This window comes from Macaca mulatta, chromosome 9 (assembly GCF_049350105.2).
Source record: "Macaca mulatta isolate MMU2019108-1 chromosome 9, T2T-MMU8v2.0, whole genome shotgun sequence".
NCBI lineage: Eukaryota > Metazoa > Chordata > Mammalia > Primates > Cercopithecidae > Macaca > Macaca mulatta.
Genome location: NC_133414.1, coordinates 136,971,747 through 137,548,462, shown reverse-complemented (window position 1 = coordinate 137,548,462; position 576,716 = coordinate 136,971,747). Strand labels below are relative to the sequence as shown.

The 576,716-nt window shown below is 45.2% G+C and overlaps 2 protein-coding genes, 1 long non-coding RNA gene and 1 pseudogene across 55 annotated transcripts; 1 reads left to right on the top strand and 3 right to left on the bottom strand.

Annotated features, from left to right (window-relative positions):
• Positions 1-153,287: 153,287 nt before the first annotated feature.
• Positions 153,288-155,719, bottom strand: LOC114670064 (uncharacterized). Its single transcript, XR_003719535.2, has 2 exons — positions 155,575-155,719; positions 153,288-154,631 (listed from the first exon to the last, which is right to left on the bottom strand). It is a non-coding gene; the product is annotated as an uncharacterized LOC114670064 (long non-coding RNA).
• A 162,738-nt stretch (positions 155,720-318,457) lies between these two features.
• Positions 318,458-323,472, bottom strand: LOC144331365 (small ribosomal subunit protein bS21m pseudogene; annotated as a pseudogene).
• Positions 323,473-325,695: 2,223 nt separating this feature from the next.
• CTBP2 (C-terminal binding protein 2) lies at positions 325,696-498,957 on the top strand. 50 transcript variants are annotated; one of them, XM_077947819.1, is made up of 13 exons: positions 326,100-326,326; positions 326,633-326,834; positions 376,160-376,263; positions 447,836-447,994; positions 461,194-461,448; positions 484,139-484,293; positions 484,537-484,681; positions 489,405-489,611; positions 492,819-493,033; positions 493,517-493,647; positions 494,162-494,289; positions 494,674-494,791; positions 497,572-498,957. In XM_077947819.1, exons 4-13 carry the CDS (start codon positions 447,937-447,939, stop codon positions 497,750-497,752), a joined length of 1,593 nt encoding a protein of 530 aa, XP_077803945.1. In that variant the 5' UTR covers positions 326,100-326,326; positions 326,633-326,834; positions 376,160-376,263; positions 447,836-447,936; the 3' UTR covers positions 497,753-498,957. The 50 variants fall into 50 exon arrangements, with proteins under 50 accessions (XP_077803981.1, XP_015003904.1, XP_077803949.1 ...); XM_077947835.1 differs by lacking the exon at positions 326,633-326,834 and adding an exon at positions 431,991-432,089 and having other exon boundaries at positions 326,123-326,326; XM_077947828.1 differs by lacking the exon at positions 326,100-326,326 and adding an exon at positions 441,789-441,995 and having other exon boundaries at positions 326,622-326,834.
• A 140-nt stretch (positions 498,958-499,097) lies between these two features.
• On the bottom strand, positions 499,098-570,482 carry ZRANB1 (zinc finger RANBP2-type containing 1). 4 transcript variants are annotated; one of them, XM_015148410.3, is made up of 11 exons: positions 570,049-570,455; positions 546,738-546,912; positions 544,013-544,863; positions 520,642-520,829; positions 515,026-515,179; positions 513,448-513,519; positions 512,766-512,964; positions 505,429-505,549; positions 503,954-504,083; positions 503,570-503,799; positions 499,098-502,485 (listed from the first exon to the last, which is right to left on the bottom strand). In XM_015148410.3, exons 2-11 carry the CDS (start codon positions 546,776-546,778, stop codon positions 502,267-502,269), a joined length of 2,205 nt encoding a protein of 734 aa, XP_015003896.1. In that variant the 5' UTR covers positions 546,779-546,912; positions 570,049-570,455; the 3' UTR covers positions 499,098-502,266. The 4 variants fall into 4 exon arrangements, 3 of the variants coding, with proteins under 3 accessions (XP_015003896.1, XP_077803990.1, XP_015003898.1); XM_077947864.1 differs by lacking the exon at positions 546,738-546,912 and adding an exon at positions 525,312-525,433 and having other exon boundaries at positions 570,049-570,138; XM_015148412.3 differs by lacking the exon at positions 546,738-546,912.
• Positions 570,483-576,716: the final 6,234 nt, after the last annotated feature.

The window sequence follows — 576,716 nt, the reverse complement described above, 5'->3', positions numbered from 1 at the left end:
GGCTCTGCTTCCTGAGTCTACGGTCTTGTTCCCTCTTCTTCCATTCTTTCCATTGGCCTGCTCTGACATCTGGGCTCTTTCTTTCTCCCTAGGCCAACCTCTGGCAGGATATAGATTTTAGAAACCCTGCCCCTCCCACATCTACAGGTCCTACCTAGATCAAGTCCCAGGCTCCCACTTGCCCAGAAAGGGGAGGTGAGGCATTCACAGGAAAAATGCAAGATACACTGTGCGTACTCAGGTGACAGCCACGCACATCCCGCAGTTCTTGGGTGATTCTTATTTTGGATATTGGTCATGGTGTGTTGAATGGAAAGAGTGTTCCTGGTGTTTGAAAGCATATCCTGACACTCACCTCTAAGTCTCTTGTTTCCAAATCCGGGGTAGAGAAAAAAAAAAGTGAACCCACGCTTCTTGTTGATGTAGACCAGTGAGTCAGCAGGGACATGGTTGGCTCTGATGCAGGTGTGTTGGTTGCCTTGATGATTCACATCCCACAGGAAGAATTGCTATTAGCAACATGTTATTCTGAAATGGTGAAGAACCTGTGAGAAAGTGCCCAGTGAAACAAAATACATCTGCCCTCAATTTACATCATTGTCGCCTTCCTGAAAATGTCAGTGGTGGATATGAAAACCACGCAAGGAATATTTGTACTTAGATATTGACCAGTGTTAGGTACTGGGATTGGATCATCACAAGTGGATTTTTTACCTACCTGAATGTACAATAGGACATTTAAAAGCTGTGCTGAAGACAGGATAATGCTTTGCCATATGGGACTGTCCCATCTATTGCCAGACCTGTTCACTAACTGCCAGCGGTGTTCACCAATCACTGTAACAACCAGAAAATACCACTCAAATTTACAAGATGCCCCCTGGGGTGGCACAGCTCCCCTTGAGAACTACCAGTTTAGATAAAATGAGTCTTCCTTTCAGATACCTTTAATAGATCCATTGGTCAGATTGTGGGGTAGAAGACCATCAAGCAAGTTAATACTTATAAAGATTTTAGAACAATGCTTGGCATGTTGTGAGCTCTGTATATGTGGTTATTATGTAAGTAATGCATCAGTGATCATCTAAACATGCCGAAGTTTGTTAAAGTTAATAAGCAGACAGTTATGAGGGCTAAGCCCATGTGACCACTTGATTTTTTTTTTTGGTAAATGATATGAAATGTACACAATTTATGGTGGGTCATTATGTATGTAAAAGGTAAGGAGAAGAATCTATATGTTTGCTTTTATAAACAAAGACACATAAGAAGCTAGTGATATTGTTTGCCTCTGGGGAGGACTGGATGGCTGAGGGATAGGGTGAGAGGAAGGCTTCACTGTATATGCTTTTAAACTTTGTTTTTTTTTTACTGAAGTGAATGACATGCCTAATTTCATATAAATAGTAAATACATTTTAAAAAATTTTAAACAATTGAGCATGTATTTCAGGATATCATGATTCTGCATGGCAGTGACATATGATTAAGAGTTTAACATAGATGACTGTGTTATTTACTTTTTATAACCGAATGAACTTTGAATAGTATTTCTCTTCCTGCTTGGATCTCCATTATCCATTATTAAAATCAATGTCTACATTTCCTGATACCATATTGTTTAATTTTCACTGGACACAGAAATACACTTACACCGTTGGTGCTCAAACCCAGCTCTCCTCTTCTGATTCCCAGGTACTGGGGACTTTGGAGGCTCATACACAGTGAAAATTCTGCATTCGAATTCTAACTTGTTAGGCTTTCTGGGACAGAATGACTGTGATCCCAATGCAGCCAGTGAGTGGGTGCGAGGAGGCTAGCAGGGCCTGTGAGAAGTTAGAAGGGTTAGCAAACAAGGATTGGAGGATCAGGGAATTTCCCAGACATAGAATCTCAAGTTTGGAAGGAACCTTTGGAGACTACCCAGATGACTCTTCCTCCTCCCTCCTTCCCATCTCCTTCCACTTCTCCCCTCTCCTTTCTTCCAACTTTCCCACCTTTCCTTCTTCTTTCCTCCTCTCCCTCCCCCACTCTGTACTTCCATTCCCCCCACCTTTCCTCTCTCCTCTTTAATAGATGATAAAACCGAGGTTCAAAGAGAAGAACTTTCTCCAGAATTACTAATGAGTGAGAGGCAGAGCTGGAATTCAAACCCAAGCCTCTTTTCTTCCTAGAAGGATGCAGGTGGAAGAGGCTATTTCCCATCTTCATGACCTTTCAGAGCAACTGCTTTGCTTCCTTTCCATGTGTGTGGCAGGGAGGGGAAGGGAGCAGAGGTGAAGACATTGGACTTGAAGGCATTTCTGTGTTGCATCAACGTTTAGAAAACACTTGGGAAGCGTCTAAAAGACAATAATTTCAAGGCAAGGTGATATAGTTACAGTCTGTAGTGATGAACGGGACATGAACCCCTACTGGAGCGAGGCAGGGTGCAGGGAGAAGGTAGCCCTGAGCGCCCACCCTGTGTGCACCAAAGGGGTTCCAGAGCTAACAGAAAACAACATCTGGGCTCAAGGGCAGACCTTCTCCTCAGTGCTAATATGTGGAAAGATTCTGGTCATTTCTGTGCTCTGTCCTCCCCCAGGCCCCTCAGCATAACTCAAAGGACTTTTCTTATATATATATATATATTTTTAAAAAGCCATAAAAACGCTTATTTGTACTGTCAGGGTCTGATGTAGTTTGTATATATCTGTCCCCACCCAAATCTCATGCTAAATCATCATCCCCAGTGTTGGAGATGAGGCCTGGTGGGAGGTGACTAAATCATGAGGACAGATTTCTCATGTATGGTTTAGCACCTTCTCCTTCGTGCTGTTCTCATCGTAGTGAGTAAATTCTCATGAAACCGGGTCATTCAAAACTGTGTGGCACCTATGCCCCCCCTCTTTCTCTCTTGCTCCTCTTCTTGCTTTGTGATGTATCTACTCCCCCTTTGCCTTCTGCCATGATTGGAAGCCTCCTGAGGCCTCCTCAGAAGCAGATGCCACTATGCTTCCTATACAGACTGCAGAACCATAAGCCAGTGAAACTTCTTTTCTTGTAAATTACCAGCTTCAGGTATTTCTTCAGAGCAGTGCAAGAACAGCCCAATACAGAGTCCTTGTAACACAAAGTGGAATCTAAATCTGATATCCTAGCACCAACTTCGTCGTGGATTTGGAAAGATCATATGCTCCCCTTTCTCAGGGGGAAGTAGAGACATCTGAAATTGTCCAGCCTCACCTCAGACAAGTGTCCCTGAAAGACTTTCTTTGGTCTCCTTTCACCGTCCACAAAAAGCCAAAGGTGATTAAAAAGATTCCCACGTTTATTTTCAAATTATGTCAGAAAAGTAGATTAAAGGTTTTATGCTTAGGAAAATGAGGGTAAATATTCAAACATAAATTATGGCAGTATTAATAATTGTACATTTGTGCTAAGTAACTAGAAAATTATTTGAGCATTAATTCCATTTACATATGTTCATTCAGATTTGTATCCCTGAAGCATGCAAGTATTTGGGGTTTGAAACATTTAATCACTTAGTAAGCAGCCCTCAATGGGATTGCCATTTATTTATTGTCTTTATTGATTTTCCTACACAGAAGGATGCTTGTGGTATACAGCAACTAACTGCTGAAGTGAAAGAACTCTATCTTTTCTAGTGCAGAACAAAAGCTTCTACTTTTTTTCCTTGGGATTTTTTTTTTAAAGAGCAACCTATTTTCTTTAGATCATCCCAGCTCACAGCCAGAATGCTGTTGCTTTCTTCATTTGCTAGATATTCTTCTCCCATTAGTGTGATATTTTGTTGTTTCTAGACAGACACATTGAGTAGTACTTGATTTTCTGTTCAGGCCGAATTTTCAGACTTAGTCCTTGCCTGGAGTGTGATGGACACCTCAGCAACCCAGAAGCACATTTGGTTCTTAGTTGATATGTAGGATGGACCCCCAACAGGTTCTTAATTGATACAGGACACCCCCCTACAACATGATACCTGGAAAAAAACTGAGAATCCAGTTCATTGGTCTGGACATGTCATCTTCCTTAATCTGTTTTAAAAGAAATATCCTTGGTGACTTTGTAATAAATTTTTTATTAATAAGAGGAACTAAAATAAGCACAGCTGCTCCAGTGGCTAACGCATGTTAAGTGCTTGGCATGGACGAATGGATACCAGCACCAGCCTCTCTCCTCATCTTCCCAACAGCAGGTCCATGGGGTGGAGGCCACTAGTTAGGCTGATACCTGACATTGATGCTTTTGTCATTTAAAATAGTTGAAGAATAATAATTTTAGATGTTTCATTCCAATTTTATCTCCATTTCACAGATGAGGACTTTGGATATTGGCAAGGTTAAGTAACGTGCATAGCCCACAGTCACCATTGGTAAAGGCAGGACTCAGACCTTGGTCTGAGGGACTTCACACATATTCCTGACATGACACCAGCCACCTTTCATCCACTTCAGCTGACATCTGTCTGGCTTGAGGCCGAGAGGGGACACCTTGTAGTCTGCCCCAGCAGTAGCCATTTGAACCTCCCCCTGGTGCCCTGAGGCTCAAGAGCACTTGGAGGGATAAAAGTGGGAGTTGACTTGATACATGAAGGAGGAGAGTGATGGCTTACAAGGTACCACTCATTTTCTGGAGTTTGGAAATCCACTTGCATCTTCATGGAAGCCAGGCACAGAAATGGCCACTGAGGTAGGTGTTCCCACCTCTCTGACCCTGAGTCCACCCTGCTTTCATTTCTGTCGCAGGTCTCTGTGCTTTCAAGAGGATGCATCCTGAGGTCATTCATCCAACAGCATAGTCATGGGACTGACCCTTCCCAGTGGAAGCCCTACTGCTGGGGCCCCACTCACCTGGGGCCAGGGGAGCAGTGCAGGGGGAGTCACTCCAGGTAACAGAGGACAGAGCCAGGTGACCAGAAGGAGAAGAAAAGCCAATCCAGGCGCTCCCCATACTGAGACTGGATCTTACAGTATTTTAGCAGAGACAGATCCAGAAAGCAGGATCTGGGCTGTAGGAACCAGAATTCCAGATAGGAGGCCAGGCCCTGACAAAGGCAGATGTCCAGCAAGGGGGACGCTGAGGCCGGAGAACAGGCATCAGAACTGTTTGGGGTTCCCCAAACCCCAGCGCAAACCAGCCTAAGCAAAAAAGAGGTTTGCAGTTTCAGGGCTAACCCCTCAAGGAGGTAGAGCATAACTCCCCACCCCTTAAACATCAGCTACACTTTGTCACTTTCTTCCAAAGACTAGAGAATACAAAGAGACAGAAAAGTACTTCTATGGTGAAAGAATTTGGCAAAGAAAGGTGACCGGGGTTAGCATTGAGACAGAAAAAATTGACATTCCAAAGCTGGTCTGGCTGTCAGATAGACCACACAATTTTCCAATTAGACACGATCTCATAGAATGCCAAACTCAAAGTTATTCTGAGACTGATAAAATGAGACAAAGCAAGGCTACTCTATAATTTTGTCTAAGCGCAGACAATAACAAGGTCATTATGCCACCCAGAAAAATACCAAACACCCCGTCTATCAGCCAAAATAAGTGACTGCTACCTCTTTACCAATTCTAGCTTTTTCCTTGCACTGGTCTCCCCCTCCCTATAGATAAGATTTTGATCGCTATATCCATCTATATATAGGTAGGTTGATATAGATAAGGATCAGCGTGCCTTTGGCTAGAGCATTTACTATATCCATCCTTGGAAGAGAAATAAGAAAAAATGTAAAAAGCAGCAGCTAGTTCAAAATCCAAATTCCTATTTTATAGATGTAGAATGTCCAGGTTGCACCAAGATTAACAGGATTTCCATCCATCCTTAGACAGTAGTTCTTTATGTAGGCTGTTCAACAGGGTTGTGCCAGCCTGCAGGGGGAAAAACCAGACCAAAGGAAGGATGCTCATTTACCAGCAAGTAACGCTAATCACCCACACAACTTCCTGACTTTGTGTTTGTTGCAGAAAACCTTATCAGTTCAGTAATTCTAGTTAATCTAACTAGATGATATAATTATGCTTGATTCCGTAAGGTATATAGCAGCGATCTCCTATTTTGGTATCTGTTTTCCAATAACATTTTGATGATTGTGGGGGAGCGGGAGCTTGCCCCAGTTTCGCCTCCTGATAGATAAGATTTATTGAGCTACCCAATCATAGAATTGCCCTGCTTTCTGACAGCATACAACCTAGAAGAAACCTCCGCTTCCTTAGACCCACCCCCAAATCACCCGACCAAAGCCAAAATCCTATAATAGATTCTTTCTAACATCCTCCCACTGAGACACCCTACAGCTCCCCATGCTGTTTGTTCTCCCTCACTGCATGGAGAAAGAAACCCAGCTTGTCTACCTACCATGTGTCCCTGGGGATCTGTTACTGAAGGACACTCACAGCAGCGACGATAAATCCTGTACCCTTGATATCATGTGGGATGAGAATTGCTCTTAATCTCTGTGGTCTGCCTCTCCAAGACCCGTAACCCCAGTCTAACCGTGAGAAAAGGATCAGACAAACCAGAATCAAGGGACATTCGACGAAATACCTGACCATCATCTTTCAAAACTGTCAAGATCAATGAAAGCAAGGAAAGTCTGCACAACCGTCACAGCCCAGAGAGGTCTAAGGATACCTGATGACTAAATGTGGTATTCTGGATGGGGTCCTGGAGCAGAAAAGGGACATTAGGGAAAAACTCATAAAATAGGAATAGTGTATACAGTTTAATTAAATTTTTTTTTCAAATAGAGTTGGATTCAGGGTACAATTAAAATGATGTTCATATCATTGTGTCTCTCCATTTCCCATGTTTCCGTGTTGGTCTTTCTTAGGCAGAGGTACCCCACCTAGAACAATGTGACTGCTGTAGCTCAGGCCTGTGTGCTCCTTTGAGCTTGAGAACCCAGGGAACAGATTCTCAAATCGACCTTGCCTCATCTTGTGCTCTGAGTGCCCAATCAAGGTCATATGTTCCTTCCTGGACTCAGAGGTCAACTCCACTCAAACCCCATGGGCCCAGCAAGACTATTAGGGACTGAGGGAGAGTTCGTTCCCCAGAAGAAGGGATGCTTGGCAGCAAAAGCACATATTTGGTACCTACCTCTTAATTCACCAAGAATGCTTTGGCAGGCATCTCATTTAGACACAATCCAACCTTTGCCCAGTGATGAGAGTGATGATGAGGGTAGATACAAGTGGTCTTGAGACAGCCACAGCACCACTGCTTCCCCCCGACCCCACCCCTGCCAGTCCCTTATTTGTGGAATGGGAGGGTATCTAACCACATAGAACCAAGGGATTTGCAATGCATTTCTCAATTATTTGAACTGCTGAATGAGGTGTCATTTGTCCAGGTGCGTGGGACATAGCACTGCTCAGTGAAAGCTAGCTTAATCTCAGCCTTTCCTATTCATAGCCAAAGAATTACCATGAATAATTCTATCTCTTTATGAAGAGTTAAGCAATTATTATAAGAAGGCCACTGTGGTACCTTTATAGAACTGCATTTCTGCCATGAGTAACAGTGAAGAATCTTTTATGCTATTAACCTGTGTAAATTTTAGACTTTTAAAAATAGTAAGTTATATAGGTCACTGCACTATACCTGTAACTAATTGCAGCATTAGCTATCAAATTCTCATTGTTGGTTAATTTATCTTCAAAGACTCAAGAATGCAATTCAAGGTAATTACTACCTGTATGCCATGCTTCATTTATGGCCTCTGTGAGTCATGAATCTTCTTTCTATAACTGAAAACATTTAATGCAATTAATTCAAGAGGTCTGCCACGTACACCATATAACCAAACTTAGCATAAATTGTATAAATGTGTGTTGTATTTTATGATCGCATCCTGGAATTCTCACAGGAAATATGACATCTCCTAGTAACACTGGTTGGATCAGGGGAGGGAATAGAGAATTGTGTTATTCTTTCTTCATGTTAATGAAGGTTTCATTAATTTTTTTTCCCCTTAAAAGAAGACTGGAAACCCTTGAAATATTTTTGCAATGCATTTCTCAATTTTTTGAACTGCTGAATTATATAAACACACCTTGCTTCTATTTGATTTTGATTGCTTTCTTGGCCTAGTTTCCCTGCAAGCATTTGGTCTGATTGAATAATTTTTAGTTGTGTTTTCTTGCTGTGCCTGTGCTAATCTGCTAACGGTTGGTTTTTGCAGCATTGTTACAATCTACCGACTTTATCTTTTGCTGGATTTTTAAAGGGGTATTTTATAGCCTGTCATTACCATTCACAGTAGCTTCTGGGCACTGTCATTCCGGCAGCTGAATGCAGATCCCAGCGTGCCACTCGCCGGGCCCTCTGTTCTTAGAGAGAATCTCAGCGCCTCCCGTAAGAGCCACATCATCATTCCTCCAGCTCTGCTTCTTGGCACATTTTTGATTTTTCATTTTAGATGAGTTGTTCAAGTTTCAATTGGAGAGATAATGCCATTTAAGATGAGGATAACTCCGTGATGCCTCAGATGATTTCATTGCAGCCTTTGCCTAGACTGCAGCACGGCCAATAATGCCACGCCCTGTGTATGGGTAGCCATTGGAGCACTTCAGACGTTCTCTAGTAACAGGACCTCGATGCTGAGGGACAAAATCTGCATCCTCACCTGTCAGATAAGGTGACAATGTCTTTTTGCAAAGCAAGTATTGGCATCTTTCTGCACAAGTGGTCTTAATTTGGGTCTTCATGGTGGAATATTTATTGTCTCTCTGTCATGCAAGGACATAGCCCAAAGGGTGAGTGTGGTCACCAGACCATGCTCTACACGTAGGAACAAAGGACCCCAGAAGCACATCTGCCCCGGACTCAACCAGATGGGCTTTGTTGTCCAGACAACATAGGCGGAGACCTCACATTTCCAGGTGAGTTCCTCAAACATCTATTTAACCTTAATCCCCAATATGTACCAACCACAGAGCTGTTTGTGGCACAGAAATAAGAAAAGGACCTGTTGTTAAGGAACTGACATTCTAACCTATTTGCTTATAAATGGGCATTTCTGTCCTCATTCATTCATTCAAGAAGCATGTGTTGGGTGATTGCCGTAGACCAGGACCAGGCTAGGTATTACAGATACAAAGGTGAACAGGCAGCTAAGACATTATCCCTGCCCTCACGGAGTTGATAGTAGAATTCTATTCCTAGGTTGGGGAAAAAACACAGCAGAAACTAGTTGAACATATAGCGATAACCACACAGCTGGCGTGTAATTGGAAAGAGTAACTTACTGGGGAGGAATCAAAATGACTCCTCCATACCTCTGATGACTAGTGACCATGAGCCCATCCCTGCTGCTTCAGTGGCGCACAGGAAGTCTAAACGTGCCTTTCTCTCTCTCTCTCTTTCTCTCTGCCTCTCTCTCTCATTTAGAAAATATACCTGGCTTTCTTTTTACATGTCTTCACGTGAAGAACCTGTTGAATTACTATTCTGCCACCGTATCTTGGGAGGGCGTAGATATGGCTTTATTTTGTGACAAAGCATTGCTCACTATACTAATGGATAGAAGACCAAACACTTTCCCAGTTGTTTTAAGACAGATTGGGGTAGAAGTCAGCAAAAATATTTTCTAGAACTCATGTAAATTGATTGTTTACCTCCAGATTAATTTAAGGGGCAATAGGACTTTTGGGCCAAAATTAACATTTTATTATAAGTACTGCTCTTTAAAGGAGGAAGTGCATATGATCACAAAGTGAAATAATTCACTGGAGTTGTTTCTACTGTTGCTTTCCTTTAAGGTAATGGTTCTCAGCCGGGGGCGATTTCGCGTCCCAGGAGACATTTGGCAATGTCTAGAGAACTTTTTGGTTGTCACAGTGGAGGGAGGATGGGCTACTGGTGTCCAAGGGCAGAGGCCAGGGGTGCTGCTGAACATCCTCCTGCGCACAGGACAGGTGCATCACAAAGACTTATCTGACCCAAAATGTCAGTGGTGCCAAGGTTGACAAGTCCTGCTTGGAAAATAATTTAACTGTAGAGACATTGCCATGTGCCATGTGCAGGTGGAGTTGCCAAAACCAGATGAATTTTGTGAAAGTACGTCCGGCCTTCTCCTCCTGCTCCCTGATTACCTTCTTTGTCTATTTACCCATCATTTAGTTCCCTTGTGCTGCAAAGCTTTTTGTCTTTTTTTATGGACTCAATACTTAACTGTATGAGCTTTTCATTACCCATTCTAAAATCGTGACTGGTTGTAATGTAAATTGTATAACACATCTTCCTGCAGCTTCAGATTCTGCAACTTAAACCTCCTAGGCTGCTTATCTGTCTGCCACCACCTACCTGCGTTTTATGCACTGCACTTGGCATTCTTGATTTTTCCTTTCATATTAATTTCAATGGTGCCCGGAGGGTACCTCTCACCATATAATAGGTTGCTTTGTGAACAATTCCAGTAAGAGAACCGTTCTGCCCAAACAGTGAGATACTCTGGAATGTAAAAAAGGTATCCTCGGTGTATCATTCACATTTCTAGCAGACCAGTGTATTTTGCAATTGTACTGAAATTTAAATGAAGATGAATTATTTGTTTCTCCTTTCACTTTAAAAGGGCCCCCACTATTGCAGGTAATACTCTCAGCCACACAAAATGCTTAGAGCTTGAAAAGTTATCCCCTGGACATGGATGAATATTTATTTTGTACTTAAATCTGCAAATCATTAAGTGTCCCTTGTCCTGAGATGATTATTTTCCTCATAATAGACTTCTGTTGCATTCACATTGTTCCAGCTTTTGATTGACCATTTGGAATATGACAGTTGCTTGTCGCATTTCATTTGGCTGCGGTCTCCCCTAGTTCGTTTTTGCAGTTATCCCTGGAGCGTACTTTGCTTTATGTGATGTCTAAAGAAGCTCGCCTCTGTCTTTTCAGAAATCTTTGTCCTAATGAGAAAACTAAAAAGACTTTCTGAAAATGTTGATTTTTTTTTTTAATGCGATGCCTTTACTTGGCAAGGAACGTGGAACACTTCAGATTTTCAGCGATGCTGGATTTGAGCTGTTCACTTGAAAATAAAGTCTGTTGCATCACAAGTGCTGGTTGGCATCGCTGTCCTCCTATCAGTGGATTAAGAAAAGGCACAGCGAAAAACTAGTTTAAAATTACCAGTCGGATATTTTACAGGTGGATCTTTGAGGAAAGTCTGCTCAGTGTCTCACCCGAGCGCCTGTGTGCTGCTGATTCTTCCTCTGAACTGTGTTGCACCTTCCCATCCCCAGGCGAGGTCCAGCACGATCACACGGCTGCTGCTGGGCTGGCTCTGCCCGTTATTCTTCCATCCTGGCACCACGCTTCTAATTTATCCTGAATATATGGAGACTTGAGCACTGATGGGATAGATTAAAAAAAAAAATGGCAATCTTCTCTCCAAAAAGACAACATAAAACTAGATAAAATGGTCAAAAAGAATCACTTCAGAATGATTCTAGAAAATGATCAAAGGCAGACAACAAATTGAGATGTGTGTTTGGTTTTTTTTGAAACTACTGGGGCTTGGAAGGAACAGTGGGAGACTGTGGAATTTCAGCTCAGGGCAGTGTGGTATAGTCTCATGATGGAATACTACTCAGAAATAAAAGCGATTAACTATTGACACATGCAACAATGTGGATTAATCTTAAGATAATAATACTGAGTCAAAGAAGTCAGACAAAAGTATGCATTGTGTGATTCCAATTATATGAAATTCTACAAAATACACACTAATCTATAATGACAGAAATAGATCAGGGGTTGCCTGGGGAACTGAGGTGGAGGGTGTGCCAAGAGAGGCAGGAGAGAAGGATTATGAAGGGGCAGGAGGAGAGCTTTGGGGATGGGGATGTATTCATTATCTCGATAGTGATGATAAATTCACCAGTGTACACATGTAGCAAAATTTATCAAATTGTACACTTTAAACCAAGTGCAATTTATTGTATATGGACTGTACCAAAATAAAGTTTTTTAAAGGAATACTGATCAATGGATCATACTGCCTCTAGCTTGCCTGCACCTCATCTCCTTCCTCAAAACAGTTAACCTACAGGTACCTAGTAGCTATTCCAAAAATGCTCCTTGAACTTGTGAATGAGTAAAAGAGTGAACAAATGCACCCACTTATCAACCTATCCTACATCCTCAAATAAATTCCTCAGTATTATCATTTCCCTCTGAAGAATGGGAGTGTGGAGTTTACCCTTTTGGGACAATTTTCTTGGCTAGGTAGAAATTGATACCAGTATCAGAACACTTAAACTATGGAGCACTAAGTAGCTTTTAAATTTATAGCTGTAAAATTTGTGGCAAACACAGAGTGGGTGTTACACTCATAATTAGAGCTATTTATTTTGCTGTCGGGAGGTTCCTAAGGATTGCTTCTGTCTCCAGACCTATTTCTTAAATCAATAAATTGATATATTTTAGACTATACTTCATACAAAGTGAACCCACATGATTTGTGCTTTTATAATATTATTGTAGTTACCTATCAGAATTTAAGATTCTCTTCTGAATATTCTCTTAAAAATAACTGATTATGATGGTTATAAAAACTAGAACTCTAGAACCAATAACTATCAAGCCCATGAAATATTTATAAACCACCTTTATTGTGCGTCTTTCCCACTGAATCCTAATATGCATTGTGTGGTCATTTGTTCAGCTTCTTGCAGATATCGGGCTCTTGCTCTTTGAAGAGCAGTGGATGATTTGTGTCCCAGGGTGATTTATGCAGCAGCTATTAAGCAATCAATAGCATTTTGCTTTTTCAAACAGTTCCTTAGCTTAGTTAGTTTCATAAAGTATCACTTTCCAATGACAGAAGCAGCATCCTCCTCTAGGAAAGATCTAGGTCAGAATTAAATTGCACTGAAATGTTTTACTTGTCCATGCTCCCATGATGGTTAAGTTGAAGCCCTGGGTCAAATGAGGGGTGGTCCACCTTGGGAAAAGAGGATGAGCCTTGACCCACGACCTGGCTTCAAATCCTGGCTCCTCAACTTCTTGGCCATGTGACCTTGAGCAGATTCCCATCTGTTTCCCGACTGATACAGAAAACAGATATAGATTAGGGCCGGGCGTGGTGGCTCACGCCTGTAATCCCAGCACTTTGGGAGGCCAAGGCAGGTGGATCACCTGAGGTCGGGAGTTCGAGACCAGCCTGACCAACATGGAAAAACCCTGTCTGTACTAAAAATGCAAAATTAGCCAGGCGTGGTGGCACATACCTGTAATCCCAGCTACTCGGGAGGCTGAGGCAGGAGAATCGCTCAAACCCAGGAGGCAGAGGTTGCGGTGAGCTGAGATCGTGCCATTGCACTCTAGTCTGGGCAACAAGAGCGAAACTGTCAAAAAAAGAAAAGAAAAGAAAATAGATATAGATTATAAATGTCCTTGCAAAATTCTTCTGAGGATAAAATAAGGTAATAGTGACTTTTTAAAAGCACCTAGCACAGTGTTTAACATATAATAGACACTCAGTAAATGTTAGCTTATTTACTTATTTGCATAGACTTTAATTTCCATTTCAGTTAGTGAATCCAAGTCTTCGTTCTGCTAAGCTGGGTCCCAGTTTTGGCATCTGAAAAATGGGAATAATAATCTTGTCTTCGGGATCAAAGCTCGGTAACTTACACTGAAGAGCTTTGCCAACGGCAGAGAATACATAAATATAAGATGGTCATTATCTCTCAAAGCTTGGCCAGGCATAATATTTGCTGAAGATGGGAAAGGACTGTAACTAAGTTTCAGTGGCCTCATTGGGTAGGATAACATGCTGAATGGACAGGCCTAAATACAGATTTTCAACAAAAATATATTCATCACTTGGCTTGGGTGTGGGTCTGTGCTAGGCACTGGGACACACTGGTGAGCAAGACCTTGTCTGTCCGGCTCAGATAAGGCAATGCTGGAGCCCAGACAGTGGCGGTAGATGAGGGCCAGTCAGCTCCACTCCCTAATTCAGTTGGTTCTGCTTCTAAAAGTCCATCTGTTATTTCCATTTCCACCTACTCCCTAGTAAAATTGCCTGTCTTTACATCTTTGCTACATGTGTATACATATACACCTATTTGTACACATGGCACTTCTCACTTGTTTCTAAATAACAATCGCAAGTAATATAGAACAAATTAAAAGAATGCATTTTTGCTCCCATTTCCAAAGATTTTCTTTTCCTACCCTTTACTGCTAATTTTAAATTTTAATGCAGTACAGACAGCAAGAGTGGCCACTGAGATTTCTACTTTGGGGACTTTATTGAGATTTTTATTTTCTGCATAATTCACATTTTGTTTTTGTGAATGTTTCATGAATGTTTGAAGAGAATATATATTCTCTAGTTTGGTTTAGAAAATTCTATTTTAGAATGATTAGGTCAAACTTATAAATTGTGCTACTCCAATGTCTTATGGCCTTACTTATTTTTGTGTCTACTCAATCTATAGATTTCTCGGAAGTGTCTCCTTCTGCCATGATATCCTCCAATCTTGTTTCTTCATAAAACCTCTCCTGTTTGCTTTCCTTTACTCACGAAACACTAACATTTCTAACATTTCTTTTTCTTTTTCTTTTTCTTCCCAATGCTATAGAGTTAATATTTTTTTTAAATCCTACTATATCTAGGGTTTAAGGACAGGAGAAAGAATTAGGTTCCTAAGCCCAGTTAGCCCTACCCTTCTATTATTACTACACGTGTTCAAAAACTAGTATGGCCAAAAGTATGTGTTGGGAGAGATGAAGTCTGGGCAAGAATTCTGAGAGTGCTGCAGCCACAGAAGTTCTACCGCACACAGTGTGATCGTGGAGGACAGACCACAGGGGACACAGCATGGTTGCTATCCTAAGTGTACGTTTAGCAGCTTTGTCACCGTTTAAGTCTTTCTCTGCTTTGTTTTACATCCGTGAAATGGGGATAGCAACAGAACAGCCTTATTGGGCTTTTGTAGGACTGAATGAAACAATGGATGCAAAGCACTGTTCTATACAGCACCGTTCGACAGACATGGTGACATACAACGGGGCATTTCAGAGAGTGTGAGCTCCCCCAGGACTACAAGCATGAGAGGCAAGGCTGAGCTTTGAAATCTCTTCCTGTCGGCCTAGGCCTAGCGCAGCACTGGATACAATTAGGCACTTAATAGATACGTTTGATTATTAAGCTGAGTAGAACTATGGTTCTTACACTTGAGAAATTTCCACTCTAATTGAGAAAAGAGAACAAACAAAAACTCTAATTCCCAAGAACACGAATTAGATTTACATAGATAGGCACAAATACATCTCACCAATTGCAGGTTGAGGAGTTACCGGAATTACTAGAATCATTGAAAGATTGGAGGATAGGCACAAATACATCTCACCAATGCAGGCTGAGGAGTTACTGGAATTACTAGAATCATTGAAACATAAGGGGATTGATTCCATAAACTCACCTGCAACCTAGAATCCATTTTAGGCCCCTTTGAAATATCAAAATGAAAGAAAGCCTTCACAAAGAATGCAATTTAGTATGTTTATTATTTAAAAATCTTTGTGAGTGTGAGAGAGAAGCAGTGACTTGATAAAGATACTAAACATGTTTCAATAAATATATTAGAACAAACTCATCATGAACTAGCACCCATTGCACATCACCTAAAGGTGACTTTTTTAGCCAATATTGCTTAAAATATTTTTTTCCTAGTGTTTTATACCAAGCCACTTATCACATTCCTATTACCTGTGTGGAGACATTTGAGTCTGTGACTCTTTCAGAATATCCCATTGCTTTTAGAACTTGTTTAACCATTCTGTTACATGTATTCAACTTACCTAACTCTGAGAATAGATTTGATTAAAAAAAACAAAAAAACAACAAAAAAAAACCACCTTTTGAATCAATTGCAATCAATAACAAGGGTAATCAAGCTGGGTAACTCCTTCCACTTTGGGGTGAAAATGAAATGTGAATATAATGTAAGAGTAAAAGCACTATTTATATAATGCTCAGCATATGCCAGGCATAGATATTAACACATTGGCAATTATTATTATTATTTATTTTTTTGAGACGGTGTCTCACTGTGTTGCCCATGCTGGGGTGAAATGGCATGATCTCAGCTTACTGCAAGCTCCGCACATTGACAATTATCAATCTATCCATCAGCTAACTTAACCCTTCCAAAGAAGCTGTGTGAGATAAGTAGTGGCAGAGCTGGGATTGGAACAGAAATAACAGGTCACTGTTAAAAGTTCTCCGCTCTTTCTTACCAACTGGGCCATGTTGCCATTTGGAAGAAGTTGGAATGGTTTTCTTGTCATAACTCAAGTTCTAACTCGTAAACTGGTTTGAACTTGGGGCAGTACTGGGGTTCTCGGCACCGTAATTGTAAAACAGACATGCCCAGTGATTATTTCAGATTAGTGAAAATGTGAAATAGAGATTTATATTGACATTTTTAACTGCATCACAACTGAGTTTCAGAATTATTCATTCTACTTTCTAGTGGTGGTTTCCTTTGGAAAGAGAGTCTGGCTTTTCTCCCATTTCCTTATTTATAAGAGGCAACTAGCATCTGCCCACTCCCTGTGATGATGTGAGGAATAATTACACATTGTGTGCTTGGTTTTGAAGAGCACTATGTTGGAGACATGCTCTTCATTAATTATGCATTGGCCTTTATTGCATACTTTATACTCCTTCTGAGACTATAGTCTTGACTTCTTTCACTGATGTTGTAACAAACACAGTGGAATTAGTTTTCTTTGATCATAGCCTGTAGTGATCAAAAAAAATTATTTCCTGAAATATTTCTCAAGGGACACTTGTCAGAGATGGGACAGCATACCAGATTGGCTGGAGCCACACTGGCTTCCTTGAATGAGTTGGAAGCCGGGTCAAAGGAGCCCAGTCATCACTGGGGGAGATAGGTGATTCTTAAAGGGAACCTTTTGGCAACCCCAAACAGCATGGCTGAGGGGCAACCACCCCAGCTCAGATTCTGGGAGCTTTGGGTATCCAGCCAGGGTGATGGGAACCAGCAGAGACGAATCGGACGTCTGGTGGGCAGCAGTCATTGTTCCAGAAGATCTGACCATGAGCCCCAGGGAGGATTAGGGCAGGATGCAACCCCTGTGGAAGGAGTTTAGCAAGAGCTAGACCGGGCAAATGGGCGAGGCTTCCTTCCATCCTAGTGGGAGGAACAAGCTGCAACCATGTAGGGAAAACTGAGAAGCCAGAGGAGAGACCCTGAGCCAACCAAAGTGACTGGGGGAAAGGGTGCCTTGGCTTAGGAGCTGCAGGAATCCAGAGTTCAACCCAGGTGCAAAGGGCTCTAGGGCTGGGAACCAGGAAGGACCCTTAGTACCATGGGGTCAGTGGAGGCAAGGAGCTGCAAGGTGGGTCCTAGAGACCAGGAAATGGGGGCTGCACATACCCTACCTCTAGCAGGGAGGTTTGGAAAGTGAGGCATGCCACCACACGGTGCAACTCCAGGGCCTCCATTTGCACTGCAAGCTGGGTGAATTTCGTCCACCTCTCCCTCCCGCTCCACCCCCTAACCACTATAGAGTGCACAGTCTGCAAGGCTTCGGGCAACGTTCCTGAGCCTTGGTTCTCGTTGGGGGAAACCATCTGCAGATCTAACTGCCAGGAATCAGGGAAGTGGGCGAGGAGGCAGCAGCAATCATTCAGCCCCGGGGGCTGCTGGTTCCAATCAGCCCGACGCCATATTCCTCAGCTTTCACGGTTTCTGGCCACATAGTAAAGAAGAAAGAGCTACATATAGAGGAAGAACAGTGAATATTTAGGGCATAGAAAAGGAGATATAAAAAGATATCATGCTGTGTGGACATGGTTTTCCCATGGACGGAATTAGCTTACAGTGTACTGATTTCTGCTACAACTCTATCTTTGTTATCTTTGTTATACCAATATAACAGAGGTGTAAAGGACATTTGTTATCATGGTTCCATTTATTCTGTACTTAGCCTTTCATTTTATTTTTAAAATAAGTCCTTGAACATGAATGGTCATAGAAAATTTACTGTCCTATAATTGCATATAATCCCCAAACTTCATCCAAAAACAATTCTTGGGTAGCAGAAAACTGTCATATTCAATTGTGTGTCTTCATAGCAACAACCATTGGCGGGGGGAAGCAATTTCATTTGCTTCATTTTCATACAGAGGAGAAGTCCAATTGTGCTTCTGTAATGAAGTCCCTTCACATCAAGAGAAAAGACTATGTCTTTGAAATGTGCATTGAACCCAAATAGAAAAGTTAATTCAAAATAAAAAGCAATGATTATCTTGTGTTTATTAATAAGATAAATATTTAATAAAATATCCCTGTTTTTCTTCTTTCTATTAAAAACGTGGCAATTTGAAAGCATTTTTGGACATAATAGCACATTAAGAGCCTAAGCTACTAATTGGATTAAATTTTCCAAACTTCTCAGCATTTTTACCTATATTGTCACAGGCTCATTGAGTGACAACAATTTTATCACGGCCCTTTTATGCCTGTCTTGGGATCAGGCTTTATCTGAATATTAGGGTCCTAAGATGGACTAGGAAATCGTAGGGTATCTTGATGTCAGATCTCATCAATTTGTAATTTGGAGTTTTACAACATACCAGGTTTGGGCAAGATCTTTTTATCCACCTGCCCCTCTGCCGGAAATCATCCCTCTCTTGTCACTGTCAGCCTCAGCTGGCCCAGAAATTCTGTTGTTTGGAACTTGACCCAGCTTAGAGTGGCCACCAAAGGGCTGAGCCACTACAGCAAGAGACTGATGGATTCACTCCTTATTTGAGCCTCTACACTTCTTTATATCTCACTTCCTAACATGGCTGTTTCCTGCTTTTTTATCTAGGAAGCGCCATGGCCCAGTGGCAAGAATATAGACTTTGAAGTCCTATCAGCTGGAATTTAAATCGTATTTTCTTTCAGAAATTATATTGGTCAGGGTTTTCCAGAGAAACAGAACCAAAAGAGAGTTCAAAATCTGACAGGTTAGGCAGGGAAGACTTGCAGTTGAGTCCTGAGGCCATTTGCTGGCAGAATTCCTTCCTGCTCGGGGGGTTCAGACTTTGTGCTATTCAGGCTTTCAACTGATTGGACGAGGCCCACCCACATTAAGGAGGGCAATTGGCTTTACTGAGAGTCCACCAATTAAAGTGTTAACCTCATCCAAAAAACACCTATACAGAAAAAGTCAGAGTCATGTTCGATCAAATATCTGGGTACTGTGTCCCAAGTCAGAATTGGACTTGGGTCATAACCAACCAGTACCCCTGAGCCAGTGCCTGTTTCTCCTATTCCCTGTGTGACCCAACGCAACTCACTCAGCCTCTGTGGGCCTCAGGTTCCTCATCTGCAGAATGGGAGTACCAGTATCTGCATTGCAGAGTCACTGAAAGCCTTATATTAGACAATGGACTCTAAGCTGAAACTCAGAGCTAAAGTACATCTGAGCACCTTTTCTTCTGTCTCAGGGCATGTATGTGTATGTGCTGTACCTTCCCCAGGTGGCAGAGATTTCCGTTATTGTTTTTGTAGTTATTTAGGTTCCTGTTGAACTCACTCGTTATTAAACAAATCGTTTTGGGTGCATACTGTAGGCCGGCACTGTTCTGGGCTGGGGACCTGGTTGTGACTAAAACAGAGCAGACCTTCACTCTGGAGTGTATCGTCTAGTGCAGGGTGGGCAAGACATACAGTAAGCAAGTCCTACCTAGGACCAGCCCAGAACCAGTGTGAGACTTTGAAGCAAAAGCACTGAAGTGGGGATGGCTCCTCTCTGTGAAATGTGATGAAACACAAAGGCAATATTAAACCACACAATCCGTGTGCAGCCGTTCAGTAAGTTCTGGTTTCTCACACAATAACCAGTTTGATGCTTTTTAAAAAAGTGTCACAAATAGAATTCTTGAACATGTTTCTTTCTCTGATGGCCTTGTTTGTGCTGGCTCTGGATGTCACTTCCCTCGGCTCCCAGCACGTGGGTCACTGCCCTGTTCCATGGGCTCATGGCACTGGCCACATCGTCACTCAGTCACTAATCCTCTGTCTCATGTCCTTGTCCTATGATGGATGCCTGTGACCCAGGAAGCCAGCAATGGCCTCTCTTGTCCCCTTGGGTCCCCAGTGCCCAGCACGTCCAGGCCTTGACTGAAGCTCAGCTGATGCTTGTTGTCATTGAATGCTCTTCTTGATTGTTTCACATTCATCTCCCCACTAGGTGTGTGCCCCTTGGAAGGAGAACCGTGCATTTTCCTCCTTACCTCTAGAAATTAGCTCAGGACTTGCCACACGGTACATATTTACTCAAATATTTCCTATAAAATAAACGAATGAGTGAATACTTTCTGCTTTGGTCACACAGCAAGTCACTGTAGAACGGTGAAAAAGGAATCAAATAATCCTGTGTTCTTTCAGTTTGACCAGAATAGAAAATTTTAATCTCCCCAGAATTTAAGAGTTTTCAAGTCTCCTTAACTATATGAAATTTTGGGAGGCTATACACACTTTGGGTTTTCATCACAGTTCACATCCCTGTGCTCCGTGTAAAATGAAATTTGTATTTCTTGATCAGTAAGTGGCCTTAGGCTCTCAAAAGAACATGGCATTTCTCACTGGAGACACTATAACTCCACCTCTGAGCAGTTCTCTCCTCTCTGAAGGAAGTCTTTGAAAAGAAGTCATTGGAATTATTGGCCTCGCAAATAAACAAAGCTACCCTAGACTTAACCTTCATTACTGGGCACATGAAGCACGTACCCTGTATTGTCTGGAAAGCCTCCCAGGATGTAAATATCTTCCAGCCGTGAGCCCTCCAGGGAGCAGGCCTCCTTCAGCTGCAGAGTTGTCTTCTCTGCCTACTGTCTCCAGCCTCAAAACACAACCTCCAAGACATCTTGAACAAATAAATTACTGGGAACTTCAGTGTGTTCTTTAATGACTATCTTCCTGAGAGAGGCTGTCAGTTTTCAACGGGTGCACTTCCAAGTGACCTCATCAGATGTTTCACCGTGATAGTAGATGACGTTCTAAGCATTCCTGGAGCTGGCGTAGGAATCACAGGTGACATGGAGTTGACACACCCGAAGAGAGCCCCACAGGCACTGAAAATTACTCTTCTGAAGATTTTCCTTTTAGGTTTTTCTGAGATTTTGTAGAACCCTGGCTTTCCCTTATCTGAGAAGTTAATATTGCTCATGGCCAGAAGTTATAATAGGGTGATAAAGTGAGCTATGTGGAAAAAAAAAAAAAAGACTCTTAGGTGGCTTTGCTGATTTTCTTGATGTGGGACTTGACATTCGAGATCACATAGGAAGTGCAGGGGTAACGAAAAAATAGAGGGTGTTTTCGTACCACTCTTGGGAAAATTCAAACCTTGTTTCTGGTTATAAAAAGAAAAATCCTCATACTCATTGCTCATCCCCAGAAGGTAGAGAAGCCAGAAACTTCTCACTTTGGCTTGAAGACTGAAACATCTTGACTTATTCCCATTTGGGTTTAATTAGCATTTTCAACCAAAAGAAACTGATCAGATTGAAAACAAAGACAAGGTGGACTCATCATTCCTTAGGTCTTTCTTCTTTTCCCCTTGGTTACAAGGTTAAACCACAAATTTACCCAGTTGCCAGCTAATCCTGCTGCTGTTTTTTAGGACACCCATACTGGAGACCCAGCAGAGGAGGTGCACAGTCAGAATGATGAGAACAACGCATCTCCAAATGCAAGAGAGGACGTCAAAGAGCTGCATGTGCTCAGCTGTGTCTCTCCGAGACTGTGACTATGACACCAGGCACTCTATGGGCTATTTTGATGGTTCTTAGTTTCACAACACGTGGTAGAGTGATTTGCAATCTTAATTCCTCGTACCATTTTTAGTGCCGAGTGGGGGACATAATAGCAATCCTGTACCATTGCTTTAAAGTCACCTAAATAAAATATGTATGGCCTTCCTGTTACAGCACTTCTCAAACACTCTGTAACGGTCAAGGGCAATTTAAAAATAAATCATTGTTCAAACAGTCTGAGTTTTGGAAGGAAGTGCTACACCGGGAAAAGGGGTGTGACATTCAAGAGCATATTTCAATGCTGTGGAATTCCATGGCATCATAGCTTGTTACTACGCTGATGCTGGACATAGAGTGGGCACTCAATAAATACTTGTGGAGTTGGCATTGATCAGATCAGATAGACGGGTCACAACCTGCCCTGTGGCATCTGCTGTGCACAGAGAGAGCATCCAGTTCAGCTCTCCCAGGAGGAAGGGCAGAGGCAGCCCATCATTACGGCGAAGTTCAGTCAGCCTCCTATGCTGAATTTTCTCTAGCAAATATTCCCCACCCACTGAAGCTACGCAAATTAAGGATTTTAAACGCCAATAGAATAATTGTGTATATTATACTTGAATAATGGACAAATTAAGGGAATGACTTATCTCTTAATAAATGTTTTCAATCAAAATCTCCAGCATTATTCTCCTTTTTTTTTGAGACAGAGTCTCACTCTGTTGCCCAAGCTGGAGTGCAGTTGCACCATCTCTGCTCACTGCAACCTCTACCTTCTGGGTTCAAGCGATTCTCCTGCCTCAGCCTCCCAAGCAGCTGGGACTACAGGTGCGTGCTACCACACATCTGATTTTTTGTATTTTTAGTACAGATGGGGTTTTGACATGTTGGCCAGACTGGTCTGAAACTCCTGACCTCGTGATCCACCCACCTCGGCCTCCCAAAGTGCTGGGATTACAGGGGTGAGGCACTGTGCCTGGATATTCTTTTTTAATTTTTATTTTAAGTTTAGGGATACAAGTGCGGTTTCTTACATAGGTAAACTTGTGTCATGGGGGTTTGTTGTACAGGTTATTTCGTCGCTCAGATATTACGCCTAGTACCCAATAGTTATTTTTCCTGATCCTCTCCCTCCGCCCACCCTCCACCCTCCACAGGGCCCCAGTGTGTGTTGCTCCCTCTATGTGTCCATGTGTTCTCATCATTTAGCTCCCACTTATAAGTGAGAACATTTGGCATTACTCCTATTTGCTAAAAAACTATTAATGACTACAGAATTCATATTAAACTGTGCCATTTTGTGGAACATAATAAGGGGTTATATTTGTATGAACACGAGTGACCTTGTATACTGCTTGAGAAAGTCAATCTCCTGTCCAGGTTGCATAAAATTAATATACCTTAAGGGACAAAGTTATTAGTGTCTAACTCAGATAATGCAGGAAATCTGGCCAGTTGAATATAATGTCAAAAAACCAGATATGGTTTCATAAACAAAATATAAAAAGCATGCTTCGAACATTCAGATGTAACACAAAATAGCATATCCTGTCTGTATTTTTGTTTAATTTATCTTGAGTAAAGATGAGTTTAAAGCTAAATGGAGTGGGGATGGAGAGAAGCAATTAAAGTAAATTAACATATTAAAAAGTGCCTACAATGAGTATATTAAAACACACTATTCACTAGCAAAATTTAGTGAGGCTGCATTTGCTTCTGAAGGTCTTACCATCACCAGAAAGGAATTCTTTCTCACTTAATCTATTTTCTGCTGCCTGACTTTACCCAAGCAATTCTGACTTATTCTACTGATCAAACAGGCTGAGCAAGATAATTATCTATGCATGGATGCTTTGGAGTAAAAGGCATCTCAGGAGTAGTTCAACTTTCTAATTTTTACAAAACAAAAGGAGCAAAAAAAGGGGGAAAGGAGCAACAGTGCTTAATACACAACTAATGAAATGCTAATGTGCACAAATGAGTTTTGAAAGAACACAAATATTGCTTTGAAATTAATTATACCTCTCCCATTGTCTTAAAAAATGGAAGATTGAAACCTGTATCGCGATGTTTACTCTGTTTAATTTTCAATTGTTTCTTTGATGTTTCAGATAGAAAGGTTTGCACCTGCAAAGAAAAAGGCTTTGAACAGATTGCAAACACTCTGCAAACACTTCATCAGGAATGTTAGTTGTCAGCCTCCCCCTAGCACAAGGGAGCCTTGATGATATCTTTGTGTGCCTTTGACTCCTTTTGATTAATAAATGCAAACAATTTTTCTCAGTAACCTCTGTTGCAATCTATGCATGACAATTAGGGACAACCTCTGGTGAAGGGATGCACTGAAGTCTGTTTTTGCTTCCTCTGCTGCAAAATAAATAGTTGATGTTTAATGCTTTTTGACAATTAGAGAATGAAATCTCTGCAGCTATGCAATTTCAGCAACTGTTTATTATTTCTGTTCCCTGCAATGAAGGATCAATGTTTATGACAATTTTAACTCCACTCTGGATGGACAATTTGATTATTTCTTTCCCAGAGTTTCATGTCCTATTATTGAATTCCTGGGTGCAAATATCATTGGCTTTTCACAAAATGAATTTGTGATGTTTCCATCAAAACAATCTATTGAGTGGGCATTATAAGGAAGCCAAGTGTGACTCCCATGGACTATTCCATCATTGCTCTCCAGGGTAGAGACAGCTGCCACAGCTTGTGAAAGGAGTCAAATTTGGTTCTGCTCTAAGCACCATGGCCTTCCATCAAGGATGGGCTGGCAGTGCCTTAGCAAGGTACATCCTTGTTGTAGGCACTGGGGTGTATCCAGCCTTCTGGAATCACAGTGATTAGACTTTTCTGCTGCTAAGGAGCCTTTGCTAAATGTGGAGATGGTAGAGGAAGGACAGGATTGTAGCACTGCACAACTCCAGGAGGCGCCATTCTCGTGGAATCTAAGCTGGATGATGACCTGAAACTACTGTATTTGCAGCGTTCTGATATGTTTGTGGTCACAGAATAGCTCAAGGAGTCACAGCCTGCCAAGAGCCCAAGCTTTGGTGACTGACTGACAGGTTCTGCACTTACAGGGCATGATCTTGGGTGTCTGATGTGCCCATGGCTTCTGCCAGTTGTCCCTTATCTTTCTATCACTTAGTGATTTACCTATTATTCAATACACTATTTATTGGGCCCTTACAATAAACGAATCATTCAGGGGCAACTGTGCAGAGCAGGTGTCCCTGAAGGAAAGAGGATGGTTTGGCAGGAGATGGCTGGGCAGTGAGTTAAGTAGATCAAGGCCTGCTCAGGAGCCAGCAGGAAGGTGGTCTGAGTGTAGGCCAATGGGGACCAACAGGAGGGTGGCCTGAGTGCTGGGAGGTAGCACTGCTCAGAGAGGGAGGTGGGAGGCAGAGCTGCCCTGTGGCCAAAGGATCTTTGGATCAGGCTAGTCCAGGAAGAGTGATGGACTGGAAAATAGCAAGGCCAGAGGGGTGGGGAGAAGACAAGCAAGGGATCTGAGGGGATGCGTTAGCCTCAAAGAACAGGGACAGGATGGGAGCCAATGGTCTAAGAGGCAAAGTCTGGAGACAGAATCTTCCTGACATGTAGGTGGGGCAAGAAGGCTGGGAGATAGAGTTTTGTGTCGCTTGAATAAGCTGATCTCACAGGCCGACAGAATTGCTGGGGACCTGCAGAAGCTGGGGCATTTGGCAAACCGTCATAACCACCGGACTGCTAATCCATTTCGAAACCAGGGACAATAATACCTGCCTGAAGGTGGGTCAGGAGGCTTTAATGAAATTGTGTCTATGAAGCAACTGGAACAGAGTATGTGGTAACAAGTGGCAGAAACAATGCTTTCTACGATGATAATTAATCTCCACTGGACATAGCGTTTACCTGAGGATCTCACTTGGCTGAATATCATACCTTCCCCTCCATATCTGTGGTCTTTAAGTTTTTGTTTATATCTTAATGATCTTGGTTCTTGTATATTTGTTACTATTAGTCATCTGAAATAATCTTTAGAAATGGATGAGGGTACATTATAACATTATAAATAAATATAGTTATCTGGGATAATAAGTGGATCTCATGTTCTCCAGATGAATTCATTCATCTATCTTATTTTCAAGGTGCTTTGTATTCAGAAAAGGATAAAATACCTTGGAGAGAAATAAGATGGAAGAGGGAAGAATTTCAATTTTGGATTATTATTTTTAGCTGGACAAATTGAGAGCAAAAAGTTCTCAAATTTTATGTGAAAGAAGATTTATGAGATATGAATGAACTGCTGTCAGATACCGCCTTATTATATGCCAGCTGGTCATCAGCATGGCAGGAATTCAATGTGAAGAACGATTGCAGGGAATAAATTCTCCATTCTTCACACATGGAGCTGATGTTCTGGACCTGTCATCACTTTGCCCTAATCCACTGGTGCGTTCTGACCTGAGGTGGTCGGGCACCAGGACCCCAGGAGGCTGTGGGATGTGAGGGGCCAGCCTATTGGAGCCCACATGGGGCCAGGTGGAACTTGCAAGACGCAGCCTTCTCCCAGACAGCAGATCTGAGGGTAGCAGCCAGCAAGCCAGGACTTGCATCCCGTCTGCCACTTACTTCCTACCTGCATGAACTTAAAGACTTTTAGCCTCTCTCAGCCTCAGTTTTCTTACCTATAAAGTGGATGAAAATTATGCCCACATCAAAGGACTTTATAGGCTAACAGTACTTGTTGAGCACCTTACGCTTAGCCTGGCATACAGTTAATATGTAGTAAATTATTATTTTTCAAAATAGCAAAACTAATACTCTTGAATTTGGCCCAGTTGATACCAAGCTCTAATCAATGATATTATAAGTCATGCATATGTTTGTGGAAAATAAACTCTGAAGAATTTGGATCAATAGAGTGAAGGGAAAAGTTGAATCGTTATGGGGTTGATGCAAGCCTAAAAGTTGTCTTGGATCTGAATTGGTAAGCAATGCTTACTACTAATTTAGCAGACTAAGGTCTGTTCTCACACTGCTGATAAAGACATACCCAAGACTGGGTAATTTATCAATAAAAAGAGTTTAATGGACTCACAGTTCCATGTGGCTAGGGAGGCCTCACAATCATGGCAGAAGGCAATAGGCACATCTTACATGGTGGTAAACAAGAGAGAACGAGAGCCAAGTGAAAGGGATTTCCCCTTATAAAACCATCAGATCTCGTGAGACTTATTCACTGCCACAAGAAGAGTATGGGGGAAACCAGCCCCATGATTCAATTACCTTCCCCCAGGTCCCTCCCACAACACGTGGGAATCATGGGAGCTACAATTCAAGATGAGATTTGGGTGGGGACAGAGCCAAACCATATCAAATGCCCACCTTGCCTTCTGCAGAGGCTGACTGCTCAGGGCCAGCTGGCTTTGGCTCCTGCAGGTTTGATATCAGAGCAGGCAGCAGCAATGGTGGATTTTGAACTTTGGCTGGACAATTCTTTCTTGAGATTGGGACAAGCCAAACGGGAAAGGCACCATGCTCTTGTATGAGATCCTCTCCTCTCCTCAGGGAGAGAAGCACCCCATTCTAACCCACATAGGAAGAGCCAATATCTCATTTTATCCTCAGGATAACTCCCGAGGGAGTGGGGAGGAACTGTTATGATTGCCATATCACCGATGAAATGGCTCAGACAGGCTCAAAGTCACAGAAGAGCTAAGTGGTAGCATGGGGTGAGCCCACAGGCAGTTTGACTGAAGGGGTGACACCCTCAGCCAGTGTCCTTCCCCTCTGGGTACGGAGCCTGTAAAGGTGTGCCCTGAAAATACAGAGGAAGGTAGCACACCAAAGAAGACTTTCCACAGAGACTGATTTTATTTCATATTTATGGACGCTAACGTAGAGAGAAATAATATTAAATGCATAGCAATAGATTAAAATACCCTTAGAGAAGACAGGTAATTAAGGAGCAAGGGTGAAAAAGGCTTGATTATTTAAAAGAAAAATCGTGAGCGTGAAAGGAGATCTTCTCGGAGCAGCCATCAAAAGAGTAAGGAAAATCTGTTCTTTGGGTAGGAGCAGTGTGGGCAGCATGGCGAATGTGTTGATTTGGAACACACCAGTAACGGAAGGGTCTGCGGTCATTACAGATTGAGGCTGCCATCGGCTCCTAGTGTGAACTTGTTATCGGAGTATTTTATAGTCCACCTGACCGAAAAGAACAACTGGACTGTGAAATGATTGAGCAAATAAAGCCGTAAAAGAGCCAGAGTGATAGTAATGGGAGATTTTAAGTACCTGAACACAGCAGAGTGCATTAAGTGGGTGAAATAAAGCTTGAAGTGTGTGTGGAGGAGGCGGTGGGGAGGGGAGAGTGGGAGGTGGGAGGAGGTTGGCGAGGAGGGAGGGGAGTTCTCCGGAGGGTACTGTCTAACTCAGCACCTAACGTATCGTATAGAACGCAGAAGGGGTAATTAAAACGAGCGTCTGCATTAGTGCGCTGGCTCCTAGCCGGGTCAGCCCCGTTCTTTCTCCTGGACTCTGCCTCCAAGGAAAGTCTTCCACATCCAGATTTACTACATCGTCGCATTGTTCAAATGGCACCGCTTAGTGTATTTGTTTAAAATTTAAATTGCATTTCCGGATTATAGTTTTAAAACATGTTTCTGAATAAATCTCAAAATGCAACTTTCTCTACTGATAAATAAATACATGTATTTTATAAACCACTTTATTATCATCACTTATGAGTAAAATCACGTTTTATTTAATCACTTCAAGACAAACCGCCTGGCCCGGGTTGCTTCAGGTGAGTGATGTGTCAAGTCCCCTGCCTTGCTCCAAGCGGCCGTGGCTTCTGGAGAGAACACCAAACCCTCACACTCACAGAGTAAGACGTGGCATAGGAGCCCAACACGTGGATGTGACTTGCACATCCACGAAGATGTGCAAATCAATGTGCATGGGTTATGCTGGCACCGAGTCAACGCAGTTAATGAGGGAATTGGGCAAGGGGAAAGCCATTGTCATTTCCTCCATTTTCAGGATGATGTGTGAGCCAGGTTATCCAGGCCGGGGTATAGGCCTGATCCAAATTCTCAGGCTGAGGGCTGAGGAACTGAGTCCAAAACCATTTGCCAGCCTGAAGGTCTGGAGAATGGGAAGGAGTGGTTAGAGCATTGACCCAGCGATGGCCTAGAGTGCAGTGTGTTAAGAGGGCTGGTTATCTGAGGGAGTAATCGAGAGATGCTAAATTCTGAGCTTGCGGATGCAAGAGGTAGAATGGATCGGGGGCAATCCAGGGTCCAAACCACCACAGAGGAGCAATTAGGCAAGGTGCAGGAGGCAGGGGTCTCCTTGGAGACAGGCCTCCCCTTTGCAGGTGGCCAACATCTCCTCTTTACCAAGGGCATAATCACTGAACTCAAGATTGTGATGGAATGAAGCGTCCCACCCTCCTCCCTGTCGCGCAAGCTAGTTGCCTTTGTGGCTGAGGCATTTTCTTTCTAGTGCACTCAACTCCAAATGAAAAGGCAGGGAAAAAAAGGGGGAATAACGGCATAGAGTTCCTCCTTCACAACGCAAAAATAAAACCCTGGCAAAATATTATTCTAGCTCTTTGTTCTGAGATTATGCTTTCCATTTTCGGGATGTTAATAATGGGCTCTGGAGGGAGTTTTTTTCTGGGCCCAATAGTAATGTTATAAAATTAAACATCCATGTGAGTGAATTGAAGTCATTATCTTGCAGAGTAGAGGAAAGCCTCTTGGATTCCAGAGCACCCTCAGACAGAGCACATCACGTCAGTTCTAATAACCGTTACTCCAAAATCATAGCTTCACTTAAGGGTTAGGCATTCGCCAACATGCTGAAGTTTCATCTCTCTAAATCATATCCCCAGTAAGCATCTTTCCTGGTGGCTCCTTGGGGCTTGTGAAGCCAAAGAAAGCAGCATGGGGGGTTATGGGATGGACGCCCACATCACCGTGGTGTCAGCCTGAGGCCTTCCCAGGCCGAGGCCTGTGGTCCTCCCAGGCCTTCATCCCCTTCTCGTGCTGGTTGATGAACCCATGGGCTGAAGGTAGAGTCCGTGCTGAGATGCAGGGAAAGGCGTACCTCTGAGAAGGAGCCAAAGAGCACCCTGAGAAATATCCAGATTGGAGACCCAAGCACACTGAAGAGCTTCTAAGCCCTTGAAAAGGACTCAGGGAAAGGCCCTTGCACACCGCTGTGCCGCACACTTGTCCACGTGGCTTCTAGGCAGTGCAAAAGGGCTCCTTCCTCCGTTGGGTGACTCATGGATTCATTCAGATGTGTCCCGGCTTTGCTGTTCAGTAGCTGCGAAGTCTTAGGCAACTTACTGAATCTCTCTGTTCCTTCATTTCTTTTGAGGGTAATGGTTGTACCTACCTCACAGGGTTGGGACAGTGAGGTGAATTCATGTGAAACACTGGAGTGGAATTTAATCAACAGTCAGGGTTAACCATGACCACAGTTAATACGGTGATTGTATCAGCAGGGGTCCTGTTGGGGAAACAGAACCTTTTTTTTTTTTTTTAATAGAAAGAATGTAATGCAAGAAACTGCTTAAACAAACATTGGGGAACAGAAAAAGTTAAGGAACGTAACTGCCAGGAAGCAGCCGCCATCCAGCCAGGGTTGGGAAACACTGAGATGATTCTGTATCACCTTATTGTTGTGTTGTGTGCTATACCATTTTTATTCTCTACTATACTCTATTGTTATTATACTATATAACCTGGACCCTTGGAGGAGAGACCCCACAGAGACAAGACTCAGACCTCTGAGCCCTGAGGGAGCACAATGAGAACTTCTAGAAATGTGAAAAGAAAAGAAGAGGAGGGGAGGGGAGGGGAGGGGAGGGGAGGGGAGGGGAGAAAACCTAGAAACTATTAGGGAAAAAGCAAAAACGTTGCTAGGAGAGAGGAGAGGAGAAAACCTAGAAACTATTAGGGAAAAAGCAAAAAAGTTGCTGGGAAAACCCCAGCAGGAGAGCCAGCAAAAGGAAAGGAAAAGTTTCTTCTGGCTCCTCCTACCGCCTGCCCGGTCTCCCTCTAGCGCCCCCTCTGGGGAGCAGCACGCGGCGGCGAGCTGGAGTTTGCAGAGTCTGGAAGGCTGGGTTTGGGGCTTAGAGCCAGAGCTTCATCACAGGCCCGGGTGGGGGGGGATGATGCGGACAATGAACTAGGTGACAGCAGGGAACACCCCAGAAAAAAGGTCTCTGCCCTCATGCCGTTTAAGGCCACTGAGATGGGCAGACACAGAAAAATACACACAGAGATAAATATGTAATTGCACACTGTGATAAGCTCCGAGAAGGACATGAATAGTGTGACGTATTTGGATGGGGTGACCTGGGGAGGGCTCTGTGAAACACCTGTCTAAGCTGAGATGTGAGGTACAGCGTGAAGGGCTCTGCCTAGAGAACAGGAGGACGAAGGTGAAGGTGGGGAAGTGTTCCTTTCTAAGCAGAAGGAACAGCACAAACAAGTGGCCAGAGGTGGGAAGAATTTGGTGTCGTGGTGGAACTGGATGTCCGGCTGGGTGTAGATGGAGTTGACAGCGGGTATGGTCCTCCTGTCCCACTCACCCTATGCCCTAGCCTGCCAAAGGCAAACCGTATAGCTTCTTGGAGCTTCAGTTTCCCACCTTTACAACACAGGACGGTATCTGCTCCACTCTCTTCCCAGAGATACTGTGTGTGCAAGTGAAATAATGGCTAGTACATTTCCAAAGCATTCCAGAAATGCAAAATAGCGTTGCCATCATCTAGACCTCAGGTCACTCTGGCGGCTCATCGTAGCTCTGCCGTCGCACTGACAGAGCGCATTAGTGTGGTTTTCTGGGGTAGAAGGTTCCGGTATGGTGTTAGCCTCACTCTCACCACCGTACGCTGTCCTGCTAGTACATATTAAAAGGTCCTATTGGCTGACGAAGGGAAGTTTATGTCGTTGGTTCTCAGTTTCCACAATCGCTAATCTTATGCATAAAACAGATATCTGTGGCAGCTCTGCCCCCAGATCCCTATTTATTTGCTTAGTGTAGACTTGTCTTTGCCACATTTCTGCCAAGAAAGACACGTTGAGTATGAAGATGGATTACCTCACTTGACTCCATGGCGGCATGTCTGTTCTTGGGGTCAGGATTCACTCACTCATTCCTTCAATAAATGCTTGAGCACCTGTTATGTGCTAGGACAAATACTGAATTACGGTTCTCTCTGAATACATCTTACAGTGTTTATACTTTAAAATATTTTCTTGGATTCATATTTATAAAATTCCAGAAATCCATTTATCAAGACAAATTTGGGGGTCAATTGCTAGTGTTTAATCTTGACATTATAGGTGAATATGTTGGATGATCTCCAGCAGTGGTTAGGAGCACCCTCTAGGCTCTCGGGGCTTCACTGCCCATTGCTGAGCTACATCAGTTCCCATACAGACGAGTTTTGTTTTGCATCTTGTGAAGGCTGGTTGCTCTGGGGAGAATGTCCAGTAGCCAGGGGCTGGCTGGTACCTGTGAATTCTTGGTCCTAGACTAATTAGTTTTAAGCCAGGAAGGAGAGCTGGGAGTTAGGAACAGGTTATGCTGGGAAAGCCATTTCCTGGATTCTGCCAAGGATTAAAACTAGAGGACTCAGGCCACATACCCAGGAGAAAACCAAGACAGAGAAGAAGGGACAGTGTCCCACTCCTCCCTTGACTCTCCATGGCATGGGTCCCAGCACAGCAGTCAGCACTGGGAGCTCAAGAGAGGACGTTGGAACCAAACACATGAATACCAGTTCGCCATCCTGGGGACCATAATTTAATGAGGGATGTTTATTTTATTTACTGCTATGTCTTAAGTCTTTCCTGGCCACCCCATGCGTGTCTTAGCCTGAGTGCCTCCTGATGTTCAATGCATCCTAGTGACATCTTTTCCAGCAACCACCAGCTCCTGAATGGTTTTAATGAACCATTCCATTTCACCCACCTTACCTGAGTCGTAACCAAGATGCAGGTTTAGCTCATCGCTTTGGCTTGGTGCAGACAAGACAGCTCTGTGCTGCTCTTTGTTTTCCTGAATCTGTGGTTGGGGCATCTGCAGATTAGCTAATGGATGGTGCTCTGTCTTGCCAAATGTTAATGGTGTAAAATGTGATCATTTTGCTGACAAATGCAAACAGGTTTCATTCTGACTTGCAGTAGAAATAATCCCTCAATTTTGCAACCTGGGAACAATAGATTTTGTTGATGTTGATTACTCCATTTCTAGCTTCTTCCAGTGATACAGTGATTCTTTCAATTGCAGCTTTCAGGTGATATGTGTGTGATGTTTTCTCATTAGCACCCTAATGACAGATACGATGAATTCCATGTCGGTATTGCACCATCTTATAACTGAAAATGAATTTGCTAGAGCAGTTGCTGAAAACACATTGTCTGTCTTACTCTTTCCTGCTTGGGAAGTTGCTGTTCCTTCTCCCGAAGTCATGAAAAGCTCAGTGTCTCTGATGCAATGTCACACCCTGGTGTATTTCTTTACAGTTCAGTACAACTCCCTGAGGAACTGGCTTTTAGTATTAACCTTGGGTTAATATTAATAGTCTGGGAGTTTTTCCAGAGAATGTCATTCTACATATTTCTCCACTTCTGCAAATATATGCAAAATGTAGCCTCCCTCATACCTCTCATTATGACATTTCTCCCCAAATTTTAGTTAAAAAATGCTTTAAATTTTTATAGGAATTTGGCATACAATTCCACACTGAAGAAGCCCATTGGTAGGACTCTGCTGATGGCTTCTAAATTAATAATGAAGAATTCATTAATTTATATTGCATTTCTACTACTATCATAGGCCATGGAGAGATAAGAGTGAGCCAAAACACTCCTCAGGGAACCCGTGGTCTTGTGAAAGAGAGAATGATTGCAGAAACTAAGAGCAACAAACCGTGGTAAGGGCTGGAAAGGAACAGGGAGCTCTAAGAACTTCTAACCCAGAACTCTACCTAGGCTTGAGGGCAGGGAAGGCTGCCCTGAGGGGGTTTCATGTGAGCTGAGCTCTGGAGGATGCTTCAGAGGCCTGAAGTGGGTGCAGAACATCCCAGGTAGATGTGCAAAGACCCAGGAGGAGTCGGGGGAGCATGAGGGGTAGGGAAGGCTGGGTGGGACCCAGTGGCTGTGGGGAGGTGGGAAGAGGGGAATCACACAAGGCCCACCAGTCCTGGTGAGCATTCAGATCTTGATCCTAAACACCGTGGGAAGCCAGAGAAGGGATGGGTGGTGGGTGGAGACGTGATCAGATTTCCATTTTGAAAACAGTCCCCCAGGCTTTGGCTGGAAAATGGGTTGAGAGAGGTCAAGGTTGGAGGTGGGCAGCCTAGTTGGGAAGTTTTCTTAGGAGTCCAGGAATGAAATGGTGGATGATGGCAGCTTGGATTTGGGGTTAGCAGGAAGATGTAGATGGATTGGGGAGACATTTAGGGGCTGAATGGGCAGAGCTTGGTAGTGGATGGATGGGAGCGGAAATATCAAGGATGGCTCTGAAGTTCTTTGCTTGTGCAGAGGGGTGGCTGGTGCACCAATTTACTGGCACAGGCCATGTGGAAAGGGGACCTGGTCACAGGGAAGGGTCAAGAGTCTGAGATGCCTTGACAATACCTCAGTGCATCCTTTGGTTTTCTTCATGCCGTTCTGAATCGTAAATTAGTCCAACTAACATTATCCACATCTGCCTAATACACAGCAGTGGGCTGCTGCAGCCAAGATTCTGGTAACCAGGTTAGAAAAGGGCAAGCAAGAATTCCCAGTGTTTAAATAGCCGCATGCTGAGTGGCAGGGGGCAGAATGAGCTCTGTGCTAGCCACACACAGGGAAGGACAGAAGGGCACCCACTGGGGCAGGTTCCTCTCCCAAGGAAGCTGCCACCCCCAAGGATGAGGCCTGCAGCGCGGGGAGGTAAGTTTTCTTTGGGGCTGTTGGCTGAGGGTCAAGCTATGTCCTCCAGCAGGCTTTCATCCACAATAGAGCTGGTATTCGATCGACTTCTGTCCGCCTCGCGCCATTCTGCAATTGTCCCTTTACTCTCCAATGATGCTCAACTGCCTTTACTTCTGGCTCACCTCCGATCATTTCCGGCCTGAGGATGCTTTATGTTACCCCACATGCCCCGGGAGATGCCAGCACCAACTCTCAGGCCTTCTCCGTATGACCACTCTGCCCCATGTGGCTGGCTGGGCTCCTCACCCTTGTGCCCACACTAGAACATAGACACCCTCCCTTTCCAACCTCCTCCCTTCGGACCGGGCACATTCTTCATAGTCAGACTTCTCACATTCCTTCCCAACTTGGATGCCCTCATACTTTTCTTTTGCCTCATACAGAGAATTCTTTAGCTCAAGTTGTCCCCTCTGCCTGGAATGTGCCACCCCCTTCCCCTGTCTGGCCCACCCTCCTCATCTCTGGCTCTGCCTTGGCACCGCTTCCTTCAGGGTCCCCTGTGGCCACCGCTTCCCCTCCTCTGCCCAGGGTGGTCTCGTGCCTGCCTCTCACACATGGCCCTCCTGTTGCTCTCCCACATTGGTCTCTGAGGTCCTGCTTGTGTATCTGCCACCACCATCCACTACCAAGGGTCAGGAGAGGGTCTGCCTCACTAGCCCCTGCCCTGTGCCAGACCCACGGGAAACAAGTCGTGTTTGTGGAGAAACTGAAAGTGGTAGTTGTTGGAGGCACAGAAACAAAAAGTGTGCATTTTAATGGAATTGCTACACCTCCCTGGTGTATGGAGCAGGCATTTCCTAACTCCCTATCATCTAGTGTGTCCAGCACCTAAGAGATGCCAGGACAGCAATGGCGGGATGGGGAGGAGGAATGTGGACAAGACCAGGGCAGGACCCGGAAGGGAGCTCCGCCCCAGACACCTTCTCCTTGGGATTTCCAGCCAAGCAAAAGGCAGAAACAAGAAAACATGAAAAGGACGGCCACTTGTAAGTAGGATGATAACAAACATATGTACCAGAAGCATTAGTACTTTCAAAGCACTAAGCTTTTTGCAAGCATTATGTCATTTAATCCTCAGGACAACTCTGTGAGATGTTGAAGCTTTTATCCCCATTGTACAGATGAGGCACAGAGAGGTTAAGTAACTTACCCATGGTTACCCAGCTAGGAAGTAGGAGAGGTGGATTCAAACCCAGGCTGCCTGGCACAAGAGCCTGCACTCCAGTACATCAGGGAGGGCAGCAGCTAAGACATGTTTTCAAATGGGAAAATGCTTCCTTCCAAGACTGGGAGCCCAGTGTTATTAGTATCAGATTATAACAATGCACTGGGCTTTCATTAGAAACGCTGACGTGGTTCCCAAAAACCGTAAGCAAAGGCAGGCAGATCACAGTTTGCCTTTCCTGGAGAGAGGCCAAGGGGTATAGAAAAGGTGAAAGAAAAGTACTTTGTGAGCCTGGACAGGGGACGGGGGTGGGGTTTAGGCAGGACAAGGCGCGTTTTTTTCTGTATGAGGCAAGAGAAAAGTATGAGGGCATCCAAGTTGAGAAGAAATGTGAGAAGTCTGACTATGGAGAATGTGCCCGGACCAAAGGGAGGAGGTTGGAAAGGGAGGGTGTCTATGTTCTAGTGTGGGCACGAGGGTGAGGAGCCCAGCCAACCACAGGGAGGAGAGTGGTCATGTGGGGAAGACCTGAGAGTTGGTGCTGGCATCTCCCAGGGCACACGGGGTAACATAAAGCATCCTCTGTCCTGATCCTCCGGCCTGCTTCCATTCACGCATGACTTTAACCGCCAGCCAGGGTGCTGGGCCCAGTGACACGGTGGTGACAAGGCAGGGAAGGCAAGCTGCTGCCCAGGCGGACCCCATAGTCCAGACCCGGAATGCTGTCCATATGTGGTAAGCGCCATGGTGCATTAGCATGGCAGTTTCTGCAGTGAGTTAGACACTGTAAAGACCCCTTCATGTTACAGACCAGGGAACATGAAAGTTGAGTTACCTGCCCAAGTTCACAGAGCTAATGACCCTCTGGCAAGAGGTCGATGTAGTGTCCAACATGCACGTAGGGCTCGGAGATGCGCTTTGAGCCACTGTGCTGAACCGCCTCCCTGTCTAGAGAGCGGCAGACCACCACGTTCAAACCCACCGCACCCTGAAGGCTGCCAGAGACTACAGCCAATGAAAGGCAAGGCAGAGACTGGAATCACCTTGCAGGACAGTGAGGCCGACGTGATTAAATGCCAAGATGATGACAAGACCATGAAGTTTGTCCAACAATGGAGAAGAACCATCATGAAATTCAGTTTTCTTTGGAATTAGATGGTTTTCATGCTGCAGTATCATTAGGAAAAGAAGAAAATGGAAACATTATTAAATTCCCAACTTCTTAATTAGATACGTAAGGGGAAAGCTCTTGAGCAGAGGCAGCTGGAGGCAGAGTAACAGGTTGGCTGGCGAAGGGAAGGAAAGGCTGAGTGCACAGCATGCAGTCACAGCGTTGGAAGAGTGTTTAGTTCCAGGGCAGTGGCAGATATGGAGGAAAAGCTACCAAGTAATGAGCAAATGTTCCTTTACCAAGGACGAAGAGGGATCTGTTGTGGAGAAGGTCCTCGTTAAGGCAGACGGGACATTCTGGTAGGAGAGGAGAGGAGGGTAACACAACCGTGGCATGGGGTGGCCGGTGAATTACACATTTCTCAGAAGAAAACCAGACAGATCTGAGGATTGTCTGAAAATATGGCACAGGTGAAGGGTTGCATTTTGATTGACGCACATGCAAAATACGCAATTAACTGAGAAATTTCAAGAGTCAATAAAAGTGAAGGGTGAAAAGAAGCCTAGTTACAATCAGGGTGTGACCACACCATGCAAAGTGAGGGAAAACACAACGCAACATGATGCAAAAGCTCCCACCGCCCCCACGAAACCAAACATAAAAGGAACCCTTTCTAAAAAGGTATGGAATGGGGGGGTATGTCATATTATGGCAGGGACATAGATAAGAAAACTCGAATTCATAGTTATGCTTTAAAGTCAGAGTGACCTCAGCTGAGCAACTCACTGGGAAAAGCATTTCACACCCTCCTTAGGGAAAGGAGGAGGTGACATGACCAAGATCACACTGCCAGTAAGTGGGGAACATAAGACGAGAACTTGGATTCCTCGGCTCCAAAGTGAGTTTGTCAACCGTGCCTTCTGAGCTGGGTGACTTTGAAATTTGATATTTAAAAGACAGTAGTTTCAAAGTAGCTAAGACAGGAAGAAAAGCTTGGAAAAAAAAAATTTTTATTCTGGTAAAACATTTGAAACATATTCCATTTAAAGCATATTTATGTGCACCGTTCCGTGGCATGAAGTACATTCACGTTGTTATGCAGCCAGCACCAGTATCCATCTCCAGAACTCTTCATCATCCCAAACAGAAACTCTGACACATCAAAAAGCATCTGTTCCTCCACCTCCCCCTAGTCCCTGGTAACCTCTGTTCCACTTTGCAGCTGCACCATTCGACATTCCCACCACCAATGCACAGGACTCCAGTTTCCCCACATGCTTGCCAACTCTCGCTGTTTCCTGGGGGTGTTACTGTGTTGTTGTTGTTGTTATTTTATTTTATTTTTTGAGACAGGTTCTTTCTCTCTCTGTGTGTGTCACTTAAGCTGGAGTGCAGTGGCCTGATCATGGCTCACTGCAACCTTGGCCTCCTGAGCTCAAGCAATCCTCCCACCTCAGCCTCCAGAGTAGCTGGGACTGTAGGTGCGCACCACCATGCCTGGCTAATTTTTGTATTTTTTGTAGGGACAAGGTTTTACCATGTTATCCAGACTGGTCTCAAACTCCTGGGCTCAAGTGATCCCCTTACCTTGGCCTCCCAAAGTACTGTGACTACAACCATGAGCCACTGTGCCTGGCCCTGGTTTTTGTTGTTGTTATTGCTGTTTGTTTTTTGTTTTGTTTTGTTTTTAAGACAGTGTCTCACTCTGTTGTCCAGGCTGGAGTGCAGTATCATGATCATGGCTCACTGTAGCCTCAACTTCCTGGGTTCAAGCAATCCTCCTGCCTCAGTTTCCTGAGTAGTGAGACTATAAGTGTGCACCACCCTGCTCGGCTCATTATCGCTCTCATTTTAAAGATGAGGAAACTGAGGTTTTAAGAGTTCACAATAATTTCCCAACATGATATACCTAGTAAGCATTAGAGCCAAGATTCACCCTCACGGCTGTTCTACTGACTGTCAGATTCCTTCCCCTACAACACACTGTCGTTAAGTCCCAACCTCTAAACAAACCCTAGAAATATGGTTTGTACATATGGTCCTATGTAAATATTTATATATTACTTATGTGTGCACGTGAGTACACACACACCCACACACACACACACACACACACACACCCCTATTCAGGGCCTAGGGTAGGCTTTTAGATATAAAGTAGTAACCCACCTCTGTCCCCCTGCATTGGTCAAGATATTCCATTAGAGAATCACATGTAGGCCAATTCTGAAAGAAACTCAAATAGAACATCTGCAATGACACATAAGGGAGAGGCCATGTGTAAAGCATATTTACGCTTCATCAAAGCCATCTCTACAAGATAGTGTAAATTAAAGCATGTACAGACACTAACTATGATTACTCATTTACTTTTTTATTTTACTTTTTATTGTGAAAATTTTCAAACATACACAGAAGCAGAGAGCACAGTGTCATAAACCCTCTGGTACCCATCTTCTAGCATCTACCATCATGCACACTGTGTCATTCTTCTTTCATCAAGTCTCCATTAATTTTAATTCTACTTATCTTCTCTGGAGTCTTTTAAATAAAATTCCAGATACCATATGGTTTCACTTATATGAATGTCCACATGTATCTCTGAAAAATAAGGACTTCTTAAAAAAAGTAGCCCAATACAATTATCATACTAAACCATTTATCTTTCCTTTTTCAACTTTTATTCTAGGTTCAAGTGTGCATGTGCAGGTTTGTTACATGAGTAAATTGTGTGTCTTAGGTGTTTTGTGTATAAATGATTTCGTCACCAAGGTAATGAGCATAGTACCCGATAGGTAGTTTGTTTGTTTGTTTGTTTGTTTGAGATGGAGTCTTGCTCTGTCTCCCAGGCTGGAGTGCGGTGGCACGATCTTAGCTCACTGCAACCTCTGCTTCCTGGATGCAAGTGATTCTTGTGCCTGGGTCTCCTGAGTAGCTGAGACTACAGGCGCCCACCACCACGCCCAGCTAATTTTTGTATTTTTAGTAGAGACAGGGTTTCACCATGTTGGCCAGGCTAGTTTTGAACTCCTGATTTTAGGTGATCTGCCCGCCTTGGCCACCCAAAGTGCTGGGATTACATGCGTGAGCCACCTTGCCCAGCCCTGATAGGGAGTTTTTTGATCTTACTCTCCTCCCACACTCCACCTTCAAGTAGGCCCTGGTGTCTATTGTTCCCCACTTTGTGTCCATACGTACTTAGTGGTTAGCTCTCACTTATAAGTGAGAACATGCAGTATTTGGTTTTCTACTCTTGCGTTAATTTCTTTAGGATAATGGCCTCCAGCTGCATCCATGTTGCTGCAAAGGACAGACAGGATTTTGTTCTTTTTTATGGCTGCATAGTATTCCATGGCATATATGTGCCGCATTTTCATTATCCAGTCCACCGTTGATATGCATCTAGGCTGATTCCACGTCTTTGCTATTGTGAATAGTGCTATGATGAATATATAAGTGCATGTGTCTTTTTTGTAGAATGATTTAAATTCCTTTGGGTATATACCCAGGAATGGGATTGCTGGGTCAAATGATAGTTCTCTTTTAAGTTCTTTGAGAAATCTCCAAATCGCTTTCCATAGTGGCTGAACTAATTTTCATTCCTACCAGCAGCGGATAAGCATTCCCTTTTCTCTGCAACCTCGTCAATATCTGTTATTTTCTGACTTTTTAGTATAGCCATTCTGACTGGTATGAGGTGTATCTCATGGTGGTTTTGATTTGCATTTCTCTAATAATTAGTGATATTGAGCATATTTTCATATGCTTGTTGGCCATGTGTATGTCTTCTTTTGAGAAGTCTCTGTTCATTTATTAAGTCACCAGATTACAGATACCACCAGGCCACCCAGTTTAAAACAGGGACAGGTAAACAGAGCATGGCGGCAGCACAAAATGAAAGTTTACTAAGTCAGAGCTACTCTGAGTCCAGCATTTTTCGCATCTGTCATTCCCTCCTTGCCACTGACCACCCCCTCCTCTCCTTTCCCCTGAAAGAATGGGTTTGTACTAATGGGAGGCCAACAAATTAGGATGCCAGTGACAAAGTTAAAAGAAAGGGAAATAAAAGGGAAAAGGACAGTTATTGTCATTTTGCAGACATTATCTGAAGTACCGTACTTTCCAATGGATTATGGGTCCTGAGTGAATTCTGAGTTATTTCTTCTTAGTCCTTAGTTCTTGCCAGGTTTCTCATTTGAGGATCCCTGCTGATTTCAGCAGTATTGGCTAAAATTGAGGGTTAATTTAGCTACAAGTCAACAGCCTCAGTGCCACTGGATCCTGCAAATTCAGGAAGAATTTTCTTTAGTTCTCCATACCTGATTTATAAAGGCTCTACTTTGCTTCCAGGAGTATAATAAATATTAATTAATTTTCAGTAATCTTACTTAACAGTTTTATAGTAGCTTCATAAAGCATCATTAAGATAACAGACCAAAGACTATATCAATACTAGGTGTTATTATCTTGCTTCATTAATTTTCAAAAATACAGTGTCTAAGCAATACCTTAATCATCCAAGTAAGTAGAATTCCATCATAGCGTTCTCCAAGGGACACTTTCCAAGGGAGGAGGAGAGTCAGCAGGTTTCTGGATTGGGGAGCAGGGATTGGGGAGGGAATCAGTGAGCATCTGCTTATTGTCAGCACTTCTCATAAATATTAGGACACCCAATAATCAGATGGAGAGACTGAGACTCAGAGGCCACTTGTCCCAAGATTATCAGTGAGTAAGATTATCAGTGAGTGTAAGTAGTAGAAACACAAGTTGAACGTATTTCCCATTTTCTGGAACACCAGATTCGAAGCTCCTGGCAAACAATGCCTTTTCCTACAGTGTGCTCCCATCCAGAGGGGATGCTCCCATCCAGAGAGGATGCTCCCATCCAGGCTCCCGGGAGCCTGTCTCTGAGGAGAAATATAAGGAAGTAGGAAACTCACAAATACGAGGAGTATTTGTCTCAGTGTGCAAGAATGGAAGAATGGAGTGTGATTTAATGATTCTCCTCAAGCGTAGAAGATGTTGTTTTACAGAAGATGGTTATGAACTTTGCTTCATTGACCTTGTGGAAAGTAACAGAGAAGAGAATGAGAGAAGATGGAAGCATTAGGAATTTGGAATAGATAAGGAGGAACTTGTAGATGATGATGGTGGATGGAAAGGGAACTGGGTACCACAGGACATTCCAATGTCCCACTGTACACTGTTAGAATAAAAGAGTCTCATTGGGTTGCTCCTGCCTGAAGGTGTCATGCTAGACAAAAAGGAAAAGGTGCAGGTATACAGCTCATTCTAAGCCTCCTATGGTTTATTTATTTTTAAATTTTTAATATTTGTGGGTACATAGTAGGTGTGTATATTTATGGGGTACGTATGTTTTGATATAGGTGTGCAATGAGAAATCATCACACCATGGAGAATGGGGTATCCATCCCCCCAAGCATTGATCCTTTGTGTTACAAACAATCCAATCTAAGCCACAGTTTATAAGGGTTGTAGCTGTTGGTAGGAGAAAGGAAATAGTAGTCACCACTGCTACACATGATTATGGGAGACCCTGGGGAAAACCCCTTCTGACATCCCAAAGTCATGGTGGGATTAACAGAATCTGACCCATGTCTTCTGATCTTAAGCAAAAATCTACCTATCCCTTTTCAGGTAATAGGCTGTATATGTACAGCAAGGAAGAATGAATAGTTTTTGTAAATATCCTAACTAAGTCCTTGTCTGTCCAGAAATTATTCTTGCCTTTGGAAGGCACAATAGAGGTAAATTTGTATGCAATAAAATTCACCCATCTTAGGTTCAGTGAGTCTGGGCACAGGTACACAGTAGCATAAGCTCCACCCAATTGTGACATAGAACTCTTCATCACCCCAAAGTCCTCTCATGTTCTGATGCAGCCAATCCTCTCCCTTAACCCTGACCCCTGGCCACCTACTTTTGTCACTATAGTTTGCCTTTCCTAGGATCTCATAAATGGAATACTCATCATGCAATCTTCTGTGCCTGTCTTCTTTCATTTAGCATGATGTTTTTGAGATTTATCCATGTTGTTTTCTGTATCCATAGTTTGTTCCTTTTCATTACTGAGTAATTCCACATTGAATGGATAAACTGCAATGTGTTTATCCCTTAACCCTATGATAGACACTTGGGTCATTTCTAGTTTTGGGCTATTATGAAGAATACTGCTGTGAACATTCATGTACAAGTCTTTGTGTAGATGTATTTCATTTCTCTTAGATAGAAAGAGTATTGTTAAGAGTCATATGGCAAGTATATGTTTAACTTCAATAAAACTCTCAGACTGGTTTACAAAGTGGCTGTACCATTTTGTATTTTCACCAGCAATATATTAGAGTTCCACTTGCTCTATCCTCACCAATACTAGTTGATATCATCAGTTTGTTGTTTTGACACTAAAATGGTTGATTAATGGCCTCTCGCTAAGGTTTTGATTTGTTTCTGTGAGCATTTTCTCATTTGCTTCTTGGTCATTTGTAGATCTCCTTTTGTGAAGTGTCTGTTCAAACCTTTTGCTCTTTTTTTAAAAAAACGGGTTGTTTGTCTTAATTTTGGCTTGTTTAGTTGTAAGAGTTCTTTATATATCCTGGACACCAGCTTTTTGTCAGATATGTGTTTTATAAATATATGTATTCTGTCAGACTGTGGCTTACCTGTTCATTTTCATAACTCTGTTGAAGAGCAGAAGTTTTTAAATTTTTTGTGTTCTAAGAAATCTTTTATAGCTGATGGTCACAAAGTTTTCCTTTCATGCTGACATATAGAAGTTTTCTAGTTTTAAGCTCATACAGTTAGATCTACAATCTATTTTAAATTAATTTTTATGTATGATGGGAGGTAAGGATTGAGATTTACTTTTTCTATATGGCTAACGAAGTGTTCCAGCACCCTTTATTCAAAAGACCAAAATTTCAGGCTGGGCACTGTGGCTCACGCCTGTAATCCCAGGACTTTGGGAGGTCAAGGCAGGCAGATGACCTGAGGTCGGGAGTTCGAGACGAGTCTGGCCAACATGGTGAAACCCCGTCTCTACTTAAAATACAAAAAAAATTATCCAGTTGTGGTAGTGCACATCTATAATCCCAGCTACTCAGGAGTCTGAGGCAGGAGAATCGCTTGAACCCAGGAGGCAGACGTTGCAGTGAGCCAAGATTACACTATTGCACTCCAGCCTGGACAACAGAGTGAGACTCCATCCAAAAAAAAAAAAAAATTCACGTTGAGTTATCTTGGTCCCTTTATGGAAAACAATTAACCATGTAAATGAGTCTTGGTCTATATGTCTATCCTTATGCCAATATCACACTGTTTTATTACTGCAGCTCTACAGTAGTAAGCCTGGAATCCAGTAGCTTCAGTCTTCCAACTTTGTTCTTGCCTAAAAAATTGTTTTGGCCATTCTAGGTCCTTTGAATTTTCATACAGATTTTAGAATCAACTTGTCAATTTCTATAAAAAAAATGCTTATTAAGAGTTTGATCAGAATTACCCTGATCAGAATTACCTTGACTCTATAGATCAATTTTAGGAAAACTTAGTATCTTCACAGTATTGAATCTTCTAGTTCCTGTGCATGTTACAGCTCTTCTCTTCATTATATTTTAAAACTTATCAATATTTTGTAGTGTCCAGGTCTTGTACATCTTTGGTTAATACTTCGTATTTTTGATGTTTCTATAATGGTATTTTAAAATGACATTTTTCAATTGTTCATTGCCAGTACATATAAATGTCACTGACTTTTGTATACTGACCTTGTATTTTGGGATCTTGCTAAACTCATTGATTACTTATAGTACTTTATGGAGAGTCCTTAAGATTTTTTATGTATACAGTCATACTTCCTGAAAATAAAGATGGTTTTATTTCTTCCTTTCTAATCTGTATGACTTTTTTGTTATCCTATTGCAAACTTTAGGATTTCTAGTACAAAACTGAATAGAATCAGTGAGAGTGGACATCCTTGACCTATTTCTAATCCTAGAGAGGAAAATGCTTACTATTTTATCAAGTATGGTAGAGTATGATATTAGCTATAAGCTTTTCATAAATACCTTGTATCAGTTTAAGGAAGTTTCATTCTGCTTCTGGTTTACAGAAAGTTTTCAGGGACAAGTTTTATCAAGTTTTATCTGCCTTTTCTGCTTCTGTTGAGTTAACCACATGGTTTTCTCCTTATCCATTGATATTGTAATTTTTAGTGATTGATGTTCTAACAATAAACCAACCTTGCATTCCTGCTATATGCATTTTCTTATTCTGTATTTGATTTTATAATATTGCTGACCCCTAAACAACACAGAGCTTAGGGGTGCTGACCCCCAGGCAGTCAAAAATTTGCATATAACTTTTGACTCCCCCAAAACTCAATAGCCTAATTTTGACCAGAAACATTACTGTAACATAATCAATTAACCCATATTTTGCATGTTATATGTAAGCCAGACAAAAGAAATGTTATTAAGATAACATAAAAAAGAAAATATATTTACTATTCATTAAGTGGAAGTGGCTCATCATAAAGGTCTTCAGCCTCATCATTTTCATGTTGAGTGGGCTGAGGAAGGGGAAATAGAGAAGAGGCTGGTCTTGCTGACTCAGGGGTAGCAGAGGCAACAGAAAATTCACAGGTAAGTGGACTTGTACAGTTCAAACCTGTGTTGTTCAAGGGTCATCTATATTTTCTTAAGGATTTTTGCTTCTTTGTTCATGCACGATATTGGTTCATAGATTCCTTTTTCTCCCCTGATGTCTTTATTTGGCATTGATATCAGGGTGATATTGGACTCAAAATAAGTTGGGAGTGTTTCCTCTTTCTCTATTTTCTGAAAGATTTTCTATAGAATTGGTGTTATTTCTTTCTTAAATATTTCATACAAGTCACCACTAAAGTCATTAATATCTAGAATTTTCATTGCAGGAATGATTTTAATTGAGAATTCATTTTTTATATTAATATAGGACTATTCATATTTTTATGTCTTAATGAGTTTATTTTGGTGATATTGTCTTTCAGGAAATTTGTAGGTTGGATGTGGTGGCCCATGCCTGTAATCCCACAATTTGGGAGGCCAAGCAGGGGCAGAGCCCTTGAGGTCAGGAGTTTGAGACCAGCCTGGCCAACATGGTTAAACCTCGTCTCTACTAAAAATACAACAAAATTAGCCAGGTGTGGTGGTGCACGCTTATAATCCCAGCTACTCAGGAGGCTGAGGTGGGAGAATTGCTTGAACTCAGGAGGCAGAGGTTGCAGTGAGCCCAGATTGAGCCACTGCACTCCAAAAAAGAAATTTGTATATTTTGTCTAAGTTATCACGTGCATTGCATTGAGTTTTTCATAATAACTCCTAATTGTTTACCTAATGCCTGTAGAATTGTTGTATTAGTGTCTCTTCTCTCATTCATAATATTGGCACATTGTGCCTTCTGTCTTTCTTTTTAATCAGTCTAGATAGAACTTTATTGAATTTATTGACATTTTCAAAGAAAAGCCTTTTGGTTTCAGTTATTTTCTCTATGATTTTTGTTTTCTATTTCACTCAATTTTACTTTTTATTATTTCCTTCTTTCTATTTACTTTGGGTTTAATTTGCTCTTCTATTTCTAGCTTTTAAAGGTGGAAACTCAGATTATTGATTTGAGAACTTTTTCTTTTCTAATACAAGCATTTATAGCTATTCATTTCCCTCTAAGCACTTCTTTAGCTGCCTATCATAAATTGTGACAAATTGTGCTTTCATTTTCATTCAATTCAAAAAAAACTTCTACTTTCTCCTGAAATTTCTTTCTTTATCTATAGGTTATTTAGAAGTGTTTGTTTAATTTCCACATACTTGGAGACATTCCAGAGATACAGTCTGTTGCTGACTGCTAGTTTAATTCTGTTGTGGTCAGAGAACACATGTATTGTTTCAATCTTTTAAAATGTACTGAGACTTGTTTAACAGCCCAGCATATGGTTTATTTTAATGTTCCATGTGTCATTGAAAATAATGTGTGTTCTGCTCTTATTGGATGGAATAAATCTCAACTAAGTCCAATTGGTTGAGAGTGTTGACCAAGTCTTCCATGTATTTACTGACTTTTTTGAAATCATTAATGAAATATGAGTATTGAAATTTCCAACTATAATTGTAGATATTTTCTATTTGTACTTTTAGTTTTATTCATTTTGTTCTTGTATTTTCCAACCCTGTTATTACTCAGACCTACATTTATAACTGATTTATTTTCCTACCATATAACCCCATTGCCATTATGAATTATCCATCTTGGTCTCTAGTAATTCTCTTTGACTTAAAGTTTATTTCATCTGACATTATTATAGTCACTCCAGGTTTCTTATGCTAACTGTTTGAATGGCATATTGGTCAGAGTGTGATTTAAAAACAACAGCAACAGCAAGAACCACTAGGTGATAGAGAATATGCAATTTAATTGGGATTTGACCTTATGTCATTAGGGGAGATGGTTAAACAGTTTGTGTCTGTTTGTTGCTTCTGCATTTAGTGATGGGGTTGGCTCCGACGTTAGAGAAGCTGAAGGGGACCTGGCAGGAGCTGAAGGAGCTGCAGACCTGGCTGCTGCCTGCCCCATCGACAAGGTGAGACAGTAAATTAATGACAGCACATGAACTACAACAGTGCCTAGTGCCCTTACACCCACCTGCCAAGTGTTTGAAGAATATGCTTGCAGAGTCCAAGAATCAGCAATTAGACACAGTTTGCATTCAGATTTTGGGACTCTTCTTTTTGGTCCTCAGAACGTCCAGTTGCCCTGCCAGGTTTGGTTCTTCCCTCTGATGCCTCAAGCCAGTTAGGCTTCTGCTTACTGCTGCCCAAGCTCTGAGTAGGTCTGGAACACACATATTCAAAGACACAGCTCTTTTCACCCGGACCAGTCTGTCTTCAAGGTGGGCCCTGCCCCCTGGTTTCTGCTTATTTTTTGGCTAGGCTTTTTGGGGTCTTTATGCATGTGCAGACATTAGCAATCATCCAGAGGTTTCAGCAGAGTTTAGATCTCAGCCCTTCTGTGGATCTTTCGTTTCTAAGGTGTCCCCCTGTACATGTCCAGCTGCTCTGCTCTTCTGGCCTCTGTATCTACCACCGTGAGTCATGAGAAGATATCCTACCAGTAGGCTGTGGTCTTCTGATGCCAGAGGCCTTGAGACCAGGTGACTCCAAGAGCCCTTCCAGTTCTAAGAAATCCCTAAATAAACTCTAAATTAACATGTATGCCCTTGGAATCAGGAAACATCTCATGCTATTTCCTGATGTCTTAAAGACAGCCTAACCCTATGCGATCTCACTCCTGATTGAAAGGTTCTGACTTAGAGTCACTTACCTTTCAAACTACTCATAGTCAAAATGCATATTGTTTAAATTACCAAGTTCTATTAAGATCATGGAGGTGAGAAGAAGAGATTGGCCAGAAGATTCTTTAGGTTTCACCGCATAATCCCAATTCCTTGGATATTTGCCATCTTGACTGTATGTGCCATGTAATTCATCTGTTGTTTTTGGTCTCTGATATTCAACAACACCCAACTATCTTCCACAGAAGAAACTCAGTCTTGAAATTCTGTAAGTAAATATTTTTCTCATGGCTACTGGTCAGTCAACTTTACAAGTGAACTGAGGGCAGCAGATTATTTTCATAAAAAATACAAATCCAGGAATACTGTTCAGAACATATTGCTGCGGTGCACTGAACATTTTTTTGTTTTGTTCTGTTTTGTCTTTGAGACAGAGTCTCACTGTGTTGCCGGGCTGGAGTGCAGTGGTGCAGTCTCAGCTCAGTGCAACCTCAGCCTCCTGAGTAGCTTAGTCTCTGAGATTACAGGTGCACACCACCATGCCGGGCTAATTTTTGTATTTTTAGTAGAGACGGGTTTTGCCATGTTGGCCAGGCTGATCTTGAACTCCTGACCTTAGGTGATCCTCCTGCCTAGGCCTCCCAAAGTGCTAGGATTACAGGCATGAGCCACTGTGCCCGGCCTGAACTTTTTTATTTTTATATGGAGCAAGAACTTCTCCATCCACCAAACTTCATTGTTGCATTTGCTAGAATAGAATGAAAATACCTTTCTGTAGTTGTGTTGAATCTAATTGTTTATAAACAAATGCACCTGCAGGCGAACGATCCTGAGTACTTCTTGCTTGTTTGGTAATTTATTGATATATATGTCTATGGCAGGAACTCATAACTCAAAAATTCCCAAACGATTCACCAGGCCAGCCACCAAGTCTTCTCAAATGTGTTGAGATGACCTGTTCTGTGGGCCATTGAAGGCAGATTTATGCTTAGGTTTTCTTGGTTGAGAATGAGTGGAAAGGAGGGTGGGAAGGAAGAGAGGGAGGACAGAAATGCATGAGACTTGCCTCCTCTTCAACAAGTTCTCTGCAGAAGAGACTTTATGATAAATGTAAAAATATCACAGTAATCTCCAATAGGCAGTACATGGGCTTTAAAAAGGTAGGGGTGGGAGAGAAGTTTTTATTTTCAATTATAAAGCATCTTTTGCAAGTGAATGCATTTTAATACTTTCCTTGACTTAGCCAATAATCTAGGCCCATAGCTCTTTATTGGGAATATGGTTCCTTCAAAATCATGTATTAGTGCTAGATGTAAACATGTTAGTTTACACTGCAGAAGTCTGTAGTATTACAAAAGCATAACAGTACATCCACATAATGAAATAATATGCAACTGTCAAAAACAATGAAGAAAAGCTATACATACTGACTGGGGAAAAGATACCTTTTTAAGGGATAAAAGATATTTGCAGAACAATACACATAACATACCCCTATTTTATTTATATATTTTTACTAAAGTATATGTGCCTATTTTTTCATATCCTTTCAGAAGAATACCTGGAAGGAATATTCCAAGTGCAGGATTGTGATAATTTTTTCTCTTTCTGATGTATATTTTTATTTTTTATTATGAATTTATTTTTTGAGACTGAGTCTCGCTGTGTTGCCCAGGCTGGAGTGCAGTAGTGCAATCTCGGCTCACTGCAAGCTCCGCCTCCCGGGTTCATGCCATTCTCCTGCCTCAGCCTCCCAAGTAGCTGGGACTACAGGCGCCAGCCACCACACCCAGCTAATTTTTTGTACTTTTAGTAGAGATGGGGTTTCACCATGTTAACCAGGATGGTCTCGATCTCCTGACCTCGTGATCCACCCACCTCGGCCTCCCAAAGTGCTGGGATTACAGGCGTGAGTCACTGTGCCTGGCCTATTTTTAGGTTTTTTTTTTTTTACATTCTTCTGGAGAAAGAAAACAATGGGAAGAAAAGATCCCTGAGCCCAAAGAATTTGCCGGCATCACCTGCGTTTTCCTGAGACTGCACATCGCGATATGTCCGACTTCCCACGTTTGCACGTGTCTCTGGGTTGTCCACTTTCCCCCGGGCATTTGACTCTGCATAAGTCAGCACACACATGCACAGATTGCTGGAACCTGTCTGCTGGGGTTGCCTGAGCAGGCGCTCCTTCAACACACCTTCTTTAAGTGTCTGTGATGAGCAGAACCCCACTGTGGGACATCTGAGTCTTGGAGAGTTGGCCCCTGCCTTCCAGAGTTCCCAGTACCAGCCTTCCCAGGGAGGTGGACAATCCACGTTCACATGTGTAACAGAGGGGAAGTAGGGCTGTGTCAGGAAGATGGTCTGTCCACCTGTCAGGGCAGATAAGAGCTCCACTGAGGACACGATGTTTTAAGTGGACTTTTGAGATGAGTTAAACCTCGTCACATGAGAGTAGAAGGGGAGGGCACACCAGGCCTAGAGGCAGCAGGTGGGCCAGAGGCGGCATGTGGTATGGCATGTTTAGGGCAGGTCACGTGGGACGTGATGTGGCATGTTTAGGGCAGGTCACGTGTGACGTGATGTGGCATGTTTAGGGCAGGTCACGTGGGACGTGATGTGGCATGTTTAGGGCAGGTCACATGATGAGAGGCTCATTCCAGGAGCCCAGGCTGCATGGTGGGATGTGGTCAGAAATGATGTCCTGAAGCCAACAGGCATCTAAACTGGGAAGAGCAAAATGGTCATATGTACATTGTAGAAAGGAAGCTCCGACGCAATGGCACACGGTCAGGAGTGGAGGAGGCAAGTGGCAGGCAGACCTGAGGACGGCCTCAGCCACAGCCATGGGAGTGTAAAGGGTGAGGGGCTGGGGATGTCTTTGGATGAGCCAGGTGTGAGGGGGTCAAAAGAGGAGGATGGATCTTGCTTGGCAGGCAGAGGAAATGGGGACACCTTTAGTCAAGATATAGCCAGGAATTCCCAGCCTCAGCACTACTGACTTTCAGGGCTGGGTAACTGTGCACTGTGGGTCTGTCCTGGCACTGTGGGATGTGTAGCAGCAACCACTGAATGCCAGGAGAATTCCTCAATCTGTGTTGTGATGACCAGAAATAATCAGACATTGACAAATGTCCCTTGGGAGGTAGAATCACCCCCCAGTAAAGAAGTACAGGACTGAATCCCAGGCGGAAGGTTGAGGATGACAGGTGGAGATTTGGGCACCGTCAGCACACAGGTCACTGGAGATGGACCAGATCACTCAGGATAAGGCAAGCAAAGGAGACTCCTGTGCGCCTGAACATTTAAGAAGGAAGTTAAAAAGGTGTAGCAGTGAGTGGGCTAGAGAAGGAATATCAGAGAGGCAGGCATAGAACCAGAGGAGCACGGTGCCTGGAAGCTGAATGGGAGCTGGTGGTCATAGAGTTGTCAATAAGGCAGGAGTGGGGCTATGGACTGAATTGTGTCCCTTCAAGCCCATATGCTGAAGCCCTCACCCCCAATGTGACTCTGTTTGGAGATAGGGCCTTTCAAGTCAAATGGGGTCCTAGGAATGGGGCCCTAATCCAGTGGACTGGTGCCCTTATAGGAAGAAGAACAGACACCGAGAGTGTTCATGCACATAGAAAAGGCCATGTGAACGCACAGCAAGGAGGTGGCTGTCTGCAAGCCAGGAAGAGAGCCCTCACCAGAAACCAAACTCACCATCACCTTCCAGCCTTCAGAATGATGAGAAAATAGATGTCTGCCATTTAAGCCAGTCCGTGCTATTCTTATTGCAGCCTGAGGTGATTAAGACAGATGGCAATTAGTCTGGGCTTCTGGATTTAAATATCAGGAGGTGGCCAGTGTCCATGGAGCTGAGGAGAGGAATGGAGGTGCACAGAGAGATGGCACAGAGAAAACTCAAGCAGGCTAGATGGCAAAGGAAGGAGGAAGACAAGAGTTTGGAGTCATCAGGGAGAAGTTTAGTGGAGGAAAGATTTTTTAGTGTAGGGAAGTTTTGGTCTTTTTATTTTCTTGCAACTCAGTGAGGATTCTCAAGATAACTTTCCAGGCTTTTAATCTACTGGCAATGTGTACCGAGGCCTTGATGTGTCCCGATGTTATTTCCTGTGATTTTAAAAGTCCTTAAAATCGCTCTCTAAGAAAAAATGGAATATATATATTCATTTGCAAAAGATTGGTAAAGAAAATGTAGAGAAGAAAATAAAATATACCACCAATCTCATGACTCAGTGGTGAAGACATCATTTTCATTGTTACCATATGGGAGGATTTTCTTCCGGTCTTTTTTTCTTTGTACTTTTAACACAAAATTGGGATCATGCAATATATAGAGTTTTGAATTCTGCTTTCTTAAGCTGAGCCTTGAGTGATAGGTATTTCCTGTTGTTAAATACTTTTGAACGTTTAAATAAAAACCATAAAAAGCAAATGTGGGGAGCATGTGAGGGTGGGTGCATGTGAGTACGTCCTTTTCTTTTAAAATGGCAGAGTCTCTCTCTGTTAGGCAATCTGAGAGTTTTGATTTTTAATAACTACTTGCAAGTCCAGCATGTGAAAGTGACATGATTTAAGCATGTCCCTATTTTAGGAAGTCAGACTGTTTCCAAATTTTGAGCACTGTGGATGCACAATGATAAACACCCCTGTACATAAATCTTGGCGTGTATCATTAATTCTATCCTTCCATTTTCATCCTGGTTATGAATCAGATGGTTCTGAGAAGGCAGCACTACACATTTTTTTTTTTTGCAGTTTCATCTTCAAAAATGATTGTCAATCCTTCATGCCACAAATCCTCAGACTGCATGTCAGAGAGAGACCCTGCCATTCTAAGAGAGACAATGTGCTCACACCAATGGCACCCTCACTGATTTACTCCTTGCATTTCCTTTTCATGGTTCTTAATTAAATTTTCAACATGAACTTGAATTAGAACCTTACCTAGAAAACCAAAACTTTGAAAAGAATGTGGGGGCATCTTGGCCGGGTGAGGTACCACATGCTTGTAATCCCAGCAAGCATTACTGGGAGGCTGAGGCAGGCGGATCACTTGAGGCCAGAAGTTTGAGACCAGCCTGGCCAAGGTGGTGAAACCCTGTCTCTATTGAAAATGCCTGAAATTAGCCAGATGTGGTGGCATGCTCCTGTGGTCCCAGCTATTTGGGAGGCTGAGGCACAAGAATAGCTTAAACCTGGTAGGTGGCGGTTACAGGGAGCCGAGATCACATAAATGCACTCCAGCCTGGGTGACAGAGCAAGATCCTGTCAAAAAAAAAAAAAAAGAATGTTGGAGCATCTAAATCTCCTTTGTAAATTTCTGACCAATTGGAGGGAGTTAGAGCATCCAAGGGCTCTGTTCCTCTTTGCGACTCTGGCCCTGACCCAGGGGAAATAGAGGAATTCCTGCTACTCTTCTGCCTTCTTGTACACAGGTTTCTACCACAGGCACCACCCCTACTGCTGCCTGATGCCCATCTGCAGGCTGTTTATTGTTTTGGTACCAGACAGGGAAGGAGGGGACAGATCCTAGCTGGGCACCCACACACACACACACACACAAGATGCTTACACTTCCATGGCAGTGTGGCAGGTAGATTAAAGAACAGCAAGAAGATACCCCCTACACACATGTACACCCCTCAAATGAGTTCCAAGGCACTGGCCAAGAATTCAGAACTCCATGAGGGTGCACAGCTCCATGGAGCAGAAGCAGGTGCACCAAGCACAGCAAAGGTTTTGTTTCCTTGTTTGTTTGTTTCCTTGTGTTTGTTTGGGGTTTTTGGCTTTTCTTTTTTGCCTCATTTCCTGCATGGCACAGCTGGGTCCTGCCAGAGTTGCAGGGAAAATAGAGGAATTTCTGCTACTCTTCTGCCTTCTTGTGCGCAGGTTCCTACCACGTATGGAGAGAAATTACACGTTATCTCCATGCAGTTCGATTTCAGGGAGTGTCACACACCTGGGGTCCTCCTGGTTCTCGAACCAAGGTCAGCAGTGGCAAGGGCACAGCCTCACTGGGAAGGGGAAGGGTGAGGCTTGGGGAACCCTAAGCTGTGTCTTGGCCTCTAGCAGGTGTCACGGTTCATGGGCCCTCGTCCCCCTGGGCCACCCTGACCTTTTGTGTCCTCTTCCCTGCGTGGCTCCAAAACTGAGCTTGGTTAGAAGAACTCAAGTCACTCTTCCAGATCCCCACACACGTGCGAGTGCACACACACACACACACACACGTGTGCACACATACACACATGCCCACACACATCCCCCACATACATGCACACATATACACATGTGTCCACGCAGTCATACGTATTCACACACATGTCCCACACATGCACATACATGCCCCCACATGCACACACTCACACATACAGCCAACACAGGTGCTCACAGGTCTTTGTTGACACTGGACATCCTTGAAGTGAAACTTTTTCACCCTTAAGGAAACCTGGCCATCCACCCCAACCCATTTCCTTTCTTCTTCTTTTTTTCTTTTCTTTGAGACAAGGCTTTGCTCTGTTGCCCAGGCTTACTGACTGCAGCCTCAGTCTCCTGGGCTCAAGCAATCCTCCTGCCTCAGCCTCTCAAGTAGCTGGGACCACAGGTTTGTGCCATCATCAGGCCTGGTTTATTTTATTTTTTCAATTTTTGGTAGAGATGGGAATTTGTCGTGTTGCCCAGGCTGGTCTCGAACTCCTCAGCTCAAGCAATTCTCCTGCCTCAGCCTCCCAAGTAGCTGGGACCACAGGTGTGTGCCATCATCACACCTGGTTTATTTTTTCAATTTTTGGTGGAGATGGGAATTTGTTGTGTTGCCCAGGCTGGTCTCGAACTCCTCAGCTCAAGTGATCCTCCTGCCTCAGCCTCCCAAAGTGCTGGAATTACAGGTGTGCACCATGACATCCAGCCCACTAACCCCATTTCTAAGAGGTTTTGTGACTGAGGGATGGGCCAGGGATATTTATGCCAAATAAGTACAGGCTCTTTACCTGGTCAAGCCCCAGAATAGTCCCCATCAGCCCTGACCCTGGACATCGCTTTCTTCATTATTTGCTTCTGTTTGGAAATCAAATTAAAAACTACTGTTAATAACAGCTAACATTTGGTGAGGACTTCTGGTCCCAGATGCTGGGCTAATCACTTTAAATGCGTTATCTCATTTAATGTTTACCAAAAAACCCTTATGATGTAGATATTAGTATCATGATCCCCATTTGAGAAACTGAGAGGTTAAGCAATTCGTTCAAGGTCACTCAGTAAGGAAAGTGGTGGAGTTGGGATGAAAATTCAGGGGAGAGCTTGCCATCGAAGCCACTGGGTTTTGTCTCCTAGCCATCTGTTACTCTGTGTCCATCACCTATTTACTCTGTGCCCAGGAACCTCACCCTTCCGGGGGAAGATTCCTCCCTTCTGGGGGATGCCACCTCTGCCATGCCCAGTCTATGAAGTTCTGGCTGCAGCCCCCAGCTCTGGGGTGAGCACATGACCTAGAATTAAGTCGACTAGCTCACCTCTTCCCTAGGTCCAGGGATCCCTCCGAGAATGGGGCTCCGTTGGTGCCAACAGGACACTCGTGGGCTTCCTCTACACTGTTTCATCCCCTTAGACTTGAAAGGAGAAGCACGACGTCCCGGGAGCTGCCAGCTGCCCCTGAGGACCCTCGGGGAGTTAACCTCAGAGTCCTCACCTATGAGAGACAGAGCGGAGGAGAAAAGGAAGATATCAACCAGGTCCTGGTCACAAACCTGGACCCCAGATCAAAAGCAGCCTAAAATAAGTTTCACCACTGACCTGTTTACTAACATGCACCAATAGATTCCCTTTAAGTTTGACAGCAGTTTGAGTTGCGTTCTCTGTGCGTTACAGCTTGGAGTCTTGACCGGCTGGTGGGTCTTCTTAGCTCTTCCGCTCTTCCATGAACCACTCCTGTGACAACACTTGGAAAGTGGCTTGCCTTCTCTGAGACTAGGTGCCCCACTCTACCCTCCTCCAGTGCAGGGTGACAGCACACCCCACTCTGCTGGCTGCTCACAGGAGTGAAATCCAAAGGCAAGAGAGCAGAAGGTAGTTTTTCTCCAATTAGAACAAATCCTCATGAGGTGTTGAGCTGAATTCTTCTTACAATAGTATTACTCAAATATGTGCAAACTGTAAATTAGGTATAACTTCCTTATGCTGATAGTTCTCATATATCTATAAAAACCAAGGGAAACTTAAAGATTCGATACAGGCCAGGCGCGGTGGCTCAAGCCTGTAATCCCAGCACTTTGGGAGGCCGAGACGGGCGGATCACGAGGTCAGGAGATCGAGACCATTCTGGCTAACACGGTGAAACCCCGTCTCTACTAAAAAATACAAAAAAACTAGCCAGGCGAGGTGGCGGGCGCCTGTAGTCCCAACTACTCGGGAGGCTGAGGCAGGAGAATGGCGTAAACCCGGGAGGCGGAGCTTGCAGTGAGCTGAGATCCGGCCACTGCACTCCAGCCTGGGCGGCAGAGCGAGACTCCGTCTCAAAAAAAAAAAAAAAAAAAAAAGATTCGATACAAAGCCATAAAATCTATAAGAGCTCAATTAAAAGCAGGAATTTAATGTAACAGATAATGCTGTGCCAGAACTAAAACATCCTCTCGCAATGTGATTCTCATGCCCGCTGGTCCCGTTCACATCCCTGGAGTTCCCTGAGTGTGTGCTCTTGCATGTCTCGTGGTGAAACCCGGATCTCACCCTTCTCAACCACAGCAGCTTTTCCCAGTTTAACTCCCAGACTCCTGTGTTTGTCCGGCATTCCCTGGCGTCATTTGGGGTTTCTTGCATGATGCGTACTTTTCATGGACAGTCCTCTGCTGTTTGCTTGTAGTTTACCCAGAAATCGACACAATTCTAGCCATGTTACAAGGATGTGACATCTCAATATTTGGTTACAGGGAAAGGTTCCACAATATGCTGACAATGATTTTTAGAAGAGTATTGTCAGAATAAAAGAACGAGATTTAAAACTTATTGTTGAGACATAGAGGAGTTCCAAGACACATCCCTGAATCCCAGTTTGGAAAACACCGGGAAAGTGGTGAAGATGATGCAGCTTGGCCGGGCGCGGTGGCTCATGCCTGTAATCCCAGCACTTTGGGAGGCTGAGGTGGGCAGATCACGAAGTCAGGAGATAAAGACCTTCTTGACTAACACAGTGAAACCCCATCTCTACTAAAACTACAAAAAAAATTAGCCAGGCATGGTGGTGCGTGCGGATAATCCCAGCTACCAGGGAGGCTGAGGCAGGAGAATCGTTTGAACCCAGGAGGAGGAGATTGCAGTGAGCTGAGATCACGCCACTGCACTTCAGCCTGGGCAAGTCCATCTCAAAAAAAGAAAAAAGAAAAAAAAAGAAGATGGAGCTTGAGAGGCCAGAGTTTGAGCACAACCACTTAAAGCTCTTGAGCCTTGGGCAAGTTATTTACCTTCCTGAGCCTCAGTTTTCGTTTTTTTTTTTTTTTTTTTTTTTTTTGAGACAGGGTCTTGATCTGTCGCCCAGGCTGGAGTGCAGTGGCACAATCTCGGCTCACTGCAACCTCTGCCTCCTGGGTTCAAGTGATTCTCCTGCCTCAGCCTCCCGAGTAGCTGGGATTACAGGCACCCCGCACTATAGCCGGCTAATTTTCATATTTTTAGTAGAGATGGGGTTTCGCCATGTTGGCCAGGCTGGTCTCAAACTCCTGACCTCAAGTGATCCACCCGCCTCGGCCTCCCAAAGTGCTGGGATTACAGGCGTGACCCACCCGCCCGGCCCTAAGCCTTAGTTTTTCCGTCTGTAAATTGGGAATGATAAAAGCATCACCTCGTAAGGTTGAGGAGCCACAGTAAATGAGTTAATAAACTGGAACACACAGTGGGTTGAAGAGTGTTCCCCCCAAAATCCATTCCACCCAAAACTTGTGAATGTGACCTTTTTTGGCAATAAGGTCTTAACAGGTATAATCAAGTTAAGATAAGATCCTACTGGATTAGGGTATGCTAATGACGGGTGTCTTTATAAGAAGTGGGAAACTTTGACACAGATGCAGAAACACACACACACAGGGAGAGTACCATGTGATGAGAGAGGAAGGATTGGATGGAGCTTCCACAGTCCATGGAACGCCAGGGACTGCTGGCAACCATGAGAAGCTAGGAATAGGCACAGAATACAGTCTCCCTCAGGGCCTCCAAGAACAAACCAACCCCGCTGACACCTCAGTTTTGCACTTCTGCCCTCCAGAATGTGAAATAATACGTGTGTGTTGGTTTAAGGCACCCAGTTCGTGGCACTTTGGTGTAGCAGTCCTAGGAAACTAAGAGAGGTAAGCCCATTTAACACAGTGCCTGATGTGTACAGCAAGCACTTAATAAGTGATAGCTTTTTATTAGTAGACGAAGGCCTCAAGCATTTTAAGAAGTATGTGATGATAGTACATGATAATATACAAATGCAAGTTTTTATTAGTCTCTTTTTCCTTCAATTTCAGCCCATGAGTCTAACCCATCATCAACCTCATCCAATATCATGTAGCACTTTATGGTTTACAAAGCTTTTCCCTACGGATTATTTCAGTTAATTCTCACAGTAACCCTCTGAGATAGATTAAAAAATAAACAATTCTTGCATATGGGCCAAGGAATCTTTTAGAGCTAATTGGCTGAATGCAATGTGGTATATCAGATTGGATGCTGGAAGAAAAAAAAGAGATATTAGTGGGAAAACTGGCAAAATCCAATTAAAGTCTGTGACTTGGTTCATAGTAATGGACTAAGGATAATTTCTTAATTCTGACTAACGGAACGCATTTCTGTGAGATGTTGACAATAGGGGAACCTGGATGAGCAGTGTACGGGAACTCTCTGCACCGTGTTTACAACTTTTCTTTTCCTTGCAAAGTATCCAAAATTAAAAGTTTATCTTAAAAAAAAAAAAAGCTAACTGGAAATACTTTCCAGCTGATTTGAATACGTTGCTGGAGTATCACTGAGAAACCCTGGCAGATAAAAATATCTGATATATAGGGAACTGTGTCTACTCTCGCCTTTGCTTCCATATTTTTTCTTTTAAAACGCTATAATTAATTTTTCCACTACGATAAAAGCTCAATATAGGACATTTGGAAGACATATAATATTGAAAGGACAGAAAAATATATCACCTATGGTACCACCACTTCAAAACCCCTCTCTGTGAGTATTTTGGTGTATCTCCCCTCCATTTCTTAAAGTTTGGTTTTATGTATACACACGGTATGCAGTGTGCGGTCATCCTGTGTCCTGATTATGTAGTTATCACATTCTAGTTATCTAGAAACTCACATTCATGCTGGTGAAGGTCAACTTAAAGCTCCCAGTCATAAGTCTTAGTGGGCACCCAGCACTTCCCTGCCCATGACCTCTCCTCCCCACTGAAATCACCTTCCTGCCCCTGTCCCCAAACCCACATACAGGCCCGCATGAGCTCTCCAGTCTCACCTGTACTCATACCTCAGTGGGAGAACAGAAGTGATCTGAGAAACATTCTCATCTTCCCGTGACCAGTGTCCCCAGCCCAGCGGCTCCCGCCCCATGCCCTCTGTGTCCCTGTGTGGCCTGTGGAGGGAGCACCCTTCTCCCGGGGGAGCACCGTCACCCCACTGCTCTCTGGATTCTGTCCTCTCTTGCTTTCTCAGGAACTTGTTCCTCCTCCTGCCTCCTGAATCATCCACGTCTCCCCATTCACTCCCAACAGCAGAAAAAGGCCACCCTAGATCTTCACTTGGGGGACAAAGGCCTCCCTAGACCCCCGGCCCTCTTTAGGCATCACCCCTTTTCTCCGCTCCCCTCATCCACAGGACTCCTTGATGGAACTGACTCCAGTCACTGCCTCTGTTTCCTAGCCTGCTCCAGCCAGGCTCCTGATTTGCCGTCAGGAGGTGCCTGCCCCTCGTCCCCATGTTGAGAAAGCCAGTACTTCTGTCTTCGCGCCTCCCTTGTCTCCTGGCTGCGCAGCACCCAGCTCACTGCTGCATCCTCCTTCATTTCCGTCTAAGTTTCAGCCCGCTCTGTGCCTCCCCTTCCATCAGACCTCAGAATGTGGCCCCTGCTCTCCTTCCTGCCCCCCTCACTCCTGTCCCGCTGCCCCCAGGACAGAAGCCACACTGCCCTCTCTCTCCTCCTCGAGCGAGCCCCCCTTGTCCCCACCCTAGAACATCTGCTCCAACTCTTCCCTCTGCCTGGAGTGCTCCTCCCACTGGCATTCCCACAGGTGTTCCTATCTGGCAAATACAACCTTGGCGTGAAGGTCACTCTATGGAGGCTGTCTCCATGGCGGGCGGGGGCTGTTCTCTACCATCAGGTGGAGCTTTTGCACCGCTGGGCATTTCTCCTGCTGACTCATTTGCTTGCTTATAGCCGGTCTACCCCCATCCCACTCCCCCACTGGTGGCTGCGTCCCACCGGAGCTTGAAGTGCACCTGCCATGGGCACAACTCCATTTCCTGGGCCTGTGAGAATGCCTGGTACGTGGTAGGTGCTCGAGAAACATTTGTTGAATAAATGAATGAATGGTGCATATACTATTTTATACTCTATTCTTTTTTTTTTTTCTCGCTAAATGTGATGCTGAACCACTTCCACTCTTTCAAATATATTTTCCAAGGGCTGGATTGTAGTCTATGCTAAGGTCTGGATGTGGGTGTCCCCAAAAATTCTTATGTTGAAATCCTAACCCCCAAAGTGGTGGCATTTGGCGATCGGGTCTTTGAGAGGTGATTAGGTCATGAGGGTGAAGCCATTATGATTGAGATTAGTGCCCTTATAAATGGGACTCCTGAGAGCTCTCTTGCCCCCATTCTACCACGTGAGGACACAGTGAGAAGTCGGCATTCTGCAACCCGGGAGAATACCCTCACCAGAACCTGACCATGCTGACATCCTGACCTCAGACTTCCAGCCTCCAGAACTACAAGAAATAAATTTCTGTTGTTTGTCACCCATCCAATTTATGGTATTTTGTTATAGCTGTCCAAACAGTCTAAGATGGTCTACCTAGTTGAGACACTAAAGTCTATTTAACCCTTTTCCTACTGTGGACATTTAATTAAGACTCTGAAAAATAACTTAGCAGCAAACATCTCTACATACAACACTTTTTATCTATTTCAGATTGTGTCCTTAGGAATGAGTTCCAGAAATAAATATATTAGTCAAAAGGGCTTTTTGTTCTTTAGGGGAAAACCACTTTGTCTGTAACTGTTCGTTATTAAATGATGCTGGTGTATATGCAGTGGTAGAGAGTCCTTTGTCCCACCAGGTGCTGTGGGCAGCAAGAAGGGACAGGAAGAGTGGCTTCTGCCGTCAGAGGCAGCAAAGGCTACTCTGTAGGAAAAACAGTGCAGAGACATGTGGCAAAACAGAACCACTGCCTAATGTGTCTATTGTACATGCTGAAGGGATTGACAGGTTGGAAGTGGCTTCTAGAGGCTGGGTAGCCTTCCAGGGAGATCATCGTGTCTCCTCGGGTTTTCCTGGAACCACAAGCTTCCACTTTTTTATTGCATGCTATAGTTTATAAATCAATTCCTCCGTATTATCTTGGGTAGTTCTCAGACGTGACCCTGGCCCCCATGAGATTTTTGGAGGGTGGGACATTCATGTTCTCACTTGCAGACTGAAGTTGGGAGCAATGTGCCCAGGATCACACAGCCAGACCCCAAATCCAGAAGCCCTGACTCTGAACCCAGTGCCATGACCCTGTGCCAGCCCCGCCCTGCACAGTCGGTGCTCAGCTGCATTTCTGTGTTTGTTACCATGTCTCACAAAAATGGGTGGCTGGCTGGGCTTCAGAGTCGGAGGGTGTGTTAGAGGTAGGCTGATGTAGAATACTGGCAATGGAGTTCACACAAGTTCACATCAAGGGCACCTCAAAGACACAGTCTGGCATCCTCCAGAAAGCTGAAGCTGGGACCTGACCAGAGACCGCCCTCTGGAGAGATGAACCTTGAGTACACCAAGGATGCCATGGACAGAGATGACAAACAGGGCTGAAGTCAAGTCAGAAGTCTTGAGGACACTTCAGGTGGCAGCATTCACGTGAGCCCAAGTGTTTCTCTCTCAGGCCACTCTGTGCTTCTGCCTGATGAGGTGGGGTCTTAGGCTGTGTTTCAGTGAAAAGCTGTACATTCATAAAACAGTAAAGCTGGAAGGAGCTCAGCGGTCATCTCGTCCTACCCATTTCAACGCATAGAACTGCAGCCCCCAATCTTTTTGGCAACAGGGACCAGTTTCATGGAATTCAATTTTTCCACAGCAAGGGGTGCCAGGGTATGATGGTTTTGGTTTTCAGGTGAATCTGTTCCACCTCAGGTCATCAGGCATTAGATTCTCATAAGGAGCTTGCAGCCTAGATCCCTCACATGTGCTGTTCGCAATAAAGTTCACGCTCTAATGAGAATCTAATGCCTGATGATCTGACAGGAGGTGGGGCTCAGGCGGCAATGCTCGCTCGCCCACTGCTCACCTCCTGCTGTGCAGCGCAGTTCCTAACAGGCCACGGACCAGTAATGGTCCATACCCTGGGCGTTTGGGACTCCTGGTATAGAAAATGAAACCATGTTCAGGGAATTGAATTTCCCAAGACCACACAGCAAGTTAGTAAGGAAGCCCAGGCAATATTTTCCTCCATAGTAGCATACAGCCTCTCATCTACACAGGATTATTAGAGAAATGCAGCTTTATTATATTCAAGCACTTAGAGTTACATCGAAAAAAAATCCCCTGTCCAAAGCTCTTAAAGAAAGGACTTTTATGAATAGACATGTTTTATGGACAAACAAGTCTGTTCTTCCAGGGGCACTTGAAAGTAATTTACGTGTCTTCTCTCCTATCTTCCTTTTCCTCTGAATTTTGTTAGCACACTCTCTCCAGGAATGGACCACGGTGAGCTTCCACCTGGTCACTGTTGAGATTATCACAAACCCCAGATGATGGGATCTCGTGACTGAGGATCTGCTGCCCAACAAACTAACTGGATTTCACTGTTCGGTGGCACGATGACAAATAACTATGCAGGAAAACCTGTGGCATTTCCCAAGCAATCAGGAACTTGACCAGGGCAGAGATGGGGGGACAGGACTGATTGGCAGAAGGGGGGTAACGTTTTACTTTTTCCTCCTGTGCAGATCAAACTGCAGCTTTGCTTTTACCCCACCCAGACTTTCCATCAACAGCATGGGGTGAAGAGGGGAGTGGCAGCAGCAACACAGTCTACAGGGGAATGTTCCAGAAGTTGGTGATGGCATGCACGTGTGCTGTATGTACATGTGTGTACATGCATATGTGTGCATACATGCATGTGTGTACATGTGCGTGTGTCCATGCATATGCGTGCACATGTGCATGTGTGCATACATGTGCATATATGCATGTGTGTGCATGCACGTTTGCATGTGTGTGTGCATGTGTGTGTACGTGTCCATACACTTGTGTGTGTGCATGTGTGTACATGGATGTGTGTGTGTACACGTGTGTATGGGAGTGTGTTGGGAGAGCATCAAAGCCTCTTCCTTCTTCCCTGTAGCTCTATGGCTCTCCTGCTGTCCTTTTAGACCTGTGCACACATTTTGATCATACTGTCAGGATGGAGGCTACATAGTAGTTTGTTAATAATTCTTGTAAAAGTTCTTTTTAAGACACTTGCACTGATGTTGCAAGAATTGATTCCTCTCAGAAATTAGATGCTGTGATTAGACGATCTTTTATGTTACATTGGAGCAATCCTTAAACAGCAAATCAGATCCCTATCTCATCAACCTTCTTGTGATAAGAAAGTCTTAAGGAAAACAACCATTTTTAACATACCTCTCCAAGAAAAAAAAAAGGGGCAGCTCAGCCCAGGAATGCCTGAAGGAGACCAACAGTTAGTTTTAAATTTCCCTTCTCCACTCCCGAACATGCTTGCTTGTTTCTAAGGGTGGAGAGTTATTTTGAGCCAAAATTATTAAAATCATAATGAGACAAAAAGTGAAACTAGCAGAGTCTTTGGCATGGTGGGTCGAGTTTGGCAATATTTTTTTTGTCTTCCTTCCATTCATTCAATCCAAAATGACAGCCTTGAAAATTCTTCTGCAACGGTCACCATGTGCTAAAACATGACAACGCCCACAATGCAAAATTACAGATAGGGGTGTGTATGTGTGTGTGTGTGTATGTGGTCTTCTTAAAAAAAAAAAAAAAAAAAATGGGTAATGAAGTTGTAAATGTAGAATTTCTTTCATTACCTATTCATTAAAGATATGACATGAAAACAGAGTTGCCATGGTAATGGCTTTGTGGATTCTGAGTACATAATAAGAATTTCGTTGTTTACACTACAGCACAGATAACTGACGGGTGTTATTGTAGCCAGTGAAGTCTTATTTAGCTTCCTGAATGCCTGTGAGGGCAGAAGGGCTGCGCGGCCGTCCTCGCCATGCCTGTGTGCGGGCAGAGGCTCATAGTTGCCAAGGCACACACACTTTCGATAGGAAATGCATGCTGAGCTGTGCCTTCTCAAAACTCTTAAACTTAAATATTGAACATTCTAGACAAAAAAAAAAAAAAAAGCCTATCCTGAAGGCTCTGAAATATTTCCACTTAATGTTTAACATGAGTCCCTTTGACTTAAAGAAAAGATTTTCTCTGCTAATATTTGGGCTATGCAATGAGACTGCCTTGTTTCAGATCTTGGCTCTTAAACTTATTAGCTGCGTGACCTCGGCCAAGTTACTGAGCCTCTCCCTAATCCTTGGCTTTCTTACCTGTGAAATGGGGGCAGTAGACATAGGCAATACAGACACAATATGCAAACACCACTTGTTGTAAGGATACGCACTGGGTGCCTGCCTGGCCCCCATAAAGTGTCCCCTGTCCACGATGTGGTGGGATTGTCATTGTTTGCCATAACAGATTGATAAAGATTCATGGCTGATGACCTTCTGACCCAGCTCAAATGCCTCCTCTTCCATGACGCCCTCCCTGCAGCTCCACGTGGTCTCTCCCTGCCCTTCTCACAAAGCATCTTCCAGCTTCCTTTTGACTTTAATGATTTATGAGCTTATCCCTCTCTTTGTAAGGCCTCGTTCCCCCATCATGGTCCAGTGCCTGGCACAGAGTAGGTACCCCACAAAAGAAAAGTTTCATTTATGAAAAAATAAATTACTAAAACCCACTACGTGACCTCAATTCAGGAAATAAGGGTTTTAAAAAATTATTATTATTCTTTAGTTTTCTTTGGGGATGAGAGTAGCATAGGAAGGCCAAGATAATTTTTTAAGTCAACGCTTAAATGCATGACCCTAGGTTGAAAATGAGAGCTCTTAAGGACTAAGAAGCAATGCATTTTTTTAAACATCCTGCTGCCAACTGTACCTGGCCACCTTATGCTAGGGAGAAGAGCATAAGGCACCTAGGATACAAAATTTAACGTAGGCCGGGCGTGGTGGCTCACGCCTGTAATCCCAGTACTGTAGGAGACCGAGGTGGGTGGATCACTTGAGGTCAGGAGTTCGAGACCAGCCTGGCCAACATGGCAAAACCCCATCTCTACTAAAAATACAAAAATTAGCTGGGCATGGTGGCAGGTACCTGTAATCTCAGCTACTCAGGAGGCTGAGGCAGTAGAATTGCTTGAACCTGGGAAGCGGAGGTTACAGTGAGCTGAGGTGGCACCACTGCACTCTAGCCTGGGTGACACAGCAAGACTCTGTCCAAAAAAGAAAAAAAAAAGATTAATGTGACACTTCACTCTCAGGGCCATTTACTGGCTATTATTGTCCTTTACACACCTCACACCTCTCACCCTTGTCCCGTTCTGTGTCCTGGAATGGGTGGTGGGGTTGGATTCTATGGATTCTATGAGGCAAAGCTTTCTTGGACCCATTCATATGAGGTCCTTTTTCTGTGCTTCTGAGGGAAAAATAAAACAGGACAAGAATGCTTCCTAACACAGCAGACGGAGATATAACCAGTGACACTGGCTGCTACACTTTGAAAACAGAGTGATACCATGTGGGTCTTATTTATAAGACAGACATTAATCCAGTTCTGCATGACAGTAGCACAATTTACTCAAAACATGCCAGGAAGTCTTCTAGCCCATTAAAATACGTGTTCCACAGTCTTCATCTGCACTGCAAATCCTGATTGCTGGCATCTAGATGAGAGAAAGAGATTCACCGTGAAGACATGCTTGACATAGACTATGATTATATAACAAGAATTTTCATTGCCAGAAGTATTCCTTGGATAATTATACAAGTGAGGGGGAAAAGGTATAGGAAAAGAGAGAGAGAAACAGACACAAGTCATCTTCCCCTGCCTGTTGTTTTACATAGTAGAGGGGCTGTACTCACCACCTTCCTGAGATGCCCAACTAAACCGGAAAACGCCTCGACCCCTCATCATGCAGGAAGGCAAGTGGGAACCGGAAAGCTGACTCCAAAGTTTATATGAAAATGCAAGGGATCTAGAATACCCAAAGCAACTTTGAAAAAGAAGAAGAGAGTTGGAGGGTCTACACTGTCTGATGACGAGACTTATTACAAAGCCACAGCCATCAAGACGGTATGATATTGCCATGAAGACAGACACAGAGACCAATGGAACAGAACAGAGTCCAGAGATCAACCCATAGAGTGCCAAGCCAACTTACTGGGAAAGAGACAATCTTTTCAGTAAAAGGCGTTGGAATAAATGAATTTCCATATGCAAAAGAAAGAAAAAAAAAAACCTCAACCTTTACCTCACAGCATATACAAGAACATGAAATGGATCATTTGCCTGAATGTAAGAGGTAAAAACAATTATAACACTTCCACAGAAAACATAGGTGAAAATCCTAATGACATGTGTATAGGAAAGATGTCTTCAATACAACAAAAATAAATTTTTAAAAGCACAAGCTATAAAATAAAAAATTAGTACATTGACTTCATTAAAATTTAAAATTCTATGACCAGCTGTGGTGGCTCACACCTATAATCCTAGCACTTTGAGAAGCTGATATAGGAGGATGATTTGAGGCCAGAAATTCAAGACCAACCTGGCCAACACATTAAGACCCTCATCTCATTTTTTTAATAAGATAAAATAATAGTAAAATAAAATAAAAATAAAAAAATTTTTCTTCTTCAAAAGACACTGTTTTGAAAATAAAAAGGCAAGTCACAGACTGGAAGAAAATATTTGTAAAAATTTATCTGACAAAGAACTTGTTCCTAGAATATAGAGAGAACTTTTATAACTGAATAATAAGAGGACACACAACCCAATTTAAAAACGGGAAAAATATTTAAACAGACACTTTACCAAAGAAGATATACTACGGCAAGAAGCACAGAAAAAGTGCTTAACATTACTCAGTTAGGGAAAGACAGAGGAAAACCACAATGTGATGTCACTATACATCATTAGAATGGCTAAAATGAAACAGACTGACCATACCAAAGGCTGGTGAGGATTTGGAGGCACTGGAATGAATCCTCACGTGCCGTTAGTTGGGATGTAAGATGATACAACTACTTTTGAAAACATTTTGTCAGTTTTTTTTCTTTTTTTTTCTTTTTTCTTTTCTTTTTTTTTTTTTTTTTTTTGAGACAGCGTCTTACTCTATCTCCCAGACTGGAGTGCAGTGGTGTGATCTTGGCTCACTGCAGCCTCCGCCCCTCAGGTTCCAGTGATTCTCCTGCCTTAGCCTCCTGAGTAGCTGGGTTTACAGGTACCTGCCACTGCGCCCAGCTAATTTTAGTATTTTCAGTAAAGACAGGGTTTCACCATTTTGGCCAGGCTGGTCTTGAACTGCTGACCTCGTGATTCACCTACCCTGGCCTCCCAAAGTGCTAGGATTGCAGGCGTGAGCCACCACACTCAGCCTGTCAGTTCCTTAAAAAGTGAAACAAAGATCTACCATATGACCCAGCCATTACATGTGTAGTATTTATTCATAAGAAATGAAAGCCTATGGTCATAAAAAGACTGTACATGAATGTTTATAGCAGCTTTGCTTGTAATAACCAAAAGCTAGACAAAAATACAAATATCCATCAACAAGTGGATGTATGAACAAATTGTAGTATATCTGTGTGATGGAACAGCACTACAATGGAATGATCTACTGATACACACAGCAACACAGATGAATCTCAAAATAACTATGTTGAGTGAAAGAAGCAAGACAAAAAGCACATACTGTGTGCATCTGTTTATACAAAATCCCACGTAATGTATATTCATCTATCATGACAGAAAGCAGATCTGTCTGGAGATGAGGAGGGCAGTGAGGGTTGGGAGGAAGTGTCTGTGTTCATTGTGTTGACTGTGGTGATGGTTTCATCCCCTCATTGGTGGAAGACCAGCAGCTTGTGCCCTGGCCCTGCTGACAACCAGTTGTCTTTGCGACACCATCAAGAAACTATTGGTGTGATGATAGCTTCGAAATTCCTGCCCCATGCCTATGTCCTGAATGGTACTACCTAGGTTTTCCTCTAGGATTTTTATGGTATTAGGTCTAACATTTAAGTCTCTAATCCATCTTGAATTAATTTTCGTATAAGGAGTAAGGAAAGGATCCAGTTTCAGCTTTCTACTTATGGCTAGCCAATTTTCCCAGCACCATTTATTAAATAGGGAATCCTTTCCCCATTTCTTGTTTCTCTCAGGTTTGTCAAAGATCAGATGGCTGTAGATGTGTGGTATTATTTCTGGGGACTCTGTTCTGTTCCATTGGTCTATATCTCTGTTTTGGTACCAGTACCATGCTGTTTTGGTTACTGTAGCCTTGTAGTATAGTTTGAAGTCAGGTAGTGTGATGCCTCCAGCTTTGTTCTTTTGACTTAGGATTGTCTTGGAGATGCGGGCTCTTTTTTGGTTCCATATGAACTTTAAAGCAGTTTTTTCCAATTCTGTGAAGAAACTCATTGGTAGCTTGATGGGGATGGCATTGAATCTATAAATTACCTTGGGCAGTATGGCCATTTTCACGATATTGATTCTTCCTATCCATGAGCATGGTATGTTCTTCCATTTGTTTATGTCCTCTTTTATTTCACTGAGCAGTGGTTTGTAGTTCCCCTTGAAGAGGTCCTTTACATCCCTTGTAAGTTGGATTCCTAGGTATTTTATTCTCTTTGAAGCAATTGTGAATGGAATTTCATTCCTGATTTGGCTCTCTGTTTGTCTGTTACTGGTGTATAAGAATGCTTGTGATTTTTGCACATTAATTTTGTATCCTGAGACTTTGCTGAAGTTGCTTATCAGCTTAAGAAGATTTTGGGCTGAGACAATGGGGTTTTCTAAATATACAATCATGTCATCTGCAAACAGGGACAATTTGACTTCTTCTTTTCCTAACTGAATACCCTTGATTTCTTTCTCTTGCATAATTGCCCTAGCCAGAACTTCCAACACTATGTTGAATAGGAGTGGTGAGAGAGGGCATCCCTGTCTTGTGCCAGTTTTCAAAGGGAATTTTTCCAGTTTTTGCCCATTCAGTATGATATTGGCTGTGGGTTTGTCATAAATAGCTCTTATGATTTTGAGGTACGTTCCATCAATACCGAATTTATTGAGCGTTTTTAGCATGAAGGGCTGTTGATAGGCATGGGCAAAGACTTCATGTCTAAAACACCAAAAGCAATGGCAGCAAAAGCCAAAATTGACAAATGGGATCTCATTAAACTAAAGAGCTTCTGCACAGCAAAAGAAACTACCATCAGAGTGAACAGGCAACCTACAGAATGGGAGAAAATTTTTGCAATCTACTCATCTGACAAAGGGCTAATATCCAGAACCTACAAAGAACTCAAACAAATTTACAAGAAAAAAACAAACAACCCCATCAAAAAGTGGGCAAAGGATATGAACAGACATTTCTCAAAAGAAGACATTCATACAGCCAACATACACATGAAAAAATGCTCATCATCACTGGCCATCAGAGAAATGCAAATCAAAACCACAATGAGATACCATCTCACACCAGTTAGAATGGCGATCATTAAAAAGTCAGGAAACAACAGGTGCTGGAGAGGATGTGGAGAAATAGGAACACTTTTACACTGTTGGTGGGATTGTAAACTAGTTCAACCATTATGGAAAACAGTATGGTGATTTCTCAAGGATCTAGAACTAGATGTACCATATGACCCAGCCATCCCATTACTGGGTATATACCCAAAGGATTATAAATTATGCTGCTATAAAGACACATGCACACGTATGTTTATTGCAGCACTATTCACAATAGCAAAGACTTGGAATCAACCCAAATGTCCATCAGTGACAGATTGGATTAAGAAAATGTGGCACATATACACCATGGAATACTATGCAGCCATCAAAAAGGATGAGTTTGTGTCCTTTGTAGGGACATGGATGCAGCTGGAAACCATCATTCTTAGCAAACTATCGCAAGAACAGAAAACCAAACACCGCATGTTCTCACTCATAGGTGGGAACTGAACAATGAGATCACTGGGACTCAGGAAGGGGAACATCACACACCGGGGCCTATCATGGGGAGGGGGGAGGGGGGAGGGATTGCATTGGGAGTTATACCTGATATAAATGACGAGTTGATGGGTGCAGCACACCAACATGGCACAAGTATACATATGTAACAAACCTGCACATTATGCACATGTACCCTACAACTTAAAGTATAATAATAATAAATAAATTAAAAAAAAAAAAAAAAAAAAGAAATTCCTGCCCCAGGGCAGGACCATCAGCCTTTCCACCTCGGCTCTGGTCTCCATCCAAAACTCCATCCAAAACTCCTCCCTGAGTCTGATCCTTCGGTGTGTGGGTGCTGGTGGCTGTCTGCACGTGCCCTGTCTACCCATAGTGGTCATAGCAACAAGGAAAACTCAAGTGTGACTGAGATTTGGTACTTTCTATTTAATAGAATGATTCAATGACATTAAGTAACAATAAAGAATCATTGACTATTATCTTACAGATCAAGGAGAACTCCCATATCTCTTACCTCATGTAATCACCAATCATTAAATGGCCTGTACAAGACTATATCATTAGGAAATGGCAGAGCCAGGGTTCAGAGCCAAATCTGCACTGTCAGTCTTATATCAGTGTTTTCCAAACCTTCGTGAATTTTGTGCACCACCTATCCAATTAATTAGTTAATCTTTTTCTTTCAATTGATTACCCTTCATAAAACAATACATTGATTTTTAAGTTTCATGTCACTCTGTAAATGGAAAATAAGTATTGCCTGATCAAAATAAGAAAAAAAATCTATAAAAACAAATACAGTGGACACAAGACAATGTTATTAACAGCTAGCTTGATGCTGTCCTTTGCAGAAGGCTCTGAGCCAGAGGATGGCATTAGATGGGTGTCAAAGGCTAATACCCAACTGGGGCTTTGGTCCTGGCTGGAGTCAGAATTATTTGAAGGGGATTGGAGAGGGAATAACTTTCCCGACTGTGTGAGTCCATCAGTAGCTAGGGCTCATCTCTGTGCAACCTAAAGTCATCTCAGTAGCTTCACACATTACACTCAGCTACTTCTCCAGTTGTCACAGAACCCCATGAGCAGGGGAAGACCACCTGTCATTAATATTCCCATCTTACTTGCTCTATGCACAGGTTGGGCGGTATGGACAGCTGAGAGTTGGCTTTGCCTTGTGCAGTCTTGCGTCTGAGCCCTGTCTATAACTAGTCCTGAGTCATGGCCTCAGCTGATGTCCACATGAGAGAAGAACAAGAAAGAGTACCACGTGTGGCTTTCCCGAGGGTGGCACATAGTGTCATGTGCAATGTGCTGAGGTCATATGCCGGCAGTGAGCAGGGTCTTGCACTGTACCCACCTCGAACCCACTTGGGTCCTCCAGGCTGTGCCTTTCTGTGCATTCATGCAAATAACTTACAAGCCTATTCAAGCCTGGACATTTGTTATCTTCCAGACTCTTCTTGAAGAAACTGCCCCCAAATATGTAAACTAAAAATTCTATGAAGCTCAAAAAGGGTAAAGAGCTACATTTTCTTCAAGTGCAGTTTTTTGTTAATTTTCCCCAAATGCTCTGAGTCTATCACTGACAGATTTTGAGAGAAGAATTTGCCTCATTTTCTTGTTGGTCATCCCACCTCAGTGTCCAAAATGTCCAGCATTGTGTGAGGGGTGAGGCCAGGGCAAGCCCATAACAGACAAAATGGGGTGTCCCCTCAGAGCCTCCCCAATGTGTTCCAATTGTCTCAGTTTCTCTGACTGCCCCCCGCTCCACCCCCCAACACATACACTTGGCTCAGTGGCCCAGGTTGTGTGGCTTCCAGCTGTGTGGAGACCTGGAAGAAAGCACACAGGGGCAGTTCCTGGTCATTCTCTGGCCAGCCTGAAAGGGCTCTCTTGTACCTGGCTTCTGTCTCAGGTAGTGGCGTGATTTCTTTGCCAGAAAGCCCTGCAGCACAAAGCCTGAGTGGCCAGCTCCCACCTTGCTGTGAATAAACTTCACCACCGAGGCTCTGAAGAGCAGCAACAGAGGAAACGGTTTCCAGGCATTTTCAAGGTCGGAAAGGAAAGTGAGGAACATAAATATGGAGCAGGCATTGCTGGAGCAGCACAGACACTGGCATCGGGCAACTGGAAGCAGAGATTAGCTACACACAGCTGGGCACCAGCCACACGCATCCCTTGTTGTGGGTTTTTCTCTACGGAGCTCTCTGGAGCTGGCTGGTGTCCTCACAGTTTTTGGGTGGGGCCAGGAGCAAGATGTGATTTCTCAAGAAATCTGTCTTTTGTTAGATGTTATCTGGCCCCAAGTCTCAGGGTTTATATCACCCAGAAGCAGGATTTTAGATTCTTAAACCTTGAACGAAGTCTCAGAGAAGGAAAGCTACTCCCCAGAGCTGAGTCCAGCAAACTACTTCTGCCCACAGTGGACAGGATCAGTTCCTTTCATGATTACTTCCCCTGGCAAAGGCTGCTTCTCCCTTCTGGTCAACTCTGGTTCCTCTGGGACCATCAGTAAAGAATTGGCTCCTGGGGCTTCAAACCCTTCTGTAGGGCAAAGTCACTGCCTTCGACAAGTGAGGTTAGGAAAGGCCAGGAGTCCTGATACTTCTCATTCAATTTTAATGAGATGATAATCCAGCTCACTAAATTAATAGCTCTGTGTGGATGAAACGGTGCTGGGGAGGATAGCAAGGAGTCCAGCCTACCGGGTCCTAGACATACTCATCTCTGCGGCCCTGGCCAAGTCATTTATCTTCTCAGAGTCTTGGTTTGCTAATTTATGAAAAACAAGAATGAAATTGCTCCTTTGAGGAGGCGGAGCAAGATGGCTGTCTAGAACCTTCCAGCAGTTGTCCCATCTAGCAGGAACACCAAACGGAACAACATTTACACAAGAAAACACCTGCATAAGAACCAAAAATCAGATGAGGAATCACAGTACCTGGGCTTAACATCATATTAAGAAAAGTGGCACAGTCTTGAACTGCCAGCACCACCCCTCTCCCATCCCTGTGCAGCGGCAGTGGCCGCATGGCATGGAGACAGAATCTACGTGCTTGGTGAAGGGAGAGCACAGCGATGGTGGTACTTTGTATTGGAACTTAGAGCTGGTGCTGTGCTGGGCTGCAGCCGGTGGTCTTGGGGTGTACTCAACCTAGTGAGACACCAGCCAGGGTGGACAGGGGAGCCCTTGAGTCATCCCTCCCCTAACCTCAGGCAGTGCAGCTCACAGCTCTGGGAGAGACTCCTACCTTCCATTTCAGGAAAGGAGAGGGAAGAGTAAAGATGAGTTTGTCTTACAACTTGAATATCAGTTTAGCCACGGTAGAATAGGGCACCAGGCAGAGTCCTGAGGTCCCCATTCCGGGTACTAGCTCCCAAATGACATTTCTAGACACACCCTGGGCCAGAAGGGAACTTGCTTCCTTGAAGGGAAGGACCCAGTCCTGGCAGGAGTTATCATCTGCTGACTAAAAAGCCCTTGGGCCTTGAATAAACACCAGTGGTTGCTAGGCAGTACTGGACGGGCCTTGGGCCATGCTGACTTCAGGTGTGATTCAGCACATTCCAAGCTGCGATGGCCACAGGGAGACATTCCTCCTGCTTAAGGAAAAAAGAGGGAAGAGTGGGAAGCACACTCTCTTGCAGCTTGAGTGCCAGTTCAGTCACAGTAGAATAGAGCACCAAGTAGATGCCTAAGGTTCTCAATTCCAGGCCATAGTTTCTGGATGGCCTCTCCGGATCTGCCCAGGGTAGGGGGAACTTGCCACAATGTAGTGAAAGACACAAGCCTGGCAGGATTCACTACCTGCTGACTGTAAAGCCCTTGGGCCTCAAGTGAACATATGCAATACCAGGCAGTCATCACCCAAGACTTTGGGCAAGACCCAGTGCTGTGCTGGCTTCAGGTCTGACCCGGTGCCTTCCCAGCAGTGTTAGCCACAGGGATGCTTGTGTCAGTCCTCCCCCAGCTCCAGGAAGCTCAGCACAGAGAGACTTCACTTCCCTCTCTGTACTGAGAGAAGTACGGGAAGAGAACAACAGTCTCTGCCCAGTAATCCAGGGAATTCTCCCAGATCTTACTCAAGACCACCAAGGTGGTACCTCTGTAAGTCTGCAAGAGCCACACCATTACTGGGTTTGGAAAAGCCTTCCCAAGAAAGGTGGGTACAAACAAACCCAGACTGTGAAGACTATAATAAATACTTAACTCTTCAATGCCCAGATACTGATGAACATCCACAAACATCAAGACCATCCAGGAAAACATGATCACCCCAAATGAACTAAATCAGGAACCAATCCTAAGAGAGAGAGATATATGACCTGTTAGACGAGAATTCAAAATAGCTGTATTGAGGGAGCTCAATGAAATTCAAGATAAGGCAGAGAAGAAATTCAGCATTCTATCAGATAAGTTTAACAAAGAGATTGAAATAATTAAAAAGAATCAAGAATATTATTTAAATAATATTTAAATAAATATTATTTTAAAAATATTTAATTATTTTTAAATAAGTAAAAAGAATTTTTCTAGAGTTGAAAAATGCAATTGACACATTGAAGAATACATCAAAGTCTCTTAATAGTAGAATTCATCAAGCAGAAGAAAGAATTTGTGAGCTTGAAGACGAGCTATTTAAAAATACACGGTCAGAATAGATAAAAGAAAAAAGAATAAAAAAGAATGAAGCACACCTACAAGATCTAGAAAATAGCCTCAAAAGGGCAAATCTAAGAGTTATTGGCCTTAAAGATGAGGCAGAGAGAGAGAAAAAGGTCAGTGTAGAAAATTTATTTGAAGACATAACAGAGAATTTCCCAAACCTACAGAAAGATATCAATACTCAAGTACGAGAAGGTTATAGAACACCAAGCAGATTTAACCTAAAGAAGACTACATCAAGCATTTACTAATCAAACTCCCAAAGGTCAAGTATAAAGAAAGGGTCCTAAAAGCAGCAAGAGAAGAGAAACAAATAACATACAAAGGATATCCATATGTCTGGCAGTAGATTTCTCAGTGGAAACCTAACAGGCCAGGAAAGAGTGACATGACATTTTTAAAGCACTAAAGGAAAAAACAAAAGTTTATTCTAGGATAGTATATATAGCAAACATATCCTTCAAACATGAAGGAGAAATGAAGACTTTCCCAGATAAACGAAAGCTAAGGGATTTCATCAACATCAGAACTGTCTTATAAGATATTGTGAAGAGATTTCTTCATTCTGAAAGAAAAGGATGTCAACAAGCAATAAGAAATCATCCGAAGGTACAAAACTCACTGGTAATAGTAAGTACACAGACAAACACAGAATATTATAACATTGTAATCATGGTGTGTAAAATACTCATATCTGGAGTAGAAAGACTAAAAGATGAAACTATAAAAAATGATAACTGCAATAACTCCTAAAGACATCATATAAGAAGATATAACCAGAAATAACGAAAAGTTAAAAAGTAAGGAGATGAAGTTAAATCGTAGAGTTGTATTAGTTTTCTCTTTGCTCGTTTGTTTGTTTGTATTTGTAATCAGTATTGTCATCAGTTTAAAATAATAGGTTATCATGCCAATAGTGATGGCTCATACCTGTAATCCCAGCACTTTGGGAGGACAAAGCAGGTGGAATGCTTGAGGCCAGAAGGTGGAGACCAGCATGGCCAACATAATGAAACCCCAACTGTACTAAAAATACAAAAATTAGCTAGTTGTGGTGGCACACACCTGTAGTCCCAGCTACTCCGGAGGCTGAGGCATGAGAATCACTTGAACCCAGGAGGCAGAGGTTGCAGTGAGCCAAGATGGTGCCACTGCACCATCACACCTGGGCAACAGAGCATCATGTCACCATGATGTTGCATCATGTCACCTGGGTGACAGAGCAAGATCCCATCTCAAATAATCATAATAAATGAAATAAAATAAAATAATAGGTTATCAAATGTTATATGCAAGCCTCATGGTAACCACAAATCAAAAAGCCTGCAGCAGATGCACAAAAATAAAAGGTAAGCAATTAAAACATACCACCAGAAAAAAAAAAATCACCTTCATGGAAAGTAAGACAAGAAGGAAGGGAGGGAAGACTACAAAACAACCAGAATACAAATAACAAAATGGCAGCATTGAGTCCCTCCTTATCAATAATTATAATGAATGTAAATGAACTAAACTCTCCAATCAAAAGACATAGAGTAGCTGAATGAATTTATACAAACAAAACCCAACAATCTGTTGCCTACAAGAAGCACATTTCACCTATAAAGATACACATGGACTGGAAAAAAGGAGATGGAAAAAAGGAAAAAAGATATTCCATGCCAATGGAAACCAAAAAAAGAGCAGGAGTAACTATATATTAGACAAAAAAGGTTTCAAGACAAAAACTATAAGAAGAGAAAAAGAAGGTCATTATATAATGATAAAGGGTTCAATTAAGCAAGACGCTATAACAATTGTAAATACATATGCACCCAACACTGGCGCATCCAGATACATAAAGTGAATATTATTAGTACCCCATTTTCAGCATTGGACAGGTCATCCAGACAGAAAATCAACAAAGAAACATCAGACCTAATCTGTGCTATAGACCAAATGGACCTAATAGAGATAAACAGACTATGTCAGCCAATGGCTATAGAATATACATTCTTCTCTTTAGCACATGGATTATTATCAAGGATAGACCATATGTTAGGTCATAAAACAGTCTTTAAAAATTCAAAAAAATTAAAATCATATCAGGTATCTTTCCTGACCACAATGGAATAAAACTTTAAGTCAATAACAAGAGGAACTTTGGAAACTATACAGAAACATGAAAATTAAACATGTTCCTGAATAACCAGTGGATCAATGAAGCAATTAAGAAGGAAATTTAAAATTTTCTTGAAACAAATGATAATGAAAACACAAAATACCAAAATCTATGGGATACAGTGAAAGCAATACTAACAGGGAAGTTTTTACTTGTAAGTGCCTACACCAAAAGAAAAAGAAAAGAAAAACTTCGAATAAGCAACCTAATGATGCAGCCTAAAGAACTAGAAAAACAAGAACAAACTGAACTCAAAATTAGTAGAAGAAAACAAAAATAAAGATCAGAGAAGAAATAAATGAACTTGAAACAAAAAAATACAAATGATCAATGAAATGAAAAGTTGGTTTTTGAAAAGATAAAATCAACCAACCGTTAGCCAGACTATGGAAAAAAGAAAGAGAACCCAAATAAATAAAATCAGAGATAAAAAAGGAGACATTATAACTAATATTGCAGAAATTCATAAAGGATCATTAGAGATTACTATGAGCAACTATATGCCAATAAATTGGAAACCCTAGAAGAAATGGAAGTTCCTAGAAGTATACAACATACCAAATTTGAACCATGAAGAAATCTAAACCCTGAAAAGACCAATAACAATAACAAGTAATGAGATAGAAGCCATAATAAAATGCCTCCCAGAAAAGAAAACCCCAGAACCTGAAGGCTTCGCTGCCGAATTTTACCAAACATTTAAAGGAGAATTAATACCAAGCTTACTCTAACTGTTCCAAAAAAACAGAGGAGAGAATACTTCCAAACTCATTCTACAAGGCCAGTATTACACTGATACCAAAACCAACAAAGGTGTGAATATATGCACCTGATGAATACTGATGCAAAATCCTCAACAACAAACTGAATTCAACAATACATTAAAAAGATCATTCATCATGATCGAGTGGGATTTATCCAAGGGATGTAAGGATGGTTCAACATATACAAATTAATCAATGTGACACATCGTATCAACAGAATGAAAGACAAAAACCATACGATCCTCCGTCTCAAAAAAAAAAAAAACAAAAAAACATACGATCATTTTGGTTGATCCTAAAAAAGCATTCGATAAAATTCAACATCACTTCATGATAAAATCCCTCAACAAACTGGGTATAGAAGAAGCACACCTAAACACAAGAAGAGCCATATATGACAGACCCACTACTAGTAACATACTGAATGGGGAAAAACTGAAAGCCTTTCCTCTAAGATCTGGAATAAGACAAGGATCCCCACTTTCACCACTGTAATTCAACATAGTCCCGGAGGTCCTAGCTAGAACAATCAGACAAGAGAAAGAAATAAAGGGCATCCAAATTGGAAAGGAAGAAGTCAAATTATTTTTGTTTGCAGATAATATAATCTTATATTTGGAAAAACCTAAAGACTCCACAAAAAAAAACAAAAAAACAAAACAAAAAAAAAACCCAAAAAAAACCACTACTAGAATTAAGAAACAAATTCAGTAAAGTTGCAGGACACAAAATCAATATACAAAAACCAGTAGCATTTCTATATGCCAACAGTGAACAATCTGGAAAAGAAATCAAGAAAGTAATCCTATTTACAGTAGCTACAAATAATAAAATACCTGGGAATTAACCAAAGAAGTGGAAGATCTCTACAATGAAAACTATAAAACATTGATGCAAGAAATCAAAGAGGACACAAAAAATGAAAGATATTTCATATTCATGGATTGGAAGAATCAATATTGTTAAAATGTCTATACTAGTAAAAGCAATCTACAGATTCAATGCAATCTCTATCAAAATACCAATGGCATTCTTCACAGATATAGAAAAAATAATCTCAAAATTTATATGAAACCACAAGAAACCCAGAATAGCTAGAGTCACTCTGAGAAAAAAGAACAAAACTGGAGGAATCACACTCTCTGACTTCAAACTATATCACAGAGTTATAGTGACCAAAACCGCATGGTACTGGCAAAAAAAAAAAAAAAAAAAAAAAAAAAAAGACAGTCACATAGACCAATGGAACAGAATAAAGAACCCAGAAATAAATCCATACATCCACAGTGAACTCATTTTCAACGAAGTTTCCAAGAACATACATCAAGGAAAGGACAATCTCTTCAATAAATGGTGCTAGGGAAACTGGATATCCATATGCAGAAGAATGAAACTAGACCCCTATCTCTCACCATATATAAAAATCAAATCAAAATGGATTAAAGACTTAAATCTAAGACCTCAAACTACGAAACTACTACAAGAAAACATTTGAGAAACTCTCCAGGACGTTGGTCTGGGCAAAGATTTATTGAGTAATACCCCAAAAGCACAGACAACCAAAGCAGAATGGACAAATGGAATCACATCAAATTAAAAAGCCTCTTCACAGCAAAGGAAACAATCAACAAAGTGAGAAGACAACCCACAGAATAGGAGAAAATATGTGCAAACTAGCTGACAAGGGATTAATAATCAGAATATATAAGAAGTCCAAACAACTTAATAGGAAAAAATGCAATAATCGAATTCAAAAATAGGCAAAAGAGCTGAATAGACATTTCTCAAAAGAGGACATACAAATGGCAAACAGATGTGTGGAGAGGTGCTGAACATCATTGATCATCAGTGAAATTAAAAATCAAAACTGTAATGAGATATCATCTTACTCCAGTTAAAATAGCTTCTATTCAAAAGACAAGCAATAACGAATGCTGGTGAGAATGTGGAGAAAAGGGAACTCTTGTTCAATGTTCATGGGAATGTAAATTAGTATAACCACTATGGAAAACAGAATGGAGGTTCCTCAGAAAATGGAACATATAGCTACCATACGATCCAACAATCCCTCTGCTAGGTATATGTCCAAAAGAAAGGAAATCAGCGTATTAAAGTGATATCTGCACTCCCCTGTTTTTTGCAGCACTATCCATAATAGCCAAGATTTGGAAGCGACCTAAGTGTCCATCAACAAATGGATAAAGAAAAGGTGCTACATATACACAATAGAGTACTATTCAGCCATAAAAAAGAATGAGATCCTGTCATTTGCAACAGCATGGATGGAACTGGAGGACATTATATTAAGTGAAATAAGCCAGGCACAGAAACACAAACTTCACATATTCTCACTTCTTTGTGGGAGCTAAAAATTAAAACAATTAAACTCATGGAAATGACAGAAGAATGATGGTTAGCAGAGGCTGGGAAGGGAAAGCGGGGGAGTGGGGGATGGATAATGGGTATGAATATATAGTTAGATAGAATAAATAAGATCTAGTATTTGATAGCACAAAAGGGTGATTACAGTCAACCAAAATTTACTGTACATTTTAAAATAGCTAAAAGAGTATAATTGAAATGTTTATAACACAAAGAAATAAATGCTTGAGGTGATGGATACCTCATTTACCCTGATGTGATTAGTATGCATTGTATGCCTGTATCAAGAGATCCATATACCCCATAAAAATATACACCTACTATATACTCCCCCAAATTAAAAATTTTTTAAATTATTGCTTTTTCACTGGTTTTTGTAGGCTCCAGTATTATTACAGCTAATTCTAAAGTCTAACATGCTATAGTGATGAGAGGTTGATAGCTCGTCCAATGATGAGTACCATGTAACAGCTCAGTGTGGTTAGAGGAAGGGAGAGAGCTGCTGGTCACTGGGGTCTCCTGCCAGGTTAGTATGTGAGGCCAGCCGTGCTGGTGCCTTCTAGGAAAATGGGACACTAAAGGGCACATGACTTCATAAAATCCTCAGCAAGTCCACAGTCCTTAGTTAACCAAAATTTGTCCGCTTTCAGTTTTTCAAACAAAACACTATGGTGTCAATTGCTTGATTTAAAAGGATCAAAACAGACTGGGTATGGTGACCCACACCTGTAATCCCAGCACTTTGGGAGGCCAAGGTTGGTGGATCACCTGAGGTCAGGAGTTTGAGACCACCCTGGCCAACATGATGAAACTCCATCTCTCCTAAAAATAAATAAATAAATACTAGCTGGACGTAGTGGCATGTGCCTGTAATCCCAGCTACTCAAGAGGCTGGGGCAGAAGAATTGCTTGAATCCAGGAGGTAGAGGTTGCAGTGAGCCAAGATCATGCCACTGCCCTCCAGCCTTGGTGACAGAGTAAGACTCCATCTCAAAAAAAAAAAAAGTAAAATAAGTAAATAAATAAAATAAAATAAAATAAAATAATCAAAACAGAAACAAACTCCATTCTTTGCTACCCAGCCGACCACTCCTTTCTTATATCTAGGAGCTCCGTGCTGATCAGCGGCCTTTGATGCCCCAAGATGACCCGAGGGTCCCCAGGAGCCCCCGTGGTTCTCAACCTGCTACTCTGCAATCCCTGAAATTATTGTACATTTTTAAGGGCATGTGCACATGCACATTTTCTTTAGAAAGAGAAGAGGGTTCCTAGCTTGCATCTGATTTTCCAAGGGAACGATGATCCAAACAAAGTTAAGAGCCTTCATTGCTCACTTTACTCTGCTTTCTAAGGGGAAGAGTGAAATAGCTATTTAGCCTGGAGAGGTGGGGTTCTGAAAGCTCAGGAACTCCTCTCCCAGAGTTAAAGGGTCATCCTGTGAAAAGTTATTCTCTGTCATTAAAAAGAACGTGGTCAGCATTGAGGAATGGATGTTACGGGGAAGGGGATTCCCTTCAAAACAAGGACGGCCTTTTAAACAGTAAGAGTTGTACCGCCGGCCTCATTTTAAACAGTAAGAGATAGGAGTGCTGGCCACACAGAAGGTTCAGGTTCAGTAGAATTTGGATAAGTACTTGTCAGGGATGTTCTCAAAGAAATCCCTGCCTCAGGAGAACACTGAACTATAGCACTTCAGTGCCCATCCAATAAAACCTGAAGACTATGAAATCCACAGACAAAAACAATTGTTGAAAGTTTAAATTCCAACTGTTATATCCAACAATTATTAATGAAAGGCAAATAGATACAATCATTCCTCCAAATATAGATGATTCACTTATCTGTTTAAATTTTTTACATTTTTTTCTTTCCAATTTAATTTTTGAAATTTCTTTCATTCTAACTTCACCTCCTTGGTAACTCTTCCCCTACATATTCAGAAATGCAAATGATGGAAAAGAGTATCATTTTCCTAAATATAACTAAGTTATGGGCACTGTATATTCTCACAACCTTACTATTTTAGAGTTTAGAAGACAGGCGCAATTACTGGAGGTATACAGCATATAAAGGAACTTAAGTTCACATTATCTACTTGGTGTTGACGGGTAGCATTTTTACCTGTCAGTTAGTCTCCTATAGCCCATTGATAACCATGTTAAATCTGACTTCATGAATAATTTGATCCCTCCTGTTTTCCCTGAGAACCATACATTGTAGTTATTTGGTATTATGTATAATCATTTTCACACAAGGCGAGCTTTAAAAATTCATGCCGCACATTTCATACATGTTATTTCATAATGCTTAAATTTTTGAGAGGCAGGTGTTACACTGGACAAATGAGAAAATTATTCCAGACCAAATTTTCTGTTCTGACCTCTAATTTGTATTCATAACTAATAGTAAGAGGTGAAATTCTACACAGTAGAATTAAAGTGTGGTTTGCTCCTAAACTAAAAACATGTCAAAATCGATCTCCTTCCCACATTTCTTGGTCTAACCCATTCGAAGAGATTAGGGTTGTAGGCGATATTGATTGCTGGGATTTTCCCCTTGAACAGTTTAAATAATGCCTCTTTGTCTTTTACTTTTGTAGGACATTCTTTTAGCAAAATAACCAGGAAGTAAGCAGTCCTCAGGCAGGCTTCATGTGAAAGTCGTCTTTGCAGAAGGGAGCTTCGGCTGGGAGCTCCAGGATCCCCGGAGAATGGCTCTGCTTCTCTGTATCTGACAAATAAGGCCAAAATGATAGATCTCTCGGCTTAAGGACATCTTACATATTTATGGACTGACATCTTTCTCCATCAAGATTCATGATCTAGATTTTCAGCTGCCAAGAGGGACCTCGGCCATTGTTCTAGCAAGTGGTGCATTCATATGACCTTTTCATTGTTCAAATTCAGAGAGCAGAGTGAATAAAAATCAGTGGCATGCAGATATATATTTGGAAGACAACAACGACAAAATCTTCCTCCTTCCGATTTCAAAAACAGCACGTCAGAGAATTTCACTTAAAAAACTTTTGCACAATTTGGGAAGGGTTTTATAAACAGCACTTGAATTTATGATCCAATGTTTCCAGAAGCCCGGATTTAAGATTAGTATTCTTCTTATCATTTAGCAAACTTTTTCAAAAGGGGCAGTCTGCCCTCCTACAATTTCAAATTTTAAAATCATATTTCCACATTAGGTTGAGGACTTGAAAACTGAATCCTGAGGTGAAATTGAAAATACTGATACATACAAATTCTGTGATAAACCCTAATTGTCCTATTAGGTATGCCACAGGATAGTACACATTGTGTGTATAACAAGCCATATCTCTTGTATAAAAGTTAACAGTATGATCTCAGGACTCATATCATGAGATGACTATATTTTAAAATTATAGCCTACACACAACTGTTGAGTTGCTGAGGCTGGGAGACCTACTTGGTTTTCTCACTGTTATTAGGAATTCATGAAAATTGATTACCTGAAGAGCTGTCAGATCTTTACTATTTGATGGCAGAAATGATAGAAGCAACTGTTTGTTGTCACAGTTTCTTTAAAAAAAATATTTATTAGAACTGCTGGAAATCATGCTGGTTAAAACAGGAGTTTGCAGTTTTCTAAGTATTTTATGACTCTTGGAGGGGATTCATTATAATAACAGAGTACTTAGGTGACTCTGTTTGTGTGAAACAGTGACCTCTTTGGAAATGCTAGATGGGTAATAAAATGAATGTACACTGCCCTTACAGAGATAAAAATATTGATCTTAGGAGCTCCACAGCCTAAAGACTACAGGTTATTGGAAAACAATGAAATACTGTCTTTCTGTTTCAGCATCTTAACAGTCCTGACTATCACTAGAGTATTTAACTGCAGGCAGAGTTCTAAAAAGAAACAATCAAAAATTTCTGATTTTATTTTTTGTTTGTTTTTCCCCCAAGAGGCTGAAATTAAGTGACTTCTTCCCCCAATGCCTGTAACATATTCTTGGATCAGCACTGTTAAGTAAACATGATACTAGAGGTTAAGAAATAGTTTAGTAAATTAAAGCCATCGGGATAGTTGGATTTAAAATGTTCTTCATTGCAAATTAAGATGACACCTTCTTGGTTACTAAAATAATTCCACTTTCCCACTAGTTTCCCAGACCCATCTTGGTGTACTGCATTCTCTATTCTGAGCTGACTCCCCTTGGCCTAATTCCATCAGACTAAAAACCTCAGCAGGACTGAGCTATTTACTCTTTACAAGAGCTTCACTTTAAATACAAAGGCTGTAAAGACATTGGTAGGTAAAAGGCAAACAGATAGAGAACACATCTGTGAAATGTTCCATAATTTTTTTTTGAGACAAGGTCTCACCCTGTCGCCAAGGCTGGAGTGTGGTGGCATGATCATGGCTCACTGCAGCCTCATCTCCCAGGTTCAGGTGATCCTCCCTCCTTAGCCTCCTGGTAGCTAGGACTACAAGTGTGCACCACCATGCCTGGCTAATTTTTGTATTTTGCGTAGAGATGGGGTTTCATCATGTAGAACGGAAAGAGATAGAGATACAAAAAACCCTTCAAAAAATCAATGAATCCAGGAGCTGGTTTTCTGAACAGATCAACAAAATTGATAGACCACTAGCAAGACTGATAAAAAAGAAAAGAGACAAAAATCAAATAGACACAATAAAAAATGATAAAGGGGATATCACCACCGACCCCACAGAAATACAAACTACCATCAGAGAATACTATAAACACCTCTATGCAAATAAACTAGAAAACCTAGAAGAAATGGATAAATTCCTGGACACATACACTCTCCCAAGACTAAACCAGAAAGAAGCTGAATCCCTGAATAGACCAAAAACAGGCTCTGAAATTGAGGCAATAATTAATAGCCTACCAACCAAAAAAAGTCCATGACCAGACAGATTCACAGCTGAATCCTACCAGAGGTACAAGGAGGAGTTGGTACCATTCCTTCTGAAACTGTTCCAATCAATAGAAAAAGAGGGAATCCTCCCTACCTCATTTTATGAGGCCAACATCATCCTGATACCAAAGCCTGGCAGAGACACAACAAAAAAAGAGAATTTTAGACCAATATCCCTGATGAACATCGATGCAAAAATCCTCAATAAAATACTGGCAAACCGAATCCAGCAGCACATCAAAAAGCTTATCCACCATGATCAAGTGGGCTTCATCCCTGGGATGCAAGGCTGGTTCAACATACGCAAATCAATAAACATAAGCCAGCATATAAACAGAACCAAAGACAAAAACCACATGATTATCTCAATAGATGCAGAAAAGGCCTTTGACAAAATTCAACAGCCCTTCATGCTAAAAACTCTCAATAAATTCGGTATTGATGGAATGTATCTCAAAATAATAAGAGCTATTTATGACAAACCCACAGCCAATATCATACTGAATGGGCAAAAATTGGAAGCATTCCCTTTGAAAACTGGCACAAGACAGGGACTCCTATTCAACATAGTATTGGAAGTTCTGGCCCAGGCAATCAGGCAGGAGAAAGAAATAAAGGGTATTCAATTAGGAAAAGAGGAAGTCAAATTGTCCCTGTTTGCAGATGACATGATTGTATATTTAGAAAACCCCATCGTCTCAGCCCAAAATCTCCTTAAGCTGATAAGCAACTTCAGCAAAGTCTCAGGATAGAAAATCAATATGCAAAAATCACAAGCATTCTTATACACCAGTAACAGACAAACAGAGAGCCAAATCATGAGTGAACTCCCATTCACAATTGCTACAAAGAGAATAAAATACCTAGGAATCCAACTTACAAGTGATGTGAAGGACCTCTTCAAGGAGAACTACAAACCGCTGCTCAGTGAAATAAAAGAGGACACAAACAAATGGAAGAACATTCCATGCTCATGGATAGGAAGAATCAATGTCGTGAAAATGGCCATACTGCCCAAGGTAATTTATAGATTCAATGCCATCCCCATCAAGCTACCAATGACTTTCTTCACAGAATTGGAAAAAACTACTTTAAAGTTCATATGGAACCAAAACAATCCTAAGCCAAAACAACAAAGAACAAAGCTGGAGGCATCACGCTACCTGACTTCAAACTGTACTACAAGGCTACAGTAACCAAAACAGCATGCTACTGGTACCAAAACAGAGATATAGACCAATGGAACAGAACAGAGCCCTCGGAAATAATACCATACATCTACAACCATCTGATCTTTGACAAACCTGACAAAAACAAGAAATGGGGAAAGGATTCCCTGTTCAATAAATGGTGCTGGGAAAACTGGCTAGCCATAAGTAGAAAGCTGAAACTGGATCCCTTCCTTACACCTTATACGAAAAGCAATTCAAGATGGATTAGAGACTTAAATGTTAGACCTAAAACCATAAAAACCCTAGAAGCAAACCTAGGCAATGCCATTCAGGACATAGGCATGGGCAAGGACTTCATGTCTAAAACAACAAAAGCAATGGCAACAAAAGCCAAAATTGACAAATGGGATCTAATTAAACTAAAGAGCTTCTGCACAGCAAAAGAAACTACCATCAGAGTGAACAGGCAACCTACAGAATAGGAGAAAATTTTTGTAATCTACTCATCTGACAAAGGGCTAATATCCAGAACCTACAAAGAACTCAAACAAATTTACAAGAAAAAAACAACCCCATCAAAAAGTGGGTGAAGGATATGAATGGGCACTTCTCAAAAGAAGACATTTATGCAGCCAACAGACACATGAAAAAATGCTCATCATCACTTGCCATCAGAGAAATGCAAATCAAAATCGCAATGAGATACCATCTCACACCAGTTAGAATGGCGATCATTAAAAAGTCAGGAAACCACAGGTGCTGGAGAGGATGTGGAGAAATCGGAACGCTTTTACACTGTTGGTGGGACTGTAAACTAGTTCAGCCATTGTGGAAGACAGTGTGGCGATTCCTCAAGGATCTAGAACTAGAAATACCATTTGACCCAGCCATCCCATTACTGGGTGTATACCCAAAGGATTATAAACCGTGCTGCTATAAAGACACATGCACACATATGTTTATTGAGGCACTATTCACAATAGCAAAGACTTGGGACCAACCCAAATGTCCATCAATGACAGACTGGATTAAGAAAATGTGGCACATATACACCATGGAATACTATGCAGCCATAAAAAAGGATGAGTTCACGTCCTTTGTAGAGACATGGATGCAGCTGGAAACCATCATTCTCAGCAAACTATCGAACCAAACACCGCATGTTCTCACTCATGGGTGGGAACTGAACAATGAGAACCCTTGGACACAGGAAGGGGAACATCACACACCAGGGCCTGTCGTGGGGTGGGAGGACGGGGGAGGGATAGCATTAGGAGATGTACCTAATGTAAATAATGAGTTAATGGGTGCAGCACACCAACATGGCACATGTATACATATGTAACAAACTTGCATATTGTGCACATGTACCCTAGAACTTAAAGTATAATAAAACATAAATAAATAAATAAAATCAGAAGAGAAAATTCTGATTGCTACAAATGGTAGTATTAAATGCTACAAATGGTAGTATTAAACTGTTGTGATTATGAATAATTGTTTCCCTTTTTCTATTTACTCTGTTTATGTTTTTATAATATTGATACCCATGTTTCATGATTTCTTTGTCATCCATACACTGCTTTTCTTTTTTTAAACAGTATACTAATCATTTACAAACAAATACAGAAAAAGAGCAAAGTTTTAAGCTGAGCTTAAAGTGAATCTAGACAATTCACAGCTCTCCAAACAGACTGCAACATTGGTAAATTCATCAGTTATGAGCAGGTTGAATCCTAGCTTCCATTTTGTAGCATGACATAATTCTGAATTACGAATCTCCTTAGTGAAGGATGCCTTAGTTCTCCTGCTTAATGTGAGAGAAGATCTTTGGAGTACTTTAAGATTTGGAATTGTGTTTATAGGAACCTTAAGATTAGAACTTGAAATAATTATATTGAAAAATTGAATCTGTGCCCACAGGTACTGCAGTCACTCATATAGAACTTTTACTGCGTTGTGTCCTCAAGGCTAGGTCAGTGTGGGGAGGAAGTGGGGAGTAGTTTGTTTTATTCCTTTTTCCTTTCTCTTTTAACTTTTTATGGTGCTTGTCTCCCTATTTTCATATGGATGATGTTAGCATAGAAACTTATTTGGAGAAATTGTGCTACAGCATCTTTGTTTTCATTCTTCACTGTTGATAATTCTAAAAGTGAAAAAGAACCATTTCAATGCGAAAAGATTAGTCTAATATTAAAGGGAAAGTGATCAGGGATGACTTCAGAATAGTCAAATATTCCAATTTTGTTTAGACCCAGAGCCAGGTCTATTTTGTCGCTCTCTAGTTTAAATTCCAATGGTTATTTGCGGAGATGTATAAAGTATGCATTATGAATGAAGACAAAACCGTGGAATTTAATTTGCCAAGGGATCCTTTCACAGAAGCTATACATAGCTCCAGACATCAACTTTAGCCCAGCAAGGAATCCCCAGAGAGAAGAAATAAATCTCAAATATTGTCCACAGATGTGCAGTAATCAGAAACCACCCATATAATAAAGAAGTGCTCAGATTTTTTCTTTATCCTTCTAATTTTTTTCCTATGTCTCTTTCTATGCTACTCTCACTTGTTCCTCTCTCTTAAGACATATAATGAAAGGATGTGTCTGGGTCTTATCAGACATCTATGGTTTTCCTTTCCCTCCATAACTGTCAGAAAAAAGAAAGTGGATAGCAGTTATCTGTAAAGTATCCTGTATTTCACCTTTATTATCTGTATGCTACACTATCCTAGATCTAACCCCTTGACAGTAATAAAGAGAAAATCTTTTTAAGGAATTGATCTACATTGCTGCCTATTCTTCACCAGAGGATGTGATCCTTTCATTTATTACAGAATAATCGTCCTTATGCCAAAGTGTGTGATACAATATGCTGAAAGCGTATTCTGAGCTATTTATCAGAATTCATGGCAGTGAGGCACATGGAGGAGCTTTGAGTGTCCCGCAAGGATAGTGGACAGGGAAGGGCTTAGGTCAGTTTAGCTCCTGGCCACTCAAAGAACCATAATGGCATGTTGCATTTAAGCAAATCTCTCAGTGAGGAGATCAAAGAAATGGCTGCCATTTCATTCTCCTTCATAGAGTGTTTCTAATGAGGGGAACTTTGTTGAGCGACAAGGACGATGGAAAGAGTTTGAGCTTTGAAGTCAGATGGACTTGGGTTTGAATTCAGCCCAATTATCCGCCATTATCTACTAGGGTGTGACCTTGGGAAAAACCCTGAGTCTCTCTTTCTCAGCTTGCTCACCTCCTCTAAAGTGTTGGGGGAGCAGGGGCGGCAGGGAGGGTGGAGGTGGGCAGGAGGCAATAACACCTACCACGAAGGATTGTTCTGAAAAGTTAAATAGAGACTCCAGGACAAAATAGGCACAAAGTTGGCATTTAATAAGTAAATATTATAATTTTTAAACTATGTTTTATAGCCCATGTGAACAATATTGATACTAATGGCTTTGAGCAGTAATTCTCAAAGCATGTTTTGAGGGAACCCTGGAAGTTCTGATAATTTTATAACAATACAAAGATGTTATTTGTCTTTTTCGAAGTCATTCTTTTACAAGTGTATAGCAGAATTTTCAAAGGCTACATGATACGTGATACTACAATAGATTGAATGCAGAAGCAAATAAGAGAATCAACCTATCTTGGAATAAGTAAAACATTGAAAAGATTTACATATATGTAAAACAAGGCTACTCTATTTACTGTGATATTTTTAGAAAATACAGTTATTCCAGCCTGGGCAACATGGCAAAACCCTATTTCTACAAAAAGTACAGAAATTAGCCAGGTGTGGTGGCCTGTAGTCCCAGTTACTCGAGAGGCTGAGGTAGGAAGACCACCTGAGCCAGGGTGGTCGAGGCTGCAGTGAGTCATGATCACGCCCCTGCACTCCAGCCTGGGAGACAGAATAAGACCAAGAAAGGAAGAAAGAAAGGAAGGAAGGAAGAAGGAAGGAAGGAAGGAAGGAAGGAAGGAGGAAGGAAGGAAGAAGGAAGGAAGGAAGAAGGAAGGAAGGAAGGAAGAAGGAAGGAAGGAAGGAGGAAGGAAGGAAGGAAGGAAGGAGGAAGGAAGGGAGAAGGAAGGAAGGAAGGAAGGAAGGAGGAAGGAAGCAAGGAAGGAAGAAGGAAGGAAGGAGAAAATAGAGTTATTTTTCATAAAATTATTATGTACACTACCAAGTAGTGAGTGGTCTTAGATGTCTGATGTATTTATTTGTGTACTGGTTTAATGTAAAAAGTATTACAGTGGTCATAATTAAACTTTTGAAAAACCCTAGTTTAAAGCATGGCCTCAGAGTCGTGTGCACAGATGAGGGGGTACAGTTCTGACAATGATGGAGTGCCTTACATTGATCAGGTAATGTATATCAGACTAATTCTCCCTCAAAAAGAAATACAGGCCAGGAGCAGTGGCTCACACTTATAATCCCAGAGCTTTAGGAGGCTGAGGTGGGCAGATTGCTTGAGCCCCGGAGTTTGAGACCAGCCTGGACCACATGGTGAAACCCTGTCTCTACAAAAAACAAAAAAATTAGCTGGGCACGGTGGCATGCAGCTGTAGTCCCAGCTACTTGGGAGGCTGAGGTGGGAGGATCACTTGAGCCTGTGAGGTGGAGGCTGCAGTGAGCTATGAACATGCCACTGCACTCCAGCCTTGGCAACAGAGCAAGACTCTGTCTCAATTGAAAAAAAAAAATTAAATGATAAAGTTTGGATAAAGTCATTTTTAAAAAGGTTTAAAGGCCTGGAGAACAACAGAAGAACAGGCAGATGCTACATTTGTATGGATTTTCCCTTGCAGGCTCTCCTTAGTCTGCTTGGCTCAGGGCAACTAGACTCAAGCAGAAAGCTTCAGGCTTCTTGGACTGAGAAGCAAGAAGACAGAGTTTGGGACAACTGAGAGTGTGAAAATTGAGGAGTTAATTCTTGAAAGGAGAGAGCCACAGAGAAGGAAATCCCAAAATCTATATATAAATGTACCCCAACTCTTTAGTTAATCCCAAAACAGTACATGTGCAAGTGAGACCCCAAAGATTCTAATAGGAAAACAGTATCATCCAGAAGTCTGAAAGAGCTGAGCAGAGTTTCGCCATACTCTGAACATAGCTACTTTTCACCATAGGGGAAACAGAATTCGGAGTTCACATGTTACCAAGTTAGATGAATTTGGTAAATACCTTGGATGAGCCATTGAAACCTCCGAAGGGCCACGCCTTAGGAGTAAAAACTGTCTCAAGAGGGATTCAATCTAAGATTAAGGAAATGCTGAAATAGAACTGCCATAAGAAAGTATAAAACCAAATATCCATAAGTTCAAGGTGATCTGTCAGTAATTTAACTGCCTGCTGCAAGAAAATGCATCACCCTTCAAAAACAAAGAAAGAATCCATATTCTATATACTATATCAACATATTTACATTATTAGTATATAACCAAAAATTACTTGACAAGTAAAGAAATAAGATGGTCAAGAGAGCGATCAATCAATAGGAACAGATCCTCAGATAATTTAGATATTAGAATTAGCAGGTGAGGATTTTAGAATAATTATGATAAATGTGGATTTTAGAATAATTATGATAAATGTATTAAATGGTCTACAAGAAAAGATTAATAAAATGAGTGAAGATATAGAGAATTTCAGAAAAGACAAAGAAACCATTAAAAAAGAATCAAATGAAAGTTCTAGATCTGGAAAATTATAATAGCTATAATTCAAAAGTCATGGAATGGGATAACAATTGATTGGATATAACAGAAGAAAGAATTGGTGAATTTGAAGACAGGTCAACAGAAATCATCTAAACTGAAGCACAGAGAAAAAAAAGATTGAGAACAAATCAACAGAGTCCCAGTGGCCTGTGGGACAGTATTAAGCAGTCTAACATATATGTATTTAGGGTCCCAGAAAAGAAAAAATGATCCAAAATACATATGAAGAAATATTGACTAAAAATTTTCAAAATTTGGTAAGAAAAACCAGAACAAAACAGCAACTCAAAAATCTAAAAAACTCAGCGAATTGCAAGCAGAATAAATACAAAGAAAACCACATCTGGGCACATGACAGACAAACTTATAAAGGCCAGATATTATACAGATAGACACAGACAAACTGGTAGATCTTAAAGCATGGCTCTGCAAAGGATGGAATTGTGTTGGTTCAAATTCTGGCTCTACCACTTATCAGCTGTGAAAATATGGGTATATTACCTTATATTTCTATATTTTAATTTTCTTATCTAAGAAATGAGAATAATGTTAACTTTTTCAGGTTTTTTTGAGAATCAAATGAGTTAATTAGTATAAAGAGTTTAGTACAATATCTGGCATATAACGAGTGCTCAGCAAATGTTATCTATTACTATTTAACATTCTTCTGTAATTGTTGGTCATTACTATTAGACAAGGGAAATAAATAAAATTTATAAATGCGAGAAAGGGGGAGGCAAAAATAATTGTTTTCAGATATGATTGTGACTCATATCAACCAAAAACTTAATAGAAAGATTAATACAGCTTACTAAGGGTTCTAATTTAAAATTAATATATAGATAACTTATATAGTCAATAACCTGTTAAAAATATGATTTAAAGAAATATAAGGCCAGGTTCGGTGGCTCATGCCTGTAATCCCAGCACTTTGGGAGGCCAAGGTGGGTAGATCACCTGAGGTTGGGAGTTCGAGACCAGCCTGACCAACATGGAGAAACCCCGTCTCTATTAAAAATACAAAATTAGCCGGGTGTGCTGGTGCATACCTGTAATCCCAGCTACTTGGGAGGCTGAGGCAGGAGAATTGCCTGAACCTGGGAGGCGGAGGTTGCAGTGAGCCGAGATCATGCCATGGCACTCCAGCCTGGGCAACAAGAGTGAAACTCCATCTCAATTAAAAAAAAAAAAAGAAAAAAGAAATATAATGAGAAATCCACTATAGTACCAAAAATACAATACACCTAAGAATAAAGTAGATGAAGAGCACATAAGATGCACATAAATAAAATTGTAAAACTCCACTGAAAAGCATAAAAATGATTTTTAAAATAGAGAAACATATTTTATCTTAGGGGGAAATATTCAATATTTCATTCTAAATCAAACTAGAATTCAGTAGTTTCAGTCAGATGTCAACAGAACATTTTTTGGAACTTGACAGAATAATTCCAGAGCTTATATGGAATAACTAACTTCTGAGAATAATATGAAAAATTCTGAAATAGAAGAATAATGGTGAAGCACTTGCCCTGGCAAACAGCCTGTCCTGGTAAGAGCAATAATCAGATGAGTGAAATGGAATAGAATGTATACATGCAAACCTGAGGTTAGAAAAGAAAACAGTATTGAAGGATGATGCCTAAAATCAATGGGAGAAGATGAATCATTCATCAATGGATGACATGGAAAAATTTGCTAGTCATTTGTATCTCTACCTCAATCCTTACACCTTAATAAAGCGCAGGTGTATCCAACTGTTCAATGTAAAATTGTAACTATAACTGTAGAGCTGCTAGTATAAAGCAGTGGGGAATAGTTTCATGTTCTTAGAATAGAGCCTTTCTCAATATAAATATCAAGGCCAAAAAACTATTAAGAGATAAGGTTGAAAATTGTATTATATAAAAACATTTAAGTGTATTCATGACAAAAGACACCATAAATAAGATCAAAGACAAACTATAAACTGGAAAAAAACTATAAACTGGAAAAATATATAAGATATATGACAAAGGGTTAATATTAATTTACACATATGACAATTTCAAACAAGGAATATCAAACAGAAAAATGGGCAAAAGACTGGAATAGGTTAGGTACAAAAGCATAAATGGCTTTTAAACATAAAAATTCAGCTCACAAATGCTTAAAGAAATGATAATTAAAACTACTGTAAATATTTTCCTATATCAAATTGGCGAAGATTTAAAAGGGTGATAAAACATAGCACAGGCAAGAGTGTGGATTAACAGGCACTTTCATCTTCAGTTAATGGGAGTATAAATTGCTAAAACCTTGTTGCACAGGAATTTGGTGATAACTATCAAGTTGTAAGAATAGCAATGATTACTCTTGTCTTTTATTGACCTTAATGGGCATTACCTCTAGTGTTTTATCATGGAGCAGAATATTGGTATTGTTTTGTGTGATGTAATGAACACACATACCATACAAACATATAAAATTTTGTCTAGGAAGTATCCATTTATTTCCATTTTACTATGGGGTTTTTAGAAATAAGGAACAGATATTGAAATTTATTAAATGAGTTTGGAATCCAGTGAGAGTATATGGTAGAATACATGAATAGAGTTCTCTATATTAAACCATCTTTACTAAGAACTTCTTTTGGCCATTATTTCTTTAATATTCCATATTAAATAGGACATATATAAGATATAAATATACTAAATATCCATATGAATGTTCTATATTTTAATAGGAGATTTTTATTTTTATGTGAGTATTGAGGTCAGCCTACTCATTGTCTGTCAGTGGGCTGGTTAGTTTTTTGCATGCTGTCTTTACAATTTCTGGCTTTCTAACAAGATTTTAGGAGTTTTCCTTATTTCTCTGCTCTGGAACAGCTAATGAAGCAGAGGAATTATCTGTTCCTTGAAGGTTTGGGTGATTTGTCCCTGAAGCTCTCTGGGTTTTAGAACTTTGCAGTTTAAGATGAGGAAGTAACAACTTCCTCAGCCTTTTCCTTGGCTACGAGCCTATTTGGATTTTCTAATTATCTTTCAGTTGGTTATAGTCTTATGTATTTTTCTTGAAAGTCATTTATTTCATTTTTATATTCAAGTTGATCAGCAGAAAATTAAACAAAATACGACCTCAGAATCCTTCCCATTTATCAATATCTATGCTTAGTTTCCCTGTGTGAATCCTGGTTTTGTGTATCTGGGCTTTCTCTCTTAGTTCTTGATTAATCTAGCTGGTGGATTCGTACGTGACATTAATTTTTCCCACAAAGAACTATATCTTGTGTTTGTGAATTATACCATTTTCTAATTTATTAATTTCTAATTTATCTATCTTCATTTGCTTCTTCATTCCTAAAATTTATGAATTATATTTTTAAAAATAGACTTTTTGAGCACAGTTTTAGTGTCACAGGAAAACTAAGCCGAAAATTCAGTTTCTTTTCATTACTTGAATTGGTTGCTTGGATCATGTTTTCCTCCCTGTTTTATTTAATAAAGTGCTTAATGGAAAATGTCCTTGAAGTCCAACTTTTGCTATATCTCAAAGGTTTTGAAGTCATATATTTATTGTAGCTATTTCTAGTGATGTTATCTAGAGTTACAAGTTTTATTTACTTTTTTATTCAAAAAATATATCACACAGGAAGGTTTTGGGTTGATTTGCAGGGTTTTGAGGATTTGTTACTTTCCTACTTTTGTTATTAGCTCCAAGACTGAGTGTTTGTCAGAGACTGTCAAAGTTTTTTCTTCTTTAGAGAAAACAATAAGTTTTTATTATGGTTTAATTGTAAAAATGTGTATATGTTCCATTAGCACTGTGTATATAATATCAATTAGATCTAACCTATTAATTATATTATTCAGATTTCCTCATGCTGGTTTTTGTTTCCTATTTGGTCACTAAAGAGGAATTTGAAGTCTTTCATTACAACTTTATTTCTATTTGTTTTGTCTTGAATTTCTAGAGAATTTGCTTCATGTATTTCAATGAAGTTTATTATTTAGTTAATAAAGTTTATAACAATTTTATCTTAACTACACAACCCTTTGTGTCAGAAAAAAACCCTTACCTTGTAAGTGATAAAAAACTCAACTCAAACTTTTAGAGAGAGCCAGTATGGCTGACTAGACACAGCCAGGAAGAGCCTCTCCCACTGAAAGAGACCAGACCATCAAGTAAAACAGCACACTCTGAACAGATCTTCAGAAAGAAAGCATTGAGCATGGACAGAGAGAGGACACACATGCTGGGCTAAAAGGGGAGAAAGCCAGGAACCCTACACAGGATGACCAAGCACCAAGACTCATTCCTGGATCTCAGTGGCTCCTAAGGAAGGGAGGAGAGATACAGATGTGGAGTGTCTAACTCTTTCCATGGACCTCTGGGATCCTAGCTGTGGGAGACCCCCACAACCACCACAGACATCTGCCTGGAGTGTTGGCAGAGACAGAACTCTGGAGAGTTGGCAGAGAGAGAACTCCAGTCTGCACAGAGCCCAGAGGTGCAGGAATGACTGCAGTGGAGCACAGCTATGGGTGTCCACCCCCCAAGACCTACCATACTCCTCTAGGCAGCTCTAGCCTTTGTTGGCTGCCAGACCTGGACAGAGCAAAGCTGTCTTGCCCATGGGGGGAAAAAAAAACAGTCTGATCTGAGCATCCCTCTGTCTGCCAGCCTCTCCGAGGGTTCCTGCTTGGCTGCACCTACTTGCAGTGCAGCCTCAGCTTGCCAGCAGTCACTGCCATAGCTCTTTTACCAGCGGACTCCACCTAACCATTGGGATGCTTTTGCAGACAGACTCCTGCCAGCATGCACCTGCTCACAGCCCTCCCCCACCAGTGTGCACTCACTTGCAGTCTTCCCTTACAGCCCCTTGCCTCATTGGCACACATGTGCATGGGCCCCCACTACTCCAACCAGCACACACATCCATGGGGGTCTGCTGATGTCCTGCTGGAGTGCTTTTTCCAACAGCCCCCATCTGAGTGTTGTTGCTAGTGGACTGGGAACAACTGAGTCCCTCCAGCACGGCAGGTGCTTAACCTAAAGGGTCCAGAGAATAAAGCTGCAGGCATAGTCCCAGCACCCCAGGGTTGGAGCACATAGCCCAGGAGTGCTGAGTTGAGCCTTGGCCCTCTGAAAGCATCCAGAAACAAAGCCAATTGACTAAACCTCACTTATACCACAGCAAAACCTTCAAGGACATCAGAGAACATAAAAGCAAAAAGCCCCAACCAAAAGACAGCAACTTCAAAGATTAAAGGAATGTCAGCCTACACAGATGAGAAAGAGCCAATACAAGAACTCTGGCAACTCTAAAAGCTAGACTGTTTTCTTGCCTCCAAATGACTGCACTAGCTTCCCATCAATGGTTTTTAACCAGACTTAAATGGCTGAAATGGCAGACATAGAGTTCAAAATCTGGACGGCAAAGAAGCTCATCAACATATAGGAGAAGGTTGAACCCCAATCCAAGGAACACAGTAAAATGGTCCAAGATTTGAAAGATGACATAGCCATTTTAAGAAAGAACAAAACTGAACTTCTGAAGATGAAAAATTCACTGCAGGAATTTCAGAATGCAATTGGAAGCATTAATAACAGAATAGACCAAGCTGAGGAAAGAATCTCAGAGCTCAAAATCTGCTCCTTAGAATCAATGCAGGCAGACAAAAATAAAGACAAAGAAATTTTTAAAATGAACAAAAACTCCAAGAAATATGAGATTATATAAAGAGACTAAACCTATGAATCATTGGCTTTCTTGAAAGAGATACAGAGAGAACAAGCAACTTGGAAAACATATTTGAGGATATTGTCCATGAAAATTTCCCCAACCTAATGAGAGAGGTTGACATGTAAATTCAGGAAATTCAGAGAACCCTTGTGAGGTTCTATACCACACAAAGATCCCCAAGACATCTTAAAGGCAGCTAGAGAGAAGGGGCAAGTCACATACAAAGGGAACCCCATCAGGCTAACAGTGAACCTTTCAGCAGGAGCCTTACAAGTCAGAAGAGATTAAGGGCCTATATTCAGCACCCTTAAAGCAAAGAAATTCTAACCAAGAATGTCAGGTCCAGTCAAATTGAGTTTCATACGTGGAGGAGAAATAAAATCCTTTTAGACAAGCGAACACTAAGGGAATTTGTTACCACCAGACTTGCCTTACAAGAGATACTTAGGAAGTGTTAAACATGGAAACGAATGACCAGTACCTGCCACCACAAAAACACACTTACATACCATAGCCTACTGACACTATAAAGCACTATATAATCAAGTCTACACAGCAACCAGCTAACAACAGGATGACAGGATCAAATCCTCGCATATCAATATTAACCTTGAATATAAGTGGACTAAATGTCACACTTTAAAAGACACAGTGACAAGTTGGATAAAGAAGCAAGACCTAACTGCGTGTCGTCTTCAAGAGACCCATCTCACATTCAATGACACCTATAGTCTCAAAGTAAATGTATAAAAAAAAATCTATCAAACAAACAGAAAACAAAACAGAGCAAGGGTTACTTTCTTATTTCAGACGAAACAGACTTCAAATCAACAATGATCAAAAAGGACAAAAAGGGGTATTACATAATGACAAACAAGAAGTCTTCTTAAACAAAAAGACTTAAGTATCCTAAATATATATGCCTCCAACACTGGAACACCCAGATGCATTTTAAAAAGTTCTAAGCCAGGCGTGGTGGCTCACACATATAATCCCAGCACTTTGGGAGGCTGAGGCAGGTGGATCACCTGAGGTCAGTAGTTCGAGACCAGCCTGGCCAACATGGTGTGAAACCCCATCTCTACTAAAAATAGAAAAAAAATTAGCTGGGCATAGTGGTACACGCCTATAATCCCAGCTACTCAGGAGGCTGAGGCAGGAGAATTGCTTAAACCCAAGAGGCGGAGGTTGTGGTGAGCCGAGATCATGCCATTGCACTCCAGCCTGGTGACAAGAGCAAGACTCCATGTAAAAAAAAAAAAAAAAAAGTTCTTAGAGACCTATGAAGAGACTTAGATAACCACACAATAACAGTAGGAGACCTCAACACCCCACTGACAGTGTTAGATCGTTGAGGCAGAAAACTAACAAAGATATTTGAGACCTAAACTTGACACTTGACCAAATGAACCTAACCAACATCTATAGACTACTCCACTGAGCAACCACAGAATATTCATTCTTCTCAACTACACATAGAACATACTCTAAGATCAGCCACATGCTCAGCCATAAAGCAATTCTAAACAAATTTTTAAAAAATGAAATTATACCAACCACACTGTCAGACGACAGCACAATAAAAATAGAAATCAATACCAAGAAGATCTCTCAAAACCATACAATTACATGGAAGTTAAACAGCCTACTCCTGAATGACTTTTGGGTAAAGAATGAAATTAAGACAGAAATAAAAAAATAATCTTTGAAACTAATGAAAACAAAGACCCAACATATCAGAATCTCTGAGACACCACTAAAGTGTTAAGAGGAAAGCTTATCATGCTAAATGCATATATCAAGACATTAGACAGATCTCAAATTAATGACCTAACATCACACCTAGAGGAACTAGAAAAATAAGAGCAAACCAACCCCAAAGCTAGCAGAAGAAAAAATAACCCAAATAAGAGCTGAACTGAACAACATTGAGTCATGAAAATTTACACAAAAATTCAAAGAACCCAAAAGTTGGTTTTTTGAAAGAATAATAAGACTGATAGACCACTAGCTAGATTAATAAAGAAAAAGAGAGAAGATCCAAATAAACACAATCAGAAATGACAAGATGACATCATCTCACCAATCCCACAGAAATACAAAAAACCCTCAGAAACTATTATGAACACCTCTTATGCACATAAACTAGAAAACCTAGAAGAAATGGAAAAATCTCTAGAAACATACAACCTCCCAAAACTGAACCAGGAAGAAACTGAAGTCCTGAATGTCTAGACCAATATCAAGTTCCAAAATTGAATTGGTAATTTAAAAAACTTCCCAACCAAAAAAAAAAAAAAAAAAACCTGGAACAGATGTATTCACAGCCTTTATACATATACAGATGTATAAAGAAGAGCTAGTACCAATTCTACTGAAATTATTCCAAAAAATTGAGGAGGAGGGATTCTTCCCTAACTCATTCCATGAGGCCAGCATCATTCTGATATCAAAACCTGGCAGAGACAAAATGAAAAAAGAAAACTTCAGGCCAATATCCCTAATGAACATAGCCGCAAAAATCATCAACAAAATACTAGCAAATCAAATCCAGCAGCACATCAAAAGGCTAATCCACCACAACCCAGTAGGCTTTATTCCTGGGATGCAAGATTGGTTCAGCATATGCAAATGAATACATGTGATTCAGCACATAAACAGAACAAAAACAAAAACTACATGATCATTTCAACAGATGCAGAAAAGGTTTTTTATAAAACTAAACATCTCTTCATGATAAAAAGCCCTCAATGGACTAGGCAGTAAAAGAGCATACCTCAAAATAATAAGAGCCATCTATGACAAACCAACAACCAACATCATACTGAAAGGGCAAAACCTGGAAGCATTCCTCCTGCAAACTGGAACAAAATAAGGATGCCCACTCTCACCACTCCTATTCAGCATTGTACTGGAAGTCCCAGGCAGAACAATCAGTCAAAAAAATAAATAAATAAATAAAAGGTATCCAAATAGGAAGAGAGTAAGTCAAACTCTCTCTTCACAGGCAGTATGATTCTATACTTAGAAAACCCTGTAATCTCTGCCCAAAGGCTCTTAGAACTGATAAGCAACTTCAGTAAAGTTTCAGGATACAAAATCAAGGTACAAAATCAATAGCATTTCTATACACCAATAACCTTCAAGCTGAGAGCCAAATCAAGAATGCAATCCCATTCACAATAGCCACAAAAAGAATAAAATACCTAGGAATACAGCTAACCAGGGAGGTGAAACATCTCTACAATGAGAATTCTGAAACACTGCTGAAAGAAATCAGAGATGACACAAACAAATGGAAAAACATCCTATGCTCATGGATAGGAAGAATCAATATTATTAAAACGGCTATAGCAATTTATAGATTCAATGCTATGCCTATCAAACTACCAATGCCATTTTTCACAGAATTCGAAAAACAACTATTCTAAACTTTATATGAAACCAAAAAAGCTTGAATAGCCAAGGAAATTCTAAGCAAAAAGAACAAAGCTGGCTTCAAACTATACTACAAGGCTACAGTAACCAAAACAACATGGTACTGGTACAAAAACAGACACATAGACCAATGGAACAGAACAGAGAACCCGAAATAATACCATACACCTACAACCATCTGAGCTTTAGCGAAGTCAACAATAACAAGCAATAGGGAAAGCACTCCCTTTTCAATAAATGGTGCTGGGATAACTGGTTAGTCATATGCAGAAGATTGAAATGGGACCACTTCATTTCAACATATACAAAAATCAACTCAAGATGAATAAAATACTTAAATGTAACAACTAAAACTATAAAAATTCTAGAAGAAAACCTACAACATACCATTCCAGATGTAGACCTTGGCTGAGATTTCATAATGAAGTCTCCAAAAGCAAATGCCACACAAAAAAAAATAGACAAGTGAGACCTAATGAAGCTAGAGAGCTTCGACACAGGAAAAAGAAAACTAGTGACAGAGTAAACAGGCACTACAGAATGGGAGAAAATATTTGCAAATTATGCTTCTGACAAAGGTCAGATATTCAAAATCTATAAAGAACTTAAACAAATCAACAAGCAAAAAACAACCCCATTAAAAAATGGGCAAAGGACATGAACAGACACTTCTCAAAAGAAGACATACAGATGGCAAACAAGCATATGAAAAAATACTCAACATCACAAATCACTAGAGAAATGCAAATCAAAACCACAATGAGATACCATTGTGCACCAGTCAAAATAGCTATTATTAATAAGTCAGGCTGGACATAGTGGCTCATGCCTATAATCCTAGTACTTTGGGAGGCCAAGGCATGAGGATCACTTGAGCCCAGGAGTTCAAGACCAGCCTGGACAACATGACAAATCTCTGTTCCTACAAAACATTTAAAAATTAGCCAGCATAATGGCATGCATCCATGGTCCCAGCTACTTAGGAGACCAAGGCAGGAGGATTACTTGAACCCAGGAGGTTAATGTTACAGTGAGCCATGTTTGCACCAGCACACTCCAGCCTGGGCAACAGTGAGACCCAGTCTCAAAAAACAAAAACAAAAACAAGAAAAGCAAATGCTTATACACTGCTGGTGGGGATATAAATTAGTTCAGCCACTTTGGAAAGCAGTTTGGAGATTGCTCAAAGAACTTAAAATAGATCTGCTGTTCCACCCAGCAATCCCATTACTGGGTATATACCCAAAAGAATATAAATCATTCTACCAAAAACACATGCATGCATATGTTCATCACAGCACTATTCTTAATAGGAAAAACATGGGATCAACCTAGATGCCTATCAACAGTGGATTGGATAAAGAAAATGTAGTATATATATACCATGGAATACTATGCTGCCATAGAAAAGAACAAAATCATGTCCTTTGCAGCAACATGGATGCAGCTGGATACCTCTATCCTAAGCAAATTAATGTAGGAACAGAAAACCAAATACCACATGTTCTCACTTACAGGTGGAAGCTAAACACTGAGTACGCGTGAACACATTATGGGAACGACAGACACCAGGGCCTTCTTGAGAGTGTAGGGTGGGAAGGGGGTGAAAGTCAAAAAACTACCTATCCAGTAGTATGCTCACTATCAGGGTTTGTACACCAAACCCCAGAAACACACAATTTTCCCATGTAATGAATCTGTACATGTACCTCCTGAACCTAAAAGATGAAAAAAGGGAACTTGTTAAAATAATAATAGAATTTACTAGTTCTTGTAACTAACAAAATAAGCTTTAGGTTAGGCTTGATCCAGCAGCCCCAAACAATACTACCAAGAACTTCAATTTCTTTCTCTTTCTACTCTGTCTTTTCCGGTGTCTGTATATATTGTTTTGGGGCCCATCCAAAAGCTAAAAAGAGTTTATTCCCACCCCAAGACACAAGGCTAATAATGGGAGAATAGTAACTTCTCAAAGGGGAATCAGGATACTGCTGAGAGAATTGCTTCTGGAAAAGCAACCAACAAATGTCCGTGCACTGCCTTCATAAGGTAGTTGCTTCATTCAATGCCTTTTTCCTTGGAATCTCCTTTATTCGATAGTCATGCTACAGTTTGCTTCATTTCTTTCTTTTTTTTTTTTTTTTTTTCGTTCTGCTTGTCTTATTTTTGCCTATCCTAGATAGTGTGTTTCAATGTATTTATCTATTTGTGTCACTTAGAAATGAAACCACATCCATTGATTCACCCTCATGAATGATATGTCTAAACTATCTCTGTTCACTCCTGCCCTGCATGAGGCAGCTAACATTTTCTCCTGGTAACTCCCTGGCTCATTGTTGACCTTTTTGCCCTTGCCATGTGTGAGTGCTCATGCTCGTGATGCCCTGTCTTCTAATTCTCCACCCCTGTGTTCAGACAAGCCCCAATTACTGTCACAGCCATCACTGTCCTCTCTGTGTGTCCATGAACCTCTGCCCACTTACTGCCACTGAGACCATTATACTTCCTGAGGTTGCCCCTTTAGTTCCAACCCCTTTTACTGTCTAAGGGCCTTTTTTCTCTTATTTCCTCAAAGTTAATTTTCACCACTCCTGCCTGCACTCACGTTTTCTTCCCAAAAGGTTGATTTCAAGCCTCTAGTGCTGTAGCACAGGCTGTGTCCTGCCCATGGTCTCCCATTCCCCAGCTTTCACCTCTAGAAGCCAAAGGAGGCTTGCTGCAAATGCTGCAACGTACTCCCTGCAAGCTTCCTCTCTGGCCAGGAATAGACTGGGCTACGGACAGGAAAAGCCAAACATTTTAAAGAGGGATGCCCAGAAAGCAGCTTCATCCAGTAACACGGGAGCCCGTGGCTGGGTTAACGCAGGCTTTTCTTCACTTTCTGCTAAAGGTCCCAGGGGGATAGAGCTTACCACAGTCACTGACTTGTTAATTCATTCCTCTTTGGCTTTCCTCCTGTCCTATCTCACGTCCCCATACCACTGCCAGTATCTCCTGGAATCACCTCCCAAACAAAGCTATGTAGGCCTTGAATCTTTGTCTCAAGGTCTCCTTTTGGGGAAACCCAAACCAAGACAGCCCCCAAAGATAAGAACAACACTATTTTATGCTTTGCCATGAAAAACTTGAGTTAAAGTATTCAGTGAATAATGAATATGTCTCTTTAATTTCTAAGTACAGTAGCCCTACTGATAATTACAGCTTATTTGATATAAGCTCAACTGAACGCAATAGCACATGTTGACCACCTTCTCTGTGCAATGTGCTGAGTTAGGTGCCAATGGTGCAGACGAGAGGATTAACAAGCATCAGGTCCAGCCACAAAGGGCTTACAAGGAGAAGGAGTTAAGACATTTACATAAATCCCTCTGATTCCAGAGAGTGTTATTAGTGTGGAAAGTGATAGAAGCACCTTTTCTTTTGAAAATCTGTTGTTTTTTTTATATAATACCTTAGGAGACTTTAATTCTAATCACTTCCTCCAGATATCGGTGCTATTTTATAAATGTTCTTATTTATCTTTAACCCAATGGAATTCCTAATATTGCTTTACACAGGTCATGTCTGTTTAGCTGCATATATTCTCTTCCCTCTCTTCCCTCCTGCATCTCAAGGTAAGAGCTCATGGATTCCATCCATCTGGACCACATTCCTTTGGCCTAAAGTCCATATTTTAGAACTTCCTTTAGTTAGAGGTCTACTGCTAGCAAAGTGTCTCAGTTTTCTCAAAAGGTAATTTATTTGGTAAATTATTCTAGGTTGATAGTTATTTTCACCTAGTATAGTGAGGCTATCATTCCACTCTCGGTTTTTGTTGTTTCCGTTGGGAAGTCAGTGTTCAGCCTAATTATTCTTTTGAAGACAAGAGGGTAATTTATTTCCCTCTGGGATAGTTTTTGAGATAGTCTCTGTTCCTGGTATTGCTCAGTTTCACTGTGGTGGGTCTAAGTTCAGGGATCCCTTTTATCTATCTATCTTGTTTGGGATTCACTGGACTTAATCTGTGGATTGGCATCTGTCATGAGTTCTGGGAAATGACTGGTCGCTGTTTCTTCAAACATTACCTCTGTGCCATTTTCTTTCTCTTCTCTTTACAAAACTCTATTTAGACAGATATGTTGGACCTTCTCATTCCTTTCTTCACATCACTTTATCACTCTTTCTTCTTTTCCATATCTTAATTTCTCTGTGCTTCACTGTGGGAAAGTGTTTAGACCTATACTTGAGTTTATTAACTCTCAGCAGCTGTGTCTAATTGCGTTCCATTGAGTTTTTAATATTAATCATACTGTTTTTAATTTTTAAAATTGTATTTGTTTATTTTTCAAATCTGCTCAGTCATTATCTATAACCTCTTATTCTTCAATTGTATTTTCCTCGTTTTATTTCTTTAAACATATTAACTATTCTTATATTCTCTATCTGGTAATTTCAACAACAAAAGTCTTTGGGAGGCTGATTCGTCTCTCTTTTTCTGTTGGCTTTCACTCTTGATTACACAAGATGTTTTCTTGTGTTTTTTTATTATGTGTATATATTTTTTGGAACTGTTTAAGTGTAGGTTATTTGAGATCCAAGTTGAAGGTGGATTTTCATAGGGAGGATAGAGGCGGTTTGCTTCTGCCAAGCACCTGGGAAGATAACCAGCCTGGAACCATTTTAAATCCACCTGAGATGAATTATTGCCTCAATTAGAATGAATTCGGCTGCAAATCTGCATGGGGGCAGCTTGCACTTATGAGTTCCCATGGAGGCACACTATCCCCAGCACCATGGTTCAACAATATATTTGCTTGCATTTTGGGAGATGAGAGAAAGGTGGTTTAATTTCCAGTTCACTCTTACATTGACAATGTAACCTTTTAGAGCAAAGTTACTCAACCTCATTATGACTGACATTTTGAACCAGATAATTCGTTGTAGGAAGTTGTCCCATGCAGTATAGGGTGTTTAGCAGCATCTTTGATCTCTACCCACTAGATGCCAGCAGCACCTTTCCAGTCATGACAATCAAAAATGTCTCTGGGCATTGCCAAATGTCCCCTGGAGGCAAAATCACCCCAGTGAAGAAACAACTACTGCTTTCAAGTACCAGCAGGGGTTCCCCTTTTACACTCCATACTTGGGTAGATCTTGAGCCTCTCTCCTGTTCCCATGGAATTATGAAAATCAAAGTTCAAGGTTACCCTGTTCAGCAAAGTAGGTTGGGAAAACCAACCTCCTTCAGTGCATCATTTCTTGTTGGCCTCTGAACGTTCTATACTCATTTCCCAGCTCACTGACACTTTGAAAAGGGATGTGTGTGTGTGCATGTGTGCACACACGTGCAGGTATGTGTTTCGGGGTTACTTGTCTGCCACGTTACCGGGAACAGGAGCGCTTTTGACTTTTTTTAATATCATTATGTCCTTTCACCAAGTCTCCATTATCCTCACTTCTGTAAAATTTTTACTTTTAACAGGCAAATAATTACTATCAACGGTTGCCTGAAAAAAGAAAGCAACAAAAGAATGGTGAAATAGGAGCAAAATGACAAAATTACAGATAATTTCTTTTAATCAACATTTCTGCACCTCCTCCCATTATCAAGCTTTATAGGAATAGCTTTAAAATTACCAAGATTGAGTTTCAGTTTCTTCCCCTTTACTTTTCCGTTCTTTATCACTCACATCAGTGGAGTTCTGGAGGCGGCTCACACCTGCTCACGAGGGCTGACTGTGCACATGTCTCCCCAACTCCACAGTCAATGAAGCCATCTTGGAGGTTGGAATAGGCCATGTTGGGAATATTTACATCCTGGAAGTCAGCAAACACTACAAATCAGATTTCTTGTTTCTCAGAGAGCTGGTTGGCCAACATGTATCAGCACAGCACAGTCACAAATGGGCAAAACACAGATTATAATAAGAAAGACAGAACTTGCTCATTTTGTTTCTTGATAATTGACTCAAATGTGTATGTCCACCTAGGTTTTTTCTTCTGTTATGGGCTAAATTATGTTCCCTCCCACCCCACCACCACCACCAAATTCCTATGTTGAAGCCCTAACCGCAGTACCTCAGAATATGGCTGCACTTGGAGATCGGGTCTTTAAAGGGGGAATTAGGTTGAAATGAGGTCGTTAGGGTGGGCCCTAATGCAATATGACTGCTGTCCTTATAAGAAGGGAAAATTAGGGCACAGGCACACACAGTAGCAGAGTCATGTGCAGATACTGAGAGAAGACGGCCATCTACAAGCCAAGGAGAGAGGTCTCAGAAAGAATCAACCCTGCAAACACCTTGATCTTAGACGTCTAGCCTTCAAAATGGTAGGAAATAAATTTCTGTCGTTTAAGTCCCCCAGTCTGTGGTACTTTGTTATGGCAGCCCTCAGAAACAAATGCACCTTTTTAACTTGATTTTTTTTGTATTACTAGTACACTGCCACCCTCAGCATGCAGATCTAGGCCCAAGAGTACCTGTGATTGGGACATAGCACCAAGGAGGCCAAAATCATGGAAATCATGGACTTATTCACAGGAAAGACAGAGAGAAAAATTATCTCCACAACTGCAGAATGCCTTTAACCTCAACTTGCAACTAGGCAAAGACGTTTGCTTAATCTATCCTGGTTGCCTAAGGCCAGCCCAAGAGAAATCCTGACCCCCCATCAGTACTTCCTAAAAAAATGCCCTTAACATTCAGGCCCTGCTGGTGGTGATGTCATCTTCTTGAAGTCAGCATGTTCCATTTTTCATAACCATTATCATAACACTTCCTGGCTGGAGTCTAAAATGCCAATTCTCTCTCTCATTGCTCTTGCTACGTCATTCCTAAAACCAGCTCGATGTGCCATTGAAGACAAGATTCCAGTCTATCCTAATGACAGAGAAGAGAATTTCTCAAAACCTTTATTTTCTGTGAGAAACTGTGAACCCTTCCTATTGATGCTTATTTATAATGTATTTGAATAAGTCCTCTCATTACTCAACTGGACAGGAAAACTAAACTTTGACTCAGTGGATGCATGGAGAATAAACGAGGGCAGGAAAGCGGGATGTAAGTGGAATTTCCTTACACCAAGCGCTCCTGGTTCAATGGGTTTTATTTCTACTTGGCACTCTTTTTTTTTTTTTTTTTTTTTTTGAGACCGAGATTTGTCACCCTCTTGTCACCTAGGCTGGAGTGCAATGGCATGATCTCCGCTCACTGCAACCTCCACCTTCCGGGTTCAAGTGATTCTCCTGCCTCAGCCTCCTGAGTAGCTGGGATTACAGGCACGTGCCACCATGCCCAGCCAACTTTTGCATTTTTAGTAGAGATGCGGTTTTGCCATGTTGGTCAGGCTGGTCTTGAACTCCTAACCTCAGGTGATCCACCCATCTCAGCCTCCCAAAGTGCTGGGATTACAGGTGTGAGCCACCACGCCCGGCCCTACTTGGCACTCTTTTGCTGCTGTGTCTTTTCGTTCTTTTATTTTTTCTTTCCTTTATTCTTGCTTTTCTAATCAATAACTCATGGAGCACAAAGGGGAGCTCACACTGGCTCCTTGATTTGCTGTATACATCATTTGAAGTGTTACATTTTAGAACCTAATTTTTAAAAATCATTTACACTTCAGGGTAGAAAAATAGCAACATTACTAGAAGATTCAATTAAATTATCCCAGGTTAATGTGTTCACTGTCAGCAATGAATAACCACAAGTGTATAGCCAATGAATAGACTATAAAGCTCTATTTCTTTTGCAGATCTATAGTCTATTCTGTGGGCATATTAAAATATATTTTCTAATAAAAAAAAAGAGACACCCTTTCGTTTACTCTTTTTCACAGCAAGTTACTACCTATCATTCCCAGGACAATGGTTTCCTTAAAACTACAATAGCTTTTATCTCTTCAAGCCCCAGAGGACACTGGGAAAATCTCTCACTTGGGTTAACTTTGCTGAATATATTTAACCAGTAAATTATTTGCCTTCCCAACTGGAAGAACCAATATACATTTATGTTCTAGGAATGGTTTGTTTTACTAACTTTATGAGTGAAGACCTCAATAGTAGCAAAGCCGAGGGACATTTAATTAAGTTATATTTGCTTTTTCATGATCTTTAGCTCTAGCTTATAAATCAAGAATCAATGAGTACTTAATTTCCTCTTATAGCATTAAAAGTAATTGCTTCATAAATTCACTTTAGTAATCCAAATATTTGCACACAGTACAGCACAAAGAGAAGTTGTTTCACTGATGAGATCCTAACTTTTATTTTATTAGTAGAAAATGGAGCTTGCTCATTTTATAGCTTATGATTTTCCTGGCTGCCTCAAATTCCTTTTTGAAGCAGACAGGATATAAATTTAAAATAAATACAATTATGACTTTGCCTGAGAAAAAAAGTCAGTCTACTTATTTAAAATATAAAAAGAAATCATATATTTCTATGTAGTAGAGTATAACCACAATGAGTACATTTTTCCCAAACAGTTGTGTATGTTCAAAAGGCAACAAAAACATTTCCAAGCCTGATTTAACCTTTACTTTACCTGCATATTTTAATTGAGGGCGGGGTGCACAGAAAAAGTCTTCATAAAATTGTTATCTGTCTTGCTGAGCAGTTGACTATTGCTAAACCTGCTCTGCCCCCAGAGGCTGAAAGCATTCTGTATTCTCTTAACTGTTCCGTTAACAGTATTTCCCAAAATTTAGGTACTACATGAAGACCTACAGAACTCATCTGCAATGTCTGAGTCATTCAAGGCTCCATGAACCAAAGACCATTTGCCTGGTGGTACAGATGAGAACTAAAATGAGAAAAGATCTGAGCCCAAGGTCATCTGGCAAACCAAGGTTATCTGGCAGCTGGCAGCTGAGGGCGCTGGGAAGGAACTCACGTCTTCAAAGGGCACACCCAGAGCCATGGCTGCCCTCAGCTACTACAATTTATGGATTGTTTCATTGTACACATATTTTTAGTACCCACTGTGTGTCAGATACACACAGTAGGTACTGTGAAAACAGAGTAAGCAAGAACGCCATGGCTCCTAGTGGTAGGGAGCTCTACAGTTTAGTGACAAAATGAATGAACCTAGAAAACATTATCCTGAGTGAAATAAGCTAGTCACCAAAGACCACATATTGTATGATTCCATTATATGAAGCGTCCAGAACTGGCAAATCTATAGAGACAGGAAGCAGATTAGTGGTTGCCTAGGGCTGGGGAGGAGGGCCGGATGGGGGAACAGCGGGGATGGGAGGGGAGGAGGAGGATAGATAAAGGATACAGAATTTCTTTCTGGGGTAAGGAAAATGTAAAATTGATTGCGGTGGTCCATGTACAACTCTGCGATTATACTAAAATCATTAAGTCACTGAACACTTCAAATGGGTGAATTGTACGGTGTGTGAACTGTGTCTCAGTAAAGCTGTTTTTTAATAAAAATAGACACAGCACCTTGAGAAGCAGGCCTCCCGACGGGGAGCTCACTCGCTTGGTCTCCAGCTGTCTGTCCCCCCGCTTACAGGCCTCCTCTGCACACATTCCCCAAAGGCTGGGCCTGCCCTGGCACTGCGGACAGCCCAGGGGGCATCATGAAGCCACAAAATTGTCCCCCACCTCCAACGTGCCCGCCCTCAGCATCCGTGCTCTAACCTTGAGGATCATGTGGGGCGTCCCTGGGCGCGCATGCTCCGGTTACGCAGGATGCCCTCCGCCATGTCTTTGCATTGTCAGGAGCTTCTTTGCAATCAGCAGCAGCACCGGCCCTCAGAAGGGCGCCCCCACCCGGACAGCGGCTCTTCAGTTCCCTGGGATCCTGCTACCTTCTGACCCCTGTCCCAGGGCTCTTGGCTGAACCCAACTTGCAGAAGCTCCTGGAGGTCTCCTGTAAGGCACATCCGGGGCCACAGCATACCCTCGGCTGATCCATAGTTTAAATGACCTCATTCCAGAAAATTGTCATTAGAAACATCGGCACTACACTTTGTCTTGTCATTATGAGATTCAGGTTCACCCTTGACACCTCCCATCTTGGTGCGTTCTGCCGGCAACCCTGGCTTCTGCGGCTCCACCTGGTGACATATATATATATATATCTCTTTGCAGCCTCCACTCAGGGCCACGGCCTCCACACACTGATCAATATTCCCTTCTATGTTCTCATACAGTCGACGCACACTGATTTTGTGATATGGAGCCTGGGGCTCCAACTGGCCTACGGGCTTCCCAAATCCAGGGGCGCCCGCTTCATCTTCCCAGGGCCCCACACCCAAAAGGGCGCCATCCCACTGGGATTATTCAACTTGAACTGAGTTCAGTCATTTAACAAGCAGAGACTTGGATGGGGAGCATGTAGGCAGAGGCAGCAGAGTGCTGCTTCCCAAAGCCTGAAAAGAAAAACAAGCGTGTTTCTTTAGTGATATCAAATGAGACAAAGGAAGGAAGGAACCGCCTGAGGTCACAGACAACCAACCGTCAGAGTGGAAGATTTCCATTGAAGCGCGATGGAATAATCAAGATTTATTTTTTAAATATTGTTATTAAATAAACATTACAGAAACTTTTGCATATCCAACTTATTTATAGCTTAAGGCATAAAAAACCCACATTAGTATGTTGAATTATAAGAATTCACTGCAGCCTGCTAACTGACAGCACATCAAATTATTTGCAAATATTTTCTGGAACAGTAACCTTGAAGGATGCCAGCCCCATTCACTGTAACCTTATCACAAGACAGGAGCCGAGCGCAGAGATGAGTTCCAAAGCAAAGGAAGCTTTCCTTCCCTGCAACCTCTGTGTCGGGTGTTTGAACAAGGAGTTTATCCCCCTTCTCTCAGCCAAAAGCCTTGCTTGTTTCTCTTGGGCATTTACGTTTCTCTCTGCTACACTTTAAAAAGATGGTATGCAGAAGCCTCTCTTGAGGGGAGAGCATAGTTCTGTGAAAATTATGTAATCATTTTAACAAAGGGTCTCTAATTGATATGAAAAGGCAAAGGCAAAATAAAAATGAACTTCAGGGTGAACAGTACAAAGTCTTCGTTTCCCCCACAACCCCATGGTGCAGCTTCTGTGTTGCGTGGGAAGGCAGCGCACTCAGGACCTTGTATATTTTTGGCCTTGTGGAAACCATGGTGGCAGATTCCTTGAGGGAGTGATTTTTCTTTAATATCCAATATCGTTGCCTTTCAAATGTGTTCATTTTTTTCTAATATTCAACATTATCTTCAATACTTCAAATAAATTCCTTTCCATCAAGAAAATATATTTCTTTTGATGAAAAGTTATTATGACCCATTTAAACAATTGTGAAGTGGCTGGGTGGTTTAAAAACTATATCTAGATCATTTCGCAAGGTTGGCACAACATCTGACTTCTAAAATCAGCATTTGCCAAATATGTTAGCCATACTACAGTTGCTAAGCTAACGAGAAGACACTAATCACTTGGCATAAATGTGGCCTTGTTAAAATTAAGCAAAATTGATTGCCTTCAACATAACCTTTTGTTTTTGTCTCCAAAAATCTGCTTTGCACATTTGGTATAGGTAAGAACACATTGCTTACCCTGACACTAACATCTTTCATGTCTTAAACAGCTTCTGTGCTTTTCTTTGTTCTCTCACCATTAAAAATGAGCCCATATTTTGCCATTCCTCTGTGAATCCAACAGTTGTTTATTAAGCACCTACTATGTGCTCAGTGCTATACTATTAAATGTAACTCTGTACTCCATGGTGCCCAAGGACTACCATTGTGTAAATTAAGCACTACTAGGAAGACTAGACTAGTGTAGTCTAGCTAGTGAATCCAGCACACTGCTGATAGACAGTAACACTTCCAAGTGACTTTACAACTTAAAATCAAAATGAATTGTTTCACTTAGCTTATCAGTTTTCTTATATTCTCAACAACATATTTTTAAAAAGCAAATCTACACAACTACCATGCACATGACTCCGTGATAAGCACAAAAGGAGCAGAAGACATAGATCCCTCCTCCAAAGGGGTATATAAGTGAGCTCAGTAGACGAAGCACCCAGTCTATAACAAGACAAATAACATCAAATTCTTAGAGCCTCAAGAAATGTATCAAGAAAAGAGTGGAGGAACTACCATTTGTTGACCATCTACTGTGGCCAGGATGTTTCACATATGATGAGTCTCCATCCAGGCCTGCGTATCCCAGGGGTACCCTATAGCACACAACCAATGGGCAAGTGAAAAAAACACATGCCACAGAAACTGTCTGAAACCATTCACCACGTGGAAGAGAATTTTGATCGTATGTGTCTTTGTAAACTTGAAAGATTAACGTATATATTTTCTTTTCAATTGAAACCTGTTAATTAAATGTACATGCATGTACCTGGGCCCGCTCCTGATCTACTGCTTCAGAATCTCTCCTGTTTGCCAATAAGAAACATTAGCATATATTGATTATGCTAGTCATATTAACTGATTTAATCCTTAACCACTGAAGAAACTAAGGCTCAGAGATGTCAAGGCATTTGCTCAGCGCAGCAAAGCTAGCAAGTGGCAAAGAGGAATTGGAGGTAGGGTCTTTCTGGGTCTATTGAGATGATCAGGTGGGTTTTGTCCTTTATTCCATTTGTATGGTATATGACATTGATTCCCATGTTAACCCAACCTTGCATCCTTAGGATAAATCCCACTTGGTCATGGCATACAGTCCTTTTCATATGTTGCTGGATCTGGTTTACTAGTATTTTGTTGAGGGTTTTTGTCTCTATATTCATAAGGAATGTTGGTCCATAGTTTTTTCTTGTAGTATCTTTATCTGGTTACAGATGTCTGAGTAACGCTGGCTTCTTAAATGAACTGGAAAGTGGTCCCTCCCCTTCTATGCTTGGAAGACTAAGTGAAGGACTGCTGTTCATTCTTCTTTAAGGTTTGGTAGAATTTAGCAGTGAAGTCATTTGGTCCTGGGCATTTCTTTGTGGGAAGTTTGTTGATTACTAATTTAATCTCTTTACTCCTATTTAGATTTCCTATTTCTCCTTAAGTCAGTGTAGGTACTTTTGGTACTTTTGATCTTTATAGGAATTTGTTCATCTCATCTAGGTTTTCTAATTTGTTGGTATGCAGTTGTTCCTGGTATTATTTTGTAGTCTTTTTTACTTGATACTACTGTTCCCTCTTTCATTTCAGAAATTTGATTTTAGTAATGATTTTAGTAATATGAATCTTCTCTTTTTTTCCTGCTCAGTCTAAAGGTTTGTCAATTTTTTTAGCTTGTTGGTTTTTGTTTATTTTCTCTGTTGTTTTTCTATTCTCTATTTTATTTTCATCCCCTACTAGCTTTGAATTTAGTTGCTTTACTTTTTCTAGTTTCTTAGAAGTTTAGTTTTTCAACTCAGATCTTGCTTTTTAAAATATGGCTGTTTAGAACTATAAATTTCCCTCCAATCACTATTTTTGCTACATCTCATGAATTTTAGTATGCTGTGTTTTCATTTTCATTGATTCAAAGGCTGTTCTAATTTCCCTTGTGATTTCTGCTTTGACTCATTGGTTATTTAGGAGTGTGCTGTTTAATTTCCTCAAATTAGTGATTTTCCCAAATTTCCTTCTGTTATTGATTTCTAATTTCATTCCATTTGGTTGGAGAACATACTTTGTATGATATCAACCCTTGTAAGTGAATTTGGATTTGTTTTATGGCTTAACGTATGGTCTATCCTGAAGAATATTCTGCTTGCACTTAAAAAGAATATGTATTCTGCTGTTGGGCAGAGGGTGCTATAGATTACTTTTAGGCCTACTTAGTTAATAGCATTGTGCATATCTTCTATTTCCTTGTTTATCTTCTTCCTGGTTGTCTATCTTTTATTGAAATTAAGGTATTGAAGTCTACAACTATTATTGCTGAATTGTCTATTTCTGCCTTCAATTCTGTCAGTTTTTGTGTCATGTACTTTAAAACTCTATGTTATGTGCACATGTGTTTATCATTGTTAAATCTTCTTGATATGTTGACTCTTTAATCATAAAATGTCTTCCTTTGTCTCTAGCAACATTTTTTTTCTTAAAGTCTATTTTGTCTGATATTACTTTAATCACTATAGCTCTTTTCTGATTACTGTTTGCCTGGTATATCTTTTACCATCCCTTCACTTTCAACCTATTTGTGTCTTTGAATCTAAAATGTGTCTCTTATAGACAGCATATAGTTGAATCATTTTTTACCAATCTGCCAATATTTGTCCTTTAGTTGGAGTGTTTAATCCATTCCATTTAATATAATTACTGGTAAGATTTATGTCTGCCATTTTTCTATTTACTTTATATGTCTTATGTCTTTTTGTATTTCTCTATTCCTCTATTACTGCTTTTTTGTGGTATTTTTTCATATGTTATTTTAATTTTATTATCATTCTTTTGCCCCTCCTTTTTTTTTGAGACAGACTTTTGCTCTGTCGCCCAGGCTGGAGTGCAATGGTATGATCTTGGTTCACTGCAACATCTGTCTCCCAGGTTCAAGCAATTCTCCTGCCTCAGCCTCCCAAGTAGCTGGGATTACAGGTGTGCGCCACCATGCCCAGCTAATTTTTATTTTTAGTAGAGATAGGGTTTCACCATGTTGGCCAGGTTGGTCTCAAACTCCTGACCTCAGGTGATCTGCCTGCCTCAGCCTCCCAAAGTGCTAGGATTACAGGCATGAGCCACCATGCTCAGCCTTGCCCCCATTTCTTAAAGTTATTTTCTTAGTACTTGCCTTAGGGATTACCATTAACATCTTAATACCAACCTAAGTTAAATATTATCTAAAAGCTATGCTCTTACATGGCATTATTTTCTCCTCCTATTCTTTGTGCTGTTATTGGCATACAAATTACATTTTTTATACACCATATGTCAGTTGACACAAATTTATAAGCATGAAGAAAAGAAGAATTACCAACAAAAATACATTAATATTGCCTTTTATATTTACCTAAGTAGTTACCTTTACTGGTGCTCTTTATTTCTTCATTCTTATCAAATGTTCTTTCGTTTCAACCTTAAGGACTCCCTTTAGTATTTTTTCTCAGTCAGATCTGCTAGCAACAAAATCTCCCTATTTTTGTTTATCTGGAAATATTTTGACATCTTCTTCAGTTTGAAGGATAATTTTGCTGGATATAATTCTTGTTTGACAGTCTTTTCTTTCAGCATTTTGAATATGTCACTCACTGACTCCTGTCTCCCATAATTTCTGATAAATCTTGTTGAGAATTCTGTGTATGTGATGAGTAGCCTCTTTCTGGCTGCTTTTAAGATTTCCTCTTTGTTTTTGGCTTTTAACAGTTTGATTATGATATATTTAGGTGTGACTCTCTTTTCAGTTTACTTGATGTTTGTTGAGCTTCTTGAATATATAGAGCGATGATTTTTATCAAATTAGGGAAGTTTGGGGTGATTAGTTTTTTAAATATTTTTGCTGCCCCATCCTCTCTCTCCTCTCCTTCTGGTATTCACAGTATGCATATGTTGCTATGCTTCATGGAATCCCATAGATCTCAACACTGTTCACTTCTTTGTTGTTGTTGTTGTTGCTGTTTTTTTCCTCTCTCTCTTTGTCCTTGGACTGGAAAATTCTCTTATTGACCTGCTCAAATCTGTTGTTAAGCCCTTCTGGTAAATTTTTTATGTCAGTAATTGTACTTTTCAATTTGAGATTTTCTATTTGGTCATTTCTCATAATTTCTATCTCTTTTGATATTCTATTTTTTGGTGAAACATCATTCTAATACTTTAATTTTTATATGTGGTTTCTTTTAGCTATTTTAATATTTTAAACAAGTAAATCCAGTATCTCGACTCCCTTGGGGATAATTTCTATTGACTGGGTTTTCTTTCCCACTGTGTACCAACAATGCTTTCTTGTTTATTTGCAAGTCTTGTGTTTTTTGTTGTTGCTGCTGCTGCTGAAAACTGGACATTTAAAATAATATAATGTGGCAACTCTGTAAATCAGATTATTCCCTCTCTGCAGGGTTTGTTGTTGCTGTGGTTGTTTTCTTGGTGACTTTTCTGAACTACTTCTGTAAGGTCTTATTCTTTGTTGTGTGTGGCCATTTAAGTCTTTGTTCAGTTAGCTCAGTGGTCAGCCAGTGATGGGGCCGAAATTTCCTTAAATGCCTATTACCAATAAGTTTCCTAGTCTTTGCTGAGGAGTTTTGTGTGCATGATGGGGATATCACTTCGAGTTTAAAAATCAATCTTGCCCTTCACTTCCTGCTTCTGCAGAGTCTCAAAATTAGTCAAAGCGAAGAGCGTAGAGCCTTCTCAGGTCCTTTCTGAGCCGGGGCATAGCTCTTAGGCATGTGCACAGTCCTAAACATGTGCCTGGCCTTTAGATTCCCAAGACTATGTCAAAGCCTTTCAAAGTTCCCTATGGACATTTCATTTCCTAGATTTTCCTTTTAAGCTTTTAGGTTTGTGTTCTTTTCCCCAAACTGTTATCTACCATCTTGGGAATCTGCAATGTTAAACAATTGCCTAATTGTTTTAGACAACTGTCCCTGGGGGAAAAAAGCTGTTCACACTGGAGGAGCTACCAGTCAGATCAAATAAAGACATCCTTGTGTGGGGGGTCTTCCAGAAACCACTAGACAAGTCAGAGAGTGGCAATTCTCTGGAAATGAGGCTTTGAAGGAGCTTCAGCTCTGTTCTTCCCTTTCCAGTGTCTGCCAGGCCACTGTTTTTTGCCATGATTGCAGACTATTGGTTTTCGAGGTTACTACTACAGAGCTCAGGACTGGGCAACGGTAATAAGGCCAATTAGATTGCCACAAAGCTTGCATTTCGTACAAAGATGCATCTGTTTTTCTTGAATAAATGTTCCCCAGATTGCTGCAAGCCTTTTGTTAATTTCGGCAAACGTTGACTCTGACCATTTTTGCCGATGATCTCCTTGTTTCTATAGAGGAGATGATTTTTGGAGGTCCTTGCTCCACCTTTTTTGCTGATATCACCTCAACCTCAACCATCCTATGGTGCCTTTAAGAGGAAAGTATGATTCATGGTTCAGAAATCAACAGTGAGAACTCTGCTCTTGAGGCTGCAGTGGGCTGGGATTTATGGAGCAGAAGGAACTTAAAGAGAACCTTGAAAGAAAGAATTTTAAGTAGCCTACCTGATAGGGTAGGGAGAAGGGTACAGCACCTTCCAGAAAGAGGAAATACTGGGGTGTTTATTGTTGTAGTAAATTTTCTGTTTATGTTTTTAGTTCAGACAAGAAAGTCACAATAGACTCAATATCAAAAAGTACAAAAGAAAAAAAATAGATTTTCAATGCCTGCAAGCCTCTGATTCTGTCTCAGATTATGCACTGTACTAAGGAGGGAGATCCTGTTTCTCATTCGACATATTCAGAATTGCCACTCTGTATTGTTACACTCTGCATAGTCAAACACAGATCATGTCTTCCCAGACAGCACTTGGAGAGAAGCATCTCTCTTTGCTACATGGTTCAAAGACAGCCATGGGCCAGCTTTGATCAGTCAAAATGATTATCCACTGGTTCTTGGGTAGTTCTTTTATAAATACTTGTTCCTGGTCAGGCGCGGTGGCTCACGTCTATAATCCCAGCACTTTTTGAGGCCAAGGCAGGCAGATCACCTGAGGTCAGGAGTTCAAGACTAGCCCGGCCATATGGCAAAAACCCATCTCTACTAAAAATACAAAAATTAGCCAGGCATGGTGGTGCATACCTGTAATTCCAGCTATTTGGGAGAATCACTTAAACCCAGGAAGCAGAGGTTGCAGTGAGCCAAGATTGTGCCATTGCACTCCAGCCTGGGTGACAGAGTGAGTCTCGCTCTGTCACAAGGAGAGAAAAAAAAAGTTATTCCTTCATTCCTTTGCTAGCCATTTGTTTATTGGACACTCACTGTATGCCAGACACTGTTCTGGGTGCATGAAGTACAAGATATGGTCCCTCATGTTGTGGAACTCATATTCAAGATAAGGTGATGGGATTACAGGCAAGTTTTCCAAGCAGTGTGGACAGAATAACATCAGAACACTGAGAGAGCCCAAGAGAGAGACATCAGATGCAGCTAGAGTAAAAGGAGGGCTTCCCAGAGGAGGTGGCACACTATCTGAGCTTTAGGGGCAAAGAGTCTTGATAAAAAGTTGGTAGAGGGAAGGGTAATGTGTTAATTTTCTAGGGCTGCCATAACAAAATGCTACAGACTGAGTGTCTTAAACAACAGAAATTTACTTTTTCACACTTCTGGAGGCTGGAAGTCCAAGATCAAGGTGTTGGCAGGGTTGGTTTCTGCTGAAGCCTCTCTCCTCGGCTTGCAGATGTCTGGCTGCCTACTAAGTGTCATCATGTGGTCTTTCCTCTGGGCACACTCATCGCTGGTGTCTCCTCCTCTTCTTGCAAGGACACCAGTCCTATTGGAGTAGGGCCTCACTCTATGACCTCATTTAACCTTAATTACTCCTTAAAGGCCCTATCTTCAAATACAGCCATACTGTGGGAGATGGGGGGATTCAACATACGAATTTGGTGGGTGGCACAATTCAGTAATAGTCCAGCAAAAGGTTGGAAATGGGAGGAAACACTGAGTCTGATGTGCACTCTGTAAGATATGCACTTTAATTTCTGCTTTTGCTTTGCCTACCAGCATTTCTACTCCCCAGTCATCTCAGTTTCCTGAGTTGATATGCCCCATCTCACTTCCTGAAATAAAAGAATACACAGGAGTCTTTTAATTTTCTCTATTAAAAAAAATACATCTAACAAATCTAAAGGAAAAAAGCTTAAAGAAAGAAGTATCACTGGGGCAGATACAGATGACTAAATACTAAAGTATTAAAGCACTCAAGTATGCTAACTTACTGTGCTCCCTTCTGTATGTAGACTTGTTATAAGGATGCTGTGGCCCAGCCAGGACTACATTTCCCAGCTCTCTTTGCATCAAGATGGGACCATGTGACTCATTTAGACCAATCAAATGTGAGCAAAAATAAAGATGGACACCTTCAGGCCCAAGAGGGCTAGGGCATAGGTCTTTATCCACCTGCTGAATGAAGGGAATTGTGAGGCCCTGGAGGAGCGAGTAGCCATGAGCTGGAAGGAGCCTAGGTTCTTTGTGTTGGTACTGGACTTGCCCTAAGCAAAACTTCACTTCTAGTGTGTTAAGCTAGTGGGATTTCAGAGTTTTTCTTTTACAACTACCTGCATTATCTTAACTAATACAAACATCGTTAATCCTGAAATTTCTTTTTTACATATTCCTTTCTAGTTCTTATCAGCATGCATTTACTTTTACATAGCTGTTATCATAGCATACAGACGATTTGTATTCATTTCTTAACATATAGATCTATTACGATATTTTCCATGTCTACCATTATCTTTATAGTTATCATTTTCAATAACTAGATAATATTTCACTGAACAAAAGTAAACGTGTCCATGACTGAACATTTGGTTGTTTTCAATTATTTTTGTCTTTTGGAGAAAAAAAAAAAACAACCAACAACAACCCAGTGCTGTGTTCTCAATGGGGTAGAAGAACCTATTGTCAAACAACTTTACCATTAGCTGGTTAATGTACACAGAGAGCTCAGGAGAATGAGGCAGACTTCCACATTCCCTTCCAGGCTTGAGACTTTGGAAATGGCTCGTCCACTCTTCAGCTCATTGGCAGCTTCTCAGCAGGCATGCGCTCTTCACTCTGGGCTCCTCATGCCACCTCACTTGGCCTTCCCTCAGAGTCACTTGCAATTGAGACCCATGCTGGAGGACCCTGGAGGACCTCATTCCCTTTCCTCCAGCATTTGGTTCTGTCCAGTCCCATCCAGGGAGACCCAGAGGATCCCTCCACAATCCCTGTCTCCCACAGACACAAAGACACAATTTCTGATCTTGCCTTGAAGCCTGGCACAACAATCAAACACCTACCTCGAATCAGTCTGGGGTGTGGCAGGAGACAGAGAACAGATTTTAATTATGTCATCTGAGTATTGTTTCACAAAGATATGATCTATAAGGTGTGAGCACAGAGTAGCAAAACCACACAGAATCATGCAGTAACACCGGGAAATGATTTCTGGAAACTGGCAAAAGATTGTCGCCCTTAGCCCTCACTCACTTGATCACCTCAAGGGTCATCTTTCTGGGGAAGCCTTCCCTGACCCTCTGATCCTCTATGTCTAGTTCCTTGAGGGCAGACACTGCACCTGCTAAAGACTCTGCATCCTGGCACCCACCAGGTGTCCAGGCATCCCCTGGGACATAGTAGCTGCCCAATAAGTGTTTGTTTAATGAATAAATTCACCAATGAATGAACGGATTAAAAGGATGGAGAAAGTAGCAAGAAAACTACGAAAACAAGCATAGACTCTTGATGCCATATTTGTCAGTGTTTGTACTTTAACTGCACAATCAACTGTTAAAGGTTGCCATAATTTGTCACTATCCCTAAAATTAGGAATACAGATTACAGCATCTGTTGGAAAACCCAAATTTTTTTGAAATCTTTCAAATGTGTTAAGCATGCAACTACCAGAATAAAAATATGTATTTAATAACCAGAGAAATACAGTAAGACTTTTCAGGCAATTAAAAGGAACTCCTAACCCAACCTCTCACCAAAAGACAGTCTAGTAAGCAGAATAAGGATTGAGAGTAGTCAGTAAAATTTGCTCAGCCAAAGGAGAAAAAGAAGAAGAAGAAGAAGAAAACAGAAACATCGGCAATGTGTGGTGGCTCACACCTGTAATCCCAGCAATTTGGGAGGCCGAGGTGAAAGGATCACTTAAGGTCAGGAGTTCGAGACCAGCCTGGCCAACATGATGAACCCCTGTCTCTACTAAAAATACAAAAATTAGCCAGGTGTGGTGGTGGACACCTGTAATCCCTGCTATTCAGGAGACCAAGGCAAGAGAATCACTTGAACCTGGAAGGTGGAAGTTGCAGTGAGCCAAGATCACATCACTGCACTCCAGCCTGGGCAACAGAGTGAGACTCCATCTCAAAAAAAAAAAGGAAACATGTCTTTAAAATCCCTGTATACAGAAACACATATTATTTATTGATCCTAAAAAGAGGTAGCCCTCTACAGAAGAATTAAATGATTGTATATTTTTAGCAGCTTTGAAAATCCACTTTGGGGACCAACAGACCTTCTGATTTTTATTTGTTTGTAAAATATTTCCTTGTTTGAAACAGCAATTTATTGTCTGTTTTGTATTTAGTAAAGATATAAATTAATAAAAATTTTATACTTCAAAGTATTATAAAATGCCTGTTAGTCTCGTATTGGGCAAGGAAATATACAAAAAAAAAAAAAATCCATCGAGATATACTACCAACAGATGGAAAGAGGAACAGGTATCAGGATAAGGGAAAGAGACAAAGAGCAATGGACAAAGAGATTTTTTTAAAAAGTGAGTCTAATAATAAATCCCTCAAATGAGCTGCATTTTGGGGCAGGAATTCATCTACTCAACTCGCACTTCCCACGTTTGTTAAGTATAGGACACAAAGACTCCATCAAATACAATCTCTAGGCTAATCAGTGTGACAGGTCATTTAAAAACACCACCACCACCACATTTTGGAACCAAAAGACTGGAGTTTTAGGATGGAAGTGCCCTTTTTGCCTGGTATGACCTTGGAGCCCCCGTTTGTCCCTACACCAGAACCATACAGATCTCAGGCTTTTTGTTTGTGTGTTTGTTTGAGACAGAATTTTGCTCTTGTCACCCAGGCTGGAGTGCAATGGCACGATTTCAGTTCACTGAAACTTCTGCCTCCCAGGTTCAAGCAATTCTCCTGCCTCAGTCTCCCAAGTAGCTGGGATTACAGGCACACACCACCATGCCAGGCTAATTTTTGTATTTTTAGTAAAGACAGGGTTTTGCCATGTTGGCCAGGCTAGTCTCGAACTCCTGACCTCAGGTGATCCACCTGCCTCAGCCTCCCAAAGTGCTAGGATTACAGGCATGAGCCACTGCACCCGGCCTATCTCATGCCCTTATGTAGGTAGAAATGTTTTGATAAGCTGTAAATCAGCAGTGAATGTGTATGCACATAATGTTTTGAAATATTATTCAACACATTTTTCCTTCTGGTTGGTTCCTGTTTTTTCCCTTTCAATTTAAAAATAGACTTTTGAAAGTCCATGCCTGGGCCATTGTTTGACAGCCAGCCTTGCCTTTAGTTTGCAAGCAGCAAGAACTTGAGAGAGAAAGGGCTTTGAGATTTCTAAAAACTTGGCTCTCAAAACTAAAACCTGGTGGACTAGGGTGGGAACATAGCGTACAGGAGGATGCGTGCCAGAGCAGGGCAGGCTAGAGAAAGTGAGGAGCAGGGAGCTGGGATTTACCCGCTGGTGGGGGTCCTCTTCTCTGTCCAACCCTCAGGGTAGCATCTGAGATTCCCCTGATAGATTTGGAAACCCAAAATTAGAGAACCCAGAACTGATCCCCAGTGGAACTCTGATAGGAAAGAGCCTTGAAGAGAATTGGAAGAGTGATGCTGGGTGCAGCTGTGGGCAGAAGGGAAATGTCATGCACGTCCATGTGAAGAGACCACCAAACAGGCTTTGTGTGAGCAATAAAGCTTTTTAATCACCTGGGTGCAGGTGGGCTGAGTCTGAAAAGAGAGTCAGCGAAGGGAGATAGGGGTGGGGCCGTTTTATAGGATTTGGGTAGATAGTGGAAAATTATAGTCAAAGGGGTTGTTCTCTGGCGGGCCAGGGGTGGGGGACTCAGGTGCTCAATGGGGGAGCTTCTGAGCCAGGAGAAGGAATTTCACGAGGTAATGTCATCAGTTAAGGTAGGAACCAGCCATTTTCACTTCTTTTGTGATTCTTCACTTGCTTCAGGCCAGCTGTATCTATAGTGCAGGTCACAGGGGGTATGATGGCTTAGCTTGGGCTCAGAAGCCTGGCAGGAAGAAGCTGCTTCCTCAGGCCTAAAGCAAGCCCCTGTGTGTGTGGAAAGCAAAAGGTCGCCAAGGAGCCAGGATGATAATATGGTTTGGCTGTGGCCCCACCCATATCTCATCTTGAATTCCCATGTGTTGTGGGAGGGACCCAGTGGGAGATGATTGAATTATGGGAGTGGGTGTTTCCTGTGCTGTTCATGATAGTGAATTAGTCTAATGAGATCTTATGGTTTTCAAAATGGGAGTTACCCTGCATAAAGTTTCTCTTTGCCTGCTGTCATCCATGTAAGACATTGGTTTGCTCCTCCTTGCCTTCCACCATGATTGTGAGGCCTTCCCAGTCACATGGAACTGTAAATCCAATTAAACCTCTTTGTTTTGTAAACTGCCCAGTCTTGGGTATATCTTTATCAGCAGTGTGAAAATGGACTAATACTGTAGACTGGTATCAGTAGAGTGGGGCGCTACTGAAAAGATACCTGAAAATGTGGAAGTGACTTGGAACTAGGTAACAGACAGAGGTTGGAACAGTTTGGAGGGCTTAGAAGAAGACAGGAAAATATGGGAACAGTTGGAACTTGTTAGGAACTGGTGCAAAGGTGACTTGTCATGTTTTAGCAAAGAAAATGGCGGCATTTTGCCCTTGCCCTAGAGATTTGTGGAACTTTGAACTTGAAAGAGATGATTTAAGGTATCTGGCAGAAGAAATGTCTAAGCAGCAAAGCATTCAAGAGGTGACTTGGGTGCTGTTAAAGGTACTCAGTTTTATAAGGGAAGGAGAGCATAAAGGTTCAGAAAATTTCCAGCCCAACAATGCAATAGAAAATAAAATTTCATTTTCTGAGGAGAAATTCAAGCCAGCTGCAAATTTTTGCATAAGTAACAAGGAACCAAATGTTAATCCCCAAGACAATGGGGAAAATGTCTCCAGAGCATGTCAGAGACCTTCATGGCAGCCTCTCCCATCACAGGCCCAGAGGCCTGTGCACAGAAGTCAAGAACTGAGGCTTGGGAACCTCCACCTAGATTTCAGAGGATGTATAGAAACGCCTGGATGCCCAGGCAGAAGTTTGCTGCAGGGTTGGGGCCTCTCGTGGAGAACCTCTGCTAGGGCAGTGTGGAAGGATAATGTGGGGTCAGATCACCACACAGAGTCCCTACTGGGGAACTGCCTGGTGGAGCTGTGAGAAGAGGGCCACTGTCCTTCAGACTCCAGAATGGTAGATCCACTGACACCTTGCATTGTGCTCCTGGAAAAGCCACAGACACCCATTGCCAGTCCATGAAGGCAGCCAGGAGGGAGGCTGTACCCTTCAAAGCCACAGTGGTGGAGCTGTCCAAGACCATGGGAACTCACCTCTCACATCAGTGTGACCTGGATGTGAGACATGGAGTCAAAGAAGATCATTTTGGAGCTTTAAGATTTGACTGCCCTACTGGATTTTGGACTTGCATGGGGGCCTGTAGCCCCTTTGTTTTGGCCAATTTCTCCCATTTGGAATGGCTATATTTACCCAATGCCTGTACCCCTATTGTATCTAGGAAGTAACTAACTTGCTTTTGATTTTACAGGCTCATAGGTGGGAAAGACTTGCCTTGTCTCAGATGAGGCTTTGGATTGTGGACTTTTCAGTTAATGTTGAAATGAGTTAAGATTTTGGGGGACTGTCGGGAAGTCATGATCGATTTTGAAATGTGACAACATCAGATTTGGAAGGGGCCAGGAGTGAAATGATATGGTTTGGCTGTGTCCCCACCCAAATCTCATCTTGAATTCACATGTGTTGTGAAAGGGACCTGGTGGGAAGTGATCAAATTATGGGAGCAGGCCCTTCCTGCGCTGTTCTTGTGATAGTGAATGGACATCATGGGATCTGATGGCTTTAAAACCAGGAGTTTCCCTGCACAAACTCACTTTTTGCCTGCTGCCATCCAATTAAGACATTGACTTGCTCCTCCTTGCCTCCTGCCATGATTGCAAGTCTTCCCCAGCCACATGGAACTGTAAGTCCAATTAAACCTCTTTCTTTTGCAAATTGCCCAGTCTTGGGTATGTCTTCATCAGCAGTACGAAAATGGACTAATACAGCTGAGTGTCACTGGCTGGTGCACACAGCAGGGCTGTGGGTGGGCTGTGAGCTAGGCATGGTCCTTCCTAGGGCAAACATCCCCAAAAGCTGCTATAGGGCAAGGTCCATTCTCTGCCCAGTCCAGCCAACACAGGCCGAGGTAGACCAGCTGGGGAATCACACCTGGAATCAGCGTGGGTTTACTCAGTTTCCTTGTATGGGCAAGATGGGTGGAATCGGGGGTCTGGAAACAAGTTAACTCCCAGGGTACATAAAGTGACCATCTTTGCACATTCAAGTTTGTGATTGGCAAATGTGCCTGCAATACATGAATGCTATGGGCTTTGCATTCAAAGTGCTTTGGAAACTGTCATACCAATGTGTATTACTATAATTAATTGCTTGCTAAAAGAGAGCTATAACTGATTTATTCAGCAAATGTTTATTGTCTGGGCACTGAGAAAGGTACTGTAAATACAGCAGGAAACAAAGCAGCAAGGTCCCCCCCGGGGGGTTCCCAGCCTGGTCAGGGATGCCTTTCCTGAGAGGGTGACATTGAAGGAAAGAGTCAGGAAACTGACTCTTTGGGAAACAGCAAGTGCCAGGTATCAGGGGTTTGACCCAGGTGTGTGCGTGAGGGCAGCAAGGTGGCTGGCATGGCTGGGCAGAACAGGGAGGAAGGGAGAGGAGCCAGGCTATCAGTTAGGGGCAGGGGCCGCCGTGGAGTGCCCAGGCCATTCTCAAGATTGACTCTGACTCTGCATGGGATACAGGCCATTGAGGGTTTCTAGCAGAGGAAGAACCTGATATGCGATGAACTCAGGAAGTGGACGGGAGAGCCGTGGGGACACCTGCCCAGATGACAGCCTTTCATGGCAAGAACACACGTAAACAGGAGCGTGAAGAGCCATACCTTTCTTGGGAACTCAGTGAGTTTTCTTTTTGATGATCCTATTTGGTCTCTCAGATTTATTACATTAGGGAAAAACTTAAGATCCAGCAGAGTATTGCTGTGAGAAAGAAAAGGGGGCCACCAGCATTTGTCCATTTTATAGCTCAGGATACACAAAAGAGACAGAAACATTTGCCCATGGTCATAAAGCAAAACAGTAGGGGAGAGGGCCAGATGCCAGGCCCCATATTTCCAGCCCTGCCACACTCACCTGGCAGGTGCCACCACCAAGGGTGGGCAGGGCCTTCAGAGGGGAGGCCAGGCCCTGGGGGCCAAGGGGCAGGCAGGTGGCAATCTGGAACAGAGTTCTTTAATCTCTCTCTCTCTCTCTTTCTCTCTCTCTCTCTCCCTCCTCCGCCCCACCCTTCCGACCCCGCCCCCCCTCCCCCACCTCTCTGCTCCAGACACGGAATGAGAACAGCAACCTCAGGAGGGTGAGAAATAAAGAACACACGGCAGCGGCAGCGAGGTGCTTTATGGATGACGGCAGGATGCTAAATAACGGTAATGCAGCAGGGAAGGTTCAGCATAAACGATGATGGAAGGAATTCTGTCACCATGACTCAAGTTTTACAAGGCCAACTGGGAGCCCAGGGCCGTCTGCCTTCCCTGTCCGGGTGATGGAACGCCCCTCGGCTCAGCACCCCGGGCCCTGCCTGAGTCTGCAGCTCTGGGGCTGGGTGAGGACGCCTCTCTTGGAACTGCCTTAGCGTCACTAACAGCAGCTCACAGCGCATTTACACGGGGCCGGGACGTCTTCCCTATGACGGTGGCTTTCTGATTGATCTCACCTCTATCGTGTACTAATGGAGATGGTCACGGGGGAAATAGATGGCCACAGTCCTGTGACAATCGGCCCCCACTTCTCACCTTCTCTGCCTCTTCCAAGGCTAAGGAAGATCACCTGGTTTATGCATCACAGGGAATGCAAGCTGGGGCTGGAGCAGCTTTTTATTTTATTAATATTTTTTTACCTTTGCTTTGCTGCCCGCCCTCTTGACTCTTCACTGCCCCCCTGGTTTTACATAGATCCTGGTTCTCCCTGCACGTCTGTACCCTCAGCCAACTAATTTATTGATCGGCTCTCACCTAAGGCCAAATGAAGTTCTCCTTTATTGAGACAATTTCTCAAAGTCTGTAACTTGCAGACAACGACTTCACCTCACCTTCTCTTTAATTGAGAGTCACTCACCACCCTGGGTCCACCAGCCATGTGCCTGTGCACCTTGCATGTTAATTTCCTTTTCACCCTACTGGCTGTATGCTTTGAGGGCTGGCCAAATGATAGAGACACAGAGAACTGCTTCCTTTCCTTTTTTTTTTTGACAGGTTCTCACTCTGTCACCCATGCTAGAGTTCAATGGCATAATCTTGGCTTACTGCAGTCTCACCTCCTGGTCTCAAGCACTCCTCCCACCTCAGCCTCCCGAGTAGCTGAGACCAGAGGCACACACCACCACGTCCAGCTAATTTTTTAAAAATTTTTTTGTAGAGAAGGGGGGTCTCACTGTGTTGCCCAGGCTGGTCTTGAATTCCTGGGCTCAAGTGATCCTCCTGCTTCGGCCTCCCAAAAGTGCTGGGATTATAGAGGTGAGCTGCTGCTTTTATTCAGTTCTTCCCTCAGAAAGTGCCTGTTGAATGAACAAACACCACACCACTCCTGCCCCCATGAGAGGGTCAATGGGATTTGGACACGGGCTGGCCCATGGATTATGAATCATCCTTCTTTATTGAGTCACACAACACAAAATAAGGAATTATGTTAATTGTCCCGAATCATTTTTACCTAAAAGCTACTTTTATTTGAAATGTCCAGGTAGTTGGGTAAAATTGGAGTTTGCTAAATCGTTTTTTGCCAAACCCTCAGCTAGCTCCCTCTGATCTGTCAGCTCTCGTCTCTGCCTGTGAAGCTACAAATGGGGAACCCAGAACTGCTTCCCATTGGTTGTGCCCACTTGCCAGATTCTAGCCTTACAAAACCCTGTCCTCTAAGATGAGACTCTAAAATAGGCAACCTATTTCAATCCTTTTATTTCACTAAAAGTCATTGAAAGAAAGCACAAATCCTGGATTAGTACATAACTTCTGTTTGCTCTTTTACTAATGAAAAGACTGAAAACCCCCAAAACAGAAATTCTCTCTTCTCTACCTTGCTAAATCACTAGCTTAAGAAGAAGGCAGGGCATTCTAATTCGAACTAGACCCAGCGCAAGCTAAGATGTGTTTTAGATTATTTGAATAGCTAATATATTCACAAAGAAAACATTTTTTAGCAGGAAAAGGTAACCAGGAAAAAGTCTTCTTCCCAGCCATCCCTTCCTCTCTCAATTTCCGCCCACCTCCATTTGCACGCACAGGTAACCTCTGTTTTGATATTCTTAATGTATTCTTCTAGGCTTCCTTATGCAGGTCAAGCAACTATTAATATAGATTCTTTGGTTACCCCCACATATACCTTCACATGTTATATGCACTCTTCTCCTTTGCTTTGTTCTGCATGATTGTGTATCTTACAGATCTTTTCTTATTTAGAGGTCTTCCTCCTTTATACATGGAATTCCATTGTCCTTAACAGAGAGCTTCTTTCTTTTGACATGGTATTCCATTGTATGGATGCCTCATCTGCTTAACTAGCCATCTGTCAATGGTCTTGGATTGTCTCTACTCTTGTGATTACCATGCTGAAGTGAGTAACCTGGTATACACAGCATTTTGCATGTGGACTAGTAGATCTGTAAGACAAATCTCAGAACTGGAATTCAAGGCCAAAGGGATATACTTTTCTCATTTTGATAGGTATTGTCAAATAGCCTCCAGAAGGGTTGCACCAGTGTGCACACCCAACAGCAATGTATACACATGTCTGTTGCCCAGAGGCCCACCAAAAGGGTATTGTCAAACGTGATTCTCTTCCAATCGATTAGTTGAAAAATAGTCTGTTTTCATTTGCATTTCTCATAATGTGAATGAGGTTAAGCATTTTTTCATATATTTAAGGAGCAATTTGTATTTCCTTTTCCGTAAACTATGTGTTCAGAAGCTTTATCTGTTTTCCTATCTTTTTTTGTTTTTTTCTTATCTGTTCCTAGAAGCTCATAACGTATTGGGAAGGTGCTATGGTTTGAATGTGTCCTCCCAAGTTCATGTGTTAGAAACCTAATCCCGAATGCAACAGTGTTGAAGGGGGTGACTTTTAAGAGGCAATTAGGTCATGAGGGGGCTCTGCCCTCATAAATGGATTAATGCGATTATCGTGGGAGTGAGTTCATTATCTCAAGAGTGAATTTGTTATAAAAGCAAGTTCAGCCCTCTCTTATCCTCTCCTGCACATTCTCTCACTGCATGATGATTTCTGCCATGTTATGACATAGCAAGAAGGCCCTCATCATATGCAACTCCTTGATCCTGGACTTCCCAACCTTGAGAACTGTGAGCCAAATACATTTCTATTATAAAGTACACAGTCTTCGGTATTCCATTATAGGGACTAAGACAGAAGTTTAGTCCTCTTACTGTGATAAATTACTATTTAACTGTCCTGTTTTCATTTGTCTTTTGGCTTTGCTTTGTATGTTTTCTTTTTTGCTTTTTTTTGTGTGATGTGATTGTGGTTGTTTCACCGAACAGAAGGCTTTTATAATTGTGTAGTCCAATGTATCCATTTTTTATGGGTTCTTGCTTTTGTGTCATAGTCAGAAAGACCTTCTCCATTCCAAGATTAGAAAGGAACTCTCCCATTTATCTTCTAATACATTAATGGTTTTCTATTTTACATATACATCTTTGATTCATTTAGAATTTGTCATAATGTACAGGGTAAAGTTTAGATTATTTACTTTTCCAGATGGCTATCCTTTTATCTCATTTTGTCATGTAACCCAGAAAAGAAAAGAAGCCATTACTATCACAGTTTTGTTTTTCATCCTTAGATACACATTGACTTAAGGATCTGTTCTTGAAGCATCCTCCTTATTGCTTCCCTACATCTCCGCTATATGTTCAAACACCAAGAATTCCTTGCCATTATGTTTGCTAGTCCATCTTCCCAAACACCCAACCTGCTTGTCTTTTGTCATTTTAATTAAGCTTTTTATTGAAATGTGACATCCATACAGAAAGGCACACCGTTCATAAATAGCCTTATGAAGTTTTAAAAAGTGAGGACCTCCAGATAACCATCCCTAGCTCAAGATCTAGAACATTGCAGCATCCAAGAAGGCCTGTCAGACTCTCTCCCAGTCTCTGCTCCCACTCACAATTTCTATCAGCAGGTTAGTTCACTTGTTAAGATTTATATCAGTTAAAGATGTATGTACTCTTTTGCATATGACTCCTTTCTTTCGTGTGGTGCTTATGAGATTCATCCGTGTTGTCCCACATTGAGTCCTTCATTTGTTTTTGTTGCCATATAGTGTTCCATTGTGTGGATGTAACACAATGCATTTCTTCTTTTTAATGCTGCTCTCTGGATTGTTTCTAGTTTGGGACTATTACATGTACTGAAGCTGTCAACATCTTTGGCAGGTCTTTAGATGCATCTTTGTGAGCTTTTCTATTGGGTATAGAGCTAGAAGTGGAATCGCTGGGTCTTAGGGGATTGCACATGGTTGTCTCTGGCCTCTGCCGCTGTTTGGTCTCTGTTTTTGTGCTCAGTTTAACAAAAATTTAGTCAGTTAAATCCACTGGTATTTGTTGGGTCCCTGCTGCATTCAGACACCTTACATAAACTATCTCACTAAATACCATGGCCCTGAGGTGTCACTGCTGCTCCTGCCCCGAGTTTATAGCCAAAGAACCTGAGCAGCATCGCACTCTCTCAGTTGAGAAGTTTCGCTGGTGAATCTGTAAAACACCGAAGCTATCATGTTTAATAAAGCTACTTATCTTCTCAACAATTTGAGCTTCACTCTGTTTTTTTAAAAACAGGCTTTAAAACAGGAATGGACTTTATTATGGATACAAGAAGAAATTGCTAAGCACTAAAAGAGTGAGTGATGTGAGTGATTCAAGTCAACATATATTATACTTAAGTTGTCATTTAAATTATGGTGGGTTTTTATGTCTACAGATGCTTGAATAAGAAACATCAAATATGTCAGATATAATGAGAGTCCATTTATTTATTCGTTTACTCATTAATATTTCTCAACAAATATTCCTAAGCCCCTGCTCAGGACTAGAATGTCAGGACTGGAGCACAGCTCAGGTAAAGTGACAAAGTAAGATGGGAAAATATTACAAATGTCCTAGATGCTGAAAGCTAAGATTCTACAGCTTCCACTGAAACCAAAGCAAAAAACTCCAAAGCATTCTGACAAGTAGTATCAAGGACCATGTACAACAAAGAGCTATTAGAACAAAAGAGGGAGTTGGGAAGGCTTCTCAGAGATGAGACATTTGGGCTGGGTTTTGAAGGATAAGTAGAAGTTCTCTAGACAGAGGAGCAGAGGAAAGAACTCATGAAAAAAACCCACAGGTGCATAGTCAAGAAATGATATTTTATGTGTGCTACAGGGTAAATGAAGAGAAGAAGTGAAAAATTAGGGGGAGCAAGTGACAGATGTCAATCATTTCAGAGAGAGCCTGAATGCCGAGGATTTAGATTTTATTCAGTGTGTACTTGTGAGCAGAGTAATGACCCAAGTAGATTGGCAGCAATTCTGAAAAATGTAGAAAACATAGAATTGACATTTTTTTAAATAATAAGATACTATTTGAGACACTGAAGGATCCTCATTGGAATTCCTAGTTTTCAGCTTCATGCCTGGGGAGAAACCTGCTTTAGAACAGAAAGGTTCAAAATTGGAAGCCATGGAAGTTCTCATTCAATTAGATAAGGACAGGTTAGTTGATCAAAATAGTCAACTAAGCAGAAAATCAGAAAAAAAATCATAAACACCTTAAACTTTCTTATTAAATTAAAACAAATAAATTTATATGTATTTGACAGTAGTCTAATATGGGTACAAGGCCTCTTCTCTGATACTCGAGTGTATTTCAGGTGTATTTTTTACATGGATCACACCATAATATATTGGCATTCATTTCTTGTTGCAGGTACTTCATATAGAGCAAGAATTAAAGATATTTATGAGTAATCTCTGAATAATCTTCTAGATTCTTATAAATTTTCAATTTTCAATTTTTGTGACATTTTGCAAGTTTTCAATAACATCTATATTGAGTCTTTTCAGTAGCATTCAACTTGTATTGTATAGACACAATTCTTTTTCTTTGTCTACTTGTATCTCATTAGTTCATGCAATATTTAATTAAATTACCTGACTATGATAACAAGTGAAGATGACATGAACAGGTTTGGGAACACAACAGGCTCTGGGTAATGACTGGGAAAAATACACAGATGTTCTAGACGAGCGGTTCTCAGTACATGATCACTAGGCCAGCAGCATTAGCATCACCTGACAACTTATTAGAAATGGAAATTCTCCAGCCTGCTCCAGACCTATTGAATCAGAAACCCTGGAAGCAGAGACCAGCAATTTGCATTCTAACAAGCCCTACAGGTGATTCTGAGGCTCCCTAATGTTTGAGAACAGAAAGAGTAACCTACTCATCCCAAGCTTTCCATGCAGTCACCATTATGTTTACTTGACGGAGGGAATGGAGGGCAGCAGTTCATCTGATCACAGCTTAAGAGGGCTTCTCGGCTGGGCGTGGGGGCTCACGCCTATAATCCCAGCAGTTTGGGAGGCTGAGGCAGGCAGATCACGAGGTCAGGAGTTCAAGACCAGCCTGGCCAACCAACATGGTGAAACCCCATCTCTACTAAAAATACACAAATTAGCCGTTGATGGTGGCTGTGGTGGCAGGTGCCTGTAATCCCAGCTACTCAGGAGGCTGAGGCAGGAGAATCACTTGAAACCAAGAGATGGAGGTTGCACTGAGCCGAGATCGTGCCACTGCACGCCAACCTAAGCAACAAGAGTGAAACTCCGTCTCAAAAAAAAAAAAAAAAAAAGAAAAAGAAGCCTTCTCATACATACCTCTAGGGATGTATGCAGACATCCTCTTCTACCTAAATTGAATTAGTCTGTAGCAGATTCCTCTGATGCCCCACATCACTTTCCCTGGACTGCCTCTGATCTCAGCCACAGCTGGATTGGGCAGTTCTGTGTGAGCTACAACTCCCACTGCACAGACTGTCCATCTTTTCACCTTCTGTCTCCTGTCCTTCAATCAGGGGACAAGGGACAATGCTGGAGCCCTTCCTTACACTTCTCAGGAGATCCCAGCTGAAGCAAGCCCCTGCTGCCACACTGTGAAGATCATACACGCTTTGCTCCTTCCCTCATTCTCGTTACTCCCTCACACCTGCTTCCTGGGATGCTTCCCAAATAAACTGCCTGCATCCAAATCCTTGCCTCAGGCTCTGCTTCCAGGGAAACCGACTAAGACACACTCATCTTTCCTTAATCAAATGCCTTTGATATATTTTCATCTCAGCATGTGTATTTTATCTCATTTCCCATGAGTGATTGATACTGTATTTCATTGTATATCACGTCTATAGAAACTTATTTAGCTACTCATCTACTCGTAGACAGAGTGTTCCAAATTACAAAGTGATGAAAATTGTTATACAAAAGTCTTTGTACTCTTATGCATATATGTCTATAGGGAAATTTTCAAAAGTAAAATTGCTGTGTCCAAGGGTATAAACATTTAAAAATTGTATTAGTGCTGCCAGATTTCTCTCCAAAAAAGCTGTGCTAATTTGAACTCACACCTAAAATGTGTGATACCGCCTGTTACACTATATCTTTGCCACTACTTAGTGTTTGTGATGGCTAATTTTATGTGTCAACTCAACAGGGCTAAGGAATGCCTAGATAGCTGGTAAAACACTATTTCTGGGTGCATCTGTGAGGGTGTTTCCAGAAGAGATTAGCATGTGAATCAGTGGACAGAATAAAGAAGAGCCCTTCTCACCAATATGGGAGGGCATCACCCAACCCACTGAGGGCCCGAATAGAATGAAAAGGCAGTGAAAGGGTAAAATTTTCTATCTCTGCTACAGCTGGGACATCCATCTTCTCCTGCCCTTAGACATCCCTGTTCCTGGTTCTCAGGCCTTCAGATTCAGACCATTGGCTCCCCCAGTTCTCAGCCTTTAGGGCTTGGGCTCATACAACACCACCAGCTTTCCTGGGCCTCCAGCTTGCAGACAGCAAACCATGGGACTTCTAAGTCTGTGAACCAATCCCTCATAATAAATCACTTTCTCTCTCTATATATATATCCCATTGGTTCTGTTTTTCTTGAGAGCACTGACTAATATGGTGTTATCAATCTTTTTTAATCACATAGGTTAAAATTGGTATCACATGGTTGTTTCATTTTATATTACTCTAATGATGAGTTTGAGCATGAAAATTATTTATCTAGGTCTTCTCAGTGTGTCTCAAAGAATTTGATACTTTTAAGTTTTGGACTTGCATATCTTTTTAAGGTTTAATTATAAGTATTGTGTAGTATCATTTTACTATTACAAATGATCTTCCTAATATTACAGTTTTTAACTATTTACTGCTGGTGTATAGAAATGCCACTGGCATTCATCTATTGATTTCGTATCCAGTCACCTTGCTGAATTCTCCTTTAATTCTAACAATTTGTAGCTTATTTGTGGTTTCCTTTATACTTAGTAATTTCATCTGCAAATGATGACAATCATATATTTCTTCATTTCAGATTGCAATATCTTTGATTTATTTTTCATGTCTTTTTTATTTTTTGACTAGGACTTCCAGGACAATGTTGAATATCAGTGGTATTAATGGACACTTTTGTCTTATTTCTACAAATCAATATGATAAAAGCAAACAACCTAGATGAAAGATGAAAAAGACATGAACCTGTAAGTTCACAGAGGAGGAAGAAGACATAGACTGTACATATAAAAGAGATGTTCAATTTTGTTAGTACTAAAGAGATGCAAATCAAGACCACAATGACATGCTTTCTTTTTTCTTTTTTTTTTTTTTTTTTTTGTTTGAGACGGGGTCTCACTGTCACCCAGGCTGGAGTGCAATGGTGCAATCTTGGCTCACTGCAACCTCCGCCTTCCGGGCTCAAGCGATTCCCCTGCCTCAGCCTCCCAAGTAGCTGGGATTCCAGGTGCCCACCATCACACCCAGCTAATTTTTGTATTTTTTGTAGAGACGGGGTTTCGCCATGTTGGCCAGGCTGGTCTCAAACTCCTGACCTCAAGTGATCCACCTGCCTCAGCCTCCCAAGTAGCTGGGATTACAGGCGCCTGCCACCAGGCATGGCTAATTTTTGTATTTTTAGTACAGAGGGGGTTTCGCCATGTTGGCCAGGCTGGTCTCAAACTCCAGACTTCAAGTGATCCATCCACCTCGGCCTCTCAAAGTGCTGGGATTACAGGTGTGAGCCATCGTGCCCAACTGAAATGCTATTTTATGTCCTATCAAACGGCATAAGAAGCCTGACATACTAACTATTGTACAGGAGATGTGGACCAGTGTAATACCTTCGACCTTGCTAGGGCCTAGGAAATGAAGGGGAGCTTGCTGGAAATGTAAGCAGTGTCATTGTTCCAGGGCTTGGGTTGGAGGGTGGACACGATGCCCACTGCAGTCATCAATAAACATACAAATAAGTAAACAAAAGGGGGGATAAAGGAACCAATGCTGAGTGTGTGTCATAACCAAGAGTTAAAATGAACCCTATCCTAGGCATCAAAAGCCCATCCTAGGCATCAAAAGTCCAGAAAAAAAAAAAAGGAAAAAGAAGCCTAAAATAGAAAGTAAAATTCGTTTGTAATTCCATTAGTGAGAGACACTTTCTGAACACTCAGTCCATCTTATGCACATATGTAGATAGATGATATTGGTAGACGAGAAAGAGAGACACAAACAAACAATACAACTACAACAAAGTTGGGGTCATTCTGTACATGCTACTTCATATATTTATAGGTTTCTTCTATTTTTTTTTCTTTTTTTTTTTTTTCCTGTTGCCCAGGCTGGAGTGTAGTGGCATGATCTTGACTCACTGCAGCCTCCGCCTCCTGGGTTCAAGCAATTGTTCCTGCCTCAGCCTCCCAAGTAGCTGGGATTACAGGTGCCCACCACCACGCCCGGCTAATTTTTGTTTTTACTACAGACAGGGTTTTACCATGTTGGCCAGGCTGGTCTCAAACTCCTGACCTCAGGAGATCCACCCCCCTCGGTCTCCCAAAGTGCTAGGATTACAGGTGTGAGCCACTGCGCCCAGCTCTTCTATTTATTTAAGGAGCGTAAAAAAATTTTGTTGTCTTTTGTGACTTAATCTGACACTTTTCTGCTCATAAATGTTTTGAAAGAGGAAACATGGTTTTATCTGGGTGCTGTGGTGCACGTCTGTAGTTCTAGCTACTTGGGAGGCTGAGGTGGGGGGATCACTTGAGGCCAGGAGTTGGAGGCTGCAGTGCACTATGCACTCTGATCTGGACTGTGAATAGCTGCTGCACTACAGCCTGGGCAATATAGTAAGATCCTGTCTCTAAAAACAAAATTTAATTAATTAATTTCCTAAAAAGAAAAATAGTTTTAGTAAATGATAAAGCAGCTAAAGAAAAGAAAAATAAATAAATTTGGCTCTCATATTTCCTTTGTGGATAATTGAAAAAATAGTGCTACTGACAGAGAATAAAAAAAATGAAAAATCTAATAGGGGAGTTTATTTGGGGCAAAGATGGTATGTATAACATTAGAGATTTCGAGTTGAAAATGAACACTCAGGTTGGGAATTTGGTTGAAAATTGAAGCTAGAAGTTTGGCTATGAAAATACAGAGATAGAAATTTTGGAGTCATCAAAGTAAGGATGATAGCTGAAGCCAGAAATATGACATTAGTGATGTCTAAAGAATAAGAAGGATTTGAAAATACGGTTTGTGTTAAAGGAGCAATATTACAGAGAGATGAATGAGCAGAGACTTCGTGAAAATCCACTATTCAGGAGAGAAGAGAGAGAGAAGAAAAGAAAACAAAGTATCCAGAGAAGAAGAGATCAGAGAGAGTGAGAAAGAGCATGGTGGTAAGTGTGGGGAAAGAAGGCAAGAGTTTGAAGGTGGTAGGGTCTAACGCAGCACCAAAAATGGAGGAGGATAAGAAAGCACTGCTGGTGGAGTGTCTGGAATGGAAACCGGGTTGGAAGGAGTGAAGGGCAGTGAAAGAAATGGAAATAAGCCAGGAGTGTCCCAGAAGGCTGCAGCTCTGTGCCATGCACCAGCTGTAGGCCAATCAGTTAATCCTCCGCTCTTCGCTCTTCCGGGTGGATATTACCATCGCTGTCCCAGGGGAAGGCCTGGAGAGGTTAAGGCCATGCCCTTTGCAGGTAGGTGGGCTGGGATTCTGACCATGCCCTTTCTGCTCTGCCATGCTGTCCCTATTCCTCCGGCTTTGAGAACCACGAGGCAGGAACTTCCTATTTGCCCAAGGCTGAGTGCACACCTGCACTAGGAAATGCTTAACCACTGTTTGCTGGGTGAATGGAAGAATGAAGACCTTTTAAGAAAAGTTCTCAGAGGCTCCTCCTTGCACCCTGGGGACCGGTGCGTCTTTCCCCAGCACACATTAGCATACTGTCAAAGCCTGAACACCATGCTTCTCTGCCTCATTGCTTAGGATACAAACATGTATCTTGCTGTGCAGAGAGTAAACCACTAGTGGCCAGATTTTTTTTAAACATTTTAAATAAGTACCAAGGGAGTTGAGGGCAGCAGGGTGAAAGTCCTTTAATTTGAACTTTAGCATCTTCATATCTGTTATTTTCTCCAATATATGGTATGGAAATACTGAGTGAATATGTATTTGCTAATGTTCCTGAAATGATTTGAGCATGAAAAGCCTCAAGAAATCAGATTTGCTGTTTTCCACAAGTAATAGAGAAAATGTGATATCTGGAGCCTCGATTACACAAGAGAATTGTGTTTCTTTCTTCTTTTTTTAAAAAAGTCTGTTTACTGACGAGGAGGAAAAAATAGCAATAATGGGAAAAAAATCTGCTTTCTGCCTAACACATGATTCAGCTGACAGCACAAAGAATCAGATAATTCTACAGGAAACTGACAAGCTAGATAGTGATTGGGATGTAGCTGTAGTGTTCTTCTCTAAATAACCGCGATATTACTGTCTGATGCTTAACATTCACAAACCATTAGACCCAACATGTATATTTATGGTTTGATAATCAGCTGTCATTAACAGATGAATAAACAACATAATGTTCATGTTTAGAAGGAATATACAAATGGAAGGAATACTGCCAACAACCCAAGAACATTTACCTTGATTCCCTCCACAAAAAATAAAGACGAACAAATCTCTGTAATTTTAATAGTTAAATCATATCTGCTATTCTGTCTTGGCTGGCAGAGCTTCAGACGGATTTCTCTTTTTCACACAGAATTTACCATGTCAACCTGGCTTATCTGTTAGAAGAAGTTGCATTAAATTTACTAGATTAAAGATGATCATTCTGTGGTCCTGTCTCCACAGTCAGCCCACAACAGAGTTGATGTAAACAAACACATTCAGCAACGTCTTTCAGGCTGACAAAATTATTCAGTACTTTTAGTTGTTTATTAGCTTAGGCAAGTCACTTAACCTCTTTGTAGCTCGAAGTCTTTCACTGTGATGCAAAAATAATGCTATCTACTCTAGCTACCTCATTGGTTATAATAATGGACCCAGAAGAAGTGTGTCAAGCAAAACTCTAAACACAGGAGTATTTTGTGGATGACAATGTGACTATAGCATCTTAATTCCAGTGCGATGGGAAATTTACATACAAATACATCTGCTTTGGGTTTAGTGGCTGGGGATCTCCTCTGCTACAGGCCTTTCAAAACTCAACAATACTGGCATCCACATTCATAGCAGCATTACCCACGACAGCCAGAAGGTGAAAGCACCTCAAGCTTCCCACCATGGATGAGTGGATGAACAAAATATGGTTTATTCATCCAATGGAATATTATTCAGCCTTTAAAAGGAAGGACATTCTGACCCATGCTGCGACATATATGAACCTTAGGACCATATGCTGCCAAATAAGCCAGCCACAAAAAGGCAAATACCATACAGTTTCACTTACATGAGGTACTTCAAGCTGTAAATTCTTACAGATAGAAAGTAGAACGACGGTTGCCAGGGGTTGAGGGGAGCAGCGAGCAGGTTGCTATTTAATGGGCATAGAGCTGAAGTTTTGTGAAATAAAGAGAGCTCCGGAGATTGGTTGCACACAGTGGGATGCACTTAATGCTACTACACTATACACTTAAAATGATTAAGATGATCAAGTTTATGGTGTATTTTACAATAAAAAATTAAGGTTTGCTGGGTGTGGTGGCTCACAACTGTAATCCCAACACTTTGGGAGGCCAGGACAAGAGGATCACCTCAACCCAGGAGTCTGAGACTAGCCTGGGCAACGTGATGAGACTCCCATCTCCACAAAACTAACTTTTTAAAATTAGCCAAGTGGAGGTGTGGACCTGTCGTCCCAGCTACTCAGGAGGCTGAAGTGGGAGGATCTCTTGAGCCAAAGAGACTGAAGCTGCAATGAGCCATGATCGCGCCACTGCACTCCAGCCCGAGTGACAGAGCACAACCTTATCTCAAAAACAACAACAAAAAAATTTTAATTAAAAAAGAGTAATGAATCAATTAAAAAAAAAAAAAAAAAAAAAAAAAAAAAAAACCTTGACATTAGCCCTCCAGGTCAAGATTGCAGACTGCTTCCTAGCATTTGTCTCCTTTCTCCTGAGATTCCATTAAAGTAAAAGTGAAGGAATTTTTAAAATGTGGGAGCCCAGACCAAAGAAAAAAACCAAAGGAAACCATCAGAGAATACATGATTTAAACCAATTTCCAGATGATGTAAGGGTGATGGGGGAGTCCTGGCTGCTGAAACAGAGCAAAGGGAGGTGGATCCTAGCCAGGAGTTGTACACAGAAGAGGTCAGTCTGCCCAGAAGTGTCCCCAGCGTCTGCAGACTTGAAAACTGCAGATCTCCAGTGGGCAGTGGTGAGAAGTTGGGCATTTGTTAAAAGTCTCTATTCTGAATGGTCCAGCCCATATACACTCACACATCGCTTTCTCTGCAGGCCAATCTGGGGTCAGCCAGGCATCATTACCTACAAGGAAAATCTAGAGTTCTTCTCTAAATAAATCTATGTAAGACTCTAGGGTGAGCCAAGGCAGCTAGTGAGAGCACTCTTGGCCCAGGACAGAGGCCTCCTCACTTGGTGCATGGGACCAACCCATCCTGGAAGCTGGCCCTCCTGGAAGCTGGCCCTCGGTCCCCTGCACCCCAGTGAATGCTGAGCCTTCAGGTCAACAAGCCCTAAATGTGCCTCAGGCCCCCAAGTAGGCATTTGCATTTTCTTGTCTTTAAATATACCAGACGAGAGAGGAGAATCTGCACTATGAAAAAGATAGATAAATAAACAACAACATCAGCAAAAATGACTCTGTAAGAAACAGAGATAACTGAAGAAATAGACAAGGAGTTTTTTTAAATGCCCTCTAATATCCTCCAAGAGATTTGAAATTATAGTGTTTCTTTAGAATAAGAAAAAGATACAATTTTTTAAAAAAAAGAACAAGAATTATAGACATATAACGAAAATAGATCTGAAATAAAATAATAAATGAAATAAAAATAGAATAAAAAGACAAGGGATTGAAGATGATGTCAAGAAAATCTTGTGAAATAAAGAGAAAAAAATTGCAGAGAAATAGGATATTCAAGAGAAAAGTTAATAAATAGAAAGGACTGGTCCAGGAGATCCAATATTCATTTTAAAATATTCTAGAAAGAGAGACTAGAAAAAGCAGAAAGGACGAAGTTAGCAAAGAAATAATGAGAAAAAATTCCTAGAGCAAAAAGGAGAAGTGAGACTTCAAATTAAATGCATGATAGTGAAAAAGACCACGGCTAGACATACCAAGCGGATATTCTCCATAGACTACCCCAAAAGAACTTCCCTTTTCTTCCTGCTAGCAGCTCTCCACATTCTGAGCTTAGGTAGCAGGCAGAGATCCTATGACATCAGGAATGGCACGCCCCTCTCAGCCCCAGGGGATCAACTATAACTGATTTTAACCAATCCTAATAAATTCCAGTGTCTTCTACCAATGAGTGTCTAGGAGTCAACATGTAGCTAGGTTCTGGCCAATGAAATGTTCAAGAGATATGGAATAAGAAGCTGTTCTTTCACGACAAAATTCCGAACCTCATGAAGAGAAGTGATTTTCTCTGCACCGGTGCAAGGATATGACGTGGGAGCCATCTTTCAACCACGAGGCAACAAGCCAAGAATGACAAGATTCTGTTCCTTCCACATCCTTCATAAGGCAGGACAGACAGAAAGGGCCTGAGCCCTTGATGATGCCACTGAAGTGGTGCTTCTAATCTGGGACCACCTACTTCTTACAAATATTGCTTAAGCCGTTGTTAATTGAGTATTTTTGGTGGTTTTTTTTTTTAAACGCTAAAAAGGTATTCCTAACTAATATAGTGTATATTTATAAAATTTCATAGCAGCAAGAATTCATTTAAAAAAAAAATCCTAATGGCTTCCAGAGAGAAAGAAATTACCTAGAAGGAAACTGAATCGGCATCAGACTTATCAGTAACCAAATGGATACTAGAGGTCAGCAAAGCAAGATCTTCAGAATCTGCACGTTTATCATTTCAAACCTAGTGCATTGATCAAGGTCTTGGCTGGAAACAGCGCACTCCAAAGGCATAATTGGAGAGTTTGATGAACTTTCTCGTTTTCACAAATACAAGATGAAGAGAATGTATTTCTAATACATCTTTTTGAGAAAGTTACTCAAGGATGTAATCTTTTTAAAAAATTTCAATAGGTTTTGGGGTAACAGGTGGTGTTTGGTTACATAAATAAGTTCTTTTTAAAAATTGTTTTTATGTCCATAGGTTTTGGGGGAACAGGTTGTATTTGGTTACATGAGTAAGTTCTTCAGTGGTGATATCTGAGATTTTGGTACACCCACCACCTAAGCAGTATACACTGAATCCAATTTGTAGTCTTTTATCTCTCACTCCCTCCCACCCTTCCCTCCAAGTCCCTAGAGACCATTGTATCATTCTTATGCCTTTGCATCCTCACAGCTTAGCTCCCACTTATGAGTGAGAACATATGATGTTTGGTTTTTCATTCCGCAGTTACGTCACTTAGAATAGTAGTCTCCAATTCCATTCAGGTTGCTGCGAATGCCATTAATTCATTCCTTTTTATGGCTGAGTAGTATATACATATATATATACACACACTATATATATGTATATATACACACACACACATATAGATATCTCTCTCTCACAGTTTCTTTATCCACTTGTTGATTGATGGGCATTTGGGCTGTTTCTATATTTTTGCAATTGCAAATTGTGCTGCTATAAAAATGTGTGTGCAAGTATCTTTTTCATATAATGACTTCTTTTCCTCTGGGTAGATACCCAGTAGTGGGATTGCTGGATCAAATGGTAGTTCTACTTTTAGTTCTTTAAGGAATCTCCACACTGTTCTCCACAGTGGTTGTACAAGTTTACATTACCACCAGCAGTGTAGAAGTGTTCTCTTTTTACTGCATTCAGGCCAACATCTATTATTTTTTTATTATGGCCATTCTTGCAGGAGTAAGGTGGTTTTGATTTGCATTTCCCTGATCATGAGTGATGCTGAGAATTTTTACATGTTTTTTGGCCATTTGTATATCTTCTTTTGAGAATTGTGTATTCATGTCCTTAGCTCACTTTTTAATGAGATTGTTTGGTTTTTTTTCTTGCTGATTTGTTTGAGTTCCTTGTAGATTCTGCAAATTACTCTTTTGTTGGATGTATAGATTGTGAAGATTTTCTCCCACTCTGTGGGTTGTCTGCCTACTCTCATGATTACTTCTTTTGCTGTGCAGAAGCTTTTTAGTTTCTTTGTTCCAAAAAGCTCCTAGAACTGGTAAATGATTTCAGCAAAGTTGCAGGATACAAAATTAATGTACACAAATCAGTAGCTCTGCTACACACCAACAGTGACCAAGCTGAGAATCAAAACAATAACTCAACCCCTTTTACAATAGCTGCAAAAAAAAATAAAATACTTAGGAATACACTTAATGAAGGAGGTGAAATGCCTCTACACAGAAAATTACAAAATACTGTTGTAAGAAATCATAGACAACACAAACAAGTGGAAACACATCTCATGCTCATGGATGGGTAGAATCAATACTGTGAAAATGACCATACTGTCAAAGGCAATCTACAAATTCAATGCAATTCCCATCAAAATACCACCAGCATTCTTCACAGAACTAGAAAAAACAATCCTAAAGTTCATATGGAACCAAAAACGAGCCCACATAGCCAAAGCAAGACTAAGCAAAGAGAACAAATCTGGAGGCATTACACTACCCGACTTCAAACTATGCTATAAGGCCTTAGTCACCAAAACATCATGGTACTGGTATAAAAATGGGCATATAAACTAATGGAACAGAATAGATAACCTAGAAATAAAGCCAAATACAGTCAACTGATTTTCGACAAAGCAAACAAAAACATAAAGTGGGGAAAGGACACCCTATTCAACAAATGGTGCTAGAATAAATGGCAAGCCACATGTAGAAGAATGAAACTGGATCCTCATCTCTCACCTTATACAAAAATCAACTCAAGATGGATCAGACTTAAATCTAAGACCTGAAACTGGAAAAATTCTAGAAGATAACATTGGAGAAACCCTCCTAGATATTGGCTTAGGTGAAGACTTCATGACCAAGACCTCAAAAGCAAACGCATCAAGGATGTAATTTCAGCCATACAAAAAAAGTGTTAAAACCAAAAAGGAAAAAGGAGTGGGAAAGTAAGAAATAGGCAGTAATGAAACTAATCAAGAAATCCCAGAACAATGTTATATAGCAATATTAGAAAGTAGCCAGTTCATGGCCGGGCACAGTGGCTCACGTCTGTAATCCCAGCACTTTGGGAGGCCAAGGCTGGCAGATCATGGGGTCTGGAGTTTGAGACCATCCTCCAGCCAGGATGGTGAAACCCCATCTCTACTAAAAATACAAAAAATGAGCCAGGTGTGGTGCACATGCCTGTAGTCTCAGCTACTCAGGAGGCTGAGGCAGGAGTATCGCTTGAACCCAGGAGCCAGAGTTTGCCATGAGCCCAGATCATACCACTGCACTCCAGCCTGGCAACAGAGCGAGACTCCATCTCCAAAAAAAAAAAAAAGCAGCCAGTTCAGGTTATACCATAAATCAGTAATCTCCAATAAGACTGTTTTCAACAGGAAGATTGGAATGAATTCCAAGCAGTAAGTGAGAATGGAGTGGTAAAAGCCGGGCGCGGTGGCTCGCGCCTGTAATCCAAGCACTTTGGGAGGCCGAGGCGGGCAGATCACTTGATGTCAGGAGTCCAAGACCAGCCTGACCAACATGGCGAAACCCCCTGTCTACTAAAAATACAAAAATTAGCTGGGCGTGGTAGCACATACCTATAATCCCAGCTACTCGGAAGGCTGAGGCAGGAGAATTGCTTGAACCTGAGAGGCAGAGGTTGAGCCGAGATCTCGCCACTGCACTTCAGCCTGGATGACAGAGTGAGACTCCGGTTCAATTAAAAAAAAAAAAAAAGAAAGAAAGAAAAGAAAAGAAAAGAAAAGAAAAGAAAAGAAAAGAAAAGAAAGAAAGAAAGAAAACCTTGTGGCTCCCACAGCACAGGTAGCTAGCACAGAATTTGATGAAACCAGTTCTGCCGGGTCCCGAGCTCTGGCTGGAAGCCCCGTGTCCTCTGACCTGTGTTGGCTGTAAAGGGAAAGTAAGGGCAGCAGAGGATCCAGAGCACAGGATGCCTACACTATGGCACCATGTTTCCCAAGCATCTTCAAAAAGAAGGAAAGGAAAAGCAAATCCCTTGCAGTGGGGGACTCCTGCCCGTGGGGCAGTTCTCCAGCCAAGAACACTACTCCTGAGGCACAGCACTAAAGCTTCTAGTTCAGTGAGACCCTTAGAAGACCCTTGTTCCTTTGGGGATGAGGAAATTTTTTTTTAATTGAACTTTTAATTGGAGAACCGTTTTAGATTTACACAACAGTTGTGAAGAAAGTACATATTTTCCATACACCCCACACCCAGTGTCCTCTATTATCAACATCTGAATACACCAATGTTGATACACAACTAACTAAATAATCATTCACTGTTACATAACTAAATTAGAATTCAGGTAACTGAAGAGTGATAAAAAATTGTTCAGATTTCTGCAGTTTCCCCCTAATGTCCTTTTTTGGTCCTAGGATCCCATCCAGGACATCACATTTGGTCGTTACATCTCCTTCGATGAGGTGTCACCATCTCTCCTGGTTGTGACAGTTTTAGGCTTTCCTTGTTTCTGATGATCTTGAGGGTTTTGAGGAGCACTGTCAGTGATGTTGTAGGATGCCCCTGTATTGACATTTGCCTGGTGTTCTTCTCCTGACTAGACTGGGGTTACGTGTTTTGGGGAGGTAAAGTGACCCTCGCATCGCGTCATTTCAAGGGCGCATGCTCTCTGTATCACTTTTCACTATTGCTGTTAACCTTGATCACCTGGCTGGGGTAGTGTTTGTCAGGCTGCAACTTTTTTTTTAAAGAGAACCCAGAGTGGTGGGGGCAGGAAACACAAAGTTCCCCAGTCAGTCATTGGGCGTGATAGTCAATGGAGCCATGACTGCTTCTACTTGTCAGTTCCTGGAACCATGCATTCTTCCTACTGGAGAGACAGGACCAGCCATCTACAGGTCTCTGAATGTGCATACTGTGTCCTGAAGTCTGGCACCCATCCTTCCAGAGGGTTCCCCTTGAGCTGGCACTACAGCTGTGCCTCTAGAAGGCTGTCCCAGCATTCACTGAGGCTGGCTGCTCCTGGATGGTACGGTATGTAATATAAGCCACCAGTTCACTTCCACACTCCCCTCCCTAAGAGGCAGGTCCCTTGGTTGAATGCTATGGTGGGTGGGATTTCAGGCCTGTGGACCAGGCCTTCTATAAGCCATCAGACAACAGTGCTGGCTGAGGCTCTGTGGACAATAAAGGCAGCCCATACCTGGAATAATGTCTCCCTTTGAGGATGAATCATTGGCCATTCCAGAATGCCAGGGCCCAAAGAAGCTGACCTGCCTCCAAGTGTCTGGTCTCTTCTAGAAGTAGTGCCATACCAGAGGTTCCACGTGGGTCTCTGTGGCTGCAGGCTGGACATTCAGAGGAAGCAATAGCTAGAATTATCTCGTTAAGTTGAGTCCGCGCTTTTGAGCTCATGCATAGCCTCCACTTCTGCCACCATGGCCCCTCCATTCACGCGCTTATACTCTTGCTTCTGCGTGACCAATGATGAAGTGTGGTTAATGTCAACTAGCCAAGTCATTTGTCTACCTTGTTTTCCAGTTCTTTATCTACAATGGATGTTTCTGGTGGGCATTAATATGTGATACAAAAATCTTCAGCACTCTGCCCACTCACACTTGTCCACACCAGCCCTCCTTATCTCTTATTTTTCTGTCTTTTTTCTTCCAGTGCCAACCAGTTGCCAAGGTCATTGACCAGTGTGTAGAAATCCACGTATCTATTCTCAGTTGTGCCATTTTTCCTTCCACATAGAGCAGATGGCACTATCCACCACAAAAGTGGTCCTTGGTCTGGCACTTACCCAGCAGTTAAAAAGAGGATTCAGGACGAGAGGAGTTGTCTCAGGATTGGTGGGCTGTGGGAATCTGTTTGGGATTTTTCTCAGGAAGGGGAGTCAGATTTTTCTAATGGCCCCTTCAGGGATCAATACAAGACACATTTGCAACAAAGCCAACTGAATCTCTTTTCTTGCAGCTGCCCTTGGGCCTACTGTACTCATCATACAAAAGAGTGTGTTCAGAGTAGGCACAATAATGAATGTAACTCACCAACATGACCTACACCATACCATGCGTTACATACTGATTATCACTACCATTCATTGAGGTTCTTCTATGAGTCAGGCTACAGGACAAGTACTGTGTCCTGTACATTCCCTGTGTTATTACACTTCATCCTCATGACTACCCTATGGGTTGGCGGTTTTACTATTATTTTCATTTCACAGGTGAGAAAATGGAAGTTCCAAGAAGTGAAGTAACTTTAACACCCAAGTCAGTCCAACTCCATGCTCAAGCATTCAGATCCTCAGGCCTCCAATAGAGTCTCCTGAGAACAACTATATTGCTTAGAAACACAACATGTATGTAGCTATAGTATTAATATACCAATATACATTTAAATTGGTATAATTGACTATCTGATAAGAAGGAGAAATAAAAAATGCCCATGCCTGTGCCTCTCATTGGCTGGATGAATGGGAAAACATTGGGGGCATGATGTTGGAGGATGGACCCCATGGGAAGATGCTATCCATATGGGCCACCAGGGACACGAGCATCTCTGAAGAACGGTTGAGAAGGATGGAGAATAGATGCATAGCAGGTAATCATCACATGGGCCTGTCCATCCCCCCCAACTAAAATGTAAGCTACAAGAATGAAGAGCTGTAGGGACCTTCATCTGTGTTGTTCTCTGATGTATCTCAAACACCTGGAAGTGTGTCTGGTACCGAGCAGATGAATAGTCAACATCCGTTAAATAAATGGAGGATTTATTGCCTGACCCAGTTGACTAACCAACATCACCTGGGCCAGAAGTCAGCAAACTGATACCCTCCGTCCACTCGTTCATGTGTTGTCTGTGGCCACTTTCACACAATAACAGCAGATTCGAGTAGGTGCTACAAACATTGGCCCGCAAAGCTGAAAATATTTGCTATCTGGCCCTTTCCAGAAGAAGATTGCCAACCCTGGCCGTAGGGAGACAGTGCCGTCCTCCAGAGCTCCAGTAGCAGGCCTAGGAGCCAGAGAGATGGAAGGAGCCGGCCATCAGGAGCCAGCAAACCTCAAGATTTAAGCATTTAATGGGTGGGAAACCCATTCCTGAGCCCAGAATTCTGTTTAGTGGATTACCTCTACACAAACCCCAAATGGCCCTAAAAGAAGGACGTCTTCTTATCCAGAAGAAATTCCCTCACCCAGACATCTCAGCCATAGATGAGAATAACAATGCCATCAGCAGATAGAAGCTTCATCTGAGGAGCACAGAGGTTTCTTGCTTCATTCATCTTGCTGACTTATGTGATAAAGAGGATGGAGAGAACCCAGGATGGTTCTACGCAAAGAGCCTCCATTTTCCAGGCTTCCTGGGGTTATGCAGAGTGGAGAGGTGGCAGTCCTGTTCCCCTGCATGCCCTCTGCCCACCAGAACCCTCTCCTTCTAGGGCCCTTCAGGTTTTAAAGTCAACCCTCACTGCCCCCCCCACCCCCACTGTTTCTGCCTCTGTTTTAGACCTGAACCACAAACTTCAGCTTATGTACTTAACTTTTGGATGTGGCAAGCTGGGCGCATGGGGTTCAGGGCAACTTAAATTTCCTAAAGGTCACTATTGTGGCAGGGTGAGGTGCAGGGACCTTCTCATGGCTCTAGGCCACCAAAGCCCATTGGGCAGGGGCTGCTCCCACACTGCTCCTCGCTCTGTTGGTCTTTAATCAGTCTTCCTCTTGGTCTCCCTGCAGAACAGGCCACTGCAATCATCACTTTCCCATCTTGCTGTCTGTCAGCACTTACTGCAACAGACAACCAAACAGACAATCCCATGGTGCCAGAAATACCTTTGCACGGACCTCATTATCGAAAATAGAATGCAATCAAGAGCAGCGGAGGTTACAGTAAAGTCACCAAAAATTACCCAAATGTCCCTCTGAGCTAGCTCATACGTTTTAAAAGTGTGTGGTGGGTGAAATGAGCCTTCTATGTTCCCAATTTTGGCTCCTCCAAATGAAGTATTAATACTACTACTACTGTTGCATTTGACAATATGAAGAAGCTTCCAGTGATCAGGAAGTTCTTGAAACCCTTGCGGAGCATAAGCTCCAATACCACAAGGCAACCCACTTCACAAAGCCCACCAGAAAACCATAGGCATTCATCAGACTACAATTGCGTGCAGTCAGAGACATAGTCTTTACACCTATGAAATGTCATATTTCTACCCATTGACTTCCTGGATACCCACATTAAGTCATTTGCATCTGAGATCATCCAGCCAGAAAGAGTAACTGAGTCCTGATTCACAGTAGCAACGTTTTGCTGACATAGTGCTTTATTCACTTTCCCCAGTGATTCTTCCTTTGAGTGAATGAGTTATCCTCAAGGGTTTCAGTAACTCCCTGATCAACTTATGTGCCCGGGGACTCACACCTACATGACCACATAAATTGTGGTTCTGAAAACCTGCAGTGAATACAGATGTCTTTGTCTGCTCAGCTTATTACTGGAAGCTTCTTCATATTGCCAAATGCAACAGTAATAATATTAATATTTCACTTGGAGGAGCCAAATCTGGGAATATAAAAGACTCGTTCCACCCACCACATATTTTCAGAACATAGGAGCTAGCTCAGAGGGACGTTTGAGTCATTTTTGGTGACTTTACTGTAACCTCCACTGGTCTTGATTGCATTCTATTTTTGATAATAAGGTTCACGCAAAGGTATTTCTGGCACTGTGGGGGTTGTCTAGTTGGTTGTCTGTTGTAGTAAGTGCTGACAAACAGTTGGAATGAAAGCTTAAATACTTATATAATCTACAGAAAAATGGACTCACATCTGTGGGTAAAATAAGCAGATAAAATAGTGCTCAAATTAGATTTGATTCCCCCCCCAGAACTGGCAATGCGTAAATGAGGCTGGCAAGTGACGGCAGGCATCAGATGACACTGAATAAGAATGGCAAAACTGCAATGCCAGCTTGGTTCCAGGCAGCTACGGTCAGGTGATTTGCCCATCCATAAAGAAGCACATGGAAAAGATTGCAAGAGTTGGGATGCTGAGATGGCAGAACTGTGATTTGAGGAATGCCAGCAAATCAGTGTTCAATCAGCATAGATGTTTGTCTGAAGTCCAATAGAACTGCAAGTCCAACATTTAATTCACTTATGCCAATTTCCCCCACCATCCCCCATAGGCACAAGATTGCTTTACTCAAATGTATCTCTCATAGAAGAAAATGATCAGTCTTATTTGTTCTATTTCACCAGTTACTGAGGAAATGGATAAGACATTTCTGGTGCCATTTTGGAAAAATGAATCCAATGTAGGTCACATTGGAATGAAAACAAAGATGCCCTTCTGCAGCTACCATTGTGGAGGTAATAATGTGTAATAATATTACAGTAGTAATATTATTAATATTTCACTTGGAGCTCCTTTTGGGGGTAATAAAAGCATAAGGAAAAAGCAGGGAATAGTCTGCAATTATGCATTAGCTAACGCATGTAGCTGTCCTTGCCTAGGCTTGGAGTTATGGGTTTGCATTTTCTTTTCTAAAACACTTTTTTTAAAACACTGACATCTTGGCCTTGAAGACAAATGTTTGTTCACTTGCTTAGAATAAGAAATGGGTTGTGATGGCTTGGAAACACAGAATGCAGTGGGGTTTTTCTGGCTTTTTGTTTTTTTAAGAAAAAAATTCAGAATATATAACCACCAACAGGACCTGAAGGGAGAGGGTCTGGTCTAAAGCTTCTTGCAAGGCCATCTCAATGGCCTTCTTGTGTACACATAGAAAAATAAGATAATTGAAAAGAAATCTGTTTAGGTTTCAAACTGTTCAGAAAACAAAGCATAGTTTCCTCTTCGGTTTTCTATTTTGTAAACATTTCGTACAATAATGTACCCCACATTTTAATTTGACTGACCCACCATGGGAGGGCAAGTCGAATAGCTAAAAGGAAGTCTTTAGGTATGATGGCACTGGAAACAATTCAGAACTCAGAATGGGGGCAGGTAGAATCTGGGGAAGAGGAGCTGTGGTTTGAACAGGGAGTTTGCTGACCGTGAACTTGAGTATCATGCCTCATGGGCCTTGAATAAGCAGAGTCGGGGTCCCCGGTGCTCAAGCTTCTAGCTGAAAAAGAAATAGGATTATTTTCCCGCAGGGGTTACTGAGGGAAGACTCACCCTGACCAAGGAGGTGCTGCTGAAGGCATCCATCAGGTGCTCTGCCTACCTGCTGGGGCAATTTTGAAGGGAGACCAATAGAAAACCAAGAGCTGAATGCCTGAGAAACATCTCCCCCGCTAAAGTCATTTCTGGGGCAGCCCCTCCACACTGCTGATACCTGTGTCCAGATGGCCACTTTGACCTTGGCCGCAGCCACTCAGGTCCTCTTCTGTCCATGCCGGGCCTGGCCTTGGCTGGAACACTACGGAGGGGCAGGAGGGGGTGGCCATCTGGTGTGGGAGGCGTTGGCTGTAGGTCCTCTCGGGAGACAGGTGGTTCAGCGGCAGGAAGGACTTACCAGGCTGAAACTAATCAGAAGATGGGCTCGCTGCTGGTGTGTGCTGGAAGCTCACAGAAATGTTACGGAGCAAGGCAGGCAGTGGAGGGTGGAGAGGCCGGCAATGAGGAACTGGGTCACCCTCATCACTCCTCCCTTGGGGTGGCCCTGAGTGAAATCCCTGGACCACAGTTCTAACCAGCAAAGGAAAAGCCAGCACCCCAAAGTAAGAAGAGAGACCCAGGGGCCATGAGGAGGGGAAGGTCCTAAGACTGGAGGCCTCTACCCCTGGACCACTGCCCCAAGCTTGTGTGTCCCCAGCCTTTGATGGCCACCCCAGTGGCTCCTTCTGGAAGGTGACTGTGGTTTGGTCTGATCCAAAGGGACTCCTGGAGCTTGGGATGCCATGAAGAGGGAGCAGTGGCATGAGGGTCTCCATCCCTGGTCCATATGATCTGCCTCCACCAGCCTGGTGTCACCCAGAGCTAGAGGCATCACCAAAGAACTCCAGGAGGCCACCCTCTGGCATGGAAAACACATGGACCAGAGCAGCCCCAGCCATGCCATTCACTCACTCTTGACCTTGGTGAAGCCATTGAGCTCTGCAGACCACATTTGTTCACCTAACAAGTGAAGAAAATGAACCTGGTAGATAGACTGTCTCTAGATTCCTCTCAGGGAGTGGTGACTTGAAGCCAGAAGATTGTGAGTTTGAGTCCTAGTTCTGCAACTTACACGTTATATGATCTTGGGGGAATTTACCTTCATCACCTGAGTCGTCATTCTCTCATTGGAAACATGAAATAATAATGCTTCATTTAATCCGAAGATTAAGTGAAATAAATCTCTCAGGGGGGTGGGTGGTACAGTATAGGTGACTCCTTTTTCCCAGTTGTCCTTCTTCCTGAAGTCCCTTCAGTTTAAAAATTCTGCAATTCCATGGATACCAGGGAAAACCCAGCTTAATCTATAACATCTTTAGAATCTTACCCCATCAGGGCTGACTTCCTTTGCACAGGATTCTGCAAGAAGGTACAGGTGCCATGTGATCTCCTGGACTGGATGCCCCTGAGCAAGTCACCTGTCCTTCTGGCTTTGGTTTCCACATCCACAAAACAATGAACAGGGCCCTGGGCTAATGCCATCCCCGGAAACCCTGTGTCTTTCTTGGCTCTGGATTTCTGCTTCAGTGGAGTCCTGCTCTCATGGAGATTCATGCTCAGCGGATGTGGAAGGGTGCAGGTCTTCAGGTGGGTGACCCTTGACCACGGGAGTGCATCAGGACCACCATAGAAGCTTTGGCAAAGAAAGTGCATCCAGTCCAACCTGGGGCAGCATTCTGGAGCTCTGCTGTGGAGTCTGAGGGTCTGCTTTTCCAAACTCTGGGGTTTAATGGAAATAAAGAAGCCAAAGTCTAGGGGACAAAAAGCACCAAAGGAAAAATTAGAAAACAATAAAGAATTTGCTCAGAAAAAGGAAGGGCTTGTCTGAGACTTTCTTCCCAGGTTAATTGTCTTTGCAAAAAAGTCCAGATGAATAATTCCTTCTCTCATTAATTCAACATCAATTTTTGACCTCCTAGTAGAGTATATGTCACACTGCATACTGGGGTTCAGAGTCCTGAAATGAAACAACATCTTAGAGACAAAATCTTCCAGAGTCATGACTCTACAGATAAGGAGAATAAGGCCCAGGAAAGGACGTGACTTGGCCAACATACCACAGCCAGAGGCTTGAGAGGACTCGAATCCAGACCCCAGCTCCCTCCCGCAACCTGGCAGCCCAGCAGCAACCACAGGCACGTTTTGCTTCATCTGTCAGTGTTTTTCTGCTGATTTCAAGGGAAAATCCATCTCATGTTACTAAAATCATAAGATCTGGCCACCGGTACACTGGGCCTGTTCCCCACAGGCAAGGATCTGCAAGTCATGTTTCCCTTGTCTGGGAGCTGAGGGCCTCAATTGGCCACAGGCCCACCCTCCACTGAGCTCATTTATTTAGGACACCTGCCTGGGCCCGAAGGCAGTGAGTTTGCAATCCCTGCCCAAGGGAGGAGAGGCTGAAAGGAGGAGAATGTCATGGATCCTTCTCCCAGTTCCACAAATGAGGACGGCTGGTGAGTCTACTGAGCCTTCCATGAATTCTTCATGGTGAAATTCAGTTAGACATTTAAGGATAAAAGGAGAGTCATGTAAACCTAAAAATTAAAAAGCGTAACGTATATGTTCATATTGATATTTATTGTCCATGGGATTTTCAGTGAGCCTGAAACCATGGGCCCCAAAATATGGGGATTCTTTCCTAGGGGACCTTGATATCCCCAATGGACTCTAAAGGTTTGAAAAGGCTTTACTCACCTGTTTTCCTGGTGCCATGCAGGTGACCACAGAGATGAACTGGGCTACAGGTTCTGCCTGTTTCCCATTGCCTTTGCTGGCTGGGATAAGTTGTCCCCTCCTCCAGATTCTAACCCAACTTCTCATCCTCACCCTCCAGCACTTGGACTGCACTCACTAGGAATTCAGAGAGGAATTTGCCTCCACACTCTGCATGAGGGAAGAGAGTTCACCCAGGCAAATTAACTGTGTTTGCAAAGCAGAAGGTAAATGTTTAACCTACAGAGAAGATCATTCCATTTGAAAACGCCTAGTCATCCTTTTCTGCAGACAACCCATCTACCAATTATAGAGAATTAAGTTAAAATAGGTCCAGCCTGAATGTCTGCCCGGCCTCCCTTCCTGAGAATGGGGAAACCTGGTTGTGCAAGGAACTTCGAACATGGTACTCAACGCAGGCGTTTCACCAACTGTGTTAGTCTGTTCTCACGCAGCTAATAAAGACATATCCGAGACTGGCAATTTATAAAGGGAAGAGATTTAATGGACTCACGGTTCCACATGGCTGGGGAGGCCTCACTATCATGGCAGAAGACAAAGGAAGAGCAAAGAGACGTCTTACATGGAGGTAGGCAAGAGGGTTTGTTCAGGGGATCTCTCATTTTTAGAACCATCAGAACTCATGAGACTTATTTACTACCATGACAACTGTATGGGGGAAACATCCCTCGTGATTCTATTTTCTCCACCTGACCCTGCCCTTGACACGTGGAGATTATTACAATACAAGATGAGATTTGGATGGGGACACAGCTGAACCCTATCATCAACTCAGGTGAGCTTTCCCCAAATTTACTTTGAATGAGTCAGGCTTTAGGGAATATCTACAGATCAGGAGCAATGGATCAAGTCTGTTTAGATCATTTTGTTAAAGGACCATAAAGCTGGATGGTGGTAGAGGACTAGCCGTTAACCAGGAAAACATCACTGAGCTGCTCAGAAAGGCAGGAGCCCACAGAGTAAGACTGTTTAGGTAGGAGTTGGAGAGATCTACATAAACACCCTTTTCACTTGATTCTTCCAAAAGATTGGGGGAAGAGGATGAAAGGAGGAGAACACAAAACCAAAAGGTCGAAGTGAGCAGAGCAATTGTGCCTGAGCTGTTGTCCTCTCCGTTCTGCCTTCTCATAGTATTTTGTGGGGGGTTTTTGTTGTTGTTTTTGTAGAGACAGGGTCTCACTATGTTGCCCAGGCTGGTCTCGAGCTCCTGGGCTCAAATGATCCTCCCGCCTCTGCCTCCCAAAGTACTGGGATTACAGGTGTGATCCATGGTGCCCAGCCTTGCCCTCTCATGGCTGCTGGTCAAAACTGCCTTCATCTCTACACTCAGCACAAGTGTGCTCCCTCCACAGATTCCTCCAGTCCCCCAATTCCAGTACAATAACCTCCAGCCCCTTCTGCCACCCAGATCTCCCACGGTGCTTGGCTCCCACCTCTGCTATCTCAGCTGTTCACAGCAGGCTGTGTCTGTCAGTGGTCAGTTCCTTGGAGGTGCGGGATCCTCATCCTACTCATTTTGTGTCTCCCCTGGCCCCATATACATCCCAGAGCACCTAGAACAGTGTTGAGCCCAAAGTAAATGCTCAGTAAATGTTTGCTGAAGTAGAGAAAATGACAAGAGTTCAGAACTATAAGGAAAGATGTGGGAAATCTATAGGATAATGTATTCAAGAAAGTTTGGATACAAAATATTGCAGGGCCAGATATTCTGGTGAAAACAACGTCACTTGGGAGTTGTGATCATCAGCTTAATTGCTCAGTGTGGGTCACTGAGTATCTACTCTGTGCCAGGTACCATGAGTGTTTCCATTATCTATCATAGCTGAGCAAAAAAAAAAAAAAAAACAACCAAAACATAGCAGCTGAAAACCAGGTCCTAGGACTAGGGTGAAGCAAGTGGGGGTCCTAGAGCAATTTAAGGGGGTGCTCACTCCCAGGGTCAGCCCAGAGAGTGAGCACCTCATTGCGTTTTTTGCCCCAGGGGCCTCTCCTGCCCCACCATAGTTTTCACCATGCTTAAAACGACAATTATTTTAATGTAATTCACGGTTCTGTGAAATAAAAGGGCTCAGCTGGGTGGTTCTTCTGCTAGTCTCATTTGCAGTCTCTCTTGTAGTTGCAGTTGATTGGCACCTGGGCCTGGAGTCATCTAGGGGTTCTACTGAAATGCCAGGACAGCTGGCCCTGTCTCCCTCTCCATGTGGTCTCAGGGTCTCTCTATGTGGTATTGCCATGTGGTTTCTCCAGAAAGATAGTCTCACAAGGCAGTTCAGCGATCCCAACAATAAGTGTTCCAAGAAGGGGAAGCCAAAGTCCTCTTCAAGGCCTAGCCTGGGACTGGCACAACTTTGCTTCTGCAGCATGTTCTTGGTCACCTCAGTCTTAGGACCAGCCCAGATTTGATGAGTAGGAAAATAAGCATCACCTCTCAATAGAGGATGTGATAAAGAATGTGTAGCCATCTTTAATCCACCATCATGAATTAAGACAGAGAATAAGCCATTTCCCAATCCAAAGAGGAATTGCAGAAATAGGAAGGTTGGATGAACTGGGCTGGAATCTAAGCTTGCTACTTTCTCTGAGTCTCAGTTTTGTCATTTATAAATTGGAGATACTAATACCTGCCCAACAGATATTTATTGAATGTCTGCTACATGCTAAGCACTATGATAGGTACTGGAAATACAATAATGAACTTGACCCTGCTCCTAGAGAAATTATATTATAATGAGAGAAGTAGATTGTTTAAAGGGGAACCACATAAATAAATTATATGTTGGAGTAAGTTCTATGAAGAAAAGAAGAGTGTGCTGAAAGAGAGAAGACCAGGTCTGGGAGGAGAGGAGCAGACTCCTCCAGGACCAGGATAGATCAGGAAAGGTCTATTTCCAAGGTGGCATTAAGCCAAGACCTGACTGTGGAGGAGGGCTTCATCCTGAAGGGAGCTGAGCACTAGGGGAGACTGGGCAGAAGGTGGCATAGGGGACGTCGTAATTCTTTGAATGGGAAGTGAAGAGAAGGCTTTGTGGAGGGAACACGTTTGCTCGTTGGCTTACCACTAACCCTGAAAAGTTAAGTAAAAGAAAACTCTATACAAGCATTTTGCAAATACATTATAAGCAGAGAATGCCAAGCAGCAACAGCTCTAGAAGTGAATAGGATTTGCTATTGACTAATTTTATTGAAGGCTTGAATGATAGAGCAGAAATCATCCCGCTAGTGTTTTTAAGAGTAATAAAGCTGCTGCAGCCTTGCTTTCTCCCAAAGCCTTAATCTCTCAAGAATGTTTTTGCCCCATGTCAGCACCAAGAGGCACGGGGATGGTTAGAGTAACACCTCAAAACCATCACTCCTTTACCTCCATGGAACCCCCCTTTCTCATGAGGCTTTTATCATCCAGCTATATCATGTCTATCTCATCTCCATGCTGACATCTTCCCATCTCCCAATTGCTTCCCCATATTCATCAAGAGCTGACAGCTAGATCCTGTGATCCCATCTTTCTCTCCACTGCAGACCCTCCCAGCACACTGCATGGTTTAACTGTCAGCATGCATGCTCATCTAACTCAAGCCTCCTAGCTCCTTCACTGCCACCCACTCCCACGGCTTATCCTGGGCCTCATCATCACACAGAACTGCTACACTGTGGAAATACATCAGGGCACCACTCCAGCGACAGTCGCCTTACCTCCTCCTGCCCTTCTCACTTCCTCATCCCACCACACAGGCTCTGACACATTTAAAGATCCTTACAGCCCAGTGAGCTTTCCCTGGGAGTCTTTCTAGCTTCCCTTCCATCTTTCGTGATTCTAAACATCATGTTTTTCTGAGCCCTGCCTTCGTAATGTCCTCATCCTTATCATTACACCACATTTCTAAATAAACCCTGCAGTACCCCCATCCTAACTCCCCATTCTCTCCTAAACCCACTCCAGTCAGGTTTTTACCCCCATCACTGCATTAAAACTGCTCTCGGCCGGGCATGGTGGCTCATGCCTGTAATCATAGCACTTTGGGAGGCCAAGGCGGGCAGATCACTTGAGGTTAGGAGTTCGAGACCAGCCTGGCCAACATGGTGAGACCCTGTCTCTACTAAAAATATAAAAATTAGCTGGGTGTGGTGGTTGACACCTGTAATCCCAGCTACTCGGGAGGCTGAGGCAGAAGAATCTCTTGAACCCAGGTGGCAGAGGTTGCAGTGAGCTGAGATTGCACCACTGCACTCCAGCCTGGGCAACAGAGTAAGTTCTCTCTCAAAAACAAATCAAAACAAAACTGCTCTCATCAAGATTACCAAAGACCTCCATGCTGCTAAATCAGTTCCGAGATCACATCATAATTGACCTATTGGCAGTATTTCCTTCTCCTTGTTACATTTTCCTCACATTCTCTCTGGGTTTCTCTCATTTTTTTTTCTTTGATAAAATTTTTTATTTTCAATTTTTGAAAAAAATTTTGTAGAGACAGGGTCTCACTATGTTGCCCAGGCTGGTCTCAAACTCCTGGCCTCAAGAGATCCTCCTACCTTAGCCTCCCAAAGTACTGGTATTATAGGTATAAGCCACTGCACCCAGCCTCTCCATGCTAATTGCTGCTTCTTGGACTTTTGCTGGTTTTTCTTCTTCACCCAACTTAATTTTGAAGTGCCCCAGTGGTCAGTCGTTGGTCTTCAACTCTGTGTCCACACTTACTATCTCAATAATCTCACCCAGACCTTAAATGAAATGTATATGCTGACAATTCCAAAAATATGCATGTCTCTAGCCCATATGTATCCCCTAAACTCAATACTTAAATATCCAATAGCCTACTCAGCAAACCTCTCAAACTCAACATGTCCACAACTGAACTTCTGATTTTTTTCCCCAAAAAATATTTGTACCATCCCCAGTCTTCTCCAACTCGATTGGCACTAACTCTATCTTTACAAATTTCCAGGTCATATTTCTTGGAGTAAAATTATATTTCTCTCAAACCCCACATTCTAACTTGAAAATAGATCCAATTCTGGTCATTTCTGAATAACTCCATTCAAACAGACCCTTATTCAGAAAAAAAATATGAAAATATGACTACCTAAAGGCACTGGAAAGCAACCCAGAGAAGGCCGATTCTGGAGAGGAGTGAACACTTGGGAGAAGGGAATGATGGTGGATGAGTTTCTCCATCTTTTGTGAATGTTATCCAGGTGAAGGCTCAAATATACACTACGTTGAGCAGTTAAAAGTCCAATAGAAAACGCTTGGCCTTTCTGATTTAAAGGATCAGAGGAGAGAGTTGAAGGCAGTCATATCTGATAAGAAACGAGGGGAGAAATGTTGGAAAAAAGAGAACTGCAAAAGTGAAGCCCCAGATGCTGGGTACAAACACAACCCAAATCCCTGGCTGACACTACACCGTGCATGAGAAGGACAGATTCCAAGAGGCCCAGCTAAGGCTGAAAGGCTGCACTGATATTTGAGTTGCCCCCTACCACAGGGAAAACAGAGTTTGTACTTTGTCTCCAGCCGAGTTAAGTGCCTGTTTAAACAAAAAAGAAAGATAGAAAATCACCCTTCAAAGGAATATAAAGAAACCCAGTGTGTTCACAAGATAACGTTCTCAATGTCAAGATACAATCTGACCAGGTACAGTGGCTCACACCTGTAATCCCAGCACTTTGGGAGGCCGAGGCGGGTGGATCGCCTGAAGTCAGGAGTTCGAGACCAGCCTGGCCAACATGAGGAAACCCTGTCTCTACTAAAAATACAAAAATTAGCCAGGCATGGTGGTGTGCACCTGTAATCCAGCTACTCAGGAGGCTAAGGCAGGAGAATTGCTTGAACCCAGGAGGCAGATGTTGCAGTGAGCTGAGATTGTGCCACTGCATGCCAGCCTGGGCAACAGAGCCAGACTCTGTCTCATAAAAAAAAAAAAAAAAGATACAATCCAAGATGACTCAACAAACAAAACAGTCAGAAAAATACAACCTATTTTCAAGAGAAAAGACAATTTTTTAAAGACTACCTCCTCTGTATTTCAAATGGTTCGTGATAAACATGTTGTAAGATATTAAAAATATACATGTCCAGAATCTAATGCCATCTGACCACCTCCACTGTCGTTGCCCTGTTTAAAGTCACCATCATCTATTGCTGGGAACACTGCCCCAGCCTCCAAACAGATCTCCCTGTTTCTACCTTTGCCCCTCATAGTCTACTCCCAACATAGTATCCAGAGAAATCCTCTAACAAAATAAGTCAGATCATACCAGCCCTCTGCTCAAAACTCTTTAATGGCTATCATCTCACTCATTGTCAGCTGAAGCCCTCACAATGGCAAATACAGCCCTAGATGAGCTATCCCCCTCTACCTCTTTAACCTCTTCTCCTCTGTTTCTTTCCCTTGCTCCCTCTGTGCCAGCCACATCAGCCTTCTTGCTGTTCCTTAAATACCCAAGCCGTGCTGCCACCTTAGAGTCTAGTATTCCCTCTGCCTGGACACTCTTCCCCCAGACACCTGCTTGGTTAGCTCTCTCTCCTGCTCCAAGCCTTTGCTCAAATTTCACTTTCCCTGACCCCAGCCCCCACTGAACACTACAACCTGCTTCCACGCCCCCTCCCCAAACCTCTTCAGCTGCTCTAATTTTCCTTTTTTCCGTATGACCCATCCCCTTCTGACATATGATGTAATTTCACTCGTGGTTGTGTTATGTCTTCCCAGCTAGATTATAAGCTCCAAGGATAAAAATCATTGTCTGTTTTGTTCACTAATTTGTCCCAAGTGCCTAGTCCAGTGCCTGGTTCAGAGTAGGCACTCAATAACTGGGGAAATGAATGAATACATTAAATATTGCTAAAGAAAAATCATACAATTGTGAGGACTGATGCCATCTAAATCAATGTCATGCTAAGCACACACTCCTGTCTCTCCTCCCTTACAAGTTCCCATAGAAATCACAAAATTTGAGATATTTTTAAAGAAAAACAAACACAAAAACAAACCAGTCCTGAAAAACAAGAAATAGAGTCTGCAGCTGACCAGATAATTAGAGAAAACTCTAGAAGATCAGCTACAGATGAGACTGGATTGATGATTAAACAAAGCAGGTAGTCAACAAACACGTATCCAGCATCTTCTATGATTAGACACTGTCCTAAGTGCTAAGGTATGGCTGTCAGTGAATGTTCAACTCTCAAAGAGTGTGGGGCATGTAGGAAAAAATAAGCAAGGAAAAAATAAATATTGTTTTATGTGCATAACCACTATAAAGAAAATAATGCCTGATAATATGACAGAGTACTTAAGTGGTTGAATCCTAGTAATAACAGGAAAAGGAGTAGGAAATGACATTCATAAGGTAGACAAGGGCCAGATCATATTTGAAACCCTGCAAGTTGAAATGGGGAGCCAGTGGATGGATAAAAGCAGAGAAGTGACATGGTTAGATATAGAGTTTTAAAAGATCTCTCCAGTTTCTGAGTATAGGATGAATTACAGGGGAAGAAGACAAGAGTAGAAGTAGGGAGATGGTTTAGGAGACAATGACAGTAATCTAGGCAGATGAAGACCACAGTGGGGCAAGGGAAGAGCAGTGAAGATGCAAGAAATAGTTTCAGTTGTGAATATGTGTGCAGCTACTGCCAAAAGGAATTGCTAATACATTGGATGCAAGGTGTGAGGGAAAGAGAGGAATTTATGGTGAATACTGCTTTTGGCCTGATCAACCAATGGATGGTGATACCATTTACTGAAATGCAAAAGACGTGGGTAGGCTCAAACACACATGCCATGGTTTGCCAAAGTTATCTAGGGGGCTTTCCCCAGAAAGCATATCCAGATTCTAATACTTGGGGTTTATAAACTGGCAGTTTTCACTCTGTAAGAAACATTGGCATAAAATAGGCTATGATAGAATCTGCAGTTAGTAAGAAAGGAAAATTACGGTTTAATCTCCTTCATGAACATAGGCACAAAAGGCCTAAACAAATATAAACAAATCAAATTCAATGATAGATAACAAGGATAAGACATCATTATTAAGTAGGGTTTATTCTAAGAATGCAAAGTTGGTTTAACATTTAAATTCAATCAAAATAATGTACTACATTATCAAATTATATAATCACCTCAATAGATGCAGAAAAAGCATTTAATGAAATTCAATACCCATTCATAATAAAAATAGAAATAGTAGAGAACTCTAAGCTCAGAGCATCAAACAAAAAGCAGAAAAATATAATTTAGTGAACATCATAATTTGTTGGAAACATTTTTCCAGGACATTGGGAATGAGACAAGATTGCCTACTACAACTTTGGTTCAACATTGTACTGAAGGTCTTAATTGCTATAATAAGGCAAAAAATAAAAGTTTAAGGATAAAGGAAGAAAAAACAAAACTACCTTTAGTCAAACACGTGTTCAAATATTAGAAAATTGGAACGAATATTCAGCAAAGTGAATTTAAGGTCGTTGGATATATGCTTAATATACAGAAATTGATTGTGCCAGCAACACACACATAGAAATTAAAATTTTAAATTCTATCATTTATGATAGCATCCATAAACAAAATATCTAGGAATAAAGCTAACAAAAGATGTTGCAAAATCTATAAACACAAAAACTGGCAAAACTTTCATGGAAATTAAAGACTTAAAGGAAAGAAGGAAGGAAGGAACAAAAGAAGGGAGAGAGGAAAGAAGGGAGACCTAAACCAATTATGGTATATAGCAAATTTATGAATTTGAAGAGTCAATATTATGAAGACATAAATTGTTCCAAAATTGAGTTTTAAGTTCAATGCAATTCCAATCAAAATTCAGAAGTCTGTTTAAATGTGTGTGCAAACTGACAAGTTGATTCTAAAATTTAGAAGGAAATGATAAATGCCCAAAATCACCAAGACAATCGTAAAGAAGAATAAGACTGGAGGACTCACATTACCAGATATCAAAATTCATTACAAAGCTACAGCAATCAAGGCATGTGGTATTGGTGCAATGATGGGCAGATAGAGCAATGGAACAGAACACCGAATTCAGAAACAGATCCACATGCATACTGTCACTAAATTTATGACCAAGGAGACACAACAGTACAATGGAAAAAGATGATCCTTCCAACGAATAAAACTGAGTCAATTGAATATCCATGTGGGAAAACTGCATCATAACCACTACCTCACACAATTAACAAAAAGCAATCCTAGGTGAATTGAAGGTCAACTTGTGAAAGGGCAAACAATAAAGCTTTTAGAAAATAAAGGATAATATCTTCGTGGCTTTGAAGTAGGCAGAGATATCTTATGCATAACATAAAAAGCACTAACCATTAAGGGAAAAAGTTGATAAGTTAAACCACTAAAAATTAATAACTTCTAGTCATCACACAACATCATTAAGAGTATAAAAAAGATAAGCCATGAGGATTGACAGGGGACTCACTTCCAAAATATATAAAGAATTCCTATACCAATAAGAGAAAGATACAGAATCCAGTAGAAAACTGGGCAAGAGACTTGACTAGGCACTTCACAAAAGAAGTTATCTAACTGGCCTAAAAATATATGGAAAATTTCTAAACTCATTAGGCATTAGGGAAATGCAAATTAAAACCACTATGAAATACTAATACATAGTCACCAGAATGACTCAAATTAAAAAGACTGATACTACCAAGTGCTGGTGAAGATATGGAGCAACTGAATCTCTCATACATTGCTGGTGGGAATTTGACAGTATCTACTCTGTCTGAATATATACACATTCTATAGCTCAACAATCTACTACTTAATGGAAATGTGTACAATATGTTCCTTAAAATACGTACAAGAATGTTTATAGCCATGCTACTTTTAAAAGCCAAAACCTGAAAACAACTTTGGTAGTAGAACTATTAAATAAATTATGATGTAGTCCTATGGAATACATATACTTTTGGCCTGATCAACCAATGGATGGCAGATGAACAAATGATTACTACTCACAACAACATGGGTGAAATTCACAAACATAATGTTGAGTGAAAGAAAACACTCTATGGATATGTTCACTTTGTGAAAATTTATTGAGTTTTATAATTATAATTTGTGTCCTTTATAGTATTTGTGCAGAAAGTTTACTTTAAATAAAAATGAATATTAAACTCATAACAAAATGATCCATCTGATAAAATAATAGCCAAAAAACAAAAACTTTTAGAAATTAAAAATATTATGGGCTAGGTGTGGTGGCTTACACCTGTAATCCCAGCACTTTGGGAGGCTGAGGCAGGAGGATCACTTGATCTCAGGAGTTCAAGACCAGCCTGGGAAACATTGCAAAACCTCATCTCTACAAAAAATACAAAAATTAGCCAGGCACGGTGGTTCACACATGTAGTCACAGCTACTAGGAAGACTGGGGTGGGAGGATCACTTGAGCCCAGAAGGTCAAGGCTACAGTGCAACATGAGTATGCCACTGAACTACAGCCTGGGCATCAGAGTGAAACCCTAGCTCAAAAAAAATTATTATGCAAAAAAAATTCAGTAGACCACCTGAATAATACAATGAGCATGGCTAAAACCCAGACTGATAGGCTGGAATAGGGATCAGCAAACTCTTTCTGTAAAGGACCACAAAGTTAATACTTTAGGCATTGTGGGTCATACAGTCTCTGTGACAGCTACTCAACTTTGCCTTTTGAGTGACCATAGACAATATGTAAATAAATGGGCATGGCTTGTGTTTCAACAAAACTTTATACATGAATTCTGAAATTTCATGTAATTTTCACCTGCCATGAAACATTATTATTTCTTTTATTTTTTCAATTTTTCTTTTTAAGTTTATAAAGAAAATAGGTTTAATCGACTCACAGTTCTGCAGGCTGTACAGGAGGCATGGCTGAGAGGCCTCAGGAAACTTACAATCATGGCAGAAGGCAAAGGGGAAGCAAGCACATCTTCATGTGGCCAGCAGAGAAACATGGATGGCAGGAGAGAGTCAATCATTTGAAATCCATTATTAACTCAAGGGTCATAAAAAAATAGGCAGTGGGCCAGATTTGCCCCATTGGCTGTAGTTTACAGACCCTTGGTCTACAAGATCTAGCCAAGGAAAACTTACATAATTTATGGTGGAGAAAAACAGAAAATCAGAAAAAAAGAAATAAGTATGATAGACCCAAAAGGTAAAACATTCATTTAGTTAGCATTCCAGAAGCAGGGAAAAGACAGTAAATAAAGGTGAAAGCAGTGCCCAGGGGATGAGTCAAAGAAGGTCCACACCTAGATATTTTTGGTGACATTTCAGAACTCTAGAGATAAAGAGGAAATTCCCTACTGTTCCAGAGAGAAAAAAGCATTTTACCTGGTTAACCTTGAGAGTTCAGGCTGAACTCAGACACACTGAATGCTGGAAGATGGTGAAACAAGGTCTTAAAGTTCTTAGAAAAGTGTTTTGGAGTCGAGAAGTCCATGCGTAGCCAAACTGTCAGTGAAATGTGAGGGCAAATAAAGATACCTTTGGAAATGTAAGGAATCAACAGTATCTCTGGTGTAACGTGAAGATCCTGAGACAGCTTTATTCTTGATTCCCTGGGAATCAGTATGGGCATGTTTCTTAAGTGCACTGCTGTGATGGAGACGTTTAGAATTGCAGACACAGTTCGCTGCTTGCACTACAACTATGACTTCCCACGCACTTTGCTAACAAACCCCAATTTTCTTGAAAATAAGATGGCAATGTACTTCAGGCAGACAGTTCGGAAGGTTAACTATTAATTAGTCTAAACTATTCATCCATTCTCTTTGCTACTGGATCAGTCAGGGGTAGGCATGTGATGAAATTCTGCTTCTGAGATATTAGGGGAAACTTCTGGAAAGCTCCTGAGCAAGATTTTCCTTACAGATAAAAAGAAACACACAGGAGAAAATGACTCTTCCTCTCCTGCTCACACTGCTGTGTCTGCCCAAGAAGCAGTGAGCTGAGGCACCTATCTGTACCATCAGGTGACAAGCCTGAGAACAATAGGTAACATGAGATTATGACACAGTGGAAAAATAGAAAGCACCTGGGTCTTTGATAATATCTGAGCTGCTTAATTAACCCACCCTTGAACCAGTCTACCTCCAGAATTCCTGGTACATGAGATAATAGCATTGCCTTTGTTTAAGTCACTTCTAGTTGGATTTTCTGTTATTTCCAACCAAAAGCATCCAACTGATAGAAGTGATGAAGTAAGACTGGACAGCATTTATCCACCTACATATTTGTAAAACTATGCCTGTCTGATCAGACGTGGTGGCTCATGCCTGTAATCTCAGCACTTTGGGAGGCTGATGCAGGAGGATTGCTTGAGGCCAGGAGTTCAAGACCAGCCTGGGCAACTTAGCAAGACCCTATCTCTAGAATAAATAAATAAATAACAATAAAAAATTTAAAACTATGCCTCTCAGACCTAAACTAGGGCCATAGAAGAAGGGATGCTGGGGCTACTGAGAAGGACAGGCTGCTAGTTTGGGGCCTCTCTGGTCTAGAAAGAAAAAATAATCTGAGTAAAATGGTCAAAATCCATTAAGGCAAAGTATTATTGGTAAGATCAGGATGGACTCGAATGTCAGATGCTGAAATGTTGGAGCAGCAAAAGCCTCACTGCAAAACCCAAGCCCTGCGTGAGGGTAGGACAAGAACATTGGTTGCCTGAGCTCTAGGGAAACAGTAGCTAAATTACGAAGACCTCTCAGGACTTACAACCACTTCCATCCAGCCAGGACTTAGGTAGGACAACAGAAAGATTCTCTGCAAACTGCCTGTAAGCACCTGGTTGACATTCATTCACCTTACAGAAGTTGCTCATTCTAGGATCTGCACAGCCAGAATAAGGGGGCAAGCATCAGCCCATTGTCTTGGGGTCACTCTCCTGGGCTCTTCAGTATCCAGTACACACACAAACAACTCAACTCAATGCCATTTCCTCAAGGGTCTTCTAGCCACAACTGAAGCCATTAGAAGACAGGCAGCTGGGCTTTGATTTTTCAGTCATATTCCTTGAGAACTCACCAGATTTGTCAAGAAAAGGATATGATTTAATGGCCATGATGACCATTGAAGTGAAATCATTTTATGCTTATGTACCAACCAGTGTAGTGATTCTCAACCCTGGAGGCATCCTACAATCACCTGGAAATTCTGATTTAATTTGTCCAGAGTGGAGCCTGGGCAAGGTTTTTGTTAATAGCTCACCAGGTGATATTAATGTGTTTCACAAGACAAAACCCTTTTGCTAGGAGATAGGTCATGCGAGTTAAATGTGTGTGGGCAGGGATAGGCTGTGGTTAGGCATTACTGGAAGGCTGAGTCCTTTCTAATTCCCATAGTTGTTTGAGGGATAGTGAAATCAAATCTAGATCTGTTTGATTGCAAAGCCCATGGGCATAACAAGTAAGATCTACTTCTTTGCATCCCCCTCAAACTATCTCTAGTTTGTTATTGTTGTTATTGTTGCTGTCATTAATTTGGATTTGGAAATAACTCAAGAAAGTCAGACACAGCTAAGAAATATATGCAGTCCTCAGATTAGAAACAAGCTGTTTTCCAAGATTTTGGTTGTTAAGTCAGCCATTTGTTGTATATAAAGGGTCAATCAATGGAGGACTGCTCTTTTCATTTTGTTTTTGTTTTGTCTTACTTACTTTTTTCTGCTATTCACAACTTGACCATAGAGCGCGTCTCCCACGCTGACTTTGTCCTTCATTACTTATTGTCCAGTTCACACAGGGATGTGCTGGATCGGCTTTTACCAGCTCACAGCAGCTAACTGTGCACATCCCTTCCCCACTCTGCATTTGGTGACATTACATTGGGAGCCTGAAGTCATCTGTGGTAGAAGTGTTTATGCCATGGAAATCAGCAGATGCTACAAATCAGGGCTTCTTCCCCAGGGAGCCCATTGTTAAATATTCACTAGCACACCACTGAGTTCACCTCTTCATATGTTAAGAAGCCCACAAAGCAGATGAAGAGGCTACTCACTGTTCCCCAGGGAGGACTGACTCTGTGCATCTCTCTTCCCTCTCTACTACCACCCTTCTAAATTATGGTAAGCAATAAGAAGGGTCTAAGTCAACAAAGGAAGCAAATGAGAGGAAGACCTTCAGCCAGAGTGGGGCATGGGACACTTCCCAACCTTGCCTCTTGTCCCAGCTGCATGACAGCAACCCACTCTAGAAGGGCTTCAGTGGCCTCTAGCAGGCAGGACTGGACCCAGCTTTGTCACCTGCCCTGGCCTTCCCCGGATGCTGAGGCATAGGTTGCTTCAAGGTCCTACTGGACTGCCACACTCACGCCACCTGAAAGTGTGGAAAGGGTAATGTCCATGGGGTAAACCTTTGAATAATGGGAGACAGAAACCCTTGGAGCCCTTGGAAGACAGGCCTGCAATGTCAGACAGTCCACTGTGCTTCATAGGCCAGAGCATCCCACATGGCTCTCCCTGCTACCCTGTGCCACATCCCTTCTCTGAGGCTTCTCCTACCTGGGATTGCATTTCCTAGCAAGGTGGTAGCTCCTTAGCCCTTGCCTCTGTATAGCCCGGACTAGGATGAAATTTATGGAGGAGAGAGAACAGATGGTGAGGTGGAGCTGCTGAGGCTCAGCTGTGGGAGCAGTAGCCAAGAGCACTGCTCGAAGGAGCTGGAGCCCTGGGCAGGAATGGGGCTGGTCTACCCTCACAGACCCTGGATGCCTACGAACAAAATACACTCTGCATGATGGAGGACAGGACAGAAAAATAGGCAGGAAAAAATATTAGGGAATTTAATGTCATCTGTAGTTTTAACCAAGGATCAGAACTCCACTCGAGGCAACTCTGGAAATAAATACATGGTCAGACGACATCAGGAAGGATGAATCCACGCTGTACAAGACACTCAGCAAAACAGAGAGCCAGGACACTGCCAAAGACTCATACCATGAAAAAAAAGAGTTCAAATTTAAGTACCCTGAAAAGGAATTGACAGTGCAATGCAATCCATGAAATTTGATTGGATCCTGGTTCCAAAAAGAAAAACAATGGACACATATATGACATTGAAACAACTGGGGAAAACCGGAGTGGTTATTAGATGACTTAAAATTGCTTTGGTTTTCTTAAGCATGATGAAAGTATCATGATTATATTGGGAAAATGTCCTTACTTTTTAGGAGATACATGCTGAGTACTTAGGAATAAAGTATCATTTTGACTCCAACTTACTTTCAAATAGTTCAGAAAATCAATACATGTGTTTCAATACAGATACATACATTATAAACACAGGCACTCACACCTATAGGTAAAACAAATACATCAACCTGTTGTCAGCGGTTCTCGGTGAATCTAAATAAAGGATATCCAGGTGTTTATTGTACTATGATTTATTTAAATTCTTCAATTTATAATAAAGTGGAAGAGGGGAAACAATAGACCAATAGCATCAAGATTCCAAGTGAAATGTTTTCTTTATTTAAAAAATGTATACATGTATGTACCCATATATATAATTTCACATAAATGCATAAAAGTACTCATATCGCTGATGCTTTTTAAAATATCGTCTAAGGCTGTGCGTGGTGACCCATGCCTGTAATCCCAGCTCTTTGGGGGGCCAAGGCAGGTGTACTGCTTGAGCTCAGGAGTTCGAGACCAGCCTGAGTAACATGGCAAAACTCCATCTCTACAAAAAGTACAAAAATTAGCTGGGTGTGGTGGCACATGCCTGTAGTCCCACCTACTTGTGACACTGAGGCAGGAGGATCACTTGAGCTCAGGAGGTGGAGTTGGCAGTGAACCGAGATAGTACCACTGCACTATAGCCTAGGTGACAGAGTGAGACTCTGTCTCAAAAATAAAAATAGCCAGGTGCAGTGGCTCACGCCGGTAATCCCTGCACTTTGGGAAACCGAGATGGGTAGATCCCTTGAGGTCAGGAGTTCAAGACCAGCCTGGCCAACATGGTGAAACCCCGTCTACTAAAAATATAAAAATTGGCCAGACGTGGTGGTGCAGGTCTGTAATCCCACCTACTCAGGAGGCTGAGGCACAAGAATCACTTGACCCTGGGAGGCAGAGGTTGCAATGAGCTGAGATTGCGCTGCTGCACTCCAGCCTCGGCGACAGTGAGAGTCTATCTCAAAAATAAATAAATTAAGTAAATAAAATAAAATGCTGCAGTAGTCCGTTTTCACAGTGCTATAAAGAACTGTCCGAGACTGGGCAATTTATAAAGGAAAGAGGTTTAATTGACTCACAGTTCAGCATGGCTGGGGAGGCCTCAGGAAACTTACAATCATGGCAGAAGGGGAAGGGGAAGCAAGGCACCTTCTTCACAAGGCAGCAGGAAGGAGAATGAACACAGGAGGAACTACCAAACACTTATAAAACCATCAGATATTATGAGAACTCACTCGTTATCACGAGAACAGCATGGGGGAAACTGCCCTCATGATTCAATCACCTCCCATCAGGTCCCTCCCTCCGACTCAGGGATTATGGGGGTTACAATTCAAGATAAGGTTTTGGGTGGGGACACAGCCAAACCACATCAAATACCATCTAATTTTTTGTCTTCCTTTGTTTCCTGATTCACCCTTGTGCCTCTCCTTTTCCTTCCCACTTCATATGGGCTCTGCAACATCAACACAAATAACCTATGCTAGCAATTTAGAATGAGCCTTTCTTAATGTTCCATGCTCATAGAATCATATGCAGAGATAAATATCCACATGTATGTACACATCGATATATATATGTATATACATGTAAAGGAGTTGAAACTTTCACAAGCATGGTATTACTAGTATTTTAATTTTAAACACTCTGGTGGGTGTAAGTGATGACACATTATTTAATTTGCAATTCCTTTACCACTCATAAATTTAAGACTTTTTTCATGTTTCCTGGTTTTTCTGAGTTGTTCTTTCTTGAACTGCCTATACACATCCTTTATCCATGTTTTTATGGTTGCTTCTATCAGCTTTTTATTGTCAATTTGTAACAGCTATTTGTATAAAGTATTGCTAGAATGGACAAAAGTTATTTTTTGTATATTTATCTTAAAACCATCCACCTTCTGAATTTTTCTTTAAAATATAGTTCACTTGGCTCTTCTCATCCCCTGATTCCACCAACCTTGACTAGAAAATATTAAAAAAAAAAAAATCTATCAATACAACAATAAGAAATACAAATTTTGGTAGTTTGTTCCTAAGTGGATTTTTTTCTAGGTTTCTTTTTTTCAACTTTTATTTTAGTTTTTATTTTATTTTATTTATTTATTTTTTGAGATGGAGTTTCACTCTTGTTGCCCAGGCTGGAGCGTAAACGGCGCAATCTCGGCTTACTGCAACATCCACCTCCTGGGTTCAAGCAGTTCTCCTGCCTCAGCCTCCCGAGTAGCTGGGATTGCAAGCACTCGCCACCACACCCAGCTATTTTCTGTATTTTTAGAAATACAGAAACATGGTTTCACCATGTTGGCCAAGCTGGTCTCAAACTCCTGACTTCAGGTGATCCATCTGCCTCGGACTCTCAAAGTGCTGGGATTACAGGCGTGAGCCACCGCACCCGGCCTTCAACTTTTATTTTAGATTCAAGGGGTTCATATGCAGGGTTGTTACCTGGGTATATTGTGTGACGCTGAAGTTTGAGGTACAAATGATCGTGTCTCCCAGATACTGGGCATAGTACCCAGTATTTAGTTTTGCAGTCCTTGTCCCTCATCTTTTCCCCATCTAGTAGTCCCCAATGTCTACTGTTGCCATCTTTATATCCATGAGTACCAAATGTTTAGCTCCCACTTATAAGTGAGAATGCGCAGTATTTGGTTTTCTGTTTCTGGGTTAATTTTGCTTAGAATAATGGCCTCCAGCTGCATCCATGTTGCTGCAAAGGATATGATTTCATTCTTTTTTATGACTGCATAGTATTCCATGGAGTTTATATACCACATTTTCTTATTCCAGTCCACCATTGATGGGCACCTAAGTTGATTCCATGTCTTTATTATTGTGAATGGTGCTGTGATGAACATGCAAATGCTGTGTCTTTTGATAGAATGATTTGTTTTCTTTTGAATATATGCCCAGGAATGAGATTGCTGGGTCAAATGGTAGTTCTAAGTTCTTTGATAAATTTCCAAACTGCTTTCCACAGTGGCTGAACTAATTTACATTCTCACCAACAGTGTACAGCTATTCCCTTTTCTCTGCAGCCTCAACAGCATCTGACTTTTAATAATAGCCATTCTGACTGGTGTGAGATGGTATCTTATTGTGGTTTTGATTTGTATTTCTCTGATGATTAGTGATATAGAACATTTTTTCATGTTTGTTGGCCATTTGTGCGTCTTTTTTTGAGAAGTGACTGTTGATGTCGTTTGTCCATTTTTTAATGGGGTTATTTGTTTTTTACTTGTTCAATTATTGGAGTTCTTTATAGATTCTCAATATGAGACCTTTGTCAGATGCATAGTTCGCAACTGTTTTCTAGCATTCTGTAGGTCGTCCATCTACACTGTTGATAGTTTCATTTGCTGTGCAGAAACTCTTTAGTTTAATTAGGTCCCACTTGTGAATTTTCGTTTTTCTTGTAATTGTTTTTGAGGATTTAGTCATGAAGTATTTCCCAAGGCCAATGTCCAGAATGGTGTTTCCTCGGTTTTCTTCTAGGATTCTTACAGTTTGAGGTCTTATATTTAAGTCTTTAATACATCTTGAGTTAATTTTTGTATATGGTGAAATGTAGCAATCCAGCTTCATTATTCTGCATATGGCTAGCCAGTTATCCCAGCTCCATTTGTTGAATAAGGAGTCCTTTCCCCATTGCTTATTTTTGTTAACATTGTCAAAGCTCAGTTGGCTGTAGGTTGACAGCTTTATTTCTGGGTTCTGTATTCTGTTCCATTGGACTATGTGTCTGTTTTTGTACCAGTATCACACTGTTTTAGTTACTGTAGCCTTGTAGTATAGTTTGAAGTCAGGTAGTCTGATGCCCCAGCTTTGTTTTTTGCTTATGATTGCCTTGGCCATTTGGGCTGTTCTTTGGTTCCATATGGATTTAAATTTTTTTTTCTAATTCTGTGAAGCATGTCATTGGTAGTTTAATTGAAACAGCATTGAGTCTGTAGATTGCTTTCAGCAGTATAGCCATTTTAATGATATTGATTCTTTCAATCCATTAGCATGGAATGTTTTTCCATTTGTTTGTGTCATCTATGATTTCTTTGAGCAGTGTTTTGTAATTCTGCTTGTAGACAGCTTTCACCTCCTTAGTTAAATGTATTCCTGGGGGGGGGGTGTGTGTGTGTGTCTATTGTAAATGGATTGTAGGGCTCTCAGTTTGAACGTTATTGGTATATGGATGTACAAAATGATTTTTGTACACTGATTTTGTATCATGAAACTTTACTGAAGTCATTTATCAGTTCTGGGAGCCTTATGGTGGGGTCTTTAGGGTTTTCTAGGTATAGAATCATATTATCCATGAAGAAAAATAGTTTGACTGTTTCTTTTCCTAGTTAGCTGCCTTTTATTTCTTTCTCTTGCCTGATTACTCTGGTTAGCACTTCCAGTACTATGTTGAATAGGAGTAGTAAGAATGGACAACCTTGTCTTGTTCCAGTTCTCAAGGGGAATGCTTCCAGTTTTTGCTTTTTCAGCATGATGTTGGCTGTGGGTTTTTCATAGATGGCTCTTACTGTTTTAAGGTATGTTCCTTCGATGCCTAGTTTCTTGAGGGTTTTTATCATGAAGGGATGTTGGATTTTATCAAAAGTTTTCTTCTTGTTTATTGAGATGACCATATGGTTTTTATTTTTAATTATGTTTATGTTGTGAATCACATTTATTGATTTGCATATGTTGACCCAGCCTTCCATCCCAGGAATGAAGCCTTGATTGTGATTAATTAAATTTTTAATGTGCTGTTGAATTCAGTTTGCTAGTATTTTGCTGAGGATTTTTATGTCTATGTTCATCAGGAATATTGCCCTATAGTTTTCTCTTTTTGTTGTATCTTTGCCAGGTTTTGCTACCAGGGTGATGCTGGCCTCATAGAATGAGTTGGGGATGAGTCTCTCCTCCTCGACTTTTTTAGAATAGTTTCAGTAAAATTGGTACCAGCTCTTCCTTGCATGTCTGGTAGAATTTGGCTGTGAATATATTCAGTCTGGGGATTCTTTAGTTGGTTGTTTTTTTTTAAACTACTGATTCAATTTTGCAACTTGATGTTGGTCTCTTCAGGGTTTTAATTTCTTCCTGATTCAATCTTGAAAGATTGTGTGGTTCTAGCAGTTTATCCATTTCCTCTAGATTTTCTAGTTCATGTGCATAGAAGTGTTCATAATAGTCTCTGAGGACCTTTTGTATTTCTTCAGGCTTAGCTGTAATGCTGTTACCTTTGTCATGTCCAATTGTACCTATTGGATCTTCTCTTTTTTTTTCTTTGTGAATCTACCTAGTGCTCTATTGATCTTTATCCTTTCAAAGAACCAACATTTGGTTTTGTTGATTCATTGTATGGATTTTTGGGTCTCAATTTCATTTACTTCTGCTCTGGTTTTCATTGTTTCTTTTCTTCTACTAGCTTTTGGTTAGTTTGTTTTTGTTTTTCTGGTTCCTCTAGGTGCAATGTTAGATCATAAATTTGAGATCCTTCTAATTTTTTCAGGTAGACGTTTATTTAGCACTATGAACGTTCCTCTGAACATTGCTTTTGCTGCATCCCAGAGATTTTGGTATGTTGTGTCTCTACTTTCATTTATTTTGAAGAATTTTTTGACATCTGCCCTAACTTCATTGTTTACCCAAAAGTCATTCAGGAGCAAGTTGATTATTCATGTAATTGTGTGGTTTTGAGAGATCTTCTTGATATTGATTTCTATCTTTATTCCACTGTAGTCCAAGAGTATGTTTGGCATAATTTCTATTTTTTTAATTTATTGAGACTTACTTTATAGCCAAGCATGAGGTCAATCTTGAAGTATGCTCCATGTACAGGTGAGAAGAATATATCTTCTGTGGTTGATGAGTAGAGCATTCTGTAGATGTCTATTAGGTCCAATAGGTCAAGTGTTGAGTTTAAGTTTAGAATTTCTTTGTTAGTTTTTTGCCTCGATAATCTGTCTACTGTTGACAGTGCGTTGTTGAAGTCCTCCACTATTATGTGCGGTTGTCTAAGTCTTTTCATAGGTCTAGAATTTTGTTTTATGAATCTGGGCACTCGAACATTATATATATTTAGGATAGTTAATCACTCTTGTTGAATTGAACCCTTTATCATTATGCAATGCCCTTCATTGTCCTTTTCTTACCATTGTTGATTTAAAGTTTGATATGAGAATAGTGACACCCACTCCTTTTTGTTTTCCATGTTTGTGGTAGATCTTTCTTCAACTCTTTACTTTGAGCCTAAGGGTGTTGTTACTTGTGAGATGCTCTCTTGAAGACAGCAGATGGATGAGTCTTGTTTTTTATCCAACTTGCCACTCTATGCCTTTTAAGTGGGCCATTTAGACTATTTACGTTCAAGGTTAATATTGATATGTGAGGTTTTAATCCTATCATGAAGTTGTTAGCTTGTTGTTTTGTAGTTTCTATTGTGTGGTTGCTTTATAGGGTCTGTGGGCAATTGTACTAAGTGTGTTTTGTGGTAGAAAAAAATACAAATTTTGAAAAAAATACAGTACAATAAGTATTTACATAGCATTTACATTATATTAGGTATTATAAGTAATCTAGAAAGTATTTAAAGTATATGGAAGGATGAGCACAGGTTATATGCAAATACTACCCCATTTTATATAAGGAGGTTGAGTAGCCACAGATTTTGGTATCCACAGAGGGTCTAGAAAAGGATTCCCCATGAATACTAAGGGACAACTGTATTTTTTTAACTAGAGATTTTTTTTGTTTTTGGGTATATTATAGTATCATCTGCAAAGACCAAGAGTTTTTACCATTTTTCTGGTATTTATGCAACTTATTTTTTGTTGTATTACATTTGCTAAAATCTCTGACAAAATCAAGCAATAATAGTGATAGCAGTCATTCTCATAGTTTCTGATTTTCATTAAAATAATTTTAGAATTTTACCTTTTAGAACAATATGTACTCTTGGGTATTGGTAAACAGTCTTTATTTTATTTAATCAGCATCTTTCTATTTCTATTTTACTTAGAATTTGTCATGCAAATGTCTGCTGGGCTTTTATCAAATGATTTTTAAGCATCCATTGATATGCTCATGTGGTTTTCTCTTTTAACTTTTGATAAAATGACTTAGTGTAAAAATATCCCTGAAACGGAACCATCATTATTCCTAGAATAAACCTTCCATGGACGTACAGCACAAATTTTTGTTACATATGAATATTCTATTTACTGATCTTTTATTTAACATTTTTGCAACTGTATTTATAGTAAAAATGGTTCCTAGTTTTGTTGTTGTCTTTCTTGTGGTACATCAGACTCAGGCAACAAATTTACTTTGCCTTTTTCTTAAGCTTGCATTAAATAACATTGGACTTATTTGTTTTATAACAACTAGATACGACTCAGTTTGAATCTTCTGATCCTACTGCTTTTTCAACGATAGATCTTTAAAATTTTTTCAAACTCTTTTGTGGTAAATAGTCCTTTCAATTTGTCATTTCTTCTTCAGTAAGTTTTAGTAAGTTGTATTTTACTAGGAAACCCATTTCCTTTTGTGTTTGTATCTGTTGCCAGAGAGTTGCATGTGCTGTTCTATTATAATATTTGTAACATTTAAAATGTATTTATCTGAAGTTATGCCCCATTGTCATTCGTATACATACATATTTTGCTTCATTTTATCTTAGGGTAACATAAGATTTGTTTATTTCATTGGTATTTTCAGTGAATAGTTGGATTTATCCAGTCTTTGTACCAGTTTTTGCTATTTTATTAATTTTGGCTTTTTATCTTTATTAATTTTTTTCTTCATTTATCCTTGTTTATTTTGTTGTCTTCTAGTTTCCTAGGATGAATATTTAATACTCTTATCATTTTATTTTTTAATATAGAAGGCATTTAAGGCTCTAAAATATTTTATAAATACAGAATTCTCTGTGCCCCATAGGTTTTGGTATAAATATTCTCCTTTTCATGGTTATTTAGTGGCATGTAATTTCTCTTTGATTTCTGTGCTCCAACAGCTAATTGGGAGTGTATTGCTTAATTTCTTATAAGTTAAAACTCTTTTATTGCTCATTTATTTTGTTATTTTGTTGTTTCTAATGTGGTTCTTTTGTGACCAACTTAAATACAATCAAGTTCTGTAAAAATCTATAGATATAGAAAGAAATGTGTATCATCTCTTTTGAGTTGTGTAAGTTTCTATACACATTTATTAAATCAAGTTGCTTATCACAGTTCTGTTATTCTATATCCTTACTTATTTTTTTCTACTAGATCAGTTCAATTCTGAGAGAAAAGGAGAAATGTACCCAAATCTTTCACTATAATTGTATTTTTATTGGGCTGTACTTGCAATTCAAATATTTTTTAGATATAAGTTACGATATTGCTTGGTGCATATACATTTTGGATGGTTGTAATTACTAATAAATTATGATCTTTCATTGCATACTTTCTCTATTAATTTTTTTAGTGTTTCTACTTCAAATTTCACTAAGTCTGATTTTAACAGTCCAGCTTTCCTTTGATTGCTTTTGTTTAGTATCACTACCACTCCATTACTTTCAAGTTTTTTCTATCATTTTCCTTCAAATATGCACAAATTATATTTAACTGACTTTGGTTTTTAATGCCAAATATGACAACCTCTGTTTTTTGGGGATTTGTCTTTTTGAGACAGAGTCTAGCTTTGTCGCCCAGGCTGGAGTGCAACGGTACAATCTTGGCTTACTGCAACCTCCTCCTCCCAGGTTCAAGCGATTCTCCTGCCTCAGCCTCCCGAGTAACTGGGATTACAGGCACCCACCACCATGCCCAGCTAATTTTTGTATTTTTAGTAGAGACAGGGTTTCACCATGTTGGTCAGGCTAGCCTTGAACTCCTGGCCTCAAATCCGCCCACCTTGGCCTCCCAAAGTGCTGGAATTACAGGCATGAGTCACCACACCTAGCTGACAATGTCTATTTTTAATGGTAAAGTTTAGTCCCCTCATATTTAATATAATGACTGATATACTTGATTTTATTTCTTCTGTCTTACTTTGTATATTATTTAAAGTATTGTATCCTCTTTAACATCAGGAATAACAAAATAGCAACATGAGTTCTTGAGATCGTTTATCTTCATATAAGTGTGTGTGTTTGTTTGCTTATGTATTTCCTAGCTCAGTCTGCTGAAAAGACTTACAAACAATGACCAACTATTTGCCTGCTCTGGCTGTCATAACAAAGCACCATAGACTAGGGGGCTTAAACAAAAGAAATTTCTTTAAATTTCTTTTGTTTAAATTTATTTTGTTCTGGAGGCTGGAAGTCTGAGATCAAGGTGTCAGCAGGGGTGGTTTCCTCTAAGGCCTCTCTCCTTGGCTTGTACATGACTGTCCTCTCCCCATGTCTTCATATGGGCTTCACTCAGCATGTCTGTCTGAATTTCCTCCTCTTGCAAAGACACCACTCACATTGGATGAGGGCTCATTGATACTATCTCATTTTAACTTAATTCCCTCTTTAAAGACCCGCTCACCAATTATAGTCATATTCTGATGTACTGAGGGTTATGACTTCAACATACAAATTTTGGAGGACACAATTAAGCTCATAACATCACCCTCATCCAGTAGCAATAGGCATCTCTACTACCCAGTCTTTTAGACTAAAATAAACAATGCCTATTGGAGAGGCTTCTGTGGTATGACAAAGTTCTATTTCTTGACCTGGGAGGTGGTTACAAGGGTGTTCATGTTATAAAAATTAATTAGGTCGGCCAGGCGCAGTGGCTCATGCCTGTAATCCCAGCACGTTGGGAGGCCGAGGTGGCCGGATAATCTGAGATCGGGAGTTTGAGAACAGCCTGGCCAACCTGGCGAAACCCCATCTCTACTAAAAATACAAAAATTAGCCGGGTATAGTGACGCGCGCCTGTAATCCCAGCTACTCGGGAGACTGAGGCAGGAGAATAGCTTGAACCTGGGAGGCAGAGGTTGCAGTGAGCCGAGATCACGCCACTGCACTCCAGCCTGGGCAACAGTGTGAGACTCCTTCTCAAAAAAAAAAAAAACATAATAATAATAAATTAATTAATTAGGTCATATATTTAGTTTGTGTTTTTTGGTGTATGTATGTCATTTTACAGCAAAAAAGATTAAAAAGCATCAGGCAAATTCCAATAGAGAAGTGCCCTGCAACAAACTTGACCAGCTCGCCTCAAAACTGTCCTGGTATTCAAAACAGAGAAAGCCTGAGAAACTGTCACGGCCAAGAGGAGGATAAGGAGTCGTGACAGCTTCAATGTAATGTGGCTTCCAAAATGGAATCAGAAAAAGGATGCTACATTAAAACAGAAAAAACTCAATAAAGTAGGGATTTTAGCTAATAATTTATCAATATCGGTTCATAAATGGTGACAAATGTACTATATTCATGTCAAATGTTAATAATAGTAGAAACTGAGTGTGAGGCCTATGGGAACTCTGTACTATCTTCACAGTTTTTCTGTACATCTAAAACTCTTCTAAAATAGAAGGTTATTATTTTTTTAAATCCAGGAGCAGAGAAAGGGTACAATTGCATAAGAAAGACATTGTTCAAATATGAAGAAAAATAAAATGTGACATGATTTTAAGTGATTGACAGAATGCAAAAATGGATAATCCATTTGAACTTCCTCTTTTGAGTGGTCCAGGAAGAGTGACATTGGAACCATCGGAAAGAAAACAGAGTCGCAGCACAAGACTTGGTTCTTCCATGAAAAAATATTTGCAAAATCACATTTGTGTAAATGTTGCTTATTGCTTTTAAGTCCATAGAATTTATTTGTAGATAAAGCAGAATAAAATGGTAGCATTCTTTGCAAAGTAAAAGTAAATATAGCAGGTCCTTGAATGTCATTTCATTTGATGATGTTTTGCTATAACGTTGACAAAAAGAAAACAATGGATTCCCAGCAGAGGCCACCCTCTGGGTGAAGTTTGCACCTTCTCCCTGTGTCCACCTGGGTTTCCTCGAGGTACTCCAGTTTCTTCCCACATCCCAAAGCTGTGCAGTTAGGTGGATTAGTGGGTCTACATTGCCCCTGTGAGTGAGTGTGGGTGTGTGTGTGAGTGAGTCCTGCGTTAGATGGCATCTTGTCCAGGATGGGTTGCTTCCTTGCGCCTTGAGCTGCTGGGAGAGGCTCCGATACCTGCGACCCTGAACTGGAATAAGCGGCTTGTGAAATGGGTGAATGTATAAATACAAATGATTATAAAATAAAAATTCATCAAGCAGATGATAATCATACAAACGTCCAACCTTAGATGATGCAGTAGGATGGTAGGAAAGCACTCGGCGAGCCTGCCACATTTAGTAGGGGTTGTTTTTGAACTGTGTGGTGGTAGACCGTGTTCCTTACCATTTTCACTTTGTAAACATTTATTCCTTGATTTAACCCACCACCACTATGACAGCTGTCACTCACTGATTCACCAAAAATTGGGTACATCATTATCTTGTTTTTATCAATCTTCCTTAATTAATGTACGTTAATAATTATATGTAGAGCTGACATTTATTTCAATGTTTATTAGAATTGTTTTGGTCATTGGTTAGAAGTTTGGTGATGTTTCTGTGACCAGAAATATGCCATAGGAACTTAACTCTTGCTTATATCAATTAGCCTATGGTAAAATTGGTTTGTTATATGTTGTTTCACTCACAGTTACAGTTTCTAAGAACTTACCAACCATGTTGAGGATCGACTGTATACATTTTAAAGAAGTTGAAAAGGGGCCAGGTGTGATGGCTTATGCCTGTAATCCCAGCACTTTGGGAGGCAGACACGGGTGGATCACGTGAAGTCAGGAGTTCGAGATCAGCCTGAACAATATGGTGAAACCCCGTCTCTACTAAAAATACAAAAATTAGCCAGGCGTGGTGGCGTGCACCTGTCGTCCCAGCTACTCAGGAGGCTGAGACAGGAGAATTGCTTGAACCAGGAGGCAGAGGTTGCAGTGAGCTAAGATCGCACCACTGCACTCCAGACTGGGTGACAGAGCAAGACTCTATCGAAAAGTGTACAGAGATAACAGAGGAGTCAGGAAGACTGGGCACATTAACCTTTGAAAGGGGGAAGTGAAGAGTACTCTCTCTAGTTAATAGAACAGAAGATAGAGAACAATGTGATTTTTAAACAATATTTTAAAGTCTTATCGAGGTATAATTTACACACCATGAAATTCACTCCTTAAATGTTCAATTCAACGATTATGAGTAAATTTACAAGGCTGTGCAATCATCACAATGATCCAGTTTTAGAACTTTTCCATCACCTCAGAAAGATCCTTCCTGCCTGTTTGCAGTTACTCCCTGTTCCCAGTCCCAGTTTTTGGCAACCTTGATTTCTGTCTCTACAGAGTTGCCTTTTCTGGACATTTCACATACATGGAATGATACAATATGTGGTCTTTTGTTTCTGGCTTCTTTCACTGAGCATAATGTTTCCAGCACTCATCCATGTTGTAGCATGTGTCAGTACTTCGTGCCTTTTAACTGGTGAATAATATCTTTGTACGGATATGCCGCATTTTATCTATTCATCAGTTGATGGGCACTGGGGTCGTTTCCACGTTTCAGTTATTATGAATAAATGCTGCCGTGAACATTCCCATACAAGTCCTTGTGGGAATGTATGTTTTTGTTTGTCTTGGGGAGATATATGTGGTACTAGAATGACTGGGTCACATGGTAAATTTGTTTAACTTTTTAAGAAACTGCCAAACTGTGGATAATTAAGTGTATTTTTATTGGCACAAACTATTTAAAAATCTAAAAACAGCGATGAGTGATATAATCATATACGGGGAGGGGATGGTAAGAGCATATATATTTAATGGTTAAAATGATTACCTGTGTGAGGAGGGACTGGTGAGTCAAGGAACCCATTGTAAGCCCCTCTGCACAACTTTCTTGTCAAGCCATGTGTAAGTGTTAGTTTGATTTGAAATTTTTTAAAGTAGTATCAAAACATCTCATGTACCCCATAAATATATACACCTACTATGTACCCATGAAAATTTAAAATAAAAAATTTTTGAATAAAAAACTAAAAAAAAATTTTTTAAAGAAAAGGAACTTTTTAAAGTAAAAGATAAACAAGTGAGAATGCTTAGACAGCGAGGAATGCAATGGGGACTGGCCAGAAGCAAGATGATGGATTGGGATGGGTTGCTCATGGCGGAGATGAAGAAAAGGGGGAAATTCTGCTGATTTTTAGAAGAAATATTTGGAAAACTGGACAGTCTTATCAATCCATGCACTTATATCAGAATTGCACACAGTCATAATTACTCACAGTCAAAAGATTGTGGCAACATGGAAAAACCTCTGTGCTCACTCTAATGACCTGGGTTGATTAGAATTCTCTAGAATGTGATACTTGTCTGTCTGGCATGGTGTCGTGTGGAATGACAGATTTTCAACAGACTTTCTTTAAAAAACAAAACATTGGATCATTTAATACATTTTCAGCCCAAGCAATGCATATTCAAGTAAACGGGGCTCAAACATGGGGTTTTATTTTTCTCACATACCAAGGAGTGTAGGGGTAAGCAGTTTCCAGGGCTGGTCCAGCAGCTCCATTGCACTGAGGCTCTGAGACCCCTCCCTCGCGCTGCTCTTGGCCTCCCATAGAGTCTTAAGACAACTGTGGCAGCTCCAGCTTCATTTCCTCATGTGGTAAAATTCATACATAACAAGAGGGTGAGTGGTTCTTCTCAGACATCCATCTCTCTCATCTTCTTTTCCAGAAGCCCCAGGAGACTTCCATTTATGTCTCACTGGCTGGGACTCGATCACATGCCCAGCCTGGGTGGCAAGGGAGGCTGGGACAGCAAGTCACCAGTGTTTTCCATCTGGGATAAGATGCAGATTCTGCCAGCCAAGGAAAGGAACTAGGGCTGGCTAACGAGTAGATGTATTCATCAGGTAGGACTGCCATCACATAATGCCAGACTTGGGGGCTTAAACAACAGAAATGTAATTTCCCATGGTTTCAGAGGCTGGAAGTCCAAGATCAAGGTGTTGGCAGGTTAGTTTCACCTAGGGCCTCTCTCCTTGGCTTGCAGATGGCGTATTTTCACTATGCCTTCGTGGTCTTTTCTCTGTGTGTGCACTCCTGGTGTCGCTTGTTTTTATGAGGACCCTTATAGCCTCCTTTAACTTTAATTCCCTCCTACAGGCCCTAGCTCCAAATACAGTCACGTTGCAGGTTAGGGCTTCAACCTGTAAGTTTTGGAGGAGACAAATCAGTCCATAACAATAGATAGCCAGAATCATCCACCACAATCACCAGATTGTAAAATGATTTTTGGCAACTATTTCTCTCTGAATTATATTAATAATATAATGGCTAGAGCACAGATATATATATATATATCTGTATATATATATATATGTATATACACACACACACACACACACACTTGCAGGCCCTTCTCCAAATACAGTCATGTAGGGCCTGTGAGAAGGTAATTAAGGTTAAATGAATATAACACAGAAATATATATATATATATATATACACACACACACACATATGTGTATATAGATGGCATATACACACATCATACACACAAACACTTGTGTTTTCTTCATTTTCAGTTTCTAAGTGTCAAGATCTCGGGACAATGGATTTTCCCTGCATTCACCATCAGAGCTGTGAACTCTTCCCCCTGTCTTCTCTATCCCAGAAAACACTCTCTGCCTATCACTTAATATTGCTTACAAGGGTCTTGACTTTTAAGCAATGCGACATTCAGTGTGTATTTAAATGCCATCCATTACCATCAAATGGTGACATTTACTTCATTTGTAATTCAGAAAAAGAAAACAGATATTCGAATACAGAAGAGACACTCATATCAAAGATAATGGACCCAAACAATTGCCATCCCTTGTATTTCAAGTTTGGAGAACAGAGCTAATAAAAGATTAAAGAGAAGGCCCAGGAGCCCCGGGAACAAGTTTGAGCAATCACTTGTCACTTGAGGTTAGCACAGAAGTTATTCTAACAAGATATTACTTGCAGAATTTCCACCATAAATCTTTTATGAAGTCCAAGAATCTCGGTCAAGACATTTCCCATGCAGGATTGTCAGAAATAATGCTCCTTCATAGTTTCCTTTAAACCTGAGGATAAGAGATGCTAAGTGCCGAACCCACTGACCTTCACATAAACCTAATATTGTTATTGATTTTCCTCTCCTCAAAGAGGCAAAATATATTTTTTGGAAGCAACCATTAACGAGCCTGTTTAGATAAGCCCGGACGAAGTATTTACTTTGCCCTCTTATTTGCTTGAAGCAGAAGCCCCTGGTTGGGTGTAATTGATACCTTTTGATTGTTTTGCAGCCCCCCAGGGCACAGTAAGGAGGAGGCAGCAGAGGTAGCCTCATTGGAGGGCAAAGAATACTGTAGAATTCCAGCGTCTCAGGAACCTTCGCAGGCAGTGCTGACCTTCCCAGTTAGGCAGGATTTCTTATTCTTGGATTTCAGGAAAGAAGTCCTCGCTCCCCTCAGTAGTCCTGCTCTGGCGCCTTCCTCCAAAGTCTCCTCCCCTGGCATCCAATAGCCGGTTGCATCCATTGCAAGTGTCTAGATTTTGTTTGTTTCTTTCTTTCTTTTGAGACGGAGTCTCACTCTGTCGCCCAGGCTGGGGTGCAGTGGTACAATCTCCACTCATTGCGACCTCCGCCTCCCAGGTTCAAGCAATTCTCCTGCCTCAGCCTCCCACATAGCTGGGACTACAGGCGCATGCCACCACACCCGGCTAATTTTTGTATTTTTAGTAGAGACGGGGTTTCACCATATTGGCCAGGCTGGTCTCAAACTCCTGACCTCAGGTGATCCACCCGCCTCGATTGCCCAAAGTGCTGGGATTACAGGCATGAGCTGCTGCATCTGGCCTAGATTCTTTGTTTTCTGTTTTTGCACGTGGATGTCCAGTTGTTCCAGCACCATTTGTTGAAAAGACTCTTCCAGCCATCACATTGCCTTTGCTCCTTCGTCAAAGACCAGCTGGCTATATTCATGTGGGTCTATTTCTGGGCTCTCTATTCTGTTCTGTTGATCTGTTTATCTCTTCTATCATCAGTACCACACTGTCTTGATTACTTGTAGCTCTAGAATAAGTCTTGAAGTCAGGTAGTGTCAGTCCTCTCATTTTGTTCTCCTTCAACCTGGTGTTGGTTATTCTGAGTCTTTTGCCTCTCCATAAAAACTTCATAATCAATTTGTCAATGTCCACAAAATAACTGGCTGGGATTTTGACATCCATTCCAAGTGAAAAATTCCCTCTGCCACAGTTGTTTTCTCCTTTTACTTACATCCTTTTCCATTGTAAATGAAAAAGAAAAGGAAAAAAAGTACTTTTGAAGAAAATGCCAGCAGGAAGTTTTATTAGCTGGATTGGGTACATCAAAGTTCGCTGGAGCTCAGTCCCCAGAGGCCATTGTGTGGCTGTCAGCCTCACTGGGAGAAAAGCTGGGCTCATTGTTTATTGCTGGTCAACTGCCAAGGTCATCTTATACATTAAGATGACTCTCCTGGAATCTAAGACTAATTAAAATTAAAATCCATCGGTTTAGATGATGGGAATGTTTGAAATGGAGCAGAAACACACACTTTGAGGAAATCATATGTGTAATACCTATATGATAAATGTATCCTCTAGGCTTTTGGTTAAAAAAAAATACTGCTAAATAGATTGTTAATGTTCTGATGCATGCTGATATTTTTGATCTTCCCAAACGCTGTAAATTGGATAGTTAAAATATACAGTACATTAAGCAAGGCAGTTATAAGAGGGGGAATGATTTTTAAAGTAAACAGAGATCGGGAAGGTTACAGGATTTTTGTTATGCCGCATAAAGTGATTTTAAAATATTTTAAATTTCAGCAGAGCAGGTACTTACTGTGGATGAAGCCCAACAAAAGCAAAAATTGATTATCAGCTATAATACTGAAAATATGGTTTCTCTTTTGCTTGTTGATGCTTGCCAATTCTAAAAACACATGTCCAAAATTCTTACAGATCTCTGCAATTCCTGAGACTCAAAACTAATGGGTGACTTGAAGATTTGTTATATATAAACTTATAGAAAATTTTGTTGTTATGTTTTAATTTTTTAAATGCAAGGTCTTTTGCACCTAATGCACCTGTGTTCTTTAATAATGAACATAGTTTTCTTACACTGAGGGTGGAGTATAGATTGGAATAGTCTCTATGGAAGACAATTTGGTGATATCAACCAAAAATGTACATGCACATAACCCTTGACTGAGCAGTTTTGTCCATAATAATTTATCCTACAGATCTATTTGCAAACATGCAAAAAGATGTATCAACAATAGTATTTGTTGAAACACTGTAATCACCAACAATTAGAAGTAAACTCAATGTCCATCTTTAGGGAACCAGCTAAAAAATTATATCATAAAGAATTTATATTCATAAAATGGATTATTGTCCAACCTTTTTTTAAAGTGAAGAGTCTAGAGAGAGAGAGATAGAACTGACCACAAGATGTTCTGTCAAGTTTAAAAGAATAAGTTACTGAAAAGTGTTTATAGAATGCTACCATTTGTACAAAAACTACACACATATAAACCTACTCTCTATCTCTGAAAAAATTCTTCAGACACATGTAACAGTTGTTGACTGTAGCGAGAGGATCTGGGCGGCCAGGGTGGGATGGGAAAAGGATGAGATCCTCCCATGTCTAATCATTTGTACCTTGAATTTGTATAATGTGCCTCTTTTATCTGTGCAAAAACTACTTATTTGGCTAATAAGATATAATGTATTTTAATTAAATTTATAATAAATTTAATAATAGAAAAACTAAATATAAATGCTAAAAAAGGAAAAATAATTACAACCCATATTTCCAGCACCCAGAATTAACCACTACTAACATTTTGCTATATTTGTACCCAGTTTTTTACCCATGTTTATTATCTTTCAAGATGATACAACCCATATGAACCCATTGTCCTTTAAAAAAATGTTAGAACAATCCAGATAAAGCTAAACTCCCTTGACCTTCAAGCCTTGCACATGCCCCTCCCACTTACCCAAAGGAGGCTTTCTCATGGATTGTGCTCATCTTCGCATCTTAGGTAATAATTTTATAGTCCTATTCATCTACAGAAAGCATTTCGTGCCTTTAAAAATTTACGTAAGTGATATGAAATATTCCTTATTCTCTGATTTTATTTTTTCACTGCAAGTACATTTTTTTGAGGTTTATCCATTTAATACATTTAAATCTTGCTTGTGGTTTACTAGTTTTTTCTTTTTTTTTTTTTTTTTTGAGACAGGGTGGAAATAGTAATAATCACTGCCAGCACCAGGTGGTGTGTGCACACGGTGTCCTGAGCATCATTTCCTGTGGTTTACATGGCTTTTCTCGTGTAACCTTTACAACAATCCTATCAGGTGAGTCCTATTCTGTAGATTCAGAAGATGAGCCTCAGAGAAGTGTGGGTAACTTGTGTACAGTCATATGGCTAAAATGTGGTAAATGACCTCTAATCGTTTCAAGAACACTGCAAGGTAGACATGTTAGCTCTCATTCTACAGGTGAAGAATCAGTGCTGCAGAGAGGTTGCCAGGTCTCTGCACTTCCTTTCCCTCTGTCCCCGTGGCTTCCGGAGTCACATCAGACTCATCCTGCACCCAGGGCCTGCATTGATAAGACCAGGGAAGCCAAGACCTGCCCAGCACTAATCTGTTGGGACGTGGGGATGGATGCAGTACCCTGCCCGGTCTGATGCGGTTTCTGTTCCACCTCCTGCCTCCACATCCCTGACACGCAGGCCCCTCACCTTGCCCTTCAACTTCTTTCCCTTCTGTGTCTCTATTCACATGGCTTCTTCCCGGTGCCTTGAATTTTCCTTCCTCTCTGCCTGTGAGTTCCTGCTTCCAAATGTCTTTTATTTGAATGAAATTTACAGACTGTGCAGTGTGAAGCCTTTGTCTGCTCATTGCCACTCGCCGTGCAGGGCCACTTTTCTGTCATTCCATAGTTAGCCTGCACAATCTATGTGATTCCAGGGCTGGTCTCCAGACCTGAGTGGGTGCACTCCAACCGAGTGAGTTACAGAACCCTGTACCCCAGCCATGCTGGTTGGTTCTAAGATGGACATTTGATCTAAGTCAGGCCAATTAGGGTCTTTCCCAAACTTTCTCCCTCTCTTTGGGATTAGAAGCTGTAAGGATAATGTAAGCATGATGATATGGTTTGGATCTGGGTCCCCGCCCAAATCTCATGTCGAGTTGTAATCCTCAGTGTTGGAGGTGGGGCCTGGTGGGAAGTGATTGGATCGTGAAGGTGGTTCCTCATGGTTTAATACCATCCCCCTTGGTGCTGCCGTTGTGTTAGTGAGTTCTCATAAGATCTGGTTGCTTGTCAGTGTGCAGCTCCTCCCACGTCCTCTTGCTCCTGCTCCTGCTCCTGCCATGTAAGACGTGCCTGCTTCCCCTTCACCTTCTGCCTGATTGTAAGTTTCTTGAGGCCTCCCCAGAAGCTGAGCAGATGCCGGCATCATGATTCCTCTATGACCTGTGGAACACTGAGCTAATTAAAGCTCTTTCCTTTATAAATTACTCAGTCTCAGGTATTTCTTTACAGCAATGTGAGAAAGGACTAATACACATGGCTACTACTTGCCACTCACCACATGTAAAGAACTTGCTTGGAATACAAAGAGCTAGAGGCAAACAGGCTGAGAGATTAAAAGAGCGATAGAACTCTGATGTTATTTGAACCCCTGGATCCAACCCATTCCTGATCTCCTCTCAGAAATTCCAAATTACACATCAAAACACATTCCCTTTTGTAAAAGTTATGTTTTATGTCATAGAGTTTTGAGTACTTCATACCTCAATATAGGAAATAGATATTTTATAAATTTAACATTTATAGCATTTCCTTATAAAATGAAAATGGCAAAGCTTTATAATAATCACATAAAAAATAAAGCCAGGAGTTATGGAAGAAAATTACAATATCAGCATCAGTAATCCATTTATTTCTGTATTTTTAGTTCTTTAATATTAAGAAAATCTTGATTCAAGCAAGTAAGTAGTTTTTAAGCAGCTTACATGACTACCTTAAGATGTCCTCTTAGCTAAGTGATTTCAAAAACTTAAAAGAGGAGTAGGTCAGTTTTAGATCTAATCTGAGCTATCACAAGCATAATCAGTTGTTTTCACCAGTGGTGTTCCATGAACCATTGTGAAACAGCTCATGAAAGCTGAATGTTAAATTTTCAGGAATTTTGCACACCTTTTTTTAATCAACTATAACTGGAAATTGGCCATGCTGAGAGTATGTATGCCATAGAAATTAGAAATAGTAGAAAACAGGGTGGAGGTTTTTCCCTAGAGAGTTGGTTGTTAAATATTTGGCAGCACACTACTGGCTCTCATTCTTTCTCCTTTTTTATTACACTCTTACATCCACATAATGAAGTGTACAAATCTAGTGTTCTTTTAATAGATTTTACGTATATATGCCCTCTTTGCAAATAACCATCACTCTGATCAAGAAATAAAATGTTCGCAATGAAAACATTCTCACACGCCCCTCACTAGTCACAGCACACACACACACAGAGAGACAAGCATGATCACTATTATGACCTCTTTTTTATAGATGAGTTTTGCCTATTCTTAAGCATCTTATAAATTAACACACGGTGTATTCTCTTTTGTGTCTGGCTTTTTTCATTCTTCCTTGTGTCTGTGAGAGTCATCCATGTTGTTGAGTGTAGCAGTAGTTTATTCTTTGTTTTCTTCCTGTGGGGTATTCCATTCCATGAACACACCACAGTGGAGTTCTCCATTCTACTCTTGATGACACCTGGATTGTTTCCAGTTTTTAATTAAAGCTAGTATGTATATTTTTGTGCATTCACCTGCGGGTATATGCACTTTTATCTCTTGGATATATACCAAGTAATCTAACTGCTGGGTTCTAAGGGATATGTTTGCTCAGCTTCAATCAATACTGCCAAACAGGTTTCCGAAGAAGTTATACAAGGGACTCTCTCACCAGCAATCCATGAGAGCTCTCGTTGCCCCACTTCCTCCCCACCACTTAGTTTTAAGTCTTTTTTTTAAACCATCCAAGAGAGTGTGCAGTGGTGTCTTATGATAATTATAATTTACATTTCCTGAGAGTAATGAAGCTGACCATATCTCCACATGGTTATTCGCCACTCGAATATCTTTTTCGTGTGTGAAGTGCCTGCTCAAGTCTTTTGCCTATTTGTTTGTTGGGTTTCCTCTTCCTTATTGGCTTGTATATGCTCCTCCTATGTTCTGGATACAAGTCCTTTGTCAGACGCGTGTGTTGTAAATATCTTCTCCAGTCTTTGGTTTGCCTTTTCACTCTCAGTGTATTCTGATGAGCAGAAGTGCTTAGTTTTAACGAAGTGAAATTCGACAACCTTTTCTTCTGTGAATAGTGTGTGTGAGTGTGTGTCCATGTGTATTAGTCCTTACCTGTTTGTATCCTCACACTCATGCCTCCTTTAAGATGGCTTGGCATCACCCGTGACTATGAGGATATACTTCTCTGTTTTTCTTAAGATGACATATGGTTTTATTTTTTCAACTGCCTTCATGTTTTATCAAATGTAAGTCAGACAATAAACCCTTAAAATTCACAAGTTCTAAAATAATCACAAGACAGCATGATCATTGGACTAATAATATATTATGTGAATGGGTGCCGGGCGGATGCACTTGAACCTGCCTAGCCTTTAACTGGGCACAGCGTGCGGGTTGTGTGATTTGGTTTACACAGCTAAATTCGGGGGAAAAGGCCATTGAAGAGCCACAGTCTTTTTCACAGTGACACCGACTTATTGGAAATTCACACCTATGCACAGGGAAGACCCTGGGAGCTTTATTTCATAGTCAGGCCAGGTGACGGAGCGGTTGCCCCAGCTGGTTGAAATTGAACTGTCACACATTAGAATGAACATGATGTTTTTTTAAAAAAAAATTATGGGTCCTAAAACATTTGTCACAAATATATTCTAAAGATAAAATTTAAGGCAAATATGTGATGTCCATTGGTGACTCTGGCATGAATATCACTGTCTTGGGACTTAAATAATAGTAGAAAATTGAGAAGAAATTTGCTGTGGTCATCCATCCCTGAAAGATCCCCAAAAGCCCCCGGACCAGCCTGGAAACTCCATTGATGGAAGACAGATGACTCCACTCTCATGACCAGTAGAAACTACTTGCCCCCAAATCACCAGGAGCGCTGTCCTTCATTGTGATGATCTACAGAAATTTCGAACGTTCTGTAAAACGTGCAGTAGCAATCAATACAGATTTACAGCTGCATTCTCAACAAGTCTTTAAATATTTATGTCACTGCTTTACTTAAGTTACTCACAGAATTATACTGTATGTGATCCTTACACATTCAACAAAATGTTGATTAAATATCCACTACTCTGTTTCGTGTTCTGCGTTAGGAAATTATATTCTTTGAGTCAGCAAACAGGCAGCAAGCAAGCCAACCCGTCAAGCAGGATGAACTGATACCGCACTGGCTGTAACGTGCTTCTCAGCAACTGCATGTATGCCACGGAGCACAGAGCCATAGCTGGAAAAGGAAATGAAAGAAAGATCTACAGACCTACTATGTGCCATGTCATTTACTAGTCACCCAATCTCATAAGAAAGGTATTGTAACTAATGAGGAAATTGAGGTTTGGGAGAGTTTGCATAACTTGTACAAGATCACACACAGCTTCCCCGTGTGTGGAGGCAGAAGGTGGGAACCGGGATTTGAACCCAAAGTCTCTCACTCCTAAGTTGTCATCATGGTGGCTGCAGTCTGGAGCAGGGAGAAGAGCCAGGGCTGCGTGAGAAAGTTTATTTTATGTCAGGTGTTTCTAAGTAGGTTGGAAGTGGGTTTAAGTCTGAATATATTGGAGTAGCTTTCTTTTGTTTGTAGGAGTCTGTAGATTTCTCACTTGCTGAATTTTACAGTTGAGGCTAGTGTTTTTGCTGATAAATGCCCATGGACAGGCTTTTCAATTTCCTTTTCATTCCTGGAGATATTATTTAGTACATTTCTTTGATGGCTGGCGATGCACAAATCGGTTTTAATATCAATAATGTACCATTTGGAAAACATTCAATTTCTAGACCCGCCAAAAAAACATCCCTCCATGTCAGGATTTATTGAATTCAATCCTAGGAGGCTGGGGGAGAGTGGAGTTCCTTAAGCAGAAGAGTAAACAGATGGTCTTTGGAAAGTGCTCGCGTTCTTAAGCACTGAATTAGTTTTGGACAGAATGGAGTCACATATGCCAATGCGTGTTGGCCAGCAGAGTGGTAGCAGGAAGACATCAAAACTATCGTGACATTCTTCAAACCTTTGGGCTTAATTTGGGCCTCAGTGATCTGATAGAAACAGTTACAAATTGCCAGCTGCCCCTCAGTTGGATAATTTAGGGAAAGAAGCCGTGATTGGCAGTCAGGAATGGGATACCCAAAAGGGGGTTAGAACAGTTTAAAGCATTTGATGTTTAACATCCTTCAGGGCCACCTCCCACAAGGACCGGAAGCCAATAAAGCCGTAATTGCCACCTTTGGACCTCATCCAAAATAGTAACCCCCTGCTATGGTTTGCATGTGTCCCCCAAGGTTTATGTGTTGAAAACTTTCTCCCCAACGCAACAGTGTTGGGAACTGGGCCCAAATGGGAGGTGTCTGGTTCATACATGGAATAATGTCGTTATAGTGGGAGTAGGTTTATTATCAAAGCAAGTTCAGGCCCCTCTTGCCCTCTCTCTTACCCTCTCACCTTCTGCTATGGGATGATGCAGCAAGAATTCCCTTGCAATGGTGGCACCTTGACATTGGACTTCCCAGCCTCTACAACTGTGAGAAATAAATTTCTCTTTGTTATAAAACACTGTGTCTCTGGTATTCTGTTATGGCAGCACAAAATGCACAAAGACACCCCTGGGATAAGCCCACTGGCACATCATCAGTGGGGCTCAGTGGCTGTTCAAGGTACACTTCTCAGAATTAACCCTTCCCCGTCTGGTTCCTTCACACTCCTCCCCTTTTGGAAATATTTCCCCTCGGTGTTAAATGGTCCTCTGAACCCAACATCATTTTTTTCCTGTTTCTTTTTTTTTTTTTAAGGGATGAAGTCTCCCTATTTTGCCCAGGCTGGAGTACAGTGATACAATCACAGCTCACTGCAGCTTAAACCGATCCTCTCACCTCAGCCTCCAGATTATCTGGGACTACAGGTGTCCACCAACATACCTGGCTAGTTTTTTATATATTTCTCTTGTAGAGATGGATAAGGTCTTACTATGTGGCACACGCTGGTCTTGAACTCTTGGCTTCAAGCAATTCTCCCACCTCAGCCTCCCAAAGTGCTGGGATTACAGATGTGGTTCACCATGCCCAGCTCTGAGCCCACCATCTTAACATGAACGTTCTCACTGGATCCTGTGGCCCTGCTCGACGCCACCTCCCGTCTCTTGTCCTTCTGCATCTGGCACTTCCATCTCCTCTCTGCAAGTCCCCACCTGAAGTGCTTATGACCTGGTTTCACTCCCAGCACCCTGGCTTTCAGAAAGCCACTTTTTCTTTTTTTTTCATTTTTATTTTTCACTTGCATTTTAGGTTCAGGGATACATGTGCAGGTTTGTTATATAGGTAAATTGTGTCATAGATGTTAGTGTACAGATTATTTCATCCCCCAGGTAATAAACATAGTACCTGACAGGTCATTTTTTGATCCTTACGCTCTTCCCACCCTCCCTGGTATCTGTTGTTCCCCTCTTTGTGTTCATGTGTATGTACTCAATATTTCACTCCCACTTGTAAGTGAGAATATGAGGTATTTGGTTTTCTGTTCTTGTATTAGTTCACTTAGTGTAATGGCCTCCACCCATATGGCTGCAAAGGATATGGTTTTGTTCTCTTTTAAGTCTGTGTAGTATTCCAAGGTGTGTATGTACCACATTTTCTTTATCCAGTGCACCACTGATGGGCATTTAGGTTGATTCCATGTCTTTGCTGTTGTGAATAGTGCTGAAATGAACATACACGTGCATGTGTCTTTATGGTAGAATGGTTTATATTCCTTTGAGTATATACCCAATAATGGGATTGCTGAATCAAATGGTAGTTCTATTTTCAGCTCTTTGAGGAATCGCCACTCTACTTTCCACAGTGGTTGAACTAATTTTCACTTCCACCAACAGTGTATATGTGTTCCCTTTTCTCTGCAACCTCATCAATATCTGTTATTTTTTGGCTTTTTCATAATAGCCATTCTCCTAATGCGAGATGGTATCTCATTGTGGTTTTGATTTGCATTTCCCTAATGATTAGTGATATTGAGCTTTTTCTTCATATGCTTGTTGGCTGCATGTATGTCTTCTTTTGAAAAGTGTCTGTTCATGTCCTTTGCCCACTTTTTAACGGGGTTGGTTTTTGCTTGTTAATTTAAGTTCCTTGTAGATTCTAGATATTAGACCTTTGTCAGATGTATAGTTTGCAAATATTTTCTCCCATTATGTAGGTTGTATGTTTACTTTGTTGATTGTTTCTTTTGCTGTGCAGAAGTTCTTTAGTTTAATTAAGTACATTTGTCAATTTTTGTTTTGGTTGCAACTACTTTTGGCATCTTTGTCATGAAACCTTTGCCAAGTCCTGTGCCCAGAATGGTACTTCCTAGGTTATCTTCCAGAGTTTTTATAGTTTTAGGCTTTACATTTAAGTCTTTAATCCATCTTGAGTTACTTTTCACATATGGTGCAAGGAAGACATCCAGTTTCACTCTTCTGTATATGGCTAGCCGGTTATCCCGGTACCATTTATTGAATCGGGAGTCTTTTCCTCATTGTTTGTTTTTGTTGACTTTGTCAATGATCAGATGGTTGTAGGTGTACAGCATTATTTCAGGCTCTCTATTCTGTTCCATTGGTCTATGTGTCTGTTTTGTACCAGTACCATGCTGTTTTGGTTACTATAGCCTTGTAGATTAGTTTGAAGTCAAGTAATGTGACGTCTCCAGCTTTGTTCCTTTTGCTTAGGTTAGGATTGCATTGGCTATTCAAGATCTTTTTTGATTCCATATGAATTGTAGAATCGTTTTATTCTAATTCTGTGAAGCATGTCATTGATAGTTTGATACAAATAGCACTGAATCTGTAAATTGCTTTGGACAGTATGGCCATTCTAATAATATTGATTCTTCCTATCCATGACATGGAAGGTTTTTCCATTTGTTTGTCATCTCTGATTTCTTTGAGAAGTGTTTTGTAATTCTCATTGTAGAGATATTTCACTACCCTGGCTAGCTGTATTCCTAGGTATTTTATTATTTTTGTGGCTATTGTGAATAGGATTGTGTTCTTGATTGGCTTTCAACTTGGAGGTTGTTGGCAGATGTTTGTCCATTATTATTTTTTTTGTTTGTTTTTGAGACAGAGTCTTTTTCTGTCACCCAGGCCGGAGTGCAGTGGCGTGATCTTGGCTCACTGCAACCTCTGCCTCCCAGGTTCAAGCAATTCTCCTCTCTCAGCCTCCCTAGTAGCTGGGTTTTCAGGCATGTGCTACCACACCTGGCTAATTTTTGCATTTTTAGTAGAGATGGGGTTTTGCCATATTGGCCAGGCTGGTCTCAAACTCCTGACCTCAAGTGATCCATCTGCCTCAGCCTCCCAAAATGCTGGGATTACAGGTGTGAGCCACCACACCCAGCCTATATGTTAATTTTGTATCTTGGAACTTTGCTGAAATCCCAGTCACCGGTAAAGATCCTGGCACACAGCAGGTGCTCAGTAAAGAAGCATTAAATAATTAAGCCCAGTGACCTTTCCTGCAGCTCTTCATTCTCCAACTGCTCTCCCACATCAAGGACTGCTAGTCACATGCTCCCCACTTATACCTACCTCCCCCATTGCTGGAGCCTCAGGCCCTCCTTCTACTTCTCATATTACTTCTGTCCTAACTCCCCTGCCACTTCCAAATCCTTGGTCACTTCTTTTCCAATGGTTTCCTGATGGAGACTATCATTTTCCCCAGGCTGGGGATTCCCAAATCCCCCCTCCTTTTTAAGTGTTTTTTGTTTGTTTGTTTGTTTTTTGGTTTTTTTTTGTTTTTGAGACGGAGTCTCGCTCTGCCGCCCAGGCTGGAGTGCAGTGGCCAGATCTCGGCTCACTGCAAGCTCCACATCCCGGGTTCACGCCATTCTCCTGCCTCAGCCTCCCGAGTAGCTGGGACTACAGGCGCCCGCCACCTCGCCCGGCTAGTTTTTTGTATTTTTTAGTAGAGACGGTGTTTCACCGTGTCAGCCAGGATGGTCTCGATCTCCTGACCTCATGATCCGCCCGTCTCGGCCTCCCAAAGTGCTGGGATTACAGGCTTGAGCCACCGCGCCCGGCCAAGTGTTTTTTAACTAAGATGAAATTCACATAACATAAAAGGAGTAATTTTAAAGTGTACAATTCAATGATATTTAGTTCACTCCCAATTTTGTGTGCCCACCACCTCTATCAAGTTCCAGAACATTTTCTTCTCCCCCAAAGGAGACCCTATAACCATCAGGCAGTCACTCTTCCTGCTCCTTCTCCCCAGTCCATGGTAACCATTAATCTCCTTACTGTCTCTATGGATTTACCTATTCTGGACAGTTCACGTCAGTGGAGCATACAATGAGTGATCTTTGTGTCTGACTTCTTTCACTCAGCATAATGTCTTCAAGGTTCATCCACATTGTAGCATGTGTCAGAACTTCATACTTTCTTGGCTTTTATCCATTGTATGGCTAGACCATGATTTGTTTATTCATTTGTCACCTGATGGACATTTGGGTTGTTTCCACCTTTTGCTGGTTGTGAATAGTGCTGCTTTGAACATGAGTGTGCAAGTTTTTGCTTGAACACCTGTTTTCAGTCCTTTGGGTATACACCGAGGAATGGAATTACAGAGTCAATTCTATGCTTAACTTTTTGAGCAACCCCCAGATTTCCTTTAATAACCCTAATCTGGTCACCTGGGTCCTCACTGGTAGAGGCAGTGCTCATCTTCACTTCTGGGAGTCACCTCACACCAACCAGTCCAGAATTGGCCTTGTGCCCCTGCTCATGCCTGCTGGTGGTCTCACTGCAAGGGCCAACATTCCTTCAGTTTCCTAGACTAAACTCCTTGTCAGGGCCAAATCTTCATGAAACACTACTTTTGTGGTCATTCCAGGTTTTTCTTTCACCACGCTCTCCAATCCCAGTTCTCAAGATCATCCAAAGACAGGGCATGTTGTATCCATTCATTCCTTCATTCATTCATTCATTCATTCGCATACTCAACCACCATCTATGAAGGCTGCACTCTGTGCCAAGAGCTACAGAATGCAAACTTGTAGGAAACAGAGTCCCTGTCCTCAAAGAGCTTGAATACAAGAGTGACTAAAAACTCCTGGAAGCGACAGGTGTCTACAGAGGCATGATATAGATCAGCCTCTAGAACGGCAGAGGCTGAGGTGACCCAGTAAAGGATCATGAGTGAAAGGACATTTGAGCAGGGCCTTAAAGGGCGTACTCTAACTAGAGGCAAGAGAAAAGGCCTGGGTGAGACAGAGCCAATGCTATGAACCGTGGGCTTCTGAGCAACAGCACGTGCCCCCCACTAGAAACATCCCAAGGATCAGACAGTGCATGTCAAGGTTCGAAAATGAGGACCCTGGAAGAGAGGTGGAGACTTTCCTTGGGGAGCAGTGGGGAGCCAGGGGAGGTGTTGTGAGGAAAGAGGGCATTGCCATGGGAATGCTAATTTAGGAGGGCTGATTAGCAGTGGTGTGGAGCCTGCATATGGGACCAAGCCTGATGAGGGAGCCCACTTAGCAGGCCAGCATTTCCCACTGTAGGCTATTTATGACCTCACTAAGTGTTAGGTAAAAAAAGGGTTGATTTTTTAAAATCTGTTATAATATGACCAGATGTTGAGACGGAACACAGTGGGTGATAAACCCCAGAGTACTTACCATGCTGTCCTCTAGCCTTTCCTGAGTGCTCAAAATAGGTCACAAGAATAACTTTTTAAAGAAAATAAAATATAACTCCAAAAAAGTGTGGTTATGTAAGTTTGGGACACACTGGAGTGAACAAAGTTAAATCAGGTTATTTACAGCAGGCCTTATCAGAGCTTCTGGGATTCAAATGTGTGCCGTTAATATGAATTTCCAAATGATGAGTGTTGGAGGCAGAGATTCTCCTACTGACTTAACCGTAGAACCTTCATCCAGATCCTAATACTCACCTTCTACCAGTGTAGTCTGGGAAATACAATTGCAGTCCTGCCAATTAGAACAGTGGGCGCCTCATTCATCTCACCTACAGGATGAAGCTGGCAAAGGAAAGCCACAGATCAGAAGTCACCACAAAGGAAGCACTCTTAGGGCTTCACATATAGCTCCCAGTATTTGGGGGCATTGAGACCAAAGGCACATTCTTGACTTCAAGGATCTTGGAGTTCATTCTGGTGAGAGGGAATTATTCACAAACAATGCAACGCCTGTGTCTAGCAAGAGACCCAGTAAAGACTGTGGTTGACCTGGAGCAAGCTCTTAGTGATTGGCCACTCTCCTTCAAAACAACACTTTTAAATATTTGTTTAACAGTCAGAGGGGTGGAAGAAATTTTTTTTTTAATTTACAAGAATAGCATAGTTTTTGGTTGAAATAAGCAACTTATTGCATGTACTGAGCAGAATATTACAGCTTATTTGGCACTGTCTTTCCTTCAGCAAATTTTTGACACCCCAAACTGGAGAGCATCAGCCCCTCATCTGCGCTAAGGAGAGTGGTGTTCTGTGTGGGTATGGTGACAAAGACTCATTCAAAATGCAGCTGAAATTTCTTGTTCAGGTTTTGCTGCCAACAGGACATTTCTCATGCTGCTGTAGTGCATATTTTCATTTTGCTGTGTTCTGTGATTCACCAAACCAGTCAAGTGTCGTGTGGGGAGTGGAGTCATATTAGATTATATAAAATGTAGATAATGAAAGAAATTCCTCATGCACAGTAAATAGCACCATGCCATGCACTCTTTTCATTTCAGAATTTGGTGTCCTGAGATGCCAGCTCCAGCTAGCTGCTGCCAAGGGGTCCCAGGCTAGAAGGTGTGGCCTGAGGTTGCTCTGTACCTTGCCTGTGCCTGGTGCAGCATCACTCACTGGGCTGGCACCAGCAGGGAATTTTCTACTCCACTGGCTTTCTCCTTTGGTGGGAATGGAACTAAGTTACATTTTACCCATTGGGTAAGGAGTCATATGTGGAAGCCTGCCTTAAGAAGCATCTGTGATTGATACCATTGATGTTTACAGAGACTGAGTGGTCCCCCTATATCTAATCCCTTCTCCTTCCACTGTAATCAAACTCTTGCTGGACACACAATGACTGAATAGCAAGACTACATTTCCCAGACTCCTTTGCAGCTAGCTGAGGCTATTTTATTAACTTCTAGCCAATGGGATGAGAGTAGAAGTAAAGTTGTATCTTTAAAAGGAAGGGATGTGTCCTACCTTTCCCCCCATGCTCCCTCCCCTACATGGTGGCCAGCCATGTTGCACCATGCACGAAAGAGCAATACATTAGGGACTGTGGAGCCACAAGAGAGAAGGAGCTTGTGCTCTGATGGCTTTGTGGTGCAAACCCACATTCCTGCTCAGACTTTCACATAAGTGATGGATACCTCAGTTAAGCAATAGTATTAGGTCTTTGTCACACACAGCTAAAACTGTATCCTAATACTGACCCCTTAGAAGCCTCCTGGCCGCTCCCCTGTCCCTAATCAATGCACAGGGGAGGCATAAATGAGAGGTGAGCAATCCCCTTAGGAATCAGGAAGGCTCTTCAGGAAGGTAACATTTCAACTCGATCTTGGAGGATGTGGAGTTCGGACAACCTGAGTAGGACGCAGGAAGAAATTGGGAGGCTCAGGAAGGAGAAAGGACAATTCATTAACCAATTTATTTCAACAGTTCTGTGTGTGCGCATGAACACACACATACACATTCACAAGTCCCCAGAGGAGCAGGATAGAGGTGGTGGAGGAATTCATGAGGAGCAGAAGAAAGCATGCCTATTCAAGTTACACAAGGGGGAAAGAAGTAAAACTGGATGTGGTATCAGTTAGGAGGCTGTGGCTACAAGAAGAAAAACCCCAGGATAAACTGGCTTCAGCAGAAGGAAGTCGTTGACTCACAGGGCACCAAACTCCAGGTGGACGGGGTGTCAGGGATGGTTGACCAGGCAGCCCAATGATGTCACCAAAGTCTCCAAGTCCAGAGCCTGCCTGTCTCTCTGGTTCTACCATCTTCATCATTAGCTCTGTCCTACAACCGGTTCACTCCTGGTTATAAGACCACTGACTACAGCAGAGCAACAGGCTGCTGCTTGCACATTCAGAGGGAGAAAGAAATCCTGGCTCTCTTAAGAGTAAGGTGAACATTCTCAGAAGCTGCCAGAGAAAACCTCAAATCTCAGCAGCCAGTATTGGGCCCCGCCATCGGCAAGCAGAACACGGACCTCAGCCCCGCCTTGCCCACCCTGGATCTGAGTCAGCTCCTCCATAGCCTGGCTGCACCACGGTGGGAGAAGCATGCAGTGGGGATGGGGGCTTAACATCAATGTGCCCCTAATATTTCCCTAAATTAAATGGGCCAGAATTATGAAATAACTCCAGTCAGGTAGCTCTGCTTCTTCTGAATCCAGAAGGAAGTTCTTCAGCTCAGAATCAAGAAACAGAGAATCTTAACAATTTACCTACACTTTTTCCCCTTTTTCCAGTTGAGCTGAAAATGTCAGCTTGGGAAGGGAGGGGAGGATTGAAGATGAAATGAGTAAACAAGGTAGCCCTCTCCTGGGGCCCAGGGAAGAGCAGGCATTCGCCTGGAGGTAATATTGAAGGTTAAATACAGAAGAAGAAATAACACAGTACACAATTATAGGCGTCCATTCTTCTGCTTAAAATGGGGAGTAAAGGTCACAAATCAAATCAAATCACTGCATTAAGTCCAGAAGTCACCTGCCTCCAATCACCTAAAGTCCCTTTGTTAGCGCACAGTAAAGCCATCCCTGTTCCATTAATTAGAAGGCCAGGGCTCTCCAGAGGGCAACAGCGCAGCTAACAGGCGAACATCCTGCAGCCCTCAGGTTAATTGCCCCATTGAAGCTGTGGGCTCAGGGCTCTGAGCTGAGGTGGCCACGCTGCTAGAGTGTCTGCCACACCAGAGGAAGTTTGCATTGGTTTGAACAAAAAAAAGAAAATAAGGGAGTGCACTCCCACTGAACTAAACAAATTCAGCACTGTCCTCTGTTCTGAAAATCAGGGCTTCCAGCTTTCCTGGTGGCGGAAAGTCCCTGTTTCTTAAAATACTGGTGATAGTAGGTGAGTTTGAGTTTTTAAATGTCTTCTCGATTCGAATACATAAAAAGTTAGCAACTCTATGTCAGTGCCCAACATTGTGTGTTCTGATCACACTAGACTGTGAAACCTACAGTTGGGACCACCAATCAGGTCCGCCCTGGACTGCAGGAGAACTTCGTTTATGTCCCCGTCTCTCTTCCCTTAGGGGCAGGGACCCTGAAGTGTTTGCCTTCCTTCCCCCACATCTAAAATAGTCTTGGTCATAGACTTAATTTATTTGACAAAACCTCCCACTCAGCTCTTCTCCAGACCGAGGAATTCCATGTCCAGCACCATTTATCCAGGCTCCCATTTCCAGCCCTTCCTTCCTGTTCATCCTTGTTTTCCCTGTAAAAATTCTCCACGTTTCGTCCTCAGCACTGCGGGACCTAGAACGCCCACTGAGCTGAGCTCAGTGCAGGGATTTGCAGCAATGGAGCCCTGGGTACCCGGGCTGGCCGGTTTTCCAGCTCCAGGAGAATGGTCCCTCCCTACAACCTTCCATGGCTCTCACTGTTACCTCAGGTCCTTTCCTTGTCTGGTTCCGAATCCGCTTCCCAGAGGCTTCCTTCTCAATGCTCCGTGAGCAGTCTTGTCCCCAACGATTGGCTCCGTTGCTGCCTGCCCTCTTCCCCAGCCCAGTATCTGCAAGCATCCTGACCAGAATGCAAAACCATCTTAAATTAATTCTGTTTTCTGCTACAGTGTCGTTAAAGTGCTAATGTAGATACGGTCTTTCTGTTTTTAAAACAGTCCTAATAACCCAAGAAAACTTTACAGTGAATGTGCTGTTTGTCCCAGTCAGTGTCAGGATGATGGACACATGGATGTTGGACTCTGTGCTTCTCCATCTGACACCAGTCGCCTGTCAGGCTTCCTTTGTTCTGGTGCACCATAAACCACACTTCTTTCATTAATCTCAATTCTACATATGGGATACAAAGGCCTTTCTTTGCTGCAGATCTACGGAACTCAGAGTAAAGAGCCAAACAATTATTCAGCTAATTTGATTGGCATAGACATCTACCGTGAGCCACTAAAACCAGAACCAGGGTGTGGCACAGATCTTAAGAGTCGGGTCTCAAGTGTCTTACAGAATGACCCCCTGAGCTCAGCAGATTTCCCAGAGCATGGCCAAGTGTTTACTCCTCTTTAAGCAGCAGCAACAGCCTTGTGGTTGAATTTGGTTTGGGATAAGTTGATACTGGATTAAGAGTGTATGAGATGATACTAAAGAAGTGCCAGAATGCATTCTCAACCCTCTTTATCTACCAAACTCATGAAAGTTGACACAAAGAGAAGTTGCTATAAGCCACCATTCATATCATGGATGCAGTGCTCTGGCAGGTGCTACATTTTGTCCTCCAACCTGGGCCACTCCAGAAAAGGCGCTCGATTTCAATATGACTTGAGAACACTTGATCCTCTTGCCCAACACAAGAAATTACATTTTGTTTTAGAAAGTGCCAAACTTACTTTTTAAAAAGTGTGATAAGCACTCACCTACCTTTCGCTTACATTCATCGATTGTTAACATTTAACCACATTTGCTTCCTCTCCCCGCTCTCACCACCCCTCTCTGTCTTTTGCATGTGTGTATAATGGATTTTTTTTTTGACTGAACTAATTGAGAATAAGTTGCAGAATCATGACCTATCACCCCTAAATACTTCAGCATTAATTTCATAAGAACAAAGACATTCTCTTACGTAACCACAGTATGATGATCAAATTCAGAAAATTTAACCTTGACACCATACTATTCTCATGGAGTCGTTATGCAAACTCCCAGTTGTCCTAGGAACGTCCTGTAAAGCAACGTTTTTCTGACTCCGATCCACCCAGCAAGGACATATTGCATCAACTGTCATGGCTCTAGTTTGTGTCTTACAGCGACCAGATCTGAAGCTTGTCTGCCTTTCCTGACGCTGGCAGCTTTGAAGAGCACAGGCCAGTTGCTTTGTAGCATATTCCTCAATTGAAGTTTGTTGGATTAGTCTTTGGATTCAGGCCATGCATTTTGGGCAGAACCATAGCAACCCAAGTGACACTGGGTCCTCAGTTACATCAGCGCATCTGCCTATTGGTGACTTTAGCTCCGGCGTCTTGGTTAAGATTCTGTCTGCCAAATTTCTCCACTGTAAAGTATAAAAAACAAACAAACAAACCAAAAACTTAGGATTAATAAACAAGGTGCAGGGGAACACTCTGAGACCTCAATTCAAAGTACTTGGTTAAAGAGTGGAAAGATAAGCAAAAGTCAAAAGGGTCCTGATCCCAGCTGTCATGAAGTTCAGTCTGGTGGAAGATGCAGATAAGCACCTCCTCATGACGCAGCACCTTCCCATATTTAGGGAAGGAAGCAGGGAGTGAACATACTCATGAACTTCTCATAATACAAAGCCAAACAAAATCAGTTTGCAAGAGGGGTCTTAGCTAATTACAGGCACCAAAGTACCAAACACCTACTTCCAAATGGAATGATTGAGAAAGGCGTCCCAGGAACGCAAAGGCAAATCACCTGCAATTATAACAAGCAAAAAAGCCACAGGAAAAAGGTGCACATGAACAATAAATACATGAAAAGACGCTTGAGCTCATCAGTAGCCAGGGAAATGCACATTAAAATAATGAGTGTTTAACTCAGCATAGAGTCAAAGAAACAAAAATGTTAACAACACACAGTGCCGGTCAGGGAACAGGAAAGCTGCTGGAAGTGTGAACTGTTCCCTCTTTGGAAATGAATCTTGCAAAGCTACTAACATTTTAAACACCAATGCATTTTGACCCAGGTCTCTATTTGAATTACTTCCTTAGATCAAGAAAGACATCCGAAAACCAAGTGTAAGTGGTAGAATTTTAATCTACAACAACAAAATCTTGAGAAATGTCACAATCTTTTATTTCTGTGTGTGAAATTTAACCTTGTCAGAGACCTTCATGCAGTGAGCTGGCGGATGATGCAATCTCAGTTGTTTGGGGAGTTTCTGACACCTTCCTAGATTCTTCAAGGGCCCTAGAGGCCTAGCGTTATCTAGAACATCAGACCAAGTTGGCCTCCATAGTACATCTTGTGGGCCCAGGAAAGAGGGCAGCTCCTCTGTTTCTGTGCTCAGGGCTTTAGCTGGTCTCCTCAGGTACACCACATCCCCCACTACCCAGAGGGCCTGCCACCCCCCCCCCCCAGGAAATCTGGGGGTCTGGGGTTCAGGTTCCAAAACAAAGCCTTTTCCCTTTTCTCAACATTAGGTAAAGCTCCTCACTGCTTTCACTTCCCTAGAATTTGCTTCCTCTAGATTATTTTTCTAAGTGAAGTAACTCAGGAATTGAAAACCAAACATCGTATGTTCTCACTCATAAGTGGGAGCTAAGCTATGAGGATGCAATGGCATAAGAATGACACAATGGACTTTGGGGACTCAGGGGAACGGATGAGAATGGGGTGAGGGATAAAAGACTACAAGTTGGGTTCAGTGTATGCTGCTGGGGAGATGGGCACACCAAAATCACCATAAGTAAAGAACTTACTCATGTAACCAAATACCACCTGTTCCCCAAAAACCCATGGAAATAAAAAACCTTAAAAATGTCGTTTCTCTTCCTCTGTTCCCAGAGACCCTCCCAACTAAGGCTCCCCCACTGTCCCTCAAAAGCCTATGTAGGGGCCCCTTTGCCAGGCCACACCAAAGCTGCCAACCACCGTTCTTTGCTTGTGTGATGAAGCCAACCCACCCTGACTCCCCGAGGGTGGGGGATGTATTCTTTATCTTGGCACCAGCCACATCGGGGGTCTGGCAAATTGTAGATCCTCGGTCAATGTTTGGGGAATAAGTGCGTATAATTTTCCATCATTTTTAATTAGCAAGTACATACTTTCAATACAGAATGGTTCGCGCTATTATGTTCCACTTGATAGCCAGCTTTTTTCATACAACAATATATTTTGACTAGCTTCCTTTTCATTGCATCTTCTCCAAAATATAATATGCCATTACATAGATGTATCATAATTTATGGAACCAACCTCTTACTATTGTTTCCGACTGTTCATTATTATAAGCTCTGCTATGATGGACTTTACAACTCTATTTTTACAAACATCCAGAATTATATCCTTAGAACAAATCCCTATTTGTAGAATTGCTCCCTCAAAGGATGTACAGAACCATAAGGCTTTTCTTGAGCGTTGCCAGATTGTCCTCTAGAAAGGCTGAGCGAATTCACAGTCCTACCGGCGGAGAGAGAATCCGTACGCCTGGCACACTAACCTGGTCTGGTTTTTAAACAAACACATAAGCAAGTTGCAAACTGAGGTTTGGTTCTTTTTTACGGGATGCAAGAATCTTCAGGCTGCCCAGTTCCCACCACCCAATTCACTTGCTGCACTTCTCCAGAGTATATTTTAGATCTAAAAAGAAAAAAATCACTCCCAGTGCTCGGAGTCCCATCACATAGGGCCTGTTGCCTCATTAGGAACAATAATGTGCTCCACACAATGCTGATTGTTTGGTGTCTGAGTAGGGAAGAGAAGCAAAGGAAGGAACCAACGTCTGCTCCCAAATATGTCTGCACAACTGGTATCCGAAGGCAGAACTGGGCCGGGGAATCGAGGCAGCTCTGGGGAAGCTTGTCAGCACTCCAAGCAGTTTTACGGAATGCGGGATAATTAGCATACACTCATTTCTTACTTCTAATATTGCTCTCCATCATAAAAGAGTCATTTTCTCATTTTAAAAAACTGGGGAAGCAGAAAGAATGGGGGCAGGGAGCTCATCTATAGTCCACCTCGCAACAGCTGGTGGATGTTCACTGCTTCTTCAAAGAAGTTTCTCGTCCTCTATGTAGATTACTTCTTTCATGTGATTGCTGTCACACAGCCCTGTCATGTTTTTATTCACCAACATACTGTAAGCATTTTTAAAATCTTGATACAAACTCGCAGTAAACCTATTTTTAACAAGTGCGTAATATCCCTTCCGGTGGATGGGACATAGCACAACCATTTCCCCCGCTGGACCCATAATGTTGCTGGGAGTGGTGGCTCACACCTGTAATTTCAGGACTTTGGGAGGCTGGGGTGGGAGAATCACTTGAGCTCAGGAACTCAAGGCTGCAGTGAGTGGTGACTATGACACTGTAATCCAGGCTGGTCAACAGAGTGAGGCTCTGTCTCAAAAAACAAAGCGATTTTCTACATAAAACATTGGTATATTATTTTGTCACTTATCACATATGACCATAAGTGAAGAATTCATTTAGAAGAAAAAGAAAAAAAGCACATTTAGAGATGCTGACCCCCTTGACAATCAAATGAAGGCCATAGAATGGTCATCTGTGACTCTTCTCACCACATCAGATATTGCCAAAATCACAGACCCAATGCAGGTTGAAGTATTTCCCCGCAGACTCCAACCTGGGATCCCATTTCTATCTCCATACACGGTGCAGCCACCAGAGCAGTGGGAACTTGGCTCGCGAGCCTTGTGGGGATGCAATTACAAGAAAAAGAAAATGGTCTGTTTTTGTTTTGCAGCAATTCCTCATTCCTGCTTATTAGCTTCTTTGGTAATTTTGACTTTCCAGATTTTACCAGCATTATACTTTTGGTGACAATCATCAGTTTGTGTCTCTCTGTTGCTTCTCCAGTTTCTTGTTACCCATACCTTTCTCTGTGTTTACTTTGTTATTCTGGTAAAATGTAAACTACAGAAGCTTCCTGAGAAGTGAGGACAGGGGATATAAATTTTTTGAGACTTTCTTTTTTTTTGAGACAGAGTTTCCCTCTGTCACCCAGGTTGGAGTGCAGTAGTATGATCTCAGCTCACTGCAACCTCCACCTCCCTGGCTCAAGAGATTCTCATGCCTCAGCCTCCCAAGTAGCTGGAATTACAGGCATGCACCACCATGCCCAGCTAATTTTTGTATTTTTAGTAGAAATGGGGTTGCCCATCTCTGGCCATGTTGCCCAGGCTAGCCTCAAACTCCTGGCCTCAAGTGATCCACCTGTCTCTGCCTCCCAACGTGCTGGGATTTCATGTGTTAGCCACTGCACCTGGACTTTTTGAGACTTTTTGAAGTCTGGAAATGTTTATTCTACCCTCAGATTTGATTGATAGACTGGGTAGAATTCAAGATTGAAAATCATTTTCCTTCCAGGCCAGGCATGGTGACTCAAGCATGTAATCCCAGCACTTTGGGAGGTCATGGTGGGTGGATCATGAGGTCAGGAGATGGAGACCATCCTGGCCAACATGATGAAACCCTGTCTTTACTGAAATACAAACAATTAGCCAGACGTGTTGACACGTGCCTGTAGTCCAAGCTACACAGAAGGCTGAAGCAGGGGAATCGTTTGAACCCAGGAGGCAGAGGTTGCAGTGAGCTGAGAACGCGCCACTGCACTCCAGTCTGGTGGCAGAGCAAGACTCCGTCTCGAGAAAAAAAAAAGAAAATAATTTTCCTTCCATATTTTGAAAACATTGTTCATTGTCTTTTAGCTTCCAGGGCTGCCTCCAGGCTGAGACTTCCAAAGCCAGTCTGACACCTGATCCTTCGATGTGACAGTTCTCTTGTATTATGTTATGTTTTATTTCTTTTCTGAACGTTTATAACATTGCTTGTTTGTCCTCATGGCCTTGAAATTTCATTATATGGCTCTCTTTTGATTCATTGTAAATTCATGAACCTCTTCAACCTGAAACTGTAGCTTTTCATGTGGAAAATTTTTCTTGAATTATTTCACTTACTATTTTCTCCTTTCTACTTTCTCTCTTCCTACTTTCTGAACCAGTCCACTAATTTCCCAGTCATTTTGTTTTCCATCCCTTGGTCTTTTTGTTCAATTTTTGAGCGATTCCTCAACTTTATCCTCCAATCCTTATTTTGGGTCTGTCATTTCTAGCAGATATTTCATCTTCAAGCAGTCTTTTCTTATTGGCTAGTTTGTATTGATTTGTAGGAGTTCTTTGTATAATCTGGATAGAAGCCCTTTGTCTAATGTATAAATTGAAAATATCTAGCTTCAGTCTGTGGCTTATTTTTTCTTTCTCTAAATGGTGTCTTTTGAGAAACAGAAATTCTAAATTTTAATGAATTTTAGTTAATTTTTAATTGTATAAGTAGTGTTTTTTTTTTTCCAGTTTAAGAAATATTTGCCTACCTCAATGTCATGACAATATTCTCCTATGTTTCCTACTAGGAGTTTTATTATTATACTTTCACATTTATACCTATGAGTCCTCTCAAATTGACTTTAATGTGTAGTGTCTGGTAGGTAGTGCTCAATGTCCTCTCGTAGGTTTGCTTTGGTGTCTTTCTTTCATGTTAGATGCTTTCTTTAGATGTCTGGCAATCCTTGGTCATTTTCTTATGTTTAAATATGAGGAACTCAAAATCTGTTTAAAAACTCCAAGTATGTGGGTAGGGAATGACCACTATAAGCTTCCCTATATATGTTCATCTAAAAACCTGCGCATTCATCTCTTCACAGTCTTTGTTCTTGTGCAGGACAACCTGCATAAGGAAGATTTCTTAAGTCCCCAGCCTGGAGGCCCAGCCTGGGTGTCAGCCTTCCAAGGGTCTAGGGGGAGAGAACTGGGGGTACCAGCAGCCACTCTACGTAGGCTCCCTTAGCCCATCGGGGTTCCCAAGTCCTTACCCCATCCTCTGCTGTACCTGATGTCCCAGTGCAGAGTTGCCCAGCTTCACCTTCTCCAGAGAATAATGTGCAAACCTATGCAAGGCCGAGGGTGAGGGGAACCACCCCTGGCCCAGCCAACAGAGCGAGGAAGCAGAACTAGGGACCTCACTGTTTCTGAAACAACTCTCAGTGTCCCCGAGACTCACCTGGTGCCACCCACTCCTGCGTGTTTTGAGGATTCAGCTGTGTACGTGGAGTTGATTTTCCATTTTCTCAACCACCAGCTGGGGATTCAGCCTTCCTAAATCTGCTAAAGCAGTTACCACTCATCCATCTGTTGCTCAGAATCCCAGACTGTGCTGCTGTTCTCCTCTCATGTTCTTGAAAGTTTATGCCTTTCAAAAAAAATCTCCTTACTGAAGGAGGGGGTAGAGGAATAAAATTAGTGTGTTCAATCTGCCATCTTTACCTGGAAGTTAAAGAGATGGGCTTCTCTTTTTTCTAAGTATAAGCTATTTTTTAAAAAGAAAGCAACTAACAACATGTATCAATAAACTTAGGAATATCCATACCCTTTAATTTCACTTCTAGACTTCTAAGGATTTATCTCAAGGAAATCATCAGAAATGGAGGCAGAAGTTTTTATTTTAGTGTTCACCACAGTGCTATGTATAAGGCAAAAAACTGAAAACAAATGAAATGCACAACAATATAGAAATAGTTCAGAAAATTTTGGCATATCCATAAATAAAATAAAAATACTAAAAATCATTGGAAATAATACATATGGGCTTGATGGGGTGGCTCATGCTTATCATCCCAGCACTTTGGGAGGCCGAGGAGGGTGGATCACTTGAGATCAGGAGTTCAAGACCAGCCTGGGCAACATGGCAGAACCCTGTCTCTACTAAAAATACAAAAATTAGCTGGGCATGGTGGCACAAGCCTGTAGTCCCAGCTACTCAGGAGGCTGAGGCAGGAAGATTGCTTGGGCCTAGGAGGTGGAGGTTGCAGTTAGCCAAGATCACACCATTGCACCCCAGCCTGGGTGACAGAGTGAGACTCTGTCTAAAAAATAAAAATAAAAAATAAGAGAGAGAGAGAGAAAGAGAGGGAGAAAAGAATATGTATGGGAAATAGGAAATGTTCATAATGTAATTAGTGATGCCAGGATATAAACTATACATTCAACTTCATCCCTCTTCTGGAGAAAGAGGGAAGGAGAGAGAAATAAATGGAAAGAAGTACATCCAATGAAAGAGGCAGGGGAGAGGAGAGGCATGAAGAGAAAATATAGGCCAACCCATATTTTTACGCTAGTTGTCGTTAAACACTATCGCTATAATCAGAAAAACAATTGTTTTAGAATTGAAAATAGGGTCTTGCCTTCTTTCAGCCATCTTGTCCCCCTAATCGCTCCCTAAACATGCAATTTGCTTATGTGCCTCCATGTTGTGACTCATATAACCCTCCTGCCTGGAACAGACTTCACGTCTAACTCCTACATAGCCTTCAGGTCCCACCTCCAGCGTTCCCTCCCTTTAAACCCCTGTCACTCCAGGTTGACTTGGCATTCCACCCTCCTGCGCCTAAGCCCAGTGTGCGTGTCTTTATTATCATGCCTTCCACAGTATTACACCCAATGGTTTTCTTTTACAGGAACTTCCAGAGGGGGAGGGGGAACGTATGTCCGATTCACCACTCCATCCTGGCACAGAGCAGAGTTTAACTCATGGTAAAATCATAAGCATTTGAATGGAGTGAAGTTGATGGGTTGAAGGAGTGAATAACATTTTCACAGGCCACCACTGGGGGCTGGGTCGTGTATTAATCTACGCGCGCCTACCTTTCCATGACTATGAAATGTTAGACCTACAATGCCAAACTCAAGATATCTGTGTTCATCTCGTGACTCCTACCCAAATGATCGTTACAAAATTTAAGAAGAAATACGCTGCAAACATCTTAGATCAGCCTCACAAATCAGTCTCAGAGGGAAGTGGCAAACCCTGCAGGACGCAGCTGCAGTTGACAAGAGTGGCTCAAAGCACAGGGCTCTGTAATAATTATCATTATTTAACAGCATTCCACAAGGAACCATTACAGGAACAAGGCTTGAAATTACAGTCAAACGATTCCCCCTTCTCTTCGATCTACACACACAAGCCCCCAGTGGCGCGGCAAGAGGGGTGGGAATGCTGTAATTATTTCTAACTCTCTCCCCAACCCCAAAATACCATCTTGTCACATGGCTTGTCATTTTTGTGCGGCTCTGTCTATCATAACTTGTCATATTTTCCCAGCTTTTATTGCAGTTCTCACGAAGCACATGTATTCCTGGTGGAATCGTGGCTGATGCTGGAAGATTCTTGTTAAAACCCGCTGAAACTTTGTCCTGTCTCTGCTCCTGCCTCAGAGGGCTTGGGAACAGTTCCCTCCTGAGTGTTATGGGCCTGGTGCTGCCAGATGTAAGCTTCCTGTAGTGTAGGGGGTCCCTGGCAGCCTTGCCCAGAGCCCCAAACCAACAGCCAGTGGGGGCATGTGGACTCTGAGGGTCACCCTTAAAGGTGGAGGAAAACCTGTCCCTGCTGGCTGTCTTCTGGGTAACTGTAATGTTACCAAAAAAAAAACAAAAAAAAAAAAAGCAACTTTCTGCATAAAACATTGGTGTATAATTTTGTCACTTATCACATAGGACCATAAGTGAAGAATTCATTTAGAAGAGAAAAAAAAGGCACATTTAGAGATGCTGACCCCCTTGACAATCAAATGAAGGCTATAGAATGGTCATCTGTGACTCTTCTCACCACATCAGATATTGCCAAAATCACTGACCCAATGCAGGTTGCAGTATTTCCCTGCAGACTCCAACCCGGGATCCCATTTCTGTCTCCATGCCCAGAGTGAATCTCCCTCGCAGAAATTCAGTCTACACAGGAGTAAACACTTGGCCATGCTCTGGGAAATCCGCTGAGCTCAGGGGGTCATTCTGTAAGACACTTAAGATCCAGCTCCTAAGATCTGTGCCACACCCTGGTTCTGGTGTTAGTGGCTCGCAGTAGATGTCTGTGTCAATCAAATTAACTGACTGATTTTTTGGCTCTTTACTCTGAGTTCTGTAGATCTGCAGCAGAGAAAGGACTTTGCATGCCACATGTAGAACTGAGATTAATGAAAGAAGTGTGGTTTATGGTGCACCAGAACAAAGGAAGCCTGACAGGCGACAGGTGTCAGATGGAGAAGCACAGAGTCCAACATCCGTGTGTTCATCATCCTGACACTGACTGGGACAAACAGCACATTCACTGTAAAGTTTTCTTGGGTTATTAGGACTGTTTTAGAGACAGAAAGCCACATTTTAAAAACAGAAATATCCATTGGGGAATCTAGGAAGAGGGCAGAACTCCCAAAACAACGGAGATTGCATCACCTGCCAGCCCAGTTTTTTGGGTGTGGGCTTCAGGCTCTCAATCCAGGTAGCTGTTTACAATGGACTCTGGTGCTTTAAGGCCAACCAGCTCCCATTCCGCTTCGAAAAAGCATTCCAGTCTCCCTGCGGGAAATTACTTTACTTGTGGGATTGTAGGCAGGACCCTGCCTTCACCAAGCCAAGGGCTCTTAGGCTGAGCCCTCACTGAGTGCAGAGCTTGAGCTGGGAGCCAGGCATCCAGGAATGGATGGAGATCCCAGCATTCCTGCCATGAGGCTACTCACACAGGTCTGCTTTCATCTCTCCCTTCCCCCCAACAAGCTTCCAGCAGTGCTCTCCCTTCCCCCCAACAAGTTTCCAGGATTTCCGCCTATTGCCAAACCAGGTCTCCAGGCTTCCCACTGCACCCAGATGCTTTTCCAATCACTCCCCTTGTGCTTAGGTCTGCAATGAGTTTCTGTTGCTTGCAGCCTGAGCCCCCTGGCCCACCCACTTGCTCCTCCCTTTTCCCAGGGTCCTCAGAGGCCGCTGAGAAACCCTGACCTCAGAGGGGCTGTGATAAAAAGCCTTCTCTCCTGGATCACACCTGCATTCCCCGCCTCTAGACAAGCCCCCTTCCCCAGGAGCCTCCCAGCTCTCCCCCTTTGCCAACCCCCTCCCTTCTCCCCTTTGGACACTTGTCTCATGGGGGCTACGCGCTCCACTGGCTGACGGCCACCCCATTTGGCGAATGGATCTTGCTCCATCTGCTTCCACCTTCTAGAATGGTGGCCCCACCCTAAGAGGCAGCTCTGGGGCCACCTGCTCCATAGGGTCTTTGCCTCAGACCCCAGAGGGACGTGACATCCCTCCCGGACAGCACTTCACAGGCACCCTTCAGGACACGAGGCATGTTTCATCTTCTGTTACAGCCACTTCTACACACATCCCTTACACTTCCCAGCAGGGGGGACACGTCAGCAAACTATGGGAGATGCCAGAATCTCCCTAGCATGGCCCCACGCTGGTGTGCAGCAATGGGGCTGTCTCCACCGGCTGGCTCAGCCAAGCCCTGACACGGTTCCTGAAGCAGGCCAGCCCTGTCCGCATGGCCACGGGACAGCCTCTGTGAGAACATGTGCCCGTCTCACTCACCGTCTCTCAGGCCTGGGCTCTGTTTTCCATTAAATGTCAAGTTCAGCGGTCCATCGTGATCGGAAAGGGCACGCTTTTGCTGGCATTAAAACATCTTATTAACAAGATGGACAGATCCAATAACAAACACTTAAAAAGCAGGTTAGGTTCAGAGCCTGCACCCGGGAGATATACCACTTTCCACAGAATAAAACTCAAAGGACTTGGTTCCACTTTCAACCTCTTCCATCCCCCACAACAACACACACACACACACACACACACATATATAAACATACACATATATACACGCACGTATAAACACACATGCACACACAAACACTTGCACATGTATATATACATGCGCACACACAAATACTCATGCATACACAAAAACATATACATGCATACACAAACACACACAAACGCGCATACACAGCCTGCACCCAGCTGCAGCTCAGCAGGACAGCTGCCCCTCCCACACGCCCTCGTCCTCCTGCCCCCAACCACTGCTTATGCTCCGTCTGAAACACCCTCTTCAACTCTCCACCCAGTAACATTCTTTTGGACCTTCAAGGCCCTGTGAAGACCCACCACCACCAAGAAGCCTTCCCACCCATCTCTAATCTAAGTGAATCCCACCTGTCTTTCTCCCAGTGCTTTTCATAGCCTTTTGATGGCACTGACCATGCCCCCTACCGCCGTCCCCCGCCCGTCCACAGGGATTAGTATATGTGTCAGTGCCAGCTACCAGATCGTAATTCACAAGGGGAAAGAGAACTAACACCTCTGCTCTAATTTCTTCATCTGCAAAATGGGTATAATCACAGCCATAGGATTACTGTAAGAATTAGATGAGTTAATACGTGCAAAGCACTTAAAGCAGCACTTGGCACAGAGCACGTGTTCTGCATTAATTGAGTGGCTGCAATGAACTATATGCCGACCTCCATGTGCTATTACTGTTAGAGATGTGGAAACTGAGACCCACAGAGGTCAAGCACTTGCCCCAAAGTTGTCAAGTCATGAAGTAGAATCAGGGGACTCACACCCAGGTCTGGCTGGCTCTGAAATCTACCTTCTTCCTGCCCCACCTCACTCCCTGGACTAAGATCATCCCTGGTCATCCAGAGCCAGCCAGAGCACATTGCCCTTTTGAATTTTGAGGAAGGAAATCACCATGCCAACCCATCTTTCTCTCTCTCTTCTCTTTTTACTTATTTTATTTTATTTTTTTAATTTTTTGAGACGGAGGCTCACTCTGTCACCCAGGCTGGAGTGCAGTGGCACTGCCTCGGCTCACTGCAACCTCCACCTCAAGCGATCCTGCCTCAGCCTCCCGAGTAGCAGGGATTACAGGCATGCACCATCACTCCTGGCTAATTTTTGTACTTTTAGTAGAGACAGGGTTTCACCATGTTGGCCAGGTTGGTCTCAAACTCCTGACCTCAGGTGACCTGCCCGCCTCGGCCTCCCAAAGTGCTGGGAGCCACTCACTCACAGGGGTGAGCCACCATGTCCAGCCTCTCTCTCTCTTTTTAAAGAAAGGGTCTTGCTCTCTGTCACCCAGATTGGAGTGCAGTACCATGATCATAGCTCACTGCAGCCACTAACTCCTGGGTTCAAGTGATCTTCCTGCTTCAGCCTCCCTAGTATCTGGGACTACAGGCACATATCACCATGACCAGCTATTATAATTTTTTAAATTTTTTACAGAGACAAAGTCTCGCTATGTGGATAGTCTGGTCTCAAACCCTTGGCTTCAAGCAACCCTTCCACCTTGGCCTCCCAAAGTGCTAGGATTACCAGCATGAGCTACCATGCCCAGCCCCACCTTTCTTTTAAAAGAAACCCCCCACCCCAAAATTGGATATCCATATGCAGAGGAATGAAACTGGACCACTATATCTCGCCATATACAAAAATCAATTCAAGATAGTTTAAACACTTAAACATGAGACTTGAAATTATAAAACTACTAGAAGAAAACATAGGGAAAACACTTCGGGACTTTAGTCTAGACAAAGATTTTATGGCTAAGATCTCAAACGCACAGGCAACGAAAACAAAAATAGACAAACAAAACTATACTAAAGTAAGAAGCTTCCACACAGGAAAGGAAACCATCAACAGAGTGAAGAGACAACCTGTGAGTGGGATAAAGCATTTGCTGCATCTGGCAGGGAATAATTCCCAGAATACACAAGGAACTCAAACAGCTCAACAGTAAAAAAACAAATGGCCCTATTAAAAAGTGGGCAAAAGACATGAACAGGCATTTCTCAAAAGAAGACATACAAATGGCCAACAGCTATATGAAAAAAATGCTCATCACTACTAATCATCAGGGAAATGCAACTCAATACCACAATGAGATATCATCTCACCCCAGCCAGAATGGCTATTTAAAAAGACAAAAACTAACAGGGATGCTGGTGAGGATGCAGAGAAAAGAGAACTCTTACACACTGTTAGAGAGAATGTCAATTAGTACAGTCACTTTGAAAAACAGTATAGAGACGTCTCAAAAAGCTAAAAATAGAACTACCATGTAACCCAACAATCCCACTACTGGGTATTTATTCAAATGGAAAAAAAAAACAGTATATTCAAGGGTACCTGTGCTCCCATACAGCACAATTCACCATAGCAAAAATATGGAATCAACCTAAGTGTTCATCAAGGGATGGATGGAAAAAGAAAATGTGGTCTAGGTACAGAATGGAATACTATTCAGCCATGAAAATAATGAAATCTTGTCATTTACAGCAACTATGGATGGAGCTGGAGGCCATTATGTTAAGTGAAATAAGCCAGGCACATAAAGACAAATACTGCACATTCTCACTTATATGTGGGAGGGGGAAAAAAAGGAAAAAGAAAAAGAAAAAAAAAAAACATGGATCATATGGAGGTAGAGAGTAGAATAGTGGTTGCCAGGGGCTGAGAAGTGGGGAGAGGATGAAAAAAGGTTGGATAATAGATACAAAAATACAATTAGATAGAAGGAATCAGTTCTAATGTTCAATAGCATACCAGGGTTACATATTTCAGAATAGACAGAAGAGAGAAATTGAAATGTTCCCAACATATAGAAACGATAAATACTTGAGGTGATGGATCCCCTAAATACCCTGACTTGTCATTCCACATTCATGCATGTAAAAATAATACATGCACCCCATAAATATGTGCAAATATTATATATCCATGAAAAAAGAAACCCCCCCCACTGAGGAACTTACATCACAGATTAGTGGGGTTCCCAGTAAACTCAGCACTTGCTGATCCAGTCTGATCCCACCCTGTGCTCCCCACAAATGACTCCAGGCAAGTTTTGGGGTGAGATGGCAGCAGGATTGAGGGTAGGAGGTGAAGGTCGATCTGGTTATCTGATAGCAGTATGGTGCTTTCTAGAGCAGGTCTCGATGTGCCGTATTTCCGCAGCAGGAAGGCCTCCAGGGAGTGGTGCTCATGAAGCTATCCCCCACCTCCCCAGAACTTCAGTGCTGAGTCCTCAAGGGCCAGGAGATGCCCACCCTCAGCACCCACTGCCAAGGGCTTCATACTCCACACAGCACCCCAGACCAAAGGGATCCGTCGTGAAGTTCACCTTTTTATTCTTCTCGGTAGTGGCAGCAGGCCAGGGGAGGCCTGCCTGGAAGCCTCAAGAAGCTGTTTTGCCCATAGCGTCTCAGTGGCAGGATGAACCCAGGCAGGAGCCAAGGACGTGTCCGTGTCCCCCCAGGGCCGGCTCTGCCAGATGTCTTGACACACAGCTGACAGCCCGGTGGGATCCTGCTTCCCTTCCGTACAAATTACAGACAGCGTGACACAAGAGACTTCCCCTGGACTCCTACACCATCGCCAGCGCTTCGTATTTCCACAGCGGGCGTGCGGAAGCCAGACGTCCGTCCCCATTCGGGGCTCTTGCCCGTTTGGAAATTAGAACTCGGCAGTACCCTGAGATCTCATCAGACTCCACCCTGAGGCGGGGCTGCCACTGCTCATGGAAAGAAGGAGATGTCAACGAGGGATCCACAGTCACCATCCTCTAAGCAGATGCACCGTCCGAGGCGTGAGGTCCCCCAGGACAGTCGGGCTTAACATGAGGAAAGCAGCTCAGTGTCCATTTGACAAGACGGCTTCAAAGCTGACTCATTCTGGGTTTTTTTGTTATATCTATTCCAAAAACTAACACAGATTAGTTCTCTCTCCCATATACACACACATGCACACATGGACAGAAATATGATTTCTTAGGACACAGCTGGCACATAGGCTGTACCAAAGAGTAGAGTTACAGGCTGGGCGCAGTGGCTCACGCCTGTAATCCCAGCATTTTGGGAGGCCAAGGCAGGTGGATCATTTGAGGTCAGGAGTTCAAGTCCAGCCTGGCCAACATGGTGAAACCCTGTCTCTACTAAAAATATAAAATTAGCCAGGCAGAGTGGCACGCGCCTGTAATCCCAGCTACTCAGGAGGCTGAGGAAGAAGAATCGCTTGGGCCTGGGGGCAGAGGTTGCAGGGAGCCGAGATCCTGCCACTGCACTCCAGTCTGGGCAAGAGAGTGAGACCCTGTCTAAAAAAAAAAAAAAAAAAAAGTAGAGTTACAACATGTTAAATTAAATTTAATTTTCAGATATTTAAATTTTTAAATTATTCAGTTAAATTTAAATTTCAGATAAACAATGAATAACTTTTAGTCTAAGTATATCCCAAATATTGCATGGGTCATACTTATACTATAAAATCTTTTATTGTTCTTCTGAAGCTCAAATTTTACTGGGCATTCTGTATTTTTATTTGCTGAATCTGGCAACCCTACCAAAAACCCACTACTCCAGGCACAGTGCAGATGTGGTCGCGGAGGATGACAGGTGCTGGGAAACCATGCCTCAGGGCCTGGCTCCCGCAGAGGCCCATTGAGAAGTCCTGCCTCCCATTCCTGGCCTGTCCATCCTGCGGTACCAGAGCCTGGGTAAGATCAGAATGGGAAAGATGCTGCTGAAGGGCGGCCACAGTCCTGTTGCTAAAATGCTCCATCCTTAGCTGTCTGCATCTCCCCACTCTGTTTCTGCACCTGTACCCTGATCCCCTTCTCACCTCCCAGACACTGCCTCATTTGTCTGGTCCTTACCCCTCTGGAAGACCCCTACCCTTCCCATTCAGATGACCCCACACACTCCAAGTGGTCACCCCCTCATCACAGGACCCTCCTGTGATGTGTCTCCACCTCCAGCCTCACCCTACAACTGCTGCTCAGCTGTGCTTCCTAGGGCACCACTGGTTCTCATCGTGCCACCCCCCTGCTCCATAACCTGCTCTGGCTCCCTGCTGCTCACCAGGTGATTCCTTAGCCTGTAATCCAAGCTCACTCCAACCGTACTCCCCTCCCAGGATTCTCTCTCTTTCCCTCCCCTGCACCCCTTCCTGCCTGTTCCTTTGTTACCCTCTGCCGGGGGTGCCCTGGCCTCCTCTTCTCTAGGGACTGGGCTCTACACATTTGTCAAAGCCCAGGACACTTTCCTTCCCTGCACTTACTGCTCTCTGCAAAGTGTCCCTTTCAGGCACTTGTCTACTTGTCGGCTCGCTCATTGTCTGCCTCTGAACCTCACCTCTGCTATTTCATAAGCTCCATAAGAGCAGAGACCTGGTAGCCCCAGGCTTGCAGCAAGTAGGGAGCTGCAAGAGGTGTGCTCGGGAAATGCTGTTGTCAAATAAATAAAATGCCACTTCTTCCAAGAAGCCCTCTCAGATTTCCCCCAGCTGCCTGTGATCCCGCCATGTTCAGAACCCATGTGGCACTGGAGCAGTGCTGTGTAGTGCACTGATCATTTCTAACTTTTATTTTTTTGTAGACGAAGTTTTGCTCTTGTCGCCCAGGCTGAAGTGCAATGGCGCACTATCTCAGCTCACTGCAACCTCTGCCTCCTGGGTTCAAGCAATTCCCCTGCCTCGGCCTCCCGAGTAGCTGGGATTACAGGCACCCGCCACCATGCCTGGCTAATTTTTGTATTTTTAGTGGAGACAGGGTTTTACCATGTTGGCCACACTGGTCTCCAACTCCTGACCTCGGGTGATCTGCCCACCTCAGCCTCCCAAAGTGCTGAGATTACAGGTGTGAGCCACCGCGCCCGGCCCGATCATTTCTAACTTAGATTGTAGAGTTTGTCTTATTTCTCCCGCTGGACTGCAAGTCCCTGGAGGGCAGAACTCAAGCCTTACTTGCTGCATTCTGTGCAGATTGTATGAACAAAGGCATCTGTGAAAGCATGAACAAATACAGGAAATTGGGCTATGGCCCAGGGGCCTGCAAAAGGCCTTGTGTAAGGCCATCAGGGTTCAAGCTCTCAGCACCAACTCTCCCCAAACAAGGCCTTGCCTTTTTCCCCAGGGTGGCTGGGATCCAGACCCCTGGTTCACCCGCTAGAGCTTCCAGTGCTGCCCCGGCCTGTGTCCCAGCAGCTGCATCCTGGGAGTAGGAAATCCCAACTCCGTGACCTATTCAGGGTGGAAGCAAGGCTGCGTTTGAGGGGCGCTGCCGCCTGACTCACGGCTCGAAGCCCACTCAATGCCACGATAGGGCTCAGTGTGGCTAGAAGGGAGAGCAACAGGCAGGGAAGCCCCAGGACGGGGAGGTACTAGGGTTTGGATACAGAGAGGATGCTCAGACTGAGCTTTCTCTGGGATCCATCCTGGAGCAATTTGGGGGATACACCCCCTCCCCACCCCTGCCACCAAGACTGCCCAGCAGTTCCCGCAACAACACGACCCTAACAATTATGGGAATTCAAGGCGAAGATCACCAAGATCTTCTTTGCATTCTTTCCCCAGTTCATTCATTCAACAAATATTTACTGAGCGATGATCTGCCAGGGAGGAGTGCCATCCACACACCAGATACCTCTGGTATGTTGTCACTAATTCACACCTCCGCTCATTCTACAGGAAATGGAGGTTTGGAAAAATGATGCAACGTGGCTGAGGCCACCAGGTGAGTGTGTCCAGGCCAGTCCAATTCCTGCACACTTATTCAATGTCCCCCATACCTCCTATTAGTTTTTTATTGCGTTTTGTTCAAGAAAATGCATGCCTTTGTATGCTCTCCAAGTACACCTAGCTATAGGTTTCAAACTAAGAGGAGAACGCTCTTTCTTTCAGTCATTCAGCAAACAGTTTCTGAATGCCAACTGTGCATCAGGTCCCGAGGATAACCCACCGGGGATGCCTCTAAAGACAGACAAGACCTGTCACCTCCGACAGAGTTCACAGTCAGTGGGACGGTGGAGGGGAACAGCAATGCAAAGGGAGCCGTCACTGAGCCGTCATCCTGGCTCCTGGACTTCTCTTCTCACCCATCTGCAAGGTCAGAATAAAAATAATAAGTGTGTAATCTTCAATCCAACATGCCACACACAGATAGACTGCACACCCACTCACCCCCACCGACACACACATACATACACACAAAATGAAAAGAAACACTTAATGTTGCAATGAGCATCGTTTTGTTTTCATACCTCGGTTTCATTTTTTTCCCGTCACAGCCTACGGTTTTGCTATTGTCTCTTTTCACCTCCCTTCCTTTCCATGTTTTCCTGATATGACAACCTTGTGAGAAGAACATTGGAATCATCAGGCTGCATGAGAGGTATCATTAGAAGTGCACTGATATTATTGAAGACAGGGCTCATTAAAACAAAATAATAAAGATCCAGACAATAGCAGGGAAAGCAGGTTGTCTGGGTGCCACTGCACAAAATACTTCGTTAGTGTTCCTAATTAATACTAACAACTGTCACGGAATAAAAATATCACACCCTCTAAGATCTGCCTGCCTATCCGGCACTGTTCTAGCTGAAAAGCCCCCATATCTCTTTCACTGTGATCCCTTTCTGAAATAATTGGTGTGGTTTGATTGATAATGCGGATTCCTCTTTAAAGGAAAACACACTATTTTTCATAATCAGTGCTGGAATGCATAATGAGCAGGCTGGTGATGCCTTCAGCATCAGGTCTGTCAAAGCGCACGGTTATTTCCATATTGATGCAAACTAAGATATTACGCTCCCTCATTACGTTGACGTGGCACATCTTTCAACAGTCAGCTCCGAATCATACATTCCTTGCAAACAAAATTACCTTCATTTTCTCCTTTGGTTCAGCGGAGCTAGCAGTTAAAATGTGCCCTAACAAGCTAATCAACTAATTTTTAGAATATGTTGGAACCGTTTAATATTCTAAAAGAAAACAAGAAAAAGTTGCTAATGGGTCTGCAGGCATAAACAGAAATAAATAGACAACTGGTTCATTGAGCATTAGCATACTTAAGTTTGAGCCAGTCACGGTGGAATTCATTTTGCAAGTCAAAAAAGCAGTATCTATTTGTATCCATAAGCCAAACAACTTCGTTTACTCGGTACATACTTGAGTAGATAACCTTGGAGTGAAGGTAACAAGGAGAAAGGATTCTTTGGAAGAGTGGTATGTCCTCTGAGAGGGGGGAGTGAGGGGCTGAGAGGGGAGACACGGCTCAGGGAGGGACTGAGCTTTGCAGTTTGGGGTTGGCCTCCTAGCTCTGCATTGAAGAAATGCTCAGCTGTGTCTGGAGGTGGTCCGAGGGCTCAGAGGGACCCCAAAGCCAAGTGCATCCCAAGGGGGATGACAAAGGATTCTTTCTATGGTGGTCATCAGTGAAGGAGCCTTGGAAAACACCTGTTGAGGGCCTGCACCTGGGGCTGTCCCAGACAGGTTGACAGGAGCAAGCAGGCTCAGACAAAGCTGGGTTTGCATCTGTGTTAGTCCATGTTCATGCTGCTGGTCCAGACATAACTAAGACTGCATAATTTATAAAGAAAAAGCGGTTTAGTGAACTCACAGTTCCACGTGGCTGGGGAGGCCTCACAATCGTGACGGAAGGTGAAAGGCACATCTTACATGGCATCAGGAAAGAGAGAATGAAAGACCAAGCAAAAGGGGAAACCCTCTGAAAACCATCAGATTTCATGAGACCACATGAACAGCACGGGGGAGCCCACCCCGGGATTCAGCTCTCTCCCACCGGCTCCCTCCTGCAACACATGGGGATTATTACAATTCAAGGGGAAATTTGGGTGGGGACACAGAGCCAGACCGTATCACCATCCCAGAGCCACAAGGTTCGCGCCAGCTGTTTGACCTTGGGTAGGTGTGCCTGAGTGTCCTCACTGTGAAGACAAAGGAGAGGTAAATGGCTCCTCCTCTTCGGGCTGGGGTGCGGGTTAAGCGCAGTAGTGGACACAAAAGGTTGGACACATGGCAAGCTCTACTTGGGTGTCAGCTATTATTCCAACTCTTCCTCCATGGGGACCCTAAGACCCTGCTCTCCAGGCAAGCCCAACACCCCTCCAATCCCAAACATCTCTATGGAGTCCCACCTTCCTGCCTTTGTTCACACACACCCCCCTCCCAGCCTGGCCTGCCGTTCCTCCCTCACCATCTTCCACCACCTGGATCCTGCCTATCTTCATCTTTCAAGGCCCTTCTCAAAGAGACTGATGCCCCAAAGCCTTCCTTGATCCCCACTTAACACACTTACCAGCAGGCACAGTTTCTTCTGACTTTGAAGCTGATGTCAAATTTCATCAAGATAGCACAAACAACTGCCTCCACTGAGCCTCGGGCTGGGAATGGAGTCTTGTTTCTTTAGGGCCAACATTGGACATGGTGCCCAGCACAGAGTAGATACTCAGTTCATGTTTGCCAGAGGGACATATGAATGGATGAACAGACAGACGGGTGGATGGATGAATTGGCAGTAATTTACTTTTTTTTGTTTTTCTTTTTTCTTTTTGAGATGGAATCTCTCTCTGTTGCCCAGGCTGGAGTGCAGTGGCATGATCTCAGCTCACTGCAACCTCTGCCTCCCGGGTTCAAGCAATTCTCCTGCCTCAGCCTCCCGAGTAGCCGGGACTACAGGTGTGCGCCACCATGCCCAGCTAATTTTTTGTATTTTTCATAGAGATGGGGTTTCACCCTATTAGCCAGGATAGTCTCAATCTCCTGACCTTGTGATCCACCTGCCTTAGCCTCCCAAAGTGCTGGGATTACAGGCGTGAGCCGCTGTGCCCAGCCAGTAATTTACATTTTTATTATAACCCTTCCCATGTTTCTCACTGGCTGACAGTCATTGGTACATGTATTTTCATCCCTCGCTATGCTGTGCTGTTCTCAGGAGGCCTCCCCACCCCATCCTATGTACACATTTTGGCCCCTGTGCCGAGCATGCCCGCCCCATGCCACTGAGGACCTACCACTACTGGAATGCACGGTGTGCTGGTGCCATTACCTGTGTGCAGGGTGATATTCAACATTTTTAACAGCCTGTAGGGTACTGATATGGACAGTGGGACAGATGTTGGCAGATAAGCCAAAGAGAGGTATGCTGGCTCCATTCCAACCCACAGTGGTTTGAATGTGAGCCCTCCAAACCTCAGGTGCTGCCAATGTGGTCGTATTAAGAGGTGGGGCCTTTAAGAGTCAATTAGGTCATTGAGAGTTCCTCCCCTCATCAACAGGATGGAGGCCCCTATAAAAGAGGCTTCGCACAGCCTCCCGCTGTGAGGACCCAGCGTCTCTCCTCTCCTGACTAGATGCTGGTGCCTTGATCGTGGACTTTCAGCCTCCAGAACTGTGAGTAAATAAAACCCTGTATAAATTACCCAGTCTCTGGCATTCTGTTATGGCAGCACAAAACAGACTAAGACAGTACTTGGTACCAGGTGTGGGGTACCTGCTTCTGTGTCTCTCCCTCATTGAGACCCTGCTGAGGCCAGAGTCAGGATTAACTCTCTGTGCCCAGCACAGTGCCCGGCACAAAGTAAGTGTCACTCAGTGGAGGCTGGATGGAGCTGACAAGTTGCCTGAGGCTGGCCAGGCCACGCAGAGAAGCTGGGTGACTCCACCCCTGCCCCAACCCCTGCCCCTGCCCCTCCTATGGGTGCAGTCTCCAAGGCCACTTCCTACAGTCATACAATAAGCACTTTCTGTCCTCAGCCAGTCCAACTTCACTATATAGTGAAGATCAAGGAGTGGCATTTTTCATTCTGGCATTTCTTTTTTTTTAGAAAAACTAAAATGAGGCCGGGCCCGGTGGCTCATGCCTGTAATCCCTGCATTTTGGGAGGCCGAGGCAGGCAGATCACCTGAGGTTGGGAATTCAAAACCAGCCTGACCAACATGGAGAAACTCCGTCTCTACTAAAACTAAAAAATTAGCCAGGCGTGGTGGCACATGCCTGTAATCCCAGCTACTTGGGAGGCTGAGGCAGGAGAATCGCTTGAACCTGGGAGGTGGAGGTTGTGATGAGCTGAGATCGTGCCATTACACTCCAGCCTGGGCAACAAGAGCGAAACTCTGTCTCAAAAAAAGAAGAAGAAAAAAACTTAGATGAAACGTAACCTGCTTGGCAAGGGCTTATAATTTTCCACAAAGATCTTCCTATGGCTCTTGACATGAGACCTAATTATAGGAGAGTGACAATGCCTTCCTTCTGCACAGCATTTTACCAATTCTCCAACATCCACACTGCCCCACTGATTTCATCACTCTTCACGTCAGACCTGGGAACTAGATACCATCATCCCCGCTCTTCAGAGGGGAAAAGCTGGCACTTTGAGAGGGAGCAATTTGACCAAGCGCTTTACTAGGAAGAGCTGGGGCCAGGACTTGAACCCAGGTCTTGGACTCCTGAGCACATTTGCTTTTCTGTGCCCCATGACACTTCTCCAAAATCTGTGAAATTCACTTTTCACTTAGCAAATAGCTCCTGAATATCTACTTGATGCCAAGCCGTGTTCTGAGAACCAAGTGGGGGAAAAGAGCCCCGGAGGGAGGAACAAGCTTGACATGTTCAAAGAGAGAGGGGGGCCAGGGCTGCTCACTGGAGCAGAGATCACGGGGAGATAGGAGATGAGTAATGGGTAGGAACTCAAGTTGACTTTCAGATCAGAGGACTTTTAAGAGATTTGCATAATTTATATCCTTTTGAAAGCCGTCGTCTAAATGTATAAACACAGCTATGAATTTTCCTCTTTGGAAGAAAACCATACGCAGAAATTGGTAAGCCCAAACCTACAGTCAAGGAGTAGAACATCATGCATTGACATTAAAAAGAAACGCTTAAAGCTGAACATGGCAACCTCAATTTAAGGACATGTTTGTTTTATGCAAATATGCTTCTAAAGGTAAGCAGATACTCATTGCAACAGTCAGATAGGCACAGATGAAAAGGAATGAGAGCATGCCCTTGGTAAGTAGGTGAGAGGCTGGCAGGGGTGGGGACAGGTGATGTAAAGGGGAAACTGAGGCTTTCTTCAGCAACAGCAGAGAGCCCTGTTCCATCACACCGCCACATATTAGCAGGTGATCACTGTGAAAACCCAGAACCATTATTTAGAAGGTAGAATTCGATTCCATTTACTCACCTTATAAGGCAGGGAGGTGTCAACCTATGTTTACTTTTCTGATTCCTTAAAAACATTTTTAAAATAAAAGATACATTTAAAGGGCCACGCTTTCATTTTCTAGAAAAGGAGGCACAATAAATTGTTATAAAAAGACCCTCTAAAATTGCATTTAGAGGTCAGAAAACAGCAGAAGTGGCTTTAGCTGGTGCACCAGCAGACACACTTTGGGATGTTTTAGCAATAACACTGGGCAATGTCACAGACACAGAAAACATATACGTCAATGTTGCAGGCTAGCTCTGGCCTTTGTGCAGATGTGACCTCAAATACCCACGTGGGAAGGGGTTGTCATGGAAACAATAGCTCACCCTCTGGACCCGTGAGACAAAATGGCCCCAGGCATCTGAGCCACCAGCTGGGTGGGTGGGCACAAGCGGAGGCAGAAGCTGGGCAGAGGACAGCACGGTCCACAATGCTTGTGTCCTTCCTGGGCCTTCCCATGTGAGGGGCTGGGGCGTGAGGGAGACCAGCCTCAGCCCTCAAGAAGCTCCCACTCCAGAAACAGCCACTGAGTGAGTGTAAATTACCCTACTCTAGGGGGCAGAGGCAAGTGCTGGGATTGGTGGGGAGCAAATTTGGGGAGTCAGAGGATGCCACGGTGACGTCTGACTGCAGAGACTGGGGAAGCCTTTCTCACAGATGTGGACTTTGGCTGGGTGCTGAGGGAGGGATAAGACTGCAGAGAGCAGTCCAGGCAGACGGACCCATGTTCATAACTGCGTTTCGCTGCCGTGTGGTGTGTGCAAGAGCAAGACCAGAGAAAGGCACATTTTCAATATCGGTGATAACCTCAGTATAAAAACTGCACAGATTTTTATCTAGCTCATAAGAGTCTTTGCAGAGAAAATATTTTCTTTAAAATGCAAGTTGTAGCTCTTGGAGAGGCTACCACATACAGCTAGATTTGAAGGCCTCTGATGTTGAATGTTTCTAAATACCTTAATGGTTCTTTTCAGGTCTTGACTTGTGTATGATAGCACAGCAAACGCCTAGAAATTAGCATCAATAGGAGATCGGGGACTTTTTACAACATTGCATTCTGGGTATGTTTTTTTAAATTTTGTAATAGAATTATATTTAAAAGTCCAGGCTGGGCACGGTGGTTCACACCTATAATCCCAGCCCTTTGGGAGGCTGAGGTGAGCAGATCACTTGAGCCCAGGAGTTCCAGACCAGCCTGGGCAACATGGAGAAACCCTATCTCTATTAAAAACAAAAATTAGCAGGGTGTGGTGGTGTGCCTGTAGTCCCAGCTACTCAGGAGCCTGAGGTGGGAGGATCACTTAAGCCTGGGTAGGTCAAGACTGCAGTGAGCTGTGATCATGCCACTGCACTCTAGCGTGGGCCACAGAGTGAGACTTAGTCTCAAAAGAAAAATAAAAAGTCCAGATTAAAAGAATACTGAATTAGTTACAGAAGGAGAAGCTCAGTTGCCACAGTGAGGCTCAAGGCCCTCCCCTCACATCCTGGCCATGGTACCATCAGCCCTCCATCCCCACCCTGGTTGGAAAGAAGAGATGCTCATAGTGAGCCTCCATCATAGGCTGCAATGCCACACATCTGCCGTTCTGTAAAAGTCACTGAAGGCAACTGGAAGATAGTTGAGCTCAATCCATGTGCAAGTCAGCAAGATCATGACCATGGCAGGTAAATCAAGGTAAAAAGAAATAGGCCTCCTCCAATGGGGCCCACCGGGGAGTGTGGTCAGGGGAACTGCCTGTTGGGTGAGTTTCGAACTGGGTTGTGTGGTTTGCTGGCAATCTGGAACCACTCACATTCGCTCCATTCTTTGGGTTCCACTTGGGACCTCCAAATTTTTGCTGCAGGGGATGAAAAAAAATATCCTGCCCTGATAGTCGAAGCAGACAGTTATAGGGTTCCCATCTGGGGCACGGTGAACAGAATCACTGGATTTGCCCAGTGTCCATCAGGCTTGCTCCCACAGACTCCCACGAACTCCCAGAGTCCATCAAGCAGCCACTGGGCCAGGTCAACTGAACAGCATCTGCAAACTCAACAAGGACTCCCACCCTGAAGTACCATGGCTGCTTTGCTCAAAATAGACTTATTGACTGTGGCCTTCTGTCTTGTGTATTAATTAGTCCACATTTTCAAAGTGCTTTGATGATGAAAAGTGCTATTTAGGAGCCAAGTTTTGATGGTTATTTCTGCTGTTATTTATATAATGCCACATAGACATTGCTACATGGCCCTGGGATGACGGCGTGCTTCAAACAAAGAACAGTCCTGCCCCAGCAGAGATGGAAGATTCCAGCACAATTACCAAAACAAAACACAAGCAAAATGGAGCACAGATGAATCAGACCCTTTCTTTTTTTTAATTTTTGTTTTATTTTATTGTATTTTATTTTATGTATTTGAATCAGAGTCTCGCTCTGTCACCCAGGCTGGAGTGCAATGGCACGATCTCAGCTCACTGCAATGTGTGCCTCCCAGGTTCAAGCGATTCTCCTGCCTCAGCCTCCTAAGTAGCAGGGAATACAGGCACACACCAGCTAATTTTTGTATTTTTAGTTTAATAGAGACGGGGTTTCACCATGTTGGCCAGACTGGTCTCAAACTCCCGACTTTAGGTGATCCACCCACCTCGGCCTCCCAAAATGCTAGGATTACAGGCATGAGCCACTGTGCCCAGCCTCTTTTTTTAATTGTATTTAATTTTTTTTTTTTTTTTTTGAGACAAAGTCTTGCTCTGTCACCCAGGCTGGAGTGCAGTGGCGCTATGTAGGCTCTGCAATCTCTGCCTCCCAGTTTCAAGCAATTCTCATGCCTCAGCTACCCAAGTAGCTGGGATTACAGATATATGCCACCACACCTGGCTAATTTTTGTATTTTTAGTAGAGATGGGGTTTCACCATTTGGCCAGGCTGGTCTTGAACTCCTAGCCTCAAGTGCTCCTCCCACCTCGGCCTCCCAGAGGGCTGGGATTACAGGTGTGAGCCACTGCTCCTGGCCTGATTCAGACCGTTATAAACATCCCAACTGGAAAAGAGAAGACGATGGGAGAATTACAGAGTTTCAGGGAGGGCAGAAGGTGAGTCTGGGAAGCGTCAGCTTGCTGGACACTGAGGTAAGAGAAGCATCAGAAATGAGGGGCCTTTGATTGCTTGTGAGGCTAACCCGCTGTGGACTCCCCAAGAGACCCCACATACCACAGGGTAGTCATCCCACACTTTCACCTGTGTTGCTCCCGTTCTTATGGATGGGAAAGCTCAGATGTGCCCAAAACAGAGCTCTTGTTTCTTGGCCAAGTCTCACCCTAGCAGAATGATCTTAATATTAACCCAGTGTAAAGAGATGGACAAAACATTCTCCTGCAGCTGGCATGTGAATTTCAAGGGACTCCCATCTTTATGAGGAAAAATTAATTGACAGATTCACTTGGAACAGAAGCAAAGATCCCAGAGGCCTGAGGGACGTGAAGCTGCCCTCTAGAGAGAGAACTGGAGGAGCAGGAAAAGAAGAGGAGGAATTGGGGGACGCAGAGAAGTGGCCCAAAACTGCATAAAGCACAATGTAGAAGTTTTAGGAGCTTCGGTAAAGTCACCATACTCATGACGTGCTGGTGCAAATAGATCTTTTATAGAAACCAATGAAGGGGGTGAAACTATGTGTATAGGTGATGGGAAAGAAACTGAAACATCTTATGTGGATTTGGATGGGGGCATGAAGAAGGGGGCTTGAAGGGGAGACTCCAGATTCCCATGGGCCATGATCATTGGGAGTGTAATGATTAACATTGTGTCAACTTGATTGGATTGAAGGATGCAAAGTATTGTTCCTGGGTGTATATGTGAGGGTGTTGCCAAAAGAGATTAAAATTTGAGTCAGTGGACTGGGAGAGGCAGACCCACCATCAGTTTGGGTGGGCACCATCTAATCAGCAGCCAGAGTGGCTAGAATAAGGCAGGCAGAAGAAAGTGGAATGAGGAGATTTGCTGAGTCTTCTGGCCTTCGTCTTTCTCCCATGCTGGATGCTTCTGGCCCTTGAGCACCAGACTCCAAGTTCTTCAGCTTTTGGACTCTTACTTATGCCAGTGATTTGCCAGGGGCTCTTGGGCCTTTGGCCACAGACTGAAGGCTGCACTGTCAGCTTGCCTATTTTTGAGGTTTAATTGACTCACAGTTCAGCATGGCTTGGAAAGCCTCAGGAAACTTACAATCGTGGTGGAAAGGGAAGTCAACACGTCCATCTTCACATGGTAGCAGGAAGGAGAAGTGCTGAGCAAAAGGGGAAAAGCCCCTTATAAAACCATCAGATCTTGTGAGAACTCACTCACTATCATGAGAACAGCATGGGGGAACCACCCCCATGATTCAATTATCTCCACCTGGTCCCATCCTTGACATGTGGGGATTATTACAATCCAGGGTGAGATTTGGGTGGGGACACAGCCAAACCATATCAGGGAGTCAAACCAGTTTTACCCCAATTCCTGCCTGGCAGAGAGCCCCAGCCCTCATCAGTGGCACAAGAACATGAGTTCTGAGAGAGAAGGGGCCACACCTGAAAGGAAGATTTGCCAAGAAGTCAATGAAGTGTATGTTTCAGGGCTCCTCACTTACCTAGGCCCACTCCAAGGCAGCAGAAAAGCCTCAGCAGTTTGTATTTGTGATTTTATTCTTTCAAAGAGGGTCCTCCCAAATTGCATAAGCTTTGGGTCACAAAAACCTGAGCCTGCCCCTGCTTGTCTGCTTTTTTCACCACTGTATCCTCAGAGCCTCCTAGAACCATGCCTGACATACAGTAGGGGACTCTTAAATTTTTGTATTATATGAGTGGATGAACAGATAGATTGATGGAAGAACATGAATGAATGAATGAATGAATGAATGAACAGAAGAAGGGAGTGAAGAAGAGAGGAAACATGAATGAATAGGTGATTGGATGAACAGAGGGAGGAAGGAATGGATGGATAAAGGGATGGATGGAAGGGAGCAAACATGGATAGATGGAGAGTTGGATAAAAGGAGGGGAAAGGGAAAGTAGGGTGAAAGGGAAGGGAGAAGAGAAGGGAGGGATAGCAGGGAGCAAACATGGATACGTGGAAAGTTGGATGGATGGATAGATGATAGAAGGGAGGAGCTATGATGGACAATAGATGAAGGGAGGCAGGAGACACGATGGAAGGACAGTTGAATGGATGGATGGATGATGGACAGATGGATGGATGGATGAAGGCAGGAAGAAGGGGTATGGGTGAAACAGTGATGTCCAGCTTATAACTGAAGAGAAATTGAAAGCTTTTGGCTAAAAGGGAAGAGTTCCATTTTAATTTAATCTATACAATGCTAAAATTTATCTTATTTGGAAGGGGACCTCATGCACAAAACAGAGAATTTCCAATAAAGAGCCACCCACAAAGATAGAAGTGCTTACGAGGAGGCCTCCACTGCCATAGATCAAACATTAAACATTCAAATCAGAGGAAAACAAACCCCAAGTTCTGTTTATGTTTCTAGTTTCAAGGTTAGCTGTTTCTTTTTAAAGTTTCCATCTTGATTAGTTCATTAGACACCATTAGTAAATTTAGAAGTGCTTGAATTTCAAGAAGAATGTTTTCTCTCTAGCCTGCCTTGGCACAGCAGGACCTGGGAGCGGCAGGGCATTCTGCTGACTTTTTGTTTTGTTTTCTTTTGTTTTGTTTTGTTTTGTTTGAGACAGAGTCTCACTCTGTTACCCAGGCTGGAGTGCAATGGCACGATCTCAGCTCACTGCAAGCTCCGCCTTCCGGGTTCACACCATTCTCCTGCCTCAGCCTTCCGAATAGCTGGGACTACAGGGGCCCGCCACCATGCCCAGCTAATTTTTTTTTTTTTTTTGTATTTTTTAGTAGAGATGGAGTTTCACCGTGTTAGCGAGGATGGCCTCACTCTCCTGACCCTGTGATCCACCCGCCTCGGCCTCCCAAAGTGCTGGGATCTGCTGACATTTCTAATGGAGCTGGAACCAACAGCTGAGGGTTCCTTGACAAACAGAGAGCCAAATCATGAGTGAACTCCCATTCACAATTGCTTCAAAGAGAATAAAATACCTAGGAATCCAACTTACAAAGGATGTGAAGGACCTATTCAAAGAGAACTACAAACCACTGCCCAACAAAATAAAAGAGGACACAAACAAATGGAAGAAGATTCTATGCTCATGGATAGGAAGAATCAATATCATGAAAATGGCCATACTGCCCAAGGTAATTTGTAGATTCAATGCCATCCCTATCAAGTTACCAATGACTTTCTTCACAGAATTGGAAAAAACTACTTTAAAGTTCATATGGAACCAAAAAAGAGCCCACATTGCCAAGAAAATCCTAAGCCAAAAGAACAAAGCTGGAGGCATCACGCTACCTGACTTTAAACTATACTACAAGGCTACAGTAAACAAAACAGCATGGTACTGGTACCAAAACAGAGATATAGACCAATGGAACAGAACAGAGCCCTCAGAAATAACACCACACATCTACAACCATCTGATCTTTGACAAACCTGACAAAAACAAGAAATGGGGAAAGGATTCCCTGTTCAATAAATGGTGCTGGGAAAACTGGCTAGCCATGTGTAGAAAGCTGAAACTGGATCCCTTCCTTACACCTTATACAAAAATTAATTCAAGATGGATTAGAGACTTAAATGTTAGACCTAAAACCATAAAAACCCCAGAAGAGAACCTAGGCAATACCATTCAGGACATAGGCATGGGCAAGGACTTCATGACTAAAACACCAAAAGTAATGGCAACAAAAGCCAAAAAAGACAAATTGGATCTAATTAAACAAAAGAGCTTCTGCACAGCAAAAGAAACTATCATCAGAGTGAACAGGCAACCTACAGAATGAGAGAAAATTTTTGCAATCTACCCATCTGACAAAGGGCTAATATCCAGAATCTACAAAGAACTTAAACAAATTTACAAGAAAAAAAATCAAACAACCCCATCAAAAAGTGGGTGAAGGATATGAACAGACACTTCTCAAAAGAAGACATTTGTGCAGCCAATAGACACATGAAAAAATGCTCATCATCACTGGCCATCAGAGAAATGCAAATTGAAACCACAATGAGATATCATCTCACACCAGTTAGAATGATGATCATGGCCGGGCGCGGTGGCTCAAGCCTGTAATCCCAGCACTTTGGGAGGCCGAGACGGGCGGATCACGAGGTCAGGAGATCGAGACCATCCTGGCTAACACGGTGAAACCCCGTCTCTACTAAAAAAAATACAAAAAACTAGCCGGGCGAGGTGGCGGGCGCCTGTAGTCCCAGCTACTCGGGAGGCTGAGGCAGGAGAATGGTCTAAACCCAGGAGGCGGAGCTTGCAGTGAGCTGAGATCCAGCCACTGCACCCCAGCCTGGGCGACAGAGCAAGACTCTGTCTCAAAAAAAAAAAAAAAAAAGAATGATGATCATTAAAAAGTCGGGAAACAACAGGTGCTGGAGAGGATGTGGAGAAATAGGATCACTTTTACACTGTTGCTGGGACTGTAAACTAGTTCAACTATTGTGGAAGCCAGTGTGGCGATTCTTCATGGATCTAGAACTAGAAATCCCATTTGACCCAGTCATCCCATTACTGGGTATATACTCAAAGGATTATAAATCATGCTGCTATAAAGACACATGCACACGTGTTTATCGAGGCACTATTCACAATAGCAAAGACTTGGAACCAACCCAAATGTCCATCAGTGATAGACTGGATTAAGAAAATGTGGCACATATACACCATGGAATACTATGCAGCCATAAAAAAAGGATGAGTTCATGTCCTTTGCAGGGACATGGATGAAGCTGGAAACCATCATTCTGAGCAAACTATCGCAAGGACAGAAAACCAAACACCACATGTTCTCACTCATAGGTGGAAATTGAACAATGAGAACACGTGGACACTGGGTGGGGAACATCACACACAAGGGCCTGTCGTGGGGTTGGGGGAGGAGGGAGGGATAGCATTAGGAGAAATACCTAATGTAAATGACAAGTTAATGGATGCAACACACCAACATGACACATGTATACCTATGTAACACACCTGCACGTTGTGCACATGTACCCAAGTATAATTAAAAAAAAAAGGGTTCCTTGTTCATGGTTAAAGGTTCATGAAGAGATTAACCAAAGGAAGGGTGAGAAGTGCTTGTCTATTCTTCACTTGTTTCACCTGCAGGCCCTCAGTTTTCAGGGGAAATCTGAAGGCTTGAAGAGGGGAGAAAGACCTCCTCCATTCGCTGAGAGTTACTGTTCAATGATTTGTTATTGGTGATCTGCCATCCAGCTTCATCTTCAAAAGCTCCACCTGGGAAAAGTTTGCTGTAGTGACTTGTAAATTGAAATGTGTCCCCCAAAAGATATGTCCACCTGGGATGTCAGAATGTTACCTTATTTGGAATAAAGATCTTCATAGATGTAATTAAGGTAAGGACCTTGAGATGAGATCATCCAAGATGAGATAAATCTGATGTAAGAGACGGGAAAAGGAGAAGACACGCAGACACAGGGAGAAGCTCACGAGAAGACGGAGGCACAGATTGGAGGGATGCAGCCATGAGCCCGGATGCCTGGAGCCACCAGAGGCTGGAAGAGGCAAGGAAGGATCCTCTCCTGGAGGCTTTGAAGGGAGTGCAGCCCAGCTGACACCTTGATTTCAAACTTCTGGCCACTAGACTGTGAGAAAATACGTTTCTGCTGTTTTAAGCCAGCAAGTTTCTGGTCATTGGCTGGGGCATCCCTGGGAAACTCATCCAGATGCTTTCTCTATGTTGGCCCAAACGGGGCTATGGTCAGCACGGACTCACTGTGATGAAACTGTTTCCTCCTCCCTCAACTCTCCTTTGGTGACATAAAAATCTTGTCTAAGTGGCTGGGCACAGTGACTCACACCTGTAAACCTAGCACTTTGAGAGGCCAAGGCAGGAGGATCACTTGAGTCCAGGAGTTTGATGAGATCTGGGCAACATAGTGAGACCCCCTCTCTAAAAAAAATTTGTTTTAATTAGCTGGGTGTGGTGGTGCACACCTGTTATCCCAGCTACTTGGGAGGCTGAAGTGGGAAGACCACTTGAGCCCAGGAGATCAAGGCTGCAATGATCTATGATTGCACCACTGCACTCCAGCCTGGACAACACAGCAAGATCCTACCAAAAAAAAAACAAAAAGGCCAGGTGCGGTGGCTCATACCTGTAATCCCAACACTTTGGGAGGCCGAGACGGGTGGATCACAAGGTCAGGAGATCAAGACCATCCTGGCTAACATGGTGAAACTCTGTCTCTGCTAAAAATACAAAAAATTAGCCGGGCTTGGTGGCTGGCGCCTGTAGTCCCGACTACTTGGGAGGCTGAGGCAGGAGAATGGCATGAACCCAGGAGGCAGAGCTGGCAGTGAGCCGAGATCATGCCACTGCACTCCAGCCTGGGCAACAGAGCAAGACTGTCTCAAAAAAAAAAAAAAAAAAATTGCCAAGGGAAATGGAAACTATCTAAGTGAAATGGTAATTGTTTTTAAATTCCTTTTTCCTCCAGGATACAGAATCCCAACTAGTTAGACAAATGTAAATATTTGGAGAAGTGGCTCTGTCCTTATATTTGTTGGATGTACCTATATGGCCCTCATCACATTTTCATATCCATCTAATAGAGCTTATAGTTATTTGCAGCATGAGTTCGTATGATTGCACCTAATAAAATACATATCCTCGTAGAACAGTGCCACATCACATGATGCCTTTTACATGGTAATTGCCCCGTAAGTCTTTATCGTACTAGGTGTGGTGCGTGATGTTCACTTCTGAGATGACGCTTGCTCTGTCATTTTCTTCACTGGGAAAACATAGAGTCCAAAATTTTAATTTAAAATTTAGGAAAAACATTTATTCCTTTGGAGGAAAAAAAATCTTATTTTATCAGAATCATAATTATCCAAGTTAGAAATTAATACTTTGATATGGCTAAAAAAAAAAAAGAAATCTGAGGATCATTCCTAAATCATTATGCATTGGGTACATTTAGCAACAACATTAGGATTAAAAGCAGCTGTTAGAAGATTCTGATGGCACTAACGAGAGTAAGAATCATAGCTACTATTGATTGAGTGTGGACTCTGCTAAGTACAAAGCCAGATGTTCTCACTATTCCAGTGATTCTCAACCAGGGATGATTTTTGTCCTAAGGGGATATTTGACAATGTCTGAAGACATTTTGGGTTGTCACAACTGGGCAGGAGAAACAGGGGCGCCAGTGGGTAGACCAAGGATGCTGCTTAAACATTCTACTATGAATAGCCCAGATGATGAATAGTGTGAGGGCAGGAAGCCCTGGTGTACGTGGTGTCATTTAGCCCTCTGCTCAAGCTCACCAGTAATGCCTGTTAGGAGGCGACCGATCCAGCCTACAGATAAGGAGACTGTGTTTCAGGCACGGTGGATAATTTGCTCATATTCCCATGGCTAGCTTAAAAATCATTCCTTTACTCTATAAGGATATATAACAAAATAGCAGTTATCTACCAAAATAGAAACTTGGGAGGGAAGTCATGAAAGAAAAAGAAAGAACTCACAAATACTCAGCATTCGGCAGCATGTGGAAATGCTGCTGCGACTTTGGTGACTGAGTATGTTTCCGGATGAATACATCATGAATACATCATACATCACAGAACCAAGGGGAACGTGTTCTTGTACAATCTGCCACCCCAAGTTTGCCTCTTCTCAGATTTTTTTCTCTGCTTATCATCCGTAATTGGATAACTTTTCTCCAATTTTCTCCTTGCAACAGCGAAGATAAGGTTTCTGTTTAATCATCCTCCTCTAAGCACTCACAATCAGTCAGGATATTGCTGCTTTTAAAATAAGACAATGACATTTAATGACTTTCATTTTTTCCTCTACAAAAGATTAATTTATATGCTGGAGTCATCGTTTCATTGGAAAACTCAGTCTATTCTTTTGTAAATGCTGTGATATGATTAACAACTCAATCCCACCCCCTTACTTTTTTAACTTGGTGGCTTTGTCTGTGTATATTTACCTTCACAGTCTAATTTAGCCTTTGCTTTGGCTTTAGAATGAAATGAGTGAGAGGAGCAGAGGCGTCATGCCCTGTCCTCAGAGAGGTGCCCTGGGCATCAACCTGTCCCATCCTGGGTATTGCTGGTTCGTTAGCAAGAGAGAACCATGCCGGTGAGTGAATGGAACACTTTGGACCTCACTTGAGATGCCTGCCTAGCTCAACAGAGGCCCCCTGTGATCTAACTTTGACATTCCCATCTCCCGCTGCATCCTTCCACATCCTCAGCTCCAGCTGCACCAGGCAGTTCCCTAGTTCAGAAATAGCCAATGTGTCCTCACATTTCCACATCTCTTAGCAAGACTTTTCCTTCTGCCTGGGTTCCTTCTCTCTGTTTCTTCTATTAAAATCCTGTTTATCCTTCGAAGTTCACGTCAAATGTCTTGTCCCTAAAGTCTTTGTGGATTCTGCTATTAAAAGGGCGCACTCCCTCCTGGGCTCACACAGCCCTTGCTATCAAGGCTCTTGTTCTATTCTGCCGTTTACCGCTGGGCCCCACCGAAGCCTCACACAGCTCTGGGCGGCCGGATCATCCCAGATCCCTTTTTTTTCTCTTTTCTTTTCTTTCTTTTTTTTTTTTTTTTTTTTTTTTTTTTTTTTTGAGACAGAGTTTTGCTCTTGTTGCCCAGGCTGGAGTGCAATGGTGCGATCTCGGCTCACCACAACCTCCACCTCCCAGGTTCAAGCAATTCTTCTGCCTCAGCCTCCCAAGTAGCCAGGATTACAGGCATGCGCCACCATGCCCAGCTGATTTTGTATTTTTAGTAGAGACGGTGTTTCTCCGTGTTGGTCAGGCTGGTCTCCAACTCCTGACCTCAGGTGATCCACCTGCTTCAGCCTCCCAAAGTGCAGGGATTACAGGCGTGAGCCACTGCGCCTGGCGCATCTCAGATCGTTTTACAGATGAGGAAGTCCAGGTGCAGAGGACTTCACCAATGTGCTCAAGTGCACCCGGTTATTCAGGAGGCTTAGCGAGCTGTGGGCTCAAACCCTCCAAAACCTTTTTTGTCCTTATAAACTCAATGAAAAGCCCTTTGCAGTACTGAGAAGGAGAAGGGTCTGAAGAATTACACAGCAGAGAGGGGTCACCGTGGCCACAGCAGGATTACACAGCAGAGAGGGGTCACCGTGGCCACAGCCAGATGCCTCTGAAGGGAGAGTGGGTCATCTCCCCCAGCTCACTCACTGCAAAAAGTGGGCTGCACCTCCCCAACACAGCCCTGTGAACCTGTTTCATTTAGAAATGACCACATTAAACATGCAAACATGAAACTTTCTAAAACGGTGCCATGAATCCGTATTAATAAAATGTATTTATCCATCATCTATGACAAGATTCTCACCACCAAAAAATCACATCACTTCATGTCTCAGGCAGAAGGAAAGGTTTCTGCCAATTCTCAGGCCAAGTCCTGGCATCAGCCACTGCTTCTCATTCTTCCTGATGTTAATGGTTAGTGTGACCTGTTTCTTAAGAGAAACGATGTCCTTTGAGGATGCAGCCTTGCTGTCCCTATTGTCTCTACTGCTCACGGATGACTTGATCCATTGTGGCAACTTCATGGTGCCCCCAAAGCTTGTACATGACAGAAACTGGGAATTCCTCTTGCAAGGGGAGGAGTGGGGAGATGCAGTCAGGAAAAAGAAATCCTAGTTGTAAGAGTTCTGTGCCAGAACAGTTTGCCTCTCTGTGTGTTCCTTGATACCATAACCCAGCATCGCAGACAGAGGAGTGGTCCCATCCTTCCTTCCTTCCAACACCCCGCCTACCACCCTCACTGTCTGCCACAGACTATTTTAACTCCATACTGTCCTTCAACCCAGTGCTACCCAGTGTAAAATACGCCCTCCACCAGATTGCCTATGGCCCGGAAAATTGTGGCAGGCAGAGCTGTAGGCACTTTGGAGGTCACCTGTTGAGTGACTCTTAAACTCTTTCGGTTCCAGACCCCTTAAATAATTTGGTAAAAAAAAGTTCTGCACTGACAACACCAAATGCTGGCAGGGATGTGGAACAGAAACTCACATTCGTTGCTGGTGGGAATGCAAAAGAATGCAGCCACTTTGGAAGACTTTCAGTTGCCCACAAAAGTAAACATACTCTTACCATAGGATCCAGCAATCACACTCCTTGGTATTTACCCAAATGAGCTGAAAACTTATGTCCACACAAAAGCCTGCATGTGGATGTTTATAGCAACTTTCTTCATCATCGCCAAAAGCTGGACTCAATCAAGATGACTTTCAGTAGGTAAATGGAAAAATAAACTGGGGTATATCCAGACAATGGCATATTATTCAGCACTAAAAAGAAATGAACGATCAAGACACCAGACATGGAGATTCCTCAAAGGCAAATTGCTTAGTGCAAGAAGCCACTCTGGAAAGGTTACATACGATATGATTCCAACAATATGAACCCGGAAAAGGCAAAACCATGAAGGCAGCGAAAAAAATCAGTGGTTGCCAGGGGTTACAGGGAGGGAGGGATGAATAGGTGGAGCTCAGAGGATTTTAGGGAGCACTAAAACGACCCTGTCTACTGTAATGGTGGATACACATCATTACACATGTCCAAACCCATAGAACGGGCAACACCGAGAGTGAACCCTGACGTGAACTATGGCCTTTGGCTGATAATGATATCAGTGCAGCTTCATCAAAACAAATGCTCCACTCTGCGGGAGGACGCTGATCATGCGGGAGGCTATGCATGTGGGAAGCAGGGGTTACGCGAAAAATCTCTGTACCTTATGCCCAATTTTGCTGTGAACCTAAGACTGTTTTAAAAAATCAAAATCTACTTTAAAAAAAAAAGAGCTCTCACCCTATCCCCAGAAAAATGCACATGCACACAGGCTTTTACCTACAGTTTCGGGGGTCCACAGACCTATGAAGCTCCATGGTATTGAGACCCATGATCCAGTCCAAGAGTCCAAGACCAGCACAAAGGGCCAAAATCGTGCAGCCAGACAAAGGTGTGGGGCAACTCTTCAGATCCTGTGCCACACCCTCACCCTCCCCTCATGCTAAATCACACATGCCTTTTCCCTGATTATACATGGGGTCATTCATTAATGAGGAATAACATACATATCAAAATAAACAACTCAATCAATGTTCACAAACCAAACACACCAACCAGGTCAACAGACAGAACACTCTGAGCACCGTCCTCATCCTCCTTATGCCCCAAACTGTCACCCACACCCACAGAGATAAACATCATTCTGATTTCTATCACCATAAGTGGGTTTTTTCCTTTTTTTTTTTGGACGGAGTTTTGCTCTTGTGGCCCAGGCTGGAGTACAACGGTGCGATCTCAGCTCACTGCAACCCCCGCCTCCCAGGTTCGAGCAATTCTCCTGCCTCAGCCTCCTGAGTAGCTGGGATTACAGGCATGGGCCAACACGCCCAGCTAATTTTGTATTTCTAGTAGAGATGGGGTTTCTCCATGTTGGTCAGGCTGGTCTTGAACTCCTGACCTCAGGTGATCGCCCCCCTCGGCCTCCCAAAGTGCTGGGATTACAGGCGTGAGCCACTGCATCCGGCCAAGTTTTGCTTCTTTTTGAACTTTATATAAGTATCCTCAAATAGTATATACCCATTTGTGTCTGGATCCTTTCACTCAAAATTGTTTGGCATTGGCGCAATGTTTTTTGTTTTGTGAGCATATCAGTGCTTTACCATCACCCGAAGCTGTGACTGTCTTGCCATTTCAGACTTGGGAGACTAGGTGGCTATTGTCGTTGCTGATTCCATGAGAATGTTAAACTGGATAATATATAAAATGCAAAATAAAACAAAATCAAAATGAAAATAAAAATTAAAATTAAAAACCAAAATTGTATTTGGAAGTTTCATCCATATTGTTGTGTATAATTGTAATTACAATGTTCCCTAGTATGACTATGACACAACTTAATTATCTACTTATGTTAATGGACATTTGGGTTGTTTCCATTTTGGGGCTGTTGCAGATAATGTTGCTATGATGTGTCTTTTGTTGAATAAATGTACATAATTATTCTGAGTATATGCCTGGTCACAGGGTATGAGTTACTTTTAAATGTATATGTAATAACAAAATGTGTTTTCAAAGTAGAGGTACCAACTGACACTCCCACCAACAATGAAAAAAAGTTTCATTTGCTTCTCATACTCTCCGACACATGGTAATGTCAGTCTTTTCAAGTTTAACCATGTTAGATAGGTGTTTAACTATGGCTTAATATGCATTTTCCTGGTGAGCACCGAGGTCAAGCACCTTTTCAATGTTTTTTGGTAATTTGTATATCCTCTTTCGTAAAACATTTTATTCACATTTCTTTCCCAGTTTTTCTGTTGGGTTATCTTTCTTCTTACTGGTTAGTAAAGAGTTCTTTGTGTATTCTGGTCATGAGCCCTTAGTCAGATTTATATATCGCAAATATCTTACATCATTCTTAGGCTTGCCTTCTTATCCCCTAATAGTATATTTTGGTGAACAAAGATTTCTTTTTTTTTTTTTTTTTTTTTTTTTGAGACGGAGTCTCGCTCTGTCGCCCAGGTTGGAGTGCAGTGGCCGGATCTCAGCTCACTGCAAGCTCCACCTCCTGGGTTTACGCCATTCTCCTGCCTCAGCCTCCCGAGTAGCTGGGACTACAGGCACCCGCCACCTCGCCCGGCTAGTTTTTTTTGTATTTTTTAGTAGAGACGGGGTTTCACGGTGTTAGCCAGGATGGTCTCGATCTCCTGACCTCGTGATCCGCCCGTCTCGGCCTCCCAAAGTGCTGGGATTACAGGCTTGAGCCACCGCGCCCGGCCAAGATTTCTTAATTTCAATGTAGTTCAACTTACTAAGCTGAATAAGCTTATTTATGATTAATGCTTTTTGTGTCCTGCTTTAGAAATTTTTGCCTGATGTTGGGTCATGAAGGTATTCTCTACGTTTTCTTCCAGGAGCTTTATTGATTTATTTTCATATTTAGATCTATGATCCATCTGGAATTGCTTTTTGCATATGTTATGAGATAAGAGTCAGGTTTCATTTTTTTCCATATGAATATTCAGTTGTTTCAGTACCACTTATTTAAAAGGCTATTCTATCCCCAATGCACTGCAACGCCAATCATCTTTGACATAAATCAACAAACCTTGTATGTGTGGGTCTGTTTCTGGACTTTATTCTCTTCTGTTGGACTATTTGTTTATTCTCGTGCCAATACTATGCTCTCTTGATTATTGTAGCTATATAATGACTCTTCTTATTTAGTAGTGTTAAGTCTTCTAACTTTATTCTTCTTCAAGATTGTCTTGGTTATTTTACTCTTTGCATTTTCATGTAAATATAAGAATCAAATTGTGAATTTCCACAAAAATCATCCCTGAATTTGGATTGGAATTACATTGAATCTACAGACTAATTTGAGAGAGATTTGATGTCTTTACAGTATTAAATTTTCTAATCAATGAACATGGTATATATTTCCATTATTTAGGTATTCTTTAACTTTGCTCAATAATAATTTGTACTTCTCATGTTGCTACAGCCTTACACATTTTTCATTAGATTAATTCCTAGATATTTATTGTCAGTTGTTATTTTCTTTTACCGGAAATGGTTACTTTATTATACTTTGTGATTTTGTTGTAGCTCTGAAGAGTACAATTGATTTTCACATGTGGACTTTGTATCTAGATCTTGCTAAACTGATATATTAATTCTGAAAATTCACATTTTTTTATTTTCTACATGCACATCATGTCATCTGTGAATACAGATAGTTTTATTTCTTTCTCTTTAATTATGTTGTGTGTTTTTGTCTTTTTCTTGACTTACTGCACTAGCCAGGACCATCAGTAAAATGTAGAAGTTGTGACAGCAGCCATCCTTGTCTCACATGTAACTTCAGAGAGAAAACTTTGGATATCTCACCATTAAATATAATGTTTTGCAATAGAATTTTTGTCCAATTTAGAAAATTCTTTTTTATTGCCACTCTTAGTTTCTACTTTTTATCAAGTGCTTTTATCGCATTTCTCTAGATGATCGTTAGTTTTTTTCCTAAATTATTCTGTTAATGTGGTAAATTATGGTAATCAATTTTTGAATGTTACACTAAATTTACATTTCGGGATAAACCCAACATGCTATGATATATTTTCTTTGCAATATAACTTGTATTCAATTTAAGGTATTTTATTTAAGATTTTCATTATGTTTATAAGAGAAATTTGTCCACAATTTTCCTTTCTCATGATGTATTCATCAAGTTTTTATAAGATTATGCTAGCCTCATAAAGCAAATTGGGAAGGGACTCTTCTTTTTCTACTTTGCAGTAGAACTAGTTGGTTGTTTATTTCTTAAATGTTTCATATAATTAACCAGTGAAACCGTCTGAATCTGATGCTTTCTTTGTGAGATTCAGTGACAGAATAAGTCTTTTGGTAAGTTTTTTGATAGGCATAGAACTATTCAAATTTGCTATTTCTTATTGAGTCCATTGTAGTAAGTGTTGCTTTTCTAACATTTTGTTTGTCTATCCTGGTTTTCAATGCATTAGAATAAAGTTGTAGTATCATCTTTTAATATCTGTAGAATCTATAATTATATCAGTTTTTCAATCCAGATTTTGGTTCTCCCTCTCTTTTTTTCTCTCTCTCTCCCTCTTACCTTCTCTCAAATTCTAGAAGTTTGTTGACTTTATTAGTCTTTTCAAAGAATAAAATGAATAAATTATTAATTTATTTATATTATGTGTTCATTCTATCATATTAATTTCTGCCTTTGTCTTTCTTATTCCTTCTTTCTACTTTCTTTAGATTTCATTTGCTATTCTTTTTTAATTTCTTGACATGGAGATTTAGACCATTAATTTTCAGCCTTTCTTCTTTTCTTATTTATTTTAAAATTACAAATTTCCCTCTAAGCAGAGTTTTAGGTACATCTTTTTTTTTTTTTTCTTTGAGACAGGGTCTCACTCTGTCACCCAGGATGGCGTGTGCAGTGATGCAATCATGGCTCACTGCAACCTCAACCTCCCAGGCTCAAGCAATCCTTCCACCTCAGCCTCCCAAGTTGCTGGGACTACAGGTGTGCACCACCATGCCCAGCTAATTTTTCAAAAATTTTATAGAGCCAGCGTCTCCCTGTGCTACCCAGGCTGATCTTAAACTCTTGGACTCAAGCACTCCTACCACCTCCACCTCCCAAAGTGCTGGGATTACAGGCATGAGCCACCATGCCCAGCCACATTCCACTTTTTTGATATATTTTCATTTTCATTGAATTAAAAATATTTTATAATTTCTGCTGAGAGTACTTTTTACCTATGAGTTAATGGTAAGCATATTGCTTAATTTCTAAATATTTGGAGAATTTCTAATTAACTTTTTAAAAATTGGTTTCTAGTCCAGGCATGGTGGCTCATGACTGTAATCCCAGCACTTTGGGGGACTAAGGAGGGAAGATCACCTGAGGCCAGGAGTTCAAGACCAGCCTGGCCAACATAGCAAAACACTGTCTCTACTAAAGATACAAAACTTAGCCAGGTGTGGTGCCATCCTATAGTCCCAGCACTTTGGGAGGCTGAGGCAGGAAGATCACTTGAGGTCAAGAGTTCAAGACCAGCCTGACCAATATGGTGAAACCCCGTCTCTACTAAAAATACAGAAATTAGCCAGGTGTGGTGGCACGCCTGTAGTCCCAGCTACTTGGGAGGCTGAGGCAGGAAAATCACTTGAACCCAGGAGACAGAGGCTGCAGTGAGCCAAGATTATGCCGCTGCACTTCAGCCTGGGTATCAGAGTAAGATTCTGTCTCAGAAAAAAATTTAATAAATAAATAAATAAATAAATGGTTTCTAGTTTAATTCCACTGTGGTCAGAGATTATCCTCTGAATACTTTGAAACTTATTTAGACTTACTTTATGATCTATCACACGGTCAATGATAAATGTTGGTAAATATTCTATGTAGTCTTGAAAAGACTGTTTAATCTGTCATTTTGGAGTAAAATGTTCTATGTCAATTAGGGTCAAGTTTGTACATTGTGTTATTCCAATATTCTTTTTTTTAAACTGAAGTTCAGCTGTATGTTCTAACAATTACTGACAGAGGTCTATTAAAGCCTGCCACTATAACTGTAGAACTATTTCTTATTTTATCAGTATTTGCTGTGAAGCTATGTTATTACATTTCTTGATGAATTGGCTTTTTTATCACGATGAAATGTCTCTGTTTATCTCTGGTAATGCTCCCATCTTAAAGTCTGTTTTGTCTTGTATCAGTAAAGTTACAAAATCTTTAACGTGGTTGGTTTTTCAGGGTGTATTTTTGCTGCTGCTTTACTTTAAACCTTTCTGCATGCTACATTGAATTTGTGTCTCTTATCATATAGCTGAATCATTACAGTTGGGCTTTATTCTTTTATCTATTCTGACAATATTTGTATTTTAATTGAATCCATCAATTTACACTTAATTTTATCTACATTTAATGTACTAAGATATGTATTCAAATCTATTGTTTTCATATTGCTTTTTATTTGGCCTGTATGGTTTTGTTTTTTTTTTATTTCTTTGTCATTCCTTTTTTGCCTTCTTATGGATTAATCAAGTATTTTGTGTTACTCTTATTTTCTGTCTACTAACTTGTGAATTATACATTATTTTTGTACTCTTTAAGTTGTCACTGGATTACAACATGTCTTCTTGACTTATTTGAATATCATTTAAATTAGTGCTTTTATCATTTTCTAAACAACTTGAGGAATTCAGAGCCTTTTAAGTCCATTTGCATCACTTTCTCCTTCCTCTTGTATTACTGTTGTCACGCATCTTCATTCTATATCTATTTCAAAGCCTGAAAGACAGTATCATGTTGTTCTGTACAGTCAGTGTACTTTTACCCAGAGGCTTACCCTTTTCTTTGCTCTTCATTTCTTTCCATATTTTTCTAATTCCATCTGGGATCATTTTCTTTCTATCTAAAGAAATTCTTTTAATATTTCTTTTAGTGCCAGTGTCTTGACAACTAACTTTCTGGTTTTACTTGACAGGAAATGTGTGTATTCACTGTTACTTTTGAAACATATTCTTTTTGTGTATAGAAATCTGAGTTGGTAAGTTTCTTTTCTTTCAGCACTTTAAAGTTGTTATTCCATTGTTTCCTGCCTTCCATCATTCCTGCCAAGAAGTCCATTGTAAGTCTTATCACTGCTCCTTTGAAGGTAATATTGCCCTGTTAGCTGCTTTTAATATTTTTTCTTTGTCTTTAGTTTTTGGCAGTTTCACTATAATGTGACTAGGGTAGTTTTCTCAATATTCCTCCTGGCTAGAGTTTGTAGGTCTTCTTGAATTTGTGATTTGATGTATTACCTCAGTTTTTGAACATTCAAAAATCCCTTCAAATGTTATTGCTGATCACTCTCTGATATGGTTTGGCTCTGTTTCCCCACCCAAATCTCATCTGGAATTGTAATCCCCACATGTTGAGAGAGTGCTCTGGTGGGAGGAGGTTGAATCATGTGGGTGTACCTCCCTCTTCCTATTCTCATGGTAGAATTCTCATGAGATCTTGTTGTTTGATAGGTGTGTGGCTCTTCCCCCTTTGCTTGCTCTCCCTCTCTCCACTTGCTTACCCTTTGCCTTCTGCCATGATTGTAAGTTTCCTGAGGATTCCTAACCAGGCTTCCTGTTAAGCCCATGGAACTGTGAGTGCATTAAATCTCTTTTCTTTATAAATTACCCAGTCTCAGGTAGTTCTTTAGAGCAGTGTGAAAATGGACTAATACACTCTCCCTCTCCTCTCCTTTAATTACACATAAGTTTGACCTTTTCATCACCATTTTCTTTATTTCTCTCCTGTTTTTTCTTTATAATTTTCACCCTTTTTGCTCTTCAAGATTTAGTCTGAATATTTCTTACTAATCTGTCTTCCAGGTGACTAATCATCTCTTTAGTGTATAAAATTTGCTATTAAACATATTACATTTTAAATTTGTGGTATTGGCTTTTTCAGTTTTATACTTTTTATTTGGTTCTTTTTATAAATTTCAGTTCTCTGAAGAAATTTTCTGTCATCTATTTTTCGAACATATCAATTACAGTTAATTTCAAGGTCCATGTATAAAAAGTGCAACATCTGATTTACCTACGGGTCTATTTCTATCTTCTGATTTTTTTCCCCTCTTTTGATACTGTTTCTTGGTATGCCTAGAATTTTTTTTTTTTTTTTTTTTTTTTTTTTTTGAGACAGCATCTCACTCTGTCACCCAGGTTGGAGTGCAGTAGCATGATCTTGACTCACTGCAACCTCCACTTCCTGGGTTCAAGTGATTCTCCTGTCTCAGCCTCCCAAGTAGCTGGGATTACAGGCACCCGCCACCAAGCCTGGCTAATTTTTGTATTTTCAGTAGAGACGGAGTTTCACCATTTTGGCCAGGCTGCTCTCCAACTCCTGACCTCAAGTGATCTGCCCGCCTTGGCCTCCCAAAGTGCTGGGATTACAGGTGTGAACCACCGCACCCAGCCTGGTATTCCGTGAATGTTTAATTGGGAGCCAGATATGGTATATGAAAAATGGAGAAGGTCAGGATAATGATGTCTTCCTCCAAAGAAGCTTCAACTCTATCATCTTTCAGATAGCTAGAGTAAGAACAGATGGCTTCCAACCCAGTCAGTGACATTGTTGACCTTAGTCTGAGTAACAGTCTTTCTAAAGCTCTAGTTCACACCACCTACGGGTATAACCCTCCAGGTGTCCAATTCAGAACCTTACTTACTGGCAGTACTTACTAGGAGTAAGTCAGCTTGGAGTACTTACTAGGGCCCCTCCTCCTAGGCAGCTCCTGAATTCAAATATTTCTCCAGCACCATGAAACTGCCAATAACTTGCTGTTTTCTCGGCCACTTTTTTCTTGGATTCCTAGCGTCTTGCCCTGTGCAACTATGACTTGGTAAATACCTAAATGTGAAAAGCATCACATCCTGGGCTCAATTCCTTTCACTTCCCTTCTTTCCATGATTTTGACTCTTTATGTTCTTGTTTACCTAAGTGGCCCCAATCTCCAATTTTGTTTCCCTAGCCCTGCAAGATTATAAAAATTCGACTGGCTTCTCTGCCTCTTAGCAAGGACTTTTTACCAGACTTTTCAGCCTCTTGTCACAAGCAAACTTCAATAAATCACCCCAAAGTAAAAGCAACATATAGAATGTTGAGCTAAACTCAATGGCGCCTTAACACTCCAAGATGTTTGACTCTCAAATCTTGGCTATCATGGCAGATCTACAGTGCTTTCAAACAGATGTTTTTGGTTTGGGGTTTTTATTTAATTTTGTATGGATTTTCTAGTGGTTCTCAGTGGGACTGTTGGTCTAATATAAGCTTCTCTGTCATACACAAAAGGCAAAAATCTCATTAAGTTTTATTTCAGCATGGAATTCAGGATCCAAACAACATAACCCCAACTATTCTTACTAGTTTTACTTCCTGCCTTCTCCCTACATGGGCTATGCACCTTGCTTTTTCTCCTCTCAGCATTTGCTCCTATTGTTTCTCTACCAGAAATGTCATCACCTGCCAATCCCACCTGTCATTTTCCAAGACTCATCAAAAATACCACTTTTTCTGTGACTCCTGTCCTCATCCCACCTGCAGAATGTGATCCTTTCCCTCCCCGACCACCCAGCACTGATCGGCCACTGCCTTGTCTTTGAGACATTGTGTTCCTATCCTGTAACACTAAGCTTGGACTTAGATCATTCACATAGGCTTGAGGGCAACATTACCTCATTCAGATCTATGAATCAACTTGAAATTTAATATATCTGTAGTAGTCAGGAATCTTGGATTTAAGTGGCAGAAACTTAAATCAGATTGGCTTAACCAAAACAGAAAGGAATATAATGGCTCAAATAACTGAAAACTCCAGATATAGCTCTATTTCAGGCACACCTGGATCCAAGAGCTCAAATTATATCTATAAAAAGCTGTATCTCTATATCTTTCTGTTTTGCTTTCTCTCATGTTGACTTTATTCTCTAAAAACACTTCCCAAACAGAGCAACACTCCCCAGCAAGGGTTTCCTAGCTGCACCAGGCCACCGCCTCCCAATCATTAACTTCAGAGGAAAAGACAGAACACTTTTCAGCAAGTGCTCAAGCAAAAGTTCTGAGATGCATTCTGATTGGATGAACTTGATCACATGCCCATCCTAGATCAATCATGGTGGTCAGGGAGATGACATACTTTACTTGCACAGCCCAGGTGAGGTTGGATTATCAACTCCAATCAAACCAGGAGAATTAAGAATGGAGAAATGGTGTTCTCCTGAGAAAAATTAGGGACCTATTATCAGAAAACAGTGATGACTGCATGCTGACAAGGCAGAAACCACATTCTTTCATTGGGGTGACAGCCTATCAGGAAGGATATTATCTAATCCATTTCATGAATTACACCTGGAGACCCAGCTGTTCTAATGAATTGAAAAAACAACAGCCTTGTGGCTTGCTTTCTAATGCTGGCATCCCACAGAATTCCACCCAACACAAATCTGAAACTCTGAAATCTGTCTTACTGATAAAGCTTCTGAAACCTTCTGTGACCATGATTCCTTTCACAATGCTAAATACACCAGCTCTTTGCAACAACCACTTTTCTTACAAAGCTCTGAATTCCATTACCCTATCTTGACTGAATCACCCTCAACAGATGAAGAATCTTGGCTGTCAGTTCCTCCCTAATGAGGATTACCTGTGGTTTAGGGAGGAGTCGGCAGCTTCCTCCCCAGGGAGCTGTTCCCTTTGTCTCTTATGGTGTCTGCTCCTGGGGTAGGGGCTGATGCCAGCACTCACCGATGGGAAAGAGGCTCAGTCACTGCCCTCCCAGGTGTTGGTGACCCTGCCTCTTCCTCAGGCTGCTAGTTTCCTTCTGGAGTGATATCCAGCAGCCAGCCTGCTGTAGACAACACAGTTTCAGCCCTTCTTGCTGAGAAGATGTTCTACTTGAATGCTGCAGCAAGTGCAGCAGATGTCTTAACGCACCGTGGCTGTTTTGCCAGGGAAAATGCTATTTTTAAGAGGAATAGATGGTAATGTCAATGTGCATAACCTTTGATACAGCACCCCTGTTTCTAAGAATTTATCTTAAGGAAATTATTATAGACACACAAAGATACACGTAGAAGGAAGTACGCTGAAACATTATCCTCAATAGCAAAAAGTTTAAAAAGGAAAGGGCCTAAATTTTCGTCAGTATCAAAAAGACCACAGAAATGATGATCTCAGCTGGGTCATGGGCCCTTTTGCAGCCATTAAAAACCATGTGCTTAGGGCCGGGCATGGTGGTTCATGCCTGGAATCCCAGCACTTTGGGAGGCCGAGGTGGGCAGATCACTTGAGGTCAGGAGTTCGAAACCAGCCTGGCCAATATGGCAAAACCCCATCTCTACTAAAAATACAAAAATTAGATGGGCGTGGTGCTGGGTTCCTGTAGTCACAGCTACTTAGGAGGCTGAAGCAAGAGAATTGCTTCAACCTGGCAGGCTGAGGTTGCAGTGAGCCGAGATCGCACCACTGCACTCCAGCCTGCGTGACAAAGCAAGAGTCCATCTCAAAAAAAAAAAAAAAAGTGCTCAAACATTCACTAACTTGGAAAAGTGGTGTAAAGTGTTCAAAGTACAGTAAGTGAGAAAAAAGGCTAAACATTAGCATATCCAGTTTATATTTTTTAAAAAGATTAATCTTGATGTATAAACTCACATAGAAGCAGTTCTAAAAAGACATACACCAAAACACTAGCTGTGGTTACTGCTGGCTGGTATAATAACTGTTGATTTTTGGCTTTTGTGTATGAAGAACCATCATCTCATTCCCTTCTGAGTGAGATGGGAAAACTTCTGCACCCTTCCAAACAGCTTCATCCGCATCAGCATCAGACCACAAACACAACATCTGTTTTAAAGAAATTTGCTCCTGTTAACTGGGCTCCAAAGGACAATTGCAATTTTTTTAAAGCATGAGTATTAGCCCCGAACATGGTTTTATTGGTGGCAAAAAAAAAAAAAATTGTAATGCTATAATGCTGGGAAGGGACCAACTTTCAAAACCAGAAGCAGGCTTCGGAGGCCAAGAGTCCCAGCTTGAACATAAAAGCCAGAGACGGGCCTCCCGTTGGGCTGGTATTTGAGACAGCTCCTCTTCGGTTGCTGGGCTGCTGGGAGATTTCTCTCCCATTTCCGAAACTCTGAAATGCTGTTCCATTGTCTCTATAATACATTTTCAAAGAACAAAGTACGTGACAAAGATGAGGCTCCAAAGGTCCCTTCCAAACCCAAGGTCTGCTCAGAGATGGTACAAATCAAACAGAAAGTTTGGCCAGAAGACAAAAGGAGGTGAAGAAGGGCTCCGTGTCTTCAGGTGGCTTTGTGCTATAACCCACAGGTGATAAAGGCACCAGGCAGAGATTTTCTTCGCATTTAAATATGTGATTTTCACTCTCCCTGGATCCCTTGATTGTTTGTTTTTCCTGCTTCTTGCTACATCTTAAATTTGAACATTATTTTAAGCAAAGTTGTTGTATGTTAATTTACTTTACCAAATACACAGCTATCTCCAGGGCTGACATGATAGATGGAAACTGCAGTGGCTATTGGCCCCAAAGGCAGTCATTTGTGTTTTGAAATTCCTTAATTATATATGTACACAGCGCCTCTAATAGCCCCCGCAGAGGCACCAGGCCCGGCCGGAGTCCCTAAACACTGTCACACAAACAGGAATAAAAACTTATAAAGGGGGAGTTTTAAATCAGCGGTGGGGATAAACCATATTTTAAAAAATCTGTAATGTCAAATATAAGACATTCTAATCACCACATCTATAATTACAAAGCAGAGTAAATCACTAAAAAAATTAAATGTCCTCAATATGATAAAGAAGAATAATTAACTTTTAACTCAAAGCTCGCATCCTGATGCTGGATGACTCAGGCTCACCCTTGGGAAGTATAAGGACGACAAAGGAAATCAACTTTCAAAGCTGTGAGGAGACTGCCGATGGCTTCAGGATGGGCTCGCGTCTTACTGTTTTACACAGCAAAACAAACAAATGAGCCACTGAAATGATCACGCATAGGCGAGTGCCTCTGTGTAAATACCCGAACTTTGAAAATAAAAAAGCCTTTCTGTTTTACAATGTACATGCTTGAGGAAGAAGTAGCATGGATATCTGTTTGCATGCACAGAGCATTTCCACAGAGTGCCATTGGTGTGGGCTCACGAAGCCCAGTGGCCCAGCTGGGCATACAGCATCATCCAAATTTTACAGAAGAGGAAACCGAAACTCAGTTGGTGCCTGGTCTATGGCCCCATGGTCAGAAGTAACAGAGCTACGACCAGAAATCCAGTCCTCTGAGCTGTTACCCTGCAGTGCAAGGGCCTTCAATGCAAAGGATAGAAAGGAAGTCATGTGGAGGTCACCTGTGCCATGGGGCATTGGCCCAGGTAGGACGCAGCATGGGGCTGGCACCCAGAAACACTGGCCAGCCACCATTGGAATGGCCCAGTGAGAAGGCGTGGCCACCATCTGGAGCCCAAGTCCCTACTCCTGTTGGTGGTCCCAACTCTCTTCTAGGGAGGTGGCAGCAGCAACCTGGAGACAGATCCCAGGCTTGCCCTTGTCCCCTAGGACACCTTGGGCAGCACGCTTAATGTTTCTGTAAACAATAGGGTCCCCTTCTTGGCAGGCAGGCTAATACCTGCCCTGTATAATTCACAGGATTGTTGTGAGGATTAAAATGAGGAAATTCACGCCTAGCACGTAAGCCAAGAGGAACTGCTGGTTTCATCGGAAGAGAAATGGCAGGTAACGAATTAAGCATGTGAAGGTGCTTGTGAATTGTGAAGTGTTCACACAAATGAGGGCTGTTATTATTATTCCTCTAACAAACAGTATTGAGAAGACAGCACAGCACTGGACTAGGTTCTCTAGGGGATGCCAAGTGTTGGGTGAGATGAATTCCCCATCCTTAGGGAGCTTGGGCTCTAGAAAAGCTTCACAAAATTAAATGAAAATGCCCTTAGCCACTCGAGAGTCAGCAGCAGCAGCAACTGCAACCCCAAGCTCTTTGTGAGGGCTGCAGGAAAAGATTATCCGAAAGGGTTTCGGAAGCGCAGGAAGAGGTCCCAAGAGCTGAGGGTTTTTGCAACGAGGTGGCACCTCAGAGGTCATCCAGGGTCTCAAGGGTGGTCCAGGAACCAGCAGCATCAGCATCACTGGGAGCCGGCCAGCCATGCGGAATGTCAGGCCCCGCCTCAGACCTGCTGAGTCAGAATCTGCAGTGTAACTAGATCCGTGGTGATTCATGTCCACATTCCGGTTTGAGAAGCCCTGGGCTAGTGGATCCCAACTGCTTGAATTCCAGACTGGCTGACCCGCCCAGCCTGGTGGAGGAGCTGCCCCGGGAAATCCACCCCACTCCACAGCCTCCCTGTGAGGCCCCTGCCCGGAAGGGCTCAGCAACTCTGAACCAGCCGCTCTGCCACGTGGGGCTCTGTCTTATGCATTGATTCAAGGCTCATATCTGAAGGCCCCATCCTCTGGCCATCCTAATATGAATAGGCCTCTCCCTAGCAGCGGTTACAGGTACCTCTGCAAGCCTGGCTTCAGCTCCTCCAGAGGCTGAATGTCCGATCATTGCACGGGGGTTCCCCATGGTCTCCCAAAGTAAGTTTTGTATCAGCTACATGGCCTATATGCTAAGTCAGACCATCCCAAACACACGCTTCAGGTTTGGTGAGCAACCACCTGGCTGTTCTTGTATGATGCAGTAACCAGCAGAAACGCCATTTTATCTATGGGCATGAGGACCCTGCCACTCCAACAGTCAGTGACGCGTTCAAAACCTGCACTCATTAGTGACAGAGCTGGGGCTGCGATCCTGGTGACTGCTGCCCATCAGCACCCTCTTGCCTCCCTTTGCATCGTAGTGGGATGGAACGTCTACCATAGCATGGTGAGAGGGTGGAGCACCTTCTGTCCACACCTGCTCCGGCAGCCTAGCAACTATGGCTGGGATGTCTAGGAGCAGCCTACAGGGAAAAAGGGCTCCAAGAACATGTTTGAAATAACTAAATGGGGCCAGGCACGGTGGCTCACACCTGTATTTGGGAGGCTGAGGTGCGTGGATCACCTGAAGTCAGGAGTTTGAGAACAGCCTGGCCAACATGGTGAAAACCCATCTCTACTAAAAATAACAAAAACTAGCCGGGCGTGGTGGCAGGGGCCTGTAATCCCGGCTACCTGGGAGGTTGAGGCAGGAGAATCGCTTGAACCCAGGAGGCAGAAGTTGCAGTGAGCTGAGATCGTGCCACTGCACTCCAACCTGAGCAACAGAGTGAGAACGTGTCTCAAAAAACATTTTTAAAAATAAAATAACTAAAGTGACCACAATAAGACCTCACACCCATGAGGATGGCTATTATGTAAAAAGAAGAAAAAGAGAAAGAAAACAGCAAGTGTTGAGAAGGATGTGGAGAAATTGGAACCCGTGTGCATTGTTGACAGAAATGTAAAATGGAACAGCTGCTGTGGAAATCAGAATGGCAGTTCCTCAAAAAAAAATAAACATAGAATTACCATATGATCCAGCAACTCCACTTCTGGCTGTAGACTCAAAGAGACTGAAAACAGTCTTTAAGAGGCATTTGTACACCCATGTTCACAGCAGCATTTTTCACAATAGCCTAAAGACGGAAACGACCCAGACATCCACATGTGGATAAATGGATAAAGAAAATGAGGTACATACATACAGTGGAATAGTATTCAGCCATAAAAAGGAAGGAAATTCTAGCACATGCTACAACATGGATGAACCTGGAGAGCATTATACTAAGTGGAATAAGCCCATTACAAAAGGACAAATACTGCATGATTCCATTTATATGAGGTTTCTAGAGTAGTCAGATTCATAAAGACAGGACATAGAATAGTGATTGGCAGGGCTGGGAGCGGGTGGGAATGGGAAGTGAGGGTTTAATGGGGATAGAGTTTCTGCTTTGTAAGATGAAAAGGGTTCTGGAGATGGACGGTGGTGATGGTTGCTGTGAATACACTCAGTACTACTGAACCATATACTTTAAAATGATTAAAATGGTCAAATTTTAGGTTTTGTAAATTTTTTAAGACTTCATGCAATTTTTTTAAATCCGAAAAATGGTGTTCAGAGTCTTACTCTTCATCCTGTCCACATGCACTTTGAGCCAATAGCAGCAGGTAAGAAGTGTCCATGCCGTGTAGAAGAGAGTCAACTGATTTAGGAGTTGAGAGAGTTCAAGTCCAGACCCATCTCCCTTTGATGCCTCCGTGAATTTGGATGAGACCACCTGCCTGCCTTTTGGAGCCTCATTTCAATTGCAGCCAAAAGCATTTGACAATCCCTATTGTCCCTGCCAGATTTCCAGCATCCGATGCTTCTCCCCAGAGCTCAGTGGTTCCCGCATTAGTTTGCACAGAGAGCTTGTTAAATATTCAGATTCCTGGGACCCAATCCCAGAGATACCGATTCAATCAAGGCCTGGAAATCTGCCATGCAACAAGCAGCCCAGGTGATTCTGATGCAAGGATTCCTCAGAACACCTTAGGAAACACTGCGGTGGGTCACACCTGGACTTTTTTACTGTTATTGTACAGTTTGCTGGGGGAAAAAAAAGGCAGCCACTTACTAGCTATTTGACCTTAGATAAGTTACTTAATCTCTCTGTTCCCCTAGTCTTTTATTTTCCAAATGGGAATTACAATAGCACTGACTTCATAGATTTGTTGCGAGACTTCAATAAAATAAGTAGGTTCAAGGAAATGAAGTGCTTGGAACACTGTCATAGGGTGAGTCCCATGAAACAGACTGGGAGACTCTGAGATTTGCAGGCAGGGGGCTTACTGGGAATGCCCTCAGGGGTCGGCGCCTATATGAGCTGGGGGTTGGACTGTAGGGAAACTTGAACAGTGATAAAATCGCCACAGTGGTCTCAGATGAGCCCCTGTGAAGAAGGTCTGGGGTTCTGATGATCCATCAGCCAAACTGAGGTCTTTGTGCCTCTCGGCCACAGCCCAGTCATTGGGTGCAGCTACAGTTGGGGAGTCCTGGGAAATTTTCAGACAGGAGTGAGCTGGGAGCCTCAGCTGGCAATTTCCCTGGCTTGTTGTAAGGGGTCTCTGGGCAGCACCTCCCAGCATCCACTACCCCGTGCCTGCAGGTAGCGGGCACTCAGGAGACATCCATCCCTCCCCTGACTCCCCACTGCTTCCCACTGCCTTCGCCATCACCTTCCTGTGCACGTTACCCCACTGCTTTCCACTGCCCCCACTTCCTGTGCATGTTACCCCTTCCTGTGCACGTTACCCCTTCCCGTGCACGTTACCCCACTGCTTCCCACTGCCTGCGACGCCACCTTCCTGTGCACGTTACCCCACTGCTTCCCACTGCGGGCGACGTCACCTTCCTGTGCACATGACCCCTTCCTGTGCACGTGACCCCACTGCTTCCCACTGCGGGCGACGTCACCTTCCTGTGCACATGACCCCTTCCTGTGCACGTGACCCCACTGCTTCCCACTGCGGGTGACGTCACCTTCCTGTGCACGTGACCCCTTCCTGTGCACGTTACCCCACTGCTTCCCACTGCCTGCGACGCCACCTTCCTGTGCACGTGACCCCTTCCTGTGCACGTGACCCCACTGCTTGTGGTGACCTGGAGAGAGAACGAATGATGACCCCTTCCCGAGGCCCGTTACTGCAGACACACCTCAGAGTCCTGAGCAGGTCAAGGCCTGCCCCCAGGAGGTGAGCCTGTTGTCCCTACCTGGTGACCGATGGCTAAGGCCTGTAGCGTGCATACGGCCAGGTGTTCACTCCCCACTGAATTCACTCAGTCCTCTTCCAACTTCCTCGCTGCCATTATTCCCCATTTTACACAAGAGAACACTGTGGCTTCCAGAGGGCCAGGGCCTTGGCCAAGCCCACAAAGGTAGAACATGGTGGAACTGCAATTTAAGCTCAGGGAGTCTGGGCCTCAGGGGCGTGAGTTTAACCAGTGAGCTCTCCTACCCCTCAGGAGGCTACAGGGTATGACTGGATTGGAGTGGATGCTGGTGTGGAAACAAGAAGAGGAGCTGGGACCCCCCACCCCGGGGCCATCCCCCTGAGAGCTGGGGCTGCCCCAGGCTTTGCTCTGCAGACACACCTGGGAGGCATCAGCATGTTGTGCTTTCTCATCAAAGGACTTAAAATGGAGACCTGGCTTCCCCTGAGTTCCCTCTCTGCCCCATTTCCCGCGGTAGCCCAGGACGTCACCTCCCTCTCTGGCCTCAGCAGCAGTGAGGGTGACACAGCATGGTCTCTCTGGCAGCGTCCCCAGGCCAGTGTCAAGAAGTGGCAGTGCCTCCAAGAGAAAGCCCACAAAGGACTGTGCCCAAGACTCTGCCCCATCAGCGCGGCTCCCTTACCAGCCCTCAGCCAGCCTGTGCTGCGGACTCCAGCGCCCTATGAAAAGCCACAGGCTCCCTTGGGCCTGCCAGGTCTCACCTCCAGTTCTGGGCCACCCGACTCCTGCCCCACCCTTGCCCAGCGCCTGACCCCTGACCCTTACAGTGCACCATCCACAGCTTCCCTTCCACCCTACAATGATGGGGCGCCCCGGGCCAGGGCCGCTGCACCTCACCCCACCTCATCCAGGCTCCCAGAAGGCATGGCCCCAGGACCCACCGGGCCAGGAGGAGTGGCTGGGTACACAGCATTTAGGAGCAAGATCCAAGTTTGCTCTGATCCAGGAACTCCAAGAAGTAACTTCCAGGTTACTTTCAGTCTACTCCTCTGGTGTGGGACTTGCTTTCCACCAGCATCTTTTGGTTCCCAGAGCCCGGGAGAAAACACTGACCTCTTTAGGAAGTTGGGCTCTCCCCGCACCACTGCCACCCAGCTTGGCAACCTTGGCCAACATCTCAGTGTCCTTGTCTGAAGATAATGAGGCACCCAGCTGAAAAGGCTGTTGGGAAACCCTCCAGGCTGATGCAGAGCCCCGACCAGCAAGGCGGTTGAGGGTGATCATTGCCATTAGCTGCCTCCCGTGCCAGCACAGGAGGAAACTAGCGCTAAGCGGACCACACGGGTCCCAGAGGGCAGGGCTACCAGCTGAAGGGTCACATTTAAGCCCAAAGCCTCAGGGGAGGAGGAGACGGGAACAAAAGTGGCCGGCTATTCAGGCCAGGGCAGGCTGAGGTCAGGAGCCAGAGAAGAGGAACCAACAGGGAGAGGGCCAATGCCAAGGGCAGCCACCGGTGCCCAGCCTCTGAAGGCTGCCCCACAGACCTTCCATTCAGACCCACCGAGCCCCTCTTCCTGTTGAGCTGCAGCAAAACAAGCCCCAGCATGGTGGAAGCAGTGGATGTACTGTTTGAGGACCTAGGTCCCTAGGCCAGCTCTGCCCTGAGCTGCCTTTGCTGCTGAGAGAGGTCAAGGACAAGATCATACTCTAGTTGGTGCATAAGCCAAGATCCATTGGAGGCCCGGCTTCAGAGTGGACATTTCCCACCTTGGGTGTGCGCTGACCTGTCTAGACTGCAAAGCGGTGTAGCCAGGCCCTGTGCCTGTTGCTCTTCCACTCCCTCACACACCCGTTGCCTGGCCCGCCAAGGAGGCTGTGCAGCCTGAAGCTCTCAAAGGCCTCTACCAAGGCCTCCTCTTCCTTCCCACCCAAGCTTCCGGCAGCCTGGCTCCAGCCTGACCCAAACCCAGATCAGTGGCCAAGCAGGCAGAAGGTGCTGATCAAAAGGGCCCTCAAAGCTCATTTCATCTAATTGTGAGTGTTCACAGAGAAAGGGCTGAAAACGGAGCTGGCGTCAACAGTAAATCATGTCTGCGGGAAGAGGAGAAGCTTCCCTTGGAAATTAAGGAATGACTGTCGACAGGCCGGACCATCAGAACGCCAGCTGCCTAATGAAGCAATAAAGGCCTTTGTCCCCCCACTTCTCGCTGCTCTGCTCTTACATGTACAATTATTACAAAAATCAAAGAGACGAATGTTGCCTTGAGATATGATTTCCATATTGGTATGGATTGTATTATACAAGCAGTACAATACGCTCCATTATCATTTTGATTATATGCGCCTTTCATTTGCACTATTGGACCATTATCTGCCGTACATTCATTACATTATAAGAAACTGGAACTCTATCCTTGCAATGAATTGTAAAAAAGGATTTCTATTTTTTGCAGATTGATATTTCAGGGGAGAACATTAAACAGCAAACATTATTTGTAAAGTTTTTTTTTAACATAAACTCTTAAAAGAAGGAAATAACCCTGATATTTCTAACAGACAGAAAAGCCCCAGGCTAGATGCAATAAATGATTGCAATTTAGAATGCATGTACTATTAGGGACTCCTGATTAAATTGTAAGTTCCTTGAGAGAAAGAAGTCAAATAGATGAGGCTGGGGAAGCAGCCTGCTGATTGGGAGAGAACAGATCCTGTCCATGGCGAACAGCAAGACGTGGCTCCACTGGCCTCCAGGCTGTAAGGCTAGGTTCACAGGGAGCAAGGGAAGTTTCCAGGAAAGACGGGAGTTGTCCGGGAGTCTGGGTGGGATGCTGAAGTCTGCCAAGTTCTGGGGTCCCTGTGGAGAAACCCAGAAGAGGGTTTATCTGGTTGTGACTCAAAGGCAAATCAATTCGTTCGCTGATCTGTGGAGGTGAGGAGCCGAGAGAAAGAGCCGTGCACATCAGTGCCCCCAGTCCCGTGCTCTCAAACCCTGCTCTCAGGCATCAGGCATCAGGCATCAGACATGAAGCAAGGACTCCGCGTGATTCCTCCTGCTGCAGAGGCCACACAGGGGCTGTAATCCAGGCAGACCAGAGCTCACACCTGGCTCTGCCAGCGCCAAAGAGCTGTGTGTCCTAGGGCAAAGTCCTTTGCTTCTCCGATCCTCAGTTCCTCCACTGATAACATGTGGCTGATACCTCATGTAACTGGGTCACAGGTTTGCTAGGATGAGCTAATAAACCTAGAGGTGGGAAAGTCCCTTGAAAAGCGTAGCCCTGCTTATTATATGAATAATAAAAACACAATTTCTGTGTTATTGCAAACACCATTACTCTTCCCAGCTCAGCCTGTCTAAATCACAGGCATCTCTCTGTCACTCGGGGCCTAGCTCAAATGCTACCCCCTCCATGGGACCCTCCCTGCTACCCCCAGTCAGAAGGGTCCCACCCTCTCCTGACTCCCTCACGAGGCACTTTTTTTTCTCCTGAATCACTTTTCATGTCTGCCCTCCCTCTAGATAGGAATTTTTTAACTTCATGTCACTATCCATTCACAGTGGGTCATGAAATCAATTTTGAGGGTTGCAACCAGCACTTCTTTTTTCAATAAAATAGGCTAGAATAGAAACTATCAGAATGTAGCCAGTTGCGGTGGCTCACACCTATAATCCTAGCATTTTGGGAGGCCGAGGCAGGCAGGTTGCCTGAGCTCAGGAGTTCGAGACCAGCCTGGGCAATATGGCAAAACGCTGACTCTACTAAAAATACAGAAAACAAAATTAGCCAGGCATGATGGTACACACCTGTAATCCCGGCTACTGGGGAGGCTGAGGCACGAGCATTGCCTGAACCTGGGAGGCGGAGATTGCAATGAGTTAAGATCGTGCCACTTCTCTCCAGCCTGGGTGACGGAGCAAGACTGTCAAAAGAAGGAAGGGAGGAAGGGAGGAAGGAAGGGAGGGATGGAGGGAGGGAGGAATCATGCAAAGTAAAAGTGAATATTGTTCCATAAATTTGTTTTCCAAAAGTACACGAATATGCTGGATCACAACGTAGCACATATTTCTGGTTTAAAAGTTTGAGAGGCACTACATCAGAGTCTGCACTCCCAGAGGGCAAAGCACTGGCCTCACGAGCTGTATATCCATCCCTGTGGCACAGAGCCCAGCCCTTGACTTACCAGAGGACTATGACAAGTGTTTGTTGAGTGAATCTTTGTTATTCTCCTAGATAGTATGTTACTGCATGATTTACAATTTGGACCCATTTGGGGCCAGGGAAAGTACACAATTATTGTCTCTGGGCAAAATCTCAGCGGATGGGAAGGGCCAGGTCCTTCTGATCTGTTCCTGCAGAAGCAATCAGTACTCTTTAGAAACAGTTTTCCACCTGCATCAACAATCACCCAAATCCTCCCGCCTCATTAGCTGCAAGGCTGGGCGGATTAAACATCCTCCTCGTCCATTCCTTACTGCGGCACACTTGGCTATGAATGGGACTGACTCAATCTTTAGAAGATCCTTTTATACACTGTTATATTGATTTTTAAAACATTTTTAGTCGACACAATGAAAAGCTCACCCAGGGGTCTTCCTTCACCTTCAGCGTTGAAATCCATATCTTAACCTCTTACTGCCTGGAGCCTACCTTGCCCCAGAGCGACTCTGGGGACTGTGGTGGGACCTGACTTTACTCGTGTGGTTCACTCACCCCTTTTAGGATAAAGATATTGATTTTTGAATAAACATTTTCATTTTCCCGTCCTCTCCAGTTTCCTCGTTGCTTGACGTGGAGCCTCTTGGGGTGTGTTGCATGTTGATCTTTACCATATTTTAAAAACTAAAAAGCCCTGAGTGCTATTTTTAGAGCTTGTAGCTCTTTATTTATGTGATCCTGTGTCTCCAGTACAAGTTCATCAATTACTTTAATTCCCACTAAATGTGGAGCTGGATTTCAAGTGGCGCTGGAAGGTTCAGCACCCTTTTAGCTCTTGGTTTAAATCTTGACGAGGGCTGAAAGTGAAGGTTCTTAACCCTTTTCTCCTTCAACCCATCCCCAGGCCCAGGGCCTAAGCGGGCGTAGCTTTGTAATCCCTCAGGGAGGACAGGGCCAGACTCCCAGCAGTGAGCGGTCAGGGAGAAGACAGCACCACGGAACCTCCTTGCCTTTAGGGCATTCTGTGCAAATTCAGCCTCTGCTCAGGGTCTCAGGATATGCGGCAACCTTGCAGATCGCGTCCCAGCCTTGCAGCCTGTTCAGTGAGCTCTCTGCCTGTCTCGTCCACCCCAGTTCCTAGCCCCTCCTCCGGTGACTAACCGCACCCTGGCTCCCCAGAGGCCACCTGACAACCTTTTCTGCCCCACCTGCACTTCCATCCACCAGACTGAGAACCAGAAACCTTAGATAGCCAGAGCTGAGGGAGGGATTGTTCAGAAGAGGAAATGGTGGGTGCTACAAGCTCCCAGCCGTCCACTTACTGGGAGCCCACCATGCGCCAAGCCTGCAATGAAGGGGAGAGGTGTGGTCCCTGCCTCCAGGGGAGACAGTCACAAAACCCCTGATATAGGACAAATGCTTACCCCCAAGGTGAATGTGTTAGCAGAGGGGGCTTTGGGGAGGTGACTAGGTGATGAAGGCAGAGCCCTCATGGATGGGATGATCGTCCTTCCAGGAAGAAACACGATGGGCCTTGCTTCCTCCCCTGCTCTCCACCATGCGAGGACGCAGGAAGAATTTGTTGTCTGTGAACCAGAAATCAGGCCTTCCACTCATACGGGATCTACCAGCACCTTCATCTTGGACTTGCGGCCTCTGGAACTGTGAAGACTAAATGCCTATTGTTTAAGCCTCCCAGTCTCTGGTATAGCAGCCTGAACTGGCAGGAGCAAAAATCAGATGTGGCCAGCTGGAGATAAAAGGGGAACGTAGGAAGTGCAGGTAGCAAGAGTAGCCCACTCCTTCAAGAAGCTCTGCTGTGAGCAGGAGGCAAAGGGGGCACCCAGGATGGCCAGAAGGCCACTGACAAGGAGGAGGCATGACTGAGTGCAAAGGAGGAGCAGTCAGCGAGGGGAAGAATGGGCTGTGCAGAGGTGCAGGGAGGCCAAGAGGTGAGGAGCGAGGGTGGGGAGGCTATGGCTGGGAGGAAGGGAAGTGATTCTGGATCAGCATCCGCTATGCTGGTCTATGGGGTTCCGTGAGGTACTGACTGGTGTTCAGTTGTCAACCAAGTAGAAGCAACACCAGGTTACAAAAGCCAAATGAGCTTCTTGATAGCAGAAGTGCCCAGGACCAAAGTCGTCTCAGGCCAGTCACATTCAAAGAGAAACAGTGGTCTGCTATCCGAATGTTTTCCAGCACTTTCCAGTCCTCCACTCCACTTTGACTCCAACAGCAGAGTGCTTGGAGCTGGTGGGACCATGTGTGCACCCAGGTCACACTGAGATCCAGCTCCTTCTTGCTGGGTAATGTGCACATTTATATCTAGAAGGGGCTGAGGGGCTGCAGGGTTATCCAAACTCGGGCTCGAGATGCTGTTTCCTTAACAACTGTTGCTGGAGACTAAGTGTTCTGTGGGCTGCAGTTTTGGAAAATGCTCTAAAAACTGGTTAAGGTGCTAGAGAGGAAGGTGTCAGAGTGCTGGAGAGGTCCCTGCCTGTGGCCCCTACTTTCTCTGGAAAGTGGGGGCAAGGCCCTCTCTCGCCACTTCAGGGAAGCTGTGTGAGCTCAGTTTGGGAAGATGCCGCTGGAGAGGATCACAAACTGGCCAGACTAGAAACCACCCGTGGCTGCCTTTTTTCTTTTCTTTTCTTTTCTTTTCTTTTCTTTTCTTTTCTTTTCTTTTCTTTTCTTCTCTTCTCTTCTCTTCTGTTCTCTTCTCTTCTCCTCTCTTCTCTTCTCTTCTCCTCTCCTCTCTTCTCCTCTCCTCTCCTCTCTTCTCTTCCCCTCCTCTCCCCTCCCCTCCCCTCCCCTTCCCTTCCCTTCTCTTCTCTTCTCTTTCTTTTCTTTGCAGCCTCAACCTCTGGGGCTCAAGCAATCCTCCCACCTCAGCCTCCCAAGTAGCTGGGACTACAGGTGCATGCCACCATGCCCAGCTGACTTCAGTATTTTTTATATAGAGAGAGAGAGAGAGACGGGCTATCGCCATGGTGCCCAGGCTGGTCTCAAACTCCTGGGCTCAAGCAGTCCACCCACCTTGGCCTCCCACAGTGCTGGGATTGCAGGCGCGAGCCCCTGCACCTGGCCTGACCCCATTTCTAATCCTGCTTTTCATGGGACGATTTTTCTCCAATGGCGTTCAGCAGCCCTGGTGAAATATAGCAGAGGTAGATAAGGAGGGATGAGAAAGGAGGAGGGGCTTTCAGCAGGGCTATTGGATTGAAGGAGCGCTGGCCCAGAGTCAAGGAAGCTGGGTTCTAGCGCCAGATCTGGCAAGCCGGTCACCCCGGGCATGCTGCTGGAAGCCCGTGAGCTCTGGTTTGCTCTTCTGTAGCTGGGTTTCATGTGCCCATCCTGCCTGCTTCCAGAGGGACGTGACAAGAATGAAATGGCCCCGTAGATCTGGATGTCCTTGGCAAAGTACAAATATGTGCAAGGGGGTTTTGTTGGAACTTAGGTCTCTCCTTTTAGGTGCTTGTGGTATTTCAAGTCCAGAAGCAATTCAAGCTGTTTCTGAGGGTGGTCATTGCAACAGCCACCACTGGAGAACTGACCCTCAGACCTCCTGGCCACCAATCAGTGATCCACAGGTGGAAGGAAACTTGGCCTACAGTGTGCCTGAGAGATTGGCCAATGCCGCAGAACCCTGCCTGCTTGGCTACCAGGCCTGCCTTCATTCATTCACTCACCCAACAGAGATTTGGTGGTTTCTGTCTGCGTGGTAGCTGGGAGGCCACAGGGAATGGAACAGACACAGTCACTGCCTGCACCAAACCCATGAGCCGCTGGCACTGCAGCCCAGAGAATGTGAGGTCCTGGAAGGGGTTCCTAACGGCAGATTGGAGGAGTGATAAGGTTGGAATAGGGGACAAGGGGCCTAAACCCGACTAAGGACTTTGGATTTTGGCCTTAAGAATGTGCAGCACTAGCTAAGAGTTTTAAGATGTAAAGTGATACAGATTTACATTCTTTAAATGTCATTTAGACCAGGGGTCAGCAGTTGTGGCCTACAAAAGAACCTGAGAAGAATCAACTCTCTTTTGAAAGGGATGGCATTTTGCCTAATTGAGGTTCAAGGTCAAGGTTCTCTATCATCGTTTTGATTCCAAATGCTCATCTATAAAAACTATTCTTCGCTCGTGGGCTGCACAGAAACAGGCAGTGGGCCCCGGTTTACAGCAGACACGGTCAAGGATGGAGAAGGAGGTCCACTCCCTCAAGGGGAGAAGAGTCAATGAAGCTGCAATCCTGGGACAGGTGGAGTCCACCCAGGGGATGTGCCCAGGAAGGCGTAGACTAAAGGTCAACAAAAACGGTGCAAACCCCAGCAGGTGACCAAGGAGAGGGATCATTTGCATTAAGGCACAAAATCAACAGGAGTGGCTGCAGAGCTCACAGAGCAGGACAAGGGACCTAGAGGCCCCCAAGGACAGCAGGGGCCGCCACTCCAGGGTAAGAAGAGGCCTGCTCAGAGGGGCATCTGGGGAAGACCTTCTCTCCAGCTCCAGGGTAGAAGAGGAACAGAGGGGGCTCAGACCTGGGCTGCCCACGGCCAGGTGAGTAGTGAGAACCCAGACAGAGGCAGGAGCGAAGGGCTGCAGAAGAGGGCCATGGGAGACAAGCCAGGGGCTCAGGACAGGAGATCGGGGTGCCCCAGGCTCCCACTTGGGTGCTGAAGTTGGGGGTGACACCAGCTTAGGGGGTCCCATGGAACACCTAGTCATGCAGGGTTGAAACTCAGAAGAGAGGACTGAGCCGGAGATACCTATCTGGGTCTTCAGCAAAGAGCTGACCCTCAAGAAACGCCAGAGTGCAAATGGCGCCACCAAGGATCAGTCCCAGGAAAGAGGCACAAAGGCCGGGAAGAGGACTGGGCAAAGAAGAGCAGCCCTTAGAAAACAGGAAAACCAGGAACAGGAGGTCAGAGAAAGAAAACTCTGCCAGAAGAGGGAGCATCAGTAGGGAGGTCCAGGCCCTGCAAACATGAGGGTGCCCAGAGCTGCCTTCAGGGGAGGTGGGGACAGGAGCCAGCCATGGGGGCAGGAAGATCAGATGGGAGGTGAGGACGCAGTCCGGGACAGGGAGGACAGACAAGTCTTCCCAGAAGCTTGTCTGGGAAGGAAAAGAAAGATCTGGGGCCAGAGTTGAGGGACAGGTGTCAATGCTGAGGAGAAGAAGCCAGGAGAGAAAGAAGAATAAAGGCGAAGTGTGAGCTGTATTTCAACATTAGATCCTCATCTTATCCCAAAGGAGACTAAGCAATTCCATAAGTGGGTGTGGGCCCTGGGCCGCATGATTCAGTGAACTCAGTATGAAGCTTTTAGAGCCAGTATACTCGTTCTAAATCAGTATACCATTTGTTTCTTTTAAATAGTATACTAATCTGCCCTTTTATATTTGATGGAGTTAATTTTACCACTTCAAAAAGTGAATTTTGGCTGGGCAAGTTGGCTCATGCCTGTGAGCCTCCTAGCACTTTAGGAGGCCAAGGTGAGCGAATCACCTGAGGTCAGGGGTTCAAGACCAGTCTGGCCAACATGGCGAAGCCCCGTCTCTGCTAAAACTACAAAAATTAGCCAGGTGTGGTGGCTCATGCCTGTAATCCCAGCTACTTGGGAGTCCGAGGCAGGAGAATCACTTGAACCCAGGAGGCAGAGGTTGCATTAAGCCCAGATCATGCCACCGCACTCCAGCCTGGGTGACAGCGTGAGAATACGTCTCAAAAAAAAAAAGTAAATTTTATAACTTAATGTGCCATCACTTTTTGCTTTGGCTCCCAGGAAGCTCAGAGCTAGTCTGCAGGCCAAATTTATTAACTACATAGAAGAACAAGATTTGCATATCTGAATTATTTTCTCCCCTTGGTCGTATCATGCTATTCTGTCCATATCCCCTAATTGTATTTTTATTTTTAAAATTTCTGTCTGTGTTCCACTGTTTTCTTTTAGCGGGCTGCTTGAGATGTTTGGTGAAATCAGGCAACGTGCCTGTGATTTTGTTTTCCACCCCGGTCGCCAGGGCATGCTCCAAGGCTTGCAGTTTCCATGGACGCAGCCAGGTGAGTTTGGGTGGCGTCGTCTGATCCCCACTCTTGACCCCTTGGCCCCTGCAGCTCTCCGAGCAGAGAAGTTGTTCTTCAGTCGCTGCTTGCACATTGGTGAGCAAAAAGATGGAAAAGCCAGTGTGATTTCCAACTAATCTTGACTAAGTCACATATAGGGTTTTTTTCCCCACCTCTGGGAAGATTGTCAAGTGAAACAATGTGGCTTTGAGCTTCTGACAGATGCTAATGAATTGTTGTTTACATTTTTGATTTACTGCCTAAACAAAGATAAGACATGCTCTTGAAAACACATTGAATGCACAATCCAAACACATCCATTAAATCTGTCACAATAAACATGACAGCTTTCTTCTAACCTAACAACTGGCATGCCTCATTTGCATATTAATGAGAAAACCGGGATCAGCCGCACAAATTACTTATATCTCATGAAGGGGCTGCTCCTGATGACAGCAAGGCACTTGGGGGTGTAAATACACCACGTTAATACCTTCGCTGTTTCGGTGCCTTTTCCCTCTCTGTGCTTGGGCTCTGTGCTCCAGGTTGGATACTTCCGTTAAGCTGTGTGGGGGCAGGGGCCCCCGACAGGGGTCATCATGGGCCCAGAAAGAGCTGGATTGGCCTCAAATCCTGCCAACGCTCCAAGAACACTTAGTGAGTACCTATTATGGCCTGGTCAACAGTTTCCAATTGCAGTTGAACTTGATCATAAATTGCATTCAAATGAACCAAGAGAAAAACATGAGAATTTACTGGTACCACCCAGGTGTGACTTTTCACATGCATCATCACATTTAAACCTCACAGGAAGCCTTAGAACAGCGTGCACAAAAGTACAGGTGCAAGGACCCTGACTTCCATTCCTCACCCACAGCAGACATAGCTAGTCAATGCCAGAACTCCTTCCAGCTGAGCCTGGAATCAAACTCGCAATTCTCAAGGCAAGACTTCAAGAGGCTGCCACCGTCCAAAGAATCCACACAGGCGATGAAGCCCCATTGGTGCCCTGCCTTAGGACAGGTATGATTGTTGACATTAGAGAAATGAGGAAAAGACCCATTTGGAAAAGTTAGGGGACCTACCAGGTCACCGGGCAAGGAAGAGGCAAAGTCAAGATTCCACCCTGGGTCTTCCAGCTACCAGCCCAGTTCCCTCCTCACTTCTGCTGCTTCCTAGACCACCTCACAGCTCCACTCTTCACACAGCTTCACCTGGGCCCATGTGCCTAGGTAGGAATTAAGTTGATTATGATTGAAGGTATCAGCAACAAGATAACTCAAATTGAAGGGGCCAGAGAAGATAATGCTTCCAGGAAGAAGCGGCCCAGGCTCCAACGCCACAGTGATGCCTTCAGAGTCACAAATGCTGAAAGTCTGCAGGATGTCCCATCCTCAGACACACTTGGGTCTGCACCTCACTCTGGGCGCCTGGGGCAATTCCCTTGTTTCCCTGAGTCTCATCTGTAAAAAGGAAATGACAGCTCTCACTTTCTACCACCATCACGAGCATAAAAGGGATTTTGCTCTAAAGAACTTAGCACAAAGCCTGCTCAATGAATGGTGGTTTTAAAATGCCAAACCCTCAGCACCAGTGATTTTCCTAAGTCTTTTACTCCAGCTGGCTCCACCCAGCTGCTTCTTCCTTGCTATGCGCCAGACTCAAGAGTGCGGCAGGTACTCTCAGAAAGTGCCAGGCCATCCGAGGGAGACTCACACCTAAAGAAAAGCTCTCCTTTCCTCTTCTTCCCTCTGCTCCTCCAGCATCTTCTCCCAGACGGGCCTGTCCCTGAGCTGGAACTGCCGAGTCAAGGTGGTGCAGGCCCCACCCACAATCCAACATTCCCGGGTCAGGCAATTCAGCCCTGGCCTATTCCTTTAGAGGTCCCATCCTCATTCCACACTGCAGCACCCGCGTCCCAGGCTTTGGCCCCTGGCCATTGAAAGGCCCCCTGGGTGTCCAAGGTGGTGTTCACAGAGGCCAGGTGCTCAGCATCTGCTGACAAGAAGACCTCAAGTATACAAGGTGGAGAAAGTCAAAGACACTCCATAAAAAGGGATTCTCAGGGACTGCTGGCACTGGGCATTTTTATTACAGATTCTTCTATCCACATTACTTCACAAGAGAAAAAAGTTCTATTCCTATTGAATTAAGATGCACATTGAAATATTTCCAATGCTACAACTCTTTCCCCTATTGATTTCCTTTTCCTTTTCTTTTTTCTTTTTCTTTTTCTTTTTTCTTTTTCTTTTTTTTTTTTTTTTTTCATTTTCTTTTGCATTAAGGCACAAAATGCAGGGGCACAATCATGGCTCACTGCAACCTCAAACCCACCTAAGCCTCCCGAAGTGTTAGGATTACAGGCATGAGCCGCCACACCTGACTTGATTTTCTACCATGTCTTGATATCTTTAAAAAAAAAAAAACAAACAGAGTCTTGCTGTATCTCCCAGGCTGGAGTGCAGTGGCATGATCTCGGATGTCTGCAACCTCTGCCTACTGGGTTCCAGTGATTCTCCTGCCCCAGTCTCCTGAGTAGTTGGGATTACAGGTGTGCACCACCACACCCAGCTAATTTTTGTATTTTTAGTAGAGACAGGGTTTTGCCATGCTGGCCAGGCTGGTCTCGATCTCCTGACCTCAAGTGATCCGCCCACCTGGGTCTCCTCAAAGTGCCAGGATTACAGGCATGAGCCACTGCACCTGGCCCAAGATCTTTGTGTTAGACTCACGCTAGATGTCACATGTTGTAGGAAGCTCCTAAGATGACCCCCAGTGACAGCCCCTCTCCTGGTTTTCATCCCCTTGATACCTGTCCCTCGAGTGTGGGTTGTACTTGACAGCTCACTTCTAACAAATAGGATATGACAGAGGTGATGAATGTCACTTCTGAGATTAGGTTATAAAAAGACTATGGCCTCTGTCTTGGGCTTTCTGTCTCTACTCACTCTAGGGGAAGCCAGCTGTCATGTCATGAGGCACCCGGAGCCTCTGAGTGGCAGGGAGCTGGAGGCAGACTCAGCCCAAAGCCAGTAGGAGTTGGAGGGCCTCATTCCACCAGCTTACAGGGGACTGAAATCTACCTACAGTTAATGTGTGTGAGCTCACATTGCAGTCAGGCTGGGGATTCCGTCTTGGCCGAGTCTTCAGATGAAACTGCAGCCCCGGCCACAGCTTGACTGCAGTGTTGTTGGCGACCTTGAGGCAGAGGCACCAGCTCAACTGTACCTGGATTCCTGACTCAGAAACTATGAGACAATAAATGTTTATTGTTTTCAGCTGCTAAATTTGAGGGCAATTTATTATGCCATAATAAATAATACATATTAAGTGTAACCATATAAAATTGTATTTATTAAGTTTTTAAAAGTTAAATGTCAGCAATTTCTTATGAGTCAAACCAAATGCTTTATCCTATTTATTTCATATAACGTCCTGCAAGCTACCTGCTCTTTAACTTCACTCCAAAAATGTGGAAATAGGCTCTCAAAAGTTAACAAATACAGCATGCCTCTCCTGTATCAGTAGTTGTGCTAGGCTCCAGGGGACAAATGAATGGGACACAGTCATCGCGTTAAGAAAACAGAGAGGCTCTGTTACAGGCTTCAAACAGAGAGAAAGCCAGAGCCACCCGCAGCTGAGTCAATGTGGGGATTCCTGCAGTGCCCCAGCCGACTGAAAGGTAGAGCATGAAACACACAGACATTTGACGGTAATTATCTCCAAAAGATCAGACTGGTGACATTTCTGCAAGGAGACCAATTCTGCCACAATTCCTTCCATCTATTAGTCACTATCTCACAATTATTTTGCCTTTTCTAATCAGCAGTGAGGCATTTGAAGCCCTTTCTCGAACACATTTATCATCTCCAATACTATGTGGAGAGAATCTATTTTATTTACCCTTGCTAAGCCTACCAGGATCTTATTTGTAATTAGAGAAGTACGTGTGAAGGAAAGGATTTGTTGTTGCTAAATTAGGTCAAATGTTCCATCCTCGGCGTGTCTGGCGTGTTTATAACATGCCCTCCATGGCTGGTGACAGGCGGACTCAGGTGCCCCACAATGTCCTTCCCTAAATCAATGTTCATCATGATTTTTCCTGTCTAAGTGGCTTCAGGGATTGTCCCAGCTATCCCCAGCCTGTCCAAGGAGTTCCCTGCTGGAGGGAGATTGTTCCCAGTCCCCTAGAGCTGAACCTGAAATTGATTTTGCCTAACTCTAGTAAGATCTGCAGACAAGGAAGAAACCACGAAATGGTGGCCAAAGAAAGATACCCATGGCACCTCAAAAGTGACAAAACATTAAGAAGCAATGCCCATTGTAATTCTCCATCTGTGTCCAAATGGGCACTTCCTGGGGAACCAAGAGGGCACTTCTCATCAGCAAAAGGGTATCTTAGGAAGCACATTCACTGCCCATTCCTCACCCAACCCTTGGTGGTTCCAGGCTTCACCTTGAATGGACGTCTCTCCTTCTTCTGATGGCAAACTCAAGGGATCTGAAGAGGTGATAGGTTTCCAGGTCAGGAATGACCCACAATATAACTCAATCTGTGTTATAACTCCCCTCTTTCTAACCCGTTTCACTTCCCGGTACAGAGCAGACAGCTGTGCTCAGGAACCGCATCTCCCATGGGTCTTTATTTGGGGAATACGACAAGAAGGAAAAAATGGGAAACACACCCTCAGGTGTCACAAGGGAGAGGATGATCCAGCAGCAGTTCTCCCCCTCTTTTCCCATTAAAATCCTACCTGACAGCCTACCCCATGAAGAAGCCTCACAGGAATTAAGATATTCCAGATATTCTCAGGAAAATGAAATATTGAAGAATGGCTTCCTGCACCGATAATGGTGGTACATTTGAAAAATAGACCAGAGGGCCGTGTTTAAAAGCCTAAAGTCATAAAAGGCATTATGAATGGATGGATGGGGAACCTCTACAAGCAGACTTCATTGATGTCACCATAAACGATGAATGCTGTCACTCTTTTTTATATATAACAAGAAGATATGCTGCTGCTTCCAGATCTCATTGTAGAAGCTGTCAGGCTCACTGAAATGGCGTTGCATAAGCTATTTATGATGATATGAGGGAAAATACAAGGTTAAGAGATCTTTATCTGCTATCTATGGAAATGTGCTTCCACACGAAGGCGGTACATGAAATAACCTTCCGGATAACCCACGACATTGGGGGAACTGTAAAGTGAGATTAACTAGCAGAGACAGGTCTGCATTCAAATTATGTTTGTGCTCACCCCTGATGCCTTGGTCTCATGAACACACAGGTGTTTTTCTAGCTTTCTCTATGTAAAATCCCACTCCAAATTTTACAGCACTCATTGGTGTGACAGATTCACAAATGATCCAACAAAAAATTCACGCCCCACCTTCCAAAAGATAGCGGTACAGCTGGGAACAGTCGCCCAGCCACAGATGACATCTCCCAGCCACCCTTGCCTTTGTCATGGCCAAACCACAGGCTACGAGTGGAGGGGAGGTGGTTATTTCCAGGCTGGGGTTTTCCAAAATCAGATGTGCTTCCCCCATGATCTTACCAGGCTTCCAATGCCTGGGGGTAGAGGATTTCCAGACTCTAGGGGATGGTGGAGCTATGACAAGAAAAATCCTGGGCCGTGTGTCACCCCATAGAGAAATGACACCACCAACCCAGGACCAATCCACACTGCACTTTATACAAATGAGAAGTGAACTTCTATTTCACTGCCCAGCCAACTAAAATTTGCAGTTTGTTACAACAGCTAGTGTTATCTTTATTAGTTGGTATGGTTTGGCTCTGTGTCCCCACTCAAATTTCATGTTGAATTGTAATCTCCAGTGTTGGAGGAGGGGCCTGGTGGGAGATAACTGAATCATGGGGGCTGACGTCCCCCTTGCTGTTCTTGTGATAAGAGTTCTCACAAGATCTGGTTTTTTGAAAGTGTGTAGCACCTCCCTGCCCGCTCTCTCCTGCTGGCCATGTGAAGATGTGCTTGCTTTCTCTTCACCTTCTGCCATGATTGTAAGTTTCCTGTGGCCTCCCCCAAAACAGAGGCCTGTATAGGCCAAAGAACCATGAGCCAATTAAACCTCTTTTCTTTGTAAATTATCTAGTCTCAGGTATGTCTTTATAGCAGTTTGAGGACAGACTAATACATCAGTACAATTTGGTAGCTTTGTAAGAAACGTATTCATTTAGTTATCCTTGCATTCATACCATGAATGGGAGGAAATACGGTACAGCAGCCTCCAACAGGCCTGGAGTCAAGACCTGCATGTGCCACTGGACAGTTTTGTGACTTGGGGTACCATGGGAAAATTGCTTACACTCTCTCAGCCTCCATATCTGTTTTTGTAAAATGAAGATTTAAAAAATCCTGACCCTTATTCACAATAGCCAAAAGATAGAAGCATTGAACATCTGAGCAATCTGTTCATCAACAGAGGAGCAGATAAAGTGTGAAATGCACACAATGGAGAATATTATTCAGCCTTGAAAAGATGTTATGCTAAGTGAGGTGAGCCAGCCACAAAAACACCAAGACTGTAGGATTTCACTTTCTGAGGTTCCTAGAGTTGTCAGATTCACAGAGACAAAAAGTAAAAGAATGGTTGCCAGGGGCTGGGGGAGGGGAGACTGGAGAGTTGTTGCTCAATGGGGATACAGTTTTAGGTTGGGAAGAAGAAAAGAGTTCTAGAGATGGATGGTGGTGATGATTGCAAAACAATGTGAATACCCTTAATGCCACTGAATGGTACACTCAAAAAGGGTTTAAATGGTACACTTTATGTTGTGCATATTTTAGCAAAATTTTTTAATGCCGTTAATTATGAATATTAAATCAAATAATATATGTAGAGTGCTAGCCCCAAGTGTGACAGCATAAGCACAGTGCTGGGGAGGTGGGAACTATTACATGTATTAAGTACCTTCTGCCTGGCACCGTGTCCAGTCCTGGAGATGCCACAGTGAACAAGACGCAGGTTATTTCTGGCTTCACAGTGCTGTAGGGGAAGAAGAGAGCCAGATCAGACCCCAGGCAACGTGGCATGCTCTGAAAGAAGGGAGCATGGGGCAGGGGCTGGGAAGCACACAGGATGGCGCCAGCTCCGCCAGGGCCGGGGATTGGGGGAAGGCTTCCTGCTGAGACCTGAAGCTGTTGCGCACCTGGGAGCCTGCTGGAGACGGCCAGCAATTTGCTCAAAGGCCGTGTTCCGCTTCAACCATGCCCTTGGATCCAGGTGTTTGTACAGGCCCCAGGCCTGCCTGAAAGAAGCAAGAGCCTCCACTTTGGGTTCCCTGAGCCAATAAAGGCTCCCTTTTGCCTAAGATGTAAGTAGAGTGTCCATCACTTGCGTCAATATCGGTCTCGTTTCCTCTCGGTCCCATAGGTGCCTTACTCACCACCCAGGAACCATTTGGAATTAGAAAGCAATGCACATGACAGTTGTTGAATGATGCACGTTTTTAGGGTGACCAACCATTGTGACTTTCCCAAGAGTGAGGGGTTTCAGGGCTAGAAGAGAAGCAGTCCCGGGCAAACTGTGAAGGCTGGTCACTCTGAACATTCTCCATCCCTTCCTCTTCCCCCAGGTCCAGCTCTGGATGCACCAGCTCTTCCTGGTGAAAGCAGCAAAAAAAAAAAAAAAACCGGGAAGGCCCAGGGCCCTGGCAGTGCCAGCCTCTGAAGGCAGAGTTGTTGGGGGCCCTCTAAATCTGTGCACTAAATCCATGACCAGCTCCGAGCCCCTCCCTCCCAGGGCCTGCACTGGCAAAGCCCCAGAACTCAGTCAAACCAGAGCTTCACGAGTTTGTCCTGGGGTGCAGCTGGACCAGTCCTAAAGGGGCCACTTACTGCCATTTTCGGGCACATCCCTGGTGTTTGCACAATCCATAAGTGGTTTTTTTTTTCCCTCCTGGGGATGTACTATTTGCAACTGGATAGTGTAAGAAAAAAGCTTGTGGGCAAGACATTTCTAGTAAACTATCTTCTTTCTGTGGCTTCTTGTTCCACCAGCCTCACTGAAGTCCTGTTAACTATTATAGGAAATATAATTAATTTCACATTCTCTTCTGGATTCTTGAGGAATCTTTCCCAACCACAGGCCCCAGAAACAACAGCCTTGACCTCCATCATATGACCAGGGAGTCAGCTTCCCAGGGCTGAGGAGACAATTTGTTTGAGAGGAGAAGGGACAGACGCAGTTTTGAGCAGACTGGCAGGAAACGAGTTGTGGATTTCCTGCTGGAAACTCCTGCAGCGGAATAGAACTGAATTCTCCCACTTTCACCGATCCCTTTCCCTTGCTTTCTCTTTGTCAATATGCTGTTATCTCCAGTGACTCCTGCCCTCCCAAGAAAAATGAGGCAGGAAATAGACAATAGAAGAGGGAATAGAGCAAATGCACATTTCCTGTCAACAATATGCCGTCCTAATAGATCGTCAGATGAGTATTTTATTAGAACAACGATTATGACAGCTACAAGATTTCCAGAGACAAACGAGGGTGGATCTGAGCTACAGGAATGTGGAAGGAGCTTCGCCAAAAAACAGCATGGGTCTGGGGCTTGGCTGTATATCTGGGCGCCAGAAACGTACCCGTTCTAATCTTAGATCTGGCTCTGATAGACGTGTGGCCATGCTCACGGACGCACACACATCCTCTCCCTTCCTTTCTCCCTCTCTGGCCTGAGGTTGATAACATTCACAAGTCTGCCTCCCTAGAGGCCTGTGCTTGGGGAGTCCTGGGTGATGCGCCCCGAGGCGCTGAGGGTCCCAGAGGTGGCTGTGAGAAGTAGGCGCCCGCAGCTCGGCTGTTCTCCCTGGCTCCCGCTTTTAGGCGGCTGAGTCCTGACTCCAACCAGACAGGTTCCCTGCCACCCTCCCGCCAAGCTGGGGCACCACGCCCAGGCCCATCTCAGCCTGCCCGGCAGCCCACGCAATGGATCCCATCCAGGAACACAGATGCCTTCAGAGCTTGATGGGGAGGGGGACGGAAAGGGCAAAGAGTTTACGAAAATGCCTCCGTGGACGCTTCCTTTTCTAGCCTTGGAGTACCCTGCCTGCCTCAGAAGACAGAGGCACAGTGGCAAGGGGGCCTTGGTGCAGAGCTGAATTGAGGCCCCAGTCCCTTGACCTTGGGCCCACATGGTCTTATGGAAGTGCTCGCCACAGTCCAAAATATTATAGGTACAGTTTCTGATGAGTGTCCACCTCCCTGCTGGGACTGTGCATTCTGTGAGAACGAGGGCCAATCTAGCTTTGCTTACCATTTTTCCTGGAGATTACAGCAGCCCCCGGCACCTAGTAAGTGCTCAATACATGAGTGCATGAAGCCTTTCGTGGGGCGGCTGCCCTCTCTGCTCCTGGTGTGGCTACCGTGGGGAGCAGTCTCCCACAGCATCTCACACACAGACAGGACAGAAACCGTCCGTGTTTCCCCAGCCCAAACACTCCGGCTCCGGTTCCCCCTTCCCCCCACAAAAGACAAGGACAGGCTTCCTGGTCCTGCTTGAGGGAGCACGAAGCACCCAGAAACCAGTGTTCTGTGAACTGAGGCACTGGAAGGTTCTTTTGCTGGGGAGAGGTAGGAGAGGCAGAGAGAGAGAGTGACCGGAGCTTCTTTTCTTCAGGATTTAGAAGAACAAGCAGAAAAAAAAGGCACACTTCACTGTCCCTGGGATCCAGAACAATGAACTCAAATAAAGAATTCATCTCATCAGTGGACAGCCAAGAGGAGCAAAAGGGAGAGAACGGTTCAAGTCCAAGGAGATCTTCCTTTTCTTCACAGCGCAGTGATTTGAAATGCTTCATCATAACGCGGGCACTGCCTATGCACGTTCCATTTCAAACTTCATCAGATTCTGAGATGATAAAGTTGTCTCTATCACATTAGCAAAAATAAAAATAAGAGAATGGGTAGAGGCAGATGGCTTGAGAGTTTTATGAAAGAAAAGGAAAAAAAAACAAAAAAAAAGAAAAGGCAGAAGTTTAATCTCCGGAGCAGGGTCTGTAAATAGAACCAAAAAATCAGTGAGAAATAAAAATCGATGGTTAAGCAAACACACAAGTAAGTTATTAAAGAACAAAAAAATTGTGTACAACAATCAACTCCTCAATTTATGGAACCGTTTCCAGATGAGTAAATGGAATGGCCAGAACCAAAGTCTTGCCAAGAGCGGCTGGCCCCTTCCAGCCCACTCTTTTTCTATCAGCACAGCCAGGCCCTCCACTGCCAGGCCCTCCAGCCCCATTCTCCGGAGATACAGTGACCCCAGGGCCCTAGGGCCGACTTCAAAGGAAGTTCAAAGATTCCTTTCAACTTGTTAACTAGTCCTACTTTATCCAAACATAGATTCAGCTATTGGATGCCCAAAAGGTGAGTCAAAAAAAAAAAAGAAAGCAAAAGCAGCTCACGTCCTGTAGAGGAGTTATTGTCGAATTTCAAAATGAAACAAGAACTGTCAATCACGTCAGGAGAATGTCCTCTGGAACAGACGTGCACAGCTCCTTGGAGTTTGCTTTCTTTGGAGGAGAAAGGAGTTTATTTTCAAATCATAAAGGTAATACAAAGTGTGAAAAATACAGAAGAATATAAAGACGAAAATCCAAGATGAGCTATAACCCATCAACTAGAGATAGTCAGCCTCTACCTTTTGATCTATTCCTCTTTCCTTCCAGTCTTCATACATATATAAAAATATTTATATTTTTCCAGGCGCAGTGGCTTACGCCTGTAATCTCAGAACTTTGGGAGGTCGAGGCGGGTGAATCACCTGAGGTTGGGAGTTGGAGACCAGCCTGGCTGATGTAGTGAAACCCTGTCTCTACTAAAAATACAAAAATTAGCTGGGTGTGGTGGTGCCTGTAATCCCAGCTACTCCGGAGGCTGAGGCAGGAGACTCGCTTGAACCCGGGAGGTGGAGGTTGCAGTGAACTGAGATCAGGCCATTGCACTCCAGCCTGGGTGACAAGAGCGAAACTCCCTCTCAAAAAAAAAAAAAAAAAAAAAGTATGTTGTGTAAATAGCCTACATTGTTCACATACTATATCACAAGCGGTTTCCCATGTCATTGTATATTCTTTGAAACCACAATTTATAAGTAGTAGGATATTTCATCGTATGGCCTTGCTATAATAATATATTTAGCCATGACACGCTTGACAATCATCTAGGGTGGATTCTAGACTGTTTCCATTAGGGGAACATATAAGTAAGTAATGCCATAACAAATCTCATCTAAGAGTCTCCAATAGCATTTCTAATTTTTTCCATAATATAGATTCTTACAAGTGGGACTTACTGGGTTTGAGGAGAGAATTTTAAAACCTCCTGATACATATGCCAAATTGGATTTCTGAACGATTGCATCAATTTAAACTCTACAAGCAAGTGATTGTCTGCTTGCTGTCTGCTGGCCGGCTTTGAGTGCTAGCATTTTTTAGAATTCCTTCACTATCTGCCGGGTGTGGTGGCTCATGCCTGTAATCCTAGCACTGTGGGAGGCCGAGGCAGGTAGATCACCTGAGGTCAGGAGTTCAAGACTAGCCTGGCCAACATAGTGAAACCCCATCTCTACTAAAAGTGCAAAAATTAGCGTGGTGGTGGGTGCCTGTAAACCCAGCTACTCAGGAGGCCGAGGCAAGAGAATCCCTTGAACCCGGGAGGCAGAGGTTGCAGTGAGCCAAGATCGTGCCAATGCACTCCAGGCTGGGTGACAGAGCAAGACTTCGTCTGAAAAAATAAAAAAAAGTCCTGCACCATAGAATTGTAAAAGTAGAAGAGGTCTTTTAAAACACGTTTAATCAGGAGTTTTCCTGAAGAAAGCAGCATTTGCAATGGGGCCAAAGGGGTGAGGAGGAGCTCACAGTGGAAAGGGGTGGAGCTGCAGCTGGATCGAGCCCTCTAAGCAAAGGGTCAAAGGCAGGAAGGGACACTCCAGCATCAGCGGACAGTCCTGCTTGGCTGTGTGAGGAAAGGGGTGGAGGAGCTGCCTGGAAGGAAAGGCCAGGCGGACAAGGCCAAGGGCCTGCAAGGACTCCTCACCAAGAGATGACATCTGAGTTACAGTCCAATAGAGGGCCTACCAGAGAGCCCCATCTCTCGCCATTTTTTGCCGTCCCAAATTTCTGGCTGTCCCTGATATGCCAAGTTGTTGTGACCTCCAGGCCAGTCCTGGACCTGGACATCCTTGCTCCACCAGTTTACTCTTAGGTCCGGGTCCAGTGGCAGCCCCCACAGAAAGCCTTCCCTGTCCAGCCTCCCCACCTGACACAGGTACCTGCCCTGTGCCCCTTCCCTCCGGGCAGCATCCCTCTGGTGTGGCTGGAGTCTGTCTACGGGGGTCTCACCAGAGCCACCTGCAGGGCTTGTCCTAGGCCCAGAGGCTGGAGCTGGACTGTGCACATCTATCCAGCATCTCAGGTGATTCCGTGGATGCTCAGGTTGAAAAGCAGTGCACTTAGTCCTTAAAGGAAGGACCCTGTTTTCACAATAAGAAAAGCTGACCAGAGGGAGGGAGAGCATCAGGACTAACAGCTAATGCACGCAGGGCTTACTACCTAGGTGATGGGTTGATAGGTGCAGTAAACCACCATGGCACACGGTTACCTATGTAACGAGCCTGCACATTCTACACATGTATCCTGGAACCTAAAAGAAATTAATTTTTTTTAAAAGAAAAGCTGGCATTTACTGAGTATCTACTAAGTACTGAGCACTCTTCTAAGCACTTTACACCTGGTTACTGTAATCCACATGACAGCTCACCATTACCCCCGATTTACAGGTGAGGGCACCGAGGCCCAAGCACGTCACCCGAGCAAACCACCCTGTGACTCTGTCACAGTCCCGGCAGGGAAGAGATGCCACTCAAAGTCACTATTTGAGAGGCATTTATTGAAGGGGGATTGACGGAAGTGGAAGCAAGGCTTAAGGAAACCAAAAAGGGATGGGATCGTCTCCTCAGACCAGTGACAGCAGGGGATTCTGCCCATTCCCGGTCTGCGGAAGTAAGGGGTGACAGTGAAAGCCATGGTGTTTAGTAAAAGGTGCAGCCAGTCCCTGACAACCAGCAGGGAGGGAGCTGAAGAAAGATCACCCCTCCCCACTCTCCTCCTGGTCAGTGTCTCCCCATTGGCTAAGTCCAGCTAGAAGCAGAGGTCCAGGAAGCCAATGATACGGGCCACACAGGTCAGCCTCCAGGGCATGAAGTAGAATCCAGAAGGAATCTGGAGGAGCAGTCAGAGCCCTGGCACCATCCCACAGCCAGCAAGGGGCAGAGGGAGCTGGATTGAACCACATCCTTCATCACTGCCCCACCCCACCCTGGCATCTCCAGGAGCGTGTGACGTGTGGCCCAGAGCGGGCTCTCAGCACCTTTTGTTAAATGCACCTTTTGAGTAAATGAGTGAATTCATGCACTGCAGATATGATGCCTGTGGATACTGGAATCAGGTCTGGGTTTGAACTGTAGCTTCCCTGCTTAGGAATGGGTGACCTTGTACAGCTCACTTCATCTCTCTGAGCCTGTTTCCTTGTCTGTAAATGATGGGTAATCATAGCACCTGCCTCGCTTCCCTGAGGTAAGAAGACCTCAAGATAATGCACATAAGTGCCAAGCACCAAGCATCAATAAATGCTAACTACTGTTGCTATTGCTGATATGGTACATAATTGAATGCATGTACTGTTTTTGGATAATACAGACTTAGGAAGCCTGGTCATTTGCTATACTTGTCTGATATTTGGCGGACGGGAGGTGGGAAGAGAGGTTGAGAAGGGCAGGTAGAAGGATTTTCCTTGGCATCACAGCCAGCAAGTTTGACCACCCTTTGTGTTCTTGTTCTGTGTATGAAGAGCCCCCTCTGACTTCATTAGTCATGAGTGCAGCAGCAAGCAATAAGTTAATTTCTAACTGTGGCACTTGATAAATTTTCCATTTACCTCATTAGTTTTTACAGCCTGCAATATTGGTGAGAACACTTCCAATTAACCATATGGGAAGCTTCGGTATGGAATCACAACAATTTTCAAAAATGTGTTATTTAACCAAATAAGAATCACAGTCCCCAGAAATGAAGATGCTAGAAACCAGCAATTGATTCCCTGGGAAGGTATTTCCAGGAGCCTGTTGGTCGGGGTTCTGAAAGGGGTTCACCTGGAGAGGAAGAGGCTGACCTGGACACTTCCCCCGCATCCCCAAAGGGAGTTCTGGGAGGGCTCCCACAGGGGAAGGGCTCCTGGCACCAAAGCCAGAGCATGTGACTGGGTGTCTGAAGGGCCCGTTCTGAAATCTCACCTATAGCAAAGCTGTATGTGCTCCTCCTTGATTTAGCTATTAAGCATTCCTCAACTTCTTTTCTTTTCTTTTTCTTTTTTTTTTCTTTTGAGACAGTCTCACTCCATTGCCCAGGCTAGAATGCAGTGGCACGATCATAGTTCACTGCACCCTCAATATTCCAGGCTCAAGCAATCCTGCCACCTTAGCCTCCTGAGTAGCTGGGACCACAGGCAGACGTTGCCATGCCCAACTGATTCTTTTTTCTTTTTTTTTTTTTTAATGGAATTTCACTCTTATTGCCCAGGTTGGAGTGCAAAGGTGCGATGTCGGCTCACCGCAACCTCCACCTCCCAGGTTCAAGCAATTCTCCTGCTTCAGCCTCCCAAGTAGCTGGTATTACAGGCATGTGCCACCACACCCAGCTTATTTTGTATTTTTTCAGGGTTTCTCCATGTTAGTCAGGCTGGTCTTGAACTCCCGACCTCAGGTGATCCACACACCTTGGTCTCCCAAAGTGCTAGGATTACAGGCATGAGCCACTGCGCCCAGCCTAATTCTTTTTTATTTTCAGTAGAGATAGGGTCTTGCTATGTTACCCCAGCTGGTCTCAAACTCCTGAGCTCAAGCAGTCCCCCCACCTTGGCCTCCCAAAGTGCTGTGATTGTAAGTGTGAGCAGCTACACCTGGCCTCAACTTCTTTTCTTTTCTTTGTTTTGTTTGGTTTAGTTTGAGACAGGGTCTCACTCTGTCACCCAGACTGGAGCACATTGGTGTAATCACAGCTCACTGCAACCTCCAGCTCCCAGGCTCAAGCAACCTTCCTACCTCAGCCTCCTGAGTGACTGGGACTACAGGTGTATACCACCATGCCCTGATATTTTTTCACTTTTTGTAGAGACAGGGTCTCACTCTGTTGCCCAGGCTGATCTCCTGCCTTGGCCTTCTAAAGTGCTGGGGTTATGAGTGTGAGCCCGCATGCCTGGCCCTCTTTTCTTAGTTGATGATCATCAGAAGCCTGTGAGAGGGAAGTGGTCTTCCTGCTTCATAGCTAATGGGACCAAGAACCAGAGGGATTCCAAGACTGCCAGCGAAAGTGCATGGCCCCGTTGGGGCTCAGACCAGGTTTTCTGAAGCTGACTCCTACAGACTGGGGACCCACTCCATGCTCAGGCCTTTCCTAGGGGCCATGATTGGGATACCTGCACATTCTCTGGGATGAACCTCCCAGGCCTCAGGCTGAGCTTATGGCTAAGGCTGGGCCATCAGATATCTCATTCCCCTAACACCATGAGTGGTCCGAGCCATAGGCAGAGGTTCCAAATGTGTCCCCAGAAGTCTTCATCCTGGAATCAGGAGAAAGGCATTCAGAATTCTGTCCTGGGGCTAAGTGGGAGAAGCCAGTCCAGAGACACCAGCAGCCACATTCTTGACCATGAAAGAGAATTTGGCCTACGGTAGGAGGTGGCGACACCAGCATGCAGAAAAGCCAGCAGATGTAGGGGTGAAGTGTGAGGAGGGGGACAAGAGAGAACAACTGGCAACCTGATAATGCCCCCAATCCCTGGGGCCAACTCCATCCCTGCCTATCCCAGCAAATCCCCTGGCCACCCAGGCTAGCCTGAGTAGGGTTTCTGTCACTGCAACCAAGTAACAGAGCCGAAGTCTCAGTTTCCTCATTTATAAACTGACTTAGGGAGATGAGATCAGCTGGTTTTTGTTTTGTTTTGTTTTGTTTTGTTTTGTTTTTGAGGCAGAGTCTTGCTCTGTGGCCCAGGATGGAGTACAGTGGCATGATCTCGGCTCACTGCAACCTCCACCTTCCTGGGTTCAAGCAGTTCTCTGCCTCAGCCTCCCTAGTAGCTGGGATTACAGGCACCCACCACCACACCTGGCTATTTTTTTTTTTTTTTTTTTGGTATTTTTAATAGAGATGGGGTTTCACCATCTTGGTCAGGCTGAGATCAGCTGTCTTCAAACTGCTCCCTAGAGCACTGGGAAGACACACAGGGGCTGGGGGATAGGATGGAGGGGGACACCTGGGGTTCCCAACCCCACCTTGGGCTTCTGAGCAAAGTTTTGTTGGATTCTGAGTCTAAACAAAGTGTAAAAACCACAGGCTCATGTGACTCATTCAGCTGAACTCTCGGCTTTCACATATTGGCCCCAGGAAAAACCTGGGATTTAGCCCTGTGGGCACCTCTGTCCATGGTTCCATTGATGTGGAACCGTGTCAGTGGTTCATGGGGTCTGGTCATGGGGGCTGCCCAGCTCCTTCCTCTGTCTCCCACTCTGTGTGAGTTACTCAGAGCAGCTTTTCTGTTGAAGATCAGGGAGCATGTGGCCCTGCTGCTGACTCATTCTGTTTCTCTGCTCTGTCAAAGTGAACTCCTTCACCTGCAGAGTGGACAAACATTCAGGTTTCTGGCCTCTGTTACTGTCTGCAGGTGCACTGGCCCAGACTCAGGACTGGGAGTTGAAAGACATGGGTCTGACTCAGACCTGGTGCAGCACTGAGACCATTCAACTACAAGAACAAAATGCCCAAGCCCAGGAGGCTTTATGAATTCAGATTTTTTTTTCTTGAGACAGGGTTGCGCTCTGTTGCCCCATCTGTAATGCAGTGGTGTGATCATAGCTCACTGCAGCCTCAAACTTCTGGGCTCAAGCGATCCTCACACATCAGCCACCCAAAGCACTGGAATTACAGGTATGAGCCACCACACCCAGCCTTCAGATTTTTCCCATCCCCCGAAGGAGATATCCGGCAACAGGTGAGATGTGGACTGGTCCATGTTTTGACAGTATCATCCCTAAAGCCACAGGGCCGTCTGTCTTTCTGCCATGCCATCCTTAGCGTGGCGGGTAGGGTCAACCGCCCATTTGCTCTCAGCTCCATTCCCTGCTCTGCCTTGTTTCAGAGAACTGCAGTTCCCAGGATTCTAGGGAGGTTCAGCCAATGGGAGGCACTGATGGAAGATCGAAGGGCAGATGGAGTGAGTCGCGCATGTCTCTGCCTCCCTCTGTGCTTCCTGCGGCATCTCTGGTAGTGATTGAACCTCTGCTGTACATAGCTCAAGCTCCCATCAGACACCACCCTGATGCTCCCAGCTCCTTCCAAGAGGCTCTCGGCTATAACTTCAGATCCCAGCTCCAGCTTCTGGGTGCTCACTCATTCTTCCTCTGTCCCTCCAGCTCTAGGAGTGTTAACAGTGTCTGTGATTGCTGATGTTTTGGGTCGGGGGAAATGCTTTGGCATTCCCCTTTGGCTTGTCAGTCTTCCATCATCTATGTAAGCAATCACTGCATTAATTTCCTCTGTTTTAAACACCTAGAGTGGTTCCTGTTTCCTGGCTACACACCAGCTAATTAGCAGTCAACTTCAAACTTTGTTCTCATGGCCGTAAGATAGCTGCTGCAGCTCCAGTCATCACATACTCACCACAAACACATTGAAAGTAAAAAAGACAGTTTCTCCTTGCTGGCTTCTTTTTGCCAGGGAAGTAGACCCTTTCCAGAATTGGGCAGGATCGAGTCAGTGCCCATGCTGCAGCTGGAAGAGAGGTCAGAAAGGTGAGCAGCCAGCATTTTCAGCCCCTATAATGTGAGATGAGCTCTTCAAGCAAGACAAAGGGAGTTGGAAAATGGCTGCTGAGTAAGCAACCAATCATATCTGCCACATATACCTTTAGCATGACCTTGTTCAAGTCACCTCCTGTCTCAGGGCCTCAGCTTCCTCATCTGCAAAATGGGGGGCTTTGGTGAGATCAGTGGTTTTTTTTTTTTTTTTTTTTTTTGAGACGGAGTCTTGCTCTCTCTCCCGAGCTGGAGTGCAGTGGCCAGATCTCAGCTCACTGCAAGCTCTGCCTCCCGGGTTCACGCCATTCTCCTGGCTCAGCCTCCCGAGTAGCTGGGACTACAGGCACCCGCCACCTCGCCCAGCTAGTTTTTTGTATTTTTTTTTTTTTTAGTAGAGACGGGGTTTCACCATGTTCGCCAGGATGATCTCGATCTCCTGACCTCGTGATCCGCCCGTCTCGGCCTCCCAAAGTGCTGGGATTACAGGCTTGAGCCACCGCGCCCGGCCGAGATCAGTGGTTTTAAACCGTGCTCTTCAGAGCCCGAGGGTTCCTAGGAGGTGCCTGTGGGGCCACTGCAGGGTCACTGTAGGGGTCGGGAAGTGGGGTCTGAGCAGGTAGGATCCTACCCCAACTTAAACAAGAACAGTTTAATTTGATCTTTTTGAAATAAAAGAATTCTGCTGGATTCACTGATTATTAATGCCCCTAGCAGCCCTCTCAAGGACCCAGATTCAACGTTATAGATCAATTTATAAAAATGAGGAAATAACCAGGATGATGTTCTTGCTAAGAATGATCCATTAGCTTTGGGGGTTACTCATAATAAACTTTGGAGATTGATTAAGCTTCTTGGCTCTTTGCCAGCTACTAACCAATCTGCATGACACTGCAGACTCTAGACATGAAGCAAAGGCATTCTCCCTGATATATTCTTGACTCTCTCTCTCTCTCTGTTCTCTTCAATTATGAGAAGGCAAATACTTTACATATATACAATTATTTTAAACTCTTTATCTTGCACAGAGGAATTGATCCTTGCAGGTCTTTCTTGCTGGCCTTGACACTGATGAATCGCATTAGAGATGGGCTCAGAAAGGGAAGACACGGCCCCTAATGGATGGCTCTTCTCATCTTCATTTTTCCCCTGGAGGGTCTTCTCCATCTGGAATCTTCCTTACTTCCCTTTGTGGATTTAACTCTGTAAATGCCATGCCAGTGTCAACACCCACTTTATTTCTGTTGTTTGAAGGTCTCTTTTACATCAAAAGTTCAAAGGCACAGACTAAGAACAGTGAAACCCTAAGAAGCCTCCAGGCCTTCGCCAAGGCTCAACCCTGCACTGAGAAGAGCTGACACCACCTCCCAAGTACCTTCAAGGATTATTTCTTAAACACGGTCAGAAAGCAATACTAGCCCCCTCAGTTTGCATAACCATTTCACATTCTCTTACTTGGATCTGTGGGTCCTTGAAGCTGTTCTGTGAGCACCTTGAATTCTGTCTGGCACAAATTAGACGATGCAAGTGATGTCATCCCCATTTTACAGACAAAGAACTGGAGGCCCAAATAGCTGAATGGCTAACTGTCTCACCCAAGGTCACACAGGTAATAACAAGGTCAACACTTGCACTCAGCTCTGATAATTCTGAGTTAATGCCCTAGCATGGGGTTTGACTCATAGGAGATGCTCCATAGATTCCAGTCTCCTTCCTCCTCCTCTTCCTCTGGACTCTCTCTGTGGATTCAGCACAGATGAAACAGGTGGGTCCAGGTGTGCCCGGCCTTCTGGTGACCTCACAGCATCTGCTGGGGCCTGTGTCACAAGGCAGTTTTTCTGTATCAATTACCATATAAAACAGGAATATGGTCTCATTATGAACTATTCAAATAATACAGGTAAAAGTAATACAAATAATACAACTCAAGTCCCCTCAGAACCTCACTTCCAATTCCAGACTCCTTTCCAAAGTAACTCCTGTCACGTGTACAGTGTGGATCTTTCCAGATTTATTTCTATGAACTTATCAATAGAAGTGTATAAAACTCTCAGCTGGGCACAGTGGCTCACACTTGTAATCCCAGTACTTTGGGAGGTCAAGGCAAGAGGATCACTTGAGCCCAGGAGTTCAAGACCAGCCTGGGCAATGTAGGGAGACCCCATCTCTATAAAATATTTTTAAAATTAGCTCAATGTGGTGGTGCACACCTGTAGTCTCAGCTACTCAGGAAGCTGAGGCAAGAGAATCGCCTGAGCCTGGGAGGTCAAGGCTGCAGTGAGCTGTCATTGTGCCACTGCACTCCAGCCTGGGCGACAGAGTGAGACACCATCTCAAAAAAACAAATATATAAATATAAATATAAATATAAATAACAAGCATATAAAAATATCATATAAAGAAATATGTAGTTGAGTTTTTTAATCTGCTGGGCCTTTATTAATTTAAATAGTATCATACTCTATGTATCTTTTGCAACTTGTTTTGCAGAATGTTCCAAATCTCTGTGTACATATTGGCCTCATTTGTCTTTTTCCTACAGCTTAGTGGCCCACTACTCAGTATGAATGTGTTGTTTAGTTTGCTTAACTAGTCCCTTATTGATGAACATTTGGGTTTCTCCAGCATCTCACATTAAAAACAATGCTGCAATGGGCATCCTTGTCTCGGCTTCTTATGCATACATGAGCATTTCTCTGGAGAAAAAAAAAATGAGTATTTCTGTAGAAAAAAAGAGAAAGAAACCATGCCAGGAGTTCCAGACCAACCTGGACAATAAAGCAAGACCCCATCTCTACAAAAGAAAAAAATTTTTTAATTAGCTGGGCATGGGGGCACACACCTGTGGTTTCACACAACCTGTGGTTGAGGAGGCAAGCAGGAGGATCGCTTAAGCCCACAAGTTCGAGGCTGCAGTGAACTATGACTGTGCCACTGAACCCCAGCCTGGGCAACAGGGTGAGACACCCATCTCTAAAGAAATAAAAAATAAAGATATCATAAACTAAGTTACAAGAAGGAGACTGGGAGAGAACATTTGTAACATACATGACAGACAAGGTATTAATAAGCAGATTATATGAAGAAATGTTTCAATTTAATAATAAAAAGACAACGCAATAGAAAAATGGACAAAGAATACAAACAGGCAATTCATCGTTGAAATACACATGGCCAGGCCGGGCGCGGTGGCTCAAGCCTGTAATCCCAGCACTTTGGGAGGCCGAGGCGGGCGGATCACGAGGTCAGGAGATCGAGACCATCCTGGCTAACACAATGAAACCCCGTCTCCACTAAAAATACAAAAAAATTAGCCGGGCGTGGTGGCAGCGCCTGTAGTCCCAGCTAGTCGGGAGGCTGAGGCAGGAGAATGGCGGGAACCCGGGAGGCGGAGCTTGCAGTGAGCCGAGATCGCGCCACCGCACTCCAGCCTGGGCGACAGAGCGAGACTCCGCCTCAAAAAAAAAAAAAAAAAAAAAAGAAATACACATGGCCAATAAGCACATAAAAAGTTGCCTTGGCCGGGTGCAGTGGCTCACACCTATAATCCCAGCATTTTGGGAGGCCGAGGTGGGCGGATTGCCTGAGGTCAGGAGTTCGAGACCAGTCTGGCCAACATGGTGAAACTCCATCTCTACTAAAAACAGGAAAAAATTAGCTGCGCAGAGTGGCATGTACCTACATGTAATCCCAGCTACTCAGGAGGTTGAGGGGAATTGCTTGAACCAGGGAGGTGGAGATTGCAATGAGCCAAGATAGCGCCACTGCACTCCAGCCTGGGCGACAGAGCAAGACTCCATTGAAAAAAAAAAAAAAAAAAGGTTGCTTCACCTCACTAGGAATCAGGAAAAAGCAAATTAAAACAGCAGTAAGATGCCTTTTTTACTCACTGGATTAGTCCAAATCTCAGACATTGGCAAGGGTTTGGGGAAATGGATACAGTGCTGGAAAGCACATTGCTCCTGTCTTTTGGAGGCAGTTTCCACTTGTGGAATGACAATGTTTCTCACTATCTATTCGTTCATGCCAGGCACACATCATATGCCTGATGTCCTGGTGGGGGGCCTGTAGCCAAGTTGGGAGGAGCTGCATGCTTGGTGGGACAGGCCTGGGGTGACCACGACTCAAGGACTGCCCCACCTTCTTGACCAAGCGGTTTTTTTCTAAATAGTGCTCCAGCCCCCAGGCCTATGGGCAGCCAGTCACTGTTCCTAGCAGGTCAAAGACACCTCTCGGGTGACAGCAATGTTTTGTGGGGTGGAGTGGGTGGTTCTGAAGAGACCACATGCACGATGACCATTCTTGCACGTTCTTGGTATAACTTGAGATGCTGGCGACCTGCACACTACGGTACACAAATGACTCCACTATGGCCAGAGCAGCAGGTAGCAATGCTCTATTTCTCCACTCAAAAGAGGGCGCACTCCTCGCCTCCTCTACACATGCAGTTTCCTTGCAGTCTCTGGGCCGTTCCCATGGGCGACATGCATCCCTGGCAGGCCTGACATCACACCCTACTGCCATGGACAGATGGCTTTGACTTAGAGCTGTGCCTGGTTCCCAGAGACTCAGCCTCTACGAAGGGTCAAAGCTTCCTCTGGGCTTTGCCTTGCAGCCCTCCCCTAGCCAAATCACTGGAGGATGACAGTCAAGCCCGAGGCCCATGTGACAGTCTTGCAAACCACATGCTTCACCTGAGCTGCATCAAACCTGGAGACGGCATTTCGGGACTTTGTTTATGAACTTGAAGTAATACTGTGACCAAGACTCGGGGAGCCAGTCTTCAGTAAGAGTCAGCGCGGCTTCATGTAAATCTAACAGGCCTGTCCAATCGGACGGGCAAAGATAAAAGCCAGCTAAGGCTATAAAGTCAGTGACATGAGTGGAATGACAACCAGAACGTCAAACATAAACGAACAACTCAAAATCAACCTGCGGTGTGGTCGTTCGGAGCTCTCCAGCTGTGAGGACATTAGGGTCATAATGGAAGGACTCAGGACTCTAGGAAACCTCTTTCCTGGTTTCCCAGGACCAGCCTTGGGATTTCCTATCAGGTCCCGCCCACCGGCTCTGCTGCTTCTATACCCCTCTCTCCTCCCCCACCCCAGTCCTACCCCATCCTTGATTGGAAAGCCAGAAACCTGGGCTTTCACGGTGTCCTCCTTGCCAATATCAGATTCTCTGTAAAAATACAGTAATCTGAAATAACCCTGCAATTTTTTTCCTATTTTCAATAACACGGTATCAATTTGTAAACAGGGTAATGATTCTCTGTTACTTTTCAGGAAATTATGTTTAATATAGTTTACTAGAGCAAAGGAAGAACAATTTAATTGAGAGAGCTGCTATGAACCATATTTAACCTCAGATGTACTAAATGGAGTGTCTCAGAGATAAGTTATGGTTTTTAATTTAATGTAAACTATTCTGTGCATAAGTATTGTGTTTTTGCCACTCTAATAATGACTGGTTGGAGCTTATGAACTACTTTTTCGATCATCTCTTTCCTCCGGTGAACACTGCTCGTGAATGCTAAACCCAGTCTGGAGTTTTTCCCCACACAGAATCTAAAATGAAAGGTCCTACTGGCCAGGCCAGCTCTGCTATCTGGTGACGCTGCGCCTCAAATGTGACGCGGGTTCACACTGGAGAGGATCTCCCGGTGTTTGAGAAGTGCCCGTATTTCACCGCCTGGGTTCATTCGGCACCCAGCTGGCTCCTTCAGCACTCTGATTAATGGGTTCCAGCCACTGCACCAGCACTTTAAATGAAGTTTTGTGCTCACTAAGATTAATTGCTAAGTGAAAAATATTGAAACTTTATTATTCATATAATTCATTTGAGGGGATAATCCTGGGAAAATGTAGTATGTGGTTGAAGTTAATCATCTGATAGTAATGGATGGGCAGGAAGATGGAAGGGAGCATGCTTGGCACCTCACAGCCCAACCTCCTCTGTCACTGGGGGTGCAGGCGAGCCACACAAACTGGCACCAATGTTTTTTGTTTTTAAGACAGTTGCTCAGGCCAGGTGCGGTGGCTCACGCCTGTAATCCCAGCACTTTGGAGGCCGATGCAGGTAGATCACCTGAGGTCAGGAGTTTGGGACCAGCCTGGCCAATATGGCGAAACCCCATCTCTACTAAAAATTCAAAAATTAGCTGCGCGTGGTGGTGGGTGCCTGTAATCCCAGCTACTCAGGAGGCTGAGGCAGGAGAATCGCTTGAACCCGGGAGGTGGAGGTTGCAGTGAGCCAAGATCACGCCATTGCACTCCAGCCTGGGCAACAAGAGCAAGACTCTGTCTCAAAAAAAAAAAAAAAAAAAAAAAAAGACAGTTGTTCATTTGAATAGTGAAGCCATCACACCATCACCAACACTTGCTTCTTGGTCCTCTCCAATCCCATCTCAGGCTCTGGCTAGTCCTATGATGGCAGGCCTGCTGCCCTGTTTTATTTTATTTTATTTTGTTTTATTTTATTTTATTTTTATTTTACTGTGGCAGGGTCTCACTCTGTCACCCAGGCTGGAGTGCAGTGGCATGGTTTCGGCTCACTGCAACCTCCACCTCCCAGGTTTAAGCGATTCTCCTGCCTCAGCCTCCCTAGTAGCTGGGATTACAGGCACCACTACCATGCCCAGTTAATTTTTGTATTTTTAGTACAGATGGGGTTTCACCATGTTGGCCAGGCTGGTCTCAAACTCCTGACCTTGTGATCCACCTGCCTCGACTTCCCAAAGAGCTGGGATTACAGGCAATGGCCACCCCACCTGACCTATTTTATTTATATCTCTTCTCTTGTTTCTCTGTTTGCTTGTCAGAGGGGGCATTTGTTGTTTTTCTGGCCAACTGGGCATCTATTCCCCTTATTTGGGTAAAACTGCCAAGTTCCCTCTAAGAAACAGTTCCCCAACTCTCAGCTCTGAGCTTCATTCAGGTAGGACTCCTGGGGGAGAGCATGTGACCCCGTGTTAGCCAATGAGACTACTGCATTCCTCTGGCCACAGTAACTGGTTCAGAAATGAATACCTGACCTAATCAGGGCCGATGAGACACAGTGAGTCCTTTCCCAGGAGGGCTGGGATGGAAGCTGGCTCTGTTTAGGAAAGCTGAGAGTACAGAAGGCTGGAACCACAGGTGCCATCATGCTAGCATAAGGGAGAGGACAGCGAGGGGCCATGGGGGAAGCACAGTGAGAAACGGGCAGAGACTGGGTCCTGGTGATGTCATTTGAGTCCTGAAGTTGGCCCTGGATGTTGGACATTGAGTTGTTTTTTTTTTTTTTTTTTTTTTTTTAAGTTATGTGAGCCACATATTCTGTCTTTGCTTGAGCCAGTTTGAGCAAAGTTTTTTGAACTTGAATCTTGAGTGAAGTGGCAAAAGGACAAAAAGCACCATTCGGTCAGGCATGGTGACTCACGCCTGTAATCCCAGCACTTTGGGAGGCCAAGGCAGGTGGATCACAAGGTCAGGAGTTTGAGACCAGCCTGGCCAACATGGTGAAACCCCATCTGTACTAAAAACACAAAGATTAGCCGGGAGTGGTGGCAGGCACCTGTAATCCCAGCTACTTGGGAGGCTGAGACAGGAGAATCGCTTGAACCGGGAAGTAGAGGTTGCAGTGAGCCAAGATGGTGACACTGCACTCCAGCTTCCGCAACAGAGCGAGACTCCGTCTCAAAACAAAAACAAAAACAAAACAAAACAAAAACACTAGATTTATGACAAAGTGGTGGGTTAGTTCTTGCCATCCAGATTCCCGGGACTGCCCTCTTCCTATCTGTTCCTAAACCTGGTTCTCATATCTGGCTTCAGTTAGAAGAGTGTCAGCTTCTGCCGCTTGCAGCCAGCGCTTCCTGATGGAATGTAGAAGCTGTTCTTGGACAGCGCAGTACCCAGAGCCTCAGCCACTTCATCCATCTGCAGACCTGGATCCGCGGGCATCACTGTGGACAGGTCTCAGAAACAGACAGTTGAAGGGAAAATCGTGTTGCAGGATGATAGCATCTGTGTACATTTGCAAAGCACACGAAACCCTGTAAACTGTTTACAGATTCAAACGTATGTAGTAAAACTATTAAAATGAAATGGGAAAGATACACACCAAATTTGTGTCAGTGGCCACCTCTGGGGAGGGGTACGAAGGAGACTTCAACTGGACCTGCAATGTTTTATTTCCAAAAAATAGACCTGAGGCAAGTATGTGATGCTACTGTGTTGGGTGTATGGGTATATTTTCTGTGCTGCTCTGAATTTTTGTCCTAATAAAACATCAGATCAAACGAAGGGCCTTCCCAGCTCTGAGATGCAGGGAGTCATGGGCTGAGATCCTGGTGGGGCTCCAGGGGGACTTGGTACGAAGCACAAGGAGACCCTGGCCTGGGGCAGTTCAATTTCATAGGGAATGATGGTCAAGCCGGGATAACCAGGAGGCCGAGAGTGTGCGCATGCGCCGTCCAGACAGACGGCGAAAGCCCAGGTAGGCAGGGGAGAAAAAGCCGCTGATGGCTGGAAGGTGGGCATGGAGGGCAGGGTGCGAAATGCTAGGACAAGACTTGTGGAAGGTGTGGTCCTGGCCTTGAAGGACAGCTAGCGGCTAGACACGCAGATCAGTTTGCGGAAGGATACACATAACCATCTGGAAGCGTACACATTGTTCTCTTGTCTTCGTTACAACAAAGCACATTTTAAAAATAAAAACCAAGAAAAACTTTAAAAAATGAAAAATACTGAAAAGACCAAGAAGAAAATGACCACCTATAATTTCATCATACAGCTGTAAATAACCACTTTGAACATTTTAATGCAGCTCCTCCTGTCTTGGCTACAAAAGACAGATATTCTCTGAGAGTCAGGCATCAGCATAAATACAGAGCATTTTAAACAAAGTCAATGGGTTACCATTTGTGCAGTGGTGTTCCCGTTGAAAACAGGTTTGTGGTCATGAAAGGTACAAAAGACAGAATAGCAAATGCTTCATAATGTTTACTGTGGCAGGCATGGTCCTAAATGCTTTATATATGCTAGCCCATTCAATCTTCACAACCTCATAAAGTGTTTTGCTTTTGTGCTATGATGAATTCCCATTTTTCAGATGAGGAAACTGAGGCCCAGGGAGCCTGTCCAAGGTGACAGAGTTGATGTGTATCTCTGGATTTCAAAACTGGTAAGTCAGGGTCTTGAGTACTTTTTGGTGGTCACCTCACAATTCTGCCTCTCAAGGAGGCTGATGCCTACTGGAAACCCATTCCATGGGGCCTGAGTCTGCGCTAAGTACCTTCAGACACAACCTCCTTCCACCTGCACAGCAAGGGAGATGGGTCAGCGCTGCATTCCATTCTACAGGTGAGGCGCAGAGAGGGACGTGCTCTGCCCAGGTCACCCAGCTGAAGACTTGGCTGACTTCAAGCTCCAGCCCTTTCCCTATGCCTGACCCAGGGGCCCAGGGCCACAGGTTTTCTGGGCTGCCCTCCTACGGTCTGGCCAATTCCTCTGGCCCGTTACTGTCACTTGAGGAATTTCCGACGCTGAGCTAGGCAGCCGGCAGTCCCTTTCTTTCTTTTCACAGCCCCTTGGCGGAGGTTTGCTCAGAGGGTGGTGCGGACCTCTTCATTCCGGCCCTCCTTGTGCCAGCAAATTCATCTGAGCACAACTTTGTGCATCCAACCAATGAATATAAAATTTAATAATTAAAGAATAATTAATTACACCTGAAACTTCTCGCTTGGGGGTACAATTAGCCTCTGGCGCCTTTAGAATGAGTTGCTGGTGACTAATTATGCCCTCAAGGAGGCATTTGTAAGTACAATTAATTGTGTGCAAAGTTGAACCCACAAATACTTGGGAACATAAAAATTATTCCCACAAAAAGAGTTTGTTCAAAATCCAGACCCTTATTTTATTTTTTTTTTAAAGATCCCTGTGGCGGGTTCCCCAGCGTGATCCAGATGTTTAAGGCCTACGTGGGGGGGGCCATCCTACCCCCAGCACAGGGGTCACCTGAGCACAGAGGCTCCAATGCTGCGGAACAGCCCCAGGCAGCCACACAACAGTGAGGGCATTGTCTGATGTCTCCAGTCGTTTATTGAGAAATCGTGGGAATGGAAAGAGCAGGAGGAATAAGTCAAGAGTTTAGGGGCAAACCTTCCTTCTTTGTTTCAAACTTCTTGGTCAAAGTTCCTCCTGAGTTGGACTCTGGTTACCAGTTTTCTTGCTCTCGCCCTCGTCTTCTGAAATGCACCTGTCTGTGCTGTTCCTGGTCAGCAGGATGGGACAGGGTGGGGACATTGGACATGCTCTGGCCATGTCATTCCCTTGCTCAGAGCCTTCAATGACTCCCCAGGGCCCACAGATTTAGTCCTGATTCCTCAGGTGGTCCCCAAGGACAAACGAACTCAACTATATCTCTGTATCTGCTCCCAAACCTAACCCTGTTACCTAACACTGTTCTCCCTAGAAACCCAAAATGGTGACCAGCTGATCTCCATTCTCATCCTATGCACACTCACACATATACACATACATATGTATACATACATACATATATGTGTATGTGTGGGTGCATATAACACATGCATGATTGTGCGCACACACAAACACATGTTCATGTATGTATATACATGTAAACCCACACATGTGCCTATTACATACTGACACATATGCACAATACACATACGTATACAAACATACATGCTCATACACATATACACGTACACACTCACATGTAAACACACATATGCATTCATCCATGTACACTGTACACACACACATAATAAAAACACGATCCCCACATGCACATGTGCACTTTTGCCCCATGTCTGATTTCAGCCATTTCCCCAGACTAGACGCCAATGCTGCTGTAGCTGCGTTCTTTCCTGACCACTTTTCTCCCTGAGCCAAGCTCCCTCCCTCCCCTGTGCCAGCTCTCAGACTCTCTCTACCTGTGGCCAGCTCTAATCCCTCTGGCCGGAAGCCCCCAAGAACAGAGTCTGTGGCTGCCCTTTTTTTACCCCAGCCCCAGCAAATGCTCCAGGTGTGTTTGGAGCATGAATGAGTGAATGAGGAAGGAGTTTGGGTTTATGTGCTTGCATAAGAGTCCATCTGGAAATCTCCTTTAGGACACAGCTGTGGCGGACTCTGAGGCAGGAGTCCCTCTCTGGAGGTGTCCCCCTGAGTAAGAGCAAACAGCAATCAGAGAGCCACTAGCTCACTCCTCCCACTCAGGAAGGGAGTCCTGGGTATGCCTTGGTGCCCACTGCTCCCCCAGCAAAGGGAAGTCGCTGCCCTCACCCCTGAGCAGCCCTCGTCCCAGCTGGAGAGATGTCACCAAGGAATCCAAGCCTCCAGAGCACCTGCTGTGCTGGATGCTGAGGGGACTGCCATGTTGGCCATGATGGAACTCACATTCACGTGGGGGAGATCAAGCAGGAAGCTGAGAGGCAGAAGGAGAGCTTTCAGACCAGAGGCAAACATACGGGTTGGAGGAGGCAAGAGATGGCAGAGGATGCAGGAAGATGATGGTACTGTGGATGGCCTTGAATGCCTGCACGAGGAGCTTGTCCTAAGCATGGTAGTACTGAACTGGAGAGCCATCAACGACTCCTAAAGGAGAGAGCAACACAAGCAAGAAAGAATTCAATGCCAACAGAGCCACTTGGGCTGACTTTGCTAGTGACCAGTAGACACTTGACCTCTGCTTGTTCTCTTCTTCCTTGTCACCCAGTGAAGCCCTATCAATGCTTCCAAATTTCACTCAGGTGTCATGGTCCCTAAGAAGCCTTTGCCCTCCCAAGACAATAGAGTACGCCTCTGGGAGCAAGGTGCTTCCAGCAGACATCTTAGAGCCTGGAGAGCTCCCCTGGATCCCCTCCCCAGGCACTGGTTCCTTGGGAGGGAGGAACATCTCTTCGTTTTCTGTCTTCAGAGCCAACCAATGTTTGGTGACTGCACAGACATTCCTGGTAGCAAAGGTGGAGAAGAGCTCCTTCGAGAGGGTGGCATTCTACTCCCAGCCTGCAACCCAGCTGCCAGCGAGGCACCACAGGCAAGAACAATTTTGCAAAGCCTGGTGCTTTACCCTGGTGATTTTCATAGGATTTCTGGAAGATAAGCCCCCGTCAGTGGCACATTCTGTGTGCTGGGTTTCTGGTTAAAGAGATTTGTGTTCCTTTATTCAATTTTCTTCTTGGCGGTTTCTCAGTACATTGCTCTGCTGTCTTCTGGTGCTGATATGGGGTCCCGAGGGCTGCCAATCCTCTAGAAGCCCCTGGAAACTAACAACAGAGCAGAGCCATCTGCCATGTTTCTTATGTGCAGTTTCAGGGCTTTGGGAAAGCTTTGATGAATCCCAGGTGTGGGTTCAAGTATAAAGTGGTAGCAATCTGCTTAAGGAAGCCAGATACTCTGTGACATTCTGCCATTCACCAACACATAAGACACACCTTTGGGATGACAGGCCCTGGACAAGGCACTCCAGATACAGAGATGGGCAAGGCCAAATCTTTACCCAGAAGCTTCCAGGCTTGAGGGGAGCAGTGCTATAGGGAGGCTGGGAAGCCCCAGGCAGGAAACACCTACCTCTGTCTAAGGGAGCAGGCAAACTTCCAGAGGAGGTGAGCTCTGAAATGGGCTTTGAAGGATGAGTAAGAGTTCATCAGGTGGGAACCTAGGGTGAGTGGGGCTAAAGAGGGAGGAGGAAGAAGAAAGGAGGAGTTAAGGGGAGAGAAGAAAGGGAGGAAAAGGGGAACAGCCTTCCAGATACACAGGGACAGTCCTGTGAGAATCAGGGACACCGCGCAGTTGGCACCTGGCATAGGCTAACAGTGCTCTGCAAATGTCCTTTGTTATTCAAGCCACTTCATTTATTCATTCATGTGTTCACGCCTGCCTGCAACAGGCATTTATGGAGCACTGGCATCATTCCAGCCTCTGGGGAAGCCCTCTGGGAGGTTGCAGTCATGCCAAAGCCTCATCACACCAGTCCGTGAGCAAGTGAGCCTCCTGGCTGAGCAGTGACCTCAAGGGACCAATATGCTAAGCACCCTAAAGTCACTTCCACTTGAAGACTTTAGGCAAAATTGCTGGTTCTACCGAGTGCCACCTGTGTGCGGCTCTCTGCAAGACCCTTTCATGTCGCCTGACTCATCTGATTTCCATGACAGCTCTGTGGTTGTGCACTACGATTTCCATAAAGTGGAGAAAACATAGGCTCAGCAAGGACATGACTGCCCAAGGCCAGTGCTGGCTCTGGAACTAGGTCTTCTCACAGCTGCCCACATACTGGAGAAGGCAAGACACAGGGGGTGGGCAGGGGTGGGGGCAGAGGGACAGAGGGATAGAGACCCACAGAAAGAGACCCTGGCTTGCAAATTAAAATGTGTCCACTTGTTTTGCCAGCCCTCTCTCTCTTTGTCAATGACACCCAAGCTATTGGCTACTGGTCTGTAGAGCGTTCTTTCCTCAGTTGCTACCTGCTCCTTTCCTGCAAAACAGGGTGGGAAAAGGCCACAGGAAGCCTTCTCTCCTTGCACAGGAGACAGCGTGATTTCTGATGCTTCTGGCCCCAGAGTGCTGCCATGTGGTGCCTGTCCCTCCTTCCCCAGAAGCCCAGAGAAGGCAGCAAGACCAAGGTTTGCAACTCCAACAATTCAATGACCCTCAAGACCTTAGCCAGGAGTGTTAAAATCCTAACCAGGGCACGAGTGTACTCTGTTCCTTTTGAAGGATGGTGTTTTCTTCTTGGAAAACAAGCAGGATCAGAAAAGTTCACAAACCAAACCCAGCCTTCCAGAGCTTCGAGTGAGCCAGGGAGAAGACACCTTCAGAGCTCCCAGGCCCTCAGGCGGCACCCCAGCTCCCCAGCTCCCCTCCTGGGGAGGCTCAATGCACTGGGTTATAGGGACAGAGGTTGCACTTAGGAAGGACAGTCACACCAGGCCCCAAGTACCAGCGGCAGCAGCTCACTGAGGTCCCTGGCATCCTGTGGAGATGTTAGCAGGTGTCTCATTGTCCCTTAGTTCTAAAGACAGAGCAAATGATGCTTCCCTGTCACAGGTGAGCATCATTGTATGTGACATGTCTTTGGCCCAGGTGACACAGCACAGATCCATGCATCCCCCTGTCTGACCCTCAACATCTCAATCATTAGTCGGTGTGGAAAGTCCTGCCTAATTAGGAGGCTCCCCACCTCCTGTTCCATTGGTGTTTTGGGGAGAGTTTGTCATTAGAATGTTGGACCAGCACTCTATTAACTGCAAGAATTGTGATTCTTTTATGTATTTATTTATTTTTTGAGATGAGTATCACTCTGTAGCCAGGCTGGAGTGCAATGGCGCAATCTCAGCTCACTGCAACCTCCACCTCCCAGGTTCAAGCAATTCTCCTGCCTCAGCCTCCAGAGTAGCTGGGACTACGGGTGCCCACCACCACGCCCAGCTAATTTTTGTGTTTTTAGTAGAGATGGGGTTTCACCATGTTGGCCAGGATGGTCTTGATCTCTTGACCTCGTGATCCACCTGCCTTGGCCTCCCAAAGTGCTGGGATTACAGGCGTGAGCCACCACGCTCAGCCAAGAAGTGTGATTCTTAGATTGAGTTAATTGCTAGTATTTGTATGCAATGTTCCCCAAAGATATTCTACATTACAGTAAATAAACACCCATCCGAATTCAGAGACATGGCCATAGGTGACCATAATTATACATAGGGAAGCCAAATATCTAGGTTCCCTTCTCCAACACCCTCCCAACATATTTCTCAGAAGTAATCTGGCTTCCATGATGGGTCAGCTGCCATGATTATTTTCCATTCTTTCATGAAAACAGACTAAACCATCAAACTTACTGGTCAAGATCCTTGCCATTATGTTTTACTAAAAATGTCTTGATACAAAAAGTCAGACACTACAAATGGTTCTCATTGGTCTTGAGAAGAATCATCACACACTGATTGTGGGAGTGAGCATTATTGATCTAAGCTGTTAGAAAGTGTTTTGGTAATATGAGTCAAGAACCTTAAAAATGTCTACACTTGGTTTTTCATGAAGTATATCTCCATACTGTGGCATGCTGTGCAGTCAAATAAAAAGATCTGGTCCTCCATTAAATTATTAGGAAGACACTCATGATATGTTAAGGGAAGTAAGTTAGAAGTAAGTGAGTGTGTGTGTGTGTGTGTGTGTGTGTGTGTGTGTGTAAGCATATAGGAAAAAGTCCAGAAGGAAAAATGTTAGCAGTGTTATGTGTAGTGAATTTGCCTGGTAATTTTCTTTTTCTTATCAAAATTATTTACATTGAGTAAGTATTTCTTTTATAATTGGGGGAAAATCCATTTTATCTGGAAAAAAAAAGAAGAGAAAAATATAGCCTTAACAACATGAAACAAAATTTGATCAAAAAGAATCCCAAAACAAAACACTGAAAAATGTGCATGCTTTTTCCATTCCAAGATGGCCAAATAGGAACAGCTCCAGTCTGCAGCTCCCAGTGTGATCAACACAGAAGACAGGTGATTTCTGCATTTCCAACTGATGTACCTGGTTCATCTCAATGGGACTGGTTGGACAGTGGGTGCAGCCCACGGAGGACAAGCTGAAGCAGGGCGGGGTGTCACCTCACCTGGGAAGTGCAAGGGGTTGGGGGATTTCCCTTTCCTAGCCAAGGGAAGCCATGACAGACTGTACGTGGAAAAATGGGACACTCACGCCCAAATACTGTGCTCTTTCCAAGGTCTTAGCAACCAGCAGACAGGGAGATTCTCTCCCATGCCTGGCTTGGCAGGTCCCACACCCACGGAGCATTGCTCACTGCTAGTGCAGCAGTCTGAGATTGAACTGTGAGGCGGCAGCCTGGGTTGGGGAGGGGCGTCCACCATTGCTGAGGCTTGAATAGGTAAACTAAGTGGCCGGGAAGTTTGAACTGGGCAGAGCCCACCACAGCTCAGCAAGGCCTCTGCCTCTATAGACTCCACCTCTGTGGGCTCAACAAAGGGCAGCAGACAGCTTCTGCAGACTTAAATGTCCCTGTCTGACAGCTCTGAAGAGAGCAGTAGTTCTCCAAGCATGGTGTTTGAGCTCTGAGAATGGACAAACTGCCTCCTCAAGTGGGTCCCTGATCCCCGTGTAGCCTAACTGGGAGACACCTCCCAGTAGAGTCCAACAGACACCTCATATAGGTGGGTGCCCCTCTGGGACAAAGCTTCCAGAGGAAGTATCAGGCAGCAATATTTGCTATTCTGCAATATTTGCTGTTCTACAGCCTCTGCTGGTGATACCCAGACAAACAGGGTCTGGAGTGGACCTCCAGCAAACTCCAACAGACCTGCAGCTGAGGGACCTGACTGTTAGAAGGAAAACTAACAAACAGAAAGGAATAGCACCAACATTACCAAAAAGGACATCTACACCAAAACCTCATCTGTAGGTTACCAACATCAAAGACCAAAGGTAGATAAAACCACAAAGATGGGGAGAAATCAGAATAGAAAAGTGGAAAATTCTAAAATCCAGAGCACCTCTTCTCCTCCATAGGATCACAGCTGCTTGCCAGCAATGGAAGAAAGCTGAATGGAGAATGACTTTGACAAGTTGACAGAAGTAGGCTTCAGAAGGTCGGTAATAACAAATTTCTCCGAGCTGAAGAAGCATGTTCAAACCCATCTCAAGGAAACTAAAAACCTTGAAAAAAGGTTAGACAAATGGCTAACTAGAATAAAGAGTGTAGAGAAGACCTTAAATGACCTGATGGAGCTGAAAACCATGGCACGAGAACTTAGTGACACATGCACAAGCTTCAGTAGCCAATTTCATCATCAAGTGGACGAAAGGGTATCAGTGACTGAAGATCAAATTAATGAAATAAAGCAAGAAGACAAGGTTAGATAAAAAAGAGTAAAAAGAAATGAACAAAGCCTCCAAGAAATATGGGACTATGTGAAAAGACCAAATCTACATTTGATAGGTGTACCTGAAAGTGACAGGGAGAATGGAACCAAGTTGGAAAATACTCTTCAGGATATTATCCAGGAGAACTTCCCCAACCTAGCAAGGCAGGCCAACATTCAAATTCAGGAAATACAAACAGCATCACAAAGATACTCCTCAAGAAGAGCAACCCCACGACACATAATTGTCAGATCCACCAAGGTTGAAATGAAGGAAACTATGTTAAGGGCAGCCAGAGAGAAAGGTCAGGTTACCCACAGCAGATCTCTTGGCAGAAACCCTACAAGCCAGAAGAGAGTGGGGACCAATATTCAACATTCTTAAAGAAAAGAATTTTCAACCCAGAATTTCATATCCAGCCAAACTAAGCTTCATAAGTGAAGGAGAAATAAAATCCTTTACAGACAAGCAAATGCTGAGAGAGTTTGTCACCACCAGGCCTGCCTTACAAGAGCTCCTGAAGGAAGCACTAAACATGGAAAGAATCAACCGGTACCAGCCACTGCAAAAGCATGCCAAATTGTAAAGACCATCAATGCTATGAAGAAACTGCATAAATTAATAGGCAAAATACCCAGCTAACATCATAATCACAGGATCAAACTCACCCATAACAATATTAACCTTAAATGTAAATGGGCTAAATGCCCCAATTAAAAGACACAGACTGGCAAATTGGATAGAGTCAAGACCCATCAGTGTGCTATATTCAGGAGACCCATCTCACATGTAGAGACAAACATAGGCTCAAAATAAAGAGATGGAGGAAGATCTATGAAGCAAATGGAAAGCAAAAAAAAAAAAAAAAAAAAAAAAAAAGCAGGGATTGCAATCCTAGTCTCCGATAAAACAGACTTTAAATCAACAAAGATCAAAAGAGACAAAGAAGGCCATTACATAATGGTAAAGGGATCAATTCAACAAGAAGAGCGAACTATCCTAAATATATATATGTACCCAATATAGGAGTACCCAGATTCATAAAGCAAGTCCTTAGAGACCTACAAAGAGACTTAGACTCTCACACAATAATAATGAGAGACTTTAACACCCCACTGTCAACATTAAACAGATCAACGAGACAGAAGGTTAACAAGGATATCCAGGACTTGAACTCATCTCTGCACCAAGCAGACCTAATAGACATCTACAGAACTCTCCACCCCAAATCAACAGAATACACATTCTTCTCAGCACCACATCGCACTTATTCTAAAATTGACCACATAATTGGAAGTAAAGCACTCCTCAACAAATGTAAAAGAACAAAATCACAACAAACTGTCTCTCAGACCACAGTGCAACAGACCACAGCAATCAAATTAGAACTTAGGATTAAGAAACTCAAAATCACACAACTACATGGAAACTGAGCAACCTGCTCCTGAATGACTACCGGGTACATAACGAAATGAAGGCAGAAATAAAGATATTCTTTGAAACCAATGAGAACAAAGACACAACATACCAAAATCTCTGGAACACATTTAAAGCAGTGTGTAGAGGGAAATTTATAGCACTAAATGCCCACAGGAGAAAGCAGGAAAGATCTAAAATTGACACCCTAACATCACAATTAAAATAACTAGAAAAGCAAGAGCAAACAAATTCAAAAACTAGCAGAAGGCAAGAAATAACTAAGATCAGAGCAAAACTGAAAGAGATAGAGACACAAAAAACTCTTCAAAAAGTCAATGATTCCAGGAGCTGGTTTTTGAAAAGATCCACAGAATTGATAGACTGCTACCAGGACTAATAAAGAAGAAAAGAGAGGAGAATCAAACAGATGCAATAAAAAATGATAAAGGAGATATCACCACCGACCCCACAGAAGTACAAACTACCATCAGAGGATACTATAAACACCTCTACCCAAATAAACTAGAAAATATAGAAGAAATGGATGAATTCCTGTATACATACACCCTCCCAAGACTAAACCAGGAAGAAGTTGAATCTCTGAATAGACCAATAACAGACTGTGACATTGAGACAATAATTAATAGCCTACCAACCAAAAAAAGTCCAGGACCAGATGGATTCATAGTCGAATTCTACCAGAGGTTCAAAAAGGAGCTGGTACTTCTGAAACTATTCCAATCAACTGAAAAAGAGGAACTCCTCCCTAACTCATTTTAAGACGCCAGCATCTTCCTGATACCAAAGCCTGGCAGAAACACAACAAAAAAAAAGAGAATTTTAGACCAATATCCCTGATGAACATCAATTCAAAAATCCTCAATAAAATACTGGCGAACTGAATCCAGCAGCACATCAAAAAGCTTATCCACCATGATCAAGTTGGCTTCATCGCTGAGATGGAAGGCCAGTTCAACATATGAAAATCAATAAATGTAATCCATCACATAAACAGAACCAATGACAAAAACCACATGATTATCTCAATAGATGCAGAAAAGGCCTTTGACAAAATGCAAAAACCCTTCATGCTAAAAACTCTCAATAAACTAGGTATTGATGGAACATACCTCAAAATAATAAGAGCTGTTTATGACAAACCCACAGCCAATATCATAATGAATGGGCAAAAACTGGAAGCATTCCCTTTGAAAACTGGCACAAGACAAGGATGCCCTCTCTCACCACTCCAGGGCAACCAGGCAAGAGAAAGAAAGAAAAGGAATTCACTTAGGAAATGAGGAAGTTAAATTGTCTCTGTTTGCAGATGACATGACTGTATATTTAGAAAACCCCATCATCTCAGCCCAAAAGCTCCTTAAGCTGATGAGCAAATTCAGCAAAGTCTCAGGACATAAAATCAATGTGCAAAAATCACAAGCATTCCTGTACACCAATAACAGACAAACAGAGAGCCAAATTTTGAGAGACCTCCCATTCACAATTGCTACAAAGAGAACAAAATACCTAGGAATCCAACTTACAAGGGATGTGAAGGAACTCTTCAAGGAGAACTACAAACCACTGCTCAACGAAATAAAAGAGGATACAAACAGCAAACAAATGGAAGAACATTCCATGCTCATGGATAGGAAGAATCAATACAGTGAAAATGGCCATACTGCCCAAGGTAATTTATAGATTCAACTCCATCCCTATCAAGCTACCAATGAATTTCTTCACAGAATTGGAAAAAACTACTTTCAAGTTCATGTGAAACCAAAAAAGAGCCTGCATTGCCAAGACAATCCTAGGCAAAAAGAACGAAGCTGGAGGCATCACTCTACCTGACTTCAAACTATACTACAAGGCTACAGTAAACAAAACAGCATGGTACTGGTACCAAAACAGAGATATAGACCAATGGAACAGAACAGAGCCCTCAGAAATAACATCACACATCTGCAACCATCTGATCTTTGACAAACCTGACAAAAACAAGAAATGGGGAAAGGATTCCCTATTTAATAAATGGTGCTGGGAAAACTGGCTAGCCATATGTAGAAAGCTGAAACTGGATCCCTTCCTTACACCTTATACAAAAATTAATTCAAGATGGATTAGAGACTTAAATGTTAGACCTAAAACCATAAAAACCCTAGAAGAAAACCTAGGCAATACCATTCAGGACATAGGCATGGGCAAGGACTTCATGACTAAAACACCAAAAGTAATGGCAACAAAAGCCAAAATAGACAAATAGGATCTAATTAAACTAAAGAGCTTCTGCGTGGCAAAAGAAACTACCATCAGAGTGAACAGGTAACCTACAGAATGGGGGAAAATTTTTGCAATCTACCAGTCTGACAAAGGGCTAATATCCAGAATCTACAAAGAACTTAAACAAATGTACAAGAAAAAAACAACCCCATCAAAAAGTGGGCAAAGGATACAAACAGACACTTCTCAAAAGAAGACATTTATGCAGCCAACAGACACATGAAAAAATGCTTATCATCACTGGCCATCAGAGAAATGCAAATCAAAACCACAATGAGATACCATCTCACACCAGTTAGAATGGTGATCATTAAAAAGTCAGGAAACAACAGGTGCTGGAGAGGATGTGGAGAAATAGGAATGCTTTTACACTGTTAGTGGGACTGTAAACTAGTTCAACTATTGTGGAAGATAGTGTGGCGATTCCTCAAGGATCTAGAACTAGAAATACCATTTGGCCCAGCCATCTCATTACTGGGTATATACCCAAAGGATTATAAAACATGCTGCTATAAAGACACATGCACACATATGTTTATCGAGGCACTATTCACAATAGCAAAGACTTGGAACCAACCCAAATGTCCATCAGTGATAGACTGGATTAAGAAAATGTGGCACATATACACCATGGAATATTATGCAGCCATAAAAAAGGATGAGTTCATATCCTTTGCAGGGATATGGATGAAGCTGGAAACCATCATTCTGAGCAAACTGTCGCAAGGACAGAAAACCAAACACTGCATGTTCTCACTCATAGGTGGGAATTGAACAATGAGAACACGTGGACACAGGATGGGGAACATCACACATCAGGGCCTGTCATGGGGTGGGAGGCTGGGAGATGGATAGCATTAGGAGAAATACCTAATGCAAATGACGAGTTGATGGGTGCTGCAAACCAACATGGCACATATATACCTACATATCAAAACTGCATGTTGTGCACATGTACCCTAGAACTTAAAGTATAATAAAAAATAATAATTTTTAAAATGTGCACGCCTTTTATTTAGTGGTTTCACTTGGAATCAGTCCTAAGGAAATAATCTGGAAGGCAAACAAAGCTTAATGGCACAAAAATATGAATTATGGCAGTATTAATATTAACAAACTTGCCAACAACCTCAATGGCCAACCAAAGAGATCATTTATGGCTCAGCCACAAAATGTATGCCATTTTGGAGGTTTTTGAAGAATTTGTATTAACGTGAAAAATATGCCTATGTCATAATACTCAATGAAAAGCAAGATAAAAATACCCAAATTTGCCTTAAGAATGGAGACCCATTTAAAAAAACGCACAATCAACTTGATGAAGCGAATTAAATCCCTAGACAGTTGAAAACAGACCCTTCAGTGTCCAAGATTCCTTTCAAAATGATTGCAGCAAATTCTGCCAGAGCCTGAAGTTCCTGCGACGTCTTTAACGGGCTCACGACTGTTGATTCCATTATAGGCGAAGCTGGGTGTGACTCCGTGTTTGTGCAGTGAACAAACTCCCCTTCCAGCATGTCCACAATGCAGTTGTCAGTGGATAATACAAAAAGCTTCCTCCGTGCCCTTGGGCAGCGCTCCAAATCCCAAACACCTCTTTGTAAAAACAGCAACATCATCCTGCATTCTTTGCTGCTGAATGAAGTTTTAGATGCTGAAAATGGACAGTTGTACCCAATTGAACGAGAGTCCCCCACCACCCAATTATGTTGCCCTCTTCAGTCTGAGACACCAGACACATTCTCTCAGGGTTGGCAGGAGTCCCTCTCCCTGGTCCCCAATCCCCAGAGGGCAGACTTTCCAGGCCTCTGCCTGCTCCAGCTCTCACATCACCTCCCATGCCTCTGTGCATGGGGTGGCACCATCCAACACCCTAGAACTTATGGGCAGCTCCAAACACGAAGGCTTTCTAGGCCTGCATGGTTGGCAGGTGCTTTTCCTATTTACTGCCTTGTATACTTGGGCCCTGAAAAGACATCTGGTGGGTTTGGCTTTGAAAAGAATTTGACAGTGACTGCACCTTGCTTTGACTTCATTCTTCTTTTTTAATCGTAAAAGTGACACATACTTTTAAAACTCTATAAGGTAGAAAATGGAAGCCATTCTCAACTCTCCCAGTCTCACCTCCCAGAGCATGATGTAGTCCTTTTAGGAATTCATTCCTATTCTTTTTTGAAAAATTGCTTAATTCTGATTACAAAAGTGGTACATGTTTGTCTTAGACAATAGAGACAAACACACAAAAATACATAAAAGTCAGCTCTAATCCTTATGCCCAAAGATGTCCCCCTGTTCATATAGTATGTTGATATCTGTTTTCCAGTCTTTATTCTATGCATACATGCCTGAATTATTGCAAAATTTGAATCACACTATAATTCTAAGTTCTAACGTGTCTTTTTTTTTTTTTTTTTTTGGTCAGTGTCTCACTCTGTTGCCAGGCTGGAGTGCAGTGGTGCAATCTTGGCTTACTGCAATCTCTGCCTCCCGGGTTCAAGCCATTCTCCTGACTCAGCCTCCCAAGTAGCTGGGATTACAGGCACACCACCACACCCAGCTAATTTTTGTACTTTTAGTAGAGATGGAGTTTCACCATGTTGGCCAGGATGGTCTCGATCTCCTGACCTCGTGATCCACCCACCTCGACCTCCCAAAGTGCTGGGATTACAGGCGTGAGCCACCACACCTGGCCTAAAGTGTCTTTTTAATGTAATAATATGTCATGACCATATTCCAATGCCATTAAATATTCTTTTTTAACAGGTGTATTGACAAAAAATCGATATAGAGAACAACTGCACGTACTTAATGTATACAATTGGGTGAGTCTGAACATACACATACACCTGTGATACTTTCACCACAATCAAGGTAATAAACATATCCATCATCTCCAAAAATCTCACCCTTTTGTTTTTTTGTTTTTTGGTATTTTTTGTTTGGTTGGTTTTGGTAATAAGAATACTTAACATGAGATCTTCCCCCACTTAGCAAATTTGTAAGCGCATATATTGTTAATTATAAAAATATGAGCACTATGTTGTACAGCAGGTCTCTAGAACCTATTCGCCTTGTATAAGTGTAACTTTATACCCATTGAACAGCTCATTTCTCCCTACCACATCTCCTTGCAATTACCATTCTATTTTCTGCATATATCAGTTCAACTATCTTAGATACCTTATATAAGTGGAATCATGCAGTATTTGTCCTTCTGTGGCTGACTTATTTCACTTAGCATAATGTCTTCCAGGTCCATCCATGTTGTTGCCAATGGTACAATTTCCTTCTTTTTTAAAGCTGCATAATATTCCATTGTATGTATATATCACATTATCTTTATTCATTTGCCAGTGGACATTAAGGTTGTTCCCACCCCTTGGCTATTGTGAATAATGCTGCAGTGAACATGGATGTGCAAATACCTCTTTGAGATTCCACTTTGAATTATTGCAGATAGATGCCCAGAAGGAGGATTGGTGGATCATAAGGTAGTTCTATTTTTAATTTTTTGAGGAACCTCCATACCGGTTCCATAGCAACTGCACCATCTTACATTCTCACCAACAGTGCATAAGGGCTCCAATTTCTCTGCATTCCTCAGCAATACTTGTTTTCTGTTCTTTTGACAGCAGCCATGCTAATGGGTGTGATGTGATAGCTCATTGTGATTTGATTTCCATTTCTCTAATCGTCAGTGATGTTGAGCATCTTTTCAGATGCTTGTTGGCCATTTTTGAGACTTTTAACACATATTGCCAAACCTTCCTCCAGGAATATTGGGCTGGTTGAAATTCCCACCAAGAATGTGGGGACAATTCTTCTTGCTGCTAGTCAACATAGGTCCGTCAAGTTTTTAACTTTCTGCAAATAGCGTAGATGAAATATTGAGCAAGCCGTTCACATTTGCCTTGTAACAGTAGCAGCTGAACACTATCTTTGAAGATAAAATGTCTCTGAGCTGGACGTTGCTGACCTCAATTTTCTTCTATGACCAGTGACACTGGAATCCTAGTCTTTGTTTTGGAGAGCTGTCAGTATCCCTTTCCTGTTTTAAACACTTATATTGCTCCTGAGTTTTATCATTAAGATTTAAATGGCCGTTGAATTTGGGGCATTTTGAGCCTTCACATCAAAGATCGCTCCAGAAAGAAGCCCTTGGGTTTGAGTGACAGGCTTAAGAAAACCCTGCCTTGTTATTCATGGGTCTCTACTATGGGATCCATTGTCTTACTCTGCTGTTCTTGCCAATTCTTCCATAATACAGTAAAAATCAAAGCCTTAAGTAATAGGAGGTTATTTGCAAATGTTATCCTTTTTTTTTTTTTTTTTAGTAGCGCGATTCCTTGTTAACAAATGGAATTTATTGAAAACTCTTTTGAGAATCCTCGTGAGTAGGCAGAGGCTGGACAGTCTGTTCCCAGCCACCAGTGGTGACAAGATGAAAGCCAGAAAATGGCTCTGTGTCAGCTACTAATGTTTCTCCCAAGGAGCCTCTTTTTAAAATTAGGGTTTCACACATTTCCCAAGTGTGTGTTCATGTGAGCTGAAAAGTTATGACCGCTTTTCAGTCCAGCAATTCGCTAGGCATTTTCTCCATGTTCGCTTCATGGATGAAGTGAATGCAGCCACTTTCAAAATGAAGCTGAGGACCAGACTTCCCTGACAGGTATTTCCAGAAGCAGCAGGTTAGGAGCCCACAAGATCCCCTGGGATTGTTAAAACCATCTAACGACTTGGTAAAAGGCAAGATCCATAAGAAAGAGCCACAGCCCAAATGTCATGTTATCAGCAAACCAATCATGTAATTATTTCTGCCCTCACTCATCATGAAAATGTATGTGAATCACAGCCCAGCATTGTGGCATGTTCTGGTCGTCGCAGCTACTCAGGAGGCTGAGGCAGGAGGATTGCTTGAGTCCAGGAATTTGAGGCTAGAGTGAGCTATGATCACACCTGTGAATATTGCCACTGTATTCCAGCCTGGGTAATAGAGAGAGACCCCATCTTTCTCTCCTGTTTTTTTTTTTTTTTTTTTTTTTGAGAGAAGATCTCTTTATAACCCAGGCTGGAGTGTAGTGGTGCGATCTTGGCTCATTGCAACCTCCACCTCCTGGATTCAAGCAATTCTCCTGCCTCAGCCTCCCAAGTAGCTGTGATTACAGGCACTCACCACCACACCTGGCTAATTTTTGTATTTTTAGTAGAGAGGGGCTTTTGCCATGTTGGCCAGGCTGGTCTAAATATCCTTTTACATGAAAAAAAAAAAAAAAAAAGGGGGCGGGGGGCAGGAGGAACATGACCTTTGGTGGAAAAACACAGGCAGTCCCAGGCAACCTGGTGGGGATGGTGGGAGGAGGGAGAGAAGGCAGGGAGACAGGGAAATCAAAACACTGACTTCCTCTTCCTCCATCCCTCTAATCCACTGTGGTTCCCCATTGACCAGACCCAACTGAAAGCCAGTGGGTGAGCGGTTGGTGTTGTCTACACAGTTCAGCCTTCCAGGACAGAGAGTAGAGTGGGAAAGGATATAGGGTAGATCTGGAGGACAAACGAAGACGTCTGGCACGTCAGAGTAAATGGAAAATAAGAATCTGTAAATGCCGTGAAGCCGGGGGTTAGTGACAGCCTATAAAATGTGTTCTATCAGGTATTCTGTAGTTGCTAAAGTGAGTTCAGATTTGGGGTATGTGCTTCCTACCAATGAGCACAGAGAGGGAAATCGGCCTGGAAGCAGATCCGTGGTGTCCATTAGGTAAAAGGAAGCTCAGGAGGAGACCCGCTGCGGAAGGAGGAGGCACGCTGTATGTTGAACATGTTTCAGTTATGCTGTGGGACAGCAAAAGGAAATTGGGCAAAGAATTGGCTGCTATTCTCTGCCAGCTCAGGATTTATAAAGCTTCCCTCCCTAAACTCACCTGGTGGATTGCTGCTCTCTTTAAAAGTTCTCTTGAGGCCGGGCACAATGGCTCACGTCTATAATCCCAGCACTTTGGGAGGCTAAATTGGGGGGCTTGCTTGAGCCCAGGAGTTCAAGGCCAACCTGGTCAACACAGCAAGATCCTGATTCCCTTAAAAAAAAATTTTTTTTTAATTGTAATCTGTTTTTATGTTTTTTTAAATATAGAGATCAGGTCTTTCTATGTTGCCCAGGCCAGTCTTGAACTCCTGGGCTCAAGCAATACTCCCACCTCGGCCTCCCAAAGTACTGGGATTACAGGCGTGAGCCACAATGCCTGGCCAAAAAAAAATTCTTTTTTTAATTAGCCAGGAGTGGTGGCACACACCTGTAGTCCCATCTACTTGGGAAGCTGAGGCAGAGGATCTCTTGTGTCCAGAAGTTTGAGGTAACAGAGCCCGGGCAACAGAGCAAGACCTTGCCTCTTAAAAAATAATAACAATACTGCTTAACACGGTGGCTCACGCCTGTAATCCCAGCGCTTTGGGAGGCCGAGGTGGGCAGATCACAAGGTAAGGAGCTTGAGACCAGCCTGGACAATACTGTGAAACCCCATCTCTACTGAAAAACACAAAAATTAGCCGGGTGTGGTGGCGGGCGCCTGTAGTCCCAGTTACTCAGGAGGCTGAGGCAGGAGAATTGCTGGAACCCAGGAGGCAAAGGTTGCAGTGAGCTGAGCTCACGCCACTGCACTCCAGCCTGGGAGACAGAGCGAGACTCCGTCTCAAAAAAAAAAAAAAAAAAAAAAAAAATTGCCTGGCACAGTGGCTCACACCTGTAATCCCAGCACTTTGGGAGGCTGGAGCGGGCAGATCACCTGACGTCAGGAGTTCGAGACCAGCCTGGCCAACGTGGTGAAACCCCATCTCTACTAAAAGTACAAAAATTAGCCAGGTGTGGTGGCATACGCCTGTATTCCCAGCTACTCAGGAGGCTGAGGTAGGAGAATTGCCCGAACCTGGGAGGCAGAGGTTGCAGTGACCCGAGACTACGCCACTGCACTCCAGCCAGGGTGACAGAGTGAGAGTCCACCTCAAAAAAAAAAAAAAAAAAAAAAAGGAAATCATTAGGCCAGATGAGGTGGCTCACACTTGTAATCCTAGCACTTTGGGAGGCTGAGGCAGGCAGACCACCTGAGGTCAGGAGTTCGAGACCAGCCTGGTCAACGTGGTGAAACCCCATCTTTACTAAAAATACAAAAATTAGCTGGGCATGGTGGTGGGTGCCTGTAATCCCAGCTACTCGGGAGGCTGAGGCAGAAGAGTTGCTTGAACATGGGAGGCAGAGGTTGCAGTGAGCCAAGATCCTGCCATTGCACTCCAGCCTGGGCAACAGAGTGAGACTCTGTCTCAAAAAAAAAAAAAAGGGGGGGGGGGAAATTATTAAAATCCATACCTCATATAATTGTTATGAAGATGAATTGAAATTATACGTGGCAAGGGCTGGAGCAGTTCCTGGTGCATGGTGCTTACTAAACATCTACGTTGACTATGATGATGGTGTAAGAATTGAGAAGCCCTTTGGCATGATCTCATTTGATTTGCTCATTTTTACAGAGGAAGGGAAGGAGGCCCAGAGAGGGGTGTGACCTATCTCAAAACACATGGTCGGAAAAAAGGCACAGTCAAGAAAAGAACCCAGCTTCCAGTCTGAACATACAACAGAGCTTCTCAGCAGTGGCATGCATGTTTATATTTTGCCTGGAAAGTTCCCTGGGCAGCCCCATTGGATTGCAGACACAGGAGGAGCAACGACCTCAGAAGCTGGTTTGTGCTGTGCGTGCAGTGTCCATTCAGTAAACGTTCTTGTGTGAATTTGTAAAACTTAGATACCATTGCCTGGCGGACCAGGAGCTCTTTGAGGGCAAAGCCTGTGCCTGATTATTCTTTGTTTCTCTAGTGCCTGGCATAGGAGACTGGCATAAATTAAGTGCTTAATAAATATTTTATACGTATTAATAATTAACATCTGAGGCTATTTATAAATAACTCTGTGGGAAAAGCCCAGTTGGGATTATGGCCTATATCAGAGGTTAAATTCTCAGCCCACTTACAAACAGCTATGTCAAAACATGGCTGCAATCCACCCGAGACATTCTTTATAATGACATAATAGTGTAAATGCCATTTAGGGCGACATGTGAACTGATCCCAGAGGTACAAATTATCCCTTGCTCATTCTGCCAGTTTATCCAAGGAAAATCAAGCCCTGGTTGTTATGCATTTTATTTTAAATAAATTCCACTTTCCATCTGCAGTGGGTAGAATTGTGTTCTCCCAAATCATATGTCAAGTCCTAATCCCTGGTACCTGCGAATTTGACCTTATTTGGAAACAGGGTGTTTGCAGATGTCATCAAGTTAAGATGTCCAGTGACTGATCCTTCCAGAGGGAGGAAACAGATATAGACACAGACACAGAGGGAGAAGGCCGCCCGAGGACAAAGGAGAGGCTGGGAATAAGCAGGACGGACGGCAACCATCAGAAGTTTGGTAGAGGCCAGAGAAGGGCCTCCCTGCTGAAGCTTTTCAAGAGAACACGGCTCTGCGGACACCTTGATTTCAGATTTCTGGCTTCCAGAACTCTCTCCAGAGAGAATACATTTCTGTCTTTTTTTTTTTTTTTCTTGTGACAGAGTCTTGCTCTGTCTCCCAGGCTAGAGGGCAGTGGCGCGATCTTGGCTCACTGCAGCCTCCGCCTCCAAGGTTCAAGCGATTCTCCTGCCTCAGTCTCCTGAGTAGCTGGCCGCACCACCACACCTGGCTAATTTTTATATTTTTAGTAGAGATGGGGTTTCACCATGTTAGCCAGGCTGGGCTCAATCTCCTGAAGCCGTTATCCACCCGCCTCGGCCTCCCAAAGTGCTGGGATTACAGGCGTGAGCCACTGCGCCTGGCCAATATTTCTGTCGTTTTTAAGCTACCCAGTTTGTGGTGATTTGTTCCGGCAGCCCTAGAAAAGGAATACACTGTCCCTGTCATACTTGATCTTGCATTTCATGTCCATTTCTGCTGCAGGGAAAACTCTGGATAGGTGAGATGGGAAGTTACACCAACACCGGCAACCACATACCGAGCTCCTGCCATGTGCCAGGCTCGGAACCGGATGTTTACATAATCTATCTCACTGACTCCCGTCAACAATCCTATGAGCTAAGGCTCACTATATCCTAAGGCTCACTATATCCTAAGGCTCACTGATTTGCCCAGCACATACTCATCTAACACCCGCCGCTGTGACTGTCTTAGCATGGAATCCCCCCAAAGCAGAAGTAGACAAGTAGACAAACATCTTGAGTGCAGGTGATTTCTGTAGGAGGTGATCCCAGGAAGCAGGAGTGGTGGGTATCGGCGGGTGACTGTGGGCATCAAGGGCTTTGTTATGCTGGGAGCTCTGAGAAGTGTCCAGAATACATCCCAGAACTGTCTTTCCAAAGAGCAGGAGCCCACGGCATTTACCCACCAGCTCCTGCCCCCACCGATGACATTTGCTTCTGGGGTTCCGCACCACCACCCCTCTCCCCACACTTCGGGACTCTGCTTCGGTGTAGTGGGCGGGATACTTCAGTGCAGTGTTGGAGGCGGCTCGGAGCAGAATGTGGAAAGTTGTGCTGCCCGTGCTGAAGGTGTTTGCTGTTGGTAGGACGGGAGTCTGAGCTTGCACCCGACCATTCACCACATCTGCTGCTAAAATCAGAGGTGGGCCAGAGAGATGTGGTGGGGGTGGGACTGGCTCCATGATCTTCGGGGCCCAGTGCAAAATGAAAACGCAGGGCTTCTTGTGCAAAATTACTAAGAATTTCAAGATGTCAGCTGCAGAGCTGAAGAGCACAGGGCTCTTCTAAGTGTAGGGTCCTGTGCAGCTGCACAGATTGCAGCTCCCGAAGCCCTGGGTGCGAGCTCAGGGGCATCTGCTCTAAGCACGTTCCGTGTGCCAAGCATCCTGTAGAATGCTTTACACACACAGTAAATGGTAGTTATTTGTACTGTGCCTTATAACAATCACACTAATTAGTCCGCTTCGGGGGGAATGAATTTAGGCAAATGCATATTACTTCCTCGCTGAGGAGTCCCTAAATCCACGCTAGGACTATCACTCCATAGCTGAGAACTACCTTGAGCCTAAACCAGACAACTTTCAATCTTGTGCAAAGAAGTTTAGCCAGATCTTGAGCGCGGCACAAACACGTTGTTATGGTTTTCCTGATTACCATCTCTAACATCAGAGCAGCACAAATCTCTGGCTTGGCTGATACTTAACATGAACACAGGTTCCCCTGCCTTACTCAGTACAATTCTGCCAAAATACCAGATATGTTATAATTATTTTCTTTCATCAAGAAACCATTCATATGAAATTTGAAAATGATTTGTCAGATCGTTGGGTGTACACTTTGATAGCTTTAAGAACAGTAATTTCTATAGTCCCAGAGAACTGCAGACCTGTCCCTGATCCAGGTCCCTGGTACTTGAATTACTTGGCTCTAAGATGGGTCCACTCACAGGTTCCAAAGACAATCAGGAAGATGGCCCGATGTTGCTAAGAGAGGAGAGCAGACCCTGTGAAAACCAAATGCTACATGTGAAGCTGAATTGGATGCTGGGCTGAGAAAGAAATCTACAAAAGACATTCTGAGACAATTGGGGATGTTTGAATATGGTCTGAGGATTAGCCAGTGGCTCTGCAATCTACCTATAATGAAGGAACAGTTTTTGTTTTTGTTTTTTAGTGTGTCTCAGAGTGACACTTTTGTAAAACATAAGAAAAGTGACTTATTAGGAAGAAGTGAAAAAATACACTAAATGTCAGTCCAGATTTTTTATTATTAGATTTAACAGATCTAAAAGTACTCTGTCAGATTGCTATAAAAGTTTCTAAAAGCTTGCTCCATTTTAGAATTCAGCTTGTTGTTGACCTGTGAAAAACAGTCCACAGGTTGGCCGCAGTATGCTGACCACACACTGAACATTACTGAATTTACAGCCATATCGTTAATTTTCATAGTTGTGGCTAAAGACATTAGAGTTTTGTAAAAGGTCTTTCTTTTTAAGAGATAAAAATGCTGAAGTGTTAAGGAGTGAAACACCAAGATGTCTGCAACTTACTTTTAGATGGTTCAGGAAAAAAAGTATCTATGTGTATACAGTGAACAAAAAAACAGCTAATGACACTGTGACCCAATATGAAAAATTGGTGGTAGGCCTATGAGTGAGCATGCATTGCACTCTTCAAATCGACTTTTCTGTAGATTTGGACCATCTTGAAATGAACAGTCAATTCCCTGACTTCAGTGAGTCTGTCCTCCCAGGGGACCTCTGCACTTAAAAAACAAACAAACAAAAACCATCCATGCTCTTCCCTGAAAAATCTACAAACAAGGGCCCCTGTGTGTCAGGTCAGCTGGCCAGCCACTGCTTTATTTCTTCCTGGCACAAATTAGATGTGAGAAGCAGCCTCCAGAGATGCACAGGCCAGGGGGCCGGGTGCCCGCACCTGTCTACAGCCCAGATAGCAGTTGGAGGCAAAACAGCAGAGCCAGGAAAAATCTGGGAAGCCCAGAGACCTGCAGTTTCAACCTGGTCTCCAGCCTACCTGCTGGAGTGACCCAGCCTCACAGCCTCAGTGAGTTCTTCTCTGAAATGCAAGGGCCACTCCAACCAACATGAAACAATGATGCTTTCCAGAGGCAAGTAAGGGCACCATGAATGGTGTCTAATCAAACCTGACATGGGCTCCCCTGGCCAGCTGACCAGATAACCAGGGGCCCTCTTTGTATATTTGTAGATACTCAGGGAAAAGCATGGGCACATTTTTTTTTTTTTTTTTAAGTAGAGAGTTCCCTGGGGGAAGACAGGCTCACTGAAGTCAGCTCTGTTATTAGGGTATTTTGCAGGTGCCAAAACTGTAGGTGATATGAGGAGCTTTGTTGTTGTTGTTGTTGTTGTTTTAACTTTCAAAAAAGCTTTTATAGTAGTAAACATAAAATTTACCATTGTTTTACCATCGTGAGCATTTAAGTGTACAGTTCAGTGGCATGAAGGACATTTACCATCTGTGCAACCACCGTCACCATCTACCATCCATCTCCTGTTTTGTTTTTTTGGGGTTTTTTTTTTGAGACGGAATCTCACTCTGTCCGGCTCAAGCAATTCTCCTGCCTCAGTCTCCCAAGTAGCTGGAACTACAGGTGTGCACCACTACGCCCGGCTAATTTTTCTTTTTCTTTTTTCTTTTTATTGTATTTTTAGTACAGACGGGATTTCACCATGTTGGCCAGGCTGGTCTGGAACTCCTGGCCTCAAGTGATCCACCCACCTCAGCCTCCCAAAGTGCGGGGATAACAGGCATGAGCCACCACGCCTGGCCATCACCTCCTGAACTTTTGCATCTTCCCAAACTACAACTCTGTACCCATTAAACAATAACTCCTCATTGCCCCCTCCTGGCCCCTGGCAAATGCCATTCTACTCTTACACTTCTTCAGACTCAGTTTCTTCTTTCATTTAGTAAAAGAGGGTCCATTGCTGACTAACGGGATTGTTTTCTGTATGTGGAGGCCTTCTTACCAACATGTGATTGAGTTTATTGTAGAGAAAGGTAATAGGAAATGGGATTGTTCAAAGAAATGAGATGGAGACAAAACTGGATGAGGGTTTCATACTGAGTGTCCCATCCGCAGGCCTCAGCAGCCCTGCCACCGATCTGCCCGATTCTTTCGCATCAAGAAGTTATCTTGCGAGCCATTTCCATGCTGTAGATCTGCTGGGCCTCTCATGGCTTTCCCTCTGTCGCCGGTGGCATGGCTTCTCATAACACCGCCGACGCCTAATGTCCTCAACGAGCCCTTCCATAGTTAGGATTCTGTTTAGGGTCCTGTATGCACTTTCCTCGTTCCCTTCCTGTGCCATCACAGTCCTGGCGATGACCTTCAGATGTTTGGCCATGACTTTGGATTTAAGTCTTTACTCTGGAGAGCCTGGCGCGCTCAGTACCTAGTGGACCTTGGGATCAGGAGCTTTTGACCATGAAGCTAATTCTGGTTGGAGCTGAATCATTTCCTACGATAATGGAGCTCTTTCCTCCATGTGCAGCAGCTGCCGGGAGGCTGCCATTCCATCTCTGTCCCATGCTTGGTCATTCTCAGCAGTAATCCCATCGTGGCCTCACTACTGGTCCCACTGAGTCAGTAGCCTGTGTGATTCCGGCTTTAGTTACCATTGCTGACTTGTCTGAGGTCTGCATGTCACGGGCCTGCCCTGCTGCAGTGTAGGAAAATTAACATTCCATGGGTGGACTCACTGCACATGCAAGGCGGTGGCCTAGTGAGAGGCCAGGGGGCTTCTTAGACTCATGTTCGTTTCTATGTGACTCCATGGGCTGACAATGAAGACTGCTTGGCTTTACCACTTTGTGTTCTACGGTGCAAGGATGGGGTCTTTTTAATTTAAATGAATGTAATCAGAACCAGCTACACAGTTTGTGGGGCCCAGTGCAAAATGAAGATGCAAAGTCCCTTGTTCAAAATTATTAAGTCCGGGCCCAGTGGCTCATGCCTGCAATCTCAACACGCTGGGAGGCCGAGGTAGGAGGATCACTTGAGGCCAGGAGTTCAAGAGCAGCCTGGACAAGATAGCAAGACATCATCTCTACAAAAAATTAAAAATTTAATAAAACATTTTTAAGACGGTGACAGCAAAGCCAAGTTCTCCCTTTAGAGCATAGGGTCACATGCCTGGGAAGCCAGGCTCAGTACCTAATCTTTCTGGGAGTTTCACCTTTCCCACAGACAACTGTGGAATCTTAATCCCTACTTCACAGTATTATGAGGCTTAAATGAGATAATACTTGAGCCAATGCAGTTTCCCTGGGATGCTCTCTCCTTGGAGATAGTGACCAGCTGGGGTTAATCTCTGTATCCAGGGTCCAGCCTGGGCCAGGAACGGAGCAGACCTTCCTTCAATGTTTGTTGAGTAGTAGTTGCACGGTATGTTTGCTGATTTCTTCTGGATGTTACAATACAGATTCACTTGTGTCTGTGGATCAATGTGTTTGCTTTTGTTTTCCTAGGACTGTAGTCACTGTTTTTCAAAAGGGCTCAGGCAGAGTATGTGTGTGTGTGTGTTTAATTAAAAAATAAAAGTGATGGGCTTAAACCCAAATGCCAATTAAATCCTGAAACTGACAGCTTCAACCACTCCGATCTGCACCCCTTGCTGCGTACGTCGGGCATGAGCACAGTCTTGCTCTGTCGCCAGGCTGGAGTGCAGTGGCGTGATCTCGGCTCACTGCAACCTCCGCCTCCCTGGTTCAAGCAATTCTCCTGCCTCAGCCTCCTGAGTTGCTGGGATTACAGGCGCCCACCACCATGCCCAGCTAATTTTTGTATTTTTTTAGTAGAGATGGGGTTTCACCATGTTGACCAGGATGGTCTCGATCTCCTGACTTCATGATTCGCCCGCCTCGGCCTCCCAAAGTGCTGGAATTACAGGAGTGAGCCGCCTTGCCCGGCCGAGCCTAGGATTTTTAATGCATATTTGGAAAGGGCCATGGCATCTATAAAGGCAATATGTATTCACTGATTTGAATTAAGTATGAATCATATAGTGATTATATTATAGCCAAAGAGAGCACTGTTATTCTATAAAACATTGCAGCAAAATTCCCACTTCCACTGAGGACAGCAACTGAGAGCTTCAGATAATTGTGGTTCTGAAGTGAGCTGAACCCTGAATAACAGAGATAGGTGAGTAACAATACAGTTAAGTCCAACTCCCAGTAACTCTCGCTGCACAGACCCTTGAAATACTCAAGTGCACACAACTAGTCCATTTTATTGCACAAAACAGTTACAATAAAAGGACCCACTATTATCTAGGGCCACTATCTTTTTTTTCAACAGCCATTGGTTCCTGGAAATGAAATAGGAAAGATAGGAAACTGAGAAATAAGAACCTCGGTTAGAGGTCTTTGATTGTAGCAGGGGGAGGCATGCTGTGATGTAGCCGCAGTCCCGTCCCACGGGCCTTTTTCAGCCCCTGGGTTCCTATAGACATCAGAAGTGCTCCCGAGGAGGTATAAAGTAGGGAAGGAATTATGCCATCCTGTTTAAAGGCTGCCAGACGGAAGAAAATAAGTGCCTTACAAACTCAATGCTCCACACTGGGGCTGTGGATCTCTCTTGTTTTTCATTACTTTTTTTTCTTTTTTTTTTTTTTTTTTGAGATGGAGTTTCACTCTTGTTGCCCAGGCTGGAGTGCAATGGCCCAATCTTGGCTCACTGCAACCTCCACCTCCTGGGTTCAAGCGATTCTTCTTCCTCAGCCTCCCCAGTAGCTGGAACCACAGGCATGTGCACCATGCCTGGCTAATTTTTTGTATTTTTAGTATTTTTAGTTTCACCATGTTGACCAGGCTGGTCTCAAACTCCTGACCTCAGATGATCTGCCCACCTTGGCCTCCCAAAGTGTTGGGATTACAGGTGTGAGCCACTGCGCCGGGCCAAGGGTTCCCATTTCTCCACATCCTCCTCAATACATGTGGTTTTTTTTTTCTCTTTTGTTGATAAAAGCCATCCCTGTGAACATGAAGTAGTAACATGGTGCTTTTGATTTGCATTTCTCTAATGACCAGTAAGGCAAACCATCTTTTCATGTGCCTACTGGCCGTTGGCCATTTGTCTACCTTCCTTGGAGAAATGTCTACAGAGTCTTTGGCCATTTCTGAATTGGGTTTTTTGTTTGCAACATCTTAAAAAAAAAAAAAAGTATGAAATAATTCACATGTTGGAGGCAAATGAGCATCACATTTTAAAATGCAGGTAAATTGAAGTGAGAAACAATTTTCAGCTCTCAGGATGCCTTGCTTTTAATGTTTTCAAAACAAATAATACATTAATAATACTTTCTCTTCCGGGCGTGTGGCTCACACCAGTAATCCCAGCACTTTGGGAGGCCGAGGCGGGCCGATCACGAGGTCAGATCAAGACCATCCTGGCTAACACGGTGAAACCCCGTCTCTACTAAAAATACAAAAAAAAAAAAAAAAAAAAAAAAAAAAATTAGCCGGACATGGTGGCGGGCACCTGTAGTCCCAGCTACTCAGGAGGCTGAGGCAGGAAAACGTCGTGAACCCAGGAGGCGAAGCTTGCAGTGAACCGAGATCGCGCCACTGCACTCCAGCCTGGTGACAGACTGAGACTCCGTCTCAATAATAATAATAACAAACAACAACAATAATACTTAATGCAGTGTAATTATAATAATAATGATACTTTCTCTTTTTTTGAGACGGAGTTTCGCTCTGTCGCCCAGACAGGAATGCAGTGGTGCAATCTCGGCTCATTGCAACCTCCGCCTCCCTGGTTCAAGCGATTCTGCTGCCCCAGCCTCCCAAGTAGCTGGGATTACACGCGCACGCCACCAGGCCCAGCTAATTTTTGTATTTTTTTTTTTTATTAGAGACGGGGTTTCACCGTGTTAGCCAGGATGGTCTTGATCTGACCTCGTGATCGGCCCGCCTAGGCCTCCCAAAGTGCTGGGATTACAGGCGTAAGCCACCGCGCCCGGCCAAGAACATATTAATAATACTTTCCAAGTCTGAATTCAAATTTATAGAACGCGTGAAAGTGAAGGAATGATACGGAAAATCAGGCTTTTTGTGGTTTCTTCCTGAGAAGGCCACTCAGAACCAAAGACTTCTGTGAAATAAGGAAGCAGAATATCTTTATTTGTAGTTCTTATAGTTTATGCCTAAGAAACTCGGAAGAACAGGTACTGGTAACCTGGTAGCCCGGCGGTGGCCGCGGTTTGTTTATAGCCAAAACCTAGTTGAGGCGCCATGCCCTTGAGGCAAAACTGCTGAAGAGGGAAGCGCCCTGAAGATCAGTTTGTGGAGATCCAGGGTTGCCAGAAGAAAAGACAACCGTGAGTGCATGTGCGAGGATTCCTCTATGGAAGCGCAGCCCGGTGCGCCCCTCAGTTGGCCTGGCCAGGCCCTACGAGGGCCACGCGAAAACCGTGCGGCGGGATTCTTAGTGACCGCATTACGTGGACCTGCGGTCAAGAAAGGCCTGGTCCGCGCTGCCCTCACAGGTAGGCGGTCTTCAATCACGTTTTAAAATCTTGTTGAGTGATTAAGCTATCATCTATAGATAGTCCCGGCCCCTCCACTGCAGGTCGCTCAGGCCGCACCTGGTGCACTTTGGCAAACAAGCCCCGCGGCGGGCTGGGGCAGGATTTAAGAAATGTTTAATAAAGACTGGGAGGCCTGGAGCAACGCTCTTTGGGATGCAGAAAAGGGTCGCGCGGCTCAGTGGCCTCTCCTCCGGCCCCCTGGCCCTGGCTCTAAGTTTCCTCGGCTCTGCAGGGCTCGGGGCACTCAGGGATGGAGGAGGCCACACGGGGCGGCTGGGTTCGCGGAATGGCGGTCCCTGCGGCCTCCAAAGGCCGGACCCCAGACCCCTCCCACTCCTTTCCTGCTGGACATCTCAATCCAGTTCCTAATATCTCAATAGGGTTTTTAAACAAATCGATCTTAAGGGCTCAGTTCAGCCCACCCAGGGATTCTGGGAGGATGCACGCCGAACTCAGGGTAGTGAGAAGAGAGTTTGGGGGGCCCTGGGGCACAGGGAGAAGACCCCACACTCCGCGGCCACCAGCTCCCTTCCGGAGACGGCGCTCGGACGTCGCGGGTCACAGGCAGGGAATTTAGCCCAGGTGCTCATTGGGCCGCGAGCGGTCGCTGGGCCTGGTTCCCCAGGCTGGGTGTGCAGACTCCAACCTCGAGACGTCAGGACGGCGTGAGCTCCGGGCCGCCGCGCAAGCCTAGGACCCCGAGCCGCGGGCCCTCACGCTGCAGCGCGCCTCCCTCCTCGAGGCCCGGGGCTCTGACCCAACACAGGGCTTCTCAAATGCCCCTGCGAGATACAGGCAGCAAGAGGGAACCTTTTCTTTCTTTTCTTTTTTTTTTTTTTTAAATGTGTAAGAATGTTTTGCTTCTTTTAGGGCACAGCACTGCTGCAACTTGCAGCACAGAGGGCCCCTTCCCTGCGCACCCACAGCGGTCGCCGCCTCTCCGGCACGGTCTCCCGGATCTGGATTTGGGGAGCGCAAGTGCCCCCTGCGGCCGGCCCGCGCCTGACCCCGCGGGCCTGAGAAGGCAGAAGCGGCCGGTGCGGGGGCCCAGGAGGAAGTTGGAGCCCGGGGGCCGGGAAGGGGGCTGGTCGGCGCCGCTGGCTGGGCGGGGCCCCACGGGGCCGGGGCCACCCGGGGCTCGCGTTCCCCCACGTGGCCGGCAGCCCGGTACCCCACGTGGAAGGGGCGGAGGAGGATGAAGGGCGAGGGGAGCAGCGGACCCCGAGCCACCGCGACAGGACCCCGGCCCCTGCTACCGAGGCCCCCGCGCTTCCCCAGGGCCTCCCGGGCGGGGCCGGGCCAGGGAGTGCCCGCCGCGCCCGGCCCCTGGCCCTCCCGCCCGCCGCGCCTGTGTGCACTTTCGCGGAGCCACTAATCCCCCGAGAGAGCCGATTTGTAGTGAGGAGTATCTGGAGGGGGCGAGGCCGGCCCATGTGGGGTTGTGTCATTGGTTTGCAAAGAGAGACCCCGCCTTTGCCCCCCCCCCAAAAAAAGGAGCGAGGAGTGAGCGAGCGGCGACCCTCACCTCGCCTCCCGCCTCGCTCCTGCGCAGCCGGCGGGCACCGGGAGCTGCGGCCAGCGCCGCTTCTTTCCTTTCCTTTTCTCTCCGTTTTCCTCCTCCTTCCCCGGAGGAGAAAACAAATAAAGAAGAGCAAATAGCCGGGAGGCGCTCGGCATCCAGGACGTTCCCTCCCCCGATCCAAGTTGGAATTAGCATCCTCTCGGGGGTGAGCGCGGCGCGGGGCGGGCGCGGGCCGGGGACCCCCAGCGCAGCCCCCTCTCGGCGGGCGGGAGGGCGCAGGGCCGGGACGCGGGGGGAATTGGGAACCGGGTGGGCGGAGGAAGGGGGTGGGGTGGGTGGGGAAGTAGGAAGAGGCTCGGCGGCGAGGGGAGGAGGTGGAAGGGAAGGGAGGGGTAGGGTGGGGAGAGGAGGGGAACGGAGGGAGGGTGGGGAGGGCGGGAGGGGGAGGGGCGGGGAGCTGGAGAGATTAAGTTTTTGTGTGTGTGTCCCTGTGTGCGTGTGTCATTTTAAGGTGGCTCGGGAGCGGCCCGGAGGAGCCGGCGGCGGCCCGAGGAGCGAGGGACCGAACCGGGAGCCATGCCGCGCTGAGGGGGGGCCGCACAGCCGCCGCCACCGCCACCGCCGCCGGGTGGGGTGGGAGGGGCGGGAGCCGCCGCCGCCGCCGCCTCCAGGGTGGGCGCCTTTCGCCGTGGACGCCGACCGTCCGGGACGAGGTAAGGGGGGCCCCGGGGGAGGGCTGGGGCCGCCGCCGCCCCCGCCTCACCTGCGGCCGCGGGCTGGGGGGCCGCGCCCGCGCCTCACTGCGCCACTCAGGGAGGAGGAGGAGGAAGAGGGCGAAGGACACGGAGCCGGCATCCGAGGACATCTTTGGTCCGTGCCCCCGGCCCCGCGTCCCCCCTCAGCGACCGGGGGTGGACGCTGGCTCGGGGGTCCCCGCCCGCCCCCGCCACCGATTGCGCCCGCTGGCCGCCGTTTGCGCCAGGATTTTTGTTGTTGTGATGAGAGTTGATGAATGCGAAGTAGGCGGTCACCTTCCTTCCCATCAGGGTTGGAAAAAAAAAAAAAGAAAGAAACCCCGAGCGCGGCGGCGTCCAGAGGGCAGCGGCGGCGGCGGCGGCGTCTCGGCGACGGTTCCCTGGTCGCCCCCGGCTCCTGCTCCCTGAGCCCGGTGGGTGCGCGCTCGGGGGCCGCCGGCGACCCAGGCCGAGCGCGCGACGCGCCGCGGGGACAATACGGCTGGATCCCCGGGGAACAGGAGTCCGAGCGCGCCGGGGTGCGGCGGGCCTTGCGCCTACGAGGCGGGGGGGGCGGCGCGGAGAAGAGGGGTTCCATGGGGAAGTCGGGGCGCGAGCGGCTCGCGGTCCCCAGGGGCGCTGCCCCTGCCGGCGGGGGATCCCGCGCGGCGCCCCGGGAGCGCAAGTGAAAGACGGGAAAGGAGGCGAAGTGGAACCCTTTTGTTTTGCCGGCCCCGCATTGTTGGCTCCTCCGGGCAGCCGGGCCACATCTGCTGCCGCTGCCGCCGCCGCCACTGCCGCGCGGGGCTCGGCCCGCCAAAGTCGCGGCGGGGCGGGGGGCCTGGGCGGGCCGGGCGGCGGGCGCGGGCGGGGGCCGGGCGGGCCGGGCATTTCCTCTGCCCGGCCGCGCTCCCGCGGGCACCACTTCCTCCTCGCCCGCCGCCGCCGGGAGCCCGGCCCGCCCGCCTCCCCCACCTTCCCCGCCCGGGCCGCACTTTTCGGGTGGGGCGAATCAAAAAGAAAAAGTTTAGCAGGAGGGGCCGGCTAGGGCGCGCCCCGGGCGGCGGGGATCCTGTGCGGCGCGGGGACAGCCGGGCCGCCGCGGTCCCTCCTCCTCCCAGCCCTCCGCGGCGCCGGACGGCCCCGCGCGGCCGAGGGGAAGCGCCTTTCTTTCTCTCTCTCGCGCTGCCCCCAGCGCCCCGGGCGAGTTGGACAGAGGCGCGCGGGAGCCGGGGCGTGCCTGGGCCTTTCTCCGGCGGGAGGCCCAGCGGCGTGGCGGGTCGCCTGCAGCCCACGCCGCGCCCTGGGGCTCGGAGGCCGCGGGCCCAAGAGCTCAGCTCGGTCACCGCGGGCCGCGCCGAGACACACACGCGCGCACACACTCCCTCCCGTGGCTCGCTTTCCGCCGGCGACGACGGTCGCGGACACGGAGTGAGCGTGTGCGCGCGAGTGTTTGTGGTTGTCCCCCCTCCCCCCGCCCGGTACTTTTTCCGGAGGCGGCCCAAGCGGCAGTTGGCTGCAGAGGACCCCACGTTTAGGATTTTATAGGGAAGAGGAGGAATTTTTCGTAGAAATCCCCGCTCTGCGTGCTCGCGGTGGAGGCTGCTGGCAATGGCCTACGTCGTCACACCGGGCTTTCTTGCCCTGTCCGGGGTAAACAATCCTTCTGTGTATTTACCCCCTTTTTTCTTTAAAGATTGGAGATCGGGTTAAGTTCTTAGAGAGTCTGATGCGAGTGGCTGGAAGGATAGACAAGAGAATTCTATTCTATAAATATGCATTGGGAATTTAAAATGCTAAACGCCTTATTTGCAATTCTGTTGGATATTCTAGAGACTGGTATATTTTTATCTGACATGGATAATTTTGAGGGGACGTTATATTTTGGGGAAGTTTACAAAGTGATTCTTTCTGCCTTTCTAACTTGGGCGAAATATATCGACTCATACCACTCTTTCAAAAAAGATAGCTTTCTCTGCTAGGTGTTTGGGTTCGAAGACAGTTTAAAAATTACCTCGTGTTCAGTACCTAAGATTGCTGTTTTGCCTCGAGGGTTTTCCAAGTAGAAGTGGGTAGTTTTCGTGTACTTTGAGGATTCTGAGGTTTTTAACCTCCCCCCCCTTTTTTTAAAAATATAAATCTTTTCTATTTTGAAGTAATGAGACTTTAAAGGATCTTATTTTTATAATCACTTGATTTCAAAGGATACTTCTTACAGCAATTATAAAGTAATAGTCAAAATGCTAATTAAACATTTTCAGTCATAGCTGCTTTAATATTGAAACAATTTTTTTCTTTAGCAGAGACTGTATCATAGAGTTGAAACACTAAATATTCTTTTGTCTGGCATCAGATATCTGAACTGCTCTGACATTCTCCTGAAAAACCCCTAGTGCCCTTTTTATTGCCCCCAAAAGAAAAGTTAATGAGATGGTAGATTTCAAGCAAAAAAAGCAGGCCCTCTTTCTTGCAAAATATGCTTAGAGTTGCCATTGAAGTTGGATGTTAGCCGTGAATGCACTTGCCTTTAATGAAACCAGTTTAATCGTTCACACTTGATCAAGTATAACACGAGCAAACAAAGGAAATAAGCCAGCATATTTCTGTAGAGTGTAAGTGTTGATGTTGGGTCACCCCCTCCCCCCACCCTGCCCCCCGGTAAAAAGGAGAGAGGGTTGAAGGCAAAGGGAATTTATGGCGCTGATTGGTTTTTTGTGCCCCAGGGGTAGGGGACCCCAGTTACATCCCTTTGGAAAGCAGTTATTAGAGGGAATTAAAAGATCTTGGGTTTGGAGCTTGTTTTGAACCTGACTAGGTGGTTTGGGTTTAATTCTTTTTCCTGTTTAGAAAGATAAGGTAGAGTGCCCGAGTCCCACCACTCTTTTTTTTTTTTTAACCCCAACTTGACAACCCCCTCTCTAATTGTACCTTAATAAGAGTCTGCAGGTTGAATGCAGAACCCTGTGAGTTATTTACGGTTTCTCCTGGGAGCTTTGAAACTGACCCTTGAATGGGTGTTCTCCTGCAGGGAGGAGCAGGGTGAATTACCTTTTCTTAACTGATTTTAAAAAGCCTTATTGTCCCTAAAAATCATTTCCTTGCATGAGTTGCAATTTATGTGTGGAACTGTATCATCAATTCAGTGAAGAGAGAGATACTCGTAAAGTATGTCTCTCTAAAGTTCAGAAAGTAAGAACGTTTGGCTACTTAAAAACAAACACTAGTGCCATTGTAAAAACACACCAGTGACATACTTGGTGAGATATTTTGGCCTTTTGAGACTGGGGCACACCTGTTCCTGTCCCTGCCAAGTTGTGTGTGCTTTCCCTGCCATTGTTAATCTGGTCGTGTACACAAGATGAAACAGTAAAACTTGCTATCTGTATAATTATTAACTAGTTTGTCAGTTACCCTTTCAGAGAATAATCAATAACTTTGCTCTTAACTTTTAAAATTCTGGATATTTTACTTTGTAAGTCTGGAAAGTGTTTCAAAGAGAGATTAAATGAAACAAACAAACAGCAACAACAAATGACAAAACCAGAAAATCAACCTGCAACTTTTTAGTTTCTGAGTAACTAACGACAAGGTAAAGAAATGATGACTGTATGTAGTATGTACTGAACAAGCAGTGCACTGGATTTTAAAATGATATTTTTATTGCTACCATTGCCGTTAAAATACAAATGGCTCACACTATTTGAAATCCTTGAGATTCACGGATTGAAAGAAAACCGAAAAGGGGACACCTCTGAGGGAGCAGCCCTGCTGAGATCTAGCACCAGAATGCCATTTGCCAACAGTTCACTAACATCATGAATCATTTTTGAAAGCAAAGTTATACCCTTTGCACTTAACGCGTTCCCTCAATGGAAAAAATTTAAAGAGTTTACAGCAATGGTAGAATGGTGGCCCCAGTTGTCATTTTTTACCACTGTCATTTCCATAGAGAGGGGCTGTCGTCATAATGTATGTGCGTGCAGCCTGGGTCCCTCTGTTCATCTATCAGGGAAAAGCAGCAGCCCTAGTGTCCTGTGGCCCTGAATCAGGCCACAAATATGTATTCATACAGCTCATGGTGGGAAGGGACATTTATCAGTTGGGCAGGGCACAGCTCAGGTAATATTTCCACTTTGGGATGGTAGGTCTGTTACACAGGGTGGAACACATTTTTGTAGTAACTAAAAAATAGGAGGGCAGTTTGTCCCTGGAAAAAGAAGTATTTGTACTTAATGAAAGTGACCCATGTGGTGAAATCTCGGGGTGTCTTTTCCCCCAATAATCTTTCTGTGAATTGCTAGGTGAGGAATGCTTGTGTGAACTTTCCCTGCTGAAAACTTTTAGTGGGCACATGAAATGCTGGAATGAATACCTCTTAGAGACTGCGCCACCGGGGCAAATATCAGTTTTCTCCCTTACAGCTGGTAAGCATGTCCTAATTTACACTGCTGTGAGTTAAAGTTACAGCACTCCTGGAAAGAAGGGAAAATGCAAGGCATCTCCTCCCCACCTCATCTTTTGAAGTTAATTTTCATTCAAGTCTGTGTTTGATGGAATATGTATCAAAGACTTATGAAAGGGTTTTTCTTTTTTAATCCTATCTCAGGGTTTGGAAAATTATATTTAATAATTGCTAAAAACTTCAGAACCATTTTAAAGGTGTTCAGTGGCTCTTTTGATCATGATTTAATGGAGAGTATCCAAAAGCCATCAATGTGACTCTAATGATATTCACAAATGAATGTTTGGGCATAATCTGGAGTTTGCTTTTAGCTATCATTATTAATGTTTAAAGCCTAAATTATGGCTGCATTTGGGCATTCAGAACTTCGCCTGTGAAAAGAAGGGCTTTGCACATTGTGTAAAAAAAAAAAAGGGGGGGGATTCACAGATGAATACAGAATGTACAATAGGGAGAGAGCCAGGCCATTGTTTGTGTGGAATGTTGACCATGGGAGCCAAGGGTTAGTTTCGCCTTCATTCTTCTAACTGCTGGAGAACGCAGAAACTTCAGGAGCTGCGCACAGGATGGGAACCAGGGGCACATTCATCTGTCTTTGCCGGGCATGGAGATTTGGTCTGCCCCCTTTCCAGAGTTTTTCTTAGAAGGTGGTCTTTTCTGGACTGCTGAGGAACGTCGTGTGCTTTCTCTTCTCAGTAATCTGCTTTTCTGAGGAACGATTTTAACAGCAGATAGTAGAGTTCCTCAAGGAAAGTGTAAACAGACCTTTTCTACCCCCTCGAAATGTGATTTTAGGAAATGATATTCAACTTCAGAAAGGAGGCATCTTAAGTCACAGGAAGAAGTTGTGTTTATTTTTACTCCTCTCCTGACTTTAAAGTAGTCTTTAATCTGTTGGTAGCATTAGGGGGAACGCAGCTAAAATAAGTTTTTGCTGGATGTTCATGTTTTGTGTAGCTGCTGCCATTTGGGAAGAAGCTCCTCCCCCATTCACAAAGCCCTTCTCCTTCCACGTGGGAGCTGAGGTCCCAAAGTGGAACCAGCTCTATAGCTTAAGGGAGGTGCATTCCTGGCCCCTCACTTTTTAACCCTCACCTTAAGTGGAATATGTAGATAATATGGAGATCATTAACCATTTTTGGTGTCTGAAGCCTGTTCAGTTTTTTAGCAACTACACTCGGTGAGCACCAGTGGCAGTTTGCATGTATATGTGCCTAGTCCCTCCCTCAGTGAATGTTTCAGAGGTGCCCTGCTTTAGCTGTTTACCTAACTAAATGTAACAGATGGTTGCCTAGAGTTGGCTTAATATTCACAAAAATTGTGATGAAATCGTTGGGATCTTATGAATGGGACAAGTGATGATTTTGGTTCTGTAGAGAATTGTGACTTTTGTCCTAGGTAATAATAGAGGCTTCGTTTCTCCCAGAGATCGGTTGGGGTTTAAAGGATGGGAACCCTGAGTAGCTGCTGTTGTCTGCCCCGATCCTGGTGGTGACCAGTGTTGCCTTTGGTTTTTGTTGCCTTCTGTGAGTCCAGAAAAACCCTGGAGGCGGGGGTGAGGGGGAGAGGGAGGGCTGGACTTTTCATCCGTGGGGTTCTAAAAATCCTTCTCACTTATAAAATACAAAAATATGTACCTTCCATTGTATTGCTGATTTGTGCTTCCTCCAAAGCTCTCTGATCAGCAGAAATGTGCTTCTTGCATTAAAACAAATTCTTAATTATGACTAAAAGAAACTGTCAGCTGCCTTAAAGATTGTCTGGAAATAGTGGCAATATTTCTGTGTCTCATTCCAGCCCACGTTGTGGCAGAAGCCTGGAGGGGCCACGTTAAAGGATGTGTCACAGCGACAGTGTGTGTAGGTCTTCCTGCAGCACAAGCGAACTCAGGGCTTGTAAAGTCCAGCTTATCGTGGCTGTGCTCCAGCCATGCCTGAAATCTGGCCTCCAGCAATCTGTCCAGGCCCAGGACAAACAAAAACTTCATTATGGAGTCACGGAATCTGAGGAAGTTTCTCTGGAAGGAACCGAAGACCTAGACCATGGAGGGAGATCAACTCCTCTGGCCTAATGGGGCTTTTCTTTTTCCAAGATGGAATTTTAAAATCTTACCTATAAAATTAGGCTAGCAAAGAATTATTTTATAGGTGCATGTGGCCAGAGTCTAACCTGGAAATGATAGTGTTGTACCTGCCCCAGCTGTGTGTGTGGCAGGGGGAGGGTGGAGAGGGGAAATGAGAGATGAAGAGTTTGGAGGGGAAAACAGAGCATTCGAGGTTTCTCTGCTGGAGGGGGTGAAAGGCCAGGAGTTTGTGCACCTTTCCTTGTAAATGAACTCTAGCTGTGAGTTTATTCTTTTGCTGATGGATAGTCTTTAGTGCAGTCTGGAAGTGCAAACAAAGTCGGCTTATCCGCTGCTTGTTCAGGTCCTGGGAGGCCAAGGGAAGGGGTGGGGGTGGTTCTTGCAAATGCATCTGGATCCTGGACACCCCACTTGGGGTTGCTGCAGCCAGCTCCCAGGCCTGCCCACCTGGAGTACAGCCAGAGCCAGCAGCGGGCAGGGCCCGAGAGAGCGCTTAAAGCCATGTCTCAGGAACGGTTGAGGGAACTGAGAATGTTCAGCCTGGAGTGGAGACGCCCCTGGGGAGCCCAACATTGTCCTCCGTGTGGTCATGTGGCCTTACTCCGCTCGGAACAGGGAGGCCTTGCTGTTGGAGCTGCCGGGCCAGATGGGCTGCGTGGGCTTCTGGCACAGGCAGGACTTGGCTGACCATTGGCTCCCAGTGACGGCCAAGGCGCCGCAAACACCAGAGACCCTGATGGGAGACTCAGGCTTTGAAAGCACCTCCTAATGAGCTGGGGAGGATACTGTGTTTTCTTCCCAGTGGGAGTGACCAATAATCTTAAAAGTTTTTTCCCTTTCTCCAGACGTTCAGCTGTGGTCGGCACTCTGGATTGCTCTATCTGCCCTGCGGACTGGATAGAGCTAGAGGCTCAGGGTAGATACCCAGCTGACCCGACATTTCCTACCCATATTCCCTGTTCCCTAGTGTTTCAGGAGCATGCAGAGACAGACCTGATTCTTGTATATCAGGGCTTTCGGATTACGGAATAGAAGTCACACTAGGAGGGCAATCAATAAAGAGTATATTTTGCTATACAGATACCAGTATGCACATATAAGTGCCTACAAGTAAAATCTGGAATGTTTTTGATCTTAAAAACATTTCACAGTCATTAATCTTCACGACGCTCCTGCGGGCTGGGTAAATAGAGCAATTCCTATTTTATGCCAGGAAGAAATATTGAATTGCCTCCCCCACGTCATAAAGAGGCTGTTTTCCTCCTTGTTCCTGTGACTTGCGGTGTGGGGGGCCTGGGGCGCCGGGAACCCCTGCGATCAGCTCAGACTGACTCCAGGGCGACTTCCGGTGTCCTGCGCGACCTTCTGCTGCGGGGAGGGCCAGCCCGACACACCTGGCCGCCTTCTACCTGGAGAGGGCGGGGTCTCCTGCATTTCCCGGACCGCGGGGGTGCCCCACCCTGCTGCGAGGACGGGCCTCCTGGCGTCCGGGCTTCCGGGGTCCCGGAGTTCCTGGCTCCCGAGCCCCAGGTGAAGCCCCCTCCATGCCTGGGGTCCGCCCCTCTCCTCCCGGCGGGTGGACCTGGAGGCTCCGCCCCCGCGGGCCCGAACACCTGGCGCCGCGGCCCCGCCCCAGCTGTGCCCTCTTCCCCCCGCAGGGCACCTGGCGGCCCCGCCCCGGCCCCTCCGCGGGTCGCGGTACCTGACACCCCCGGGCCCCCCCACCTCGCGCCTCGCCTTTTCACTTGTAAATGGAGCCGCTTCCCGCCGCGGGGAAGTCGTTGAGAGGTGTGAGAATGGGCCCTGCCCCCCGTGCCCACTTCCTCCTTCCTCCCGCTGGCCTTTGTGCTGAGCTGGCCCGCTTGGACCCCGGGCGGCGGGGGTCCAGCTAGACGCCGCCTCAAGCCAGCGGGGTCGCCGGCGCCTCTCCGGTCCGCGAGGCACCGGCAAGGGAGGAGCCTCGAGACCACGCGGGACACCACGTTGGGCCCCTAGCCCGCACTCCAGGCTCAGAGCAGGGGCAGGGACCTGGTTGCAGCAGGTCAGAGCCGCCTCCACCCCGCAGCGGTCGCGGACTCCGGGCGCTCCAGACCTGGGGTCGTGGTGAGGTTCGTTGATTGACTGCGCGATGGTGGCTGAGTTGCAAGCAAACGGTAAACAGCGGCATCATTTCCACCAGACCGGCTTGGGATCTCGTCTCCTGGGCAGTGTTTGGGGGCGGCCACGGTTCGTGAATAACCTTCGAATCTGGGTGTTTTTCCTTGTAGTACGAATAGCGCAGTGGCAGTTGCTGTGGGAAACAGCGAGGGCCACTGAGACCTTCAGCAGAATTCCACGTCAAGGACGAGTGACATTTGCGCTCCTCTGCTGCGTTCTCTGCTGTTCACCCCGGCGGCTCTGACACCTGAAGCCTGGGAGGCTTCTGACTAGAGGTTGTCGGAGCGCTGAGTAGTAGGACGGTGCGGTCTGACCCGTTCCGTCTTGCACCCATCTTCTCCATGGAGGAATTTCTGCGTTCGCCTCTATGTTTTGCAGATTTAATTTGGTGCTCCAGAAATTTATGCAGCCATTCAAGTGCGCTGTACCTGTTGTTCAAGTAACTAGAGAACAACCATTTCCTGAGCACTTACTTAGTGTCTGGCACCAGTTCGCTGGGCCATTGTGTGTTGTTGCGTTTCATTTTCACGAGGTGGGGTGATGTCTGAGGAGTCACTTGGGGGACTTGCCTGAGTGGGTTGGGCATGACTCCGTGGTGGGAGGAGGAACTCCTTCCTGCCTGGGGTGAGCCTCTTTCCTTGCCCACCCTGAAATTAAAGGTTCAGGGGAGGAGCCGTCCCGTTTTCCCCAGGAATCAACTGAGCTTCTCAGATAAAGATATCTTTCTCTCAGGCCCAGACCTGTTTGATGAGTGATCATTTTGTTAGGAAGTCACAATCCAATGCCACGGAGCGGTTTCTAGATCATTTCCTGCTCTAGGACGTTTTACATTCACTACACTTTTGGAGAGAATCTTCAGAACAGCGTGGCTCCTGTTCAGAAGCCTGAGGCAGGCCCCATTGAATACATGGGTCAGACTCTCTGGATCACAGACTCGCTGTGTCCAGGCAAAGGCCAGACACCTGCCTTGAGATCGGCTCTCCGGGGCCGAAGCACAGGGCTGTCCTGGCAGAGGCAGAGGTGGTAGTTAGTCACTGTTTTACCAATGAAGAATCAGAGCCAGGGAGCTTAGGTAATTAAGTCTAGCTAGTTACTACCAACTTCACCTGCCTCTGGCTTCTCTGTGGCTGCCCGAGGCTGCTTGTGGCCTTTGACTGGGACACGGGAAATGTCTGGGGATGGCTCTGCCACGCTAACCAACAGACCTCTTCTTTCCTCCCAAGCTCAGTTTCTCCCTTGCCGTCATCTGTGTGTCTGATGCAACATCACCCCCCCCCCGCCGCACTCCAAGAGCGCAAGGGCACACTCTCCGGGGGTTCTGTGTGTGGCTTTCACAGTGCTTAGGGCTTCATGTGGTAAAGTTGGATTTAGTGGCCAGGTAACATTTTATCAATAGGTAAGACTATCAATAGGTAACACCATGTTTGTGGTCTGGGATGGCATGATCGCAGCCGCCCTCCACCCCCCACCTCCCTCCCCAACTCTGGTTGCCTCTGGCTTTCAACTGGAGCCATGTGCACACCTTAAATAGGATCTGGTTTGTGGGTTCCACCTTGGGGAGTTGGGGGTCAAGAGACAGGGAAGATGCTTAGGATTTCTCCTAGCTGGGAGTGTCTATTTGCACCACTCCTGTGAAAAGCGGGGAGAAACTGGATTTTGCCGGATGAACTTCCTTTGGGTCGCTCCCCTGCATTTGTGTGGTGTGAGCCTTAGAAAGGAATTTGAATTAATACTCCTGAACAAAGGGAACAGCCTTCTTTTCAAAGAGGCTATCAGAGAACTGAAAGGGAATGGCACAAAGTTGGGTGTGTCTTCAAATCCAGAGACCAGCCCTGCTTGGGTGAGCTTGGGTGATGAACTCACCGGGAGAGTACCCGGGGCAGGTGATGCGGGAGCTCCCAGGCTGACCTTGGCTTTCTGAAGAGGGTAAGGTCCCCATAAGGTGGAGGTTTTCCTGAAAAACAGGCTTTTCTTTATAAGATTACCTTCCTCCTCTACAACCCTTCTCTTCTTTTTGTGAACACGTGTGTGCTTGTGAGCACATGTGTGTTCTGGAAATCTCGGTCTTCACTGGGGCTCCAGTGGGGCCAGGGGTGGTGTCCCTCTGCCTCCATCTCGGCCTTTGGGTTCTGCTCTGTCTTGTGGATGACTCAAGGAAGTGCTGGGAGGAGTCTCTTGACAAATCAGTCATGTGAGGCTGGTGTCCTGGCTCAGCTCCGGCTTGGGTAGTGATTAGAGGCTGCCTATTTGAAGTCCTCCCTGCAGTCTTTAAACAGGTCTCCATTCTGCTTCACTCCACCTGGAAGAGGGTGGTGGGGCCAGGATCATCCCCCGGCCAGCCCTCTCCTCTCTTGTGTTGCCTCATTGGGACACTGAGAAGGGGGAAGCTGCTTTCTCAGAGGCTGTTGCTTGGCAAGTGGACATGGCGTCTAAGCATGAGAATGACTGCAGCGTGCAGGTTCCCGTGAATGGTCATTTCCTGCGAGCCAGGCCTTGTGAGTGGTCTTCCAGAGCCCGTGTCGTGTCTGTGGTGTGTCCCCTGTCCTGTTCCAGGTTTCAGAGATCCTTTGTGCTGGGCAGAAGATCCACCGAGCTGGCATCCAGGTTCCTCCAGCAAAACACGGCACCGTGGTGGACCTGCCGCAGCTCTGAGGCCAGCGAGCCGGTTTTCCCCTCACCCTGTTTCCCAGCCCTGGCATCTGCAGAGTGTCCGTTCTCCTCGCTCCTCCACGGCGCGTGCTTTTCGCTCAGGGTTGAGGATTCATTTTCCTCCACTTGCACACATCCTTCTCATTTCTCAACTAAGCCCAGGATTAAGAATGAGGCTTCAACTGACAAAAGCCAGGAGGGTCACAATTGAAGTTGGAATTGTGTCTGCAGCAATGTCTTCCTTGGCGTTTAAGGAAGGCCTCGAAGAGTGGGGCATTTTTTTCTATCCTAAGTTGGCCACATGGCTCCAAATAGTGGGCAACGGAAGACGCCTCTGGTGAACGGGGGAGTGTCTTAGCTGAGGATCTCATGTCCGCAGAGGATGAAGGGAGGGGGGTTAGGACTCAACCCAGTTGTGCTTTTGGGTCCCTGGTTGTGTCCCAGCCAGGCCTGAGAGCTTAGAAGCAAGTCCCATATGTTACTTGACCCCTCAGAATAGTCCTTTAAAATATTTCTCGGCAAGGAAGCTTCTTGTCAAGGAGTTTTCTTCCCCAATTCTCTTTGTCTTCTAGAGCAGCAGGCAGGGGGGGAGGGGAGCCTGGGTTCGCTGTGGTTAGCGGGAAGGGGCTGCAGCAGCACTTGGACCACCTTCGTGGTCACGCCTGTAGCTGAGACTTTTGCAACCTGGTGGTTACTTGGCATGTCAGGGGCCTGGCTCAGATCCAAAGTTTTGCTCTAGGGGCCCCGGCAGTGCACTTTAAAAGTGCTGAGCTAACTGCTGTGCTCACTTTGGTGGCTGGTGACAAGAGGTCTCACTGGAAGGTCGTGAATGTCATTCTTCCTTTCAAACACTGAGGCTGTGTCCAAGGAGAGATGGGCCTGCCCTCCTAGAGCTTAGTAGAGGCAATGAGATACAAGGGGGACAGACTGTTCAAGGAAGTGTGGCAAAGAAGGGATGGAAAGAAATGCTTGACTTCTCTCCCACTCTGGGAAGCCTTTGCAAAGGGCTTCAGTTTCTGAATCTGTAAAATGAGGGTAAGGAGAGGGTGTGTTGTAAGGATTCAGTGAGGTAATGTTTATAAAGCCCTTAGAACGAGCCTGACATATCATATGTGTTTGTTAAATTTTTTTTTTTTTTTGAGATGGGGGTTTCACCACATTGCCCAGGCTTGAAGTGCAGTGGCACAATCACAGCTCACTGCGGCCTCGACCTCCCGGGTTCAAGCAATTTTCCCATCTCAGTCTCCCAAGTAGTAGGTGGGACTACAGGTATATGGCACCACACCTGGCTAGTTTTTGTATTTTTTGTAGGGATGGGGTTTGCCATGTTGCCCAAGCTGGTCATGAACTCCTGAGCTCAAGCAATCCTCCCTCCTTGGCCTCCCAAAAGTGTTGGGATTACAGGTGTGAGCTGCCAAACCTGTCATGGTGCTATGTTAAAAATTCCTGGAAGATGTCATGCCCTGTGGTAGGGAAGGGGAGTGGCTGGTAGGGCTGGCTTAGTTTGGGAACAGCCATCTTCTCACTGATTCCTGGGGCCAAAGCAATGAACTGAAAACTGTTCACAAGGTTAATTTTAGTCTGTGGGCTGTTACTGCGTATTAGGTCACTCCAAGAAATGCCCAGTAAAATGTTTACTTTCTATTTAAGACCTACTTTCTCTTCCTGGAGAAGGAAGAAAAAACTGCCTTACCTGATGGGCAGCCAGGGTGGGGGCCCAGAGCCTCCTGCCCCAGCCACCCTGCCCAGGTGGAGCCTGTTGAGAAGGGTGGCTCAGGTTTGAATTCTCCACTTTTGAGAGCTCAGTATCATCTTTATAGAGTACATAAAACACAGTGAACATGGGCATGACAGGCCACATTCCGAAGAGCATATTTGTTCAGGAAAAGGAACTGCGTCTGCCCTTCCCTCTGTGCACATAGTTCCCTTCATAGCTCCCTTCACCCTTCCAGGTCCCTGAGGAGTGGGTGCATTTGCCAGACAGTGACCAGGGCTGTCGACTTGCTTGGTGGCATCCTGTTTGGTTTCTTGTGGGTGCTCGGTCAATAGCAGCTGTGGTAACTGGACCAGGTGCAGCTGGGTGGCAGATTTGCTGGGAGTGTTTGAGCATGTTCCTGACCCCAGGCCCTGGCAGTGGGGTGGTAATTAATCATCTCCTCCTAGGATGTTCATTCACAGATACTGACTGAGCACCCACTAGGGGCCAGGCGTAGTACGCATGTGCGTGGAGCATCACCGAATGTCTTCCAATTGAAATGTTCAAATATTCTTTTCTCCGCCCAGCCAGTGTTAACTGCGCTGTGCTTCTGTGAGGCTACAGGTGTGGGTATAGGTCATGGGCATGAAATGGTAAGGTGGGATAAGGAAGGTGCCTCTCCAGCAGTTTGTCATCTTCAGGGTGTGCTGGTCATTTCATGGACCAGCAGTTTCTTTGGATTCAACTCATGCCGTTAAAAATCTCACTTGGGGGCCAGGTGGGGTGGCTCATGCCTGTAACCCCAGCACTTTGGGAGGCCGAGGCAGATGGATCACCTAAGGTCAGGAGTTTGAGACCAGCCTGGCCAACATGGTAAAACCCTGTGTCTACTAAAAATACAAAAAATTAGCCAGGTGTGGCAGCATGCACCTGTAATCCTAGCTATTTGGGAGTCTGAGGCAGGAGAATTGCTTGAACTCTGGAGGCAGAGGTTGCAGTAAGCCAAGATTGGGCCATTGTACTCCAGCCTGGGTGACAGAACAAGACGCTGTCTCCAAAACAAGGAAAGAAACAAAAAATTCACTTGGGGCCAGACATGGTGGCTCACGCCTATAATCCTAGCACTTTGAGAGGCCGAGGCGGGCCAATCACCTGAGATCAGGAGTTCAAGAGCAGCCTGGCCAACATGGCAAAACTCCATCTCTTCTAATTGGTTTTGGAGAAATTGGCTTTGCAGATTATATTTTAGTCTCTTCTAGAAATGCAAACATTAGCCAGGCGTGGTGGTGTGCACCTGTAATTCCAGCTACTCGGGAGGCTGAGGCAGGAGAATCACTTGAACCTGGGAGGCGGAGGTTGCAGTGGGCCGAGATCGTCCCATTGCACTCCAGCCTGGGCGACAAGAGCGAAACTCTTTCTCAAGTTAAAAAAAAAAAGTGTTACTTGGGAAAAGCAAAATGGTCCTTGAAAATGCCCTTGGGAAACCACCCATGCTGGAATGCAAGGGCATCTCAGTTGGCCAGGGACCAGGGGTCTGGGGCCGGAATGTCATATTCCTCATTTGCAAATCCTGGAGAGTGCACAATAAATAAGATGTGAGTGCGTGTGGGACGTGCTCCCAGGCTAGCTGTTTGTTACCATTATTTTTATTGGGGACGGTGGTACTGGTGGTGGTGGTGACAGTAGGATTCATGGCAATCCCACTAGTTATGGTGGTGTGAATGTCATTGAGAAAGACAAATCCTCCCGTCAACTCTGCCTTCTTCCTCCTAGCAGGGAGTGGCTGTTTGTGCCCTGTTTTATCAGGAGGGAGCAGGTAAGTGCTAGCATCCCTCTCGCCTCCTGCCCTGCCCTGCCCTGCCCCAAAGGACAGCAGATACCTTTAATATTAGGAAGCTTGGGTGGGCTCGGTGGTTTTCACCAGTGACTCAGTCAGTCCCCAGAGAGGGTTGGGGGTGCTCAAGAGGATGGCTTCTGGAACAGGGTGGGTCCCCAAGACACCCCTGGCCAGGAGTCTCCTGAGGGCCCCCCTTCTTCCCAAAGGAGAAGCCCTAACATCTGTATTTTTAGCCACCTCCTCCAGGGGGTGCCTGATGCAGCCAGCCCGAAACCTGCCAACAGCAGCACACAGACTGGCTTTCTTCAGAAGCAAACCACTCCCCCAACACACACCCACACACTCGAGTCTGGTTATTGAACATTTGGCATGAAAAATGGTTGAAGGAAGATTTTATATAACTGAAATAACCCACTAAATTGTTTGAAACTTGGAATATGGATTTCTGCTGTACTCATCCTCATTCTTTGAAAAGGGATTCTCCACCCTCCAACATTACCAGGCATTCCTAGGACAGCAGAGAAATGTCCTGGGTGTCTGTTAAAACTGAAGCCGGTTCTGTATTCAGATGCACTTGACATTTCACCCTTGACCAGGCAGCAGTGTGTATTGAGATGAGGCTGGGCAGTGTCAGAGCATACCTGCTAGAGAAGAAATTGGTTGTGCAGATTATATTTTAGTAAAATCTGAACCGCTCAGTGAAGCACACTATTACAATCTGTGTACACACAAAGAGGGATGCCACGGAGTCGATGTTTTTAACACTGGCCCATGTGAGCGAGAACATGGATCAGCAAAAGGTGCATTTACCTCCCTCTGCAGGCAAATATGCTTAACCTTCAGGAGCGCCCCTGAGGCCCTCACTTATGCCTCTAGCCTGTTTGGTCATGATGCAAGCCGATTTGGGAGTGATACCTACCGTTTTAGAACTGAGAGTGAACCTGTTTTATGGCAAATCCTTTTTATCTTGATCGGGGCATTTATTAATTAGTAGGCTTCAGCGAGGCTGATAACCTGGCTTGTTTCTGTTTGCAGAGGTACTTTGTCATACATTGGCTTATTTTATTTTTAGCAACAACCCTGTTGTGAGGCAGTGATTATTTCCCACTTGAGGAATTGGCAAGCCGCGTGGACGGGACTCACAGTTAATTAATGATCGAGCGAGATCCGAACTGGTTCTCCTCCACCAGTACCAGGCTGTCTAGAGAATGGTTGTGTATTCAGATAACCCTATTCTAGGGATGAGCGGTGTGTACAAATTTGAAGGCCAGAAGGGAAGCAGGAGAATCCAGTTTCAAGAGTCTGGAGCCTTTGGCGGGAGTCCCCCGTGTTGAAAGGTGAACTTGAAAGAGTATCCATGGGTGTCCTTAGATGAAGAAGGATTTAAGGGACTCTTTTTGCCCCTTGATACAAGGTTTGTAACTGGGGTCTGGGGCAGAAAGGAATTGCTCTTCTTGGTTTGAGTGACTGCTTTCTGGGGAGCATCTGGGTGCTTTTTGAATTGCATGCAGAGCCATTTACGGTGAGAGAAATTATGACCTGACTAGTTGGCCCAGGGCTAGGTGTTCTGGGGCTCTGTATTGAGACCTCTATGCAAGGAGCTTATCTGCTTGAATGTGGAAAGTGACTGTCTTTGGGGCCCTGGCAGTTTCTTTTGGGGCCGCTTTTGGACTTGAGTTAGCAAAGAAATGACATTGTGATTTATGCTGTTTATGAAGAATAGCATGCCTATCTGTTTTCACACAGACATCTTAATAGAGATTAAATACAAAATAAAGTGGAATGCATGAGCGGGGATATTCCCATAAGCAATATTGTAGTTTTAGGCAGTGTAATTATGTTTTGTACACTTCCCAATTAAGCAGTTATGCATTACTGGAGAAACTACCTTGTGGAGATTTAGAAAAGCTTTAGAATTTAGTAAATCAAATAAAAATAGGTACACAATATTTTAGACACAGGATTTAAACATGTTACATGGTGTGATAAGGTAACCCAGTTTGCACTCATTTGCCAGAAAATAATGCAGTGCCACTGAGGTGAATTTTTTTTTTTGTTTTTTTGTTTTTTTGTTTTTTTTTTGAAACGGAGGCTCACTCTAGCCCGGGCTGGAGTGCAGTGGTGAGTTCTCGGCTCATTGCAACCTCCGCCTCCCAGGGTCAAGCAGTTCTCCTGTCTCAGCCTCCCGAGTAGCTGGGATTACAGCACTCCCAGCTAATTTTTGTATTTTGTTAGTAGAGACAGGTTTTCACCATGTTGGTCAGGCTGGTCTTGAACTCCTGACCTCAGGTGATTTGCCTGCCTCGGCCTCCCAAATTGCTAGGATTATAGGTGTGAGCCGCCACGCCCGGCCGATTGAGGAGAATTTCTTCTTCTGAACATTGCCTGTGGAATCAAGGTGCACCCCTACTGTGTGCAGGATGTCTTGGAGGGCTGCCGGGCTACAGGGAAGAAGAGCAACAAGGGTTTATGTGGAGTTCAGCTAAACAGTGGTGGATTTCTGTGAGCTGGGGTGGGCAGAGGTGGCCACATTAGGTTTGGAGTTAGGCTGAAGGGGGTGTGCTGAGGCTAAATGTGGGAGAGGGAACCCAAGGTAGGAGCCTTTCAAGCTCCCGTGTCCTTTCAGCTCCCATGTCCTGGCCACTAAACTACGGGAGGTAAGGGAATGATTTTCCCTGAGTAAACTGTCTGAAGTGGAGCTGCGTCTCAGGGAGCCTCTGCGAGCATGTGCGTCACAGAACCCTTCCTCCTGGTGTCTTCTGGGGGTTGCTGATTTTGAGGAAGCCTGGTGGGGTGTGTGCTGGCTCAGCCCCCCCTCAGTTGCAAAGCTCTTGGGGGCTGCAGAGGGATTTCACAGTTCCCTGCATAGGGCAAGTCATTTAATTTTATCATTTGCTTCTTGAGAAGGATCAAGTTTTCAAAATCCTACGTAGAAATAATTTATATACAGTAAAACACCCTTTAACGTGCAGTTCTGCAAGTCTTGACAGTCGAGGCATAGCCACCGGGTGGTTGCGGAACCATCCCATCACCAAGGAAAGTTCTCTGTGCTCCTTTGGAGTTCATGCCTCCCTGCCCCCCACTCCCAGCCCCCAGCCACCACTAATCAAATCACTCCTTTTTGATAGTAGAAGGACCAGCCTAGGAAGTGTGAGGAGTTTGGTGAATGCTGGTGTGAGACGCCAGTAATTTCCAGGACATTTGTAATATCCAAGGATTATGCATGAGTCCCAGGGGTGCTCTGGTCACAGCAGATGGACTTGGCTTGGATGACACCCCCCTCCCCAGTGCCATCCTAGGGATGCTTGAGACTCCAGGAGCTTGGCTCGTCTGGACAGGTCGGACCAAAACCCAGTCACTGCAGTGTGAGTCTTGCCTGAAACCGGCAGATAACCACCTCCTCTGCAAAGTAGGCAAACCGCTCCCCCAACCCGAGAGTGGGCAGGGCAGTTCTGGGCCATACTTGCAGGCCCTGGTGCATCTAAGGCCATGCCCCCTGGGCTCCCCAGGGACACGCACACAACAGCTGCCTCTCCACACCGTGTCCCACCAGCCCCTGTTGGAAAGTGCCCGGGAACAGGTGCCTTTTCGTCCACCATAGCCGCTGGCTCCAGGTCCAGAGGGACTGTGAGTGACTGCCAGGCCATGCTGCTTTCTCCTTTCTCTGTGGGGGAGTGGCTTTGGAGGGAGCCGGGCAATGTGCTTGTGTGTTTGCCGTGTGCTCGCTGTGTACTTGCTGTGTGCTTGCCATATGCTTACTGTGTATTTACTGTGTGCTTGCCATGTGATTACCGTGTGCTCGCTGTGTACCTGATGTGCATTTGCCATGTACTTGCTGTGTATTTATTGTGTGCTTGCCATGTGATTACCGTGTGCTCGCTGTGTACCTGCTGTGCATTTGCCGTGTACTTGGTGTGTGTTTATTGTGTGCTTGCCATGTGCTGACTGTGTGCTGTCTCCCTGCTTGCTGTTCCGTGCTCCTGTGACTCCTGGGTGGTCAGGGGCAGTTGAGTGCCCTCAGGTCCCCATTTGTTTTCCTGAAGGTAAGAGGCCAGTCAGGACGGCCACCTTTTTGTGGTCAAGAAGGCTGGTTTGTGGAAAACCCAGAGGAAGGAGAGCTTCTGAGGCGGGGAAGGTCAGCTGCCCCGGAGGCTGGTGCCGGCCCGGAGGATAGACGGCCACGTTTGCAATCCTGGGCTCCATTCCCAGCCCCGCCAGCTCCTTGTGTGTCAAATAGGATGCTAGTTCCTCTCACAGGAGGAGGTAATGAGAAGGCGCTGGAGGCTGGTGCCCAGGTGCCCAGCAGAGGAGGTGCTTGGCAGGAAGTCCCATTGCACTCTGGGATATGAGCTGCCACTGACTCATCGCCTCATGGTTTTTGTTTTTATTTTTATGTTATTTATTTATTTGTTTGTTTGTTTATTTATTTTGAGACAGTCTCACCTGTTGCCCAGGCTGGAGTGCAGTGGTGTGATCTCGGCTCACTGCCACCTCTCCTCTGCCTCCCAGGTTCAAGCGATTCTCCTGTCTCAGAATAGCTGGGATTACAGGCACTCTGTCAGGCCTGGCTAATTTTTGTATTTTTAGTAGAGATGGGGTTTCACCATGTTGGCCAGTCTGGTCTCGAACTCCTGACCTCAAGTGATCCGCCTATCTCAGCCTCCCAAAGTGCTGGGTATGCAGGCGTGAGCCACTGCGCCCAGCCACTTCATGATTTTTAATATTCTTTTTTTTTTTTTCTTTTTTTGAGACAGGGTCTTACTCTGTTACCCAGGCTGGAGTGCAGTGGTGTGATCTTGACTCACTGCAACCTCCACCTTCTGGGTTCAAGCGATTTTCCTGCCTCAGCCTCCTGAGTAGCTGGGATTACAGGTGCCCACCGCCATGCCCAGCTAATTTTTGTATTTTTTGTAGAAATGGGCTTTTGCCATGTTGGCCAGGCTAGTCTCGAACTCCTGACCTCAGGTGATCCACCCACCTTGGCCTCCCAAAGTGCTGGGATTACAGGCATAAGCCACTGCACCCGACCCTTAATATTATTTTCTTTCAGTTGGGAGAAACTTGGAATGAGTCTTAGAATTTGTGAAATTGTTAAGTGGGGATCACTGCATTTGCTGATTTTCTGGTCGTTGCCTGAAATGTCCTTTTGGAGCTCATTCTTTGTCCCCTTCCCTCATCACATCAGTCAGGCTGAGGGCAGGTGGAAGCCGCAGTGATCGTGATTGGCCAGCCCTGACTGGCGTTCCCGTGATCTCGGAGCATCTTGTGTGCATGCATTTGCAGTATGAGAAAACCCTTTGATGTCTTTGAGCTCAGACCAAATGTGACCTTGATTCCTGGCCTGAAATTAATGTCTAAGCATTCTTGGCTTCTTCTGGGTGGTCGTCTGTGAATAAACTGCCATGCAGTGAGTATGATGGAAACGTACCCGCCAGGACATAGCTTACCAGATTTCAGCGGGGCTTCCCAGTGTAGTGTGAGGACACTCGGGTGCATGGGTTAGTAGCTGAAAGGTGGGTGGACACCCCAGCGTGTCCTCCTTAAGGGTTCAGGGACAGTTCAGCAAGGGTTGGGGAAGGGGTGTGCTAGACGCTGAGTGGAAGTCGCAAATGTGTGTGGCCACCGGTCTGCTTTCGGATGGTGATGAGAACAAAGTTCTTTACTGTCTGGAAAGGTGATCTGGGGACCTTTTCACAGGTCACCAGCCACCTGTGTTCTGTGTTGTGCAGCTGTGAGCACAGTAGGGCCGCAGTGGTAGGCAACCACAGGGCCTCTTGGTGTCCTGGATACAGGATGCTTTCCCAGGACCCTTCTGGGGCTCCACATCTATCTCCACACTTTGGGTGGGAAAGTTGCTTCCCTTGGGTGGATCCAAAAATTCCAGCTGACTTCTTGGAGGGAAGTGAGTTGAGAGCCCCTCCAGAGGTGCGTGTTCAGGTGAGTAGCTTGCTATTACGTGCCCAGGCCCAGCTGGCCTAGACTGGAAGCTTCCACAGTCAAAACAAAAAACAAACAAAAAAAAAACAGGGGCTGATGAACTTGAACAGTCAGAAAAAAACAAGGCAAACAGTCTTTTGGGTGTGTGCAGTATTAAATCACTTTGAAAGGGGACCACTTAAGAAAATCCTCTGCCCTCATTCAAGAATATTAGAAATATGTTAATTTGGTGGAATAATTATTATAATAGTAGCTACCATCGGGTTTTTTGTTTTTTGTTTTTTTTTGGACTGTCACCCAGGGTGGAGTACGGTGGTGCAATCTCTGCTCACTGGAACCTCTGCCTCCCGAGTTGAAGCAATTCATGCCTCAGCCTCCCGTTTAGCTAGGATTACAGATGTGTGCCACCACACCTGGCTAAATTTTGTATTTTTAGTAGAGACGGCTTCACCATGTTGGCCAGGCTGGTCTGGAACTCCTGGCCTAAAGTGATCTCGCGACCTCAGCTTCCCAAAGTGCTGGGATTACAGGCGTGAGCCACCGCGCCTGGCCAATAGTAGCTGCTGTCTATTGAGTGCCAGGAATGTGCCAAGCAGGGAAGATGCAGATGTATTTGGTGGATGCGTAATAGTAATGGCTAATGCGCCGCTCACAGGCTGGACACAAAGTAGACTCAGAGAACTTCAGTGACTTTCCCAGGAACACACAGCTCTTGGGCAGCTGCTATATGGAAACCACAGGGACTCATCAGAAGCCAGTTCCTTTGCACAGTTAGCTGAGTGAAGAGACGGGCGGGCACAGCTATGTTTGGAGTTCTTAAGTTCGTCATTTCGCACCCGAGAATCAAGGTCGCAGGGTGAAGCTCTGTAGTTCTGGAGCCTGAAAGGCAGTTGACATCCTGGCTGGAAACATACATTTTTATTTTACATTTATTTGGGTAGTGGTTTGCTGGTCTGATTTTTGTTTTGTTTTGTTTTTTTTAACCATTTGGCTTGGAGAAATTTTCCCTTTGGTTATGGTAATTACCCTTTCCTGGTAAGTAAATTGATTACAGCGGCTCTTTCCAATCTTGCACGTTTGATTATCCATGAGCCTCCTTCTGCCTCTTAATCTTATTTTTAGCACAGTCCTTGAAACCTCTGTGTGAAACTGTCCATCTTCCGCTGTTTCTGAACTGCCGAAGGTCATTTTCACCAGCCCCATCAAACGCGGATGTGTTTCAAGTCAAACACAGCCATTTGAACCAGTTTCAAACAGTTGCGTTTCAGGTGTCAGCGTGGTGGGGACAGGACCTCTGCTGCCTGAGGTCCGTGTTGCTTGGGATGGTCTCGAATCACCCAGTGTGACTCCGTTGGCTCTGTTGGTTCAGTTGGCTCCAGGATGAGTGCACTTGACCAGAAGCTTCAGCGACATGAGGTTATAAGGGAGCCGGGTGAGCGGAGGCTGTGTTGTGGACACCAGCCGAGTCCGGGTGGGAGGAGACACCAGGACCTATCAGCAACCTGGCCTGGACTTTGTTTCCTCATGTGTGTGCCCAGGGCTTTGCGAACGATTTGCCCCAGATGGAGTTAATGCTGCAGTTGTTATAAGAGCATCTCTGGCTCTACTTTTGAAGCTAGTCACCACCTTTATTTTTGTAAACTAGTGAGAGGAGCGTGGCTGGCTCTGAGGGTGCAGAGGTGCCCCTCATGTGGTCCCCTGGGGTCTTCTCTGCGTCTGAGTGTTCTCAGAGGCCACGTGAGTCAGTAGCCCCAGTGGACTCCGGATGTTTTTTGAGCCTTACCTCGATAAGAATAAAAACGTTTTGGTGTGCGATTTGATTTGTTTGCTAGAAGATTAGTACAAAAGCAGGAAGGAAAAAGAACGTGGTGGAGGTGATTGCTAGAGGCTGGCAGAAGGTTATTTACGGATTTTTGCTGACAGTCCTTGTTGAAAGGAATTCCCTGTGAGATTTATGAAGCCTTTCCAATTTATTGTCTTTCCGAGTAAGGTAAGCAAATAAATAAGTTATTCTATTTTATTATAAACACAGCCAATGTAAAATTAAAAATAAGAGGAAATGGGCCTCCATTTTTTCAGCCTAGTGTGTTTCAGGAAAGCATCTTGGAGAGGCTTTTTGTTTTGTGTTTGGCTAAAGCACATTGTGCATTTAAAAGATAAAGTCGGTGCCTTGATGTTGTATGTGCAGGTCACCATCCTTGGAGGGGACTGGTTGCAGCCTTGGCGGGAGCCGTAATATTCAGGACTAGTCCACCAGTCACCAGGGACTCTCAGGCCCCTTGGGAAATAAGGCTGAGGGGTTCCCGAGACTCTGCTCTGGGTTTGACCGCAGCCGCCACCCCCAGAAGGTACCCTGTCTCCTGAGGCCCACGTCCTAGCAAACTGGTGACATCTTCCTTCTTCCTGTCGCCTTGATTTCTTTGTCTCTTCTCCTTAAACTCAGAAATTGTTGGTACTTTCAGTATCTTGGCGAATTGTGATTTTGGCGATACAGATGTGTAAAGACCCACATGGGAAATTTAGATTTGTAGGTAAAGAATAAACAGGAATGTGAGACCTTGTTGTAAACACACTTCTCGTTTTCGGCGGTGATGTCAGCGCTGAAGATTTGGGTGGGTCAGGTTTGGTGACCTGTGTCCCGCTAAAGGCAGCTCCTGCTCCTGACACCAGCCTGGAGCCCATTTGAAATCGCTCCTGGCTCTTTCAAGGCCCTGGGCAACGCCATCAGGGAAACATCCTGTGACCATTTTGGGAGAATGTTAAGTCTCTGCCCCTAGATGTCCCTGTGCTAGTGAAGCTATTTGGGGGGGACTAATAGGCGGCGTTGGACGGTGTCTTGTAGCTGTCAACGGATGACTGTTCAAGTTCGTCAGCCTCTGGTATGTAGTAGGTGCATGTTGGAGATTGAGTGAGTTACATTTTTTGCAAGGGTTTGTTTTAGGAGCAAAAGAGACCTAAGTAGGGAGGCTTGGAAGGTGCTGAGAGCATAATTCCTGCAAGAATGGGCTCCACGGGGTTCATTGTCTTTCTTTCCCACTTCCTCCACAGTGCCTCATCCCACTCCAGTAGGCACACGAAAGAGGAGAGCCTTTCTTCAACTCAGGGCTAATGAGCTGGGCACCGGGGTGGGGGTGGGGGAACAGTGTGGCCGACGCTTTTCTGGGGTGGTGGCCTGAACAAGCCTGACCTGCTCTTGCCTGCAAGGAGCTGACCAGCCAACCAGAGAACAGTGGACAGGCGATTCAGCTGGGTGAGCCCGACAGGGGGATGGGTCTGGGGCCTGGGGAGCCCCACCCATGCACCCTGAGATCAGGGCTGGCCTTTCACAGGAGGTAGGCTGTGAACTGTGAGGGTGAGGGGCCAGCCTGGGCCTCCCTCCCTCCAGCTTACCTCTCTTAGGAGGCCACCCCCTGCCTGGGTCCCGCCAGCCCCTTCATTCTCATCCTTATCTGGATCTGAGAATCACCTGGAGAGCTTTGAAAACAGATCCCAGCTTAATCCTCCCCTCAGGTTCTGAGTGTGTGGGCCACAGTGGCATCTGCCTTGATACTAAAAAGTTCCCAGGTGACTCTAATGAACAACCACTGCCCAGCCAGCACCCCTCAGCTGAGGCCACTTGTCCTGTTGTGCTCGTGGGCCGGAAGGGATGGGCTGGAGAAACAGGTAAGTCCTTACTTCCCTGTCCCACAGACTGGGAGCATCGGCGGAGGGCAGGAGGCTGCCCTGGGAGGCCAACTCCTTAAATGCACACCTGACCGACGGGTACGCCCCTGCTGTGGGGCCAGGCAGGAGAGCAGCACCGGGGCACCCAGGACCACACACCGAGAAGTGTGAGCCCAGCGTGGCCTGGCGGCCCATCAGCAGGTGAGGGTCATCTTTCAGGCCTGTTTCACTTCCTCAAAAGAATGCAGTGGAATGAGCCCCGTAGGGCGAGGTGCCTGTGCGCGTGGGGATGGAGAGGAGGGCTAGCTGCCGGGATGCCAGAAATGAAGGGAGGCTGGGATCTTCCTGCCTTGGTCCATGTGTAGCTGGAAGGAGAAAGCAGCTGTTGCTTAGGAGACAAAGCTGGAGGGCTTGACTCGGACCATGGACCTCTCAAGGCTTCCTGCCTGGGTGGGGGATCAGCCCAGAAACCCCACGAGGCGATGGGGGATGGGATGGGGAGGGTCATATATGCATTTCTGTAGAAAAAGGATCCGCTTTCCAGTGTCTCAAAGGATTCTGGGACCTTACGTTTTCTTCAGAGCCCTCAGATGGGAATCCTTGGCCTACAAAGGTGGGAGGCTGCCTTGTGGACAGTAGGGAGAGCAGGACGTGGAGCGGGTGCTGCAAGGAACAAAGGCCACCTGGAGGCATTCCTAGGAATTGGCTTCCTTCCTGGTGGTTGGGCTTTTGTAGAAGGCAGAGTCAGGGAGAGACGGGGGCCTTGGTTTCCTCCCGGGGTGCAGGAGGAAGTAAACATAACGGTGACACCTGGATCAAGAAGGGGCTCCCCTCTAGCTGGGTGCAGTGAGTGTGGGGGCGCACCAAGGCATCCAGGCACAATGTAGCCTCGCCGCTGCCTGTGATGGGAAGGTTTGAGGTTCTGAACGTCGGCTAAGGTCCCCGAGGGCTGGCTGTTGGGCTGAACGTGGGTTCTAGTATTAACGTGGGTTTTATTATTACTGAGGGTTCAGTAGACCGGGGGTGGGGGGGCTTGAGGAGCTAAGCAGCAGGGTAGGTGGAGCGGGGAGGGCTGTGCCTGACGCCCTCTCCGGGTTGGGAGGGAACAAGGGGAAAGGCTGGGGGAAGATGGGAGGAGGCCTGGCCACATGCATCTGTCCTGTTGGCTCCTTTCCCTGAGGACCCGCAGAGGTGGCCCGGGGTGCTGGGCGCTTTAACTTCCTTCATTGGTCAGGTTCTCTTCGTTCCTTCCGTGCCACGTGTCTGGGGTTGCTGTGGTGGGGCAGCAGGAGAGAAGAGGCTTGCCAGCCCGCTTCTCCGGCATTTGTGGGCTTCCGTTGGTCCTGCCTGCCAGAGTGCTCTTTGCTCAGAGGAGTCGCCAGCAGTTGCTGGGAGCGGTAGGATGATGGTCCCTACCTGGGGATCAGAACAAGAATTTGCTGTGAACTCCCCTGGTGGAAGCAGGGGGCCAGGAAGCAGAGGGACCTGAATTCCCCGCCAGGCGGTCCCTACAGAGGCACGGACCTCCCTTTCTCCCCGCTTCCTCCTGCCCTGTCGTCTCTGCTGAGCAGGGCACGGGGAGCTTCCGCTGGGTGCACTTGAGTTGGCTTAGATTTGAATCTGCTCTTACTGCTGTGGACTCTGGCCTGAGACCCTTTAAGCCTCAGTCTCTCCGCCTGTGAGTTGGGAATGATAACAGAATTACTTGATGTTGGTCATGTTGGCTGTTGGCGATGGGTTTGTTAAATCTGGTCATTGGGACCGCTCGATATTTGCATTTTCAGAACAGCATGCGGCGAGTAGTGCTCCAGGACAGGACTTCGGAATGTTGCCATTTGTTGTTTCTTCTGAACGTGTCCTTTTCAAATCTGATCTGTAGTTTGTTTCTTGCCTAATATCCTGCCTGCTAAGTTTTACGTGCCTTTATGTGCATTTTCTTTTTGGAACCACGTTTTATCACCCATGCAAAAAGAAGCTGCTCCAATCTTGGAGCCATGGTTAGGAAGTGCCTGCCATTCAGAAGTCAGTTGTAGTTTTCCACATGGTCGGCTGAACAGGAATGAGGTGCTTCCCTGTCCCTGAAGAGCCCACAGTGCGGAGGAGAGATGGGATATGTACTTCGGCTTTAGGGAAGTTATTAGGCTTTGAGAGTCTTTGTAAATACAACTTCGGTTAGATTTGTTCATGTTGGCTTATTATTTCCAAGGCAAAAACAATCATTTCAAAAGACCAGACTAGCCTCTTTAAAGCGATTTCGAGTTTACAGTTGTGTTCAAATGCGTTCTAATTACACCCTCCAAACAACAAGCCTCTGTTTTCAGATGGAGAAAACAAAGGATTCAGATTGAAGGACTGCTCAGACACCCTCGGAAGAGGTGGCCCTGCCTGCGCTCCTCCCGGCTGCAGAGTACCCCACCAGCGCGTGAGCCTGTTTCCCTGTCCCCTGGTTTTGAGTTTCTGGCCTGATCGTTGCACGCTTGGCTTTACTGCTACTTTGTAAAACTCTCTGCTGAGATTTTAACTTGGGCACTACTTTCAGGGCACGATGGGATTGAGACACATCTTGGGGGATGGGCAGGCAGGTGAGCAGGTCTGAGGAGGAGTCTGGATCTGCCTTGACCTGTCCTCTCCCATCTCTGGATACTTCCCAGCAATCGGTGCTTGATGCTGAAGGTCATACTGAGACGGAGGCTATGGGCAAGAGTTTGCATCTGTGTGGTCCTCTGTGGGTGCTCACCGACCTGCTGTATGTGGATTTCCATGCACCAGATACCTGCCCTTAGAATGTGCCTGGCAGCTTGAGCAGGATTGAGGGATCTGGAACTTTCTCCTGGCTGCTTCCCCCATAGTCAAGGAGCTTTATTAGCAAGCAGGTGCAGGGCCAAGTTCAGGTATGTGGGCCACAGGCAGACCCTGTAAACCCAGTCATCCATTTTGATTCTTCTCTCCTTGGCGGTGGCACTTGTCAAAACAGACTTCGTCTTCTGGGGCTGTCATTCTAAGCGTCATTTTGCCATACTGTTAAAATTTTCAGAGTGTTTGCTTGATTTGTGTTTATTGAAACTAAATTCATTAGGATGATGTGAAAATAGCACTCCGCTGTTTACCAAATCGGCTTCTTGTTGGTATTTCAGTACATCATCTGTTCTCACTTGAATATCGTGGAATTTGTTGGTAAAGTGCTGTGCACATGAAAACCCATATTTTAGTGGAGTTTTTTTAATTCAAATAAGTTTATAAGTATTATATACCCAAGGTGCTTGATTTGCCATTTGATTCAGAGTCAATATGAATGTGCGAATACTGGTGCTTGGCTTGGGCTTTGGGAGTTTGGGGGTGTGCTGGGAGACAGCTGTAAGGATTAGGACTCCACCAGGTGCTGAGTCTGAGGCCGTTGGAAATCCCCCTCCTCTAACTCCGCCCCTCGCCAGCTGTTTGACTGCTGCCAAGTCCCCCAACTCTGGGGACCCCAGGCCTTCATCTGTGAAATGGCCATTCCCATGTTTCTGACAGGGCTATTGGAAGACTTCATTGAAGACATTGTATTGGTTTTTCAGCACTTTAACATCTCTGGATTCAAGTTGTGTCATAAAATTGATTACAAGCCATAGTTTATTTGACGGCATTTTTTTTTTTTCTCCCTTAGTGGTTTATAAAATGATGCTGGTCTAAGATTTGATGATATCTTAGACTTGAAGAACATGAACCAGTTTTTGCAAAAGTTTTAGAGTTTGGCATTTTCCAACAAAAAGGCAGTTGCTGGACTTTTGAATTGGTCAGCGAAATTCCACTTGTCACCAGAGGATTTACTAGTTGCATTTCTAGAGTTGTTGGCCTCTCTTTTCTGATTTGATTCAGTGGTCAGATCATCCAGGGTTCTTGTGTTCAGAGACCCAGAGTGCTATAATGCTTCCAAAATAAGCCTGACCTAGGACTGAGACAGAAGGTAAGTATGGCGGAGACCACCAGGTGTCCACCAAAGGGCCCTGCTTCCCATCCACTCATGGGGACTTGCTGCTGGAGTGGCTGCCCAGCCACCACCCCAAGCATCTGTCGGAGGCCCCATGATAGTTCCCACATGGAATGTGGGTGGCAATGTGTATCACTTCCCAGCAGCAATAATTAAGAAACAAGTGTGTGTTGCCCAGTTTTTCTTCTGTTGACTGTCAGCTGGATGTGGAAAATCCAGCAGAGAATGCCTAGGTGCTGGGGGAGGATTCTGGGCGCCTGAATCACTCTGTGGAGCAGAGTTGCCCATTAGGAACATGAGCCTGATGTTCTTGTGATTTAGAAATCAAATTCTAATGTGTTGAGCTGATACACAATTTTAGGCTTGTTGGTTAAAGCAGACAATGTGAACATAAGTAGTACAGTGAGTTGGGTAGTCCCAACCTGCCGCTGCCCCTCTCCCTGTCCCACACTCCGCTTGGGTTAGATAGAAGGCAGCGCCATCTCCCATTCACCAGCCTAAATGAACCTCATGGCTTGACTTCACTCATTCTTGCCCATTTATTCACTGAGTCCTGTAGATTCTGCCCCTCCCTTCTGCCCTTGTTTGGGGGCCTCCCACCTACCTGAATGACATCCACTAAACACTTTGGGTTCCGCTAGGTACCCTTAAAGCCTGATTTTCAAACATTGGAGAAGTTTAGAAGCAAGTCGGGCTGTAAAATTGCAGCAATGACCTGGCATGGTGTGGTAGCCATGAAGACGCTCCTGATCTTCTGCTTCTGGGAATGTGAGTGACTGGTGGTCCCAGCTGCTATGTTCTGAATCCCATGGTGGAAATCCAGCACGGCGTTCCCAGACAGCCTGCGCTCTGCGGGCTGTTCCCAGCCGGGACAGCAGGTGAAGGCTCCTCCTCCCCAGCCTCCTGCCTTCCCTGCCATCTCATCTGCATCTGCTGTCAGACTTGCGTATCCCTCTGCCTCCCCGCCTGTCTGCCTCCCCAAGAAGTCTCTTCCAGAGCTGATCGTGTCTTGGCTTCGGTTTTTGGAAGACCTGAGCTAACACACATTGTATTTAAGATACAGTGGGTCATAGGCGATGCCCAGGAATTTTCTCCAGCTTGGACAGCAAGCTCTCTCCCCTCTTTGGGTTGCAGTGTGCCTCCCTCTAAAATGAGGGGCGATGCTTGGCAGTTTCTAGAACCTGTTCAGATCAAGGCAACCTGGGAGTTAGAGTTCTGCTGCTCTTGTCTGACAGTACAGTCGGTCTCTAAATATGCTTTTATTGTGCCTTCCCCACCATCTGGGTGAAGCATCAGTAATGAAAATGGAGTGGAGGCTGCATTGACCTTTTCGAGTGTCCACGCACTATATTTTAACTGGGAAGTTGCATGTATTTTCTATACTTAATACTTTAAAAGCCTCTTGGGCCTCCTGAGAGGCTTGTAAGTGCAGCCCACGTGTGACTTGAGCTGGGAACGCAACTTCAGATTGAGAAGTCCCACTTTTATAGGACACAGCATTTAACAGCAGCTGCGTTCAAGTCGTGTGGCATTTAGCAGCGTGTTCCAAGTGGACCTGTGGTAATCATTTTGCTCTTGGGGAACCGTGGCCAAGGGCTGCCTTGCCTCTGAAGAGGCTCAGCGAGGGAAGGCTAGAAATCCTGTGGGCTGGCCAGGCATGGTGGCTCACACCTGTAATCTCAGCACTTTGGGTGGCAGAGGTGGGTGAATCACCTGAGGTCAGGAGTTCGAGACCAGCCTGACCTGATATGATGAAACCCTGTCTCTACTGAAAATACAAAAATTAGCCGGGCGTGGTGGTGTGCACCTGTAATTCCAGCTACTCGGGAGGCTGAGACAGGAGAATCGCTTGAACCTGGGAGTTGGAGGTTGCAGTGAGCTGAGATCATGCCATTATACTCCAGCCTGGGCAACAAAAGCGAAACTCTGCCTCAAAAGAAAAAAAATAAATCCTGTGGGCTATACTTGGGGGTTCTTTGCCCTGCTTCCAAGCCCTGTACAACCAGCATGTGGCACATGTCATTGTCCTGGGGTTTTCCTGTGGGGAGGGGGCGGTCCTTTTCGGTACAGGGTCCTCCTGTTTCATCAGCCTGCATCAGCACAAACAACCCTGACCGTGTCCTGGGCCTCCTTGAACTCACAGGCAGAGGTTGCTGCTCTGTCTTGTGCTGTTTGCAGACTTGGAGTAGTTATTCTCCCTGTGCCTCCAGGGCCTTGGTCCTTGCAGGTGTTTCTGTGATCCTCCTTCCAGAGACAGGCCTCCTGTGAATCGCTCTGAGTAGAAGGTTCCCAGCTGAGGTTTTGGAGTCTCCTTTGGAAGGTCGTCTTGGTATTGTTTTCAGCCTCTTGTTGGGAAAACCGGACAGGCGGGCCTGATCAGCTACGATGAATGTGCACACCACCCCCGGGTTCGGCGGGACACCCTGTGCCCCCAGCCCCAGTCATCTTCTGTTGGGCCACATTTCTTGGCTGAATTTCAGATCTTCACCTGGAGCACGGATCTCATGACCTGAGGTCAGCTTGTTTGTGGTTCTTTCTGTTTAGTTTTTCTTTGAGGTAAAACTTAGGGGAAGTGTTGGGAGGGAAGTGGGGATTGGTGGGGAAGGGGCTGGGAAGGGGAATGAGGTCAAATGAAATGCATGACTTTAAGTGTGCCGTTTGGTTAGTTCTAACACATGCACATACCTGTGTACCCCCAAAGCCCTCCCAAGAGCATACCGTCACTCCAGAAAGTCCCCTTGGGGCCCTCCCAGGCTTTCCCCACCCTCACCTCCCTGACCATCTCAGGCCACCACTGTTTGGGTTTCTTTTCCTTCAACAGAAGTAGTTCTGCTTGTTCTAGAATTTCATGTACTACTATATAATACATATATGTACATTATACACAGCATATACATGTATACATGCAATATGTATGTATATTGTGACACATGTACCTTTTTGCATGAAGCTTTTTTCATGCCACACACGTGATGTATTTGAGATTTTTAAGACATGTTGGGCCAGATTATCCCCTCGTTCCTTTTTACTTCTGAGTAGTATTCCATTGAATGACTTGACCGGAGTTTCTTTACCCATTGATGGACACTTGGGCTGTTTCCAGCTTTTCACTATTCTGAGCAAGTGGCTATGAACCATTCTCATGCATGTCTTTTTGTGGACATATGATTTCATTTCTCTTGGGTAAGTTCCTAGAAATGGAATTGCTGGGTCATGGAGTAGGTGTATGTTTAGTCTTACAAAGTGGTTATAACATTTTGTGCTTCCACCAATCATGTATGGAAGTCAGCTATTTTTTAAACCACCCTACAGAATGTTGGCTTTCTGCTTGGGTGGTGGAGTGGGGTGGGAGGGTGAGTGGGTAGGGCCCCTTCCTCTCCCTTGACCCCTACCTCCCCACTGGCAAGATGGGGGCAGGGGTCTGCACTGTTGACTCTGCTGGGCGTGGGCTGTGGAGTTCACATGCTCTGGAAGATGTGGCTGTGCCCTCTATATTAGGGTGGGGCCTGTTTCTCTTGGCTTTTCCTGGCTATTCTGAACAATTCTCGTTCCTTCGTTCCTTCCCCACACCTCCCAGTGTCTCTCCCTTCCCACTGGTCTTCTTGTCCCCAAAATACCATGCTCTCTGATGAAGCTCCAGGCTAGTAAGTCAAGAATGAAGGTCGTGGCCTTTGGTACCTGATGTGTCCCTGGTTCTTTCTGACATCTGTGCCCACTGTTTTTGCATTCATGACTGACAGAAGTGGATTTTTGGAGCCTACTGATGGTCATGTGGTAGCACATGCTGTCCTAGTTTGCTTCCGTGTGAGGACGGACACTTGGCTAAGTAGGTGTTCTAAACAGCTGCTCCCAGAGCAGCCTCACCATGAGCTGGGCCACCCAAGAACCCGGCATCTGGGTGTGCTAGCCTCATTGGCCTCGGGAAGCTGCAGCCAGCTTTTCCAAGTCTCTGGGGTCATTACTTTTAGAAGCATGTTTTATAGGGTTACTAGAATGTCCTTTAAGTTGCTAGAATGTCCTTTTAAGTGGATTCCATTTTATGTATTTATATGCTACCACTTTCAAGAAAGTTCTTTGAGGACTCAAAAAGTAGATGCCGTAATGGGGGTTGAGAATTGGGGAGAGCCAAAATTGATTTTAAAATGCAAATACAGCAACCAAAAATTTCAGGACAGTTGCTATAACAGATATCTTAAGTTGGGCAGCTCTGTCTGAGTTTAGGGAGGGGCGACATGTGTCCTTGAAGGAAACGCCTTGCTACAGGGAGCTGCGTGTCGGGCATAGTGACGGCTATAAAGCGCCCTGCCACCAACCATGGTCTGCCAACAAATGCCAGGCCTGGGTTCCCACAACTGCTTCTTGTGCTTGAGATTGCTGGAAAGAGTCAGAAGTACAGACTGGAGGGACATTTAGAAGGAGGCCATTCCATGTGGGTCCCTCTAGGGATACCGTTTGATTTACAATAGCATTTACAATACCTCACCAAACACTGAGCCAGTTGATACAGATCTATTCTCCCAAAAAATTACTGATCTCAGCTGGGCTTTTGATAGGCATTTGAGAGAATATGATTGACATTCTGCTTTCTTCCCAGGAACTGACGTGCAGGGCTAGCCCTGGCGACCTGCCAGCCTCTCAGATGTGCAGGTGGACAGTGGTTGAGGCAGGCCTATTGGTTCCAGTGACACAGACATGAGATCAGGGCAGGATTGCGTTTGTTTGGGTTGTTGACGGGGACTACAAGGGGTGAGGCAGTGATGACAGTGGTTGCGGGTGAGCTGAGTTGGAGGGGTTGAAGGAACATGCAGTTGGACGGAAGTATCTAGAAGGCAGGTGGTGAGGAGCCTCTGGAGTGCCTAGAGCTGAGGCAGAGTTGCCGTCCCTCCTTCGTCCGTGCCTACTTCACGTAACAACACTCTGCTGTTTCTTGTTTGAATTCTTTGAGGACAAGATTGTGTCTCATTTAATTTCCAGCCTTCCTTACTTAATAGTACCTGGCTTGTTCGTAGTTGATGCAGTAGAGTAGAGTAGAGAGAGAGAGAGAGTGTGTGTATGCACGTGTGTGGTGCAGCAGGCAAGACAGATGGCAGCTGAGAATGGGCTGTTGGCTTTGACCATCAGAAGTGCACACAAGCTCTTTTGGATGTGTGTGTATGTGGAAGATGTGAATGTGGTGTGTAAATGTGGAAATATCTATAGATGTGTATATGTGTGTCTCTATGGTGGGGGGTGGTGATCGGAATAAAAGCTTGATGGCAAGGATCAAATAAGGAATGTTAGCACCTAGGGGAGCAGACAGTAGCTTCTCCAGGGCGGAGGCCGGGAGGTGCAAGCACGTCTGCCCTCACAGGGAGGGAACAAGTACGTGGGTTTCCTGATTGGGCCTGGCCCTGCCGTGTATTTTGGTCCATCTGTGGCTTTCTGCCTTTGCCGTCTCCATCCTCAGCTGTACCACATGTCAGTGTGTGGGGCCTGGCCTCATGGATGGCATTTTCTGGCGCTTCCTATCCATACCCTAGGAGCGGAGTTCACCACCCAAGGAAGAGAATTTTAACCTGAACCCAAAGAGAGAAGCCCCTTAACTCTTGTTTTTTTCACCCCCACACTCTTGATGTCTTTTAAGTCCCAGTGACTTTTGAGTTTGGCTTTGGTTGGTAAGTTTCATGACTGCCTGTTTTTAAATGCAATTAGAACTTAAGTTACCGAGAATCACAGTGTCTTGCTAGGTAGCATTCCTCTCGACCCTGCGAAGTGAGCTTCTGAGAGGCTCAGTGACTTGCCTGAGGTCACATAGTTGGACAAGGCAGAAAAGCACCAGCGGCTGAGCTGGCCCTTTGTGAGGTGTGTCCGGCGGGCCTCTCCCAGGCCACCGCTGCACTGCGGTCTAGCGGTACAGGCCAGAGCCCTGGCTCCTCCTTACCCTCCCGCGACCTCAGTCCACTCCTGCCTCTTAGGTGGAAGGCATTGGCTTTGGCTTGAGACTGGGTTAGGCATGTCATCTGTTTGGTTTCTCGAATGCTCAGCCCTGACACTTCAGCTGTTCTTAGGATCACGCTCGTTGGTTGGGGATCGGGACTGACTTGTTTACACTTCTTCCGATTTGAGGGAAATACCAAGAGACTGGCAGAGGGACAGCCTGAGCTGTGGCTCCCTTTCTTAGCACAGATCTCAAGAACTTTCTGCTGCTTTTGCTGTCGTCTCTGCTGGATGTCATCCCTGCTATGAGGTACAGCAGTTAGGAAGCATTCGCGTCCCCATCACTCTGATCACTCTGTTGACTGGTTTTTGGACACTGAGTGACCCCATTCACTCTATCACTGTTGACTGGTTTTTGGACAGTGGGTATGCGACGTGTGTGACCCATGCTTAACCCACTCGGAGCCATTATCTGAGCACTATTTGTCAGGTGCTAAGAAGGCAAGCTTCAATTGACTTAAGTTCCAGGGGGGATGTTTGCTTTTCATGAAAATGATGCTTAGTACCTCCTTACCAAGACAATGGCAGAATAGACCAGACTTTTGCCTTCAGAGATTCCCAAACACTGGATATTGACAAGGTTTGCTTTCCTTAAGTTGAGAAGAGGCTGAAGTATAAGGCTTATCTGTCTCTCAAAGCATTTTAGAAGAAAGATATATCTATGCTCTGTGTTTAAATATAGCATGGTGTTTGCTACTCGGATGGCAAATAAGCCATTGAATATGTAGGTCATTGACTTATGAGAATGAGTTTGGAGTTTTCTTTGCATCTGATTAACACTGTCTTACAATTGGGCTGTTGATGCTATGCCAAAATTGGGTTACACAGAGTTCAGCAAGCCATCTGGGAAGAAAACTGGAAGAACTGTGAGAGGATACCTCTGTCCCCTTAAGGTGGTAGGAGTGTGACTTGGTGTTGAGCCCTGTGGCTACAGTCAGTGGCAGTGGCACCAGCCGCTCCCCCGTTACACTGGGGAGAAACACATCGGAGTGCCGTGCGTCTGTACATATCTACCCGGAGGGAGGGGCAGAGGCTACACTTCATCGAGATAAATGCCAGTGGTGTATTTTAATACATTCTTGATTCAGAAGGCACTGTTTGGAATTGCATATTTAAAAGGAAACTGCCATCCCCTTTTGAAGGTATGTGACATTTAAAAGATCTGTAGCAGAAGATTGGTTTGACAGCTTTGAATTATAATTGAAAGAGTTTTTGTTTTAAAAAAGAAAATGATTACTTCTATTTTAAATGTCATCACAAAGACATAAATATGTTTAATCAAATTATATATTTAATTTATGTAGAATATAATTTCTGTTTGTGTGGAAGAGTCACTGGCTTGTGTGTGTTTTAAGCAGCTTTAAAGCTAAGCAATGTTGATGATTTGACAGTGGTTCAGCTTTTTGAGTAAATGGCTATTTAAGGGTTTATAGAATTTCAAAAAATAGTATTATTAGAATCTATATATTTTCTATGTATGCACATGTACCTAGCGGCACATTTTGGGAGAGGGAGGCGCTTTCATTATTGTTGCTGAGAGATAGTAAAGGTAAACTGTCAAATGAATTGAAAAAAGTGTAACCCTGAAGATAATAAAGGCGGAAACGGCAAAGACGCGCCTGCAATTTTCTTCTTTTGGATTCTTTGAATCAGCAGGGAGTTACCGGGAGTGCTAGTATCTAGTATGCCAGGTCTCCTTAAAAGGGAGGCAGCAGGGGAGGCCCAGGAAAAGACACAGAGTGCCACAAAGACCTTTCGGGTGATACAAAAGGCTGGTGTGGCGTTTGAGGGCACCAGCAGGGTCCCCAGGCTCGAGAAGCAGGGGCGTAGCTCTGGGTCTCCCCTGACCCTGGCGATCTGCTAGCACACTCCAGCTCTAGAACTTTCTTTGAGCAAGCTGGGTGTTGGAAGCCAGCCAGCCCAGCGTACAACTGTGTGTGTCAGCTGGGGACGGTCTTGGCCTGTTCCAGCCTGCTCTGTAATTTTGATTTAGCCAGACTGGGTCAGGGAGTCCTGAAGTTATTACCCACCAGAGTGGCACTTGCCCAGCACAGAGCCGCCCCGGGGGCTGGTTTTCTCTTCTGGTCTGCCCTCTCCAGGGCTGCTCTGTCAGGGAACGCGCCCTCTGTTGGGTGTGGCCCTGGGAGGCCCGGGCAGCTGGCAGCACCTGGGCGAGAACAATGAGTCAGTCATGCCCGCTCCCAGGAAAGAATTGACGTAGCATGAGCGTCTCTGCCAGCTCCAGTGGGAGAAGGTCAGGGTTCAGGAATTGTGAGCTCTGGCTTCTCGAGAGACAGGATGCATCCCGGGGCCCCTGGGGAGCTGGAGGACTCGGATCCCAGTTGAGTGCGTAAGCAGTGTCAACAGGGCCAGCTCCTCATGGCCCCTCCTTGTAAGCGCTGATCCCCTAAAGAAAGGAATTGCCCTACTTAGTGGCCAGCGTGAGCTAAACCACACAAACCAAAAAATGACAAATCTGTTTGTTATTTTAAAAATTAAACTTATTTTGAAGCAATTGCAGATTCACATACAGAATGAATTCACAGGGTAGGAGAAGGTAATACAGGAGATCCCTTAAACCCTTTCCCTGGTGCTCTCCAGTAGTGACATTGTGCAGAGGTCTGGTAATAGCAACACAGCGGAGAAATTGACATGGATAGAATCCATGGATACTATTCAGAAATCCCTAGTGTAACATGTACTCGTTTGGCTGTGTATTTAGTTCTGTGCAATTTTAGCATGGGTAGGTCTCTTTGTACCAGCCCAAGAATCCCCCCTTTTCCCTTTTATAGTCACATCCACTTCAGGTGGCCAGGACAGTCCCCAGCTGAAGCACATGGTCGACACACATGAATAGACACAGCTGACCAGCTTGTAGGACCCAGTTTGCCCAAAGAAAGTTCTGGAGTTGGTGTGTCCTACCTACTTCCTGGTCTTTAAGCCTGGCAACCACTAATCCCTTCACCATCTCTCCAGTGTCATGTAAGAATGTTATATAAATGGAACCCTACAGCATTGCAGCCTTTGGGGACTGGGATTTTTCACTTGACTTAATTCCCTTTGAGATTCATTCGAGTTGTTGCATGTATGGCTGGTTGGTTTCTGTGTATTGACTGGAAGATTTTTGACCCAGCCTTTGACCAGAACACTGCGGAGGAGGAAATCCATCGTGGAAACCCAAGAGTGACAGGACCCTTGCTTGCTTGGTGACAAGTAGAGCTGGTCATGTCCACAGCCCCCACTTACCTCGCCCCATCTCAGCAGACATCCGTAGGGTTGTATTGGGAGTGACTTTTGTACCGGTTGCTTTGGCTGATTTTGGAAAGAGCAGAAGAGCCCCCTTCCCTTGGAAGTTTTGTTCATTTTGTTCGTCTGTGTTGCATGTTTTCGCACAGTGTGCATTGACTGAAACGTGAAGAAACAACACTTGGGATAAAGGGCTTTTGAGTCTCGGTTTTCTTTCTTGGCGCTCATGCTCTGAGAATAATAATACGTGTGGTGCGGGCCCGGTGCACCAGGCGAGTGCGGGCTGTGCTGGCGTGGTTTCTCTAGGAGGAAGGCCTGTTGCACCTGTGTGGCTTTGGCATGCTTCCGTGAAAACTGTAAAATTACAAGTCCCGAGAATCTAATTTCACAGTGAAAATGTTGCGTTGTTCATTCAGAAAGCACACTTGCACTGCATTTTAACATACATACTTGTGTGTATTTATATGTTCATCATGTGAGAACAGCATTTGTGAATTGCTGCCCTCATGAACATCCACGCTAAAAGGTTGTCCATCCTTTCCAAACTGCAGACATGCAACTGAGTAATTACGTCTGTGTGCACGTTAGTTCAGGATTCCCGGTGTTAGTGACTTGATGCACATAAATCAATAGATAATATATATATGTCCTTTAGGGGCTCTGCAGTTATTTGTTTCCTGAATCAAGACTGTAAAGCTAGCCCTGCTGCTGCTGGTAGGCAAGTGCCCTTTGCTCTTTGGGGAGCCAGGACTGGCAGGTCGCTTGGTTCACAGGCCTGGGTTAGGGTGGGCCGCAGGCTGCTCTAGAGTTTGGCTTTTCTCTCCTGTCCCGGATTCCCCCGGTAAGAGGCTGCAGCACCTGCATCAAGGACCATGACAGTTGGGTGGTTGAAACTCACTTTGGTTGAATGTGAAGGGGCTGCTGTTTGGGAGGTTTCACTGCCGTGCTGTGTTTCTTGAGCCTGAGTGACAGCGTGATGGCGTGGAAAGTGGGAAGGAGTTTGTTGCTGATGGTCTGGGGGACCCAGGCCTTAGTTTCCCCATTTCTAGATGCTGTTGTATTCGTCTGGCATTGTGATTGATTAATTCTTAAAAATAGAAGGAGTTGCTTCTAGAGGGAATATATTTTGGACCCAGGAATTCAGTTCTGTCTTTGGGTGCTTCCTTCAGGGCTATGTTTGCAGAGTTTCTTCACGTGCTATTTTCTGTGACATGCATAGCCTTGTAAATGGATTTTTTAAAGTACAGTGTCTGAAAAATGAGTAGTTTCTACATGGTGGGTTTAGCAGCTGCTGCATTCCACAGCAGGGATACTCTTCATTTTCAATTGAGACCTCCCCCAACCTTGAGGTTTGGGTTCATAATTTAGTTTAAAATTAAATAGAACCCGGTTTCCTTCAGGCCTCTTTTTCTTTCCAGGACTGTGGATTCTCGAATTTAACAAGCCATGTGAGTAAAGCATTTGTTAAACGATACAGCTAATACTTGGGTGCCTCCGGTGTTCCAGGTGCCACGCTGAGTACTGTGCATTTGGTATGGCCTGTGCTTCCCACTGTGGCGCCATGAGGGAGGTACGGGTGACCACACCTGGTCTCCTGGGGGAGGAAGAGAAAGCCGAGGCAGAGAACACTTTCCTGGGGTCACTCACAGCCTCACCCAAGTGCTCCTCACCATCGGTTGGTCTCTGAGCTTTCCAGGATAAAACTTAGATTGTGTCTCTGCTCTCGTGGATCTGCCCATCTAAAGCAGTTACGGAGCAGGCAGCCCATTTATATAATGCCTTTTGCAATACGTAAAGGGTTGGGGTGAGGTCATTGTCAGGGGAAGGAATGTGAGAGAGTCAGGGTCAGGGGGCCGATATCTGGCCACGTGAATTTTACTAATTTCGCTTTCCCAGTCAGTATTGCGCATGTAGTCCACTGATCAGTAGTGTTGACATGGGCGAGGCAGTTAGCTGGGCTTGGTGGCCCATTCCCGTACGGAGGCTGAGCCTGGAAGAATACTTGAGCCCGAGAGGTAGAGGCTGCAGTGAGCTATGATCATGCCACTGCACTCCAGCCTGGGTGACAGAGTGAGACCCTGTCTTTAAAGAAATTCGTTGATCGGGCGCCGTGGCTCACACCTGTAATCCCAGAACATTGGGAGGCCAACGCAGGCAGATCACCTGAGGTCAGGAGTTTGAGACCAGCCTGGCCAACATGGCGAAACCCTGTCTCTACAGAAAATGCAAAAATTAGCTGGGTGTGGTGGTGCATGCCTATAATCCCAGCTACTCAGGAGGCTGAGGCAAGAGAATCACTTGAACCTGGGAGGTGGAGGTTGCAGTGAGCCGAGATCGCACCACTGCACTCCAACCCGGGCAACAGGGTGAGACTCCGTCTCAAAAAAGAAAAAAGAAGTGCTGTTGATATGTAAAGCTGGTCACGCTTGTAAGTAATTTTTCAGGGATTGTGGACTTTGAGCCGTTTGGTTCTCACGTCATTTCTTTTTAAATGCCACTTCCTGCTCATCCTGCTGGAGTCTAATCTGTGGCCAAGGACTTGGCTGGAGCCCGCTGGGAAGTCTCCTTTGCCTGGGCCCTGACGGGGCTTTGGCTGTGCCTCTTTCCCGGCATTGGTTGGGGTCCCAGATCCTCGCTGAGGCAAGGGATTCCCACTGTGTCTGTCCAGCCCACCAATTCTCTCCCAGGTTGATTGGCTATTGGAATTAAGACATCTTCACTGAAATCCCCAAGAGAACGTCCTTTTCTATATTGAACTTGCATGAGGGTGGAGGGACACTTGGCTTTCTTCCAAACCCACCTTTGTAGCACAGCAGTCACACAGGGAGTTACATACTAAATGGGGCCACTGTACAATGCTGGTATGGCCCGAAAGCCTGCAAGGCAAAGCAGCTGAGGCAGCAGCCCACTTTCTGCACCCCAGCTTCAGAGCCCTCCTGACAGGAGCTCGCAGCTCACATGTTTCTGTGTTATAGGAAAGCGTGTTCTTTGCCGAAAATAGAAAAATACAGGAAAGTATAAAAAATTGAAGTAAATGATTGTTATGTTACACATTTTAAAAGTCCTTTTTAATCTTAGCATGGAGAATAACACTTTGGATCTATTCTGTCTCTTATGCATATATGTATATACTAAAAATGAGATTCACTGAAGAATGTTTTAAAATACAAATAAGATTTGAATACTTGTTTCATATTTTATTTTCCATTTGACCTATAAGTATTTTTCCTATATCTTTGAAGTGTTTTGAAATACTTTTAGTAAATACACAATTGTTGAGATGGATAGTGTCTGACCAGGAAGAGTTTATCCTACTCTGGTTTTCAGCATGGTCTGGTACATCTTGACCATTTCTCTAAGGATTCCCTAGGGGTAGAGTGGCATAGGCCATGGAACCTCAAGTTTCCAGAAAAGATGCCTACTCCTTCCCCCGCAGTGGGAGGGGGTGTAACCCCCGCTGACCCCTCAGAGCAGCCAGTATCCATCCTGCTTTTGGTCCAGGGATCTTGTATTAAAACCTGCCAGCTTAGAGGTTCCATCTCTCACTGTGGTATGGGCGTGTGCTCTGAATGTCTGAAGACCCGTCTGCTCACCTTCTGGCCCTGCGTAGGGCCTATAGTAAATACACAGTCTGGCCCTTGTTAGATCAGGTGTCCTTGGGGTGCCCTGTGGAAAGGAGCTCAGAAAAACCCCTCTTGGTCACCCGATCAGGGAGAAAGCAAGAACAGAGCCTGACACCAGGATGCCCCAGCTGGTTAGTAGTGGCCACTGGCTGGAGTGAGCCATCTCCTATGTCTGCTCCTTCTGGCAGGTTCCTGACCATCTCACAGGGGTGTGTGCAGCTCCATCAGCAGCCGCCTTGTCCACTTACAGTGTGGAATCATGGAAGACCAGAGACAGACGCCTTCAAGTGCTTCTGAGTTGGGATGTGGTTTCTACTTGTCCTTCGGAGCTGTGTGCCTTTGTGGGGACCTCAGGGCCAGGCTTCCCTTTGAGCCAGGCTGATTTTAAGGCCCACCCGCCCACCTCCCACTGCCCTGGCCTCTTTCAAGTTCAGGTGATTTCCTAGCTTGTCTGTAAGTAGGACTGTCGTGCGTCCACTCAGGTACAGGTGTGTGGGGGTGCAGCCAGGCCCCAGGAGCCTCAGGTCCAGGTTGCTCACACCGGCTGCCTCTGCTTCCATGGCCCACGGGGCAGCTTTGGATGTGGGAACGCAGCTTGAATTCACAAAATAACGTCGTCGTGTGGGCTGCTTGCTCGTGGATCCACTTTTTTTTCCCCCTTTCAAAACTTGGCCCACGGCAGCCCCGATCAGCAGCACCCGTTTATCAATTTGTTCCTTGTTCCTTTCTCCAGTTGTTGCCAGGACTCCCATCTGGCATTCTCCCATCTCACGCCCTTGTTTATTTCTCCGTCCTGGAGCCACTTCGGATGGGGCAGTTCTAGAAGCCCAGCTAATGCCACAAGGGCAAGTTCCTTGTCACCCAGCTAGTCTCAAGTCTGTTGGCCCTGTAGTCGAGAAGAGCCGAAAGCTGAAAGAGCAGGGGAATGGTCACATTAATTGACTACATCTGAGACAACACTGGGAACATATCCTATTTTATTTTTCTTTAAAAAGTGGCAGGATTCCAAGACTTCCCTTCCAGGTTTCCACTGCTTGGCCTTCTATTGGAAGACAAGAGTTCTAAAATCTTGGCTGTTGGGCCTTTTTACATTCTTAAAACTTAAAACCAGCTGAATATATTTAATATTATAAAATTTCCATAAACACTGTCTGACAAAGGCTGTGTATGTCAGGTTTCTGCCTGGAGGGCATTTTTCTTCTTGGAGTTGAAACTCTTGGGCATCGGGGGCACATAATGAAGTGTTGATTTGACCTGAAGTGCCTCCGTGCCAGTGTGGCTGTATAGGGACATGGAAAGAATTAGCTTTCGGGGTTGTTTTTTTTTCCCTCCCTGAATAAAGGATAATTGTTTCCAAGCTAATTAATATGGTTTATTTATTACTAGGCAATAGTTGGTGGAATTGAATCTCAGGAAGGAATCATCCAGCAATGCTAAAGTGACAGCCTCTCGGGTAAACCCTGTTCATTCCTGTCCAGTGTGTGTCAGACACTCAGCCCTTTGGTGGACATTGTCATTCTATTGTATTTTTTTTCCCCCATGTGCCAACCAAACCAGGACTCCACGCTGCTTCCTGCCCAGTGAGCTTGGCCTTTCTCAGGGTGGGCTTGTCCTTAAAGGCTGACCAGGCGCATAATGACTATGGTGGGGTTGGTGGGTGCCGCCCCAGGCAACACTGGGTTGTGCTGTCATGGTAGCGGCCTGAGGCCCTTGTTAGAGGGCATGGGTCATACGTGTGCCCCACTGTGTGGGGCTCGGTGGCAGAGTCGAGAAGTGAGGAGAGGTGGCACTTCCCACTGCCGTTTGCTCAGGGATGCCTGTCTTTACCCCCCGGCAGCCCCTGCAGGACTGCACATGACTTCTTCCTCCCCCCGTTACAATTTGTTGCGCTGTGCACCCTCACTGCAACCTGAAGATAATCGGGGCAGAGGAGGGTTAGGAAGGCCAGGGAGCGGGATGTTGCCTTGTGGGAGAGCACAGGTGTGGCCCGTGTTCACACACAGGTGGCCAGAGACCCCGCTGAGGGTGGCTGGGGGTGTGTGAACCAGGAGCCACTGTGGTATGCAGGAAGGGAGGCGGGTAACTGAGTGCCTGTCCCTGGTCATTCAGGGAGCCCATGGGTCCTCTGTGCTGCTTCTCGTGGCCTCGAGTCAGTGGCCACCGTACTGCCTCATGCCGCCATAGGCAGGTCAGTTTTGGGGCAGAGCATTTGGCTTCTTGATGAGCTTTTGCCCGAGGCTTTTCCTTGACCGCTGCCCTTGAACTTGGAATCGTTGGGAGGATCTGCTATGGGATGTGTGGGGAAAGCCCCTGGCACCGCTTTCCATGCCATCCACTCAGGGACTGGGAACCAGCTCCATGTCTTCATTGTGGTCCAACCATTGAGAGTCCTCCCCTTCTCACATACTGACTGATACCCTGAGGCAGTGCCGTGTGCTCTAGGGAGTGTCAGGCTGGGAGAGGAGGCTAGCGCTGGGGTATCTGAGCTGTGTCTGGATGCCTCTGGGGGTGGGGGTGATCCCCAGGCCTGTGGCTTTAGCTCGGCTTCTGATTTACGACTTCTGATTTGGCTGGGCTTCTGTGGGTCCCACTTTTAACAGCCCCATGGTAAGTCACCCCTTCTGAAGGGGGCCTGAGTGCAGGGAGGAGGGGACCAGAATGTAAGGAGGAGGGGGCAGAGTGTGGGGAGGAAGGTGGGACGACGATTCCTGGAGTACCCATGTGACGGGCCCATTTTGAGAAGGCCATCAGCATGGATGCCAAGGGAGTGTCTGTGAGGCAGAGGGAGTTCACTCATCCTTAAAGACGCCTTGCTTCCAGAAACCCCAGGCCAGCCATAGGGCACCGTGACCTGCACACTGCCTGTCCCTCCGTGAGGCGTGGGTACGGGCCTTGGCCCCAGAGTGTGCTTGGGACCGTGCTAGCACAGTCACTGCATGCTTTGGGCAACAATGGGGTGGGGACTGAGTGCTGGCTTCGGGCCTGGAGTCGGTGGCCCCTCCTGAGTCCCTGGGGCAGGGACCAAGTTTCTGTTTTGCTCTTGTGCCTCTGGGGCTTGGCACAGTCCTGGTACTGAGTAGGTGCTCAGGAAATCCCTGTTGAAAGGATCCAGGAGTTTGAAGTCATAGTTGGTGCTGCGTCGAGTCCAGAGAGGAAAGGGGTCTGTGAGGAAGCCTGCATGTTTGTGGTGGGCAGGGAGGTGGCGTGTAGGGGGCAAAGACTGTAGACTACTTTGGCCTGCTACCGTGCCCTGTGCTTGGGAGAGAAGTGCAGCATTCTGGATGGTTCTTTACGCAATCCCTCTTTTCTGAGCACAGCCACACCACAGGAGGGCAGTGAGGCCTCCTTTCGAGGGAGGGGAATGCCTGGGGTGCCTAACCATCAATGACCTGGTTAGGACTATTGGATTCTTGTGCTGAATGTCAACTGTTTATCTCACGAGTTAGGTAGAGATGAGTTTCTTAGAAGATGTGGATAACGGCCTCAGCCTGGAGACATGTCTGGTGTTTGATGATGACACGCAGTTATTGAGTGCTTGCTGTATGCAGGCCTTGGGGCAGATCATCCACGGGTTCTCTCTTTCAAAGGACCTGACTACCTTTGAAGGTAGATGCCGTTACCTCTCAATCACAGGCAGGATACTGCTTCTTAGCCACTGATGCTGGCCTGTGGAACCTGGGATCGATTCTTCCTAACTCCTTGTTCTTTCCCTTGTCCCTTCCCAGAGCCCGTTACCTGTGGGAAACTTTTGATCGCCTAAGGGATGGTTTTGTGGACACATTCCGGTTTACTCTTTTTAGCAGTAAACATGAACGGTGCTTCCTGGAGTGTGAGGAACATGGCGTGCAGTGGTGCTCTGTGCAGCCAGACCTGTGGAAACCATGAGTCAGTTTCAGATAAGGCTTTCCAGGGTGCACGGGCCCCTTTAGGATCGTTCTTTCTCCCCTAATGTGTGCCCACGGTGAGCTGAAGTTCTGCTCCCTGGCTGGTGTGATCCAGCTGCATGGTCAGCCTCAAGAGGAGGCAGCAGGAGGTGCCCCGCCTTGAAGCAGGGGTGATGAAGCCTCTGCCATCCACGGCGGGACAGTAGATGGACTTAGGAGCTCAGACAGCCGAAATGTGAGTTCGAGCAGAAAGCCTCACGTCCTAACGAGAGCTGGCACACGTGAGCTTCAGATAGCAGAAATATCATTAGAAATCCCTCTTGCAGAGGAAGCGTGGGTAAGCGGGCACTTGGTTAGATGAGTGCTGCTCACAGCAGGTGGCATGGTGGGGGCCAGGCTGGGTTGAGCTGCTTGTGTGGCCTCTGTTATCTGTGCATTTGGGTGGGTGGGTGGGCACCCCTTCTGTGCCATGCAGAGTACAGAAACTGTTCTGAAAGAACGCCATTAGTTCAAGTGAAGGCAGGCCCAGTCCTCCTGGAAGGAGCCACGCCAGAGTTCCCTGGGCCCCCATCAAGACCTTTTTAGGGCTCATCGAAGGCTTCTAAAGGTTCTAGTCTCATTGAGTTTCTAAGAAAAAGATTTATTCACTACAGACCTAAAACGTAATTTTTGTATGCCTGACTTAGTATAAGAACAAAAAACCCAAGCGTGGCGGGGCAGGTGGGGTCCTGTCTAGGTATTGCAGCCTTAGTTGTGAGCTTTCTATATGTGGAAAGTGCAGGAACTAGTTGACCACAGTCTGGCTGGGACCCCCACCACCGAATCCATCTCCGGGTGCTACGGTTCTCTTCTGGGATGTGTGAGAGTACACACCCCCCTGTCATCAGCTATGGGCAGATCGCATTTGCCAAGGGATGTTTAGTAAGTTCACACAGGTTGATGATACAGGCCAAAAATAGGACCCTTCTCTCTGGCCCGAAGCAGCCAAGGGAACTTGGAGGGGGTGAGCATGCTGACCGGCAGTTACACGCCGAGGCCACTTCAGCTCTTGCGGTTGTTGGTTCAGAAGCAGCGGTGATTTTAATCAGCTAAGTCATTTCTGCGTCTCGTTGTATACTCCTGGAAGTTCTTAGAGAAATCCTGCCAAGAAAATATCCCCTGGTGAATCCTCGGGGCGCTAGTCCACGCCGCACTGTCAGCAAGTATCTGCTGAAACAAGTATTTTTGAATTTTTAGCTTTTCTGTAGCTCCAGTCTTTTTCAAGTACTTCTTTTTGACCTTCAAGTAACAACGGGCACTTGCTTTAAAGATTCTGACAGTCTTCCAAGCCTTTTAACATTCTTATTCCACTAAATAAGCTGTCGTCGTTCGCTGGGACAGGCAGTCCTGGCTTGAAATTCCGTGAAACGTCACCTCCTCTGTGAAGCCTTCTACAAGACAGAGTTGTCTATTTCCTGCTTAATTTTACTATGAAATATCTCAAATTAGAACCTGTACCCACAACCAAGATTAGGTAGATGTTCACATGTTGCAACGTTTGTCTTCAGACGTTGTTCAAAAACAAGTAATTGTTTTTTTGTCATTGTTAAGGCGTACCTCCCCAGTTCCTTTTCCTTCCCACCGTCCTTTCCAAAAGGGACTACTTCCTGAAAATACAGTCCTTTATATTTTTGAAATTCTGCGTAAACCATTTGAAATGGAAGGAGAAAGTCTGTGACATACTAAGACAAGCAACACTAACCAGGAGTATAAATTCTGTTTTGCAGTTAATTAAATATTTGATTCCCTACTATGTTTCAGATATGTATAAAATGTGATTAAGTAAAAGGCATTTAATTTTTAGAGACTTGGATATGGGCAGGGTATATAGTAGCCTGCCAGCCAGAGTAGGGAAGATGTTAAAGAAGATAACCTGTGAGATGGGTTTTGAAGATAGGAGTTTGCCAGGCAAGTTCTGCCACCTCAAAAGAATGGTTCCTTGGCTGTTAGATGCTTGTGTCATTATAGGCTTGGGATTACTGAAAAGCTATGCTTGTCCCTCCCTTCCTAACGCTTCTGAGGCTGGAATGTCTATGTCTCCCATCTACTTCCTTAGGAGGTGTGGGTTACAGGGTGGTGTGGGGGTACAGTTGGGAGTGAATTACTACTTGACCTTGGGTACATGATAACTTTGACTATAGAGTCCATGCTTTTCCTGAGTAGTTCTTCAGAATCCTTCCTGCTTGGTTCGAGGTGTGAAGCAGGAGCTGGCTGTCAGAGGACTCGTTCAATTCAGTGGAAAGAACACAGGAGCGTGGCTTTCTTTTGAATGGAAACCATGAGTGTAGCGGTTCTTCTTTATGACTTGCTACGTAATCCTGCAGGAGAATGCCTGTCACGGGATTGGATCCTAGGAGATTAATCCCATTGCTAATTAAAAGCCCCATTAAAAGAGGGGAAATTCTTTGAGGAATCTACAGCTTCCTAAGATTTGAATGGTTTGAAAAGTAGAATGTTGGCTGGGCATGGTGGCTCATGCCTGTAATCCCAGCACTTCGGGAGGCCAAGGCAGGCAGATCACGAGGTCAGAAGTTCGATACCAGCCTGGCCAACATGGTGAAACCTCGTCTATACTAAAAATACAAAAATTATCCAGGCATGGTGGTGCGTGCCTATAATCCCAGTTACTCAGGAGGCTGGGGCGGGAGAATCCCTTGGACCTGGGAGGCGGAGGTTGCAGTGGGCTGAGACCGCGCCGTTGCACTCCAGCCTGGGTGACAGAGTAAGACTCTGTCTCAAAAAAAAAAAAAAAGGTAGAATGCTGGCTGAGCATAGTGGCTCATGCCTGTAATCCCAGCACTTTGGGAGGCCCAGACCAGTGGATCACTTGAGGTCAGAAGTTCAAGACCAGCCTGACCAACGTGGTGAAACCTCATCTCTACTAAAAATACAAAACTTAGCCAGGTGTGATGGTGGGCACCTGTCGTCCCAGCTACTCAGGAGGCTGAGGCAGGAGAATTGCTTGAACTCGGGAGGCGGAGCTTGCAGTGAGCCAAGATCACGCCACTGCACTCCAGCCTGGGTGACAGAGTGAAACTCCGTCTTAAAAAAAAAAAAAAAAAAAAAAGGTCAGATGCAGCTGGGAATGTGGTTCATGCCTTTTTGTATATTAACCATTGGAAACTTGGTTGTAAAGTGGGGTTGGCAATGTCAGGCCTGGCTGTAGCAGCTCATTTCTGTAGAGTATGCCTCTCCCCTCCCTCATGGGGCTCGAGCAAGAGTACCTTCATACATGGGCTCTCCAGTTACATAGCAACTCCAATGTTAAATTCCATCTTTTCTTCCTGGAAAAACCGTAGAAAGGACACCTGGACATGCCTGCTGCACAGGTGTCTGCCTTTCCCATCAGCCGCAGAAGGAGGAACTTTGCTCCCTGCACTCCTCACAGCTGTGTGCACAGGAAGTGATTCGGATGATGTGGGTCCCACCCTATATTCCTTCTCTGTTCCATGTAGAGCAAAATAAATGGGAGTGCTGTTTAATGCATCACCTCGGTTCATATTGCATTTGCCAAGAAAGTGCAATTTTATTGAACATTAGGATTGAATTCTTAACTGAGTAATCAATTTCAGAAGTAAGTTAAAATGCCTTCTATTAATGGGCGACTGCAACCGTTAATCAGAGTTACAGTAGATTAACAGTTGTCAGCATTTCTGCTAATAGCACTTATAAACCGTGGGCTCATGAATTGCACTTTATAATTCCATATTTCTCAAAACAGTTGGTAATACTTTTTGCTTGAAGGTATTGATTCTTTTGTCCCTTTGCTTGCTACTTGGAGATGTAGAGAAAGCTAAATGACATTTTCACGGCGACGACACAATATCACCTGCTTTTGCACACTTGGCTCTGTGTCAAAATAGATGGAAAGAGTTCATTTGTTCTGGTGCTCTACTGTTTAATTTGATCTGGTGTGTGACTAAAGCAAGACAAATAGTATTTTTAATGAAACCATTTAATAACCTCTGGTAGCTTAGAGTCGAAGGCGTTGGAAAAATGCAATTAAAGGATGCCTAGATGTAAACAAACAAACAAAAAAATCACTACTTCAACTTCACTGACTCCATTCATTTTGCTTTCAGGGTTTCATCACCTTAAATGGTTTTGAACCAATGAAGCTGTATTCCCTTAAAAAGACGGACAGCCCATCGTGTGAACTATAGAGTTTGTGGACAGACTTATATTGGTGAGTTATTGTGAAATATCTCCAGGTAAAAGTTCAGTTTTCTAGAATCCCCTTTGCAATGTGTTTTCAATTAGTTGATGAGTATGGATTGCCTACAGCCTCTGGCTGTTTCATTGGGATGTCTAATCGCGGGATCATATTGATTGTCTTTCAATTAATTGCATCTAGTATTTTCATTTATCAAAAGCAAAATACATGTAATTAACTCTGAAGCAATATAGTTCAGTGTAAAGTGATTTTTGCTGCTGCTGCTGCTATAGAGATAAGTCAACGGAAATTATACGACAAGGAAACTCAAGTCAGAATGGAAATAGTGTTAGGATTTCTCGATGTTATTAATTAAAAAGAATAAAAATGAATTAGAGAAACCATCTCATGATACCCCAAGTCAGTCATAAGTGGTAGATGGATGTCTTTAGGAAGAAGACGGCTTGCGGATGCTGGCACCTCTTCAGTCAGCTTAGACTTTTAGTGTTACCAGCCCCTAGGATGTCTGGAACATACCATGATTTTTCTGGGGGAGTAGATTGGGAATGTGGGTGTAGGCTGAGATGAGCATTCAATCCCGACCGCACTCATGTTGATTGATGGAGTTCAATCCTGCACCCGTAGCAGGGTTTTGGGATTCTAACTTTCATTTCGGCATGCCTTTAGCCATTTTTCACAAAACCTGGATCTTACTTAAAGTCTCAAAGTGGCAGCTTCTCTGATGGAATTGATTTTAATCTTGCTTTTTTAAAAAAAACGTTTTCTCCGTGAGGTAACAGTGTCCTTCAAAAGCAAGGGAAACCGCTAGCCAATTGATTGTGTCCTGTCTCTCTCACCTGTCACACTCCTAGCAGAGCCTTGAGGGGACTCGCTTTGGTTCCCAGAAAGGTTTAGGTTTGTGACCGGGCCCTCAGGCCTGGCTGCCCGGGTTGCTGGAGGCGGTTAGAGACTTGGAGCCCAGGGGCACACATGGGCGACCACCTGAGGGGGACAAGCTGAATCTCTGCCTGAGCCCAAGCAGCACCGTGGGTTGTAGGATCAGGAAAGGACCTCTGTGTGTCCCTTCCTTTTCTCTATAAAGTAGAGCTAGCTGGGGAAACTGAGGTAGCTGACCCAGACCTAGACCTGCAAAGATTACCAGCTTGGTGACTGAGCACGTGGCCTCTGCTGGCACTTGGAAGCCTTATCTATGAATTGAACAGGGGTATTGGGCTGGTACCCCGAACCCTCCCCACCCTTTAAACTGAATTTGATATAGAAATTCAGAACCCTTTCCTGGGAGTGCTCTGACAGGGCTTGCTAAGGGCCAAAGGCCATAGCAGAGCATGAAGCTCAAGTTATGTATGAGAGGGGCCACTGAGTCCTGTTCGAACGGTTAAGGCTCTTAGCATTGAGGAGGATGAGGAACTGGAAGTATGATGGAATGTTCTTTGGTGGAAACCTGAGGGAGGTCAGGACCACCATTCGCAACCTTATTCAGTTCAACCTTTCAGGACCAACATTGCTTGCTTTTCTGGCTGTCACTCTCTCAGAGAGACCTGTGTGCCTGAACCTGCCCAAGATACTCAGGCAGAGATAAAGTCAGCTTGGGCCTGGGGTTGGCAGAGATACTTCCAGTGTTGGCTGCTGAGTCCGAAGATGTTTTCAGTGGTTGGGTCATGGTGATATCTCCAGTTGGACACCATGGAAGTGGCCATGTTGGACCTCCACACCCTTTCACCCAGACAGGTACCAGGCCCTGCCTGCCTGGGAGTGTCTCCGCTGGATGGACCATCAGTACGTTTCATAGATGCTCATTTCGGGGTTGGAAATCATCTTCCCTAAACAGAAGGATGCAGGAACTTGGTGTATAAGAATGAAGTAGACTTTTTAAATATCAAAAATGGTTGAATGAGGGCATTTTCATTTGACTCAGTCTAATAACCAGAGCCACTCTGGGATCCTGTTTAGCAGTGATCTCCATCTCAGACAGATGAGCTAACATTCTCCAAATGCATCCAGAACCAGAATGAAATTATGACATGCTTCCTGTTAACAAATGTTTCCTGAGTGCCGAGCGGACTCAAGACACTTACCCTTATGTGGAGTTCCCACCATTCCTGTATTTTTGGCATCCTTTTGGGTAAGAGTTTTTTATAGCACTTTGGAAGAGCTGAAGAGACTTGGTGTGGTACTGGAGCTGGCCGTCACTGGAGCATGGTCACTGTATTGTGCTAACGGCTCATGGTGTCCACGACCCACGCACACACACTGAGTGTGGCCCCATTGGCCCACCTACCCCCCCCGCCCCCGAACCAGGATAAAACTTCTCCCCTGACCATTTGCAGATACTCTTATGGTAGAATTCTCACATGGCCCCAGAAGGCGTGTGTTTGCTCTCAAACCCTTTCTGCTCTGTGGAACGTCACCATGCCCAGGGAGTTGTATCCAGCTCTGCCTGCTGTCTACATGCAGCAACACAAGGAGGTCATGTGGGATTGTAACCAAAGTAAGGACCACATAGGGATTTCAGCCAGAGCCCACCTGTTGAGATCCCTGGTGTAGACACATCTTTTAAAATGTGGGCAGAGGAGAAGGAGGTAGATGAAAAACATGTGACGCCGTCAGAGGTAATGACGAATCCGTTAGGCACTAGAGCCATTTATACGTTGTTTTTGCCCTCTTAGTATTTTCTTTAGCATGTCCTAATTTAAAAAGCATCCCATTCCTGTTGTGCTAGACTTAATATTTTGGTTTATGGCCGTCTTTTTTAGTAACTTGACATCACATACTTAGCCTTCTAACAAGAGGCTCGTTTTCTCAATAATGAATAGTGACGTGCTAAATTTAGATCTGACGCATGTTCTGCTTTACTATCTGTTCTCTATGTTGCTGCTTGTCAGAATGAAAGCTCAACATGTCAGATGGCTTTGCTGGCTTCTCCTGGAAAAAGACTTCATTCTTCATCACTTCAGTTGGGTCATGGTTTTTTAGTACCATTTTGTTATTAAGCATTAATATTTGCAGCAGTACCCAATTATCTTTTTTAACAAAAGTATCGTAGAAAAAGTGTTTTTGGCTAAATGTTCATAAATGAGTGGGAATGCAAATCAAATCCCTTAACTTATATTATGTAAAGTGGTGATAGAATAGTTGCAGCTGTGGTTTTGCAAAGATAAGACTGTTTCCGGCTGCCGTGCCTGCTGTATTATGTATTTTGATGAATCTCCAGGATGATGTAGAAGCTTGGCCTGCCTACCAGGGCCTCTGGGAAAGACAGTCTGAGGTGATACGGTGCTGGAAACTGCGTATGATTGGTTGTGGAAGAGGGGTTTGCCTTGATCTGCCGTGGGAAACCAGGCTGGATGACCATCTGCGTTGTGGCTGTAGCAGGCCACCTAGGTGAGGTCATCTTCCTGATCGTTGGGCCTCTAGCCTGCTTCTGGTAGGACAGATATCTTTTTTTCCATGAAAAACAGAAGGAAAGTATTGAATTACTCTGGAAACACATACCTAAACCTTGGGGTCCGATTGTCAATGACTGTAAAGTGGCGGAGGTGTTGGGCCACGGCCATTCTGCCACTCTGGTCCCAGTGTGTGGCCCCCAGGGTCCTTGGGGCCCTTGGCCTCCTGAGCTCCTGGTCTGCATGCATCCATGGGGCCTTTGCTAGGGCCATGTGTTCCTGCTCCCGTGTTTGGGCTGGAAGCAAGACTGCCAACATCGGAAACCACAAACCAGAGGAAGATCCACAGGGCCTTTCATCTCTGGGTTTCTCTAGATGAGAAACAGCCAGGAGGCTGAGATGGGGCGGTGGAGAAGATGCCAGTGAAGCTTTAGCCAGCCTTCAGAGTAGGGGAGGAGGGGCCCCCACCGAAGCTTTTGGTTCTTACTTGGATTTTATTCCTGTGCCTTTTGGACTGGAGCCATGCTTCGGAATCCCAGCCTCCCTCCACCCCCCAGGGACAAATGGGAGGCATTGATTCAGCCTTTGTTCTTTTCTCCTGAGCATCTCAACAACCTAGTGTGGCCTCCCAAGTAGGGGTGGAGAGATCACCCCATCCATTCCCCTTCTTTTTGTTTTAGTGTCTGCGTGGGTCCAGGGTCACACAGGGGTCATGCCCTCCATCCTCCTGGTAAGTTTGGCTTTCTGCTGTTACGGTTGTTTTCTGCCTCCTGCGCCACCCTGGCTGCTGGTTCTCATCCGAGTGGATTTGCAAAGTAGGGAGGAAGAGATGAGGCAGAAGGCCCGAATTTTCCCTCTGTCACCCATGTGTCAGGACTCTGTGGCCGGCCTGGGTGGGTCCCTGCTGAGTTGTTCCTTCACTAGAGGGGTACCTCCGAGCAGGGCCTCCGCAGGGTGGTGGGCACACTTGCCTCTCACTCCTGGAGGGGCCAGGAGTCTCTGTTGCCACTGAGTGACATTATGCTGGGTGGGAAATGCAGGCGTGGTGTCCACTTCTCTTTCCATGATCCTCATACCCTTGCCAAGACCCCTGTTTTGTTAGTGAAGAACCTGACGCTCAGATCCACCTGCCAGCACGTGTAGCCTTAGGTAGACCCGGTATTCAGCCACTGGTGAAGCAACCCCAAACTCAGGCCACCCCGCGTCCCTTGCTGGCGGGAGCCTTTCCGGAAACACTCAGGCGGCAGTGAGCCTGGCTTCCCCAATACTGTGTGGTCCCTTTATAGTGAAGATGACTTCCCGGGTCTTTGTTCCTGGACGGTGTCTGAGGCTTGTCATGGTACCACCCCACCCCAGGGTGTGGGAGGAAAAGCACTTGGTCCATGTGAAGTGGGGTCACACATGGGGCTGCATCTTGCCCCTGAGGGTGTGGCAGTGCGCGGAGAATGGGCCTCTGCTGCCCCTCGACAGCCAGCCCTGGTGGAGACCCCCCCGTGTCCCAGATAGGCCTGGCCACTGGGATGGCAGCCCTGTTGTGTGGGACAGCCAGAGACGTGGGTCAGCGGCTGATTTCTCTGAGGTTTGGAACGCGTGTTCGTTAAAGGCAAGAAGAGTGTGGGAAGGAATGGATGGAGCCACGCGGCAGGGCCAGAGCCTCGCTTGTCGAAGGGAGAGGTGGTATATTCTGTTTACTGTCAAGTTTCAGGCTGGGGCGTAGATGCCGATGTGTAAATGAGTAGGCAGGGAAGTGAGCTTTCTCTTATTAAAATGTTGGCTTGCTAATCAAGTGTTCCTGGGTGTGATTAGTGGCAGAGGAAAAGGTTATTTCTTTCTGTAAATATTTTTCCTTAACATTTATGTGTTACCCTTGCTGATTTTATTAATACTCTTAGACTGCATTAGACCAATAACTTTTTTTTTTTTTAAAAAACATGGTCTTGGTTTTAAGCAGTTTCAGTTGGTCTTTATGGAAGGCCACACACCATCTCACTAAAGCTTGAGGGATCTGCCCAGGTTCAAGTGTAAAGGGGCGTTAGCTTCAACTTACAGCAGCTCCCCCAGCTACAAATGCTGATGAAATAGCCCAGAAGCACAAGAGCCTGGTTACTTTCAGTAATTTTAGGGTTTAATATCTGGATGTCAATTTTGACCATTGTTGAAGAAGCAGAAAATTGGATGCATTTTCTAAAGCAATGATTTAGGCCGAGGAGGGCAGATCACTTGAGCCCAGGAGTTCGAGACTAGCCTGGGCAGCATAGCGAGACCCCGTCTCTAAAAAAATTTTTTTAAAAAAATCAGCCAGGTGGTGATGTGTGTCTGTGGTCCCAACTACTCTGGAACCTGAGGTGGTTCCGGAACCTGAGGTGGTTCCAGAACCTGTGGTCCCAGCTACTCTGGAACCTGATTGTGTGAGCCTGGGAGGTCAAGGCTGCAGTGAGCCATGATTGCACCACCGCACTCAGTCTTGGATGACAGAGGGAGACCCCATCTCCAGAAAAATGTTTTAAAAAATCAGCCAGGTGGCAGTGCCTGCCTGTGCCTGGGTGGGCTGATTGTGTGAGCCTGGGAGCTCGTGTCTTCAGTACACTGTGATCATGTCCCTCTACTTAGCCTGGGTGACAGAGGCAGACCCTGTCTCAAATAAATTAATAAATAAATAAAAGTAACGATTTAGGAAACGACTGAGAATTCCCATGACCCTTGTGTCCTCGGGCCTGGTGTTTTCACAGGGGTGGGGGCGGCAGGAGGGGAGAAAGAAGGAGGTGCTGCCTGTGGCTTCCTTCTTCCCAGGCATTCATTTAACACCAGCCGAACACATTTGCTTTATTGATTGGTTGATTCATTTATTTTTGGCAAACTTGGCAACTTCCACCTGGCCCCATGCTGTTAAAAATAAAGCCCTCTTGGTCGACCGAATGCTTTTGCAATTCATTCTTTTCCACGTAGCAATTAAGATGATTCCCCTAGCCTGGTGCCAGTTAAGGATAAATAGGAGGTTTTCAAAGAAAATGCTGCGTAATTCATTGTCGTTTGTGTGTGGGCACACGGGTAATACATGCGAGTAGCTTCTGTGAGTGGACTCCTGTGCAAGGAGGTAAAATGGAACGTTTTTCTGCACTTACCCTGAGAAGCAGCCTTAACAGTGACATTTATACATATTTCATAATGTGGTTTCTTCAGGCACACGGAGCAAACAAATCCATTTCTCAGCAGTATACTATTTAAAAGAAACAGCAGCAACCTGTGGGGAAGTTGCAGAAGCTGTTAAAATTAATTATATATGGCAAAAAGATAGAACATTAGGGGGAAATGTTAATGTGGGAGGATGAAAAAACACAGCCGTGGATGAGCAGCAGTTCAGAGCATCTGATGACAGTGTTTAATTTCCGTTTTTTTATAAATGTATACTGACGGACAACAATGGCGCCCGCACAGGGTCCTCCCGTTCCGTCCTTTCTCCAGTCCTCTGGGATCAAATGTCCCCGTGAGCATCCAGTCGGCTCCACGTGGTGTGAGCCTTGATTTCTGGGAACGGTCCTGTGCTGTCTTTTAATAGGGATTTGTGGAAAACGAGAATTGGTGGTGAAGGTATCGAATTCCTGAGCCTTGTAATGCAACACCTTTCGTGTGGTCACCTTCCCTCTTCCGGTTCAGCTATACATTGTTTAACTCAAAGGAAAGCTTTGTTGTCCTGGGCAGGATGTAACCTGCAACTCCTTGAAAAATTCAGCTTGGGTGATCAGTTTCCTCAGGCATGGAGGGGGAGAGGCTCTTCAGTGGGGGTGAAGGGTGCTTACAGGAGGGTCCCAGAGCCGTGGGGCTGGCTGCCTCTTTCCTGGGGGAAGCTCGCCTCTTTCCCGGATGCTGCAGGTTTGCAGGATACCCCTTGGTTCAGCTGGTCATGGCAAGTGGGTCCTCCCTATCACCTGCTTCCGAGGTGGTGGGACGCCTAGGGGCATGGGTGGGGCCTGTGTCCTGGGAGACCTTGACTCCAGCTGCTCTAAGCCACGTTGTCTCTTCTGCATGTCTCAGCGTCAGTACCTCTTGGGGTTGGCTCTCCTGTGGGCATTTGGGCTCCCTTTGCCTGGGCGGCCTGTTGTCTGGTGGGAGCCTTCAGTCCCTCTTAGTACAGCAGCCAAGGGTGTCTCTTCTGACTTCCTGAGCCTCCTGACTCCTGTATCCAGGAAGTGAAAAAGTGTTGTAAATGGACTTGGACCAAGGGGCGGGACTCTGACTACAAACACAACTGTCCGGAGTGATGTCTGCAGCTCCCTGAGGCAGACCTACCTGCTTGAGCTCATCATCCCCTTAATTCTGTGCGTGGCCTGCATATTGTAGATGCCCCCGAAGTAATTTTTTGAATGAGTGAATCCAGGCTGCAGTGGGGCCAGGTGGGTGTGGAGTGGGCTGGGCACATGCAGGGAGCGCATCCCAGCAGCTGTCTGGAAGGCTGGGTTGGTTCTGTGTTAGCTGGGAGTGTTTTCTGCAGACAGAAGGCAACCCAGCGTGTTATTACTACCTGTTCAGGGGAGGTGTGCGTGTTCTGAGATCATCAAGCCATGTTCTTGAGCTTTCCACCGCAGGGAAGTGAAGTCATGCCCCCGCCTCTCCTTCGTGCAAGTAGGGCGGGGAGTCTAAACCCATGCAGGTAGGGTGCGGGGACCCAGCGGTACTCTCCGCCACCTGTGGGTGCCGCACTTGCAGCAGCCTCGTAGGTGAGGGATTACGTGGTTCAGCCAACCTGACTACATCCAAGCTGGGATGATGAGGACAGCAAGAAGGCCCACTGGCTCTGTGAGTCCTGTAGGCCTGGGTCCCTCGAGACAAAGCTCAGATGGCTTCTGTATCAAATTCTTTCAAGGACCCAGCATGGTGGCTGCCGCTTTGCCCACCTTCAGAGGCCTGGAAGCTGGTGTTTGCTGCGTGTGTAGCTGACGGCCCCAATCGCACATTTGTTAAAAACCTTCACTTTCTTGGCTTTTCATAATTCAGTTGAAACTCACTGCCACTCCCTCATTACAGCAGACGATGACCTCTAAACCATGACAGAGGGCTGCAGCTTCCTCTGGGAAGGGGGACTCACGTTGATTTGTGCTCCGATCCCCACCCCCGCCAACCCTGGGCTTCAGTGGCAGCACCCCAGAGGCCTGCTGAAGGCCGGAAAGCCTTCTCTGCCTGCGTGTTTAAACGGAGCAGATTGATGCAGAGTTAGACTTGGCTGGGAAGCAACTCAGCTCTTTAGCATGGAATTGCATCATAACAGTCACTCCCTCCTGCAGCGCCAGTGACTCTGGCACTTCTTCCTGGTGTTTGCAAGGGGAAGGTAATGATTCTAATTGCACAGGACTTGGTCCTTCCTGGCCTTGGTGATGGCAGGAGGGCAGGGTCCTCATGGTGTGACCAAAAAATGCTTGCAACTTGACTTTGTCCTCCTCTGATGGTGTTGACCTTGGGCAAACTATGCCCCTCTGAGCCTAGTGCCTCGGTTTCCCCCTTTCAAATGCAGCAGATAGTAGGGCTTAATCTCAGAGTTGTGGGGATTCAATGAAACAGTATTGAACAGGGCTTAACAGGTACCTGGTACCTGTTAAGAGCTTAGTCAGGAATGACTGCTGAATGACTGCTGAGTCAAGAATGACAATCTGAGTGTGGAATGACATGATGGGGACTGACGGGGGGCGTTGATGAGAGGTGATTTGGTGGGTACAATGTGCGTTGCTTCAGCAATCGAGGCACTGAAGGCCCTGACTTCGCCACAATGCAATGTATGGATGTAGAAAATTGCACTTGTACACATGAATATATGTACACACACAAAAATGATGGCTGCAGCAGTACCAGTAAATGTGGACAGCCAAAGGCTTAGCGTGTGGAAGATGCCCTGCTTGCCTGGCTGGGCTGGAGGAGGAGGGTAGTACAGGTTGCATCTCTCCAAACCAGCACCTGTGGTCTGTGTTGCAGTGAACATTTAGATGCAACGAACGCAACTCAAAACTGTCTTGCTCATGAGAGGTCTACTGTGTTCCTGAAGGTTCTGTCTTCCTCCTGGCACTTGGGATGTGGGATGCTCACTCCTTGCCCATCGACCTGGTAGTAATGGTTTTCTATCAAGCAGTGAAAGGCTTGGGGTTTCCCTGAAGCCCTTCCCAAATGTCATGCATTGGGGTTTTAGTTGTGAGGGTGTGCTGATCCCAGCCGCAGCCAAGGCGAGGTGCTGGCACCACGCTACTGCACCTGCTCCTGTGCCCACCGGGACATCTGTTTCGTAATGTACATCCTTCCTTGGGAATATGTCTCTACTCCTTGAAATAGCTTGAGGTCTCTGCAATTTGCCTGAACATTAAGTGTGACCAAAGAGCCTGAGGCCAGCCATGGAGAGGACGAAGACGTGAGGCTTTCTCTCGAGAACCACACTGGGAGAGGCCGGGAACACGGCCACTTCACATGAAAGGCAGTTAGATTCAGGTCACTGGGTCTGGACTCCTGCATTTTATGGCAAAGTCTAAAAATGCAGATTTGTAACAACCAATGTTAATGAATTCAGACTGTTTGAATTTCACACTGAATAATGGCTGAATTATCAGAACCCACAGCTTATAAGATCCCTGGATCGTGTAATCTTTTCTCAAGATTAAATTGATAGAATGATGTAATATCACGTTACTTTTATTAAAAGTTCTGGCCATAAAAGAGAAACACCTATTAGGATAGAAGAATTTAGTAAAAATAGTAGTAATAACAAGATAATTTGGAATATGTCATATATTCAGTAAATTTCAAAATTCTTCATCTCATTTAAAATGCAATATTGTGCCCATAGATACTGAATACAGTACCTTTGTACCCTAGGGCTTCCTCTTTCCTACACTAGAGATTTTCTCTTTAAATGCAGATTTTGATTTGCAATCTAGGAAGAGGATTCTGGAAGAATGGGAAGAAGGACAAGTCTGCATCTATTAACTGAATTTTAGTTTTATTTTATTCGTGTTTTTCCTCTCATCCTTATCTCCTCCAGCCCTTCCTTCCAAACATACAAGTAAAGACATGCTTAGAATATCAGTACATAAGAATGTTGTTATACCTTCTTTTATTTTTGTTTAAAAGTTAAATTTAAATTTTTTTTTTTCCAAAAATTTTTGTTCCTTTGACTCATGTATGTGTGTGCACGTGTATTTGCCCCGGGTTCTAGCCTTGTCTTGCTTTTCCACACATGCTCCCAGTGTCTTACCTAGGAAACAAGTGGAGCAATGGAATTACCAAGTGCAGACAGTAGGACTTCCCTTACCAGAGCCCAAGTGACTTGTATGATGTTGAGCTTTGGTTACTAAATAAACGGATTTCTGGCCTTTGACATTCTACTCTGAGACTTAGGTGGCCAATCATCAAATACCATTTTCTTTCACTGTTGTCTGCATTTAATACAGCATCTCCTGCTATACACACTTGTCAATTCAAACTGAGTGTTACATTTTGGTCTTTATGATCTGTCAAGGGAAAATGGAAGTAAATTCTTTATAATATGCTAATTGATCTATTTGGGAATTTTTAGATGTAGACAACATCTGTGCATGCCGCTAACACAGTTAATAGCTCCCGTTCTTCAATATGAGAAGGTTTTCAGAGTCTATGTGTGATCTTGATGAGACCTTCTGTGTCGCCCCCAGGGCTTGGCAGTTTCAAATTTAAGGCTGTTTTTTCTGGTGCCTTAGGACTGAATCTGAGCCTGCACTAAGTCCTGTTTTGAGCATGCTTCTGGCCACAGTGTGCTGGGATTGTGTTGGTTCTGGGAAGAGCCTAGGCTCGCCAGACCTGGTCTTATCTACCACCCCCATCCCTACTCCGTCCTAGCCTAGACCAGACTGGCTGGAGTGATGGATTCAGAGAAAGAGACCATGGACCTGAACAGTCCTTGGGACCCTTCTGCCACTCTTGGAGGTGCCACCTCCCCTGGTAGCTTGGCACCATTGGGTTTTCCTTTAGCCAGGGCTTTTTGGCAACTCAAGAGCTTATTTTCCATACAAACTTGTTGACAGTTCTCTAAGGCAGGAAGCATTGCTTTATTGAGAGTGAGGAACTGCACCCTTTGAAAGCTGTCCCCTGAAAAGGGAGTGGAGGGAGATGGCTCCAGCTGGAGTTCAGGATGGGGGTATCTTTCAGTGAACCTGGAGAGAGGGCTGAGTGGTGGAGCTTGGGGCTCATGTTCCAGGCCTTCTCTGGCCAGGAAAGCAGAGTTGAAAAGGGCCTTTTTAATTTGGAGGGCCCAGAATGGTCCAGCTGGTTGCCCTGGAAAGGAAGCCTCATGTGGCGTGCGTGCCAGATGTTGCACAGCTTGAGTTGGTCCTGTGTGTGTGGCACAACTTTGCAAGGTTGAGGTATTTACCTTTATTTATTCCTATAAATTGAATGGATAAGGGGGATTAATTGATTTCTCTTGGCACTTGGCAAGAACAGAGGTCAGATTTGAACCTAGGTCTGGGTTTCAGTTGCACACCCAGCATGTTCTGCTCCATGACCTTTTCCTAAAAGTTTAGATGTTGGTATAAACCTGTGCGTACTGAACGCACCTGACCACATTCTGGTATGATGGCTTTTCTTCAGTCTCTCTCTAGACTCCAAGCTTGCAGACCAGCAGCGCATGGAAAGGAGGCTTTCTAGCTTGGTAAAACCTCAGTCAGGTGAGCTTGCTGAGTTTATTGTGAGCTTTGCAGTTCCATTCCCCACACACCCAGTGGCGGGGGTGGAGGGGATGTGGGGAGGAGGTGGCCCCAGAGCAGAATGAGCCCTTTGGTCTTTGCTGTAGCCAGAACTCCAGGCTAAAGTAGCACAGGGCGGGCAGCTCCAAGGCCTGAGTGTCTCTCTGTCTGTCTGTCTGTCTGTCTCTCTCTCATTTCTGTCTGTGTTCACCAGCAGCAGTCCCAGGCTGCCTCACTGGCACTGTGAAGGTTCAGGGCACAGGTATGAATAGCGGGGGATCTTCTGGCCATCTTTGGACATAAACCCCCATGCTCGGAAGCATGGCCCACTCATCCCCAGGTCCTGGCCTTCCTAAGGACTATTAAACGCACATCAGCCAACTGATGCCTTAGGGACCACCCATATACCAGACGCACCTGGGTACTGCGTATTCTCTTGATATTACTAAATTGTCAGCCACCAGGGCTAGTGTATGTGGGTGTCACTGTCATTTATCAGCCTAGGGAGGGAATGGAATTTTGGGAGTAGTCTATCTAAGTTCCATTCTGTTCACTCCCAGAGCTGAACACGTGCTGGGTTCACACACCTGTGGACTGATGGGTGGGACGGTCTCAGTGCTTGGCAAAAGAGAAAACGGGGATAGCAGGTACTTTCTGAACATTGATTACTGACTGCTGCTGCTGCTGTTAATGGTATTGTTGGCGTTTTTGTTTGTTTGGTTTTTGAGATGGAGTCTCGCTCTGTCGGCCAGACTGGAGTGCAATGGCGCAATCTCGGCTTACTACAATCTCCGCCTCCTGGGTTCAAGCAGTTCTCCTGCCTCATCCTCCCTAGTAGCTGGGACTACAGGCGCCTGCCACCATGCTCGGCTACTGTTGTTAGAGATGGGGTTTCACCATCTCATCAGGCTGATCTCAAACTCATGACCTCAAGTGATCCACCCACCTTGGCCTCCCAAGGTGCTGTGCTGGAATTACAGGTGCGAGCCACTGCTCGCACCTCAACCCTTTGGCAAAAAGTAAGAACTACAGAGGGCCTGTCATTGAGACTTAGAGTCACCAGTGCCCCTCACCTGTTTGTCTGAACTCAGACACATGTAGATGAACACACATGTACATGCTCACACGTGTGCACGCATACATCTGACATGGACACACTGATATGCACACATGTACAACCAAATTGTGAATGGTATGGACCCCACCTGAGGCATGCACGTAAGGCGTGCCTGTAGCAGCGGGACAGAGTAAGGGCCTCCTTGTGCCCTGTACTCATCACGGGGGTTGCCCTGGCTTCCTTGGGGTTGGCTTTGAGGAGTGTAGCCTGTGACTTCCCCACGGTGGAGAACTGAGGCCTTAGAGAAATAGTCATCCATCGTAGCCGCTCCCTGCAGTGTTGATAGAAATGGTGTTGGGATAATTAGACTGTGCTGCTGCTTTTCTCCTTTCCTCCCAGGTTGATGAGTAGGAGCAGTTTAATTTGAGACTAGTAAATTTTGTAATTGGATTTAAAAGACTGAAATGAGTGGACCTGGTTTCCACGTTACCTTTATACCCACAGCGAGGGGAAATGCTTGAGTCAGGTGTGGATCAGATTATTTTATTGTGCCAACATTAATATTGGGAGCACACACATAATCTGGAGTCAGCAGGTTCATCCACTACTATCTCATTAAATTTTCAGGCAAAAGCTGCAAAAATTAATTGGAGACATGTAATAGTTTAGAATGTGAGCCGGCTTATGGTAATATAAATTATGTGAAGAGAAGACAGTTTTATATACTGAGAGAGGGAAAACCGGTTTACTTTAATGAGAGGAGATAGAAATGTAGAGCTATTTTTTCATTACAGATACACTCTAAAATGTTTGGACTTAGTTGATGAATAGAGTTAATTCGCTGCTACAGTTCCAATAATTCATGTTGCACAGTTTAATGACTTCTAGATAAAAACAGGATTGAAATGTTAATTTCTCTGAAGAAATCGGGGCACTCTTGTATATCAGACCCCGCCCGCCCCGCATTAAACCACTAGTTAATTCCACCAAACCAGTCTCTTTGAGCCATTTCATGCCGCATAGACTTTTGTATTTCTTACCTGGGCTGGCTGGCTTTTTTTTAAACCTTAATGTATATGATAATCTTAGGTGAGAGAATGTATTAGACAGAGCTGTGTCTAGGTAACCTGACTCAGCAGAGAGTTTCATAACGTGTAGTTTTGTAAATGACCAGAAGTTATAATCTGCATTCTAGTGTCCGCTAGCTGTTTTGGCAGGGAGGGGGTTTATTTGATTGTTGTTAGCCATCTGTTCAGTCGAGTAGCGATGTTGTCCCACTTCCTTTTTTTTTTGGAGATGGAGTCTCGCTCTGTCACCCAGGCTGGAGTGCAGTGGCCGGATCTCCGCTCACTGCAAGCTCCGCCTCCCGGGTTTACACCATTCTTCTGCCTCAGCCTCCCGAGTAGCTGGGACTACAGGCGCCCGCCATCTCGCCCGGCTAGTTTTTTGTATTTTTTTTTTTTTTAGTAGAGACAGGGTTTCACCATGTTAGCCAGGATGGTCTCGATCTCCTGACCTCGTGATCCGCCCGTCTCGGCCTCCCAAAGTGCTGGGATTAACAGGCTTGAGCCGCCGCGCCCGGCCGACGTTGTCCCACTTCTGAGCTGGGAAGTAGGAAGTATTGATCAGTCAGTGTTAGATTCATGAGGCGATAGTCTTAAATCATGCAGAGATTTTATCACTATATCATTTCACATTTTTGTTTTCTTTTTGACTTTTCATAACTGTGAGACTTTTTCCCCCCATAGGGTAGGTTCAACAGAGTTCAATGTCTTCTTTCTCTTTAACCTACTCTCAGAAAAAAAGACGAGAAGGAAATACGAAGTATAGTCATGAAGTGTTAACTAATAGTAGGGCTACATAATTGAGTACTCGGATTTGGTTTCCAGAGTTCTTATAACAAGAATGCAAACATGTCTTATTTAAACCATGTGCGTGTTGTGTTTTGCTTTTTTGCATTTAACAAAGGGGACAAAAAAATAACCCCTTAAGTATTAAGTTGCGGAGGGAAAGGAGATGAGCCCCCGCTCCCTGCACTCCGTTCCTGGTTTGCCTTTGGGTATGCAGTTCAAAGGGCTTCCTAGTTAGGGCTGAGTTAGGGCCGAGGAGGTGGACTTGGCGGGACTTCCTGGCAGAGGCAGGGACTCCCCTGCCCCCTATCTCATGACCATTGGGCCTTAGCAAGGCTTAGTGAATCCCTAGTGGGGTCATCTTTAGCCTAACCCTGGAGTCACCACAGAGCTTTTGTAAACAGTGAGAAACCTACTACTTCCTACAGAAACTGTGCTGTCTGCAGAGCTCAGTGTCTGCTCCAGCCTGGATCTCCAGGCCCTGTCACTGTACGCACCTAGTTTTGAGGTAAGGACGTCACAAAACATCTGCCAACCTCAAACTCAGCAGGAGCCACCCAGACGTGGGGCGCAGTGATGGCAAGAGGGAGCACCTTAGTCCGCTTGCTTCTGAGGCCCACGGTTCCAGAAGGACTAGCGTCCTCAGAGCATGTGGTAGTGACTATTCTTGTCTTTTCCTGGTGGTGGGGCCTGGTGACCCCTAACACCGACGAGGACGGGAGGAGCTGTTCCCAGGCTCACTTCGTCCCTTTTTCTGCAGTGAGATGAGGCTCCTCCCGCCGTCCTTGCTGGGTGGTCTTTGTTTTGACCACATCCCTTGGAAGCGTGGCTGGGCTGCATGACTCCAGAGCAGCCTGGTGGTAGCTGGGCTGCTCTCTGAGTTTGGGCTGGTGGATGCTGAGTACTTGCATTCAGAGCCTTAGGCATTGACCTTGGCTTTCTGGGACTCAGCGCCCCTCTGTTTGCCTTTGTCAGTAGAGACCTTCTCACATTTAGGGATTCATGTTTTCCAAGATCTGTTTGCTAGGTGTGTGTCAGCCTTCCTCCCGGAGCAGTGACATGCATGGGAACTGTGAGTGTGTTGAGAGACCTCCCCTAGAAGATAGGGCTGCCGTCATCCCCATGAGACCTCATGTTCTTGGCTCCACCTCAGCCACATGGGTCAGCTTCTTCTGAATCAGCATCTGCAGGACAGTGCCACCCAGCCCTGCTGCACTTGCTTCTTCCAGGCTTCTTCAGAGGCTGGAGCTCACCCTCTGCTTGTCGTCTATTCTTCTTTTTTGGTGCACTTACTTTTCCCTTTCATGACATCGCTTATGTCCTATGTTGGTTTAAAAAAAAAAAAATTGCCTGTCATCAGCCCCAGCCATTTTTTAGCATTTCTAGTTTGGAACTTCGGAGACTTCAACTTATGATTTCTTTAAGGCAGGAGTTTCTACTTTGGCACTGTTAACATTTTGGGTCTGGTGGTTCTTCATTGTGGGGGGCTGTCCTGTGCATCATACAATATTCAGCAGCATCCCTGGCCTCTACCCACCCGATGCCAGTGTTACCTCCCTCCCCACCCCAGTGTGACCAGAGATGTCACCACACATGGCCCAGTGGCCCCAGGGTGAATAACATCCCTTGCTTGAGAGCCCCTGGTGAAGGGGTAGACATTGATTCCATGGCCTTTGTCACGTTGTGCTTGAGCCATACCGTGCTTGGCACGGAAACCAGCCTGTAGCTGGAGCTACAGCTCCGTCAGCAGTGGAGCGTCCTCCCTGAGGTGCGTAACCCCCACATCATCGTTGCTTCTTTGGGCTGTGTTCTAGTATTTGCATCCGTCCCTTTTTCTCCCTGATTGCAGTTGGAAGGGCCCTGCTCTGAGCCGTCGCCGCATGCCTGGCGCTTGGCTCCATGACGCTCACACGGGCGTTCATGACAGTGCATTTGACAGACAGATTTATTTGTCACCTTGTCAGGGTGACATGTTGGGATGGCTCCACCACTCGTGTGCCATTGACACTTGGCTGTCTGAAATCGGGACAAAGCATCCCTGAGACGGATCCGAATGAGGCTTATCAGCACCAGGCATCACTTACCGCCTGCTTTCCTCTGTTTCTCTAACTTTTAATTGAAACCATTTAGTTACCACCCCTGCTGCTAGGAATCTGGGGACAATTAGGAAAGTCCCATCTGTCCTTTGAACCACATTATATTGCTTTTCTCCTCGCGATCTCGAGAAGACGGCACATTCTAGCAGCAGTGTCTTCGCCTTGCCGTCTCGCCTCCCACTGGATGGTTTTTATCTCACTTGAATGAGTTATAGCAACTCTTTAATTCAATTATTTTCTCCAATGCAGGCTTTGAGATGATTTAGTTGAATCAAACACCCGGGTTTTCCAATGCAGAGCAGTGACTCCCAACGAGGCCGTGGGTGGTTTTTTACGTTTTCACTTCCAGCCACAGTTGCACGCATTCTGTGCTGCCCCCCGAGTGTCCTGGCACAAGCCCCTACTTGCTGTTCCAAGGAGTCGATTGGAAATGGCAGATGCCATGGGCTTTGCCAGCCTTTCCCCAAGGCAAGGAATTATCTGTCCAGTGATATTAGGTCACTGCATTCCCACCCAGCTGTGTCGAAAGAAGGGCGGGGGTGGGGCAGCCCGGGTGACGGGCAGGAAGGCAATTTATAAATTCAAGTGTGGTAAACAGTCGACTCTCCTGCTTTGGTATTTGAGTTTGAATTAAACAAAGTGTCGTGGGTGGGAGGTGTATCATACGATCATTTTAACCATTGTGCCTTTTAATGTGGAAAATCTGCCCAAAATAGGACCTGCTGCAGTAGTTTTCACATATACAAAGGAGTGGCTAGAATGTTCTCTCAGAGCAGCACACAGCATCAGAAAGGACATTTGGCCGCTAGAATTCTTGAGTGAGAATTTAGTGATTAAGCCTGTCTTCTGTTTTCCTTGTGGGCCCCAGGGTTCCTGTGGATGTCCCCACCCTCAGATTGCTGGAGTAGAAAACTTATTTTCCAAAACACTGAGTTGTTTTTCAACCCAGCATTAGAGGTTAAAGGTGCTCACTTAGACAGCATGCAGGATGGATCTGACCTTGGAGACAGCTTCCGACACTTGAGCAGGCTTCGGACAGTGCAGATGAAGGGGGCTGAGATACTGAGGCAGGATAGAGAACAGTCAGCTTGGAGTCCGGAGTCACTGGGTGCTGAGTGTGCGTTCTGAGTGCCATTCAAGCACCACGTAACGGTTGCGGCTGGTGTTGGGTCCTGAGATGGGCCGTGGGCCACCGTCAAACTTGGGAAGCACGTGCTGTCCCCGCCACTCTAGAAGGTGGGCTGTTTTCCTGGCGCTGTGTGTGCCCTGCTTTGTGTGAGCATCTCACTGGGTGTCACTCTCATGTGGAAACTGGGCATCTTGCAGAAGTCCTTGCTCCTAAACGTAAATCGGTGCCCACATTGGGTATGTTCTGGAAGAAACAGTCTGTCCCGACATGGGGCTTATCCAGGGACAGGACACCTGCTACCTGGTGACATCACTGCCTCCCGATGGCACCACTCTGTTCTACTCCACTGCCCCCAGGGCCTGACTTGCCACTGTGGAACTAACCCTGTAGGATGAGGCCGCCATGCCCGTGTGTGTGTCTGTCCAGGTCTGTCCCCACATACTTGCTGGTGGCGGGTGGGAAGAAGGATAGGTTGTGAGTATGAAGTAATCTATTAGAACCTTCAGACAAGGAATGCTGGGGGTGGTGGCTCATGCCTGTAATCCCAGCACTTTGGGAGGCAGAGGCGGGCGAATCACTTGAGGTCAGGAGTTCGAGACCAACCTGGCCAACGTGGTGAAACCCTTCTCTACTAAAAATGCAAAAATGAGCTGGGTGTGGTGGCGTGCACCTGCAGTCTCAGCTACTAGGGCGGCTGAGGCAGGAGAATCTCGTGACCCCAGGAGGCAGAGGTTGCAGTGAGCAGAGATCATAGAGATCATGCTGATCACTGTACTCCAGCCTGGGCAACAAAGGGAGACTTCGTCTCAAAAAAAAAAAAAAAAAAAGAATCTTCGGACAAGGAAACCAGTGTCACGTTTCCGCAAAGGTAAGTACACACGTGCTCTTTGACATAGTAATCTCCCTTCCCTACCCAATGCCAAGAAAGCTTTAATGCACCAAGATTTTAGTTATGGTGTTACTTGACAGCAAAAAAAGACAGATGACTGAAGCATCCAACAGTGGGAAAACAGCTAATTCTTTTTCAAATGATGCCTTCACAGTTTGAAATAAGTAGAATGTTTGTCTTAAAATGAAAAGCTTCAATATCGAATGTTGAACATTTATGAATAGAACCATAAAAATAATCATAGGGGAAGGCTGATGAGGAGCGGTTCGTAATGATTATCTGCTATCTTTAGTTGGTAGAATTTTGGGTGATTTTTTTTTCCCATACCCTCTCCTCGTCCCCAAATATTCTGTAATGAATATATGTTTGGGTTTTGTTTTTGTTTTTGTTTTTGTTTTGAGACAGGGTCTCACTCTGTCACCCAGGCTGGAGTGCAGTGGCACAGTTATGGCTCACAGCAACCTTGACCTCCAGGCCCAAGCAGTCCTGCCTCAGCTCCTCACATAGCTGGGACCACAGGCATGCATCACCATGCCCAGCTCATTTTTTGTGTTTTTGTAGAGATGGGGTCTCCCTGTGTTGCCCAGACTGGTCTCAAACCTCCAGGCTCTTGTGATCCTCCTGCCTCGGCCTCCCAAAGTGCTGAGATTACAGGTGTGAGCCACTGCACCTGGCCTATGTTACTTTTTAAATAGGGAATAAAATAGCTGGTCACCCTGATGCTTCCAAAGGAGTCATGCTTTTGTTGAAGAGGGAAACGGTGCGGTGCAAGATTTACGAAGACCGAGCTAATTACCTTCCCTCCCCAGTCTTCAGATACTGTCTTTCTCTTTGCCTTTACCAGGACATACAAGTGCATCTGAGCATACGGAGGGTGTCTGTGTTGGCTTACCGAAAGGAGTCCTGTTACTCCTGCCTTCCCATTCGATATGGCAGATTGTGCATATCTCTGTAGATCAGTGGGCCTCTCCAGCACTTTTCTTTCCCTCTTACTGCCTTTGGGCATGTGTGCACACCCAGGATTTTACCTAAGTGGAGTCTGTACTTACTGTGGGTTTGGTTTGTGTTAAGTCATATCCTTTGTTTTTTCAATTGTCTCTTTTGGCAGAACTGTGTGTGCTAGCATCCAGCCGCCTGGGCTCAGTTCCTCCCTCTGCCTGTGGTAGCTGTGCGACATTGGGAAAATGGCTGATTTTTCTTTGCTTCAGTTTCCTCCTTAAATATGAGTAATAACAGTACCTGTTTTATAAGCTTGTAAAGGATAAATGACTTAGTATCTGCAAATTACATGGACCAGTGCTTGGAGACATAAGCACTTTGCCAACTTGCTGTCAGTGTGGTTGGTTATTTTCCCCATCTCCTCAGTTTTGTTTTGTTTTGTTTTGTTTTTTAATTTTTTTTTTTTTTTGAGACAGGGTCTTGCTCTGTCGTCCAGGGTGAGTGCCATCACAGCTTACTGCAACCTCAACATCCTGGGCTCAAGCAATCCTCCCACCTCAGCCTCCCAAATAGCTGGGACTGCAGGCATGCGCTACCATGCCCAGCTAAATCTTTAAACTTTTGGCAGAGGTCAGGTCTCACTGCGTTGCCCAGGCTGGTCTCAAACTCCTGGCCTCAAGTGATCCTCCCACCTTGGCCTCCCAAAGTGCTGAGATTACAGGTGTGAGCCACCGCGCTGGCCCTCCTCAGACATTTTTTTTTAACAACCATTATTATTCCATATTTTTTCTATGAAATCATTTATAAACATAAAATATCTTGTCTGTAATTCAGTTTATGATACATATTCTTTGTCTTTCACTGTTGTTTCAGGTATCAGCCAAATCCCATCCACTCCCTCCCCCTGCAGCCTTTTTTTCTTTTCTTTTTTTTTTTTTTTGAGACAGGGACTCTGTCACCCAGACTAGAGTGCAGTGGCGCGATCTCGGCTCACTGCAGCCTCACCCTGTTAAAGTGCTGGGATTATAGGTGTGAGCCACCATGCCTGGTCCCTAGCCCTCTATTAAGTGCCTTTCAGCAATTCTGTTTTTAGAGGAAAATTCCTTTTTGCTTCTGCCCGCTCCCTTTACCTCCCCCTGCCCGTGAAAGGGGGAGTTACCTGTCCAGAGCAAGCATAGCTTTGGCTGTGCTCTTTAAGGACTGTTGCATTGGAGCTGACTGCTGGGGCGCCTTGGCCCCCAGGTTCCCACCAGTGGAGCAAACACAGAGGGTGCAGCACAGCCGGAAGTGTTCCCAAGGACAACATCAGTGTGCAGACTTTCGGGGGAGAGGCATATGGAACTGAGTCAACAGAGGCCAAGCTGAGAACCCTCCTGTGACGTGGTCCCACCCGTTAGGCCACTCCCTCCGTCAGCCAGATGGCAAGGACTAGTAGTGTATGCTGTGGAGCAGACATTTATTAAGTCCCTGCTGTATGTCAAGGATTGAGCTAGGACTGCAGGAAATGCATGTGTAGTTCAGTCTTGGAAGCTGCCCGGCTTCCGCCTCCTGCAAGCATCCTTTGCTCCCTGGCTGCTCTCGCCTGCACATCTTACATTCTCTGGCTGGTCCTTCTGGGTGTGTTCAGCCACTTTGAGCTGTGCCTGCCTGATCTGCACGCTTTGCAAATGTGTAGACTCAGAAAGAGAAACAGCCCAAACGGTGGCCGGAAACCGTCCTTGGGAGGCTCCAGGTTGCCTCCTCCCCTAGACACCTGTGCTCTCCCTGGGCCACACCGTGACTTCTGAAGTTCAGCTGCCAAGTTGGGTCGGCTGTTTCACAAAAGAATTTCACTGATTCCGTCAGGCATTTTCATTACTTTGATTTAAAGTTTTTGTGTCAACCTTTGGTACTTTAGAATCTCCAGATGTTGAAAAACAAAATCCCATTGGTAGTGTTTGTTTTCCTTGATGCTTATGAAAAAAGCAAATTTTATTCTCGCCTAAAATTTATTGTCGAGAGCACGTCTTTTAAAGTAAAAAAATGTTTACAGCATGTCATACGGCTCTGAAATACTATGTAGGTCGCAGCTTGTTTTGAGGCATAAGTGACAAATATACTTGTGTGAGAGATGTTATTCTTACCCCACTAAAAAAGTTAAAACATGGCCTTTGTGTCTCTAATACTGATTTTATATCTTCACCACCGATTTTGTGAATCCCAGCTAGAGTCAAAGACACACTTGATACACGAAGAAAGTGAAGTGGTTCTGTTTGGTATTTATCTCATCTTGATCTTATCTTGGAAGAACTGATAATGAAAGTCTTCGGGAGGGCAGGGAGCCCAGGGGAGCTCAGAAGGGCATTTAGCTCCCAAGTAGGTCTCTGAATTTGGTGCAGCTCTTAAAGGTAGGTGGGTTTACACAGTAGTGAGAAGTAGGAATTACGAAGGGTGTGATCTGCCCCCTCTTTCTGTGCCTGTTAACAAAACTCAATTGTTAGGCGTTGAGTAGGGCTGTTGATTTCTAGCCAACGGAAACACTTACTGTGTAATTTCCAGGAGAGAGACATTTTCAGGTGATGTGGACTCATTCCCTGCAGTTCAGAAGGTAATAAGCAATAATGATCAATCCTGAGGTTATCCGGGGTGATAGAAGCTTGTCCGTTGCATTGATTGATTAATGGCATGCTCTGAGGCTGGCTGTGTTGTTTCACCACGATTGAGTGATGACCAGCAGCATCAAAGAAAACCCTCAGTTGCATGGTGGGTATCAGAAGTGGCTGCCTTGATGCCTCCTGTCATCATTTGAGTGGTAAAGAGACATTCTTTATGTGTTTATTACTCTTGATTTGGGGTCATGGTTATCATCTATACTATCTAACTACACAGGTCATCCCACTCCCATCCCTTTTCATTCTTTAGAACCCCCCACAGCGGTCCACGCCCCTTGCCAACTTCCTTCCGCTGTCCTTGTTCTGTTGTTACTCCTGCCGACTGCTGTTCCGTCAGCTTCTTGAATGACATCGTGCAGTATGTCCGACGCACAGCACCTACCAGTTACAATTGTCTTGACAGGATCTCCTGTGACCTTTTGTCCCTTTTCAGTTTAGCTCTTGGTGGCTCCATCAGCTCTCAGGCATCCTGGACAGTTCTCTGTGGGCTGGCGGGCTGTGTCAGGATTCCAGGGCCAGATGTGAACTGTGCCTTGACCATTCGAAGAGCTCACCGAAGGAGGTGGGAATGGAGGGTGCAGGAAGGTAACTCAGGCATCCGAGGCTGCTGAGCCCGGAGAGAAAGCACCTGTCCTCGGAGTATTGTTCCAGGAAATGGGGAAGCAACCGGTTCCAGAGGGCAGAACCGGGCTGGGAGACAAGGAAGCACAGTTCTTGTAAATCGAGAGAATTCGTAAAGCCACACAAGCTGTCCTCCAGCGAGAGAGAGAGAGAGAGAGAAAGAGAGAGAGAGAGAGCATATACGTGCTGTGAGATGCAGACAAGCCGCCTGGCCTCAAGGCTTGTCGTGGCATGCTGTGGAAAAATGAGGACTAAGTGAGGGGATGAGAGGCATGTGAGTGGGTGTTGGGCCAATTGAATGACAAAAGGACCAGGCCCAGGCTCTTTGGAAGACAGACCTTTGCCCCTCAGAGGGACTGGGGGAGTGTTTACTGGCAGGTGTGGACATTGGCCCTCATGGATGGCTTCTTTATAATAACCTGTGGAGGATGGACCCAGGACATCATGCCACTGACCTTCACTGATGCTTCTGTACTTAAAAAGTAATTGCCCTTGGCCAGGTGCAGTGGCTCACGCCTGTAATCCCAGCACTTTGGGAGCTGGAGGTGGGCGGATCACCTGAGGTCAGGAGTTCGAGACCAGCCTGGGCAACATGGCAAAACCCCATCTCTACTAAAAATACAAAAATTAACCGGGCATGGTGGCAGGCGCCTGTAATCCCAGGTACTCGGGAGGCTGAGGCAGGAGAATCGCTTGAACCCAGGAGGCAGAAGTTGCAGAGAGCTGAGATCACGCCATTGCACGCCACACCTGGGCGACAGAATGAGACTCCGTCTCAAAAAAAAAAAAAAGTAAGTAATTGCCCAAATTTTCCTTTCAAGGTTGAAGTTGGGCTGAAGAATCAGGGCTGGTCCATGATCTCTTCAGACTCAGTCATCCATGCGTTCAGAGATTGCGTGTGTGCGTGTGTGTTGGGGACTGTTCTTCAGGATCCGAGGTGCAGTGGCCCCACTCCCACTGAGCTTGTGTTCTAGAGGCAGGGCCCCCTCCCTGAGGGCCTGTGGTCTTGCTGGCTTTCTCAGTGTCAAGTCAAGAGTATGTTGTCTTAGTCCGCTTGGGCTACTATAACAAAATTCCATAAGCAGGTGGCTCACAGCAACAAAAATTTAATTCTCACAATTCATGGGAAGTCCAAGACCAAGATGCCAGCAGATTCCATGTCTGGTGAGGGCCCCCGTTGTGGTTCAGAGACAGTACTCTCACTACGTGGAAGGGTTAAACTTCCTTTTTTTTTTTCTTTTTTCTTTTTTTTCTTTTTAAAGATGGAATTTTGCTCCGTTGCCCAGGCTGGAGTGCAGTGGCGCGATCTCGGCTCACTGCAACCTCCACCTCCCAGGTTCAAGCGATTCTCCTGCCTCAGCCTCCCAAGTAGCTGTGATTACAGCCAATTACCACCACACTCGGCAAATTTTTGTATTTTCTCCTGCCTCAGCCTCCCAGGGGGTAGCTGGGATTACAGGAATTGCTGGATCAAAATTTACCGTGGTCGGTAAATTTTTGTATTTTTAGTAGAGACAAGGTTTCGCCATGTTGGCCAGGCTGGTCTTGAACTCCTGACCTCAGGTGATACACTTATCTCGGCCTCCCGAAGTGCTAGGATTACAGGCATTAGCCACCGCGCCTGGCCCAAAAGAGCTCTTTCATCAGGCACTAATCCCGTTTGTGAACCCTCCACCCTCATCATCTAATCACCCCACAAAGGCCTTACCTTGGGGATGAGGATTTCAGCATAGGAATTTGCAGGGGACACAAACATTAAGACCAGAGAGATACTTTGGACTGAGGGGACCCTTTGGTGGGAACATAGGGAGTGGATCTCTGTGGGGAGGCTGAGAGTGGCGTGGCAGGAGGAGGCCGACCATGGGGCATCTGGGGAAAGGTTTCAAGGTTGAGGGACTGTAGCCAGGGCAGGAGCCAGTGCGGTTGTGGCCCTGTGAGGGCAGACCCGGATCTTGACCATGAAGGCATTGGGCGTTGCTGGAGAACTTCCAGGACACTGGGCTAGGATCATATTTCAGTTTTCAATAAGGATCCCCCTGGATGTCTCTGGAAAATGGCTTGGAAGGGATAAGAGCAGAAACAAGGGGATCATTGAAGTGAACTCATATAGTAGCAGAGCTGTGCATTAAGATTGCCCACACCCTAGCTGCGAAAGTCCCAGTTAACACAAGGTGGCCGGTTTAAAGTTGACAGGACTAGATTTCCCCGTGGAGTGATTTGCTGAAGGCTTTGGGCTGGAAGTTCCAGCGCTCGCAGAAAACTTACTGTTGGAGGTTCTTCGCCCTCGTTTCTGAAGGAAAGCTCCCAGCTCTGCCTGGAGCCTGGGATGGAAATTGTCTCTGGTTAATAGGATCTTTAAGACAGCTAAATCCTCCACTAAACACTTGATTCAACTGCTGTTGCACACGGAGGTGGCTCTCCTGCCATATGCCCGCAGCGCTTTCTTTCATTGTCATTACAGAGAGTCAGACGTGTGTACAGGAAGGAGACGGGATCCTGCCGTAATGACTTTGTCTTCACCATCTTTTCTCAGCTGCTTAAATTGCTGTCAGGGCAGCGTAGGAATCTTAAAGGAGGGAGTTTTCTCTCATATAATTATGCTGTTAGTAAAAATGTTGGCGGCTTTTCTCTCCTTTCCCCTTAGCCACCAAAATAAAACTCTTTATCTTGGAACTTGGCAGCTGTTTGCAATCCGCCTCATTTCTCCTGCTGATGCATTGGTGTCGCAGCTTGGGTGATGGGTGGTGACGTGAGGGTTGAAGGTAATTTCTGTCGCAGTCCCGTGGTCATGAGCCAAGACCTGGAGTGCTGGAGGTATGCCAGGTCGGGTCATCTTTGGGTTTTGCCCAGTGAGCTGTTGCTAAGGAGAGGGCTTTGTTTGCCTAGAGCTGGGGGAAATGTTCAAGGGCAAGCACACATTGGCAGAGATCTGCTGACGTGGCGACGGCAGAACTCACGGCTGTGTGTCAAGCCTGGGCAGTAACAGGTGGCGAAGGCAGAACCTTTGGGGACAGACTTGGGGCAGCAGTGGAGATGTGTTTTGGGGTTCTCAAGGCGTCTTGGTGGGAAAGAGCGCCGGTGGGTCAGGAAGGCGGGGATGGTGGGACGCTGCTGCTGCTCGGGTAGGGTCAGGGCCTGCCCCATAGATACCAGACCCACCCTCCGCCAGGGGACATAGGACAGGCAAGGAGAGGGCTGTGCTTCTGAGTGCTTCACTGGTCTGGAAACCCATGTTTTAACCGGGGCCGCCCCCGGACCCCTGAGACTGAGGTGGTGTGAACCTCAGGACTGGGGAGGTGGCTTCCAGGGAACCACATTCTCATGCCCTCCCTTCCCAGAGACGATGGGGAAGGTTGGGTGGGAGCCTCCGGGCTGGTAGGGACTCCACCTAGAGACCAGCCCCTCCTGGGGTAGGCACAGCGGCCTCCAGAGCGCCTCCCTCTGAGTCACATTCCTTCTCATTTAGTCACCTTTCCTTCCACGGGGCTGCTGTTGGCTTGAAATAGAAGGATGACTGGACCGTTCTCCCTGTAGCTTCTTTCCTGAGCTGCTCCCCGAGCCCCTCGAGGCGGCCTTCATGGTGTGGGCCAGTGCCTGTTCGCAGGCCACAAAGAACAGATGCACTTCTAACCAGCAGCCGGCTGGGCTCACAGTGGCTCACACCTATACTTCCATGACTTTGGGAGGCCAAGGCAGGAGGATTGCTTGAGCTCAGAAGTTCAAGACCAGTATGGGCAACATAGTGAGATAACCTCTCTACAAAAAATAAAATAACATAGTGGGCTGTCTTCTCTACAAAACATCAAAAAACCTAGCTGGGGCCAGGTGCTGTGGCTCACACCTGTAATCCCAGCACTTTGGGAGGCCAAGGCAGGCAGATCATTTGAGGTTAGGAGTTCTAGACCAGCCTGGCCAACATAGTGAAACCCCATCTCTACTAAAGAATACAAAAATCAACTGGGCGTGGTGGCACACGCCTCTAGAGCCCAGCTACTCGGGAAGCTGAGGCAGGAAAAATGTTTAACCAGGAGACAGTGAAAACACCACCTCAAATGGTGTGGTGCCTATGGAATGGGCCTCTGTTTTCACCAGGAGATGGAGGTTGCAGTGAGCCGAGATCGCGCCACTGCACTCTGGCTGGATGACAGAGCAAGACTCCATCTCAAAAAACAACAATGAAAAAAACTTTAGCTGGGCGTGATGGTGCGTGTCTACAGTCACAGCTACTTGAGAAGCTGACGTGGCAGGACGGCTTAAGCCCAGGAGGTCAAGACTGCACTCCAGCCTGGGAGGCACAGTAAGATCCTGCCTTAAAAAAAGAAAAAAGGCAAACAAACAACAGCAAGTGCATCGTGGGTGCTTGTTCAGACTGGGATGTGAACAGAGGGCTTTGCGTTATGGTGTTTGATCCTGGCGGCATTTTCATTGGGCTAGATGGTCACGGTAATGTGGTATCTTTTCCTCTTTTGTAGATGAGGCGACTGAGTCTCAGAGGGCGGTATCCTCACCCAGGTCGAGGGTTTGTGCACAGCTCTCAGTGTTGTGTCCTTGGACATCCCTGTCCCGGGGACTCAGGGGCTCAGCAGTGGTGCCTGTGGAATGGGCCTGTTTCCACCCAGTAGTTGACCCCCTCTGGCACGACAGGGAAGCTCTTCCATCCAGAAGCCATATCAAGAGAGACTTTTGTGAGTGACTTGGCTGTGCTTTTTTTCCAGCTTCGGAAAATACGTTGAGAATGCATGCTGGCCCTGGTGGTCTTACGTTGTTGGTGTCAGATGTAAACTTGTGACTTCAAGGCAGAATTTAAGTCTATCTTTATTTAGTTCGACACATGTTCTGCAGCAGCCGCTGGCTGCAGAGCCAAGTGGATAACCATCCCCTCCAGGCACTTGGAGTCTGGTGGGGACCACACCCCCAGAGAGATGGGCCCTGTGCTGGCTCAGAGGGAGAAGGCACTGAAGTCTTGGTTGGTGTGCTCAGGGAAGCCCTCTCCTCGAGCATTGGATTCTGAGCCGAATTTTCTGGAGTAGAAGGTAATCCTGAAGGCCTGCTGGACATATGTCCTTTGAAAACTCTCAGAAAGGCTGGGTGCAGTGGCTCACGCCTGTAATCCCAACACTTCCGGAGGCGAGTGGGTGGATCACTTGAGGTCTGGTATTCGAGACCAGCCTGGCCAACATGGCGAAACCCAGTCTCTACTGAAAATACAAAAAGTTAGCCGAGTGTGGTGGCACACACCTGTGGTCCCAGCTACTCAGGAGGCTAAGGCATGAAAATCGCTTGATCCCGCGAGGCGGAGGTTGCGGTGAGCCGAGATCACGCCACTGCACTCCAGCCTGGGTGACAGAGCGAGACTCTGTTTCAAAAAAAAAAAAAAAAAAAAAGGAAAACTGGCAGAGGAAGAATGATCATGGATACGGTGCAGTGACTTGTACAGCCACCATACTCTCCTCATGGGGGAGTCAAAATGAGCTGAAAATGATACCTGAGGCAAGAGGCCTGTTAAATCTTACTAAGAATTGATTTTAGTGGGAAGTACAAGTTCACTACATAAAGCAGGAGCTTTTTGGGGAAGTTACTGAGTTTTCTGTCTTCTCCAGAGAGAGGCCAGAAGGGCAGCATTTGCAAGGTGAATCTGCCCATTGGCTATAAGGAGCATGGACGAGGACTTAAGAGGCAGCCCATCTGGCCACATCTCCAAGGCGAGGCTGTCCATTGGCTGTAACGAGCACGGATGGGGATTTTGAAGGCAGTGTGGCCTGGAGCCAGCCTGCAGAGACAGGCTGCCTCGTGGGAGGGGGGCAGCCCCCAGCTCCGGCGTGGCCAGCCCTAACCTTGGGCCATCAGGGAGGGCACGCCAAGCTTTGTGACCTTCAGGTCTGTTCCCTTGCCCACGGGCTGGTTCTGGCTGGTTTCTGGACTGTACTGTGGCTGTGTGGAATTGTCTGGCACACAGCAGCAGGTACAGAGCCTACCCCTGAGCAGCGTTGACAGTGCTGGCGTGGAGTTTGGATACTTGAGCCTGGGTAGAGAGAGGGTGGGTTCTCGGTGGCCACCTCCTCTGGAGCAGCCGCCAGCAGAGACAGGAGGAGGCCTGGGACCTTGCCCTCCCTGACCCGCTTGTCTTTCCACCTGAAGCCCCTGACATGCTGTGACTCTTACTTTATTTTTGATAGTTTACCTTTAAGAGTAATGAAATCACATTGCAAAAATTTGGGTTCTCTGGGGAAATATCAGTGAATCTTGATTCTTGAACACAATCACTGTGGCCGTTCATGTCTATTTTTCTTTTTCCCTTTAACTTTTTCTTTTGACACAATTACAGGCTTACAGAAGCCTTGTAAGAATGGAACAAAGAATTTCTAATTACCCTTTACCTAGCCTCTCCAAATGACATTTTACCACATTTGCTTGTTTTTCTCTCATACACAGAAACACACACACAGAGTATATAATTTTCAGATCCCTCTGAGATATTTGCAAATATATAAGGCTAAAGTATTTAGGGATGGAGGAGTTAATTTTTCCTAAACACAGTGCACGTTCTTTCACATAAGACAAGTATCAAGTCAGGAAATTAACATTGAGAATCTTATCTAATATTCAGATCTTACTGATTTTGCCAGTAGTCCCAATAAGATCCTTTATAGCAAAGGAAACTTGGGATTCTGCATTGCCTCTGGTTTCCTCGTCTCTTTAGTCATCTTTAATCTGCAACCGTTTCTTGTCTTCCTTTGTACCATGACATTGATGTTTTTGAAGAGAGCAGACGAGTCGTTTTGTAGAATGGCCCTCAGTTCGGTTTGTCCTGTGTTTTCTCCTGATCGGAGTTGGGCACTTTGGGCGGGAATGCCCAGGAACCACTGTTGTTCTCAGCACAGCGGATCGGGAGGGCACATCTTGTGAATTTATCTTATTATTGGTGGGGTTAACTTTGATCACTTGGCTAAGACCGTGTCCATCTTTCTCCGCTATAAAGCTATTATCTGAATCTTCCCCCTTTTTTTTTTTTAAGTCCTGTACATGATTTTGTGTATCTTAGCATACCAGGTCTGGGTATGGAATGTGGGAGGCAGAGCTGAGTGTCCTTAATTTGTGGAGGTGACACATGTGCACTTGTATCCACTGAACGTTAAGAATGCACTCCTGTGACCCTGAGTTGAGTTCAGAGGCTCCTGTCAGGTCAGAAGGGCTCCTGCTATTGACCTGCGGGGCACAGCTTGAGACCTAAGTCTGGCCCTTCCAGATGGGCCATGGCTAAGGTTCCCTCATTCAGTAAATAATTGATGACTTCAGCTGCTGTATGCATGGATTTCTTGCGTGACTATTTTCCCCCCTTTTTGAATTTCTTATGTGCGTCTGGAGACCTTTTGGCAGTGGGGCCTGGAGCTCCTTTTAGAAAAAGGAGATTGTGTTTCTAATGATGACAGCCAAGATGGCGCAGATGGCAGCCCTCCCCATGCTAGGGGTGTTGTCAGGTCAACAGTGCTCCATCCCTATTGTTCCAGAATGGCCAGAGGACAGTGACCAGGGGCAGAGGAGGGTGCGCTCTCATGGCCCAGCCCCTCCCTTAGCCCACCTGCCCTGGGCCGGGTGCACTGGTGGCTACCACTGTGTGGTAAGAGATACAGGGGACAGATGTCTTGGTTGAGAGTGTGGGTATGTTTGTTTTACCCCTAATCCAAGGAAACTGGGTTTATTTCTCTTTGTGAGTTTTGACTGCTGTTCCCCTAAGTCGAGTTATATGGAAGCATGATTTATCTTCTCCAAAAAATATGGGCCCCTCAGTGAAGTTAAGCAGAGTGTAAAATGCCTTCATGGTAGTTAAATTTATCCTCTGTTAAAATGATTTGTGCACTTTGCAGTCAGCTGCGATATTAAGTGCATAAATATACAGCGGAGTTAACTTGGAGGAACGTTTTATTTGACAAGATCACTGTAAATGCTCAGGTACAGTATCGAAACCATTTAGCACGGTTACCAGGAATGGAGGGTGAGCCGACTCTGCTTAAAATCTGCAGAAAACATTCAGAATCCAAAGGAAAGCTGGTAAGTAAGTACTTCTCCATGGAGTGCTTAATCGTGGAAGTGGTTTTCATCACAGGACAGAGGATTGCGATTTCTAAATCAGTCTCCCTGCGTCATGTGAGAAAATGCCTTGTGAATAAACTCTCCATTGGAATAGTCACTTGTCCTAAGTGTGGAACTGATTCTCTTCCAATTAACAACCATTATAGATATTTTGGTCTTCTATTGTCAATGACAATACATTTTCCTGTGGGAATAGGTTATTTAGTCCATATTGGGACATTGCAGGAGAATTAATAATTAATGACATGCTAGTGCACGGTCCACCCTTCTGTTTTTATAGCCAAGGCTTGATTGAATTTTCTTTATATATAATGGGCTGTTTCAAAATGGTCTTGCCTCATTGTTTCTTCATACCTTATTGAAACCGACCCACTGTTGATCTCAGTCTATATAAGGAGAACCTGCAGAGTGTGGCATTCTCAGGACTAAATGCCTAGATTTTAAGTTTAGAAGGAGATCCAACCGGGCAGATGAATTGATCAGTGGGGAATATTCTGTAGCATTTTCCTCCCTGAAGAGGAATGCCGCCACCGCTGGAAACTGTGGACTGGCATGTGAGCCCAGTAGCTGTGAAAGGCACTGTGCCCCGTGTTCTCCGTCTGCTTTAGAGCAGGAGCCTCACGCATGGAGCCAGGTGATGTCCCAGGCAGGCTCCCGAAAGCTCCTGGTTTCCCCCCGCGCCCCCCCTTTTTTTTTTTTTTTTTTTTTTTGAGACAAGGTCTCACTCTGTCATCCAGGCGGGAGTGCTGTGGCATGATCTCGGCTCACTGCGCAACCTCTGCCTCCTGGGTTCAAGCAATTCTCATGCCTTAGCCTCCCGAGTAGCTGGGATTACAGGCACTCGTCACCATGCCTGGCTCTGTTTTTTTAGTATTTTTAGTAGAGACAGGGTTTTACCATGTTGACCAGGCTGGTCTTGAACTCCTGACTTCAAATGATCTGCCCACCTCAGCCTCCCAAGATGCTGGCATTACGGGCTTGGTTTTTACAAATTTTTTGATGGTCTAGATTTTGAAATCAATGGTAGGAAAACACAGCAGGAAAAAGAAAGAACACTATTGTTGGTAAGGGTCAGATTAAGCCCTGGGCGAGAGTCATGAGTCCCTAGAGGTATCTGAACAAGGCCTTCTGGGTTTGGCCGTCTCTACAGGATCCGATACTTGCTCCGCCTCCAGAGCTGTCCCCAACCATCGCAGCTTGGCTTGTCTGTGACCTCGTGTCAGCTCAAAACAGCACCTTCCCTCCGACACTTTGAAGTCAACCCTGGTAGAATTTGTCAGGAAATGGCCAATGTGCATTGGGTTTTTTAAAAAAAAGGCTGTGGAAGTAGAACAATCTTGGGGTGGCCACGGAACAGGCAGTTTGAGGTGGTGAAGTGGCTTCGTAATCAATAATAATTGATAAGACCTTGTTTCTGGCAGGCTGTAAACAAAAACAATATTCTTGGGCCTATCTTCGCGTAGGAAATATGTCCTAGAACCTCCCTCCTCTGTTGATCTGAACGCCCAAGCCTGTCCTCCCACGAGAAAGGTTCTTACGGGAATTGTGATGATGGGGTCAGAGCAGCCCCCACCTCCCCGCATCAGCACCACCCAGGGCTGAGTCTGAAGTCAGACTTGGCTGCCTAAGCCACAACCTAAGATAACCTTGAACACCAGGTGCCGAAATCACAGAACAGACTCCAAATGGTGGCCCCGTTTGGACTAAATGAGAGGTGAGCTGAGGTTCAACACAGGAGGGAGAGGATCAGGGACCCCACGGGCATCAGCTGGGGGGTGGGCATCACCACTGTACCCCCAGCTTTTTCATGGGTGGTTTCTTCAGCTGACCTGGGTTTTCAGGGTTCTTCTAGGCAGGCTCCCAGTTGTTTGTCTCAGAGAGCCCTTTTTGTTGGTAATCCCAAGCCCAGAACTTTCCAGAATGTGCTGTTGGATGCAGCTTTATTCTTTGATCCCTTCAAAAAATTAACCACACCGATTGCTGTTGGCTGCTAGGCCTGGTGAGGGGGTGAGTAAGCCCTTTCTGCGAGCCCGAGGAGTTTGGAGCCGGATGGGGGTTCTTCCTTCCCTGTCTCCAGCCCTGTTGCTCTAAGAACACAGATAAGGGAGTCACTCCATCCCCAACAGGTGCCGCCTTGTCCCTGCTTATGTCAGAAACCAACTCTCCCCAGCTCACACATGCTAGAAACACTGAAAGTGTCTCATACCCTGCATCTCATTACATGTGTCTTGAAAATGTGGCTTTTCTTTATGTATATAAACCTACATTCACAGCTCTACACAATCAGTGGCTTGTTTTCCGCTTACAATAGCGACATTTTGGTGGCAGCGGTGCCTGACACACATTTTATTTTTATTTAACTTATAAAACCTTGGGGTGAGTGCTTCTGGACACATGAAGGCTTTGGAGTGCAAGAGCTGTGAATTTTTTTCTCTTTTCAAAATGGAGGCGTGGTGCATCTGGACACACACATCGGTCGGCCTGACCTGTGCGTTCACTGCAGGAAGTAAAAGTTTGGATGACATCACTGCAGGGTTATTTCTTGTTATTGTAATTAATGGACCAACAGGAAGTAGTGAGACAGATGATTCTTGGCAGAAATGACCATTTAAAGGGGGAAGGATAGAGAGAGGGTCTGGGAAGGAAGAAACCTTTCTGGACATTTAAACTCTCCAGGGATGAAATAGGGAAATACGCAGACAGTGCCTGAGGAACGAGCCGCCTCTTGCCAGAGTGGATATAAAATTGTTAACCCCTGCTACAACTCAGTTTCTGTTTTTGTCTATGCCTTCTCAGAACAGCGCCAACCTGACTGGCACTGGATTTTGTCTGGTCCTTTTGTGCCAAGTGTGTCTTCCACGTCAGGTCGGTGGCGGGAGAACTTGGAAAGTGAAGTCTGAGCTGCGTGGAGAGGCGCTGCCTCTCCAGTGCCAGGTGCTCCTTTGTGTGAGTGGAAGGAGCTGGAAGGCGTGTGGGGCCGTGATGAAAGAAGGGAGGTGGTCGAGTTCCTGGGGAAAGAGCTGAGTGTTGACAGTGGTCCTGGACAGAACTGAGGCTTCTGGACCCAGGGAAGATCTTGACCCTCCTTGAGGGTGAGCCTCCCATAGTGTGTAGGGACCTGAGCTGACTGGGCAATGGCCGTGCTCCCAAAGCGGTCGAGCCGGGGCTGGAACCCAGCTGCTGCCTGGACCAGCCTTCCAGGGCCAGTGCCACACCCCAGCCCACCTGAGTGGAGTTGGCAGGGTTGGAGCCTTAAGCCACGTTTGCTCAGGGTCGTCTTCTGTGGCCCAGAGGTGGGTGCCGCCTGTGGTGCTAGGGGATGATAGCTGGGTAATGGGGGTCTGGAGCTTGGGAAAAGAAAGGATGGAGGAGGCTTCTCCTCAGAGGGAGGAAGGGAGTCGTTCCCTGCTGTGTACGGTGCCATTGTGTGATCATAGCACAAATTATACACCCATTCTGTTCGTGGTCATTTGGGATTTGTAGCTTTGAGCTGTTGGGGATGATGCCGCCGCCATAATCCTTGTCATTTGGTGCACGTGTGCTACAGACATTTCTGTTGAGCACATACCTAGAAGAAGATTGCTGGCCCATTGGGATATACATGCTCAGCTTTGGTAGAAACTGCCTGGTGGGTTTCTAGAAGAGTTGTACCAGTTTCCACTCCAGCCAGCTGCGTATGGGAGTTCTGTTCCACTGCTTTGGCAATTCTTAGCATTATCCTCTGCGTTTGGCAATTCTGGTGCATGTGTAGTAGAACCTCAGCACATTTTAATCTGTGTTTTCCTGGTGCATATTAGATACCTTTTCATGTCCTAATTGGCTATTTGGGTGTTCTCTTAAATTCCTGTCAAGTCTTTTGCCTGTTCTAAAAATTGCTTTGTCTGGATTTTTTTTCTTCTCGTGTCTTAGTCCATTTTGTGCTGCTGTAACAGAATACCACAGAATGAGTAATTGATAATGAACAGCAATTGGGTTTGCAGTGTTTGAGATTGGGAAGTCCAAGATCACAAGGTTGGCACCTGGCGAGGGTCTTCTTGCTGCGTCATTCCCTGGCCGAGGGGCAAAGAGAGACGAGAGGGAGAAAAGGGAATAAAATTCACCATTTTAGAAGGAACCCACTCCCACAATAACGGCATTGATTCATTAATGGGGGTGGATCCTCGTGGCCTCATCACCCTACTACGCCCCACCTCCCAGAATGATGGGGGATTGAGTTTCCAGCGTACTCTTCTTGGGGCCATATGCAAACTATAGTATACTGGAACTGTCAAAATTCTTGATATATTCTAGATGGAAGAGCATTGTTGCATGTTTTTACTGAAGTATGTTCTTGCTTTGTATTGTCACTCTGTGATCTTTTTGATGAGCAGAAGCTTTTTATGATGGCTAGTCTTAGATTTTATGGTTAGTGCATTTGTGTCTTAGGTCATTGCTGTCTACTCAAGATCCTGAGGACATTCTCCTTTGTTTTCTTGTAAAAGTTTGATTGATTTATTTTCACATTTGGAATTGAGTCTGCCTGGTGTCAGTTAGGAGTCCAGGTTGTTTTCTCAGCTCCGCCTGTGGAAGTTCTAGTCAAGGTAGGACTCGTGGTTCCACAGGTGGCTCCAGTGTCCCTGTGCCATCGAGCTACCATCTCAGCTCATTGTACCTCTCTGCCAGGTTAAACCTGTAGCCGATGAGGAACAGCCCTGAGTGATGTGTGGGGTCCAAGTTGTTGGGAAGGGCCAAGGAAATGGAAGTACTACACAGAGTGCTTCAAGGTAAGAAAGAAGTTTCTGGAGCACAACAGTGAATACGTACTGTGCACTCTGAAACGTACACCCAATCACACTGACTTCAATGTAAAAAGGACAGTGTTCGCCGGGCGCTGTGGCTCACGCCTGTAATCCCAGCACTTTGGGAGGCCGAGGCGGGCGGATCACCTGAGGTCAGGAGTTCAAGACCAGCCATGGTGAAACCCCATCTCTACCAAAAATACAAAAATTGCTGGGCATGGTGGCGGGCACCTGTGATTCCCAGCTACTCGGGAGGCTGAGGCAGGAGAATTGCTTGAACCCAGGAGACAGATGTTGCAGTGATCGGAGAACGTACCATTGCACTCTAGCCTGGGTGACAGAGCAAAACTCCGTCTCAAAAAAAAAAAAAAAAAAAAAAAAAAACAGTGTTCACTACAGAGGGTGCATCTCAGCTAGGTGTTCATGGCACACCAGACAGGCCATTGCCTACAGCCAATTGTCTGCAGGGGATCCTTGTTGCCCTGAGCTATTTTGTTACATTCTTCATTATGTTCACTATATTCTCTGAGACCTTCATGTAGCTGCTGCTTTCAGGAGACTTTGCCTTCAGGGACTGATTATCATATTCAGAGAGGGGGAGTGCTACTGGTATCTAGAGGGTAGAGGCCAGGCTTATGAACATACCACAATGCACAGGAAAGGCCCCCACCACAAATAATTGTTAAGCCTAAAATACCAGCAGTGCTGAGGGGGAGATATAGCTGAACATGCACTGAGAACATCCCCAGCATTCTGTGGCGTTGGGTGGGTTTGAAGATCAGGGTTTAGGGTTTCCACGTCTGGACCGTGGGAGTAAGAACAGACCCTCCTGGGAAAGATGACATCAGACAGCCTCCAACCAGCACCAGGCCCCGGTTGCGAGGAGTCTTCCCTCTCATATGTCGCCATGTGCGGACATGGCTTTCCGGAGGGCAGCACGCAGAGATACTGGCCATTTTACGTGTTCAGTCCTGGTGACCTTCACTGTGTTCTAAGAGAAATTTACTTGTATCTTTCTTTTTGGTAAAATTTAGCTGCTATAGCCATAACAGTTTGTATAAATCCCTGTATGAATCAAAGCAGTTCACTTGCCACCTAAAAATTGTTTGCCACATACAAATTGGCTTCCAATTTTATTAATATGTTTATCTTATTTAAAAAAATAAATCCCATTTGAAAGAGATGCAGAAGCCGGCCGTGCACGGTGGCTCACGCCTGTAATCCCAGCACTTTGGGAGACCAAAGCAGGTGGCTCACTTGAGGTCAAGAGTTGGAGACCAGCCTGGCCAGCGTGGTAAAATCCTGTCTGTACTAAAAATACAAAATTTAGCTGGGTGTGGTGGTGCACACTTGTAATTCCAGTTACTCAGGAGGCTGAGGCAGGAGAATTGCTTGAACCTGGTCGATTGAACTCGGGAGGCAGAGGCTGCAGTGAGCCAAGATCGCGCCACTGCCCTCCGGCCTGGGCGACAGAGTGAGACTCCATCTCAAAAAAAAAAAAAAAAAAAGGAGAGAGAGATTCAGACGCCATTGAAGAAATCGCATCATGTTTTTGAACTTTTAAGTGGACATCAACCACATTGAGATTAAGAAAGAAAGATGATGTGAAAATGTAAGAGAGTGGCCCTTTCCATTGCAGACAGTGATTTGTTAGGCAGGGCTCACATCTGAAGACTTGGGCGAGCCGGCGTGGAACTGCCATGGCTGTTAGCTTTCTCTGACACTATGTTCTTGGGCTCTGGAGGTGGGATCTCAGCTGTTTGCCATTCTGTCATCTCTATTTATTGCATCCAACCATTAGTAATGACTTAAATAATGATTGCCAAAACTGTAGTCAATAGTTTTGTTAATGATTTGGGGCCTTGTAAAATAATTAGTCCTGAGACGCTTATCAAGGGGAACATACTGAATATCTGAGACTAGCTTTTACTTGATTTGAGCCTATAGGTCCTGCTACAAGACCCTGTATGTGCTCCAGGGACTTGCAGGCAGTTGCTTGGGGAATCAGCCATGCCAGTGGTAGGTGGTGGTTCCTCCCCAGCTACCATGAGGGCCCCAACAATTGGCATCTGTTTCTTTGTTTTCGCCTTCTTGTCAGTTTCCTTTTTTTTTTTTTTTTTTTTTTTTTTGAGACGAGTCTCACTCTATTGTTCAGGCTGGAGTACGGTGGTGCGATCCCGGCTCGCTGCAGCCTCCGCCTCGCAAGTTAGAGCGATTCTCTTGCTTTAGTCTCCCGAGGAGCTGGGATTACAGTCGTCCGCTACCACACCTTGCTAATTGTTTTTATTTTTAGTAGAGATGAGGTTTCACCATGTTGGCAAGGCTGGTGTCAAACTCCTGACCTCAGGTGATTCGCCCACCTTAGCCTCTCAAAATGCTGGAATTACAAATGTGAGCCACTGCACCCAGCTTTGTCTAATTCCTTTTCTTGCCGTACAGATAGGAGCTGTTTGTAGATTCCTTTTTTTTTTTTAACGGAGTCTCGCCAGGTTGGAGTGCAGTGGCACCATTCCGGCGCACTGCAACCTCAGCCTCCAGAGTAGCTGGAACCACAGGCACACGCCACCACGCCCAGCTAATTTTTGTATTTTTAGTGGAGATGGGGTTTCACCATATTGGCCAAGCTGGTCTCGAACTCCTGACCTCATGATCCGCCTGCCTCGGCCTCTAAAAGTGCTGGGATTACAGGCGTGAGCCACCGTGCCCGGCCATGTACATGGATTATGTTCTAGCCAGAAAAGCCCATGTCCAGGCCTCAAGGTTTGTCCATGGTGTGTGTGTCTAGGGCCCGGACTGGCTACCCTCAGCCCAGGGGAAGTGCCTGTCTTGACCTTTTGTCTTCCATCAAGTACCCTGTGTGCAGCTGACTGCTTTGGCCCATTCCCCTCAACAACAGTTGCCAGATTCCATTTCCTGCTTGCATCCTCTGTTTCTGAATCTGCGGCATTTGCAAAGGTGTGGGGTCTGCTTTGGGAACATTTGGCGGTGGTGGTGTGCATTCCAGGGTATCTGGGAATTTGGTTTCGTGATGGAAGGAAGAACCGTTGGACCATTCACTGTGGTTTTAGAGAGTTACTGTCTTTCTTCTAAGGGTTTTATTCTTCATTGGCTCTAGTCAGCCTTGCTTTCTAAAAAACTCTTTAAAACCTGGCGGACTGGTCCATTCTCCAGCTCCTTGGCCAGCTGTCATCGCCATTAGCTCTGTTTCAGTTTGAGTCTTGTAAGTTTTTACTGCCATCTTTCAGGTCTTACTTCACTTTTGGGGTGGGACCCCCTCGCCTTGTTCCAGCAGTTGGAACTCGAGGCTTCAGCATGTTGGATTAATTTCCTGTCCCACTTGGGCTCAGGCTTACTGCACCAGTGACCAATTTGTTCGCCAGCTTTGCTGCTTCCTCAGTTAAGAGCACACACCAAGTGTTCTGCATTTTATTAGTATTTCCTGGTTTTTCCATCATCCCTGAATCCCTGGCTGGCCCCCTAGTCCAGTGCCAAGGGCTGTCCAGGGGCCTTCAACCAGGCTGTCATGTTCTTGGGCCTTCCTGCAAATGCTCCTTCCCTTCCCAGAGCAGGGAGCCTGCCCCTCGCTGCCTCCGTTTCCCCTCTCAGCAGGCGGTGGTTGCATGGGTGAGTAGGGCACAGATACGAGGCCGTGGCAGCCCTGGCACACGGCTCAGGAGCATCTGGATGTGCCTGGAATACACTTCGATGCAACAGAGAGCAGCATCTGCTCAGAATTGGGGAGGGAAGCAGTCACTGCATACAGGGCATTTTGTTTTGCAGGAATGCAGTGTGAGGGAAGTGGGTGATTTTTTTTTTTTTTCCTTTGGTTAAAAAATGTTTTTATTTTAGAAAACTTTTAGGCCGAGCACAGTGGCTCACGCCTGTAATCCCAGCACTTTGGGAGACCGAGTTGGAAACAAGCCTGGCCAACATGGTGAAATCCTGCCTCTACTAAATACAAAATTAGCCGGGCGTGGTGGCAGATGCCTGTAATCCCAGCAACTCAGGAGGCTGAGGCAGGAGGATGCAGTGAGCTGAGACTGCGCCACTGCACTCCAGCCTGGGCAGCAGAGACTCCCTCTCAAAAAAAAAAAAAAAAAAAAAAAAATTTAGATATACATAAAAATTGTGACGATAATGAAGATTTCATATACCTCTCATCCAGTTTTCCCTATTACTATTGGTAATTATTATTATCATGATCATTTTTTAGAAATTGAGTCTCCCTGTCACCCAGGCTGGAAAGCAGTGGTCCCATCACGGCTCACGGAAGCCTCTGGATTCTGGACTCCAGCTGTCCTCCCACCTCAGCCTCCCAAAGCACTGAGATTACGGGCATGAGCCACTCCACCTGGCCTTTCCCTATAATTAACATCTTACATTAGTATGATACATTTGTTTTTTGTTTGTTTGAGAGGGAGTCTCGCTCTGTCGCTTTGGCTGGAGTGCAGTGGCATGATCTTGGCTCACTGCAACCTCTGCCTCCCAGATTCAAGCAATTCTCCTGCCTCAGCGTCCCGAGTAGTTGGGACTATAGGCACACACCACCATACCCGGCTAATTTTTTGTATTTTTAGTGGAGACGGGGTTTCACCTTGTTAGCCAGGTTGGTGTCGATCTCCTGACCTGGTGATCCGCCTGCCTCGGCCTCCCAAAGTGTTGGGGTTACAGGTGTGAACTGCCATGCCCGGCCAGTATGATGTATTTGTTACAGTTAATGACATTTTATATATATATATATATATATCTGCTGACCTCAAGTGATCTGCCCAGCTAGGCCTCCCAAAGTAATTGATGCATTGTTACTATCCAAAGTCTGTAGTTACTTAGGGTAACTTTTTATCTTTCTATATTCAGTTCTTTCAGGGTTTGTGTGTGTGTATGGTATGGAAAAGGAAGTAATTTCACATCTTTGCTTTCTATCAACTTCCTGATGGTGGGGGAGTTGGCGAAGTAGGGAAAACAACAGAATCCTCTGTATGAGAACCTCCATTAAAAAGGAGACTCTCGGCAGAAATCTCCATGTCCTGATTAGATGGCACAACAAACAGAAATGACCGTGCCCTGGCTTGGGGATTTAGTATCAGAAAACAAGCTTGTCTTAATGGAAACTTTCAGCTAGGAATTTTGTTTGTTTTGTTTGTTTGTTTGTTTGTGATGGAGTCTCCCTCTGTCACCCAGGCTGGAGGGTAGTGGCGGGATCTCAGGCTCACTACAACCTCTGCCTCCTGGGTTCATGCAGGTCTCCTGCCTCAGCCTCCTGAGTAGGTTTTACAGGTGTGCACCACCATGCCCAGCTAATTTTTGTATTTTCAGTAGAGATGGGGTTTCACTATGTTGACCAGGCTGGTCTTGAACTGACCTCAGGTGATCCGCGCACCTCAGCCTCCCAAAGTGCTGGCATTACAGGTTTGAGCCAACGTGCCTGGCCATAGGCAGTATTTTATGAAATTCATCATTGTGGGTGTTTACAGCTTGGACTAATTGATTTTGGAATTTAAAGCTTTACAAAATCATAACACAATTTGTTTGTAGTGTTGTCGATAGAAGGTCCTGATTCGTAGGAGCTGGCTGAATCAGGAGCTCGTAGGAGCCAAGGGACCACACTGGGAAACCCAGTAGTTGTCTCGGCCACGGCACTCAGACCTTTGCACCCTGGCTACCTTGTTCCAGGACACCCGGCATCTGTGGTGTGGTATAGAGAGGAAGCTGCCACCTCCAGGACGCTTGCTGCTTCCTGGCCTTCCTGCCGCCCTGAAACCTGTGGCCTGTTAGTGGAAACATTCTGAGTTTCATTGCTCAGTAAACCGTAGTTATCTAAACTGCAAATAAAATGTTCTCTACTTTCTAGATTTTTATAACTTAACTATTCTGAGAGAAAGGGGATGGGGTTATGTGTGCAAATTAACATTTTCTTTTGGTTTATATAACTCCCTGTCTACATAGTTTGAATTCTTTAATGTAGATGAAGATGAAGTTTCACACTCCTGAATTTGCGGGTGGTCATTGTATGGTGTTTACCCTGTGCCTAGCAGAGGCTCAGTGAACATCTGTGGTCAGGATGGACATGTCCTTCGCAGACCAGGAAGGTCATGGGGCAGAACAGTGGTTCAGCTCTGAAGCTTCCCAGGATCCTCTGGAGTCTGTGTGCCTGGGCTGCATGGTGAAATTGACTGTCATCTTCCTCGCCTTGCTTTCTGGCTGTTTGTTGGATACCCCCGCTGAGTTGAGGCCCATCTGACTGTCTGGAGGTAGTGGGTATTCATCCGGCGTTGCTTGGCACCAGAGGGCAGGTAGATCCTGTGGCAAGTGGGCAGGTGAGAGGCCCACCAAGGAGGGCCTGAAATTGGGGGTGCCTCCTGGGGTATACATCGACCCGCCCTGGGTCTGCAGCCTGGTGGCTGCTTGGGAAGACTCTGCACTTGGCTGCTTCAGAGGTGGGGGCACAGGATGAGCCAGGTCAGGGAGTCCCACCATGGGCCCTGCCCATGGGACTTGATGCCTGGCTCAGTGTACAGGTCAGGGCCTTCCTTGAACTAAAGGCTACATACACAGACTGGCAGCTAACACTTGCTATAACTTAGTGCTTTGAGAGAAAGAGAATGAGGGTTATGCGTGCCATTAATATTTGGTTTCTCATATATTTTAGTTTATATTATATCCTTTGCCTGGGTTTTGAGGTGGTAAGATAAGAAGTTTGATAAATGGCATATATAGAAGCAGTTTTTTTCCCTTTTAAATAGATATTTTTAAGAACAGTTTGATTTACAGAAACGTCTAGAAGGTTACACGGAGAGTTCCCATGTAATCTCCTCACCTGGTTTCCTTATTATCATTTGACATTATATTAATATGAGACATTTGTTAAAAACTAATGAACCAGTTATCAATACATTAATATTAACTGAAGTCTACATTGTATTCTGATGACCTAATGTCCCTTTTCCATCCCAGAATCCCATCCAGTTTCTCATGTGACATGTCACTGTCTTTCTCCTTAGGCCCCACGTGGCGGTGGCAGTTTCACGGTCTTTCCTTATTTTTGATGACCTCGACAGTTTTGATTATGATCGTATATTTCATGGAGTGTCCCACTAGAAAGTACGATGTATTTTCTAGTGGCAAACATCTCATCATCGAGTGAGTTTCTTTGCTGGGTATTTCATGTTCTGTGTGAAACAGTTGTGGTTACCTGTGGGAGAATATTCTCTGCTCGTTAAGCAGTAAAACCAGTGAGGTGGGGAAACTAGTGAAACTGAAATCCCAAATATGCAAAAACACACACAGTTTGTGTGATGTTTTTCTCATTTCTGGACTGGGTTATGGGTTTCACAGAAGACTTTTGTGTGTGTAATTTCTAAATAAAAAAATTATTTAAAGAAAAAAGTGTAAGCCTTTGCCGGCCAACAATGAATCGCCCCACATAGCAGGTGGACTTGGGGGTGTCTGGTTGTCCATCAGTAGGAGTCGCGTTCCCTGACACCTGGGCCTGGTGGTCAGGCAGGGACTGTCAGGAATTCAGCGGCCTTGCCTGCGTTCAGTTGACCAAAGACTTTTCCATGGAGCTGGGAAGACTGCCCAGGGGTGATAGGAAGAGGCAGGTTGCACACGCTGGTCTCCCCTGGAGACTTCCGGATTCTCGAGTTCACCCTGAGGCATTTACTGAGTGACACATGGGCTAGTTCCTTTTTTGTTACATTTTAAAATTCTGGTACCAGAGGTCATTCCGTGTATGGCTAAGAAACCCCCAGGTTTGAAGGGCTCAGGTGATGTACCCAGAGTCATACCGCTCACTAGTCAGTGGCAGGACTGGAGATTACACTGAAGGTTGGTGCACTGTGCTCCCTGGCTTCTGTGCAGGTGTCACCCTCCTCCACCAGGCAAACTTTAGAGTCGTGCAAACAGAAAAGATGCTGCCCACACTTTTGGGCCATGCTTCCAGTCCCTGTGAGCCACCCGCAGCAGGCTCCTGTACGAAACATGACAGCACTTTCTAGGGTGCTTGGCCGTGCCTGCTTCCTCCATTACATCTGCACACCCTGCCTGCCTTCCGTTCCCTGCCCCACGCTCACCTAGCACGGTGCATGCACCTGATTGCTTAGAAGGCACCGGACATTCTGACTTGATGTTTTGCCAATTTCCCTGCTGGTCCTGATGTTGGTAGCTCCATGTGACAGAAAGCATTGAGTCTCTGGCTCTGCTGGAGTTAGGATTTGGGATGTGGCTTAATAGAGGGGTGGCTGCCTGTGCCTAGGCATCGCCATGTTAACGGAAGCTATGATGTAGGGGCTCACAGCTCACATCCCTCAGCCAAGAGCCGCTGGTCACTCAGACGTTGTCCTGGGTGTTAGAACATCAGCCTGAGCATTAGAAGGAGTTCACCATCAAGAAGATGACTTTTTTTTTTGGCTGGAGTGCCATGGCACAATCAGGGCTCACTGTAACCTCTGCCTTCTGGGCTCAAGTGATCCGCCTACCTCAGCCACCTGGGCAGCTGGGATTACAGGCGCATGCCACCAAGCCGGGCTAATTTTTTTATTTTTCTTAGGACAGGGTTTCACCATGTTGCCAGGCTGGTCTCAAACTCCTAGGCTCAAGCTGTCTGCCCACCTCAGCCTCCCAAAGTGTTGGGATTATAGGTGAGAGCCACCATGCCCAGCCGATGATGGCATTTTTCTGATAGACTGGAAAGCCAGCTGAATCAAATAGCTAGAAGAGGACAGTGACCCTCAGCTTCTTCATATGGAGCATGAATGGATGTAAATGTGGTGGGATTTCTTTTCCACTGGGGCTGGCCACAAGAGCTGACGGTGTGCTACTACAGTGAGTCCCTCCTCTAACTTTACCTCCCACTTTCTCCCTCCTGCCCGCTTAGCTCTCAGCTCAGAGACCCACAAAAACAAATCCTGGGGAGCTGACTGCGCAGGATGTGGACTTGGTATTTCCCTGATACTGGCGTTTGTTAGCCGGATCCTGCCTTTTCCCCTCACCACCTCCCCTTCCCCAAAGTCCCTGTGGGCTTTGCTCTTCCTTCCCTTTATTTTGCTGAAGTTGACAGTCAGGTATGAGCTGCATTAAAATGTTGACTCATCCTAGGGTTGTTTTCAATTTTTTAAAAAGTGCACATTCAGAAAAGAACGCAGATTCATGTGTGCAGCACAGGAAATTATCACAAAGAGAATGAGGCTCTTGTTGGGGGCATTTGAGTTCAAGCAGAGTGCCCCAGTTGCAAGACTTCCATTTGGATCTGATGATGGCTGGACTTCCCTGGAAAGACCAGATCCCAAGAGCCCAGTCAAAGAACAGTCTGTCAAGCAACCCCCCAACCACAGTTTTTGTGTAGAGCGGTTTGGGGAACCCATGGAATGGGGACAGTATGATGTATTTTCTAGTGGCAAACATCTCATCATCGAGTGAGTTTCTTTGCTGGGTATTTCATGTTCTGTGTGAAACAGTTGTGGTTACCTGTGGGAGAATATTCTCTGCTCGTTAAGCAGTAAAACCAGTGAGGTGGGGAAACTAGTGAAACTGAAATCCCAAATATGCAAAACTTGGCAAGAAAGTAGAGAAGAACCAGACCAGCTCTGAGCTAAGTCACCAAACCAGAAAGATTTCATTCTTTGTCTTTTCTTCCTGTGTCTTTTAACCACAAGCCTTGGGCTGAATCCCCACATCTCACTACATAGGGAAGCAGGGTCAAGGCTGACCAGGGACATTGGCGTGGCGGGAATGGGTGAAATCCACTGGGTGGATGGTCACCTCTCTGCCTTTTTTGAAACGAAACTTCTCTGATTTTTATTTCAAGTTGTCCTTAAGAACATGATTCTAAAACGGATTCAAAGCATGCACCCTGACTATATATAGAACATAAGGCAAACTTGGACAATGGATTGTGGCACTTGTGTTTTTTCTTGTACCTGAAATTCTTAGAGTTGGGGCTCTCTTCCCTTGAGAAGTAGAGCTGCCATTCTTTGGAGACCGATGGGTGACCTCAGCATTGTCCTCACCAAGAACACTGTTTCCCCAGGGATCGCACCCCTCCCTCCAAAGTTATTTTGCTCTGAAGGCCTGAGTTTGGAAGAAGTACTTGATGTTCCCGTAATTGTGGAAACCGGAAGGTAACTTACCTGTTTGTGCCTGGCCTAATTCAGATTAGAAAAAGATCAATCCATTGTTGTCTAATGGGCAGGGGACGAATTATGAAAAAGACAGAAAGAGCCCGTAAAATGATAGGGATGTCCTGGCTCCCAGGCAAACTCTGGTGAAAAGAGAGACTAGGGTATTCCCTGAGGTATTCACCATCTGATTGTCTTCCACACCATATATATAAGCTATTTATAAATTCATTGCCCTGGTCGAAAATACAAAAGCTACTGGTAGTGATTTACTTTTTTAATGCATTTAAAATAACTGGATTCCTATGTGGAGGTGGAGTTGGATAATTAAATTACAATGGCCTCTAAAGTTGGGGTGCGGAGGATTGAGGGCTTCAACAGAGAGCACCCCTGGGAAGGTGGCGCTGCAGCCTGGGGGTGGGGGGAAACATGGCTGATGCACTTGCCGCAGGCGTCCCTACACGGGGAGTCCACGCTTCTTGCCCAGACACCCTGTGGCTTCGAGAATCACTGTGACATAGCCACGGGAGAGCTGTGTCTGCTTAGTGCCTTTGTTTACTTTGGAAGTTTGTCCTACGTGAATGAATTCGCAAAACTTACATTCCCCGTAAAGCTGTCACTGAGAGAAAACACAGCAATAACTCAGGTGATGTAGTTAAACCACTATTGAGTTTGCGCCATCCGTGAGTTGATAAATCGTATAGCTTCATTTGGTAGGAATCAGCAATTTTATGTGGCAATTAATTTTTACTACTGTAGGGGAGCCAGAGGACGAGCATTTTACTTCGGTTTTGTGTGTGTTGAGAGAAACTTAACGGTTTTGCCACAGCAAGAAAGGACCGTGCGTGAGGCCTTACGCACGAGTCGTCGTGTCTGGGTGTTATCCTGGGGCGTCCTTGCCATCTTTTGTTGGTTCCTCACGTGGGCAGAGGAGTGAACGCTCAGTCCCCATCAGGGTGCCACAGGCCTCATGACACGTGGGTAAAACACGTGTGTGGCTTGCAGAGAAATACATTCTCCGTATTTCTTAAGTGTGATGTTTTTCCCCTCCAGACCAATTCACCCATGCTGTTTCCACATCAGAGATGAAGATGTGCTCAGGGTAACACGTAATTAGCTTTCCAGATTGCTTCGTAGAAGGATAATGTGATAATTTTCCCATTGTTCGTTTTTGGTTCCACCAATGATGGCCATTTAGCACAGCACACGGTTGCGGCTGAGGTCCAGCTCGAGGCTGGCCGTGGCTGTGCACAGCTGCCCAGGGCCCTGCCTCGCTGCTGGGGAGCTGTCCTTTCTTTGGCTAAGCTCCCTTCCTGTGGAGGCCCAGCCTGCTCACTGGAACGCCAGAAAGATCATCTGAGCACAGTTGTCTGTTCAGCCAGCCTCTCTCGGGGCCATTAGAAAAACATGGGTGCACAGCAGATGCCGTTCCTTGGGTGCCCTCAGTGGTTTATTTTTTACTTTTTGAGATACAGTCTCGCTTTGTTGCCCAGGCTAGAGTGCCGTGGCGCGATCTCAGCTCACTGCAACCTCCACCTCCCAGGTTCAAGAGATTCTCCTGCCTCAGCCCTCCTGAGTAGCTGGGATTACAGGTGTGTGCCACCATGCCCGGCCAGTTTTTTGTATTTTTAGTGGAGACGAGCTTTCATCGTGTTGGCCAGGCTGGTCTTAAACTGGCCTCAGGTGATGCAGCTGCCTTGGCTTCCCAGAGTGCTGGGATTACAGGTGTGAGCCACCGCACCCGGTCCGTCTGTGTTTTTTATCACAGATGGCAGTGACCCTAACCCTAATGCTAACCCCTCACGCTGCGTTCTGCGTGCTGCCAGTTGGTGTCTGCTGTCCTAGAACTTCTCTGCAGCCTTCAGAGTGGGTGGCGCTGTCCCCACATTACAAATGTACAGCTTTTAACAGGACAGACTTTAAAAAGCAGATGTCCTCATCACCCTTATTTCACTTGCATTCTCTTACAGACACACCCTACCTGGCCATTATACAGTGAACCCCAGCTTCTATTACAGCAACAAGTAGTTCAGCGTGTTTTCCTAAAACAAAAGGACTAACACTAGCGGAGCTTTGAGAGCACCCCTGTGCCCCCCACCCCCCGTTCAGGGATCTCTCTTTCTAGTAGTCCAGAACTGAGGGGTGTAGACCTCAGCCACCCCCTGTGTACCCCGTTCCCCTGTTGGCACCATTTTGAGTCACTGGGTTCTGCTTCCGCAGCCCCGGTGGGAGCAGTCACTCAGGCCCTCTCAGTTTAGCAATTGAAACAGGAAGTGAAACACCAGGAGCTTCGGTCCATCACAAGCTCAGGGTGTAGACGACCCCTTGGCTACCCGGCTTCAGTCCCACCTCCACCCCAGCTATGTCTTTGGCCAGTTGTTTTCTACCCCGGGCCTCCGTTGAGTCATTTTAGATGAGGAAAGCATACCTGGTTGCTGAGATTGTTGGGAGGAATGAGTGAATTCATGCAAAGTGCTGGGAACAGTGCACAGAATGCCATGAACCGGGGAGCCTGCTTATTACTACAGCTGCTCCCCTCAGTAAAGGTGTGACAGTTGTAGTGACCGTGAGGAGGTGGCACCTCACCGTGGTGCGTTTGAGAACCCAGGAATGCAGGCCAGCTCGCAGGTCCAGGATACTGAACCCAGGAATGCAGGCTAGCTAGCAGGTCCAGGATGCTGAACCCAGGAATGCAGGCTAGCTAGCAGGTCCAGGATGCTGAACCCAGGAATGCAGGCTAGCTAGCGGGTCCAGGACGCTGCACGGGGGCTCCGTCTGGCCTGTGGTACCGGCTCTCAGTTGCCTCTGGCTTGGTGTGGGAGCCTCAGACTTTGCTGCTGTAGACCCCGTTATATTCTCCCATACCCAGGTCACCTGGTGTCTGAGTCCCAGGCCACTCCTGGAACTGGGATCTGTGGGATTTGGTGTCAAGTTGTGGCTGTCCCTTGGAGCAGGAAGGAGGAGAGGTGAGGGAGGCCCTGTTCCTGGTGCTGCAGGGCCTGTACCCCTTCCTGCCCACAGGCCTTCTCTGGCCTTCTCCTGGGGCATCTAGGGGTGTGGAGCAGGGCGGCTGCCAATGGGGCCACCGTCAAGGGAAGTGTGGGTGTAGCCCTGGATGCCCAGTGAGAACTTTCCCTGAACCAGAGTGTCTGGTGCCAACGGCACCACCAGAGGGGGCCGTTCCACTGGAAGTCCTATCGGGAAGTATTTTTACAGCGCTTGGCTGTCCTTGCAGACGAAAATAAGATGTTTGCTTTAGCAATTTGCTTAGCCCTGAAAACATTCCTAGACAATGCCAGGGCCTTAGTTGAAAATAGTATGCTCAGCTTGCTGGGATGGTCCCAGGAAGGATGTTTGGAGTGAAAATAAAATGGTACATACCAGGGCTGTTTGCCGCCGCAGGAATCCCGGCAGAGTTCAGCATTGAGGGTTGCCGGGAGCCAGGATCTAGCAGGGGCTGGCTGTGGGCTGCCCTAGGGTGCACCCCTGGGGCCAACCGGAAGATTCCAGAACAGGAAGAACTGTCTGCAGGTGTCACGCTGCATGTTGCTCTTCCTTCCCTTTGCACCTTAGCACACCAGCCCCCATGGGTCAAGAGGGGTCTCCAGCTGCAGGTCACAGTCCTGGTCTGGGCTTCATGTCCTCTAGGTTGGGGCACGGGCCTCTCCGAGGAAGCCTGCCCGTGTGGTTCTTATTCCTCGACTGTGAGAAACTTCTTTATCCATCTGAAATCTCTCCTCTTGGCTTCCCCTCTCCCTTGGTCATGGTTCTGCCCACACAGAATACACCCAGTCTCTCTTCCGCATGACTGCCCTGCACATAATCGCAGGCAGAGATGGAAACTCGGGAACGTTCCCTGCTGGGGATGAGCATTGCCACTCTCTTCCACAACACATTTGCAAATTTTTCACTTGCTCAGAACCAGTGTTACAGGTAAGCCGCAACAGACACGCACGTGTACACACATGCACACACACACATACACGTGGGTGGGGGCAGTGGAATATCATGACCAGTAGTTAAGAAAAAATGCATCTGTGTTTAAGAGCCGTTTTTTAAGAAAAAGTACTTGAACTCAAATAATGACAAGTGACTTATTTCATGACATTTGTCTCTGAGACAAGGTGGCAAATAGTGTGCTGTGATCATTTGTCGTGTGAAAGTGTGAAGCCAGAGTAGCCCGCGCAGCTCCAGAGCCTTTGTTTTCCTCTGCGGATTCCCTTGGCAGCGTTTCTGTGGAGGATAAAAATAGCACACGGTGCCTTAAAATAAATGGCTGTGGGGAATGCTTGTGTATATCAGCTGCGTGGCCACATATGTTCACATTCTCCATATTGTTCACTCTTCAAAAGAGTGACTGGGATAGACGGTTCGAATCTGCCCGCCATATGATAACTTCAGTGACACGGAAGAGCCTTTGGGCCCTGGGAGGGATGACTCCAGGGATGGGCAATGGGACAGGCTCAGGTGTGTTGAACTCGTGGCTAACCCACAAAGTCCTGCGAGTGAGCCTGTTCTGTCCTTTACCGCATTTCATCCTAAGTATCTCCCCACAAAAGATCAGCAGAGCCAGACCCAACACAAGCTCCCAGACAGGCCCCTTCCTGACTCCCAGTGAATCCAGACAAACGATGACAAATTCCGCCTCCTGGAGCTGGTGGGGCAGGAAATTGGTGGGGGGAGGGGGTGGCACATTGAGCTGCCCACTGCTTCAGCATCAGTGGCCTTGGAGCATGGCTTCTGGGGTCCACGTCAAAAACAGTGTGAAAATCTTAGTGTGGCCATTAGGCTAATGGGTCCAGGTCAGGTGTGGATCAGGATGGGTTGACGGTGACAAGCCTTGGGTCCGGAGTAAATTCCATCTAAATCCTTCACTTTGGGCTGGAGTGCAGTGATGCGATCTCTGCTCTCTGCAACCTCCACCTCCCAGGTTCAAGCGATTCTAGTGCTTCAGCCTTCCGAGTAGCTGGGATTACAGGTGTGTGCCACCACACCCAATTAGTTTTTTGTATTTTTAGTAGAGAAGGAGTTTCGCTATGTTGGCCAGGCTGGTCTTGAACTCCTTACCTCAAATGACCTGCCCGCTTTGGCCCCCCAAGTGCTGGGATTCCAAGTGTGAAACACCATGCCCGGCCTCAATTCACATTTCTGAAGTGAAATTGCATATGTCTTACCCCTCAGGTACCTTCATGTAGCTGATTTTCTCCTCTGTAAACCAACAAAACCCACCAGGATCCTGAAACAACTAGCATTGCTTGTGTCTCCTTTTTACTTAAACATGCCTCTCTCCCCCACCGCCCACACTTTGCTTAGCACCAGCAAAGGAGACAAAAGTGACAATGCCATCCCCAGAAGCTTCACACAGTGAGCCTCCAGTATCCGTGCAGAAACCTCCCCTCGCCCATCCTAGTGGTAAGGAAATCTCCTGAAGGTCCTCGTCACCTGCCTGACCGTGGGAATTTGCTTTTGGTGATGGTGGAATCTCCGTGTGAAGAATTTTGTAGACTTGATTCTCTGATCTCTCTGTGCCTTTTTATTTTGAGACAGAGTCTCACCCTATCGCCCAGGCTGGAGTGTGGTGGCGTAATCTTGGCTCACTGCAGCCACTGCCTCCTGGGTTCAAATGATTCTCCTGCCTCAGCCTCCTGAGTCGTTGAGATTACAGGTGTGCGCCACCACGCCTGACCAATTTTTGTATTTTTAGTAGAGACAGGGTTTTGTCATGTTGGCCGGGCTAGTCTCGAACTCCCGACCTCAGGTGATCTGCCCACCTCGCCATCCCAGAGTGCCAGTATTACAGGTGTGAGCCATTGTGCCACCACACCTCGCTAATTTTTGTATTTTTAGTAGAGATGGAGTGTCGCCATGTTGGCCAGGCTGGTCTCGAACTCCTGACCTCAGGTGATCTGCCTGCCTCAGCCTCCCAAAGTGCTGGGATTACAGGTGTGAGCCACTGCACCCGGCCGTGGCTTCACATTTCAACAGGGGAATAGTGGTGACACACACCTGTGCCTCGCTGTGTGAACACCGTCCTCCAAATCCTTGGCGGTTAGCACGGAAAAGGCAAAAATCAGCAGGAGAGGAATGGATGGTTAGATCAGGTGAGAGCACCTTTACGGGATGGTGGCCAGGAGGCATCTCGTGAGGACGCAGCACTGTGTGTGCAAACCTGTCGTGTGAAGAACTTTAACGTCTTTCTGGAGTTTTCTGGTGCCTGTATTCTTTATAGTGGGTGACTTTGGGGAGGGCACAGCTGCATATTCCTGGCTGGCTGGGTGCAACTGGGTTCCCTCACTTTGCCTACTGCACAGTGGTCAAGTTCGGGTGACAGCCCAAAAGTTTCTCCCAGTCAGGGCTCCTGTAAAACTCCAACAGTTCATAAAGAACAAGCAGAGTCCTGACGCTGAGAGGCCTCCACGTTAGAAATGCTTTAGATGAGAAGGCTGAAAAGCACACCCCCCGCCCCCCACCCCCGCGACCCCCCCCGCACCCCGCCACCTCAGCTCATTTGTGCCAGAAAGCGCCAGGCCTCACTCCTGCCGTGGCCCTGAGCCTGGCTTCCCGTGAGACCCTCTTGGGGCCTGTGAACAGGAAGTGGGACGGCCAGGACCCAGACCTGTGACCTGCGTCAGAGTGTAACGAAGTCCAGGCCGGTCTGTTGCCCGAGGCACTGGGATGCTTTACTGAAGGAGGCGTTAAAAGGTAAGTTGGATCCTGGACAAAGCTCCAAGAGGCTTCAGAGACGGGAGTTTTGTCAACAGATGAAACGGGCCCTATTTTAAGCCATGCAATGTACCAGGACTTCCTGTTTTCCAGAGAAACTTCTTGTTTTGGTTTTTGTGATGATGGATTTATTGAAACATTTGCTATTCAAGTGACCCTCGTTGTGTTCCAAGGAAAAAGTCAAGCTGGAGATTCTGTGGCCTGGAAAAGGGATACACACAGCAAAAACATCATCCCCAGAAGACTCGCTGGGGGGAGTCTGGGCCTCGGTGGCCCATCAGTGAATGAACAGAGAGCTAATTGCCAGTCAGGGGCCCAGACGGATTTCATAGCTCAGGGTCTGGCCTGTTGTTTAGAAGGAGGCGGGGGCTGGTCACAGGACAATTGAAAGGGGTTTTTGTTGTTCCTCTCAGGCTAAGTTAAGCCATGTGTGTGTCTCTCTTTCGAGGAGTGCTGGTCTGGCCAATCCCAGCCACGTAAATCCCACTCACTTCCTGCTGACCTTCTGACACCGACAGATGTTTTTTCTTACAAGTGTCATTAGGCCTTTCTACCCGCTGACCTCATCAGATTGTGTTGAAGTCGTTTTCATCAGTTTTGTCTCTTAACAATCCGTTTAACCCTTCCTGGGTGCCTCTTTGGGAATAAGATTGCACTATCTTCTGGCCTTGCTGTCTCCCTCCTGCCCCCGGGACCTGGCGTGGGGAACGGAGCCCAACCCAGAGGGTGGACAGGCATGCTTCCATGGCTGGAGGCTATCCTGTGGACCCGGGGAAGAGGGACCCTTGTGTCTTCCTCGGGAAAGTGTGATGGAGAATGCAGTGAGGGGCTCAGCAGGTCCCTCGGAGAGAACCTTCCAGAGCTCTGCCTGTGGATACGTGCTCTGATCACAGCTCATCAAGCACTGGGGCCACAGACGTGGACTGGGAGGTGGGTCCCCAGGAGGTATTCCCCGTGGCACCTGTGTGACCTGTCCCTGTTGCTGCCAGTGATGGGGTTGGGAGCTATGGAGTTGGGGTCCTAAGGCCATTGGAAGTTTCTGTAGCCAACATCCTTCGACTAAGCGCAGGCTGGCACCTGACTCTGTGGCTGTTGTAGAGGTGGGAGGACAGCGTTGGTAATTTCACCCTTCCGTAAAGCTGATGCACAAAGAGCAGTTGTGGGGCTGGCCGGTGCCTAGAGGGAGCAAGTTTTGAGCAGATGTCCCTGACCCCTGGGCTGCTGTGTTGTGATGTTATCTTACAGGATCTGGGCCTCCTGGGCTCCTTAGAGCCAATGGCACACCCTTCTGAAGGCATCTGGGGTGGAGGCAGAGGGTGTGTATCATGCCTGCACCTGAGATGTTGGGGACTCACCTGAAGCCTCATCCAGAGCTGACAGACATCTGTGCTGGGCGTGTCCTCCTCCATGGCGTGCACACCTGCACTGTGTGAACCAGCCCAGCAGAATGGAGTTGTTGGCTGCTAATGTGTTGTGTTAGTTACCACTCACAGCCACTTAAAATAGTTCTCATCGCACATGGAGCATTCTGGAAGTGGTAGCTGCTTTTGTTTATATTATTATTATTATTATTATTATTATTATTATTATTATTATTATTTGAGACACAATCTTACTCTGTTGCCCAGGCTGGAGTGCAGTGGCGTGATCTCAGCTCACTGTAACCTCTGCCTGTCAGACTCAAGCAATTCTCCTGCCTTAGCCTCCTGAGTAGCTGGGACTACAGGCGCGCGCCACCACAGCCTGCTACTTTTTGTATTTTTGGTACACACGGGGTTTCACCGTGTTGGCCAGGCTGGTCTCGAACTCCTGGACTCATGATCTGCCCACCTCGGCCTCCCAAAGTGCTGGGATTGCAAGTGTGAGCCACCGCGCCTGGTCAGTTAGCTGTTTTTAAAGTCATGCATGCAGCTGAAAAGCATTCCAGCCTCTTGGAGCCTCCTCCTTCCCACAGTCCCACTCCTCAGAGGGACTCCCCTGCTAACAGTTGGGTATGTGCCCACCTGCCTCTTTGATTTTTTTTCTCTTCATGACTTTACATGCTAGTCTGGCTTTTTGCCTCTGCAGATGTTCTCTGTCTGCTCTGGAGAGCTCTCCCTTGGAGTGTGGTTCAGGGATTGTGGGGTGTGGCTTCGTGAGACACAGCCATGTTTTGCATCTGGCTGGTGTGGATCAATCTGGCTCCACAAGCCCCTGCAGTGCTGCTTCTGGGGGAGCAGGAGATGTACATCAGGGTCCTAAGGACATAGGACTAGGAGTAAACTGGCCATGTTGAGTCTCAGGTTCTCTGTAAAGTTTGGATTTGGTGACCTCTATCTACAGTCTCAGAAGGCTCCAGAAATGCCGTGATCCGAAACCATCCAGGGCCACCCAAGCATCTGGGCACATGAGGGCATGGCCCCTGCGTGGTTTTTGCAGCCTTCCCATTTCTGCCCCTTGTGTTGCGGATGAGGCCTGCTTCTGCCTCGGCTCATGGCGTTCCCCATCTCAGGAGCAGCGGTGTTTGTGCCCTGAACCTCTGTGCAGACTGCCTTTAATATTTACCTACATGCTCTTTTTCTCCGAGAGCTCAGACTTAATCGTAGCTGCAGTTCAAGGACCACTTCTAAGAATAAGAGAGCAGGAAGGTCTGTTCACCAGTGAATTACCGTTCAGAGGGGGTCTAGGAGGCTGCATTCTTAATGTGGGGCCCAAGCTCTGATAGATGTTTTTCATGTTCCCCAGATTTATGGGTGTGCGTGAGTCAGAGCGGAGACCCCAGGGTGCCTGAGTTAACTCCGTGCATGTTGAGCATAGCCCTGGAATTTATTTTAAGCATCTGGGGTAAGTGAACATAACAGCAGACTTTCCGTTCCTTCAGCCTGTGTGCATTGCTGGTGTGAGGAGAAGAACGTTTACCCCGTGAGTTTACAGAAGTGGATGTATCACAGACCTCGTGTCAGCCTGGGCAGCGGAGGATTTGGAGGGTTTCGCTTGTTTTTTGTTAGTGTTCTCTGTCCTGTAGGTAGTGTAAACTTGCTGCCATGCATTACAAATGTATTACTGTTTTTGTCTTTTCTGCTGAACTGTACTGTATCAGTGACCATAGCCAGTGTGATGGATTGTGTAAAGGGTTGTATTGGTTATCTATTGCTGTGTGACAACTTACCTCAAAATGTAAAGGCTTAAAACAACAAAACTTTATTGTCTCACACTGTCTGTGGGACGAGAACCTGCACAGCTTAGCTGGGTGCCGCCTTGCTGGGGCCCTCACGACATTGCAGTCAGGATGTCAGCGGGGTTGTGGTCTCTTCTGAAGGCCCGGCTCGGGGAGGGTTCAGGTTCTCATGGACTTTGGGACTGAGGACCTCAGTTTCCTGTTCCGTGAGTCTCTCCTTAGGGCAGCTGACATGGCAACTGGCCTCTGTGGGAGGGAGGGAAGTTGGCAGGGAAGATGGGAGGATGCCCACACCGGTAGCCCCACTCTCTTAACCTAATCTCCGAAGTGGCTTCCCCTCACCCGTGTATGCTGTCTGTTTAGAAGCAGGGCTTATACAAGGACATGAATTCCAGAAGGTTGGGGGTCTCTGGGGGCCATGGGATTGATTCTTTTTCTGGCATCCACAGTGCGAATGGGATCTGCCCCAGTCAGGGAGAGGGTCATGGTCAGCTTGGAAAGCTCTCAGTGGGCCTCTGGGGAGGGGCAGGGATTCGGAAAATCCTTCATGGCCCTCTACTGTTTCGTGGCCTTTGTCACTGGTGGGTGGCTGTGCAGAGCTCTCAGGCTTCAGAGTCCCCAGAAGTCCTGTAGGAGCTGGAGAGGGCACTGAGATAGTGTGTGTGCAGCCTCAGTGAGGGTCCTGTGCGCAGTCTGATCCTCTGCCAGGTCGCTGGTGTCTTGTGGAGCTGGGCGTGCAGGGCAGTCTGTGGCCGGTGCCCTGCCCTTCGGAACTATGTGGCGTCTCTCCTTTTCCAAGTGAAGTTCCCATTTCCCTTCCTCTTTCCACATCTCAGACCCATCTACACCTTCGGTTCTGGGCTGAGATCTCCCCTCCCACCTTCAGGAGCGTGTATGAGATGTTCATCTTGGCATCATCTGAGATGCTGTCTGTGACACCCAGAGGGTCTAACCTCAGACCTTTCAAAAACCAAAACCTATTAGCCTCACCCCTTCTCTGCCTCTCCTCAGCTGACCCTGTTGATTTCCCAAGGGCCTTGGGAGTAGAGCAGACGGAGCCCAGGAGCCACTCATCCCTGGGTGCCCTCCCCAGGAGAACCTCTGGGAGGGGCCTGGAGAGGACAGAGGGCCTTCCTTGCACTGCTGTGTTGGGGGACGCCAGGAGGGGCTGCAGCCACCTGATGTGCAGGAACCTGGACTGCAAAAGTCCTGTCACTGTGTCCTCTTGCTCTCTGGTGGGTAGTGAGGTTGCCATTCAAAGGATAGAGCGGCAGGTCATTTTCAGTGGGCTCCTCCTGCTCCCGTGTCCTCAGTGTTGACAATGCACTAGATCTTTCCTGGAGGTGAAGGAGCCCCGGCTTTCCAGAGATGAACCCCCAGTCATACTCCAGAAACCTGGGAGAATGCTGCACCTGCCCTGAGGGGCAGCCTTGGCTTCGGTGGCCCCGTGGATTCATGCTTGAATTGTCTTGGAAGTTCTGTGGGTTTTTGTTTTCTCCTCTTCTTCTTTCTTTCTTTTTTCTCTTCCAATAAGCCTTTTGTACTCCTAAAGTTCTGTATTTTGAAGAAATAAGTGTACTTGGGGTCAGCAGCTACATGCTGCGTGATGCGTATTCATGAACTTCATTCTGGGGGAAGATTTTGAGAATGGACCAGAGAGAATGCTTTGACAATCAGAGAAGGTTTTTTTTCAAAATTTCCCATGAACTTGGGAAGTGTGGAGATGCACATGGCTGTCCCAAAGCCATATGAATGGAGTTGACCCAAATGCCTACATCCCGCCTGAGATCCAGTGGGTGCTCGGTCTGGGCTCCCATGGGAGTGTGTTAGGGCGGCCGCCAAGCAGGAATCAATGGTGCCTGTGATTGTGGACCCCAGATTCCCGCTGGAGCCCACACCACGATACACAAAGCCCAGACCGAGGCGTTCAAAGGCACGACCACCATCCGTTTGCTGCTAGACCCCAAGGGCGTTCTTGGTAGGTTCTTCCCTCCTCTGTGGGCCGTGTGGGGATCACCTTTCTTTGATTTCCCAACCCTGGCATGAGGCTGATGGAATCTTCTGGGTGTTAACACAGACAACACAAAGGCAGGACGGTCCAAACAGTGAAATCCCAGACATGGGACACAGAAAACAGCTTAAGGGAAATAAGGTTAGAACACTCCCTCTTGGGTCTCTCCCCTTGCGAACACAGGTCTGAGCCTCTTGGGAGGCTGCTCCCTGCATGTTGTGGGGGTCAGCTCTGGGGCCTGCAGCCCCTCTGACCACTGCTGGGGGATGGCCACAGGCACACCTCAGGCCGTGCGTGTTGAGCTCTCCGGGGCGAGATCGGAGGGTGAAGGTTGCCTCTCCCCATGAAGCAGGCTTGGGTTGACTTGGCACTTTTTAATAAAGCCAGGATTCTGGACAGATTGCTGCCCCTGCACCACAGCCAGGCTTCCTGCCAAGGTGGTCCTGAGCTTGCAGGTCTCAGCAGCATAGACCCCGATCGGTAGGTGTGAGCCTCCCATCTGTTGGCATGTGTTGGCGCGCTCGGGCTGCTGGAAGAAGGTTTCACAGGCCAGGACAGAGATGTGTGTTCTCAGAGTTCTAGAGGCTGGAAGTGTGAGATCAAGGCATCCGCAGGGGTCTTCCTTCCAAGGACTGTGAGAGGTCTGTCTTCCTAGCTTTTAGACGCTGTCTTCACATCGTCTTCCCCGTCTGTGTCTGTGTGTCCAAATGTCCTCCTTTTTATGAGAGGATTGGATTAGAGTTCACTCTAATCACCTGTTTAATTTGATTGCTTTCTGTAATGACCTTATCTTCAAATAAGGTTCCATTCTGAGGTCCTGGAGCTTAGAACTTTAACATAATTGGGGGTCCGTAATTTAACCTGTAACAGTCAGTGTGACCTGTGGGCATTTAATTGAAAAGGTTTTTTTTTCTTTTCTTTTTTGAGATGGAGTCTTGCTCTGTTGTCCAGGCTGGAGTGCAATGGCATGATCCCAGCTTCTCAGCTCACTGCAACCTCCATTCCCTGGGTTCAAGCAATTCTCCTGTCTCAGCTTCCTGAGTAGCTGGGATTATAGGCACCCGCTAATTTTTGTATTTTTAGTAGAGACAGGGTTTCACTGTTGGCCAGGCTGGTCTCGAACTCCTGACCTCAAGTGATCTGCCTGCCTCGGCCTCTCAAAGTGCTGGGATTACTGGCATGAGCTACCACGCCCGGCCTGAAAAGGTATTTTAATTGCTTTGGGGACTTAATGACATCAAGACTATAAATGTTCAGGCTTGGACGGCTAAGGCAGGAAGTACATGAGGAGTGGGCCTCCAGGGACCTGCCTTTCCCTAAGGGTCTTTGTGTACCATTTTCACATAGTGTCTGGGGTGGGGACATAAACTTGGGATCCAGGTTGGACCTTGTTTCCCATTTATTTGTCTGGCTGGGGCTCTGACGTGCACAGTATCCCCATAAAATGTCTCAGAGCAGATTTTTAAATGGCCATTACCTTGTCAAGAATTCTCCAGTGGGATTTCATGTAAAATTAGGATCCCTGATGGTTAGCACGCGGTGAGCTGTAATTCTCCCCACGGGTGATTGTATTCATGGGCGCCATCCACCCTCCTCATCCAAATGTCTCCCCTCTCTAGAGGATTTCAGTGCAGGAGGCTTGTGAGGACCCCAGCTCCTTATGACAAGACTGCAGTTCTCTAGAAGATTCTCATCAGGAGCCTTGCCTACTCCTTCCCAGCAACCTCTTTCCGCTAACTTGTATTTTAGCTATAGCCTGGAACATTCTGAGCTATGGTGAATATTAAAATGGGGTGGTGTACCCATCAGAGACGTGGAGACCGGAACTGGAAGCCACTATGAAACAGGTGAAATGATTCAGGAAGACAACTGAACCCCAGCGATGCCCCACAACGGAAAACAAAAGAGCTCTTTTGAGCCCCGCCCCCACCCCTTTCTTTTCCCGGCATTTGATAGGCAAAGATGAATTTGTGTGACACAGGAGTGTGCCACCCTCCTCCTCCCCATCAGACTCTGCGAGGCGCCGCTCTCCCTTTGGGCGCAATCATGGATACCAAACAAAGCTTTCTTCCCTCTGGGTTTCCGTTACACAACCGTCCTCCACGTGAAAACCGTGTTAAGCAAAATGAGTAGCTGCAAGCTATTTTATTTCATGTTGTTAAATAGCTGTGTATAAGATGAAAATTTTTCTCTTTATGACTCAGGTTGAAAAGATAAGGTCTGGGAAGCGGTGCCTTTGAATCTAGAGACTTTCTGGAGTTAGGGACGTCTGATTTCTACCTATCATTTCCACGGCCTCTCGCAGGAGACAGGGTACCGGTGCCCCCGTGAGGCTGCAGAGCGGCTTCCGGTGATAGAGACGCACTATGGAATGGGAATATCTGTAAGGACCAGCCATAGAGTATCTGCCCTCATAAAGCAAACATACTCCTCTACTCCTGAGGTCTGAGTTGGCTCTCCTGGGTGCCAACCTTTACATGAGTGACACCTTACTTGAAATGAAGGATGGGCTACCCCAGGCGCCTAGAACACTTTTCTCCCACTACATGCCCAAACTCCTGGTGTCCCAGAGGGTTGGCCCCTCAGACGTGGGATTTCGGGAGCTGAGCTGTGCATTGGGGCGGTGGCCACACCGGCCTGGTCACGTCAGGCTGGGCAGAAGAGTTGGAGCGGGTGGCTCAAGAGCCTTGATTTGGTTTGACTCTGTCACCTGGCTGGCATGGAACTTGGAAGGCTGGGTCCCCACTCCTTCAACAGGTCGGCCCCTTTGGAGGGAGCTGTCCTGCTTGTTTTTGAGATAATCTGTCCAGACACTTGGCAGCCCAGCCAGTGTTTGCTTTGATAGCTTATCTCTGCCTGTCCAGCTCGAACCCCCCTTTCCCACCGTCTTCGACCATGCCTGCGGGTCTCCACCTCTCCTTGGCCACCAGGGAGCCCTCGTTCCTTGCTGAAGGTTCCACACTGAAGTGGGTTGTACAGACGAACCTCTTCCGGGAAAGTGAAAGCAAGTCCCACTAAATGTGATTTGGGGCAAGCTTATGAGGTATTTGTGACGTCAGAACCATGAAGAGAAGGTAGAGAGGCACATCCTGGAGGCTGCCTGGGGGAGGCGGCACCGGAGCTCAGGTGGGGACTCCCCAGGATCTGTACGTCTATCCAAAGGCATCCTCTGCCAAGTCAGACCAAGCGTGTGCTGTATCACCCAGTGGCGTCCTGCTGCTGTGGCAGCTGTGGCGGCTTTGAAATGATGGTAAGAAAGTGTCCTGTGACGGTGGGGACTGAATTAGGTACATGTGTCTCCTCTACTGGGGCATTAGTGGGCTACACCAGCCCCTCCTATTCTTCTCCAACCAGAAACTGTCAGGTGCCCTCCCTGTGTGGAGAAGAGGTGGCCAGCATCTTAGAACTTGGTGAATGGGGTGTGTGTGTGTGTGTGAGACCAGGAGGGCAAATTGAGGCCAGAGAGCACATTAATGTGCGTTCTGGCCAGAATCAATTCCTGGGGAAGGTTGGAAAAATCCCCCATTCCCCACTTTCCTTTCTAAATCAGTGTCTACCAGGAAATAAGTTGTATATCTTGAGATCATACTTGTCTCACAGCAAACTGATCCTGGTGTTGAGTCAAATTGAGCAGTCACCTATTGATCAAGTGTGCATAGTGCCCCAGAAACTCTCCTTTGTAATGGAAAGCCTAATGGGCATGTGTGGAGCAGCCCAGCCCGGCTGGCCCGTCCCCAGCACCTTCCTCTCTGTGTGTGTGTTCCGCCTCTACCAAGTTGTTTCCAGTTTTCAACACTGACTGGTTGATATCACCGGGCATAATGGAAAAATCATTTGTCAGGGTGGCCCCTGGCTACCTTGGGTCGGGGACCCCACGCCCTGGGCAGGGAGCCTCCCTGCTTCTTGGCCTGTACCTCAAGTCACTCAGCTGTGAAAGTGGGACCCCCAGCTAGCATCTCGGGAGATAGACAACAGGTAGGGGCTGGCACTGCATTCCCTTTCTCCGGCATATCATGCTCCTGGAAACGAAGCATCTGCTGCTGGAACGGTGAAGCCTTCTGCCTCTTTCACATCCGGAATTTTCGGGGAAATGTAGCGTCTCATCCATGGGACCAGGCCTTCCCTTCTAGGAGTAGCCGATCTTATTTTCTCCAGGTGCTTGTAGAGCTCAAGTTGGGATAGAAATGAGGATGGTGACTCATGGCCAAGAGGCCTCTGGAAGGCCATGCAGGGTGTGCAGTGCCCTCTGCCGGCCAAAGGGCCCCATCGCTGGACACCAGGCCTCCCTTGGGCTGGGCCAGCTCCCAGGACGGGCTGCAGCAGGAAAAGGTCAGCCCACGAGGGTGGTCTCCATTGGTTTTGAGAGCAAGCAGAGACTGCAGAGAGCATGTCCTTATACGAGCATTCTGGACCCTGCAGTGTCAGGAGATGAGTGGGCTGGGATCTCAGAAGGCCCCTAAGGACAGTAGAGTCCCCACAAAATCAGTCGAGGATTCCGGGCCTCTCTGAGGCAAAATCCAAAGGCAAACATCTTAAAAATCTAACCTGAAGACTTTTTTACAAATTCATATCTCATCATTGCAATTTGATAAGTAGCTATTTCCTATAATTGCCTTTATTCGATATTTAAATACAAAGGCAATTCATGTGTTAAGTATAAGCTAAATAATTAAAAGTTACCTTAAGAGGATTAAATCTTCTCCCATTTCATATGCTAACACAGCAATGTTTAACATTATCTCATTAACAGTTTATTATATACGCTATGATACATATAACACAGTGTTTTATCATATAATTACAATTGACAGTTGAATACATAGTCTAATAAATTGTATTAAGTTTTGCATAGGTTTAGCATATAACCTCCAGATTTTTCTCTCCAAGAGGTGTAGCCTGGTGGCTCTTGCTTTTGCAAGTCCTCACGTTCAAAGAACCTTTAGTGGCCATCAGTCCCCATGGCTTTTACACCATACTGGACACAACAGATGCATTGTGTGTGCCCAGTTGTATCACAGGCTGCAGATTTTGCCCTGGCGATTTTAGGGGCACAGGAGTACCCACCTGAATGGCCTTACTTACCATGGCCCAGTGCCCTTCTGCAGGTATGACATGAGAACCTTCCAACGTTCTGGATGCTTTTTCTGCGTGACGTTCAGATATAAACATTCTGGAATCACTTCTTGCACACCGTATGTGACAAAAGATGCATTTTCTGATGGAACCACTTCTGTCTGCATAGAGTTTGAGATCACTAATTTTTTTTCTCTGTTCCACCAGACTTCTCAGCTATAGATCAAAATGTTCATGCCAGAGTACGAAAGAGAAAACTGGAAAAGGAAAAATTAATTTGCATTCCTGATTCCTCATGTCTAAACAGACAGGAATAGAGGTGTCATTTAGTTTGTTTGCTTATTTGCTTTTATCCCTTTTTTTGCTTAGCCTTTAGTACTAAATAACACTATTAAAACGAATATACTGTTTATTTTTAAGGCATATTTGGAAGACAGACAAGTGCTTTTAAAATGTGTGAAAATCCTAAACACAGGAACAGCTCATTTTCTTTAGCAACAAAGACCAACACTTAATTTCCATTATGACACAAATCAAACAACCAATTAGGAAAATCACGAATTCTTTCTGCTCAAATCTTCTGTTCTTGATTATAGCTTTTAGCAAGTGAAAATATTTAGAATTCTGGAGTCTTGCATTTAACATCAGGAAATGTATTTTCGTGTGCTCACAACCCTTAACCAAAGCAGGAGGATTTGCTCAGCTTTCTTGGCCGAAGGAAAGCCTGGGTTTTAGATTTGCTCACCTCCTTCTGTGTGGCAGCCCAGAGCCTCATAGTGTGCCGTCTCCTAGCACTGGCTCCATGTGCTCAGAGACTTTGTGTACGTTTCTTTGAGATTTCTTACCCGGTGCAGCTTATGGGAGCTTCACTTTGAATTTTTTGGTCATTCCAAAGCCCCTAAGAATTTTTGGTGGGAGTTAGATGGACAGAACAGAATTACATATCCACATTCCTTAACCTCATATCCAAATTTTTTTTTTTTTTTTTTTTGAGATAAGAGTCTTACTCTGTAACTCAGGCTGGAGTGCAGTGGCAGGATCTCAGCTGACTACAACCTCCACTTCCTGGGTTCAAGCGATTCTCATGCCTCAGCCTCCCCAGTAGCTGGGATTACAGGCGTGTGCACCACCATGCCCGGCTAATTTTTTGTGTTTTTAGTAGAGACAGGGTTTCACCATGTTGGCCAGGGTGGTCTCGAACTTCTGACCTTATGTGATCCGCCCTCCTTGCCTTCTCAGTGTGCTGGGATTACAGGCATGAGCCACCACGCCTGGCCTTCATATCCAAATTCTAAAATACTCTGATAGCGGCAGAATTTGGCCTGCCCTAAATTGTGGAGTCTATTTTTTATATTCTTTCTTAATCCAGTTGAGTCAGTATGATTATCTATTCTGGCACAGATATTTAGATGGTTGATTTGAGAGTACACCGTAATAGATTATGGAGGCCATGTATTTTTTTTTTTTTTTAAACCCAAGCACTTGTGAATTCTGTAGCGTACCTAGCCTTGGGGTGTCGGAAGTGGGTTGTAGCCCTGTGCTGGCCACAGCTGGGTTGCCTGCATTGCATCAGCCCTAGGGAATTAGAGGGTAGGGCCCTTGGAACTGATGGAGGGCATGTGACCAGGGTGTGACAGTGTCACCCTGGGGTTGGGCTGCTGGGTGCTCCCTGGGGAAATATGAGCTCCCCAGTCTTTCTTTGATGGTAGAACCAGAGTGAAGCTTCAATGTGTATATTAGAAAGGGTCACGGCTGGGTGTGGTGGCTCACGCCTGTAATCCCAGAACTTTGGGAGGCCAAGGGGGGTGGATCACCTGAGGTCAAGAGTTTGAGACCAGCCTGGCCAATGTGGTGAAACCCTGTATCTACTAAAAATGCAAAAAAGGGGTGGGCTTGGTGGTGTGTGCCTGTCATGCCAGCTACTTGGGAGGCTACAGCAGGAGAATCGCTTGAACCCGGGAAGTGGAGGTTGCAGTGAGCCGAGATTTCCTGGGCAACAAAGCGAGAGAATCTGTCTTAAAAAAAAAAAAAAAATAAGAAAGGGTCCTGCTAGTTACCTTAAGGGCATGGGGTATGGGGGCTCTTCTTGGAAAGGGAGATTTTCCTGTATACCATTGTATTGGTAGTATATTGGAAGTCAGACACCCTCTTAATACCCAAAAACATAAAACTAAATTTGCAAAAATTAATAATCAGAAAGCAATAGTCACTTTTGGCCATCATCTTAGTTTGGGCTGCTGTAAGAAAAATACCATCGACCGAGTGACTTTATTTCTCACAGCTCTGGAGCCTGGGAAGTGAAAAACCAACGATCTGGCAGATCCAGGATCTGGGAGGGCCTGCTTGCTGGCTTGTGGACTTCCTGGCTGTGTCCTCACGTGGAGCAGCGAGATCGTCTATTGGGTACTACGGACTGGGTGCTAATCCTGTTTCTGAGGGCAAAGCTTTGCGAATCACCTTCAGAGGCCCAGCACCCAGATACATCACTGTGAGAATTAGGGTTTGAACATCCATGAGTTCAGCATTCAACATGGAAGAATTGTAGGGTCACAAGCATGTGGTCCATAGCAGCCATTCTGAAAATTGGCTCCTCTAAGCTCATTTCCTACCCTAATTTTCTCAAAAAGCTTCATTTCCTTCCTTAAAGTAGTTTTAGTAATTTTGTTATTAACTCTGGTGTTATGGTTGCCATTTAATCAAAGGCTGGGCCAGTGCTTTTTGACCCACTGATCTGATCCCTGACTCCTTGAGGACATTTATTTTGTTATATCTGGTTTTGCCATTGTTTTAAGTTTGAGACAGGCTCGCTAGGTTGCCCAGGCTGGAGTGCAGTAGCTTTATTCACAGGTGGAATCCCGGCACACCACAGCCTCAAGGCTACTGCCCGTCTCAGCCTTCTGAGGAGGGAGACTACAGGCACATGCCACCGTGCCCTGCTTATGTCTGGTTTTTAGTAGTTTTTTCCAAGTGTAGTTTACAAAATAAAATGCTCATCACCTGTTCAGAAGATTCTGCCCAGCTCTCTTCCTAAGAAAGGCATCTGTTGCACAAGTTTGGCTTCTGAAGCTTATGGAATGTGTTCTTGTGAGGTGGCCTGGGCACCTGTCGCTCTATTAACTCCAGATGAAAAGTCAGAGTATTTTCTGGGCAGGTGTCATTGGTGGGCTGGTGTTCTCAAGGCACTGTTAACTGGCACTGAATCTGCAGATGTGCCAATGGCACCGCCCGGACAGGATCCTCGGCTATGCGTGCAAGTGCTGGGTGTCACTGCCACCTAGACTGTTGCTGCCTCCTCATCTTGGCACAGAGGCCACACAGGCTTCTAGCTGAGCCTGCGGGTGCACTGAGAGGCCCTGGAGGCTTCGGTGAAGGAAGCTTTTCAGGAGTGAGTCCTGTCTTTTGGGATCCCAGGCTCAGAAGGGTGGTGGACCTTGTGCATCGATGCGGCTGTCTGCGTTGCTGGGGTCTTTTCTTCCTGCCTCAACCTCTCAAACATGAAATCTACACCCCACTCATACTTAACAATGAAACCTGAGTTCTCCAGAGACACATTCAGAGAACTTTGCCAGAACTTGCTTAACTACGATGATATTAATTTGTGAGCATATTGTGAAACTCGGTCTGCCTTTATTAACAGAATGTTTAAGTAGATTTCCTTGAAAGAATTGAAAGCCATCATCATGTTTAACTGGATTTGAAAGAAATTTCATTTTGAAGAAAGGCACTGTCAGAGGCATGCCTTCTATAAATCCCTTCAGCTGCCTATTCTTGATGAAGACTAGGAAGTGGAGTCAAGAAATCGAGAGGGTCGGCCGGATGCGGTGGCTCACACCTATAATCCCAGCACTTTGGGAGGCTGGGGGAGGGGGGCAGATCACAAGGTCAGGAGATCGAGACCATCCTGGCTAATATGGTGAAACCCCGTCTCTACTAAAAATACAAAAAATTAGCCAGGTGTGGTGGCGGGCGCCTGTAGTCCCAGCTACTCGGGAAGCTGAGGCAGGAGAATGGCGTGAACCCGGGAGGCGGAGCTTGCAGTGAGCTGAGATCACGCCACTGCACTCCAGCCTGGGCTACAGAGCAGACTCTGTCTCAAAAAAAAGAAAAAAAGAAATCGAGAGGGTCTATAAAACTGAGTTAATGGGCTGGGTTTTTGTGCTGTGTAACCTAAGGGCACTTGGTAGAGAACCTCATGATGGCAGCGAGGGAGCTGGTGATGGTCATTGAGTAAAATTAACCTGCCCAGATTTTAGAAATCCTGCCCTTTCTGAATGTGTTGGAGTTTGATAGCCAAGCAAGGGGTTGTAAAATGTGCCGTTTTTCCTTTTTGTTCTCTAATTTCTTAAAAATCTGACATTCTCTGTGATACCTCCACGGAACACATCTTCCATACGTGTCCCCTCTGCAAACCACCAAGTATCTCCAAGTGGCTTTCTTTTCCAAGCCTTGTTCGTCTTCCGAAGGGAGCTGAATGTCCTGACACCAAATATTTCAGCCCTGGATCACAGCCCTCACTTCAAGCAAATAAAATTTGAGGTCCACGTTTCTGATCTTTGGTTGGGGTTTGGCCTGTGACTCCCCAAAACTTCCCTTTTGGGGGGGGGCAGTGTTTCTTCTTGTGAGGTTTGGCTTCAGGGCACTCTTCTTCCTTTTGAAAAGATACAGCTTTCCTGTTGACCGTGAACTTCACTGAGGTTTACCTCCCAGCCTCAGCCAGAAGGGAGTGAGTGTTCCCTGCCGGGTTAGTGTGCAAGAGGGTGTCAGAGGAAAGGCAGGAGCAGCTCGCAGAGACCTGCGGGCTCCTACCCAGTGCTTTTGTGTACATTCTCACTGGTTGGTCTTCACTGCCACTTTGGGACATCACAGTGACATCCCATTCTACAAACAAGGAGCCTGAGTCTTTAGAACAGCTCATCCAAGCTCATTCCACAAGCAGGGTCTAGAACTCCCCACCCACAGTTCCGCCACTAACATGGTTTGAGGAGCCATTTCAGCAGAAGTGGAATAGTGAAACACATTCCCCCTACTTTTTTTCCTTCCTCCCATGTTGTTTGGTGTTTTTTGGGGGGGGAAATTGATTTATGAGTGGAAACTGGTTTAAAATAAAGGCAGAGGCTGGTTTTTGTAGCAGGCATCACCAAGAGAGCTGTGATGATGTCAGGGAGCCCAGAGCCAGTGTGGACCGGGGGTGCTGGCTTGTTTAGCATGGAGACCAGCTGGAGTCCGCTGTGTGCAGCTCAGCTCCAAGGAGGGCCTGTGGCTGTCATTGGAAGATGGTTGTGGTAATTAAGTCCTCGTAAATGGCTTGCTCCTTGGGAGGGCTAAGGAGGAAAATGTCACATTTCATACATTCTTGTTGCAAAAGAAATATCGGGGGAGGGGATTCAGGCTACACAAATCAATGGTCACTGCCCAGACCAGACCCAGAGGCTGGTGGCCTTGGGAGCCAAGATGGCCAGCGCTAAACGTGGGTCGGTGCCACTGGCCAGGGTGTGCAAAAAGGAACCCACAGAAGGGCCAGAACAGAGGGTGACCCCCCCCTTTCCCCCCACCCCCCCAAAAAGCCAGACATGGGAGTCAGCCTCTTTTTTTTTTTAATAGTAGAATGTTGGCGTTTGTGGAAGCTGATGGCTGATCTTTCCTTTGATTGCATGATTGAAATTCTACTTATCAATTTTTCAGGAAGCCATCTAATTATACAAATTAAAATTCAAAGGAAAGCAAAAAGAATGATTACGCCTCACTTGGGGATTGGGGGAGGAGGGTGTGAAACCCGCCTTGCCTCAGACTATAATGCTGTCATTTTTCATCTCCGAGGTCTTCACAAAAATTAACTAATTAATTCTTTTCCCCCCTTGGATGATGCAGCTGATGTGGAATTCTGTTTTTACAATAGAGTTGAGGGGGAGCCAGACTGCAGTTTGGCCATCAGAGCTTGGGCCTGAGCAAATGACAATTGCTGGCCTGAGCCTCCGTGGTCAACCTCACCTGGAGTCACTTGTGGGTGGGGGACATGGACAGAAGCCCAGATTGATAGGTTTGGCCCCTCGCCCCACCTCCAGTAACTCTCAAGTTGGCTACAGTTAGGGACTCTTTTTTTGTGTGGTTGCCTTTCAGAAAGGCCAGCACTGGCCAGGTGCAGTGGCTTACGCCTGTAATCCCAGCACTTTGGGAGGCTGAGGGGGTGGATCACTTGAGTTCAGAAGTTCGAGACCAGCCCAGGCAACATGGTGAAACCCCATCTCTTCAAAAAATACAAAAATTAGCCAGGCATGTTGGCACATGCCTGTAGTACCAGGTATTAAGGAGGCTGAGGTGGGAGGATTGCTTGAGCCTGGGAGGTTGAGGCTGCAGTGAGCCATGAGCTTGTCCCTGCATTCCAGCCTGAGTGAAGAGCAGACCCTGTCTCACCAAAAATAAAAAAGCCAACACTAGCAAAACTAGTTTTTAAAATATATCCATATGGATCTGCTCAAAGGTAACCCCACACATTCTAGGACAACCTTCATCTCCTGACGGATCAGATATGGTCATTCCCCGTTTTGGGGGAACTTCCCAATCGTTGAAGGGGTTTGGTATCTCAGGGATGTTACATTAATTATTTATATGATTGGAAATTGTGCTTTTTCCTAGCTCTTTTATTGAAAATCACGTAATTATCGCCATAAATCTTTCGGATGCCTTTTTAGCCTCGTTGCTGGGAAATTAGCCATTCACTTACAGAAACCTGGTAGACCTGAGTCTGACCTTTTGATAAAGTAACTCTTAATGTTTTGCATAACTGATGGTCGTACATCATCATCCTCATTTCTACCCCTTGGGCCTCACTTTTGTCTTCCATCTCTCCTCTTTCTTTCCACTGAGAACCCCTTTTTCTGTGTGTGTGTGTATGTGGTTGTGGTGATGTTCTTAAAATAAGACTGATTTAATTGTGTTCCTTGGGGGAAAAAAAAAAACACAGAAGACAATAGAGTGGGCCTTAAATGTTGTGCTTCCCAACTGAGATTCTTCAAGCCTTTTTTTTTATTTTCCCAAGACAGAGTCTTGCTCTGTCACCAGGTTGGAGTACAGTGGTATGACCTCAGCTCACCGCAGCCTCCACCTTCCAGATTCAAATGATTCTTTTGCCTCAGCCTCCCGAGTAGCTGGGATTACAGGTGCCTGCCACCATACCCAGCTAATTTTTGTATTTTTAGTAGAGACAGGATTTTACCATGTTGGCCAGGCTGGTCTCGAACTCCTGACCTCAGATAATCCGCCTGCCTCGGCCTCCCAGACTGCTGGGCTTATAGGCATGAGCCACTGCGCCTGGCCAAGATTCACCAAGCCTTCTTTAATCAATGTAAAGAATGCAGTTCCAGAGCAGTGACTCAAAAGCTGGGATACTGGGGACAGCAGTTAATGATCTGGACCTCACCTGGCACATTGGTGATAGTCAGAGGCTTCCAAAGTGCTCAGATCCTGACCCTTCCAGAAGGAGGATGGGCAGCAGCTCCTCTTCCCCGGGCCTCAGTCAGGTCTCCCTCTAAGGAATCCCACATACCCCAAACTACGTGGGAAACCCTTTCTTGCCTCCTCCATCTGCCTCACCTCTGTCTGAAACGTCATGGGGATGCTTACACTCTCTCCATAAGAAATACTTCAGCCCGTATAGGTGGGACCCAGTGTCAAGGCCAGCAGCCTGGGACCCTGCCCTTGCTGGTGCTGACTGCAGTCCCCTCCAGCGGCAAGGAAGGTTCAGGAAGGTGGCACCGGACGAACGTTGGTTAGGAGCTGCTGGGGCTTCCCACCCGCGTTCTCACGTGATAGGGTCAGGATTTTGTGTTGTGCTGAGCTGTGGCTTTGACCCCTGTCCCCTGCGCTGCTGTTTTGGAAAGCGTTGTTGTAACTCAAAGGCCTTGGCAGAGCCCCTCAAGTTGCCGCAGTGGATGTCTGCATCTCAGTGCGAGTGCATCCGGGGCAGGTCCAACTGGCTGTCACTTGGTCTCTGCCACTGGAACACAATTTATTATACTTCAAATTGGTCAGTAAATTGGCATTTATAGCCTTAAAGTTAAAAGCAAGAGGTCTGTTGGAATTTGCTGCTTCCAGAAATAACTGACGATTGTCTCGTGTGCATTCACTTGCTTTCTATTATGAGATGATAAGCAGGAGGCGGCTGAGATGCACTTGGGACAACCACCATTCCCATGTTTTGAGAAGAGAGCAAGTCCCATGAGTCCGGACGGCAGGTTCCCTTATAGAAAGTAGCAGTTAAGTCCCCAATGAGCTGTTGTGCTGTGCCCGGAGGGTCTCCAGAGAGTAAGGATTCTTTTCTCCTTGTTTCAGGGTTCATAGTGGCGTCATGCACGCAGACTCCTGCGAGTTCCCTTAAGTTCTTAGAGGACTGCTTTGCCTTTTGATCTGAGAGTTGCAAAGTTCCATAAAGAATGGCCCTTGTGGATAAGCACAAAGTCAAGAGACAGCGATTGGACAGAATTTGTGAAGGTAAGAGCGTGTTTGGCGGTTTTACCAAACATACCTAGTCCCTCACTCAAATCTTGCTGGCTGCTCCCTTGAGTTGGCTGTGCCACCCCCGCAAGCCAGAGTCCCTCCTGCGATTCCAACACCGCACAGCATCGGCACCCTCTGCTGGGTGCCCTTGGCCATGGGCCTGGCCTTGGCTTAGGACAAGGCCTGGCTTCTGGGGCGGGGTTGGGGACTAGGAGGACAGTTTCAGGGCTGGTGGGCCCTGAGGTCCATGTCTTCCGTGTATTATGCATATGAAAGATGATGTTGATTAGGACCATCTTTTTTCACTTCCTGAAATCTCAGGACTTTACCTGTTTTGGATTAAGATATTTACGATGCTGAATTCCCTGATGTTATGAGATTCCTGAAGAGCCCAGCATTGCCCCTCGTGGTGTGTTCATGTCCCTGGTATCTTTGGAAATGTCTGGAAGTGTTCTATTCGTGAAAAGAAAAATAAACATAATTAAAATCTAATGGAAACCTGGGGACAAAACTCTGAAGCGTTGATTAAGCACTGTACTCTCCCAGATAGTGGGTGGTAAGGAACCACCGTGTGGATCTGGGTTTGGGGGTGAGTGCGCCTGCCAGACGGGGGGGTCGGTGCTACAGGGCTGCTCTTTGCTCAGGGTGATTGCTGGTACTGCCCTACAGGGTGGCTCTCGGAGGGAAGCGAAGGTGGCTCCGCAGCCCCTCTGCACCCCTTCACGCACACGCAGTAGCTGAGCACCAGTTTGCAGACAGGAATATGCAACCCACAGGCCTTCCCCTGCAGCTGCCCCATATGGAATTATCCGTCCTATAAGTAGATGTGGCTCAAGCCACACGGGGTGGGGACATCGTAGACATTCTGCTGAGTGACTCCACGGCCCCACAGAACTCTGCGCTGCAAGATCACAAAAGCACTGACATTCCGGTTGTTCAGTATAAGGAGTTTGACGTTAAAGGGGTTTTTTAAAGTAAACATTCGTGAACTATAAAAACCTACAGAGAGGTTGGTAGGATAGTACAGTGAACACCAATATGCCATTCAGTTTTCCAGATTTCTTGGAGGGGAGATAGAAATAGAGATATACATATAAATAGACACGTGTGTGAGTAGGTGATGGATTTTCTTCCAGAACCATCTGAAAAAATGCAGGGGCAGCCCTTTACTCTGGAGTACCTATGGCATGGCACCTTTTATCCAATTTCCTACACCCTCCCAATACTGGAAGGAACCCCAGGAATCTAACCTCAAAACAGTATTGTCTAATACAGGATGCATATCCGCATTTCCCCCATGTCTCTGCCTGTGCAATAGGTAAGGGTCATGCTTTGTGTTCAGTTGTTACATCTCTCTAGTCTCCTTAGTCTAAAATTATCCCCTGGGCTTTTTGACTTTCAGAGACACTGGACTTACTGAAGAGCCCAGGCCCCATTGATTTGTAGGCTATTCCACAGTATGGGTTCTCCCGATTGTATGGGGAGTTGTAAAATTTACTCTTGACTTCCAGTGTAAAGGTGCTCGATTGAGGTTACTGAGTACTTGCTTCTGGAACATGCTCATGATTCAGCTTTCCAGGGTTAGTAGCAGGAATGCCTCTGGAGCTGATTCCACCCGCTTCCCCCGGGATTCTCCGGGGGTGTTGCATCAGAAGCTAGAATGGGATTGAAAAGCCAGCCGCGTTTCCTCTGTGTTTCCATGGCTATATAAACCTGACTCGGGCAAAAGCATTGTCTGCTTGCAGACCCTCTGTCCCACCCCGACAGGTGCTGAAGGATGGTTCACCAACCTTCCCACCCTCTTCATGTGTAATAGGAAATTTTCAGCCAATTTTTTATAACAGAAGTTTGCGTTACCTTGCACATGTGTAGTGTTCCAGATACATTTGCAGTTATATTGTTTAAATTTCTCAGTGACCACTATCCACGCAGACAGGCCAAAATGCAGTTACTCCAATGTGGGTCGCCATCTATTTGTCAGCTCCCTGGGCATCTCATTAAGCACTCACAGTTGGTCCCGGGTGCTTTGTTGGTGCTCCTCCTGTGTATAAGCTGACTTAGTCCTTGTGGCAGCTGTTATGGGTCAGGACAGGTGCACCCATCTCACAGGTGCTGCCAGAGAGGTGCTGAGCAGTGGGCAGTTTGCACCCAGGAACCTGGGCAGTCTGTTTTTCTCTGTTTGGCCTTCTCTCATATCAGCTCCTTGGATTCAGCTCTTTCTTCCACCTGAAGGCCTTGAACATGTAACACACACACACACACACACACACACACACACACACACACACACTCCCTCTAGCTTTGAATTCTCACCATGTCTCTATTGTGTCAACTACTTGTAGAATGTTCTGTATTGATATGCAGAGAGCCTGTCAAACTGTTTTTTCTTCCCACTGCCTACACGCGAGGACACAGGGACTTCTGTGTCCCTTAGGTTTGTTTTCTTTCTGGAATCAGGCAGGCCTCTCCAGGATCCCACTGCAGGTACTCCGGTGGAATCTGAGCATCACCCCTGCACAGATACTTCTACAACCTTTCCCTGCTTTCTAAGGCCTGTCCAGCCCCTTCCTCCTTGAAACTTTCAAAGCAAGAAAAAGTGGCATGGAGTTTGATCACTCTGTATGCCCAGAATCGGCCGTGGGGATTCACCCCGCCGTGCTGTATCTCTACTCTGGGAGCAGGACGCAGAGAGTCTTTGGGACTCCAGCCAAATGAGCTGGAATAATGGCCTTTCTAGCCGACGTAAAAGCCAGATTTTAATTTTTTTAATGTAACTCTTTGAGTTTGATATTTATAATTTGTTTCTTTGGTTTTTTTTTTCTGATGCCTACTATCAAACAATCCTATAATACCATATAAGAATTATTACGAAGGAGCCCCCTTATAACACAGGCTGATCAGAATAAGATTGTGGTCTCCTCATTCTCAAGTATAATTGAGGTTTTCCTATCTGCTTAGTTTGCTGACCTCATTGACATTGTGAACTGCACCAGCTGGAGGGTTTTAGTACCTGCCTTATCGCATTATGCCAGAACTCGTTTGGTGTGCCCCAAACATTTGTTGGTTAGAGATGAGGGCTAGCTAACAATCACTCAGCATTGCAAAGGGAACCCAGAAGAACATCTTGCAGAGCCCTGGGTTTGTAGAACTTAATAAACCACAATGGCTGTTGTTGGTGGTAACTTTTTGTTAGAGTTTCTTCTTGTGGGTTACGACAGAATCAGTCCGTAAACACTGCTCCCCTTTCCTATTGGTATTGCGATCACAGCTTGAAAAAAGTACACGTTTCGTTTTACTGCCTTTTGTTCGAATGTGTTAGAGACGTGGAAAATGGTTCCGAGGACGATATCAGCTGAGTTGTGATGAGTCCCCTTGTAACATGACTCAGGGAGGCTGCTTCTCCGTTTCCTCGGCACAAATAAAAGGGGCCTCTTCTTAAATAAACAAACTCATGAAACATTCCTCACCTCTGGAATGTTCTCACGACCACAGAGAATAAAAGGAATGAGGGCGATGAGCTGGTTGGATGGATGTGAGGAAGGAGACAAGCTGGTTTCTATGAAACACACAGATAGTTAGAAATTCTGGGAATCTCGTTCTGCGTCATCTTTGTCATAGACGAAAACGAGAAGTCTTGAGAAGATGCTGCCAGGGATGAGGTGGAAGGAGCTGCCCCAGTGCTTTCTTCTGTGTCGTGGGCTCTTCTGCTCTTCCCAGTGGGTTGAGCTTGCCATTGTGGAAGCACATCTCAGTGGGATGTGCCCCCAAGCAAGGTCATTCGTATGTATAAGGAACAAAGACAGGTGCCTCCAGGTCGCCAAGGTTACCCGAGTGGTCTCGAAGTCCAGAGGGAGGCTCTCCTTCTTCCGGCAGCCTCCTTGCCTGGCAGACACTCATCAGAACCTCCAGGCTGAGAGCGACTTTCTCTTCCCCCAGGAAAGAGCGAAATCCACAGAGTGTTGACAAATGGTTTTGTTTGGTATTTGAGATTTTATTTGTTTTTGTTCTGGGTAGCTGTTTTGTTTTCACCTCTTTGTCAAAATGCATTGTTAAATCAGGACTTGTTTTTGTTTTTTAAAGCACTTTGAGCACTTTGTAAAGAAACAAGAGTTGAAGCCTGCCTATAGGTAGTCCACCAACAGTTCTAATAAATAACTTTAAATAGCCCCAAAATGTGGATTTTAAAAATGGGATTCATAATGTTGCTATACATTATAATTATATGTTGGGATCAGGCAATTATACACATTTCCAGCAATTATGTGATTAGCTGTAATTGCATTAGCTATGTAAATATACAATAGTCAACTAGACATGCCTTAAAACTCCAAAGCACAAATGAACATACCCAAACAATCTTACGCAAAGGTAAAGGTTCAGGAAACAGTCAAGGCGAAGCTTTACAGGCAAAAGTGCACTTGCAAGGAGTAAAATTTCATGTTTTGCCTTATCTGTCCCTGGCTTTAAGAGAAACTCAGAGGCCGGGCGCAGTGGTTCAAGCCTGTAATCCCAGCACTTTGGGAGGCCGAGACAGGCGGATCACGAGGTCAGGAGATCAAGACCATCCTGGCTAACACGGTGAAACCCCGTCTCTACTAAAAAATACAAAAAATTAGCTGGGAGTGGTGGCAGGCTCCTGTAGTACCAGCTACTCAGGAGGCTGAGGCAGGAGAATGGTGCAAACCTGGGAGGCGGAGCTTGCAGTGAGCCGAGGTCCGGTCACTGCACTCCAGCCTGGGTGACAGAGCCAGACTCCACCTCAAAAAAAAAAAAAAAAAAAAAAGAGAAACTCAAAGTGAGGACCCCTCCCTAGGGAACCCCTCACCCGACCTGTTCCTCCACCAACTCTGGGGTTGGGGTTCATAGACTGCCCTCCCTTTCTACAACTGTGAATCAGGTTCAGTGTTTTATTTCTCTTTGTTACTCTTTTCTCAAGCACAAACATAAGCTTCTCTTTGCACTGGTCAGTTCGGTGATGGGCGGATGCCTTCATACTCACCACTTTTTTCTAATAGCAACATATTAAGGCTGCTTTGCTTTTACTTTGGGGGCCAGGGATGTGTAGTGCGATTAGAGTCAGTGGCTGGGATTTGGGGGTTCATCACCATCTTCTAGCTTGGTTCTGTGGCTGCGGTTTTCAGCTCCTGCCCCTACCACAGTGAATCGCACGGTCTCCCACCCTCTGGTTGGTGGTGCCCTGTCTCCGTCGATGATTGAGTCTAAACCTCCCACAGTGCAGCCCCGGAGCTCCTGGGCCCGGCTGCCCGGGGTTTTATTCTCAGTGCCTGCCCTCTCGGTCCCCACACCTTTGGGGAAAGAGCGTCTCTGGTTTCAGGCCGAGTCAGTGCCTTGTGGGGAGCAGTGCCTGGTTGAGGGGGGGCCGGGAGGGGCGGGCAGGGAAGGAGCGCCTCAGGGGGAACAGTACATACCCGTATTTGGAGGAGGCCCCGGGGTAGCCAGACAGCAGCAGACGGCAGCGTGCACGGGTGCAGAGAACCTTCTGCGCTCTTCACACAACTCAACCTAATTGACAGGTATTTGGGGTGACTGTGAACCAGAACCCCAACATACATTTTGCTGCCAGCTTCTTGCCCTCTCTCCTTTTCCAGAATGTACAATGTTAAGCTGTGAAATGAGACTCCTCTCTGATTGGTTTCTACTGCTTGGCTCTCTTGCTACTAAAGCCCAGGCACCTTGGCTTGCGTGCTCGAGGGCGTTCCTCTGTCTCTGTCTGGTCTCCATCTACAGAGTGACCTCACGTGCCTTTCTCAGCCCTTCCACATCCAGCAGGAGCCAGGCTGAGCACCCCGGCTGGGCTGTGAAGACACCGAGAGGAAGGAGCGTTCTGGGTGTCGAGCACCTGGGCACAGTGGGATCCCACACTCCCTGTCCCTCCAGCCTGTTTCTCATCACCTGAGGGTTTTGTTTTCCGCGCTCCGGTTGAAGAGATGTCTGTGCCAGGAGGGTCCCTCCCTTCCCATTTGCAACCTGGGGGATGGGTGACACGGAATTTTTCCAAGACTTGGGAGTGAGGCGGAGAGTCAGTTCTTTTGTGTCCGCAGAAAGGCTGACTGTCCCATCAAGGCCTGTGTGCTGAAACTGTCGCGTGCAGGCTCAGGTCCCTGTCAGGCGGCCATTCATATTTGGGCAGTGGATACTTTGCCTAGCTTAGTGTCCACCGTGCCCAGGCTTGCAAATGGGGCCGTTTGGGCTTTGATGTGGGCTCAGGCTCAGAGGGCTGAAGTGGTTGTGATCGGGGCGGGGGCGGGAGGGGGGCTTCTGGGGACTGTGTCCATGTCTCTGTCATTTTTCCCCATCACACCGTACACTCCCTTGAGGCCAGCCGTCCATCACCATCGAGTCATAGTCGACAGTTTGATTTACAGCCCGAGTGTCAAACGAAATGAAAAGCACGTGATGAATGGAGGGAGCACATGCCGTGGAGGGAGGGGTGCGCTCTGCTCGCAGGTCGGGGGCTCAGCGGCCATGCCGTGGTCTGTCTCTGCAGGCACATGCATTCTCTGGATTATTTTTGGAGTGCTTTTCTCATCTTGATGAGTGGCAGATTTTTTGGACTAAGGACAAAGTGACAGAATTGGACTGAGAAAGCTTCATGGGGGAGGGCTGGCTGAGCCAGCCCTGATTAGGAGCATTGCTAACAAAACCAGACGAAGGAAGAAGTCCTGGGACCTTCTGATCCCAGGACAGCCAAGGAGACCTCAAAACAGTGGAGTGTGATGGGGCGGGGCACCGTGGAGGTGAGGTGGAGACTTTGGGAATCTGCAGGAAAAGCTGCTAAAGAGTGGAAGGGGGTGGTGTTCATTGAGCACCTACTGTGTGGAGCATCTCATGCCAGGTGCTGTCCAGAGCTGAGCGAAGAAGCCTCTTGAGGTCAAGTGTGTTCCATTGCTAGAAATGGGAAACCTGACATGGTCCAAGGTGAGGCCTGTCCTGCATCCCAGCTGGGGTCCCAGGGCACACTTTGGCACCACCAATACTTTCAAAATGGGCCATGCAAGAGAACGAGCTTGCTTTTTTTATTTTGAAACCCCATAATGAGTGGTAATCAAACCTAATTTTCACAATGCAGTTCTCAGGACGCTTTACAATATAGGCAAGAAATTGAGTCAGAAGCAATGTGCAGGCCTTTGTTTTCACTTACCATGGCTAAATATTGAGAGACGCGAGGGCTGGGGCTTCTTAGGACGCAGCTAATCTGGAAAGGGCTGGGTTGGTTCAGACACTCCACGTCACTCTCCTGACTTCCTTTGGTGCGTTGCGCGGGTGCCCAAGCCTCTGCACTCCAGGCCCAGAAATTGGTGAAGGCACTCAGTGTGCAAGCAAGGGCGCAGTGCCACTCGGCCCCTTTGATAACTGAAACGATGTCTGGGCAGTTTTGCTAATTGTTGCTGTGTGCTTGTGTGATTTAGATGAAGGCTGCTTTAAAACCCAGCCAACTTTGTGTTTGCTGTGTAACCAGTGCGTTCGGTGTAGTCTCCTACCCTTTGCATTAGATGAGCCAAGTTGGTTACTTTGGGCTGAGGACTTCGGAGGCAGGGGGTTGATGAGAGGAAAGAAAATTTTGTTTTTTTGTTTTGTTTTGTTTTTGTTGTTGTTGCTGTTTTCGTTTTTGTTTTTTGAGATGGAGTCTCGCTCTGTTGCCCAGGCTGGAGTGCAGTGGTGCAACCTCAGCTCACTGCAACCTGAACCTCCCAGGTTCCAGCGATTCTCCTGCCTCAGCCTCCCAAGTAGCTGGGATTACAGGTGCGTGCCACCACGCCTGGCTAATTTTTGTATTTTTAGTAGAGATGGGGTTTTGCCATGTTGGCCAGGCTGGTCTCCAACTCGTGGCATCAGGTGATCTGCCCCCCCTCAGTCTTCCAAAGTGCTGGGATTACCACACAGGCGTGAGCCACCGCACCCGGCCCAAGAAAACTTTTTTAATGGCACAAATTCCACAACACTTACCTTGACAGAAACATACAAAAATCCACCACAGGCTGTCCACATTTAAAAGCAGGAAATGGGTATGCCATAGGCCAATTTTTCTGCCCTGTGTCTGCTAGAAAACTGTTACCCGCTAACTTCTGCAGCCTCCCTGGGGAGGTGCTGGCTGTGGGAGATGCAGAGGACACTGTGGTGGCTCCGTCCTGGGATGCAGCAGGCACCGAGGAGCCTCCTGAGATCTTATTTCTGCCATCACCTGCAGAGCTGCCCTGGCCCTTCGTGTCGGTGGAGGTAGGACCAGGGAATGGAAGCCCAGGCAGGTGCTGGACACCCCCTGGGGAAGCTGTTCCCTAAGTTGGGGTCTGCTGCCTCCTGAGAATGAGCTATCCCCTCATAAGGCCTTGAGACAGACCTGGCAGCCCAGCGAGTGGGCAGGTGACAGCACAGCTACGAGGGACATGCCACTGAGCCAGAGACTCTCATGTCACTGCAGCCTTCAGCCTCACTGATCCCACCTGATCTTGTCTTTCTGTAAAAGTGAGAATTAGACCCCAGAGTCGTGTTTTCCCACTCATTTCAAGCAGTTTCCTGCATGATTATTCCAGTGGGAACATGAAATGCTTGTTGGCAGTTTGTCCAAAGGCTGCTGTTCCCAGCTTTTCTGGAACTTTCTGGATCCATCTCTGGAATTGTCTGGGTCTCTATAGGTCTCTGTTGTTGGTAACTGACACCTTGTGTTGCACATGGACTTCGGAATTGGCTTTGGGCGGACATTGCCTGTCTCCCCGACATGGCTGTCGGGTTATTCTACACAACCGGCTTTTTCTTGGGTTCATTTTGTCTGCAGGAGAGTTTGGGTTTATCTTTCTTAATTTTCAGGAGATGATTTTTCTGCTATACAATCATCTTATTTTTACTTGACATAATTTCTATAGAGAGTGTTTTGGCAGAATTAAAAAATGAAGCCCATGAGATGTATTACTCTAATTGGTCCCATCTCACTTTTAGTCAACATGAGAATTTTTCAGAAAAGCAGTCCTTTTTAAAAGACTGTAGTGTGGGGGGTGTGTGTGTGTGTGTGTGTGTGTGTGTGTGTTGTTTGTGTAACCAGAGTGTTTGGAAAAGTGTGAGTCCAGTTACAGGTGTTCTTACCTGGCACGGGAAAACATCTGTCATAATATTTGTCAAATCTCAGAGCCTTGGCTGTGTGAGTTTGGGTGGTTTCCAAGCAGAACAGGTTGGAAGCTGATAGAAATGGAAGCTGGGCCTCCTGGTCCAATGGGAGGCTGACGCCGCCCCAAAGCACATCTGCCCACATCTGCCCCTGCTCCTGCCATCACGCTTGAACACCAGCTCAGGAACCTCCCTAAGAATCATTACTGGTTTCTTAGGAGTTACCAGGTAAACATTCTTCTATAGAGCCCTGTTTCCGTTTGAGAACTTGCTGAGCTGAAAACCAGATAGTAAATAAGCGGGTGAGTCAGCAGAGCTACCTTACCCTGCTTCAAAAAGACAGCATGGGGGATTTTCCTGGAATGCTCCGAGTTCATCCACCCATCTTTGAAGGGTGTGCCTGCACCCTGAGTGGGGTTACATAGTACTAACACCACGTAATGTCACGTTGTTCATTACAACAAGGAGAGGAAATTAGCAAAGTGGCTTAATCCTGAAGTGTTGGCCGGGCACAGTGGCTCACGCCTGTAATCCCAGCACTTTGGGAGGCCAGGGCGCGTGGATCACCTGAGGTCAGTTCAAGACCAGGCTGGCCAACATGGTGAAGTAGATGGAGACATGGTAGTCTCTACTAAAAATATAAAAATTAGCCAGGCATGGTGACACACACCTGTAATCCCAGTTACTTGTGAGGCTGAGGCAGGAGAATTGCTTGAACCCTGTAATCCCAGTTACTTGTGAGGCTGAGGCAGGAGAATTGCTTGAACCCAGTAGGTGGAGATTCCAGTGAACAGAGACCGTGCCATTGCACTCCAGCCTGGGAAACAAGAGCAAAACTCTGTCTCAAAAAAAAAAAAAAAAAAAACATTAGGGCCGGATGCGGTGGCTCATGCCTGTAATCCCAGCACTTTGGGAGGCCGAGGCGGGCAGATCACGAGGTCAGAAGATCAAGACCATCCTGGCTAACACGGTGAAACCCCGTCTCTACTAAAAATACAAAAAAAAAATTAGCCAGGCGTGGTGGTGGGTGCCTGTAGTCCTAGCTACTCAGGAGGCTGAGGCAGGAGAATGGCATGAATCCAGGAGGCGGAGCTTGCAGTGAGCCGAGATCACACCACTGCACTCCAGCCTGGGCAACAGAGCGAGACTCCGTCTCAAGAAAAAAAAATACTAGTATTTCTCTTTAGAAGATTCTAAGTAGAGTGCCAGATTGAGAGAGATGTGAGTGAGGAACAGCACTCTTGGGTTTAAAGCTTGCAGGTATGCATATTGTCTCATTTTAAAATGCTTTCAGTGTGTATAGCCTTTGTAGCTTCCTAATCACCGGCTTTTATTTTTGCTGTGAATTCTTTGTCATGGGAATCCTGCAGGGCAGGAACCTACCGTGTTAGTCTGGGATGTTGCTTCTCTGGGACTGTTCTATATGTTTAAGGAAATGTCTTAATACTTTGGGGCGCTCCTTTATCTAAATAACTGCTCTTCTTTGCATTATTGCGCCGAAGTCCTTTGTGGACTCTGAAAGCTTAATCCATGTGAATACGGAAAATCATCTGCAGGATCTAAGCCTGCTGGAATTAGGCTTTTCTTTCTGACGTACCTAAAAGAAGATGAGATATTCAGATGCAGCCGCTTCCCAGTTTTGCTTTGCAGTGTAAGGTTTAGTCGCCCATCCTCCTGTTCCTGTGACCTCTGTTGCAGTCACTTTAAATTCCAGATTACACACGCCCTTCCCTGGCACACACACCCTTCCCCCAGCCCCCCGCCCCACCACTGCGGGAGTATGAGCGGATCTGTGTTTCGCAGTAATAAAGTAAAGAATGCATTTGGGCTTTGATTCACAACCAGAGAGTCATCTCAAAGCCAGATCTTAGTATTATCAAAGCATCAGGTTTCAGAGCTGGCCCCTTTTTTGGGCTAGACATCCATGGCCTAGGATCACGTGTGGACCTTTTTCTGTTTATCCACGTTTAATTTGTGTTTAGCTGTGCCATGGATTAATGTTTCATCGCGGTGGATTAAGAGTGGACTGACACTGCAGCAGCCTTATTTTGCTTCTGTTGCCTCTCAGGAATCAGTGGTGGGGGTGGGAGCAGCCCTGTCCAGAGGGGGAGACAGTGCTCATCCTAAAAGTACCCTGCTGCAGAAGGGGGAGTATAAACCCGAGCTTCAGTGTGGAAGTAAATCCCAGTTGCAGCTTGGGAGGGCTGGATGGAGCAAGCTGCCGGCTTCATCAGTCTAACGAGATGTCACATGGAACAAAGCTTTAGGGGTTTTATTTAGCTCCTAATCCTCATGCTGAGAGAGCCCCGGTCCATGTGAGCACACCAGCTAGGAAGGGGGACCTGGCAGGCTGGGGACAGCCTCCTCTCTGGGACTGAGCTGTAAGGAACGGACCTCTCTGGCTATCATTGGGGAGTGAGGCAAAGTTACCGTGAGTCTTATGTTTTGTCTGCTAAGGTTTCGGAGTATTAATAATTTAGGCCATGCTTTGAAACAGAAAACCCCCAGTTGGTTGTCCCTGCCGTCTCGGAAGGGTTAGCACACAGCCAGGTCTGTGTTTGATGTATGTAATTGAAGATTTATAAAGAAAAGCTTCTCCTCTGCCTCGTCCGCAGTCATTTTTTTTCCAATGCCAGTTCCCAGCAGGCATATAAATATTGGTCGTTCTCAGAGCTGGGATGCTGCCGGGTGGTACGAGGGCCCCTGGGAGAACGCCGAGTCCCTGCGGCCTCTGGGGAGGAGAAGCTCCCTGACGTATGGCACGGCAGAGGGGACTTGGTTTGAGCCAAACCACCGACCACAGGACGCTGCCCTGCCCGGGGCCGCCGAGCCCTACCTGTACCAGGAGGCCGTTTATAACTCAGTGGCTGCAAGAAAGGGGTCTACTCCTGACTTCACCTTCTACGACAACAGACAGGCAGTGATGTCTGGTCGCAGCCCCCTGCTGCCACGGGATTACTACAGTGACCCGTCTGGAGCTGCTAGGGTGCCCAAAGAGCCTCCCCTCTATCGAGACCCAGGAGTCAGCCGGCCGGTCCCCAGCTATGGAGCACTTGGCAGCAGAACGTCATGGGATCAAATGCAAGGCCGGTCACCTGCCCTGCAGGATGCCGGTCACCTGTACCGAGATCCTGGAGGTAAAATGATCCCTCAGGGGCAGCGGACACAGAGCAGGGCTGCATCCCCCGGGCGGTATGGACGGGAGCAGCCCAACGCCAGGTATGGGGCGGAGGCGCCTGCCTACCCCCCCAGCCAGGTCTTCAGTGACATCGGCGAAAGACCCATTGAGCCTGCCTCTGCCAGACAGGTGGCCCCGACGTGCCTGGTTGTGGACCCCAGCTCAGCTACTGCCCCCGAGGGCAGTACAGGGGTGGCCCCGGGGGCCCTGAATCGAGGCTACGGGCCTGCCCAGGAAAGCATCCCGTCCAAGATGGCTTATGAGACTTACGAAGCTGACCTGTCCGCATTCCAGGGTCCTGGTGGCAAGAGGACCGTGCCCCCTGAATTCCTGGCCTTTCTGCGGGCGGAGGGGCTGGCAGAGGCCACGCTGGCAGCCCTACTACAGCAGGGCTTTGACTCCCCAGCCGTCCTGGCTACCTTGGAGGATGCAGATATCAAGTCTGTCGCACCCAACCTGGGCCAGGCCCGTGTTCTGAGCCGCCTGGCCAGCAGCTGCAGGACCGAGATGCAGCTGCGGAGGCAGGACCGGGTGGGCCCCCTGCCCCGGGCGCGGTCCAGCAGCTTCAGCCACCGAAGCGAACTGCTCCATGGTGACTTGGCTTCTCTGGGCACTGCAGCCCTGCAGCCCCAGCCTGCAGGTCCCCTGCAGACAGCAGCCCCCCGAGCTGGAGACCCGGCTCGCCGCCCCTCCAGCGCACCATCTCAGCACCTCCTGGAGACGGCGGCCACCTATTCTGCCCCTGGCGTGGGTGCCCATGCCCCCCACTTCCCCTCCAATTCCGGGTACAGCTCTCCCACCCCTTGCGCCCTGACAGCGCGTCTGAGCCCCACGTACTCCCTGCAGGCAGGGGTGGCCTTGACTAACCCGGGCCCCTCGAACCCCCTTCACCCAGGCCCCAGAACAGCCTACTCCACAGCATACACGGTGCCCATGGAGCTGCTAAAGAGGGAGCGCAACGTGGCCGCCTCTCCGCTGCCCAGCCCTCACGGCAGCCCCCAGGTCTTGCGGAAGCCAGGTGCGCCCCTGGGGCCATCCACCCTGCCGCCAGCCAGCCAGAGCCTCCACACACCTCACTCACCGTACCAGAAGGTGGCCCGGCGCACAGGAGCGCCCATCATCGTGTCCACCATGCTTGCACCAGAACCAAGTAATACATCCTCCCCGCCTGCCCTGCCTGGGGACCTGGGGGGAGCAGGGGGATGCGGGGTTGTGGAAGTTTGAACATAGGATGGCAAGTCCTCACTCGCCAGGCCACACACACACACACACACACACACACACACCACCAAACAAGAAGGATGCAGCACTGTGACCAGTTGACACGGCTTCTCTTAGGTTAATCAGATTTGTGTATCAGGCCAGATCTGCTGGGGCAGCAGTGCCCTCCTGTTCTTTAGTTGAGGTCGGGTTGATTTGTAGATTTCCCATGACAGTGGTATAACTCAACTGTGTTTCTTGGAGAAACTCAGAAGTCACTCAGAACAGACTGCAGCCTTGAGCTCACAAGGGGTGGCCTTTTCTCTAGTTCACGCTGGGGAGCTTTGGAGAAGGCAGGAATGTTTCATCAAATGCTGGCTCTAAAGCGTGCATCCTCCATTTAGAAGGGCGTGATCGTGTGAAAACGTACCTCTCACGGGTCCGCACGTCATATCGGAGGCAGTGATTACCCACCGTGGAGATGAAAATGTGTGTGTTTGCATACTTGTGGGTTAAACAAAGCAAGATGTTGAAATCCCTCAGAACTCTCTGTTTCAAAAACAGATTTAGTCTCTCATATCAGAAAATACAGTTGGGAATTCCGCTTGCTTGAAGGGAAGAATATATTTCCAAGTCCAGGAAAGGGAGAGTTGATGGTAGGTGGTTTTCTTCCCAACGTGTGCCAGGTGTAATTTATGGCGTGTGTTTCCTTGGACATTGTACATGAAGTCCTAGGTGGGCGTCCTCAGAACACCATTTAGAATTTTTATTTTAACTCTAGAGTCTTGACCAAAAATTTAAAATGTAAATCAGTTTTCTTCCTTTCAGACATACTTCTTTCCTCCCCGCCTGCCTCCCCTACATAATTCAGAAAACAGAATCCTTTTCAAATGATTTTTTTTTTCCTGAATAGCTTGTGAAAAACAGGATGAAACAGTAAGATCTACCTTTTTGAAAATAGCCTTGAAGCAACTGTAGGCGGGGACCAAGGCGCCGGACCTCACAGCCCTGCAGAGACCCCCTTAAGTGTCTCTGCCATTGCTATGTGGCCCTTCTGCTATTAATATTACCTCCTAGAGGTGACCTCCAGGCATTTTGCTTTTTGTTTCCAAGTGGAGACTGAGCAACTGGCCTGATTTTCTGTTTTGTCGTATAGATTCTGGTTTTGTCTCATGGATTTTTTCAAGTCTGATCACATCATTATTTGACTTTCTTGAATACATGTGCGGCAGGAGGGACGTCAGATAATTTTTCCGAGGGCCTATGCCTGCTCTCTGAGTCAAACATTCTTTCTTTGCAACCAACTAATTTGCATGGCGATGACATTTGTTGCTCCAGTAATTTCATCTGATAATGGCCGGGCTTGCAAAGCGGATCTGAAAACATATTCCTTAATTATGTGTTGCTAAGTGACGGGAGGGTTTGGTCATAATCACAGAAAGATTATCTCCTCACCCAAGTCGTGGAAAGGTTTTGCTGAAGGAGGACCTGTAAGATTGCCTTCTTTTCTTTTCTTTCCTTTTTCCTGTTTATTTTACACTTGCCTTTTAACGAAAACATTCACCGTTATTTGGGTATGGAGTGAGGGGTATTATATAAGTTGTTTGCAGTGTGATTGTTAACACGATGTTTTGCAGACCGGAGGATATTGATTTTTACTTAATTTGCGTGGCAGCGAGCCAGTGCCAGGGAAGTCTGCAGGCAGAAGCCAGCCAGCAAATCAAATGTCTCTGTTCAGTGATCCACCCCATAGCTGCAGTTTTCCTCCTCGTTCCTTATCGTATGTTCATCGTGGCTTTACTCCCCACACCCTGTCGGGAAGGGGGCAGGGGCTGGCGTCTCTGGTAGTGCTTCAGCTGTGTACAGGGCCGTACATTTTGTGTGGCAGTTTCCGTGGAATCCACAGGCAGATCTGGATCTGTCGGAGCCAGCAGGGAAAGTAGATGGTGTGTGTGTGGAGGATAATGTTTACGTTTCAGGAAAGCACAGGTTGGGCAGTCCCAGCGGCCTCTGGTCCAGGACGCGCGGCTATCTGGAAATCCAGTGTTGCTCGTTCGGGACGCCACCAGCATGAACGCATCTTCGTTCTGGTGCTGCCTAACTCGAGGGCTTGCATCCCATCGGAGGGACAAGGAGCTCTCTTCTGGAAGTTGACTCTCTTCCTCCCTTCGGGACAGGCAGTGTTGCAGTATTTACAATAAGGTGGTTTGGGGTTTGGGGATTGTTTTCAGTATCTGTTTTATTTTCGTATGCTTTGGCTATTTTTAACATATGTTTACTTTTTCTCAGTCTATGAACTACCTGCCTTATCTTGGTGGGTTTTGTGCGTATACGCAATAGGCTCCTTTTTCTAGTCCAGTCCGCTGACCAGGCAGTCCAGAGTGACAACGTGAGGAGGGCATATGCCGCGGGGACCCCAATGCGGCCCACCAGCCCCGGTGACATGGACAAATGGGGGCTCCTCAGGCTCACGTGAGTGGCAGCACCTGGCGGGTGGTGGGGTCAGCTGTCGCTCTCAGGCTGACCTGGCCGGCTATGGCACGAGTCACGGAGCCCTCCGGCGGTGGCTGCGAGCCAGCAGTCTCCCCGTGTCACGTGCTATCACCCGAGCCCTGCCAGCACCAGATGCAGCGGGGAGCATCAGAAACAACGAACGGGGCTGCGGCCATTTTCATACCTTTGTCTTCACAAAATACAGCCAAGCCTGCAACCTGCACAGGGCTCAGCTCAGGACACACCCTGGGGGCAGAGTTTCAGATGTGAGAAACGCAGTCCCATCCCAAAGAGCCACAAAAAGATCTTTCTGAGCTTTTTCCATTTTCTTCCAGTCATTTTTCTTGATGCAACTGGATTAATGGGGCACATGTGACCCCTGTCTGGTTGCTAAGGTCACTGCCTGAAGACTCTTCAGGATCGGGGGAGGAGCGTGTGGTCTGTGTGAAGGGGCTGTTGAGGCTGATGGTTGTGACAGTTATCTGTCACCAGAGCTGGTCACTCGCATGGCTTCTTTTGGTGTGGCCTTGGTTTCCAGCAACTGGAGGTGTGAACTCTGGTCTCCTGGGTAGAAAGCACCCCCATCAATAATTTTAGCCCTATCTGCATAGAGGGTCTCCCCCATCGGCCCGCACCCCTGCTACTGAGTCCTCATGCAGCCTTGCCTCTTGTTGAGGCTCCCTCTGCACCTTGAGATCTGTGCTGGGGCAGAGGACACACTGCTCTTGAGGGTCTTGACCCTTAAACCTTCGACTGGCTTCCCCTGTGTCAGAGCACAAGGACATTTGGGGGCGAAGTCCAGGGGCTGTGACCCCAGGCTGGCCCTGCAGACCAGCAGAGGGATGAGTGCAGCCCTTCCTGTGTGCTGGCCATGCGGTCCAGCCAGGGAGAGTTGTAAGGGAGCCAGGAAACCTCTTTCTGGCTGCCCCCAGGATCCCCGAGTCCCAGACACAGACCACTGCCCTGGGCAGGGCCCAGCGTGAGCTCGGGGGCTTGTTCACTCCTTCCGTCCTTACTGACCTGTCACCTGCTCTTCCTTCCTTCCTTCCTTCCTTCCTTCCTTCCTTCCTTCCTTCCTTCCTTCCTTCCTTCCATCCATCCATCCTTCCATCCTTCCCTCCTTCCCTCCTTCCTCATTGACCTCTCCCCTGCTATGTGCCAGGCCTGTGACTGGATGTTTGGGGCTCCCAGGTGGGCAAGACCCAAGGCTTGTGTTCAGGTGCTTTCTGGTCTGGGGGCCAGGAAAGGCAATTAATAAAAGGACAGTTACTGTGACTATGAATAGCAGGGACCAGGATGGGGCCTGTGGAGCACCTGGAGCTCCAGGGCTGCCTGGCCACTCCTGTGCTTGGAAGAGCATCCCTACAGCGCATGTGTGTGCACCGGCAGGGATGCAGGAGGAGGGCGGAGCTCAGCACCGCAGCCAGACTGGGGCCAGGGGAGAGGACACCGCCCAGGCTGGCGTGGGGCAGGTGGAAGTGTGTGCGTGAGCTGTCATGTGCAAGGGCAGCTAAGGGCCTGACTGGTGTTTTGAGACTCCCTGTGGCATCTCTTTTCTTGCAAAGTAATCTATACCTGCATAGTCAAAACATTACAACATTATGGAGCCACATAGCCAGGATTCTGCCCCACCCCGGCCTGGTAGAGCCAGAACCTCGGCACGGCCTCCCTTCCAAATCCAAGAGGAGCTGAACGGTTCCCAGGTGCTGACAGCTCAGCCTTTTCTAGCAAAACAGTGAACACACCCGACATCAGTGAGCTCTGCGGGTCTTCCCTTTGGCTTTTGTACTTGATCAGTCATTGGGTTTCATGGCCCGGTGTTCTCTGCATTCAGGGTGCCCCTGGGCAAGTCAGCTGCTACTGGCCTCTGTGCCTCTGAGGCCCTGGTTGTGGCTGATGCCTGACCTCCTGAGCCTCCCAGCCCTTCTTGTGAACTTGCCAGATCACCCTCTACCTTCTTTGCAGAGCATCAGTGATCGTCCCTCCCTCCCGTTGCTGCCCTGAAGTATTCGCATCTTGGTGTGCCCCCCTTACCAGACTGAACTCTGTGAGTGCCTGAACCTGGCCTCGCCCTTTGTTCATGGAGCTCATTCTGCTAGGCTGAGACTGGGTTTCTTGGTCCCCTTTCAGGCTCCTGGACGTGCTGTGGACCCCAGGAATATGATTTCAGCCCAGGAGCATAAAGTAGTTGAATGCATGTCCCGGAGGAGTGCCACCTGCTTTGTGTTTGGGCAAGTGTGTTGAGTTCTCTGTGCTTCTACTTCTATGTCTGTCAAAGGGGGTAGGTCTTGAACCTGCTTCCTGTGCTTCTGGGAGAGCAGTGAGCAGAGAAGGAAGAGAGTGCTTGCATGTTGAGGTTGGAGCTGCCTGGCCTCAGCAGGGAATGGTGCTTTTCTTGTTGTGGTTGACCCTTGGCCTCTTCTCACACAGGACTGCTGAGGTCCTTGGGGTCTCGGGGGCCAAACTTGTCCCCCAGCTCTGCCTCCTTCACAGCACTTCCTCTGACCCCTTGGGTGTGGATTTCATTCTGTCCATGGAGGACATGGGGTGAACCACACCCATACAACTAGACAGCCCCGCTGTGGTCCTCAGTTTGGTGCAAAGGCTGCTGTCCTAGGCCTCTGTCTTGTTAAAGCTTAGTGAGTCTTTTTTCAAAAGTGGGTATCTGGGCATTTTCTATAAGCCCACATTGCACAAAGTGTGTCCTCCGCGCTGGTATGTGGGTGATTGGACCAGGAGTCTGGCCAGAGAGTAACGTGGGTGCTTGGCATCAGCTGACTGGGGTTGCAAGTCTCAGGCCTTCTGCCTAACAGGCTGGGCTCCTGGCCGCATCTGGAGGGCTCCAAGGGGGAAGAGGTCGACAAACGATTTCTGCTGGGCATGGTGCAGGACTCAGAGCAGGTGGTGAGTGAGGTTGGCGCTTGCTGTTAGTTTGAAGGAATTGACCCATGTTTTCATGGCAGACCGTGTCAGCCAAGACTGCTGCTGGGACCGTGGCCAGCTCTGCCCGCATTCCAGTCACCAGACCCTCTTCTGTATGTCTCCACAGGGCCCGCGTTGACTGGCCTCCTCATGTCTATAGGGGCGTTCCATCTTCTGGTTTCGAAAACAGTTCCACATGGAGTAGGGAGATCTTGACCAGGGGACCCTCTGCTTTCTAGGAAGCAGGTCATGGGGTCATAGCTTCGGTTTCTAGATAATAGTTTTGTGTGACTGTGCGGTCCCCACACCATCCCCCCTGCCCGCACTGAGTGCTCTGAGAACCACATCACACCTGGAGCTCTGTGCATTGCCAAGCTCAGGGCCTCCTAAACCCCTCCAGGGATTATTGCTCCTCTGAATCTTTAAAAGCTGTTGATCTTGGCCGAGGTACAGTTCATATTTTCCTGGAAGGTTTGCAGAGCCAAGGGCATAAGTACCTGAGCAGATTCCACAGACCAGGTGAGTGGCCCCATTTTCACCTGGCCATAAAAAGAACCAACAGTCCCCTACGCTATTTTGCTTTAACTCTACTTTCAAATGTGGTCTTTGCTCTTGAGTGTCTGGTGTCCATCCTGGGGCTCCACAAGTCACATTTCAGCTCTGTCAACCTCAGTGCTTGAGTTGAGGGTCAGAATTCCTGGGTCATGGGGCCCAGCCTTTTTGGTGTCAGGCACACAGTTTGGAAATATTTCTCCCCCGTTCTGTGGTTGTTTTTTTCAGTTTCTTGATAGTGTCCTTGAAGCATGAAAATTTTAATTTGGAGTCTTATGTATTTACTTTGCTTATGCCATTGGTGTCACATCTAAGAAACCATTGCTTAATCGAGGGTCATGAAGATACACTCTTATGTTTTCCTCCAGGAATGTTACAGTTTCAGCTCTGACATTGCGGTCTTGATCTACTTTGAGTAAAGTTCTGCATATGGTGTGAGGTAGGGGTCCCATTCAGCCAGTTGTCCCAGTGTTTGCTTTGTGCTTTGCAGAAGCTGAGCTGTGGAGAGCTGGGCTGGTTAGAGCAAAAGTAGAGCTTCACACCAGACTTCTTACATTTGGAAACTAACATTCTAAGGAAGAGAGACGTATTTTTTTTTTTAAGTGAGAAAGTCAACATATATTAACAGGAAAGCTTTTCAGGTGTTTGGCACAAATGTATTTACCCCTAAGAGCATATGAAGCAAGAATTCTAAAGCTTTTTCACAGATTCCTTGCTCATACGTGGGAGAGGGTTTTTTTTGTTTTGTTTTGTTTTTTTAATCCATAACTAATTAGCCCATGTTAGCGATGTAGAAACGAGTGTAATTAAACGTGCTGTTGTCAGGTGTGTGTTCCCCACTCTGAGGCTGGCTTCAACAAAGGGCTTTCTAGTTGTTTTTTACATAAAGGATAAAAAAAACTAGCCTCCGTTCACTTTTCTTGCCCCCTCCAGTGGGAGGGAGGAACTGCTGAAGGAACAGGAAGGTACACTGTAGTTAAATTTAGCCCAACAGCAGCTTTCAGCATGTGAATAAAACAACTTTTGCCAAATTGTTAGGAGAGCAAAAAATCCAACCTAGAAACACCTGTCCCCATCGAGAGGGTGAGCGGCCCCTTGGAGAACTCATCCCAGGAGGGTTTGCAAATGTCATTGGTACATGGGGCAGCTGTGTGACCATTTGAGGGAGAAGACTGTGGCTGAGTTAGTACCCTGGGTGTGTTCCACCAGAAGGGGCAAGAGTAGGAACCCTGAAATGCAGTTGTGTGGGGTACCAGTGGGGTTGGCGGGGAGCACGTCCGCAATACCAGCTAGATATGAACATGGTGCCTCCTCAGGACTGGTGGGGTGCACCTACCCAGGTGGCCCATGGAATGTGCCTCTTGCCCCTTTGCCAGGGCCAAGGTAGGGGAAACCAGCCTTGAGAGAATCTAGGGCCCTGACTGAGTTCAGTAAATATTAGGATTTGTCACTATTGTAGAGCTTTTTTTGTTTTTTTTTTTGTTTTTGTTTTTGTTTTTTATTAGACAGTCTTGCTCTGTCACCCAGGCTAGAGTGCAATGGAGCCATCTCCGCTCACTGCAACCTCAGCCTCCCAAGTAGCTGAGCCCACAGGTGCTCACTACCACACCCGGCTGATTTTTATATTAGTAGAGATGGGATTTCTCCATGTTGGCCAGGCTGGTCTCAAACTCCTAACCTCAGGTGATTCCCCTGTCTCAGCCTCCCAAAGTGTTGGGATTACAGGCGTGAGCCACTGCACCTGGCCTATTGTGGAGCATTTGACAAGGATGATCCCCCATCTGAAATCCCAGGAAAACTCTGGACATTCTTCCTCTGACAGGCGCAGAGAGGTCCACCCCCTACCCTGAGTCCTACAGCAGGATGTGGCCCATGCCATGATGATCCCCAGGCACAGTGCCTTACCACAGCAAGGGGAAGTCAACAATGGTATACACTTGGGGAGGAGTCACCAGTCCGAGCTGGAAGCCAAGGTCTGTGTCAGCAAGAGGAAACAGGACAAAGTGGCTGGGCTCTGGAGCAAGAGTCATGACAGGCTCTGGAGCAGGAGTCATGATGGGCTCTGAGGCTCGCTTCCCATGGGTAACATTGGGGTGATGGTGCCCACCCCACCTGCCCCCAGGGCTCTGAGAACTGCTTCACACCAGAGCTGTGTGCACGGCAAGCTCAGGGCCCCCAGCTGGCTCCACGCGCACCTGCTGGTGCTTGCCTGGCTCCAGCTGCTGCCCTCAAGACCACACCTGCATCCGAGCTGCTCTGACTGCAGGGCCAAACTCCTCCTCCTGGATCATGCTGCTGCCTGGGAGAGTTCAGGGAATTAATTCTCCCAGTGAAGAGCAAATGCCATTCTTCTGTGTGATTAAATGGAATGTAAAATGTTCTTTGGACCTAAGAGGATTTAAGCTAGCTCTTGGGAATGGCTGTAACACACACAACGGTAAAGTTTTAATAAATGGAAAAGTAAATGTAGGAAAAGGTGAGGGAGGGTGGTGGGACCAGAACACAGCGTCCCCTGCAGTCCTGTACACAAGAATAGATGGGAATTCTGCTCTGAGCTTCCTAGCAACCAAAGAAAGAGGGAAACTGATCACGTAGAAGAATCACACTGTGTAAGATGGGACCGATGAACCCGTTGCTCAGAAGCAGAGGTGAGTTTCTCCTGCCTTTATTGCCTCTCCAAAGAAGCGGCATCAGCGCTAGTTTGCGGTTTCTTTCTGGCATTACCTCCCTGCTCCTCACCACCTTCCTCCGCTGCCCGTCGACAGCCTCCTGTGTGTCACCTTCGAATTTCACCAGGGCCTCATCCTAGTTGAAGCTGTTAAGCTCTTCTTGCACTTGGCTGGTGCAGTCAGCTGTTCTTTGGCACTGACTTCCCTCGGGGTTCCCACCTCCTCTTCTGACCCAGCCTCATTAAGGGATTGCATTCAGGGATTTTTCGTGGTGGAAGGAAGCTCTGCCTGCGGAGCTGAATTTTGGCACCAACCGCCCAGCGCAGGCCAGTCCATTCCCCTTCCATCTACAGTGCTTAGAGCTGACCTCTGACCTCTCAACCCAACACATTTCCCCACTGGGGATTTGCCTATTAGATGCTTTGTATATGAAGGAATAAATATGCCTTTGTGATGGGTTCTAGTGTTTTCCTGTAAACTGGGCTCTGAGCCTAGGATGCTGTAGAAGTTATTAGATTTTAAGAAAAAGAGAAGAAAGAAGAATGGAGGCGGCGTCCAGCCAGCTGTTGTGCTGAGAATGTTCACTTCCTGGCTGTGAGCTGGGCCTGGGCACAGCGCTCTTGGCCCCTGGCCTGCCGGACAGCAGTCTTTGCTGATCTCTTTCCTCTTGGGTTTTAGGACCACTCGCAAAACAAGAGTGTGCTGTGAGCGTGAGGCTTCTCCCTCTCCTGTCTCAGCCTTGGCTGCCATAGCTAAGGAGGAGGGTGTTATTTTGCTTTTGTGGACATTCAGCCTGAGAAATATGGTGAGAAAATTAAGACTGGCACTGCCAGGCTACGGGCTACTCAGGGTCCTTTTGCCAGAGGACGTGTTGTTCATTTCTCTGGGGCACTGGTGGGATTGGTCCATCTGATTCCAAAGGAGAAGCCAGCGGCCGGGGCAGCCATCCAGAGGGCTCCTGGTCCCGGCACTCACGGGCAGCCGTCCCCTCCGGCAGGACTTGATGGTGACCCCTGGAACTTGGCGGTGGCGCTCGGCTTGCTGTGGGTTTATGGAACATCCAAGGCATTTGCCCTCCTGGTTGCTGCTACTTCCTGTACCTTGGAGGGAAAGTCCCTTGGGGCACTGGGAAGGGCGGGCGCGGCCTCATGGCCTTCCTCAGCCTGATCGGGACCCGACCTTGCTGCACTCTGACCGTCCACTTCCCCCTGTCACCCCGGGTGGTGCTTAGAGCCCTTTTGTGAGGTGCAGGGACCCTGGTACCCAGCGCACAGTAGGCGCTGTCAAACTTCCACACAGTGAGAAGTCAGGCTGGACCGTCCCGTGCCATCTTGGGTTGCCTGTGGCCTTTTTAGATTTCTGCAGAATCTCACCCAGCCTCGTGCGTGCCCACACTGGACACGCCACCAGCCCAGCACCCAGCCTCGAGTGTGGCCGGTGAGGAAGCGTGCAGCAGCTGGCCTCTCGGCTAGATTCCTCTGGCAACCATTCGTTCTTTTCTCATCTCTATTTTCTCTTATTTTTCTCAAACATCCCCTTCTGTTGTTGTCAGGGGCACATTTTTAGAACTTGAGAACTGTTCACCCAACACCTCCACCAGCAGTGCCCACGCAGCGGGCGGGCAAGGCGCCTTCTTGGAAGTGCTTTGGGGACCCAGGGAGCCCGGCTGTGGCCCCAGCAGGGCAGGGGAGGATGGCCGGGCCACACCACAGACCGCACAGCAAAGGCTCCGTTTCAAGAACAGGTGTCGCGTTTCCTGCTTGTGGCCTGTGGGGTTGCCACTGATTTTTGCCTTGATATGAAAACCAGCAATGCTGCTTTTCCATCTGGGCCATGGCTCTTCTGGGGACAATGCAGGACTCGAAGAGAAGCTAATGGCCTTGCTTGGGCAGGGATGAGTAGTTCTTTCTTTTGTGTTGGTCACTTCCTGGCAAGCAGGGTGTCTCACCTCGCTGGCTGGTTGTCTAGCACCATGAATCCGCTGCCTGGGAAGTGAGTCTCCGAACAATCACAGCGGGATTGACCATGGAAGTTTCCCCCGCGCTGCTCTATGAAGCTCCCTCGGGCTCTGGTCGCTCAGACCGTCTGTCAAGGGATGTGGAGCACATTTTTTTTCTCTACCCAAGGAAATAGATATATGGTAGCTGGTAAACACCCTCCACGCCGCAGAGTATCTTCTAGGAAAACTGCCTGGTATGGGGAGCTTGGGTTGACGAACGCTCACTTTTCTTGGTTTTTATTCTCTTGGGGGTGAGACCTGATGATTGGCCCTTCTCTCCAGTTACTACTGAAAAGGACAGAAGGGTGTCCCTACCCGGCAGAGCGACTGCTGGTGGCTCAGAGAGAGAGCCTGGATTCTGAGCAGCCATGGTCACTGGTCTTAGGCACCACAACTCAGAACTGGGTGAAACTCAGCTCCCCAAGCTCATTCTTCCCGAGGCTTTAGGGGAAGGGCTTCCTTCCAAGTTAGTGCTTTCTGGAGGCCTGGTGTTCCCATCTCGGCAAGCCCTGCCTGGCCAGAGGCCCACGGGGTCAGGCATCTGAGGCACAGAGCGTTTGGGCCACTTGCCAGGGAGGCCCCCGAGAGGTTGCTTCCTGTAAGGAAGGTCAACCTCGTGTGCATTGAATCTCGCATTAACCCTCTTTGAGGCCAGTGTTGAGGGCCAAGCTGACATAGATCCATTTCTTGGATCAGGTGTTTGTTTTTTCAATTAATTTTTTAGAGCTGAGTCTCACTCTGTCACCCAGGCTGGAGTGCAGTCACACACTCATAGCTCACTGCAGCCTTGAACTCCTGGGCTCAAGGGATCCTCCTGCCTCAGCCTCCCAAGTAGCTGGGACTACAGGCATGTGGCACCACGCCCAGTAAATTTTGTAGAGATGGGATTTCACTATGTTGTCCAGGTTAGGACAAGGTTTCTTATCACCAGGGCCATGAATGCCTGCTGGGGCAGTAGGACACTGTGACAAGGACCATGTGTCCCTGCATCCGGCTTGGGGAGTGGGGCCAGCACACACAAGTTGCTATCCTGTGGCATCTTGGACTTGCTTGGATGCGTCCTTCTGTTCTCCGCGGTTCTGATGACAGTTACCACAATGATGCCTCTTTTAGGCTGCAAGATCCAGAGAGACACCCGGGGGGAAACAGCGCATGCCTCATGTGAAGAGCCGCAGGCCCTTGGTTCTTGATTTTGTGTGCCTGGTTGATAGATAAAACAATCACATTCCCGCAGTAAAAGAGAGAACTTTAAGACCTACCTCAGCCTGCCGAGGCAAGATCACCCGTCTGTTTCCGAGGGCCAGGCCTGATGATGTCTGTCTATCTGGTGTCCAGAGCTTGTTGAGTTGAACCAATCCAACAGGTGGTTTGCAGTGCGGTGGGCGCTGGGGTGGCATGCTTGGTCTCTGGTGTCAGGCCTGAGTTTGAGTCCTGACTCCATCCCTTACTCGCTGTGTGACCCTGGGCAAGTTCCGCCCACCTCTCAGTCTCCATTACCTGCTGGGGAAATGGCAGCGTCTATGGCACAGGGTTGTCTGCAGGGTGCAACAGAAGTGACCGTGACCATCTTTCTAAATGGGACAGGCTCTATTCCACGGTCATGATGCCCAGCGTATGGTATAAAGAGCTGACTGTTTACCATCCCTTTATTACCTGAAACTCAACTCCTCGTGTGTTTGCCTTCTTGGGTGCATAGGTGATTTTATTGCTGCAATAAAGTATTGAAAACCAATTGAGGAAAAGAGGCTGACGGCAGTGGGCCAGGCACCAGACTCCAGACTTGTATTTTACAGCTTCAGGCATTTCCAGGTATTTCCCCAGCTTCCAGGCACATCCTGGGAAAGTCTGGTGTGTGTCTAACTGCTGTGGCACAGAATGCACCTGCCCACACAGGGTATGTGAAGTGGGGGTGTCCCAGGCGGCCCTTTGGCTACAGGCAGCCGATCTTCATTACAGGTGAGACGGAGCAGACGGTGGGCATTCTCGGTGGTCTTTCCAACAGGCTGCAGACCACCTCACAACTCGGAGCTTGGGCCCTTGAATTGAGAATGTCACTGTGCAAGAGCAGTGGGCTGGAACCACATGCTGGCAGCTGCCACCCTTGGGACAGAAGGCCCATCGCTGACCTCACAGCCCTCGTCATAGTCATAGCATTCTTTGCTGCTGGCCAGCAGCTCGGAGAGGCGAGGTGGGCAGCTCCCGGGCGGGAGTGAGTTAGGTGGTCCTGGCTTTGACGAGTGAGTTCACCAGAGTGAACAGATAGTCCCAGGGGAGCCCCTTTTTGTCCTTGGAAGGTTTGCGCTTCTTAAAATTTAGTCTTTTGGCCGGGCGCGGTGGCTTGTGCCTGTAATCCCAGCACTTTGGGAGGCCGAGGCATGCGGACCACCTGAGTTCAGGAGTTTGAGACCTACCTGGCCAACGTGGTGAAACCCTGTCTGGGAGGCTGAGGCAGGAGAATCACTTGAGCCCAGGAGGCGGAGGTTGCAGTGAGCCGAGATCGCGCCACTGCACTCCAGCCTGGGCAATAGAGTGAGACTCCATCTCAAAGGAAGAAAAACAATTTAGTCTTTGGCGATGCCCTGAGGCTCATCTCTTCCACAGAGGCTTGGAGGAGCAGCCACATGAGCGGGGTGTGCAGAGGCACAGGCAGGTGGGGGTCTGACCCAAGGGCACATCTGACCTTGGCGTGCCGGCAGGAAGAGAACAAGTAGTCCTGGAAGATTCCACCGGAACTGTTTATTGGAAAGGGGACTCAGATGATGTGTGTTCCCCTCTAGAGTGGTGGCTGAGAGTGTCCCCATCCTGTGCATAAGATCCTGACTGCCCGTCCCTGCAGGGACCGTCCCCGTGTTGGGAAGCAGGAGGGTATGTTGCAGAGCCTCACACAGTGGGAAGCCAGAATCCTCACTCCTTGCTCCTCCAGCTTGGCTGTTGCTCCGGCTTCTATCCCCACATCCTGTCCTCCCTCCTAGAGCCCAGGGACCACCCATGTGAGGCTGGGACACTGGGGAAATCTCGCACACGTAGCGCGTCTCACCAAAAATAGCAGCAGAGCCTCACGTCCTTGGCTGCTTCGCTGTGGGAATGCCTTCTAAGGCACCGTTTTTGGTGATGTCCCGTTACGGATCTTTCAGGCCCAGTGAGTCAGCAGTGTCTGCATTCACACGGGCTGGGTGGGGTTGTTGGATCTGCCCCGGGTGGCTGGCACCTGCTTCCTCAGGGCAAAAATTCACCCCAGAACGTGAGCTGCTCCCAGGGATAGGTGAAGGTGACGGAGCCCGAACACTCAACACCACAGTCAGCCAACAGGACAGTGTCTGGGCTTCCAAAAAGCTACCAGTGCTTAAAAACGCTCTCAAGCACCTAACGTCACTCTTGGTTTTTTTATTTTAAGCTGTGTTACAAAATGAGAAAATACCTGTCACTTTCCTGTGTTCAGGGCCCCGCGCTCCTCTGTTCAGCATGGCGCGGACACCGCGGGGTGCGGGCTGCAGCTTCCCCGGGGGCGCCGAGGAACCTGTCGAAGTGGCTGCACGTGCTTGTCTTTCTAGGGTTGTAGACGAGCTTTGTTTTCAGGGGGTTTGTATTTTGTGTTTTTTTCTGAACTTGATAGTGTGGTTCTAGACATCTCTTTCCAACCGTGGAAGATACCACACATACTCCTGGTTATTAACATGATCACCCAGAAAGCTTTTGGGGGCCAGAGAACATGGCCCAGGCTCTGGGGAGCAGCAGACTGCACCTGACTGGCTGGATAAAGACAGGGGTACCTGGAGCCTCCTGCCTCGCCAGCTCTGTGTCCAGCTGTCACCTGAGCTACAAGGGAGATTACCTGGGAGCCTCTCACATGTCACATTGTGACTCATTCAGATACATGTTTTATTTAAGAAGCAAATCTATTTATCAAGGTGTTCCTGTGGCCATTTCTTCACCAAACCTCCAGCTGACTTTGCAGAGAATGCCAAACTCAGAAGCCGAGGAGGAGTTTAAAGCTAGGTTCCCCACGGGGCACCTCCAGCCTTCTGGGGAGCCCACTTGCTGTGGGGCACCCTAAACAGCACAGCCCCTGGGTGCTCAGAGTGAAGCTGGAGCACCAGAGTGCCCCTGGTGAAGCTGGATTTCCCAACACTCAGTCTTTTCCTCCTTACAGAAAGGCAGGGGGAACTTGAGGGATAATTCACATGAACCCTTTGCCATAAACCCTTTTAAATTGTTCGCAAGTAAGAGCCCAACTTTGGAAGACTAAGATCCTGGTGTTCTCAGTGTGAGGAGTGCGCTGGCTGAATATGCAGCAGATTGCGAGCTTTTTCCTACCTGATTGTACCTCACTGGAGAAAATATGGATAATCCCTATAGCTGCTAAGGATGTACACAGTGACGGCACAGCCATCACCAGTTTCTTTTTTTTTTTTTTTTTTTTTTTTTGGGGGACGGAGTCTCGCTTTGTCACCCAGGCTGGAGTGCTGTGGCCGTATCTCAGCTCACTGCAAGCTCCGCCTCCCGGGTTCCCGCCATTCTCCTGCCTCAGCCTCCCGAGTAGCCAGGACTACAGGCGCCCGCCACCTCGCCCGGCTAGTTTTTTTTTGTATTTTTTAGTAGAGACGGGGTTTCACCGTGTTAGCCAGGATGGTCTCGATCTCCTGACCTCGTGATCCGCCCGTCTCGGCCTCCCAAAGTGCTGGGATTACAGGCTTGAGCCACCGCGCCCAGCTCATCACCAGTTTCTAACTTTAGAAGGTGTACTTCATTCTTTAAATTCCCCAGCACTCACTTTATACCACGCTGCTCTCTCATTCTCTCCTCACTCTGTCTTCCAGTGCCTGGTTCAGGCTAGTCCTTGTCCAAGGTTGAGTTAAATCATTTTCAGCTGGGCCAGGTCTTCAGCAGCTTGGTGTGTGTGATGCCACTCCAGGGCTGAGGTCCTGGCTTCAGGAAGAATGTGGGGATCGATTAGTGATGTCTGCTGTGAATGCAGAAAGAGAGATAAGTGTTGCGCATTTGCATTGCATGGTGGGAGGAGGTGTGTGCACATGAGCCGGGCAATCTGTTGGGGGTGTCAGGTGACACTTAAAACTTGAGGACTGGGTTCTCCTTTCTAGGGGAGCACATACTACCTCTACATGACTGAGACTGTAAAATGAAATCGCAGCCTCTGGGAAGCTGGGCAAGGAAGTGGACGCAGCATTGGGACAGCTTCCCAGAAACAACGCAGAGAGAAAGCCCATTTGCCAAATGAAAAAGCAGATAACAACGTAGAAACAAAGCTGAGATTTCCAATAGCAGTTGCTTTTTTTTTCTTTTTTTTTAACCTTAAAATAGTGCCACTCTTAGCAACACAGATTTTCTTCCAAATCATGCCTTGAAGCTGCTCCTGGAGCCACCGGCTCATCAGCAACCTGCTCCTGTGGTCCTTCTTGTGAAAGGCAGAGGGGAGATGCCTGTTTCCCACAGTCTTCTCTGCAGCTGCCGTGGGGGCGGGCACCTTCCCGGCTGCTGGGGGCACAAGGAGGGGGAGTCACCGTGGCTTGCTCACATTCCAGATCAGCCAACTGCAGAACATTTGTTGTTGTTTAGATCCCACGTCTGACGGTTTAGAACAGCTTTTATAACGTGGTTAAACATGTTTACAAAGCAAGGGAGGCATCTCTTACCTTGACAACACGAGGCTCCCACAGACCGCCTTCCCCTACTCAGAGCTCCACAGCCCTGTGTGCTGGCCTGGCCTGTAGACCCATTGAGGCAGCTGTGTTTACAAGTTTAATGCCAAGTGTCTGAGAGGCACTTGCGTATGTCCCAGCATCAGTATCTGGCCCCCAGCTTGGCCCTGTCACAATTTTCAGTTTAATATTGTAGAAACCCAAGCCTCTGAAATAATACTCTTAGCAGACCTTAGTTCTGATTCTGTGTCTGGCTTTCTAGAAATCAGGTCTGCTGAGCTTAGCCAGTGAGGATCAGGTCATGCTGGATTGCAGAAAGCGGCCATTTAGTTGGGGAACAGGCTGCATTTAAGAGGAAGCTTTTCTGAGGGTGGTGGGATATTCAGTGGGGCTTCCTTGGAGGCAGGCGGGGCCTCATGTACGGCTCTGTTGGGTCCCTCCCTGTCCCACCCGGGCCTCTGGAGTTTGTGTGGTTTTGTCTCCTCTTTCTACCTGGATCATTGTGCATGAGGCTGGGAGCCACACCGGCTGCTAGGCTCGCCTGCCTCCCAGGCCACCTGCAGGTCATAGGGGCTGATGAAGCCTTGAATGGCTTGGCTGTGTTTGAAATGTTTGTTCCTTGGTGCCGTAAAGAAATAGCACTTGAACATAAATGTAATTGATTTAGTAAGGCCATTTTCATTTCCTGCAGAAAGGGTACAATTGCCAGCAGTTTTGCCACGCGAGTACACCGAACAAAGGAGACAGGGCCATTTATGACCTGATGCGTCCACCCTGTGGCTGTGTCCGGTTTCCATTGGCTGGAACGGGACCTCACATGCTGTATTTGTCCTGATTGGCTAGCAACTTAGAACTTTTTAAAAGAGGCAAAGGTAGAGGGAACAAAGGAAGGAGGAAGTAACTTGTGGAATGTTGAGAAAGGTAAAAAAAAAAAACTTTTAAATAAGGAAGAGAAACAGGCTATGACCTCATGCTTGCTTGGACTGGTATAAGCATGCCAGGGCAAATATTTAGGCTAAATTGTGGGAGCTAAGAACACAAAGTACATTGATTTCCTTACCACGGCTAGCAGATATTTGAGAATGTTAGCACAGGTCTTTGAATACATTTTGCCTCTAAGAGAAGTTACTATTTATTCCTCCTAATTAGACGGGGAGGAAAGTCTTTGAAGAGGAACCTTCTTTACTTTTTACAGCTGGGAGCTGCTTGCAGCACTCTGAATGACGCCTTCTGTCGCGATCTTTGGAAGGCCTGCTTGGATCTCCCGTCTGTGGAAGGATCCAGGTACTTTTTACAGTATCTGTGTTAGGGCAGCTGGTGACGGCACCTGGCAGATTCCAGCAACTACCTTCATTCCACAGAGGCTCCCTCCTGCAAGGCCACTGCTGTGACTCTGAGCAGTGGTTCTTCTCGTGAATGTGACGGCTTCTGTCAGCCCTACGATTGCAACCTGCAGGGGTTTCATGGGGCAACCCTGGGGTATGTGGCCAACGTCTGTCCTTGGGCAGCCGCAGCCCCTGTCAGGAACAGGAACTGCCACCCTGAGCTCCCACCAGTCTGGCACTGGTGTCTTAAGACTGCTGCGGTGTCAGGAAACTTCCATAAAATCTAGTGAGTTGTAAAAAAGAGGCCAGAGCCGGCCAGGCACCGTGGCTCATTGTCTGTAATCGCAGCATTTTGGGAGACCGAGGCGGATGGATCACCTGAGGTCAGGGGTTTGAAGCCAGCCTGGCCAACATGGTGAAACCCTGTCTCTACTAAAAATACAAAATTACCCAGGCACGGTGGCACGTGCCTGTAGTCTCAGCTACTTGGGAGGCTAAGGTAGGAGAATCACTTGAACCTGGGAGGCGGAGGTTGCAGTGAGCGGAGATCGTGCCACTGCACTCCAGCCTGGGCAACAAGAGTGAAACTCTGTCTCAAAAAAAAGAAAAGAAAAAACAAAAAGGCCAGAGCCATCCTTTGCCTCGTATGTCAGAAATGGTCATTGCAGCTGCTTTGCTTTGGGTGGAAGCCTAAAATCCTGAAAGCGACAAAACCTTTCCCTTGGGGTAGTTTGTCTTGAGCTTCAAGCAACAGAAACCCATTTAGATCGTTTTTAAATAATGAGAATTTCTGTTGAAAGGATGTCGGCTTAGCTCACACAATGTCTAGAAAGACTGGAAAATGGGTCTCAGAAACACTGCAGGCAGCTTTCTGTGGCAGGATCAGTCCTCCTCCTTGGTGACTGCTCAGGAGAACATCCCATTTGCCTTGCATGGTACTGAGCCAGGAGGTCAGCTCCAGGCCTGTCCGCCTGTATCCGAGAAAGCAGCAGCTCCCCACAATGAAATGCAGTGTTTTCCAGCTCCGAATCCTCCCGGCATCCTCCCTGAGATCTCCCTGACTTAGGATCTGTGAGATCTGCGGACTTGGATTTTCCCAAGTGTCTGGTTACTGTTCACAAAACTCCAGCAACTTGGCCTGGTGTTGCCTTTGTTTTTGACTGAGCATCTCTCATTTCACAATTATTTATTGCAGCTGCACCTCTAAGCAATCCCAGGCCCAGGGATGGGCGTCGGTACCGGCCTCGAGCTGGTGCACAGCGCATCCCGGATGGAGGGGCGGGGCCGCACGGGTGCACACGCGAGCCTGAAACCAGATAGTAATTGATACCAGGGGGGCCGGTAGGGCTTTGTGCTCTGCACAGTTAATGTGGGCAGGCTGTCAACAGGAAGGCACTGATGTCGTTTCCCTGATGTGTCCAGTTGCAGCTGGAATTGTCCTGAAATGGACAAGGCAGGTTTACTGGTGGGAGATGGTAGGAAGGAAGAATAGCACATAGAGGGCACCAGGGCCCTGTGAGCCTTGTCCCCAAGTGTTTCCTCATACCTCGTGCTTGCGCACCATGGTACGGGGCCACCCTGAGCTCTGATTCCTGGGCTGTGAAGTGGGAGGAACAGCAGCCCTGTAGGACTCCTGTCAGCCTTGTGGTCTGTCTGCATGGAAAAGGCCTTCAGCTGGGCATAGCAACTGGAAGCCTTGGCTTTTTATCATAAAGCCCAGTTCTCAGGAAGCCCTCGTTACCTACTGTGCCTTGGGCTTTCTCTTCGCAAATTCCCAATCCTCCCACCCCACTGGGCCTGGGGACCCCACATCCCTGAAAGGGTCATGTTCCATCTTAATGTATATGAATCTTACTCTATGTGTCAGTTACATCCTAATGTGTTAAAAACTTACTCAAATTGTCAGAAGCCTGAAACAGGTGTCAGGAATCCTGTGTGAGGTAAGATGGGGGATCTGTTTGCACCTTCATCTCTCCATATGAGATCTTCCATACGAGATATTCCAGGAACCTCTGCCCCAGGCTCTGGCAAGGCAAGCCTGTAGGGGCAGCGACTGCCATGCAGGGGCTTGAATTTAAGTCCAAATTCTCTGGTGTGTAGGTGGACAGTTTCCTTCTGGGACTGAAGGGGCACATGGGAGATGGTGCTTTCCTTTCTAGAGCAAACCTTGGCACTGTCCCAGCTAAGCGCTTGCGCTCAGGGCTGGGAGTCTCCCGTGGCCTCCATATCCCTGCACCTCAAGCAGGACACCTCACCCACTCCCAACCCCCCACCTCCGGCCGTCGTGCCTGGCATCTTTTCCCAGCATGGGAACCCATTTGCTTTTCTCTTTTCCCACCTTGCCATGAAGGACCTGCTGCCAGGATTCGAGCCTCAGACCTTGGACAGGTCTCTTGGGCCATCCTCAGCCATGCTCTGCATGCCGGCCATCAGGGAGGGTAAAGGGTGGGTTTCACCAACGAGAAAGGCAGCGCGTGTCGGGGAGGAAGCCGATCGCTAGGCAACCTGGAGTTTGTTACCCTGGTAACGGATCCATGCACTGATGATGCTATGGATGGACATCTTGTGACAATGGCCTCTCAGGCTCCCCAGATGCATCGGCGGCTCTGGATTCCCACCTTGCGCCCAGCGTGGTTTTCCTGTGTGGCTCCTGTTTAGTGGACAGCTTGGATTTCTTATAATCAGGCACTGTCTCCAGTAACCATCTTGCCAGCACCCCTGAAAGTGAAGTTGGGGTGTTCCTCACCCTGCAGGAGCGATAGCCTGGGGGATGAGGCCAGGACTGCCAGGCCCCACAGGATTGTGCCCTCAGACCTCAAGTAGGGGGCCAGAAGAGTCTACTGAAAGAGAAAGAATCTTTTGGAATTTGGCAGTTGCACCATTTTCTTAGCAGCAGAGAGGCGCCCAGGTGGGAGCCATGTGTGTCGGGTTCCTTGTCGGGTGACGGTGCTGTTGTGGACCCCGCGGATGAGCTGAGGGGGCGTCCAGCTTTCTGCTGCATACTTCCTGTCCACCCATACGGGTCGTGGGCTGGCGAGGACGTGGGGGCGTTGACCCTCGTCCCTGCCTTATTTTCCCCCCGCCCTGCCCTGTTTTCCTGGTGCAGATTCATGCGGACACCCCGCTTTGGGGACCTGGGCATTGAGGCAGCAGCAGGAGTGACTGGGTGCACGTGTGCCCTTGGTGTCTGAGCGTCGGGTGCGGCTGCCTCTCAGGGCTGAGAAGGACTACGATTTCTCCCAGCCAGGGGTGGCAGGAGAACTGCACACAGCTTGGGGGCCATGCAGGGCTGGCTGTGGCCCTGGCTCCCCCAGCCCATTCTTCTGAGGCTGGGACAAAAGCCTTTTTTGTACTTTGTGTTCAAAGAGACGATTGTCCCAAGGCCCAGTTGCGGGTGCCCTGGGCCGTCCCTCCCCAGCACCGTGTCTAGTCTTAACAAGACGTAGGCTCCAGTGGAGGGGGATTTTCTTCCCCGGCTCCTTACTAGAGTGTGTGGCTAACTGAATATGAGCCCTGGTGGTCCAGCAGGAGCCCCCCATGGCTGGGGTCCCGATCACCGTCCCCACCAAGTGGCCAGATTGGGAACTACCAAGAGCCCTTGAGGAGGTTAGGGCTGGAAGGTGGCAGCCACACAGATGAAGCTGGCCTTTGCGGAAGACTCGTGCTTTTGTTTGTGGGAGCCTGAGCCTGCTGCCTTGTGGTCAAAGGCCAGCGATTCCAGGAATGTCGCACCTTCCTGGTTGGGTTACCCATGGTGGGTCACCAGGCTGGGCGCAGCCTGGAGCAGTGGCCTGAACCGGCCCACCTCGGAGGGAGGGAGGGAGGGGACAGGGATGTAAGGCCACCATCAGGGCTGATCTGGACATCTGAAAGCTTGATGAGCCCCAGAGCTTTCATCTGAGGTTGAAGAGTTCTAATTTGACAGGAAAAGAGACATTGCCCCTTTCTGGCATCTCAGCGGATTGCACCTCTGGAACTCAGATGCCGTTCTCTTGTATCCAGGGTGTGGGTCGTGAAGATCTGAGGTTTGGGCAGATGGTCAGGAGGACCTACAAAATCCAAGGATGGATTTGAAGGGGGCAGTTTTTCTTGGAGAAAATGCTGCTTCTCTGTCTCTGAGGTCTTGAGAGCCGGCTGGGTTTGCTGCACAGAATAGCGAGAGAAAAGAGGCCCTGGGGCTCTCGCTGCGTCCTGGGAGGGCCCTGCAGGGTGTCTGCCCTGTGTGTGCACGGGGTGCAAGCACGTGCCTCTGTGGTGTGGCAGGTGAAGGCCTTCCACCGCTCTGCTGAACATCTAGGTGCAGCCTTGCTGGTCCAGATGAAGTTGCTAGAGAACTTGGACTTGGACTTGTGGGAAGGACCACTGGGGCCCTTCCTGGGGTCACCCCTGCCCCTCTGCCCTCACAGCTGTCCCTTCACCTTGTTGGCAGCACCAGGAAGTCTGTCAGGATTAATATGATGGCTCTGGCCTGTCTAGAGAGCTGCTTGCTGTGTGGTCCTTTGAGAAGTTTGCTCTCCTGAGCCCCCAGAGGCCTCCTGCCCTCAGGCATACCTTCCCTGCCCCAGACTCACCATTTCTTCCCACCTAGCGCAGGTGAGAAGGGCTGGAGGAGCCTGCCCAGGGCACTTGTTTGTGCAGGGCCTCTCCAGGAACGCCTTACCCCTGTCACATTGTGCGAGGGCAGCTGGTGCCGGTGCAGGTGGGGAGGCGCGTGGCGTGGGGGCCCATCTTGTGCTGGACTGTCCTGTGCTGGCCTCGGGGCCCCATGGTCCTGAGGCTCTTGGGACTATGGTCTGCTGGCAGGGAAGCAGCCGTGTGCATCTCCAACCAGAGCCGCAAGCGGATCGGAAGTGGGGATGGGGGCCCCCGTTCGTGACGGTGGCTCGCCGGGAGGTGATGCAGGTGGAGGTGGGGCCCTCGCTGCTCCGCCGCCCTCACTTGCCCAAGCCCTGCCCACGGTGATGAGTGGGGAGCCGCCCCTCCAGCCACCCACCCACTGTGCTCACCCCTTCCCTCCTTGCAGGTATCCGCCCCCAGATCATGAACGGACCCCTGCACCCCCGCCCCCTGGTGGCGCTGCTGGACGGCCGCGACTGCACTGTGGAGATGCCCATCCTGAAGGACCTGGCCACTGTGGCCTTCTGTGACGCGCAGTCCACACAGGAAATCCACGAGAAGGTGGGCCCACCCTGCCCGGCCAGGGGCTGCCCTGACCTTGGGCAGTTTCCTCCCCGGCCCTCCCCAGCATCCCCCCATTAGGTCGCCCCGAGTCACCAGCAGGCCCCAAAACCTCTGTTCCCTGCTTTCCTACTGAACTCCTCTGCCTCGGGTTCAAGGGCAATAGGGCCAGGAGACCAGGCCCAGTGGTGCCGGTGGGCTGCCCGGGGTGGGGCTCCGACGCTGTGCTCTGTTCCCACGCAGGTTCTAAACGAAGCCGTGGGTGCCATGATGTACCACACCATCACCCTCACCAGGGAGGACCTGGAGAAGTTCAAGGCCCTGAGAGTGATCGTGCGGATAGGCAGTGGCTATGACAACGTGGACATCAAGGCTGCCGGCGAGCTCGGTGAGTGCGAGGCAGCGCTGGCCACCTGGAGTTGTGCGAGCTCCGTGGGCCCTGCTTGGGTGGGCTCGGAGAAGCAGCTGGAACTGGGACCACAGAGCAGCCGCTTCTGGCTGTAGCAAGGTGGCTGCCTGCAGGCCGGGCTGTGGAGCGCCTTGCCGGCCCTGCCTTCACATGGCGCAGGTAGGAGTGTCCCTGCTGGCTCCTGTGTGGGGCCTGCTGGGCTGTGATGATGCATCTCTGCCCACCCATGCATCAGGGCAGCACCGAGCTGCTGCTGGCTCCATCTGGAAACACCCAGTGCCACCTCCAGAGGGGAGAATGCGACTGGCCACGTGTCCCCTAAACCACACTTGCCGGGTGCATCCCCTAAACTACCCCAGCTAGGTACACAGCCCCAGACCCCTGTCCACACAGGAACGGGGCCTCCCGCTCTGGGAGGGCAGCCCTAGCGGCATCGGACCCAGGTCGGCACCAAAGCAAGGTAGACCCCCTGCCCAACACAGCAGATGACAGAGGCTTCCAAAGAAAAGCAGAGGCACAAGCGCGATCCCGGAGTTGGGGGCGTCAAAGCTGCTCATTGCACCCCCAGCCACAGGCGCTGGGGCCGTGTTGAGGGGCCTCTGCCTGGCACCCGGTGTGAGCCCGTGAGGGCTGAGTGCAGAGGCACGAGGAGCAGACCGCTGTCATCGAGCATCCTCGGGAGAGGGCCGGGTGGCCGCTGTGCTTGCTCTGTGTTTGGAACATGCTACCCCTGCACTTTGGAGTGGGAGCTGTACTCTGCCTTATGAGTGCTCAGGTGCCCCAAATTCATGAGGCTGCTAAGGGATACTTCAGAACCACTCGGAACCCAGGCACAGTGGTCCAGACAGCAGCCTGGCCTCGGAACAGCCCTTCCTGTGCTCCAGGAATAGCCTGAGCGCCATTTCCCCACCTCTGTCCCATCGGCTGAGGCCCCAGCGGGCCCCGGTGCTTCCGGGACGGGCTGGGTGTCAGATCGTCTCTGAGCAGAGCACAACGTACGTCTGAATCCTGCCCTCGGGCACCGCCGGCCACGTTTTCAGGGAGGCCACCCCCATCGGCTCCAGCTTTCTCTCCACAACCCTAGCCTGGGGTCGGAATCTTAGCTGAGTCCCTCACTGCCATTCGGGGCAGCACCCGGGTACCAGAAGCACTGGGGGTGGGTCTTGGTGTCAGGAGCAGGGCTGGGGAGCCGGGCCGTGGTGGAGCTGCCCATGTACTCACAGGGGTCGGGACACAGTGGGGTGGGGCCGCCCCACAGGCAAATCCCAGAGCAAAAGGCCAGGGAAGGAGAGAGGGTCACTGAGATCCAGACCCCTTAGGGTCCTGGAAGCAGCAGCTTCACACATCCACCCCTCGCCGTCCCCACGCCCCTTGCTTGCTACCAGCCATGGCTTCCTTCCGAGCCGCTCCATTGGAACAAAGACACTCCGGAAGATGTGAGTCTTCAAAAGCGTGTTTAATATAAACTAAAATTTTCCATCTTTCCCTGGCACAAACAAGGATATTTTTGTTTGAAAACAAATGTCCTTTGTGCTCTTGGTAGAGCTGAAATCCCAAGTTTGAACAGCAGAGAAGAATATAGCTTCATGTGCCAGGGGCTCTCAAATCCCTGTCCCCACACACCTCTTGCTTCTCCAGCAAGTCTGCCCCTCACCTCCCAGCTCCCAGGCCCACATGGGTGCTGACCCTCACCTTCCTCGGCTGGACCAGCAGCTGCTTTCCAGGGAGAGAGGGTAGGTCCTTGCCTGTGGAACTTTCTATTTCTCCATTTCTAGAAGGGCCCCACACAGGCAGTGGGGCTAGAAAGGCACCAGAGCCTCAATGACAGGGGGCCCAGGAGGGCCGAGATGGGAGGTTGTGCCCTGAGTTCTGAGACCCACAGAAGACGACCAGGACCAGGGACTGCGGTTTTGGAAAATGTTGAAGGGCTGTGAGTGGTGGATTTTCATTGATCCTGGTCCCATCTGATAAGGTCGCTTGGAAGACATCTGTGGGGCCCTTTTGAAGGGCACTTTTCAAATGTAGACTCTGGAGGCGGAAAATGAGCCTCTGTCCAGACGTCCTTTGTCTCCGAAGGCATTGCCCACATCACGCGGTCAGCGGGCCTTTTGTGCTGAGGGCTGGGAGCGGCAGGTGGCTGCAGGCAGGCCCTCCTCCTGATGTGAAAGGGGGTCCCTGGCAGGCCCAGAAAACAGAGCCCTCCGTGTTGGACGAGGCAGCACACTAGGCCTCTGGTGAAGCCTTCCGGGATCGCAAGGTTCTGAGCCATCAGCTCTGGAATGACGGGCGAGAGTCAGCCCTTGAGGAAGCTGCTCACCTGCACTTCTTCCCACGAGCCAGGAAGACACGGAAGACATGAGGGGAAGACCTCGAGAGGCCCTACACCCCTCCCCACCCCCGCCGCCTCCAGCAAGCTGGTTGATCCGGTTCCCGTGCCAGTGGCAGTCCTGAAGGGATGAAAGCACCATGGCACTGACCGTGAGAGCAAAGCAGCTTGCCTCTCTGGTGCCGTGTTTCAGGCTCCATGTACACTGGGAGGCCCAGCCTGTGAGTATCAGAGCCGCCCATCGTGTCGCACTTGAAGGATCAGCTTGACTCATCCAGAAGGGAGGCTGCATCCACGGAGCGTTGTAGGACAGCTAAGACGCTGCCTCCGAGAGGGCGGTGAGGTTATGGAGGTTCCTGGCCGTGGCGCCGCTGCAGTGGGGCTGGGAAGGTTCTTCCATCCCAGGCAGTGGCTGCAGCTCTTCCTCCTGCACCTTCTCCCTGTCCTGGGGCTCTGCACTCTGGTGAGCACTGGAACCGAGGAGCTGGATGTCCAAGTTCGGTGAGAAGACTGACCGGATGTCCTGCTTCAGCCTCCCTTTTTGTGCCCCACCACCCGGGGGCCTTTACACAGGTGGCCTTGCGGGGTCTTAGCTGGCATCAGCCCATCTTCTAGGAGGAGCTGCTGCTGCTCACACCAGGCAGCATGGCCAAGCCCCGGCCGCAGCACGGAGCCAGTGTCCTTGAGGGTGATTCTGCTGCGGGGCCTCCCTGCTGGGCTTTAGCCCGCCCGAGGAATGCAAATTGTCCCAACCGCCAAAGATTATCTTCAACCTCTGGCATCGGCCTCAGTCTATCTGACTCTAATAATAACATGGCATGTGATCAAGCCCCAGCTTCTCTGCTGAGCTATTTCAAATGAACGAGGCCCGTTTCCTGCAAGATTGCTGGCATCCAGCTCGTGGGAAAGTTGGTCGGCCTCAGTCACAGTCAGCCACACTGTTCCCTTGGCAGTTGTGGCCCGGAGGAGCCCTCGGTGGCCACATTGGGTGGGTGGGTGACCTGCTCACGGTGGCTTCACCTTCTCTGAGCTGCTGAGGGGGTCACTCTCAAGACCCTAGACCTAGGGGTGGCCCTCTTAGGGAGACAGCCATGCAGCTGTCTAGAAAGTGGGTTTGCGGCGCCCACTGCTCTTGTTTCCTGTCCAGTAGAGCCCAAGAAGCTGCCTTGGTGGTCGCTGTCCCCACTCCAATCTTCAGGACTTGAGATAGAGGAATCGTGGGTTGGCTTAAAGGTGGCCCTGTCCCGGTGCCTTGGGCAACCCTTGTTGGGAGAGGCACTTTCCTAGGGGGTCCCAAACCTGAGATTAGGAGGGAACCTTTTCACCTGGGCTGACATGGTGCCCAAACAACCACACCCCTCCTCAGAGAGCTCAACTGGGAGCCACAGGCTGGCTGCTGAGCCCACCCCCTGGGGCCCCACCCCTGGCTCGGCCCTCTGGTCTCTGCAGCAAGTAGGCGTCTGGTTCTCCACCTGTTGGGTGGTAGGGAGGGGCCGTTCCCAGCCTGGCCCTCTGCCTCCTTGCATCCCTGTTGTATCTGGCATTCATTCATTCTTCCCCAGACGCCCTCTGGCTGTGGAGGGTAAATGTCGGGGCCCCTTCTGCCTATTGTGGGTTAACTCTCCACGCCACAGTTGCCTCGTGCTGGGAGGTACTTGACCCTGGTCTCCGCAGCTCGGATGGGGCCAGAGGGCTCACCCCAAGCCGCGCTTGGCCCTGAAGGCTGCTCCACGGGGCAGGGAGGGCATCCTGTCTGGTCTAGTTCTTCCCCCCAGAGCAGGGTGCTGAACACGGGGCCACAGGATGACTGTGCACACGCTTCCGACATCAGTTCTGTCCCAGGGCCAGCCCTTGCATCCATGTGGGGGTGGAACAAGTATGTTTAAAACGTATGTTTTTTGCATCAAACTGTTAGCACACCTTAAAACCAAAAGCCATTCTTTGTCACCCCTGCCAGCTCTATGAGGAAGACCCTGAGGGGTTTGAGCCTGAGTGGGGTCCATTTGGAGGAGTCTGGTCTTACCAGACTTACCACTAACTTGCTGCCACTCCAGGTCCTTTCTTGGGACTCAGCACAAGCCCGGGAGGAAGCCAGTCAGGCCCGAGATCAGCCATAGGAGTTGGGCTGTTCGTGAGCCATGTCCTGGAGCAAAAGTCCTCCTTGGGAGGGAGGGGCGGACGTTCGGGCTAGAGCCTCCCGAGCATCAGAGCCTGAGGGCCTGCCACCCACGTGCCCAGCCCCGCATCTGCTAGACGATAAGATGGGCCTCCCCCCGTGCCAACAACCCCGTGTCAGGAGGGCAGGCTGGGAGCCCTGGGGCTTCCCCACTGATCTTGAGGTTTTGTCATCTCCGGCCTTGACCTCGTCCCTTTTAGGAATTGCTGTGTGCAACATCCCGTCTGCAGCCGTGGAAGAGACGGCGGACTCTACCATCTGCCACATCCTCAATCTGTACCGGAGGAACACGTGGCTGTACCAGGCACTGCGGGAAGGCACGCGGGTGCAGAGCGTGGAGCAGATCCGAGAGGTGGCCTCGGGAGCGGCCCGCATCCGTGGGGAGACGCTGGGCCTCATCGGCTTTGGTACGTGCCACCCTCTGCATCCATCCCCGCCTTCTCCGACGCGGGCTGGCATAGTGGGGACCCCTCGGGAAAGGCAACCCCAGCCTGCTCTTGAGGAGTCCCCAGGGCAGGCAGGGCCAGCCCCCTCCCTGTGTCGCACGGGGTAGATCGGAGTCAACACCCATCAGGGAACTCGCCCCAGAGGCAGGATCTGGGCTGGTTCGGGAAGAATGCGTGTCCGCTGCTGTCTGCGGTGTCTGGCAGGACAGCATTCTCTGCTGTGGGGCAGCAGGCAAGGCACCGTGCCCACTAAATTTCCCTGGGCAGGGGTGAAGGGCAGGGGCTGTATGGAGCTGTGTCGTGGAGAAGCAGCCAGGCTTGGGGCTCAAGTAGGGGCTGGCGGTTTAGTGGAGACCTGGACTATGGGCATGGCCTCACTCCTGAAGGCCTTCAAATGCCGGGTTGGGGTGGCAGAGTCAGGCCATCAGCTTGGAAAGCTCCTGAGAGAGGGCCAGGAAAAGGAGACACGTGGGGAGCCCCAGGAGGGTCTTCGGCAAGGTGGTGGGGGGCCGGTGCCGAGGAGAAGGTGACAGTAAACAGCCTGATTCCACGGGGGCTCGAGGAGGCCCCCACCCTGCTCACCATCAGGGTCCACACCACACCCAGGAGACCTCAGCCCGTTGCCACTGAATCTCAACACCACCACTTACCAGCTCTGTGGCCTTGTGGGAATTACCTGAGCTTTTTGCCTCAGTTTCCCAATCTGTAAGTAGATATTTGGTGGGATACATGGTATCTGCCTTTTGGGACTCCAAGAAGGCACATGTGCACACGGGGCCAGTAATGTTCTGGCCTCCGGGAGACTCCCAGCTGCTGCTCAGCCTCTGCTTGCAGCTCCGCACCTCCGGGGATGAAGCTCCCATGCTCCTCTCCCCACGAGCCCTGCCCTGGACCTGGGGTGCTGCTTGAACGAGAGCGAAGTTGCTGGACGCTTCCAGGAGTGTACATCTTTCTGTCCCCTCTACAGGCCACGATCTCCTGGGTCTGGCCTCGCCTGGGGTCTGAGTTGAAGTGCCCGGTGCTAGGGATTTTTTAAAGGACCCACCGTGTTTTGACTTTGTTGGAAAGGCAGAGGTGGTATGAACACCAGGCTCCCTCTGTCCAGGCCCCACTGGGCCTCGTGGCTCGGAAGTGCTGCTTCATCTCCATCTTCGTATACTCTGAAGCTCCCCGGGGCCTCGGTGGTCTCTGGCCAGGCTGCAGAGCCTGGGGCCATGTGGTCATGAGTACCCTGGGTGCACGATGGGGCCTCACTGGGGAAGTGCTTGTTTCAGGGGCTTCTGACTTCTTCCTGGGGTTGTTCCTGTGACTCTGCCCTTGTCATTCAACTTTAAAAACCCTCTCGGTGTATGGAGGCCAGTTCAGCCCCCAGCCACCGCCCTGTTTTCTCGAGACTGTACACTAACCACTGCTACCACCACCCTGGGTCCCCAGCACAGGGACTGTCATGGTCTCTCCTTGCTCCCTTTCCAGGTGTCTCTGTAGCCTTTGGGACTGTTGCTGCCGCAGCCATCCTGGGCTAAGAGCTTTTGCTGACCTCGGGTTCCACTGAGCAAGAGTCCCCCAGGCCCAGCTGGCTCAGGGCAGCAGGCGGGTGGGGCGGTGCTGCCAAGAGAGGGCAGCCTGGGGCTGGGGGCATGGACAGAAACTGAAGGAAAGGTAGCCTGTGGGAGCTGTGCTTTTTAAAAGGTGGTGTAGGGTGGTGGGGGAGTAGGTCTTTTTTGTAGGGAATGGGTTTTGATTAAGTCAGTAGCAGGATTAAGTCATTAGGTCGTCAGAAAATCTCGGATAAAGTTCAAGGGGTTTGTGAACTTGGGGAAAAAAAACAAAGAAATAGGACCCAGTCCCTGTCGGCACGGTTGAAATCTGGGCTTGGTGCTCTGGGCTGCTGTTCCACAGGCCCTCCAGGCCCTGGATCTGCAGAGTGTGAGCCCCACTGATTGAAGTGTGTTCGTGCACAGACACCATGAACGGGGATGGCGGCTGCAGGAACAGCAGTTGCATGCTGGGGTCCTCAGTGTCATGTTGCCAGTGCGTCAGAGAGCCATCTCTCTCTCCGTCCCTGCCACCGTCCAGTACTGCCTGCTCCAAGGGGTGACACTGATGAGGGGAGGCGTGATGGTTCGTGCCTTGCTATGCTAGTTGCCCTGCAGCTGTCCCTGATGAGACTGGCCTTATTCAACCTTTGTTCTAACTACGGCAGTTGTCCTAGCCAGGCGTCAGTTAGATGGAGCTGCTGCAGGAGGAGGAGCCATCCAGCGTTGAGGTACCCCTGAACACGGGCTGCCTGCTCGGAAATGCGCATCTTTGTCTTTCTCCCGCCTGCACCTTGGAACCATGGCTTTAAAGATTCCTTCTGTGATCTCCAGGAGAACCCAGTCGAGCATCAACACTAACCATTTTGTTTTCAAAATGCTGACAATTGCTCTGGGAAGCTGGAGGTGCTATCGAGGGGACCGCATGGGTTTCTGAAATGACATAGCTGTTGGGGAGTGGGAGACACTTCCTCATCCTGTGACACAGCTGGCGGGAGGCCCAGGCTGCATACTTGCAGATGGGCACGAGGCCCTACCAGTGGGACAGGTCCAGGCCTAATGGTCACCTGCCCTGCCTCCCGCCCAGAACACAGTAGCACGTGGCCAGTCTGCACTCGGGCCGGCCTGCAGGGAGCCACTGTGTTCATGTCACCCTTTGCAGGAGCGAGCCCAGCGATGAAGAGGCAGGACATCACTCCCTGTTATATTGAGAGCAAGTTTCTCAAACACAAAGCCCATGTTAAGAAGCCTGCAGTGCACACAAGAAGCGTGGAGAGGAGTGGGGACAGAGGACGCGGGTGGTGATGGGAGGGGCATGTGGGCTTGTCAGAACACTGTAATTGTGTTTGAAAATGTCAGTAACAAGGAAGGGTTGTTTTGTTTTGTTTTTAACAAAATTCCTGCTGTGGCCAATATAAGCAGCAAGCACTGCGGTCCTCACCTGTCCGACATTGGCCATGGTGGCCCCTCGCGGGCAGTGCTCGACTCAGGCCTAAGCTTTGGGCACACAGTTTCTCCGGCAGCAGCTACCAGCAGGGATGGCAAGCCCGGACTCAGCTCAGACGCAATGGAGGTGGCAGCGCTGGGGCGCGGGCTGTGGACTCACTCACCTGGACGCTCTGTTTCTGTACAGGTCGCACGGGGCAGGCGGTTGCAGTTCGAGCCAAGGCCTTTGGATTCAGCGTCATATTTTATGACCCCTACTTGCAGGATGGGATCGAGCGGTCCCTGGGCGTGCAGAGGGTCTACACCCTGCAGGATTTGCTGTATCAGAGCGACTGCGTCTCCTTGCACTGCAATCTCAACGAACATAACCACCACCTCATCAATGACTTTACCATAAAGCAGGTAATTTGAAAATAGATGCCATGGAAGCTTCTGTCGAAAGGTGGTGGCACTTGCTGGTGGGCACAAGAGGGACGTGGAGGGCAAGGGAGATGGTTTCTGGATACAATTGAGCAGGGCAGAGACCCTGCGACACACCAGAGACAAGTCAGGTGAAGCCCTTCCTCGGCTGAGCCGGGCTAAGCAGAGACGGACAGGCGCTAGCCAGGACCCAGCTTCACAGGCTGCCCAGAGCCTGCCAAGAGGCCCGCAGCTCGGCACAGTCCAGCCTCTCCACCGTGTTGCTTCCTGTCAGGATCAGCAGAAACAGCCCTGGCTTCCAGCCATCACCAAAACTTCCCGCTCCCTTCCCTCAAACTGCAGCACACACATTAAACCACTTAGACCAATAAAACTCCTGGCTTGCAGCTTTCTTCTTTAAACCTTGGTACAAGAGTCTTCCACCATGCCAGTGTGCCTGTAACCGGCTTTTCTTTCCTTCCACAGATGAGGCAGGGAGCATTCCTTGTGAACGCAGCCCGTGGTGGCCTGGTGGACGAGAAAGCCTTAGCACAAGCCCTCAAGGAGGGCAGGATACGAGGGGCAGCCCTCGACGTGCATGAGTCGGAGCCCTTTAGGTGCGTGTTGCCCTAGCTGCCTACCAGCAGCCCACAGGGCCCAACTCCACACCTGACGCTCACACTTTGAACTTGAGGCCCTTTTCCCAAACAGGTCCCTGGGCAGGAAACTCCAGAGATGACATTTACAGTCTCTGTTTTTCTAAGGATTGTGCTGTATTCTAATCGTAAAAGGACTGGAAGTTTCCCAAAGGTCATCCGGGAAAGGAGAGGCAGAAAATTGGTGGTGGTGGCGGTGGTTCTGGTCTTTAGACAGACAGGCGTCATCTCTGCCCTGGATTAGAGCAGGACAAGCGTTCAATAGAACTGGACTTTTTGATCTACCAATTACAGTTCTTACAGAATTTTGATAATTACATTCAACCCAGCCTTCATAAAATACCATCACAGAGGTTCCTGTATCCACGCTATCTATGCAGCTACTTTCCTACACGGCCAAGAGCTCCCTCGTGCTGAGGAGGGCAGGGAGAGTATGCAGCGTTTCCCGCTTACTCTTTTTTCTACATTTTTCTAGCTTTGCTCAGGGTCCGTTGAAAGATGCACCGAATCTCATCTGCACTCCTCACACTGCCTGGTATAGCGAGCAGGCATCACTGGAGATGAGGGAGGCAGCTGCCACGGAGATCCGCCGAGCCATCACAGGTGAGCACCTCCGTGCCTCTGGCCTGCCAAGGGCAGCCTCAGTTCCACAGTCCAGCCAGCTCCCATCCTGCTGGCTACAGGTGGCTCTTAACAGGTGGAATTCATTTTTAGCACCAAATGTATATGACTTGGGCCCTGTTGATTTATGTAAGCCCTGAACTAAACTTCAGAGAAGGAACCATTCCCTTTAGGCCCAGACATAAACTCAGGGGTTTGGGCGGGGCAGACAGAGGCTGAAGGTCAGTGTTGAAGAGCTCAAGCACTTGGGCCTTTGGATGTTTTACGTTTTCACAAATGCTTATTTCCCCACATAAGCAGCTACAGGTGTAATGTTAAACTTCTTGTGATTTGTAAAAATATGATATTTTAATCATCTTACCCTAGGTCGCATCCCAGAAAGCTTAAGAAACTGTGTGAACAAGGAATTTTTTGTCACATCAGCGCCTTGGTCAGTAATAGACCAGCAAGCAATTCATCCTGAGCTCAATGGTGCCACATACAGGTGAGAAGAGGAACTGACTGTATCTCAGCCTGTGAGCACCACACCCTGGGGCCCCAAACTTGGTGGGAAGCTTACCTCCCGCAGATGCTACAGCAGGGCCACAACAATTGGCCTTCTCAGCAGGAACTGTGTGCACTGCCCCCTCAGGTCTTCCAATGCCTAATTTCATGGAACAGAAGCTATTTTAAAAGGGAGTGGGTTCGGTCACATGTGATTGACCACAGGTGCTAGGAACTGCCTTTCATTCTAAAGCCATCTTAGAACCAAAAGGCTTCTCAGCCACGCGTGGTAGCACACACCTGTAATCTCAGCTGCTAGGGAGGCTGAGGCGGGAGAGTTGCTTGAACCTGGGAGGTGGAGACTGCAGTGAGCCGAGATCACCCACTGCCCTCCAGCCTGGGCCACAGAGTGAGAGAACGCCGCCTCCCGCTCCCCCAACCACCAAAAAAAAAAGGCTTCTCATAGATAAGATGTTCAAGTGCACAGGTCTGTGAGCAAGTTCATTTTCTAATTTGAATCTTATGTCCACGGAAGGCATTCTGGCCAATGAAGGTACAATCAACTCAGGATAATGACCTTGTCCACATGCCAAGAATGATGCGTGTAGTTTGGCTCAGCCAGGAAACGAGCCGTACTCGGGAACGCAGAGTGGGGTAAAGACAGGAGCCCTCCCAGGGAGGTGGTTTCTTTTCTGGTATTTCCCATCCACGAGTCGGTTTTCTCCCACCCCCTACCACCCCCACCCCCACATTATTGCTGGATTCCCAGGAAATCAGTAGCCCCTTCATGCATAAAGTTGCAGCCTTGAATCTTAAGAAAAATTTTTACATACTCTAAACCAGGGTTTCTAGCTCTTGGCAATAGATACATTCGGGGCCGATCATTCTCTTCATTCGCCTGGCCTGTGCATTCTAGGACGTTTAGCAACATCCCTGGCCTCTACCCACGGGATGCCAGTAGCACCTCCCACTCCCACTCATGATGATTGCAAATGTTTCCAGATATTGCCACACGTCCCCTGCTATAGCCATAGTGACGACCAGGGTGCGTTTAGTTTGTGTAATGAAGGCTCCGACCCTGAAGCAGCTATGCGGTGCTTGCAGGTCACGTGGCTGTCTTCACATTTCCTCCAGTCCCATCCTTTTGGTCCTCACAAGTATTTTCAAGCCCATCATAGCATCAGATCCCCCTGTTGGGTGAAGTTGGGGGCCCACCTCTTCATGTCACCATTGTATTTATCCTTCACGTAAGCCGGGGCTCTTAGGCCCCCTAGAACAGTATATGTGCACTGAGGAAGGGACTGGAAGAGGACCCTCATGACCAGAGTCCTTCTGAAGGTCTTGGGGATTTCTGACTGGTGGTGACAGGATGGCAGGGTGGCTTCCACAGTAAGACGCCTCCTCTACCTGGATGATAAAGGGTTTGGGAACTATGCCCTGCCTCCTAAGTCTGTGTGAATACACTGAGTTCCACTTTACCCGAGGACCCTATGTTCTGCGGGTGGTGAATGCAGTATGTCCTCACACAGCACCTCGTGCTTGCAATATAAAACCAGCCCAAGCCTGGGCGTTCTGAGGAAGGCGGCCCCCCAGCCAACAGCCAGCAAGCATACCACTTCCCATCGCAGGCCATGGGAGTATATAACCAACCAGCCTAGAAAGTTTAGTGAGTTCTGGCTGCCATAATTGAGTAGCATTGACTGGGTGGCTTGTAAAGAAATGTCTTGCAGTTCTGGAGGCTGGAAGTCTGAGATGAGGCTGCCATCAGGGTCAGGTTCTGGTGAGGGCCAGGCAGCTGACCATCAGCTTCTTCCCGCATCCTCATATGGCAGAGAGAGGGCCAGAGCACTAACTAGACTCCCTTCTCTAAGGGCACTCATCCCATTCATGACCCAGTCGTTTCCTGACCCAGTCACTTCCCAAGGGCTTTACCTCTTAAGGTCATCACCTTGGAGGTGTGGGATTTGAACTGGAATTAGGGGGATGGAGGGAGACAAACATTCAGTCCCTAAGAGTCCATCGTGCTCTGTTGGGAAATCATTTTATCAGTCAGAAGTAACTGGTGAACACTTGGGAGTCCATTTTGTACAAAGTGTTTTTTTTAAACAGTAGAGTATATCCACATTCATAATTAGTATGGGCTAGTATCTTGTTATCTAAAAGCTACAAAATTAGTGGCCCCGTGTTTTGATTGGACTAGTTTTTATAAATTAGTTGGCAGTGTTTGAGACTTCTCCTTGCTTTGGGGATAGGGAGGATAAACTGTCCCATAAAAATTGTTAGCCAGGGCCGGGCGCAGTGGCTCACGCCTGTAATCCCAGCACTTTGGGAGGCTGAGGCGCGCGGATCACAAGGTCAGGAGATTGAGACCATCCTGGCCAACATGGTAAAACCCCGTCTCCAACAAAAATACAAAAATTAGCTGGGTGTGGTAGCGTGCACCTATAGTCCCAGCTACTCGGGAGGCTGAGGCAGGAGAATCACTTTAACCCAGGAGGCAGAGCTCACGCCACTCACTGCACTCCAGCCTGGCAACAGGGTGAGACTCTTGTCTCCAAAAAAAAAAAAAAAAAAAAATTGTTAGCCAGGCGTGGTGTCTCTAGCCTGTACTCCCAGGACTCTGGGAGGCCTATGGGGGGGAATCACTTGAGCTCAAGAGTTTGAGACCAGCCTGGACAGCCTGGCAAAACTGCCTGTCAGAATGCTAGAAGTAGGAAAAGAGCTAAGAGCTTGGCAACTCTGCCCTCAACTTACTAGGCCCTATTTCTGTGTGTTCCTTAGATATCCGCCAGGCATCGTGGGGGTGGCTCCAGGAGGACTTCCTGCAGCCATGGAAGGGATCATCCCTGGAGGCATCCCAGTGACTCACAACCTCCCGACAGTGGCACATCCTTCCCAAGCGCCCTCTCCCAACCAGCCCACAAAACATGGGGACAATCGAGAGCACCCCAACGAGCAATAGCAGAGAATGCCAGAAGGTAATCATTCAGATACACTTGGGACCAAGAGACAGTGAAAAATAGATGAACTAAGAGAAAAAGAATCTGATGGTCTTTGTAACTGATTCTGGACATATGCATCATTGATGTTGCAGTGTTAAAACTACAAGAGCTAGAAAACTGAAGATGTCGTCTGCTTACAGAAGCGCTGAAAGACTAGGATGTGATTTATTAACGACCAACTTCTGTTATTGTGTGTTAAGTTTTTCATCTGTGCATCAAATCACAAAGAATAAATAGAGCTTTTTTCTTTCTCAGTCCCTTGGGCACAGCAGGTCCTGAACACCCTGCTCTACAATGTTGCATCAAGAGTTCAAACAACAAAATAAAAAATATTAAGAGGAAATCCCCATCCTGTGACTTGAGTCCCTTAAGTCTACAGGGACTGGAGACCTCTTTTTGCTAATAGGAAAATCACATGACTACAAAATGGGGAGAAAACTGTTTGCCTGTGGTAGACACCTGCACGCATAGGATTGAAGACAGTACAGGCTCCTGTACAGAAAAGCGTCTCTCACACCTGAACTGCATACTGAGCGGGCAAGTTGGTTGTAAGTTCAGTAAAACCCTCTGATGATGCAAAAAAAAAAAAAAAAAAAAAAAAAAGTATTAAGTTTCACAAGCTGTTTGTACTCAAATATATTTTCTCAGTTTCAGATCCTCTGCTATTTTATTGAGTGGAAAGTCTTGAGCTGAAAGGGTTCAAGAAGAATAATGTTGCATTTCCTTATGTCTCAGGAAACACTTTTTATGGTAACTTGTCAGATTGTCTATGAACAAACCCACTTTTTTAGACATTGATAAAGTCTTCTTTTCTTCACGTGATATTTTATACAAGAACACTTCAGATGTATTAGATGTGACTGATTTTAACAAATCCTGTTAGATTTGTATCAGCTAGTTCCATGTTCTGCTCATAGTCTTTTGTGAATCATTGCCTTTTTGTTTAAAAAGATGGCCTATTTTGAGCCTTTGTATAGGTACATTCCTGTTTTTGTGACAAAAGAAAAACTTTAAAATTGTCCCAAACAGAAAAATAATGGCTATCAGAAGTATGTTTTGTTTTAGTGTGAGTTACCGTTACTGTATTTGTTTATTGTAAAGGTGGACATTTAGCGTTCAGTGCAGTTTTCAATAAAAAGTAATTAAAATTTGTTAAGTTCTGAAATTCAAGTACATCTCACTAATGTAAAAGTTCTCTACTTGAGATGTTTAAGGCAACTGCATTGTCAATTAGCCAGTTTCCAACTCTTGTTACTACAGGGTTCTGCCTATTCCATAACCAGACTCAAGAACGCTGACAATTAATTACCTCATGTGATACAAAGTTTAATTGAAAAATCAAAACCTCACACAAGTCCATCATTATCAAGTCATGCCATCCTTAAGATGTAAATGGTGGGTTAGAGCTAAGTCTTACATTCAAAAAAAAAAAAAAAGTTGCTCAACTTAAGAGTTCTGATTTTAATTTACCCCAAAGCAAAATGGCCTGGACCTGGTTCAAGGCAGGGAAGTGACCCTTGAAACTGTTTTGCCAATAACCTAACAAAATATTTACAAAGAAGTGTTGCAAAATAGTCCCATGAGTTAAGAACTTAAAGTTGATTTAATGGATCTTCTTTTTAAATAGAATTAAACCTTTATACTAAGTGTCTGCTAAGTGTCAATTAAGTCCAACAATTCCAGGTATCAAACTCCCTCTGAGCTCTTCCTTATACTTCCCTTCCCATTAAAACAAAACAAAAAACTCATGGTGTCTTACAGCCTTTGGCTTGCCTGGCCTTGTCTGCTCACTCTAAGGTGGTGGCCCCATCCCAACTCTACCATAAAAGTGTCCATTAACACAAGCTCACATGGAGAGAGACGGCACTCATAGTTACTGACCTATCACCCCAGGAAACAAAAAGGTAGTTTAACATCTTTGTAACCACTCTCAAAGAGACAGACTATGAAATATGCGTGGAAAGGAGGCCAAGCGCACACAGAGTATCTTACCTTCACATACGTGAAGTCTGGGACACGAGGAACCTAAGAGTCAAAAACATAAGGCAGGTCTGAGTCCATGGCCCACCTGGGTTTTGTTTAATTAGATCTTGGTTGCCCAAACCAAAATTTATATACATGTATATGAATTTGACTCCAAGGAAGAACAGGTCAAAACAAAATGCCATGCTCTGTTTGCTCTATGCAAAGAACCATCAAGTCCACAGAGCAAAGGTATGACTTACTATCCAGAGTCAATCATTTATCAGAGTCTGTCACCTAGCCATGTATAATCTTTGAAAAAGGACTATATTCTATCTTGGGACAATAATTATGGCTGTTTAATAGTTCAAGAGCATAATACAGCATTGATTTACCAAAAATTTTGGCCTTTAACAGCCAGTCTATGAAAACCATTTAGAGCCCCATTCCTGTCTGTAGCCTAGGAAATGGAACCATCTTTAATTCTTTCCCACAGGGAAGAATGCTGCACCTATCACACTATGTGGTCAGGGTCACTGATAATAAATAAATAAATAGAGCGCGCAGAGGAAACAACACTCACCAAACCACGACACACAGTAGAAGCTAAGTACGGAGCATACACTCGCTGGACAACGCTGCTGCAATGCAGACTGCAATGGCTACATGCTTTTCCCCCTAACAATTCTCTTTGGCTTCTTCAACTGGGAAGGCAGATTTTGCTTAACAGGCAACTAGAACAGGATCTCTGCCCACTAAAAAATTATCCCTATACATAGAGAAAAGTTACTACAGATGCTAAGTAGTCAGAATGCTAACATTTTCTACAAACTCGATTAACTAATTATTGGCCAAAATGAAAGCAAACAATATAGCCCATTTTTAAGAACACATTCACCACTTGAAACAGCAGCATTTACATTATATCAAAGATTCATTTCTACGGAATCATACTACAAAAATCATTTTTTCCTGCAAGATTTAGCATGCAGCAAAAATGATCTTTTCATCCTGGGAACACTTTTTTACTGAGTTTTTGGGGGACGGAACTAAAGACATGACAGTTTTGTGGGTATTTTTCTATTTTTAGTATCATTCTGGCAGCAAATTTGAGGTTGTACACATTTCATTATCAACTAAAAAACAAGCAAATACTTTAAGGTTTTCACAGCCTTTTCATCACAGGGAAGGGAAAAAAAAATACGTGTGTGTGTGTGTGTGTGTGTCATCTTTCCAAATTCCTGGCCACATCAATAGTCTAGAAAGTGCTTATCAGGACACCAAGTATTTCTGTGTTCCTGAGATAGGTCTGAAATTTTTACCCAGTATTGAATGTATACCTGAAGTGGTCAAATAATACTTCTTATAAAAAAGTTTTTCTACCTAAGATTATAATTTTAACTTTAAATAAGAATGGCCACAATTAACCAACATGCAAAAATTCTCAGACTAAACACTGAGAAATTCTTCATAGAATGCATTTACCACCTTATTGCATTTTTAAAATCTTTATTCTGTAGTGAGTGGGTGTTCCCAATCTGCCTAAGCAAAGGCATGCCATGCCCTTCTAACAAGATTTGCTTAGAGCAGAGGTGATGAAAGGAAGAATCCGAAGGCCTATGGCATGGCAATTTGGGAGTAGTACATTGTGGATGGAGTCCAAGTGAGCAAACTGCACACAATTCATTTAGTGACAAGTGGGCTTGCTCCCTTTTCATCCAGGAAAAAAACTACTCAGACCACTGCCCAGAATCTGGAATAAGAACCCTCATTTTAAGGTATTCTTCCCAACAAATAAATATCTAAATATCGAAAGGGGGCATATCAGAAAACTTAAGACATAATAACCAAAACCAAAACCCTCTTCAAAACAAGTAAGCAATGTCTATATTTAGTTCACTCTAAAACATTCTTAGCTCTTCTTGCAGTTTGTTCCTAAAAGATTTGATTGGATTGGGCACAACAGGAACTAAATTATTAATAAAATAAAAGGTTATTTTTATGTTTTGGTGTAGATAATCTGTACAAAACGTTTCCAGATCTCTGAGACTTAGATGGATCTTTTAAGGTTAAAGTAGAATGTCAGGTTCTACTGAAATAATATCTTAAAGGAACAAAGAGCCATTTGCCATGTGCTTTTTCTAAGTGCCCATGCTGAAAAAATTTTCTCAATAATATGAAGATGCTGGTACAACTTTTCCTATTACACAATTTCTTACACAACCACATGCGTTACATTTATAGACAGATTTACAATTTGAAAGGGAAAAAAGTTCTGTCTTAATAAAATTAGGTTTTTTTTTACAAACTGTAGTCCAACTAAAGTTCTCTGTCCCATCACGCAGCAGAGGCATTATCTCCATGAGGTGTGTGTGGTCCAGGAAAACACTTCCCCGAGCAGATCCTGCCAGATTTGGTTCATTCCATGATGTCGACTCTGCTTGGAGCACCACACTAACTTTAGAGTCATTACAGATCTGATGCCTTGGTCTTCTGCTGTTCGATTTTTTTGTCATTCATCTTCATCATCCTCATCTTCCTCTCCATCGGACAGGGATGTACACGGCCGGATCTGTCGGTAGCGGTCAAGCCATTTTTCTACCATCTGAGTGACCAGGGGGTGATTTCGCCGCCGAGAGCTCTTCTGCATGGCAACCAGAACTCCCCCCTCTGTCACACAGCAGTCCAGCCACTCCCTGAGCAGTTTTTCTTGCTGTTCCTCATTACCTAGCTTTTGGAGGAATATGAAGACAAAGGGAAAAATCATACAACAGATCAGAGACTTGGTAGGAATGTGACATGGAAACCAACAGCTGGTATGCTAACTCATGAAAAGGCCAAAGCAATCAACTTTTCACATGGTTTTGATCTCTTGGAAGTTTTGTGTTTAAAGTCCAGTTTGCTCTGGTTAAATTTAAAAAGACATCAATGGCAAATTTTTCAGAAAAAAACTAAAGAGAAAAGCACACTAGAGGGTAATCTGTTAGATAAAATAACAAAAAACAAATGTCCTAATAAACTGATCCTGGCAAGCCACAGCTTCAAACACATGACAAGGTAAGTTTACTTAGTCAGTTATGTACAAGCTGAAATTATACAAGTTACGGTCTATGAATTTTTCTTCATGTTGTGATTATAAACGTTTTATGATAATTACTAGTATATTGAATAAAAGACCAATACTTTTCTAAGAATACTGGCTTTCTGAAAGAGCGCTGTTTTTGTACCTTCTCACCACCTCCCCTGTCTGATCTATACTACCCTTTCACTCCCCTTCATCTACGATACCTGGTATTCCTGCTCCTGCCACTGCACCAGAGCCCCAAATGTTCCTCTTCTCGGTAAACTAGCCATTGGCTTACCACACTATCCAGAGTAAAACCCAAAGCTTTAAAAAGCCTTCAGTGAACTCCACCCCATCCCTATCCTCTCTGACCTCCCTCCCTCCCTCCCTCCACTGCCGCCTACCCTCTTTCCCTGTTGCTTACTCCTCTTAAACCACACTGGCCCTGCAATTCTTGGAACTCTGCTTTCAGATAAAAACTTGCTTCATTCCCTAAATGCCGTATTTAAATCACAAACCTCATCTTTACTTTTTAAAACCCATCACCACCTTAAGTTCCTTGATGTGTCCCCCATACAGCAGTTTTGAAAAGGTAAATTTCAAAGTGTAACTGGTATCTTCAGCAATTACTACAATCACATTCAGAAGTTCAGTGACAGTGCAGATAAATCCACACCTGAAAGGCACCTCAGGCTCTTTCTGGTACAAGGTCACTACTAGAAATAGTTCATGGGAGAAAGACACTGCTTACCTCCTGAGCAGAAAGGAAGTGCACGTGGAGTAGCTTCCTTTCACTGTCAACCAGAGGCAAAAATGTGATGGTGACATCATCATCAGTATTCAGATTAGCACCAGCACCTCGGTTGCCATAGCCATCATTTTCCATGGCAACCAAAGCAGAGAAGTGGCCCCTTGTATACCCCAGAGCAATCGGACTTTTCCAACAAAAACTCTGTTCCCACAACAAAGGCAGATAAACACCTGGAAAGAGAGGGAAGAAAATCCCAACAGTTACAGGAAGAAAGAGCCACTCCCTCACTGCCCTTGTTCACATTCCCCTGTCCACTGCTCCTTTCTGACATCTGCGCCATTCTGTTCAAAGAAACTTGTAAAATGCTCCTGAATAATGGCTTACCTTGAAACCGAGTATATCCTAAAGTTTCTCCCCGGAAACTCTTGTAATATTTTACTCCATAAACTATAATTGGTCGTCTAAGAATATGTGCCAGTACAAAAATGTGCGTCTGCTCCAAGCTTGCTCCAGGCTGTACAAAACAAAACAAAAACTTAAAACATTTTATTACCACTCCTGGAAAACTGATGTGTAAAAAATAATACTACCTCCCCTTCAGTATACTATCGCAGTTGGTTTTTAAGAAAGAAAAAATTGTCAAAGCAGCATTTGATTCCTCAAATAATAAATCCAATAAAACTGTAAAAGAAATCTACAAAGGCTACATGCAAATATTTACCATCCAAACTCACAAATTATATAGACGTGCATACATATTTTGAAATATCCCTTGCTACCCAACCTCACCACTAACTCTCCAACCTCAGGAACCAGAAATTCAGATAGCTAAGGATGCTTTATCACCACATTCTGGTTAAGTTACTGTGAAAGCACTACCTACAACAAAGTCCTCCTGAAATAAAGTGAGCCTGTTTCATGCAAATGTAAATGGCAGTATCACCTAACTCGTGACTACTAATATTAAATGGGTCCATCATCAAGCTACAATGCATGGTGTGAGATAACGTGTCTCATGTAAATCAACCACTATGAATCCTGCCCAAATTACCCAAAGATGGGGTACCTCCTTCTCTAAGTTCAAATGAACCATGGTGCTTTATGGAAAAAAAAGGAGTGGTTGTATACATATTTGTACTTTACAGTTTGGTATACTGAAGTGCTTCATAAAATAAAGCATGAAACCAAGAGTCTAAGGGACAACCCTATACAGTTCCATGTTACAAGAAGCCTTCATTAATAAAAAGGGGTTAGCAAACTTGGAAAAATTCATTCCCACATTAATCAGAAATCATTCCTATTGATGGTAATTAGTTCAGAGTAAGCTAAACTACCCTTTCCCTTTGCCTACATGACACAGGTATTGCCTCACCACAGGGAGCATTATAAAGATTGACAACTGGATCCTCAAGGCCTGAGAGATCAGCAACAGCAATGCAAGTACCTACCAGTTCAGTAATCTTGAGTAAGTGTCCCCAGAGACAGAACAGAGCTCACCTGGATAGGTACCATAGGCATTCAAGCCTATGCTGCAGGAATGGAGAGCCATCCCAAGACTATCTAGTGTATGTAACCGTCACAGCACAGCTTTCACTTTTTGATGTTTTTTAATCATTCAATATAACAACACATATTACTCTCTCCCCTGTTCTGCAGTGAGGACTTGCTATGGTCATCTATACTTACTATGCTATTTATTTGATATATAGCAGTCATCACTAGAACCCAAGTCGACTGATATCAAGTCAAGCATTCTTTTCTTTGACCACACTGCCCCCAAAATGGTTTGCTCAAATCAATCAATTTAGACTACATGCTCACTTTTCTCATAGAAGCAACGAGACTTGAAGCATCCTCACCTGACTAGCAAGAGAGAGTATAAATGCCCAGTCTTCTTGCCACTGTTCTTCTCTCAAGGAAAAATGTAAACCAAAGCTCTGAGAATACCATGATTCCCAATCTTTCCAGCGTGTGTAAAACCTGAAAAAGCAGGATAGTAAAAAAAATAAGCCTTCTATAAATAAAACATTTACAGTTCTGATCATTTTTCTTTAACGCAGTCTTTAAGCAGTTTGTGAAACAATAATTTTATTTTGCCTGGTTGGTAATGTATTTTTCAAATGAAAAATGCCTCCCTCTTCCGCTAGCGGATACCTTGTAACATCCTTTAACATCTTTAGCCAGAATTTGATTTACCAACAACCAAATTTTCAAACTTCAAACGCTAATTATGAGACTGGTTATTTTCGACTGTCTACAATTAGTTTACCAAAAAAAAAAAAAAGTCATCTGAAATGTTGGATACAAAGACACTACATTTCTCTATCAATGTATAGTACACCACCTACTTGATCACTTGTATAAACAACAGATGGGAAATATTCCGTGTGTTCATAGTATCAAGATCATCTCCCTGAGATTTCTTTCCATAAATAATTTCTCTCTGATGATCACCTAATAATTCAAAAGCAACCAAAAAGAAACCCACTGCAATGACAGAAAACATTCCTTCTTTATGCTTAACACTGAATTACTGAAAACAACATCGATTCTTTGTCTATCAGATATAAAAATTCAGAAATAATTATGTTCAAAATTATGGTTCACTGTCTTATAAAACAAGCCAACTAAGACCTCTAAAATGAAGACAGACATTTAATCTGTTTATAACATCACATTTATCTTCCATACATCTGAATTCTAGGTAAAAGAAACCAAAGACAATTCTGTTCCTGTTGTTAAAAAGTTTCAGCATATTAAAGTTAAATGTGAACAGGTGTGGTAGCTCACACCTGTAATTCTAGCACTTTGGGAAGCTGAAGGAGGAGGATTGCCTGAGGTCCAGAATTCAAAACAACCTGGCCAACATGGTGAGACCCCATCTATTCTTTAAAAAAAAAAAAAAAAGTTAAATGGGTTGGTGTCACAAGTAGCTTTACAGTAATTTAATGAAAGGCTTCTTAGAAAGTAAATTAATATATTTTCTAAAGAAATTAAAATATAATGTTCCAGAGTAAAAACTCAGTTTAAAACATTTTTCATACTCCAGGTAACTGAGGATGTTTAATTATAATTCCAAATGTTTTAAAATTAAAATATATATATTCTTCTTTTATAACAGCTAAGATACACAGGAATGTGTCTGAAAATTTTGGCAACAGTGATAAAATACAATGTATTGAAAAGTTCAAGGAGAAATATCAAACACAAATTGTTAATACTGAAAGTTGCAGGCAGTTAGAAATTTCTTGGTTAATGCCTAAAATCACTTTGTAAGTAAGACAGCTAAGTCAGCCAGAAATTCAATGGTGATTGCACTCAAAACTCTACAAAGACCACTGAAGAAGGGAGTTCAATAAAATATACTTTAAAACTAAACATGTTAAAATGTTCATCCTCACCACCCCAAGACCTAAACTCTGAAACTACCAGGGTCTCCATAAGAACAGACAAGCAAACCAAATCCAGCAGTGTGTGACCAGATGGTACAGGAATACCAGTTTGGTTTAACATTCAAAACTCAATTCCATGTTCATGGATTGGAAGGCTCAATACTGTTAAGCTGGCAATACCACCATCACCCCAATTCATCTACAAATTAAATGCAATCCCAATCATAATCCCAGCTGTCTTTTTTACAAAAATTGATAAGCTGGATCCTAAAATTTATATGGAAATCCAAAGGACTCAAAATGGTCAAAACAATGTTAAAAAAGAAATACCAAGTCAGATGACTTACACTCCTGATTTCAAAATTTATTACAATGATATGAACATCCAGACAGTCTGGTACTGACATGAGGATAGCCCAATGGAAAAGTAGATCAATAGAACAATATTAAGAGTCCAGAAAAAAGCCCTTACTTGTATGGTCAACTCATTTCCAACAAAATCGCCAAGGCAATAGAATGTAGAAAGGGTTTTTTCAATTAAAGGTACTGAAACAACTGGGTATCCACATGCAAAGAGGTGAATTTAGGACACCTCACACTTTCAACAAAAATGACCTCAAAATGTAAAACAAAAATGACCTAAACGTAAAAGTTAAAACTATAAAATTCTTATATGAAACCACAGGAGTAAATCTTTGTGACCTTGGGCTAGACAAAAACTCTTCAGATACAACAGCAAAAGCATGAGCAATAACAGAAAAACATTGATAAATTGAACTTGATCAAATTAAACACTCCTGATTTCAAAAGACACTGCTAATGAAGTGAAAAGACAAGCCACAGAATAGAGAAAAATATCTGCAAAGCAGATATCCAGTGAGGGACCTGATACAAACAACACCTGCAAATCAACATTAAGACAACCCATTTAAAAATGAGCAAAAGATGTGGAAAGATACTAAACCATAGAAGACACATGAATGAGCAGTAAGCACATGAAAAGATGCCCAATATCATCACTTAAATAGGGAAATGCAAATCAAAACCACAATCAGCCCATGTGCCTGCAATCCCAGTTAATTGGGAGGCTGAGGCTAGAAGATCACCTGAGCCCAGGAGTTCAAGACCTAGAACATTTCTCGTTGCCATCAGCAATGTATGAAGATTCCAATTTCCTCAAATTCTCAACAACACTGTTATTGCCTGTCTTTTTGGTTATGGCCATTTCTGTGCATGTGAGGTAGTATCTCATTGTGTTTTTGTTTTCAGACAGGGTCTCATTATGTTGCCCAGGCTGGTCTTGAACTCCTGAGTTCAAGTAATCCTCTAGCCTCAGCTTCCCAAAGTGCTGGTATAGGCCTGAGCCATCAGGCCCGGCCGACAATTCTTCGTAATAACAAAAACAGTCACTTTAGGAGGCCAAGGTGGGAGTCTGAGACAAGCCTGGGCAACATAGCGAAACCCTGTCTCTACAAAAAATACAAAAAAAAAAAAAAAAATTAGCTGGGCATGGTGGTATGTGCCTGTAGTCCCAGTTACTTGGGAGGCTGAGGTGGGAGAATTGCTTGAGCCACGAGGTGTAGGTTGCAATGAGCCAAGATCATACCACTGCACTCCAGTCCAGGCAACACAGCAAGACCCTGTCTCCAAAAAGAAAAAAGGAATAATTCTGAAAGACTGATACTAAATTTTTTTCCCCCAATTTACATTAAATGCCTCCACCTGCCCCTTGGGAAATTGGGTTGGCATGTCAATAAAAAGCAAGTACAACATATTCAGACTTGAGAACCTGAGTCAGCTAGAATCAGCGGTATCCAAGAGAACAGCACAGCCAGCTACAAACACAAATAGCCTATCTTGAAGTGATGGGTGGAGGGGTTCAAATAAAAGAAAATTGCTTTCTCAGTTCTTAATATGTATCTTATATAAGAAAACATCTCATTCCAGCTGATTTCAATTAAGTGCAAACGGCACCTCAGCAAAGAGCATCTTAAAAAGGAGACTACACAAGCTATATGCTGGTTCCTCCCCTCCTGGCCTAGAAAACCCCATGCCTACTCACTCTCACTCTACTCTCTACTGGCCACATGACAAGCCCAGTGGACAAACCTCATGCAACTCAACACAAGAACTATGTAAGGGTTATTCCATAGTATATTTGACCTCTCGAATCCATGGCAACAACACTTACTATCTAACCACTAGATAATTTTCATCCCAACCCACCCCAGTACTGTAAGGATGTCTGTGTGGTCACTGTAATCAATGCAGCTTCCTATGCCTGAACTGTAAACCATCGGACAAAGCTCCCCAGTGGCAGGGACTGGAGGAGGTGATGCCAAACCATGCTGTTCTGGGACACCTGTCCATATGCCAGCCCTAGGTGCTCACTCCTGAAGCATCCTTTAAGAGTCAGGACTATGGACTAAAAGATCTGCTGCAACAACTCTTGCCAGTGGCTGTAAACAAACAGCCTAGTTCCTTCTCACCCTAGTACCCACTCCCTAATAGAATAGGGAGATTCTATTTCTCCCCCTGACCATCTTTTTTTTTTTTTCTTTTTTTTTTTTCTTTTTTTTCTTAGCAGGATCTCACTCTGTCACCTAGGCTGGAGTGCAGTGGCATGATCTTGGCTCAGCACAGCCTCAACCTTCCAGGCTCAAATGACTCTTCCACCTCAGCCTCCTAGGTAGCTGGAGCTACAGGCACACACTACCACGCCTGGCTAAATTTTGTATTTTTTGGTAGAGACAGGGTTTCGCTCGCTATGTTGCCAAGGCTTGTCTTGAACTCCTAGGCTCAAGAGATCTGCCCACAATCTCCCTATCTCTATGCTAGACTTCCGGGACCTCAAATGACTCACAACCATCTGAGAATTCCAGTCCCGATACAAACATTAGTGACAACTCAGACTCACAAGATCACCCATAGCCAGCTCTGAGGAACAGGTGGGAATAAACCCCAAAGCAATTCTTACTCACCACAAATATCTTTGTTAAAAAAAAACAAAAAAAAGTCCAGGTGCAGTAGCTCATGCCTGTAATCTCAGCACTTTAGAAGGCTAAGGCAGAAGAAACGCTTGAGTCCAGGGGTTCAAGACCAGCATGGGCAATATAGTGAGAACCTCATCTCTACAGAAAAATTTTAAAATTAGCCACATGTGGTGGCACACTCCTATAGTCCCAGCTACTCACAGGAGACTGAGGTGGGAGGATCACCTGAGCCCAAGGAAGCGAAGGATGCAGTGAGCCAAAATCGTAACCCTGCACTCCAGCCTGGGTGACAGAGCAAGACCCTTTCTCAAAAAACAAAACAACAAAAAAAACACTCACCACTAAAAAAAAGACACTTCTAAAATCCACAATGTACTTTTGGCCTTTCAACAGATCAGGAAATTACCACCAAAGAAAAGGCCAGGCGTGGTGGCTCACACCTGTAATCCTAGCACTTTGGGAGGTCGAGGCAGGCGGACTGCCTGAGCTCAGGAGTTCGAGACCAGCCTGGGCAACATGGTGAAACCCCACCTCTACTAAAACTACAAAAAATTAGCTGGGTATGGTGGCGCTGCCTGTAATCCCAGCTACTCAGGAGGCTGAGGCATGAGAATTGCTCGAACCCAGGAGGCAGAGGTTGCAGTGAGCCGAGATCATGCCACTGCACTCCAGCCTGGGAGACAGAGTAAGACTCTGTCTTAAAAAAAAAAAAAAAGGAAATTACCACCAAAGATTACTGGCCGCCTTTTTAGAGGTGACCTGCAAAGTGGTAGATTTACCACAGTTCAAACCTGGCTTACAGGGCAGAGTCACATTAACCAAAACTACAAGGCAGACCTGTGAAACCACAATGCCAAGAACCCACTCTCTTAGAAACCAAACCAGGCTCATCCTCTTGACACAGACAGGCCCATAGCAGTGGTCAAGAAAATCAGGAGCAGGAAGCTGCTTGGTGACCATGGGATCTGATCAAGAGGGCCAGACAGGCAGAGCACTGACCAGCATCAGGCTTACCTAGCCCGATAAACCCACTTCATACTACCATACAGCCATCTCCACTAAGAGGCACAAAAACGCTCTCTCTCCAGGACAATTACTAATTGACTAAAACTACCTGAGTGATACATTCATTCTTTAGCTTTCATATACATCCAGTCAGGTCATCCAGGAAGCTATTTTATTTCTCTAATGTGCCCACAAATTGTTACTCTATTACGTTATGCTTTCCCCCACACCCCCAAGACAGTCTCACTCTTGTCACCCAGGCTGGAGTGCTGTGACGTGATCTTGGCTCGCTGCAACCTCCTCTTCCTCCTGGATTTAAGCAATTCTCGTGCCTCAGCTTCCCGAATAGCTGGGATTACAGGCATGCACCACCACACCTGGCTAATTTTTGTATTTTTAGTAGACAGGATTTCAACAAGTTGGACGGGCTGCTCTTGGAACCTGCCTGCCTCAGCCTCCCAAAGCAATGGGATTGCAGGCATAAGCCACACCCCCCAGCCATACTGCATTATGCTTTGATCTACAATTTAGATCTCAAGAAAGTAACTTATAGGCCAGACACGGTGGCTCATGCCTGTAAAAACTAAATGAGATAATGTTCAAAGAACCAAGAAAATAACACATAAGTCAAATAAATGTAAAGATCTGAACTATTCATTCACAAAAACAATTATTTTTCCAGTGACTGCATGCTGTTAAAATACATATATATAAAGACCACTTTGAGACAATTGGAGAAATGTGATTATGAACTGTTAGATAACAGAATCAATGTTGAATTAGATGTAGGAATGGAGATGTGGGTGAGTAGGAGAATATTCTTGTTCTGGAAAGATGTATGTTAATATTTTGAAGGGTAAAGCATCATGATGTCTACAACGAATTGACCCAAGAGTCTTTTTGTATGCAGACATGGAGCAGGTGTGACAAAATGTTAACAACTGCTCAGCTGAATGAAAATACCAGGATCTGTTGCACTGAATTTTTAAAAAATTATTCCATGGGTTTGAAAATTTGCAAAATAAAGAATGTGATCTTAAGACTCCCTCAGGAAGGAAAAAAAACTTGTAACACAATGTCAAGATAACCTCTTAGGTGAACACAAATATTAAATAAGGTTGGGTGCGGCAGCGCAGGTCTGTCATCCCAGCACTTTGGGAGCCTCAGGCAGGTGGATCGCTTGAGATCAGGATTATCAAAGCCACCCTGGGAAATATGGCAAAACCCCATCTCTACCAAAAATACATAAAACAGCCGGGCATGGTGATGAGCACCTGTAGTTCTAGCTACTCAGGAGGCTGAGGTGGAAGGATGGCTTGAGCCCAGGAGGTGGAGGATGCAGTGAGCCAAGACTGCACCACTGCACTCCAGCCCAGCAACTGAGCCAGACCCTGCTTCCATCGATGGATTGATTAATCAATCAATCCCTAAAAAGATGAGCAAAGGCCTTATCAATATTTAAAGCTACTATATAACTTGAAATGTTGCATTTGAAATGTTCAAATATACTGCTTCTGTTTTATAGAAACAATAAATGCTTGCATTTTAAAGCTTCAAATGTTTCCATTTTAAAATTTAGCAAAAAAAGGTATAAAAACCATTTATTCTTGCTTTTATCTCGTTTCTTGGGGGAAAAACAAAACAAAAACCATGGACATGTTCAAAGTATTTTAATGTCCAAAATGAACTGTTTTTTCCTCTAGTTTCCATAGAAAATATAACTGACATAAAAAGTATTCTGCCACTACAAGGAAATGATCCAGCAAATGCACTCCTGGGTTGAAACGGGGCAGAATGCCAGCTCACCAATGTGAACAGTCATGCAGGCTGTCATGCAGGGCTTTCCGAAGCACCGAGTCCTTGTCATAGATGCCCCAGGTAGCTTGTAGTACTGAATCAAGTAGGCAGTCTCCTGCAGTCCGGTTCCAAAGTGCATATAATCGACTGTCCAAACGTGTAGCCAATTCCAAGGACCAGTTAATAATTGGAGATTCTTCTTCTAATTCTGTACGATGGATTTAAATACATGTTCATTTCCATACCTATGTCATTAGAGAATATTCATGGGGAAAAAGAACCTATTTTCTAGATATAAAATGGTTTATATGTAATTTACCAATAAACACCTAAATAAAATTGACCAACTGAAATATAAACTTCTGAGTACTTGAAACGTCTTCTGTCTCTAGAATAATTTAATCAACTTTTAAATTCTTTAGTTTTATTTTCTAAAAAAGTGTTTAATATAGAAATATACACATTCTGGAACAGGAAGCAGAGAACCAAGGTTTTAAAATTTTTCTATCTTTATTTGTTCACTCTATGACAGTGAACCATACAATGTAACACTGAACTTCAGGACTTTACATCTTTAATTTAAAATAAAAATAAAGCAAGTTGACTATACACCAAACTACACCATGCTTTACTAAACAAAACTTACTTGATCAGATGAAAGGTAAATTATACTCATTAATTCCATGCTTACCTTTTTGAACGTCTCTATCAAGCACCTCATCAAATAATTTTTCTTGGACAGTTGGGGGCAAATCTTCAATATCTACAAAGAAAAAACAAACTTAAAAGATCTTTTGTTTCATAACTTATACTTCACTTATACTTAATTACACTTATTAATTATCTACTAGTAACTTTCTCTAAAATAACTCCCTTTCCGTTAAAGGTTATCAGATAGCTTTTTCTTAATATACAAGTATAACATGTGTGAGGTAAAATATTTCTTTTCTGGGCCGGGTGCAGTGGCTCACGCCTATAATTCCAGCACTTTGGGAGGCTGAGGCCAGCAGACTGCTTGAACTCAGGATTCTGAGCCCAGCCTGGGCAACATGGCAAAACCCTGTCTCTATACAAAATATATAAAAAATCAATCAGACGAGGCAGTAGACACCTGTAGTCCCAGCTACTCAGGAGGCTATGGTGAGAGAACTGTTTGAGCCTCGGGAGGCCAAGGCTGCAATGAGCCGTGATGTTGCCACCGCACTCCAGCCTGGACGACAGAGTGAGACCCTGTCTCAAAAAATAAAAATAAAAAATAAATTTTACAAAATCTAATCATTCTGGGGTAAGCTTAAATACACAGAATGAGTGCATTTCAAATGAAACTTCCTCCAATTTCAGAAAACTTAATTACTATCTCCTCCAATTTGTAAACGTTCCTGTTTGTCTGAATATAAAAGTTAAAAACACTCAGATCTAGCCCAAGTAAACACTCCATCTCTACAAAACAATAAAAAATGAGCCAGGGGTGGGTGGCATGAGCCTACAGTCCTAGCTGCTCAGGAGGCCAAGGCAGGAGGATCACTTGAGCCCAGAAGTTGAAGGCTGCAGTGAGCTATGATCATGCCACTGCACTCTAGCTTAGGCAATAGAGCAAGAGCCCGTTTCAATTTAAAAACAACAAAAAACCAAACAAAACAAAAAAACAGCAACAAAACAAAGAGATCTCAGATTAAAGATTTTAGAAACTTTTGGTGTTTATTGTATTTATTCAATGCCAACTGACAAAAAACACGCTGGAGGACATTTTCAACTGTCAATGAATTGAAAAATGAAAAGTTGCTTCACAAACATAGTAGAAATATACAAAATGAGTAAAAAAGGAATGACACATTCAAGAGAATGCCATGTGTTCAAATAATCTGACTCTACCCATCAAAAGCTCATGTTCTAATCCCATCTCTTAATACCAGGTAACCAATATAGCTATCTAATTTCAAAATAACACCAGAATGAAAAAGGGAAAATTTTTCAAAGGAATTTTTTTAAAGGATATTCTAAAATAAAACCAAAGAGAAAAATAAAAGAGTAAAACAGATTTTTAAAAAATAATCTGAGGTCCACAACTTCCTCTCAGATAGCAAAAGTATTTACTAACAAGTAGCCCTCCGTATGCTCACTTCCAGCATAAATAGGACAGTCAAGTAATTTAAGATGCACATGTAGTAGCTATGTTATGTGCTTCCTAACAAAAACATTTTTCACCTATATACACAAATGTAACTATAATAAAATGAAAAAGTCTTTTTACATTAGATTTTGGAGTTACCTGCTGGCAATGTAAATGTTACAAGGTCAGTCAGAAAATAGCAAGCAAAATCCCCCTTTCTCTGATGAAGAGAGGCAGCTATCTCTCTCCGGATTTGTTCTGTCAGTTCAGGACACACCATTGCTGGAATACACTTTGCTGCTTGTTGAGACACCTTAAATACAAAAGAAACTTTCCTCTCAACTCATGTACCACAAATGGAAGCAGAAAACAACAGTATTTAAAAGAAATCAGCAAAATTTTCCAATAACTCAAGGTTTTCTCTAATCTTAAAATACACTGGGTATTATTTCCTTACCAATGAAAGTATATACCAGTATAACTTTTCAGAAAGTCATAAAAATGTTTTATCCTCTGATTCAGTAATTCTATTTAATAATTTATCACAAGGAAATACTCAAAGACGCACATAAAATTTATGGAAAAGGGTGTTGTTCATAGACACATCACAGGAAGAGGAGGGAGGACAGAAAACCTAAGCAGACTAACCATCGTGCACCCAATAAAAACATCCTTTAGAAGCAGAGAATCACAGCTGATAGAGAAAGGGAAAACCGCAAACACTCTTCTCCCGCAAGATTCAAGTACCCTAACTTGGACTCAAAAAAAGCACAGGATTTAAAGGGTTAGTTCCCACTGACCTCAAGCCCCCTTTCTTCCTCTCCATTTGTTACCACTCTTGAGTTTTTAAAAAAGCATTTGGCATCTCCAAGTTTAAACACAGACTGCCAACCTCTGAAGCTCAGCCTGACGGGAGTGAGATGGGAGCACTATTGCACAGCCCTCCTAAGCAAGAAAACAACAAACAAAAAAGGAAGGCTAAAACTTTCTTCTTTTGTTACTTTTTTCTTCTTTTTAAAATGCTAAATAGCAACAAAAGTTGCAAAGATTTAATTTAACCTTACATTTCAGTCATATCTAATTTGTGGATCTAAATAAAAATACATACACAGAATTCTAAAATCACAGTTGAGCATCTGCCAGTAACAAATGGAATTCGAGGCCAGGCACAATGGCTCACGCCTGTGATCCCAACAACTCTGGGAGGCCAGGGTGGGTGGATTGGTTCAGTTCAGCAGTTCGAGACCAGCCTGGCCAACATGATGAAACCCTGTCTCTACTAAAACTACTACTATAACTATTAGCTGCAGTCTCAGTTACTTGGAAGGCTGAGGCATAAGAATCGCTTGAACCCGGGAGGAGGAAGTTGAAATGAGCTGAGATCGCACCACTGCACTCCAGCCTGGGTGACAGAGAGAGACTCTGACAAAAAAAAAATCCAGAGTGAGCCAGAGTGAGCCTGTTCCCTGATATCACCAACCTGGCCTTCCAGCCACAGTGGGGTCTGAAGCAACAGGTCTTCCAGCCCTTTCTTCTTCTCAAAGACTAAGGTTTACTGATAATGTCATGTACATCATATATGTACACAACTAACTGCTACTGCTATTAAAGAAATAATGTTTCAAAAACCCTGCATACCCCACACAGTCACCTGACTCCCTATTCTGAAACTCCAGCCAGGTGCGGTGGCTCACACCTATAATCCCAGCACTGTGTGAGGCCAAGGCAGGAGGATCACTTGAGCTCAGGAATTCAAGACCTGCCTCGGCAACATAATGAAACTCTGCCTCTACAAAAAAACCCAAAATATTAGCTAGGCATTGGTGGCATGCATCAGTAATCCCAGCTACTGGGGAGGCTGAAAGGTGAGAGGATCACTTGAGCCAGGGAGGATGAGGCTGTAGTGAGCCATGATCACACCCCTGGGCAACAGAGAGAAAGCCTCTCTTAAAAGAAAAAAATTAAAAATTAAAAAACTCCTAGCCGGGCGCGGTGGCTCAAGCCTGTAATCCCAGCACTTTGGGAGGCCGAGACGGGTGGATCACGAGGTCAGGAGATCGAGACCATCCTGGCTAATACGGTGAAACCCCGTCTCTACTTTAAAAATACAAAAAATTAGCCGGGCGTGGTGGCGGGCGCCTGTGGTCCCAGCTACTCGGGAGGCTGAGGCAGGAGAATCGCGTGAACCCGGGAGGCGGAGCTTGCAGTGAGCCGAGATCGCGCCACTGCACTCCAACCTGGGCGACAGAGTGAGACTCCTTCTAAAAAAACAAACAAACAAACAAACAAACAAACAAAAACTCCTACATAGAAATTGAGTTCTACCAGACTTTATTCGCCAAGATTACCATTAACCATGAAAATTCTCACTACATCTTAAATCCAAGAGCCCAACCATTCATCAACACTCAAACATGGAAAACCAAATATTAAATATTTTCAGAATATAACTGACTATTTCTCAAACAACATAGCTAAAATGGCTCCCCCAAAGTAAATTCAAAAATAGCTTATTCCAATCAGCTAGCTCTCAGGCCCTTTCCAAAAATCTGGAAAGACCTTTCCAAAAATCACCTGGACTGGACCCTGACTACTACAAACATTCTAAAAGAAACCTAGCCCCCCAAACAACCCCTTCCACCACCATCCTTAAGTAGGATGTGCCCCTGAAGCCTGCCACTCACCTTCTCACCTCTTCAACTTTATGGTTCTCAACCATCTCCACAGGCTAGGAGTTCTTAACTTAGGGTCCATGATCTTGGGAATGGTCCAAGAACTTTAATGGGAATTTGGTTTTAATTCAAGTTAAATCCATTTTCCCCACCTTTTTACCAATATTAAAATGTATTTTCTTATATATCACAAATTTAGTTTAGTATTTTGGTAGCTATTACTTCAAAACAACTGATTTCCTTTGTAATCTCATTTACTTCTTATTTTATTTATTTAAAAACAGTATTTTGGGAAGGAGTCCTTAAGCTTCATGAGACTACCAACAGGGTCCATGACACAGAATCCGATGAAAACTCCTGCCCCACATACATATCCCCAACTCTAATGTTCTCCTGTTCTCATTCCAAAAGAACTTGGCTGAGCATTCTCTGCAACACACCCCCCTAGTCTAGACTTAGTCCAGACTCCCCCACTTCCAGTCTCCCTACTGGCCCCTTTAATTCTGTCCTTTGGAGTATTTATTCCATGGAGACTGAATCCATGACCAATTTTGCTCTCTGCCTGGAACAAACCCCCCCGCCCCGCCACCTCTCCCACGCTGTTCTGGGGTTGTTCCACATGTCCCACAGAATACAGCAAAAGTAATGGTATATTGCTTCCTAAATCCATTTATAAAAGACACTGCAGGTTTCAAAGACACTGGATCACTCTCTTGCACTCTGTGCCTCTCTTGGATCACTTGCTGGGGGTGAAACCAGCTGCTGTATCATGAGCATCCCTGTAGACAGGCCTGCATGGCACAGAATTGAAGCCTCTGGCCAAAAGCCACCTGAGTAGGCTTAGGAACAGATACTCTAGCCCCAGTTGAGTCTTTTGACAACTACAGCCCTGGACCACTTGACTGTAACCTCATGACATCGTGAGTCAAAACTATTCAGCTAAGTAGCTCCTGGATTCTAACCCTCACGAACTCTGTGAGATAACATACATTTGTTGTCTTAGCTGCTAAGTTTCCAGATAATCTGTGATACTGCAATAAAAATACTGATAGGGTTCTATCATCATCCCACTGTTAGTCCTCAGACTGTCTCAGGAGCTCAATGACTCATGATGGCCCCTCTAAAACCTTGTAATAATCTTCTACCTACCTCAGGGGAGCCCCTAAAGACTTTCACCCTAGTTTACAACTGCCTTCTTTATGCTGGCTCCTGTCACCACCAGCAACTACAATTCCACATTGATGGCCCTTCCAATATACAACAGACAACACGACTAGGCACCACAACACAAATGCAGCCAGGCCTTCAACACTAGAAAAACTCTAATTCTTCTATCTCACATTCTAAAACCTGGATCCCTCTATCTGAAAAGTTCCCTTCTCCCTTATTTATATTCAATAAGCCTGCCCTTTTGTTTTCATCATGGCCTTCAGTCTCTCAAGCCCCCCACCCCAGCTTCACTGGAATCTTACCAAACTGGACACAATACTACAATCATGTTTCCACCTAACCTTCAAATATTTTAATCCCCATACAATGCCCTGTAGTGGTTCCCAAATATTGGCAAATTTGAATAAACAGATATGCAAAAGTATATACGAAAGATATATACTGACAAAATTTGAATCCACAATTAATATGACTCTCTGCACTTTTACTCTATTTCTCTTACCATTAAAAAATGCTACCTTGGCCAGACGTGGTGGCTCATGCCTATAATCCCAGCACTTTGGGAGGCCAAAGCAGGCAGATCTTTGAGGTCAGGAGTTCAAGACCAGTCTGGCCAACATGGTGAAACCCCATCTTTCTAAAAATACAAAACTAGCTAGGCGTGGTGGCATGCGCCTACAATCCCAGTTTCTTGGGAGGCTGACACAGGAGAATTGCTTGACTCCAGGAGGCAGAAGTTGCAGTAAGCCAAGATCGTACCACTACACTACAGCCTGGGCAACAGAGTAAGACTCTGGCATTAAAAAAAAAAAAAAAACCTGGATAATGTAGTCACATCCTGAATAATTCACAGGCAATCTCTCTCAATCATTTGTAGCATATACCTAGTTATGTCAGCCAGAAACTGAAGAATCAACTTAGGTCCACTCTATATCTTCCCATATCCAGTCAGTCAGTCTACTTCTTCAGACTGAGGGCCTGTCTCAGTTTCTCCAACCCTCTAACCCTCTTCCCATTTCTAAGGCTACCCTTCTGGGTACCCTTCTATGGCTGCCCTTCTGCCCTTCTGGCAGAAGTTCTTGCCAGCACCTCTGCAACCCCCTCCTAATCAGGCTCACCCCTCTCCAGTGTATAGCAGCCAAAACACAATCTGCTCTGCTCACTCCCCTGTGCCTGTACCTAACACCATCCAGGGCCCTAGGGATAATCTTCAAATTCCTTGACACAGAAGATCCTTCATAATCCAACCCCTGCTTATCTTTCAGACTTCCCTTCTCTCCATTCCCAGTCACCATCTCAGCCATGTTTATTTACCTGCAAGTCCCTGGATTCACCACAAATTCCACCATCTCTGTGCCCTGTAAAAATGCTTTCCTCAACTTCTCTTCTCTCCCTCATCCACTTCATGTGGCTAACTGCTAACTCTTCCCCTTCAAACTGTAGCAAAAACATTACCTGCTGTAAGAAAGACGACTTGACACCTCAAAACTCTTCAAGCACTGGCATAGTGCTTGGCATTTACATCTACCAGGGCACAGGCTGCACAGAACTACCAGTTCATTTCTCTACTTTGCTGGAGATTCAATGAAGAAAGAGCCAACATCTTTACAATTATCCCTTCTCAGCCCAGTGCATGGCACACAGTAAATATGCAGTAAATATCTGTTAATTGAATGACTAAAGAATGACAGATACATTCCAGGTTTGTTTGAACCAAACATGATGAGTCAAACATTGTTGTGACTATTCAAATATTTGAAAGCATATACTCTTAAAAGTTAAGTCTCTTAAGTTTAATGTTATTTTTTAAAGGAGGTAAAAGAATTCAAAACATTTTAAAGCTGCTTAGAGAAACATTATAAAATCAAAAATGAAAACTAAAGAACAGATTTCCTTAATATAAACGAACATTTAACCAAAATGCCAAACCTACCTCTGTAAGCAATATTGCTAGCATATCCTGCCTCTGAAAACGAATAGCCAAGTGTACAAGAGTATAGCCAACATCAAAGGCAGAAGGACGGTTCAGCAAGCGTACTTCGTCTGCAGTGAGCTGACGTGCAATGTCTCCTCCTGATGACTTGTATGCTTCTATAGCAGCTAAATCACCTTCTACAACCCCTAAAACAAGCATCAAGATACAAAAGCATTTAATTCTCATTTTCTTCAAAAAACACAAACCGTAGCAATCACTCCAAACTCTTTTAAGTGTTTCTCTGTGCTTCCTGGATCCTGATGCATCATTTAAATGTCCTGTAAGGGTAAGGAAAGTTAGTTTTTTGCTTTCCCTTTAAAAATTTTCTTTCCAGAACTAGAACTGCCTACACATTTACCTTACCATCAGTGCAGGCTCCAGGCTCTGGTGGGATTTAGAGGAATTATTAGACTGTAAGAATTGGATCGAAGATCGATAATCTAGTATAAGAAACCAAACGTCACAAGAGACACTGAGCCCCCAGTTCTGGTCCTGCGTTCATCCTGACTTTGCAGAAACCAAGGAGACAGGGATGTGCTTCCAGCTGGTGTTGAGCTCCTCCTGCCCTTTACACTGCATTCTTAAAGCAGAATCAAAACAAATGCTGAACTTTCCATACTGCTCTTTAGCATTGAAACAACTTGGAGCAACTGAAACCATCTTCACTGTAAGTAAACGTTGGCAACATTTTGATTTCAGATTCTCTCACAGCCAAGTCTTCCTTATACCCATTAAGAATTATTAATAAAGTAAAAGTTGAACCAGATGATTTCAAATAAAATGTGCTAAAATAAAACATTACAATCCAGTTAGAATAGGGGGGAAACAGAAACATCACTTCTGCCCAAATCTATAAAGAACATTCCATTACCACTGAGCCATTTTATTAACCTTAACACAAGTTAATGTTAGGTAAATACAGTAATACTGTCTACTAAGCAGTCTGGTAAAGTATGGGTATCAGCCTGGGCTAAAAAAAAAAAAAAAGGTAGATTAGCTTCCAATTTACCACAAAAGGGGTTTAAAGCAATGGCCGAGCGCGGTGGCTCAAGCCTGTAATCCCAGCACTTTGGGAGGCCGAGGCGGGCGGATCACGAGGTCAGGAGATCGAGACCATCCTGGCTGACACGGTGAAACCCCGTCTCTACTAAAAAATACAAAAAACTAGCCGGGCGAGGTGGCGGGCGCCTGTAGTCCCAGCTACTGGGGAGGCTGAGGCAGGAGAATTGCGTGAACCCGGGAGGCGGAGCCTGCAGTGAGCTGAGATCCGGCCACTGCACTCCAGCCTGGGCGGCAGAGCGAGACTCCGTCTCAAAAAAAAAAAAAAAAAAAAAAATTATTTGTGGGACCAAATACTTCTAAGTGCTTCCTAAATTACATCAAGACAAATGTGTTTGCTGGATAGAATACTAATACTAGGTAAAAATATTCTTAGTGTACTTTTAAAAAAGTATTTTAATTGCCATCTTCAATTAGGAATTAGATCAGACATATTCCTTAGAATGTAACAGATTGGTAAAATGCAACAATTTTCTACCATTAGTAAAGATAACAAGGCTTCAAAATAATTCCCACATTTACTGAATCCTCATGATATACAGGAACGCCTTGCCAGGCAATATGAGAAGTACAAAGACAGGGAAAATGTGACTCCAATATTCAAAGCAGTCCTTTCTGCAAATTTCGATCCTCTCCAAAAAAAAATGACCCCCTGCCCCAAACACAGACATATACATTCTTCAGGCTGAAAACCAATTATATTAAGAATGCCTACTTATAGGAATTATTTTCACAGCAATGTAGCTTGATAAACTCCTCACTACGCATATAACAAATTCAGCTACATATGCCCCGCCTCCACCCACCTAACACATCCTTATGAGGAACAGTGCGCCCTAGAGAAGTCAAGGTAAAGCTTAATCAAGTACGGCATGAGATAAAGGTTATAAATCTTCCTAAAGGGGCAAGCCTTTCAAATAGACCAGAAAGTGCTACTTGAACTAAAAACAAATCTATGATTGAAGAGTTTTCTATTTCCAGTTATTATGTTCAAATACAAAAAGAACTGTAAAACTTCTGCTTAACTTATTTAATGAACAATTAAGTATAGCCTGGTAGGACCCATAACTTTTAAGATAATTCAATGCAGTTTTCTTTTATTGAGGATTAAGCATGCCCATGCCATTTCCTTCCACTCCACAGCATTTCTGCATGAAGGCAATGACTTTTCCCTTCAGTCTTATCAAAGTCCTTGACTATTTTCAGGTATATGTAGCATCAATGCACCTTTTATAGTCTTTAGTTCTAATCTAAAAATATTATCTACTTATAAACTTTTTGTATTACATAAAAAAATGTTCCGAACACTTCCAAAAACAACCCACGAGTCTGATCAACTTACCTGAAAAAACAAAGAGGAAGAGCTGTACAATGTATGTGTATATATGTGTATGCATGTATGTAGGTGTTTGTATTTAATGTGTTCATGTTTATTTTTTATTTCTCAAAGACAAAGATGAGGTGATCTAAAGCTAAGCACCAAATAACTTCCTTCTTTTGCTTGGAAGAAGGGGAGATCTTCAAATCACTTTATTGTTTTTAGCTAACTCACCATATAGCTGAAGTCTAGAAGAATCTCATCTCAGAAATTCTTAAGATTTCCTCTCTAATGTCTCTGAGAGATTTCTGTAATTAGAAGTTAATGAGCACTGGGCAGTGGGGTGCAGACTACATAGCACAACAAAATTAGCAGATTGTACTTTGGAACTACAATGTACATCATCATCACCCATTCTGCTTTCATTAAGTGCTTTTTAAAAATATAACCAGAACTTCCAATGTTGAACTGCATGGTATGTGAAATTATATCTCAATAAAGCCGATATACACAAACACAACTAGGATTTCTATTTGACCTAATACAAAATTATCAAAAACACTTAATTAGTCCCTCCTACTCCATGCTCTGCATGAAACTACAAACGGGCATACTGCCCATTCCCTAGCATGGCGGACACACAGAAGATGAGGAGAACAGACTATTCTCAGTTTTTGACAGCATGAAATTCTCCAAACTTCCCAGAGCAGGAAAAACACACATCACTTAAGTATAGGTAAAAAATAATATTTAAAAGAAAATTATTTTATTACCTAGTGTTTGGGGAATATGTAATTTCATTCTTTTCATTAAGCATAAAAGTTCATAGTCTCGGTGACTGGTACATTTTCATCTACAAAGATTAGTAAATTTATTACAAATCAAATTTCATGAAAATGTCACTGAACTATCCCAATTTTTGCTATGTCTTTATTGCACACTGCTCAAAGAGAACTTCTGAAAGTTTAGACATTACTTCACAGACAGGTTTTTGTTGTAGGCATGGTGTTTGATAGGATTTGGCCCATACGCATATAATTTAAAGTTTTAGCCACCGCATGTTTTCTACTTAAGGAGCAGGGAAAAAGCATCGTAATATATGCAAAAAAGGAAAAAAAAAAAAAAAAACCTTACAAAATATCTGAGTTCTTCACGTAATTACACTTTGAGCACCTTTTAATGTCAGGAGATAAAAAGAATGTAGGAATCAGGTAGAAGAGTTGGTAGACAGGAAAAGACAACAAATAAATGCAAGTGTTAAAATCTCACTTTATAGGACAAAGGCCAGGAAAAAATGAAAAGTTCCAAGAGAAGATAATCAACATATACATGTTTGCTAGGTTACTGACATCTCACAATGCCTCCAAGAGTAACTGAAGCATCTATTTATTTTTATTTTTTTTTTTTTTTGAGACGGAGTCTCGCTCTGTCACCCAGGCTGGAGTACAGTGACGCAATTTTAGCTTACTGAAAGCAACCTCCGCTCCCGAGTTCAAGCAATTCTCCTATCTCACCCTCCCGAGTAGCTGAGACTACTGGCGCACACCACCACACCAGCTAATTTCTGTATTTTTAGTAGAGATGGCGTTTCACCATATTGATCAGGCTGGTCTCGAACTCCTGACCTCGGCCCCCCCAAAGTGCAGGGATTACAGGCGCGAGCCACCGTGCCCAGCCGAAATATCTTTCTCTTAGTACTTTTTTTAAAATTTAACAAACGTGTACTATGCCTTCTGTCCCTTCCTCCTTCATGTTATGAAGACAAAAGGACAGCTGAAGACACTCTGAGATTAATTTTATAAAACTAATCTGCAGTATCATCATACATTCAAAATTGAATGAAATGCACAATCAGCCTAATAGCGAAACATAATTACAAATAAATGGTTAATACACTTCTTAAAACATGAAGGCCTAAGAATAAATGAAAGCCACTATGTTATATATCACTAGCTAAACAGTTAAAAAAATAAAAAGCAAACATATTATTCCGTAAGCTGGGCCAGGAGCAGAGTTTACATATTTTGAAGCCACAGGTCAATGACTCACTGGGGACTTCACAGCTACTATGGAACTCCATTGGTTAGAATTTAGAGCTGGCTCATAGATGTTTAGAAAACAGACTTATTTTTTCCCCCATATATGGCACAGTTTTCAAAGTTTTGCCTTATTTTCCTTTATGACATTAAAATTGTAATGGTTACTAACTTTGAAAAGAATGCCAAATGGTAAAAAAAAAGCCAGGACTTACCTGAGCCCACATGGGCCAGCCCAACACTACCCTGGAGTTCTATGGTAGCTGTGACATCACAGCATGGTTTATGCTGTGGGGTCAGGGTGGACCTGGAGTCAGCTGGCACAATTTCAGGAACCCTTGAAGAGAAAAGTTAGTTTTAAGTGGTAATGTTCAGAATGTCCTTTACCATGGTCAGAGAAAGATGCAGATGTGGTTTTCCTCTAGCCAGAGTTTAACTCATTTAACTGGTTTTCATATTAAAAGGAAACTATACCCCCCAGTAATACTTTTTTATGTCATAAGCATTTGGCTATCATTTAATCCTGAACCTGGCATAGATATTCACAGGAAATTCTTGAAAAATTAATGAGCTGCTTTTTAAATAAAATGACTTCAATATTTTTTAAAGTGTACCTTCAGGTAGGCAAAAGCACAGGAACAGTCTCGGAAATAATCTGAGCAGGCCAAACCACCTCCTGGTTGTATTTTCCACATAATAATAGCAACAAGTTAAGATCTACTATTTCTATTCCTAGAACAGTGCTACAAACAATAACCTATTCAAAAGATCAACAGATGAAAATCAAAATTATAAACAAATTCTTAAATTTAATCTATATCAAGTCTAGCTTGTATTCAATAACCTCACTGTCCATTATTAAAACATCCTCTTTAGAAAAATAAAAGATTCAATGAGAGAAGGAAGTCAAATATTCGCTAATTAAAACTTTTTAAATTATCTGTAAGTTGTGACAAACTATGTCAAATATAGTCTATACTACTGAGCTCTTTTCTCCTTACATCTTTGATCAGAGTGTTAACAAGCCACTCTTGTGAAAACAGAAGTCCCTGAAGTCATGAAAAAATACCTGACCTAACAGATACTTTCCTAAGAAAGAAGATCCTGCCAAGCAGGAAGAACTACTGCTGAAAGCAACATGGAAGGACTTAAAGGAAACATGCCACAAAGTTATCTTTGGGACAAGTGATCAGAGACAGGGACAAATGTTAATGGGATAAAACAGATGAACATGAGTTCAAACTATGAAGGTCACTTAAAATATCACTGAAAATACTCAACTGAAAGGAAATTACGGTTCTTAAAAATCTTAGGTTCCGGGCAGGTGCAGTGGCTCACACCTGTAATCCTAGCACTCTGGGAGGCCGAGGTGGGTGGAACACCTGAGGTCAGGAGTTCAAGACCAGCCTGGCCAACATGGTGAAACCCCGTCTCTACCAAAAACACACAAAAAATTAGCCGGGCGTGGTGGCGTGCGTCTGTAATCTCAGCTACTCAGGAGGCTGAGACAGGAGAATCGCTTGAACCCAGGAGGCAGAGGCTGCAGTGAGCCGAGATTGTGCCACTGCACTCCAGCGTGGGCAACAAAGAGCGAAACTCTGTCCTAAAAAAAAAAAAAAAAAAAAAAAATCTTAGATTCCAAAAGTAGATTTTGAAACTCATAAAATAGTGTATGCCAAAACCACATTCACTGCTGAAGTCACATCCAAAAGTTTTTCTGACTTCAAAATAAAAATAAAAATTTCATTTGCCACACTGCCAAGTTACCCTGGCTGAATTTGAAACCAAATTTTAGATTTTTATACTTATACTATCTCAGGTAGGCCAGGAGAAACTAGTCTAGCCCACCTTTTTTTACTAGAGGGTAAGTGAACATTTTAAAAGTGGAAATGGGAGGCTGGGTGCAGTGGTTCACACCTATAATCTCAGCACTTTGGGAGGCCAAGGCAGGAGAATCACTTAGAGCCAGAATTTGAAGACCAGCCTGACCTCAGCAATATGGTAAGATCTCATCTTTACAAAAAAATTTTTTAAATTAGTCAGGTATAGTGATGCATGCCTGTAGTCCTAGCTACTTGGGAGGATCACCTGAGCCCAGGAATTCGAGGCTGCAATGAGCCATGATCATGCCACTGCACTCCAACCTGGGTAACAAGAGTGAGACCCTGTCTCTGTTAAAAAAAAAAAAAAAACAAAAAACGAAGTAGGGGCAAGGAAGAAAGGATAAAAGGAAAAACTTTCATAATTTATTATAACTTTATACTGTTCATATTATATACATTTAATTCTTCTAGACAAAAGTAAACAGAATGAAGACAGAAAATCAAGAAATGTTCAAAAGTAACCCAGTCAATATTAAGGTCTCCAACCAGAAACGCTAAACAAGAAAGTTTCCATAATTTGCCACTGAAAAAGGAACTTCACGGCTTCGGTAAACACTAATAGCCCCACAAGCACACATCCCCAAAAGTTTCAGATCCATGTATCCAATAATCCATCAAGCATCCTCACCACAAAACCTCTAAAAAAAAAAAACCTAAACTTTCTCTCTCCTATGTCCAGGAAAAATGATACTGTTAGCCAACCCAGATGTCCAAACCAAAAATCTGGCCTTCTAACCTCCTTCTCATCTCAGCCCAGTATCACTTCTTCTAGGTTTTGTCAATTCTACTTAAGTCTTTTTCAAATAAATCTCCCTTTCCCCATCTCCACTGACTCTACCCCAGCTATACATGACTGTACCTAAGTTGCTATCATTTACTCTACTGGTCTGCCATCTCAAGTGTTGCTCCCTCCCAATCTATTCTCTACACTAGGGTGAGTGTGGTCTTCTTAGACTACAAATTTAATTAAGGCACTCCCTTTTCAAAAGTTTACCACTAGGTTGGGCGTGGCAGCTCACACCTGCAATCCCAGCACTTTGGGAGCCCAAGGAGGGCAGACTGCTTGAACTCAGCAGTTCAAGACTAGCCTGGGAGAAACCCAATCGCTACAAAAAATTTAAAGAATAAGCCAGGTGTGCTGGCATGCACCTGTAGTCCCAGCTACTTGGGAGGCTGAGGTGAGAGGATCCCTTGAGCCGAAGAAGGTTGAGGCTGCAGTGAGCTGTGATCATGTCACTGCACTCCATCCAGCCTGGGTGACAAAGTGAGATCTCATCTCGGGGGGGGGGGGGGGGGGGGGAAGTTTACCACTGCCCTTAGGCTAACAGCTAAATTCCTTAACCAGGTTAAGGAATTCCCTACAGGTTCTCTCTCACAGTCCTCATTCTACACTCCAACCAACTGACTTCTCTCAGGTTACTGGACGTGCCTTGGTCTCTTGACCCTGGATTTTTAACACATACAATTCCCACTAACAGAAACACTCTTCCTTCTTCTCTTTCAAGTTTCAGCTTAGATGTCACCAAAAGTCCTCTCCAAATCTCCTAATGCGATTAAGTTATATGCTCCTTCTAGGACCCTATACTTCCTCTGCTGAGCTATCCTGGCTTGCTAAATTCTATTTGCCCCATAAACTCTTTGAGAGCCATGACTTCTTTCAAAGTGCTTGGGAGCACACTCGGTAAGTACCTGAATGCATGAATGAACAAACAAACAAAAGGTAAAAACGAAGACAATTTTGCAAAGTAACTGAGGCCACACGCCATGGCTCACCCCTGTAATCCCAGCACTTTGGGGAGGCCAAGGTCAAAAATGTTTTTCTGTTGCCCAGACTGGGACTGGTACATATTTTTAAGATGTGTATTTTTCATATAGATTTCATGTAACTTGATAAAATCACCAAATAAAGTGAACAAAAGACATGAATCAACTACTCACAGAAAAAAATACAAATGATTAATAAAATGAGACAGCATGCCATTCTTAATAACAAACATCAGGAAAGACAGCTCCACAGGGACTCCCAAAGTGCTGCTAATAAAGAACAGGTTAATTTAAGGCGCAGCAATTCAATGTCATATCACACATTTTTAAAAGGTACATGTTGATTCAAAATATAAAGTTCAATGAAAAAGGATATACAATATAATCTCAACTATGTAAAAGTAAATAAATGCAAAAAAAGTAAGATTGAAAATACACAAAAAAAATCTGACAGGCTTCCTCTAGGCAGTGAGATTACAAACTTTTTATTTTTTCATAGCTTTTCTTATCTCTGAAATGGTCTACAATGCATATAGTCTGTGTTTCTTTGAGATGGAGTCTTGCTCTGTCGTTTAGACTAGAAGGCACTGACATGATCATAGCTCACTGCAGCATCAAACTCTTGCCTCAAGCAATCCTCCCACCTCAGCCTCACATATCTGGGACTGCAGGCACCCCGCCACCACACCCAGCTAAGTTTTTTATTTTTAATACAGAAGAGGTCCCGCCATGTTGCACATGCTAGTCTCAAGTAGTCTGCCTTTATTATTCAAAAATGAACTAAACTCTCAAAGATCGTTACAAGAAGTCAGTACAAATGTCTAAATTTGATGAAAAAGAAATAATATATTTTCATCAACTGAGGAAAAGATAAACAAAATGTGGTATACGCATACAATGAAATATTATTCAGTCTTAAAAAGGAAGAAAATTCTGGCCGGGGCAGTGGCTCACGCCTATAATCCCAACACTTTGGAAGGCTGAGGCGGGTGGATCACTTGAGCTCAGAAGTTCGAAACCAGCCTCGCCAACATGCCAAAACCCCGACTCGACTAAAAATACAAAAATTAGACACACATGGTGGCACACACGCCTACAGTCCCAGCTACTTGGGAGGCTGAGGCAGGAGAATCCCTTGAACCTGGGAGGCAGAGGTTGCAGCAAGCACAGACTGCACCACAGCACTTTGGCCTGGGTGACAGAGCGAAACTTCCTCTCGAAAAAAAAATAAAGGGAAGGAAATTCTGACACAGATCACAACATGGATGAACCTTAAAGACATTATGCTAAGTGAAATAAGCAAAAGGACAGATACTGTATGACTCCATTCATGAGGTTATTAGGGCAGTCAAATTCATTGACAGAAAGTAGAATAATGATTGTTAGGGGCTGGAGGAAGGGAGAATGGAGCTATTTAATGGATACACAGTTTCAGTTTTCCAAGATGTAAAAAAGCTCTAGAGAGAATGGTAAAAATAGTTACACAACAATAAGAATGTACCTAATGCTACTGATATACACTTAATGAGTAAAATGGTATAAATTTTATCTTATGTATATTTTACCTCAAAATAAATTGCAAAAAAAAAAAGGAACAATGATACAAGGACATTATTCTGAGATATCAGAGCTGCTGCCTCAAATAATATCACCTAGATAGTATTCCTCCCTCCTCTAAAAAAGATAAATGTTTAAACTGAATCTAATCATAAGGAAATCCACAAACCTAAACTGAAGATCATTCTGCAAAAGTGGAATCTTCAAAAATGTCAATCATGAAAGAGTAAATTTTTAAAAAATTAAAAAAAAAAAAAAACACAGGCGCTGTTCTAGATTAGAGAAGACTGAAGAGACAAAACTACACACAATGTATAACCCTTAACTGAACAAGGTGGGGCAACAGCAATTATTGAAACTATTGGTGAAACTAAATATAAACTTTCAGTATTAAATTTCTTGGATAACTATACTGTGTGGTTATATAGGAAAAAAAGTTCTTGTTCTTAGGAAACACATGCCAAGTGTCATGATGTCTTCAGCTAACTCAAACAGTTCAGAGAACACACACAAGAAAGACATACAGACAGAGACACCAAATATAGCAAAGAACTAACTGGAAAATCTTGGTCAAAGGCATATGGTGCTCAATATATTACACTTGTAACCTTTATACAGGTTTTGAAATTTCTCATTATAAAATAATGACAGGGGCCAGGCATGGTGGTTCATGCCTGTAATCCAAGCACCTTGGGATGCCAAGGCAGGTGGCTCACTTGAGGTCAGGAGTTCGAGACCAGCCTGGCCAACATGGTGAAACCCCGTCTCTACTAAAAAACACAAATATTAGCTAGGCATGGTGGCGAGTTTGCCTACAGTCCCAGCTACTTGGGAGGTTGAGGCACAAGAATCGCTGGAGCCTGGGAGGCAGAAGTTGCACTGAGCCAAGATCGCACCACTGCACTCTAGCCTGGGCGACAGAGCAAGACTCCATCTCAAAAACATAAAAATAAATAAAAATAAAATAAAAGAATGACAGGGAAAATAGTGGTTGTCTAAGCACAGCAGGACTGGAGGTAGAGAGAAGAAGAAACTACTGCATTTATTTATATTTGCATTTCTGTGCTGCCTGGGTATTTTTTAACCATGTGCCCAGTTTAATGCAACTTTTTAAAGTTAGTTTAGATCCCAACAATTCTCTAGAGGCAAAACACATACTTTTATACTTGATATTTAAAGGATACATCTGGATTTCATAATTCAATGTGTTCACTTAATATAGTACTTTGTTTTTTAAATGAAAGCCGTTACTAAATCAATGGTGCATATTCAAATGTATCACATAATCAAGAATCACGTGACATAGTCCCTTTCTCAGCATAAAAAGGCACATTACTGGTTGGCAACCCTGTGTAATCAATCATTTCTGAAAGTCGAGAATTATGTCTCAGACATACTAAAGGCAACGAAGAGAATACTGGGGCTTTATTTCTGCCATCACCATCCATTTGCCTTAATAGAGACACTCATTCCTGGAAGTTTTCTTTTTATCACAGGTGTCAGGAAGTACTTTCAAATCCCAGACCAAACTGGCCAGCATCATTTAATAGTGGAAAGGAAAGAGGTGAAAAGTGTGTGTGTGCGCACAGGCATGTGTGTTCCCTACAGATTAGAATATTTTATGTTGCTGGAAATTCTCACAATTCACTTAAAAATCATGACATAAAATGTTATTTTATATCCACTGTTCCAAAATCAAAACAGGAAATCCTTAAAAACTTGAAAACCAAAAACTACCTGAAGATAATACTTCTTTCATGGTGCTAAAAATAACTCTTATTACCTACATGAACTACCTTGGATAGGAAGTAAACCCACAATCAAGAATGTGGAGTGAAATGATTGCAGTTTTTATAGCTACACACCCATCACACTTAAGAGTATCACGCAAAGTTAGCCAAGGACATACAAGGCATTGCCAGTATTCTAGCACTCACTTTCCTTTTATGCATGCAGACCAAAAATTGCTACAGAAGTCTGTATACATTTTGGATCCTATTAAAAGCTTTTAATGTGTCCAGGCATGGTGGCTCACCAGGAGGATCACTTGAATCCAAGAGATGGAGGTTGCAGTGAGCTGAGATTACACCAGTGCACTCCAGCCTGGGCAATAGAGTTAAAACCCTATTTCAAAACAAAAAAAGACAAAAACAAAACAAACAAAAACAAACAAAAAAAAAACAAAAAAACCTTTTCACATTTTTAACTCGAACCATTTTTGTGTTGTCTTTAATAAAAGGACAATTAGATGGTTTTTGTTTGTTTTGAGACAGAGTCTCTGTTGCCCAGGCTGGACTGCAGTGGCACGATCTCAGCTCACTGTAACCTCCGCCTCCCGGATTCACGCCATTCTCCTGCCTCAGCCTCCCGAGTAGCTGGGACTATAGGCACCCACCACCACGCCTGGCTAATTTTTTGTATTTTTAGTAGAGACGGGGTTTCACTGTGTTAGCCAGGATGGTCTCAATGTCCTGACCTCGTGATCTGCCCACCTCAGCCTCCCAAAGTGCTGGGATTACAGGCGTGAGCCACTGTTCCTGGCCAATTAGATGGTTTTAAATGTTTAAGCCCAGCCAATTAGATGGTGTTAAGTGTTTAAAACTATTATTAAGATGCAAGACCTGTTTACTGGTGGTTCTGCCTCCATTCACATGAAAAACAATGTATTAAGAAAAAAGGGGCCAGGTACTGTGACTCACGCCTGTAATCCCAGCACTTTGGGAGGCCAAGGTGGGCTCATCACCTGAGGTCAGGAGTTCGAGACCAACCTGGCCAACGTGGTGAAACCCCGTCTTCTCTACTAAAAATACAAAAATTAGCCGGGCATGGTGGCGCATGCCTGTAATCCCAGCTACTAGGGAAGCTGAGGCAGGAGGATCGTGTGAACCCAGAAGGTAAAGGTTGCAGTGAGCTGAGGTTACACAACTACACTCCATCCTGGGCAACAGAGCAAGACCACGTTTCAAAAAAAAAAAAAAAAAAAAAAAACTTTTAATGTACCATTTTTAACTCAAACCATTTTTGTGTTGTTGTCTTTAATAAAAGGGCAATTAGTTTTAAATGTTCAAAACTATTAATATGATGCAAGACCTGTTTACTGGTTCTGCCCTCTATTCATATGTAAAACAATGTATTAAGAAAAAAAAGGGCGAGGCACGTGGCTTATGCCCGTAATCCCAGCACTTTGGGAGGCTGAATCAGGCCGATCACTTGACCCCAGGAGTTTGAGAAAAGCCTGGGCAACATGGTGAAACCCTGCCTCTACAAAAAAAAAAAAAAATTCCAGGAATTAGCTGGGCATGGTGGTGCATGCTTCTGGTACCAGCTACTCGGGAGGCTGAAAGTGGGAGAATCACTTGAGCCTGGGCATTCAAGGCTGCAGTGAGCTGTGATCAATGCCACTGCACTCCAGCCTGGGTAACAGAGCAAAATCCTGTCTCCAGAAAAAAAAGAAAAGAAAGGCAAAAGAAAAAAAAAAAAGGACACCAAAATCAGAAGGTTATCTTTCAGTACAACACTAGTTTGGCATCAGTATACAATCAAAGTTCATAACCCAGCACTTAAAAAGTAGCCATAACTGTGAACAACTTCACCAGCTTCCTCTCTAAACTCGCAGATGATGATCTCAAAAAATGACATATTAGATCACAAATCTGCAACTGAGCTACCAACACAGAATAACGACTGCAAAGTAATCCATAGAACAGGAAAAGTTCTAAACACTGAAAGACTGTCCAAACAGCTTTGGTATACCAAACCAAAAACAGGCCAAATGAGCAGAACAAACAGAACACACACTACAGAAACACCGCACACAAAAAGTAAAGTCCAAACAATGTGACCTAATTATGGAATGCTGTAAAATATTAGCAAGTAGCAGATCACCCTGGGCCACAGCAATCAGCTTCATACAGGCATATTTATTTCACTGACTTGAAAAAAAGCAGGGCTGTCGGGAGCGGTGGCTCACGCCTGTAATCCCAGCACTTTGGGAGGCCGAAGCAGGCGGATCACGAGGTCAGAAGAATGAGACCATCTTGGCTAAAGCGGTGAAACCCCGTCTCTACTAAAAATACAAAAAAATTAGTTGGGCGTGGTGGCGGGCGCCTGTAGTCCCAGCTACTCCGGAGGCTGAGGCGGGAGAATGGCGTGAACCTGGGAGGTGGAGCTTGCAATGAGCCAAGATAGCGCTACTGCACTCCAGCCTGGGTGACAGAGTAAGACTCCGTCGAAGAGAAGAAAAGAGAGGACAGGGGAGGACAGGGAAGGACAGGGGAGGACAGGGGAGGGGAGGGGAGGGGAGAGAAAAGAAAAAAGCCAGGGCTGAAAACATTAATATTCCCAGGCATCAAACATAATTCAAAAGCTCCAGTAATGGCCGGGCGCAGTGGCTCACGCCTGTAACCCCAGCACTTTGGGAGGCCGAGGCGGGCGGATCACAAGGTCAGGAGATCGAGACCATCCTGGCTAACTCGGTGAAACCCCGTCTTTACTAAAAATACAAAAAAAAAAAATTAGCCGGGTATGGTGGCGGGCACCTGTAGTCCCAGCTACTCGGGAGGCTGAGGCAGGAGAATGGCGTGAACCCAGGAGGCGGAGCTTGCAGTGAGCCAAGATCGCGCTACTGCACTCCAGCCTGGGAGACAGAGTGAGACTCCATCTCAAAAAAAAAAAAAAAAGCTCCAGTATTAACCCTCAACCATATCTAGTAGAAAGAAACACCGTTACTATTTGTGTCTTGGAAAGGACAGCTACTTCCCATACTAGTCAGCCCCTCTGTAACTCAACTTATTTCATTATTAACAATGCCTCTGACCTCCTCTAGGAACTGGTGAAAATTAAGTAAAATTTCTGAAATTGTCAAATTAAGGTATTATTTGCTGGCCGGGCACAGTGGCTCACACCTGTAATCCCAGCACTTTGGGAGGCCAAGGCGGGAGGTAAGGTCAGGAATTTGAGATCAGCCTGGCCAACATGGTGAAACTCCGTCTCTACTAAAACAAAAAAACACAAAAATTAGCCAGGCACAATAGTGTGCACCTATAATCCCAGTTACTTGGGTGGCTGAGACAGGAGAATTGCTTGAACCCGGGAGGCACAGGTTGCAGTGAGCCAAGATCATGCCACTGCACTCCAGGCCGGGTGACAGAGCAAGACTCCATCTCAAAATAAAATAATAAATAAAATACTATTTGTTTAGGGCTGGGCGCAGTGGCTCACACCTGTAATCCCAGCACTTTGGGAGGTCAAGGTGGGCAGATGACCTGAGGTTAGAGTTCGAGACTAGCCTGGCCAACATGGTGAAACCCGTCTCTACTAAAAATACAAAAAGTAGCTGGGAACATTGGTGGGCGCCTGTAATCCCAGCTACCTGGGAGGCTGAGGCAGGAGAATCTCTTGAACTCAGGAGGCAGAAGCCGCAGTGACCCAAGACCACGCCATTACACTCCAGCCTAGGCAACAAGAGCGAAAACTCCATCTCAAAAAAAAAAGCTATTATTTGTTTTTTAAAAAAAAGCTATTTGTATTAATTTCTTATTGCTGCTCTAACAAACGATTACAACCTTAGTGACTTAAAATAACAAACTTTCTGTCTTACAGTTCAGGAGGTCAGAAGTTCAGCAAGGCTCTCACTGAGCTAAAATCAAGGTGTTGGCAGGGCTGTGCTCCTTCATGAGGCTCCAGAAAAGCCCCGCCTTTTCTCTTAGAGGCTGCTGACATTCCTTGCCTCATGGCCCTGCAACTCTCCCAAGCATCCACTTCTCTTCTCATGGTCCCATCTATAATCTTCTCTCCTGTCTCCCTGTGATTTACAAGGACGCTTGTGATTACACCACCTACCCAGATAACCCTGCCATTTAAGAAATCTTTAATCACTTCTGTAAAACCTCTACTGCCACGTAAGGTGGCCTACTCACAAATCCTGGGGACTGGGATGTAGGCACGGGGAGGTGGGATGTGGACATTATCCTGCCTGCCACTCTATCGGTCATGTAAATCACCCAAAAAGCCCCAAGAGGGCGTAGAGGGAGATAAACCTATAAGGAAGTCAACGGGCAAGTTAAAAACGCAAATTTGGACACTATAACTTATGTCATCAATAGTGTGTTTTCATTTTTTTGCTTTTATTTATTACTAAAAATACAAAAAAAAATTAGCCAGGAGTGGTGGCAGGCGCCTGTAGTCCCAGCTACTGGGGAGGCTGAGGCAGGAGAATGGTGTGAACCTGGGAGACGGAGCTTGCAGTGAGCTGAGATGCCCCACTGCACTCCAGCCTGGGCAACAGAGCGAGACTCTGTCTCAAATAAATAAATAAATAAATAAATAAATAAATAAATATCATCTAAGTCTGTATAGACATGTCAAAATTCTGAAAGTGGGACAAATTTTGCTCAGAAACCATCAGAATTATAATCCTCATGATGCCACTTCAGCCTGCTACTTGATAAAGAAGAGATTCTGGTTCGGTTCATAAGTCAGTGATTCTCAACAGGGAACACCACTGCACGTGCACTTCAGGTCACCCCAAAACTTTGGAGCACCGGGAGGCATTACTGATTCACATATTCCCTATAGTGAAAGCTGTTCACACCACTGCTTTGGACAACTGAGTATTTCAGCATAAAAATTCCAGTTTCACACCAGGTGGTGGCTCACAACTGTAGTCCCAGTACTTGAGTCCAGGAGTCTGAAACCAGCCTGGGCAACACAGGGAGACTCCATCTCTACAAACCATTTTTAAAATTAGCGGGGCATGGTGGCATACACCTAGGTACTCCCAACTACTAGGGAAGCTGAGGTGGGAGGATTGCTTGAGCCCAGGAGGTCAAGGCTGCAGTGAGCTGTGATCACACCACTGCACTCCAGCGTGGGTGACAGAACAAGACCCTGTCTCAAAAAAAAAAAAATCTGTGTGTGTGTGTATATAAGTCCATATGTGTATATATATGTATATATGTACATATGAGTATATATACGTGTGAATACATGTATATACATATATACAGTTTCAATGTGAACTTGTTACTTAAGTTTGACTTTTTCCCCCATACCTTCAACAGCCCCAACCAAATCTCAGCTCCTAAACTTAAGAAAGATGCAGCTATTGTCTAGGAAGTGAGATAAAATGCCAGCTAGGAAGCAGTAGGTCCAATGACAACTGAATAAAATATTTCAAGGAAAAAATCTCATTTGATAGTTACAGCAAACACATAGAATGATTTTTTTTAAAAAAAAAATATTGCCATGAGTGAAAGTAGGAAGGTAGAGAAATTAAACATAAACCTGACTTTAGACTTTTCATATCCATAGACTGCCTGGTGATTAGCCTCTATACCCTGAAGCCTCTATACCCTTTCCTGTAAGACCCTTTCATACCCACTACATACCTCAGTCTTCCTGACAACCAGTGAGAAGTAAAACTGGCTCTCCTGGGTTAAGTCCCAACTACTGAAAAACACAGAGAGCTAGGAAGCAGGCAAAGAATCTAGAAATTCATAGGAGGAGTAGGATAAAAGTTTGTCCAGACCCCAGTTCCCAAAAATATTCATTCGTTCATTGATATAAAAATACCTGAGTGCCCAGTATGTCTGTAGCAGGCACTGTTCTACATGCTAAGATACAGTTTTGAACAAAACAGATAAAATTACTGGCCCTCAGGAAGCTTAAATTCTAGAGGAGAGAGAGAGAAATCATAAACGAGATGATTAAGCATATTAGAAGTGTTATGAAGAAAATTAACGCTGTGGGGAGGGATAATGGACAGAGATGAAGTTTTGGATACAGCACTCATAGAGGACCTCACTGAGAAGGCAATACTTGAGAAAAGTGAAGGTGGAGAGCAATCCAGGCAGAGGAAACAGCAAGTAAAAGGCTTGAGGGCTTGTTCATAGAAAAAAAAAAAAAAAAAGTGGCAAGAGTGGCTGGAATGAAATGGAAAAGGTGGAAAACAGATTAGTTCAGAGATAACATATTTTTGGCCCTTGAACAACATGGGGATTAGGGGGAACCAACCTTCCACACAGTAGCATATCCATGTATAACTTTTAACTCCCCCAAAACTACTGATAGCCTGCTGTTGACCGGAAGCCTTACTAATAGCATAAACGATCAAATAACACATATTTGTATATGTATTATACACCATATTCTTGTAATACATGAGAGAAAACAAAATGTTATTAAGAAAATCATAAGGAAGAGAAAATACATTTACTAACTCATTAAGTCAAAGTGGCTCATCATAAAGGACTTCATCATCGTCGTCTTCACCTTGAGTAGGCTGAGGAGGAGGAGGAAGAAAAGGGGTTGTTCTTGCTGTCTCAGGGGTGGCTGAGCTGGTAGAAAACTTATGTATAAGTGAACCTGCACAGTTCAGACCTGTGTTGTTCAAGGGTCAAAAGTATATGGAAGGAAGCTGAAGTGTGCAATACAGAGCATGTAGATGGCCTTGTAGAGTTTTTTGAGGGACTCTGGCTATTATTTAATCCAAGTAAAACAGGTGATCACTAGAGAGTTCTGAGCAGAGTTAGCTCCTTTGACGACAGCAGACTGTAAGGAGGGCAAAGGCAAGGGGGGATCATGGTTTGGACAAGAATAGTGAGAAGTGGTCAGAGTCCAGATATATTTTGAAGGTAGAGCCAATGGATCTTCTGAGAAATAGGAGTGGGGCATAAGAGAAAGAAGAATCAAGGAGGGCCAAGGCTTTTGGCACAAGCAATGGAATGAGAAATTTGCCATCAACCATGATGAGAGCCTGGGAAAAAATAGATTTGAAAGACAGACCAGTTCTGTTTTAGCATCACTGAGCTTGAAATGAGCTTGAGTTATTAAACACTCCAGGAAAGATGCTGAATAGGCAGCTGGATATATGAGTCTAGGGTTCAGGAATACAAGTTATAGCACAGATTTAATATGGTATTTTTATCTAACCCTGTGTCTTTTTAAGGACATAGCTGGGGCCGGGCGCGGTGGCTCAAGCCTGTAATCCCAGCACTTTGGGAGGCTGAGACGGGCGGATCACGAGGTCAGGAGATCGAGACCATCCTGGCTAACACGGTGAAACCCCGTCTCTACTAAAAAAATACAACAAACTAGCCGGGCGCTGTGGCGGGCGCCTGCAGTCCCAGCTACTCGGGAGGCTGAGGCAGGAGAATGGCGTGAACCCGGGAGGCGGAGCTTGCAGTGAGCTGAGATCCGGCCACTGCACTCCAACCTGGGTGACAGAGCAAGACTCTGTCTCAAAAAAAAAAAAAAGGACATAGCTATGTACACAAATTGAAGTACAATTTCATAAGGCAACTGATTCAATACAATAGCAGAATAAAAGCAGGGCATTAGGTAGTGTTGCTCTATTCTCTAGATACATTGTTGTCTACCCAGTGAGAAAAGCAGTCTATGGTGAGTGCTGACATGACTGCCCTAAAAACCTGATGTCCCTAAAAACATCTAGCACCAACTGCAGACATTCCAGAGGCAACTGTACATTTACATTCACACCTCTACCTTTACCACCCTGATTCTCAACCTCAGGTTCCACTACAGATGTCGGGTTTTGGCACAGCTGTCCCCAACATCCTCTCACCACATAATTTGACTTATGTGAAACTTACACCCAATGGCTATGTCAATATGTTTGCTCAGTACTGTTGATGCCTTAGTTGACATCTGCCCTCTCAACAACTGGATCTTCCTCATTCCTAGTTTATCAGCTCTAAAGCTGACCTGAGGTTGACATTTTTTTCCAACTTGAAATGGAAAAGTCTCACATTTTATACTCAGTGTATATAGTGTAGAGATGGATTTTTTAAAAAACACTTAACATCAACAACCCAAAATACACTGTATCTAACGAAATCTGGGGAACATAAGGCAGGCAGAAAAGGGAAGTAAAGATTAATTTTGAGTACATATGAACTTCTGTTAGTCTTACTGCTCAAGCCTTTTTTTTAATTAACCCAACATAATGTAAACAAGTTTTTAAAAAGTATTTAACATATTTCAGTTATGTTTACACATCAGAATATGGCTATCTCATAGAAACAGGCCTATAATTATAACCTTATGTATAACAGTTCAGAATGACATCGTACAGTTAACAGTAAAAAAAAATCTGCTGATAGGAAAGACACAGTCCACATTACCAAGAACCAAATACAATCAACTCTTGGCCCTGAGAATCTAGAAACTTTGCAGGTAGAAACAGCAACTTAATGACAAATCGTTTTGTAAATAAAACAAGGTCAAATCCAATACCGGTCCTATTGGTAGAAGTTTTTGTTCCACTTTTTTTTTTTTTTTTTTTTTTTTTTTGAGACGGAGTCTCGCTCTGTCACCCAGGCTGGAGTGCTGTGGCCGGATCTCAGCTCACTGCAAGCTCCGCCTCCCGGGTTCACGCCATTCTCCTGCCTCAGCCTCCTGAGTAGCTGGGACTACAGGCGCCCGCCACCTCACCCGGCTAGTTTTTTTGTATTTTTTAGTAGAGACAGGGTTTCACCGTGTTAGCCAGGATGGTTTCGATCTCCTGACCTCGTGATCCACCCGTCTCGGCCTCCCAAAGTGCTGGGATTACAGGCTTGAGCCACCGCGCTCGGCCTTTTTTTTTTTTTTTTTTCTTTTTTTAGACAGTTTCACTCTTGTCGCCCAGGCTGGAGTGCAATGGTGCGATCTTGGCTCACTGCAACCTCCACCTCCCAGGTTCAAGAGATTCTTGTGCCTCAGCCTCCCAGCTAGCTGGAACTACAGGCATGCGCTACCACGCCCAACTATTTTGTATTTTCAGTAGAGACGGGTTTCTTAATGTTGGGTCAAGCTGGTCTCGAACTCCCGACCTCAGGTGATCCACCTGCCTTGATCTCCCAAAGTGCTGGGATTAACAGAAATGAGCCACTGTGCCTGGCCTTGTTCCACTTTTAAATTGAAGTCAGTGATTAAAATGCAAAGAGATGGGCGGGACCCAGTGGCTCACCCCAGTAATCCTGGCACTCTGGGAGGCTGAGGTGGGTGGATCGCTTGAGCCCAGGAGTAAGATATCAGCCTGGGTAACAAGGTAAAACCCTATCTCTACAAAAAAAATACAAAACTTAGCCAGGCGTGGTGGTATGTGCCTATAGTCCCAGCTACTCAGGAGGCTGAGGTGGGAGGATGATTTGAGCTTAGGAAGTCAAGGCTGCAGTGAGCCATGACTGTGCCACTGCACTCCAGCCTTGCAACCCTGACTCAAAAAAATAAAATGCAAAGAGGTACAAGGATGGCTAGTCATCTAAAGAAGTAAGAATATGTAGAAAAAGGCAGGATCAAGAAGAAATAATGTCATAAAGACAAACATGTTGATTCATCTAACTTGTATGTTTCAAGGAGAGAAAGTATTTCAAATCAGGTGTTCTTATCCTGAGATCCACTGACTTGAAGCAACCTGGGGTTGAAGTGAAGCCCTGATCCCTAAAGGATTCTATGACCTTTAGCGCGGTTTATTGACCTTCACTGTGAGGTTAAAAACCGTCACAATGAAGTCTAGTTCATTTTCATCTATAAACCTACATGTACTATAACACCATCTTGTAGTCCAAGTATTCATAGTACACTACTCCCTGCAAAAAAAAAAAAAAGATTTTAAGAGTGTTCCAAAGGCATACAAGCAATTAAAAGACAATCACACCCAACACAAAAGCTCATAGATATGTAAAGATTCCATTTATATGAATATCCAGAATAGGTAAATCCACAGACACCAAAAGCAGACTGGCAGTTATCAAGGGTTAACGGGTAGGGGTAGGGACCAGCAACTGCTTAATGGGCATACAGTTACCTTTTGGGATGATGAATATGTTTTGGAACAACACAGAGGTAGTGGTTACACAATGTGAATGCATTAAATGCCAAATGAGTTGTTCACTTGCAAAACAGTGAATTTTTATGTTAAATCAATTTGATCTCAGTAAGGAAACTAATAATAAAACCCTTTTGTATCTCCTATTTAAATTTTTTTAACTGACAATCATACTATATGTTGCCCTCAATTTGGAGCAGAAAAATTAGTGGAATAAAATGGAACAACACAGACAGAAGATGGCTTGGTGTGTTTTCATCCCTCATCCTCAGGATGGGAGGAAACTAGAACTAAGAGCTGCTAAGTGCCTACTACATCTGGAGGTCAGAAGGATTCGTCTGCTGGAATATTCTTTTTTGCCAGAACAAAGCTAAAATTGAAAACTCAGGATTTCAGCTGGGCACAGCAAATTATGCCTATAATCCCAACACTTTAGGAGACTGAGGTGGGAGGATCGCTTGAGCCCAAGAGTTCAAGACCAGCCTGGGCAACATAGGGAGACCGCCATCTTTACAAATAATAATTAAAAACAATAGCAGGGCATAGTGGTACATGCTAATAGGGAGTCCCAGCTACTGGGGAGGCTGAGGTGGCAGATCACTCGAACCCAGGAGGTTGAGGCTGCAGTGAGCCATGACTGCATCCCTGCCCTCTAGCCTGGGTGACAGACTGAGATCCCATCTTTGGGGGGGTGGGGAATGATATATATAATATACATAAAAATTAATTTTAAAACTCACAATTTCTTGGATATCAATTCTTAGGACTCACAGGTTCATACACCTAAAACTTCCATATTCTTGGGCTGGACCCAGAGGGATTAAAAAAAAAGAAATTGGCACTGAGGGAAAACATACAGCTAAGGTATAGTTAAGGCTTAGCTATTGTTCCACACAAAGTTTAAACTTAGTAATCAGACTGAACGTCAAAGTAAGCAGCCCATCCAAATAATTTAATAAAATCAAACATCTAATCTACTCAAAAAAATACTGAAGACTCAAGTCACTGCCTTTGTGAATTACATCACAATTAACTCACAAGGTCAAGAACTGAAAAAAAAACTCTGCTCTCCTATGTCTCTGTCCTTTAACAGTATTACCTACGAACCATAACTTGAAGTATGGAATCAGCTGGCTACATGTAATCAGTTCCATAAAGTTTGCAAATATTTACTACATGACATTCATGTTAAATTAACACCAGTATTTTCAAGGTCAATATGTTTGTTCAACTTCTTGGAGTCACACATTTTTGTGGTATTTTTAACATCTGACTAAAGCTTCTATCATCACAAGATGCTCACACTGTTTACAAATACTTGGAAACAGCAGCTGGTGTTCCTCAGTTACATCTTGTTACAATAAACAGAGTAGCAGTTTTAAAGTCCAGGTATATATTTTACCATTGATGTGTAAAACCTTTGCTTTAACTTAAAAGTTTCCCCTGCCTCCAGTAATGGAGAGACATGAACACAATTAATTGTGGGCAACTTAGTACAAAGTTATGACAAGATCAGAGATACACAAATTTTTATGTATGTATACTTGAAAGTACAGCTATCATGCTGAATGAATTAAATGTTGGTGACTTTGTGCACACATATATATATACACACACACACACACATACATACACACACACACACACACACACACACACATACATATTTTTTGTGGGCATGGAGACAGTCTCACTATGTTGCCCAAGCTAGAGTGCAGGTACTATTCACAGACCGATCATGGCATACTACAGCCTCAAACTCTGGGTCTCAAGCAAGTGGCTAAGACTACAAATACAAGCATGTGTCAGCACACCCAGCTGTTTTCGTATCATTTTTACTACCTTTTCCCATCCCATTCAAAAAATGCAGAATACAGAAACTTACCCACACAAGCATTGAGGAAGAGCCAATCAGTCTTTTTCATCCTGTTTTTAATTTGCTTTAGTTTTTTAAAGTCTACTTCAAGTTCCTCCTTGCTGCCCACAGCACCAGCCAATTCAATCCTCTGAAAATCCATTTTCACTTCAGAGTCTCGCTTCGTAGCAGGAGGTGATCTCCTCTGGCTATTACCACTACTGCAACTTCCCCTCCACCGAGCTCTGTCTTGCTCATTTATTATTGAAGAAGCCTCTTCAGTCTCTGCCAATTCTATTGCTTCAATGTTATTAGGTCTGGGGTGATCACAAACAACACATCTTTTAGCCTTGGCCCAGTTTTCGTATGTGCAAACAGAGCAAGTCCAGTGCTGTGTCCTAGTGTTCAATTTATTTCTATCATTGTATTCCTCACAAGGATCAACAGAAAAAGCAACTGGTCTTGAGCCAGATCCTGAGGACTGAGGAGATTCTGTAGGACTCCTGGTCCTACGTTGGGATAAGCACTGGGTACATCTGATTGCTCTTGGCCAGTTCAAATATGTACACATGTGGCATGACCACTTATTTGCATTTTCCATGCTATACGAAGATTTAACCCTTGGTCTTGCACTAGAGTCTGGACATATCAAAGGACTACTTCCTCCTTCGGTGCTGGAAGGATCCCAATCTCTACCAACATCACTTGAACCACTTTTAAATGGATCTTCTGTGATAATTGTTCCACTAGGTCTTTGGGCACGACACATAGTACACTTGATTGCAGATGGCCAGTTTTCATACGTACAATATTCACAAGCCCATTTAATTCCACGTTCTGACATTGTGCACTTCTTGAAGTGAGCTGTGTCAGGCAGGAAGCTATAAATAATATAGGACATGGTTATTAAAATAACTACATTCCACCTCCAAAAATATGCTCTCCAAAAAGCATGCCCTTCAACCTACAAAATATAAATTTCTCAAAAGATGCATGTAACATTTTGACATTGAATTATCCTAATTTTCTTTTTTGATTTCCATAGAAACACTGGAGATAAATTCTCAAAAGAAAAAATCTTGGACCTTGGGATTTAATAAAATTGAACTTTGGAATGCAAAAAGAGATAGGCAGGAAATATAAGGAGATTTGATCTAAGAAGGATGAGATTAAAGGGAAGCCACTAATAGAAATGTTTAATTTCAGGGAGGCCATCACATCAATTTAGAAAAGTAACCAATAGTTTAAAGAGACAAAGGTAGAGGAAACAACACAAACTAAATAATAGCTTAAACACATAACCATTCTCAAATTATGAACACAGATTATGATTCATGAATTCAGAAGATCAAATTTTATCATTCTCACTAAGGGAGAAAAGCAGCTTAAAATGCTAATTATCCACTGTTCTTAATTAGCACAGGTAGTAAAGAAACATGTTAAGAAGTAATGGCTACAATTAACAAAGTAACATTATGAAATAGGTAGTTCCTTGATATTCTGTAGCCTCAAAATCCAGTTCTATTTGGAGCAAAAAGAAGAAGACTGTATTGGGGAAAATTAAATCTGTGGAAGGTCACTGAAATAACTAGTAGCATAATCATTCCAATGTAATTGTGAATGTTCATGATTAAAATATTTTAAATTTTGAATATTTAAAATATATTCAAAATCTAATTCATGGCCAGGGATCGTAGCTCACGCCCGTAATCCCAGCATTTTGGGAGGCTGAGGTGGGTAGATCATGAGGTCAGCAGTTCAAGACGAGCCCAGCCAAGATAGTGAAACCCCGTCTCTATAAAAATACAAAAATTAGCCATGCATGGTGGTGGGCGCCTGTAATCCCAGCTACTCGGGAGGCTGAGACAGAGAACTGCTTGAACCCGGGAGGCAGAGGTTGCAGTGAGCCAAGATCGCACCACTGCACTCTAGTCTGGGCAACAGAGCAAGGCTCCATCCCCCCACAAAAAAAAAAAATTCAATTCATATTTAAAATATATTCACACTACTTAAAAGAGTCCTAGGATTCAACAATGGGCTAACAATACACTATAATGAAGAAAGACTTCATAATTTAATGGCAACTAATTCATAAATGAAGCAACTTATATAACAAATTTAATGATTTTTTTTTAATGGCTTGAATTTAGATACTGGCCACTTTTCTTAAATACTTTTATTAACTCGGTATCATCCCAACACCTATTTTTCAGCAGGAAAGAGAAAGAAATCCTAGGCAGAGCACAGAAGCTTTGCTCTTTCTCAGGGATTTTTCCTGAACCTAGAGGGTTAAATCTTTCCTTTTTTGTTGTTGTTTTTTTGAGATGGAGTCTTGCTATGTTTTGCCCAGGCTGGAATGCAGTGGAGTGGTGCAATCTAAGCTCACTGCAACCTCCACCTCCCAGGTTCAAGCGATTCTCCTGCCTCAGCCTCCCAAGTAGCTGGGAGTACAGGCGCATGCCACCATGCCCGGCTAATTTTTATATTTTTAGTAGAGATGGTGTTTCAGCATCTTGGCCAGGTTTCTCTTCAACTCCTGACCTCATGATCCACCCACCTCGACCTCCCAAAGTGCTAGGATTACAGGCATGAACCACCGCGCCTGGCCTAAATCTTTCACTTTTGAAGTATACTGTATTATGTTCCTGCCTGCCAAGTCCATACACCATTTATAGTGTGAACTCTGCTAAGAAGAAAAAAAAAATCACTATAAGAATATACACTATTTAATAGCTAAAATAAAAACCACACTTACTAAGATTTTAGTTCCCACGCTATAACCTCCACCTTGCACATGATTAGAATAAAAGTACGGTTTGCAAATCAGATCGAAGACAAGATTCCGTCTTCATGCTGGCTCAGATTCTGACTTCCTCAGGAGATACTGCAAAACGTGATAAGTGGTTCTGTCTGACTGTGAATAGCTATTCCTGTAAAGGAGACCAAAACTGAATTTCACTTGAAGCCTGCTACTTTAGCTAAAAGGTTTTTTAAGGCTTTATTTTTATCAATTCTCTATTTTAACCCTACTCATTTATTTGAACAATGGACAACTATATTTAGAATTTTAATTTAACAGAACAATAAAACTGGCTAATCAACTGAGCTGGTCAGCCAAATTAAACACGGATGAGACATTTTTCTATATAACCTTAATCCTGTGCTGTGTACAAAGGTCTAATATTACCATTAATTTGGCAGTGCTAAGTTAATTCCTACCTGTATTACTTCTATTACTAAAAGGGAAAAGATGATAAAATCCAAAAAAGCAGAAAAAGCAAAATAATTGCTTATATTTAGCTATGAAACCACCTTCAGCAACTGCATTTTTTCCCTGATCCAAGGAATATAAAATTATCTTGCTTAAATTTTTAAATTTAGTTTGTATAATGATTACTTACAACCTGATAGCAGCCCAAAAATGTGTGGAAGAGCAGAGAACTATAATCATATAAGCATCCAGAAAGTAGACAATACAGATTTAATGGCAATTTTCATACTCCTCAGGCAGATTCTTTTAGTTTCTCAGGAACGAAATATAAGTTACTTGCTCATGCTACCGAAAATTAAAATGAGCATGTAGAAACTTATTAACAAGATAAATGCCATCCATAATGAACATATATCCAGGGCTACTCTAAGTAATTTCAATATATCTTTTAAAATATTCACATTCAAAATCCATACTTGTTTTGATAAGTCTTACTATGTTTGTAGGCCCAACTAAACAGCCCGTAACCTTACGTTATCTTAGCTAATCTTCATGTAACTAATATACTGGCATAATATAGTTAAATGTCTAGGCTGATTTAAAAAACAAACCAAAAATTGCCATAAAAAATAATCACTGTCATAAATGCCTGGTAAAATAATGGACAGATAGCTGCCTAATTAGCCCACCAACCTCTGAAAATCCAGGTAACTGAGCAATACCAAAACCAAGCTCAAGAGTTTTAAGAGATGTGCCTTATATTAGATAATAAGCACAGTGGCTCAAGTCTATAATCCCAGCACTTTGGGAGAATGAGGTGGGAGGATCACTTGAGCCCAGGATTCAAGACCAACCTGGGCAACATAGCAAGACTCCATCACTACAAAAAAGGAAAAAAAAAAAACACACACACACACACAATTTTTGTTGATGTTGAGACAGTCTCGCTCTGTCACCCAACCTGGAGTGCAGTGGCACGATCTTGGCTCACCGCAGCCTCCGCCTCCCGGGTTCAAGTGAATCTCCTGCCTCAGCCTCCTGAGTAGCTGGGACTACAGGAGCATCCCACCATGCCCAGCCAATTTTTCAATTTTCAGTAGAAACAGAGTTTCACCTTGTTGGCCAGGCTGGTCTCAAACTCCTGGCCTCAAGTGATCCACCTGCCTCAGCATCCCAAAGAGCTGGGATTACAGGCGTGAGCCACTACGCCCGTCCAAACAAAAAAAATTCTTGTTTAATTAGCCAGGTGCAGTGGCCTGTGCCTATAGTCCCGGCTACTCAGGAGGCCAAGGAGGCTCATTTGAGCATAGGAGTTCAAGACCACAGTGAATTATGATTGTGCTACTGTGCTTCAGCCTGCCATGACAGAGCAAGACTGTCTCAAGGAAAAACAAAGAAAAAAAATGTAATGATGTATAGTCTTCACTCTAAGGGAACTTGAAACATTGCAGGAATGTTGTTTAGCAACTGCAAGGTAAAATTTATTGAAGAGTGGCTGGGCACTCACACCTATAATCCCGGCACAGGAGGCCTAGGTAGCTGGCTTGCTTGAATCCAAGAGTTTGACACCTGCCTGGGCAACATGGCAAAACCCCATCTCTTCAAAAAAATACAAAAATTAGCCAAGGGTGGTGGCACATGCCTGTGGTCCCAGCTACTCAGGAAGCTGAAGCAGGAGGATCGCTTCAGCCCAGGGCGGTTAAGGCTGCAGTGAGCCATGATCATACCATTGTACTCAGAGTGAGACCTTGTCTCAAAAAAACAAAAACACAAAAGAAAAAGAAAAAAAATTCACTGAAGATTATCTGAGACAGCTATTTCTACCTGTGGTAATTAGTAAACAGAACTAAAGAGTAAGGATAACATCAACTGAAGTGTGTGTGTGTGTGTGTGTGTGTGTGTGTGTCTTTTTTTTTTGCAGTACTATGAAGAAATTAACAGAGGATACTTTTTCCAGATGTCAAAACATTCCAAAAAGTACATAAAATTATTTCCAAAGTAGCCAGCTCTAAAATTAATACTCTACCTTGAAATAAAACTTACTAAATATCACTTTAAGTATTAAATACATTCATACACCCAAGTAAATTTAGTTTACAAGTTTAATTCTGCATGCAAAGCAGATTTGCAAATTCTATCCAAGGACTCAAATTTCAATTAATTGGTAAAATAAAACCACAATAAAATCTACATAATCTGGGCCTTCATTAAGGAGAACTAGACAAAACTGCTACTCTTAAGACAAATATTCCTTGGTTCAAATGCAATACCAACAGTTTCCATCCTGTGGACCAAGGAGACCAGGAATCCATTTGTGCATCAAGCTCTGCCTGTCGAATGAATAATGTCTCTTAAATATATCAACCATTTACTAGTGCTAAATTTACAAGTACTAAATTCGTAACTGTTTTTAATTATATACTTTCCAATTCAGATAATAATAAGAGTGCACAAGTATTATGGTGTATGTACTAATAGCAGGCGGTGGAAAGGGACTTACGTAATTGAACATTTTTTATACTGTCATGTTTAATATTTGTGAAACAATACTAAACACTGTATAAGAATTATATTTATACTGAAGTCAATTCCTCAAAATTGTAGCTACACTACAAATTTCCCCAACCATCTACTAAACAATATGAAGAACTGAAGAAGTGAAATAATTCTCGGCTGGGCGCAATGGCTCACGCCTGTAATCCCAGCACTTTGGGAGGCTGAGGTGGGTGGATCACTTGAGGTCAGGAGTTCAAGACCAGCCTGGCCAACATGGTGAAACCTCATCTTACCAAAAACACAAAAATTGCTGGGCATGGTGGTGGGTGCCTATAATCCCAGTTACTCGGGAGGCTGAGGCAAGAGAATCGCTTGAACCCAGGAGGCGGAGGTTGCAGTGAGCCGAGATTGTGGCACGGCACTCCAGCCTTAACAAACGGAGATAAGCTCAACTGCCAGTAGTTTCAAATGATGAGAAGTTATACTACTCAGCTACTCAGGAGGCTGAGGCAGGAAAATTGCTTGAATCGGGGGGTCTATGTAGGTTGTAGTGAGCAGAGATTGCACCACTGCACTCCAGCCTGGGCGGCAAAGCAAACTCCGTCTCAAACAACAACAAAAAGCAGCCTTAAAGATTTTTATTAGCTTTATTAATACAAATTTATACTTATTAATATAAATATTAGCTTATTAATATAAACCTGTGGAGATTATTAATATAAACCTGTGGAGATTTACAAATGCTCAGAGAACGTCTTAGGGATATAAAGACGAAAGCTAAAACTAAAAAGGATTTTCCAAGCATGCTAAATTTTCAGGCTTTTAAAATGTTACAAAGTAATTTTGAATTATAAAATTTCTGTAAATAAAAAAGTTTTAAATACTTAAGCCAAAATATCGCACATACTCATCTCTTCTTTTCTCATCAGTTATTCTTTCATCACTGTCTTCTTCACAATAGTCAACAGGAAAAACAACCAGTCTAGAGCAGGATCGTGAAGATCAATGATATGGTAAACCCTTTATCTACAAATCTAACCTCATTTCAGGGCTCCAACAGGTTATCAAATCATCTATTTAACTCCTTATCTTCTTCTCACAACACACTTCTATCTTGACTTTTCCAGTTTCCATTAATGACACTATTAATACCTCTGCACCCAGCAGAGAACTCAGAATCACCTTAAATTCTGCCTTCTCCCCACAGATTCTTTCTAGCGGTTTCTACCCAATTACTGCCTTTTCATTCCCACTGCCATCAATCCCTTTCCAGTTCAGGTCAGAACTACTATCAAAGCCTTGTAAGCATCTTCCCTTTCTAAATCCATCCAGCTGATTGTTCCACAATTCTCTTTCTGAGGCTCTTCTGCAACAGCAGAAACTCTCATCTCCTTCCTGTAACAAACACACACACCACACACTCACTCCCAAACATGCCACACACGCCCCTGACTCATGCATGTGTCACCACCACCCAACAATATACACATGAAGGTACTGCCTTAGATACAGAAGCACAACAGACACCATCATTTATAATGAATTCTACATTCTTTAAGGCTCAGTTCAAGTCTCATCTTCATGAAGTTTTCAAATCACTCCAAGCACACTCCAAGCAACCATACTTATTGACATTTGGCACTTTATATTTCCTCTTGGGGCTAGTTTTTGGAACACTAATTCATGTTTTTCCTATGTCACTCACACCCTTCTATTTCCATCCCTCCCTTCGATTTCCAGTCAAACAGCCAGGCTTTCAAAACCCTTTGTTCAGAGATTCCAGTGGCACGGAAGGTAGAGCAGCACCTTGTGTTTAGTAAAACCCAAGAAGAGACCATGTTGAACGACTCGATGAAAGAAAGGAGTAGACCTTGTGAGCAATCTCAGAAGAAATTCTAGAGAGGATGGAATCAACTCCATGGCAGCAAGACCTCAGTAAAAAGTGTCTGCTAGATATAAACTAGGTGTCAAGTCACAGGCACTAGGGCCCACAGTTGGTGGCAGAGCCACAGAACCTGATGGAACCTTGTGGAGGACAATGGAAGACAATACTATAACCAATGCAGGCAAAATCTGAACCATATGACACCAGGCCTTCCAAGAACATGAGGAGAGGGAGCCCCAAGGATGACTGAGGTTGAATTTCTTGCCGAAGAAGTAGTATTCAAATCAAGTTAATTTAAAGAAAGCAAATGTGGTACCTTCTTTCCATCTGAGTTTTCGGACTAAGATTCATGTTTGATACACTTATTATGTTTTCCTATATCCTTGACCAGATTATAAACTGAGCAAAACCTATTACATTTGTTTTTCCCTCATTTTGTAACACACCAGTTAGGTCCATACTTAAGTATAGAACTACATCAACAAATATCTAGAATATTACACAGCAAGCAGTGACTTCAGCACCTTCACATTCTAGCCCCATTAAAAAATACGTAAGTTGTAATTGAATCCCCAAAATTATTAAACACTTTTGCCTCTACAAGTTCAGCATTTGAAATAAAAAGAACTCTTAGGCAAAATACAACAAGCACTAAATTATTTGTTAAATGACTTAGTCTGAAGCTCTCTGGTTCTATAATCCACAATTAAACATACTGTTCTAACATGGTTTCCAAGACATTCTCCTGGTTTTCCTCCAATCTCAGTAGCTTTTCTTCCTCAAACTTCTTTGTTGGCTTCCTTATGTTTCTGAATTAAAAAGCCAAGTGCCCCAAGCTTTGGTCCTCTTCTCTCTAACCTCTAACTACTCTGGGGACCTTAGTCAATCCCTGGGCTTTAAATATCAGCTATTTGGTGATAATTTAAAATTTTGTATCTCCAAGTTGGATCTTTCCCCTAACTCAAGATTTGTAAAACCAGCTGCCCACCTGACATCTCAATCTGAATGTTTAACAAGTATCTCACAGTTAACATGTCCAAAACTGAATTCCTAATCAAAATTTCGTATTTCTGAGCCTCAGTTTTCCCATCTACAAATTGAAGGGATTAGACTACTAAGAGCCACAAAACTGTTCAATAAAAGTTTGTTCCTTTCGTCACTGCTCTGAAAGTCTACCATCCTAAAACAAACCTGGCACTGTGGCAACCCATACACTGGTTAACTATTCAAATCTAGCTATGACAATAACACAAGTACAAATCTTTTGCAATCATTATCTTCTAAAAGTCCTAAGTTAGTGTGAAATTGTATGTAAATAATCAATAATTAGATATCAAAAATGAGCTGGCATTCCTATAAAAAGAGGTCACTATTATCTATAGCATCTGTATCAAATGAGTAGATTTGAACTAAACATACTGTACACTTCCTAGGAATTTGTGGATAAGTTGGACAAAGTAAAATTAAATAACACCTGCCAGGGTGACCTTGGCCTTATCAGCACTATGCCTTAATTAACTGAGGTGACAACCCTCTACAGCTACAACTAACTTCATTCCAACCAAACCTAAGTCTTCAAAATATAACAAATTTAAATATTCATTTTAATCTGTCAAGGCTACATTAGAAAAAACTGTAATAAAAGTTACAACTCTAATATTCTGTTTTCTTTTAAACCACTAGACAATTAGCAATCCACTGACTAGAAGGAAAGAAGATCTAGAAGAAAAAAGTTAACTTATATTGTGTCGAATCTAGCATGAAACAATATTAATGCTATTTCTGTTCATCTTATCATCTCAGGAGGAGCTCTAGCTCTTTACATACTTACTCTATCTGAACACTTCAGCTCCTCAATCATAACAAGAAAGTGAGGAGGAGTAATACAGATAAGTCTTGAGCTTCACTAGAACCTATCTTAGAGCATAGCTCCTTTACACAGTTTGAGACATCCTAGGTCAATCAGGTACCTTAAATCACAATTCCAAACAAAACTAATGTAACAACCTAGAGCAACATTTACCAAAGATTTACCATGCGCTCAGAAATATGGAAAGATATAACTAGACAAAACACTGTCCCTGTGATCAGAGAACCTGCAATCTAATTGGATGAAAGACCAGTTTTCTTAAACATGTATGGAAATGGAACAATTAACTCCAAAAATACACGTCAATCCAGCATTTAAACAATAAAACGACGTTTGCAAGAACTACGAACATGCTACTTCATTCAGAATTTAATTTCTGTCGGCCAGGTACGGTGGCTCACACCTGTAATCTCAGCACTCTGGGAGGCCGAGGCAGGCGATCACGAGGTCAAGAGTTTGAGACCAGCCTGACCGACAAGGTGAAACCCTGTCTCTACTAAAAATACAAAAAAATTAGCCAGGTGTGGTGGCGCGCACCTGTAATTCCAGCTACTCAGGAGGCTGAGGCAGGAGAATCGCTTGAACCTGGGAGGCGGAGGTTGCATGAGCCGGGATTGCACCATTGCTCTCCAGCCTGGACAACAAGAGTAAAATTCCATCTCAAAAAAAAAAAAAAAAAAGAAGGAAAACTGATTAAGTTGGACTTCACTGATACTTAAAACTTCTGCTCTGTGAAAGACACTATCAAGGCAATGAGAATACCAAAAATCAGAAAAAAAATTTGCAAAAGATAAATGACTGTTATCTCAAATATACAAAGAACTCTTAAAACTCAACAATAAGAAAACCACTCAACTGAAAAATGTGCAAAAGATCTGAGCAGACACTTCACCAAAGAATATATATAGGTGGTAAATAAGCATATGAAAAGATGTTGAACATCTTTTCAAACGCGGGGGCGGGGGAGGTGGCTCGCGCCTATAATCCCAGCACTTTGGGAGGCCAAGGTGGGCTGATCACCTGAGGTCAGGAGTTCAAGACCAGCCTGGCCAACATGGTGAAACCCTGTCTCTACTAAAAATACAAAAATACACCATACATCATTAGGTAATTACAAATTAAAACAATGAGATACCACCACATACTTATTAGAATGGCTAAAATCCAAAACACTGACACTACCAAATGCTGTCAAGAATGTGGAGCAACAGGAACTCTCATTCACTATTGGTGGAAATTCAAAATGGTACAGTCACTTTGGAAGACAATTTGGCAGTTTCTCACAAAAATGTACTTTGGTCATGTGATACAGCAATCTCACTCCTTGCTAATTACCCAAATGAGTTGAAAACTTATGTTCACACAGAAATCTACACATGGATTTCACAGCAGATTCATTTATAACTGCAAAATCTTGGCCAGGCACAGTGGCTCATACCTGTAATCCCAGCACTCTGGTAGGCCGAAGTGGGTAGATTCTCGAGGTCAGGAGTTCAAGACCAGCCTGGCCAACATGGTAAAACCCCATCTCTACTAAAATTACAAAAAATTAGCCAGGTGTGGTGGCAGGTACCCATAGACCCAGCTACTTGGGAGGCTGAAGTACAAGAATCACTTGAACCCAGGAGGCGGAGGCTGCAGTGAGCCAAGACTGCACCACTGCACTCCAGCCTGGACAACAGAGCGAGACTCCATCTCAAAAAAAAAAAAAAACCTTTACACCCGTATAGTGTGGGAAATTTTTTCTAATTGCAGAAAGTTGGAAAGAACCAAGATGTCCTTCAGTAGGTGAATGGATAAACTGTGGCACATTCAGACAATGGAATATTATACAGCTCTAAAAACAAATGGGCTATAAATCCACAAAAAGACATGAAGGAACCTTAAATGCATATTACTAAGTGAAAGACAACCTGAAACAGTTACATAATGAATGATTGCAACTATACAACATTCTAGAAAAGGCAAAACATGAAGACAGTAAAAAGATCAGGTGGATTGCAAGAGTTAGAGGGAAGGGATAAATAGAAGAGCACAGAGGAGTTTTAGAGCAGTGAAATCACTGTGTGCTATTATGAAAGATACTTTTCATTATAAATTTGTCAAAGCCCATAGAATCTACAAACAGAGTGAATCCTAATGTAAATTACGTACTTTGGGCGATTATGTGTCAATGCTGGTTCATTAATTGTTAACAAATATACCACCCTGGGGAATGATGTAGACAGTGGGGAAAACATGGGGGCAGCAGGTATATGAGAACTCTCTGTACTTTCTGCTCAATTTTGTTGTGAACTTAACACTGCTCTAAAAAAAATAAAGTATTCTTAGGCCGGGCGCGGTGGCTTACACCCATAATCCCAGCATTTTGGGAGGCCGAGGTGGGTGGATCACCTGAGATCAGGAGTTCAAGACCAGCCTGGTCAATGTGGTAAAACCTTGTCTCTACTAAAAATACAAAGGTTAGCCGGGAGTCGCGGTGGGCGTCTGTAATCCCAGCTACTGGGGAGGCTGAGGCAAGAGAATCATTTGAACCTGGGAGGCAGAGGCTGCAGTGAGCCAAGACCACACTACTGCACTCCAGCCTGGGCAACACAGCAAGACTCTGTCTCAAAAAATAATAATAATGGAAAGTATTTAAAAGGACACAGGGCTGGAGTGGTAGGAACCACTGCTGTAATCCTAGCACCTTGGGAGGCCTAGGAGTTTGAGATCAGCCTGGGCAACATAGTGAGACTCCATCTTCACAAAACATTGTTATAAAGTTAGCCGGGTATGGTGGCACACGCCTGTAGTCCCAGCTAGGCGGAAGGCTGAGGTGAGAGGATCACTTGAGCCCGGAAGGTCAATGCTGCAGTGAGTTATGATCACACCACTGCACTACAGCCAAGAGACAAAGCAAAATCTTGTCTCCAAAAATTATATATATATCCTTAAGATGGCATAAAAAGCCCTTCATGGCTGGTTTTTGTTTTGTTTTGTTTTGTTTGTTTGTTTGTTTGTTTGAGACGGAGTCTCGCTCAGTCGCCCAGGCTGGAGTGCAGTGGGGTGATCTCAGCTCACTGCAAGCTCCGCCTCCTCCTGGGTTCACGCCATTCTCCTGCCTCAGCCTCCCAAGTAGCTGGGACTACAGGCGCCCACCCCCACACCCGGCTAATTTTTTGCATTTTTAGTAGAGACGGGGTTTCACCATGTTAGCCAGGATGGTCTCGATCTCCTGACCTCATGATCCGCCCGTCTCGGCCTTCCAAAGTGCTGGGATTACAGGCGTGAGCCACCGCGCCCAACCAGTTTTTGTTTCTTAACAGGATCTTACTCTGTGGCCTAAGCTAGAGTGCAGTGGCATGATCACGGCTCACTGCAACCTCAACTTCCCAGACTCAAGCGATCCTCTCACCTCAGCCTTCAGAGTACCTGGGACTCCAGGCACCCACCATTACACCAAGTTATTTTTTAAATTTTTATTAGAGACAAGGTCTCATACATTGTCCAGGCTAATCTCAAACTCCAGGCCTCAATCTTCCCGACTCAGCCTTTCAAAGTCCTGGGTTTACAGGCATGAGCCACTGCACACAGCCACAATTAATCTTTTAAGTATCTTCTCAGCTACTCTTCCAAATATATATATCAAGAATATCCTACAATATTTCCCTTTAATAATATATTATCTTTCACTAAAGCATAGAAATGTACTTTACTACAGAAAACCAGTTTCATCTCTTGCTATTTATACCTAGTTCTCTCACATACATGAAAAGGTACCGGACCGGGTATGGTAGTTCACGCCTGTAATCCCAGCACTTTGGGAGGCCAAGGCAGGCAGATCACCTAAGGTCAGGAGTTTGAGACCAGCCTGGCCAACATGGTGAAACCCTACCTCTACTAAAAATACAAAAATTAGCTGGACGTGGTGGTGGGTGCCTATAATCCCAGCTACTCAGGAGGCTGAGGCAGGAGAATTGCTTGAACCCAAGAGGAGGCAGCTGCAGTGAGCCAAGGTTGCACCACTGCACTCCAGCCTTGGCGACAGAGCGAGAGTCCACGAAAGAAAGAAAGACGAAGGAAAACGAAGGAAAAGAAGGAAGGAAATGTACTGCACTTCCAAAACGTGAGTCTGAGTCCCTCTCCCTCTCTTACATCTGAAATACTAGCCAAATCCTTAGGACCCAAGCCTCTCATCTGAAAAAATAGGGACAATAATGACTTACTTATCTTTAAGTGGAGAGCTAAAACTGATCACTTCAAAACCCAAGTCCTATAATTAATAGCATGAACACCTGTCAGCTTGACATAACATCAACTTAAGTTTTGTATGGAGCTTTAGGTAAAGAACACTAACTTCACTGAATACTCAGGTACCTTCCCTCCTAAAGTACCCCACATCTCCTTTTTTTTTTTTTTTTTTTTGAGACAGAGTATTGCTCTGTTGTCCAGGCTGGAGTGCAATGGCAGATCTCAGCTCACTGCAACCTCTGCCTCCCAGGGTTCAAGTGATTCTCCCGCCTTAGCCTCCTAAGTAGCTGGGACTACAGGCGTGTGCCACCACACCCAGCTAATTTTTGTATTTTTGATAGAGACAGGGTTTCACTATGTTGGCCAGGCTGGTCTCAAACTCCTGACCTCATGATCCACCCGCCTCGGCCTCCCAAAGTGCTGGGATTACAGGCATGAGCCATGGCGCCCAGCCTCCATTTTTATGAATAATAATCTGTGTCGGCCAGGTGCGGTGGCTCACACCTGTAATCCCAGCACTTTAGGAGGCACAAGTGGGTGGACCACAAGGTCAGGAGATCGAGATCAACCTGATCAACATGGTGAAACCCCGGCTCTAACAAAAATACAAAAAAAAATTAGCCAGGTGTGGTAGTGTGCACCTGTAATCCCAGCTACTCAGGAGGCTGAGGCAATTGCTTGAATACGGAAGGTAGAAGCTGCAGTGAGCCGAGATCTCGCCACTGCACTCCAGCCTGGGTGACAAAGTGAGACTCCGTCACAAAAAAAAAAGAATCTGTGCCTTCAGGAGAGGTGAAACATCTCATCTAGGGTCACAGGCTAGCAAGTGAACCCCAGTTCTGACTCTAGTGCCCCCTCGCTAATGCACCACAACATTCCATGATTATAAACACATTGCCCAAGATTATCAGGTTACAAAACAGACTAGCTAGCTACCACTCATACTACCTCCTAAACAAGTCCCCACAAATTTGCTTCACTCTAGACTCCCCTGCTATACCCCTATTCCAAGCCACCACTATTTGTCACTTCGATTACTGCCGAGATTAAGTGATATAGCACTTCCACTCTATCCGCCATCCTTACAGAGAATAAAATTAAAACTCCCCAGCTTTTCTTACAAATTTTTACATAAGGTGACTTTCTTTCTGTTCCTTTTACAAGTCAAGATCATTCTCCCTTTAGGGGCTTTGTATTAGAAATCTCCTCTGCCTAGAATGTTATTTCCCCAGATTTTCCACATGTCATTCTTGTCATTGAGATCTCAGTTTAAATGTCACCTCCTCAGAAAGATTTTCTCTGACCACTCAGGCATTCTCCATCACATCACCCTACTTTAATTTTCTGCATAGCACTTATCACTATCTGACATTTCTTTTTGCATTTGTCTCTCCACACTTGAGTGTAAATAGAACACAATTACAGCAAAGACTGTCTTGTTCACAGGTGTATCCCAATATCTAGTATATGTGCTTTCTAACACACTTAATATTGAACACATTATGTTTTATATGCAATCATCTTTTCAACAGTATTTTATGTAATCTTTCAGAAAATCCTAAGCAACTTCAAATCACACAGCAGATGCCCAATAAAAAAAAAAAAAATTTGCTAAAATAATTTCTATGAAAACAATGCCTTCAACACTTCTAATATATACCACAAATATCCCTGACATATCTTCCCAATACACACTTACAGTTGCACAGTTGGGGAGGGATGGGTAATGGCTCTTCACATCTGTAAAGATGACCCACACTTATGGAGATCACTCCTCCCCTCTAATTCCCAGCCCCGGGGGGAAGGTGAGGATCAAGTGCTAGGAGTGCCTTTCCAACCTCATTCGCATGCTTCGGCTACACCGCAACCTCTGCTAGTCCCTAAAGATGACATGTAATTTTCATGTCTCCATGCCTTCACTCGTAACAAGACGCTTGCCTACTCCTATTCCCCTTCTTACCCAGTTTTATATACCTAGAAATCTGGTACTCCTCCATCAAGGACCAGCTCAAATGTTCCCACCTCAGTAAAGCCCACCCTGACCAACATCAATCTCATGCTAAATATAGTCCTTTTACTTTTTTTCTTTTTTCGAGACAGTCTTGCTCTATCATCCAGGCTGGAGCGCAGTGATGCGATCCTCAGCTCACTGCAACCTCCACCTCCCAGGTTTAAGCAATTCTCATGCCTCAGTGTCCCAGGAAGCTGGGATTACGGGCATGTGCCACCATGCCCAGGCTAATTGTTGTATTTTTGGTAGAGATGGGGTTTCGCCACGTTGGCCAGGCTAGTCTCCAACTCCTGGCATCAAGAGATCCGCCCGCCTCGGCCTCCCAAAGTGCCGGAATTACAGGCATGACCCACTGCGCCAGACCTTTAATTCCTTTTTTACCACTTCAAAACAAACTTCTAAAATAGTTCTTAATTTACTGGATTATGATTTGTTTCTAACACTCAACTGTGAAAAATTCATTATGTCCCTAAACAGTATCTGCATGTAACCATTGCTTATTAATCATTTAGTCAATAAAAAGAAACTTAATATTCTGCTGTTATCAAAAGACAGTATTCCACAAAAAGTTTAGCTAGTTCTGAAAACTGAACTAGTTCCTGTTTAAAAATAAACTTTAGCTCAATTAAATACCAAAAAGTGACAGTAATTACCCACCAAAAACAAAAGAGGAAAGGATTTAGAAGTGGTTTAAAAATCACAGAAGTGATGTCTTCAGAATTCCACACACAAGTGTATTGTTCCACCTTTTACTGTGCAACACTAAGAGAGACCCTTTCCTTCTGCTGCAGAATAGGGGTAATTTCTTCATATATCCAGGGAATCCTGCCTTGCAATAAATCAACTTACAGTTGAGAATAATTACAGTGATGGCCTGCATAACCATGTGTCGATCAAAGACAGACTATATGTGACAGTGGTCCCATAAGATTACATAACAAAGCTGAAAAATTTGCCTTGTGACATCAAAGCCATCATAATGTCATGGCACAACACATTCATTACTCATACGTTTGTAGTGATGCTGGTGTAAACAAACCTACTGTGCTGGCAATCTAGCTATGTGTAGCATGTAAAATTATATACAGTACATAATATCTGATCATGATAATAAGTATGTTACCAGTTTACTATACTTTTGATTGTTATTTTACAATGTTAATCCTACTTACTTTAGAAAAAAAAAAGTCTACTGTAAAGAAGCCCTAGGCAGGTCCCTCAGGAGGTATTCTAGAAGGCATTGTTATCATAGATGATAGCTCTATGCATGTTATTGCCCCCTGAAGACCTTCCAGTGGGACAAGATGTACAGGTAGAAGACAGTGATACTGATGATCCTGACCCTGTGTAGGACTAAGCTAATGTGTGTCCTAGATTTTAACAAAAAAAAAGCTTAAAAATAGAAAAAAGCTTAGAAGGTAAGGATCTAAAGAAAGAAAATATTTTTGTGCAGCTACACAATGTGTTTGTGTTTTAAGTGTTACTACAAAAGTCTAAAGTTTTTTTAAAAATTAAAAATTTAGAGTTAAAAAGTTACAATAAGCTAAGATTAATTTATTTTTGAAGAAAAATGTTTAAATAAATTTAGTGTAGCCAAAGTGTTCACTGTCCATAAAAGTCTAGAGTGGTGTATAGTACGTCCTTGACATTCATTCATCACTCACTCACTGACTCACCCAGAGCAACTTCCGGTTTTGCAAGCTCCATTCATGGTAAGTGCCCTATATAGGTGCACTATTTTTTTTTTAATATTTTACGTTATATTTCTACTGTGCTTTTTGTATGTTTACGTTTACACTCATGAACACTTACCTTTGTGTTAGAAAAACACCACAATATTCAATACAGTAACATGCTATACAGGGTTTATGACCTAGGAACAACAGGCTACAACCCATGGCCTACTGCTAGTAGGCTACACCATGTAGGTTTTGTCTAGACTCTATGACGTTCGCACAATGACAAAATCACCTCACAATGCATTACTCAGAACATTTAAGCTATACATGACTGTGCACTGCTAAAACTAAGTGTATTTCAACAAATGGTGCAGGGACAACTAGACAGCCACATGCAAAAAAACTGAGTTGGACCTCTGCCTCAAATTATACGCAAAGCTCAATTCAAAATGATCAGAGACCTAAATTTGAGAGCTACAACTAAGAAACTCTTAGAAGAAAACATAAATTGTCACGACCCTGGGTTAGGCAAAAGCACAAGTGACAAAAGAAAACATAGGTAACTAGACTTCATCAAATTAAGACTTTTGTGTTTCAAAGAACACCATAAAGAAGGTGAAAAGACAACCCACAGACAGAAGAAAATATCTGCAAATATAGGTAAGGGAATTGTATCCAGAATAAAGAACTCTTGCAAAAAATCACTAACAAAAAGATAAATAACCCAAATGAAAAATGAGGAAAACACTTGATATAAACACTTCTCTAAACAAGATATGCAAATGGCCAATGAGCACACGAAAAGATGCTCAATATCATTAGTCATCAGGGAAATGCAAATAAAAACTAGGAGATGCCATTCCACTAGAATTACAATTTTAAAAAAAAGACAATAGCAAGTGCTGATTAGGATGTAGAGAAATGGAACTTACATTGATGGCAGAAATGTAAAATGAGCCGGGTGCGGTGGCTCACGCCTGTAATCCCAGCACTCTGGGAGGCCGAGGCAGGCGGATCACCTGTCAGGAGTTCGAGACCAACCTGGCCAACATAACGAAACCTCGTCTCTACTAAAAAAATACAACTTGAAAATACAAAAATTAGTCAGGCATGGTGGTGCGTGCCTGTAGTCCCAGCTACTTAGGAAGGTGAGACATGAGAATCGCCTGAACCCAGGAGGCAGAGGTTGCAGTGAGCTGAGATCACATCACTGCACTCCAGCCTGGAAAGACAAAGTGAGACTCTGTCTCAAATTAAAAACAAAGTAAAATGATGCAACCACTTTGGAAAAGAGGCAGAAAGTTCCTCAAAGGTTAAACATAATTAGCACATGACCCAGCAATTCCATCTGTAGGTATATACCCAAGAAAACTAAAAACTTACATTCACACAAAAACTTGTACAAATGTTCACAGCAGCATAATAGCCAAAAAGTGGAAAAAAACTAAATGCCCATCAATCAATGAATGAACAAAATGCTGTTTATACAATGGAATACTAGCCAGCCATAAAAAGGAAGGAAGTACTGACACATGCCACAACATAAACCTTGAAAACATTATAAATGAAAAAAGCAACATAAACGGTCGTATATTGTACAATTCCATTTATGACATATCCAGAACAGGCAAATCTAGAGAGATAAAGTAGATTAGTAGTTGCCAGGAGCTGAGGCAAGGGGGAAATGACTTCTTAATGAGTAGAGTTTCTTTTTGGGGTCATGAAAATGTTCCAGGATTATATAGTGGTTGGTAATGGCTGTACAACTCTATAAGTATACTAAAAACTACTGAATTGTATACTTTAAAGCGGTGAATTTTATTTTAAAGGGGTGAATTTTATTGTATATGAAATACACCTCAATGAAGCTGCTTTTTTTTTTAGAAAAAATTGGAAAGATATGCAAGTGATTCCAATTAGTATCTTATGCATTCAAGTATTTTTTATTTATATGAATTAAAACCACCCACATTACAGCCAGGAGCGGAGGCTCAAGCCTGCAGTCCCAGCACTTTGGAAGGCCGAGGCGGGCGGATCAGCTAAACTGAAGAGTTTGACACCAGCCTGTGTAACATACCAAGACCCCGTCTCAAAAAAAAAAGAGACCACCCACATTAAAAATTGACTTGACAAAGGATGAAAAATCAAAACTGGGGTGTGTTAGTTCAGGAGTGAGGGGGACAGTTTGCCCTCAATATGTGAACAACAAAAATAACAAAAATTCTTTTTTTTTTGTAAGAGAGAGGGTCTTGCTATGTTGCCCAGCTATATGGTTTGGCTCTGTGTCCCCACCCAAATCTCATCGCTAATTGTGATTCCCATGTGTCGAGGGAGGGACCTGGCAGGAAGTGACTGGATCATGGGGGTGGTTTCCCCATGCTGTTCTTGTGATACTGAGTGAGTTTTAAGGAGATCTGATAGTTTAAAAGCGTGGCACTTCCCCCGCTCACTCTCTCTCCTGCCTTGTGAAGGAGCTTGCTTTCTCTTCGCCTTCTACCATGATTAAAAGTTTCATGAAGCCTCCCCAGCCATGAGAAACTGTGAGTCAATTAAACCTCTTTTCTTTATAAATTACCAATCTCAGGGAGTTTTTTTTTTTTCTTCCAAGGCAGGCTGGAGTGCAGTGGCACGATCCTGGCTCACTGCAACCTCCACCTCCTGGGTTCAAGCAATTCTCCTGCCTCAGCCTCCCAAATAGCTGGGATTACAGGTGCACGCCACCATGCCCAGTTAATTTTTTTGAATTTTTAGTAGAGACAGGGTTTCACCATGTTGGCCAGGCTGGTCTCGAACTCCTGACCTCGTGATCCACCCGCCTTAGCCTCCCAAAGTGCTGGAGTTACAGATGTAGTTCAGCTCACTGCAACCTCTGCCTCCGGGGTTCAAGCAATTCTCCTGCCTCAGCAGCCCAAGCAGCTGAGACTATAGGCACGTGCCACCATACCCAGCTAATTTTTGTGTTTTAAGTACAGACGAGGTTTCACCATGTTGGTCAGGCTGGTCTTGATCTTGTGATCTACCCACCTAGGCCTCCTAATGTGCTGGGATCACAGGAGTGAGCCACCGCGCCCGGCTGGTAGTTCTTTATAGCAGTGTGAAAACAAACTAATACCCAGGCTGGACTCGAATTCCTGGGATCAAGCAATCCTCCCACCTCAGCCTCCCAAGTAGCTGTGACTACAGCCACATGCCACCACACCTGGGTAGTAGTTTTTTCATTACTAAAATATTTAGGGCCGGGCGCAGTGGCTCACCACAACTAAACACAAAAATTAGCCAGGCAAGGACGGGCGCGGTGGCTCATGCCTGTAATCCCAGCACTTTGGGAGGCTGAGGCAGGCAGATCATGAGGTCAGGAGTTCGAGACCAGCCTGGCCAACACAGTGAAACCCCATCTCTACTAAAGATACAAAAAAATTAGCTGGCCATGGTGGCACGTGCCTGTAACCCCAGCTACTCTGAAGGCTGAGGCAGGAGAATCGCTTGAACCCGGGTGGTGCAGGGTGCAGTGAGCAGAGATCGTGCCATGGTACTCCAGCCTGGGCGACAGGGAGAGACTCCATCTAAAAAAAAAAAAAATTTAGCCAGGCATGGTGGCATGCATCTGTAGTCTCAGATACTGGGGAGGCTAAAGTGAGAGGATAGCTTGAGCCTGGGAAGCCAAGGCTGCAGTGAGTTGTGATCATGCCATGCACTCCAGCCTGGGAAACAGTGAGACCCTATTAAAAAAAAAAAAAAATCTAACCTGGGCTCAGGGGTTCATGCCTATAAATCCCAGCACTTTGGGAGGCCAAGGCAAGAGGACTGGCTGGGCCCAGGAATTCAGACCAGCCTGGGGGCAATATAGGGAGACCTTGTCTCTACAAAAATTTCTTTAAAAAGCCAGGCACAATGGTGCACACCTGTAGTTCCAGCTACTTGGGAGGCTAAGGTGGGAGGACAGTTTGGTGAGCCATGATCAGCACGGCACTCTGGCCTGGGAGACAGAGCAAGACCCTGTCTCAAAAAAAAATTTGTTTAATCTAATTAACTAGGCAGCAGAAAAAATATCAACTTTATATTCAATTTACCTGGCCAACCCCCATTTTAAAATTCAAACTTAGGGCTCCTGTCAAAAACTTCATGGAATTAACCAAAATACCACCCTTCCAAAAAGCAAAGAATGCTTACGGATCCAGATTTTTCAGGTAGTGAAATCACTGGTGTAATTCTATGAAAATGCCTTTTACAAATCTAGTAGCCTAAGTAAAAATGCCTAGTATTTCTGAAAAGTTTATGAACAGTCATTTTAACTTCGATGATGCTAAAAGCTTTCTGACACTTGAAAAAATGAGTTTTTATATACTTTCTAAAAATCAATTTCAAGGGAAAAAATATTTTACTGAACTGGAGAAAGAGGACAAGTTTCCACATAGATGCAGTAGGTAAGTCAAGATGGTTTAGTGTCAAGAGACTGTGTACCCATAAAACACCATATCTCCTACTCACACAAGAGAAACACACACAACTATTTTCCAAATGCATCAGCATTCACCTATGTACTACATAATTACATGTGTTATCCTTGGTATACAAAAATCCTGTGGACCGGCTAATTTTTCATCCAAGACTGTTGACAGGTAGCAGTAGTGAATCACATATTCTCCTGTCTCATCTGCCTTATCATCAGTGACACATGCTGCCAACATGTGAGGTTAAGAATACAAACTGAGGCTACAGATTTTCTCCTTCCCATGATGCTAAATGTTACCTCCATACAATATGGAATGGCCAAACTTAGCATCCAAGACCCAAGTAACTGCCCCAGACCCAAATCTGAAGTAAACCAGAAAAACATGATATTTAATTTTTATTTTAATGACACAAACACTATCAAAATGTCGAACATCCTCTATAGGCAAAGAAGTATGCGATAATAGATATAAACATACCAACCAAATTTTTAAAGAGACAGCCATAATTTCAAATATTTGTCTCATAAACCATCAAAGTCCCAGAAACACCAACTACAGTACAAACTGCATATCCTAGAATACCTCTATAACCAAAAATACTTTGTCAGACCATGTATCCATATTTCAGTGTTGAATATATTGTCTCCACAGATAGATACTGGGTATAGAATTATACCCATTTGGCAGAGGTCTTAAAACACTAATTGGGAAGCAAAATAGAAACATACTGAAATCAAGGCTAGCATATTCTAAGGAAAGAAAGTCTCACACAAGAGAAGACTGAATAGAGCCCTTGGGGTTAAAGTAGTCAAAAAAGACTTCTCTAGAGACAGGACCTCTTTTGGCCCAGAACACAGTCTCCATGAATACAAGCAGAGAGGATTTCAAACAGAAAGAATAGCATAAAGAAAGGCCAAGAGGAAGGACTTCATAGGAACAACAAGCAAGTTAGTGTGGCTAGAGTTAGGGATTCTCAAAGAAATTAGAGTTAGGACTAAAGAATGGATCAGTGCCAGACTACAGAGAAACTTGACCACCACACCAAGAAGTTTGAACTTTATTTTGCCTGTATAAAGGAGTTTTCTGTAAGTCCTTATGTTGTGATGTGAGGGGTAAGAGTGTTGAAATGTGCAAGCATTTACCCGAAGCATAAATGGAGCACAAATATTCCAAATCAAATACCAAATCAATGAGAGGATAAGTATACAAAGCCCAGATACAAGAGAATATTATTGGAAAGGAAGAGGCAAGCAGCAATGCCCAAATAATAAAACTGAACCAAATCAGGCCAGGCACTGTGGCTCACGCCTGTAATCCCAGTACTCTGGGAGGCCCAGGCAGGTAGATGATCATTTGAGGTCAGGAGCTCAAGACCAGCCTGGCCAACATGGTGAAACCCCATCTCTACTAAAAACACAAAAATTAGCCGGGCGTGTTGGCACGCGCCTGTAATTCCAGCAGCTACTCGGGAGACTGAGGCAAAAGAATCGCTTGAACCCGGGAGGGGGAGGTTGCAGTGAGCCAAGATCACGCCACGGCACTCCAGCCTGGGCAACAGAGTGATGAGACTAGGTCTCAAAAACAAAAAAAAAGGCAGGGGGTGCTGGCCGCAGCGGCTCACACCTGTAATCCCAGCACTTTGGGAGGCCGAGGAGGGCAGATCACGAGGTCAGGAGGATAGAGACCATCCTGGCTAACACGGTGAAACCCCGTGACATTAAAAATACAAAAACTTAGCCGGGCGTGGTGGCAGGCGCCTGTAGTCCCAGCTACTCAGGAGGCTGAGGCAGGAGAATGGCGTGAACACGGGAGGCGGAGCTTGCAGTAAACCAAGATCGCACCACTGAACTTCAGCCTGGGCGACAGAGCGAGACTGCGTCTCAAGAAAAAAAAGGAGGAGGAGGAGGGAAAAAAAAAAAACCTGAACCAAATTAATAGTGGTCTACTTTTGTTTTGTGTTGTTTTCAAATGCAGTCCCGCTCAGTCACCCAGGCTGGAGTGCAGTGGCTCGATTTCGGCTCACAGCAACCTCCGCCTCCGCGGTTCAAGGGATTCTCTTGCCTCAGCCTTCCGAGTAGCTGGGATTACAGGCACACGATACCATGCGCAGCTAATTTTTTTATATTTTTAGTAGAGACGGGGTTTCACCATGTTGCCCAGGCTAGTATCGAACTCCTGACCTCAGGCGATCCGCCCGCCTCAGCCTCCCAAAGTGCTGAGATTATAGGCAAGAGCCACCGGCCAGGTCAGTGGTCTACTTCTGTAATTCACATTTAAAGTTTACATTTATTATAAAGCACATGAACAAGCTCTCACTGTATCAATTACACATATGAAGCAATTTCCCTCAAATATTGTACAAATGGATCATGAGTTCCAAAACTATGTTAATCCTCAGACTTTAAATGTGACATGCCATAACCCCTATCAGCGTACAGACATGGATCAAGGCCACGAGCTTAAAATATATTACTATGAATGAGTTCATCATACCCAAGCACATTTCAAGAGTAAATAAATGGGTGTCCCAATGCTCTGAGGCATTAATAAAAGGCGCTAAAACAGCAACAGAAATAAAATCCTTCATGACATTCAAATAACATCCTCCTCAAAAGAGCAAAATGTGTCATTACTGTCCTACTATCTCGTAAACCCCCAACAGCCCAATAAAAACAATGTTATGAAATTTTAGTATAAAGAGCCTGCCTACCTTTAGAGCCAAAAGTCAAGAGGATTCTAAATTTTTTTAGAATTACTTCATTTAACTCAAAATAATAACAAGGAGACAAAATCCAGCTTTATTTCTCCCATAGTTCAGATGACTTTCCCAAGAGCCTTGGCACAAGGCGAGATCAAAATTCCTTATGGTTTCCCCTGGTTTATGTTTTGTACACTGAGTCATCCATGTTTGATCAAAACAGGGGTACTGCTGGATACTGCACAAGTGATGTTAACTAAAACACACAGGTAAAGAAATCACTCTTTACAGAATAGGTCCCAGTTAAAGATTTCTCTCAGGCCAAGCGCGGTGGCTCACGCCTAAATCCAGCACTTTGGGAGGCCGAGAGACGGGCGGATCACCTGAGGTCGGGAGTTCGAGACCAGCCTGACCAACATGGAGAAACCCCCATCTCTACTAACAATACAAAATTAGCCGGGCGTGGTGGCGCATTCCTGTAGTCCCAACTACTCAGAAGGCTGAGGCAGGAAAATCGCTTGAACCTAGGAGGTGGAGGTTGCAGTGAGCCGAGATAGCGCCACTGCACTCCAGCTTGGGCAACAAGCGCGAAACTCCGTCTCAAAAAAAAAAAAACTCGAATTGTGTTCCTAAAACGGTATTTTTGCATATTAGATTTATTAACATCATCATAAACACGGTGAAACCAAAATACTGGTAAAATGGGGCGGCGCTTAAATCGACAGTCTACGGAGTTATAGAAAAGGGTAATCAACTGACGGAAATACACAATTCTCAGCAAGAGAGTTTCAAAACACCAGTGTACCTCAAAGATAATGGGCCGGTTCAAACTTCCAGGCTTAACCTAAACTGCCTGTTCCCTGCGCTTAATGCCAGCATTCACTACAGTTCTTTTGTCTGTGAAATGACCCGCACCAAACCACAGCAGAGAAGAAACAGATCCTTGCACTGAACACTCGTTACTTAGAACAGAAGGGGTAGACGAATCTTTCCACTAGCTCCAGCTCCTCCTCCCCACCCGCCTCGTCGTCCCCCACCTTTATTTTCCTAGAAATGGCAACTGGAGGCCACCGCAGGAGGTGGAAAGCAAGTGGCCGAGGGACTGAAACACAAGTTTGGAGACCAGAACCAACTTGTGGCGATGGACCCAAGTGTTTACGGCCTATTGCGGAATGGGACCGAAACCCCACTAGCTAACCCGTCTCCGGCAGGAAAAGAAGTTGTGGGGAAATCTGGCGGAAGAGCGGCGGCGGGACCCGCACGGCGTCCAGCCGCGGCCGGCCGGCGGTCGGTAAACAAGCTGGGCGGACCCGCCCTCCCACAGCCCCTGGGCCGTCCCCGCACCCGGAGCGCCTAAGATGGAAGGGCCGACAGCGGCGGCCCGGGCCCCTGCCCTCCCCGCGCCTGCGACGCGGCCGCCCCCGGGGTGCCGGGCGGGCGGGCAGCCCGGGAGGCCCAGCAACCTGGGCGCCGCCTGGAAGCGAGGGACCCGGCAGGCCGCGGTGGGGCGCCCCCCAGGGCCCGGTTACCTGGCGGCGGCGGCTCCCCCTCCAGCTCCTGCTCCTCCTCCCCGTCCGACGGGCGCTTGGCGGCGGCGGCGGCGGCGGCGGCGGCGGCGACTCCCCGCGCAGCCCGCGGCGACGAGTCGAGCCCGTCCCCTCTCCGCCTCCCTCCGCGCCGCCGCCCGCCCCGCTGCTGCCGCCTCCGCCTTCTCCCCTCAGTCAGGACATGGTCTCCGCGGGTCCGCGCGCGGCTCCTGGCTGCCGGAGGCCGGGGTAGAGGGGCGGAGAGGAGGCGCGGAGGCTGGGGAGCCCCGGGGGGCGGGGGCAGTGAGGTGTGGGAGGCGGCCGCGGGGCTGCGGACCCCTAATGGCGGCAGCCGAGGGACCCGGAGCCAAATAAACCCCGCGGCGAGCGGCACAACGTCAAGGCCGGACCCAGACGCTCGCCGCCCTGTCATTGGCCCCGAGGCCGCCGGCGGCGCAGCCAATGAGCGGCCGCCTCATTCCGGGCTCAGGGGGCGGGTCGAAAGAGGGTGACGTCAGCCGGAGTGCGGCCTCGATTGTGAGTCGGTGGCGCGCGTTGGCCCCGCGCTGGTTCCCTTCCGCGGACCGCTGTGGGCCTGAGGGTGCCGGACCGCCGTGGGGTGCGTGGCGCTCGGGGGCGCGGGCTGACGGCGGCCCGGAGGGCGTCCTCGTCAGTGTCTGGAGGCGCGCTTTGCCTCGTCTCTGCGACACATGCGCCGGAGTTTTAAGTTAACCCCCAGGTCTCACGTAGCCTAAGCGATCTACGTATAACCCAAATGCTGCTTTACTTTTTCTTAAGGACTTTGAAGCTCTTCATAAAACACCAGGGAAGACAAAGCTCTAGGTGCTTTGTGATGGTTTGATTTTTTAAATTTATGTTTTGCAGTGTCCGATTTTTACCCCTGCCTTTGCTGGGGCTATCCGTGTATATGGATGTATGTGTATATTTCTCGTTGCTCTGTGCATGGTACATGTGTGCGTACGTAGATAGACACGCCATGAAAAGTAATGGAGACCTTGCGTCTTGCTCTCCTCCACGACTTACTGGCGCTAGTCTTGGGAAAATCCAACCTTCTTATGGATACCTTTTCTGTAAATTAGAAATAAACCTTTCCTAATAAGCCTTATTTCTGTAAATAAGCCTTACCTATCTTCAGGCCGAGGATAAATTACAGCTATGGAAAAAATACTGCTTAGGAGAATCCCCTGGGACCAAGTTCTAAACAGATATGTGTATTTCTTTCTTTTTGTACTGTAAAAATAACCAAATAGCCAAAATAAGCCAGCCATTTGTTAAAACCCCATGAGTATGGGAAATTTTTCTAGCAAGAGATCTTTGTTTTTTCCCAGTGGGACTTTACCTTGTAGTTTTCATACTTAAAATTTTGTGAGGAGAAGATAGAATTTGAAAGATCAGCCGGGCGCGGTGGCTCAAGCCTGTAATCCCAGCACTTTGGGAGGCCGAGACGGGCGGATCGCGAGGTCAGGAGATCGAGACCATCCTGGCTAACACCGTGAAACCCCGTCTCTACTAAAAAATACAAAAAACTAGCCGGGCGAGGTGGCGGGCGCCTGTAGTCCCATCTGCTCGGGAGGCTGAGGCAGGAGAATGGCGTGAACCCGGGAGGCGGAGCTTGCAGTGAGCTTGAGATCTGGCCACTGCACTCCAGCCCGGGCGACAGAGCGAGACTCCGTCTCAAAAAAAAAAAAAAAAAAAAAAAAGAATTTGAAAGATCATAAAAGACAGCAACTCTTTAAAAGCTGTAAATTTAAAAGTTATCTATTAGAGAAAAAACCTATACTACTACCAAAGGGCATTTAACAGTTGGATACCTCAGGTTCAACAGGAGGACCATAATTCAGAGTTTAATCAGATTTTTAAAATTTTAATGGGACTTCATTTATTAAAACTGTTCATGGTGTTCTAGCTTTCTCTTTGCATAAATATGGTCAGGAATGTGTGTATAGCTTCACTATGGCCAGCAAAGAATAATGCTGTATCTTATAGATTCCCCTCTCCAGCAACATATTTTATTGGCATATTTTATTCTCATAGCCATTCCTATAGTGTAGATATTTTCGACAATCCTCGTCTGCCCAGAGCAACATTATTTATTCAATAAATTGAGTTTAAACTGCAAGTCTTTTGCCTGCAAAACTTAACATTCTCATATATATTTATATATATGAGCTGTATTTATAATTAATGTATAATTAACACAATTGTAGATCAGATCAAACACCATGTTACTATGTTAAGAACAATAGTTAGGCCAACATTTCAACTTTGAAAATATTTTCTTTAAGAGGTCCTGAATTCCTCCAGCTTCCCCTTCCTGAATTCAGACTGCAGAACCTCTCAGTTACAAGCTACCAGGAATCACAGAATTAGGTGTTTTTGTTTTGCTTGAGTTGTAGTTTATTTTGGTAAGGAAATGGGATATCACTAGGATAAAGTTTATTAACTCCTTCCTCAATTGAGTAAATAGTGAATATCACGTACCTATGAATAAGAAGCCCACAAAGATAAGACACATCTTAGTGAGGAAACTACAGCATAGAGAAAAAAAGAGTAAGATAGAAATAACCATAATTATGGCCAGGCGCAGTGGCTCACCCTTGTAATCCCAGGACTTTGGGAGGCCGAGGCGGGTGGATCACCTGAAGTCAGGAGTTCGAGACCAGCCTGACCAACATGGTGAAATCCCGTCTCTACTAAATACAAAACATTAGCCAGGCGTCGTGGTGCGTGCCTGTAATCCCAACTAGTTGGGAAGCTGAGGCAAGAGAATCTCTTGAACTCCAGAGGCGGAGGTTGCAGTGAGCTGAGATTGTGTCATTGCACTCCAGCCTGAGCAACAATAGCAAAACTCTGTCTCAAAAAAAAAAAAGAAAGAAAGACCTGTAATTATAGGTCAGGCGCAGTGGCTCATGCCTGTTATCCCAGCAATTTGGGAGGCCGAGGCAGGCAGATCACCTGAGGTCGGGAGTTTGAGACCAGCATGGCCGACATGGTGAAACCTCGTCCCTACTAAAAATACAAAAATTAGCCGGACGTGGTGTCACCTGCCTTTAACCCCAGCTATGCGGGATGCTGAGGCACGAGAATCATTTGAACCCAGGAGGTGGAGGTTGCAGTGAGCCGTGACTATGCCATTGCACTCCAGCCTGGGCAACAGAGTGAGACTCTATCTAAAAAAACAAATGAACAAACAAAATATATAGAGAGAGAGAGAAAAAGAGAGAGACAGATGTCCTATCGAAACAATCCCTAAGAGAGGGGCCTGGGCTTGGATATGTTTTATGTTTTTTGTTTTTTGTTTTTGAGATGGAGTCTTGCTGTGTCCCCCAGGCTGGAGTGCAGTGGCGCGAACTCGGCTCACTGCAAGCTCCGCCTCCCACGTTCATGCCATTCTTCTGTCTCAACCTCCCGAGTAGCTGGGACTACAGGCACCCACCACTACGCCCGGCATTTTTTTTTTTTTTTTTTTTTTTTTTTTTTGTATTTTTTGGTAGACGGGGTTTCACTGTGTTAACCAGGATGGTCTTGATCTCCTGACCTCATGATCCACCCGCCTCAGCCTCCCAAAGTGCTGGGATTACCAGCGTGAGCCACTGCGCCCAACCTATGGATATGTTTTAAACCCACTCCCCAGGTAACTGAAACGTGCAGCCAGTATTGAGAACTACTGACAAAACAGCCCTCAAACCCCGAAAGCTTGCAGATGTGGAAATTAATGCCTAAAGATGTTAAGTGTCTTAACAAGAGCTAGACAAATTAACTCTGCAATTCGAACAGGAACACGTAACTCTTTTTCAAATGTTTTTTTATTTTTTTATTTTTGTAAAGACAAGATCTCACTCTGTCACCCAGGCTGGAGTGCAGTGGTGCAATCATAGCACACTGCTGCCTCAAACCCCCGCGGCCCAAGTGATCCTCCCACCCTGGCTTTCCCAGTAGCTAGGACTACAGACATGCTCCACCATACCCGGCTAATTTTTAAACTCTTAGTGGAGACAAAGTCTGTGTTGCCCAGGCTCGTCTTGAACTGCTGGATTCAAACGATCCTCCTGCCTCTGCCTCCCAAAATGCTGGGATTACAGGCACATAGCACCGTGCCCAGCAGAGCACAGAACTCTTGATTCCACAGTCAAATGTTCCACTATATTTGAATTAAAAAGATATCATCAATAAATACAGCAGATGGGGCATTGTAACAGTTACAGAACTGTTGCTGATTGGCACACTGACCAAACTAACATTCTACTTATGTGTATTTGGATTCGGAGAAATATTTCATTTGGAAAAAAGTATACACTGTCTTTGTGGGGTTTTTAATTTCCTTTTCAGAAACCTTATATTAGACTCGGTGCAGTGGCCCATGCCTCTAATCCTAGCACTCTGGGAGGCCGAGGCAGGAGAATTGCTTGAGCCTGGGAGGTCCAGGCTGCAGTGAGCTATGATGGCACTACTGTACTACACCCTGGGCAACAGAGCAGGACGCTATCTAAAAAAAAAAAAAAAAGGCCAGGCGCAGTGGCTCATGCCTGTAATCCCAGCACTTTGGGAGGCTGAGGCGGGTAGATCACGAGGTCAGGAGAATCGAGACCATCGTGGCTAACATGGTGAAACCCTGTCTCTGCTAAAAATACAAAAAAAAAAAAAATTAGCTTGGCGTGGTGGCGGGTGCCTGTAGTCCCAGCTACTCGGGAGGCTGAGGCAGGAGAATGGTGTGAACCTGGGAGGTGGAGCTTGCAGTGAGCCGAGATCGCGCCATTGCACTCCAGCCTGGGTGACTGAACAAGACTCCATCTCAAAAAAAAAAAAAAAAAAAAAGGACCTTTGTAGTAAAGTGTAGAGACAGTATAGTTTTGTTGATAGTTTGTTCTGGCTTTCGTTTCAGTTTTTCCCAGACTAACTGTAGAGTTTATAATTCCATATTGCATTTTTGTGAAAGTTTTGAATGCAAAATTTGGATCTGTAGTTCCATTAACAGTAGAAAAAAATGGATCTTTAGTTCCATTAACAGTAGAAAGCCATAAAGAGGTTTTGAGCAGGAAGGTGCCAGTATTGGAGCTACCAGCCTTTACCTGGAATGTCTGTGGGACAAATGAGGGCAGAAGTAGAAACAGGGACAGAGAAGAGACAAGGACCTAAAACCAAAGTAGCTGTGGGAATGGAAAGGAGGGCCAGGAGTGAAATGGGAGACAGTGCAATCTTCAGGATTTGCCAGTGACTTAACTCTGGGGCAGAAGAAAGAATCAAAAGTCAGAGAATGGGCCAGGAGCAGTGGCTCATGCCTGTAATTCTAGCACTTTGGAAGGCCAAGGTGGAAGATCACTTGAGGCCAGGAATCCAAGACCAAACTGGGCAACATAGTGAGACCCCATGGCTACAAAAAATAATTTTTAACCTGCCAGGCTCAGTGGCTCATACCTGTTGTCCTTGCTACTCAGGAGACTGAGGAGGGAGAATTGCTTGAGCCCAGGATTTCAAGGATGCAGTGAGCTATAATCATGCCACTGCACTCCAGCCTGGGCAAGATAGCAAGATCCTGTCACCAAAAAAAAAAAAAGTCTGTGAACTCTGAGTGATGGCAGTATGTGCAACAGTGGGACACACAAGAGAGGAACTGGGTCACAGGAGATGTGGACCCTTGAATCAGGAGATCCTGGACTCAGGAGGAAGGGAGTGGCCGATGGGGGGAATGCTGGTCTGAAATGTGTAGGGCAATCCTGGAGATCAACATCAGGGAGCTCTCTATGTAGAATTTATTATGGAAGCCACAGGAGTGGGTAAGAAAGAACTACCAAAGGGGAAAAAAACAAAACAAAACAAAAAAAACAAAGAGTGGTCAGAAAGGTAGGAGATGAAGCTGGTAGTACAGTGTTCTGGAAGCCGAGGGTACAGTGAGCCTCAAGCACATGGTAATAAAAACTGTCAGATGCTACAGATTTCGAGCATTAGAAGTGAGGAAAGGTCACTGGATCTGACAAACAAGAGACTCGGTGACCTTCTAGAGAACAGTTCTCAGTAGGATGGTAGGGAGAGAAGCCAAGTTTCAAAAACTGAAGCCATGTGATTATAAACCACAAGTCCAAGACGTCTGGCGGTGAAAGGAAACCAGGAGATATAAGAATAGATTGGGGCAGTAACAAAAATAAGGGAAAGGTTTTGTTTTATTTTAGGTATTTATTTTAAAGAATGGGCATATCTGAGCCCTTTTGTAAATGGAGGAGAGATGTAGAGGGGGTAAAAGGACTGAAATCCAAAAGGGAGGTAAAATTCAGAGCACAGTGATTTGTGTTGGCAAGCAAGAAAGCCCTGTCTTCCTGAGAAACGTGGAGAGGAAGCTGTGAAAAGCAGCTCTAGGGAGGTTTTGGTGGGGGAGACAGAGGTGATGGGGTGGACTTCAAATCCTTCCTCCCCCTCGGTGAATCAAGCGCAGAGCCTCCTGCTGAGGGTTGCTCTGGGAACTGGAGGAGATTTGGGACAATAGTTAGGGGGAAGCAAATCAAGAAGAATGAAAAAAAGAAGAGCGACAAGAAACCACTTTCTCCAAAAAGGCTTAGCAGTCCATAATCAGGCCTAGAACGGAAAGATCAGGCTGTGGAGGCCCCCCAGAGGTGGACATTTGCAGCTAAGGGAAGTCGAAGGCGCTCAGGTGAAGG

What these genes read in the sequence shown, in the direction of transcription:
- CTBP2 (XM_077947817.1), top strand. Translation starts at nt 459,750, where the DNA reads ATGCCAGTTCCCAGCAGGCATATAAATATTGGTCGTTCTCAGAGCTGG. An exon ending in ATGACTTTACCATAAAGCAG is followed by an intron (nt 493,034 to 493,516) that starts GTAATTTGAAAA and finishes TTCCTTCCACAG; the next exon opens with ATGAGGCAGGGAGCATTCCT. An exon ending in CATGAGTCGGAGCCCTTTAG is followed by an intron (nt 493,648 to 494,161) that starts GTGCGTGTTGCC and finishes ACATTTTTCTAG; the next exon opens with CTTTGCTCAGGGTCCGTTGA.
- ZRANB1 (XM_015148410.3), bottom strand. Translation starts at nt 546,778, where the DNA reads ATGTGCAAGGTGGAGGTTATAGCGTGGGAACTAAAATCTTA. An exon ending in GCGTGGGAACTAAAATCTTA is followed by an intron (nt 544,864 to 546,737) that starts GTAAGTGTGGTT and finishes TATTATTTATAG; the next exon opens with CTTCCTGCCTGACACAGCTC. An exon ending in TACTCTCTCTTGCTAGTCAG is followed by an intron (nt 504,084 to 505,428) that starts GTGAGGATGCTT and finishes TGTTTTGTACAG; the next exon opens with CCTGGAGCAAGCTTGGAGCA.